At 43.1% G+C, this 576716-nt stretch overlaps 5 protein-coding genes and 3 pseudogenes across 11 annotated transcripts; 4 read left to right on the plus strand and 4 right to left on the minus strand.

The window, feature by feature from the left end:
* Nucleotides 1–81426: 81426 nt before the first annotated feature.
* Nucleotides 81427–349842, minus strand: OPHN1 (oligophrenin 1). 4 transcript variants are annotated; one of them, XM_045191252.3, is made up of 27 exons: nucleotides 349719–349842; nucleotides 329664–329781; nucleotides 326882–327602; nucleotides 326190–326360; nucleotides 242810–242905; nucleotides 236999–237060; nucleotides 232224–232295; nucleotides 223614–223715; nucleotides 217675–217785; nucleotides 214824–214928; nucleotides 213303–213432; nucleotides 210767–210867; nucleotides 206870–206961; nucleotides 202380–202458; nucleotides 200081–200114; nucleotides 199501–199563; nucleotides 198473–198547; nucleotides 157903–157987; nucleotides 152221–152279; nucleotides 150996–151101; nucleotides 136122–136281; nucleotides 110337–110484; nucleotides 100931–101254; nucleotides 90898–91060; nucleotides 89043–89093; nucleotides 86524–86565; nucleotides 81427–85215 (listed from the first exon to the last, which is right to left on the minus strand). In XM_045191252.3, exons 4-26 carry the CDS (start codon nucleotides 326341–326343, stop codon nucleotides 86532–86534), a joined length of 2406 nt encoding a protein of 801 aa, XP_045047187.2. In that variant the 5' UTR covers nucleotides 326344–326360; nucleotides 326882–327602; nucleotides 329664–329781; nucleotides 349719–349842; the 3' UTR covers nucleotides 81427–85215; nucleotides 86524–86531. The 4 variants fall into 4 exon arrangements, with proteins under 4 accessions (XP_045047187.2, XP_071076403.1, XP_045047185.2 ...); XM_071220302.1 differs by lacking the exon at nucleotides 349719–349842 and having other exon boundaries at nucleotides 90898–91063; nucleotides 326927–327602; nucleotides 329664–329773; XM_045191250.3 differs by lacking the exon at nucleotides 349719–349842 and having other exon boundaries at nucleotides 90898–91063; nucleotides 329664–329773.
* Nucleotides 146046–147049, minus strand: LOC112300127 (transcription factor BTF3 pseudogene; annotated as a pseudogene).
* Nucleotides 349843–353807: 3965 nt separating the features above from the next.
* On the plus strand, nucleotides 353808–380374 carry YIPF6 (Yip1 domain family member 6). Of its 2 annotated transcripts, none has more exons than XM_024555216.3 (7): nucleotides 353808–353945; nucleotides 365038–365166; nucleotides 366349–366427; nucleotides 369893–369935; nucleotides 372626–372751; nucleotides 374018–374175; nucleotides 375910–380374. In XM_024555216.3, exons 1-7 carry the CDS (start codon nucleotides 353889–353891, stop codon nucleotides 376023–376025), a joined length of 708 nt encoding a protein of 235 aa, XP_024410984.2. In that variant the 5' UTR covers nucleotides 353808–353888; the 3' UTR covers nucleotides 376026–380374. The 2 variants fall into 2 exon arrangements, with proteins under 2 accessions (XP_024410984.2, XP_053773275.1); XM_053917300.2 differs by lacking the exon at nucleotides 353808–353945 and adding an exon at nucleotides 353960–353979.
* Nucleotides 380375–398417: 18043 nt separating this feature from the next.
* On the minus strand, nucleotides 398418–399845 carry LOC112300040 (germ cell-less protein-like 1 pseudogene; annotated as a pseudogene).
* A 16716-nt stretch (nucleotides 399846–416561) lies between these two features.
* On the plus strand, nucleotides 416562–417677 carry LOC128779993 (Y-box-binding protein 1-like). Its single transcript, XM_053917410.1, has one exon. The coding sequence runs from the start codon at nucleotides 416562–416564 to the stop codon at nucleotides 417675–417677; it is 1116 nt and encodes a 371-aa protein (XP_053773385.1).
* A 30283-nt stretch (nucleotides 417678–447960) lies between these two features.
* On the minus strand, nucleotides 447961–448993 carry LOC112300121 (ribosome production factor 1 pseudogene; annotated as a pseudogene).
* A 30011-nt stretch (nucleotides 448994–479004) lies between these two features.
* On the plus strand, nucleotides 479005–518363 carry STARD8 (StAR related lipid transfer domain containing 8). 3 transcript variants are annotated; one of them, XM_024555316.3, is made up of 14 exons: nucleotides 479005–479201; nucleotides 505273–505344; nucleotides 507491–507572; nucleotides 508559–508622; nucleotides 509843–511260; nucleotides 511902–512075; nucleotides 513025–513184; nucleotides 513662–513860; nucleotides 514107–514317; nucleotides 514629–514743; nucleotides 515032–515256; nucleotides 516221–516438; nucleotides 516535–516711; nucleotides 516863–518363. In XM_024555316.3, exons 1-14 carry the CDS (start codon nucleotides 479084–479086, stop codon nucleotides 516978–516980), a joined length of 3351 nt encoding a protein of 1116 aa, XP_024411084.1. In that variant the 5' UTR covers nucleotides 479005–479083; the 3' UTR covers nucleotides 516981–518363. The 3 variants fall into 3 exon arrangements, with proteins under 3 accessions (XP_024411084.1, XP_024411085.1, XP_053773217.1); XM_024555317.3 differs by lacking the exon at nucleotides 479005–479201 and adding an exon at nucleotides 486131–486331; XM_053917242.1 differs by lacking the exons at nucleotides 479005–479201; nucleotides 507491–507572 and adding an exon at nucleotides 486131–486331.
* A 19005-nt stretch (nucleotides 518364–537368) lies between these two features.
* Nucleotides 537369–550267, plus strand: EFNB1 (ephrin B1). Its single transcript, XM_024555234.4, has 5 exons — nucleotides 537369–538288; nucleotides 546799–547076; nucleotides 547875–547967; nucleotides 548172–548300; nucleotides 548444–550267. Exons 1-5 carry the CDS (start codon nucleotides 538161–538163, stop codon nucleotides 548854–548856), a joined length of 1041 nt encoding a protein of 346 aa, XP_024411002.2. The 5' UTR covers nucleotides 537369–538160; the 3' UTR covers nucleotides 548857–550267.
* Nucleotides 550268–576716: the final 26449 nt, after the last annotated feature.

The raw sequence follows: 576716 nt of genomic DNA on the forward strand, positions 1-576716 counted from the left end.
CCATATCCAGAAATAAGATAATACAACAAAGGAAAAATATCTCACCTGTAAAGCAAATATACAATAATCACAGTGAATCAACCACCCAAAAAGTTAACAATAAGGTTAAAAGACAGTAGTATCAAAATTAACTATAACTACAATAAATAATCAAGAGATAGACAAAACAAAAACATATAAAACATGATGTCAAAAACATAAAGGGTAGAGAGATTCAAAATGGTGGTGGGGTAGGTGGAAGGTACACTCACTTCCTCCCAGGACCAAGCTGGAACTACAACTAAAATATAGAAAAATTATCCTGAATAACCAACTGAAGACTAGCTGAACAGAAGTCTTCTTTTAAATTTTTATTGTTTTTCAATTGCAGTTGTCTGCATTTTCTCCCCATCCCTCCACCCCACCCCAGCCAAACCCACCTAAGTCTTATAAGCAAGGATTTATAGAAGAAGTCACATTGAGACTGGTAGCAAGGGTGGAAAAATGAAAAGGACTGGCCCACTCCCATAGATTGCTGAGATCCCAGAGGGATATGTCAGCTGCAAATGTTCCCCCTGAGGGGCATGGGGTATCAACCCCATGATGGGCTCCCCAGCCCAGGACACTAAAAGCAGGTAGGTGCGCCCACATAACATCTGGTTGTGAAAATCAGTGGGGATTCTGTGTGCCAGGGAGAGACAGAAGTCTGCTAAATGTACAACCGGCATTCTTTTAAAGGACCAACACACAAAATCTCATTTTCATCCATTTACCCTGGGGCTCTGGCAGAAGGAGTGCAGAGTAGTCTAGAGTCCTATGGGGAGAAACTGGGGTTAATGGGGGAATAAGTGAATAGGTGAAGGGATTAAGAAGTATAAATAGGAAGTTACAGAATAGCCATGGGAATGTAAATTACAGTATAGGAAATGGAGTAGCCAGAAAACTTATACACATGACCCATGAACATGGACAATGGTGGGGGGATTGCCTGAGGGAGTGGGAGTTGCTGGCTGGAGGGGGGAAAGGAGGTAAAATTGGGGGTAACAGTAATAACACATTCAACAAAATATAATTTAAAAAAGAAAAAGCAGAAGAGTCTAAAAACACAAAAGATCGATGAAATCAAGAGCTGGTTCTTTAAAAAGACAAACAAAATTTTAACCAGTCTCATCAAGAAAAAAGAGAAAAGACTCAAATAAATTAGATTGGAAATGATAGAGAAGTAACAACTGACACTACAGAAATACAGAGTACTGTAAGAAAATATTACCATCAGTGATATGCCAACAAATTGGACAATCTGGATGAAATGGATAAATTTCTAGAAACATGAATCTTCCAAAAATGAATAAGAAAAAATAAGAAAATCTGAACAGACCAATTACAACTAATGAAATTGAAGCAGTAATAAAAAACAAACTCTCTACAAACAAAAGTCCTTGACTGGATAGAATCACAGGTGAATTTTATCAAACATGCAAAGAACAACTAACATTTATTCTTCTCAAACCATTCCAAAGTTTCAAGAAAGGGAAAACTCCTAACCTCATATTATGAGGCCAGCATTATCTCAATTTGAGAACCAGATAAAGACACTACCAAAGAAGAAAATTATAGGCCAATATCTTTGAGGGACATATGCTAAAATCCTCAATCAAATATTAGCAAACCAGATCTAGCAATACATTAAAAAGATCATACACCATGATCAAGTGGGATTTATTCCAGGGATACAAAGTTTGTACAATATCCACAAATCAATAAAGGTGGTACACCACATATGCAAAATGAAGGATGAAAATCATATGAGCATATCAATAGATGCAGAGAAATCATTTGACAAAATCCAGCACCCATTTATGATAAAATCTCCCATCAAAGAGGGAACATATCTCAACATACTAAAAGCCATAGATCACAAAAACATAGCCAACATTATACTCAATGGGCAAAAACAAAAAGCATTTTCCTTAAGATCAGGAACAATACAGGGCTTTTACCAGTCTTATTCAACATAGTACTGGAAGTCCTAGCCACAGAAATCAAACAAGAAAAAGAAATGAAATTTATCCATATTGGAAAGGAAGAAGTAAAACTGTCATTATTTTCAGATGTCATGATACTGTGTATAGACAACCCTAAAGATTACACCAAGTATCTATTAGAAATGATAAATGGATTCAGTAAAGTAGCAAAATACAAAATAAATATCCGAAAATCAGTTGTATTTTACACACCAATATGAACTATCAGAAATGAGAACTAAGAAAACTGTCTCATTCACTATCGCATAAAAAATAAAATACTTGGAAATAAATTTAACCAAGGAAGTAAAAGACCTGTACTTGAAAAATTACAAGACACTGAAAAAAGAAATTGAAGAAGATACAATCAAGTAGAAGTATACTAGTACACTGTGTTCACGGATAGGAAGAATTAACATCATTAAAATGTCCATACTACCCAATACAATTCTTTTTAAGATATCAATGGCATATTTCACAGAACTAAAACAAATGTATCAAAAATTTATATGGAACCACAAAAGACTCCGTATAGCCGCAGCAATCTAGAGAAAGAAGAACAAATTGGAGGAATCACTACTTGATATCAAACAATATTTCAAGGCCATAATAATAAAAAAGCATGGTACTGGCATAAAATCAGACATATAGATCACTGAAACAGAATAGAAAGCTTAGAAATAAACCCACATTTTTATGATCAATTAATGTTTGATCATTAACTGCTTACAAAGGAGACAAAAACATACGATGCAATAAAGATAGTATATTCAATAAGTGGTGTTGAAAAAATTGGACAAATACATGCAAAAAAAGAAACTAGACTACCTTCTTACAGCATACACAAGAATAAATTCGAGAGAACCAAGATGGCGGCGTAGGTAGACACACTGCGCCTCCTCGCACAACCAGAACTGACAGAGAATCGAACAGCAAGGGGGACCAACACCAAGGAAACAGAAAATAATCATTCATCCAGACTGGTAGGAGGGGCGGAGACGGCACTGGGGTGGAGAGGACTCGCGTGGCTGTGGCGGGACTGAGACTGGCGGAGTGTGGGACAAATGGCGCAGGCAGTCCGAGCACTAGCAGACCCTGCGGTCCCACATTTGCACAGATAAACCCAGAGGGCCGGACTCAGAGTGGCGGAGAGTGGGGCAGGCAGAGTGGCGGATAGCACATTGCGGCACCACATTCACCCACAGATAAACCGGACGAACGGCGGGCAGAGAAGCAGACCGCTGCGCAACCCAGGGCTCCAGCTCGGGGAAATAAAGCCTCAAACCTCTGATTGAAAGCGCCCCTGGGGGTTGGGGCGGCAGGAGAGACTCCCAGCCTCACAGGAGAGGTTGTTGGAGAGACCCACAGGGGCCTAGAGTGTGCACAGGCCCACCCACTCGGGAACCAGCACCAGAGGGGCCCAGTTTGATTGTGGGTAGCGGAGTGAAAGACTGAAATCCGGAGGAGAGTGAAGCGGGCGCCATTGCTCCCTCTCGGCCCCGCCCCCACGTACAGCGTCACAGCGCAGCAACCAGCATTACCCCGCCCCGGTGAACACCTAAGGCTCCGCCCCTTAAAGTAACAGACGGGCCAAGACAAACAAACAAAAAAAATGGCCCAAATGACAGAACACTTCAAAGCTCCAGAAAAAATACAACTAAGCGACGAAGAGATAGCCAACCTATCGGATGCACAGTTCAAAGCACTGGTTATCAATATGCTCACAGACTTGGTTGAATCTATTCGAAAAACAGATGAAAAAATGAAGCCTATGCTAACAGAAACAAAGGAAAATGTACAGGGAACCAATAGTGATGAGAAGGAAACTGGGACTCAAATCAATGGTATGGACCAGAAGGAAGAAACAAACATTCAACCAGAAAAGAATGAAGAAACAAGAACTTGGAAAAATGAGGAGAGGCTTAGGAACCTCCAGGACACCTTGAAACGTTCCAACATCCGAATTATAGGGGTGCCAGAAGGAGAAGAGGAAGAACAAAAAATTGAAAACTTATTTGAACAAATAATGGAGAACTTCCCCGATCTGGCAAAGGAAATAGACTTCCGGGAAGTCCAGGAAGCTCAGAGAGTCCCAAAGAAGCTGGACCCAAGGAGGAACACAACAAGACACATCATAATTACATTACCCAAGATTAAACGCAAGGACCTACGTCCAAGATTACTGTATCCAGCAAAGCTATCATTTAGAATGGAAGGGAGGATAAAGTGCTTCTCAGATAAGGTCAAGTTGAAGAGGCTCATCATCACCAAGCCCTTATTATATGAAATGTTAAAGGGAGTTACCTAAGAAAAAGATCAAAAATAGGAACAGTAAAAATGACAGCAAACTAACAGTTATTAACGACCACACATAAAACAAAAACGAGAGCAAACTAGGCAAACAACTAGAACATGAGGGTTGTCAATAAGGGAGTGGGAGGGGGAGAGGGGGGTAAAGGTACAGAGAATAAGTAGCATAGATGATAGGTGGAAAATAGACAGGGGGAGGGTAAAAATAGTGTAGGAAATGTAGAAGCCAAAGAACTTATAAGTATGACCCATGGACATGAACTATGGGGGGGGAATGTGGGAGGGAGGGGGGTGGGCAGGATGGAGTGGAGTGGGGGGGGAATGGAACAACTGTAATAGCATAATCAATAAATATATTTAAAAAAAAAAAAGAATAAATTCAAATTGGGATAAAGGCTTAAATTAGATTCAAAAGCATAAAAATTCTAGACAAAACCATAAGCAGTAAAATCTCGGACATTTCTCATAGCAACATTATTTCTGATATATCACCTTGGGCAAAGGAAACAAAACAGAAAATAAACAAATTGGACTACATCAGGGGTGTCAAGCTCATTTTCACCTGGGGGCACATCAGCTTCATGGCTGCCTTCAAAGGGCCAAATGTAATTTCAACTACTTAACACTTAAGGAGTAGTTACATTTATAGAGTCCTAAAATTACTTTGGCTTTTTGAAGGCAACCATGAGGCTGATGTGGTCCCTGGTGAAAATGAGTTTGACACCCCTGGACTACATCATACAGAAGAGTTTTTGCACAGCAAAGGAAACCATCAACAAAATGAAAAGACAACCCACTGAATCAAAGAATATATTCACAAATGATATGTCTGATATGTGGTTAATATCCAAATTTTATGAAAAACTCAACTCAACACCACCAAAAAAACCCCAAACAATCCAATTAAAAATGGGCAAAGGACCACAACAGAAACTTCTCCAAAGAAGACATAGAGATGTCCAATAGACATGAAAAAAATGGTAAGTGTTGCTAATCATCAGAGAAACGATATTAAAACCACAAGGATAAAAGGATAGAAACATATGCCATGAACACATTATTTTGAGAAGCAAAAATAGCCATATTGACATAAGATAAAGTATACTTCAGAACAAAAAATTTACTAGTGACAAAACAGCATTTTACATAATGATAAAAGGATCAGTCCACTATAAAGACACATATTCTTAAATGTGTGGCTCAAAACACAAAATGCAAAAATAAAAGGTAGAACTGAAAGGAGAAATAGACAAATCCACAACTGTAGTAGAGAACTTCAACATCCTACTGTCAGAGATTGATGGAACCATTGGACAGACAAAAACCAACAATAAATTCAACTCCAATGATTTTACATATATATATATATATATATATATACATATATATATATACGTATATGTATAATCTGACAAGAAGTAGTATCTATAAAGAATTCTAAAGATCAATAGTTAACAAACAATCCAATTAGAAAATGGGCAAAAGACATAAGGTGGCATTTCACTGAAGAGGATATACAGATAACAAGCACAAGCAAAGATGTTCGACATAATTAGACAATGAAGAAATGCAAATAAAAACCACAATGAAACATCACTGTACATCTATCAGAATGGCTAAAATAAACAGTGGCAACACCAAATGCTTGTGAGGACATGGAAAACTGGATAACCCCTGAGTTTCTAGTGAGAATAAAAATGATACACTGGAAAAGAGTTTGGAAATACCTTAGAAAATTAAACATGTATTCCTCATACAGCCCAGAAATTGCACTTATGTGTATTTATCACAAAGAAATTAAAACTATGTTCGTACAAAAACCTGTACAGTAATGTGTATAGCTGGGGGCCTGGTCCGCAACCCAGGAATGTACCCTGACTGGGAATCAAACTAGCAACCTTTTGGTTTTCAGACTGGCATTCAATCCACTGAGCCACACCAGCCAGGACAGCAGCTTTATTCTTAATAACCCCAAACTGGAAACAACCCACATGTGCTTCAATGGGTGAACAGTTAAGTAAAATGTACTCTACCTGTACCATGGAATACAATAAAAAGGAACAAACTATTGATACACTCAGCAATCTGGATGAATCTCCAGGGAATTATGCTGAGTGAAAATAGCCATTCCAAAAATGTCACATACTGTATGACTCCATCAATGGATGAGTCAATAAAGATGTGATATATATATGTACATAATTCAGCCTTGAGAAAAAAGGAAATACTGCCATTTGCAACAATGTGAATGGACCATGAGCACATTATGCTAAGTAAAATAAGTCAGACAGAGAAAGACAAGTACTGTATGATATCACTTATATGTGAAATCTAAAAATGCCAAACTCATAAAAGCAGAGTAAAATGATGGTTATCAGGTGATGCGGATCCTGGCCCGTGGGATTCATGTTTTGTGGCTGAGATGAGACAAATTCACACGGACTACCGAGTCCTGTGGAGGAAAAGGGGCGGCACAGCCACTCTCTCAAGAGGAGAACGCCCTGACCCTTGCCTTGACAGGCTTTTATTGCTTTTCTGGGCACATTACATTGAGGATGGTCCTCCTTTACTGTGGACAGGTTCCCTTTAGGTGGCTACAGAAAACAAAGGAGAGGCTGTTGCTAATTACATAAAAAAGGAAGGATATTTGCAAATGTAAAGGGAAAAGTGGTTGAACTGGTTACACTCATCCTTGGAAGGTTTAGCATGGATTTTAAGAAGTTACTTTAAAGATAAGCAGTAAATGTTTGCTGCCTCAATTCAGGGTGGGGGAGTTTTAGCAGAAGCAAGTCTCATAGCAGCCTAGGTACAATGCAGGCCTGATTCCTCACAGGAGAGCCTATCCGTGGGCGTGGGTCCTGTGTGCTAGACCTCACTTTCCACTGGCCTTTCTGAGTGGGAGCTGGGCCCACGCCATGCAGAACGGTCTCCTATAATCATGAGATGGGGGCTAGGGGAATAGGAAAGATATCGTTTGGGGGTACAAACTTGCAAAAAGTAGTAAATAAGTCCTAGAGAGCTAATGCACAGTATAGTGAATATAGATAATAGTATTAAATTATAATCATCAAACATGCTAAGAAACTAACACTTAATTGTTCCAACCATTGAAAAGAAATGATAATTATATAATGTGATAGAAGTGCAATCATATTATGATATATAAATGTATCAAATTAAGATGTATATCTTAAATTTACACAATATTGCATTTCAAATATAACTCAAAAATTCAAAACAGAATAAGGTATAACATGAAATGGAATAAGCTGCTTAGGGAACTGATAAGAAGGTGGTTGTGATATAATATCCCTTGCTGCGATTAGTCTTTTTCTCTAATAGAGTCGTAGATAGGGTTGGTGTTAAAGAGAAATAAAACAACCTGAGTACTCAGGGCCTTTATTACATTGAGCTATGTTCCCTCTATTCCCACTTTGCTGAGAGTTTTTATCAAGAATTGGTGCTGGGTTTTAGCAAATGCTTTTTTTGCATCTATTGATATGATCATATGGTTTTTGTCCTTCATTTTATTTACATTGTGTATCAAATTTATTGATTTGTGAATGTTGTACCAACCTTGCTTCCCCAGAATAAATTCCATTTGCTAGTGGTGTATAATCTTTTTAATTTATTGCTGGATCTGGATTGCTAATATTTTGTTGAGAATTTTAGCATCTATGTTTATCAGGGATTTGGGCCTATAATTTTCTTTCATTGTAGTGTGTTTATCTGGTTTTGGAAATAGGATAATACTGGCCTCATAAAATGAGTTTGGGAGTCTTCCCTCCTGTTGAATTTCATGAAATAGTTTGAGAAAGAGAGGTGTTAGTTCTTCTCAGAATGTTCGATAAAATTCACATATGAAGCCATCTGGTCCAGGGCTTTTGTTTCTTGGGAGTTTTTTGATTACTGCTTCAATTTCACTAGGTGCAATCTGTCTATTCAGATTCTCTGACTCTTCTTGATTTAGTTTTGGAAGATTTTATGTTTCTAGGAATTTATCCAATTTGTCCAGGTTGTTCAATTTGTTGGCATATAGTTTTTCATAATATTTTCTTACAATTCTTTGTATTTCTTTGGTGTCAGTTGTTATTTCTCCTCTTTCATTTCTGATTTTATTTATTTGAATTCTCTCTTTTTTCTTGATGAGGCTGGTTCAACATTTGTCAATCTTGTTCTTTTCAAAAAATAACCTCTTGGTTCCTTTGATCTTTTGTATTTTTTAGACTCTATTTTGTTTATTTCTGCTCTGATCTTCATTATTTCCTTTCTTCTACTCACTTTGGACTTTGTCATTGTTCTTTTTCTAGTTTCTCTAAGTGTAAGATTATTTATTTTATATTTTCCTGTTTCTTTAGGTGGGTTTGTAATGCTCTGAATTTCCCTCTTAAGACTGCTTTTGCTGTTTCCTATAGATTTTGGTTTGTTGTGTTCTCATTTTCATTTGTTTGAAGATATCTTCTGATTTTTGTTTTGATCATATTGTTCACATATTCATTGTTTAGAAACATGTTATTTAGCCTCCATGTCTTTTGTGTTTTTCAGTATTTTTCCTGTGGTTGATTTTTTTTTAAGATTTTATTTTATTTTCAGAGAGAAGGGAAGGAAGGAAGAAAGAGTGGGAAAAAAAACATTAATTCATGGTTGCCTCTCGTGCGCCCACTACTGGGGGACCTGGCCTGCAACCCAGGCATGTGCCCTGACAGGGAATTGAACCGGCAACCCCCTGGTTCACAGGCCAGCACTCAATCCACTGAGCCACACCAGCCAGGGTTCCCATTGTTGATTTGTAGTTTCATACCATTATGGCCAGAGAAGATGCTTGATATAATTTCAATACTTTTAAATATATTGAGACTTGTTTTGTGTTATAACCTGTGATCTATTCTAGAAAATATAAACCTTAAAAGATTGTATATTCTGCTGCTTTGTGGTGAAATGCTCTGAAGATATCAATTAAATCTATCTGAGCTAGTGTGTTATTTGAGGCTGCTGTTTCCTTGTTGAATTTCTGTCTGGAAGATCTATCTATTGATGTCAATGGGGTGTAAAATCCCCTACTATGACTGTATTACTGTTGATCCCTCCCTTTATGTCCATCAAGATTTGTTTTACATATTTAGGTGCTCCTATGTTGGTTGCTTAATTGTTTATAAGGGTTATATCCTCTTGTTGGATTGTTCCCTTTATCATTATGTAGTGCCCTTCTTTGTCTTTTACTTTGAACTTTGCTTTAAAGTCTACATTCTCAGATATACTGTATTTTTCAGACTATAAGACGCACTGGACCATAAGACATACCTAGGTTTTAGAGGAGGAAAATAGGAAAAACAAAACCCCGCTCCACCGCTGCCGCCCCCCACCCCCCGCCCACAGTGAGCCAGGTAAGCTACATTTGGGCTATAAGACACACTCCCGTTTTCCTCACAAATTGGGGGGGGGTGTGCATCTTATAGTCCGAAAAATACAGTAAGTATTGCTGTCCCCGATTTTTTCCTTTCCATTTGCATGAAATATCTTTTTTGATCTCTTTATTTTAGTCTGTGTGTATCTTTTGTTCTGAAGTAGATCTCTTTTAGACAACATATATATGGGTGTTTTTTCTCATCCAGTCAACTACCTAATGTCTTTTGATTGGAATATTTAAGCCATTTACTTTTAAAGTTATCATTGATAGGTACCTTTATTTTGCCATTTTATTCTTTTAATTATGTTCCTCTTTTCTTCTCCTTCTCCTTCTTCTTCTTCTTTGTGGAGGCCCATTAACATTTCCTGTAATACTATACTGCTTTGGTGGTAACAAACTTCTTGCTCTGTAAAGTATTCTCGGTTGTAGGTCCTTGTTTTTATCACTTTGAATATTTCATGCCAATCCCTTCTGACCTGAAATATTTCCATTTAGAAATCAGCTGACAGTCTTATGGCAGCTCCCTTGTAGGTGATCAACTGTTTTTCTCTTGCTGCATTTAAGATTCATTCTTTGACTTTAACAGTGGCCATTTTTATTATAATGTGTTGACCTCTTTGAGTTCATCATGTTTTCTGCACTTCCTGGAATGCACTTCCCAGTGTTTGTTTCCTTCACCAGGTTAGGGAAGTTCTCAGCCATTATTTCTTTATATAGGTTCTCAATCTCTTGCTTGCTCTCTCCTGCTTCTGGTATCCATATGATGTGGATGTTGTTATGCTTCATGTTGTCCAAAAGGTCCCTTAAACTATCCTTATTTTTAGAAAATTCTTCTTTCTTTTTGCTTCTCTAGTTGTGTGTGTACCTGTGTTTTTTACCTAGATTGTTTACCTTGTGGCAAAAGAGAGTGTCTTGTATTAGGGCACAAGATTAGGAAAAAAAGTAATGGGGCCTAAGAAACCAGCATCTAACAGTTTTGCCTGGTGGCCAGGGCTTCAAGCTTCAAAATGAAACTTTCAACACCATCCTAAATAGGACCAAAGAAAGTTAGGAGCTGTTTAGCGTGCTAAAGGCAGCTAGGATTCATATATATATATACGGTTCTAGCTCTTTAATTCTTGCGATGGCAGGTTCATTCCTTTTACTGGCTGGGTCACAAAACCCCATTCATATAATGAAGGAGTTAGACTTAAACTTTCTAAGATCTCTTCCACCTCTGATATTCTATGGGTCTCTGAGGTTAGTAACAGAGCTACGCCAGTTCATCAGAAAATTCTGTAAGATTTTTAGTTATTGTAGTTTCCCCATGGCCTATAAGGAGTAACACCAACATCCAAAGTTCTTGGATGCTTACTTTGGGGGAAGGCAAAAAAAGGAAGAATCTGAGAAGATTATGTTCAAATCTACAGATAAACTCCAACTGGGTATATGGGAGTAGAACCCCAGGAAACTTATTCACTGATAATGTCATGAGAAGTAGGCAGATACAATCCTGAGGCCCCAGGGAAGGAGGAAAGGGATCCCTCAGAGATACATGGATAAGGCACTCCAGTAATTTTCATAGCAGACTCTTTGATTCACTGACCATATTTTCCTCTCCAGCCTATCTTATGTCTTACAAAGATAGTCCAGGCTTCACTTGCTGCCCAACTCAAGCTTACCACTGTCATCACCTTCTTTACTTCTTCAATGTTCCAATGGAATTACAGTTAGAAGAGAGGTTTAATGTATCATTGCATAGTACAAAGAGTATCTGCTTTTGTGTTAGAGGCTTGGGTTCTAGTCCCAGTTCTGTTCCTGAGCAACTCTGCGGTTTTGAAATTCCCCGCCACATACACACACACTATCTTATCAGGGAGTCCTCTGTAACTTAAAGAGATTGGATTGCTTCTTAACTTTTGTTGGATCACAAACTTCTGAGAATCTGATGAAATTGTTGAATGCAGATGCCACAATTTTGTGTATCATTTCAGGAGGCTCATAGACCCCTAGTCTGAGTTCCTGCATGATAGCTAAGGGCTCTTTCAGCTCTGAGTCTGTGGTTCTATAATCTAGGCATAAAGCCAAGGTGTGCCTGCCCCTTCCAGAGGAAGAAGAGGAGAGTCAACCTTCCAAATATATCCCTTGGCTTGTGTTTCCAGCTGCTTTTCACTTTAACCCATGATATTCTGGGGTATAGGGAGTTCTTGCTTCTATCAGAAGGTCTGAAACTGAGTAAAAAGACAGAGGCAAGGTGTTCAAGCTTTCTTCCAAACCCAGTGCCTCTGGGCTCCCTTCCTAGTGCTGTTGGTCCCAAACGAAAATTAAAGGCAATAATAGGAGGGCGTCTGGTCCAGGCAATAAATTACTCCAGGAAGCCTGGCTTGCATTGCTGGCTGACAAGGCTTGTTCCAGACTGTACTGTCCTCTGGTGGCTGTTAACATGTACAGGACCTTAGCTGGAGGCTCCAAGTTTTAATGGCAGTATAGAGACAGGGACCAGCTGGTAGCAAATCCAAGGGAAATCCTACAAGGTGCTTGGATTTTGCCCATAGCTACTGCTATAAAGCAGACTAAGAATGTGGTCTGTGAGGAGTGAGAAATGGAAACAGTACTACCATCACATCCTGAGGTTAGCCCATGCCAGAACCAACTTTCAACCTTGAAGGCATCATCACTGATTCTGCTGAGCCCCATTTTTGTAGCTTCTTGCCATTCTTTTTCTGGGGCCCTGTAGAGCCCCCTATTATGACTTTGCCAATATATCACACTTAAAGAATGAGGGGGTAGTCATAATGGATAGCCAAACCTCCAATTACAATGAAGACCAGGGCTCCTTCCCCAGTATTAAGACCAATCTCATGTCATCTTTTGGGCTCAGATCTATTTAGCCAACTGCCTGTTGGGCATCACAAACCTAGATGTATCACAGATTTTTCCAAACTTAACATATTCTGACTTAACTCATCATTTTCCTTTCCTAGCCAATTTGTATCATTTAGGATGCTTTAAGGTACAAGTTACAGAAATTTAAGTAAAATGGATTGAATTATGATAAAATGTATAAACATTTATTGTCTTTAACAAATAATCTAGAGATGCTGAGTTATAATGTTGCTCAATAACATCAAGGTCCTTTATATCTGTGTACTCCTTTACCTTCAGCATATATGCTACACCCCTTGATGGCTGCAGCAGTGCACAATGTCAAGTTTTCATACAATAATATCCAAAGACTAAAAGACATGAGAATCCTCCATTCTGATCCTTTTAAGAGAGGGAAAAACCTTTCCAAGAAGCTCCACAAAGGACTTGTCATAAGTCATTGGTAAGAACTACACCATATGCTTTATGCTTTATGAGTTAGTATTAGATTTAGCACAACACAGTAGAAATACAAGCAAAGAAAACAAAACAGATGACCTAAATATGGTAAAGTTTTATTTTTGTATAGAACAGAGGCAGGCATTCCAGGGCTGATATGGTGGCTTCATGAAGTTATCAGAAATCCAGGATCCTTCTAGCCTCTGTTCCATTATCTTTAGGGAATTCCCCATATCTATGTGGTCTCAAATGGTTGATGGAGATCTAGTCATTATATCCATGTTCTTGAAGGAAGATGGAATAAATAAATGAAAAGATACATCCATCCCCTTTTCGAAAGTGTTTCCAGAAGTCCCACATAACATTTCCACTTAAATATCATTGGTCAAAACTTAGTGTCATTGCTACAAGCAGCTGTGAAGAAAAATATGGTAGCAATGTCCCAGCTAAAACTTGGCACTCTATTGCTAAGGAAGAAGTGGAGAATGGATATTGGAGGTTTACCAGCTCTCTGAAAAACATGTAACTTCCTAATCAATCACTGGCAAAGGAAATAAAATCATCGTGATTAGTTTATAACAGTGGTTCTGAACCGGTGGCAATTTGTCCCCAGACAAAAATTCACAATGTCTGGAGACATTTTAAGTTACAACAACTTGGGGAAACTGTTGTTACTGGCAATTGGTAGAGAGAGGCTCTGAACACTGCTGAACATTCTACAAGGCACAGGACAGGTGCCACAACTAAGAATCATCTAGCCTAAAATGTGAATAATGCTGGGGGTTTAGAAATCCTGGCTTATACTTTGCCATGTATAATTCACACTTTTTTTGCCCAATTTTTGAGGGAAAAATAAGGATATGCATTATACATGGGTATAATGATTGCATACCATGGGTATGATAATGCTGTGTATAATGCGCACAGAAACGTGGGTGCACATTATACACAGGAGTGTATTATACAGGGCAAAATATGGTATGAGCCACAGTTTCTAATCCTCAGCATTATTCACATTTTAGGCTAGATAATTCTTTGTTGTGGGGCCTTATGAAGATCCACCATGTACCTACTTTTGGCTCTTGGGCTGGAAAAGGGCCCAGGCTTTTCTAGGTTTACCTATATCAGTGAATAGTACTATAATCTATCCAGCTGCTTAGACTAAAATTCTGGAGATTGTCCTTCCTCTGATTTAGACTCTACAGTGGTTTCTCCTTGCTCTCAGGGTAAAAATGAAAACCCTTAATATGATCTGCATGCTTCTCCAGACTCTACCAGATTTATATCCCCCTACTCTCCCCTCTCACTCTCTGTGGTCCAGCCATACTGGCCTTTTGTTTTGGTTTATCAAATGTGCTGTATTATTTCCCATCTCTCCTATTTCACTTTATCCTTCAGATCCAACTGCAGTTGGCTGATAATGTTAATGGTTTCAATTATTCATCTTTCCCTCTATACATACCCATTGGCATATAACATTATAGTGTCCTTCATTGTAACTGTAGGCCTGGCTACATGATTTGCTTCAACCAATGTGAGGTTAGCATAAGTAACAGTGTGTCGATTTGGAAGCTAGGCATTATGCAATTGTGTCTTCTCATCCCTGGAGCCAATGTAAGACAAGCCCAGACTAGATGAATAAAAACACCAGATGACCTGCAGACATTTGAATGAGAAATGAATTCTTATTGTTATCTAACATTGAGATTCTGTGATTGTTAGGTACCATTAGTACGGCAGAAGCTGACTGATAAATACCTCAGTTCAATATTACCTAGATTCTGTCTATTCTACTGTTTTGATTGACTCCGTTCTGACCTTTAAAATGTTCTATCTGGTCTCCTCATTTCTAGGCCTCTCTTCCTCCAGACAATCCTCCATACTGCTTTTATAATTATCATCTAAAACAAAACAAAACAAAAAACAATGATCACATTACTCCCCTGATTAAAATTTATTGATGGCTCTCCATTGCCTCCAGGATAGGATCCAAACCCTTTAGTCTGGTGTTGCAGGCATCCTTCCTGTGCCACTTTTACCTTTAAACGTGTATCTTCCTTGTCATCCTTGGCATACTCCAATCACAAAGCTCAAACATGCTCTGTAGTTTCAAGCCTCTAGACCTTTACTCCTCCCTTTGCTTCCTTCCCTCCCCTCACTTCAATAAAATCCTTTTTCAGCATTCTAACTGGAATGCAAATCCCAGCTCTTTTGTGCAGCCTTCCCTGACTCCCTTTACTTCTGCCCAGATGGAAAATATCATGCCCTCCCTTTGTGTTTCCATGAGCAGCTGTTTAGCTCACATTTCTTTTACCCTTACATTGTAATTAGTTCTTTTTCTTGCACTGTAACAATAGTTTATTTCTGTATGACTTTGTTTCAATGTAATATATTATATTGAAAGTTGATTTCCATCAATCATTTAATTTTATTTTTAATTATTATAATAATTACAAATTACAATTGATAGCTGCCCTACTCCCTCTGAGCTTCCTTGTGTTGCTTTTCCACCCCTTTCTCATTCCCTCCCCATACTTAACACAGAACCTGGAACAAAATAAGCACCCAGTAATGTGCTGCAAAGAAAGAATTCTCTAATTTTAAGTTTGTAATGATAGATCTATAAGGTGTTATATCACAGGCAGCTATACTTCCCAAATTATCTTCCCTTCTGCCTTCACATTTCCAACCATAATCATCCATGGGGCATAATGTGCTCTCCGTTGAAAGTAATGTAATACCAGGGAAGGGGAAGGATTTTATTAATGTGTACTTTTGGTCTTTACTCTCATACATGTACCTGAGATAAGGCAATACACATTTTGTTGTAGATAAGGGTGGTGCATGGATGCTTCACAGAGTTGTACAGTGCCACTCAGATAGGCTAAGGGTAGGGTGGGGTGTGGTGGGGGCTAAGGATAATGACTGATACAAAGGTAACAGGGGAGACAGAAACCAAAGCATACTAAGGAGACCAAGAGTGGAGAGTAGAATTAAAGAGAGATAAGAAGACAAAAGGTACGAAAACCAAGGGCTGGAGGCTATAACAATTTTACCATGTGCCGAGTCTATGAGACTGTATTCTGTAGCAATCTTAGGACATAAAGACTATGATCCAGGATAGGATTGCCTTAGAGAGAATAAACATACACTATGTGGGTGGTCTGCCTACTAAACCCCTACTGCCAAATATCCTCCACCTTTGCTTTCATCCCCAACTTTATGTTTCATGAAGTTTCCAAACACCTCCTGTTTTGTGTCTCAATTCCCTACCTCACCACTGACTCCCTGTGTGACCTTGGGTTCATCCTTTCTTCTCTATGGGCTTCTGGGTCCCCATTTATAGCATGAAAGAGGTTTGATAAGACATTTTACAAAGGTTCAGCTTAAGGACACTATGTATCTATGATTCCAAAACTTTAAGGTGTGCTTGTGAGTGTATATGTATGTGTGTGAATTTGGACATATCTCTGCCCCTTGGACTCCAGTTAACTTATAAAATGGAGGTACTTGATCCAGATGATCTCTTAAGGCCCTTCTAGTTTTTACAGGTCATAATTCCAGAATTCTGCTGCAGCCCAGATGACCCCAAGTCAAAACCTAAGGATCTTCCTCATATTTTTTTTTCTTTATCATCCTCTTATCCATTTTCTCTGTAACCCAAGGATGCTTCCCCTCTTGCAACTCTGAGAAACAAACAAAAATTTCCAGGCCCTGCCCCAGAGCTAGGAAGACAAATTCCTTTCTGACCACACCACTGTCAGCTCAAAAGAACTGTAAAAATGCCAGCTGCTTAGAGCCGTGTCTCCCATTGCTAAGAGGTTTCCCCCCAACCCCCCGTTGTCTTGAGAAACTAAATTATTCTCCAAATACACTCCACTTAGGTCTATAATAAATGTGATCTAAGTGAGAAAATTATCACCATTTGAGGCTGAAAAAATCTCTACAGGGAAGAAATGCCATCATTAACCAGAGGGCCCTGGAAAAGGAAAGAACCTCACCCTGGAGATAGAACTCAGAGAAATATAATGGCTGAGGGACTGGAGTGAGCTCATAATTTTCCCCAGCACTCCTGGGGGACACAGACATTTAGGGTCCATTGAGCCTTCAGGGGGATCATCCTACATAGCTCCCAGTCCTCACACTGAGTAGCATCTCTTACAATCAAGACAAAAGAGATCTCTCTTGTTTATAAAGGTCTTTGAATATCTTATTCCACTACTTATGCCATAATTTAAATATTTGTATGATTTTCTAAGAACATCAGATCTAACTATCTTTCTGAAGATATGAGGAGACTGAGGTCTAGAGAATAAAGAGGACTTACCCAAAGTCACACGGTGAATCAATGGCAAAGCTAGAGTCTTCCCAGCCTGTGAAAGAGCAGCAACCACATTGTAGTCTAATTTTGCAAATTCTCCCTACCTCATTCTTTGCCCTTATAACCCAGTGCTCTAGTCTAAGTATTCCTTGTCAGAATCTTTGGTTTTCTGTAAGTACCCACTCTTTGGATACAAAGTGAACTTTGTTCACTCTAGTTCAAATCACTTACCAGCCACACTTGATTCTGCTTGAAACATTGGTAATCTAATACAAACCCCTGTTATTTTTTAATGATTTCTCTGTGTTCCAAGCCTCTTTATCAATAATTAGGGACAGCTGCCCCATTATTTCCATAGACAGAAACTATTGTGGTTCCTGAAAGATCCACCTCTGCCCAAGAAACACCTCTAAGAGTATGCTTCATGAAAAAAGAATAAAATGGAATGTGTCCTCTATGGAGATCTTGATGACTTAGCTCTCTTCCACCCTAATTTCTGTCTTCCCTCTCATAGCTAGCCCAGTGCATTCTAGCACCATACATTGTCATAAACAAAACAGGCGTCCTGGAGATACATTTTAGAACAACATGAAAGACACATAAACTGTCATTGGCAAGTCAAGGGTACAGAGATAACATAATTTTTATTGCTGCATTCCTTATTCACTCATTCATCATTCATTCATTCATTTATTTCTAAACAATCACCAAGTGTCTATTGTGGGCCAGGCCCTGTGCAGGATGCTGGGAATAAGGAAATAAGGCACAGATTGTTGCCCTCAAACAGTTAACAGATTAGTGTGAGCAGATATGACAATGTTATAATATACAGTGATTAGTGTTATGTACAAAGTATTGAGTAAACATATTTAAATCTCTGATTTTGCTTGAGGAACTCAAGCAACACAAAGGAGATAATTTTTGAGTGATTTTGGAAAGATGAATGAGAGCTTGCTGACAAAATGAGAACAGGTGCTCCAGGCAAAGGGACTGCCATATCAAAAGCCCATGGTTGAATTATAATAGCAAACATTTATTGAGTACTTACTATGTGTCAGATGCTTTATGTACTAACTTATTTAATCCTAACAACCCTATGAAGTAGGTAATATTAACACAGAGGTAAAAATGACTCATCCAATGCTATTTTAACTATATAATAAGAAAGGCTATTGGATTTCAGAGCTGAAGCTCTTAACTACTACATTGTATTGCCTCTTTCAGATGCTGGTGGGAAACATCTTGACTGGCATGTAAGGTTGAAGGAGTGAAGACACAGGATAAAAATGGCAAGAAGCAGGTTGGAGAGATCATAATCAAAGGGCCATGTGAAGAAACATTGAGAAGCCATTAGAATGGAGGAGGTATTTCCATTAGGTATGACTCTCAGGCACAAATTCAGGTCTATTTGGAATAAACCATTTATTCATCTTTATGTAATACATTATTGTCAACTCCCAGATTGGATCCCAAATCCAGAACACATATGCAGTCTCCAGAAAAGGGAGAAAAAGGCCTATAATCTCCATTTTCTCATGCCACTGCTGACACCCTTGTTATCCAAGCCTAGCCAATGGGCTAAGAATGAGGCAAGATGGAAAGTAGCCGAGAAGACTAAGCCCCAGGTAACTGGTGTCTTTGGCCTTGATTTGGAAAGAGCTTGTGAGGTGCAAGAGAGGTAGGTAGTATTTGAGATTTAGAAGGGAGCTGGGAGAACAGAGATGTTTCCTGAGCAGTGGTGACAGTGATGCACCAATGAGTTGCCTCAGTGAGGATATTTGTTTTCTGGTCACAAAGCCTTGCTTTGGAAATGAAATAGTACTAAGGTTTTCTTTTTCATCATCCTTTCTGCCTTTTTCCTTTTTTCACTAGCTACTATTTGTGTGTGTGTGTGTGTGTGTGTGTGTGTTTCTGAGTGTAATAGGAGCCACTTTCATTTGTGCTACAAAGAAGCAGAAAAAGTATGTGGCAGACACTGCTTGTCCTTACTTAATATCAATTCTCCCCTTCTTCCTAACAGAACTCTGATTTGGGGTGAGAGAAGTGAGTCCGGCTTGAAAACAAAACAAAACTACATCTTTCAGCTTCCTTGGTCTCTGAGAGGTGGAGAGATGACTTAGTTCTGTAGGAGGTAGACCCAATGGACACATAATGTTTGCTTTTTCCTATCCTTTCTTCCTTCAATGCAGACATGATGCATGATGGTACAGGAACTAACTCTCTTGTAGATAGACTCCTATACCTTGAGGATGATACCACAAGTAGGAATGGTAGAGCACAAAGACAGTGGCCTGGATATCCAGCTGGTCTTGGACTCTAACTCTTGATTTGTTGTTATTCCAAAAAATAAACCCCTTACTTGTTTAAATCTCTGGAGTTGTTTATGTGTTTGCTTGCTTTTATTATTTGTGGTCAAATGCAATCTCAAATTGTTATAGTTTACATACCTTCTTGAGCTGGAGTTTGAAGAGTGGTGGGGCACTGAGGAAGAGGTGATTCTGAGGGGTGACTTGTGGGCAGCCATTACTTGGCTCCTGAAGGCCTTTCTCTCCAGGCTCTTCTTTGTCCAAACGTGGAAGTTTTTTGTTCTGATTATATCAGGAAGGCTGTTCCCTTACAAGGGGTAACAGTGTGAACCAGAGCCTTTGAGGGAAAGCAAAACTGAGTAGATAAAATATGGGCATCTGATACAAGCTGTGCCTTTGCTCCTACATCTGTCTTTTGGAACTCTTCTCTGGCAAAATCTAGGATGTTCCCTGTTCTGTTTTTTAAAAGTTACAAATGTAATGATTTAAAGACTATAAAAAGATGAAATGATAGAATTGTGCTTCTTTTACACTGGTGACAATGAGATGTTTAACTACAGCTTTCCCATGCAAACTTGAAACAATATTCACATTGAATAAGTACCCTGACAAATAACTTATAGGTGATGAACACACAAAGTTTGACCAAAACAAAACATAAGTTAAAAAGTGTTAGAGTTATTCATATTTTAAAATCATCTTTGCAAAAAAAATCATGTTTGCTGTATTTAAAAATTAATACCTGTAGAAGATCACAAACAAATTTTATTTTCAGACATTACAGAGAAGGTGTATTCCATTGTCTATATATATATTTTTTTCTTCTTCTGTTGGTCAAGTACAGTTGTCTCCATTTTCCCACCATGACTTTCCTCTGCTCAACCTACTGCCACCTCCCACCCTTGATCCTACCCACCTTTGGCTTTGTCCATAGGTCCTTTATACATGTTCCTTGAAGACCGTTCCCCTTCTTTCCCCCATTATCACTCTCCCCCCTCCTCTCTGGTTACCATCAATTTGTTCCTTATTTCAATGCCTCTGGTTATATTTTGCTTGTTTGTTTGTTTTGTTAATTAGGTTCCACTTATAGGTGAGATCATATGGTATTTGTCTTTCACTGCCTGGCTTATTTTACTTAGCATAATGCTCTCCAGATCCATCCATGCTGTCACGAAAGGTAGGAGCTCCTTCTTTTTTTCTGCTGCGTAGAATTCCATTGTGTAAATGTACCATAGTTTCTTGATCCACTCATTTACTGATGGGCACTTAGGTTGCTTCCAGCACTTGGCTGTTGTAAATTGTGCTACTATGAACATTGGGGTGCATAGATTCTTTGGGGTTGGTGTTTCAGGGCTCTGGTATAATCCCAGCAGTGGAATTGCTGGGTCAAAAGGCAGTTCCATTTTTAGTTTTTTGAGAAAATTCCATACTGTTTTCCACAGTGGCTGCACCACTCTGCATTCCCACCAACAGTGTACTAGGGTTCTCTTTTCTCCACAACCTCACCAGCACTTACTGTTTGTTAATTTGGTTATGATAGCCATTCTGACTGGTGTAAAGTGGTATCTCATTGTAGTTTTAATTTGTATCTCTCTGATAGCTAGTGATGCTGAGCAACATTCATATGTCTCTGAGTCCTCTGTATGTCCTCCTTGGAGAAGTGTCTGTTCAGGACCTTTGCCCATTTTTCAATTGGATTGTTTGTCTTCCTGGAGTGGAGTCATGTGAGTTCTTTATATATTTTGGAGACCAAACCCTTGACTGAGTTATCATTGGCAAATATATTTTCCCATGTGGTTGGTTCCATTTTCATTTTGCTAAGGTTTTCTTATGCTTAGCAGAAGATTTTTAATTTGATGTATTCCCATTAGTTTATTCTTTTCTTTATATCCCTTGCTCTAGGGGGCATATTCGTGAAAATATTGCTGCATGGAATATCTGAGATATTCCTGACTATGTTCTCCTCTAGGGCTTTTATGGTGTCATGACATATTTAAGTCTTTTATCCATCTTGAGTTTTATTTTTGTGTATGGTATAACTTGGTGGTCATGTTTCATTTTTTTTGCATATACCTGTCCAGATCTCCCAACACCATTTTTTGAAGAGGCTATTTTTACTTCATTTTATGCTTCTGCCCCCTTTGTCAAATGTTAATTGACCATAGAGACATGAGTTTATTTCTGGGCTCTCCATTCTGTTCCATTGATCTGTGTGTCTGTTCTTATGCGAATACCAGACTGTTTTGATTACAGTGGCCTTGTAATATAGTTTGATATCAGGAATTGTGATCCCTCCTACTTTGTTCTTCTTTCTCAAAATTGTGAGGCTATGCCAGGTCACTTATGGTTCCATATACATTTTTCAAATGTTTGTTCTATATCTGTGAAATATGTCATTGCTATTTTAATAAGGATTGCATTGAATCCATAAATTGCTTTGGGTACTATGGACATTTTGATGATGTTAATTTTTCCAATCCATGAACATGGTATATGCTTCCATTTATTTGTGTCTTCCTTAATTTCTTTCTTCAGTGTTGTGTAGTTTTCAAGTACAGGTCTTTTACCTCCTTGGTTAGGTTTATTCCTAGGTACTTTATTTTTCTTGTTGTTATAGCAAATGGGATTTTTTCCCAATTTTCTGTTTCTGATCTTTTGCTGTTGGTGTACAAAAATGCCTTTGATTTCTGCATATTAACTTTGTATCCTGCTGTTTTGCCAAATTCACTTCTTAGGTTGAGCAGTATTTTGGTGGAGTCTATAGGGTTTTCTATGTACACTATCATGTCATCTGCAGACAGTGACAGTTTTACTTCCTCTTTTCCAATTTGGGTGCCTTTTATTTCTTCTTCTTGTCTGATTGCTGTGACTATGACTTCCAATACTATGTTGAATAGAAATGGTGAAAGCAGACATCCTTGTCTTATCCCTGATCTTAGTGGGAAAGCTTTTAGTTTTGCCCATGGCATATGATGTTGGCTGTAGGTCTCTCGTATATGGCCTTTATTATGTTGAGGTATGCCCCCTCTACTCCCACTTTGCTGAGCATTTTTATCATAAATGTGTGCAGTACCTTGTCAAATGCTTTTTTTGCATCTATTGATATGATTACGTAATTTTTGTCTTTTCTTTTGTTTATGTGATATATTACATGTATTGATTTGTGAATATTATACTATCCTTGCATCCCTAGGATGAATCCCACTTGGTCATGGTGTATGATCTTTTTAACATATTGCTGAATGTGGTTTGTCAGTACTTTCTTGAGGACTTTAGTGTCTATGTTCATCATCAATATTGGCCTGTAGTTTTCTTCTTTGTTGTGTCTTTGTCTGGTTTGGGAATTAGGATGATGTTGGCCTCATAAAAAAGAGTTTGGGAGTCTTCCTTCTTCTTGGATTTTTTGGAATAGTCTGAGAAGTATAGGGGTTAGCTCTTCCTTAAATGTTTTATAAAATTCTCCTGTGAAACTGTCTGGTCCATGGATTTTGTGTGATGGGAGTTTTTTGATTGTTTGTTGATTTATTGATGATAGCCATTCTAACAGGTGTAAGGTGATATCTCATTGTGATTTTAATTTGCATTTCTCTGATTATTAATGACACTGAACATATTTTCCTGTGTCTATTGGCCATCCACATGTTCTCTTTGGAGAACTATCTATTCAAGTCCTCTGCCCATTTTTTAATTGGTTGTGGGTTTTTGGTGTTGTCTGAATTCTTTAAAACTTCTGAATACTAACTGCTTTTTTGGATGTATTATTGGAGAATATGTTCTCCAATATGTTTTTTTGTTGTTGTTGTTGATGGTTTCTTTTGCTGTGCAAAAACTTTAGTTTGATGTAATCCCATTTGTATATATTTTGTTTCCCTTTTCTGAAGAGACATGTCAGAAAAAAATATTGCTATGAGAAATGCCCAAAATTTTTCTGCCTATGTTTTCTTTTACTATTTGTATGGTTTTGAGTCTCACACTAAAGTCTTTAATACATTTTTAGTATATTCTTCTATATTGTGTAACAAGGTGGTCTAGTTTTATTTTATTTTTTTGCAAATATCCGACCAGTTTTCCCAGCACCAGTCATTTAATAGACTGTCTATAACCCATTGTATGTTTTTGTTTTCTGTGTTAATTATTAATTAAAACATGGGTTTTTTTATTCTGGGAGCTCTATTTTATTCCATTAAATTTTATGTTTCTTTTTATGACAGTACCATGCTATTTTGATTACTATTATCTTATAGTATAGTTTGATATCAGGTAGTGTGATATCTCCAACTTTATTCTTCTTTCTCAAGATTGCTTTGACTATTTGTGGTCTTTGTGGTTCCATATAAATTTTTATATTACTTGTTCTATAAAATGCAACTGATTTCTGATTATTTTGCATCCTGTTACATTACTAATTTTATTTATCAGTCCCAGTGGTTTGGGGGGGAAATATCTAGGGTTTCTGTATAATGTATCATGTCATTTTCAAAAAATGACAGTCTTATTTCTTTCCACTTTGGATGCTTTTATTAAAGATTTTATTTATTTATTTTTAGACAGAGGGGAAGGGAGGGAGAAAGAAAGGGAGAGAAACATCAATGTGTCATTGCTTCTTGTCTGCCCCCTACTGGGGACCTGGCCTGCAACCAAGGCACGTGCCCTGACTGGGAATTGAACTGGTGACCCTTTGGTTCGCAGGCCTGTGCTCAATCCACTGAGCCAAACCAGACAGGGCCTATTTCTTCTTCTTGACTTATTGTTGTGGCTATAACTTTCCATACTATGTTGAGTAATATGGTAAAAGTGGACTTCTTTGTCTTGTTCTTGATCTTAATAGAAACCCTTTGTTTTTTCTTCATTGAGTATGAAATTAGCTGTAGGTTTGTCCTATGTGGCCTTTATTATGTTGAGATTTGTTCCCTCTATTCCCACTTGGCTGAGATTTTTTTAATCATAGATGAGTGCTGGATTATGTCAAATGGTTTTAGTTCATATATTAGCATGGTCATATGATTTTTATGACCATATGGTCATAAAAATGCTATGAGAAATGCCCCTATAAAATGCCTATCTCATTTTATTTCTGTTGTATATTATAGTTTATTAGTGGATATTGAACCAACCTTGCATCCCAGAAATAAATCTCAGTTGATCATGGTATATGATTCTTTTAATATATTGCTAAATTTGGTTTGCAAAATTTTTGTTGCCGATCAGGGATAGTGGCTTATAATTTTCTTTCTTTGTAGTGTCTTTATCTGGTTTTGGAATTAGGATAATGCTGGTCTTATAAAATGAGCTTGGGAGTCTTTCCTCCTCTTGAATTTTTGGAATTGCCAAACTCTGTTTTGTTTCATTTTATTTTTTATTGAATATATTGGGGCAACATTGTTTTGTAAAACCATGCAGGGTTTAAGTGTACAACTCAATAAAACACCATTTGCACACTGAATCATGTTCCCACAGCTCCAAGCAAACTCTCTTTCCATCCTTCTTTCTCCCCCACTTTGCCTACCTCCACCTACTCCTCACCCCCTTTCCCTCTGGCTATCACCACACTGTTATCCGTGTTTATGTAATATATACACTATGTATGTAATACATAGCCACAGATAATACATATTATATATATAATATATATACATATATATTGCTTAATCCCTTCACCTTCTTTCATCCAGTCCCCCAAACCCCTCCCCTCTGACAGCTGTCAGTCTGCTGCATATATCCACACCTCTTTTTCTATTGTGTTCATTAATTTATTTTGTTCATTAGATTCCACATATAAGTGATATCATATGGTATTTGTCTTTCTCTGACTGGCTGATTTAACAGCATAACAGTTTCTAGGTCCGTCCATGCTGCCACAAAAAGTAAGACCAATTACAACTGAAGCAGTTATCAAAAATCCTCCAGCAAACAAAAGTACTGAACCAAATGGTTTCATAGGCAGATTTTACCAAACATTGGAAGTACACTTATCCTTCTCAAACTAATCCAAAAAATTCAAGAGGAGGGAAGACTTCCAAGCTCTTTTTACAAGGTCAGAATTATCCTTATTCCAAAACCAGATAAAGACACTACAAAGAAAAAAATATAGACCAATATCCTTGATGAACATAGTTGCTAAAATCCTCAACAAAATATTAGCAGACCACATCCAGAATAGTCTATATTTTAAAGGAATAAGTTCACACCTTTTCCAGATAACAATGTACACAACTTCTATTAGTGTATATTCATTCTTTTAAGATTCTTCCTTATACATAACATCAATCTGGAAAGTATTAGGTATGTATATTTTGTTTTTGAGAAACTTTCTTAGGTTCATTATAGTTATTGTTGCTGTATATTGTAAGTATCATTCATCATTTGCTTCCTCCATATATTTCTTTTTGCCTTTGTTAGAGTTCCTGATCTAACATGTTCTGGTTAAATTTTCAATGGATAAATTTATTGTCTCACCAGTTATAATTTTCTTATCTTCACATGCATTCTCTCCATTTTTATTGGAGATGTTGGCAGCATCAGCTAAAGAATGAGCTCCATAAAAATTCCTTTTTGTTTCATTTGTTAAAATATCTCAAACTAATTTGTATAGAGTACATTGGATAGTTTTATCTGACCTTATATTCAGGAGTAGAATGGCTTTGTAAACTTGGACATCACAGATGAAACAATATTTGCTGGTCTATAGGTAGCACACAGTATACATTTTACAGAAGAAATGTAAACATTCTCTTACAATTTGACATGACCAAAGTATGCTACATATAGCACACACATTAAGTGGGAATTTAGGTCTGTGATTTTGGTTCTGGTCATGTGATGTAATTTTTGCATAATAAAATATCCTGGAAAAGCAGCTGGTGAAAGGCCATTAAATGTGAAAGAGATAATAAAAGTTAAAAGTCATTTAACACAAAATGAATATGTGCCAAGTAGCCATCTTCAAGTGAGCTGCAGAAGCCACTGTCCATAGGCAATATGCAGTTCAGGCTGGCTTCCAAGCCCACCCACTCTTCCTTTCACCCCATGTTCCATGTGCCCATGGGAGGTAGCCTGAAGAAGGGGCACAATCAGCTATCAGTATTATTCTGTGGGAATGGAAGATGTTTTTAATACCAACCAAGACTTCTTAACCAACATCTCCCTTAGCTTCCTCTCAGCCAGTTTTCTTTTTTACAACGGAGGATATGTCCTTTGTATCAAGTCAAGCAAAAGAGAATGGAAGACCCAATAACTTGATTGGAAAATGGAGGAAGTATCTAGAAGACTGAAGGAAGACATAATAATATGAATCATGGTTTCCATGGACTAATCATGTTCTATTTCACAGCTACTATTCTGTAAATTTTGTTATGTTCATTTATCATTAACCTTACTAAGAACACTATAGCATAGGTACACTTGTTGCTTCTCCTTTATAGAAACTGACATATAGAGAGGCTTAAGAACTTTCCAAAGATCACACAATTAGGAAACTAGATGGGGAGAAAAGGCATACAACTGTAATTGAATAACAATAAAAATTTAAAAAATAAATTAATAATAATAATAATAATAAAGAAACTAGAAAGCTGCAGTTTAACTCAGAAGTATTACTCCAGTGTATCCTCAAAAATGTCTCCAGGTGCTTATTGTCTGTCAGGAAAGTCCACACATTACAATAGATATGCAGGTTCTATTATGATCTGGCCTTAAAATACCTTTCCAACCAAAGGATACTGGCTAGTCAGGGCTGTAAGTTCCCTTAGAGACTATCTAGTCTAATGTATCCCCGTATATAGATGGGGAGACTGAGATCTAAAACTCATACATTAAGTTAGGAGTGGTACCAGTACTAGGATTCAGTTCTTCAGACTCGTAGTCCAGTTCCCTTTCTAGTATGCCTGTCCCAGAGAAGATACCTGGAAAATAAATAGATAAATGAATTAATGTTACACCTAAATGGAAATAAGTGGCTCTAACAAAGTTGTGAGAATAAAGATAAATACTTAGAGCAGGATTATTGGTCTCAGACCAAAAGATTCCTAGAAGGTAAGAACAATGTTTTCTGGTCTCTTCCTATATACCTTATCTTATTTGAATATGACCCACGTACCATCAGGAACCTAGGAAATGCATAATAAAGACAATGGGTGATTCTTCTCTCAAAAGATTCTAAGACTCTCCCTCTCTCTCTCTCTCTTCCCCCTCCCCCCACTCTCTCTCTCACACACACACACACACACCAATCCTTCTCTTCCCAGTAAGCAGGATATTATGTAAGGAAGCTGGCCCATGATAGAATATAAGAAAGAGCACAGGAACTTGAGTCAGACAAATCTAGATTTGGATCCAAGTTCTGCCACTTTTAAGCCATGTGACAGGCAAATCTCTTAATATTTCTGAGCGGCTGTTCCCTCTACTGTCCAATAGAATAATAAAACCTTCCCCACAGTGTTGTTGAGAAAATTAAATAAGATAATTTTATCAGTTAGGATTGTGTTGAGTTTCTGTAAAAGAAATGCAACTAAAGTGATAAATAAATAGGGACTTTTTATGTCCCAAACCAAAAGCCTGCAAGTATAATACAGAGGAGTGGGCCAGGGGTTCCACAGTCATTAATGATCAGATTTTTGTGCTTTTTAGCTCTATCATCCTAAGCATATATCTCTCTTCCTTGTACTCTCAAGTTGGCATCACTTTCTAAGCAGGAAAGGGAGAAGGGCAAAAGGCAAAGGGTGTATGCCAAATGGATTCCATCCATTTTCATAAGGGAAAAAAATTTTTTCATTCAAGAAAACTTTTCCTTATGCAGAGTGGACCAAAAGTAGGCTTACACTTGTTTGTATGGAAAATAATACAATAATTAGTAAATAATAATACAAGGATAAACTCCGTGTTTCAGATACTCACAACTGTCAACCTACTTTTGCCCCACACTGTATTTCATTGGTCACAATTCACATTGGGTGCAGGGAGTCTAGTAAGAGAGCATTTTAAGTGGGTAAATTGTTGATCCAAACAAAATTATGATTCTGTAAGAAAGAAGGGGAGAATGAGTAGAAGGATAGGCAACTGGCAGAGTCTGTCATAATGGCGTATATGAAAATTTTTACACATAGGGCTAGTGTGACACATGAAAGATGTTCAATAAATGTGAGTCAAAGTAAGGAAATTGGGACAACTGTAATATCATAAACAATAAAATATATTTTAAAAATCTAAAAGTACAATGCTAAAAATTTTTAATTTAATTTATTGGGGTTACATTGGTTTATACAATTATATATATTTCAACTGTACAATTCTATAATACATCATCTGTGTATTTCACTGTGTGTTTACCACTCTATTGATATGATCATATGATGTTTACCCTTTGTTTTACATTGACTGATTTGTGTATATTGAACCATCGTAGTACCTCTGGAATTAGCCCCACTTGATCGTGATGTATTATCTTCTTAATGTATTGTTGTATTCAATTTGCTAGTCTTTTGTTTAGGATGTTTGCATTTGTATTGATCAATCAGAGATACTCTTCTGTATTTTTCTTTTTGTGTGTTATTCTTTTTTAATTGAATTTATTGTGTTTTTCTTGACAAGTTTTGGTATCAGGGCCTCATAAAATATGTTAGGAAGTATCTCATATTCTATTTTTTGGAAGAGTTTGAGAAGAGTAGCTATTAAATATTGTTACTTTTGGGAGGTTGTTGATAGTTGTTTCAATTTCTTCAGTGTGGATCTGGCTACTTAGGTTTTCCATTTATTTATCATTCAGTCTAGAAAGGTCACATATTTCTAAGAACTTGTCCATTTCTTCTCAGTTATTGAATTTTGTGACATATATTTTTTCATACTATCATTTAAAATTTAATCTCTATTATATTTTCCATACCATTTAGTCCCCTTATATCACCCCTAGCAATGTTCACACTGTTGTCCTTGTCCATGAGTCCTTTTTCCTTTTTGCTCAATCCCCTCACTCCCTCATCTCCCCCTCCATCTGTCATTCTGCTCTCCATCTACAGTTCTGTCTCTGTTTTGCTTGTTAATTCAGTTTGTTCATTAGATTCCATATATGAGTGAGATCATACAGTATTTGCCTTTCTCTGACTGGCTTATTTCACTCATAATGTTCTCCAGGTCCACCCATACTGTTGCAAAAGGTAAGATTTCCTTCTTTTTTACTGCCGGGTAGTATTCCATTGTGTAAATGTCCTATAGTTGTTTTATCCACTCATCTACTGATGCACACTTGGGCTGCTTCCATACCTTGGTGATTGTAAATAACGCTGCAATGAACATAGGGGTGCTTATGTTCTTTTGAATTAGTGTTTTGGGTTCCTTCAGATACATTCCCAGAAGTGGAATAGTTGGATCAAAAGTCAAGGAACTCATCAACAAAATTAAAAGACAAACCACAAAATGGGAGAATATTTTTGCTAAGATGGAGGCATAGGTGGACACACTGTGCCTCCTCACACCACCAAAAGAAGGACAACAACAAATTTAAAAACAACCAGAACTTTGGGGTGCATAGGTTCTTTTGGATGGGTGTTTCAGGGTTCTTAGGGTATAATCCCAGCAGTGGAATTGCTGGGTCAAAGGGCAGTTCCATTTTTAGTTTTCTGAGGAAATTCCATACTGTTTTCCACAGTGGCCGCACCAGTCTGCACTCCCACCAACAGTGTACTAGGGTTCCCTTTTCTCCGCATCCTCTCCAACATTTGTTTGTGGATTTGTTTATGTTGGCCACTCTGACTGGTGTGAGATGGTACCTCATCAACAGAAGAAAAAAGCAAACAAAATATAACCAGAGACATTGAAGTTAAGAACAATCTAACAATAGCCAGGGGGGAGTGGGGATGGGACAGTGGGGAGAGGGGTTTACAGGAAGTACTATAAAGGATACCTGGACAAAATCAAGGGGGAGGGTGGAGGTGGGGGAGGGAGGGAAGTTTGGCTTGGGTGGGGTGGAGGGATGGGGAGAAAAGGCATACAACTGTAATTGAATAACAATAAAAATTTTTAAACATTAAAAATAAAAACGACCAGAACTGACAGAAAAATGAACTGTATGGAAGTCCAACAACCAAGGAGTTAAAGAAGAAACATTCATCCAGACTGGTAGGAGGGGCAGAGACGGGCAGCTGGGCAGAGAGGACTCACGGCAAGGTGGAGGCTCGTGGAGTGGGCAGTCCCACATTCGCATGCAGATAAACCAGGAAGAACAACTGGCAGCGAGACAGACGACGAAACCTAGGGCTCCAGCGCAGGGAAATAAAGCCTAAAAATCTCTGATTGAAAACACCTGTGGGAGATGAGGAGTCAGCAGGAGAAACTCCCAGCCTCACGGGAGACTTTGTTGTAGAGATCCACAGGGTCCTAGAACACACATGAACCCACCCACCTGGGAATCAGCACCAGAAGGGCCCAATTTGCTTGTGGGTAGTGAGGGAAGTGACTGAAAACCAGCAGAGCTGAGCCAGTGGCACTGTTCCCTCTCAGACCCCTCCCCCACAGACAGTGTCACAACGCAGCAACATGGGTTGCCCTGCCACAGCAAATACCTAAGGCTCTGCCCCTTATTATGTAACAGGCATGCTGAGACCAAAAAAAAAAAAAAAAAAAGGCCTAAATGAAAGAAAAGATCAAAGCTCCAGAAAAAATACAACTGAGCAATGAAGAGATAGCCAACCTATCAGATGCACAGTTCAAAACACTGGTAATCAGGAAGCTCACAGAATTGGTTGAATTTGGTCGCAAATTACATGAAAAAATGAAGGCTACACTAAGAGAAACAAAGGAAAATGTACAGGGAACCAATAGTGATGCGAAGGAAACTGGGACTCAAATCAATGGTGTGGACCAGAAGGAAGAAAGAAACATCCAACCAGAAAAGAATGAAGAAACAAGAATTCGGAAAAATGAGGAGAGGCTTAGGAACCTCCAGGACATCTTGAAACGTTCCAACATCCGAATTATAGGGGTGCCAGAAGGAGAAGAGGAAGAACAAAAAATTGAAAACTTATTTGAACAAATAATGAAGGAGAATTTCCCCAGTCTGGCAAAGGAAATAGACTTCCAGGAAGTCCAGGAAGCTCAGAGAGTCCCAAAGAAGCTGGACCCAAGGAGGAACACACCAAGGCACATCATAATTCTATTAGCCAAGATTACACAGAAGGACAGAATCTTAGAAGCAGCAAGAGAAAAGGACACAGTTACCTACAAAGGGGTTCCCATAAGACTGTCAGCTGATTTCTCAACAGAGACCTTACAGGCAAGAAGGGACTGGCAAGAAGTATTCAAAGTCATGAAAGGCAAGGGCCTACATCCAAGATTACTGTATCCAGCAAAGCTATCATTTAGAATGGGAGGGCAGATAAAGTGCTTCTCAGATAAGGTCAAGTTAAAGGAGTTCATCATCACCAAGCCCTTATTATAGGAAATGTTAAAGGGATTTATGTAAGAAAAAGAAGATCAAAAATAGGAACAGTAAAAATGATAGCAAACTCACAGTTATTAACAACCACACCTAAAACAAAAACAGAAGCAAACTAAGTAAACAACTAGAACAGGAACAGAACCACAGCAATGGAGATCACATGCAGGGTTATCAACAGGGGAGTGGGAGGGGGAGAGAGGGGGAAAAGGTACAGAGAATAAACAGCATAAATTGTAGGTAGAAGATAGACAGGGGGAGGGTAAGAATAGTATAGGAAATGCAGAAGTCAAAGAACTTATATATATGACCCATGGACATGAACTAAAGGGGGGGGAATGCAGTTGGTAGGGGGTGTACAGGGCAGAGAGGAATAAAGGGGGAAAATGGGATAAGTGTAATAGCATAATCAATAAAATATATTTTTAAAAAAGAATATATTTGCTAATACATCTGATAAATGGTTAATATCCAAAATTTATAAAGAACTTACAAAACTCAACACCAAAAAAACCCTACCCAATTAAAAATGAGCAAAGGACCTAAATAGACACTTCTCCAAAGAGGACATACATATGGCCAAGAGACATATGAAAAGATGTTTAACATCACTAATCATCAGAGAGATGCAAATTAAACCACAATGAGATATCTCACACCTGTCAGAATGGCCACCATAAATAAATCAACAAACAACAAGTGCTGGCAAGGATGTGGAGAAAGAGGAACCCTTTTACACTATTGGTGGGAATGCAGACTGGTGCAGCCACTATGGAAAGCCATATGGAGAGACCTCAAAAAATGATAGTATTCTTATATGATTCTTTGTATTTCTGTGGTGTTTCTCCTAACTTCTCCTTTTTCATATCTGATTTTGTTTATTTGAGTCTTTTCTATTTTTCCTTAGTGAATCTAGCCAGAGGTTTGTCAATTTTATTTAACTTTTCAAAGAACCAGCTCTCTGTTGCATTAATTTTTGTATTGTCTTTTTCTTCTCTATTTCACTTAATTGAGCTCTGGTTTTTATTATTTCCTTTCTTCTACTGACTTTTGGCTGCATTTTCTCTTTTTGTAGCTCTTTAAGACATAATGCTAGGTTGTTTATTTGGGATATTTCTTGTTTCTTAAGCCCATAATGATATAAATTTCCCTCTTATTATTTCTCTTGCTGCATCCCAGAAGTTTTAATATGTTGTATTGTCATTCTTTCTTGCCTTTATGTTTCTTTTGGTCTATCCTTTTATTTCTTCTTTGATTCAGCTGTTTTTTAGTAACATGTTGTTTAATCTCCATATATTTGTGGTTTTCCCACTTTTTTGCAGTTGATTTTGTGTCTCAACTGATGGTCTATTTTTTGGAATGCTCTATGTGCACCAGAGAAGAATGTATAATATGCTGTCCTGAGATGAGAGTGTAAATGGAGATTATGTTCATTCTGTCTAATGTGTCATTAAAGGCTGATATTTCTTTATTGACTTTCTGTTTGGAAAATCTATTGATAGCTGTCTATGGGATATTTAGGTCCCCTAGAATAATTGTGTTTTTATCAGTTTCTCTCTTTCATTCTTTTAGTAGTTTCTTTATATATTTCTGTGGTCCATAATTGGGTGAATATATATTAAGAATTGCTATGTCTTCTTGATGTATTTGACCCCTTTATCATTGTAAAATATCTATTTTTATCTCTTGTTACCTTTTTTACCTTGAAATATATTTTGTCACATATAAATATGGCTACACTCACTTTTCTTAGGGCGCCATTTTCTTATAGAATCATTTCCCACCCTTTTCCATTGAGTCTATATTTGTCCTTACAGCTGAGGTATGTCTCCTGAAGGCAGCATATGGTTGGGTTTTGTTTTTTGATCCAATCTGGTACTCTCTACATTTTTTAAAATTCTCATCTGAGGACATTTTTCAATTGCTTTTAGAGAGAGAGGAAGGTAGAGAGAGGAAGAAGAGAAAGAGAGAGAAAGAGAGAAACATTGATGTGAGAGAAAAACATCAATTTGTTGCCTTCTCATACGTGCCCCGAGAAGGGATCGAACTGGCAACATGGGTATGCACCCTGATCAGGAATCAAACCAGTGACCTTTCATTCTATGGAACAATGCTCCAATCAACTGACCCACACCAGCCAGGGCTACTCTGCGTATTTTTATTGGTGAGTTTAGTCCATTTACACTTAGGGTGATTATTGATGTATGAGGATTTCCTATAACCATTCTATCTTTTGTTTTCTGGTAGCTCTGTCTCTCCATTGTTTATTTTCCCTTATGTTTCTGCCTGTTGTTTTATTCTCTTGGTATTCTGTGATTTTTTCCTTGTTTCTTCTTTTTTGTGTGTGTATGTGTCTCAGTTCTGGATTTTTTGGTGTGATTACCATTGGGTTTATGCAAAAGTTTTATACATACAGTAGTCAGTTTTCTTCTTAATATTTCGTGTCTCCATTCCTCTTTGCAAATTCAGACCTTTACTCCATCCCCTATTGTATTTTTATCATGAATTATCCCTATTGATGCTGTGAGTTTATTTCTGAATTGCAGAGGCTATCGTCTTCTTTTTCTTGTTTTTACCTCCTTTAACCTTATGTTATATTTAAGTGTATAATACCTTATTCTCAAAAAGGGTTGTAACATCCTGCTTTCTGTCTGTTAGTATTTTACTCATAGTTTTGTTTCCTTTTGTCTTTCATTTCAGGTAGAATAACCCCCTTCAGTATTGGGGGTCATTCTATCTGAATGTCTTGGGGTAGTAAATTCCCTCAGCTTCTATATGTCTGGAAAATTCTTTATTTCTTCTTCATATCTAAAGGATAACTTTGCTGGGTATATTATTTTTGGCTGGTAATTTCTTTCTTTCAATAGTTTGAATATTGGATTGCACTCTGTCCTAGCTTGTAGGGTTTGGGCTGAAAAATCCAATAATAATATAATGGGATTTCCTTTAGAGATTTAACATCTTATTCTCCCTGGCTTCCTTAAATATTCATTCTTTGTCATTAATTTTTGACAGTTTTAATATAATGTGCCCTGGAGAAGACCATTTAGGATTGAGATAACTAGGTATTCTGTTTGCTTCTTGGATTCGGGGGTCTAGCTTTTTCCATAGGTTTGGGAAGTTCTCATCAATTATTTGCTTGAATAGGCTCTTTGTTCCTTTCTCCCTCTCTTCTCCTTCTGGTATGCTTATTATTCCTATATTGCTCTTTCTGTCTCTCTCTTCTTCCATCTATGTAATTCTAGATTTCTATCTTCAATATCATTAAATCTTTTTTCTCTTTGGTCAGCTTTATTTTCCAAGCTCACTAATTCATTTTTCATCTCTTTCATTGAGCTTTCATCTCTAGAATTTTGATTTCTTTTGTTTGCTAATTTTGTTTCTGAGTTCATTAAACTACCTATCTGTGTTCTTGTGTCTTGTTGAGTTTTTTCAGAAGTGCAATCTTGAATTTTGTGTCATTTAAATCACATATGTCAATATCTTTAACTTTATTTTCTGGAGATTTTTAATTTTTTGTCTGACCTGCCTTGTTACCTTGCTTATTCATGATATTTGATGGATTTCTTCTCTACCTAGACATCTGTGGGAATGAAATTTGCTTTTTTTTTTTTTTTAAGAATGGCACTTTATATATAGTAGATTGATAAGAAGTTTTTCTTTTGTTTTCCAGCAGGTGGCATTGAATCACAAGTTTTTCAGTTTCTCTTGCACTGCTCTGGCTTATGAGATCTCTGCAGGGTGGTAAAAAGTGTCTTATATTCTCTGGGGTCATTGGCGTCTGCTCTGTAACCAGGTCCCCTTGGTCTTAGGACACCACTGTTGTGGGGAAATATGGTGGGAGAGGCAATTCTCAGCTGGGGAAATCCCAGCACAGTCCCCTGCAACCAGACATCAATGGCAGTGCGACCACGATTGGTGGTGGCAAGGTGAGCTGGGAGAGGCTGGCTGGTGAGTTTGAGGCTTTGTTCTCTTTTCAGTAATGGTGACTGCCAGACCTCAGCTGCCTCATCTCTTATCTCCACCCTTGTCACTAGGATTAACCACACTCAGGGAAAAGTTCTTCTATATCTCCGGTTTTCAGGGCTACAATTAATGTGCTGTGTAGCCTAACAATCACTGCTACCACTTCTTCTGGGTCTTGCTGCTACCTCTGGGAGGGTGTGGGGAAATAAGCCTTGGGAGTATGAAGGGAGGTGGCCAGGCTCCATGTCTTTGTTTTTCTGCCTGACAATGGCAGCCACCAGACAACAGTGGCTCCACCTCTGTGCCTTGTCTCTGCTCAAGTCACTGGGTTAAGCTACAGCACATATCAACCACTTCAGCAGGAACATTCACCTCACTATATTTAATTGCTCCTCTAGGCTAGAGTGAATACAGATGGCAAGCTGATTTCTCCCCTCTCCTAAGACCCACAGTGAACTCCCAGCTGTATTTGTGGTACTTGTCTCATGTTCTCCCTCTTCTCCCCCACTTGCTTTGACTCACCACCTTGACATGTTTCAACATGTGGATCTCTCAGACATGTTTGTGTGTTAAGCAGAGAATTCTTTGTTGAATTATAGCTATTCAAATTGCTGTAACTTCAGAGGGCGAGACTAAGGGGCCCTCTCTCACAAGGCAGCTTTTCAAATCAATAGGGAAAGTATAGGTTACTGAACAAATGGTACTAAGAAAATTTACTCATTATTTGCACATACAGTCATGCACTGCTTAGCAATACGGATACTTTCTGAGAAATGTGATGTTAGGTGATTTTGTCATTGTGTGAACACAGAGTATACTTACACAAACCTACATAGTATAACCTACTATACATGCAGGCTATATGGTATACCACTATTGAATATGCAGACTGCAACCTTGTTATGCAGTGCATGACTATATATATATATATCAACATAATAAAAGCCATATATGAAAAACCTACAGCCAACATCATACTCAATGGGCATAAATTAAAACATTCCCCCTAAGATAAGGAACAAGACAAGGGTTTCCACTTTCACCACTTCTATTCAACATAGTATTGGAAGTCCTAGCCACAGCAATCACACAAGAAAAAGAAATAAAAGGCAACCAAATTGGAAAGGAGGAAGCAAAACTGTCATTGTTTGCAGACAACACGATAGTGTACATAGAAAACTCTATAGGTCCCACCAAAAAACTACTCAATCTAATAAGTTAAATTGGCAAAATAGCAGGATACAAAGTTAATATTCAGAAATCAAAGGCATTTGTGTATACCAATAATGAAATATCAGAAACAGAAACTGGGGGAGAAATTCCCAGTTACTATAGCAACAAGAAAAGAAAGTACCTAGGAATAAACTTAACCAAAGAGGTAAAAGACTTGTACTTGGAAAACTACAGGACACTGAGAAAAGAAATCAAGGAAAGAACAAATAAATGGAAGAATATACCATGTTCATGGATTGGAAGAATTAGCATCATTAAAATGTCCATACTATCCAAAGCAATCTAAAGATTCAGTGCAATACCTATTAAAATAACAATGACATACTTCACAGATTTAGAACAAATATTTCAAAAGTTCACATGCAACCAAAAATGACCCTGAATAGCCTCAGCAATTTTGAGAAAGAAGAACAAGATAGGAAGGACCACAATACCTAATATCAAACTATTTTACAAGGCCACTGTAATCAAAACAACCTGGCACTGGCATAAGAACAGACACATAGATCAATCGAACAGAATAGAAAGCCCCAAAATAAACCCATGTCTCTATGGTCAATTAATATTCAACAATGTGGGCAGGAGCAAAAAAATAGATAAAAATACCCTCTTCAATAAATGATATTGGGAGAACTAGAATGGTACATGCAAAAAAAAAAAGGAAACTCAAGCATCCTAGAGGAAAACATAGGCAGTAAAATTTCTGGTATCCCACTCAGCAATATTTTCTCCAATATATCCTCTAAGGAAAGGGAAATAAAGGAAAGACCAAACAAATGGGACTGCATCAAATTAAAAAGCTTCTGCATGACTAAAGAAAACATCAACAAAATGAAAAGGGAACCAGCCATATGGGAAAACATATTTGCCAATGATATTTCGAACAAGGGTTTGATCTCCAAAATATATAAAGAACTCAACTGACTCCACTCCAGGAAGACAACAATCCAATGGAAAAATGGGCAAAGGTCCTGAACAGATACTTCTCCAAGGAAGACATACAGAGGACTCAGAAACATATGAAAGGATGTTCAGCATCACTAGCCATCAAAGAAATGCAATACCACAATGAGATACCACTTCACACCAGTGAGAATGGCCATCATTAACAAATCAATAAACAAGTGCTGGCAAGGATGTGGAGAAAAGGGAACACCAGTACGCTGTTAGTGGGAATGCAGACTGGTACAGCCACCATGGAAAACACTATGGAATTTTCTCAAAAAACTAAAAATGGAACTGCCTTTTGTCCCACCAATTCCACTACTGGGATTATACCCTAAGAATCCTGAAACACCAATGCAAAAGAACCTATGCACCCCAATGTTCATAGCAGCACAATTTACAATAGCCAAGTGCTGGAATCAACCTAAGTGCCCATCAGTAAATGAGTGGATCAAGAAACCGTGGTACATTTACACAATGGAATACTAGGCAGCAGAAAAAAAGAAGGAGCTCCTACCCTTCATGACAGCATGGATGGAACTGGAGAGCATTATGCTAAGTGAAATAAGCCAGGTGGTGAAAGACAAATACCGTATGATCTCATCTATAAGTGGAACCTAATTAACAAAACAAACAAAGCAAGCAAAATAGAACCAGAGACATTAAAATAAAGAACAAACTGACAGTAACCAGAAGGGAGGAGGAAGGGGATAACAGGGGGGGAAAGGGGAAGATCATCAAGGAACATGTATAAAGGACCCATGGACAAAGCAGAAGGTGAGTAGGATTGAGAGTTGAAGGTGGGGGAGCATGGGAGGTGGAGATGGGTGGCATGGGGGGAATTGTGTGGGGGAAAATGGAGACAACTGTACTTGAAAAACTATATATATATATATATATCCCAAATTCATATATATATATGAATTTACCTAAGTGCAAAACAATAAAAATCTAAATTTATTGAAAAAATAAAAAATAAATAAATGGCTTTTTAAACACTGAAAAAAAACTACTGTATGAAGTTTGTTTGTTTTTTTTTTACAAAGAGAAAAACTGGTACTTTATTTACTTACTTTTCTTTTTTATAAATTATATTTTATTGATTATGCTATTACAGTTTTCCTGATTTTTCCCCCTTCATCCCCCTCCACTCAGTGCCCCCCCTCCTCAGGCAATCCCCACACCACTGTTCATGTCCATGGGTCTGAAGTTTTTTGTTATTCACAGATAAATACAATGCTTAATGTATACAACTATGGGCAAGGCTCTTCGAGAATGGCCACCATTGTTAAAATAAGGAGAAATCCACATCATTTTGTGGGCACTTGGTAAAAGTAAGTTTTCCTGAGGAATGTTAAGGGCCTGTTTGAAAAATTGGAGGGATGAGTTGTCTAGCCTAGTTGTTTAAAAAAAATGTAAAGTATATTCTTTATTTCTTAGGAGGCTTTACCCTCTGGAATGCCTCATAAGAAAAAAATATATATATTGTTGGAATGATGAGTTCTGATAATAGCCCAATAGGTATTTCAACCTGGGCAGTTAGACTGAAATTTCATATAAGATGGCAATTTTGCATTCTCTTTATCCTATCAGTCTTGCCCTGATACTAGACTGGGCACATATAAACCATATGATACATAATGGTTGTAACTTTTCTATCCTCTGCACCTTGCACTTTATCTCTGCTTTCCAACATCTGCCTCCTAGGCAGAAGCCCAAAGTTCTGGTACTGGCTGGGTCATGGAGTCCTAACAGCTTATTTAGTATTCAAGTACATTTTTGTACAGGCTGTCCTAAAGTGAGTGGGACAAGTAAAGATGAGAGTGAGGGGTGAGATTGATTCAAAAGTCAGTATTTCAAATAAGCCCAAATCAAAGCCTAGGACACTCTCAAACCATTTATCCAAAGGGTTCATCCCAGTCAACAAACATACAGACCACACACTGCCACTCACAGTCCCCCATCAACCCATAATCTTATTATATACAGTACTACTCAGTCATGGAATTCTCTCCCATGAAGGCCAGATAAAACCACATAATCCTTTCCAACATGGTGCATCAAACAGTCACAACTACTTAGTTTGTCAGTACATGAAACATTACCTATGTGTCACTCTTGCATTGGGTAGAAAGGGAGAATCTGGATATGAGGCAGTCGAGTGATAAATGGGGACCAAGACAAATGCAAAAGGAGTAAAATGGAGTGCAAAAGTGGAGTTCAGTTGATAGCCTCCAGCAATCAACTGAGCCAAAGAGGGTAGGTACAGAAGCATTGTGGAAAGTAACTGAAGCTTGACAGGGGTAAGGAGGGATCTGTTAAGGTTGCTGGCCCAGCGTATATAGCAGCACCTCAACGGTGTTATCTCACAGGACCCTCTGGATACAAGACTCCTGAGAAATGCAGGGATATGAAGGTCAAGTCAGGGAACTGTGATACTGGGACTATGGAGAGGAGAAAGAAGAAGACTATAGGTTTCTAGCCTATGTCTGCTCCAGTTTCTGGGAGTTTAAACATCCAATTCCTGCCTCTAGTCTGCCATTACTGGACTCTGGCCTATGACATAATTTTGTTCTTATTTCCTCAAATCCTCTCTGAACTGGGTCCTGCACTCTTGGGCTCTGCCTATAAGGCTGTTTTATGTCTTGTTCCTTTAGCTTCTTTGGAGCCTATCAATATTGATTTATCATTCTGTTTCAAGCTCTGAGACTGATTCTGCAAAACAGCATCTGCTCAACTGCTCCTCACAAGATGTCTTTCTGAAAGAATTTCAGTTCTCAAGGCTAGAACTTGGAAAAGGCCTTCTTTATGAGATCACAATTATTTGGAGGCTCCCCAAAATCATCCATGTTTTTTTCAGAAACTTGTCAAAACAAGCTTCTTAGAGACAGAGCACCATCCTTTATTATGCCCCAAAACATCTTTCACAAAATGTGTAACCTAAGGTTTTATGATTGGGTACATGATTGTCTCTTTTTTCTACTTCCTCCATATGAGCATCCTACCCTACTGGAGGAACTGTTGCCCCCTTGTCTAATTCACTCATTTGTTGTCCTCTGTGTCTCAGAGTGTAATGTTTATTATCAATTGCTAAGTTGCTTTCACTGTATTTCCCAGAAAGTCTTGAACCCTGATTTAAACAATTCTCTTGGTCCTGGGTTTTGCTACCTCAAAATTCCAGAGGTAGGTATGTACATTAAGCCCTCTGCAATAATTATAATAATAATAATAAAATACAGATATAAACAGAGTACTACAGTTTTTAAGGCATAATGCTTCCCTGTGAAATAAGTGAATTAGAGCTTATCATCCACATTTTCAGAATGAAATAACTGTGTTCCAGAGGGGTTATGACTTGTGCCAGGCCACATTGTATGACTATGTAATTCATACTCTACTATTGTCTTTGTTCTGACAAGGGCCTCTGGATTAGGGTATCTTATACCCATAGTGGGATCAGCCTTCTCCTGAGAAGCCCCTTTTTCCAGGGCCAAGAAGCTGATGGCCTTAGAGATCATCTGGTCTCCAGTGAACAAAGCTTTCAGTGATTGGTGATAGCCCCAGTCTCCAGTCCATTCCATTAGGAGCATCTGCTTGAACTGCTTGAGGCACGCAAATCTTTGCAGTGTGTGAGTATGCAGTGGAAATCTGCTTTGCATTTGCAATTTGGAGACTGAAAACCCCAAAGTACTGGTTTGGGGCTCAAGAGGCATGCAAATATTTGAGTGTGCCTACACTCCAAGAAGACAGCAACATTTCCAGTGCCAGATACTTGGAAGAAGAGAAGGAAGATATATCTAAAACAGAAACTAAAGAGATGGAAGCAAGTGGATACGTGGTTTACAGAAACCCACTTTATACCATTTTCTAGATGAGAGTACATTGACTGTCAGAAAGATGAAAGGACATGATTGAAGTTCTACCATCAATATTTCTCAAGTGGTGGTATTTGAACTGTCTGTGTCCCCCAAACTGGTGCTCTCAACATTGTACTCCACTGCCACACTAGATAATCTCAAAGGAAAATTTCCTATTACAATTCACATCTTTGTTTCTTTTGAATTTTTAAAAATATGTTTATTGGATTGTTTTAGAGAGAGAGGAAGGGAGAAAGAGAAACATTGGTTTGAGAGAGAAACATCAGTTGGTTGCCTCCCATAAGTGCCCTGACCAGGAATCGAACCTGCAAACTAGATATGTAACCTGAATGGGAAATGAACCCCCAGATTTTGGTGAACAGGATGATGCTCCAATCAAATGAACCACACCTGCAAGGGCCCTTGCTTCCTTTGAATCAAGGCCTAGGGTACTCAACTTTCAAGTCCGCAAGAAATTTGGTGAGGAGTAATGTGGAGCAATGGTGAATGACTTCGTCTTGTCCTGTATATGTAATGAGAGAAGATGAGGGTTTCTACTTCCAGCATGCTCAGAAGGGAAGCAGTTTTGGCTGCTTTTCAGGTTGGATTATTTTATCACTTTTAAGTCATTTAATAATTCATACAAGTGGTTTATAATGTGTGTGACACAGACAACCAAAACAAAAGATTTCCAATAACTTAACTTTGTAAGTGAACTAAAGAACAGCATAGTATTGGCAAGTTCATACTTGAGGCTTAAACTGGAGGACCTCATAACTGCTTGCAGCTAAATGTCTGAAGGAGGGTGTTCTGGCTGCATTAAGAACATGAAGGGGTCTCTCACTTCCTTTGTCATTTTTGGATAGTCATTGAAGTCTCTGTGGCCTTTGAGGAGGAGGAGATATTGCTCATTCCTTCAGTGCAGGGTTATGAAGTATCAGAATTAGGTCACATTTGACTTTAATGCAACATAAATGTCCAGCCTATTCCTTGGAGTTAGTGAATATAGTTTCCCAAGCAGTTGCTGTCCCTTCCCAGCTAAGTTTACACTCAGTTGTTTGATTAAATGTGGTAGAAAGAAAGATTAGTGGGCTAGAAGTCAGGAAATCAAAATTCTAACCTTCACCAAGTCTCTTCTTTTCTTCTGGGTCATGATTTCCACATCAGAACACAGAGAGGTAGATTAACTAATATCTAGGGGCCTTTCTATTTCTGACAGACTCCTTTGGGCCTTCACTGTACTCTCACAGATTTAAGAATTTTTTAACATGGACATGGACAACAGTGCAGTGATTGTGAGGGTGGGGGGAGTAGTAAAAGGGGGATAAATGGTAATGGAAAAATACAATAAAAAATAAATTTTTAAAAAAATTTTTGAAACACTATTTTAATTTAAAGAAATTATATAGGAATTACAAGTTCACTGTATGACAATAACAAAATGTAAACAACAAAATAAAAAGAATAGTTGATTAGAATTGTACTGTTAAAGATACCTACTGTTAAAATTGAGCACTATCTACCCTTCTGAACTTTTTATATGCATAGTTATCTATACTTATATATTGTGTTTTAATTTTATTTTAAAAGTATAATAGAATCATAACATAAAGACTATTTTGTAATCTGCTTTTGTTACTTCACAATGCATCATGAATGTTGTGCAGAGGTGGAAAATTTATGCCACTCTATTCATTGTTGTGGATTTGAAACACAGGAGATTTCTGTTCTCTCTCCCCATACAGGTTCATACCACACAGACTTCACCCATTCTTTACTATTTCACTAACTCCTTCATTGTTCCTTACAATTAATGTAATTGTTAACTTGGAAAATTTTGGGAAGCCATATATATTGATGAGCGAGATTACAATACTTGAAGAAAAGAAGTATTCCTCTTCCCTTTCATTTCTTGTGCTTAGGCATTTGTGGATTTCCTCCGAATCCTGTTTCTATAAGGTAAGGACACTAGATAAGAAGATAGAATCTGCCTTTTATCTATCCTTTTCATTCTTTTTCTTCAGCCTACAACTGATGTTTGCAGAAGACTTTCATCCCCTTCCACAGAACGGGTTCTGTAAAGTTACCCAAGCCCATTTTTCAGATTTAAGAGACAGGGAAATGCAGCAATTCATTCTCAAACCTGAATTACTTTCTGTAAACCATAGCTCTACATTGGGGGTTATAACTATCTTGACGATTGAATACAATTAGCACTTGTTTCCCATTTGGCTAATGATCTTTTTGTGTGCTTTCCACTTCTCAGAAATCTGAAGAAACAAAAAAGATTAATAGTATTCTGATATTTAACAATGATATATATGTCAATAACTATCTTTCTACATTGTCATTTGAAGTGTCTACAGGGTACCTCATTATAAAGATGCTTCATATTTACTTAAATAATTCTCTATTGTTGAACACTTAAACTGCTTTCCCTCACACTACTGGATTTATATGCTGAAAATTACAAAATACTGCTAATGGAAATCTAAGAAGACCTAAATAAATGGAAATAAATACCATGTTCATGGGTTGGAAGAATCAGTGCAGTGAAGATGTCAATTTTCCAAAAATTGATATGTAAGTTAAATAGAATTCTTATAAAACTTCCAACAAAATATTTTGTATATAGATAAAAATATTATTTTAAAATGTGGGTTAAAAGACAAAAACTAGAATACCTAAAATAATTTTGAAAAAGAGGTATAATATATAGGGGGAACAATTTTATCAGACATGAAGTCTTTTTATATAGCTACAGTAATCAAGATTGTGGGTATTGGCTGAAAGATAAACATATAGATAAATGAAACAGAAGAGAGAAACCATAAATAGACCTACACAAATTTGTTCAATTTATTTTTGACAAACATGCAAAACAATTCAATAGAAGATGGATAGCCTTTTCAACAAATTGTGCTGGAGCAATTGGATATTCATGGGCCAAAAGCGAAATTCACCCAAACTCATACCTTATACAAAAAGTAATCCAAAATGTATCACAATCTTAAATGTAAAACATAAAACTCTAAAACTCCTAGGAAAATATAGGGGGAAAACTCTTCACAATCTAGTCCTAAATAATTTTTAGATTTGATGACGAAGCCTGATCCATCAAAAGAACATTTGATAAACTAGACCTCATCAAAGTGATAAAAGTTTTGCTCTGTGAAAGTGCATGGGAGAAGAATGAAAAAACTGCAGACTAGGAGAAAATATTTGCAAACCACATATCCAACAGGTGTGTGCATGTGTGTGTACATACACATATATACACATGTATATATACACTATATATATATATATATATGCCGTTAACCTCATTAATGGGTGTTTAATTTCAACATTAAGTAAAACAACATATAATGAAACCAATTTTATCATAGGCTACTTGATGTAAATAAGTTAAATTCCTGTGGTACCTCATTAACATTATAACAAAAAACATTAAATGAAACAACATGACTAAAAGAGTTGCTCTCTATATAATTTCAAAACTCATCAGTAGAAAATTTGCTTTTAGCATGACAGTGTGAAGAGCTCCGCTGACCTACTCCCCAGTGAAACTCATGAACATTATTTAAAAGCAATCATTTAAAGACTCCACAAATGGTCCCAAGGGCAAAGAACAAATGAAGCAACATCTATTCAAGAAAAAATATGAAAATTAAAAGTCTGTGATAACTGAACCAAGAGCACTCCCTCTCATTCTGGTCTCAGATTAACAAGGTGAATACTCTACCAATCAGCTGCAGCCAAGAACACAGGGCTCACTTTTCTCCTAGCTAGTACTTAGAAGGCATTCCTCCCTGGAGGAACAGGACTTCAACATTTGTCACATTCCCCTCCACCCAGATGCTTGTTCCTGAGTTTAAATACAAATGGAGTTCGGCCTACAGGTGGGGACTCCTTCCTTTTGCCTAAGCTCCACTTGTATGATGGAGATTCCTTCTTGGGTCTGACATGCTGAGAACATTGAGGCACCAATAGCTTTTCCCCAACACGTGAGATGGTGGTTCACCACTAGGAGGAAAAAGATGAAAAGACCTCAGGCTTACTGTCCAGCCTCCCCACTGCTACTGAGCACTCAGCTCCTAAAATGGGAGTGTCATTCAGAGAGATGCTTGCCATTGTCCCCAGGTTCAGAGCCCCTAGTTCAGAACTCTTGCTTGGTTGGAAAAGCATGGTCTAAAACTGTGAGCTTGTGGTGAAGGGAATCAAGATTAGATTTATATATCAAATGAAGATACAGTCTAAACTGTAGACTGGCAAGTTTGCAGGAGAGAACTAGGGAAGAAGACAGCTGTGAGGAGCTCTGCTGAGGTCAAAACAAATATCAAACACTGACCACTGAAACCACTCCATAAAAGAAATCACAATATGATTATATTAGTTTGTAGATGAAGTTTATGCCCCATCGCTTTATTGTAAACAACAGAACAATATGAAACCAATTCATGGAGCTTAACAAATTGGCATAGGGAACTGATCTGCCTGGCAATGGCAAATATAGCTCAGCCCTATAAGAAAGCTCATAGGCTCATTGTGGCATACAAGACACCAAACCCACGGATCAGTTCTCCCATGGGAAATCAGGCCTGCATTATACCTAGGCTGCTTTGTGACTTGCTCTTGCTAAAACTCCATCACCCTGAGCTCCTGAAGTCTGTGCTAATTCTCGCAAGGATTGATGTATAACCAGACCAATTAGTCTTATCATTCCCTTGCATTTGCAACATCTTTTCCTTGTTAATCTGTAAGAAGCAATCAGTAACATCCTTTTCGTTGCTATCTGTAAAAAGTAATTACCTAAAGCAAACCTAAGTATAATGAATGAAAATCTTCTTTGATGTATGTTATTAGAAAGCCAATAAAAGCCTGTCAAGGCAAGGGTCAGGGTGCTCTCCTCTTGAGAGAGAGAGGCCGAGGTGCTCCAAGGCACTCTCCCCTTGAGAGAGTTGCTGGGCCATCCCTTTTTCTCCACAGGACTCGATAGTCCATGTGAATTTGTCTCATCTCAGCCACAACGCCATGGACACTGCAGGCCAGTGTCTGTGTCAAATTGGTGTCGTCATAGAAAAAGTAGAAAAGAGCTCTACCATTACCTCTGCCATCCCCTTGTGACTATGGACACACCCAAAATTTCACTTCCTTGAGGGTTGAAAGGAAGTAGATGTCACTAAAATAACCCAACCATTCACTAAACAAGTAAATAAGTCAATAATAATAGCAAGCCCCAAAGGTTGGATTATCAGTAAACAGAAATGCTACAATATGTTATCTAAAATACCCCTTTTCCAACAAAAATATTACAAGAAATGCAAAGAAATAGGAAAGTATGACCCATACACAACAAAAAAGAAAGCAACAGAAGCTACCTGTAAGGGTGACCATCTATCAGATTTAAGAGAAAATTATTTCAAAGTAGTCATTATAAATATATTCACAGAACTAAAGAAAAACTTGGTTAACAAGTAAAGGCAGTTGTGAGACTCAAGTGGTGCAGTTTCCTTGATTACCTGAGCTGATGCTCCAGGAATGTCCCTTGTGTGGGTTATGTGGGCCTTCCTATTGTAATTGAAGTCTCAATTGGCTTGTGTGTGTGATCAACCCTCAGACTGGCTGACTCTGAGGCTCAACCCCAACCATGATATTCGACCTGCTGTGCAGGTGCTGACCGCAGGGAGCAGAATTCACTTCAGCGGTGTTTTGTGCTTGCTGAGATCTCCCTTTGTATATGCTGCTTTTGAAGCTTATTGGATCCTGCTGTGATGCTGTCTGAAGCTGGCCATTCAGTGTGTTGGTTCTGGGCCTCTTCGGAGGGACTGTGGTGCAGGCCAATATAAGACACTCCCTGTGACTGGCCCTGGGCTACCTGTTTGTACCTACAAGTGATCCACAGTTTGTGGCTGCTTCTGCTGTGATTAGGTGTGTGCATGAAGGAAGAAGCTGCACACAGAGCCAGCTCTTACTAGCACTGGGCCTGGGGGCAGGTCAGTAATAGTCCCAAGGCACCCCAAGATGTACCTTTACCTACCTCTGATTCCCAGCTGCTTGGTAGGCTAAGTCACTGAAAGAGCTTCTGGCAGAGTTGGAATGATGGGTCTAGTGGATCTCCTGTGGTGGAGGGGAGGTACAATTTGGACTTCAGGGAAGGTGATTCGTGTGGTCCTTTTCCCAGAGCATCACAACTCAATCTGTCCCAATTTTGCTTCAACCTCAGCAGGGCAAAAGCACTAGGAGTTTGGCATGTGGGTCCTCCAGAGCCCAAAAGTTGGGTCTGCCAGAAGCTGAGAAGGTGGTTCTATCAGATTACCTATGAGAGACAAGCACCAGTAAGGTTCACAGGGAAGTGGAGGGAATGACCCCTGCCCTAAAGCCAGACAACTCAGTAACTGACAATCCCTGAGTCTGCCCAGACCTCTACCCCCTGGCCTAGGGGGCTCACTCTTCAGCAGGGTGTAAGTTTATCAGGGTGGGGCAACAGGGAATCCAGAGTGTGGGGCAATTACTTTTCCCCAGGTTGATGTCACATGTAGGGGAGTGCTCTCCCCAAGAAAGATGGCATCTGCTTTATGGAAGAGGGACTCAGCACAGGGATTCTGGCAGATGTCTCACAGCTCCCTTCCTAGAACCACAAACCCCAGACTCTCCTCAGAAGACACTACTCTGCCCTCCTTTTACCAGAGCCCAGGGTGAGTGGCTGTGAATGCAATTTTGTGTATTGATCCTTTAACAAGGTGCCTATGTCTCTAGTAGACTCCTGTTTATCCCTGGTGGACAAAAACCCTGCTGCTTTTCACAGCCAGATGTTATGTGGGTACCCCTCCTTGTCTCTGGTGCCCTGGGCTTGGGAGTTCATCTTGGGGTTTAGATTCCATGCTTGTCAGGAGGAATCCCCCAAAGCTCAGATTCCTTCCAAATCTCAGCTGTAGCCCATGGGAGTAGGGCCAGCATGTTTCACATCTTTGCCCTTCCTGCCAGTCTAGATGTGTCTTCTTCTTGTAAATCCTTGATTATAAGACTCTTCTTCAGCTAGTCTTCAGTTGGTTATTCAGGATACTTGTTCTTTAATTTGTTGTAATTTCAGTTTGGTCCTGGAAAGTTAGTGTATCTTCCACTTACTCCACTGCCATCTTTAAATCTCCCCAAACTACTTTTAAATTTCTTCTGTGATTTATTTTTAATTTAGAATCAAGTTCATTAATTTTTAAGTAGTTGTTCTAAGGATTGTGATATGCACACCTAACTTTTCATCATGCACTTAGAATTAATATTTTTCAAATTCACATAAGACATAGATTAATAAATATCATTGCATTAGTTTCTCTGGGGATAAGTTGGACTCTAAGCGGTTAATTTATATTCACCAATACACCAGAGAAGAATTGGTAAACTAGAGTCTATTCATTAATTTTCAATGAGCAATATCACAACTAGAACATTTTTTTAAATTTATGCAACTTATTCTCCTCTTAGGAGTGAAACACATGTGGGAAAGCAAATTGAGATCAAAAGTCCCTGAGGGGATGCAGTCAGGGCATACTGAGTGAACGCTTTGAAGGAGACCATCAAATTCTAATAGCTGTGAGTTTCTGCCCTCCATAGCCACTTGCAGCTGAAGTCATGAATTCCTTCTGCCTGTCTTACCCAGTTTTAGAACAGCAGAACAAAATTCAATAAAGCAAGTTGGGGTGTGGGCTTAGTGTTCTTTCCTGCTTGAGTTTTGACAAGATTTATCCAGATACTTGTAGAATCTGAGGCTCTATTCTGATTGGCCTCCATTCTACCTAGTCAGACCCTCTTCCAGAGCTGCTCCCTCCTGTTCTTTCCCCACTCCAGTCTGACAGATCCTTGATGATATGACCTGTCTACAATCTGGGCTTTTACTGCTGCCAATTACCCCCTCACCAACGGAGCCTACATAAATTATGCTAAAGATCTGTTGAGTCATCTTTTTCTACTGTCAAAGACACCGTCACCATCATCGTCATAATCATTTTATTCTAGCAATTTCAGTAGTGTCTTTTACTTACATGATTTAATGCTATCTTCCTAGTAGCTCTATGAAGTAGGAAAGGCAGATGTAATTGACTTCACTTTATATGTGAAACGTCAACTGTAATTGAACAACAATAAAAATTAAAAAAAGAAAAAAAGAAAGAAACATCAAAAACTCAGAAAAGTTATTTACTCAGACATGTGCAGCTAGCTAGTAATGAAGCCAGAACTGAGATCCATGTCTCTTACTTTTTAGTCTCACTTTTCCCTGCAATAGTGTTTCACCAAAGATACCTATTATAATGATTCCTAAGCCTCATGTTCTTTTATCAGAAAATCAGAAAGAAATTCTTCAAAGGGCCTTTAAAAGGCCTCTAAAGTCTTTCTTATGAATAGGCAAAATGTCACACATTGTGTAATACCCTGTCTACCTATCAGGGTTACAAATTTGTGCCTCCTTTCACACATACAGTGCTGGAACTATTCTGCAAACGTATTCCTGCTGTCCCAGGTCTTTGAATTACATCATTTCTATTTTTTTAATTTTTATTTAATTATTTTTGTAGAGAGGGGATGGGAGGGAGAAAAAAGGGAGAGAAACATCAGTTGGTGGCCTCTTGCCCACGCCCCAACCAGGGACCAGACCCACAACTCAGGCATGTGCCCTGACCAGGAATCAAACCGGTGACCTTTCACTTTGCAGGATGATGCCAGTCAGGACTGAATTACATCATTTTTAAAAGCTCATGTTCTTTGATATGGGCCACTCCAGCTAGGGAATCATGACAGGACAAATGATAATCTCACAGATGTTCAACTACAGTCCCTATACACTTTTATTTTTGGGATTTCAGTTATAGAAACTTCCAACATTTGTGATTATTTTCAACTCTAGTTTTGCATTAGTCTCAGGTAACTCATCCTTTTTTTACCCAATGTAAAGTCAATCTCTCTAAATGTTATAGGTTTTGCAGCCAACTCACATTCTGTTATCCAAGGCCTTAGTTTTCCTACTAACATAGGGAAATTTCCATTGTCTCCCATTGATCTAAAAAGTGCTGGACAGTTAGAACACCTGCCATAATTTTAAGGAGACTCTGTAGATAAGCTCTTGAGAAATATTGTTTGAAGTGCCCTTAAAGCTGGCTCTTCCAACTTTATAGCTTCCTCTTTCAGGAAACATATACTCATCTACTTGAGAGACCCATTGTTCTGTCTATCCTTTTAGAAAGCCAAGTGGGAAATAAAAGGAGGACTATGAGAAGGAAAGCCACTTAGACCAGCATGGTCTAGGGAAAACAAAGTCCTCTTCATTCTGTAAAGTTTAGTCTCACTAGCACTAAAATTCAACAGTAAGATTTGGTCATCAAGTCTTCCTTTATCTCACACTGTTTCTTCTCCATATATTTCCTTCTGTGACCTCACAGGCTGAATGACGACGGGATTTTAGGATCTTGTGACCATATTCTCTCTACTCTTTTCCACTCTTCTCCCTCCCTCTCCTTTTCCCTCCTCTCCTCTCCTCTTCTTCCCAACCCTCCCCTCCTTCCCCTTCTCTCTCTCTCTCTCTCTCTCTCTCTCTCTCTCTCTCTCTTTCTCTCTCTCTTTCTCCCTAATTTATTCTAATCACAACAGACATGTTCATACAATTCTGTCTTGAATAGATACTCCCATCTTTCTGGAACCATTCCCAAAGATTATAACACATGATAAGATCCAATCTCTCCCTTCCTACTCAGTGCCCTGGCCTCAATATCTTTCCCAATCCCTAAATATAAATCATATAAATCTCCCAGTGTCAGATACTTGCACTCTAGGGCTCAAAGAGGCAGCTGGCTAAACTGAGGGCCAAGCTGAGCTTTAGATTAATAAGGAATGTTTAGCTGGTAGAGGAACAAATTAGCAGAATTGACTATATTACTTTCTGGATCAATGACCTTAGCTAAGTCACTTGAGGGCAAGTTCATGTCATTAAAAAATTATTCTAGTGCATGACCAGCTCTGCCCTTATTGTATCCATCCAAGGGATATTGAGCTCACCATAACTTGTGTTAACAAATAAAAATTCAACTGGATAAATTTGAAGTTTGAAATGGTTTTATTGAGCAATTCATGAATTGGGCAATATCCCATTTTAATGTAGCATGTAGAAAGGAGCCTGAGAAGTTTTACAATATGGAACGCTTTATAGATAGAAATTAGATAGAGCACAAAAGTTATTAGCAAAAGAAAATAAAAGATTTGTTTTAGGAAAGCTTACCTTCCCTTTGAGGAAGGCAGGGTCTCATCATGCAGATTTCCTCAGATTCCTTTTGGAGAAAAGAGGGTCCAATGACAGATTACTTCATTGGTACCTACCAGAAAATACCAGGCTGACTCATTAAGAACAAAATAAATGAACAAACAAAATTAAAACAGACTCATAGATATAGAAAACAAACTGATCATTACCAGAAGATGGTTGGAGGTCTGGGTGAAAAAGGTGACAGGATTAAGAACTACAAATTGGGCTTTGACCAGGGAGCTCAGTTGGTTAGAGTGTCACTCCAATACACCAAGGGTGCAGGTTCAATCCCCAGCCAGGGCACATACAAGAATCAACTAATGAATGCATAAATATGTGAAAAAACAAATCAGTGATTTCTTTCTCTCTCTCTCTCTCTCTCTCTCTCTCTCTCCTTCCCTCCGTCCCTTCCTCCCTCCCACTCCTACTCCCCTCTCTTCCACTCTCTCTAAAAGTCAATAAATAATTTCTTTTTGCCCTGGTTGGTGTGGCTCAGTGGATTGAGCATGGACCTGTGAACCAAAGGGTCGCCAGTTCGATTCCCAGTCAGGACACATGCCTGGGTTGCGGGCCAGGTCCCCAGCAGGGGGCATGTGAGAGGCAACCACACATTGATGTTTCTCTCCCTCCCTCCCTTCCCCATGTCTAAAAATAAATTAAATCTTTAAAATTTTTTTAAAAGACCTACAAATTTGTATTTACAAAATAGTCATAGGGATATAAAGTACAGCATAGGGAATATAGTCAATAATATTATAATAACCATGTATGGTGCCAGGTGGGTACTGGAAATGTCAGGGGTAACACTTTTTAAAGTATATGATTATGTAAACACTATGCTGTATACCTGAAACTAATACAATAATATTAAATGTACACTGTAATTTAAAAATAAACTTATTAAAAAAATAAAAATAAACTTATTTGTTCATTTGTTGCTTTCAGTTTTATATACCCCCATAAACTTAATTAAAAATAATAAATAAATAAAAATTAAAATAAACTTTAAAAATTAATGTCATTATGAAAAGAAAAGAGATTACAATCTGAAAGTTGAAATTGAAATTAGGTCAGGTATTAAGTCTAGTTTTGCTATTACGATTTTTAGCACAAATGACTTCATTTGGGGCCTCTGGTATTCTTAACAATTTCTGCCTTTTGATCACAGCTCTCAGCTTGAGTGAGAGCTGTGATCGAAATCTAAGGCATTAGTGTCATTGTGAACTATTCCTCTGTAGTTCTCACAGATTCTGTTGATCCTCTGTCTGATATTTACTGGTCATGATGTTTCTGCTTAATCCTTATGATTTTCATAGGCTAGGGTTTCCAGTTCACAATCTTTAAGTCGGTCTTTCTCTTCATTACTTTTTTGGGGGTTCCAATCTCAGCAAGATCACTTGCTTGGTGGCTGGTAGCTGCAAACACACATTTAAAGCTTTTGAAAAAATACAATGCCCCAGGGACAGTATTATGACACCTATAAACAAGATGATTCTCAATGTTTGGAGTGCCCCATGCAGCCATGGCCCCCAAGACCCAAACCAATGAAAATCAAGTAAGTCAGAGAAAGAACCCATTCAAACAGTCACCCTTTTAAGCCAAGTGGCTTGCTCAATGATTATATGTAACTGAATCTCAACTTCCCCAGAAGTATTAATCAAGATGCAGCAGATAGTGTTTGCCACAGCACAGACACGTTCTTGTTTAGGTAAAAGATAATTGAAGCTTATCCTATTGCCAAATGGAACTTCGGCCAGAGAGTCTAATGATTTTGGGGGATAGTTATTGCTTTAACAATGGACTCTGCAATATTTCAAGAGCTAAGGAGAGGTTCCTGATTATAGCCTCATTTGTATTTACTCTTAACCAGGTCCACAGACTACTAGGTACTTGCCAAAGGTAGTGAATACTGAATCATAAACAACCTTCTTGTAGGTCCTTTCTAACTTAACAATGTAAATTTAGAGGAGCTGATCAATGAGGGGTCTCAGTTTTACCTTAGGCCAAGGGATTCAGCAAGTTTAGATGTTTTAAGTTTGTGGATCCTATTACATCTCTTGATCTTGAGAGTGATAAGGACAGTTATAATGTTTTCCTTTTTTTAATTTTATTTTTCAATTACAGTTTACATTTAATATTACTTTTTAGTAGCTTCAGGTGTACAACATAGTGGTTAGACAATCATATACTTTACAAAATATTCCCCCTGATACCCTCCTGGTGCCACACATACTTATCACATTATTGACTATATTCCCCATGAACAGTGATAATTCTAAGATGCTTTCATAAGGCCTATATGATTTGCCCAATGAATTGGGTACATCAATTACTGGAGATTGAAAGAGGTATACCCCGAGTGGGAAACACATCTTCTAATAGTTTCTTTACCACTGTGAGGGCATAAGCCTTGTGGACAGGGAAGGTTTCAACCTAGCCTGAAAACACATATACAAGAACAAAATATATTAATGACCTATACTAAGTGACAGTTGAATAAAGTCCAGCTGCATGTGTTCAAAGGGTTCAGAGAGAGGAGGTCTGAGGTCTCTGGGGACAAAAATCGTTTTTTAAAAATTGTGGACTTAGCATGTCAGACATTGCTGGTAGACTGTTTTTGCAGATTATAGAAATCTCTTTGCCAATTTCTTGTCATAATTTGAGTCATGTTAAATGCACTGTGGTGGGTGAAGGAAGGCAAAAACCAAAAAACAAAGCTTGGCAGGGAGCCATGAAAACCAAATGGCTCTAGGGTCCCCTTTTCTCCATATCCTTGGCAACATTTGTTGTTTGTTGATTAACTGATGATAGCCATTCTGACAGGTATGAGGTAGTATCTTATTGTGGTTTTCATTTGCATTTCTCTGATAATTAATGATGCTGAGCAACTTTTCTTATGTCTAATGACCATCTGTATGTCCTCTTTGGAGAATTATTTATTCAGGTTTTCTGCCCACTTTTTAATTGGGTTGTTTGTTTTTCTGGTATTGAGTTGTCTGAGTTCTTTATAAATTTTTAATATTAACCCCTATTGGATGTATCATTGGTGAATATCTTCTTCAGTATAGTGGGCTGTCTTTTGACTTTGTTGATAGTTTCCTGTGCTGTGCGAAAACTTTTTAGTTTGATGTAGTCCCATCTGTTGGTAAGAATGAAGACTGGTATAACCACTATGAAAAACAATGTGGAGGTTTTTCAAAAAATTAAAAATGGAATTGTCTTATGACCAAGCAATTCTACCTCTGGGCATATATCCAGTGAAACTCAAAACACTAATTTGAAAGAATATATGCATCCTCATGTTCATTACAGCATTATTTACAGTGACCAAGATATGATAGTAATGCAAGTCTCCAGCAAGACATGAATGAATAAAAAGCTGTGGTACAATTACACAATGGAATACTACTTGGCCATAAAAAAGAAGGAAATATTACTATTTGCAACGGTATGGATGGACCTAGAGGGTATTATGCTAAGTAAAATAGACAGAGAAAGACAAATACCATATGATTTCACTTATATGTGGAATCAAAAGAACAAAATAAACAAAATAGAAACACACTCAGAGATACAGAGAACAGACTGACAGTTGACAGAGGGGAGAGCAGGGAGTTGGGGAGTGGGCTAAAAAGATGAAGGGATTAAGAAGTACAAAATGGTAGTTACAGAATAATCACAGAGATTTAAATTATAGCATAGGGAATATAGTCAATGATATTGTAATAACTATGTGTGGTGCCAGGTGGGTTCTTGAAATATCGAGGGGACCGCTCTACCAAGTACATGATTGTGTAACAGCATGCTATATATGCATCTGAAACTAACACAGAACAATATTTAATGTAAGCTGTAATTAAAAAATTAAAAATTAAAAAAACAAGTGGCCATTTTGGGTTTCTCATAGCCTCGACTCTTCATTTAATTTGAAGCCATTGTTTACCCAGGTGAATTTCTTTGATTTAGGATCCAACCATTGCCACATTACAAGTACATCAGGATAGCAAAATTCTAGCAATAAGGTCCTTTTTTTGTACAAGCAGAATGGATTTCATCCACATGTGCCACAACCTTTATAGATTTTATGGCTGCTGCTGTTACATGACTTTTTGTTTTCCATGATACTCAGATTCAGTCTTTTTAGTTTGTGCCTCAATTTTAATGACAGTAATTCCAGAAGGTAAGAGAATAGCAGGAAGAACATCATTTACTCATTGCCCATTTTTACTGCAGTCCCAGATGATATAAGAAAACCCCTTTGTTTCCATAACATTCCAAACTCATGGGTGACCCCAGAGGCATAACAGCTATCAGTACAAATATCTACAGTTTGTCCTTGTGGTAATTGGAATGTTTGGGTAAGGGCATGAAACTCTGTTTGTTAGGCTGATTTAGCTTGTGGGATGTTTCTCCTTTTGAGTAAGTCATTTTGGGTCAAAGTAGAATAAGCAGCTTGAAATTTTTCTCTCCCGTTTCTATAGTATGACCCATCAAAAACAAGATTAGATCAGGATTAGTTAGAGGGATATCTCATAAATCAGGACTCAGTGTTATGGTGCTTGCCTTCATCAGGTAGCGGTAGTAACATAGTAGGATTAAGGGTATTGCAGCATTTAAGACATAGATTAGGTTGTAAAAGATGGACCTCATAAGAAGTTAGCCTACTTGAAGAGAAATGTTGAGTCAACTCAGACTTAAGAAGACTTTGGACAGCATGTAGAGTTTGCAAATAAACATCATTCTCCAGGTTTAAATCTGCTGAGACTTACACTAACTTTGCAGCTACAACTATAGCCTCAAAACAGCTCAGATAGGCATGAACGACTAAACAAAGTTATGTGCTATAATAGGCAACAGGCCTATGTTTATTACCATGTTCTTGTATGAGCATTTCCAGAGCTTCATTATCTCTTTCATGCACAATTAAAGTAAAAGGTTTTGAATACTTAGGTAGCCCTAAGGCAAGAGGTTCTTGCAGTGTTTTAGTCATAAAATCCTGCTCATGTTTATCTTTCCAGGGAAGGAGTCCAAGGATTCAATGTTTAATAAGTTTATAGAGTGGAGAAGCTAATAGAGAAAAATCAGGAATCTATAGTCTGTAATAACCTGTCAAGCCTAGAAATCCAGAAAGCTGTCACTTCACTGTGACAGGTCTAGGAAATTCCTGGATTAGTTCAAATCTTTTTAAACACAACTGAATTCCTTCAGTACTTAGATCATGACCTAAGTAATGACAGTGTCTAAACATAAATGTAATTTTCCTGTAGAGACTTTGTGTCCTTTTTCAGCTATTTATTGCAGCAAATAAATGACATATTTTTTTAAGATTTTATTTATTTTTTAGAGAAAGGAGAAAGGAGGGAGAAAGAGAGAGAAAAACATGGACGTGAGAGAAACATCCATTGGTTGCCTCTCACGTGCCCCCAACTGGGGACTGGGCCCCCAACCCAGGCATGTGCCCTGACCAGGAATCGAACAGACCTTTTGCTTTGTGGGACGATGCCCAGTCGACTGAGCCACACTTGTCAGGGCAATAATTGGAATCTTTTATGGATATTTTTTGGGTAACTGAATACATCAAGAGGTCATCTACATATTGTAAAAGGGTTGACTTTCCTGGGAACTGGCAGGTGCTCGAATCTTGGTGAAGTACTTGAGAGAAATAAGAAGCCTCAGTGAACCCATGAGGCATAACTATCAAATATGTTGCCAATTGTTTCAACTAAATGCAAATATATATTGGCAGATGGGGTTTACAGCAATGCTGAAAAAGGTGGAACAAAGGTCTCCAACAGTGAATCATTTTGCATCTCATGGAATTTGTGACAAAAGGGTGTTCAGGTTTGGAAGCACTGGGATATGAAGAATAACTATCTTATTAATAGCTCTCAAATCCTAGACAGATAACCATTCTCATACATTAGGTTTCTGGACCTGTAAGATCGGCATCTTGCAGAAGCTAGTACAGGAAATGATTTGCCTCTGGACAGCTAGGTCCTCTAATATAGGTCTGTGCCCTTGCGTGGCCTCTGGCTTTAATGGATATTGTGGTAATTTGGAGAAAGGTTTAGTTATATCTATGTGAATCTTCCAATGTCAGTGTTAAAAGCAGCCTACAGATACTTGGCACCTTTATTAAATTTGGAGACCTTTGTTGGAATTCTTCCTCTTCTATGTCAAGGATAAGCTGTACGATTAAGTTCAGTTTGGTCATGAAATTCTAAGGTGAGGTCTCCTTTTAATTTAGAAAGGAGATCTCTACCTAATAGATGAACTGGGGCTGTATCACATAGCAAAAGAAAATGTTTTTCAGAAAAAGATGCCAGTATCATTTGTACTGGTTGAGATAAAAATTGTCTCTGAACTGTGTTAGATACCATCACTATGGAAACCTTTTTACTCCAAGGGATTTGTTGTATGAGGATGGATTTTAAAGTAGAAAATGCAGCTCCAGAATCAACTAGAATTTGACAACGTCTCCCATTAATTTTAATTTTAATTTCCCCTTGGCTCATTAAAGAAATTAAGGGTAATAGTTTACTGGAGAGCACGTCAGATCCCTGTAAACTCTGAGGGGGTCCATGTGAGGGCCCTCCTTTAGAGGTACATATGGAGATATTCAAGTTGATGTTGAAGAATTTGCATGGGGCCTTTGAGGAAAATCTATTTTCCAGTATCCCTGTTGATTACAAAGAAGACATTGATTTCCAGGCCAGTGATTTAATATCCCTAGGGGTTGCAAGGTGAGAGGGTAAGGTGTTTTTCACCTTAGAGATTTTATAGCTGTAAAGTTAAAAGCATGGTAGATTTTTGTTAACAATCTTTCTCCAGGATCCATTCAAAATGCTTGCCTATAGTCATGAATTCAGTCAGGTCTGTGACTTCCCACCCTATTTTATGCCTTCTTAAAATCTACTAATCTCAGCAAATAATTCATTTACAAAGAGGGCAACTAGGACAATTTGGGGCACCCTATTTATTGCATGGAACCAGAATGTCATTGGAAAAGGGCTTCCAAGTGGGCTTTAAAGTCTGCCACAGTTTCATCTTTTTTGTATGTTTAAATAATAGACCAGTTGTTACAGGCAAGAAAGACTCTAGGGAATGCCTTGTAAGAGTTTAGTTTCGATTTTGCAAGCTCTTTCTAAGGATTTCAAATATCATCCTCAGGGTTTTGCCACTTTGCTTCCTGCACCCTTTTTGGGGTTTCACCAGGTCCTACCAACGTCTTATAAAGATCTGGAAGCCTGGTGTCATTAGCCCTGATAACAACACTATATCCTTCAAAATTTTTTTGGTTTCCTCCCTGAGTTTAAGATATTCCTTAACTATTATTGTCTTTAGTTCAGTCTTTCACCAGGGGTTAATGGATATCTGAGGAAGCTTTTTTTTTTTTTTTTTTTAAAAAAAAAGGTAACTGTCTAATAGCCTCTTCAAAGTGGAAAGGCTGTTCAGAGAATTAGTAAAACATAAGTACTCAGGTGTAAAAGGAATGTGGGGAGCAGTAGGGGTCATGTTAGCATAATTGTCTTTTTTTAATTTAATCTTTATTATAATTTTTCTATTATGATTTAGTCCCCTTATACCTTATACTACCACCCCTAGCAATCACCACTGTTGTCCATGTCCTCAAGTCCTTTCTCCTTTTAGCTCAATCCCTCCACCCCCTAACCCCCCACTAGCTGCTATCTGTTCTCCATCTATGTGTCTGTCTCTGTTTTGCTTGTTAGTTCAGTTTGTTCATTAGATTCTACACTTGAGTGAAATCTTATTTGTCTTTCTCTTACTGGCTTATTTCACTTAGCATAATGTTCTCCAGGTCCATCCATACTGTTGCAATGGGTAAAATTTTCTTTTTTTTTTTTTAAGGCTGAGTAGAATTCCACTGTGTAAATGTCCAATAGTTGTTTTATCCACTCATCTATTGATGGTCACTTGGGCTGTACACAGTACCATTGTCTTTGACCTTAGGTATCTCTTGTGTCTTTAACTTTTTATTAGGCTTTTCATAGTGAATCTTTTAATGCAGCTATTTTGTAATCTCAAAGGCTTTTAAAAGCTTCTGCATAGAAATTAAAGTAAGCATCCCATTCTGCGTGTTCAGCCTGGGGTACTTTGGTCTCAAGTTCCCTTCTTTATTTATTTTTAAACATATTTTATTTTTAAGATTTTATTCACTTACTTTTAGGTAGAGGGGGAAGGGAGGGAGAAAGAGAGGGAGAGAAATATCAATGTGTGGTTGCCTCTCACACACCCCCTACTGGGGACCTGGCCTGTAACTCAGGAACGTGCCCTGACTGGGAATCCAACTGGTAACATTTCTGTTCTCAGGCCAGTGCTCAATCCACTGAGCCACACCAGCCAGGGCCATTTGCCATTTTTTCATTTTTAAATTACAGTTGAGATATTTATATTACTACATTAGTTTCAGGTGTACATCCTGGTAATTAGACATTATATAACTTACTAAGAGATTATCCTGACAAATCTCACACCCATCTGACACTGTACATAGTTATATAAATACGATTGACCATATTGTCCATGTTGTACTCTACATCCTCATGACTATTCTGTAACAACCAATTTGTACTTATTAATCTCCTTACCCCTTTCACCCATGCCCCAACACGCCTCCTGCCTGGCAACTATCAAAATGTTCTCTGTATCCATGACTGTTTCTGTTCTGTTTGTTCATTTATTTTGTTTTTTATATTCAACTGTTGATAGATATGTATTCATTGCCAATTTATTGTTCATATTTTTAATTTTTAATTGAATTTATTGGGCTGACATTGGTTAATAAAATTATATAGGGCAGAGGTGTATGAATCTATAGTACATCATGTGTATATTGTATTGTGTGTTCACTACCCAAGTCAAGTCTCCTTCCAGCACCATTTATCCTTGCTTTACCCTCTCCTACCTCCCATCACCTCCCTTTCCCTCTGGTATCACCATACTGTTGTCTGTCAATGAGGTTTTTTCCTTAATCCTTTCTCCTTTTTCACCCATAACCCCAACCCCCCTCCCCTATGACAACTGTCAGTCTGATCTCTGTATCTGTGAGTTTGTTTTTATTTAGGAACTCTTACCTTTTCTAACAGCATGAGTAGACCTGGAGAGTATTATGCTAGGTGAAATAAGCCAGTCTGAGAAAGACAAATACTATAAGATTTTACTTATGTGTGAAATCTAATGAACAAAACAAACTAAGAAACAAAGTCCTCCCCATCCCCCACCCCATTCTTTTTCTTAAAGAAAATCCTTTAACATTTCATATAATACTATGGTTTGGTGGTGATGAAGTCCTTTAGCTTTGTCTTGTCTGGAAAGCTAATTATCTCTCCTTCAATTCTAAATGATAGCTTTGCTAGGCAGAGTAATTTTGGTTATAGGTTCTTGCTTTTCATCAATTTAAATATTTCTTGCCAATCTCTGCTAGCTTGCAGTCTCTGTTGAAAAATCAGGTGATGGTCTTATGGGAACTCCTTTGTAGTTAACGAACTGGCTTTCTCTTGCTGCTTTTAGGATTCTTTCTTTGTCTTTAACCTTCTGCATTTTAATTATGATGTGTCTTGGTGTGAGTCTCTTTGGATTCATCTTGTTCAGGACTCTGCACTTCATGGACTTGTATGTCTGTTTCCTTCACCAAGTTAGGGAAGTTTTCTGTCATTATTTCTCCAAATAGGTTTTCAATTTCTTGTTCTCGCTCTTCTCCTTCTGGCACCCTTATGATGCAAATGTTGGTACACTTGAAGTTGTTCCTGAGGCTCCTTACTGTCATTTTTTCTTCTTTTTTTTTATTGTTTATGCTATTACAGTTGTTCCCACTTTGTCTTACTTTTTCCACCTCCACCCAGACCCACCTTCTCTCCTCCTTCAGTCCATCACCATATTGTTGTTCCTGTCCATGGATCATTCATAAATGTTCTTTGGTTAACCTCTTCACCATTTTTCATCCAGTCCCCAACTCCTCCCCTTTGGCAACTGTCAGTCTGTTCCATGTATCTCTTCTTCTGTTTCTATTTTGCTCATCAATTTATTATGACCATTAGATTCCACATATAAAAAGGCTTCAATCTCAAGATAAAAGACAATCTTTCACTTGATTGACTCATTAACAGTTTATTCAGGACCATAATTTCTTTTAAATTATCTTTATAAAATAGTATTTAAATAAAGTAATTATAATGGATGTCATTTTAAGCATTTATTTTAAATGCTACAATTTATAAAGACCTAATGTGTTAACTAAATTTTATTTTTTTAAAGATTTTGTTTATTTATTTTTAGAAGGGAAGAGAAGGAGAGAGGGAGAGAAACATCAATATGTGGTTGCCTCTTCTGCGCCCACTATTGGGGGCCTGGTCCACAACCCAGGCATGTGCCCTGACTGGGAATCAAACCAGCAACCCCTTGCTTTGCAGGCCAGCACTCCATCCACTGAGCCACACCAGCTAGGGCTGTGTTAACTGAATTTTAATTCCTAGATTAGTTAACTTTACTTAGACCTAAGTTAATCAATATATAATCTTTAAATGTCTACATAGTCTCTAAAAAGAAAAAAATATATGCAAAAGCTTTTGGATAATAATTAATATATGTCTGTTTTGGCCCTCTTAATTTTAAATAATATAAGATAAACGTAGCTGGGAAAAGTAACTGGGTGATTTTTAACTTTGTCATCTCTGTGTGTGTTCCTTAAAGAAAAAAGGAACAGATTGTTTACTTTAATTAAAGATAGTAATTAATGTGGATGATTGTAATAGGTATAGTAATTACAGATTATTACAGATATGTGAGCAGGATAATAGATGTGATTTTCTGTTTATTTTAAAAGTTATAGTTCATTCAAAAGATAATATATATTCTTTAAATATGCCAACTAATTAGTTATATTTTAAAGCTATACTTAAAGCTTACCATTATTACGTATTAGTATGTTTTCATATCTGTGCATGCCTAAATGTATATAAACAAAGGCATATTCATAGAGCCTTTACTACTATTTGTTAAATAATATATCAAGGAAAAAGAGAATTTGGGTTTTTCTTATAAAATTCCCAAATTAGCAAGATGTTCCTTTTTGTTACCAAATTATTCTGATAACTCTCAGTGCTCTTATCATAATTTTAAGTAATTTGTTAGAAATTCCCTTGGATAGTCCTGGCCTAGATTTATTTGCTCATTTTTTTTCTTTTTATTGAATTTATTGGGGTGACACTGATTAACAAAATTATACAGGTTTCAGGAGCACAATTCTACAACACATCATTTCTATTGTGTGTTCACCACCTCAAGTCTCCTTCCATCACCATTTATCCCCCTTATACCCTCCTCCACCTCCCCCGCTGCCCTCCCAGCAATCACCACACTATTGTCCATGTTTATGAGTTTTTTTCTCTCTTTTCTTTTTTGTTCAATCCCTCCACCTCCCACCCAGTCCTCCTATTGCTCATTTTTAAAAGTGCTATCATAGACCTAAATTAGCTCTTAAAATATAAGCCACACCCCAGAAATTCAATCATCTCAGATAACTAAAATAATTTCTCTTACTTGGGCCTGCCAGCTGGAAGAATGTAAGAGCAAATATTGACATTGATAGTAGATGTTCTTTTGGGTTACTCCACCAATTTGGAATGCTTTGGAAACAAAGAAGTTTTTACCCTTAATAAAAAGACCAAAGGAAAAAAGGATGACTAATCGAAGAATTCTTAATGCTTTGCTGTTACCTAAAGACGTAACTATAATAAAAATAAAAGGTCAATTGAAGTACAAAGACCCAGAATCTCATGGTTATGCTTTCAAGGACCACCACGCTAAATAAACTGCATTTACCAAGATAATTGCTCCTGTAATCTTACAGGAAAGAGGCTGTTTATTAATAGTCCTCTGAATCAAGTCCCTGATTCAGAGAAAATAAAATGGAAAAAATTAAGATATTCATTGCATGAAGATAATATTTGGCACTCTCAGGGTAGCTGACTTGATAGCATCAAATAATTTAAAATGGAATTTAGTAAAAATGCTTCATGTCACTAACTGCAATAGAAGATATAAACTGGTAACTATATTAAGTAATCTTTGTTTGGGCAATGTTACAGGTATTGCCAAGGATGACCCAAAATATGTTTTTCTGCCAAGAATTCAGTTCGGAAAAAAAAAACTGGAAAGATAGAATATGAACAGAAATCAAAGCCTCAAAGGCTCTTTAAATACTTTTGAATAAATTTCATACAAATGCACTCTGCAATATACCATAAGTATGTTCTGGTTATGATTTGTTTATTCTCAGGGTAGGTTAAAGCTTTTCCTTACTGCTTTGCAGAAATGTTTTGATTTCCCTCAAAAGAATCTGTGCACCTCAAGGTAAATGATACTGATGCTGTCAATACAAACTGTGCTCCACTAGGATACTACTTCATACATGGATATCAGGCTTATACATGTCAACTGCACACTAACTTATTCTGTGTATTAGGAGCAATTGTTACAGATTTGCAGGCATTTAGAACTACCATCCCTCTAGTAAATCATGTTTCTTTTAATACATTGGCCAGAAGCCTCCAAAATAAAACAAGCACAGATTATTCCAGAAATCTTCCAGGAGGTATACTTCATTTCCTTCTCACGTGACCTATTAATTTCCATACTGGGAATAATATGACTAGAAAAGGTACCTAAAACATGTCTCTGACTTTAGCAGTAGTCATTAAATGATAGAATTTCTGCTCTGGAAGTCCAAAAAATTCTGATTCTAAATCCATTAATGAGTGTTTTCATGGACAGTGGTATAGCCTTTGATTTCCTCTTAGCTAGCTAAGAGAGAATTTGTGCTATAGCAAACACTTGTTGCATCTGTATAAATACTAAGGACAAATAGAACAGTCTGTGACTAGGTTAAAAAAAAAGAACCTGGTTCTATAAAACAGAACCTGCTGAATTCTGGAACATTTTATTGCCTGGGTTACATATTCTAGGTTCTTGGCTTGAAAATCTGTTACAAGTACTAATAATCATTTTGTTTCTTCCAACTGAGTATATTATATATAGTTTTATATATAGTTGGCTGATATATCCTGTTCAGAATCTCAACTGCTAGTCAACAGCCACAGTCATGTCCAATGGTTCAAAAACTAATCCTATAACAGAAAGAGGAGAAAGATTAACCTTGGGCCAACTACAGATGACATTCAATGGACACTGTTTTAATACTAATTAAGAAAATATTGGTAGTGGTAAAAATGTGGGTATCATGTGTCTTTGGCCATAAGGACAGGAGTGAGAAAACAATAATCAGCCTCTGACATCCAGAACAGTTGGACTTCAGTATTACTACAATCTGCTCTGATACCATAACCAGGCCATTTTGTCCACCTGTTGCACATAAACAATCTCAAATGACACAACCTTACACAAGGTTACTCTGAGACTACAACATAACAAAACAAGGTCACTTCATAATTTTGTTTAAGCAGAGACTAAAACCATTCATAAAATTTGCTCCATTTTCTGGCAGCATCTAATCTAGAGCAAACCCCCACTTCCTGCAACCCTTCACCAAATCACCCAACAAAGCCTAAATCCTGTAATAGTTTCTATCTAGCACCCTCTTTCTAAGAGGAAACCCCACAGTGTGGATCTTCCCTAACTCCAAGGAATAATAAAGTCTAATTTGTTTAACTACATATGTGTTTCTGGTCACTTTTGGCTAAAGATCATCAATATCACCTAGTAGGTGTTCAATGAATATTTGTTAAATAACTTGTAAAATCTGCTTCCTTTTTCCAACTTGTTCCATACAGGATGACTTGGAATTGCCAAGTCCAGTGTTTATTTATCAGCTTAAACTCTCCAACCAAATGCAGCCCTTCGCGCACTTGACTGTTTTGTCACCCTCCATACCACCAATATGAAGGTAGCATCTTCTGTTTCTTCTCATACCTTTCTGATTTCTTCACTGCCTTCTCCCCTAAGTCCATTCTTAAATATTGGAGATTTATAAGATTTTACACACTCTTCTTGAGAGATTTCATTTACTCCTAGGGCTTCAACTCCCAACAATATGTGAATAATTAAACATTTTTTATTTCCTACCAAGATTGTTCTCCTGCCTGCCCATTAACTCCTCCTGGATGTATCATCAACTTCATAACTGTCAAGTCATTAACTTACACACTATCCTTTAGAATCTTTATTCTCAAATTGCTGCTTAGGAATCCATGCCTCCATGCTGACACATCTCCACCTCTTAGAACCCAGAACATTAAGATAACATTTTTTTAGCATCTAAAACATGGTGTGCTAGAGTCTGAAAGTTGTTTTAGCCCAAGATTTTCTTTCTATCTTAATTCTGAGAAATTAGAATACTGAAAGAAAACATTACCTGTAGTAGTAACAGTCTGCCTTCTAAACTGCTATATAATATAAGGAAAGCAGACCTTGATATTAAAGAGAAAAATTCCACCAAACATTTAAGAACTTGCAAATTATAAATACTAATGATAATACAATATAAAATAAAAAAATAATAAACATTTATTGATTATCTGCTATGTGCCTGATGCATCTATATAAAATTAAACTACTTTACATGCATCTTAAGCTTAATAATAACCCTATGAAGCAAAATTCTAATGAAAAATTGAAGATTAGAGGGATGAAGTGACTTGCCCTAAGTCATATAGGTAGAAAGTGGTGGAGCCATTATTCAAGCCTTGGCTGTGTTGAAGCACATTCAATGATCCAGCCATTCCATTCCTAGGCATATACCCAACAGAAATGCACATTTGTTCACTAGAAGGCATGTAAAGAAATGTTCATAGCAGCACTATTCATAATTACTAATAATCAGAAACAACTTTATGGTCATCAATAGCCTGATGGACTGGATAAGTATATTGTAGTACATTCACACAATGGAACACTACAGAGTGATGAGAGTGAAACAATAACTATTAGAACAACGTGGATAACTATTCCAAACATAACACTGAGCTAAAGAAGCTGGAGAAAAAAACAGTAAAGATGGTATGATTCCATTTATATAAATTACAAAACCAGGCAAAATTAATCTGTGATGTTAGAAGCAAGGATAATATTTTCCACTGGAAGGGTGTGGAGTTACTGTGAGGGAACATGAGGGTGCCTACCAGGGTGCTGATAATATTCTGTCTCTTGGTCTAAGTGCTGTTGTTGGGAACCGCCCTGCCTGGTTTCAGAAGCTGTAAGCACGCATGGTTAAGGCTGAGTCAGAGACCTTGGGACCATAAACCACTAAGGAAACAAAGCTTATCTCCCTGGCAGGGGCACTGCCCCGCCCACTTTACTCCACCCCGCTTGGCCCTGAGCCTGACCAGTTAGCCAATGATGGGTAAGATTCCTCAAGGGAGGGACGATCTAAGACAGGCATGGTCAGGAAGAGGCCCTCAGGGAAGGACTTCGGGGGCTATAGAAAAAGGGGGTAATGGACCCTCACCCCTCGACTTTGACATAGCCTGAGTCCTCATTCTGTCTGCAAGAAGTCTCCTAATCTCTTGTCTGCCTTACTTCCCCTGCCTGACTTAAGCCTCAATGACAGAGGATGGTGCAGTCCTGTGCTGGAAAGGGCAGATTCCCCAGGGGCGATCAGGTCTTAGAAAGAATACATAAAATCCTGTGAAACCTGCTTTGCTAATACCCTCAATTTAAATGATAAGGGTCCAAGCCTGAAATGAGTTTGTTTCCCAAAGTCTTATAGCCCTTTAGCTAACTGACCCTGACTCAGAATAAGCCCTCAGAGTTCTTTGTATGTTACCTATTGTTTGATACTTACTGCCTGACAATGATTGATGAGCTTTACCTGTATTCCTGTGCAAATTGAACCCAATAAAAGCCCACTGAGGAAAACGCTCCTGGCCCTTCTCCTTTGAGAGATCACCCACCTTTCCTCCCCAAGCAGATCACATCTTGGTAGATTTATTTTCATCCACGGCACACAGGGGGCTCTGCAGGCAAAGCTCCCCCACATGCTGTTACATGTGTGTTCATTCTGTGAAATTCAGTAATCCATACATGTATGATTTATGCACTTTTGGGTATGTATGTTATACTTCAATTTAAAAAAGAAAGGGAGTCTGCCTCCAAGTAGCTCACATGTAACCATGACACCCACACAGCCAAAGAGGAGAAAACTGCAGGGCCAAGCTGAGACACAGATGTTGGGCCTATGCATTAGTAAGTAACTCATGCCATCAGACCACATTTCATTTAATTCCTTCCTTGGAAATTGACAAATAACTGCATGTCATGGTTTCTTGGAGTCACATGCAAGTATTTGAAGCCCTGATTTGTTGAAGTTTCAAAACCTAAGAGCTCTGCCCCAGTCATCTGGTAACTGAGAAAGAAGAGCTGGAGCTCTCCTCACAATGCTTGGGTGAGACAGCTCTTAAATAATCACAACAATAAATGCACAATTATACATTTATTGGAGTGACAGATCACAACAAGGAAATTGCCTAGTTTAGATTGGAGCCTCAAGGCAAGATTTTCTGAGAAATTAACATTTAATCAGTGAGCTAGAGCTGATTGATAAAAAGTTATGCATGTAAAGAAATGGTCACAAAGTGTCTAAGTCAAGAGAAAAGTGTATGTGCTAAAACCCTGGGACAGAGAGAATGACATGTTTGAGAAAAAGGAAGTAAGACTATGTAATTGCAAAAGGGTGATAGGGGAAAGAATGCTGCAAGATGAGGCTGGAGAAGTAATCTTGGGAGATAATGAAGAGCTTTGTAGGGCATATGAGGATTTTGGATTTCAAGGGCAAAAGGAAAACTATTCCAAGCAGGGGTGTGGCATGATCTGATTTACATTTTTAAATGATTACTCTGACTGCCATGTGGTTCATTTATTATAGGATGAGATGAGAGTAAATGAGACGACCAGTTAAGAGGCTATTAAAGTATTCCAGGCAAGAGATGGTGGCGGCGTAGACTTAAGTGATGACTATAGAGAGGAACAGAGTGCAAACTTTTCAGATACATTTTGCATGTAGAATTGTCAGGGCTAGTGATGCACTGGAGTGGTAAATAAGAGAGAAGGAGATACAGTATATACATGATGCCCAGGTCTTTTGGCATAAGCAATTGGGTAGATGAAGCTACTATTTACTAATATAAGGAAGATAGCAGAAGAGTAGATTTAGACAAAGAAAGAAAAATAAATCAAAAGCTCATTTTTGAATATGTGAAGTTTGAAATGCCAAGGAGACATTAAGATGGAGATGCTAACTAGGGAGTCAGATTAGTGTATCTAGAGCTCAAAAGATGTATATGGGCTGAACAGAGCCTTGAGAGTTGTTGGCAAAAAGATAAGATGTATATGGGCTGACCAGAGCCTTGACAGTTGTTGGCAAAAAGATACTATTTAAAGTCATTAACATCTATGAGGCCCTGGGGAGAACGTTCATAAGAGATGGAAAGGGCCCAGGACTGAGTTCTGAGCAAAGTCCAATGAGAACCAAAAGAGGAGACTAAGAAAAAGTAGCCACGTGGCAGAAGGAAAACCAAGATGTTGTCTTGGAAGATTTTCAAGGAGAAAGGACTGGACACTGGTATCAAATGTAACACACAGACAAATAAAATCAGCCCTGAAAAATGTTGTTGGATTTAATATCACTGAGGTGCATGGTGACCTTGACAATAACAATTTTTGTCAAGTGGAAAAGAAAGCAAGATTGTAGTGGGTTGAGGTATAAGAGGAATGTGAGGAATTTGAGACTATGAGAATAACTAACTCTCTCAAAAGTCATAAGTATGTACAGAAGAATAATAGGGCAGGAACTAGGGGGGATAGAGATAGAGGAGAATGAGAAAGACATAACAGCTGAGGAAGAATTTTTATTTAAGATGGAAGAGATTTAAGTGTATTTACAGGGATGCAGAGAAGTAGTCAATTTAGAGGTGTTACAGAACAGACAGGGGTGGTTCATGATATATTATTACAGAAAGGATCCCCCCTTTCTGTCTCTGGAGGTTCCCCCTCCCACACACACACCTACTAGGTTCGCAATGCCCGCCACCAGAGGAAAGATGTCTCTCAATGCCAGAGACTGGTGAAAAGGAATTATTTATTTAAAAGTTACATAGACTCAGAGTAATGACTTAATGTCTTCATTAAAATACTAAAGTCCTCTAGAATACCCACAGATGCACAGTCCTTCCCTCTCCCTCTGCCCAGTCTGGGTACCATATCTCAGGAAAAGAAGAAGTCCGTGATTCAGGCTCCCGGCACCATCAGCTGTGCGGCTGCCACAATCTCCAGTTAATCCAGAGCCATGTGGCACCTTCTCACGGCCCATCAGTAAGAGTCCTTTCTTCCCTTTTCTTCCCAGCTCTGCTCTCCTGCTGCCAAGTCGCGTGGCAAAAAGGAGCAACTCAAAACCACATGATCCTCCTCCCTCTCCTCCAAAACCGCACGGTCTTCTCTCTATTCACTTCACCAAAGCTGCGTGATCCTCTCCCTTCTCCTTCTGAACCGTGTAGTCCTCACTCTCTATGGCTGCCGTGCCTAGGTTTAAATCCCAGCGCCCGTCTTCCTCTGCAGCCCCATTTCCGACTGCTCCTACAATCAGTTACACCTGCCAGCATTCCCTATCCTTCCAGCTTCACTGGGCTGCCATAGTAAGTCTGGGCAGGTGTGGCCCCAGGGCATGGAGCCAATCATCTCCAAGCTCTCACGCAGGCCCTGTAACCTGGGGGAGTTGCTTCCCAGTTACATCTTGGGTGGAATTCACTCCCATCCCCCTGGCTCAAAGCTTGGCCACAGCTATTTAACATATCTATGAAACCAGGTAAAGGTTGTAGATATGTTAAATGACCATGCCAGGGGTTAGCTGCAAAGCTGTTGCTACCCAAAACAGCTCTGGATGGCCCTGTTCCGTGAGTCCCTTCCCCCAGCTCAGGCTTGTGGGGGTGAGGACATCCTATATGTATTTTTCGAATATTTCCTGGACACCTTGAGTTCTGGACCCCATTACAAATCCCTTCTTGGGGGCCTCCTCTTGGCTGCACCCTGTTTCAGAGGGAGTACTAAAACACAACATAAAGACCAAGGCCTCATTGGTTGAATTTTTTTTTTCATCAGTACCTGCCACAACATTCACCCACACCATTCACATTGGGGTTTTTTTATACTTTATTTATTTATTTATTTTCAGAGAGAGGGGAAAGGAGAAAGAGAGGGAGAGAAGTATCAATGTGTGGTTGCCTCTCACATGCCCCCTACGGGGGACCTGGTCCACAACCCAGGCGTGTGCCCGGACTGGGAATCGAACCCACAACCCTTTGGTGCACAGGCCGGCACTCAATCCACTGAGCCACACCAGCCAGGGCACATTTGGGTTTTCTTAGTTCAAGCCTTCATTTCTCACTTGTATTATCTGGGACCATCTTTTAACTCATTCTCTTGTCTCTAGTCATTTCTCCCTTCTATACCAGAAGTGCTCAAAGAATGGTGTGTGGTCTCCTGGAGGTCCCTGAGATACTTTCAGGGTGTCTGTGAGGTCAAAACTATTTTCACAGTAATCCTAAGATTTCAGTATTTTAGTATTACAATCATTGCCTTTGTTACTGTATGGACATTTGCATGGATGGCAACTCAAGGTGGTGAAACAAGGTGGTAAATCAAGGTGGTGAAACCAAACGGTACTAGTAGTCACTGGACTCTTTACCACCACTAAATCTCATAGAAATAAATACCAGTTTCACTTTAAAAAGTCCTTGATTAAGCAGTAAAAATTAGTAATTTTGTCAAACATTTATAATAGTCTATGTGACAAAATTAAAAGTACTCATAAAACACCTCTGCTATGCAACAAAGTATGATGGTTGTTTCAGGGAAAAGCACTTGTGAGTTGTGGGCTGAACTAACTGGATTTTTCACGGAACGCCATTTTAATTGACAGAGCAACTGACAGATAAATTATGGTTATTCAGACATGGATATTTGGCAGACATTTTCTTGAAAAATGAACAATGCGAGTCTTCCACTTCAAGGAAAACAACTGACTAAATTTGTTGTCAATGATAAATTTAAACTTTCAAGTGAAAATTAGAATTTTAGAAAATTTGCATCTGCTAAGATGAACTTGATGGTTTCTTGTAACTTTGTTTGATAAGATCAGTGGTAATATTAAAACTATTATATAATATGTACATGCAAATTTGCATGACTAAGTGCCCTAATATTTTTCAGAACACCAATACATGATGCTACAAAATCATGCCTAAGTGAAGCATTCATAGTGCAGGATAGACGAATGGATTTTAATGCAATAAAATATGCAAAGTTCATTGATGTGGTTGCTGGTTCCACATTGCAGCTAACTTTTTAAGAACTACACATGGTGAGTTTCAATGTAGTCTCAAAGAAGACTACCCATGTTGTTGAGTGAGGTCAGATTTTCTTCATTTCCTTCAAACAAAACAACACACCATAATAGAATGACTGTAGAAACAGCCATAAGAATCTGGCTAACTTCTGTTAAACCAGACAATAATGAGTTTTGCAAAAATCTAAAATGATACCATTCTTCTCATTATGTTTTGTTTGGGAAATATATATACATATATTTCATTGAAATATGTTATTTGTGTTAATAAGCAATTAGTTTATTTTAAATTAATCAATTTTTTAAAACTCCCTAGTTTTAATTTGTAATATAGTAAACATCAATGAATATTGACCACAAAAACAAAGGCTCTCTGAGGTCCTCAATAATTTCTAGGGGTATAAATTTGTCCTGCAACCAAAACATTTGAGAACAGTTCCTCTACTAAACATGGCATCTCGCTAGTTCTTACTCCTCAATGCCTTACAAGCATTGAAGCCTCTTCACAGGCATGCCTAAAGCTTCCATTCAAGCCTCATCTCCTGTCACTCCCATCCATGCACCCTATATGTCAGCTTCATCTGCATCAGGGAACTTGCTAGTCCTTCAACCTTCCACGCCCTTCCTCACCTCCATGACTAGCACATCTAGCCCAATTCAAACGTCACATTGTCTCTGAAGCCTTCCTTCCTGCTTGGCAAATTTATCGATCTCTTCTTACTGTCTCCAGTGCACTTTATAAGGTTGGTTTCAAAACTGCCATTTTCCCCATTTTTTTAAAATAAAGGATCAGGTCAAGAGAAAGACTTCCGTAAGTGAGTGTCAGAGCTACAGCCTAAATTCCCAGCATTCTTTTCAAACTTCTCTTCGTGGAAGCTGTTGCAGATGGTCAGAATGTGTTGGAGGCACTGGAGGGAAGGGGAATTAATTTAAATTGAGTTAAAGAAATGTCCCGGGTTGGAATATTCTTAAAGGAAGTAACTCTGACATTGGCCTCGTCTAAGAACTAAACCATCTTGACAGCAGATTAAAAGCAACTCATGGGAAATATCCTTTCCTTTTTTTTTTTTCTTCTTCAATTTGCTTCCACACCAGACAGTTATTATTCTTAAGTGCAATGGCTGAGGGGCCTTCGGGCATTCTGGAGTCCACCTGAAGAGTATTGTTCCCATCTGAAGACGTCTACTTAAGGTGATGTTGTTCTGTCAACACTACCTGTCACAATGGTTGCCCTTATTTGGCTCTTGAAGCTGGGATAAGAAGTCTAGGTGAAGCCTAAAGCAACATTCAGGGATTGATAGAAAATGTAACTGCCTATTTCATAGCACTTTGCTTTTCCTATAAATTGTCAAGTGGTGGGTATTAGAAATTTTGTCTTTAGAGAAAATTGGTTTTAAAACTTTGGTAAATGTCAAGAGATAGTTTCTGTGAGGCGTCCAAATGAAGCTAAGCCTAAGGAATTTTGCTTGTTCCACAGCATCTAGCTAGCTAGGAAAGACTGCTGCCCGAGACGGGGGGGACTACAGGATGTTAATGAAAATTAATTTAGTGTCTAAATGTCTTAAAAGCACTGTCCCATGGTGAAGCTGTTAGGATAGAGATGATCAGTTCAGTTTGACCCACACTATTGCAGCACAGCTGAAGCCAGATCCTGTGCTAAGAGCTTGGGATGCACAGTTGAATAAAATTAGGCCCCTACCCCTGAGAAGTTCATTGTCTCTTCAGGGATCCAGGCAAAAATACACATAGTTAGTGCATAGAATTATCAGTGCTTGAGTAAGTATAACTGGGGAATAAGTGACTATAACGAAACAGAGAAGGAGTTCTTAGGGAGGTAATATTTGAGCAGGGTCTTAAGATGAATAGGTTCACAGAAGGCCATTAGTTTTAAAGAAACAAATGTGAAGGGCACGGAGGTAGGAAACTTGATTTTGTTAGTTATTCTCTGGTTATCATCTTCACCCCCAGAATAATTCTCTGCCCTTCTCTTCCCTCTTCTGTGTCCCAAGAGGCCACCCCTGTGGTCTGTATCAACTTAGTCTGTTGGATTCTGGCAGGGTTTGGCTAATGGGAAGCACTGACAGAACAAGAGTGGGAGGAGAACATGGTCTTGGCATTTCTTTTCTACTCCTTCTCTGCTATGGGTCTCATTTCAGGCACTGACTGGAATCCTCCCTGATGATAATTCCTACTAGGAACTTCTCCACAGCTCCAGCTCTCACTAGGCTCGGATAATACTGTTCTGTTGCTTTAGCCCTCCATGCCAAGGGTGTGATGGCTTCCCAGTATTCCTAGACCCTGAGTGCTACATTACTCTTGTTGGTAACCCTGAACATGCCTATACTTCTGGAATTTGTTGATTTGATTCCTTGCAGGACTTTTACAAATATTAAGAACACCCACAGGTACAGCTTTCACAGGATATAAAGCGCGTGGCTGTGGGTGAGGTGAGAGGAGACAGGAAGATGAGACCACATCTACACCGCAGAGTCTTCTATGTCCCTTTTTACAAAAGACCGTGTGTGAGGAGGTCATGCAGAGCCTTTAAAAATGTTGGCAATTGGGGCCTCTTTTAAAATTTTTATCTATTTATTCTTTCGATTACAGGTTACATTTAATATTATTCTGTATTAGTGTCAAAGAAACTCTTGAGGTTTGTTGTTGTGTTGCTCACATGATGCCAGAATTAATAGCTTCAATTTATTGAACATTTTTTGTGTTAAACACTTTACTTTCATCATCTCATTGAATCCTAACAATAACTTTTGTAGATGAGCATTTAGTGATCTCTATTTTACAAGAGAAAAAACTAAGGCTTAAAGAAGAGAACTAACTTGCCCTCTTGATTGGTCATGAGTTGAAAAAGGAGAATTTGAACACATGCTGTCCGAGTCTAGAGCTCAGGTGCTCCACTACACCCAGTTGGGTGGTGAATTGGTCTACAATGTCTTTAGGGTGTCTTTCAGCCATAGGACTTCATACATCTATGAGGTAAGCAAGCATTTCCAGCTAAGGCCATGGGCTCATGCATTAACAAAGGGTGCTGGTAGCAGATCTGTCAGGTGTATGCAAGATGCGAATGAGACCTCTTGGTTATTTCCTGCAAATGTCCCTCCTGCTGGCCATGTCATCCCAATGTCTGGGCAGAGACAGAACCATATGGCTAATTAATCCTAGAAGAATTCCAGCTTTAGAATTACCAGCCCCATCAGCTCCTCTGATGGAAATCCGGCACTCTAGTAGTAGGAGTGAATGCCGTCCGTAGTGCCAGTCAGCGCTTGCTTAGCACTGCCACAGGCTAAGTTGACTTGGCTAGAGTGCAGATACCACGTCATAATTTGGTACCAAGTCTTAGAAAAGTGAAAAGAGGAACCACCTTGGAACACCTACTCCAGGCTAGGCACTTTCCCTTGGAATCCTCACCACAAAATTGGGAGGCATGTGTCATCACCTTCATATTATAGGTGAGAAAACTAAGGCTTACAGAAGGGAAGTTACTTGCCAGGGTTTAAGATAGCTGTCAAGTATCAAAACAGGCACTGAAATCCAGACTCTTCTGACCCCCAAAGCCCATATTCTTTGCTACTGTATCATGTGGGCAATGTAACATAGTACTTAAAACCTCCGAATTGGGAACTTGGTTTTGAAACCTGGCTCCACCATTTCATAGTTATAGGACTGTGGGGAAGTCACTTAACCTCACTGCGTCTCAGTTTCTGCATCTCTAAAATGGAAATAACAATACCTACCTATAGGGTTGTTATGGGGATTAAAAGCATTCATATTTGTAAAGCACGGAGTACGGTGCCTGACATGGAGTCAATGACATATATTTCTTAAATAAATGGAGAGTCCTTCCTATCCCTTCAAAATCTCTCAATTCTTCCATTCTCAGACCTGGAGAAGAAAAGAAAGGAACTAGCTCAGGAAGAAGACTCTCCTAGAAGGAAATCAGGTTTTTTTCCCCCTGAAGCTGGAGAAAGGCTAAGGCTATTGAGTGACCTGGACACACCCAAAGTGCAAAGCTTGGGAGGGCTGACAGAGAATGTACATGGTGTCCATGGGTTGTGGTGAATTCCTGTGTCCACCCACAGTTGGTCCCTCACTGCAGCTAGATGTTGCTTGGTCAGCTCTCTCTGATCTCCCCTTCTGCCTTCAGATCTGGAGATGGCAGCTGAGATGACAGATAGGAAGAGTGGAAGTAGTTGTCTGGAGGACTGGGACCTTTTTTTCTGAAATGATAGAATGTAATGTATAAACATACATCCCAGAATATAGACTTTTATCTTTCTCCTATCAGAAACTACATCTACTCACTTGTATTGGACATATTTTCACATTAATTGGTTACGCTTCCCTATCCTTGGCTTATCTGCTTAGTCTTTGGAACACTGGTTCTCAGCTCTGCCTGCAAGTTAGAATTACCTGAGTGGTTTTGTTTTGTTTTGTTTTGTTTTGTTTTTTAATAAAGGACTGGGATCTTCATCATAGGTTACAGAAGCTGGGCTTGAGGATCATAGCTCTGTCTGGCTCAGCTACATACGGATTTCAGATCCTTTCACATTGGTACCAAATTAGCAAGAGCAAAGTGGTGGCTCCACAGCAACACCTCCCTAACCCACAACTGAAGATGTATAGATGTGCATATATATGTTCATAGAGACTCTATGGTTTTCTGGAAGTCTGGGGTGGGAAGGGCAGGAAATATGGTCTGCACGTCCCACTGCAGACAATTATGTGAATGGGGAAAAGCTGATGATCACCCGGGAGATCCTGGCTGCACCTGTATCCCTCCATCACTGTGGCTGGGGTATTACTATTACCCTTTGCCAGAGATCATGGTCCCTTGAACATGATTTGTGCAGCTTCTTTATTCCCCAAGACTGATTGGTTGGACACACACTCAAATGCCCAACAGTTATGTTATGAAGGGACAAAACCACTATTTTTGGTGTTAGACACACCTGGGGTCAAATCGCAGTACCGCCAGTTAATATCTGTGATCTGAAGTAAGTCATTTAACCTTGTAGAGCTTCGGTTTCCTTACATCCAAAATGAGGATAATAGGATCTCTCCCAAGGCTGTTGTAAGGAATAAATGAGAAATTCAGTGTAAAAGTGCCTAGTAAAGGAAGTTTCCTCCCTCCATTGCCTAATTCTCTCAGCTACCAGCCAGTATCCTAAAGCTTTCACGCCTTTGAAAATATAAGGTACTACTGGCAATTCAAAGCCCCTCCTTCCCACTAACTAAGCCCCCATAATTCCTTCTCCCTTAGAATCATGCAGACCTTGGTCTGTAAATGACCTTCTAGGTCTTATATGGATCTGAGGCGATCAGTCCCATGATTATTTTACCTCCTTTACATTTCTAGGCACGTTCTGGGGTTGTGTTTTTTCGTTTTTATGTTTATTTAGAACACACCCAGGGTTTTTGAATGCAGTTGAGATGGACCCATTAGGGGTGCCTCTGACATTTCAATCACAGATTTGTATATTTATTACAATTTTCTGGCAGATGGCCATAAAGTATCGTGAGGAAGAGGTGCTTTTTCTAATTCACACAAAAAGCTCTGCATAAGCTGGAGATGGTTATGCACCTTCCCTACCCCCAACTTGCTTCAGGCACTGGCCACACCCTTATTTATTTACCCTTTTCCCATCCCTAGCAGCACAGCACAATAATGAAAAGTTGTTTTTTTTTTCCCCCAAACACCAATTCAACAATGGGTTTTGGGGTCTTCCACATTAGAGAAGTTCTCAGTAATGAAAGTATGCCATCTTTGCACAGGCTCAGGACTTCCCCAGGTCTCCACTTCTACCTTAGCTTTCCTCATTGACTTTTTAAGTATATTTTGATTATGCTATTACAGTTGTCCCAATTTCTTCTCACCTTTATTTCCCTCTGACCTGCACCCCCACTCTCCTGCATCCCCCACTAGTTCATGACCATAGGTCACACATATAAGTTCTTTGGCTTCTCCATTTGCTATACTGTTCTTAACCTCCCCTATTTTGTACCTACCAATTATGCTTCTTATTCCCTGTATCTTTCCCCTCATTCTCCCCCTCCCACTCCCCACTGATAATCCTCCATGTGACCTCCATTTCTGTAATTCTGTTCCTGTTGTAGTTGTTTGCTTAGTTTTGGTTTTTGTTTTTTAGGTTCAGTTGTTGATAGTTGTGATTACCATTGACTTTCTACGTGACTTCGGGCAGGAACAATCTTCTGGATCAGTCTCTTTATCTGTAAAATGGGACTAAAATGAGGTGGTGGAGCCCTGGCTGGTGTGGCTCAGTGGATTGAGTGCAGGCTGGGAACCAAACGGTCGCCGGTTGCATTCCCAGTCAGGGCACATGTCTGGGTTGCAGGCTGGGTCCCCAGTAGGGGGTGTGCAAGAGGCAACCACACATTGATGTTTCTCTCCCTCTCTTTCTCCCCCCCTTCCCCTCTCTGAAAAAAATAAATAAAATCTTAAAAAATTAAAAAAATAAAATGAGGTGGTAGAGAGGCTCAAATGAGACAAGGTACAGGGTAGGGCAAGAGTAGGTTTACAGGTGTGAGTATGTGAAGCACAGAGTTCAGTCTTGTATATTATTTATTAATTGTCATATTATTTATTTGTATTACAACTGTGAACTTACTTTTGCCAACCCCTGTATATAAAATGTAGGTAATGTGTCTGCCAGGTGGCCATACCCTAATTCTTGGGCCAGATCTCCTGGGAAGGCTCTCCTACTTCATGCTGGGCACATGACAGATGCTTAACAATGTTTCTTTCTCTTAGTCCCAGAGGATGCCCCACTCCATTGTGGGCCTTGTTTCCATTCTCAGTGCCCTGAGTTCTAGAAACATAAATCATGCAAATGATGTGGATCAAATCTTCATAACCTGTCCACTTCAGATTGGAGTCCCCTTTTCCCCTGTGTCAGAGTTGGAACAACCTTGCTCCTTGGCTGCCAGTGCTTCTTTCTCAGAGCTTTTCAAATCTATTTAAAGGATCTTTAGAACCATTTCCTAAGGCATTTTGTGATGTCTTATTCACTTCAGGGAAAATAATGTGATTTCCTGCTGGATATAAACACAATCTGGACAGTCAATAGCCCAGGGTTAATTTCCAATTAAGTATAAAATCACTCACATCAGGATAGTGCTTCTTTCCTATCTCCATACAAAGACCACCTATCCCCTCACTGAGTACCTTTGAAGAAACACAATAAGCACAACTGTTATAATAGTAGGAGTGCAAAATATAAAAGGGAGAGTTAGGCAAATGTGGGAAAGGTAGCTGCTCCTCAGAATAGCATAAGGGGTGCTCAGGAGGCTGAAGGTACCCCAGCCACATCACCCAGAATTGAACTGTCATAGGAAAGAGCCCATGTTAGACCTGAAGACAGAGGTGGCAAACACAAGGCCCGAGGGCCGAATCCGGTCCTCCACCTTGTTTTATCCGGCCCGGCACCTTGTTTCTATCCAGCGGCAGTGCTGAACTTCTTGCCCCTAGTTAAGGAGTAGTTACATTTATACAGTCCTAAAGTTACACTCAGCCCTTTGAAGGCAACCACAAGGCTGATATGGCCCCCAGTTAAAATGAGTTTGACACCTCTGCCTTTAGACGTGGGAATCCTCCAGACCTGACTGTTGGCAGCTGCACAGTGCAGAGTAGCTGGGCCTGGGATTAAACTTGTGCACAAGAGGAAAAAAAAATCAGTGGGGAGAGGAAATGGAGCCAGGTTTGGGGTCAGCTTCAATAGGGCGGTGGGGAATCAGCATGGCTAATTACAGGGCCAAGAGACATGACAATTTGTAGCCAATCAGGTTACACTGCATTGAGGAATACAAGAAATCAGGTGGTAGATAACATTTGGGAAGATCTTGAATAATCCACCAGCCCTGAATGGGTATATAGAAGATTCCATTCCTGAACAGCAAATGAGGCAGCCACTACCATCACTACTACCACTATTGCTGCTGAATAATAATAACTGAGCACTTATTAAGGGCCAGTCATGGTTATTTGGGTTAAATAACGTGCCCGTGGTGATTGAGGCATGAATATGGATGATGGTGTTCAAGTCTCTTCCAGGGTGGTTGAGACCAGGTGTTTTATCAGCAAAGGCTAGCAAAAAAGACACAGAAAGCAGCAAGGGAACATAGTCTCTAAGTGAGTCCCTCTAGACCACAGACCCAGAAGGGAGACAGAATTGAGTCCCACAGGATGGTAGTGGGGCTGGAGAAGAGGTGAGGGACTGTTGGAATACCCCACCTTCCTCACATTCTGATGGCTCTGGGAACTATTGGGCTGGCCAAAAAGTCCATTTACTTTTTTCTGTAAAATATAAGACATATTTTTCATTTTCACCAATAACTTTATTGATTTGGATATTTGGAGTATGTCGGCTATCTCCTGCCTGGGAGAACATTGACCATTCTCGATTAATGTCTTGATTTTATTGCTATCAACTTCAACTGGTCTACTCGACTGTGGAGCATCATCCAGTGAGAAATCTCCAGCACGAAACTTTGCAATCCACTTTTGATATATTCAGTCAACAGTCAGAGCACCTTCTCCACACACCGCACAAATCTTTTTTTTGCATTTCAGTTGCGTGTTTACGTTTCTTGAAATAATAAAACATAATATGCCGAAAATGTTACATATTTTCTTCCATCTTCAATATGAAAATGGCTACACAAAAATTCACCAGTTTTGGTAAGTTTTTTTTAATGCACGCCGATATGACAGGTGTCACAATAAAATCTAACAAAATTGTTTCAAATGAAGTTAAAGACAACTAAGCGCTACGTGAGCCATTTTACAGGGGGAAAAAACCGAACGAACTTTTTGGCCAAGCCAATAGAATAGAATTTTCCCAGTGAGATGGAAACCATGAGGGATTAGTAAGGGAATGGACTGGGTTTGCATCCTGAATTCACCATTTCCTCAGCTGTGGGACCTTGAGCAAATTATGTTAACTATTCTCTGCCTGTTTTCTCATCTGTAAAATGGGGTCAATACCAGTACTTACATCACAGGAATATTATCAGAACTTAGTAAACCTATGAAAAGCACTGTAGCAATGTCAAGCATCAAATGATCAAATGATATGGGGAACACACATCAATCACATCTTAGGCCTTTGGGGAAACTGCTTCTGCCCGCCCCCCAGATAGAATGCGACTACTTAACAGATTGATAACCAGTATCAAGGCCATCTAAGAACACATATATTCCACTTCCAAAGAGCCCATCACCCCTTGTACTCGTTACCAGTTTCTTTGGTGTGTTGCCCAATTGTGTGTATTGAGTATTTCAGATGGGAGAAGTTGGACAACACCAGGGTTTCTAACCATCCACACAGACTCTACCTCAGCATTAAGGTGTTAACAACCATGAGTCTTTATGCTGAGAGGTGGGGCTTCTGTAGGCAGCTGCTTCATGCCTGTTGTAAGCAGCAGTATGGTCTCCAAGAATACCCAATGTCCTATGTCCAGGACTGTGAGTACATGGTCCAGGAGATGTTGAAGATGCCATTTAGGTTATTACTGGCTTTAAAATAAGAAGATTGTCCTGGATTATCTGTGTGAGCCCAACAAAATCACCCCAATGAAAAGCAAGCCCTTAACAGCAGAGGCAAGAGAGGAAGTCAGAGGAAGGGGAAGCAAAAGGATTTCATGTGCCATTCACTGTTTCCTTGAAGATGGAAGAGGCTACATATCAAAAATAGGACCTCAGTCCCACAACAACAAGGACATGAATTCTGCTAACAACAGGTGAACTTGGAAAAGGGGTCAGCCCCAGCTGACAACCACATCCTGGCCCATACCTTCATTTTAGTTCAGTGAGACCCTAAGAGGAGAATCTGGCCACACCATGCAGAAATTCTGACCCATAAAAACCCTGAGAAAATAAACGGATGTTGTTTTACGCTGCTAAATTTGTAGTCATTTGTTACAGCAGCAGTAGAAAAGTGAAACAATCGTCTTGGGCCTTAATTTGTACATCTTTCAAATGGGGACAAACTCCCTGGTTTTAGCTACTTGATGGGACTGTTATGAGGACAAAATGATGGACAAAAGAGTGCTCTGCAGCTTCAAGTCATGAAACTGTGGGGATATACACCAATGGGGGTGGGCGGGAGTCAATGTGTTTTGATGCAATTGGGCTGAAGCAATTAAAAGCTTAGAGCTCCTCACATTCCCCAGAAGTGCTAAGGCCTTTTTGTTTTTGTTCTTTTAGTATATTTTATTGATTACACTATTATAGTTTTTCCCAATTTTTCCTTCTTAGCCCCCCTCTGCTCAGTAACCCCCTTCCCTCCAGCAGCATTCCGCTTAGTTCATGTCCATGGTTTGTGCATATAAGTACTTTGGCTTCTCCATTTCCTATACTATTCTTAAGGGGATTTTAAGTGCTGAGGATTTGGAGGGCTGCTCCTCCTCTCCCAAGGAAGCAGCACAGCATAGGAGAAAACAGAAAACCTAGGTCCCAATCTATTTCCTATCTGTGTGACCTTGGACAAGTTATGTCACCTCGCTGAGCTTCAATGAGGTGAGAGAAAACTCCTGTTCATTTCCTGTCTGCCACTCATCTCTTTGGGCAATTCTCACGTCCATTAGCTAAAGCCAACTGGCAATAATCTAACCCTTTAAAATGGAGAAGCAGACTCAGAGGGGAGAAGAAGGGAAGTGTCTCAGGCCACACACTGGAGCTCTGCCTGGACGATAGGGCTGTGTGAGGCCCACCTGAAGCCATGAGTGTGCACTCGCGATGGAAACAAAGTAGTGCCCAGATGAAAGGCCTATTCATCCTCCGCAGTGTGTGCCCTGCTACCGGAAGCAGATATACTGATTCTGGTAAACCAGTCACCCAAAGAGGTCGAGTTCGAAGACCCTTGCGTGGTACTCCACGCACCTGTTTTGTGCCACTGGCATCAGCAAAGGAACACAAGCAACGACGGCACTTGCTCTAGTGGCTTCCCTTTAACAAACAAATCAGAAAGGTCTACTCCTGAGATTTCTCACTAATTAGCCCTTTTGTGTTTTCCCATTGATTCAGACAGCAAATGAAGAAGACTAGGAGCTTTTGTCTGGGAGTATTTCATTTGGTGGAAAATATGAGGGGATCAAGAAAGAGGGTAAAAGCCAAACTCCTAAATAATAACCAAAATAATGACCACTAAAGCCACCCACCATAATACCCCTGCTAGGTAAGTGTGGTGTAATTGAAACAACCTTGGGTAGGAGCCCAAGGACCTGGAGTCTTCTTTAGACATGGCTCCTCACTTGCTCTGCCTGTTTCCCCAATGGTAAACTAGGCAGTTAGAGTAAATGCTTTTGCAAGGCCCTTCCAATCAAATACTTTATGGGTTGTAAAAAAAAAAAAGAGTCTTTTATCTCAAGGCTGTGGTTCTTAACCTTTATTGGGTCACAGGCCCATTTCAGTAGAATGTTATGGACATCTCTCCAGAACCAGCACGTTGTCCTGGAATTCTATATACCATTTCAGGGGCTCCATGATGTTCCTGCATGCATGGGCACTGGCTTAAAAACTGCTTCTTTCAGGAGATAAAAGAGCTTAACTGCAGAAGGCAAACACCATGCAACGTGACAGCTGCCTGGCCTCAATCCACCTTAACAGTTTTCCCCAGCATTTGACCCCAAAATGGAACTCCCGCAAGACAAACACAGTCACCCTTTTTTAAAGAACTGTTTTCAGCTTTTCTTTCCTGATTTCTTGGAAAGGAAGCTGCTAGGAGAAAACAGGCAGACGGTTAATTCAAAGAGTTGGAGGCTTCGACATGCAAAACGTGCTTTGCAGATTTGTCCTAAGTGGCTGTTTGCAAGAGCAGGAAGGCCACCTTCCTGAGTCCATGTGGAAGGTTGTTGGGGGGCATCACCCAAGCTGTCTAGCCCCACAGGAGCAGACAAGTTCTTGACAAAATATTGCAGCGCCAGAGCTCCAAGCTGGCACCAGACTCCATCTCATCAGTAAGAGGCATGTTAGGGTTCTCCAATGTTTAGCAAACTTTCCTACTTCCCTACTTCCAGGATAATCAATGGCCCCAACTCAAGTAGCTTTTAGTTCAGGGTAAGACCTTTGATATCAGTGGTTAGCCCCAAATCTTTGCATTTGATGACCTTTTGAGAAGGCAGGAAGTTCAGAGAAGAGTTGAAAACTGAGCTCCAATCTCCAGCTCGGGTGAATGGATAACTTGGTTTCTGCAGAGTCTGGCTTGAGGAAGATCAGACATTCACAGTCTATAGGAGCTCAATGTAGACTTTCTGAGGGGATAAAGACAGAATACAAAGGAGAATAAACCTGTTTTAGGACATGTGCCCTCTATTTATAGCATCCAAGAGCCTGATGGGGCAGGGCCAGGAAGGAGATGCTCTTCAGCACAAAATGACTCAGCACACAAGTGTTTGAAGAAGACCCTTTTAGAACCAGGAAAGGGTCTTATGAGGCCAAGGCTTTTACAACCTGAAAGGGAAAGAAGAGAATAGGAATTAGCTAGCTTGGGTCAAGCACTTAATTGCCACTTAACAGTGAGGCCTCTCTTGGTAGGTAGGTAACCATAAAATTGGTAGCTAACCTTCTGAATAATAGGGTCTGGCTTGGAAAAAGCCCCTGTGATTCTGATCCCATGAAACAGGCTTAAGACAGTGCTATACTCAGGAATGGAAATGTGTGCCTTTGGCCTCAACTCTAATCCCCAAAAAGTGTACTGGGGATTCAGAAGCCTGATACCTCTGAGATTACCCACCCCAACCCACCGTGACAGGGCTACTGCCTTTGGAGCATTTAGAGCACTACAATAATTCCAAACTTCCTTTTACTGAGACTTCACTTCCATGAAGGCGGATAGAGAAAAAGCTTATGTACCTATGCACCTCCAAAGGCTGGCAGCAATAAGAAAGAAAAGGAAGCCTGGGGAGCATATGGTAAGCTCTGCTTCAGACACCGCGATCTCATTTATGTGTGTATTGGTTCATGCTATGCCAGCAATCTGATAGTCAAACAATGAGAACTCCTTGATAAAGAAATTTCCATCATCTCCATGGCTCCTGTTGACCTTAGCAGTTACTTATCCCCTGTGAACTTCAGCTCCTTTATTTATTGAGTTAAAAATACATGGTATTCTCCTTATATCTGGCATTTGATATGGATCAAGTGAGCTAACGAATGTGAAAGTGCCTTACATTAGACAAATATAAAGGCCTAAGAAGGCAGTTTCAGGGGGTAACACTGAAATAGTGATTTTCAAAAAATAAGGTGGATTCTTGGTACCTGCTATAATTCCAAAAGAGAGGTTACTGATCTTCTTATAGACCCAGAGATTGCCAGAGTTAGAAGGTCCCAACCTTTTCATTTTATAGATTGAGTAATTGAGGCTCAGAGAAGGAAGTGTACTTGCCTAAAATGTCACAGCCCAGGATTCCTAATGAATTTGATTCAAAGGCAATTTATAAAACTATATTGTAGTCTTGCTAGGGGAGGAAGGAGAGAAGGATGGAAGGAACGAACGAATGAACGAAAGGAGGGGGGAGAGAGAGAAAAACAAGGAAAGAAGGAAAGAAAAGAAAAGAAACAAACAGATTTAACCAAGAATCTCAGAATTGGAAAGCAGTAAGGTTAAGGGTCGTATCATTATAGGGTAATGAACTGAGGCATGGAGATAAGTTTCCTCTCTCTGAATTGACACAGTATTCCAGTCTTCAAAAAGTCAGATCCCACAGAGATGGCTCATGTGTAATAAGGTTCCGTAACCAGGGGTGGGAGACTACATACCTGAGGCCTCAACTCTCATCTCCAGGAAGTCTGCCTTGAGAACTGTGGGTAAAGAAGGAAAAGACATTTCACTAAGACTCTAGAAATCAAAACTGGAAAGGCAAAGCAAGGTTAAGGGTGGTCCTTCCATGCCAGTGCCAATGTGGTCATTTTAAAAAATGGCTAAGTGATTCCACCCAGATATTTCAAAGCATCTAGCTCCATGCTTATAGCTTGGGCTACCTCTCTGGCAGATTAAGAGAGCCCAGTCTCCTGGACACAAGGACATCTTTCATGCACCAGACTTTGAGGACCGGACTATGGAAGCCTAGGGGAGCCCAGAGAAATCGCCCCAAGACCAGACACTACATTCTGTAATTATCTCTAAAAGGGAGAAGGGGCAAGGAGGGAGGGCAAATACCATGTGAATCATGAATCCTCCTGTGACTTGAAGACCAGAGCAGCACTGTCTGGCCTCTTTATGTGCTTATATCCATCCTACATTAGCCCTGTCTAGGGATAGCTGGAGGGAAACGACAATCCTGAAGAGTCAAACCCCATATAGCGTGGCCAGAATATGCTAGACAACAGCTGGTCCCAAGGTTGTATCTTCAGCATTGGTTTTTTCTTCTCTCTTAAGTCTATTTACACCTACTCCCTGAGTGATCATATTCCCACCCACGCTCTCCATCACCAGCAAATTCTGAGGACCACCCCTCAAAGAGCTTCTATTCACATTTTGGTATATGTGAATGCCCCCATCTCAGAAGTTCTACCCCTAAATCTCTGTAGGCACAGCCCCAACTACTAGTGTGAGTTGAGTTAACTAGCGGACATCTCTATCTGGATGTCCCACAGGGTCTTCGAAAACACTGTGTCCAAAATTGAGCAGAGCAACATTTCCACAAATGCTGTTCTTCCATGATTTATTATTGGTACCATCTACTTAATTATCCAAGTTAGATTTTTCTCTCTTAATCCTTCTCCAATGTTCCATGTTTAAAAAGTCAACAAGATATTATTGAATCTACCTCAAATCTCTCCTTCCAGCCCTGGCCGGGTAGCTCAGTTAGTTGGAGCGTTGTCCTGCACACCAAAAGGTTGTGAGTTTGATTCCCAATCAGGACATATGCCTAGGTTATTAGGTTGTGGGTTTGACCCCCGGTTAGGACACATATGAGAGGCGGCTGGTTGACGTTTGTCTCTCACATCGAATTCTGTCTCTCTCTGTCTCTCTCTCTCTCCCTCCACCCCCTCCATTCCTCTCTCTCTAGAATCAATAACCATATCCTCAGGTGAGGATTAAAAGAAAAAAATCTCTCCTTCCATTTCATGCCTACTGGCAATGCCATAGGTCAGGACCTCATCAACTCTTGCCAGGATGATTAGCCTCCTAACTGGTCTCCATGCCTCCAGTCTTAACTTTCCCATCTATCTTTCCAATTACTAACAGAATGATTATTTTTATAATTCAGCCAGCTCTGAATATGCATTGTCATGCTTAAAAGTCTTTCATAATTTCAATGATGGGGAGAAAATGCAGACAATTGTAACTGAATAAAAAATAAATAAAAGTCTTTCATAACTCCCAATGGACTACTGTATAAAGACCAAACCCCTTAGTATGTCATACAAGGCCTTTACGATCTGGCCCCAATCTGTCTTCGTGGCCTCAACTCCAGTTAAACTTTCCTCCTCTCACCCCCATATTCTAGCCAAAGTAGAACGCTAATCACTTCCTTAACCTGTGTTGCATAAACTGTTCAGCCTTACTGAGCCATCTTCCCCTCCCTTCTTGATGAACTACTTCCCATTTTGTTTTGAGGTTTGGGTTTTTTTTTTCTGAATTGTCACGGAAGGGAGATGAATGAGGGAATGGGGTCATTCAAATGTCAGGTGTACAAATGGGAAGCAAAAAGGGGTGGAGCACAGGTTAAACAGATCGTCATTTTCATCTCCATAGATGGATAAAGTAAGTTCTAAATAAGTAAACTAACAACAACAAAAAAGACCTACATTGAGTGCAAAGTTTTTGTAATACCATTTGGCATGTGAGCGCTGTGTGTGTGTGTGTGTGTGTGTGTGTGTGTGTGTCTATGAGAGAGGGTGGGGGGGGGGGGATGGAAAAGAAACCAGGGAGGCAAAGAGACAATATACACAGACAGATAAAGAAACAGAGACACAGGGAGAGGCAGACAGAAAGAGTGAAACAGACAGACAGAGACACAAAGACAGAAGCATAAACCTAAGTAGAAAAACACAAAGACAGACAGAAAGAGGCAGAATGATAGAGACACAGAAAGAAACAGAGTGTAAGAGAGACAAATAGAGTGACAAAAGATAGACCAACAGATACAGAAAAAAGACAGAAGCACAGGGGGAGAGAGACAGAGCTGTGGGAAAGAAAGGACAAACAGAGACACAGAGATAGAGATACAGAGAAATAGAGAAAGAGAATGGAAAAGAGCAAATCACATGCTAATGATGCATTTATTATTAAAAAGTGATTTTGTTTCTTTTCTGTCACCTATGTCTCTTACCTTCCTGTTTTCCGGGAAGCTGTTTCAAAGAACCTGGTCCTGGAAGCCACCCTGTAAACAGAAGCCAACCAAGCGCTTTGAGTTTCTCTAGAATACGTGTGAGAACCAATGGCTAATGGAAGAACAAGAGAATATGAACCAGATGGGCCACCAATGCAGGCCATGGCCTAGCTTGCAAAGGACCTGGGTCTGGGGAGAAACACAAGTATCAGAATGTGAAATGACTCAGAGACTGGAGGCACCTTCAAGGCTATGGTTGATACCACATGTTCCCCACTGGTTCAGAGCGGTCTAAGTATGTCGCCCACTTAGGCTATTCTTGGGAGAAATAACTGAAAGAGGTCCTAGGTTTCAAAGTATAATTTTTGGCATTGTGTAAATATGAGAGGTAACCTCCAAAAAACCTGGAAGTACGTTCTGCAGGGCAGGTCCCCTGTAATACAGTCTCCTCCTGCTAAGTGAGTGTTGTAGGAACCCATCTGTATCAGTGTACCAGCCGGCCTTGGTGTCAGAGGTTGTGTTCCGCTTTAGTGAATTTTTTTGAAGACCCTTTCAGTGTGTTTGCCCATTTCATGATGGGTGATTTACGAGCACACCTGCCCACACCACGCTGAGTGCTCAGCACTTTCAGACCAAAAATGGCATGACCCCCGTGCCCCACCCTCCCTATTCACCTGATCTCACCCCGAGCAACTTTTTTGTTTCCCTGGATGAAAAAAGTCCTCAAAGGGAAAAGTTTTGCCAATATGGGAGAGGTGAAACAAAAACAGTCAGAAGCACTAAAAGGCATCCAAATCGATAAGTTCAAAACACTGTTTTGAGCAGTGGAAAAATCCTCTCGATACGTGTATTGAATCCAATGGAGAGTACTCTGGAGGTGACTGAAGTTTAAACACGTAAAGATAAATACACAATTTTTATAAATAAATTCTGAGGTTTCTGAGGGGTCACCCTTCTTATAGTTAGCATTATGAGTCAAAATAGTGAAAGCTTTTTAAAAATTTGCCGCATTTCACAATTATGGAAAACAGGAGACACAAGAAAAAGAAACCCCGGGGGGAAGTATACTGAGAGGGATCCCGGGCGCTGCCTGAGGAGAGATCAGCCAGGCTAGCTGCGGCCAAGCCAGGCCGGTCCCTGGGAACTGCTGCGACCCCACTGTAGCAGCTTTAGCTCTGGCTCCGTGGTTTGCAGCCCAGCCTCAGAAAGGCTCACACCCTGCAAGAGGCTCTCTGGAGGATCTGAGTCATTTTGGAAGATTTTTTTAAAAAAATGTTCATTAAATTACTTTTAAGGACCAGTAGCAATAACAAGAAAAAAAGAAAAATTTCCAGAGCCAAGGGAGCATGAAAACCAAAGGTAATCTTATCACCCCTCAGAGTTCAGGACAGCTAGAAACAATGGGTGTCCTATTAGGCACTAATAGGACAAACTCTTCAGCTCAAACTCTTCAGGTCTGGGGAAATCTCGCCGCCTTCAGTGTTAGGTGGAGCAGTCTGAACAGGCCTGCTCTGGGCATTCCCCTAGAGTCCCAGGGGTGTCCAACCTTTCGGCATCTCTGGGCCACACTGGAAGAAGAGTTATCTCAGGCCACACATTAAATACTCAAACAGTAATGAAAACAAACAAACAAAAATCTCATAATGTTTTGAGTAAATTTACTATTTTGTGTTGGGCCACATTCATAGCCGTGCTGGGCCACTTGCAGCCCATGAGCAGGACACCCCTGTGAGGCTACACTGGGCACTGAATGGTGCCCCAGGGCTGTGCACTTCACAACCACAGTGGTGAAGCTGACAGCATTCCTGGTGGCCTAAGATGGGCCTTAAGTCAAGAATGAGGAATAACTACTTACACGGATGATGGGATTTCCCCTGCATTGCCAGCTACAAGATCTGGCTTTGGTTCTGTTTTCTGGGGAGTCGGCGCCCTGCAGAAAGGGTCAGGAGGCCTCACTGGGGGACGGATGATGGTTGGCTTTTCTCCTGGAGGCCGCACTTTGCTGAAACTGTCAGAGTCTGCTAGAAGAGAAAACAACAGCAAGAACTTGGATGGTTAGCCAGTGGAAAACTACGCAATATCAGAGTTATCTAGGCCGCCTCCTTTGGCACCCGTGTCTTTTTGGTCACTAACAACTCTGGATTTTTTTAAAAATCATTCTTTCAGCAGCTATTCCTTCAGAAAGTCTGTATGAACACCAGTTCTGAAGTGCATATTTATGTGACCTAAGGCATGTCACGTCAATTTGCTGAGTCTCACTTTTGTTATCCCTATAATCAAGACCAATAATATATTATTTTATAAAGATATTGAGAGAATTTAATTAGGTGCTAATATGTTCCGTATAGTGCCTGGCACTTATTAGGTGCTTAGTCAGTGCTGGATGATGAATGTGAAATTATTAAAGTCACCATCACCAAACCCCAGGCTTTTTCACTTAGGCCTTGACTACTGCAGCCATCTCTTAACTCGCCCGCCTGCCTCTGTGTCTCCAGTTTCCAGGTCAGTCCATATAAAATAAATATACATCATTTTAAAATCACTTTTAATAAAATATAAGCTTTCCTTTACAGGACAAGGGGACAAGGAAAAAATATATATTTTTTTAATTGTTCAAATACAGTTGTCTCCGTTTTCCCCTTGTCCCCCACCCTCCCACCTCCCAGCCTCGATCCTACCCCCGTTGGTTTTGTCCATGGGTCCTTTATACATGTTCCTTGATGACCCTTCCCTTCCCCCCACCCCATTATCTCCCCACCCCTGGTTATTGTCAGCTTGTTCTTTATTTCAATGTCTCTGGTAAAATGTATATTAGTTTTATAAGACATTTCTGGCAGCAGTGCGGTGAAATGGACGCACTCACACATTGCTGGTGACACTGTACCCTGGGCTCATTCTGTCTAGACAGCCGCCAGCAATTCTGGAACAATGTGGATGACATGCAAAATCATACATATGAGATAGTTCATAATCATTAATCCACTTGATCCACTTTGGGGATCAGGTCCAAATAAATTTAACCCCAAAGAAAACAAATTTAAAAAGTAACAATTGCCATAAAACCATGCTTCTTAACAGGAAAAAGTCAGACCCAACCACAAAGGCTAAGTATGAGTCAATTCTTACAAGCGTTTAACAGATATGTATGATGTACTTGGGCCTGATCAAAGAATATATGCATATAAAATACTATAAGTGAACAAAAGTGCACAGGAAGTGTTCACGGCCTGATGAACACCATGCGGAAATAGACACAACTATGCACAACTATGCAAGGGTGTTAATAGATCTCGATACTCATTCCATTTTTGTTAGTAAATCTTGATATTCATTAAGCTTTCTTCTATTAAAAAAGTTTAAGGTCAATGTAAAAAATATTAACTTTAATCCATATAATACTGTTGTCATGTCAGATTTACCCTAAGTATTTTTACATTGTTTTTCTCCTCCTTAGAAAAGTTCTCAGATGCTATTAAATGTACAGAATAAAGGTCAAACCCTTTAACATAAACTCAAGGCCCTCTATGAGCTGGTCCCCAGTTAGCATCCCAGGCACTAATTCTGGACCAGCTCCACTCTCATCAAATTGCTCCCCTCACTACCCTGTCCAAGCAAGCTCTTGACTGTTAGTTCTGGGTGAGACAGTCTGCTATAGTGGGAAGCACACAGAGTCTGGGGTTGGGCAGACCTGGCACTGAGGCCATGTCTTGCAACTTACAAGCTGTGGGACCTCTTTGACTCTCCATTTCTTCATCTGGGAAATGGGTTATAACCCGTCCTAAATTAGATGGCCTATAGAGAACGCCTCGCATACAGCAGGGTAAGTAAGTGTTAGACTCTGTCCTAGTTGTTCGATGTATGCCCCTATTCTCATGTCTTAACTGTATGGCAGGGGTGTCAAACTCATTTTCACCGGGGGCCACATCAGCCTCCCGGTTGCCTTCAAAGAGCCGAATGTCATTTTAGGGCCGTATCAATGTAACTACTCCTTAACTAGGAGCAAGGAGCTCTACATTCGGCCAAAAATGTCCTATTATGTTACAGAATTATGTTTATGACTTCGCAAGAAAAGACTTTATAATAAAAAAGGGACATTATTTGTGCCAGACCCCTGCTAGCCATTCTAACGAGGAAGACAGATATGAAAAGAAATAATGCTAATAATACAGTAAGATTGGTGTTCTAATGGAGGAATGAAACAGGTACTATTCATGTACACATGTATAAATTCTGTCTCCTCATCTAGACTGCATCTTGCATTACTGGCCATGCCAGTCCCCTTAGCACCAGGCTATGTACACTGGAAAAAAAAAAGACCCAAATTTTAAAAATAATCTGACTCTTCTAACACACTTTATGCCAGATCAAAGCACTCTCCCAGGGAACTATATGATGTTCACAATAAGCTTGGAAGGGAAGATCAGATGGATTTTACTTGTCATCTCCACCTTACAAAGAAGGAGACTGAGGTTCAGAAAGGTGACTGACCCACCCGCAGTCACAGAGGTAAGTGGTAGAGTGATGACTGCATCTCCTGTTCTTCGCAGTGTCTGCTGTTTTGTTATTAGTAATAATTAAAAATTACAAATAATAATAGTGGTAATCGTGGTAAAATAATAGTAAAATTTTAGCTACCTTTTTACTGAACACCTGCTCTGCTCCAGGCACTGTGACACTATACTCAGAACTTTATGCACAGATTCTCATTTATCACTGGCTACCACCCTATAAAGTAGAAAGTATTATCTCTGTTCTACAGTTGAGGAAAGAGAGATGCAGAGATGAGAGGTAACCTCACAGTTAACTGGCAACAGATCCAGGTCCATCTAATTTCTGAAGCCCATGTATTCCCACGTATGAGTGGCTTTCAACTGTGGATTCACACGGGGCACATTAAAACCATACAGTACCTGGGCCCAATCCTCAGAGATCCTAGTTCCATTGACTGGGGTAGGACCTGAGTATGGGTATTTTTAAGAGCTCCCCAGGATGCAGTGTATAGTCAGGATTGAGAGCCACTAGGCCTGCTCACTGCAGATCACAGATTACCAGAGCTGACAACGCTCTTCCGTTTCTACTGGTTACTGGAGGGGATGTTGGACGGGAAGTACAGGCTGCAGTCAGAGCCAAAAAAACATTTATCCTAAAGCTGTGGTCATCCTAGGGCTATCGCTTCCCTTGATGAGAGAACCAGATATCAATCTCCCCAAATATGAACCCCATCCTTCCCAAGTTACAGCCATATCTAGATGGACATCAACCCAAGGCCTTGGAAAACAAATGTCATTAGCCTTGTGTCCTCCTAGGTCCTTTACTGGGAGCTCCGACTTGATGGTGAATTACAAGTCAAACTTTGAAGTAGCAGCAAAAGGTTTTCTTGGTTGAAAGTGCCCCATGTTTTTCTAACTTGCCACAATAAAGCCACAATGTCAAACTGAGGAGGCAGGGACGGAAGAGTCATTTAACTGCGAGTCAAGAGAGCTGGATTCTAGTCTTACTTCTAAAACTAACTTGCTGTGTGACCTTGAGCTGACCACTTCCCTACTCGTACAACATGGACTTGGATTGTTTTCCAGATCAATGCATCCATGATATGTCTATAGACATATATTTCTCCCTGCTGATTTTATAGGCTGCTTTTGAGTACCCTGGAGCCCAGTTCTGATCATGTACTTAAGGAGCTTGAAAACAAATCTAGATAGATAGACAGAGAATTACACTTACACTTAGATCTGGTTTCATAGTTCCCTGTTGCCTGCAGAATAAACTCAAATATTTTTGACTTGGAATTCACTACCCTCTTCCATTTGGTTTCAACTGATGTTTCTGATCTACGTGTCCATCACAGTTCTTCACAAAGCCTACAGTCCACACAAAAAGTATTATTTGTTGTTCCACATACATTTCTTACAATCAATCATCTCATTCCCAGATGCCCTTTACCTCATTCCCACATGCCCAAATTTGCATCACCCATCAACATTCAGCTGAAGTAAAGTACCTTTTCAGAAGCCTAAGATGTTCCGAGTTCCTTTGTCTGATTCTTAAGGCACTTGTTATCTTGCGCTGTGACTCAGACCTCTTTGTTCTGGTGGCTCTATCTCCCCTATTAGGATGGGAATAACCTGAGAGCAAGATCCAGGTAGAATTCATCTCTGTATTCACCAGAGGCCTAAGTAAATTGCTTCTCATGCAACTGGTATTTAAGAAATATTGATTGAATCAAGAAAAATGTAGTTCTGCGCATTAAAGGACAGTGAAAAAAGCTTCGCTTTTTTAAGTCCCCACTTGTGCCATCTGTGATACACACAGACACGATATACCCAAATTCCAGGGCTATTCTAAAACCTAAATGGAAAGGTGTTCAATACACTGGTATTTCTTGAGGGCTTTTGGCCCAGCCTTATGTTCTCATTAGAAACCCACACAAATGATCTAACATAGACTTCGCCCTCCAGAGGTTTACAACTGAGTTGGAGAATGAAGTTACTCTTACAGGAAATGTGTGAAGACTATAAGTCGACACCCATATTAGAGGGCTAAACTTGGGTGCAAAAAGAAGTAAGGTAAGGGAGAATTTCTGGGGTAGGATTGTCAGAAAGCTTTGCGGAAGGAATCAGACTTGAGCTGGACCTGGAGGGAGGGCTGAGAATCCTTCTTCGCCTCTTCCCCTCAACAATGGTCTTCCTCTTTCTGCTTGTCTGTGACATGGTCAGAGACAGGCTGAGGGTGGAAAAAGTAGTTCTGAGCTTTTATGGCATCCATATTTGAGGCCTGAGGTTTCTTTTCATAAGTTCCAGAATACAGAAAATTATACCTCTGCCATCTTCCATGCCCGCCACTTCCTGGGAGGATGTTACACACCCCGTAGCATCATCATTTGTTTAACTTCTATTATATTACCAAATACTTTGTACACCTAATTTATAATTAAACGTCACAAAAACCCTGCCCGCAACATAGGCACTGTCCTCACTTACAGTGGAGAAAACTGGCTCAAGGAATTGAAGTTTGCCTAACGAAGATCATGTAGTTAGTAATTAGACTCCTATAAAAGCAGAACAACTGCTGCCATTTTACTGAGTACACATTATGTGCCAAGCGCTTAGATATTTCATTGTTACTGCAGCCCTATGGGCACAATTACTATCTTCACATTACGAATGAGAAAACGAAGGCTCAGAGAGACTGTGGCCTGTCCAAGGTCCCACAGCAAGGATGACGCAGGACTCAAACTCAAATCCAGAGACCCTAGAGCCCAAGTCCCATTCGAGACTCCACTGAGCCTTTGAGCCTATGGTCTTTCAACCAAACTGTACTTCCTCTTTCTTTCTTTTTAACTTTGGTCCACAACCTGACTTTTACAACACATTTGACCTCCCTCTCCAGCCCAACCTGTTCCCTCCCTCCCCATTCTCTGTTAAATGACAACCAAAGAATCTTAGCATTTGTAGACCTGACGGGCTATCAGTCTTCAACCTTAAGCAACTGTCTTCCACCTTTCCTTATAGCCATCTACACCCAACCTGAGGGCACCGAGTAGGCGAGATTGTTTCCTCATGTAGATTTCCCCGGTCTTCTAGAATTATATCTTTCTTTCTATGATATATTCACTTAAAAGCCTCTTACCTCCTTTAGCCACTAATTGCCCTTTTGGATCGATCTGGAGGTAGGCTCCAGGAAAGGCAGAGAATGAAAACCAAACACAGTAGATTTTTAAAGCATAATGAGTCCAAACAAGAAAATCTGGATAATGGCCGGCACAGCCCATCACTGCAAGAGCAAGTCTGTTCTTAATACTTTTAGAGCAGATGTAAATACCACTTAGAACATGAGACACCCCATGGAGAACCAATGGCCCTGGGGCAGGGCAAGGCCTAACAAGCAGTATTTTTTCAAGCCCAAGAGCACGTCATGAGAACGAAGTCTTTTTCTCTCCCATAAGACAGAGGAAAAGAGCTAAGAAGCCCCTGCTCCGCCAAACCCTTATGTCATAGGGTCCCAGTGTGGATGTATTCCCCACATTCATCTCAGAATCTCAGACACAGAGAAGGGCTCCTTGCCCCCTGCACCTAGTGGAATTTGTTCTCACCGCCCCCCTCCGGAACATGGGTCACACTGGACTGGGACTGACTGCATACATGGCAGCCTCACCATGAACCTCTGCAAAACAGGAACCATGGACTCTCATCTCTGTCTCTCCCACTGCATAGCACTGTGTCTGAATAAGTTAACAAATACATGCAAGTATATGTCTTCCCCTTCCGTTCCCCAGAGGAAAGCCTGAAGCCCCTTTGCGGAAGCTACACAAATGCCCTTTTTTCCAAAGCCTGGCCTGGTAACAGACAGTAACTTCAAAGGAAGGGAAGAAATTGGGTTTGTATCAGTGTGTTTCCCCCAAATGAAAGGTTCTTTATTATTATTATTATTATTACTTTTTATTTTTTAAATTTTTTTATTGTTATTCTATTACAGTTGTCCCAATTTTTCCTTCTTTGCCCCCCTCCGCCCAGCCCACCCCCCGCTCCCACAGTCAATCCCCACACCATTGTCCATGTCTGTGGGTCACTCATACATATTCTTTGACTAGTCCCTTCTTAGAAAATAGGAAGGGGAAGGTAGCTAAAACCACTTAAAAATAAAACTGTGGTACCCAAGCAGTCTAGGCTTAAGCCCCATGCATACATCTTACTATCTGGGTAGCTAGGCAATTTACTTCACTTTCTCAAGCCTCAGTTTCTCCATCTAGGAAATGGGGAGAATAAAACCTATCTCACAGGCCTATCGCAATGACCAGATACAACAGAAGAAGAGAAAGTATGCGGTTCCACGTCTGGAATAAAAAAGAGCCCTTGACAAAAGGTACATCAGCAAACAATACTGATCTTATTATAAAGTTGACTTCCACGGAACAAAGCAACTTAACATGCACCTTGCTGTTGCTATTTTTAATTGCTATGGACAAATATGGAGACTATCAAGTCCACTGGAATGCTGGATCGACACAAGGGGCAAAGGTAGAGCACAGGGCAGTGGCATAGTTGGATCACTAAAGGAATGGGGTCTGTGCAGTGACCCTCAGGATGACAAGCAAAGCTCTGAACAACACAGGTGAAAGGGAGTGACAACTGCAAGGTGCAGAGTAGGTCAGCTGGGGTGACAGCTCCCTCCCTCTGACACTGCCACGCAAGCCGCTGGCTAGCACCTGGGACTGACAACTATCAGTTATAGCTTAGAGTCAGCTTTTTACAGCTTTGGCTTGATTGATATCTGCTCTCATGCCTATAATCTATCATTGGAGGTGCAACCGAAATGGGAGGAAGCAGAGAAGTAGGAGGTGGGAGCAGGCAAGGTTCAAAGAGGCAACAGCAGAGGTTTGATTAATTTCCCATCAAGACCAGAACTAGTCTCAGTCATGCTTTCTGTGACCGAGGCTGGAGGCATGGGGCTTCAAAAAAAGCTGCATCACGCTAGCCTGTTGCTAACTTATTTGAGGCAGAAAGCAATTGCAGCCAGGCAATGCTGTGGCAGAAATTTCTATAGTCTGGCTGACACTGAACAGTCACTGTAAGGTCAGTACTTATAGTAACCGAAACCATTAGATCAGAGCGGCGGGTACCAGCCACGTGGAGCAGGACTGTGGAGGAAGGGGATGAAGGGAATGCCGCTGGGATTTAGCTTTGCCACAGAAGTTGAACTGATTTCAGTAGAACTGATAGGGAGGGCTAAGTTACCGTGTGTGCTGAGTTCACAGGATCTGGCTGACCTTAAGGCTTGGCGACAGGCAAGACAAAGTTTACTGTGATGAACATAAGCTAAGTTACACAAACTCTCTACCAGATTGATGTGAAGGTCAATATAGGACATAAATTGAAGCAGGTATCTACGTAGAAGTCTGGCCTTACTTGGCTACTTCCCAGAAGAGGCAAATCTTACAGAAGGAAAGGGCAGGGGCAGGGAATTAATAGCACATTTTTAATATTGATTTACATCAGATTTTTTTTTGTTATGCATTTTTACCGTAGCAATAATCCTGAGCAGTGAGCTGTTTCTCCCATTTATAGGCATGGAAACCAAGGTGCAAAGAGGTTAAATAGCTTAACTATAACCATACAGATGCATCAGCAGATTGAGCCAGAGAATAAATGCAGAGTCAGTTAAACATCAGGAAAATCTTAAGGGACCCCCAGTGAAGAGCTCTCACTGAATTGTGTCCTGTTATATGCAACAACCTATGGGAGAAAACGCTTCTCAGAAACACTCTCTGGCCTCGAAAGCAGAAGAGTCGTGCTTTACTTGAACCACTGGCTTGCTGTTGTTACCTTAAAAACTTGGACTTAGATAACCATTGTGGATTTTTTCCCTCTTTTTGTTTTCTCTAGAAAGTTTGGAGCCGAATGTTCCAGCAAGTGGGTAAGGCTTTACGGCAAACATTTTGAGTACGAACTCCATTCTTTGCATCTTCCTACTATTACACCATTTCCCCCTCTTGACCTCAACTTGTCTTACCTGTACTCTAGAATCTAAGGCTGAGGTCAGTAAACTTTTTCTGTTAAGTACCAGATAGTTAATATTTTAGGCTTTGAAGGCTACAAAGTCTGTGCTGCCAGTGCTCAATGCTGCTAACATAGTGTGAAAGCAGCTCCAGGCAGTACGTAAATGAAGGGGCCTCAGTCCTCGCACAGGGAAATGGGAATTTCATATATTTCTCTTGTTATGCCACTATATTTCTCTTGAGTTTTTCTCAACCATTTAAAGGCCATGGTTTAGCTAAATCCTGATAAAAGTCTCAAGCAGGCAGGGACCTTGTCTGTCTCCCTCACTCTGATGTCCTCGACAGAGAGAACGGGGCCAGGCATACAGGAAATACTCAATAAATATTTGTTTATTGAGTAAATCATTCTCACTGTTTTAAGTTCTTATATTTTTCTATATTATGAAATGCCTTAAATCATTTTTGGAAAAAGACAGGATATAAAACATTAGGCACGTTTTTACAAGTTTATCTAGCTAGCAAGTAAAAGAATCCAGGTTTGGATCTAGGCCTCTGAGATATCAAAGTCCACATTTCTTTCCATTACACCCTACTATCTTCAGAGACATATACTCCCCGCAAATGCCCCACCTCCCTACGTGAGTCTCTGCGTGCAATAGCTGATTAAATTTGCAGAACCAGCCACATCCTGAATTTGTAATTTAAAAAGTTCAGAGTTTTGCAGAGGTTGTGTTCCTTTGTCCCTATTTCTACAAAACTAGAGAGTGAGAAGCAGAAAACAATAGTTCACAGATTCAAAGCTTCTTATAGAAAGTGAAGGTGGTAGTTGAACCTGATCAGAAAAAAAACCCCATAGGCTTTGGTGCCTACCAGATTTGGTGAGATTTGGTACACAGCGCTGCCAGTTAGTAGCATCTGGCAAGTCATGTACCATTAGCAGCCTCAGATTTCTAGTAGAAATAAAAACCAACAATAATACATTCTTCACAGTAAGGTTCTGAGGGTCAAACATAGTGTATCAGTACCTAGTACAGTGTCAGGCACACAGAAGATATTTAATATATGGCAAGAGTAGCAATAATAATATTAATAAATAGTAACATTATTATTAATTTACTCCAAAACTAATGACTGCCGCTACGTGACAGTTAGGCATTGTTCTGAGCACTTGGAATACAGAGGTAAATAAAACAGGCTAAATATCCCTGTGCTCCTGGAGCTTACCTTCTGGTAATCATTGCAAATGGTTTTTATGTTCTTTTACTACCATTCCAATATCAGTGCTAGTAAAATGGAACAGATTTCTACTTAAATATCTCCCATTTTAGAAAGATCTCGAAGTGCAAAGTAGTTATGGTCAGTTCTGGTTCCCATGGGATTCGCAGGCACTTACCCTCCTTGGGATAAGGCTGTGGCCGAGGGGCTGGTCTCTTTATGTGGAAAGACGGGGCCTTGGTGGGCCCAGAACCTGGCACAGGTCCATTGGTGGCCTTTGGCATGGCCTTGGTCCCTCCATCCTGCAGCCTAGACACCAACTTCCCGACGTCCACCTCAGGGCAGGAATCCAATTTGCCGTCGGAAACAAGCCTGCTTGGTGACTTCCTCCCAGGATCAGCTTCCCCACTCTTCTGCATAGGCAGGTTGGGATACTGTGGCAGTTTGGGGGGTTCTATACTGTTGGTGATAGTACCATTGGGCGTTTGATGTGGGATTTCATCTAGGAAAAGTTGGGGCAAAGAGGGGAGATTAATGATAACCTTTATCATGTTTTTGTTTTATATATGCACACATGGTATTGAAAAATTGTACACATTGGGTGGATAAAATCAACAATACCCCACAAAATCAGTCTGTTCATACCCCAATTCACATGGGGGTCACAAGTCACATCAACTAGGGAATTTAAGATCCAAGTATCATTTTCACTACAATACACCAAGATGCTTTATTAAAAAGGTATATGTAATTCAAAAGGAAGTTGAGTCCCTAATCAATTGTATATTCTATTAATTTTCTTAAAAAGACGTGTTTCTCCTTAACTATTTATATTGCCTTGAAAAGTAATTTGTAAAGATCTCTCAAATTTCAGGTTAATAAACTTAACAGAATTTAAGTTCCTTCCTTATCCTCGTTAAAAAAAAACCAAAAAACCCCAACTAGCCATTTTACGTTCTTCTAGCTTTTGTTGTCTACAATTCCCTGTGACAATAGCTTCTGTTGTTCTGTTGTTCTTACTTAAACATTTCAGACTGTAATGAGGGCCGGAGACACTCTCCCTAGAAAAAATTATCCTACAGAAGTCTATGCAAAATCTTTAAAACCAATTTTCAAAACTGAATGCAGTGCCCTGAAACTCTCCCCAATTCCCTGGTTGAGAACTCGTTCTATAAGGAGACTGTCACCTGCCTTATTAACAGAAAACCTGGGTCAGGGTATAGTGGTGAAGGACACAGGTTCTGGTCCCTTAAATGAGACCCGAGAGACATGTCAACCAATTGTAATACCTGGATCTTATTTACATCCTGATTTTTAAAAACAAGAAATATGAGAAAATGAGAATTTGAACCCTAATTAGATAGGTAGTGATCTTAAGGAATTACTGGGTTTTTTTTTTTCTTTTCTTTTAGGTACGGTGATGGCATTGTGATTTTGGTTAACAAGGGTGTTCATCGTTTAGAGCTACATACTGAAACACTGGTGGGCAGAGTGGCATGAGGAATGGGGTGGGGCAGTGGGTAGGGGTGTAGATAGACCACGACCGGATGGATGGTGCTAAATGTCAAAGCTGGGTAATAGGTACGTGGGGAGAATGTTAATCATTTTTGTTTTTCAACTTATGTTTATGCTTGAAACTCTGCATCACAAAATGTTCACAGAAATGCAGGCTCTGAAGCTAGGTGCCAAGGTCTGATTCTTAGTTCTGCTTCTTACCTACAGTAGGATCTTGGCCAAGTTCATAATCTCTTTGTACCTCAGAGTTTCTCCACAGTGACATGGGAATAACAGTACCTACCTCTCAAGGTTGTGGTCAGGATTACATGAGATGGTACACTTACTTCAGTAGCTGATACATAATAAACACCCCATAATTGTTAGGTACTATTTATACTCTTATGCTCCAAGTGGGCAGCGAGGCAAAAGTTACCACATGGGAATGAAGGGCTAAGTCTTGCTACAGACTCCCCCCCGCCCCGAAGAGTCTTCTTCTCCTTGGGAACCTCTTCCCAATCACTGCTGCCATCAGCACAGAGGTCAGGGCCAAGAGGAGTTCCGCCACACTTCCCCTCTCTGGCCCCAGGGTAGATATGCCACCCTGACTGTCTTAACCCTAACACAATTGCTCTAACACTACAGCAGCCAAACAAGAAAATTACCAAAGGCTCACAAATATGAGCAGGGACATAAACACAGGAGTGCCGTGTAACTAGATCCCGTGCTACCAGGACATGCCTTGTGGTGGAGGCCACCTTTAAACCTCCAGCACCCACGAGTGCCTGCAAGCACATTTACCCTCAAACCAAGGAAGTGACCAGTGACAGGAATTCCTTCTCCCACACGCTCTGGGCCCAACACCTCAGTTACATGTTTCCATCTGAATACTTACGGATCCTGGTGGAGAGACCCTAGAAAATTCCATCCCTGCTCTCCTTGAGGGGGTACAACAGGGTATGGCCATGCCCGACAGGTCCTGACAGAATCATCACCATCTTAATAACAGTGTAAGAGTACAGTCCCACCAAGATGTTCACCTACAGTGTCAGAGACGCCACTGCTTCCATGTGGGAAAGGATCTTTTCCTAGTTCACAGAAAAAGAAGATGGAATGACAGCAGCAACAGGGACTCTGAAACTAGGCCCTTATGCTCAGGGTAACCATTTCTAGTTTTTGTGATATGTTGATTATTAACGATAAAGTGGTGACGATAATTATACTGACAGTGATAATTATGGTAATGATATCAAATACCATTATTTGAGCACTTTCTTTGTGCCAGGCCCTGGTCTAAATACTATACATGGATTATCTCATGTAATCTTCAAAAACAACTAGTCTATAAAGTAGTAAGTAAACTTGTATTAGTGTCCCTTTACAGATAAGGAATCTAAGGCACTAAGAGACTCAACGTTACAAAACCAGTGTGGCAGACCTCGTTTTCAAAGCTTGAAGTCTGTTTCCAGAGTCCACACTCTTTCTGAAGAGAGAGTTCGTCGCTCCTTCAAATAATGAGAGCTCAGTATCATCCCTTTTTCCTAAACAGACATCTGTTTCCAAAGGAAAACACACAGACCAGCTTCAGAAACTGCAGAGAACGGGAATAAATCCTTATCAACCAGGGAGGCCTCACTAGGCAAGTCGCCAAGTGGAGGCCTCTCTTCTATGTGTGGGTAAGTGGCGGGGAGGAACTTCGAGAGGCTGCACACTAGTCCAGCAAGAGAAATAAATCAACTATTATCACACAAGTAGAATCATGAAAATAAGTGCTATGAGGAGGACAATACCAATTCTGCCTGATGGGCTGTAGAAGATCTTGTAAAATAGGTCACATTTGAGATGGTAATTCCAGGATTCCAATAGGTGGACAAAAAAAGGGAGAAAGAGATTTCAGAAACAGAACAACTTGGAGGAGTGAAAGATCATGGTCTAAGTAAATGTAAAACCAAAACAAAAAGTTTAGTGTGGCATGATCATAGAAACCACTGTTAGATGAAAAGTGTGGGTAGCTGGAGATGAGGGTTTTCAGGGGGTTTGGGGGCTATATTTTCAAGGGCATAAATATCACGTTCAGGAATATGAACTTTATCATTGGGGTACAGAGGACCCTAACTTTTTTTTTTGCATGGAAATGGCATTGTTACATGTGTTTTTCGAGTATCCTTTTAAATTCATTATGAAAAGTAGAGTGGATTAGAGAAATCAGAGGTAGGAGGACCAGATAGGGGACTGCTGATGAGAAGGATCTAAACTGGGGCAGCAGCAGCAGCAGAGAGAGACAGATTCAAGAGATATTAAGTGGGTGGGTGGACAGAGCTTATATGTGCAGATATGAAGGAGTCCATGATGCTGGTGAAAGGACTTACTAAAATACTGTTGTATATACAAGTGGAACCAAAAATGTAGGGGAAAAATAATGCATGGCTACTGGTAAAGAACCATGGTGAATACAGGTGAGTAGAAGAATTGGTTCCTTCTAAGAACAGTGTTCAGGTAGGTTACAGGAAGTACAATATTATAGTACACAAGGGAGCTCTAGAACCAGATGAATACAAACTGTTACCCCATCATTTAGTAGCTATGGGAATTGGGCAAACTACTCAACTTCTCTAAGCCTCTGATGCCTTCACTATAAAATGGATCTCAATACACCTACCTCACATGGGAAGTGATGAAGACTCAGTGAGTATGGATTCACACCCACTTAGGATATTTGTAATTCAAAGGATAACAAGTCATGGAAACGACCTAAGGGTCTGTTGACAGATGAATGAGTCAAGAAAATGTGATATTTAGCCTCAAAAAAAAATGATATCCTATAATTTGGAACAATATGGAAGACATTATGCTAAGTGAAATAAGCCAGACACAGAAAGAAAAAACAGCAACAACATGATCTCCTTTATATGTAGAATCGAAAATGTTGAATATATATTAGAAGGGAGAAGAATGGTAATTACCAGGGGCTGGGAGGGGTTTAGGAAACAGGGAGATGTTGCTCAAAGGATGCAAAGCAGCAGTTATGGAGGATGAGTAAGTCTGGATATCTAATGTATGGCATGATGACTACTGTTAATAATATGTATTAAACACTGGAAATTTGCTAATAAAGTAGATTTTGGGTGTTTTCATTAAAAAGTAGTATCTATGCCCTGGCTAATGTGGCTCAGTGGATTGAGTGCCAGCCTTCAAAGCAAAGGGTCACTGGTTCAATTTCCAGTGAGGGCCCGTGCCTGGGTTGCGGGCCAGGTCCCAGTAGGGGGCATGTGAGAGGCAACCACACACTGATGTTTCTCTCCCTCTCTTTCTCCCCACTTCCCCTCTCTAAAATTAAATAAAATAGACTTCATCTTGGTCTGGGGTATGAAGACAGCTTTTACTAACAGGAATTGCTGATGGATTAAATGTAAGATAAAAGGGAAAGAAAGTAATCAAGGAAGATTCCAAAACTCTTGACCTTAGCAACTGGGTGACTTAGCAACTGGATGGGGGAGACCAGAGTAAGAGCAGGTTGAGGAAAACTATGGAATCAAGAACTGTGTTTTTGTACATTTTATTTTTTGAATATTTTCATTTTTTTGAATTTATTGGGGTGATATTGGCTAATGAAACCACACAGGTTTCAAGTGCACACTCAGTTATACATCATCTGCACTCCACATCGTGCTTGTGCCGCTCAAAGTCAAATCTCCCTCATGTCCCTTTATCCCCCCTGCCTGCTTCCACCTCCCCCACCCCCTTTCCCTCTGGCTATCACCACACTGTTGTCTGTGTCTATGTGTCATATATATATATATATGTGGCTTAATCCCATCATCTTTTTCACCCAGCCTCCCCTCTGACAGCTGTCAGTCTTTTCTATGTATCTATGCTTCTGTTTCTATTTTGTTTGTTCATTTATTTTGTTCATTAGATTCCACATATAAATAAGATCATATGGTATTTCTCATTTTATTTTATTTTTTTAGTTTTTAAAAATTTTTCATTGATTGATTTGAGAGAGAGAGAGACATCGATTTGTTGTTCCACTTATTTATACATTCATTGGTTGCTTCTTGTATGTGTCCTGACTGGGGATCGAACTCACAACCCTGGCCTATTGTGGTGACACTAACCAACTGAGCTACCCAGCACAGGCTCGCATTTGTCCTTTTTAAATTGGAGATTCCCATGAGATACCCAAGGATAACTATTGAACAGGGAGTTGAGATGGAAATATGGGGGTAATAACAGTCGTACATACATTAATTTGGACATAATCCTCAAATTGAATATGCTTCAAAGTTGTGAAATTGAATGAGATCATACAGAAAACGAACATAGAGAAGTAGACTTGAAAAAAAATCTGGAACCTTCCAACATGTAGAAGTTGGAAAGAGAACGAAAGCTAGAAGAGCAGACTAAGATAGGTATGTCCATCTTTCCTATCTTAAGGTAAGATAGGTAACATAGCAAGGAGCATTTTTGGTGTCCCGAAAGCCAAGTAAATAAAATGTTTCAAGAAGAAAGAGTTAATCAACTATGGCAAATGCTGTGCACAAACTGAGTATGATGGGAACAGTGGAGTGGCTGGCCATTTGGTTCGGCCTCATGGAGACTGCTGGTAACCCTGACAAAAATGGTCTCAGTAGAGTGGTGGGGAGGGAGGCCCATTTAGAATGAGCGCAGTCTGCATACTAAGCAATTATTCCATTGAATGGCATTTATTTTTTCACATATATCTCTCTTCATTTACTCTATAAACTCCTTGAGCACAGAGACTGTATCTTAATTCTGTGTAGCACTGTACCTGATAGAGAGTAGTTATTGAATCTATGTGAGCTGATTTTCTCCCCATATTTACTGATATAATTGACAAATAAAAGTTGTATGTAGTGGGTTGGCCAAAAAGTTCATGTAAAAGACATGACACGTTTTTCATTTTCACCAGTAACTTCATTGGTTATTTTCAGTATGTCGGCTCTCTCCCATGTGGTAGAACATTGATTGTTCTCAATTAATGTCTCTATTTGATCACTACCAACTTCAACTGGTCTACCCGACTGTGGAGCATCATCCAGAGAGAAATCTCCAGCACGAAACTTCGCAAACCACTTTTTTGCATTTTTACCTTTATTGAAATAATAAAGCATAATATGCTGAAAAGGTTGCTTATTTTCTTCCATTTTCAATATTAAAATGGCTGCACAAAAATTCACCAATTTTGATCAGTTTTTTTAAATGCATGTTGATATGACAGCTGTCACAGTATAATCTAACGAGCTTGTTTCAAACAAAGTTAAGGACAACTAAGCGCTTGTAGAGCCATCTTACAGGAAAAAACAAACGAACTCTTTGGCCAACCCAATGTTTAAGGTATACAATGTGATGTTTTGATATATGCATATATTGAGAAATGATGACCACAATCAAGCTAATTAACATCCATCACCACACATAGTTACTGATTTTTTTATGTGATGAGAATATTTATCTAATCTCTTCACAGACTTCAAGTACACAAACAGTATTATTAACCCTAGTCACTATGGTATACCTTACCTCTCCAGAACTTATTCAGCCTGCGTAACTTAAATTTTGTATCGTTTCATCAACACTTTCTCATTCCCCATCTCCCAATTCCCTGGCAACCACTACTTTATTCTATGCGTCTATGAATTGGACTTTTTTCGATTCCACGTGTAAGTGAGATCATGCAGTATTATTGGTCTTTCTGTCCTTGGCTTATTTCATTTAGCATGAATTTTTCCAGGTTTACCCTTGTCACAAATAACAGGATTTCCATCTTTTTAAGGAGTAAATAGTATTCCATTGTGTCTATGTATCTCCCAGACTTTCTCCATCCATTCATCCATCAATGGACACTAGGTTATTTCTGTATTTTCATTATTGTGAACAATGCTGCGATTAACACTGAAGTGTAGGTATCTATTTGAGATACTGATTTCATTTCCTTTGGATATATACCCAAGTGGAATTGCTGGGACATATGGTACTTCTATTTTTAATTTTTTGAGAAAACTCCATACTATTTTCCATAATGGCTGCACTAATTTACATTCCCACCAACAGTGTGGATAAGGGTTTCCTTTTCTTCAGATCCTCCTCAACACTTACATTTTGTCTTTTTGGGAATAGCCATCTTAACAAGTGTGAGGTGATATCTCATTGTGGATTTGACTTGAACTTCCTTGATTATTAGTGAGGCTGAGCTTTTCCCATATACCTGTTGGCTATTTACATGTCTTCTTTTCAGAAATAATCTATTCGGATCCTTTTATCTGTTAAAATTTGAGTTGTTTCTTTTTTGTTATTGGGATGCATGAGCTCCTTATATAGTTTGGATATCCCACCCTTATCAGATAATATTGATACAAATATCTTCTACTCTGTAGGTTGTCTCTTCATTCTATTAACTATTCCCTTTACTATGCAAAAGCTTTCTAGTTTGAAACAATCACATTTGTCTATTTTCCCTTTGTTGTCTATGCTTTTGGTATCATACACAAAAATATAATTGCCCAGACCAATTTCAAGGAGCTTTCCCCCTATTTTTATCTTCTAGTAGTTTAACAGTTATAGGTCTTACATTTAAGTCTTTAAAGCATTTTTGAGTTGATTTTTATATATGATATGAGATAATGGTCCAATTTCTTTCTTTTGCATACAGATATCAACTTTTCCCATCTCCATGTATTGAACAGACTGTACTTTTCCCATTCTGTATTTAACCTTTGTTGAAGACCAATTGACCATACGTGTGTGAATTTATTTCTGGGTTCATTATTCTATGCCATTGGTCTACATGTCTATTTTTTTCTTAGCCATTTTGGGTTTTTTTTCATCACTATTTATCCCCCACTACACATTCTTCCATTCCAGTATGATACTGTTTGGATTACTATATCTTTGTACCATATTTTGATATCAGAAAGTGTGATGCCTCCAACTTTGTTCCTTTTTCTCAAGATTGGTTTGGCTATTTAGGGTCTTTGTACTCAGTCATTTTGAATGCAATGGCATCTACCGCCGCCACTGATTACTGTAGTGAAGTCGTCATTGTTCACGTATGCACATTCCAGTCCACTCTCCTTGGCTGCCAGGTTACATCGATGTCACGCAAACCGTTCTCGTTATATTAACAATGGCTGGACATTTTCTGGACAGACCTCGTATAAGTGTGTCAGGTTAAATTGGTTTTATATTGCTAAAGTGAGCTGTTTCCTTATTGATTTTCTGTGTGGATGATCTATGCATTGCTGAAACTGGGGTAGGTACTGAAGTCCACTACTATTATTTTATTGCTGTCTATTTGTCCGTTCATTTCTGTTGCTACAATATTTGCTTTACATAGTTAGGTGCTCAAAAGTTGGGGGAGGAGTGACGTGAGTAGTGTAAAAATGTCTGCTGGTCAGGGCACATGCCTGGGTTGAGGGTTCGATCCCAGGTTAGGGCATGTACAGAAGACAATCAGTTGATGTTTCTCTCTCACATCAATGTTTCTCTTCCTTTCTCTCCCTCCCTTCCTCCCTCTCTACAATCAAAAATAGTAACTTTAAAGAATTAAAAAATATGTTCTTCCTACCATATGCAACGAACCTTTTCTTATTTTTGTGCTCCACCTAGATGCTATAATCTCTCAGCTGGCTACCATAGCTTCCATGAATATATTCTGATGCATGGACAGTTGTTCAAATTGTTACTATGAGGGGATGTGCTCCGGAAACTATTCAGCCATGTTTGCTGACATTACTTTTCCATGTTATCTGCTTTTGAAATTAAAATCTAGAACATTCAGAAAGTGCATTGCTCATCCATTTCAAAGTACTGAGGTACAGATCTAAGAACATCTTGGACCCTCCACTGGCCTCCTAATGGACCATAGTAACTGGATTTGCAGGTTTATCCTTGTCCTTCCACTGCCAGTGGACTAATTTGCTCTCTGGGCACAAATTTTTAAAACCTTGCTTTGTGTGGCCCAGGAGACACGAAAAGTCTATCTTTCCATGGAGAAAAATGGCCATACCTGTACTTCTGCCCTCTTTGTGTCTAATCACTGTTTTCTTAAGGTGAATTGTAGTACTGACCTTCACTTCCATCCAGGGGAGGAGTATAGAAAATTGTCCTTTCCCGCAGCAAGCGCTTTGAAATCGTGATTGGTTTGTGCCTTCTTGCTGTCACTCGAGGTGGAGGCACTGGGGGTGCAGCACTCTCCTCAGGCGGACCTGAATAGATCTGTAAAGGGGGAATATTTCCAGGAAACAATTAGAAATCTCAAGTTTTTGTCTCCCTAATGCTAATTACTACTTGAAGCCCACCAGGATTACATCTATAGTCTGCCATAGCAATTCTAAAATGACTCAAGGAATTGGGGGGGTTGTCTTAATCACTCTAGCTACTAGGCCAGTATTGAGAAGTATCCCTCCAAGTTGGAGGTACAGCACCTGGCATCTCTCAGCAGGGAGGAAATAACACAGACAAAAATTCCAACATCAGTACTGGATCTTCTACTTACTGCCTGGGAAACCTTAGCCAAGTCACCTCCCAGCTCTGGCCACTGAATTTATGGTTCTCTTTGCCATAGGAGGTTAGTCTGTACCTTAATTAATCCATTTCTCTTTAACTATCAGGACTCAACTCATGATCCACTGTATGAAGCATGTTCTGACTCTCAAGACAGAGATATGCTTCCCCTTCCATGTGCCCCCATAGCATCCGATGTGCATCCTCATCATAGTAGTTATCAGATTGTATCCTGAGTATTAGTTGGTCCAACTTCCCTGGCAGCGTTACGAGTTTCCCAACAGGAGAGAGTTCTGTTGCACACATCTCTGGAAGGTACGGCCCTACCAGGGCACCAGGCAAAAGGTAGCAGCTCAAGGACAATTTTTAAACTGAATGGATGAATTTTGGCTGCCAGGCTCCTCAAGGCCTGTTAAATAATACAGCTTTTTCTCACTTATTCCTTTCCCAATTGGAATTAGGGAAAGAGAGCATAACATTGAGATTAAAGAGTCAGCTATGAACTGGACCACTCTCTTATATCATATAAAAAATAAACACAAAATGGGTTAAACACTTAAATGTACAGCCTGAAACCATAAAACTCCAAGAAGAAAACATAGTGAGTAAACTGTTGGACATCAGCTTGAGATACATCCTCTGAAGCGAAGGAAACAAATGCACAAATAAAAGAAGTATGACTTCATTAAACTAAAAAGCTTGTGCACAGTGAAGGAAACTTTAAACACAACAAAAAGACAACCTACTCAATGGGAAAACATATGCAAATAAGGTATCTGCTAAGAGGTTGATATAAAAAACATGTAAGAAACCCCTACAACTGTGTAACAAATAAGTAAACAATGCAGTTGAAAAATGGGCGGAGGACATAAGACATTTCCCCAATGGAGGCATACAGATGGTCAACAAAGAGACATACAAAAAGATGCTCGGTATCACTAATAATAGAAAAATATAAATCAAAACCACACTGAGATACCCCCACCTACGAGACAGAATGGCTATTATCAAAAAGTCAACAAACAACAAGTACAGGTGAGGATGTAGAGAAAAGGGAACCCTTGTGCACTGTAGGTGGGGCTGCAAACTGTTGTGGCCCCTATGGAAAGCAGTATGGAGATTCCTTACAAAACTAAAAATAGAACAAGTGATTCTACTTGTGGGTATTTGTCCAAAGAAAACAAAAACACTAATTTGAAAACACATATGCTATGTTTGTTGTATCATTATTTACAATAGCCAAGGTATGCAAGAAACCTAAGTGTCCAGTGATAGATGAGTGGATTAAAAAGATGTGGTGTGTATGTGGTAGAATATTACACAGCAATGAAAAAGAATGAAATAGTGCCATTTGTGACAACATGGATGGATGTAGAGGGTATTATGCTAAGTGAAATAAGTCACACAGAGAAAGACAATCACTGTATAGTTTTACTTATATGTTGAATCTAAAAAAAATAAAACAAACAAACAAAGCATAACAAAAACAGACTTATAGAAACAGGCCGAAGGAATGGTTACCAGAAGGGAGAGTGGGGGGTGATGGGTGAAAAGGAGAAGGGGAATATAGTCACTAATATTGTGATAAATTTACATACTAACGAATGATTACTAGAATCAGTTGGGTGATCACATTGTAAGGTATATAAATGTCAAAACACTATATCGTACACCTGAAACTAATTTAACCAATAGAAGATTGTATACCAACTATTAAAAAAAGAGTCAGCTTTGAGTCAGAATCAGTTGTATCGAGGCTTTGCCACTTACTAGCTACATAACCTTGGGAGAGGTACTTATTAAACTTTATGAGCATCAAATTTGAGGCTCACTCTGTACTTCCCAACTTTAGTTGCAGAATGAGCATGATGATACCGTCTGTCTCACAGGGTTGTGATGATTGGATTGAGAAAATATACATAAACAGTTTATTCTAGAATATATTAAGTGTTCAATAAATGTAAGTATTCTATTAGCAACCCTAACAAGGATTTAAACCCATGATTCCTTAGAGGAAGAGGGAGGGAGAGAGGAGTTGAAGAAAAAGGGTAGAGTCCTAGCTAATGTGGCTCAGTTCGTTGGGTGTCATTCTGTAACCAAAAGGTTGTGGGTTCGATTCTTGGTCAGAGAATATGTCTAGGTTGTTTTGATCCCTGGTCTAGGTGCATATGAGAGGCAATCTCACAATGTTTCTCTCTCACATGGATGTTTCTTTTTCTCCCTTCCTCTTTCCCTTCCTCTCTCTCTAAAAGCAATGGAAAAAATATCCTCAGGTGAGGACAAAAATGAAAGAAAGAGGGTGGAGAAAGGTGGGAGGTTGATATGGGAGCAATAAGGGTTGAAGCGGTTCTGTGTTATGCAAATCAGGAATTATGGGCTTGATACCTGATAGCTCTTCAAGGTCTCTTCCAGATTAAATGATTTCATTTCCCTCCTCCAGTAATACAAATTATTCATTTCTCATTAACATATATCTTTCCTCATAGTGCAGTCTTTTTCATGGAGCTGCCCAACCCCCGAGATGGACTCACTAACTTCCAGGGTTAGTAGTGAGAGCTGCTAATTCCATCTGGAAAGGGTGCCGTCTACAGGCCCTGCCTCCTCCAAGTAGACTGAGACATTGTTTGGGAGTCTTTTGAGATCAGTTCTGCCAATGTGGCAGTAGGCGGGGTTCAGAGAAGATGCTCAAAAAGTCTAGAAACACAGACGAGGCACTTCATAATGTGTATCCCCTTTAAAATTAAAACATGGCCTGGATAACCCTACCATCAACATGGATTGCAACATCTTCCCCAAAGCTGGCCTACAGATGTAAACCTTGGAGCCAAGCTTTAATGTGGAAATGTTGGCAATTACTGTGGTAGGAAGATTCCATTTATTTGTCTCTCTGTTCTGTGGGCCCTCTAAAGGCCACACTTCATATCTCTTTTAAATGATAAGCTTTAACCTATCTGTTACTGCTATTCCCTTTGAGAAGAATCATGGAGTAAATGATCATTCCCAGGAAAATGTAGGTTCCATGAAATAAGGGCCTCTACTTTGTGTTCAGGTGTATCCCCTGTGCCTAGAACATTGCTGGTATGTAATAAAAATTTAGTAAGTATTTATTAAATTAATGAATATCATTAGTTCTTTGGAAACAGGACAACCAAGTACAGATATAACTCGTGAGTGGGCTTGGGAAGGAAAACCTGGTAAAATCTCCATAGTTTTTCTTAGGTGATGAGAAAAGAGAGAAGATGGGCCCATGATCTCTGAAGTTACTTTTGACAACCCAATTTTAGTGAGGAGAAAACTTCTAGAGATGAAAAAAGTAGTTAAGAGGAACCCAAGAAAAGAAACTCAGCCTGTTCTACTACTCAGTTCCCTATTGACTTCTTTTTTTAAAAGATCTTATTTATTTTATTTTTTAGAGAGGGGAAGGGAGAGAGAATGGGAGGGAGAGAAACATTAATGAGTGGTTGCCTCTTGCATACCCCCTACTAAGGACCTGGCCTGCAACCCAGGCATGTGCCCTGACTGGGAATAGAACCAATAATCTTTTGTTTAGCAGGTCGGCACTCAATCCACTGAGGCACGCCAGCCAAGGCTCAGCACTGTTTATAATAGTGAACTCCTTCCTACACAATCTCTACTATGTGTCACAGTTCTAAGTGCTTTGCATATATTAATTCATTTATTCATTGTTTACAAAGTCCTTTCTCTGAACTTCCAAACAGAATTTGGGGCTAGCACATTCCCTAAATTCCACCACAGAATAAATCCCTCTATCTACCTTTTTCATAGGATTAAATGAGGAGAGAAATAACTGGAAACATAAATGAAAAGTTGAAGAAATCATTAAAACTCAACAGAGTATAAGCCCTCACTTTCCACTTTCCTTCCTCTGTACACTCAAGTGGCTCTTCCACAGCTGAAAAACCAAGGAGGAATTCTTAACTCATGTATAGACTAAGTCAATTCACTAGGAAGAAGACTAGAGAGGGGATTTGATGCCAAAGGGTGAGCTAAGAATGAAGAGTGTGCATTGCCAAGGTCACTTGATAGCAAGTGGCAGGGCTGTGATACAAACTCAGATGTGCCTGACTTCAAGGTTAACACTCTTTCCACTGGATAACATAGAAAGAAACATTTTAAGTTCAAAAAATAATTCCTTGGGTGAAAACAGTCCCAAATTCCAGCAAAGAGGACAGAATGATTTGGCTCTCTGCAGACTGCCTAAGAACTCGTAGGAGTTTGTCGTCTTTGATAGTGACTTCAAGAAATAGCCCAGAGGATACAGAGAGCAGAATAAGGCGAGGGAGTGCTGTTTATTTTCCAAAAACATAGTTAGCACTGAGTGAATGTTAGCTGAATTGAATTTTAAAATCCTGGTCTGAGAGAACAAAATACCCAAGGAAAACGACTTCAACTCTGCTGAGCCTTGGCGATCTCGCCTGGGGTTGCAGTCAGGAGTCCAACTCCTGGGAATCCTTTTTCTAAAGTCTCAGGAGGACTAAAGTTGGATGATAACATCTGTTGGGCTTTGAGACACAACCAAGAGAAGTATGTCCTTCACTGGGGAAGGGGGTTCATGAACTGCTTGCCTGAGTTTGGTCATCTGTTAACCCCCTCCCGGTTTCTTCTCTGTTGGGCCTTCAGGTGTGAAAGAGAACCAATTTAACATAAGGCACTTTTCAACTGCCAAAAGCCATGATATCCAGACTCATTCAAACTCTTGGAAATTTTAAACTGAGCCACTGTCCAGATTCTCCCCAGATGCCGCTTCAAGCTGCAAATACCTCATTGTTCAAAAAGTACCTTGCCTTTCCATAAATCAGAGCTACAAGACTTGGCCCTGATGAATCCCAGATTTCCACCAAGTCTCCATTTACACGCTGGCCGAGGCTGTGTTGCACTTTCTGGGGGCTGGTTATATTAGCAAACACTGTACTCTGAACTTCATTAAAAACAAAGGTGGTGATGGGGTCAAACAACGAGCTCTTAGCATTTGGCAAGGACCACTTTCAACATCAAGCGTGTCACCAAGTTTCCCTGCAGCACGCAAGGAACTTTGAAAATGTCATGTCTGTTGTTATCAAGAGCCAACTTTTTTGTGAGAAAAGTTGTTGCCTGGTCTGTCTTTGGTCTCTGCAAGTCTTTAAGGCCCTTCTAGATGTAACGTTCTGGAAACCTATCTACTCTACCCATACATTGTACTTACGGAAACACTGATGTCCAAAGAGAAGTGATTTACCCAAGGCTCCAAAGGCAGTAGTAGATGGTAGAACTGAGACGAGAACCCAAGAATTCGAATCCCCAATCTGGTGTCCTATTCCCTTAAAACACGGTGCCTCCTACATGAAACAGTTTTTTACTCCCACTGATCATTCCGGATAGGTCTATAACCCAGGCTCTGTCTGCTGATCCACTCCCCTGGGCAGTTGCCTTGGAAAGAGATTACAGTACTGACCGAGAGAAAGCATGAAGTCAGATCCCGATAAGGAAGGACACCTCCATCCATCTGGCATGGGTTATGCGGTTTCTGCCAAGTATGGCAGATTTCAAGTGGAATTTTGCTTTTAGACCTGTTTGGGATGCTTTTAGGATTGGGAAGTGAAGAGTTTCTGTATCGTTAACAACCATGAATTAAAAATGACCTAAGGACTTTTAAGAAAAGCCCCTTTGACTATAAAGACTTAATAAATACCAAGGTCAAAGGACTGGAAGAATACCATAATTAAGATAAAGTTAATCTTCTGTCAATACAGTCAATGGGTGGTAGCATAGAGCACAGGAGGTATTAGAATTTGGTGGGAAATGCTATGTACAAAGTACTTGACATATTTATCTCACTGAATCCTCCCAACTGAGTGAGGAAGGTCTAATTATTAGCTCCCTTTTTAAAATGACGGGGGCGGGGAGGAGGCTCAGGGAGGTAGAGTGGCTTGTTGAAGACCACCCAGCTAGCAAAGGATGGGGCTGGAATCCAACCTCATGGTCGTTGTCTGGTTCTAAAGCTATTTTTCCATTCTTTCCATAATAGTCTCACCTCCAGGGATATTTGGAAAGCCTACAGAGGTAGCCTTGGCATTTCAAGGTTATTTCAAGACGTCTTAATGCCAGAAAGTAGCAGTGATCCGGCCATAATCCCCCAAATCTCAGAGCTTCCCCCCACTCTTAATGCTCCTCCACTAATTTCTGGATTCTGAAATTCCCACAGGCAGTTATCACCGGACTGAGGAACCTGAGTCTGCTTCGAGTCCTGCTGCCGAAGGACTATACCTATCTGGCCCTCAAGCTCACTGGCCACAGTCTTTCTGAATTATCCAGACTCTGGTGTTCAAATCTGAGACTCAGACCATGCAAAGGAGAACAGCAAAGGTAAAGATATATGATATGAGAAAAGTCACTGGCCATTGAAAGAAATGGACTACAGATCTTGTACATCTTTTTCAAATTCTCAAAAATCTGATCTTATATTTATTCTGTCTGTCTGTCTGTCTTTTCTCCTTCCTTGCTCAAAATATAATAAAAACAGATATTTAACTTTGATAGTCCATGACAAATTGAATCCATCTTGGCCTCAGTTTACCTTTAAGTAAAATTACGGATCATCTCATAAAAGTTGTGAGGATTCGATGAGATGTTGAATGTCAAAACTTTAACACAGTGCATGGCATGTAGCAAGCTCTCAATAAATGCTGTTATAATTATTTTACTGTTACAATTATTATTTCAATGCCAGCTGGAGAGAAGAAAAGGAAGCAGAAGGTATTTCCACCTTTTGCTGGACCTTGAGGATAATTCTTAGGGTGATGAGAATCAAAAGGGTGACTCATGGGACATGTTTCAGCTCTTTGAATGTTGGGGTGGGGTAAAACCTAGCTGCATCCTACACTTATTGTACTATCTCTTCAGGTTTGGAGAGGCTTATTCATTTCAAACAGGTCTTGACCTCAATTCAAAGCTAAGAAAACTAGGTCTTTGCAAAATGTGTGAAAGATCTTCTTGATTTGGACAAAATTGAAAACTTGAGGATGTTTTAAAAGATTCACTATGACTAATAAACACATCTGTAATTTCTCAATATTAATAATTTTCTGTTCAAAGGTATTTTCTTCAGGTTACACTTTACTCTTAACATTCACTACTTAAAGATATTTTTTCTGAAAATTCATTTGAAAATATCTGTCAAATCCCTACCTAACTACATATTAGAATCTGAAAAAGTCATCCGATTCTTTTAAATAACATACAGGCTAGTAAATGTTATTTTAAATAACTTTTATATCATTTCATAAATGAAAGGCAATGAAGAAGATATCTGGCTTAATTAGATTTTCTGTCTCTCTCCATGTATGTGTATGTGTGTGTACACAGAGATATATTTTAAAATACATAAAATATAAATCTATAAAGCATAAACCTAAATTTATACGTACTCCCATTTTTAAATATCTACCTACCTACCTATCTCTTCAAAAAGCAGTAGAGGGAAATATATCTCTATTCTCTTGTTGCCCTCTAGTGGCATACCAAAATTCACATGAAACCACATTTCAGAGAGAAAGGAAGATCGGGCCACGACTAGAAAAGACTTGTTTCTTCTGGGTTGCTAGACTGTGTATCTGAAAAATACATAAATCAGAATTTTTCTTTAAAAGGACTCTTGTTTGCCTCTCCAAATCCATTACACGGCTATGATGTTGGGCTTTTCCTGGCCGAGGTCCCATTTGGCCATTTGGGAACATAGGCAGCATTTGAGTTCCCACAAATCCAGCTGCCTCTTGCCAATTCACAGGAAGAACTGCCCTTAAGCATCTCCATCTATACCATTCAGTTCCCTCAACCATGGCTTCTAACCACACATCTTTAGAGATAAGACCAAAATGCACTTTCACATACATTGGTAATAGATTTTGTAATTATCTTAAAAAGAATGAATTATTCTCCCAGAAAACTATATTTAAGGCAGTAAAGTAAGACCCTGCAGGATTATAAAGTAGCCTCCAACCCAGTAAAAGGGAAAGACTGGCAATAAGAAGAGAACTCAAGGGAGATTAGAAGAGCTAAGTCAACATCAGTGATGCAAAGACAAGTACAACTCACTGTTGTCTGTAACATCTCACACAAAACAGCCTGTTCCCTGAGCTGCAGGCTAAACCCAACAGAGCGAGACTGAAGTCTTGGCTTTGCCACTTACCACAATTCATCCCTCTGTGTCCAAAGCCAAAAAATAGAAATAATAATATTTATCATTCCCAGAGTCAGAATAAGGACTAAGTGAGATAAAAGTACACTGCCCCACACTGGGCACATAGCCTGATTCCATGTTCCTTGAACAACAACAAAAAAATCCAAATCTGAGGAGGCAGAACTGCTGGTTCTTAGCTCCAATTCAATGATCTCGGCAGTAGCAAAGGAGGAAAATGGCCAATGCTAAGTCGTGTAACTGAGAAGATGAGTTTGCAAAGTACGAGAGACAACTGGTAGACTTTAGGGCTACTACCCGAGTTCTTTTATAAACTAGTTGGGAGAAATATGGGGGAGGCAGGGGTGTGGTAAAGTTCCAAAAACTAGATGAAGAGGAATGGAGTTGGAAAAATGCAAATTTGTCATCACTACTGCAGTGTGTAAGAAGGGACCTCATCTGAAAAGAAGAGCCTGGACCAGAAGGTCTCCATGCTCTCTTTCCAATTCTAATATTGAAATGCATCGATCCCATAGTATTTTTTCCCCTTAAGTGAAATAACTTGCTGCTCTCAAAACTAAATTGCTAAAAACTCCCTATAGAATTGACCTTTCCCTTTCTCTATAGTTATCAACAGCCCCCCTGCTCTGCAAACTTCTGAAAACAGAAGTCAATGCAAATTGCCTCTGTGTCTCACAGTAGTAGCATGAAGTCCATAGCCCTCAGTAAGATAGGAAGAGAGAGAACCTAAGAATGACTGCTATTGTTCTGGCAGTCCGTGTAGCACTATATCTTCTCCCATCATCTACCTACCCACCAGAAAATGTATCATTTAGAGAAGTTGACTTAAATTGTTTGTTAAAAGTCTTTTAAAGAAGACTTAGAAATGGAACCCTTTGAGTGCCAATCATCGTGAAGCATTTAAATTTCATTGACAGACCCTGGATATTCTTAAAAGGGAAGCTGAAGGGAGGGAAGGATAGAAACTTAAAACCAGTATGTTTAAGCTCTTTTCTATTAAAAAGCAAGTATAGATGGGAAAAACACATTACTAAAATTATAGTATGTCAACTGAAAATAATATCCCATTAACGGAACAACTTGGCAGGAACATATAATCCCTGATACTTGCAAAGCAGCACCGGCTCTCATATATATTATCTGTTTTAATCCCCACAACCATCCTATGAGGTTACACCTGCAAGGTCCAGAATTTCTGACACCCATTATTTTGCTCTTTTTCAAAATAAACCACTTGATAAATGCATAATATCAAGTTGTTTACTGGGATTCGTTTCATATCTACATATATTTCATATGAATAAATTCATAAATCAGCAAAGATCCTTGGTTACCATGTCCTTGTTTGGAAAACACAGTCCGAGTACATCTCTGATATCACACAAAGGTCAAGACTTTGATTATTTAACACTTGTGACAGTTGGGTTTTTATTTTCTTTTTCTTTAATATATTTATTGATTATGCTATTACAACAGTTGTTTATACAAGGGCCTAACAACTTCACTCAAAAGCTGATCACCAGGTAGCAAAATTAATCTCCTGTTGGATCATGGGGATAACGGGCCACTAGTACTTTAATTGTTCTTCAAACCACCCCACAGATTATGCTTTTCACATCCTGGCCAAAGGCACAGCAGAATCATGCTTTTACAAACTCGGTAGGGAATGTGGTCATTCATTGAAAAATGGATTTTCTGGTAAAATTGAAGTTGGCATTTCCCCTAAAAATTATAACAACAAAAAACTGTATTTTGTTAGGCTCATGATGGGAGACTAAGCATGCTGGTGTTAGTCTCGGGTCCTCTTGTAAATTTATTAGAACATTTAGAATGCCATGAATCATGGGATGAGCTTCCACAGCTCTCTACCGCCTGCAGGACAAAGACTAAAACTACTTGTCAAGGATGCAGGGTGTATGGTCTGAACCCCAAATGCTAGGCTTAGAAGAATATCCTCCAATACAAAATCATGGCCTATGTGAATGATCCTCAGCAATTCTTGCCTCAGAGTTCTTTGGCCTTCTGATCACCAATGATCTGTACCTGGGTCTCAGGTACCCATTTTCATGAACAGAACAGATATCTTGAGGTGGGATAGTACAGATCTAAGCTGTTTAGTTCCAAATCTCAGCTTCAGTGCTTACTCTGTGACCCTGGACAAGTCACAGCTTCTCTGTGCCTTGGATTTTCTCATGTGAAATCAGGTGTAAATGTCCTAAAATGTGTAAAGAGCTTCAAACAGTGTTTGACACATAGTAAGGGCCTTATAATTGTTAGCTAATACTTTCTTGTCATTATGTGGAAATTCGCTTCATCTCTGATGGTCAAAATGCTAGTCTCTACCTCTGATAACTTCCTATCCTTCTAGAAATCCCATGCCTTCACTCTCCCTATTCCTGGTCTTCAACACTGAGACCTCTATTCCCTTGATTCTCCCACCTTTTGTCAGTCTACCAATTTCCACACTTCCTTCCCCTCTTTCTCAGTTTGGTCTAAAGGGTGGATAATAAACAACTACCAACACACTCACCATTTTTGGTCCCTGTTCATTTTCCGCAACTCCCTAAAAACACCAATGCTGAAAACAGTACATAATTCATCTCTTCTAATTCCACATACTGGCTTTTGAGCAGTGTTGTGGGGTGTGAAGCCTCACCAGGGATGGTGCCATTCTAGATTTATGGTTTAAAATGTCCCTTGTCAGCTCTCTCTCTGCTCCTTCCCTAGACTGTTTTAAAGCTTTTCTTACTCTCCTCATGCCTTCAGCCCTACATAGATTTCCCTTACTCTCAGCAGATAAAAATAAGCTTAATTCTACCCGAGAAAACAAAGTGCAGGAATCATAATCTTCCTTAATTTTCACAAACACTACTTCCTTGTGCCCCCAGCTGGCAAACTTGTATGCATCTATTGCTATTTCCCCCTCCTCCTTCCATAAAACGCCATCCGAAGCCAATCTTTCCTCAAGTAATGTGGAAGCCATCTGCTCAAAGCTCCTCAGGAACTTCCATCCATCAATTACCCTCTCTCTCACTTGGGTCTTGTTTTTTCAATTACAGTTGACATACAATATTATATCGGTTTTAGGTGTACAGCATAGTGATTAGTCATTTATATAACTTAGGAAGTGACTGATCCCCTCAATAAGTCTTGTACCCATCTGACACCACACATAGTTATTTATATACTACCGACTATGTTCCCTATGCTGTACTTTACATCCCCATGACTGTTTTCTAACTACCAAGTTGTATTTCTTCATCCCTTCACCTTTTCACCCAACCCTCCACCCGCTCCCATCTGGCAACCATCAGTTTGTTTTCTGTATCTATGAGTCTGTTTCTGTTTTGCTTCTTCATTTATTTTGTTCATTAGATTCCACATATAAATGAAATCATATGAGTCTTTCTTGGACTTAATTCACTTAGGATAATACCCTCTACATACATTCATCCTGTTGCAAATATAAGATTGCATCCCTTTTTATGGCTGAGTAATATTCCATTGTATATATGTACATCTTTATCAATTCATCTATCGATGAGCATGAGTTGTTTTCATATCTTGTCTACTATAAATAATGTTGTGATAAACTAAAAGGTATATAAACTTGTATATATCTTTTCAAATTAGTGTTTTAGATTTCCTCCAATATATAGCCAGAAGTGGGACTGTTGAGTTATATGGTAGTTCTCTTTTTAAATTTTTGAGGAACTTCCATAGTGACTGTACCAATTTGCGATACCACCAATAGTATACAAGGCTCCCCTTTTCTCTACATCCTCGCCAATACTTGTTTGTTGATTTACTGACAATAGCCATATCGGCAGGTGAGAGGACAAACAGATGGCCAACAGACATATGAAAAGATGCTCAACGCCACTAATCATCAGAGAGATGCAAATTAAAACCACAAATAGATATCGTCTCTCACTTCAATCTCTTCCTCCCCACCAGTTCTACTCCCCCTGGTTTATAAACATGCACAAGTTTCCCAGCCTTAAAAAAGATGCTCTCTTGAATCAGTGTCTATCTAGCCACTGCCTCCAATTTTCCTTTTCCTTTACAACCAAGCTACTTGATGCTCATTTCCTCACCTCCCATTAGATATTTTAAAATAATTTATTATGAAATATTTCAGATAAATAAAAGAGATTAAAATATCATAACAAAGTCCTGTGGAACCACCACTTGCTTTCAGATCATTAACCTTCACCAGTCACACCCCCTTTCTCCGCACAGAGGTGAGTACCACCCTCCAGTGGGGTTTTCAGTAACTGAAGATTAAATGGGCGCACAAGAATGATGGGCACACATTCAAATGTCAATTCTATGCAAACTGCCACCCCCATCTCTCAACTGTAACGGACAGCTGTCATGAACTAAAATGTGTCCCCTTGAAGTTCATATTTTGAAGACTTTATCCTCCATGTGGCTGAACTTGGAGATAGGGCCTTTGAAACGCAGTAAGGGTTAAGTGAGGTCATAAATGTGGAGTCTAGCCCAGTATGACTCGTGTCCTTATAAGATGAGGAAGAGACACTAGAGAAGCACAGGAACAGAGAAAAGACTACACAAGGACACTGCAAGAAGGCAACCGTCTTCAAGCCAAGGAGAGAGGCCTCAGGAGAAACCAGGCCTGACTTGATTAGCACCTTGGTTTTGGGCTTCCAGCCTTCAGGACTATGAGAAAATAAACGTCTAAGGTTTAAGTTACCAAGTACACGGCATTCCCTAGCAAAGTAATATAACAACCAAAAGTGTGTGGAAAGATACCCAATCTCATTAATAATTTTTAATTGATAAATGTAAGGTTTATTTGAAAACAATGAAAATATTCACTTACCAGCTGGATAACATGAAAACATTTGGTAATACTCAGTTTACTGAAGATGTGAGAAAATAGGCCAGATACTGACGGTGCCAGTATACATCAGTTAAATTTTTTTAACTTTATTATTTTGAAATAATTTTAGGCTTACAGAAAAGTTGAAACATAGTACAGTGTTTCTGCATAATCTTCATCCAGATTTCCCTCATGTTAACATCTTATAAGCACAGTGCAATTATTAAGCCACAAAATTAACATGGGCACAATAATATTAGCTAATCAGCAGGTTTGGTTCAAATTTTATCAGTTTTTCAAATTAATGCCTTTTTTATGGTCTAGGGTGCAAACAGGGGTCCCATATGACATTAAGCTGTCATGTCACCGTGGTCTCCTCCAGACTGTGATCGTTCCTCAATATTTCTTTGTCCTTTATGACCATAGCACTTTTGAAGAGTACTGATACTCTTGAAAATAATGATACCCTTCAGAATGATACCCACGTTGTCCATAACCTGCAGAACCTGTTATTATGTTACCTACGTGACAAAAGAGGCCTTACAGATATGATTAAGGTAAAAATTGTGAGATAGGAAGATTATCTTGAATTATCCCGGGGGACCCAATATAACAAAAGGGTCCTTATAAGAGGGAGGCAGGAGACCCAGAGAAACAGGGCAATGTGATGATAGAAGCAAAGGTGGGGGACAGAGAAGGGAGAAGGAGGGAGGGATGGAGGGATGGGGAGGGGGAGAGACAGAGACAGAGAGAGACAGAGAGACAGAGACAGAGAGAGATTGAAATTGATTTGAAGGTGCTATGCTTTGGGGGAAGGGCGCACAAACTAAGGATTCAGGGGGTTTCTAGAAGCTGGAAAGGGGCTAGAAAAGGGAGATGCAGCCTGCCAACCGACTTTGTATGTCTGACCTCCAGAACCATTAAGATAAATTACATTTGTTATGCTTTAAGCCACATAGTTTGTGGTAATTTGTTACAGCAGTGATAGAAAATTAACATAAATCTTGGTACCTGAAAATGGTATGCTGTTGTAAGAAATACTTAAACATTTTGGAAGTAAAGATTTTTCAAATATTGTGGGAGTGGCTTTGTAACTGGGCAATGAGCAGATGCTGGCAGAATTTGCGGGAGCATGATCAAAACAGTCTAGAATGCCTTGAACAAACTGTTAGCAGAAATGATCCTGCCAGTGAGGGCTCAGAAAACAGTAAGGATCACAACAGAAAAAACATATAAACAGAAGGAAGCATACAGCATGTAACCTTTGAAAAAGGCTTTTTTACTCAGTGCGATGCTCTTGAAATCCATCCAAGTTGTTGTGTATATCAATATTTCATTCTTTTATATTCCTGAGTAGTAATCCATGGTATGAATTACTGCAATTTGTTTAACCATTCACCCATTGAAGGGTATCTGGTTCATATCCAGTTTTTGTCTATTACAAATAAAGCTGCTATGAACACACTTGTAGTGGTTTTGTGTGGACATGTTTTCATTCTCTGGATAAATGCCCAGGAGTGTAAATAACGGGTTGTAGAGTAAATGCATGTTATATTTTTTAAGAAACTGAACGGTTTTTTCCAGAGTAGCTGCAACATTTTATGTTCCCAACAAAGGGTATGAGAGATTCAATTTCTGTGAACTGTGGTCATCAGTTGGTATTATCACTATTTTTAAGTTTAATTATTCTAGCAGGTATACAGTGATCTCTCATTGGCCAGTGATCTTGAGCGTCTCTTCATACGGTTATTGATCATCCATACAACCTTTTCATGCCTTTTGCTCATTTTCAAATGGGATTGTTTGATTTTTACTGTTGAATTTTGAAAATTCTTTATATATATTCTAGATATGAGTTCTTTATCAGCTACATGATTTGCAAATGTTTTCTCCAAATTGGCAGCTTGGTTTTTTTTTTCACATTTTTGATAGGGCCATTCACAGAGCACAAGTTTTTACTTTTGATGAAGTCTAATTTATTTACTGATTTCTGTAATGGTTTGTGCTTTTCTGTAATGCTTTCGGTGTCCTATCTAAAATCTCTTCAATAAGACTGTTCAAAAAATCCTACAGATTTTGTCCCATGTTATCTTCCAAAAGTTTTATAGCTTTACATTTAAATGTGTAATTATTTTGAGTTAATTTTTGGACGTGATGTGATGTTTAGGTTGAAGTTCACTTCTGTTGCCTGTAGATATGCTCGGGTACCCTTCGTTGGGAAGGCTCTGACATGCTTTTCTGCATTTGTCAAAAACAATCTGGCCATACTTTGTGAGGTTATTTGTGTATTCTCTTCCATGGATTTACATATTTGTCCACCCGCGAATCTCAAACTGTCTTGATTGCTGAAGCATTAATATTAACACAGTAAACATTAACAGATTCAATGCCTCCCAGTTTATTCTGTATTTTTTAAATTGTGTTAGTTCTTCGAGCTCCTTTATGTTTCCATATATATTTTAGTATAATCTTGCCTCTACACAAAAATCTTGCTGAGATTTTGCTATTAATTGCCTTAAACTTACATACCAAGTTGGAAAGAATTGACATTTTCACTATGACACCTTCTGTTCCATGAGCTCAGAATGTTTCTCAATTCACCTGTGTTTTCTTTGACTTCCTTCACTAGCATTCTGTAATTTACAGCATATAAATCTTATAAATGTTTTATTACACTTATACCTAAGCATGTCACTTCTTTTGAGAGGATGTAAATGTAAATGGTACTTGCATTTTTAATTTCATTTTCCACACATTCATTGCTAGCATATAAAAATACAACTGATTTTTGCATGTTGGCCTTGTCTCCTATAACACTGATAAACTCCCTTATTAGTTCAAGGAATATTTTTTATAGACTGCTTGGGATTTTCATCCTTTCTGACCTGTATGTGTCTTATTTCCTTTTCTTACCAAATTGCACTGGGTAGAAACCCCATTACTATGCTGAATGGCAGCGGTGAGAGCGTTGCTGCGTTATTCTCAACTGTAGAGGGAAAGCATTCAATATATCACCATTAAGTATGACGTTAGCTATAGGGGTTTATTTGTACATGTTCATTACCAAGTTGAGGTCGTTATCCCCTATTCCTAGTTTGCTGAATTTTTTGTTTGTTTCCTTTTAAAAGTTTATGTTGATTGTTTCAAATGTTTAGTCTGCATAAATTGATGTTTGTGTGAGTTTGCTTGTTTTGCCTGTTAATATGGTAGATTACATTGTTTGATTTTCTTTGTCTTAATTTATTTTTCAAATATACTGGACATAAAATATATGTTAGTTTCAGGCGTACAACATAGTGATTAGACATTAATATACATTATGAAGTGATCCCTCCAGTAAGTCTAGTATCCATCTGGCATCATACATAGTTATTACAAGGCTGTACTGTGTTCTCTAGGCTGTACTGTGTATCCCAATGACTATTTTTTATAACTGGTTATTCATAATTTTTAATCTCTTTCACCTTTTTATTCATGCCCCACCCCCGCCCATCTGGCAACCATCTGTGTGTTTATTCAGCCATAAAAAAAGAACAAAACAGTATTCCTTATGTTGATTTTATATCCTGCAACTTTCCTGAATTTGTTCATTGGTTCTAGCAGTTTTTTGGTGGAGTCTTTAGAATTTTCTAAATGTAAGATTGTATCATCTGCAAACTAAGACAATTGCACTGTTTCCTTTCCTATTTGGGTAGCTTTAATTTCTTTTCCTTGCCTGACTGCTCTGGCTAGGACTCCCAGTACTATGTTGAATAACAGTGGTGAGAGTGGCCACCCTTGTCTTAGTCCTGATCTTACAGGAAAGGCTTTCAACCTTTCACTATTGACTATGGTGCTGGCTGTGGGTGTATCATATATATCATTTACTGTGCTGGGGTATGTTCCTTCCATACTCAATTTGTTGAGTGGTTTTTATCATCAGAGTATGTTGAATTTTGTCAAAAGCTCTTTCTACCTCCTTTGAGATGATCGTATAGTTTTTCTTTTTTTAAAGATTTATTTATTTTTAGACAGAGTGGAAAGGAGAAAGAGAAGGAGAGAAACATCAATGTGTGGCTGCCTCCCACGCACCCCCACTGGGGACATGGCCCTCAACCCAGGCATGTACCCAGACTGGGAATTAAACCGGCAACCCTTTGGTTCACAGGCTGGCACTCAATCCACTGAGCCACACCAGCCATGGCATAATTTTTCTTTTTAGTGTGGTATGTCACATTTATTATTTCCCCATATATTGAATCATCCATGCATCACAGGGACAAATCCCACTTGATCATGTAAAATGATCCTTTTGATGTGCTTTTGTGCTTCCATTTTCTTTTTTTAATACATTATTGGAATTGTCTTTTGATTTCTTCCTTGACCTATTGGTTATTCAATAATATGTTGTTTACTCTCCATATATTTGTAAATTGCCCAGCTTTGTTCTTGTTATTGCTTTCAAGTTTCATACCATTGTGGTTGAAAAAGATACTTAGTGTGATTTCAATCTTCTAAAATTTGCCAAGACTTCCTTTGTGTCCTATTACATGATTTATACTAAGGAATATTCCTGTGTGCTTGAGAAGAATGTGAATTCTGCTGCTATTGGAAGTGTCCTGTACATGTCTGTTAGTTTTATTTTGTTCAAAGCGTGGTTCAAGTCTACCATTTCCACGTTGATTTTGTCTGGACGATATATCTAGTGTTGAAAGTGGATTACTGAAGTCCCCTACTATTGTATTTTTGTCATCCTCCTTCAGATCTTTGTTTGCTTAGTATATTTACGTGTGCTGATCTTTGGTACATATATATTTATGAATGTTATATATTCTTGATGAATTGATCCCATTATCATGTAAGGACCATCTTTGTTATTTTACCATTTGGGGCTAAAAGTCTGTATAGTGTGGTAAATATAGCTACCCCTGCCCCCCTCGTTTCCACTCCTATGGAATACCTTTTCTACTCCTTGTGTCAGCACTGGCAGCTAGATGTTAATATAGGAAAAGAGCAAAGGGAATCAGACATTAAAAAGCCTAATCAACTAGGGAGCTAATTTGCAAAATAACCCTGATTAAGTCTGGCAGTAACAGCTTCAGACACCCCAGGGGATTTCATGATTGCCCTACTAAGGGGATTAACACCTCTCACTTTCCCACATAAGGAGGGAGGACCAGCTTTCTAATCTCCCCAGGGTAAAACAGTCCACTTGTGAGAAGGAAAGTCTATTGAATTTACCTATAATTCTGCTCGTTCTTTTATTCCTTCTTGCTTCCTGATATTCCATGATTCCTTCTCTTATTGTACCCTTTCTGTTTACAGAACTTCCTTTAGCTATTCTAGGATATGTTGCTGGTAACAAATTCTCTTAGTCTTGTGTCATTTGGATTGCATAATTTCTGTTATTCTTTTAAAAAATTTTTTTCTTTTTCTTTTATTTATTTATTTTTAGAGAGAAGGGAAGGGAGGGAGAGAGGGAGAGAAACATCAATGTGTGGTGGAGTCTTGCACGCCCCCAACTGGGGACCCAGCCTACAACCCAGGCATGTGCCCTGACTGGGAATCAAACCGGTGACCCTTTCATTTGCAGGCTGGCATTCAATCCACTGAGCCACACCAGCCAGGGCTAATTTCTGTTATTCTTAAAGTTCACTTTCTTTCCCCTGTTTTCTCCATTCTATTGTTAAGCACATCTATTGCATTTCAAATTTTCACGTATTGCATTTTACAGCTCTAGAATTCTCTTTTTTTTTTTTAAAGATTTTATTTATTTATTTTTAGGCAGAGGGGAAGGGAGGGAGAAAGAAAGGGAGAGAAACACCAATGTGTGGTTGCCTCTTACGCACCCCATACCAGGGACCTGGCCCGCAACCCAGGCATGTGCCCTGACTGGGAATTGAACCAGCTACCCTTTGGTTTGCAGTCTGGCATTCAGTCCACTGAGCCACACCAGCAGGGCTACAGTTATAGAATTTTCACTCAGTTCTTCTTTTTACCTTTTATTTCTTTGCTAAGTCTTCGTGCTTCTCTGGAGAAACTTTCTATTACTATGCTGAGATTTTATATTTTTTCATTTGTTTCAAATGTAGTCCTAATCGATTTTATAATGGCTACTTTTAAATTCTTGTCATGTAGTTAACATCTGTGTCATCTTGCTCTTGCTGTCTATTGATGGTCTTTTCCCATTCATGTTGACATTTTCCTGGTTCTTAGTAGAGTAAATGGTTTTCAAATGAAGCCTGTTAATTTGTATATTATGAGAGGGAGATGGGTGTGGGTGTGGCAGGGGGAAATGGTGGTGGGAAAATGGAGACAAGTGTACAAATAACAATAAAAACAAGAGAGTCTTATGCTTACTTATATCTCCCGTTATAACAGGCCTCGTCAGACCCTGCCACTGCAGAAGAGGAGGCGCACGGCCAGGGTGGGGTCTAAGTCCAGGTTTTCTACTTGGCCTCCCTTGACATCCTAAAGAGAGGGAAAGACTCCTTTTCCTACTAGGCAGGAGTAGGAGTTTAGGCTTCTTGATAGGCCTCTTAATAGTACCACTCTGGCTGGAGGGAAGGGGTGACTCATTACTGTTCCCTACATAGTCTCCTCTCCACTGATGCCCCAGAGTGGTAGTCATATTACCACCGAGTGGTGGTAAAAGTCACATATTGCTAACAGGCCTCCGCTGACACCACTTCAGTGCTTATATGGGAATGGGAGTCCAAGTGCTTCCTGTGGTCACCAATGACAACATAGGGAATGGGAGAGATTGTCTCGTTCCCACCAGGTATGGAAGAAAGTTCAGCATCTCACTTGGCCTTCTTGACCACCACGTGGGTTCTGGGTAGGGTAGGTCAGCTGCCTTGTTACAGACCAGGAAAGGTAGAAGTCTCGGCTCCCTACTCAGCCTTTGCAGGCAGGGGCGGGGGTGGATCTGCATTTTTGTCTGTGGTGTTTTACTGGAGTAGAGTTTATTATCTAACATTTTTCTGTTTTAGGCTGTTCCTTTGCAGGTTCTTCGGCTAAAGAGAGTAGGCTTTGTTGGGAACATTTTAGACTGCATCTGTTGGTTTTCTTAGGTTGTCAGCTTCCAGACTACACAATGTGGGAGATATGAGGCAAAAACAAATAACAAGTGACTCATGGCCATGTCACTGCTCGGGTTACAAGGCCCCTAGCCAGTCTAGTCTGCCTTCTTCCCTCCGTATTTCAGTTTTCTTGTGCTGCTTTTATAAATAATGTCCTACAGGTGCCAGGCTAGCTCAGCTGGTACTCTTATAATTAATGTCCAGGGTTTTTAGCTCTAGGCAGTAGAGGAATAATATGTACATATTAAAATCAATCAAATGTATCAATGCATGTGTATGTGTATATATGCAACTCATTTTCCTCAAATGAGAAACAAGAAATTATTGACTAAGAATTGTAACTAGGGGTTGAACATAGGTAAAGGGTGGAATTGTTTTTCATTCTATATTTTCTCTACGGCTTGAAATTTTTACAATAAGTGGTACGTGCACCACTTATATTTCACAACTTTAAAAACATTTAAAGCAGGAGATACTTTTCAGTGTTTATACTACATGACTTAACCTGGGCAACTGAAATTACTGTCCACTCTTTCCCTCTAAAACTCTCTCTTTCCAGGAGTCTAGGGCCCCCCTACCTTCTAGTTCTCCCGCTACTGACCATTCATTCCCAATATGGTTTGTAGTCTCTCCTATTGGCCCTTCAAATATCGGCACTCCCTAGATGTCAGTGCTTCTTCGAATATTTATTCTCTTGCTACAAGTAATCCATAAGACTATTCATTCACGTGGTTTTCACCCCCCTCCTCTGCTATTGAAGGCCAACTCTATTTTTCTAAACCCGCTCTCTTCTCTGACCTCAGGCTTCTCTTAGGCAAATCTATCTTAATTTGCCCCAACTTAACTCCTGATCTTTACTTTCAAATCTGTTCCCCTGCAGTCTTATCCATCTCAGTAAATGGCAACTTCATCCTTCCAGTTGCTCAGATAAAAAAAAAAAAAACTTGAAGCTACCCATGACCTTTCTCTTCCCCATATTCCACGTAAGATTTGTCAGCAAATCTGTTGCCTGTACCTCCAAAATACATTTAGAATCTGACTTCTCACCATCTTCACTGTTACCACCCTCATCCAAGGTACAATCATTTCTTGATTGAATTATTGAAAGAGACTCATAATTAGTATCCTTGCTTCTACCCTTGTTCCCCTACAGCTATCTCTCCATACAGGAACCAGAATTGTCCTGCTAAACCTAAGACAAATAATGTCATTTCCCTGGTCAAAAACTTCTATCTTACACAGATAGCAAACTCAAAGTCCTTCCAATGGATTCTAAAGCACTATAGTATCTACTCCGCTAGCCCTTTCCATTTCCTTTCTTAACCCATGTTCTATTTCTTCTTTTGCTGAATCTTTTCTAGCCAATATGGCCACTTTGAACATGATAACACAATTCTGCCTCAGGGACTTTGCATTTAACATTTGCTCAGCCTAGAATGCTTTCGCACCAGTTTTCTGAATGAACCACTCCTTTACTCCCTATGGTCCTCTGCTGAAACATAGTCTTCCAAATGAGGCCTTCCTGGCTATTGTATTTAAAATTGCAAAACCACTGACTTCTGTCAAGATGGTGGAGTAGGTAATGTTAGGCCTGCCTCCTCCCACAACCACATCAAAAGTATAACAAATACAGAACCACCCATGGAAATCACCTGAAGACTAGCCGAACAGAACTCTTCTATCTAAGGACATTAAAAAAATGTACCAAGACTGGTACGAGGGGCACAGATGCAGAACAGGCTGGGTGCACAACTATGTGTGGCAATGAAGAAGTGGGAGGATTATCTCAGCTGTGGAGGATCGCCTCGAGCAGGGAGGGGTCCCAGCCCCACATCTGGCTCACCAGCCTGGGGACTCCCCCACAACATCTTGCTTTGAAAATCAGTGAGGATTCCCTCTGGGAGAGATGGAGGGCTTCTGGAGTCCCATATGGTCCTCATAAAGGGTCCATACATGGAATTACCTGCTGACAGACACACTCGCTCTAAGCCTAGCGCTGGGGAAGCAGATCGAAAAGTGCCAGAGACATAGGGTGAAGAACTAAACTGTCTGGCTTCAGGACAGGACTGGAGTGGAAGCTCTCTCTGCCATTGTGTTTTTTTGTTGAGCCCTCCCACCATACAGCTGGCAGGAAGGTGCCTTTTTCCCTGCTCTGAGCCCTCCCCCTAACCTAGCCTGCAGACGGGTGCCAAACCTGAGTCTCCATCAAATTCACCCCATCCTGGTGATACTCTGAAAACCCACTCCATCTAACTGATGCACAAGTCTGAACCTCTTTCAGTGGCTGTTATTCATAAGAGGCTGGCCTCGGCCCACACTATGGAATTCCTCAGCCCATAGCATGGAAGTAGTGACAGCTGGCCTCAGTTCACAGGATAACCACTCCCAGGTGTCTCTAAGCCCAGTACAGGCAGCTGCCACCATAGATCACTTTGTAGCTCCTACCATGTGGACATGGGACCAGCACAGGTAGAAGCTGACCTAGGTCTGCACTAGTACCCCTTTCAAGAGGCCCAAGAGCCAACACACCCAGTGACTGCCTTCAGAACACACCAGGGCACCACCCAATTAGCTCCACAAATGGCACACCCAAAGGGCCAACTCAGCAGGCACCAGAGGACCACTAAAGTAAATCCCACTCCGTGGGTCTGCCCCCACATGGTAACTCATCCTCTGAAGTCACAGCCAGTCAGCTTGAGGGTTAATTACACCCAGTCATGTGCCAATAGTAATCAAGGCCCAACTACAACAGGAGGGCACAAACAACGCACAAAAAAGAATATCCCTAAAGTACCCAGCTGAGGTGGCCACGGATACTGCACAACTGGGCCCCATAGAACACCTACTATATAATATCACCCTGCCAAACCCAGGAGACATAGCAGCTCTATCCAATACATAGAAACAAACACAGGGAGGCAGCCTAAATGTGCAGACAAAGAAACATGTCCAAATGAAAGAATAGGACAAAATTCCAGAAAAAGAACTAAACAAAATGGAGGCAAGCAATCTACCAGATACATAGTTCAAAATACTGGTTATATGGTTGATCAATGAACTTAGAGTAAGAGTAGATGAACACAGTGAGAACATCAACGAAGAGAGAGTAAACATAAAAAAGAGCATAGAAACCATAAACAAGAATCAGAAATGAAAAATACAGTAAGTGAAATACAGAATACATAAGATGGAATCAACAGCAAATTAGATGAAGCAGAGGACTAAATCAGTAATTTAGAGACAAGGTAGGCAAAAACACTCAATCAGTGCAGCAAAAAGAAAAAGAATAAAAAATATTAGGGTAGTTCAAGGCAGGGGTCCCCAACCCCCGGGCCATGGACCAGTACAGGTCCGAAGTCTGTTAGGAACTGGGCCCAAGGGAAGCTCCTCTGAGCTCTGCCTCCTCTCTCTACCCCCACCCCACCACAGCAGGTGGTGAGTGGTGGTGAGGAAGGGAAGCTCACCTGATCCCTACCTCCTGTTCCACCCCCACCTGAGCTCTGCCTCCTGTCCCTCCGTCCCCCAGCTCTGCCTCCTGTCCTCACCACCCCAGCTACCAGTCAGTGGAAAAACCAGTCCCTGATGCCAAAAAGGTTGGGGACCTCTGGTTTAAGGGATCTCTGGAACAATATCGAGTGTATTAATAATGGCATCACAGGGTACCAGAAGGAGAAGAGAAAGAGCAGGGGACTGAAAACTTATTTGAAGGAATAATGACTGAAAACTTCCCCATTCTGGCAAAGGAAACAGACATACAAGTCCAGGAAGCACAGAGAGTCCCAAACAAAATGAATCCAAACAGGCCCATAACAAGACACACTGAAATTAAAATGCCAAAGGTTAAAGACAAAGAAATCTTAGGTTGCTTCCAGTACCTGGCTATTGTAAATTGTGCTGCTATGAACATTGGGGTACATAGGTTCTTTTGGATGGGTGTTTCAGGGTTCTTAGGGTATAATTCCGGACACATGGACCAAATCAAGGGGGAGGGTGGAGGTGGGGGAGGGAGGGGGGTTCGGCTGGGGTGGGGTGGAGGGATGGGGAGAAAAGGCACACAACTATAATTGAATAACAATAAAAAATTTAAAAAAAGACAAAGAAATCATCTTTTTTTAAATCTTCATCCAAAAATGTTTATTGATTTTAGACAGAGAGGAAGGGAGAGAGAAACATCGCTGTGAGATAGAAACATCAATCAGTTGCCTCCTGTATGTGCCCCAACTGCATATTGAACTTGCACGCAACCTAGGCATGTGCCCTGACTGAGAATGGAACCAGCAAACTTTGGTGTACAGGATGATGCTCCAACCTACTGAGCCACCAAGCCAAATCCAAAGAGAGAATCTTTAAGAGCAGCAAGAGAAGAACACTTAGTTATGTGTAAGGGAGCTCTTATGAGAACCTCAGCTGATTTGTTAACAGAAACTTTGCAGGCCAGAAGGGATTGACACAAAATATTCAAAGTGATGAAAAGCAGGGACCTACAACCAAGATTACTGTAACCAACAAAGCTGTCACTTAGAATGGAAAGATAGAAAAAGAGCTTCTCAGACAAGAAAAAGCTAATGAAGTTCATCACCCCCAAACCAGTATTGCAAGAAATTTTAAAAAGACAAGAAGAATAAAGAAGGAGGAGGAGGAAGACAAGGAAGAAGAAAAGGGAGGGGATAGAGAGGAGAGGGAGGAGAAGAAAAAAGAGAGAAAGAAAGATTTAAAAATATGAATAACCCTGGCTGTGGCTCAATGAATTGAGTGCTGGCCTGCAAATCGAAAGGTCACTGGTTTGATTCCCTGGGTTGCGGGCCAGGCCCCCAGCTCTGGGTGTGTGAGAGGCAACCAATCAATGTATCTCTCCCATATTGATGTTTGTCTCCCTCTCTTTCTCCCTCCCTTCCCCTCTCTCTAAAAAATAAACAAAATCTTTTTAAAAAATAAAAATACGAATACTAAAATGGTAATAACCACATACCTATCAATAATTACTTTAAAGGTAAACGTAGATAGTGATATTTTTCTTCTCTATACTATCTAGCATGGTGTCTGGTAATAAAATAATTACATAATCAAGCACTATTTGCTGAACAAATGAACTTCACAGGGGCAGAAATGCTACTAAATGGCATTGTGCCATAATGGAATGTCCTCCCATTATCAACTTGAGCCAGGAAGGGAGACCCAACTCTAAAAGGTGACTAAGGAAAAGTGTTACATGTTTGGAGGAGTGATGGCGAGGACAGGAAATACATACCTTGACAAAGTGCTCAATTAGGATTTCGACCACAATGTTCTGAAATTTGATGTTCATCATGGCAGCCACAGTGTCCTCCTGAGCTCTCATCAGCGTGGGACCAAAGATCACCCCCATGTTGGAGGGGGTCATAAGATTCTCTTTGCTGTGCTCACATACACTGCCAAAGGAGAAAGAAAATGATTAACAAGATTTTCTCCAGGACTCCCACGTAACCAAGACTGTTAGCTGACATAGGGGGCAAGTGAAACTAAAACATGGAAGAGGCCCAAGATGGGAAGAAAACATTAAAATACAAACAACTAGCAAGGAATGCAAGACGCTATATAACTAGGGGCCAAAATGAGACATAGGTAAATTAGTAGCACTGTAGAATAGAGGCAGGTTGTAGGGCTATGGTTAGAGAGTATTTAGAAAGAAAGGAAGGAAGCAGTATGTCCAGGCAAGAGGTATAGTATGTATATAAAGAAGAAAAAAGTACATAGAGAAAGTGTATGCCAGTCTCATCAGTTAGGATTCCAGGCCCTTTCCTACCCTGAGTTACAGAAGCAAAAAACTCAAATAGGTGACAGGGATTCTTAAGCTTAGCCCTTTAACATTGTCCTCACTTTACAGATGAAAAAACAGAAGTCCAGAGAAGGAAAAATATTTGCCTGAAGTTAAAAACAGCCTAATTCCAATAGGGCCTTTAACCCCAAATTTTCTGATCCCTAGTTACCTCCTTGGTTAATTTTCCTTTACTGGTGTCCTGTTTTTATAGGACAGGCCAAACTCTTATGAAAGTAGCAATTAAGGCCTTCTATGACTGGGGCTCTGAAGCTGATGTGGGTGACTCATTAGCTGTGCAACAGTGACTATTAGTGACCTAAACTCTCTGGACTTCAGTTTTTCTATTTGCAAAAATAACACCTACCTCAGAGGGCTATTGAATAGACCTAAATGGCTTTAGCATGGTATCCTGGAAATAACCCATTAGAAGTATCTGCTCTTATTATTACCTCTCCAGGAGTCTCCATCTAGGCACTGCTGACCTTGGACATTTCATATACTACATTGCCTAAGTCAGATTTTCTGGCTAAACCATGTTTCAAGCTCCAAGTCTTTGCATTCCTTGTGCTTAGAATGTCCCCCTCCTCCTAGACCTAAAGAATGTGTATCTGTCCATTGAGATTCACTTTACCTGCTATCTCTATCAGAGCCATCCCAGCCCACTGTCCTCATCTTGACTGAAAGGCACTATTGGAAAGCAGAATATATTGCAATTTTCTGTTTATTACTTGCCTCTCCCACTAGGTGGTAAACAACTTCCAAGTGTGTGTGCCTTGCACACAGCAGGTACCAATTAATTATTATTATTTTTTAAAGATTTTATTTATTTATCTTTAGAGAGAAGGGAAGGGAGGGAGAGAGAGAGAGAAACATCAATGTGTGGTTGTCTCTCACATGCCTTCCAACTGGGGACCTGGCCCGCAACCCAGACATGTGCCCTAATTGGGAATCAAACTGGCAACCCCTTGGTTCATAGGCCAGCGCTCAATCTACTCAGCCACACCAGCCAGGGCCAATTAATTATTTTTAATGGACCTGAATGTCTCTACTGCTCTTTCAAATAGTACTGGAGGCATCAAAGCAAAGGATGTGCTGTCCTTTGGTCAGAATAGCTGTGAGGGAAGGGAGGTGAGGCAATAAGACAATCCATGACAAACACTAATTTTGAAAACTCATCCAGATAAAGAGAGGTCCAAGATGGCAGAGTAGGTAGAAGTTGCACTAACGTCCCATGACCACATCCAAATTACAACTAAATTACAGAACAATCAACCTGTATAACCCTCTGAGGACTAGCTGAACAGAACTTGTAAGATTAAAGATGTACAGAAGACCAGAAAGAAACTGGTAGGAGGGATGGAAATCCAAAATGGACTGGCCCTTCATCCGTGTGTGGTGGTTGATAATCCAAAGGGATATCTCAGCTGCAGAAGTCCCCTCTGAGGAGTGAAGGGTCCCACCATCACTCTGGGCTCCCCAGTCTGTGCACCAGCGAAGAGAAGAGGGGTCCACATGACATCTGCCTGTGAAAATCAGCAGGGACTAAATCTGCTCAGGCGACACAGAAGGATGCTGGAAATCCAGGCATCTACTAAAAGGGACAGTACAGAAAATTTCACTAACTGGCACTCACCATACGCTCTGGTGAAGTTGCCAGCATCATACAGGGTGAGACTGAGTTGTGTGGCTTTAAGGAGAGGGCTGGAGGGATAACCACAAAAGCCCATTTGTTGAGTCCCTCTTCCACATCGCCCATGGATACCATCATTTCTGGGTGGACCACTGACCCATGGGGCATTAGTCTGGGGAGCTACTCTAGCCCCATCCTGATGACTCTCAGAGGCCCTGCCCTATGCCCAGGTCATACACAGCTGTGATGCAGTCCTTTAAAAATCTTGAGGAATTACAGGTGAGCTTGGGGAGGCGGTGGGGGGAACTGTGCTAGGGATACACAGGGAGAGGCTGAGTTGTGTGGCTTTAGGACAAAGGCCATCTTCCTGTGCAGAGCCCTCCTTCCACAGGCCAAATCTTAATCTGTGGTAGCCCACCCTGAACTCTACTGGCTCAACCCTAATGACTCCCTTAGACCACAGAGGTCAACAGGACCCAAGTAGGTGGTGGCTGACCTCAGTACACTATAAAAATTTGTGAAGGGCCTCAGACCCAGCACTGATGCATTCTGAATCTGTATTAAATTGATGAACACCACTTGCCCTTACGTGGTGACTCACTGATAACCTACATCATACAAACTAAGTACCGCATGAGGCTACTTCAGGGCCAAGGTTAATGAACAGCTGGCAGGTGGATGAAGGACTTGGGGTGCTGTGGGACTTTTGCTGACATGTCCTAGGCCTGGTACTGCTGGCAGATGGCACAACTGGACCCTCACACTTACACCCAGGACCGGCACAGGCAGCTAATAAGAGTGGCTCCTAACAGGAAGGATCTGACATTGACCTGCACCAGATTCCCCCTCAAGAGTCTCCAGAATCAACATACCCAGTGGCTGGTTTCAGACCACAATAGAGTATGACCTGATAAGCTGTACAAGCAGCACATCCAAAGAGAGGACTAACCAGTCACTAGACCAGGGTTCCCCAAGCCCTGGACCACAGACCAGTACCTGTCTGTGTACTGTTAGGCACCAGGCCACACAGCAGGAGGTGAGCAGTGGACGAGTGAGCGGATCTTCGCTCGCATTATCACCTGAGCTCTGCCTTCTGCCTCCTCCCTACCCCCACCCCAACCCCCCCATCCATTGAAAAACTGTTCCATGAAACCTCTCCCTGGTGCAAAATAGGTTGGGAACGGTTGCACTAGACCAGGCTGGGAAAAATTCTGCTTCCTGGAGTCAGGATGTGCCCAGCAACTGGCATATTGGGCTCAACGGTCAATGCTGACAGTAAGCCAGACTGAGGGCCAACCCCAAGACAGGCAAAGAGCAATGAAGACTCAACTACAACAGGAGGGCTCATATAACCCACACAAGAAACCAGCTCAGGTGAACAGGTAGACTGAGCAATTGGGCCCACAGGACACCTACTAAATGAGGCCATAATACCAATCCCAGAAGACACAGATCTACCGAATACAGAGAGGCAGCCCAAATGGGGAATGAAAGAAACATGTCACAGCCAAAAGAACAGGAGAAATCTCCAGAGAGAGAACTGAATGAAATGGAGCCAAGAAAACTACCAGACGCAGAGTTCCAAACAATGGTTATAAGGATGCTCAACAGCATGAAAAAGGACATCAAAAGAAAAAAGAATTTGAAAACCTGAGGATGGTTTAAAGAACCCCTGACACATTATCAAGCACAAACACATCTATATCATAGGGGTGCTAGAAGAAGAAAAGAGAGGGGAAGGGATTGAGAAAATATTTGAAGACATAATGACTGAATACTGCCCTGACCTGCTGAGCAAAAAAAAGGCTCACAAATCCAGGAAGCACAGACACTCCCAAAGTGAACCCAAGGAGGCTGGCAACAAGACACATCATAATTAAAACAGCAAAGAATAAAGACAAAGAGAATCCCAAAAGCAGCAACAATAAGATAGTTACCTTCAAGGGAGCTCCATGAGACTGTCAGTTGATTTCTCAACAGAAACATTTCAGTCCAGAAGGGATTGACATGCAATATTTAAAGTGGTGAAAAGCAAGGACTAGTCTACCAAGACTAGTCATTTAAAAGCAAGACTATCATTTAAAATCGAAGGTAAATAAAAGAGCTTCCCAGACAAGAAAAAGGATAAAGGAGTCCATGACCACCAAACTACTATTACAACAAATGTTTAAGGGCCTTCTTTAAGAAGAAAAAGAAAAACACAGAGGAACACAGTTATAAAGAATAAGATGGCAATGGAAACCACAAAGAATAGGGGTACCACTAGTTATATATCAGACGAAAAAGACTTTAAAAGAAAGGCTATGAAAAGAGACAAAGAAGGACACTACATAATAATAAAAGGATCAATCCTACAAGAGGATAAAACCCTTGTAAACATTTATCCACCCAACATAGGAGCACCTAAATACGTACGGCAAATCTTGATGGACATAAAGGAAGAGAGCGATAGTAGTACAGTCATAGTACAGGATTTTAACACACCATTGACATCAACGGATAGATCTTCCACATAGAAAATAAGCAAGAAAACAGCGGGCTTAAATGACACTTTAGACCAGATAGATTTAATTGCTATTTCCAGAGCATTTCACCACAAAATAGTAGAGTATACATTGTTTTCAACTGCACAATGAACATTTTCCAGTATAGACCATTCTTCAGCTGCAAAACAAGTCTCAACAAATTTAAGAGGGCTGAAATCCTATCAGTCACCTTCTCTGACCACAAGAGTATGAAACTAGAAATCAAACTAATTCAAACGTATATATGCACCCCTATGTTCACAGCAGCATTATTTACAACTGCCAAGATTTGGAAGCAACCCAAGTGCCCATCAATAGATGAGTGGATGAAGTACAAGTGGTGGTACATATCTACAATGCAATACTACTCAACCATAAGAAAGAATAAAATCTTATTGTGTGAGAGCATGTTTGCGGAGAAAGGGTGATATGCTAAGTAAAATAGTCAGAGAAAGACAAATTCTATGGTCCCACTTATATGTGAAATTTAAATAGCAAAATAAATGAACCAAGCAAATGAAATAGACTCATAATTGCAGAGAACGAAGAGATGGTTGCCAGAGGGGTTGGGGGTAGGGAGCTGGGTGAAAGAGGTGAAGGGATTAAGAATGAGAGATTGGCAGTTGCACAACAGTCACGGGGATGTAAAGTACAGTATAGGGAATGCAGTCAATAATACTGTAACAACTATGTATGGTGCCACGTGGGTACTGGAAATATTGCGAGGATCAGTTGGCAAAGTATGTGAATGTCTAACCACTATGCTGTACACTTGAAACTAATGCAAGATATCATTGAATGTCAACTGTAATTGAAAAATAAAATTTGTTTTAAAAACCCACCCATTTCAAAGCCCCCGCAGGACTGACCCAATTAACAGGCAGGCTCTTGTCACTAAGTGGGTAATTGACAGGGACAGAATATTTAGACAAATCCTAACGAAGCCCATTAAACTTGTGCCCAAGCCTGTGTGCTATTCAGATGATAATGAACAGCAACCATTCACTAGCTTTTGGTTATTGATATGTCCTTTTCAAAAGTTTAAATACTTCTGAAATTAACCCTTGCTGTTTACTGACAGAATTGTTTCAGATGTCACACTTTAAAAGCAACTCCATGCTGTCACCAAGGGATCCGGAATGGCTAAACAACTAGCAACAACAGCCTCCAGCAGATGAGAACACTCTTCTCCTTTGGGGAGCTTTGAAAGTAACTGCCTTTAGTTGAATGTGCCAGAGCTCATTTAATTCTCACAACTGCAAATGGCAGAGTATTTTATCTACGAAGCCTATGTCTATGGTGGAGGATAAACCACTTCATCAAAGTCAGAGGGTTTGTGAATACCTGGCAACGCAGGGATACAAACCCACATCTGTGGAGCTCCAAGTCTTACATTCTTCCGTCACATCCCACTGCCTGCTTGTGTAGTTCCTTTCAAGGAACTGAAGCCCCTACAGGGACCCCTGTAAATTCTACTCACCTTCTATTTCTCTGAGGGAGGTTCCTTGCACATGTCTTAAGACAGTTACTTTTCCCTTCTTGTGAGATTTGGAAGGTATCCTATTCTTTGAGGGGATTTCATTGCATTTGATATCTTTCCTTTTATTACTCCTTTTTTTACCTTAATTTTTTTCTGAAATTAAGTATTGGTTTTGGGTGTACAGCTTAGTAGTTAGATAATCATTCACCATCTGTCCAGAAAAAGCCCAGCCATTGTTAATATAACAAGAATAGTTTGTGTGACACAGATGTGACCTGGCAGCCAAGGAGAGTGGACTGGAATACGCATGTATGAACAATGATGACTTCACTGTACTAGTAAGGGGGGCCATAGACACCATTGAGTGAGCATGTGTACTATGTGGCCGTCACATTCAAATTGACTGAGTACAGCAATGACTCTGCGTCAAATTATGCATTAAGCTTGAACATTTCTCCATGGAAACTATTGGATGATTCAGAAGGCTACAGCTATGGGCAACTGGTGATTGGCAGCTTCAACACAGCAATGTGCCCACTCACGCATCACGTTTTATGCAGAGTTTTTTGTGAAATATCCAATCACCCAGGTGACTCAGCCTCCCTACAGCCCAGATTTGGAAACCTGCAACTCCTGGCTTTTCCCAAACCTAGAATCGCCTTTGAAAGGGAAGAGATTTCAGACCATGGATGGAATTCAGGAAAATACAATGGGGCAGCTGATGGCAACTGGGAGAACGGTGTGAGATCCCAAGGTGACTCCTTTGAAGGGGACTGAGGCGTCACTGTCCTATGTACAATGTTTCTTGCATATTCTTCAATAAATGTCTCTATTTTTCATAGTACATGGCTGGACACCTTCTGGACAGACCTGATATACTCTATACATTGTTCCCCTCGATATTTCCAATACCCCACCTGGCACCATATGTAGTTATCACCATATTATTGACTATCTTTCTTATGATTTATTTACTTCCCTGTCACAATTTTGTAACTAATGATTTGCGCTTCTTAATTTCTTCATCTCTTTCACCCAGTGTTCCAACCCCCTCCCCTCTGGCAACCACCAGTTCCCTCTGTATCTATGAGTCTGTTTCTATTTTATTTGTTTATTTTGTTCTTTAGATTCCACACATAAGTGAAATCATATGGCATTTGTCTTTCTCTGACTGAATTATTTCACTGAGCATAACACCCTCTAGATCCATCCATGCTGTCACAAATGGTAAGATTTCATTCTTGGCTAAGTAATAGTCCATTGTGTAAATGTACCACTGATTTTTTTATGCACTCATCTACTGATGGGCATTTGGTTTGCTTCCAAATCTTGGCTACTGTAAATAATGCTGCAATAATCATAGAGGTGCATATATTCTTTTGGATTAGTGTTTTGGGTTTCTTCAGATATATTCCCAGGAGTGGGACTGCTGGGTCATAAGGCAATTCCATTTCTAATTTTTTGAGGAAAGTCCATACTGTTTTCCGTATTAGCTGCACCCATCTGCACTCCCACCAACAGTGCACTAGGGTTCCCTTTTCTCCACATCCTCGCCAGCACTTGTTGTTTGTTGACTTTGGTAGACATTCTGACTGGTGTGAGGTGATGTCTCATTGTGGTTTTAATTTGCATCTTTCTGATGAGTAGTGACGTTGAGCATCTTTTCATATGTCTACTGCCCATCTGTATGTCCTCTCTGGAGAAGTATCCATTCAGATAACATTCTGAATACTATTAAGATGCTTAAGTCACACTCCAAAGTGTGGTTTAATAAGATGAATGAAACCAAACAAAGCAATTGTGAGTAGTGAATTAGAGAGGACCTTGTGATATGACTTGATAGCAAAGAAATCTTAAATTCTCTTGTCCATATGAACTAGAGAAAATGAATATAACTTCTTAAACATACAAATTTAAAACAAAGGAATGGGTATCAGGTGGAGGTTGTAAAACCCTCCAGTTCAGGAAAAAATAATTTTGATTAAATGGTTTAGATCAGGAGTCATAAATTGTAATGCCTATAGCTAGCACTACCTTATGATCTAGCAATTCCACTTATGGGTATATATCCAAAGCAAATGAAACCAGCATCTCGAAAAGATATCTGTACACCTATGCTTATTGCAGCATAATTCCCAATGGCCAAGATATGGAAACAAGCTAAATGTCTACAGATGGATAAATGGATAAATATATAAACACAGTGAAACATTAATCAGCCTTAAAATAGAGGAAAACCCTGCCACTTGCAACAAAGTGGATGACCTGGGAGGACATTATGTTAAGTGAAATAAGAAAGACACAGAAAGACAAATACTGCACGATTTCACTAACGTGTGGAATCTAAAATAGTCTAACTCTCAGAAGTAGAGGGTACAATGGTGGTTGCCAGGGCCTGAGGAGGAGGGGTAAATATGGAGATGTCAAGAAGTACAAAGTTTCAGCTACGTAAATTGAGTGCGTTCTGGAGATCTCATGTACAGTGATGTGAGTACAGTTAACAATACTGCATCGTATACTTGAAATTTACTGAGAGGGCAGATGGGAAGTGTTCACAAAATTAGGGAGAGAAAGAAAGCGGTACCTATGTCAGGTGATAGAGATATCACCTGGCTTTATTGTGGTGATTCTTTCACAATGTGTATATATACAATTTTTATTTGTCAATTGTACCTTAATAAACAATAAAAAGTAAATAAATTCATCAAGACTGGTGCCATCGCTAATGTGTTGTATGACTTTGGGCCTCTTTTCCATCCCTTCATATATGTTCCCTCATCTGTAAAATGAGAAGGTTTTTAAGTAATATAAAGGGACTGCCCACTCTGCCTTTCACTGAATCTATGTCTTTCTCTTGAAAGTAATGGGGGCAGAAAAGACAGTCACACATTATGTATCTACTACTGGAAGAGTACAAAACCATCTCTTAAGTATGCTTGCCCTCCTCACTCTACACAGCAAAAAAACAAACAAAAAACACCCCCCAAAACACAAATAAAAAAAAGAACCAGAACCAGAGCAAGCCTTTTGATCCAACTATGGTAAACTTTAAAACACAAATGACCTATTTTGTTTAACACAAAACATACAAGAAAAAATGAAAGACATGGGGGGAAAACCTAGAAATTGGGAACTCGGTAAAAACATAGAGCCCTATCCTGTATTATCTCACCCTTTGGCATCTGCATTGTTTATTAGCCCTTCAAGTGACTCTGATACCCACAAAAAAACTACTTTTATAGATCAGGAAGTCACCATGCTACGACTCTTAGGCCAAATCCAACCTTCCAACTGCTTATGTAAATACCGTTTTACTGGAGCACAACCATGTCCATTCATTCGCATATTAACAATGGCTGCTTTTCTAACGCAAAAGGAGAACTGAGCAGTTGTGACAGAGTCCATAGAGCTCACAAAGCCAACAGGACTGTCCAACCTTTTGGCATCTCTGGGCTACACTTGGAAGATGAGTGTCTTGGGCCACACATTAAATGTATTGCAACACGTAATCACAAAAAAAATCTCAAAATCTGTCCTGGCTGGTGTGGCTCAGTGGATTGAGTGCCAGCCTGCGAACCAAAGAGTCACTGGTTCAATTCCCAGTCAGGGCACATGCCTCGGTTGCGGGCCAGATCCCCAGTAGGGGGCGCATGAGAGGCAAACACACATTGATGTTTCTCTCCCTCCCTCTCTTTAAAAATAAGTAAATAAAACCTTTAAAAAAAGGAAGCTGACTCAAGTCAGTTTACTTCTTTCTGGGAAACCTCATCAAAATTGCCCACAAGATCTGGAACTTCATCATCATCCTCTCCTCTGGTAGCAAGTGTTGCCTTTCCATCCACAGATTGTTTGGGCAGAGCTTCAGCCCGTCCCCTTCGACTAGTCAGACTGTGTGCACCCAGCTGGTTTAAGATGCTGGGCAGCATTTCCATCAGCCGCTATGTGTCAGCATGGCAGTAATGGGGAAAGCGCTCACTGCCCGAGGGGCCTGAACTTGAGGGGTGTTAAAGCGGGTAACTCTTCCTTGGTTTGTAACATATTTACGTCTTCAATACCAGAGATGTTGTTTACCCCTAATGTCTTCAAGGAGAACTGAAGCTTTTTATCATCTGCTGCAGCTACTCTGTGAACCACGTTTTTTCTACCATACGAGCAGTCCCTTTCCCACCAATGCACACTTGTGTCAGCAGTTTGGTGAGTTTCTGCCAGTTCGGAGTTGTTTCTTTCATCTTGTTGGAGACGAAGCAGGGCCTTGCAGGGGCCTACGGTTGGCGTTCAGGGGGTCTTGGGCAGACCAGATGACAATAAGCGTGCACACGCTCGGGGACTCAGGATGGCAGCTAGAGAGGGGTGGTTTATTCTTTTGGAGAAAGTCAATTAACTAAACAAGTAGCCACCTCAATTCCCACCCTCACGGACTCAAGATGGCAGCTCAGTGATGCTAACTTTGATCAGTTAGTTAAAATGGTGACTTTCAGATAGCTTCACTGTAAAGACACATTTTTCCATTTGTAGTTAGTAAGTAATCTGTGGGTGATACACTAAAACTACATGAATATCTTGTTCCTCAACAATCTTTTACCCAGTGGTTTCGATCCATTCCTAAAAGAGCTAGGACACTGAGGTTGCAAAGCAATAGTTTTTCTGATTCTATCATTCCTTCCACATTTATTAGCTGTCATTCTTCTTTAATAGAGAGCTTTTTGTTTTAAAGATTTCAGTTACTTATTTTTACAGAGAGGGAAAGGAGGTAGAAAGAAACATAATGTGCAATCAGTTGCCTCTCACGTGCCCCCTACTGGGGACCTGGCCCGCAACCCAGGCATGTGCCCTGACTAGGAATCGAACCAATGACCTTTGGTTTGCAGGCCAGCGCTCAGTCCACTAAGCCATATCAGTCAGGGCTAATAAAGAGCTTTCTTTATTCCACCTACTCCCCATAAATTTTAATTTATTAAAAAGTTTATAATCAAATATAATATTTACTATTTTTGATGTTCAGAATGCCCCCAGATATAATAAGTGCCAGCTCTTTCAAGTAGGTTCCTGTGTTCTTGCGATATGATGCACTTATTAGTTCTTGAGCTGTTCTTTGCTTACAAAGGCACACATTATCCAAGGCTCTCCCCGTATTTTCATTGCCCCAGAGCTGACCTCAGCCATTTCCCTAAAAGGAGTCTCGGTACGTTTGAGAAGGGAATCTTACTTATAAACAAAGATCAGAGCATTATGTGTACCCATTATCTTGCTTTTTTGGGTAGAATCACTCCAGGACTGATTCAGTTTTTGTTGCTTTGTTTTAAAATTGGGAGTTTGTATAGGCATTCTCAATTCAACTTTACAATTATAGAATTTTTTCCTTTACATCTTGAAATTTGTATTTTTACCTCTTTTTCTTATACTGTATATCTTGGCATCTGACAACATTAATTTAGTTACTTTTTTGCTTTGTTCTTGTGAGATATATATACATAAAATAGTTTCAAATTATAACAACAATATTACAGTAGTCATAAATGCACTGGTAGATGCTTACAATTGGTTGCAGTTCTATTTTAGAATACATCTCATTAAAAATGAGTCAGAGAACTGTGTTAATAAGTTAGTTGAAATAACTCTTTTCTCTGTGTCTGTATTATCAATTTGATAAACATTTAGATGTGTTTGTCTTGTGTGTTCAATTTTAGGGTTTGTAATGTTTTACTTTTGATTAAATTTTACTTTTTGGTTCTGTGAAACATCAATATGGCTGAACAGTCAAACGCACAGAAGGAGGTGGACTTAGAGGAATCTAGCTCTCATTCCATACCCACTTCACTCTATCACCTCCCCCTTTAGTAACCACTTTTGTTGATTTGTTTTTATAACAGCTTTATGGAGATCTATTTCACATACCATACTACTTTCACCATTTTAATGGGGAAAAGGTATAATTCAATGTTTTTTGTATATTCACAGATTTGTGTAAACATCACCACTAATTCTACCATATTTTCACCAATCAAAAATACCCCCCATAACCATTAGCACCAGTCCCCATTTCTTCTCATATCCCCACATCCCAGCCCAAGACAACCACTGATCTATTTTCTGTCATAGGTTTGTCTACTGTGGACACTTTGTATGGATGGAATCACATTATATGTGGTCTTCTGTGTCTGGCTTCTTTCGCTTAGCATAATGTTTTCAAGGGTTAGCCATATATCAGTGCCTTATTTCTTTTCATGGCTGGATAATGTTTCACTGCATGTTTAGACCACATTTTTTACGTCTCCATTCATCACTTGATGGTCATTTGGGTTGTTTTTTACCTTCAAGCAACTAAGAGTAATGCTACTATGAGTATTTGTGCACCAGTTTTTGTGTGGGCATATGTTTTCATTTACCCTCAGTAGGAGCAGAATTGCTGGGTCATCTGTTAAGTATGTTAGCAATTTGAGTCATCAGTTTATTTATCTTACTGTGCTTCATTTGACAAAAGAAAGAAAACATGTGTTTATATTCTTATATATTCTTATGTCTGTCTTTTTTCTTACGAGAAAGATAGCACAGTACACGACCTATTTTACACCTTGGGCTTTTGTTATTGTTTTTGTCTGTTTTACATGCTGGAAATTTGTAACGCATCCTGGAAATCACTACAAAAACAAAGTCAATAGATTTTTCTTCCATTCTTTGCTATGACTGTGTAATACCACACTATTTGAATATACCATTACTTACTCAACTACTCCCTTCTTACCAAACATCTGTGTTGTTTGCAATCTTTTGCTATTAAAAATCATGCTACAACCATGGGCTTTGTGCATATGTTGTTTTTTCACTTGTGGAGGTGTCTTCAAAGTCGAGGCCTAGAAGTGGAATTGCTGAGTCAAAGGGTGACAATATGCAGATTGTTACATATTGCTAAATTCCCCTCCTCTAGGTGTGCGCTGCATTAATACCAACAATGTATTAGAGCGCCTGTTGTCCCAAAGTCTCACCAACGGAGAATGCAGTCAAGCCTCAGGATTTGCCAATAGATGGTTGAGGTTTAATTTCATTTTTTTTCTTATTATAAGTGAACTTGAGCAGTTTTTCATACATTTCAGGTTATCTGTCTTTCTATTTCTTGTCCATGTTGTCTCTTGCTCATCTTGCTCTAGGGATTTTAGGGACCAAGATCCTTAAAGCCGGGCAAGTAGCCAACCCCTTGGGTAGATGGAGGAAGGCGATGCTCACCCACTGCTAACAGAAGGGTCCCTGACCCAAATCCTTGCCTCCTGTCATGTATTCATACTCTTTGAAAATCAGAGCTGGAAGAACCCTTCAAGATTAGCTAGTCCAGTTCCCTCATGTTATAGACGAACAAAGTGAGGCCCAGGGAGTAGGTGGGACTTTCTCAAGGTCACACAGCCAATTAGTGCTACAGCTGGAACTTGAACACAAAGTCTGTTTCCCTCAGGACAACTTCAAATTAACACGCAAATGGCTCATGTGCTGATTTTTGTGCTTTTCCTGAGATTATCAACAACAACTTTTTCAAAAGAAAATGTGTCTTAATAGCCTCTATTTGCCCGAATTGCAAACACTGGCAATAAATATAAAAACCATCCTATTGTCAGTTCTGCCTATTTATCTACACTAGTGTCCATCATACTCATCGAAAATGAAGAATGTCAGAGCGGGATCAGATCTCAGAGATATCTCATTATATCACAGGGAACCCGAGGCCCAGCGAGGCAGAGTGAGCAGGCTTTTCACAGACGGGGGCCCAGAGGGCCACCTGGCCTACACCCTCGCCTTCACCAAGGGCCTGAATTTTCAGGGTTTGAGATCTTTCCAAATGAGGTTAAAGCATATCATCACAGCATTTTTTGTGTGTGGATAGCTTTGTTTTGTTAAATACACTTAAAATGCATACATTTTTTTCTGAGCTTATTGTCTCATTTCTTTACTTTTTATGATACCAAGAGTGGCCTTGAAACTAGGATCCAGGCTTGCTGACTCTTGGATAGAGTGCTCTCTGTGGCACCATACTGCTTCCAGAAAGGCAGCAGCTGGCCCTCTATGAGTCAAGTAAATTCATCTTCATTCACGTTATTGAGCCCTCTGGCTGGGAAGCACCACAGTGGGGCACACGTGCCCCTTACACCCACCCAACTTAGAGCCCATCAGCAGGCCTACTCTGCGGAATGCTGCTATCTGTCCAGGCCTGCCACACCCAAGCAAGGAGTCAACCATAATCTCAACAGTGACTCCCATTTCTTGAAGACCACCTATGCGCCACGCAGTTTACCTGTGTCCTTCACATCCACACCGCAGTCCTATTGCATGATGGGAAATACTCTCCACATTTTAGAGGTGACCAAACAGTCTGTGAGAGGTTTGCCTAACATTTTCCACCTAAATAACTGGTAGAGTTGGAATTCGAAACCACAATTTATCTGAGATCAAGGCCTCTGTTCAGCCTAGTCTACCTGGATTTGCCCCTCAAATGAGACAACCCGTCAAACGAGATGCTCAATGACTCTGGGAGGATATAGACAAGGGTATAGGCAAAATCACCGTCCTTACAGAGAATGCAGCATGCCCAGGATGAAGCAGTTGATGGCTAGGACTTAAGAGATGATAGGCAGTTTGTTTGCTGAGCTACCCTGTGGGCCAGTCCTCTAACGGGAACTCTTCCTGAAGCCTCAGAAGTTACTTACTTGACCAAGTGTCTTATAAGAAGTTCCAGCATCTCCCGGTTCTTTTCTGGTAGCTTATATACCAAGGAGTGAATCGCTCCCAGCCGATAATCCAGGTTGTCAGACTCTGAGAGAGAAAAGAGACAGAGAGAGTTTTGCCTTCTGGCCAATTGGATCGAGCAAACTCTCATACAGACACACAGATACACACATGCAAAGATAAAGAACAAGAGACACAGAGAGTGTTACAGAGATGAAAAGAGAGACAGAGATAAATAGGCACAGAAACACAATGGCAAAAATATACTAAGACACAAGACACTGAGACAGAGAGAGAAAAAGACAGAGACACCAAAAGGCAAAAGACAGAGAGATGAGAGAGATGGGCAGAGATAAAGAGAGGAAGAGAGAGAAATAAGAAGGAAACAGACCTAGAAAAACGAAGAAACTAGAAGAGAGGAGAAAGATGAGAAGAGAAGGATAAGACCATCTCAGAGGCATTCAGAATTCGGGGTAGAGCAGGTTGCTTCTAATGTTCCACATGTAAATTTCCAGATGGAAACCCTTGCTCACCCACCATCCTTGTGGTCCTGGCAGGTATGCTCCTGCCTCTGGGTTCCTAAGAAAATCGCTCAAAGATCATAGGTATCTTGTCTCAGTAAAGAGTTATTATGAGGACAAGTCCTCTGACTCTTCCCTGTACAGCACATAGGCATGAGGCGGGAGAAGGGGTCACATCAAAGTAGGTAGAAATGCTTATAGGGTCCTTGGCCAAAAAATTTTAATGCTTCTTCAGCTGCCAACTTTTCGGATGATTCTTTACGCCTTATTTCCCATGCATCTCTCCACCTTCACCTGCAGTTTTAACATCCAGAAAATGTAACCCTAGCAACGAACAGATTAGAATTACTGATTCACAACTCAATCGAAAACCATTTGAAAAGGCAAAGTGAGCCGATGCTCTCCCATGGATGGAAGAGGCGCAATCAATCAATCAAGTCCTCACACCTGTCACATCCCTCAAGGTAGCCAGTTGCCTCCAAACCACTCAACTAACGTTGACTTATGAAAAACTGTACAACACTTGAGTGAGACAGCAAGCACGAATACTTTCATTTGGCAGTGAATAAAATCTGCGTGTGTGTTTTTCCCCTCAATTACTTTCCCTCAAGCAGTTCTCTAGGCTTATTGCTGTAAATATTAAGAAGCCAGGACAACACAAGTAACTGGTAACATCAATACTTACTGGCAGCAGAGACCAGCTCTTTATGTAGTCTATAGGTCATGACAGGTTCAGAAAGATTCCTGAAATTAATGAAGACGGTAAGTTCCTTTAGGAAGGGAGTAGCCAGGCCTCAAATTCTCAGTTCTGTGGGTATCAAAGCTGAGGTTTCTCAGCCCCACAGCTTCGTGTGACTACATACCGTCCTCGCTCTGCACCTGAAACTTTGTCTGAGGAATCCTATTTGCTAGTAATTCAACAGAAGCCCTGCGAAAGTATGGGCTGAGACCTTCAGGAAGGTCTTCAATTCATTCCCCCAAATGAAAACAGGCACAGAGCAATCCTGTAAAATTCCAAGTGGACCCCCCCTGAGTGCTACAGTGAAGTCTTTCCAGTTTGATAGTTGCTTAGTTGCTTTCACATCTGTCCTCCCATTTGATCCTTCCAGTGATCCCGTGTGGCGTAGCAGTTATGCAAATCCTCATCAAATAGAGGAGGAAATTGAGGCTCAAATGGGTTTATTTAATAAAAAAAAAATAATAACAATGACTTAGTACCTACTTGTGTATGGCATTCTGCCAATATTGGGGAGCCAGAGGTAAGTATGACATAGTCCAAACCTCCAAGGGGGTAACAGTCTAATTGAGGACAGTGCCATATACAAAATTTGCAATGCAATGGGACAAGTGTGATGATAATATAAAGAGAGGTGGTGGGTGGCTCCGAAAAAGAAAGGGATTCACTAAAAATAATAATAATAATAGCAAACTCTTCACTGTTCTAAGTGATTTACATACATTTACTCATATAGTCCTCATGACAACCTTATAAAGTATATATTCTTAATATCTCCATTTTATAGATGAGGAAACTGGGGCTTGTAGAAGTTAAATAACTCATCCAAGACCACACAGCCAGTAAGTGCAAAACTAGGCAGTCTGCCTCAAGTCCACACTCTTAATCACTATGCTATACTGTTTGCCACGGTTATTACCGCAGTAATCTGGGTGAGAGGTATTAAAGGCCTAAATAAAAATTGTGGCACTAGGGACACAAAGAAAAGATTAGGGGAGTTACTGAAAAGCAGTAAAGATAGGAAGAGTAATATGGTTCAGGTGACTGGATAGAATAGAAATTGATTCTGAGGGAAGAGGAGATGCTAAGTCAGAGGGGCCATTGGGACAGCCAAAGGGAGCTGTCTTAGGAAGATGGATGGGCTGACCTTCTGGATCTGAGAAGTAGACATAAAAATCATGAACCTAGGAGAGTGGTTTAAACCATGAGAACAGATCTCTGCTCAAGGAGAGATGGCTATCTGGCCGCCAAAAGCTACATGAGACTTTCCAACATTTATTTGTACAGAATAGTGTATAAAAAAAGAAATGGAATTCAATCAGTCATCAGAATATGAAAAATTGAGATATTTCACAAAAAATCCAGATTTTATGCCTCTATTGAAAAGAAGTGGAAAGATATGGCTACACTGGGCCCATATGGTTATTTGTAGAAGTAAATACTGCTGTTTATGTATAAACAAAGGGATTGCTATACAAATAAAGGTTCCATGTGCAATATGTTTAATATGAAAGTAGTCTATTTCACACTCATTTTAAACATGTCTTGGCTCCTGTGGATATTAAATTTCCCATCCCGCCAGTGCAGTAAAAAGAGAGGAGAGCCCTGGGAAATAGCAGATAGAAAGGTCATAAATAAATAGGACTGCCAAAAATGGCCAAAGAGGTGGGAGAAAATCCAAAAGCAAGTGATATAGCAGACTCCAAAAGAAGAGAAAATTTCAAAACAGGCTTGCTATCAGCTTTAAATGATACAAAGAGGTCAAATAAGGTAAGAGACCAACAATTGACCATTGTGTTTGGCATTGAGGGAGTCACTGGCGACTCTGCCAAGAGCAGCTTCAATGGAGCAGAGAGGCTGAGAGTTAGAATGCAATGGGTTAAAGAGCAAACTGGGAGATTAAGTAGACACAGGGCGCGTATATTACTTCATATACTGAAGTTTGGTTTGGAGGAGGGTGAAGTATCTTTTTCATTAGGCAATCTCGTCTAAGGTTCTGCCTCCAATTACCTTATGCATTGTCAATGATTCTCAATTTTTTTTTTTATCTCAAGCCCAGAACTCTTCCCTGAGCTTCATTCCTCTATATTTCCCACTTCCAACTGCCTGTTTAAGACCTGTCCTGATTTCTTCAAAGACCTCCCAATTTGACATATCCAAAACCTAACTGTCATCTTAAATCTAGTATTTTTCTTGTGTTTCCCAAATCAGTAAATGCATGACTATCATTTGGTTGTGTGGGCCAGAAACATGGAAGTCATTCTTTTATCTCGCCCTCCCCTTTCTTAATATCCAATTTTATACCCCAAATCTCTTTTTGTTAATTAAAAATTTTTTCAACTACAGCTTATACTCAGTGTTATTTTCTATCAGTTTCAGGTGTGCAGAATAATGGTTAAGACAATTGTAGCGCTCTCTTGACTATGCTTATTTCTACTAACGCCCACTGCTATCCCTCATACAAGGAGAAGCACAATGTCCTTCCTGGATTTCCTAATAGCAATACGCTGCTAATCGGTTTCCACCTGCACCTAATTTGCTTCCCTCTAATATAATCTCTATTTATTTTTTTCCAAAATACAAATCTCATCATGTAACCTCCTGCTTAAAATCTGTCAACACAGAGTGGCCAAAGTAGGTTTACAGTTGTTCGTAAGGAAAATAATACAATAGTTAATAAGTAACAATGCAAGAATAAACTGTTCCGTATACTCACAACCATAAATCTACTTTTGCCTACCCCTGTATATTCCCATTCCTTTTAAGATAAATCCAGACCCAAATTCTTTAAGATTTTATTTATTTACTTTTAGAGAGAGGGGAAGGGAGGGAGAAAGAGAGGGAGAGAAAGATCAATATGAGAGAGACACATTGACTGGTTGCCTCTTGCCCGCCCCAACCAGGGACCTACCCACAACCCAGGCATGTGCCTTGACCAGGAATCGAATCGATGACTTTTTGCTTTGTGGAACAATAGCCAACCAACTGAGCTACACCCGGCAGGGCCAGACCCCAATTCTTATAATGTCCTATGAGGCCTTGCATGAAATGGCCCGTACATATCTCTCCCTCCCTCTCTATACTCAATACTCCACCTATAAAAAGGTACATGGAGTTACTTCAAGCAGTCTTCCTCCCTCTTACTTCAGGACTTTGCATGCTCAGTTCTGTCTGGAGCAGCCTCCCACAGTTGCCTCCCATTATAATTCAAATCTCCATTCAAATAAACAAGCAGAATAAATCAGGTCTTCTTGTTCCTTGCCTCCACAATACCTTGTGCCTTCCCTACAGAGCCCTTATTATAGCTTGTTATGTTTGTATAATTATTTGTCTTTTTTCTGCCTCCTTCACTGTTCTATAACCTTTTTAAGGTCAGTGACCACATCTACTCACAGCTGTATGCCTACAGCCTAACACTACGCTAGACTTACAGTAGGCTCTCGGGACATGTTCACTGAAGGATTGAGCGAATGGTGGATTGAATGAAGGAGATGCACACTACTGGAGTATATTTATATGCTGGGAGGAAAGAGCCAGATGAATGAGAGAGGTCAAAGACACAGGAGAGAGAAGGGATAGTTTTTAGTATTTTTCTGGAAATGGTGCAGATAATGGGTGAGTTACATACCCAGAAGACGGAGGAGGCCCACTCTGAAAATACTGATATCTTTGAGAAATCTTAAGAGTGTTGACTGGCTAGTGCCTATTAAAGGCCCATAAATAAAAGTCTTAAGGACTAACATCTCCTATTGGGGGTGCTACCCACTCACACTTTCAGCCTCGATCTTCCCACCTTTCACAAGGGCCACACTTTTATTGAGGGATGAATGGAGAAGATGTAATGTGTGAAGTGATTTAAGCTACATAAAACTTCAAAAACAAAATGACTCCTTTGAAGAAGGCTACAGACAGAGTCACTTACACTCACTATTCTTACCATCACAAGTCTCTTGAAAGTATGCATCGTAGATTTTTCCCTATCTTTAATAAATTACCCAAGCAACTCCAAGAAGACCACAGTCCCTGCAGGTAAGGAATAAGGGAAGAAGAGGCTCCAATACACATGGCCTTACAAGACAGAGATATTTAGATTTAAATAACGTGAGTTGTGACCATGGATACTACTTAATAGGGGAGGGGATGCACTTCAATTTCCTCGTCTGTAAAATGAGTACTAGTGCCACACCTACCTTACAGAGGGTCACTGTGAGAAAAAAAAACCAATGACGTTGTCAGTGTAAGCAAGGAGAACACTGCCTAGCACAGAATATATACTCCAACAACAGTATCTTTTTTATCTGGCAGATGCAAGAGAAATACTCCTGGAAAAAGCATTCATGTTTATATAACATTCTAAAATGACACCACAGCAGAAGGTCACTTAACAGCGATATCTGGAACCCAATCTATTTTGGATTAACGATATTTCCCAGAGCTTAAGTATCTATCTTAATGACAAAAAGTACGATAACTGAAAAGAAGACATTTTAGCACATAAAGTATGGTACATATTATGGAATATAAAGAATGGGTGAAGTGTTTTCAGGAACAAATATAAAGGACACATGGACAAAACCAAGGGGGCTGGGATCAGGGAAGGGAGGAGGGAACAGATGGGGTGGAGGGGGGAGGTGGGGAGAAAAGGCAGAAAACTGTACTTGAACAATAATAATTTTTTTAATAAAGAATGGTAAGAAATGAATGTGTTTAAAAAATATATATATGTATGGGACACCTGGCTGGTATGGGTCAGTGGATTGAGTGCCAGCCTGCAAACCAAAGAGCCACTGGTTCGATTCCCAGTCAGGGCACATGCCTGGGTTGTGGGCCAGGTCCCCAGTAGGGGGCGCAAGAGAGGTAACCACACATTGGTGTTTCTCTCCCTTTCTCCTTTTCCCCTCTCCCTAAAAATAAATACGTAAAATCTTTGAAAAAATAAAAAAAATATATGTAACAAATACTTTTACATAATATAAATTTATGCTAATAAATTGAACAATATATTTGTCATTGTGAATCCCCAAAATTTGCTGGGAAGTAAACTTTTTTCCCCTACCACTTTCACTTCATTAAATTCCAATATTTTTAAGGTTGTATTTTATTGTTTCTTTCCATTATATCAATTAAAGCATGAGTATGAAATCCATACACAAACACATACAGATAAAAGTAGGGTGATTACCAGAGGGAAAGGGGGTGGGAGGGGTAGAAGAGGGAAAAGGAGGGATGAATGGTGATGGAAGGAGACTTGAGTGTGGGTGATGAACATACAATACAACATATACAACATACAGATGATGTATCATAGAATTATACACCTGAAACCTAAGTAATTTATTGACCAATGTCACCCCAATGAACTCAATAAAAATAAAATAAATAAAATAATTTTCTCCTAAAAAAGCCATTTTTCAATAACAGTTCTATTATTTTGAGGCTTCCCTTGCTTAAATTCCCAGATTTTAAAAAATGTTTTCTAATGCACATTCTTTAACAGAAATCGTTTTCACTCGCTTTTTCTTTAGCAATCTGATCCAATATCCTGAAACTGGGATCATATTAACTCCAATCTCCACGCAGACACATTTCATCAACTGTGAAAAACAAGGCCCCCAGTCCTATCAGGCATACCTGAGGTAGAATTTCAAGGAGCTGGTGATTGTCTTAATGTCCCAGTCACTATTATGAAAATCAACATCTCCTGGGCACTTAGGATCTATTTGACAAAAAAATAAAGAGAGGAGGGGAGAGAAAAAAAGTTAGTGTTCCAAAGATCTTACCTTTTACCCATTTAAAAGAAAAATAAAGTACATTAATTAAAAGATAGTTACTCTAAACAGTTTTCAAGAGGTGAAAACTTTATAAAACATATATTTGATGTCTTAAAAATTCCCTTGGATTTATATCAGTCAGGCATGGAAGGAGCTTGGAAATCATCTCGCCCATTCACAACAAGAAAAAAAGTATAACAAACAGATAATAAACTTGGTTTGGATCCATCAGAGGACTGACATCATACATAGGGTGAACTACTATCCCCAAAACTGAAGAGATAGACAGGTATATATAGAGAATCAAAACTCACTAGAGTAGAGGCCCAAGAGCAGAGAACTCCTTGGGAACAAATACAGGATTAGAAAAGCCTGATCTATAATTGATGAATTGCTAGAGGCTTGGTGTGGACAAGTTTGAGATTGAGAAGTTCTACAGGTGCCTAGTCCTAGGGGAGAGCAACCCCATACTTTTGTGAGTTTTACCTCCAGGAGCCCTATCAAGTTCTCACAACGAAGACCTGAGAAAAATCTCTCATGTTTCCATGCTTCTGAGAGGAGGAGAGAAAAAGCAGCCTTTTAAATAATATGCACAGAGCATTTCATTCTTCTAAATAAGCCCTGACCTCAACAGAAACTATTTTACCAGACCCTAATATACTGGGGTTTTACCAGAGCTTAACTGATCTAGGAAAAAGGAAATTCTCAACTACAGACCAGCTTGCCTTCTTGTGTCTTCTAAGTAGGAAAACCAAACTAAAACTGAGAAGCACTTGTGAAGGTCACAGGGCAGGGGCACAGGCTCACTAACAGACTAAGCTGTAATTAGAGGACTGTAGAATGCTACCCCTATCCTGATACCTTACCACCACGTCAACAGGCTTCCTGGATGATAACGTGGAAATATGACTAAAATAACTATGCTTCTCAGATAGTATTTAAGAAGTCTCTGGGGAAAGCCAAAGACAACAGGGGAGATAAAAACAAGGGCACCAGAGGTAAGTTTGGCCCCTGACCTATAAATACAGCAGTTAACACAGGCTAAACCCTAGCCAGATAAACAAAACATCACACTTAAGGTCTGTTTACCTCAATTCCTTTTACCCATTCTATCATGTCTGGCTTGTAACACAAAATTGCAAGAGATACTAAAAACCAAACAACCAAAAAAACAAAAAAAACCCACATAATTTGAAGACACACAGCAAACATCACAACCAGACAGAGATATGAAACAGATGTTGGAATTATCACACTGGGAATTTCGAACAACTATGATTACTATGCTAAGGTCTATAATGTAGGCAACATAAAAGAAGAGATGGATATAATCAGACAGATGGAAACTATAAGAAAAAAAAAAAAAGGAAATTCTAGAATCAAAAACACAGTAATAGCCCTGACTGGTGTGGTCCAGAGGATCGAGTGCCAGCCTTCGAACGAAAGGGTTGCTGGTTCGATTCCCAGTCAGGGCACATGCCTGGGTTGTGGGCTGGTCCCCACTATGGGGCATGCAAGAGGCAACCACACATTGATGTTTCTCTACCTCTCTTTGTCCCTCCCTTCCCTCTCTCTAAAAATAAATAAAATCTTTTAAAAAAACCACGGTAATAAAAATGAAGAATTCCTTCACTATACTCATCAATGGACTAGACACAGCTGAGAAAACAATCAGTGAGCTTGAAGAAATGTTAACAGAAACTTCCAAAACTAAAATGCAAAGAGAAAAAAAGGAATGAATAAGAACAGAATACCCAAGAACTCTGGGACAATAACAAAAGCTTTAGCATGCATGTAATGGGAATACCAGAAGGAGAAGAAATAGAAAGGAAACAGCAGAAATATCTGAAGGAATGAAGTGGGAGAATTTCCCAAAACTAATGAAAACAACAGACCACAGATGCAGGAAGCTCAGAAAACACCAAGCAGAATACATACTGAAACATCTACACCTAGGCATGTCGTATTTACACTAAGTATCAAAAACAAAGAAAAAATCTTGATAGAAGCCAGAAGAAAAAAAAACACCTTACCAAAGGAGGAGCAAGGGTAAGAATAACATCACACTTCTCTTCAGAAACAGCACAAGAAGAGAGCAGAGGGAAATATGTAAAGTGTTAAAAGAAAAGAAGACCAGACTGAATTCTGTACCCAGTGAAATTATCTTTCAGAAGTGAAGGAAAAATACTTTCTCATTTAAACAAACATTGAGGAAGTCTGTTACCAGTACGCCTGCCTTGCGAAAGACATTAAAAGAAGTTCTTTATAGACGAAGCTATAGGTCAATAACACAGATCTACATAAACAAAGGAAGAGTATGAGAGGAGGAATAAATGATGGTAAATAAAACCTTTAATTTCTCTTATTCTTAATTGCTCTTACAGGTAAAAGTTCAAAATAATAGGAACAAGGCATTCAGTGCTCATAGTTTATAGATAAGGGAAATGAATAAAAACAATATTATAAGGGATTGAGAAGAAGAATTAGGAATACTCTGCTACAAGGTACTAATACTACTTTTGTACTGATATTGGTGTTATTTAAAAGAGTATTCGACCCCGACCAGTGTGGCTCAGTTGGTTGGGCATCGTCCCGCAAAGGAAAAGGTTGCTGGTTGGATTCCCGGTCAAGGCACAAGCCTGGGTTGCAAGTTGAGTACCCGGTCAAGGTGCATACAGGAGGCAACTGATCCATGCTTCTCTCTTGCATCAATGTTTCGCTTCCTCTCTTTCTCCCTCCCGACCCCTGTCTCTAAAAGTAAATATAGAAAAATCTTTTAAAAAATAAAAGAGGCCTTGGATAAGTTGTAAATGTGTGTTATAAGTGCATGGGAAACCACTAAAAAATGTTTCACAAAAAAGTATAATTGATATGCTAACAAAAGAAACAAATGGAATCATACAAAATACTCAAACCCAGAGAAGACAGAAAAAGAGTGGAAGACAAAAAGAGAAATAAAGAATAAGGACAATGAATAGAAAGCAATAAAAGATACGACAGATTTTTATCCAACTATAACAATAATTATTTGAAATGTCAATGTTATAAATATACTAATTAAAAAACAAAGAGTGTCAGTGTATTAAAAAAATCAAGACTCAATTGTATATTACCTACCAGAAATCCACTTTAAATGTAAAGACACTTATAGATTAAAGATTAAAAAACAGAAAAAGATATACCATGCTAACACTAATCAAAACAAAGCAGGAGTAGCACTATTTATTTCAAACAAAGCACACTTCAGATCAAGAAAAATTATCAGGGATAAAGAAAGCCATTACACAGAAAGATTAATTCTTCAAGAAGACAGCAATCTTTACCAGGTATACAATCAACAACAAAGCATCAAAATACATGAGAAAAAAAACTGATATAACTGCAATGATGTGAATCAGCTATTATTTCTGGGTACTTCAACACCAGATCCAACAGGCAGAAAATTAGAAAGGATATAATTGAACTGAATTGGACCACCAATAAGCTGGATCTAATTGACATGAATAGACCACTTCATCCAGCACAGCAGTATACACATTCATCTCAAGTCCAGATGGAACATTCACCAAGATAGACCACATTCTGGGCCATGAAATACACCTTATCAAATGTAAAGAATAGCAGTCATGCAAAATCTGTTCTTTGATTACAATGTATTAAACTAGAAAGCAGTAACAGTAAGATATCTGAAAACTCCCAAAATACTTGGAAATTACACAATACACTTCCAAATAACATGTCGGTCAAAGAAATCTCAAGAGAAATTTTAAAACACTTCAAAGTAAAGCAAAATAAAAATAAAACATAAAAATTTGTGGGGTATAGCAAAAGTAATGCTCAGAGAGAAATATATAGTATTGAATACATATATTAGACAAGTAGGAAGAGCCAAAATCAGTACTCTAAACTTCCACCTTATGAAACTACAAAAAGAAGAACAAATAAAACCCAAAGGAGGAAGAAGAAAAGAAATAATAAAAATTAGAGCAGGTACCCATGGAATTAAAAACAGGTGGGGGTGGGGGAGGGAGGTGGGTTCAGCTGGGGTGGGGGGGGAGGGAAGGGGAGAAAAGGCATACAACTGTAATTGAATAACAATAAAAATTTAAAAAAAAAGAATTAATTGCAAAAAAAAACCCCAGGAAATCAATAAAGAAAATCAATAAAACCAAAAGATAGTTCTTTGAAAACATCAAGAAAATTGATAACCCTTTAGCTAGGTTAATTGAGAAAGAAAAAGAGAAGAAACAAATGACGAATGTCAGAAATGAAAGAGTGGCAATCACTACTGATCCCATGGTCACTGAAAGGGAAATCAAGGGGTACTATACAGAGCTCTATGGCTATAAATCGGACAACCTTGATGAAATGAAGCAATTTCTCCAAAGATACATTCTACCAAAATTCACACACACACACAAAAATAGAAAATCTAAATAGGTTGATATCTATTAAAGAAATTAAGCCAATCATTAATAACCTGCCCAAACAGAAAGCACCAGACCCAGATTTGTTGACTCATAAATCCTACCAAATATTGAAGATAGAAATTATACCATTCTTTACAGTGTCTTCCAGAAAATAGAAGCAAAGGGAGTATTACCTAACTTATTCCACAAGACCAGCATTACTCTAATACCAAAACCACACAAAGACATAACAATAAGGGAAAACTACAGATGGCATTATCTCTTATGAATATAAATGTAAACATCCAGAACAAAATATTAGCAAATACAATACAACACTGTATAAATCCCACAACCAAATGGGATTTATTATAGGTATGCAAGGCTGATTAAGCTTTCAAAAGTCAATTCATGTTACCCATCACATTAATAGGCCAAGAAAAAAAGCATATGATCATGTGAATAGACACAGAAAAAGCAACTGACAAATCTAATAGCTAATTACAATAAAAACCCTTAGTAAACTGAGGGGGTGGAGAGAGGGAGAGAACACAACTTGATAAAGAACATCTATTAAAAACATACAGCGAACATTATAATGAATGGTGAAAGAGAGAATGCTTCCCCCTGTAAGATCAGGAACAAAGTGAAGATGTCCTCTTTCATCACTCCTATTTAACATTGCAGTGAATGCTAGTTAATGAAATAAGAGAAGAAAAGAAAAAGAAAAGGCACACAGACTAGGAAGGAAAAATTAAAACTGCCTTTGTTCACAGATGAAATGACCACCATCACAAACCATCAACAATGACAACAAAACTGCTGGAACTAAATAACTGCAAGGTTGCGGGGTGCACGGTTAATAAACAAGTCAATTAATTTTGTGTATAGCAGCAACAACTGAAATATGAAATGAGAAACATAACATCATTTACATCAGCATCTCAAAAATGAAATTCTTAGATATAAACTTAATACAGTATGTATAAGAGCTATATGAAGAAGACTATAAAACCCTGATAAAATAAATCACAGGTCTAAATAAATGGAGAGATATTCCACATACATGGGTAGGAAGTCTCAGTATGTCAGTTCTTCCTAACTTCATCTATACATTCAATGCAATCCCACTCAAAATCCCAGCCAGTTACCCTGTTGATATCAACAACTAACCTGAAAGTTTACATGGAAAGGCAACAGATAGGTAATGCAATATTGGGGAAGAAGAACAGTCTCAGCACTAATACTATCCAACTTTAAGACTTACTATAAAACTACGGTAATCAAGACACCAAGTGAGTGCCTTGGTTCAGGCTATGCTAACAAAATACCAGAGACTGAGTGACTGATAAACAGAAATTTATTTTTCACAGTTCTAGATGTGGAAGTCCATTATAGCCTGCAGGCTTCTCACTCTGGAATCTCTTATAACCGCATTTATCTCATGAACCCACATGACCCCCCATCACCTCCAGAAGACTCTACTGCCTAACACCATTCATTTTGGGGAGTCAAGATTCAATATGAAGTTTAGGGGAAAACCTTCAGACCACAGCATTCTACCTCTGCTGCCCACTCAATTTCATGTTGTTTTCACATGTAAAATACATTCATTTCATCCCTATATTTCCAAAAGTTCATTCTTCCCCACATCAACTCAAAAGTTCAAGGCCAAATGTCACATCTAAATATCATCTAAATCAGATATGGGTGAGATAATTCATCTGGAGGAAACTGTTCTCCACCTGCAAACCTGTTAAACAAGTTATGTGCTTCCAAAATACAATGGGGGAACAGGCACAGAACAAACAGTCCCATTCCAAAAGAGAAAGAGAAAATAAGAAAGGGATAACAGGTCCTTGAGCAAGACTGAAAGCTTAAGGCCTGCTAGGGTGGGGATCCCTCCTTCTGCACACACTGGGGTGCTGCTTCTGCTCCCAAGGCTTTGGGCAGCCCCGCTCCCATGGGTTTGTCGGGCAGAGCCCAGGCTGAGGCTCTCCTGGGTTAGAGGTCAATGCCTGGGGTCCTCCCAGGCAGGAAGGAACTGCAGACACATGGTTCTGCTACTCTAAAAACATGGTGGCCGCCCTGCGCCCACAGCTTCCCTGGGCATCACACTAGTGGGGGGCTCTCTGTGATGGCCCTGGCCATCACAATGACCCTCTGCTTCCATACATGAAAATATATGTGGAGACAGCCACACCCACATAGCTCTTACACCCTTCATGATGGCAGAGAAGCCACCCTGGCGATGCCCCCAAGGTTTACTGCCTGCACCCTCCAGAGGGGCAGCCACTCAGTCTGTGCCTGTGTGTCTCCAGTGCACCTATAGAACCCTTTTCTCCCAGAACAGTGTCTGGCATACAGGAGGGTAGGTTCCATCTTTTATAACGGGAAAAGGCAAAGGAATCCTGGATACAGGAATTAACATTTCAATTGCTCAAATGAGAAGGATATCCTCCAATATAAAATGGAAATTGGTGTGCTCTGAAGCACACTGCAGCCTCGTTTGTGTAAAATCCTGGCCCTGTCCAAGGTCTGTTTCATTTTCAGTGGAAGTACAGTGGCAATCAATTTAGCCAGGTGTCTGTCCTATTGAGGCTCTTTAATTAGCAATCAAGTGAGGCCATCCACCCCAATTTTACCTCACTTGATTACAAAGCACATGGGTCGGCATGTAACTGACAAGATTATGATTCTGCATTCCAATTACTTCTCAGAGAATGCAAATTCCAGCTTTAGATAGCCTAATTCTTTTTTGAAAAAAAAATTTATTTATTTTTTTATTGTTGTTCAAGTACAGTTGTCTCCATTCTCCCCCTACCATTCCCTCCAGTCCCAACCATCCCCACCTCCCCCCTTCAATGCTACCCCCCTTTGGCTTTGTCCATGTGTCCTTTATACTTGCTCCTTCTCCTATTTTCCCCATTTATCCCTCTCCCCACTCCCCTCTGGTTACTGTCAGTTTGTTCTTCATTTCAATGTCTCTGGTTCTGTTTTACTTGCTTGTTTGTTTTGTTGATTAGGTTCCACTTATATCTGAACAGACACTTCTCCAAGGATGACATACAGAGGGCCCAGAGACATATGAAAGGATGCTCAGCATCACTAGCCATCAGAGAGATGCAAATTAAAACCACAATGAGATAGGCTAATGCTTGTATACATCTTCATGACCTCAGAGTATTTATAGAGGGTTATCTGGACAACATGCAGTCCATCTACCCTCTAGGTAGGTGACTGTACTGCTCTTTTCCACCCAAACACAATGCCTTCTGATTCTGTGATTCACTACAGTAGCGTTTGTTGGAGAAGTTATTTTTCCCTGTTTTTACCCATTTGGACCTGAAGGTTTTGGGCAAGAACTCACGTTGATATCTTACAAACCCAAATATGACTCCTGCTTGTCTATAATGCAATAGACCAAACAAACTGAAGTGTTATCAGGTCTAGGCAAAGTCAATGTTGTTCAAAAAAAGGAAAATACCCTGATGAATCAAAATACAAACATCCCCCCTGAAAAAAGCATTTACTGTAAGGTTTTAAAACTTGGCTGATAGAAGTTGTCAGTATGATTGAAGCTGACTGCAGTGAAATTCAAATAGTAATAAACATAAAAATCATTCTCAGCCTAGTAATAGCAGGGTACTTCGTCAACCCAATAAATATCTACAGTGGTGCACTCGTAAATGACTAATGACTATGTTGGCTCAGGGAGGAAAAAAGCCTTGATTTGTAGCATTTGCCAATTTCCATGGTATGGGGCCGATTAAGCTATCAACATGATGTTAATGAACTTGAAGCTGTGAAAAGAGGTGCACAGTAAGGTCTTATAATCCAGTATGAGCTGCCGCCAGCACCACTGAATGTGTCTCAAATGATCAGTAGATGCCACAATTAACAGTGAAACACTGAAACTCAGGACCAGAAGCCAGAAAGGAATCCTGCTTTCACCAGTATTATTTATCGTTGAGCCAGAGTGTCTGGACCAATGATTCTCCTAGGAACAGCTGAGAAGCTTTCAAAAACAACAATGCCCAGGCTCCACCTTACACGAATTAAGTCAAAATGTAAGAAGCTGAGTTTTGATTTTTTAAACTCTACTGGTGACTTCAATGCAGAGCAAGAGTGGTGAACCGCTGGGCTATCTAGTGGAATTAAACAACAAACAGAAACAGAAAAGGTAATATAATTAAATAAGAAAGAGCAAACTATGTGTTCTTGTTAGAAAAAAAGAGTAATCATTATTTACCTATGACATAATTGTCTACCTGAAAAACCAACACAAACAATTGAAATTTTGTTACAATTCACAAGAAAGTTTGTTAAAAAAATCTCTGGTCAGAAAATAAAGATACAACACGAAAATAAACTCAAGATGGATAAAAGACTTAAATATAAGCCGTAACACCATAAAAGTCCTTGAGGAAAACATTGGCAGGAAAATCTCAGACATTCCACGCAGCAACATCCTCACAGACACATCCCCTAAAGCAAGGGACATAAAGGAAAGAATAAACAAATGGGACCTCATCAAAATAAAAAGCTTCTGCATGGCTAAAGAAAACAGCACCAAATTACAAAGAGAACCAACAATATGGGAAAACATATTTGCCAAGGATACCTCAGACAAGGGCCTGATCTCCAAAATATATAAAGAACTCACACGACTCCACTCCAGGAAGACAAACAACCCAATTAAAAAATGGGCAAAGGACTTGAACAGACACTTCTCCAAGGAAGACATACAGAGGGCCCAGAGACATAGGAAAAGATGCTCAGCATCACTAGCCATCAGAGAGATGCAAATTAAAACCACAATGAGGTATCATCTCACACCAGTCAGAATGGCCAACATAAACAAATCCACAAACAAATGTTGGAGAGGATGTGGAGAAAAGGGAACCCTCGTGCACTGTTGGTGGGAATGCAGACTGGTGAGGCCACTGTGGAAAACACTATGGAATTTCCTCAGAAAACTAAAAATGGAACTGCCCTTTGACCCAGTAATTCCGCTGCTGGGATTATACCCTAAGAACACTGAAACACCAATCCAAAAGAATCTGTGCACCCCAATGTTCATAGCAGCACAATTTACAATAGCCAAGTACTGGAAGCAACCTAAGTGCCCATCAGCAAACGAGTGGATCCAAAAACTATAGTATATTTACACAATGGAATTCTACGCAGCAGAGAGAAAGAAGGAGCTTATACCCTTTGCAACAGCATGGATGGAACTGGACAGCATTATGCTAAGTGAAATAAGCCAGGCGGTGAGGGACAAATACCATATGATCTCACCTTTAACTGGAACATAATCAACAGAAGAAAAAAGCAAACAAAATATAACCAGAGACATTGAAGTTAAGAACAATCTAACAATAGCCAGGGCGGGGGTGGGGGGTGGGGGCGGGGACAGTGGGTTGAGGGGATTACAGGAACTACTATAAAGGACACATGGACAAAACCAAGGGGGAGGGTGGAGGGGGGGGAGGGAGGTGGGTTCACCTGGGGTGGGGTGGAGGGATGGGGAGAAAAGGCATACAACTGTAATTGAATAACAATTAAAAAAAAAAAAGAAAAAGAAAATAAAGATACAAAAGATCATAAACATCCTATATACTAGCCACAATCGGTTCAAAAACTTAATCAGAAAAAAACAACGGGATTCTGTGTGTTATTTATATAATCAAACCTAGGAATAAAGTATCTATAATTATGTAGGACTTATCTAAAGAAAAGTATAAAACAAAAATGAAATTTGCATAAATGAAAAATACTGTGATTCTAAATAAAAAGACTACATATTGAAAATTTATCAACTTGGTTCCACTTAAGTTTTAGATTTAATACAATTCATATCAAAATGCCAACAAACATGTTTCTAGAACAGGATACAATATTTCTAAAGTTTACATGGAAAATGAACTAGCAAAAGTAACAACCAATTTTTAAAAGAGTACTTGGTGAGAATTTGTGCCACTTAATAGTGTTACCGTCAGTATTTAACTATATGTACTGATAAAAGGAAAAGGAGCAAAGCAGTAAGACATTGAATTTAATAAACTGGGAAGCATAAACCTGTTTGCTTCACCAAGAAGATAAGCTCCAGGGAAACACAGCGTAGTGCTCTGCCCAGGGGATGAACGCTCCTCCTCCCCCGCACCCAGATTATCAGAGGGGCACAGGTAGAGGTGCTAGACTATAGAGGCCTGTCAGTCCAATTAGGGGGTTGCAACCATCCGAAGCTTATGAAAGCTTGGGAAGTTGAATGGTCATTTTGAGAAAGCATCTGGTCCATCCCAAAACCAAACTCCTGCTTATAACCCTAGGAGAACACAGAATCTCTCTCTCTCTCTCTCTCTCTCTCTCTCGATCTCTGTCTTCCACTTCCCCTCTCTCCCCCAAACCTGGAAACACACTCATCCCATGAGCTCACGTGTTCTCTCCCATTAGCTAGGTGGCCTTAGGAGCACCAAAGCCAGTGACCATGTGGACTCTGCCATTGCACCGGAGCAGCATGGAACAGGCTAAGCTACCTGGATGGAGACTGAGAGCGCTCAGCACCTGCCTGTGGACTCCAAAGAACTAAGCTTTAATATGAAGCAAAAACGCTGGACCCTGGCTTTGGAGTTGGCTCCACGGAGGACAAGATTAGACTTTTCCCATGGCAGGATAGACAAAGGTGGGACACTGGAAACTCAGGAGGGGAACCCCCTTAATTTTACATCATCAATAAGCCACACCGCAGAGCAACATCCTTCCATGTGGATCTCAGGAATTTTTTTTTTCCTCCAGATACTGCACAATTCATTTTCCACTTATAACAATAGAAAACTGATTAATATGCTAGTCATACTAGTACAGGAATAGTCAGACCCGTGGGAAAAAAATGAAAAGCTCATGAAAAAAATTATCATGGTAAATATAAGAACTTAATATGCAATAAAAGCAGCATTATAAGTTAGTGAAAAAAGAAAACAAGTTCAATAAATGGAGCTTAGAAAATTAACTATTTGTGAAAGAATAAGGCAGACTCTTATTTCACAACCAAACAATATATTCAGTGTCAAATAAATGGAAGAATTAAAGGTAAAAAATAACCTTCAAACAATTCACTAAAAACACAAGTAAATTTTTCTAAGCTCTTGGTTAGGAAATGACTTTCTGAGCATAAAGAAAATGAAGCTTTCAATGCACTCTGGAGCACACCATGGATATGTTACAAGGCTGAGGAGTTCTAGAAACTGGCACAGAGACAACCACTCAAGAGCTATACTGGGGTCATGATTTGAGGGGCGAGCATGCAGTGAAACTGTACATGTCCCAAATTAGCATATAGTCAGGGGCCAAATCACATCAGAGTCATGTGGGGAGGTATGTAAAATGTGGATCCTTGGATCCCAAGACAAGAGATTGACTCACTGGGTTCAAATAAGGTCTAGGAGTTTATTTGTTACTTTGTTTTTTTAAGCATGTTTTTTTAAAGATTTTGTTAATTTATTTTTAGAGAGAGGGGAAGGGATGGAGAAAGAGAGGGAGAGAAAGATCGATGTCAGAGAGAAACATGGATCACCGTTACCTTTCACACACCCCCAACAGAGGACCTGGCCCGCAACCCAGGCATGTGCCCTAACTGGGAATCAAACCTCTGACCTTTTGGTCAGCAGGGCAATGCTCAACCCACTGAGCCACACCAGTCAGGGCTTGTTTGTTTTTTAATAACAGCTTCTCAAAGGTGATTCCAGAGTGAGGTTGGTTTCCTGTCCTGTAATGTGATAGATAATAAGATTAGGAGTAAAAATAATCACATAAATATCTTGTCAAAGTTACAAGCACTCCAAATGAGGGCACAATGGTCTTTGCCTTACTTTTAGAGGCAAGAAATAAATTTTTTAAAAAAACAAAATAGTAAGAAAGGTACAGCAGGTCCTCTAATACACATGAGTCATGTCAGGGTGTCCAAAGTAATCAAGAAAAGTGATATTACTGTGGAAGTTCTGGGTGACTAAATAGTAAGATCAGCTTTGATTACTTGCAGTTGATAAAACTGATCAAGTGAGGGAAAGAAAGAGAAGTGACTAACAGAAATTACAGGCAGAAATGAACCCATCAGGCTCTGACACGAGTCATGAAGGCAGTAATGACTAATGTGAGGATTGATCAGTTTCAACAAGGAACAGGCTCTTGTTCATCCCCCTTCGTGGGTTATAAAATCCAGGCATGTCATCAGACTAAAGGAGAGCTGAAAGAAAGGTTACTTGTTGTTTTGCTACTGCTGTTTCCAAGGCATGTTTGTCGCAGTAAAAATGGTGAAGGGATTAAGCAGCACGAATTGGCAGTTACAGAATAGTCACGGGGATGTAAAGTACAGCATAGGGCATAGAGTCAGAAATACCGTAATAACTATGTATGGGGCCAATACTTGAAATATCGGGGGGACCACTCTGGAAAGTCCATGACTGTCTAACCACTATGCTGTACATCTGAAACTAAGGCAAAACAACATCGATGTAAACTGTACTTGAAAATGAAAAAACAAATAGGAAAGAGTATTTGGTTGCAGCAGCAAAGAGATATGTCATACATTTAGTTTTAAATGGTAAGACAGGAGAGACCTGACGAACAGAGGTTGAAAGTCAATTCCATAGTGAGGAAATACAGCTGTTAAAAGCCCTTGCTCCAAGGGTTTGACATTGTACTCTAGAGAGGCTGAATAGCCTGCTGTTGACCTCGATGAGCAACTAGAAATGTCACAATATATTGGGTCACAGACATAAAGTGCCTTATAAGTCAATGCAAAAAAATAGCAATCCATCCATAGAAAGATAAACATTATAAACTATGGTAGTGGCAGACCTTTCAATGTTTAATAACGAGTCATGGTCCATAGTTCCACCAATCAGCACACAGTGGTCGTAAATACCAGATATGGCCACACCGGTGCCTCCCAGCTATTTCACTCTGGGTCCACACTATATATGTAGGAGAGAGTGGGGCTACCTGATAAAAGGTGAAGGCTACGTCACTCAGCAGCTTAAAACAAATACATCTGTGGCCTACTGGTTTTCCCTGGATTCAAATTATGTCAGGATTATTAATAATATTTATAACCCTGAGGCAACAGTTCTGCTTTGGCAAACCTACCCAAAGACTACGTTGGAATTAACTCATCCATAAATGTATCTTCACAGAAAGGGAAACCAGTGAAATGCTCAACAAGAAGAAAAGGACCTGATATATTTTGGTTCTTTTAGGTATCGTAATAATATGTAGGCATTAAAATCTTTGAAAAGCATTTGAATCATATGGGATGTGCTTACGTCAAGGCACTGATGGCAATGCAAACCTAAACCTTCCTCATTCTCCCGAAAACAAAATAGAAACACCTTAAAAGGAAAAACTTAAAAGGACACAAAGCCATGTCCTCCACATAAAAAAAAACAAACAAACCCCAAATTCATAATTATTTGTAAGTAGGAAAATAAACACCAAATCCCAGTGAGGTATCACTCATATCCCCCCTCCACTAACCTTTGCAGAGAGCAAAGGCAATGCGGGGAAAGTTCACTCATAAGAAATGAAGGGCTTAGGGGGCTACGATGAATCTTAAATGCAGCACCAGAAGGACAGAATCTACACAAAGTGTAAAATTACTGAAAAATGGCCAGGGTAGATCCGAGCACTCAGAGAAGGGTGTTCTCAGCAGTCTTCCAAAGGCAGTCTCTTAAAGGCATTGCTTCTAGAAAAGATGAAAGCAAAACATAAGGAAGGGACGCTCTTTGGAGAATGAGTGGACAGAGAGACATGAAGTCAGAGGAAAATTAAGGAAGGAGCAAAGATCTATGAGACAAATGGAATCAATATCTGACAAAGTAGATTCTGATACAAAAAAGCATTAAATGAGACAAACAGTACTTTTTCATGCTGAAAGCCACACTCAAAATGAAAACAACAGTCTTAAGTATCTGTGTCTCAAATAGCATAGCAACCAACTTTATAATGCAGAGACCCAGGATACAAAGAGACAGCAATAGAAACACAAATAATAAGAGACTAACACACCATCTTCATTACACAACAGATAAAGTAAATAAAGAACAAGTTAGGACATAGGAGGTCTAAATAACAAAATCAATAAGGTCATTCTTACAGATATACAGAAATATCTCATTTTCTTGTGCTTTGTTCTATTGCGCTTTGCAGATACTGTTTTTTTTTTCACAAATTGAAGTGAAAACCCTCCACCAGAAAAAAGATTATGACTCACTGAATGCTTACATGATGGTGAGCATTTCTAAGCAACAAAAGTATTTTAACTGAGGTATGTACACTGGTTTTTATACATTATGCTATTACACACATAATAGACTATAGTATATATAGTATAAATATAAGTTTTATATGCACTAACAAATCAAAATATTCATGTGACTCACTTGATTGTGATTTGTTTTATTGTGGTGGTCTAGAACCAAACGTGCAATACCACTGAGGTATCCCTGTATGTCAAATGATAAACCCATGCTTTTATGGTCAATTAATATTTGACAAAGGAGGCAAAAACATACAATGCAGTAAAGATAGTCCACTTAATAAATGGCGTTGGGAAAATTGGACACATACATGCAAAAAAATGAAACTAGACCACCTTCTTACACTATATGCAAAGTAGATTAAAGACTTAAATGTTAGACTCAAAACCATAAAAATCCTAGAAGAAAACATAGGCAGTAAACTCTTGGACATTTCTTGTAACAATATTTTTTCTAATATATCTCCTTGGGCAAGGGAAACAAAAGGAAAATAAACAAACGGGGCTACATCAAACTAAAAAGATTTTGTACAGCAAAGGAAGCCATCAACAAAATAAAAAGAAAACTCACTGACTGGAAGAATATAGTCACTGATACATCTGATAAGGTTAATATCCAAAATTTTATAAAGAACTTATAAAACTCAACATCAAAAAAATGCAATTAAAAAATGGGCAAAGGACCTGAATAGACACTTCTTTATTTTTAAGATTTTATTTATTCATTTTTAGAGAGAAGGGAAGGGAGGGACAAAGAGAGGGAGAGAAACATCAATGTGTGGTTGCCTTTCATGCATCCCCCAATGGGGACCTGGCCCACAACCCAGGCATGTGCCCTGACTGGGAATGGAACTGGCGACCTTTTGGTTCACAGGCCCGTGATCAATCTACTGAGCTACACCAGCCAGGGCTGAATAGACACTTCTGCAAAGAGGACATAGAAATGGTCCATAGACATGTGAAAAAATGCTCAACATCACTAATCATCAGAGAGATGCACATTAAATCCACAATGAGATATCACCTCACAGCTGTCAGAATGGCTATCATCAATAAATCAACAAACAACAAGTACTGGTGAGGATGTGGAGAAAAGGTAACCCTCATGTCACTGTGTGGGAGCTGACCCCACAGAACGGAAATTGCCACAGCAGTGTTAATTAAGTGCCTGCCAAGACCTCCCTTGGGGTATGGCACTTGTGGAGCTAATTGGGTGGTGCTCTGTTGTGGTCTGAAGGCCGCCCCCAGATATGTTGGTTCTGGGGCCCTTTGAGAGGGAACCTGGTGCAGGTCAATGTCAGGCCCTGCCTATGACTGGCCCTGGGCTACCTGTTAGGAGCTACAAAATGATCCATGTTTGGTAGCTCCCTGGGCTAGGCCTGGGTGCATGTGAGAGGGGACAAATGTGCACCAAGGCTAGTTGCCACCACCACTAGGCCTGGGACAGGTCAGCAAAAGGCCCAAGGATCCCCAAGACCCACCACTGCCTGCCAGCTACCTGTTAGGTTCAGGTACTGAAAGAGCCTCAGGTGGTACCTGAGTTGCATGAGGCAGGTTCTGAGAGAGTCATCAGGTAAGGGCGTGGTAGTCATCAGATTAGTACAAATTAAAACTCTGTGCCAGTCCTGGGCGCCACCACTCATCAAGTCTCAGGGTTCATCAAAGCCAGCCATCCCCTGACTGAGGTCTGGGGACCTTCGTGGTGGAGCGGGGTCCCAGGGATTTGCCAGGGTAGAACTAGTAGAATTCGGAAGGCTGAAGGAGATGAAGATTTGGCCCTGTGGCGGTGGGGCTTACCACAGGAAAGCTGGTGCTTGCTGAACATAGGGAAGACGGCCCTCATCCTAGAGCTACACAACTCGGTTTTTCCCTGTGTGTCTCTGACACCTGAGCTTGCCTGCAATTCCTCACAAGTTTTTTAGGAAAGACTGCAGTATGGGCACAGGCTGGTTAGTGCTGGCAGAATCTACAGCCATGAGTGAGTTGGTGAGTGCAGGGACCTTGGGAGTCACCGGTATGGAGCTAGTATAGCTTCCCAAGCCCATGGCATTTGGAGGGAGTGCTTAATCCAGGAAAGATGGCATTCTTGGATAGTGAGGGAGAGGGACTCAACACAGGGAATTTGGTGGCTGTCCCTCCAGCCCTCTGCCCAAATCCACACAATTCAGGTCTTCCTGTGTGACTCTGGAACCTCCCAAGTCACCATCTATCTGCCAGAGCCCAGGATGAGTACCTGTGAGTGAAAGTTCGTGTGTAGGCCCTTTAAGAGGATGCCGGGTTTCCACAGCCTTCTGTCTCATCCAGGTGGATGGAGTCCCAGCTGATTTTCACAGCCTAATGTTATATGGGCTCCTCTTCCTGGCACTGGTGTTCTGGGCTAGGAAGCCCACTACGGGGCTGAGATCCCTCGCTCCTCAGAGGAGACCTCTGCACCTGCCATACCTTTCCTGATTCTCAACTGCCACATGTGTGCATGGGTCCAGCCCACTTCATGTCTCTGTCCCTTGTAACAGTCTTGATCTGCCTTCTTCTGTATATCCTCCTCACTTGCAAGACTGCTATTCAGCTAATCTTAAGATGATCATCCAGACTGATTGTTCAATAATTTAGTGGTAATTCTGATGTAGTCATGGGGAGAAGGGGACACAGCCTCCACCTACTCCACCATCTTGGACTGAATCTTGTTTTTCTAAATAAAGTTTTATTAGAATACAGGCACTCTCACTAGGTTTGTTTTTTTTTTTAACTTTTCCGTATTGTTTTATTCTTCAATAAAAATATTTGTCTTAAAAATAAAAGAAAAATTGCCCTGGCTGGTGTAGCTCAGTGGATTGAGCGTGGGCTGCGAAGCAAAGGGTCGCAGGTTCAATTCCCAGTCAGGGCACATGCCTCGGTTGAGGGCCAGGTCCTCAGTGGGGGCCATGTGAGAGGCAACAACACATTGGTGTTTCTCTCCCTCGCTTTCTCTCTCCCTTCCCCCTCTCTAAAAAAATATAAATAAATAAATAAATAAATAAATACATAAAAATAAAAGAAAAACAAATGGATGCCACCTACATTCATCACTGGCCTACGCTCCTCTGGCAACGTTAGCGGACACACGTCTATGGCCGCTCTCTCACTACAGCAGCGGGAGCAGCAGAGGAGTTCAGACAGAGACCATATGGCCCTCAACGCCTACACTATGTACGCCGACCCTTTGCAGAGTTTGCCAACTCTTGTAGTAGCTCATTCATTAGAATTGCTGTGTAGTATTTCATTGTGCCAATTTAGAGCATGCTGATGGACATTTTTATTTCTTCCATTTTGCACTATTTAAAACCTCACTTGTGTTATTTTTGCCTCACCAGCCTGTGTTGTCAGGTTTCCTCCCTGCTGCCAGAGGAGACCAAATGGACACCAAACTGAATCTTCTGAAATATATTTAGCCAAAGGTTGTTGTGCCAGGCAAAAGGCCTGATATGAGTAGAGCTTTCCAACAGTTCACAGCTCAAATGGTCACAAGCAAGGTATGAAGTGAAAAGTGAAATTTAAAACAACAAAACAAGCTGAAACTTTACAATAATTTTGAGTCCATGATGAAATGGAGGGAAAGAAAGGACAAGTTTAATATGATCTGTTATATAAGATAAGTAGTTCTAAGTAGTTGTAGAGAGCACATACTCATTAGGGAGGAATCACTTTATCTGTTAAGAACTCATGCGTCAATGACAATAAAAAATCACAAAGGGCTGTAGAATATCATGAGGGATGTGCCCAAATATCCAAGCCTGGCATCTATGGCAAAGAGTAAGCACAGTGTCTAAGGCCCATGAAATCTTTAAAAAAATTTTTAAGATTTCATTTATTAATTTTTAGAGAGAGGGGAAGGGAGGGAGAAAGGGAGAGAAACATCAGTGTGTGATTGTTTCTTACATGCCCCACACTGGGGACCTGGCCTGCAACCCAGGCATGTGCCCTGACTGCGAATCAAACTGGTGACCCCCTGGTTCGCAGGCTGGTGCTCAATGCACTGAGCCACACCAGCCAGGGCTTTAAATTTCTTTTAAAATCACGACAAAATATTATATAATCCAGCCTGAATATCCGTCCTTATAACAGTCATGAAATAGAACTTTTAATATTTTTATGGAAGAACTGACCTAGGAAAGCAAAAGTGCCTAGGCCCGTGGAAATGATAATGTGGCCTTGCAGATACCTTGTGAGACTTCTCAAGTTTGGGAGCATCAATATGAAGAATAACAAAACCACAGTTGAAATTTGGATGGTTAAGACTGCCGGACTCCACTAAATAATTCCATGACTCTGTACCTGCATCCATAAAACTCAGACAATTGAAATAATTGATTCAGCCAAATTAAAAATTACCACATCCACTGACCTTTACAAATTGCTTTAAAATTATCAAAATAACTATCATTACCTCCTTGAGTGGCAGGCTCTAATGAATGTGGGAAGAAACACATTTAAGTGAAATTACAACAAAGTTTTAGCCAACATGCATTACATTAATCTCCAGGCACATTGTTCACGGCAGGTATAGAGGCTATGAGCCGAAGACTCCAAATTTTCCACCCGTTTGAATTTTTTTATAATCCCTGTGTTTATATGCACCCTGTTCCTTTCTGTTGCAATGGAAAAGCAGAAATGTGTACAAGGGTGTATCGGCAAAGATATCCACAAAAGGGTAACAAGCACATGAAAAGATGCTCACATCATTGATCATTAGAAAAATGCAAATTAAAACCACAATGAGATACCATTTCACATATACACTGATGGCTATAATTAAAACCAGAAAATTACAAGCATTAGGATATGGAAAAATTGGAAGCTTGCACAATGCTGGTAGTAATGTAAAATTGTTCAGCTGCTGTGAAAACCACTTTAGCAGTTCCTCATAGAATTATAGAATTAAAAACAGAAATTTGATTCCTTGTTATATAACCAAAGAATTGAGAAGTTACTCAGATAAGTACATGTACTGTACGTGCATGTTCATAATAGCACTGCTGCAAATAGCTAAAAGGTAAAAACAGCCCAAATATCCATCAGTAGATGAGTAAACAAAATGTATATCCATACATACAACTGAATATTACTTAGTCATAGAAAAGCATGAGCAATTCATACATGCTACAGTGTGGATGAAAATCAAAATATCATGCTAAATGAAAGAAGCAAGAGAAAACATTGCATATTACACAATCCCACCTACATGGGATCATCTAACTACGGAATATCCAGAATAGGCAAATCCAGAGAGATGGAAATCAGGTTCGTGTTATCAGGCAAAGTGGGAAGGGGAGAATGGGAAGCAACTACGTAATGGGAATGGGGTTTTCTTTAGGGGTAATGAAAAAATTTTGTAGCTAGACAAAGGCGGTGGCTGCACGACATTGAGAAGTCACTAAATGTCACTGAACTCTAGCTTAAAATAGTCAGTTTTATGTTTATGTGAATTTTGCTTCAATAAAAAAGCACTAAGTCACTTAGAAAATTTATATCATTCTCTACAGTTAACTTGAAGAGAGAGTGCACAATTTAGGGTAGAGTGGGTTACAATGGAACAAAATAATAATAAATAGTAGCACGAATCTAACCTGTCACTGTATTAGTAGTAAGGTACAACTGCAAAGGTTTGATCAGCAGTGACAAAGAAGTTACTAACAAAAGAGTCTAGAGCAGAGAGATTCATAGGAAAGGAAAAAGAACTTACAAAACACTGTCTGGATTCGAAATGGCATTTGTTTACTTAATACTAAATTAGATAAAAAGCCAATAGACAGATGATTTACCTTGAACTTAGCAGGGATTGATTGATGAAATGGATTAGTGAAGATAATTAATTAAGTCATTAGAGTCAGCTAAGTGAAAAAGATGGTAGGACTTTGAAGGAACAGCTATAAAACAGAAGCTTTTAAGGCAATTTCCTCTGAATCACTCCCCAAAGGTGAAACAAGTTGACTCTATGAAGAAAATGCAGTACGTGAGAACAATCTGTATAGAAGAGTAGCTATAAACACATCTCTCAATAAAATTTTGGGATAAGGAGTGACTTCAAAATTGAAATTCCATTATTATCCTAATACTCCCTATTTATACTTTCACATTGGTAGAACTTACACTGAAATGGCTTGTACTCAGAGAGAAAGAGATAAAATTTCATATACATATATGAAATTTATATATATACATATAATTTGACAGAGAAATTAAAAGTATATGAGTTACATGTGGGGTGGGGTTGAAGAGGATAAAGGGGTCAAACATATGGTGACGGAAGGAGACTAAACTTTGGGTGATGAGCACACAGCGCAATATACAGACAATGTATTACAGAAGGGGACATTTGAAACTTATATAATCTTACCAATATGACCCCCAAGAAATTTAACTTGAAAAAGGAAAAAAAATTAAAAGTACATGAATTACGTCTAAGTACGGAAAAGAATTACAATCCAGAAATGCAGGACCATTATACCATGTAAGTAAAATAATGGCAGAATATATGTATAGAGTAGCTGTGGCTTCGGTATTCAGACCCCCTCTTTAAATCCAGGGGTTGGCAAACATTTTCTGTAGAGCAGCAGATAGCAAATAATTTACACTTGCCAGCCATAAAGTTTCTGTTGCAACTATTCAACTCTGCCATTGTAGAACAAAAGGAGCTGTAGACAATAAGTTTAAAACAAAAACAAAAACAAAAATGGGTGTAGCTTTATTTCAGTGAAATTTTATTTATAAAACAGACAGTAGACCACAGTTTGCCAAACCCACCTAAGAGGACGCCTCAGTGGAAAATATTATCTTTACAGCCTCTTAGAAAGCATGAGTTAACTAAGGCTGAAAAGCTCATGATGAAACACATTCTCTGTCATGAAACTATGATAAAACTATTCTGCATCATAAAACTATCATAAAAATAAAATGACCCTAAACAAAGGGAGACCCTAAACTACTTTTATATTCATACCTCTTGTTATTCTCTGCAGTTTTTGAGGAGAAAAACGAATAGTAACAGGGTTTCTTGGGTGAGGTGAGCCCAGCGTTACCCAGTCCTGCACAGGAACAGCTGTGTTGCTTCGCCTGTGCTGATGCAGGAACCAACAAAACTGGGACTCCCGAGAGCAGCTAAGAACAAAGAAAAGGGCTGGGTTGCTTACTGCAGCTGGTCTGCCTTTGGGAGACTGGAAAAGTGACACAGCTCAGAGACTTCTCCCCTAGGAGACTTGAGGAGGGATGGAACATACACATCCATAGAAAAGCTTTGGGAGGCTCCGAAAGTCACTGTCAGGCTGATTGGTGAAGGGTTTTCCTACTGAAACCAGACAAAAAGACTGGGAAAAGTGGTTTTTTCTTTAAATCTACAAAAACTGAAGCAAAACCACAAGGAACATGGAGAAGCAGGATATACAATACAACCAAGGAACAAAATAATTCCCCAGTAACTGACCCTACATAGATGGAGATCTATTAAGCGCCTGACAAAAGACAGTTTTAGAAATCATCTTAAAGACGTTCAGTAACTAGACAATTAAATGAAATCAGAAAAACAATATATAATCAAACTGAGAATTTCAACAAAGTGATAGAAGTCATAAAAGAAGAAGCATACAGAAATTCTGGAGCTGAAGAAAACAGTAAGTGAACTGAAAGATTCAACAAAGAGCTTCAACATCACAGTCTGGTCCAGCCTTTGCTTTCAGCATCGTAATCAAACTCTTTGCTTATACTCCATTATGACTTTTTAAGACCATTGCCCTGTAATGTGATCTGTCATTGACTAAAATATCATTATGTGGCACATGACTGGTATAAAACAACTAGCACTGAGAACTACCCAAAGACTGGCAGAACAGATTCTCTACAGCGAAGGATAAAAAAAGAGGCGCATCAATTGGGTAGGAAGAAGCGAGATGAGATTCAGTCAAGACCCATGCCCCTGGGTCATCACCTCCCAAGTGAGAGAACTATCACCACCACAGAGGTCAAAGAGGTCAATCACAAGGATTGAGTGGTCCAAGCCCCACATTGGAATCGCCAGCCCAGTGGGCCAGCACTGGGGAGAAGAGCCCCCATAACATCTACCTTTGCAAACCAGTCAGGCTTACATACAGGAGAGAAGAAGGGCTTTAGAAACTCGAGAATCTGCTTTGAAAAGCTTGTGCACAAATTCATTTGCTTTGATCCAAGCACAGAGGCAGCAGTTTGAAAAGTGCCATCATACAATGGGGTAAAGACAATCTATGCCAGGGTGTCAAACTCATTTTCATCGGGGGCCACATCAGCCTCGCAGTTGCCTTCAAAGGGTCGAATGTAATTTCAACTCCTTAACAGTTAAGGAGTAGTTACATTTATACAGTCCTAAAATTATTCCAGCCCTTGGAAGGCAACTGCAAGGCTGATGTAGCCTCCGGTGAAAATGAGTTTGACACCCCTAGTCTATGCAATTAATGGTGCTGGAAAAATTGGACAAATAAGTGCAAAAAAATGAAACTAGACCACCTTCTTATACCATATAAAAGAATAAACTCAAAGTGGATTAAGGACTTAAATGTAAGACTCAAAAACCATAAAAATTCTAGAAGAAAACATAGGCAGTAAACTCTCGGACATTTCTCATAGCAATATTTCTTCTGATATATCTCCTCGGGCAAAGAAAACAAAAGAAAAAAATCAACAAATGGGGCTATGCCAAATCAAAAACTTTGCACAGCAAAGGAGATCATCGACAAAATGAAAAGATGACCCACTGAATGGAAGGACATGTCTGCCAGTGAAAAATCTGATAAGGGTTTAATATCCAAAATTTATAAAGAACTTAATAAAACTCAACACCAGGAAAACAAAAAATCCAATTAAAAAATGGGCGAAGGACCTGAGTAGACATTCAATTTTAAAAAGACTGGTATATGCAGAGGTTGTTATAAGTGAATCTCACGGTAACCACAAACCAGACACCTTAGTAGATACATAAAAATACAGAGAAATGAATCTAAACATAACAATAAAGAAAGGCATCAAATCACAAGGAAACAGAGTAAAAGAAGGAAGGAACTGAGCACTACCAAAATAATCAGAAACTACTTATCAAAAATGGCAGTAAGTACATACCTATCAATAATGACTTTATATACATGGACTAAATGATTAACTCAAATGATAGGGGGTGTGAATAAAGAAAACAAGATCCATATAAATGTTACCTGCAGCCCTGGTTGGTGTAGCTCAGTGTATTGAGCACGGGCTGCGAACTAAAGGGTCACTGGTTCGATTCCCAGTACGGGCACATGCCTGGGTTGTGGGCCGTGTCCCCAATAGGGGGCATGTGAGAGGCAATCACACACTGATGTTTCTCTCCCTCTCTTTCTCCCTCCCTTCCCCTCTCTAAAAATAAATAAATAAAATCTTTAAAAAATAAAATAAATTTAATTTAAAAAATTTTTAAATCATATCAGGCATCTTTTCAGACCACAAAGTTATGAAAGTAGAAATCAATTACAAGAAGAAAACTGGAAATAACAAAAAACATGTGGAGGCCAAACAACATAGTATTAATCAACCAGTGGGTCAAAAAAGAAATCAAGTAGGAAATTTTTAAAAACCCGTGAGAAGTATGAAAATGGAAACACAAAGTTCCAAAATATATGGTATACAGCAAAAGCAGTTCTAAGAGCAAATTCTATAGCAATACAGGCCTACTTCAACAAACAAGAAAAATCTCAAATAAACAGATGAAATTTACAACCAAAGGAACTAGAAAATGAAGGGCTAATTATAGCCCAATGTTTGTAAAAAGGATATAATAAAGATAACAGAAGTTAATGAAATAGCCACTAAAATAGAAACAGTAGAAAAAATCCATAAAACTAAAAGCTAGTTCTTTGAAAAGATTAATATAATTGATAAGCCTTTAGCCAAACTTATAAAGAATAAAAGAGAGCGGTCCCAACTAAAAACAGAATTGAAAGAGAGGCTACAACTAATACTACACAAATAGAAGGATCATAAGAAAATGCTTATGAACAATTATACACCTAAAATTGGACAACATAGAATAAATGGATAAATTCCTAGAAACATATAATCTTCCAAGACTGAATCAGGAAGAAAGATATTCTGAACAGATTTCTTAGTAACAAAATTCCGGCAGTGATTTACTAACTCCCAACAATCTAAAGTCCAGTTCTAGATGGCTTTATAGGTGAATTCAGCTAAATACATCATGAAGAATTAACAGCTTTCCTCCTCAAACTATTCCCAAAAACACTGAAGAGAAGGAATGCTTCCAAACCCATTTTACAAGGCCAGCATTACCTTGATAATGAAACCAGACAAAAATACTACCAAGAAAGAGAATATCCCTAATGACATAGGTACAAAAATTCTCAACAAAATGTTAGCAAGTGCAATTCCACAATAGGTTAAAAGAATCAGACCTCACAATCAAGTGGGGTTATTGACAGGGATGCAAAAAAAGTTTCAAGATCCAGAATTCAAGCAACATGATACACTACATTAACAAAACAAAGAATACAAACAATACGATTATATAGATAGATGCAGAAAAACCATTTGAAAAAATACAACAACCATTTATGAACAAAACTCTCAACAAACTATGTATAGAGGTATAATACCTCAACATACTCAAGGCCACATATGACAAACTCACAAATAACATACTCAATCATGAAAAGCTGAAACACTACCACTAAGAACAGGATACCCATTCTCACCACTTTAATTCAACAGAGTATTGGAAGTCAAGCCATATCAATCAGACAGGAAGAAGAAATAAAAGGCATCCAAACTGGGAAGGAAGAAATAAAACTGTCACTATTTGCAGGTGGCATGATATTATATATAGAAAACCCTAAAGACTACACCAAAAGTCTACTACAATTAATAAATTCAGCTCTGGCTGGTGTGGCTCAGTGGACTGTGAACCAAAAGGCCACTGGTTCGATTCCCAGTCAGGGCACATGCCTGGTTTGTGGGCTAGACCCCAGTTGGGAGCCTGCAATTGATGTTTCTCTCACACATCAACGTTTCCCTCTCTTTCTCCCTCCCTTCTCCTCTCTCTAAAGATAAATAAATAAAATCTTTAAAAAATTAAAAGAACGTAAAATAAATTCAGTGAAGTTGTAGGACACAAAACTAATATTCAGAAATATATTGTGTTTCTCTATACTCATAACAAACTATTAGGGAAATTCATAAAACAAGGTATTCACAATTGTATCAAAAAGAATAAAATACTTTGAAATAAATTTAAGAAGGTAAAGATGTATACTCTGAAAACTGTAAGACATTGATAAAAGAAACTTAAAATGATACAAATAAATATAAAAATATACTGTGCTCATGAATTGAAAAAAATTACTATTGTTAAATGTCCATACTGCCCAAAGAAATCTACAGATTCAATACAATCCTATCAAAACATCCATGGTTATTTTTCATAGACATAGAACAAAAAATCCTAAAATGTGGGACCTTTTGAAGCTACAAAAGATGCCAAATAGCCAAAGCAGACTTGAGAGAGAACAAAGCTGGAGGAGTCATGCTCCCTAATAAAATTATAATAATCAGAACAGTTGGTGCTAGAAAAGAAGCAGAGAGGTCGATGAAAAAGAATACATGTCTCAGAAATAAACCCACGCATATACGGTCAATTAATCTATGACAAAGGAGACAAGAATATACGACGGGGAGAAGGCAGGTTTCAATAAACGGTGTCGGGAATACTGAACTGATGTATGCGAAAAAAGTGAAACTAGACCATTTTTAAATACCATATTCAAAAATAAACTCAAAATAAACTAAAGACTTAAATGTATGGTCTGAAACCATACAACATCTAGAAGAAATCATAGGCAGTAAAGTCTGTAATATCAGTCTTAGCAATAACTTGTTGGCTGTGTCTCGGGCATGGGCAGCAAAAGCTAAAATAAACATAGGGGGATACATTAAACTACAAAGCCTTTTCACAGTGAGAGAAACCATCAACAAAATGAAAAGGCAACCTACCAGAAGGGAGAAGATAGTTGTGAATGATATTTCTCATAAGGGGTTAATATCCAAAATATATAAAGAACTCATATAACTCAGTATCCAAAAAAATCAATTAAAAATGAACAGAAAACAGAATCAGTATTTCTCAAAAAAAGAAATACAAATGGTCAACAGACATATGAAAAGATGTTCAGTATCACTAATCATCACGGAAATGCAGAACAAAACTCTGATGAGATGTCACCTCACACCTATCAGAACAGCTATCATCCAAAAGACAAATAATATCATAATAACTATGTATTGTGACAGTTGTTTACTAGATTTATGGTGATTAATTCATAAGGTATATAAATCTCTAATCACTGTATTGTATATCACAAACTAATATAATATTGTATGTTAACTACAATTTTAAAAAATAAAGAAAAACTCAAGTTCTGGCAAGGATGTGGAGGACAGAGGACTCTGTGTACTGTTGGGCGGATTGTAAATTAGTGCAGTGACTATGCAAAACAGTACAGAGATTCCTTTAAAAATTAAAAATAGAACTACCATATGACCTAGCAATTACACTTCTGGATGTTAACCTGAAGAACTTGAAAACATACACACATCCATATGTTCACTGCAGCATTATTTACATAAAGCTAAAATATGGAAGCCCCCAAGGTGTCCATCGGCAGACGAATGAATGAACAAGATGGGGGGGGGGGGGTGTACACAGTGGAATATGACTCAGCTAAAAAAAAGAATGAAATCCTGCCATTTATGACAACATGGATGGACCTAGAGGGTCGCATGCTAAGTGAAATTAGTTGGGCAATGAAGACAAATAGCATTTGATTTCACTTGTATGTGAAATCTGAAAGAGAAAACAAATGTCAAGCAGAACAAAACAGAAACAGACTCACAGATACAGAGAACAAACCGATGGTTGCCAGAGGGGAGGGGAGTGGGGAGACAAAGGGAAAAATACAAACTTCTGGTTATAAAATAAGTAAGTCCAGGGGATGTAATATACTGTATAGAGATATAATCAATAATATCATAATACCAATAGCTTTTTAAGGTGACAGGTTATTAAAATTCTTATGGTGATATTTCCATAAGATATATAGATGTCAGGTCACTATACTTTACCCCTGAAACTAATATAATATTTTATGTCAAATATATATTAACTTTTTTAAAAAATGTGTAGAAACTTAGCAGCCACAATAATGCACCCCCACAGAACAGTATTTTTCCACAAAACAAGATGAATTCCGTCCTGCCCGTGTTAATCAGTGTGGAAATCTGGGTTGGGGTTGGATGCAAATTATGAGAAGTATACCTAGAGAGTGCAGAGTACAGTTTTATTAAAATGGCAAGATCAAGTCAATTTAAAAGAAAAACAATAATTTCAAGTGAGGCAGCTAAATTCTACCATTCAAAGGAAAAGCAAATATACTGCACAATATAAGAATTAGATGAAATTTGAAAACTCTTCTCAAGCTGTGTATTAAAAAATTCAAACAAAGATCTCTCACTACCTAAGTCAGTGGTTCTCAAATGTCAGTATGCATTATATTCACCCAGATTCTCAAGCTCCACCTTCTGAGACTTTGAATCTTAAGTTGCAGTACATTTAACAAACTGTGCAGATCATTTAGACACCGGCTGCCCACCACTTACGGACACACACTGCCCTCTGTAGGCTGTGCTTCTGATATTCTCCCGGAAAACTCAAGCCACCTTCGGAGATGCACGCCACAAAATAGGAAGACTAGGAAAATGTAGAAAAATATTTTACCAGTTCTTTGAAATCTATTGCAGAGGGTATACTGTGGCAAATCATTCTATTTTGATAGAAAAACAGAAGTAATTAGAAGAGATTTCAAGTGAGAAGATAAAGCCTTCTGAGTAACATACACCAATTGTCATTATCTGCTCAAAGGAGTGATGGCCTGTCATACACAGACAAGATGTGTCAGCGTCAGCCGTTTCTGGGAAGTTTAGTTCCAAATATAACCATGAGATAACGGAGGCCAGGGCGTTGCTATATACTATGGTTAAGATATGCATTTTCCTACTTTATCACACATTTCTTTCTTTCATTTTTTTTAAAGTTGTATTTATTTATTTTTAGAGAGAGGGGAATGGAGGGAGAAAGAGAAAGGAGAAACATCAATGCATGGTTGCCTCACACGCACCCCCCACTGGGGACCTGGCCCACAACCCAGGCATGTGCCCTGACTGGGAATCGAACTGGTGACCCTTTGGTTCGCAGGCCGGCGAACCAAATGCACTGAGCTACACCAGTTCGGGTACATATTTCTTTTTCTTATCACAAAATTCTTAAAGGAAGTAAAATAAGAAATATGACATTGCCCAAGGCAGTATTTCTCTAACAATAACCTTTTGGCTCCCGGTATCAGATTCACCTTGGTTGCTTGTTTAAAATGAAGATTTCCACCTTAGTTCTACTAAATATTGGAATTCCTAAGGAAACAGGTCAACAAACCATATACACATAAACACAGGTATGCACACATCCACAAATATTTAACTGTACAATTCAGCGCTTTTCGTACATTCATAAAGTTCGGCAACCATCACCATCAATCTTAATTCCAAAATGAAACTCCACACCTTTAGCAGTCACTCTCCATTTTCTTCTTCCCCACTCCCCGCCACACCAGGCAACCACTAATCTACTTTCCCTCTCTCTACATTGGTCTATTAGGGAAATTTTGCATAAATGCAATTCTACAACATATGGTCTTTTATTACTGTCTTCTATTAGTATGAGGTTTCCAAGGTTTATCCATGTTATATGTATCAGTACTTCATCCCATTTAATTGCAGAAAGTATTGTACTGAATGAATATACAAAAATGTCCACTTTACACAATTATCTCATATGAAAGAAGCAATGAAGAGAAAATTGAATGCTTGTTTCCAAAATCAAGTAGAATTCAGCACTTAATCCCATTTCTAGACAATTCTCCAGAACTCCTGCCCTTGTTTATTGACAGCAATTATAACCAAAGGCTATGTGCAAGGACTCCAGAAGCTCAGAGCAGACTCAGTATGTAGGATAAATGATAACAATGCCAGGAATGCTGAGCACAAATAGAAAGTAAAAAAAAAAAAAAAAGGCTATAAAAAGATAGCAACCTCATGGCAAAGCATATGACTCTCTGGAACTGTGCTATCAAGTAGCCATAGCCACATTTGGCTACTCTAATCTAAATTTAAATTAACTAAAGTTTAAAACAGAGTTCTACAGTTGCACTAGCCACATTTCAAATCCACAACGGCCAGATGTATGTCTAGTAGCTACCACATCGGACCAATCAGACAGAGAACATTTCTATCATTTCAGAAAATTGCACTGGACAGTGCTCCTGTAGAGACAGATAAAACTACCACAGCATGACCCATTCATTAACTCAAAGCGCATTAAGTCTACTATGTGGCCCTGGCTGGTGTGGCTCAGTTCTTTGGAGCATTGTCCCATAAACTGAAAGGTCAAGGGTTCGATTCCCAGTCAGGACACATGCCTGGGTCGCAGGTTCAGTCCCCATCCGGGGGGCATGTGAGAAGCAACCAATGGATGTTTCTCTCTCGAATGGATGTTTCTCTTCTCCCTTCTCTTCTCTCTAAAAAGTCAATAAGCATGTCCTCAGGTGAGGAAAGAAGTCTACTGTGTGCAAGGCACTGTTCTACATACTAGGGTTACCATAACACACAACACAGATAAAATTCCTACCACTGTGAAGCTTAAGTGTCAACAATGTGAAAGAGAGGATAAACAAATAAAATATATCACACACAATATATAAAAGGGTAAAAATATAGGACATGTGAGGGAACATGAAAAAAGAGACACTCTATTAGTTACAATGGGCTAGGAAAGTCTCAATGATAAAGTGATATTTATGTAAAGAAGGGTATGAAGACAGTAACTCCTCACATAGCAAATGTTAAAAATAAAAGCAATAGAAATTACTTTCTTATTGAAATGATTGAGGTGACATTGGTTCACAAATCCATACAGGTTTCAAGCGTACAACTCAACAAAGCATCATCTGCACATGGCATCCTGTGCCCATCGCCCCAGGCAAAGTCTCTTTCTGCCCCATTTCCTCCCCTTTGCTCACCTACCCGTTCCTGGACCTGCCTTCCCTCTGGCTATCACCACTGTTGTCTGTGTCTATGTGTTTTATTTATAATGTCTTTTCTTTTGCTTAATCCCTTCACCTTCTTTCATCCAGAGCCCAATACCCCCGCAAAGCTGTCAGTGTACCCCATGTATCCATGGTTCTGTTTTTATTGTGTTTGTCAGTTTATTTTATTCATTCGATTCCACATGTACGTGAAATCACATGGTACTTGTCTCTCTGACTGGCTTATTTCACTTAGCATGATTTTTCAATTACAATTTACAGTCAATATTACTTTGTATTAGCTGTAGGTATACAGCATAGTGGTTAGACAGCCATATACTTTACAAAGTGATCCTTTCCAATGTTTCAAGTACCTACCTGGCACCATACACGTTTATTACAATATTAATGACTATATTTCCTATGCTGTACTTTATATCCCCCTGACTATTTTGTAACAACCCCAACTTGTACCTCACCCAAGGACATGCTTATTGATTTCAGAGAGGGGAAGGGATGATAAGAGAGGGAGAAAAACATTGATGTGAGAGAGGAACATCAATCAGCTGCGTCTTGCATGCACCCCAACCAGGAACCCAACTCACAACCTAGGCATGTGCCCTGATGGGAATCAAACCAGTGACCTTTTAGTTTACAGGATGATATTCCAACTAACTGATCACACTGGCCAGGGCCGATTTGAATTTATTAATCTCTAAGTTTTTCACCCAGTACCACAACCTCCCTCTCCTCCGGCAACCACCAGTCCACTCACTGTTTCTATGTATGAGTCTGTTTCTATTTTTTTGTTGTTCATTTATTTTGTCCTTTAGATTCTACATACAAGTATAATCATATGGTATTTGTCTTATCTTATCTGACTTATTTCATGTTGCATAATGCCCTCTAGGTCCATCCATGCTGTTGCAAATGGTAAAATTTCATTCTTTTTCATGGCCAAGTAATATGCCATTGTATATGTGCACTATGGTTTTTTCATCTACTCATCTATTGATGGGCATTTGGGTTGCTTCCATATCTCAGCAATTATAAATAATGCTATAATGAACATAAGGGTGCATATATTTTTTCAACTTAGTGTTTTGGGTTTCTTCAGATGTATTCCCAGAAGTGGAATTGCTGGGTTACAAAGCAGTTCCATTTTTAATTTTCTGAGGAAATTCCATATTGTTTTCCACAGTGGCTGCACCAGTCTGCATTCCCACCAACAGTGCACGAGGGTTCCCCTTTCTCCACATCCTTGCCAGCACTTGGTGTTTATTGATTTACTGATGATGCCCATTCTGACTAGATAGTAAAATGTTTGTTTTATTTAATCCTCACCAGAGGACATTTTTTTACTGCTTTCAGAGAGAGAGGAAGGAAGACAGAGAGAGAGAGAGAGAGAGAGAGAGAGAGAGAGAAAGAGAAACATCAATGTAAGAGAGAAACAGAGATTGGTTGCCCTCGTGTATGCACACTGACTGGGGACCAAACCCACAGCCAGGATACGTGCCCTCATTGGAAATCGAATTCGCAGCCCTTCGGTCTATGTGACAACGCTCCACCCAACTGAGCCACGCCGGCCAGGGCTCTGACATTTCTCTCAGCAATATTTTGTCTGACAAATCTCCTCAGACAAGGGAAACAAAAGACAAAAATAAGCAAATGGGTCTGCATCAAACCAAAAAGGTTTTTCACAGCAAATGAAAGCATCCACAAAAGGAAAAGACAACCTACTGATTGGGACTAGATATTCACTAATGATACATCTGATAAGGGGTTAATATCCAAAATTTATAAAAACTCAGACAACTCAACAGCACTATAACAAACAGTGCAATTAAAAAGTGGGCAGAGGACCTAAACAGACACTTCTCCAAAGAGGACATACAGACGGCCAACAGACAAACAAAAAGATGCTCAATATCACTAAACATCAGAGGAATGCAAATTAAAACTACAATGAGATATCACTTCACACCTGTTAGAAAGTATGTTTTTAATAGAAAAACGAGTCAGCTGCTTTTGAGAGCAAGAAAGTAGTTTCAATGATTCAAGAATAGGAAAAAATAGAACTTTAATATTTTGGATTATAACAATGTAAGGTCAGTGTTGCTAGGAATGGTTCGTGTAAAACCTCAAGAAACTGTTCAAAGCCCTGGCTGGTGCGGCTCAGTGGATGAGCATGGGCCTGCAAACCAAAGGGTCGCCAATTCGATTCCCAGTCAGGGCATGTGCCTGGGTTGTGGGCCACATCCCCAGAAGGGAGTGCGCAAGAGGCAACCACAAATTGATGTTTCTCTTCCTCTCTTTCTCCTTCCCTTCCTCTCTCTAAAAATAAATAAATAAAATCTTTTTAAAAAGAAACTGTTAAAATATTCAGAAATGTGTGGAAAAAATTTAGAAATTTTATCTTGCATAGTATGGATAGAAACATTACTATTTGTGAGATTGTTTCACCAATAGAAATGAAGAAAGAGATTTAGGAACAAACTTTATACTGTAAACCTAATAATTATGTTCCCTGAGTATATAAAAAATGTCTTCTGAGTCACATACCAAGTATTTGGAAGGCAGACAGTAATCTGAGTTCACATTCGGTTATAGGTTTAACTTCTTTGGCTGGAAAAAATAAAGCGTAGCATGATTGCAAAAGAACTGTAAGTATTTAAGCCAAAGCAGGTTTTTCTTCTTTAAATATCTGAGTAGAAAAACAACCTAATTATTTTCTGTTCAAAATCCAAGATAATATTTTACCCCAAATTTTGGCAAGAAAAGGAGTTTACTTAACTATATGACAATGGTGAACTTTACCTGAACCCTGTGCTCTAAGGAAACAGGGATGGTCTAGAATTTTCCCCATCTTTTTGCTCCCAAGAAACAACTAACTTCAGTGGACCCTGTGCCCTCACTTATAAGGCACATCTCCATCCTATCATATGACTCATGTAAAATTCATGAGAACTGCCTTTTTATCTGCTTCCATAAAACCCCAAGTTTCATTCCGCTCCTATGAGATGCATCTTATTTATAAAGGTTCGCCCTGTTCCAACAGTCTGAATAAAATCATCCCCTTAATTGGTTTGTCTTTGACAAAGCTACTGTAATCAAAATAGTGTGGTACTAAGAGAGTAGATCTTAAAAGTTCTCATCACAAGATTTTAAAAAGTTGTAACTGTGGGGGAAAAGGTATAGTACTGGCATAAAAAGACATAGACTAATAGACAAAACACAGATACCAGAAAGAAATCCCCCCATATATGTTGAAATGATTTTTGACAAGGGTAGCAGGACCATTCAATGGGGAAAGGACAGTGTTTTGAATAAATGTAGCTGGGAAAATGGGACATCCACATAATCTGAAATTCCTTACGGAAAGCTCCAGCGAAGTATCCATAAAGATGCCTATGGAGTCAATTACCATTCTTGCTGCATTTCTTTAAATAATCAGGTCAAATCTGAGCCCAGACTTTGTAAAAAAGAGCCAAAGGAGGGATGACTCTTCATGAGAGATCTTTAGGTTTCAATGAGGATCTATATAGCACAGCTTTAAGGATCATTACATTCTAGTTCCTTTCATTGTCTTTGAGCTCCTTTTTCACTCTTGGTAAATTCCATTTTGTCAGTACCTACCAAATTCTCAATTATTCTAGTTTCCTTCAAGATCTGGCTCCAACTCTCCAAATTAACATTTCTAATTTTTCCTAGCCTTCTGTCTTGGCATCACTAAGGACTAAAGCTGCCAACTTCCCAAAGCCCTGCAGGCTCAAACTAGACAATTTGATTAAAACTTCCACAAAAAATCAACACAACAGATCATGTGTGGGCAACATTCACACATGCAGTTGCTGCTTGTGTGCCGCTCAGGGCCCTATGGGCTCAACACCTAGAAAACCTCACAACTGGTTGCCCAAATACCAAGTGTCAACAGATGCTTCATCTGCTCCTTAATGAACAAATGGTGACCAAATGACATTGTTCAAAGAATAAAGAATGTCTATTCTTTCCGTGATCAAGGGAAAGGACAGACAGGAAATTGGGGTCAAGATGGAGGATCGGAACATCCTGAGCTCACCTCCTTCCACAACACAGCAAAACTACAACTACATATAGAACAACTATTGCTGAGAACTATTTGAAGCCTAGCAGAACCGATATTCTGCAACTAAGAACATAAAGAACAGGCCACATCCAGACAGAGAACAGGGGCAGGGTCACAGTCTAATGAGGACCCACACTGACAGTGCGATGACCCACAAGTGGTAGGGATATCACAACAGCAGAGATTCACCCTGAGTGAAGGACCTGAGCCCTACATAGTCTTCCCAGCCCAACACACCTATAATATCCGGCTATAAAAACAGTAGAGCTTACGTTCAGGAGAGGTGAAGGGCTGTAGGAAAGCAAGACTCCACCTCCCAACGAGCTCATGCACAAACTAACTCACAGTGAGTCCGAGCACAGAGGCACCAGTCTGAAAATCGCCTGGGATATATGCAAAGGACATAACGTTGACTAATCATAGGGCAGGTGCTGGAGAAGCACTTTCTCTGAGAATGGAAGTGCTGATGGGCACCATTTTTTTTTTAAATCCTCCTTCAACCAGAGATATTGAAATTAAGAATAAACTGACAGTACCCAGAAGGGAGGTGGGAGGGGATAATGCGGGGAAATGGGGGGAAGGGTTTTCAGGAACACGTATAAAGGACACATGGACAAACCAAAGCGGGGGTAGGATCAAGGGGGAGAGTGGAGATGGGTGGGATGGGAGAGAGTGCTAGGCAGAAATGGAGACAACTGTGCTTGAACAACAATAAAAAATGTGGAAAAAAAAGAAAATGAGCAAATATACTAATAATAAATAAATAAATCCTTCAATCTAGCCGGCCTGGTGGTGGCAGGTGCCATTTTTGACACTCAATCTTGCTAAACACTGTCCACCCCACACTGGCATGTTGGAGGTCCAGGCCACACGACCTGCCTGCTCCAACTGGCACCCCTCCAAAGTGGTTCCTACTCTACCACAAAAAGCAGGCAGCCTCACCCTACACCAGGACCCATACACAGCGTTTCCAGCCCTACACCCAGCGTGCAGATTCAGAAGGCACCAGTGCCCCTCAAAAACACCTCTTACCCTTTCACAATGGATGGACAGGCTCAGAGAGCACCAGCACCCCTGCACCAAACAGGCAGCCTCAGCTGGTATCAGCACCCCTCAAAAGTGGCTCCTAACTTAGGAGTAAGCCCCCAGACACCACAGCATCCTCAGTAGCCAAGTCCAAGCCTTCCAGGCAGCAGCAATGAAGGCCGGCTATTCACGTAAGTGTGCGAAAAGCAGTCATGGTAAAACCTGGCAGCAAGCGAGCAACTCCAGGGTTCTGACCTGCACACAAGTGTTCCCACAGCAACCACAGCCAGGCTGCACAGGCAGCCAGGGTGTGAGATAGCCCCATGTATCAGAACCCAGGCAGAAGTTGTAGCTGCCTTGCAGACAACCAGGCCAGAGGCCAACCCTACCCAACGGTGCACCTACAACAGCCACAGCAGGCCTTACAGGCGGCCAGGCCAGGGACCAGCCCTGCCCACCAGCATGTTGGTAAGTGTCAATGCTGAATTTCACAGCCAATTGGCCTGGGCCTAAATCCTTCCCTCCAGCACGCCCCCAGAATTGCTCAGAGAAGAAACAGCTGAGCACACATAACATACACAACGGAAACCGCTGGACCGCCTGGAGCTCGTGAGCAGGGGAGGCTGTGCCACGTGGACCCACAGGACACCTTCCACATAAGGCCACTCTTTCAAGACTGGGAGACATGACTGATCTATGTCATACACAGAAACAAATGGAGCTAGGCAAAATGAGACAAAGGAGTATGTTCCAAATGAAAGTTCATGACAAATCCTCAGAAAAATAACTAAACAAAACAGAGATAAACCACCTACCAGATAAAGAGTTCAAAGTAATGATTATAAAGATGTTCCCCAAATTCACCAAAGAAAAATAAATGAACACAGTCAGAACTTCAACACAAACACAGAAAATATAAAAAAGGACCAAATGAGACTGAAGAATAGAAAAACTGAAATGAAAGTTATACTAAAGGGAATTAAGAGCAGATTGGATGATGCAAAAAGAATATTCCATGACCTGGGAGAAAAAGTAGTGGAAATCACTCAATGGAACAGCAAACAAAGCAAATTTTAAAGTGGGGTTAGTTTATGGGACCTCTGGGAAATCAAGTACACTAAAATTTCCATTATAGGGATCCCAGAAGGAGGAGAGAAAGGGACAGAAAACTTATTGAAGAAATAAAAGCTGAAAAATTCCGCAATGTGCTGAAGGAGACATGCCAGTTCAGGAAACACATAAATTCCCAAACAAAATAAACCTGAAAAGACTCACACCAAACACACCATCATTAAAGTGTCAAACGTTAAAGACATACCAAGTGCCCATCAGTCGATGAGTGGATAAAAAAGCTATGTACATGTACACAGTGGAATACTACTTGGTCATAAAAAAGAAGGAAGTCTTACCCTTTGCGACAGCATGGATGGATGTGGAGATTACTATGCTAAGTGAAATAAGTCAGTCGAAGAAAGGCAAATAGCACGTGATCTCACTTATACTCACTAATGAACAAAATAAAGTAACAATATAAATAGAAACATAGTCATAGATACAGAGAACAGACTGACAGCTGTCAGAGAGGAGGTGGGTTGTGGGGTGAGTTAAAAAGGTGAAGGGATTAAGCAAAAACTCAGAGACACAGATAGCAGTATGGTAATGACCAGAGGGAAAGAGGCTGGGGGTAAGCAGAAGAGGGTAAAGGGGGATAAATGGTGATGGAAGGAGACTTGACTTGGATGGTGAACAATACAATATACAGATGATGTATTATAGACTTATATACCTGAAACATGTATAATTTTATTAATCAATGGCACCCCAATAAATTCAATTAAATAAAAGAAAAAGTTAAAGTTATAAAGAGAACCTTAACAGCAGCAAGAGTAAAACAACCAGTTATACACAAAGGAACTCCTGTAGGACTGATAACTAATTTTTCAACAGAAACTGTGCAGGCCAGAAAGGATAGATAGCACAGTATATTCAAACTGATAAAAGCGGGGGGGGGGGGGGGGGGGGGGCGGGGAGGAACCTACATCCAAGACTACTGTATCTCGGAAGGCTGTCATTCAGAATTGACTGAAAGATAAGAGTTTCCAAGGCAAGTAAAAGCTGAAAGAGTTCAGCACCACTAAACTGGCATTATAACAAATGTTAAAGGGATTTACTTAAGCAGAAAAGAAAAAGCCACCTTGGCTGCTGTGGCTCAGTGGGTTGAACACCAGCCTGAAAACTGAAAGGTCACCAGTTCGATTCCCAGTCACAGCACATGCCTGGGCTGTGGACAGGTCCCCAGTTGGGGGGGTGTGGGAGGCAACTGGTCAATGTTGGTCTCTCATGTCAATGTTTCTCTCCCTCTCTTCCCCTCTCTCTAAAAATAAATAAATAAAATCTTTTTTTAAAAAAGAAAAGGCCAAAACGACAAATGAAAAACTCATGTAAGCGCATGTCTCACTGGTAAAGGCCAACATACACGAAAGGTAGTGGATCAATCACTTACAAATCTCACGTGAAAAGTAAAAGATAAAAGTAGTAAAACTCACCTATATTTACAATAATTAGTGAAAAGATCCACACACAAAAAGATGCAAAATATGACATCAAAACCATAAAAAGTGTGGCAGCAGTAACAATGCAGTGCTTTCAGAATGTGGTCGGACCTAAGACACAATCAACTTAAAATAAACTGCTATCTACCTAGGTTACTATATGTATGAATCTCATGGTACCCAGAAACCAAACACCTGTAATAGATACACAAAAATAAAGAGAATAGAATCCAAGCATAATACTAAAAAAGTCAACAAATCACAGTTAAGAAAACAAGAGAAGTAAACTAGAACTATAAAAACAACCAGAAGACTATTAACAAAACAGTAATAAATACATATTTATGAATAATTACTTTGAAGGTAAATAGACTAAATAATTAAATCCCAAGACATAGGATGTCTGAATGGATTTTTAAAAAGCAAGAGCTATACATGTGCTGCCCACAAGAGACTCACTTCAGATCTAAAGAACAGACTGAAAGTGAAGGCATAGAAACATACATTCCATGCAAATAGAAATGAAAGACAAGCTGGGGTAGCAATATTTATACCTTACAAAATAGAGTTTCAAACTAAGACTGTATAAGAGATAATCAGAGGTATTCCATGATGATAAAGGAATCAATTCAGCAAGGGAATATAACACTTGTAAACATCTATGCACCTCACATAGGAACACATAAATCCATGAAGCAAATATTTATATAAAAAAAGACATGGACAGTATAACAATAAGAGTAGGGGAGTTTAACACCCAATTTACATCAATGGATACACATCATCCAGGCAGAAAATTATCAAGGAAACATTGGCCTTAAAAGGCACATTAGATCAGGTGGAATTAATAGATGTACAAGGGGGACCCAAAAAACACCAGAATTATCTTGTAAGGGCAGGTGCCTTATAGTTCAGGCTTCTCCCGCTAGGTGAGTGTTCTAGGAACCATCTGTATAAGTGTACCAGCTGGTGGTGTTGTGAGAGGCTGCGTTCGGCTTCAGTGAATTTTTTTTTTTGAAGACTCTTTCAGCGCATTTGCCCATTTCATCATGGGTGACTTATGAGCATACCTGCCCACACCACACTGAGTGTTCAATAGTTTTTGACCAAAAACCACATGACCGCCGTGCCCCACCCTCCTTATTCACCCAATCTCACTCCAAGTGACTTCTTTTTGTTTCCCTGGATGAAAAAAGTTCTCAAAGAGGAACATTCTGCAGATGGGGAACAAGTGAAACAAAAAAGAGCAGAAGCACTAAAAGGCATCAAAATCAATGATTTCAAAAACTGTTTTGAGCAGTGGAAAAAAACATCTCAATGGGTGTATTGCATCACAAGGACAGTACTTTGAAGGTGACTGAAGTTTAAACATGTAAAAATCAATACACAATTTTTTATAAATAAATTCCAGGATTTTGGGGGTCCCCCCTCATATACAGAACATTGCTTCCAAAAACAGCAGGGTACACATTCTTTTCAAGCACATGAGGGGCAGTCTTCAGGATAGATTACATGTTAGGCCAGAAAAAAAGCCTAAGTAAATTTTAAGAGATTGAAATCATATCAAACATCTTTTCTGACCACAACAGTATGAGATTACAGATCAAATACTAGAGGAAAGCTGGAATAAAACACAAATATGTGGGGACTATAAACAACATGCTACTACCTTTTTAGGAATCAAAGGGCAGTGAGAAGCTGATGTCCAAGCAGTATGCAGAGCTATAGGCACCCAGCTGGAACTGGGCAATAGACAAGAGACTGAGCTGAGGGCTCGCCGGAGGAACTGAAGTTGCCTGCTAATACATAACCAACTTCAAATAAGAATTATGAAAATAAAATCATTACCAAAAAAGGCATTCAGCAGCTTCTGAACCTGAATATTGCTGCCCACGGTACGGTACAATCCCTCTGTCTTGATCCCTAGGGAAAAAAAATCAGGTCAAGTTTGCTTATATATCTATAGAGTTTTCAGGTACCTCAGGGAATTTGAGAAAGTGCTCACACACTGGACTGAGTTCAAACAGGAAAGGTTCTCCCTACACTCTCCAAGCTCTCCAGCCCTCCCCTGCCGTAAGGGGGAACTCCTGAAGCATCTCTCCATATTGTGCTCTTCATAGTTTCATTTGGATTGTACCAAGCCCTCGTTAATCTAACAGAAGTGAACACACTCTATAATAGATAGCAGAATACGCTCAGGTGGGTAGCAGACTGAGAATGGTGCTGTCATCTTAGAAAGGAGCTAGGATCTAATTGAAAACGCAGCAATATCAACCTTCGAGACGTCCCTGAGCAGTGATGTAAAGGAAGAGAGGGCTAAAGTATGGCAGATGTCAAACAAAGGGCCATTTTTGTGCATGGAGAAGACCGAAGCAACATTTCAAAGAGAAAAAAAAGACACTGCTCACACACTACACCGGCCCCTGTTCTACATATTGTCACAGAGAAACTAGAGACTATCATCAACCTGGAAAAATGCTTACTCCACATTTGTCTGACTTTAGTTTTGCCCCCTGCAATGTTTGAACCCATGTGCATTGTGACAGAAACTAAATTCTTACTTATGTAGAACCACCATCATAATACTAGTTGAGGAGTGCCAGGTAGTATTTAAGAATATTTTATAAGCCATCTGAAGCTCTTTCTCTTTGAAAGCAGGAAGCCATAAATTATCCAAGTATGCTTGGACACCACTGGTTCAGAATTCACTAAAATTATACAAATTGTGCCTAGTGGACATGATTGATAAACAGTGTCTATTCCTGAAATGGATTCTGTCCAATAGATGACATGATTGGTACTTTTGAGCAATTGCCCCAGGATAACTTCAGAGCGGTGCATTCAAACACCACCAAGGCGATGGTTCACTATCTTACCTGTGGTCTCAATGACATTGATGCACTTTCTAACGAACTTGAAGCCCACTTCATTCAGCTCCACTGTTTCAAGCAAAGGAAAGCAAAGTTAGATCCTGCCGCAATGAACTTCACCAACCAAGCATTCAATCATCACGCAGTGAGAGAACAAGGGGTTGGCTTGGTCACCTCTAATCACGGGTAAATGAAAAGGTCCTTTGCTTGAGTCGGGGGAAGGGTTTTACTCTATGCAACACAGAATGCTTTTAGTTAGCCCTTTGCATTGCTTCTGCTTTAGGCACAAGCAACATCAGATGTGAAACATTACGCTGGAATTTCATATAACTTCTATCATGTGTGTAGAACGAGAAGGATATAATGTGTTTCTTAGTACAGCTACTCCCACCATAAGCTAAGATAAAGAGATTTCCTTAATTCAATCAATAGATGCATTTTCAAAAATAAGTCGGAATTTCATTCCACACCGCTGTGTCCATATACACACTTGCATCAATATCACATATCATTGATGACAGCATTCACTATGATTAAGACAGCTGGCAGTTTCTAATGTCAATGTCTAATCAGAAATTTGACTCACTTTCTTCCTGTTTCGTTATGGGGCTGTGGTAGATCTACAAAAGAAGAGAAACAGATAATGTTACATCAAAACCATTAATGACTCAAAGGCTTTAACAAGAAGGAAAAGTGGGCTCGACACAATCATCTCTGCCCAGGTCCCTACAAAACAGCTGAAATAACAATCCCTGAAGATTACACTGGATTTCACACAGCTCACTACTGCTGAAGTTATAGCACTTTAGATATTTACTTAGGGAAAGCTTGGAGAGTTTTTCCAATGGAGCAAAAGAGCACAAGAGAAAGAAAGTGGATTTTTCATGCGTACCTGGGTAATGGGCATTGATGGTAAAATTTATGTCTTCCAAACCAACCTCCCACCCCCCAAAGGTGAGTTAATGTTTCTCTGTAGAATGGCAATTGTCCATCTGAAAGAGATCCATGCACTGACCAAGATTTCTCTGTGTCATCTTGAAGTCCACATTGTGATAGCTATGGACTTGGCTCTTCAAGCCTAGTCCCGGTTCTGCCTCTCCCTCATTATGAAATCTAGGGCTTGTTATTTTCATTTTCTAGACTTCAAAATTCCAATCTCTAGGATGATCAGGGTCAAAGTAGATGTTCCGTCAAGTCCCAATCTTCTTCAACACTTTAAAAGCAAAGGCACATATAATGTGTGTAAAATGAATAGACTGGGGTGTTCAGTAAAGGAGCAACGACATTAGCAGTCTGAGGCTGCAGGAAATAAGCCCTCGATATGCCATCTGTTGGAGTCTGCTTTAACAAGCTCTCCTTCTAAAAGAAATGTGTTTGCACATGTGTGTGAACCTGTGAGTATGTTAGAGAGAGTTTCCATGCTGGCCAGCCCTTACTGCCACTTCGATAAGTAAGATATTTGTGGTAAGTCTGCCATAATCAAGTTGGTAAGGATCCACATTCAGTGGGCGCATGTTCTGACATCCTTCTTCACACAAAGCCTTCGGCATCGTTCAATCTTTACATCCTGAAGGGAGAGCAAGTTCAGGAGAGGGGATTCAAGAGTCAAATGCCTTGCTGAGCCTTCTAGCACCATCCCAGAGAAACATCAAAAACATGTTATAGTTAAGCTTCTGATCTCTGGGAGGAGAGGGAGAGGGGACAGGTCCAGGATCACTTTTTTGTGGATGGCAGTCCTCACAACATCATTTGTCATTTATAACTACCTTCTTGGTGGCTATAAATGCAATCTGGGATTTGTGTGCTTCCTCTTTGGATTCCATGGCACCAAGGACACACACAAAGAAAACTGTGAATATATTTCCCCTCCTACCAAGTTTTGACCTTGAATAAAGCAAGGGGATTAGAGTGTATCCAAACACTGTTGAATCTCAGCAGCTTTGCACTCATGCTTCAGACTCGTTAGAGGCACCTAAAACTAATACATCACATTATGGTTGACAGACCGGCTTTCATTTGATATGTAAAGCAACCCTGTGAGGTAGGTAGAACAGAGATTATTAAAGCCATTTTACTGCAGAGAAGGAAACCGAGCCTCAGAGAGATGAAATAACTTGCTCAAGGTCACACAGCCACTGCCTGGCAGGACCAGGATCCAAATCTAGGCCTCAGGGATTCCAACACTATGAAGCTGATATTATTTCACACACCACTATGAGAAAGCTATTGGGAAGACTCTGAAGAAAGGAATGCTTTTCAATGGTTTCTGACTGTTCATATTGATCTTTATAGGATAATCACAAATACTTTCAAAGTATCGCCTGTCCTCCTATGCAACAGTCTCCTAAATAGAGACGTACATCTTTGGGTCCAGGATAGCAAAGTCATCTCCTCCACTACTGGAAAGATAATGAGCTGACTTGAGGGTGGAAGAAGGGGCAGCAAAACGATTTTGCATAAAATCTGAACAAATGCTTATTCACAGCCATGCCAATTATTTTCGGCCCTTCTGTATGAATACATTAATTGTATACACCGAGAAGAGGCTTAGTTTTCCTTAAGAAGGTCTTGTAGGCACAGCTGCATAATCTAAAACTGGAGAAAGATGCTCCGAGCTCTGGATTCTAGGCCCAGCTTCCATGTCCTGTGTGAGGCTGCTCCTAGAGAAGGCCTCACCCTGTGTGGAACTCAAGTTGCCTTACTTGTTAAACAAGAGATGGTGAACCAAAAAAATTGTTTCTAGCTCTAACAATTGTGAGTCAGATGTTGCTGTTGTTACCCTTTAACCACTACACCCTTTAACTGTGCTAGACCCACTTATACCACTAGAGGGCACTCATACACCAGGATATGCTGCAGAGCATCCCCAATGTGAGGTAACTTACAGGCTCTTTACCATCCATGGCCTCCATCCACAACCTTCTGTTAGCTTCTGAAAGGGCTTGCAGTGTGATGGTTCCTGGCCTAGGGGGGAAAAAACAAGAAGCTTAAAGCAGAAAACTCACCCGAGAGAATGGAGTCTTGTGATCTCAGGTCCCTCACTGAGTAGGTACATCCATACAGAAACTCCAATTTTTCAAAATCTCTTTTACTCAGAAAAACAGCAGAACACTTACAGAATAGTAATTTTGGGAACCCTGAGGGAGGCGGTATCTTGGCGGCCTCATGCTAGGACTGGGCAAGGAAATAGGAAGGCAGATGCCAAGATGCCTTACTATAATGTACACTTAAATTGGCCATATACTGCTGGAGCCCAACTGAGGCTCCCCCTGCTTCTCTCAGAAGCCCGCCACTGGGGGTGGACTCTAAGGCTGAGTGTGCTCGTCACAGGCACATTCATCTTCAGGAAAATGGCTTTGCTACTTCCACCATCTAGAATATCACGGAGCATGTCCAGGTGGGAAGAATTCAACAATATGCTCGGCCCCAGAGACGAGGCCTTTTGGCTTAGTTAAGCAATCCTGTGACTAGTAACAACTAAGAGTTATTAAATGCCCACTAGGTACCAGGTTCTATTCTAAGTACTTTATAGATATTAATTTATTTAACCTCCCCAGGAAGCCTATAAAGCAGATACTATAGTTTTTTTAAATCCTATTTGACACAACGGGTGAGTGAGGAATAGAGAGGTTACTCACCTGTAGCGGGTAAGTAGAGTGAAAGAGGGTTTGAACTTAGTAGCTCTGGCCTGACAGCCATGTTCGTTCTTAACCACTGCACTCTAAGGCCTCTCCTGCATGGCAGAGGCCTCAACCCGAATTTTATTCTATTGACTATATTTTGCCACATATAATGCGCACCCATGATTTTGGCTCAAACTTTCAAGGAGGGAAAAAATCTTTCGTTTTCACTTTTTAATTCAATTATTTATTTATTTATATTTAGAGACAAAACCGATTATCTTATTCCAGGGTATTATTTTGCATACAGATATCATTACTGCTTTCTAGAGTTACACTTTTAACATATAAGCATAAATAAAAGAATGAAAAACATTTCTATAGCTATGGAATTAGTACTACCCATTTATAATGCACATCCTCATTTTTCCCTCAAAAATGTGGGCAAAAGTGCGCATTATACACAGTGAAATACAGCACTTGCAGGCTACCTATATCCAGAGATATCCCAAGTTAATGTACTATGTATTGTCTTTTTAGACCTTCCAAAACCAAACGGGAAATATGGGATTGACCATATTATTGCAAGCATGAAGCCTCCTTGCACTCTGCCTCACTGGGCCTTTATGAGAAGCCTGTTCTTACAACTTTTATAAGATGAGGCCTCTCTCAGAGTCGTATAATGATAAGAACAACAATAATAAGAGACCTTGAAAAAGTCATTGGGCCTCTCTGGGCCTGTTTTCATTACCCATAAGGCTGCTGGACCAGATAAGCTGGAGGTCCTTTGCAGTTCTGATATCAAGGGATTCCTGTTCTACCTGCCCTTCCAGCTGTTACTTCATTAAACTACTCCTTAAAAAAGAAAGCTCCCCAATTATCTTTAAGCAAGAATCCATTGAAAACCACAACTTGGCTTTGGACGCTATATTCTTTCATGACATTCTTGGCATCTGCCTTCCGATTTCCTTGCCCAACCCCAGCATGACTCTCAGGTTTACCTTTCTCTCAGAAACACGCAACCTTTGGGATATATCTTACGGAGCTAGAAGGTCTAGAAATCTTTGTAAAGGCACATATGCAGCTGAATACCAAAGCCAAAAGGAAGGTGAGCCAGCAAATGGGCAACAGACAGAAATGCAGAAACTGAGGACCACTCTGGAACTCAGCTTCCCTGTGTGGGACATCAAAAAGCACTGTGTGTCTTTGTCAAGCCTTACAGAGAAGCTGAAAGAATAAATACGGAGATTCTTAGGTGCCACAAAAAGTCAAATTCAAAGAACAATATTGTTAACAACAGGATGACAAAGTAAAAAGAGCACTGACTTCTAGTCCTGCGTCTGCTATTAAGACCTTAGACAAATTCTTTGCCCTCCCTGAGGTCTCAGCCACCCATCTGGAACAAAAGGCACAGACAGTGTATTTGCAGGAGAATGTACTAATTCTGAGTGTGAGCTTGGAGAATAAAATGCCTGGATTTACATACTGGCTCTACCACTTTCTAGCAGTGTAATCTGAGATGCTTAACTTCTCTCCATCTCCTGGTCTTTCTTTGTAAAATTGGGATAAGAATACCCCATACTTGAGGAGACTGCGGTGAGACTAAAGGAAATGATCACTTAAAGGGGTGAGAATAATGCTTGGCATGCAGGAAGCATTCAGCAAACATCAGCAGTTGTGTTGCTGTTGCTGCTGCTATTATTATTATTATTGTCATTCAAACTTGGATGGGCTATGAACCTGTGGCTTCAAACACTGGGAGGAATACTAATATCAATAAAGTTATTCTCTATTTCTGAAATAGAAAATAAAAAAGACTCAAATGAGTACAGGTGCCTGATGCCCGCAGGGAAGCGCGGCTCTGTTCCTTCTATCAGAATGACTCGCCAGGAAAGCAGACGTCACAGCCCTCAGAAAATGCCACATGGGCAGAGGTGCCTCAGCACCTGTTCAATGTTATATTGACCCTCTGTTTCACAGTATATGTATTTAGCTTATAATAGACAACGGAATACAATTGAAAAGAACATGGGCTTTGGAGACCTAGAGATCAAAGTCTGAGCTCAGCCTTGCTGCTACATGACCTTGTGGCAAGTCAGCTAAACGTATTCGAGTCTCAGTGTCAGTACCTGTAAAACGAGGGTGGGGATTAAGTGAGGACACGTTTTCAAAGTGCCCAATAGGTGGTAACTAAAATCATAGACACATCAAAAATTTAACTCCTAGGTTCTAGACTCAGAAATCCTCAGCATTCCAGGAGAGAAAAAGCAGATTAAAAAATGAACACCCAACGTATCCTCTACCATGAGCACTAGGTGTGCGATACATAAACACGAATTGTTCTCAGCTTCTAGCCAAATTACCTGCAACTGTTTTGATTCTATAGGAATACTGTTTGCAAATGGCTGGCAAATTTAGGTTGAAAAGGTAATAAGAATGAAAGTAAAGGCAGAAAATTTTAATTTTTATAAGCACCTTCATGCTGCAAAGCCAGAGACACTAAAGCACAGGTGGCAAACACAAGGCCCGTGAGCCGAATCAGGCCCAACACCTTGTTTCTACCGGCAGCAGCGCCGAGCTCAAGCTCTCGCTTTACTGCTAGGGAGCAGTTACAGTCCTCAAGTTACATTCGACCCTTTGAAGGCCACCCCGAGGAGGCGGATGTGGCCCCCGGTGAAAATGAGTCTGACGCCCCTACTGAGTAAAGGTTCATGAAAGGAAATCCATAGTAAAATGGAACATGAACGACAGCATCATGGTCACTGCTCACAGTGTCTTCTTTGACAGTCATCTTGGATTGGGAACATCCATTTTTAACAGCAAAAGAAAATCATATAGATTCACAAACAGAAATTTAAAATGGGGAAACTGGCCAGTAGTTATTTATTCCCAGACTGAAAATTTTAAAAGCCCTCACCTCTTAGATTAATCTTTATGATTGCAGTCACTGATAGTTTTGTTCATATAATATTGTAACTCAACATTCAAGTTATTTCCTAGGAATCTGATCATTTTGTTACATTCTATTCTATTACTCAGTGCCTAATACATAGAAACAACAGACTGAAATAAAACATAGAAACACATTCACTGAATTTTGGCTCAACCTCCCACCTACATAACATGCCTTTAGCCAAAGTAACGGCAAATGCTCTCATTTTAAAATTTAAAAGTTCAATTCTCCTCTGATAACATTTCCTCAGGTCAGAAAATGAAAAAGAAGGCACTGGAGAAAAAAAAAATGCAACCAAGTTCAAAGTGTATAAACCTTGGTTGAAATCAGGAAGTTCATAATCAAACTATTTCCACTTTACACAAACATCTGCCAACTAGGGAAAGTCTGTGTGATGTTTGCACCAAGTCATGGTGCAGGAGGGAGACTCCCCAGTACCACTACAACCCTCCGTCTCATCTATCTCCTTTAAAAATGTGTTCCAGGCCACTTGTTCCTATATGTTACATTTGCAACATCATCAAATGCTGGCCTTTTGCATATTTGATAGCAAATTAAATCCTAGGAATGATTTTTCTTGTCTAGAGCAGGTGACGCAAAGCTGACGGAAGCTTGCACAGAGACAACCAGCCGTGGGCCAACTCACAGCGATCCCCGTGAAAGGCCACCAGAATAGCCCAGATGACGACATCATGAGTAGTTTTGCTCATTTTCCTCAACAGGAGGTGACGGGGGAAAAGACCTACCCAGGTTCAGCACCTGGTAAATTGGGACACGGCCAATTTACACCAGCACAGCTTACCTTTCATTAGTTTCTATATCAAAACAGAACCTCTTGTCAATAGACTCCGTCTTCCTTCTCACACAGTACTTCAGGGTTAAGTCCAAAGGCCCCTGATAGAAGAGAAGGATTAACAGTCCATTTGAAAAAGTACACAAAAGCTTCTTCTGCCTCTGGCAGTGTCCTTAGCGTCACTTGGAAGGCATCTGTCATGGCAGCAGGGACAATGTGTTGCCTCACTGAGAACCTTTGTCACTTCAAACGGTAGTGGCAGCAAGATGGCAGATGGTTTCTCCCTGCTCCAAAAATCAATGAATGGCTGAGATGAAGAGAAAATTATATGCGGGATAGGCCATCACTCATTTCCAAGTGGGGCAGATTAAACAGGAACCTCATTACACATCATGTAAGGAGGGTGCAGGAGAAATGGGCTGCCCAAATCACATTAAGGGTCCAGAATAAATGTTTTATTAGCTGTCTAGGTAGGGAGACCGCAATGGGCAAGCGGCTTTCTGTAACCCTCCTTCCATTTAAGTGGCCGATGGAGGAGGGGAGACAAACATTTCTCCTCCCTACCTCCAGACTCTTGAGGGTGGCAGGGATTGATTGCAAAAGCACCCTCTCCAAAGACAGGGCAGGAGTAGGGAAAATAAGACAATGTGTAATTAGTCAAGGCGGCATCTGGTATTTCATATGTGCACGACAGTTTGCTCCACCTGAGTCTCGTAGGCACTTCATAAGGCCACTGAAATCTACTTTGTCCAGATTAAAATTCTCCAGGCCCATGTTGTTCAGTTTCCCTCTAGTGTCTCAACACAGACAAGGTGGTACAGGTGAGAAGTAACATTTATTGATCACCTAGTAGGTGCCACATATTACACAAGGTATTTAGTCTGCAACTTTCTTTGCCATGACCCTTGGAGGAAGCTCGGACGGGTCAGATGGCTTACCCAAAGTCACCCAAGTTGGTATCGTGGAAATGGCAATCAACTATGCAGCTTAAACCCAGGGTCCTGTCTCAATTACACCATTCACAAGCTATGTGATCCAGGGGAAATCATTTTCACTTAACTTCACAGACTATTAAATGGGAATAATACTACCCACCTTGCTGTCTCATATTCAGAAACACCGCTCAGGAGCCAGGTCTATGCCTAAGCACTGGACCACCTAAACTGGCCTGTACAGCTAGCTGATCATCCAATACTTTCCTTCCACTGGCTACTCAACCCACAAAAGCCTTTTCTCTTGCTGCTCCTGCACCGGAAAACCTCAACTCTAAATTCATCTTTCAATCTGCCTTCTCTGCCCCAACGTTTAAAATATTAAGAGGGGCAGTCGCTCATCGTGAGGGTGATTAACGACAGCATCATGTACTCACCCTCCCTCTTTAAACCCTCAACTCCCCCCCATTCAGTGGCATTGCAGCTCAGAGACCTAGGCCTTCCCAACCACTCCAGGTTCACCTCCAGCCGCCCCCATCAGTGCAAAACTACTCTTATTTCACACTTACATCATGTACTTTCATGACTCCATAACTTTGCATATATACTATCTCCTCCACCTGAAATGACTATCTCTACTCTTTGGCTAAACTCTTACTTGTTCCACAAACTGCAGTTTCACTTCAATTTCCTCCAAAGCCCTTCCCCAATCCCATACATTGCCCACTATGTGTTTTCCGCATTATATGAAAGCTCTATGTTTCCACGGCTGATTTCCCTACTTGCCTGAGAACTCCCCAAGAACATAAGCAGTGTGCTACTCACCGTTATATCTCTAGTACCTATTACAGAATCAGTGCTCAATGAATGTTTGTGGACTCCATGATCATCCTTGCCAGTTTTCTAAGAAGGAAAATGATACTGGGCGGCAAGTGATTTCTTCCAGATCAAAAAGCTACTAGGCCATAGAGCTACGATCTAAAACCAGTTCTTGAGACTCAGGAGGTGGCCCTGTTTCCTCTTACCACAACTGCCTGATAGCAAAGGGATGAGAATCTTACAGATCGGTGTTTGGGAAGGCGATCTGTAAAGTGAGCGGCAGCACACAAATGAAGTTGACAGGCCGAACTGGTAGGGAACAGTGGTGGCTAGCATAGTCAGAAAGAGTGTCAATTCCTCCATCTTCAAATCCAGCTAAGCATCTGTCACAGTGCCACTGGGGGAGTGAATGAGACAGGTGACAGAAAGTATTTACCTCGGTCCCTGGCACATCATGGCAGACATTCACTCCAAGGTGGCTTTCTACGATACTATTACCATCTTCATTGACTTAGAGCATTTGCCTTTCTAGAACACAAACTAGTAATAGGAAGTAAGTCAGAGAACTGACAAGAAATCATTCCAAGTCCAACTGAGAGAAATTCAAGTGATTACTGCCGCCTCCCCTTCCTTCTAAATGGAGAAGCACGTTCCTCTTCTCATTTTGTAAGGAATCCCAGAGCCAAACTGCTGAGGCTGCGACACGATGGCAGTTTTGCAAGCAGCCACTCAATGAAAAGGGAAGAGGGGAAGAAAAACTCAAAGGAGGGCTGGCTCTCTTCTGCTAGGAGGATGTGAAAGTGGCATCTGCGGCCTCTGTCTTGAGCTTTACAGTAGGTGCCTCTGAGCAGGGGAGACGGGGCCCAAATGAACTTACTGCCTAAGAGAGGAACTTTCAGGTTCAGCATCTGGGAAGTGATGCGTGTTTAAAAAGAAAAGGAAGAGCCTGCAGGACAGTGTTGCTTACAAACACTTGCCAGCCAGATACCACAGCTCAGTTCGCACACAGAACAGGAACAAGTTCCTTGCTGCAGCACAAGAGGAATTCTGCAGAATACCACCGAAAGGTGCTGTGGCAATCGGCAGACTGGAAATGAAGGAGCGTTTGGGGGTCATGGATGAGTAACTGGCCCACATAGAGGCATGAACAAAGGTTGTGGAAACCGTATCTGGTACACTTCATTGGACCAGCATCCCATCTCCAGTCTACATTTGATGCACAGCAACAAACAGGTGGTTAAAGACCCCCAAAACGCAGTTTTCAGCAGCCTGCCACTAAATCCCAGTCTCTCATTTTCTGTGAATGAGTCCCACAAGAGAGATCTGCCATGGAATTAAAATCCTTAAATATCATGACCAAGACCCTGTCTGAGAGCCAGTTTCAAAGGACACATTGAACTACTTTAGAACCCTAACAGTCTATCAGCTTTTATCTTAAGAAACACTTGATTGTGAGTGTGAGTGTGAGTGTGTGTGTGTGTGTATGTGTTTATTCCCAAAACTCCTATAAAGATAGGCACAACTGAGATGACCGAATAAATTTCTTGGCTGCATGGTCTAACATAACAACATCACATAACAGAGCAGGTTCTTCCAGGTGAATAAACTACATTCTCAGTGTATTCAACCCATCTTGCCACTCTGGGGTGTGGGGGGAAGTTTGGAAGGCAGACGACACGTTAACTGCTTATTTGAATATTACACAGACTGCATAGTATAGGTTACTCCAACTTTACACAACAGACTAACTCTTTTAAAAAAGATTTTAGCTAAACGGTTTATATTTTAAACACTTGCTATTTAAAGAAATCCCACAGTACAGCCTTCTTAAAATCAAGTCATACTCCACACACAATTCACCAAGAGTTTTGCAAATTTTCTTTGTATAATGTGACAGGCAGTTGTGATAACTTAATAAATGGTGCGAAAGGGTACAGGCACTTTCAGAAGGCCTGACATAATTAACAGAGATCTTTGACTCAACTGAGAAGTATCGGGCCCCATGCAAACTTAGGCCAAGGAGAACAAATGAAGTCATGGCTTTCCGTGACAGTGATGGATTTATCCTTTGGCACTATGTCAACATACACTCCTTTCTAAGATGCAGCCACAGACAGATGTGTTGCAAAAAAATGTGGCACATGAAAGAACTGACCTGCTTAGCACCTGGCTTCTGTTCCATCGGTGTCATGGTGAGTGTTTTGGTCTCTTTCTCATACTGGCAGTAGTATTTCACCCAGGATATTCCCAAAGCCCCTATAAAGACAGGCAAAAGTGAGCTGACAAATTAATTTCTGTGTTGCATGGTCAGTCTGCCCCTAAGACAGAAGCTGTGTACAGTTTGCTCTTCAGGGCTCTGCTCCAGACCCAGCCCTCCCTGTCCCCTGAGTTCCAGGCCTGCACTGCCACCTGCCCATTGCACATAAGGAGATCCAAACCCTCACTGACTGCTTTCCGCATCTGCTCTGGCTTGCTCCGAACCACTCACCTTGCCACGTTCCCTATGAGGCTACTACCACTGCACATTCTATCATATAAGCTCAACACCTGTAATCTTCTGCTCCTCCTTCCCTGTAATGTGCCCCATTTGACTGCTGCTTGGGTTCTGCCCATTCTCTCCCCTAAATGTCTCTCCTTCAGCTGTCTCCTCCGCTCCATCTCTTTTAGAACTCAAGCAGGTCAGCGCCCTATTGCTGACCTCTTTTTCATGTTTTATAACACATTTCAAGTACAACAAAAATTCACTATTTCTCCAATTAACTATTTGACCTGCTCTCTGGTTTCCCCCATCTCCGATCACTCCTTTTTAGTCCATTCTCCAGTCTTTTGCTACAGGAATACTTTTAACTATATATCTCTATGCCATCCCTCTCATTATAAACCACCCATGGCTTTTCCAGTCTCTCCAGACTCCTCAGGTGGGCTCGCAAAACCCGTCATAATATGATCACATTTACCTTTCAATTTTGTCTTCTGCAAATCTTACGTCTATGTTCTCGTCTCACTGAATTACTTTCAGTTACCAAATTAATAGGTGATCATCTAATTTATCATCCATATTCAAGACATATTTAAGAGTGAATAGGGCACTACTGATAAGTATATCAGGGCAACAGATATAAACCAGGACTATTGTTGACAAACCAAGACCCCACAAATAAAGTATATTCTCACACACCTCTGTGTGCAGTGGTGTACACCTGCAATTTTCTTTCCCTTTTTCTTTACCTGTCAAGATCCCACTCATAATACAAGTTCCAGTTGGAACACCACTTTCTCAGTGAAGCCCTTATATATAACCTCAATATATTTCATTGTAATTATTGATATACTTTTCTGTCTTCCTCGTCACACTTTGCATGTACTTCCTGAAGGCAAAAACGAAGGTTGATTCATTTTTTTGTATGCCTAATGCACTCAATATTGTCTGGGGAAAAAAGGATGCTCAGTAAGCATACATTCAACTGAGTAGCAATTCCGTATCCATTTGATAAATTAGAAAACTGAGGCATAGAAGGATCATGTAGCTAACTGCTATTAAAGCCAAGATTTCAAATGTATTAGTCTGTACCTCTTTCATAACCCAACAGTGGTTCTTACACCTGAGGAGAGATGCTGCTAAACATCCTGTAATGCACAGGACGCCCCTCCCCAGAATAAAGAATTACTCAGCCCGAAATGTCAATAGTGCTGACATGGAGAAATCCTGCAATGTCAAGTTGAAGTGATGAACCTGACAAATGGAACGATACATCCTTGAAAACCACCAAAATTCATTGCTCTACGGGAGGAAAAGAAAAATAATATTGCTGCAATATCATGTTTTGCAGATTGCAGTGGTTTTTGCCACTGGTAACCTCTGGATAGTCTCTCTGGCCTACTCCCCAGGTAGAATAATTCTTGGCAGGGAATGAAATTACAGGCTTTGGGTGCCTTGGGTCATCGTTCATAAGACAAATGAAATAGCACATACAGGTTAGCCTAATGCAATTTAGGAGGCAGAAAAGCCTGAGTTATCTGTAGTATTTGGTGACTGGAGAAGTTAACCCATTTTCCTTAGTTATCAATGAGCAGCTGTATTGCCCACTGAAATCACACTGGCTATTTTGTGCATTAAGAATCACCACGTAATCCGAAGGCCGTAGAGGGTACAGAGTACAATGGGAGGAACACAGGTTTTGACATTTTTTGAGACCTGAGTTTACTCTGAGGTCTGTTCCTTGATAGTTGGGTGACTTACAACTATCAACTAGCTCTATGTCTGAGCCTCAGTGGCCTGTGGGTACAATGGGTATGATAAAGTGGTTTCAAAGATTAAAGGAGCTGGTGTATTTAAAGCAGTCAGCCCCACTCCTGGCACATAGATGTATAATGAATATTGTTTTTCTGCCTCCTATCCCCTACTTCCCTTCTTCCCCAGTCTAAGGATTAAATGATTGACAATCCCCGTTTGGAATCTCAGAGAAAACCCAACGTCTTATCACCCCAGAGCCTTCCTAAGACAAATCTTCAAACTCTTCCTCCAATTGCTCCTTCCTTTTTATGTTTTTCACTATTCCCAGGCTGCTCTCCAAAAGAGGTGCAGCCCTCAGGGGTCTGTGATCATTATCGGGGCCTGGGGTTTGGGAAGGCCGAGAGGCAGTAGGTGCCAGCCCACTGAACCCAGCGGGTATCCCTGTATTCCCACTCACATTTCTCTTGGGTATAGAGATAGCCTTCAATGGTTGGCTGTCCTGGAAGTTTGCATGTCTGGGGAGCTTCTTTCATCCTTTTCTTAAGTTCTTCCATCTCTTCTCGGGTACTAGAGAAATGGTTTCTTGTCTGCCAAGACACGATCATCACAATCATTACCGTCATCACCAGCATCATGAATAAACGATTTTTGGCCACACACCCAGAGTTTTCTTGGCTTTCGTCAGGCGTTACAACACAGCAAAAAACAAGTGCTGAATGCCACACAAGAGCAGAAAACCACTTTATGGAGTTTAACAGGACTAAAGACTAAAAGGAAAACAAACATAGATGGCGATCTACCCATGAAACCACATTTGGGAGACTTTTTTCTAACAGGAATCACATAAGACTCCAATAAATAAGGTCTCTTACAATTCTGAGCCTGAGACTGACTGCTGCTTCACCCAAAGGGAGACGGTTCCCAAAGAGAATATTATCATGGCAACAACGTCCAAGTTCTGCCTCAAGTAAAGTTACTTCCTACTTGACTCCAAATTAAATTCTGGCCATTAGGATAAAATATGGAGGGTGCTCTCTTTGAAGACAGGGGAACAGAAAACTTCCGTTTTCATAATCATGAATAACAAAAGCTAATGGTAATAAGTAATATTTTAAAAATACACAACAAAAGGACAAGGGCAAAACACAGCTTGAAACATGGGTATGCAAATCATTAGAGCCCTGGCTGGTGTGGCTTAGTGGATTGAGTGCCAGCCTGCAAAACAAAAGGTCACAGGTTCAATTCCCAGTCAGGGCACATGCCTGGGTCGCTGGCCAGGTCCCCAGTTTGGGGTGTGCGAGAGGCAACCACACATTGATATTTCTCTCCCTCTCTTTTTCCCTCCCTTCCCCTCTCTCTAAAAATAAATAAATTAAATTAAATCTTAAAAAATACAATGCCTGGCACAGAGTATATGTTCATTATATCCATAAGTATTCATTACATGTGAATTAAATAAATAACAAAATATATATGTGACAAGAATGGGAAAGTTGTGCTTATGCCCATCTGTAAGGACCACCATGGGAGAGAAGGTGGAGAAAATCTTTAAAATTACTCTAGTTAACTCTAATAATAAGTAATGAAAAAAGGAAGAGAGGGGAAAATGCACATGCATGGTGATAAAATCCACAATGAAAACATCATGAATGACAAGCAGGGAAGTAGCATAAAACCTGTGCTTCAACAAGTCCATAGCTGGGTTCTGATCTGGGAGCAATGCAGCAACTCAGCAACACTTCACAGATATTGGACAGACAGAGGCATCAGTGGGTGGAAGGCTGGGTTGGAACAACAGTCAGCCCCAAAGGCAGAGAAGAGCTAAGGATGGTACACTAAAATATTTGTGATCCACATCAGTGTGTCCTGACAAATTGGCTGGGCTGCAGAAACCTAGAATTCCAAGGTCAAGGTCATCAGGGCTTAAATCCAATTAGAATGCAGAGAGGGGTGGAAAAAAACCCACATGCCAACTTACGTTCTGCAAACTGAGCTGGAGTTTTTGTTTGTATGGGAGGAAGTCCTGTGTGAGCTCCACAGTCAGGTTGTTGGAAATGAAGAGGCTGTGGAGAAAGGCCAAGACCTAGGGAAAACATGGGAAAATAACTTTATCACCGGCACCTTCTCCTTGATCAAATACAGAAAACAGAAGCACAGAAAAGAAACTCCACACAGCGTTTATCTACTATAGTGTTAAAAGCTGTCATGCAAACAGAAACATGTCTACACACAGCTATTCTCTTACTGGGCTAAACATGTACACTGAACTCAGTTCCAGAAAATAAGAACTACTGGCAAATTCTTCATTTGGATCCTTTTTTCAGACAGCACATAAAGCCATTCATAATGTGGGCAGTAGGGTGATAAACTGTCTTTTCTCTCTAAATCCTCAGGACTGGCATGGAGTAGATATTCAATAAATATTTGTCAAATAGATAACTAAATTGATAAATGAACAAGGTAAGAATCTGCGTGTTTAGGAACACTGCCATAATGCTAAAGAACCCATGGAGCCTGAACCCAATTTCAAATTAGAAATGTTTTCAGGGGGTTGCAGAAAAAGACATACAAAATGATCAAGAAAATACTGTAAATGTCCAAAATGTTCAACCCCCTAAAAATCAAATATCCATAAATAAAAACAAAAGGAAATATGACTTTCCTCTCTCAAATACAAACATTTTAAATATAATGCTCAGTGCTGCCAATAGAGAAATATAACAAGTAGTAGTAAATTGCTCTATTCTTTTTAGAAAGTAAACAGGTGAGCACACATGAATACGCACATACAGCATACACATATAAACATGTATGTACATATAAATACAAAGTACCATATTTTGCTGTGTATAATGCACTTTTTTGCCCAAGTTTTTGAGAGGAAAAATAAGGATGTGAATTATACATGGGTAGTAGTAATTCTGTACCTATGTAAATGTTTTTAATTCTTTTCTTTATGCTTATGTGTTAAAAGTGTAACTCTAGAAGGCAATAACAATATCTGTATGCAAATACCCTGGAATACAATAATTGGTTTTGTTCCTAAATAAAAATAAATGAATAACTGAATTAAAAAATTAAAACGAAAAGATTTTTTTCCTGAAAGTTTGGGCCAAAAATGTCAGTGCACATTATACATGGTGAAATACAGTATATGTGTATATATAGTACTATGTCCTGTACACATGTGTGTATACATGTGTAGTGTATATATGTGTGTGTGTCTACCACACACGCAACAGTAACATAATCTTCCTAGTTTCCCAAGCTTTCCCATCTCAAGAAATGACAACACCCCCCAATCAATCAAACTACAACATAAAGAATCATACCTGATTTCTCTTTCACTGACATCTCAATCCAATCCCTGAGTAATTCCTGTCAGCTCTGCTTCCAAACATACCTCTAGTCCAGCCATTCTTTTCTCTTTCCACTACCACTACCCTAACCCAAACCAACCTCTTCCCTTGCCATGACCACTGCTATAGCCTCCTATCTGGTTTCCTCACTACCGATGTTGGCCTCTTCCAAGTCATTCTCTAAACAACAGTATCAGCTCAGGTCATATCCTCTTTGACACCCCTCAGAGGTTGTCCACTGCCCTTTGACTACCATCCAAACCCCTTACCATAGCTACAGGCCCGACACCTTCCTTTCAGACATTATTTGCTGCCACTCCCTTACCTCTCACCAGCACCTAAAGGGCCATTCTCTCATTCCTTGATTAGACCATTCTTTCCTAAGTTAAGTGTGTCTTTCTGTGCCTGGAGTGTTCTTTCCCCATTATTCACATTGCCCCATCTCCACTTTCTTGTGATCTGAACTGACACTTTCAGAGGACCTCCTTGACTACTTGATCTAAAGTAGCTGCCCAGCTTTGTTCTTTGTTTTAGTGCCTATCACAACTTACAATTATTGTATTTATGTATATATTTTCCTTCCCTTCTGTCCACCCCATGAAAGAGAAGAATTCATGAAGATAAAAACTGAGCCTGTCTTGTTCACATAGGATAACCAGTGTTTAGCACAGTGCCTGGCACATAATAGAAGCACAATAAATGTATGTGGGATGAATGACTAAACACTTGTTAGCACATAAACATATACAGATATATACAAATGACAGATACACGTGAACACAGATGTACCTATACTCGTGTGCAATATATGCATGTCTATGCACACAGGTGTACACACACCCAAATCTACAAGTACCTGGATATACTTAGATAGAGAAATAAATATAACAGATACACAGAGAATATGGGAATAAAATACCACAATATTAACAGTGACTATCTCTGTATAGGTAATTTGCTGTCTGTTGTTTTTCCTCTAATTTTCTCTAGCTCTTCTGCAATAAGAATACATTCATTATAATAAAATAAGTTGTTAAAATTCAACATAGTTGTCAAATCAAAGCACATCATATTTTATAAGAAATAAGGAGATTTAAGTAAAAAGATTACAGATAGAAGTAAAAATGGTAGAATGGGTAGTTATTGAGTACAAGAGACATGAGTTGCTAGCACAGTGTGTGGTATACAAGGGGTACTTTCAAAGGCTTTATGAAAGCACAAGAGGAAAAAAGGAAGGAGAACAAGTAAGAAGGGTGACAGAGAAAGCTAGGGAAGGAAAGAAAAAGAGAGGAAAAACCAAAGGAGAAAGAAAGAAAAATCATAGCTAGAGAGAAAAAAATGGGGGAGGAAAGACAGAGAGATTCATTAAACACCGACTATCACATTCTTTGAGAATCCAATTTTATAACGCAAGTTCTCCACATTTGCCAAGTATTTGGTAAATATTTTTAGAGCGTTAATAGAACTTACCGGCTCCACAATATTGAACTTCTTGGACTCCTGAACTTCTTGGATTTGATAAACATAATCAAGGGAGGACTCGAAGAAAACATGCCTCTCCTTGTCCACCTGCAGGTCTGCCTGTAGAGGAAGGGTAGCACATGTTACAATATCAGCGTAGTCCTTCATGCAAGTCGGTGCTCATGGAAACAACAGAACGCTACAGGAAGGGGAGAATTTAGTCACCCAGTGGTGATCTTATCCCTTTATTCTATAGATACGGAACATGAAACCAAGAGATAAAATGTGACCGATGCAAGACTTCCAGTTTCCGGGCGTATGAGTAAGAAGCTTGGAAGTTATCATGCCCATCCTCTCACACAAGAAAAAAGCTGAACAAGATGAAAATTAACAACTCTTCTTAGATCCAAAGTCAGAGGGAAAACCAGTGTCTTGAAATTGTATAGACCTTTGAATATGGAGAATCAGAGCACATCGACAAGAGCAGAAGCCTGGTGCTGCAGCCAGTATCAGACTTTAAGACCTCTCCAGTGGGTCCAAGGTGGTGGCATACATGGATGCTGAGCTTGCACCCCTCCAAAAACACATCCAATTCACCCCTATATTTACAGAATTCCTCCTGAAAGACAAATGAGAACTAACTGAACAGCTTCTGCACAAGAAACAACAGAGGCGGGGGCTGGTGCATAGAGAAGGCTGAGGAACTGCGAGAGCTCTCTGGAAGCTGAGGGAACCCAGGACCAGAGGAACCGGTAATGCCACTGTTTACATCTTCTGGGCACATGGATGGCAGACAGGAGCTCCATCCAGGTTCTATGGCCAATAGCCTGCAGGGCACCGCAGCATATCCCTAGCCACCACTTTTGGAGTTAGATCCAACAGAGACAGGTCTTCAAGCTTGCATAAAAGGAGCTCCTCCACCCACAGACAGATCCAGCAGGTATGGCATGGTTGTGCTTCACCCAATGGGCTGCATATGCGTTAAGGGGCTCCCCACCTGGAGAGAATGCAGAGATAGCAAAACGTTGTGGTATCTGGCTGCAGGGCTATAACATCCAGAGGAAGTGCAGAGACAGTGGGGGGCTACTGTGTGCTCACATGGTGCTACCCCTCCTGGAAAGAGTTTGGAGCTGGCCAATGGGTTGTGGTGCCTGCCCACAGGACTGCCCCATCAGAGAAAGTGCAGAGACACTGGAGCACTGCCGCGTGCAAACGTCAAATGACTATACTGTACACCTGCAATTAATACAACTAACATAATCTTGTATGCCAACTATATTTAAATCTCTAAAAATTAAATAAAATTTAAAAAATCAAAAGCATGATCCATGAAAGGAAAATTTTATAAGCGTATTTCATTAAAATTAAAAACTTCTGTTCTGTGAAAAATTTTATTAAGAGACTAAAAAGATAACCATAGATGGGGAGAAAAGTCTTTTTAAAACACGTATCAGATACTGGACTGATGTATAAAATATACGGATGCCTCTTAAATATAACAGTAAGAAAATTAACCAATTAAAAGATGGCAGAAAATTTAAATAGACACCTCAACAAAGATGATGTCATATGACAGACATTCCGCATCCTATGTCATCAGGTAAATGCAAATTGCAACAGTAATGAGATAATAACACTACATACCCATTAGAATGACTCAAATAAAATTTAAAAATAAATAAAACAAAATGCTGTTATAAAAAGAAAAAACACAGACAATACCAAATGCTGGCAAACATGTGGTGCAATAGGAGCTCTCATTCACTGCTGGTAGGAAACATGGCCCAAATGAAGGAACAGCACAAAACTCCAGAAAAAGAGCTAAACTGAATGGAGATCAGCCATCTACCAGATGCACAGTTCAAAACACCGGTTATAAGTGTGCTCAAGGAACTTTGTGACGATATCAACAGCATAAAAAAGTTCCAGTCAGAAGTTAATGATTCACTAATTGAAATAAAGAACAATTTACAGGGAAACAAGAGTAGAGTGCATGAAGCTGAGAATCAAATCAATAATTGGAACATAAAGAAACAAAAAACAACCATGCAGAACAAGAAGAAAAAAGAATCCCAAAAAATGAGGATACTATAAGCAGCCTGTGGGACAACTTCAAGAAGTCCAACATTCACATCATAGAGGTGCCAAAAAAAGAAGAGAAAGAGCAAGAAATTGGAAATCTATCTGAAAAAATAGTGAAAGAAAAGTTCCCCAATTTCATGAAGGAAATAGACATACAAGTCCAGGAAGCACAGAGAGTCCCAAACAAGATGGATGCAAAGAGGCCCACTCCAAGACACATCATAATCAAAATGCCAAAGGTAAAGACAGAATCTTAAAAGCAGCGAGGGAAGAGAAGTTAGTACAAGATGGCTGCCAGATGGGAGGGTGGTGTGGGAGAATGGATGAAAAGGTGAGGAACTGAGAAATACAAATAGGTAGTTACAGAGTAGCCATGGGATGTAAAGTACAGTATAGGAAATGGAGCAGCCAAAGAACTTATATACATGACCCATGGATATGAACAGTGGTGGGGGAATTGCCTGAGGGAGTGGAGGATGCTGGGTGGAGGGGAGCAAAGGGAGAAAATCAGGACAACTTTAATAGCATAATCAATAAAATATAATTATTAAAAGAATAAATAAAAAGATGCTCAATGTCACTAGCTATCAGGGAAATGCAAATCAAAGCTACAATGAACTATACCTCCTCACACCAGTTAGAACGGCTATTATCAACAAGACAAGTAATAACAAGTGTTGGAGAGGTTGTGGAGAAAAGGAACCCTCATCCACCGCTGGTGGGAATGTCAATTGGTACAGCCACTGTGGAAAACAGATGGAGCTTCCTCAAAAACTTAAGAACAGAGTTACCTTATGACCCGGTAACCCCTCTTCTGGGTATCTCCCTGAAAATTTTGAAAGCATTTATTCGTAAAGATATATGCACCCCTATGTTTATTCCAGTATTATTCACAGTGGCCAAGACATGGCAACAAGATGACTGGATAAAGAAGATGTAGTACAAATACACAATGGAACACTACTCAGCCATAAGAAAAGACAAAATGCTGCCATTCGCAACAACATGGATGGACCTTGAGAATATCATGTTAAATGCAGTCAGACAGAAAACCTGAAGAGCCATACGATCTCACTCATATGTGGGATACAAAACTGAAAGCAACAAATAAACAAGACAAACAAAAACTCACAGACATGGACAGCAAACAGTAAGGTGGTTAATAGCAGGCCGGGGCGGGGGCAGTAAACGGTGAGCGGGTCAAAACATACGGCGATGGAAGGAGATTTGAGTCTGAGTGGTGAGCACATAATGCAATGTACAGATGATGTGATACAGAATTATAAACTTGGAAGTTATATATTTTTATTAATGACACCCCAATAAATATAACTCAAATAAATAAATAATAGGGGAAACTCTACGCAGGCTAGTAATAATGTAGAGGAACTCTCTGCACTTACCACTGAAATTTTAAAACTAAAACCACTCTAAAGATAAAGTCTCTTAATATTTTTTTGAAATGTGGCTGACCCAAGGATCCCCAGCATTTTTCTGACGGAACGAGTACAAAGGCCGCATCCTTGCTCATGAGGAAAGCCACCAGGGACATCTACAAGCACCATCAAACTGCTGGAACACTCCAGAAGTTTTCATTGCATCTGCCTCGAAAAGACTAAAGTTTGGACAAGTGTCCAGAGTTCCAAACCCCCAGGTTTGGTAATTCCCTAAGATGACTCACAGGACTCAGCATACAGTCCTACTTAGGGCTAAGATTTATCTTAGTGAAAGGACACAGACAAAATCATCAAAGGAAAGAGATACATGGGGTAAAGTCCAAAGGAAACCAGGTGCACACTTCCAGGGGGTGGAGTCACACAGGTCAAACTCAATGCCTCCAGCAAGAGGTTGGGACAACCCATGTAATGCTATCTACCAAGGAAGCCCATTAGAGACTGAGGGTCCTGGGTTTTTCCCGGTGGATGTACACAGGAACCCTCTGCTGGACGTGTACCAAATTCCAGACTCCAGGAAAAAAAGAAGGTGTTTAGCATAAAGCACATTGTTTGCACAGGCAGGCTTGGCACTCTGAGTCACTTCCGTTTAGGGAAACTTATATCCATGTAGGAACTGCTTACCACGCAAGTTCCCAGACACCAGCCAAGAGCAGTTCCTGTAAGCAGACGTTTTGATGCACAGTGGTCTCCGGACTGTTATGTTAACTCTTTTGTGCGTGGGAACTTTGGCACACAATAGATGAAAAAGGAAGAAAACCAAATTGTGTGAAAGTAAATGGCAGAAGACCCCAGACTAGTACTTAGTTCCAGTTTTTGAGAAACAAATAGTCCTTCACCTTCTCAATACTAAGTCCATCCATCACTGAGGCTCTTGACTCATCACCTGGAAGCACATCACACGATGTGGTGCATACTGACTACATCGGGTGTCCGGAGATGAGCTTCAACTTTGCCACAATGTGTGTGACCTTGGACAACATGATTTCTAAGAATATTCACAGTTCGTGTCTATTACCTTATTCAACTGGGTTCACCTTTCATATCTGAATGTATAATATCTCCATGTTACAGAATCTTCTATCCAACACACAGATCCAGTTTTCCATTTAAAAAAGTCTTAATCAGTTCATTCCTTCATTCCCTTCCCCACTGCTTCTCTTCTGACTCAGCCTCTCTACCCTAGATCACTGTAATAGTTTCTCAAATTGGTTTTCCAGCTTCCAGTCTCTTCCTGATCTAATTCATCCTACAGCCCCAGTCAGTTTAAGATTCCTGAAGTAGCCCTGGCTGGTGTGGCTCAGTGGATAGAGCGCTGGCCTGTGAACCAAACAGTCATTGGTTTGATTCCCAGCCAGGGCACATGCCTGATCCAGGTCCCCAGTTGGGGGCGTGCCAGAGAGAACCACACATTGATGTTTCTCTCCCTCTCTTCCTAAAAATAAATAGGTAAAAATTAAAAAAAAATTCCTGAAGTAAAATTCCACTCATATCACTGGCACAACCAAATACATTCACTGACCCACCCGGAGCCAACAGAATTCAATACAAACTCCTGACCCTATTACTCCACAATACCGCCTCAACTTAACTGATCTTAACTTGTCTTTCATTATCCTCCATTAGTAATGCAAATTCTGGTCGAACTATTTCCCAAACACCCTCTATGTTTTGCATCCTTGGGACCATTACCCTCCACTTGAAGGGTCCATGTCTCCACTTTTGTCCATCAGTTTCCCCGTTATGGAATGACCACCTCAAATCGGAAAGCAGCATTCTTCCACAAAGGCAATTCTGCACATTCAATGTTGTTTATCCTGCAGATACTTTCCCAGCCCTACAAGGGCACCACATACACATTCACGTTACAATATGTAAAAAATTCTACTTGTGTAAGACTCATGTGTATTCTGATCCTCGCAGTAAGCTGCAGAAGGGAGGAAACGTGTCTTATTGTCTCTGTAGTCCTGGAGCATCCAGCATAAGCCTGGCCTGTAGTAGGCACTCAACAAGTGGTGACTTCTTTGAACTGAAATCAACGCAAGTCCCATATAAGTTGTAGTCCCAGTGCAGGACCAAAACATTCAACTCTATCCTCACGTGGAATCTGGAATCAGAAACTTAGAACTGAAAGGGATTCTAGAGATCACTGAGTACCACTCCTCCTTTGACAGATAGGGGAACTCAGACCAAGACAGGAACATCTTATTCAGTCATACCATGAGACCATCGAGGAGCTGGCTTGAGAACTCAGGGTGTCTGAGTCCCAGGCCATAGTTTTAACCACAAGCACGACTATTATACATGACTCTCAACTGAGGCGCAGTATGAGGAAAGCTTTGCAAGAGGAAGCTGCCATTATTACAGAGGTATAGCTGGCAAGGAAAGGTGGGGACATGCTTCTGAACATACCTCTTGTAACTGAGATTCTTTCTTTTTGGAAGACAGATGTAAGTGCCGATCCAGCAAAGAATAAAACCTCTCGCCATCCTTTTCAAATTTCTTTTTCCGCTCCTAGACATGGGAGAGAAGGCACAGATTAAGATGTCTTTAGTTTTAATTCAGTTTGCTCAGAACTGAGAATGAAGGACACAGTGCCAGGTTTCATGTGCCCAATCTATTTCCTGGGTAGAAAAAGAAAAAAAGGGTATTTGCTTTTGAATTGGTCTTGGCAGTTTTGACTTCCTCAAATATAGTCCTGAATCGCTCCACCAGCACAAAGGGCAGCCATAGCAAAATTAAATACAAGGTAGAGAGTTCCCATATACGCCCTGCCCCCACACAGAAGAGCCTCCCCCAGTATCAATATCTCCCACCAGAGTAGTACATTTGCTACAACTGACTAATCTACATTGACACATCAAAATCATCCAAAGTCTATACTTTACATCAGAATTCACTCCTGGAGTTTTACATTCTAGTGGTTTGAACAAATGTATAATGCCTGTATCCATCATTATGGTATCCTACAGAGTATTTTCGCTGCCAAAAGCTCTGTACTCTATCTATTCATCCCTTGCCTTACCAACCTCTGCTCTTTTTATTGTTTCCATAGGTTTGACTTTTTCAAAATGTCATATAATTGAAATCATACAGTATGTAATCTTATTGAATTCTTTCACTTAGCAATATACACTTAAGTTTCCTCTGTGGCTGTTCATGGCTTTATAGCTCATCTCTTTTCAGTTCCGAATAGTACGGCATGGTCTGGGTGCACCACACTTTACATTTCACTCAATGCTAAAGAACATCCTGGTTGCTTCTGAGTTTCAGCAATTATGAAGAAAGCTGCTAGAAACATCCACGTTGAGGTTTTTGCATAGACATAAAATTTCACCTCCTTTGGGTAAATACCAAGGACTGTAACTGTTGGATCACATGGTAAGAGTATATATATATAGTTTTCTAAGAAATTGCCAAACTGTCTTCCAAAGTGGCTGCACCACTTTGCATTCCCATCACCACTGAATGAGAGTTCCTGATGCTCCTCATGCTCACCAGCATTTCGTGTGGTCGGTGTTGTGGATTATAGCCTTCTAATAAGTGTGTAGTGATATCTCATTGTTATTTTACTATGCCCTTCTCTAATAACATATGATGTGAAACACCTTTTCATATGATTATTTGCAATTTGTATATTTTCTTTGGTGAGGTGTCTGTTAAGTTCTTTGACCCACTTTTTAATCCAGTTGTTTGCTTTCTCATTGTTGAGTATTAAGAGTTCTTTGTAAAGTTGTGGTACATATACGCAATGGAATATTACTTGGCCATAAAAAAGGAATGAAATCTTACCATTTGCAACAGTATGGATGGACCTAGAGGGTATTATGCTAAGTGAAGTAAGTCGGTCGAGAAAGACAAATACCATATGATGTCACTTATATGTGGAGTCTAATGAACAAAATAAATGAACAAACAAAATTGAAACAGACTCATAGACACAGAGAACAAACACATGGTTGCCAGAGAGGAGGGGGGTTCAGGTACTGAGTGAAAAAAACAAAGGGATTGAGAAGTACAAATCGATAGTTATAAAATAGTCACAGGGATGTAAAGAACAGCATAGGAAATAGAGTCAATAATATTGTAATAACTATGCACAGTGCCAGGTGGGTACTGAAAGTAACAGGGGTGATCACTTCATAAAGTAAATGACTATGTAACCACTATGCTGTACACCTGAAACTAATACAAAACAATATTGAATCTAAACTGTAGTTGAAAAATAAAATTTAAAAAAAAGTTCTTTGTATACTTTGGATCGTGGTCCTTTATCAGATACGCATGTTGCAAATGTTATCTCCCAATCTGTGGCTTGTCTTCTCATTCACTTGACATCATTTTTCAAGGGGAAGAACTTTTTAAAAAACTTTAATGAAGTCTACCCGATCAATTATGTCTTTCATGCATTGTGCCTTTGATATTGTATCTAAAAAGTCATCACCGTCCCCAAGATCACGTAGATTTTCTTCTATGTTATCTTCTAAGACTTTCAGAGCTGTGCGTTTTACAATACATTTCGGTCTATGAAAGATCTTTTTTTGCATATGGATTCATTTTTTGCATGTGGATGTCCAGTTGTTCCAGTACCATTTGTTGAAAAGACTATCTTTGCTCCATTGTACTGTCATTTGCTCCTTTGCCAAAGATAGTTGACTAGATTAGCTTGGATTTATTTCTGGGCTCGAGACTCACAACGCAACATCAGCTGCTCACTGGGTCTCCCGCCTGCTGCCCTACCCTAAAGATTTTGGAATTGTCTGCCTATACAATCATGTCAGCTGATTCCTTAAGATAAATCTCTCTCTACATATACACACATACAAATGCATATATATGCACATGTGCACAGACACACACACACAAACAACCTATTGGTTCTACTGGTTCCATTTCTCTGGAGAATCGTGACTAACACATGATATATAATAACATTTGGAATGATTTGTGGCTGCAAGTCAACAAAAAGCCCAACTGACTCATTCAATCACTTTGTCCCTGGCCACTCTGTCCCTCCTCAACATCCTACTAGCCCTTAAGTTTTAATATACTGGAGCTTCAACAAACCCATTTGTTCATGTGAATTAATAGTTAAGAGTCTGGAATTACCTATGTTAGAAGGCATTTAATTTTACACTTTTCTGGTTTATAGTGGGAGTCAAGCAGCAGGAAGAAAATTATATCCATGTCATACAGAACAAAGGAATTAGCTTTTGAAACTGGAGAGACGAGACAGACCTGAATTTAAATCATGGCCCTGCTATTTTTGTAGCCTGGGTGACCATAGACAAGTTCTTACTCTCTCTAATCCTTGGTTTCTTCATCTATAAAACAAGGATAATATCTTCCTCACAGGGTACTGTGAGAATTAAATTCAGTATAAGACCCAATGCATAGTAAGTACTGAACCAATGTTAGTTCCCTTACCTTCCTCTATAAACCAAAAATTTTAGTTCTTTTTCTTTTCTGCTCAATCCTTCCACGACCCCCCTATCCTTCCCCCCAGAGCTGTCAGCCTGCTCTCTATCTATGAATTTGTCTCTATTTTGTTCGTTAGTTTATTTTGTTCATTAGATTCCACATACGAGTGAAATCACATGGTATTTGTCTTTCTCTGACTGGATTATTTCACTTAGCATAATGTTCTCCAAGTCCATCCATGTCATCTCAAAGAATAAAATATTCTTCATTTTTACAGCCAAGTAGTACTCCATTGTGTAAATGTACGACAGCTATTGTATCCACTCTATCTACAAAATATTTTTAAATTTATTAGACCTAAACGGTAGCCACTAACCACAAGTAGCTATTAAGATTTAAATTAATTAGAATTAAATAATCTTTAAAATTCAATTCCTCAGTCACACTAGACACATTTCAATTGTGCACTAGCCTCATATGGCTAGAAGGTACTTAGTGGACAACTCAGACATAGAACATTCGACATTTCTTCCAAAAAAAAAAAAAAAAAAGCAGAATCCACAAATTACAATCCAATTCAAGGGGTTACGTGCAGTTGAGTTCCCTCATCTCCTACCAGCCAGCTGCTATCAGAACAGGGTTACAAGCTTACTTCAGTCTGGCTCATTTGAGCAAGGTCACGCTTGTAATTACAAATACAACCTAAAATAGTTCACACAGAAAGGACACTGAGGTAGAGGAGAGGAGTGGATAACAGCCTCATTTTCATTGCAGAAGGGAGAAAAGAAATTTTGGTTCAAGGATACAATTCCTTTCTGCTGCAGTGAGGGATGGCAAGGGAGCTAGAAAACAGACATGACCTCCTCCCTGGGCAGAGTCCATTCTATATCGTTAACAATGGGGATAACACTCCCTTTTAACCCTCTACTCTCCAAGCTAAATGTAGCTGCTTTTCTAGTTTTAGGGACAGACTACCTTGTAAAAGGATCTGATCAATAACACAATCACATTAGCCTGTGGTTGCAAGAGAGTAGATTTGTCTTCTGTATACAGAGTAGAGACATATTTGCTGAACCGAATTCCCTTACATCTTCCTGAATCAGCTTATATTCGCCTTGGATGTGGAGCAAAGACAACATTTTTGTACCACCAGTGATGACATCAATTGGCACAACCACTGGAGATCACGTTGGCAATATATCTCATAAAGATGTGCATGTCCTACAATGCAGACATTCTATTTCTCTGTTATAAAGCTTCAAACGTGCACAAGAAGACACGTACACCACTTTTATAGGAGAATTGGTTATACTAGCATAAAGTGGAAGCAACTGACTCATCAATCAACGAGAGAATGCTTAAAAAAATCATGATATATTCTCACAATGGGATACTGTGTAGCAATAAAAACGAAAGAACTCCAGTTAAATAAATGAACACAGGCTGGGCAAAAGTAGGTTTACAGTTATAAGTATGCAAATATAGCTTATTCTTATATTATTTATTAATTATTGTATTATTTTCCATATGAACAACTGTAAACCTACTCTTGCCCACCCCTGTCTATAATTTAGAGTGAAAAAAAACCAAGGTGCAAAAAGAATACATGCAGAATTTTTCCTTTTTTATAGATGTGAAAAAACAATAATAGCATAGTATGCTTACTACGTGTCACATTGTTCTAAGTATTCTATGATACCACTTTTCACTGCTTACAACAACTCTGTAAGGCAGGTACTATTATTCAATACAGTTAAGGAAGCCAAGACCCACAGAAGTGAAGTGAGTTGCCGAAGCTCAACGCCTGGGAAGTTGAAGAGCTGGGATATAGACCTATGCCATCGGGGTCCAGAGTCCGCAGGTCCAAGGCTGTACTCCGTAAAACAACACTAAATATTGCTTAGGGAGATTACCTCTGTGAGGAAAGGCAGCGAAAGCCTAACAGGAGAGGAAGGTCCATATGTGAAGATTATGAGGAGGATGAACCATAGCACTTCCCTCAACCGATGCCCCCTTACATGGACATACACACCAGAATTTCAATGGAAGACATGTGGTGAAGAAATATTAATGTTCTTTTTTGAATGTTTAAAAGATTATGAGATATCATGGAAAATACCCTGCACAAATCTGAATGTTCACAGCTGAACACACCCGTGTAATCAGCACTCAAAAAACAAATCATTAACGACACCCTTAAAGGCTCCCTCGTGCCCATTTTTGTCACCAACGCCCCCACGTTGGCGTAACCGCTATCCTGGTTCTAACACCATCACTTAGTTCTACCTGTTTTTGAACTTTATAGAAATAAAGTTCAAACAGTAGGTACTACTGCTTTTAGGACTGTTTTTCCCCTCAACCTTATACAGGACAGGGCAAAAGTAGGTTTACAGTTGTCAGTACGCAAAACAGTTTATTCGTGTATTATTATTCATTTATTGACTACTGTATTACTTATTAACCTACTTTTGCCCAGCCCTGCATTTGTTAGATTCATCCATATCGTGGTAAACAGCAGCTCTAGTTCACACATCTCATGGCTGTAAAGTAATGCAAATGCATCACAATGGATTTACCCACTCAGTCCTTGATAGGCATTATTCGTCTTTTCTTTTCGAGCCTTCCCACAGCATCCCCGCAAAGCTAGGCTCAGAGTGCAGTGCAGTGGGAAGTGCACAGTTTCTGGAGTAACAAAAATCTGGATGAAACTCGCTTCTGTTAACAACCTGATATTATATATCATGTATGTGTTACTGGACAGGATATTTGGCCATCATGAATCTTGACTTTCTCATCAGTAGGATATGAATAATAATGATTAGCCATGATAACACAGAGCAAGTGCCTAGCAGGCAGTAATTACTATTATCAGGCTTGTAAAATATTTGCTGTTGGCTTGGAAATCACTTATGGATTACTGTCACCTAGTTTAGCTCCTGTAGCATTTTCCCCTCTCCCAAGGCATGCACTGGCCTTTGGGTTGCAGGGCACACTGATACCTTGGGCTGCGTCTACCCTATCAGGATTGTGGCTTGTTCCATCTCCTGTATTGTTTTCAGCCCCATCTACCTCCAGAGCAGGTGGTTTTCCTAAACTTCTTTCTATAATCTCTGTTCCCAGAGAAGAAACAGCAGCAAGCCTGACAATCCCACATCTTGCTGCCAAGGCCTTCTTGGGTGAGAACACGCTATCATAGCTTCCACAACAGCTCCAACTCTCCAAAAAGTGGGCTAAATACATCCTCAGATGTGTTAGACAGTTTGGCCCTGGTCCCACCAGAGACCACACAAAGGCTCGATTCAGCGGCGGTTCCTCTCTGGCAAGGGCATCCTTGAAAGGGAACTGAAAACATCATACTGTGGGCAATTCTGACAAGACCTCAAAAATATGAATCAAAGAGTACAAATGCTCTCCCTGTCATGGGTCTAAGGGGGATGACTGAGTCTTTATTCTGCAGCCTCCAATGGATGGCCCAGCATTCTGCGCTGCAAGATGAAAGATCCATTATGAACTGAGATGGACTAAGCCTTATTTGTCCTCCCTTGACCTTGGGGGTGGGGGTTGCATGGTGGTGAGAAGGGAAGTAGTGGTGGAATCGGTTCTACTAATTAAGTGAGAGCTAAAATATACACATGGGGGAGGACCCACAAACTGTGCATGTGCTGGCACTTGAGAGATGAGAGGGAGAGAAGGAGTTAACCAAACAGGCGTTTAGGGTAGGTGTGCAAAGAACTCTAAAGCCAGCAGACAAGAAATTGGGAGAAAAGGGTAAAGAAGGGGATCATCCTTGACCTATCCTAGTCACCAGAAATAAATACTTACATTAACCCAATAAGAAATGTCAAAATGCATAGGCTCAGAGCCAAGAAACTTGAGTTCAAATCCTGGATTTGTCACTTGCGTTTGCCACTGTAAAATGAGCCTAATAATAACTGCCAACAATATTTAACTAAGGTTCGAGGCTACAAAAGGAACATCACCAATGCTGACAGTGACAAGTGAAGATGTGGCTGATGGGAGTCGAGGGTTAAAAAGCAATAAAGACAGAGGTGCTAATATCTTCATTTTGTAAAGCTATAGTCCAATGTTGACGGAGTAAGAAATAGGGGTTTTAGTATATTATTTAAAGTAACAGAGGGAAGCAATAGAATAACTAAAAGGATGTTATAATCATCAAAAATTGGAAGAGGAAAAGAGGAAGGTGTGAGCAATGATGTCCTGTATTCATAACATGAAGAAATAATTTCTGAAGTTGATAAATCAAGAAATAGCCATATAAGCATATTTTTCAAATATATAAAAGCAAGCATCAAAATAATAAAAATAAAAATGGTTAAAAATGAATGCCTGTGAAGAGTATGGAAAGATGAAGACTGGTGAGCTTTTTCACACATCCTATTATACAATTTTCATTTAATTATATGTGTATGTGGATTATATATAATTTAAAATTTCAGAATGCAAAATCTTAGCACCACTTTTAAAAAACTTAATGGTGGTAAAATGCAAGCAGTCTGATGAAAATGCAGATTACACATTAAAGTTAAAAGAAAACCAATGTCACCCAACTGCAGAAATATGCAAACTGCCATACACAGGTTGAAAGACATACCCTATCACACTGGAAAAGGAGAGCTATCAGGTTTTTGCATAAAATGGTGATTTGCAAAATTTTTAACCAATAGACTTCTTTTTTAAAAGAAATGTTGCCCCCAAAAATCTACCACGTAAAACAGATCCAAGGGAAACTGCTCTGGGTAAAGCAGGAAGTTAGTTAGGAGCCGCACCTAAACAGTTTCTCCTGGGGGGGGGGGGGGAACCCTCTAATGGAGATGACACCTGTGAAATCATCTGGCCCATGAATCCACGCTTGGGAAGCCAATCATCTCATAGCAATTCAGAAGCTACTGCCTAACATTGTAGGAAGCCAAAAAACACTAGCTGGTGTGGCTCAGTGGATTGAGTGCCAGCTTGCAAACTGAAAGGTTCAATTCCCAAGCCTGAGTTGCTGGCCAGGTCCCCAGTAGGGGGTGTGCAAGAGGCAACCACACACTGATGTTTCTCTCCCTCTCTTTCTCTGGCCCTTCCCCTCTGTCTAAAAATAAATAAATAAAATCTTTAAAAGAATAAATAAATAAATCCTGGCTCCTGTCACTTACTAACTATATAGCTATGGTCATGTCCTTTACCTTGTCCAAAGCTCAGGACTCATTTGTAAATGGGTCCTAAAATCTAGTCCTTCAGATGTATCTGCTGATAACACCAGAACCTTACAGTGTTGGGATTGGAGAATGAATGTAAAGCATCCGGCCCAGTGCTCAGTCAGTACGTAGTAAGTAGGCTTTAAATAATAGTGGTTATTATCAAGCTCCTAATTTGCCAAATGGAGAACCTGAAGCCCCAAAAGAGAAGTGTCTTGTCCATAGATACATGGCTAGTTGGAAGCACAGCCAGAAGTCAATTAATTTTCTCTCTCTTTTTTGATTATGAGGTTTCTTACAGAGACAAACCCTTCTCACTGAAAAAAACTTAAAAGTGATTGCCAAACAACTATTAAATCGCTGTAAAAATATATATCTTGTGCGTGAGGAGAAAATGTACCTTGGTGAAGCCTATTTGCTCCTTCCGAAAAGTTTCCAGGGGTTTGATCAGCAGATCACTAGCATTGTGTACCTAGAAAAAAGAAAGAACACACAAAACGACTATTAAATTAGTGAAAATCAGATCCTTGTTACTAGGGCATTTCCTTGTAACACACCATCCTGCAAAATGTTAACTAGTGAGCTGGCTTGTTTGGTTTTGTTACAGTTTTCTTCCTATCTTGATCTCTTAAAATCAAATGCTTTGAGAGGACATTGGGGAAGGAATATTAGGGGCATTTCCCTGTAATTCTACCAGTGGTCTGATCAGAGATTTTCACTGATAAATATCCAGAGTCCTGCGCCGAAGTGGACACAGGAGGCCTAAAGTTTGTGTAGTAAGGAGTAGAGAAAGGGAATGAAAAATACATGAAAAGGCCAAGCACAAACCATTTCATGGGAGGTAAATGAGTTAGCAGTAATAGCATTAGGATAAATCCTGGGATAAATTGTTTCCAGTCCTGTCCCGGTGTGCCATCAAACCAGAACATCTCCTTCAGAATTTGCCATGTATTAAAACGTCACAGAGAACAGTAGACCAAGCCTTCCAATTACCTAACTGTAGATGCTTAGACACAGCCTGTCCAGGTACTAAAATATTGGCATTGATATGCTTCTGGAAATATAAAAACATCTTCTCCAAACTGAACCCCTTGCTCAACGGGCAGGGAGAGATACAAAGCTTTGTTTTCATGTAAACCTCTTGGGAGAAGGCATCTGTCCAAGGCAACAAGTGGGGTTTGTTTCTTCAGTGGTGTGAATCATTGGCACTTCATTGGAGGACATCAGAAAACACATCTGAAGGTCCGGGTTTTAGGACCCACTGTGTTAATTTTGATTTATTACAAGATGGGCCAGTGAGCAAACTGGCTTCCTAGTCAGATGAGACGTAAAATATCAGTCAGACAAGACTGATCTTCACAAAAATAGAAGACAGAGTAGAAAGCCAATTTTTACTAGTCCCATATTCTCCAAACTAGGAAGCCATTTTTAAACTACCACCAAAAAGCATGGCAAATTGGGGTGTTAATACAGGTATTTTATCCGGGTCCTGAAGGCACTTTGGACCTCCTGTTTTGTGTCCAGGTATGAGTCAAGGTTCAATTACGTGGGCAAACTCTTACCCAATCAAAGCCCCACTAGGAGAAAAGTCCCTACCTGTTATCTCAGGGTAGCATCTGCAGGATAATAAATGACTTTCTCAACACATTAGTGAGTTTATCCAACCAGGTTTCTATGAATGAAGCCCAAATTAACACTAGATATGGCATTTAGTGGGATACAGATGGTATTCAATCCAGTAGTGCAAAATTGCTTAGGAATCGTTGATGATTAATCAGTTACTAAAAGAAGGCAACAAGGATACACTGTTTTAAATATCACAGGCCTCTGTAGGCTATTCTTGGCAGTCCTCAAAGACAGACCCTTGCACGCTGCTTACGAAGTCCCCTTCAGAGTCATAAAGGCATCTAAGCATGCATCCCATCTTTAATCATAGAGGAAGTCTGTCATCCAGACTTTTAAAGGCCACCTTCTGAAGTTCTACAACCTCCCCTAGGGTACTGTTGAAGAAATCACAGCTGGGATGTTCCCCTTCATTTCTTCCACGCACAGTTCCTTCCACAATTTAAATTCATTTCTGAGAATGACTAGAACATTTGCAATGATCACATGCAAGGGCTTTGAACTTCCTTCCTGTTCCTCTGAAGCTTCTTTTGGACTCTTCTTATAGAAAGCATAAAAAGCTAATTAACACCTCCCGCATTATCCATATTGGAGTATAGGAGTCCTTTTACCACAGTTCCAGGAAATGGAAGAGGTGCAGTCAAGCAATGAATTCCTGGCATGTTGTGAAAGGCCTCATTGAGCCTAACCTCCACAGCATTCCTGAAATCAAATGGGAAATGGGGAGCCAACACTCAATACATGATTGAAGAGTTGTGGGGACAAAAGGGCACAACATAATTAAAGACAGAAGAAAATGAGTCAGTCCTTTGGCAAAGAGCCAGCAAGAAGGGTGAGAAAAACAACATCTCAAAAGATGAATCCTACTTCAATATTTTAGAGCTTTGGAATTGGGTAAATAAAAGCCATCAAGAAACAACTACGGCTGAAGAGAAATACAGCTGAGCTCTCCAATGGTATCTGAATGAAATGGGGGTGAATGCCTTTGAGATCAACATTGGCAGCAGTTCACAAACTCTTCAGGCAGAGAAAGAAAAACACTTAGTAGAGTGTGGCTTAGCTAGTGGGTCATCTACCAGGCTCCAAGGGAACTACGCATATTGGTCACTCAGTATCCGTGGAGCAAATCTCTTAAACTAAGAAAGTTCCCAAGTGAAATTTCCACAAGCAGAATACTGGGAGCAACAAAAGATAACTAGAAAGAACACATAAATCAGTATTTTTTTTTTTGCTATTAATAAAACACTTCCATAGTCCTTATATCAGCGAAATAAGTGATTAGTCTACAGTCAACAAGTACCATATTTTGCCATGTATAATGCGTACCTTTTGCCCAAATTTTTGAGGGAAAAATAAGGATGTGCATTATACATGGGTAGTACCTGAGATACCTCGTATCTGGTTCTTGTGTTTTGTGATTACTTGTTACATAAAATTTCTTGGACCATAATATGTTCAATAATAAATGCTAAAATCACTTAATAATACAAAAACAGGTATCTAAATATAAATAAATAAATAATTGAATTTAAAAATGGAAACAAAACTTTTTTTCCTGAAAGTTTGGGCCACAAACGTGACTGCACATTATACACAGCAAAATGCGGTAAATTAGTGGCACGGCCATTATTAGATCCTAATAGTCTCTAATGGCTCTACCTCCAAGCCCTGCCTTCGATGCTACTTTTCTAGAGGCCTAGGTGAAATGAAAGCAGTATCCTGAGAAGTCAGTACCACAACGTTGGAAAGGAATAGTGATTACAGATGAAAGAACACTTGATATTAGACTAAATGGGCTTAACAAAACTGGTCTTCCAATAGGAAGTCATCTTATGAGAGGAAAGGCAGAATTCTTGGTTGCCCTCTAGAAAGGTCCAAAACCTCACCAAAGATGTTCTACAGATAGCAACTGAACACATAAAAAGATGTTCCACATCACGCGTCATCAGGAAAATGGAAATTACAACAGCAGTGAGGTTATCTCCAATATAACTATTAAAATGGGTAAAATCCAACCCACTCACAGCATCAAATGCTGGCAAGGATGTGAGGTAACAAGAAGCCTCATTCACTGCTGGTGGAAATGCAAATGTTACAGTCACTTTGGAAGACGGTTTGGCAGTTTGTTATAAAACTAGACTTACTCTGCAGCAATGCAGCAACTGCACTCTTTGGAATTTACGCAAAGGAGTTGAAAATTTACATCCACACAAAAATCTGCACACATGTGTATAGCAGCTTTATTCATAATTTCCAAAACTGAAAGCAACCAAGATTTCCTTCAGTTGGTGAAAGAATAAACAAACTGTGGTACATTCATATAATGGAATATAAATATCAATGATAAAAGGAAATGAGCTATCAAACCATGAATGAGAGAAAAGACGTGCAGGATCTTGAATACATACTGCTAAGTGAAAGAAGCAAATCTGGAAAGGCTACATACTGTATAACTCCAACGATATGACATTCTAGAAAAGGGAAAACGCAGTAAAAGGAAAGATCAGTGTTTGCCCGAGGTTCATATGTAAGGGAAGGAGGAAGGGATGAATAGGTTGACAACGGGCTTTTTAGGTTTATGAAAACACTCTGTATGATACTTTAATTGTGAATCCATGTCATTACACATTTGTCAAAAACCATAGACTGTTCAACATAAAGAGTAAAGCCTAATGTAAACTACGGACTGTAGTTAATAATATTGTGTCAATACTGCCTCAAGAATTGGGACAAATGTACCACACTTGCCAGATGTTAAAAATAGGGGAAATTGGATGTGGGAAGCGGTAGGGTAGGGGGAGAAAGGAAGTATATGAAATGTCTCTGTACTTTCCACTCAATTTTCCCATAAAACTAAAATTGCTGTAACTAGTAAAATGTATTATGTTTTAAAAATTAGACTTTAAATGTAAGAAAAAAGTTTCCATGTAGATTTAAGTAAAACAATCATATACCAATATAAATAAAGCCCAAATTATTTCTGTAAGCAAAAACATAAATAAATCAATAATTTGCTTAAAATCACTAAAGACTACAATTTTAGTGCGCATATTCAACAGTCCAGTTTAATGTTCTCTGAAACCCTTTCGCATTGAAATGAATAGGAATAGGATTTCCACACTAATTTCTCTCCACACAATGCTAAACTCTCACAGCTCGAGATAAAGCTTGAGATAGAATAACAAGATCTATTTCCTGTCTTTTTTAAAAATATTTTATTAATTTATTTCTAGACAGAAGGGAAGGGAGAGAGAAAGAGAGGGGGAGAAACATCAGTGTGTGGTTGCATCTTCCACACTCCCCACTGGGGACCTGGCCCGCAACCCGAGCATGTACCCTGACTGGGAATTGAACCAGCGACCCTTTGGTTTGCAGGCCAGCACTCAATCCACTGAGCCACAACAGCCAGGGCAATTTCCTAACTGTCTTTATAGTACCAGGCAGCTATGAGACAGAAACCAAACCAGCAAAGCATCCATCTAACCATGAAGACAGGAAAAATCCCCACTATCAGCAATGATCTAGGTTCCAGGCCCAGTGTTAGTAACCTACCATCATCATCCTTTCGTTTTCAACTTCACTGAGTAATTCAGCAAATTCCTTGAAGGATTCAGCTGGAAGGATAAAAGAAAAATACATCAAATTAATCATGGTACATGATGGGCAAGTGAGCAGAGATCTCCCAAGCTCACATGGCCGCTAAAGGAAGGCATCAAACCTAAGGCCAATAGGAGAATGTGTTTAGTGCCTACAGAATGTTTCTTTATTTTTCTTTTTTGTTCCTGCCAATTCTCCTACCCAAGAGATTTCTTTCTCCACTTTTATTGACATAATTGACACAGAACGCAGCATAAGTTTAGGGTGTACGGCATAATGACTCGACATACATATATTGAGAAATGATTACCATAATAAGTTTAGTTAGCATCCATCACCTCATATACTTACAAAAATATGTTTTTCCTTGTGGGAAGTCTTAGAAATTATTCTCTTTATAACTTTCAAATATACTACACAGCAGTATTTAACTACAGTTATCATGTTGTACATAACATCACCCATACTTAGTTATAACTGAAAGTCTACAACTCTGACCACCTTCACCCAATTGCCTCACTCAACCCCCAGCTCTAGCAATCACAAACTTGACTTCTTTTTCCATGAGTTTGGTTGTTTAGATTTCACATATAAGTGAGATCATACAGTATTTGTTTTTCTCTGTCTGATTCATTTCACTTAGCTTATCCCACTCAAGGTCCACACTTAAGGGGAATATACGACGAGGTCTGTCCAGAGGTATCCAGCCACGTACTATGAATAACGGAGACATTTATTGAAGAAGATACAAGATAAAAGAAACATTGTACATGGGGACAATGACGCCTCAGTCCCCTTCAAAGCAGGCACTTTGGGACCTCACAGAGTTCTCCCAATCACCATCAGCTGCCCTGTCGTATTTTCCTGAATCTCATCAATGGTCTGAAATCTCTTCCCTTTCAAAGGTGATTTTAGTTTTGGGAAAAGCTAGAAGTCCAGGGCACCAAATCTGGGCTGTAGGCAGGCTGAATACACCTGGGTAATTTGATGTTTTGACAAAAAACTCTGCATAAGACGTGATGCATGAGTGGGTGTGGTATGATGTGATGAAGCTGCCAATCACCAGTGGCCCATGGCTGTGGCCTTCTGAATCATCCTAATACTTTCCATAGGGGAATGTTCAAGTTTCACACAAAATCTGATATAGACTTGTTGCTCCACTCATTCAGACATTTTGAATGTGATGGCTACACAGTACACATGCTCACTCAATGGCATCGACTGTCCCTACTGACTATTACAGTGAAACTGTCATTGTTCACGCATGCATATTCCAGTCCACTCTCCTTGGCTGCCAGGTAACATCCATATCCAGCAAACCATTCTCATTAACAATGGGTGGACTTTTTCCGGACAGACCTCGTACATTCTTTTCAAGTGCACATGGAACATTCTACAGGATGGACCACATCTCAGGACACAAAACAAGTCTCAATGAATTCAAGAAAACTGAAATCATATCAAGCATCTTCTGTAACCACAATGGTATAAAAGTAGAAATCAATTACAGGAATAAAACTGAAGACACATGAACACATGGAGGCTAAATAAACTGTTACTAAACAATAAATGTGTCAACACTGAGATAAAGAAAGAAATCAAAAGATACCTTGAAACAAATGAAAATGAACACACAACAACCCAAAATCTCTGGGACACAGTGAGTATAGTTCTAAGAGGCAAATTCATAGCAATACAGGCCTACCTCAAGAAGCAAAAAAGAAAAAAAAAACTCAAATAAACAATCTAACCCTATAACTAAAGGAACTAGGAAAAGAACAACAAATAAAGCCCAAAGTAAGTCAAAGAAAGAAAATAATAAAGGCCAGAGCAGAAGTAAATAGCATAAAGACTAAAGAAAATACAAAGATCAATGCAACCAAGACCTGGTCCTTCAAAAAGATAAATAAGACTGAGAAATCTTTAAGCAGACTCACCAAGAAAAAAAAAAGAGAGAGAGAGAGAACCCAAATAAATAAAATCAGAAACAAAAGAGGTGAAGTAACAAGTGGCACCAAATAAACACAAAGGATTGTAAGAAAATATTACAAACAACTATATGCCAACAAACTGGACAATATGAATGAAATGAATTAATTTCTAGAAACATGCAATCATCCAAAAGTGAATGAAGAAGAATCATAAAGTCTGAATGGACAGATTACAACTAATTAAATCGAAGCAGTAATCAAAAAACAAACAAATGTCCTGGAATAGCTTCACAGGTGAGTTTTAGCAAACATTCAAAGAACCATCACCTACCCTTTTCAAACTATTCCAAAACATTAAAGAGGTGGGAATACTCCCAAGATCATTTTACAAGGCCAGCATTATCCCAATTCCAAAACCAGATAAAGACACTACAAAGAAAGAAAACTATAGGCCAATATGCCTAATGAACATAAATGCTAAAAACCTCAACAAAATGTTAGCAACCCCAATCCAGCAATATGTTAAAAAGATGGTACGCCATGATCCAGTGGGATTTATTCTGAGGATGTAAGGTGGTTTAATATCAGCAAACCAATAAATGTGATAAACCACATAAATAAAATGAAGAATAAAAATTATATGATCATATCAATAGATGAGAAAAAGCATTTGACATAATCCAGCACAAATTTATAATAAAACCTCTCAGCAAAGTTAGAATAGAGGAAACATACCTCAACGTAATAAATGCCATGTATGACAAACCCACAGCCTGTATCATACTCACTGGGCAAAAACTATAAGTGTTTCCCGTAAGATCATGAACAAGACAGGAATGTCCACTTTCACCGCTCTTACTCAACATAATACTGGAAGTCCTAGCCACAGCAATCAGACAAGAAGAAATAAAAGGCAACCAAATTGGAAAAGAGGAAGTAAAACTGTCATTATTTGCAGATGACATGATACTGTATATACAGAACCCTAAAGATTCCATCAAAAACTACTAGAACTGATCAATGAATTAATTAAGGTAGCAGAATACAAAATAAATATCCAGAAATTAGTTGCATTTTAATATACCCATAATGAACTATCAGAAAGCAGTAGGGGAATACAAAATAAATATCCAGAAATTAATTACATTTTCATACACCCATAATGAACTAACAGAAAGGAAAACTAAGAAAACAATTGCACTTACAATTGCATAAAAAATACCTAGGAATAACTATAACAAGGATGTAAAATACATGTACTCGGAAAATCATAAGACACTGAAGAAAGAAACTGAAGAAGAAACAAATAAGCAGAAGCACATACTATGTTCATGAATTAGAAGAATTAACATAATTAAAATGTCCATATGACCTCAGGTAATCTATAGAGTCAAAACAATTCCTATCAAAATACCAATGGCATGTTTCACTGAAGTAGAACAAATATCCCAAAACATCATATGGAACTACAAGAGTCCCCAAACAGCCCCAGCTATCTCGAGGAAGAAGAACAGAGTTGAAGAAATCACAGCACCTGCTATCAAACAATAATACAAGGCCATAGTAATCAAAACAGCCTGGAACTGATATAAAAGCAGACATATAGATCAATGGAACAGAAGAGAAAGCCCAAAAATAAGCTCATGCCTTTATAGTCAGTTAATATATGACAAAGGAGGCAAGAACATACAACGGTGTAAAGACAGTCCATTCAATAAATGGTAATAGGAAAATTGTACAAACGTGAGCCAAAAAAATGAAACTAGCCATGGCTGAGTAACTCAAGTAACTCAGTTGTTTATAGAGTCTTGCCCTGATACACTAATGTTGCAGTTTCGATCTCCAGTCAGGGTACATAAAAGAATCAGCCAATGAATGCATAAATAAATGAAACAAAAAATCTGTCTCTCCCTCTCTCTCTCAAAAAATCAATAAATTTTTTAAATGAAACTAGACTGACTTCTTACACCATACACAAGAATAATCACAAAATGGATTGAAGACTTAAATGTTAAGACTCGAAGCCATAAAAATCCTTGAAGAAAATATAAGCAGTAAAGTCTTGAAATTTCTCATAGATATTTTTTGTGATATATCACCTCAGGCAACAAAAACAAAAGAAAAAAATACACAAATGGAACTACATCAAACTAAAAAAATTTTGCTCAGTAAAGAAAACCATGAACAAAATGAAAAGACATCCCACTGAATGGGAGAACATATTTGGCAATGACGTATCTGATACAGGGTTAATACCCAAAATTTATAAAAAGCTTATACAACTCAACATGAAAAAAGCAAACAATCCCATTAAAAAATGGGCAAAAGGCAAAAGATTTATATGACCTGAAGAGAAACCAGAGCTTTTGACCTAGCAATACCACTGCTGAGATTATACCCTAAAAACCCTGAAAACCAATTCAAAAGAACCTATGCACCCCAATGTTCATAGCAGCACAATTTACAATAGCCAAGTGCTGGAAGGTGCCATCATCAAGTGGCTAAAAAAACTGTGGTACATTTACACAATGGAATACTATGCAAGAGAAAGAAAGAAGGAACTCCCATCCTTTGCGACAGCATGGATAGAACTGGAGAGCATTATGCTAAGTGAAATAAGCCAGCTGATGAAAGGCAAACAGCATATGATCCCACTTATATGTAGACTCTAATGAACAAAGTAAAGTGACAAACAAAATAGAAACAGACCCATAGATACAGAGGACAGACTGACAGCTGTCAGAGGGGAGGGGAATTGGGGGGCTGGGTGAAAAAGGTGAGGGGATTAAGCAAAGAAAAAACTCATAGTCACAGACAACAGCATGGTGATTACCAGAGGGAAAGGAGGGTGGGGGGAGGTAGAAGAGGGTAAAAGTGGGGAAAAGTGGCGATGGAAGGAGACTTGGCTTGAGGTGGTAAACACACCATACAACATACAGATGATGTATCATAGAATTGTACACCTGAAACCTGTATAATTTTAGTAACCAATGTCACCCCTACGAATTCAATAAAAATTCAAAAATAAAATAAAAATTAAAAACAAATTAAATGAACAAATAAAACAAACTAATAGATACAGACAATAAACTGATGGCCACCAGATGTGAGGGGGATTATAGGGATGGATGAAAAACGTGACGGTATGAAGTACAAAGTGCCTGTTATAAAAAGTCACAGGGATTTAAATCACAGCAGAGGGAATATGGTCAGTAATATTGTAGTAACTAAGCCTGGCGGCAGATGGGGACGTGATGTATAGGTGGGTCACCTTGTAGGGTATATAAATGTCTATTCAGTACATTGTACACCTTAAACTAATATAATATTGTATGTCAACTGTCACTGAAAATTAATTTTTAAAGTAGTAATAATAGCCCTGGTTGGAGTAGCTCAGTGGATTGAGCGTGGGCCTGCAAATCAAAGGGTTGCCCATTCAATTCCCAGTCAGGACACATGCCTGGGTTGCAGGCCAGGTCCCCAGTGGGGGGCACATGAGGGGGAACCACATATTGATGTTTCTCTCCCTCTCTCCTTCCCTTCCCCTCTCTCTAAAAATAAATAAAGAAAAGAAAAAAGGAAAAATCCCCTACATATTGACTGGATAAAAAGCCTCAGTGGAGGTTCAAGGGCTACCTTTTGATTGCTCTTGGTGAGGAAGACCTGGGACTGGGAAGAAATGATTCTTTATCTTTCTTGAGCAGCCTCCCGGGAGCTTGGAACTTGACCACAGGAGATAAAGCTTCCCAGGTTCTGTGCTTCCACAAACCAAGGAGGATGCACGGCCTCAGACCTGCCTTGATGGGCACATGGCCTCCTGTAGCTGAAGACTTACCAATGTTGATCTCGTCATCAGTCAGAGTGTCTCCAATGAAGTCAAACTGAAAGGACTGTAGTGTCTGGGAAAACTTCTGAACAGCTGAGGAATAATCTGCAAAGGAAAGGAAACAGGGTAAATGGTCACCATTGCTGTCTTTGACTGAGAGCCTCATCTTGGTGAGGACACACAGGAGAAAGGTTGAGGAAAATGCTTCCAGCAGGTAGTAACTTGCACCGAATAATGATAAACAAAAGATCACTCTGTCATAGAGGATTTGAGCAACCAAAACCACACACTAAAGAGGAAGGAGGGCAGCTTATGAAGTCCTTTTACATTATGGGACATGTTTTTTTCCAATCCCTGTCCTCTCTGACCCGTTCTACCCAAAGCCTGGAAGACCTAAATCTACTTAGTTGTACTCCCAAGAGAGTCTCTGTAGCATTTATTGAATTCTCATTATGGACAATGGAGTAGATGCTTCCTCACCTCTCACCAAATAAATATTGACAGTCATTTGACAAAGAAAAAAGCAGCTCCAGGTCCCAGAGCTAGCCGGAAGAGCTGGAACTAGAAGTCAGGTTGTCTGCACGCCTCTCAAGGGCCCTTTCCCAGACAACATAGGTAACGTCTTGACTTTTTACACATTAACCAGGTGACAGCGTGGGTCAGCATGCAATCTGACAGGGGAGCAAGTCTCACTTGCTCACAACTTAAACTGGTATGGCCACATATATGTTCTTCGTTCCAGCAAATGACTTGGAATTTTATCATATAAAAGTTCAACAATGGTATAAAAGAAAATCACAATAGCTACCATTTTGACAAATGATCTTTATTTAATTTTTTTTTAATTTTTTAATTAAATACTTCTGAATTTTATTGCTGTTCAAGTACAGTTGTCTGCCTTTTCCTCCCACCCCTCCCCACACCCCAGCCATCCCCACCTCCCTCCCCGTTTCCACCCCCCCCCCCCTTGTTTTTGTCCATGTGTCCTTTATAGTTGTTCCTGTAAATCCCTTCACCCTTTCCCCCCCCCCATAATAAAACCGGCACCAAAAGGTCTGGCCGAACTCTCCCCAGTTGCTCAGGACAGCAGTGTTAGCAGCAGCTGGGAGCATGAAGGAAATACACATCCCCCGGCCACGCCCAGACCCGCTGAATCAGAATCTGCATTTTTAGACCATCCCTAGGGGATTGTTATGCTCTTTAAAGTTTGAGGAGCACTGCTCTCAGCAACCAAAGTAACTCATTAGAGCATCTTCTAGAAAAACTCAAGCTTGCTGGTTATTTTTGGTTCCCTGTTCCTATTTCTTCTTTCATTCCTGAGTTTCATCACCTGCCACCTTCACATGTAGCAGATACACAGGCTTACTGACAGGTTTGCTCTCAGGCTAACAGAAAGTGAGACAATAGAAACAACAGCATCTATCCCTTTCAGTAAAAAGCTCCCACAGTTAAGCTATCATGATTAAACACAATAAAATGTGTTCAGGCATTTGGCCAGAACAGATTAACCTGCCAAGAATTTTATTACCATCTTGTCTATGTCCCCTTTCTCGAGTACTTATTTTCAGTACTTAAGAGTCCTGAGCCTTTGAACACATCTCTGATGATGAGGATGATGGGGATGATGATGATAAAACGGTTTTACAGGGATTAGGTACCGCAGACCAAGTTACCATGCCTTGTCAAATTTCCACAATTGGGAATCATGTTTTCCACCTCGAATCTGGGTCACGTAAAAGTGAAAGGAGCGTGCATACCCTGTCCTCCACATTTCATCGGCAGAGAGAACACAAAGCTGGCTCCGGGTGTGGAAAACAATCGCTTTTCTCTGGCCTACTTGGCCAGCAACGGAAAAGGGCAAGCCCAGAATTCCCCGTGTGCTCTGTTTCACTTAGGGAAATCAAATACAAACATTCATGATATTGCCCTTTCACACCTACCAGGATTTCTTAAATGTTACCTGAGCAGAACAAGGTGTAATTATTCATTTCTCTTTGAGAATTATCTGAATATTTCATGAGCCACAAATAATACGATTTTCAACATTTGTAGTATTTTTGTACATAAAGGCATGGAGTAAATATGGAGTCACATTCATTCCCTTTTTTGTTATTTGCACCACTTCTTTTTAAAAATATTTTTAAGTTTTCGATCACAGTTGACATGCAGATATAAAACCACTTCTTTTCTTCTCCAGACTTGGCCTTCAAAACGCTACCTTACATATTCACAGAGCTTGAAAAAGTTTATGAAGGTCTTTCTACAAACAATCTCATTCATTTCTCCAAACGATCCAAAGGCTGATATTACTATTCTTACCTTATAAACAAACAAAAATATGAGACAAATCACATTCAGAAATATGAACAACCATAAATTAACTGCTCTTCATGGAAGGGTATTATTCATTTGGCCTCTGAACTGAGGGAAGGGCCAGGAAAGACTCGTATTTTTAGATAAATGATTTGGGTAACTTCTGGACTCCAAAGAATGAACAGATAACCCAGAAGTGCTTCCCGTGTATAGGACATTTATTTTCTTATCATCTTTAAAATCACTGCATCATCGCAAACCATGTAAACCAAGCATTTTATCCTTCCCAATCCTTCCTTATCTCTGTCTAACAATCCACTATCTCACAATTTTTCATGCTATCTTTGAGGGTTCTCTCTCCACCATCTTTTCCTTACTCATTTTATAAGATAGTTAGATAATGCATTTTAGGCAATTGAAACTCTCTGGGAATGAAGTAGAATATAAAAAGGATTAATTCGTTCATTAATTAATTAATATTATATAAACACCAACTTTCTTTTTATCACCATACTTTTCTATGGTATCATACAGAATATACTTTTATGTCTAACTTATTTAGGTCTGTAGCATGTCTTGGAAATGCACCTATATAAAAAAACAAACCCAGAAGCTATTGGAACCAACATTGTAGAAGCTCTGAAAAACAGCAAAAGGTTTGCTGCAACCAACCAAAGGCCAGGTCAAGAAAAACATATCTTCAAAATGGCAGGAAACATTTTTGGTATTTTCTCTAACCCCTGCTGTCCCCATGGGGTAGTAGTCTTGGTTTTAAGCAAGCGGCAGCCTGTTTCCCTAGTCCCACTTCAAAACATAGGATGCAGAGCCGACTTCATTTGCAAATTATCATGTACATCTGTTCTAACCTGTCTGGAAGATCCCTAAAGGACCGATCCAAGGTGGTCATCTCAGTTTCACATAGCGCAGCAGGCAGGGAATGCTCATAGAAGATATGAGGTAGCTGCAAACCTACTAGATTAGCTGGCTAAGGGTTACCATAATAACGTGGTGTAAACTGGGGGGCTTAAAGAACAAAGAATTTATTTGATCACAATTCTGGACACTAGAAGTCTGATATTAAGGTGTCAGCAGGATTGGTTTTTTCTAAGGCCTCTCCCTTGGGCTTTTAGATGGTCATCTTCCTCCTACGTCTTCACACGGTCTTCCTTCTGTGTGTCTATGTCCTTATCTAAGGTTCTTAGAGAAACCCAATCGTGTTGGATTTGGGCACAACCACATGACTTCATTTACCATAACTACCACTTCTAAAGCCCCAACTCCAAACAGAGTCACAACATCAAGTTCTGGGGGTTAAGACTTCAACATGATAATTTTCAGGGACACAATTCAGCCCATAAAAGCCACAGATTACTGGGGCAAGAGATAATCAGTGGAGACATACAATACATATACCATCTAAGGCCCACATTTGAAGCTAAGGTGAGACTCTTTGGAAAATTATGACATTTAAGAGCAGCCATTGACATGGAAGAAGTTTAGAGCACATGCCAAGGTGAGATGCGCGCTCAGAAAAGAGCTGAGAAGAAGCCTAACTAAATGGTGAAGTAGCCCAGCACAAGGCCAGTCCGCAAAGAGTAGGAAAGGGGGCTGATCTGTCTTTTTTTTTCTTATATTCGTTTTGTTTGTTCATTTGTTTGGTTCTTTGATCTCCTGAAATTCACGGAAATCTCTGTCAAAATATGAGCTGAAAACAGCTAAACAAACACTCTTCAGTGATCACACAACAAGGGATAGTCATTGCAAAAATAGTTTGCAAATGTGTCAAGACAAATGGACTATGACAGCCTTCAAAAATCAAAAATTCACCCTGACTGGTGTGGCTCAGTGGATTGAATGCCAGCCTATGAACCAAAGGGTTACAGGTTCGATTCCCAGTCAGGGCACATGCCTGGGTTGTTGGCCAGGTCCCCAGTAGGGGCACGTGAGAGGCAACCACAGATTGATGTTTCTCTCCCTCTCTTTTTTCCTCCCTTCCCCTCCCTGTAAACATAAATAAATAAAATCTTAAAAAATTGTTAAAAGTTAAAAATAGCAAACTCTATGGCAATTGGAGAATCTAATTTGATTTCTTGCATTACCACATTAAAATTTTTAAATGCTCAATTTTCAACAAAAATTAAAATCACAAGGCATATAAAGAAACAAAAAAACAAGGTTTATTCTAAGGAACAAAATAATTAACAGAAACCAACAGACATTAAACTAAACTTAGTAAACGAAGACTTTATAACAATTGTCTTAAATATGCTCAAAAAGCTAAGGGAAAACATGGAAAAAATAAGTAAATGGAATCAGGAAAACAACATCTGAATAAAATTAAAATGTTAACAAAGAACCCTGGATGGTGTGGCCCAGTGGCTTGAGTGTGGGCTTACAAACCAAAGGGTCACTGGATTGATTCTCAGTCAGGGCACATGCCTGGGTTGCAGGCCAGGTCTCCAGTAGGGGGCGTGCAAGACGCAACCACACATTGATGTTTTTCTTTCTTCTTCCCCCTCTCTCTAAAAATAAATAAAATCTTTTAAAAAATTAAAAAAGAATGTTAAGAAAGAAAAAAGAATTATAAAATAAAAACAAAGAAGGACATTACATGTTAATAAAACGGCCAATTTACCAAGATGATATAAATTATGAGCAGATGTCAGAGCCCTAAAATATATGAACAAAAACTGACAGGATTAAAGAGAGAAGTTGATAGCTCTGCAACAATGTTTCCAATGACAGATAAATCAAAACATAAGATCAGTAAAAAAATAGAGTACTTAAAATTAGTATAAACCATTTAGACATAAGTGATATATCAGGAAGACTCCACACAACGTAACATTTTTTAAAGTATACACTGAACGTTCTCCAGGATAAACAGTGTGTTAAGCCACAAAACAAATGTTAATAAGTTTTAAAAGGTTAAAATCATACAAAATACCTTTACAGATCAAAATGGAATTAATAATAGAAGGAACATTGGAAAACCCACAAATAGTCGGAAATTAAAAAACACACTCTCAAACAACCAATGAGACAAATGAGAAATCTCAAAGTAAATTAGAAAATACCTTTAGACAAATGAAAACAAAACCAAAAGTACATGGCATGCAATGAGAACAGTGTTAAGAGGGAAATTTATAACTAAAAACACATACATGAAAAAAGAAGAAATACCTCAAATCAATAATCTACCTGTATACATTAAAGAATCAAAAAAAGAAAAGAAACCTAAACCCAAAGACAGCTGAATAAAGGAAATAAACACCAGAAGAACAATATAGATAATTAGTAACACCAAAAGTTGATTCTTCAAAGACTACAAAAATGAACAAACCTTTAGGTAGATTGAATGAGGAAAAAAAGTGAAGACTCAGACTACTCAAGTTAGAAACTGGGAGACTGTGCCTTGGTGCCCCAACCTCCATCCCATCACCATGCTGGTGTCAGAGAAGACGAAGTGGGGCACTCATCCCTGCAAGTCAGTAACAAGCCACCTACTCCCCACGGAGTCACTGATGCTTCACCCTCAGCCAGCAGTAATTCGCTCATCACCCTCCCTGCTAGCATGGTGTGCGAGCAGGCCTTAATGGAGAGCTCAGACTGGACTTCCACACGCACCCACCCATCAAGGCCATCCCATCCCCATGACGGAGGCCCACAGGAAGCAGTACTGAAGTACTCTTGCCCCTCCCAGAAAAGATGGTACTAGGAAGAGCCTAGGGGGACCTGAATACCTATGCCCCCCTTAGCAGAAAGGATGGTACCTTTACGCTACAAAATAGAAAGAATGGGAAACTTGGACTTCTGCCCCCACTTGGGAGTAATGAGCTTGTATGTGTTTACCCAGAGAAGTGGTATTAACAGATGCTAAAAGCCCAAAATTTAAATAAGATCCAAATTCTCAAATCATAATTCCCAAAATGTCCAGACTTCAGTTGACAATCATTTGTAACATCAAATACTGGGAAGATCTCAAGCTGTATGAGAAAAGACAGTCAACAGACACAGAGATGGTACAGCTGCTGGAATTATCTGACAATTACTGCAGAGCAGCAATCATAAAAATAAACAATTGCACACATGCTTGAAACTAATGAAAAATATTATAGAAAGTCTACATCAGAAAGAGCAAGTACCATCAAAGAAATAAAAAATACTAAGAAAATAAAAATACAATAAACGAAGTAAAATAACAATCAACAGACTAAACAGAAAAATAGAGAGGAAAAAGGAAAGATTCCGAGAACTTAAAAACATAACAATAAACATTACCCAATCTGAAAAACCAAAATATAGACTGGAAAACAATCGAAAAGCATCAGAAACCTGTGTGACTATAACAACAGATCTCAGTTTCGTGACATCACTCCTCAAAAGAGAGGAGAAAGAGGACAGCAATGGAACAGGACTCAAAGAAATAATAGCTGAACATTTCACAATATGGCAACAGACAAAAACCTGCAGATTCAAGAAGTGAAACCAAAACCAGATACTCCCCCACAATATATATGCCAAGAGATACCACTGTGAAACTATTAAAAACTAAAGACTAAGAAAAAATCTTGAAAGCAGGGAGAAATGACACCTTAGCTATAATGGAAACATTTTAATGACAGAAGATTTTGCATCAAAAAAATGAAGACCAGGAAAACGTGGCACAACATTTTGCAGGCACTGAAAGAAAAGAACTGTAAACCCAGGATTCTATATTCACTGAAAATATCCTCAGGGATGAAGACAAAATCAAGACATTTGCAGATAAAATAAAACCAAGAGATTTTGGTCACCAGAACTACACTAAAGAATGGGTAAAGAGCCCTGGCTGGTGTAGCTCAGTGGGTTGGGCATTGTCCCAAAAACCATAAGGTCACTGGTTCGATTCCCAGTCAGGGATGTGCAAGAGGCAATCAATCAATGATGCTTCTCTCCCTCACTTCCCCTCTCTAAAAATAAATAAAATCTTTTTTTTTAAAGGGTAAGGAAGTTCTGTAAACAAAAAGGAAATGCTAAAAGAAGAACTCTTTCAATATGAAGAAAGAACAGCAGTAACAGCAAAAATATGATTAAATACAATAGATTTACTTCTCTAAGCTTTCTAAATTATTTTTGACAGTTACAGAAAAACTTACAACACCATCTGGTGTACTTCTCAATGTATGTAGAGAAAATACTTAGTACATGTTGTATTAAAAATGGAGAACAAGAAAGGAACATAAAAGAGGTAAAGAAAAATACAGAAATAGTAAAATGTCAGCACCAATAGACAGTAAGCATGTATGTGAGTAGGTATACAAATATTCTATATACATACTATATTTACACAAACATATATGTATATATGCAAATATATAGAGTCCAGCACAAATAATGCCCCTTTCTTACTACAAAATCTTTTAGTACAAAATCATAAGCATGTAATTCTGTAACACAACAATATCACACTCAAGCACACCATATGACATTTTAGGCGAAATGTTCTAATTAAAACTATTAGTTATTACACCCATATTATTACCCTACCTACCACACTCAAGCTGTCCTTACTTCTGTCAGATCCTGTATATTTAGAAATATAATACCTAGAACAAAAACTGTAAAAGGCTACACAGAGATACATTTAGGATTGAGGACTGAAGAGAGGGATAAAAGCAGACTTCGCTCTCTCTGATGTTTTCTTCAGAGAAAGTGAGCAACAAAGCAAATGACAAAATATTCATGGGGGGCAGGTACAAGGATGTTTATTACATCTCTCTATACTTTTTAATTTGAATTAATAATAATAAGCAATTGGCTTAGCCCCGTGTTTCCTGTGGTCCTTCCACCAGAGAATTTTGTTCAGCAAGTTTCCTATATGCTTGTGGCAGCAATTGGCAGCTGGGGGTTAGAGCCACAGAGAAAAAGCCAAAGAAAAAGTGCAAACCTGGCACCCAAATAGGCGCCTGGTGTTGCCGAGCTTTTTTTTTTTTTTTTTTTTTTTTTTTTTTTTTTTTTTTGCTTGCTGTGACTTTTGGAAGTAGTATTGAATCCAAGTTCACAGTGATGCCCTCAGGGGAATTCTACCTTTGCTTTGGGATCCTTTTCTTAAAGTTATCACCAACAATAAGAACCTGGCTCCAGGCCAGGGAAAGGTTATACAGCTCCAGTCTGTAATCTGCCCCCCAGACTGCAGAGCGTCCAGGGTTCTGCTTAGACTTATTAACATCTGAAAAGCTTGTCTTTTGCAGATTTACTGAGTACTGGGCCCTTCTCTGATTCCCAAGGGAAAAATTTTAGTTCTCCTTGGCAGAGACTCTGCAAAGGCTCAGCCTTTGAAAGAACAAAGCAAGAGACTTCTGGGCCAAAAAAGACAGAGGGAAATCTTTATAACCACCCCCCCCCCAACCATTTGTCTTAGTCTAATGGGTCATTTGTGTAAATTTAAAAAAATCAGAGAGCCTAAAACCTTCAATCTTTAGAACATAGGCTGCTGCTACGTCCCCACAAAGACCTACAGGAAGTGAAGCAAACAGATTCTGCTGCCTGGGGGCAGGAACATTTTTATAGCAGTGTTAAGAGACTGACTGAATATTCCATCACTGGGTAGCTCCTAGGACCACTAAAATGTTACAGGGAAAGGAACCAAAATGCTGCAACTTGAAGATCACATTCTAACCCCGCTTAAATCACAATTACATCACATATAATTGTGGCCAAGAAATGCATGTAAGTGTGATATAAAGTAATATGCCGCCAATATGATCGGCACTTCATATACGCATGTGTAAACACATATACACATGTGCATACCCCACATGTGGAAAAACCATGACAAAGTACACATAATATTCACATTCACAGTGAGTACCTTTCTCTCCAAAAACAAATAAGTATCCTTAATTTGAGAGTAACTTCCTCTCCTGATTTTTTTTTAAGAGCCTCTAATCGCATTCCTAAGGACCAATATTGACAAGGAAACCTGTAATTCAAATGGCATTAAACAGTCCTTATAGCTTTTAACAATCACTAAGTCTCACACCTAAACAGCACGTCTTAAACGAACAGACTAAAGTAGAAAGGCCAATTTAAAGGTATTTTTTTGGTAGAACTGAGTACTTTAAAATGAAAAGACCGAAGTCCAGACAAAGTACAATTTCCCTGACATCACATAATTAGCTAGTGTAGTGTCAAAGCTAAGTGGCTGAAACTTTTGGCATCCCTGGGCCACACTGCAAGAACAGTTGTCTTGGGCCACCCATTAAATACACTGTGACACATAATCACAAAAAAATCTCATGTTTTAAGTAAATTTACAATTTTGTGTTGGGCCACACTCATAGCCATCCTGGGCCACATGCGGCCCGAGGGTTGCAGGTTGGGCACCCCTGGCAATGGTAGGACAAGGGCTTTTCCAGGTGAGGTGGGAGAGTAGACAAAACGCTCTTAGTATTTTAATAAACACCATTTCCCCTCTAGCTCTCCTGTTGGATTAGGATAGAATTGGATATTTTATGTACTTAGATTTTGATATAGATGAACTGATGTAATTGGATTTCAATGTTGTATTTCTATTTTTAGATTCCAATACAGTTGGAAAATAAATGGGATTGCTAAATAATTCTTTCACTACTTGTAAAATGGTTAAAGGCTAAGTGAGATAACATATACAAAGTTCCTGGCCCAGAACAGATGCTCAATAAACTATAGTTTCCCAAGTTCATAATGACGCCTTACCTGTGCATACAGGCTTAATAGTTCACAAAGGGGCTTTGACTCTCTGATTAGTCTCACAACTGTGTGAGTTAGAGCAATTCTTCTTCTTCACCTTTAAAACTAGGTAAAGGAGGCACAGAAGAGATGCGAAAGTTGCCCAGCATCATCCCAGAGCTGGCCAGCGTAGAGCTCCCAGCCTCACAGGAACCTCTCAGACCCCCAAGCCCACAGCGCTCTTTCCCTGTGCCAAGAGTCCTCAAACTTCAGTGCACATCACAATAAACTGAAGAGATGAAGTTTGTTAAAACGCAGTCTACTGTGCCTCACTCCCACAGTCTCTGATCAAGCAGATGTGGGATGGTGCCTGAGATTCTGTATTTCTAACATTTTGGCAGGCGATGCTAATGCTGCTGGTTAGGGACCGCATGTTGCAAACTGCAGGTCTATGCCATACTGACAAGTTAGAGAGATGTAGTCTAGTAGGTGTTAAGGATCTCAGGGGTAACAGCTCTCTTGCCCAGAGCATCACAGACTGTCAAGAGCTGCAACGGATCCTGGAACATATACACCAGTAGTTATAGCCTGTGGTTTATTATTAGAATAACACAAGTTTTTTTAATTAACCTTTGCTTGGCTCTACCCTCAGAGATGCTGAATTCAATTGCATAGGGTGGAAACCAGGTTCTACTGAAAGAATCCTTTGTTAGCAGACTTACTTGCCTTATAAAGAAAACTAAAGGATTTCTTCAAGCTAAAAAGCAACTGACCATAGATAATAATTCAAATTCACAGGAAAATCTGACATCTCTTATAAAATTAACTATGTAATTAAAAAAGAGTACCAATGTATATTTCCTCTCCTTTGTTCTCTTAACTGACATAAAAATCAATTGTATAAAACAATATGTATGTAATTGTATTTCGGGGCCTGTAACATAAGAAAACATAATGTATTTTACATAAATTCACAAAGGAGGAGGGTAAAAGCAGAGCTATAATGCACTAAGGAAATTACATAAAATGGTAACTTAAATCACAAAACAAATGAAGAGAACCAGAACTTGTGCTCAAGAAGCTTAATATAACAAATTGTATAAATGCATGCCTATATGCTCTGGCTGATGTGGCTCAGTGGACTGAGTGCCAGCCTGCGAATGGAAAGGTTGCCAGTTCAATGCCTCGTCAGGGCACATGCCCGGGTTGCAGGCCAGGTCCGGGGGTGGGGGCAGGGGGAGGGTGAGAGGCAACCGAACAATATACCTCTCACACAGCGATGCTTCTCTCCCTCTCTTTGTCCTTCCATTCCCTTCTCTCTAAAAATAAATAAATAAAACCAAAAACAGTGGTTGTTACAGGCGCTGAGCATGATGGTTACTTTCTTAATTGCACTCTTTGGTATTTTCTCAATTTTTTTAGTGAGCCTGTATTAACATTACCATATTACTAGGAAAAAGAATAAATCTTGTGTAAAATGTTTTCTCAGCATGTTTTGGTGTGTGTCAGGAACTGTGATAGGAACTAGGGCTACAAAGACAAATGAGAGCAACTGCATTGGCACAAGAAAGACTTCACAAAAGAGTGATAAATATTGGGTTGGCCCAAAAAGTCCGTATGGTTTTCCTGTAAAATAAAAGACATATTTTTCATTTTCACCAATAACTTTATTGATTTGGATATTTGGAATATGCCAGCTATCTCCCACATGGCAGAATGTTGATTGTTCTCAATTAATGTCGTGATTTGATCGCTATCAACTTCAACTGGTCTCCCCAACCATGGAGCATCGTCCAGTGAGAAATCTCCAGCACAAAACTTCACAAACCACTTTTGACACATTCCATCAGTCACAGCACCCTCTCCATACACTGCACAAATCTGTTTTTTCCGTTTCAGTTGCGTTTTTACCTTTCTTGAAATAATAAAGCCTAGCATGCTGAAAATGTGCCTATTTTCTTCCATCTTCAATATTAAAACAGCTACATAAAAATTCACCCACTCTGGTAAGTTTTTTAATGTACGCTGATATGACAGCTGTCACAATACAATCTAACAAAATTGTTTCAAATGAAGTTAAAGGCAACTAAGTGCTACCAGAGCCATCCTACGGAAAAGAAAAACAAACTTTTTTGGCTAACCCAATATTTGGCTGTGACTTCAAGGATAAAGAGACATTCACCCAGGTGAAAAGGGAGGACGGAATATTCCAGGGCAGAGAAAACAGCAGATAAACAAACGAGGAATCTTTAAAAAAAAAAAAGAAGAAAGAAAGAAATATTCTGAGAACTTCAAGCAGTTGGAAAGTAGTGGGTGTAGCAAGGAGTAGTAGAAAATAAAACTGGAGAAGTATTTTAAGTAGAAGACAAACGATAAAGAATTTTGAATATGACACAGACAAGTTTACATTTCAACTTACTGAAGCTTTTATGAACCAAAGAATGACTAAATCACATTTTCATGGTAGAAAGGGCCTTTTAACATGCCAAATGTTAACGAGATGTAACACCGATTCTGCCATATTTTCATATCCCTTAGCCCACTTTTAGTGACTTCTTTATCAGAGATTCCCAAAGTGGTCCCTCAATCAGATTCCAACCACAACGAGGGGGAGGAGAGACAGAAGGAAGTCAGGAGTGAGTTTAGGGGTGCTCTCAAAAGAGAACTACAAAATTCCAATTTATCTGTATAGAGCGCTGTATGTCCCAGAAAATACAGAAGAGCACCAATTTAAAATATCCCATCCTACTTTTACCATAAACACACAAGTACATCCCTATTAACAAAGAGTATATAAGGTGAATTTTGGTTCACTAAGCATGGCTAGGTATAAATATGACATAGGCCATGTGCTACCCGTAGGCTGACACTCTGTCCCCTTCAACACCCTGTACCCTGCGCCCAGCACAGGCCCTCAAGGTAGCCTCATGGTACCAGTGGGTAAACCCTCTTCACAGGCTTTTAAACTTTGTAAAATTTCCCAAAGAATATTCATTTCATTCTTAACAGTTTTCCCTGTTCAGAAGACATAGTAGTTTGTTCCTGGATAGATACCTTTAGAAGTTTTTATTTCATATTAACCAACAAAGGAAATGGGGGGAAGCCCTCCCCAAACCACATTACCATTGATAGAAACCAGATTATCAGCGGAGCCCACCAATTTGCTATGCACGCATTTCTCATAAGCTTTTACCTCTATGTAAAGAAGTCATATCACCAGGCCAACAATCACAACGTACTCACTGGCAGAAAGAGGAGGATGAGGTGCAGACACTTCCCCCAGCTATGGGGGAACAGTCACTTATTAAAATAAACACTAAGCCTAGAATGGAAAGCAACTTAGCTTCCACTGGGGGATTTTGATGAAACAGAAGCACAAAATCCTTCAAAAAGTCCTTTCAATGTCAGAATTAGACAGGGTTTTATAATACAGATTTGAGAAAGAATGTTTTAAAACTAATTATAGGACAGAGCAGCATCCAAGGGCAGGAGGAGTTAGCTACTCAAGGGTAGGAGGAGGAGAACATTGTTGATAGAGGGAAAACAAAAGTTTCTGAATTAGAATGGTAATGCAAAAAAAAAAAGACAAATAAAAATGTTTTAAAAAAAGAAAAATATCAGAATAACTAGGAAATTAAGTGTAGGCTTTGTAAAACACCTTTATTGAGATATACTTCACATACCGTAACATTCACCCATTTAAAGTATAAATATTAAATTAAGGTTGTTTTTGTTTCCTACTTTAAAACCAATTACACTTTTTTAAGAACATGAATGCTGATGAGCATCATCAAATAATGTCAAAAATAATAATTCCTCACAATTCTGCCTCAACTAAATTATTTGGAAGATTCCACTCTAATAATTTTCATTGAACAACTTTTTCATTGCAATACCCATAATTGTTTTAACACACACTCAGTGGAGCTATACCACCAGGCACGCAGCTAGTCTTTTTTTCTTCCTAAGATATAAAACTGTAAAAATTTAGAAATAAAGCAAAATAGGCAGCCAGATGTTTCAATGCTATCAATACAACATCCCAGATCACGGTGAAAACTCAGCAAACTGGAGGTTCAAATCCAGAAAGTCCATTATTTCAAAGAATGAGGCTTCTGATTCCACAAATTTACATTTGGATCCACAATTATTTAAAATAACTCAGTATATCTATATTGAAAAAACAGCATTGCAATGATCTTAACCGTTAATAATGTCTCTGGACAAGACACTGTTAAGCAGCATTTGAAAAGCCACGAGGCCGTAAGACGAGCACCGACTTTATAGTTCAAATTCCAGCCATACCTCTTACTGTCTGTGTGACCCAAGGGGTGTCCTCATCCCTAATATTTCCTGCCTCTGGGCCAAGAATTCCCTCAAATGCCAGGGGACACATATCCTAGGTACATTACTGGGAGCTGGCCTAGGTAACCCTTTCTCCACACAAACAACTGCTGGGCCCCAAAGTGTGCCCATTTCAGGAGCATCAGACTGGAAAATTTAAGGGAGTAGACTAGTTTCCCTACCTATGATTCAGCCTGTATTTATTCAAGTTCTGCAGAACTCCTTACTGTAGACTTTGAAGAGTTTTACATTTTATATGACTCTAACCACAAAAGCTCTTGAGATGCAGAGCCAAAGGAAAACTTTCTATCTGCATCAGAAAATCTGCTAACTGCATCTAGAATCTGCAACAAAACAGATTCATTTTATGAAACCAAAAAAGGAAACTGCATAAGACCAAGGCAGGCATAAAATACGGAAGTACATAAAACATCACGCGTGTCCAATGGGGAAGAGGAATGTCTGCTGTGGAATGTAGACCAATAAAACCTGAACGCAGTCCTGACATTTGGTAATTTTAGTTTCTGGTTGATAAATGGGGCTTAATATCTCTCTCCAGGGTTTTTTTTAATCCTCATCCGAGGATACGCTTATTGCTGAGAGAGAGACAGAGAGAGAGAGAGAGAGAGACAGAGACAGAGACAGAGACAGAGACAGAGAGAGAAACATAGATCAGCTGCCTCCTGATCCCAACCAGGGATCGAACCTGCAACCTTTGCATATACTGGATGACCTTCCAACCAGCTAATCCACCTGGCCAGGGCTCCCTCTCCAGTTTTATCTGAATATAACCTATCTATGGCAGGGACAAAAGACCAGTTACTTTCAATATGAAATATTTCCCCATTCTAAAAAGATAGGAAAAAAAGTCCTTTCTTAGCTGAGCTATAATTCTGCTGTGCAAGATCAATATTCTCTTTTCTGGGCCATGTCAAAAGTCACATTTTATCTCAGAGAAGCTGGTTACCAAAAGGGATTCAAAATATAGCAATTTCTCAGGCTAATTTTATTTTTTTTAATTTTAAACTATATAAATGAAGATAACTCTCAATGTTACATTTGTGGACCTTATTTATCAGGTAAAAACCAGACTAAGTAGTGTAATGGTTAATTTCATGTCAACTTGGCTGGGCCACAGTGCCCAGATATTGAGTCCATGATTCTTCTAGATGTTTTTGTGAGGGTGTTTTTTGGGTGAGATTTACATTTAAATTATTAAGCTCTGAGTAAAGCAGATTGCCCTCCCTAATGTGGTTGGACTTCATCCAAAAAGTTGAAGACCCAGATTGAAAAAAAGGCTGACCCCCTTGAGCAAGAGTTAATTCTCTAGTGGACTTCACATTTTACTTTTAACATCATCTCTTCCTAGTTGCTATAGATTGAATACGTGTATCCCTCCAAATACTACTGTCCCGTGTAATAGTGTTAGGGGGTGGACCCTTGCCTGGTACTTAGGTGATGAGGGCAGAGCATTCCTGGATAGGATAAGTACCCTTAAAATAGGTCCCAACCCTGCCTGGTGTGGCTCATAGGATTGAGCACCAGCCTGCAAACCAAAATGACGCCGGTTCGATTCCCAGTCAGGGTGCATGCCTGGGTTGCAGGCCAGGTCCCCAGCTAGGGGCATGGGAGATGCAACCAGTACATGTATCTCTCACACATCAATGTGTCTCTCCCTCTCTTTCTCCCTCCTTTCCCTTCTCTCCAAAAATAAAAATAAATAAAATCTTTAAAAAAAAAGAGGCCCCAGAGAGCTCCCTTGCTCCATACTGACATGTGACTTTAAGGCATAGACACCATCTATGACCCAGAAATTGGGGCCTCACCAGGCAATGTATCTGCCCGCACTATGATCTGGGTTTTCCCAGCCTGGAAAACTGGGAGAAAGAATTTTCTGTTTTTTATAAACCATCTGGTCAGTTTGTGGCATTTTGTTATAGCAGCACGAACTACTGCATACTGCCTTTGCCCTCAAACTGCAACTCCTTCCTGAGTTTCTAGCCTGATGGCCTCTCCCATCAGACCGTGGACTCACCAAGTCTCCACAATTGTGTGAGACAATTCCTTAAAATAAGTATCTTTCTATAGATAATTCATATCCTATTGGTTCTGTTTCGCTGGACAAACCTGATTAATATACTAAGGCCTCACACCCAAATGCAGAGCTTTTATAAACAGGTTCTACAACATGGATGAAAGCTGAAAATATGCTAAGTGGATGGAAGGAAGGAAGGAAGGGAGGGAGGGAAGGAGGGAGGGGGATTAAGCACCATTTATCAATCATTGAAACTCAAATATTCAAATGTCAAGACCACGTTCAGGTTTTATCAGTGTACATTTCACTTTTCAGCCCCATCCTCTTTCTCCTTATTAAGTTCTATCTAGTCAGTCTATTGACACAAGTATTAGATATTTTGTTATAATCACAAATGTGCCTTAGTCTCAGTTCATCTTTTTTGCAGTCTACTTTGTCTCTGTTCAGATTGGCTCATTTCTATTGTTCTATCTTCAAATCCTAGGCCAGAGGTAAAAGCAAAAAAGAGTCCGAAACCCATGCTGGGGGTAACCCAAAGTCAAAGGAGGTTATGACTGAGGTACATCAGTTTAGAAATACATCACCTGTCTACAAAGAAACCAGAAACAACCCTGTCTTCTCAACTTTAAATAAATACTGAATTCCAAATACACGTTTATGCAGGTTTTATCCATGTTAATAATGTGATAATTAGCATCAAGACTAGAGCCATCCTTTTCTTTTTTATAAAAGATTTTATTTATTTATTTTTAGAGGGAGGGAAAGGGAGGAAGAAAGAGAGGGAGAGAAACATCCATGTGTGGTTGCCTCTCCCATGCCCCCTACCGAGGACCTGGCCCACAACCCAGGCATGTGCCCTGACTGGGAATCGAACCTGCAACCCTTTGGTTCGCAGGCTGGCACTCAATCCACTGAGACACCCCAGCCAGGGCTAGAGCCATCCTTTTCCTGAGCAATTATGTATGAAGCCCTAAGCCAAGTGGCTTACAGGGATTCTCTAAGTTACTTCTCACACCACCTTGAGACACGAGCCATTAGTTCCATTTGATGAAACTGAAGGCTCAGAGAGGTTAAGTCACTTTTAGGCCATCTTATATGCTGTCTTAGCTATTTTATGAATTACATTGTTCAGATAGGGAAGCCAAGACTCAGATAGACTGAGTACCATATTTTTCGGACTATAAGACGCACCCTCCCCCAAATTGGGATGAAAATTGGGGTGTGTCTTAGAGTCCGAATGTAACTTACCTGGCTCGCTGGCCGGCGGGGGATGGTGGAGCGGGGTGGGGTTTTTTTCCTATTTTCTTCCTCTAAAACCTAGGTGTGTCTTATGGTCCGGTGTGTCTTACAATCCGAAAAACACAGTAACTTGTCCCAAGTCACACAACTGATTGATAAGCAATGGAAATGTGAGTCAGACTGAGAACACCAATGCCCTAGACCCCAGGGTTAGTGCTCCGATCACCGCCTGTCATCTGTCTTCTTTTTTCATTTCCCCAAAATGGCGGCCCTGTTTTACTAAAAACATCTTCTAGTATGGAAGATGTTTCCTCACCTGAAAGATCCACGGGGGCTAGGGTTTCCCTTTTTAACCCAAGGTTTTGCTTTCTCCTTATCTCTGCTTTATTATTTCATTCATCCTCACTCTTCAATAATAGTGATCTCCCTTTAAGAATGAAAAATCATTTTGGGTGTGGCTCAATGGATTGAGTGCCACCCTATAAACTGACGGGTCCCCTGTTCAATTCCCAGTCAGGGCACATGCCTGGGTTGCAGGCCAGGTCCCCAGTTGGGGGTATATAAGAGGCAACCAATCGATGTAGCTCTCGTCGATGTTTCCCTCCCTCTCTTTCTCCCCCACATCCCCCTCTCTAAAAATAAATAAATAAAACCTTTTAAAAAAAGAAAAGAAAAACCATTTTTGACGCACCCACCCAATTTTGGACCCTGTCACTCAACTGTAGTTATAATGGATACTATCTACGAAGTAAGAAAATTCAAGTAACATTGTTAGTTATCATTTACATAAACTTTAAAAATAGTGGTCACTCTATTGCTCTGCAGATAAGGTCTGGGGTACACGTGGAGGTGCAGTAGACGCTTGACAATACATGTGAGCTTCCAGGGGTCTCACACCCATAGGTCCCATGGCTTTCATGAAATACAGTGTCTGGAAGGGAAATGAGTAGCTTTCTATTTTTGTAAGGAAGCATGAGAGATCACAGAAGGAAAATATACGAGTAAGACATGACTGGATAGGAAATTCCCCTGAGGCACAAGTCTTCTAGAACAGTTTACGGACAGGCCCAAGAAATGGCATGTACATCCCCTACATATTCAGTAGTATTCTCTCACCACCAGCTAGGAATCATCTAGAAAAGAAGAGCCAGACTGTCTAAATTCAAATCTCCACTCTGAAAGTTAATAGCTGTGTACCCTTAGGCAAGTTACTTAACTTCTCTGCTCCTCAGGTGTAACTTCCATAAAATAAGCATCATGTTAGCACTAATATTACAGGTTTTCTTGAAATTATTAAATGAGTTAACATGTGTAAAGTACTTATAACAGTGCCTGCTATATAAGAACGACTTACAATTTACAAACTCTGTAAGTGACACATCTCAACTCTCTTAACATGAGTGGCTGAAGCTATAAACATTTTTGAGAGGTCTTCCTGGTTTCCAGCCAGTCATGTAAGGAGCTTAGAAGTAGACACTGCAATTCTCAGAACAAGAAACAAATGAACAAACTGAAAAAACAACAGTTCTCCTTAGAGTCCTCAGATAACTGAGGCGGAACGGCAAATGGCTGCCCCGAATTTGGAGACAGAGAGGTGGATACAGAGATTCTCATCTTAGTGGGGCACCGGAGGCGGAGGAGCACGCACCCTCATGGAAAGGACAAAGTCAGCACCACTGCTACCGTGGCACCGTTTGCAGAGCAGGCCTGTGGCCTTGCTACACATGACTGCCCTTTTACTCTTCAGAGCTTGTCCCCTGGACTGGAAAGTCCTGGAAAGCAAGAACACAATGGTGACTAAGCGCTCCCCCAGCTGCAGGCAGAAGATAACATTGGAACCAACTGCAGCTTGTGCAGAACAAACTAAAACCTCCTGGGAGGCAACCCCCAGCAGCCCAGGGGCCACACAACAGTGACCCCGCACCCTTTTATAATCCAATCATAATCCAGTAAAAGCTCAACGTCCTCGTCCCTCAGTGCTGGTGCTGCTCTCCACACAATGCCCTTCCCCTCTTGGGAAGTGAAGAAAAAACTGTACTCTGCATTTTCTTCTCTTCGTGAATTCTTTCACAGCCTACGGTCATTGACCACCCCAACACTCACTGGAGGCAGTACTGGTGTCAAAAATCTTAAAATTATAATTGGTGAATGTCTGGAGAATCAGTGTGGAAAAGTTTCAGATTTGAAAGCTATGGGTGGCAGCCCTAACACTTCTGTGAGTTTGACCACCAGGAGCCCTACCAAGTTTGCACAATGAAGATCAGAGAAACCCCCGCTGATGTTTCCAGTGGCGGGGGGCGGGGGGGGGGGGGGCGGAATAACCATTTTGAAATACACCCAGAGCATTCTGTTCTTGTGAAGGAAACTATTTCATTAGAGCCTAACTAACAAGGGTTTTACCAAACCCTAACCAATTTGGAAAAAGGAAACTTCAGAATTCTAGCCTCCTTTAGCCTTCTCCACAAGGAAATGGAAATCCGGAACTGCAGCCACATCTACTGCTCCTCATGGGCGGAGATAACCAACTTCGGCCATCACTAGCTTTCCTGTCTAACCTAAGGTGTGGAAACTGAGAAGCACTTGCCCAAATGATCAAGAAAGCTAATAAACTTCTAGCCAAATTAACAAAGGAAAAAAAGACAGGACACAGAAATTACTAATGTCAGAAATGAAAGAGCATCCATCACTAGTGATCCCATGAATTTAAAGAACTAAAGGAATATTATGAACAACTCAATGCCCACAGATTTCATAACTGAAATGAAATGAACCAATCCCTTGAAAGACACAATCTGCCAAAATTCACAGAGATATAGAAAACTTAAAGAGGCCTGTAACTATTAAAGACATGGAATTAACAAGTAATAAACTTCCAAAAGGGGAAGTACCAGGCAGAGAGACATACATTGGTGAAATCTACCCATTATTTAAGGAAGGAATCATACAAATTCTTTTTAGTAAATTTATTGGGGTGACATCAGTTAATAAAATTATATAGGTTTTAGGTGCACAGGTCCATAAATACATCATCTGTATGTTGTATCGTGTGTTCACCACTCTCAGTCAAGTCTCCTTCCATCACCATCTGTCCCCCCTTGTCCTCTTCCCCCTCCCCACCCCAAATGCCCATCAGTAGATGAGTGGATAAAAAAGCAGTGGTACATCATACACTATGGAATATTAGTTGACCATAAAAAACAATGAAATCTTATCACTTCTGATAACATGGATGGACCTAGGAGGTGTGATGCCAAGTGAAATAAGTTAGTCAGAGAAAGACAAATGCTGTATGATTTCACTGATATGTAGAATCTGAACAACAAAATAAAGGAACAAACAAAATTGAAACAGACTCATAGACAGAGAGAGTGAACTCATGGTTGCCAGAGGGAGGGGGCTTTGTTGGGTGAAAGAGGTGACAGGACTGAGAAGTACAGATTGGCAGTTACAGAATAGTCCCGGGGATGTAAAGTACAGCATAGGGAATACAGTCACTAATACTGTCATAACTATGCAGGGTGCCAGGTGGGTACTGGAAATATCAGGGGAAACACTTCGTGAAGTATGTGATTGTCTCATCACTATGCTGTCCACCTGAAACCAATACAAAATAATATTGAAAGGAAACTATAATTGAAAAGTAAAAAAGTATAGCATATACACTTCTGTACAGTACGCAATACTGGGTAGTGATAACAAATGACTATGTTACTGGTTTATGTATTACTATACCATACTTTTTACTGTTCTCAGTGTATTGTCTACATAAAAAAAGTTTGCCGTAACAGAGTGCGTGGTGTTACACCAGCAGCAGCCTCATACATCCCGTGCTTATTGCACCTCCTGATTGCACCACTCTCCCTTGTGCTTGATTTAATCCTGTGTTGTTCTGTTTATTTGGCCCCTTAACATAGAAAACCCACTACTAGTGTTGTCAGTAAGGCAGTAAGAAGTCACATCTAGTGACTGAGTTGGAAACCAAATCAAAAGTGATTAAGGACTACTAAGGTGGCAAATCAGTGATGGTTACTGCTCAGCAGCCAGGCATGTCCCGTTGCACCACAGCTGTGATCGAGACGGAGAAGAACACAGTGACCTGGATTGAGGACTAGACACAGAAGCGGATCCCTCTCAGCACCATGACAATCACACCAAAGCAAAAAAAAAAAACAAAAAAACCACATTGTGATGTTGAAAGAAAAGGCTGCATTGGACACTGAAATTGAATTTACTGCTAGCTCTGAGCGGTTTAAGTGATTCAAGAATCATTTTTCATGGCAGAATGTGAAAGTGAGGGGTGAGTCTGCAAGTGCTGATGTGAAGGCAGCTGAAGAATTTTTGGAAACTCTAGATAAGCTGATCTGGAGAAAAAAAATACTTGCCAGAGCAAATATTTAACATGGATGAGACCTCCCTGTTCTGGAAACAGATGCTTAAAAGGACTTTCATTCATAAGAGGTCAAGTCGGTGCCAAGTCTCAAGGCTTTTAAGGACAGGATGAGTCTTGTTTGGGGGTGATGCTGTAGGCTACAAATTGAAACCCTTTAGGATCTGGCACAGTGAGAACCCCAGCGTCTTCAAGCATATCAATACATATACACTGCCAATAAACTACAGGAGCAATAAGAAGGCACGGACAGAACAGCCCCTCTTCCAAGATGCCCTCCTGAATTGCTGTGCCAATGAAATAAAGGAGTATTGTTTATAGAATAATGTACCTTTGAAGATTTTTGCTTATTTTTTAAAGATTTTATTTATTTATTTTTAGAGAGAGGGGAAAACAGGGAGAAAGAGAGGGAAATATCAATGTGTGGTTGCCTCTCACGCCCCCCTACTGGGGACCTGGCCCACAACCCAGGCATGTGCCCTGACTGGGAATCGAACCGGCGACCCTTTGATTCGCAGGTCTCCAGTCAATCCACTGATGCACACTAGCAAGGGTGAGATTTTGCTTATTTTTGGTCATGCTCCTGGACATCCCCCTTTTGTTGGTGATCTTCATTCCTATATCAAAGTGACGTTTCCTCCTCCAAACACTACCCCTTTCGGTTGCTGTCGTATCTTAGCTATTGTAAATAATGCTGCAATGAATGTGCTATACTTTTATAAGGCTGGCAGTGCAGTAGGACTGTTTACACCAACAACACCAAAAACACATGGCTAATGTATTTCACTACAACATTACTATGGCTACAACGTCTCTAGGAGGTCAGAATTTTTCAGTTCCATAGTGTCACAGGACCACCACTATAAGGGGTCAATCACTGACCGAACCGTCATTATGCAGTGCATGGCTGTACTCAGGATTTGCATTGAAATACTCCAGACACATTACTGCATGTGAGCGCGCATGTGCATGCTTGTTGGTGGGGTTGGGTAGGGGGAGATACATGAAATAAGATAGGGAAAAATGTTGACTGATGGATACATAAGATTCATTATACCAGACTATGGTAGTGTATATTTTGAAACTTTCCATAATAAATATTTATTTAAGTATGTGTAGACTGAAATAGCAGAAGAGCTCAAAGTCTCCTTCCACCCTGAGGTCCTTCGATTCTATAGCCTGGAATATACCCATACTTACTCAATGTATGTGCTGTGTGGGAAGCTGGGTTTTTTCAGTAATTAAGAAAAATGCATTCTTCCTCAATCCTTAGCATCCACTCACAAGAAGAGCCTGTTGTGGATTCTTCTCTAGGACCTCTTTATATATCAGCAGCGACATTGGTCAGTGGGTGGTTTCATAATATCCTGTTCCTGTAGCCCAAAAGCAAGATGGGATGCTTCCCGGCTACAGCATCTCTGTGATTTTAAACTTCCATTGGAATAATTATTTTTATATGTTTGTGTTTTATACAGAGCAATAACATTCCCCCCGCAGTATCTAGTGCAATCTGTTTCATTTCTGTGTTTTATAGTTCATATAGTGGAAAACTGGATTTTAAAGTCATGGCAAAGAACATTTATTCCCAATAATAATTTTCCCATTATTTATAGCTTTAACACCAAGTCTAAATAATAATGATAGGCTTCTAAAAATAAATATAACCGTCTTAAGGAAAGGTGAGTTTTCTGTTTGTATCCAGGTAGAATTCAGATCCTTTGATAGAATGATTGGTCAAATAAGAACAGCTGGGAAAAAACCACTCAGTTAGACCCAAGAGAAAATCCTTGGCAGCCATTAAGGGATCAGAGTTCAGTTTTCTGCATGTGTCTATTTAAATTTAAATTCATTAACATAAAACTAAATTCACAATTCAGTTCCTCAGTCACTCTAGCCACATTTCGAGAGCCCAACAGCCACAGTGTGGCTGGCTAGGAGCTACTGTACTGGAAATCCCAGGGTGCCACCTCCTCCCATGACCACATCAAAATCACAACTAAATTATAGAACCACCACCCTTGAGGACCCACCGAAGACTAGCTGAAGAGAACTCCTATAAATAAGGATAAACAGAGGAAGCCACAACAAGACTGCTGGGAAGGGTGGACACATGAAACAGGAAGGCCCCACACCCAGGTATGGCAGCTTATAATCCAGAGGGATATCTTAGTGGTGGAAGTCCTACCTGAGCAGCGAGAGGTGGGGGCAGCCCCATACCAGGTTCTCAAATCCGGAGCATGACTGGCAGCAAAAGGAGTCCCCACAAAATCTGGGTGTGAAAAATCAGCAGGGACTATATCCCAGTGAGATGAAGGGCAACTATAGACCCAGGTGTCTTATTAAAGGGCCTGAGCACAGACCCACTCACTCACACTCATTCACTCTAACCTCTAGTGAGGGGACAGAAGCTCAAAAAGCATCAGGGACATACCCGGAGGAACTGAATTGTCTGGCTTCGGAGCGAGGGCTGGAAAAGCAGCTCTTTTGGGACTAAAGTGCTGGCAGGTGCCATTGTTCCTTTGTTGAAACCACCCCCCAACCCAACAGCAGGTGTTGGCAGGCACCCAGTCAGAGTCTCCATTAACTTGGCTACCACAGCTCACACCACCCTGCTGATGCTCTGAGACACAGCCCCACCCAACCACACACTTGGCCAGAAACCCTTTCAACAGCTGTTCCCCACAAGCAACAAGACTCAGTCCATGCTTCAGACTTTCCTAACATCTCTCAAAGGTCCAAAACCCCCAAAAAAGCAGTGGCTGGCCTTGCGGTGCACTATACAACTCACAAAGTGACCCCAAGCACAGCACTAGAGGCAGCTGGCCTCTCTGTTCACTGCGTAGCCTCTCCTAGGCACCTCCAAACCCAGCACAGGCACCTACCAAATGGAGACCACTTTGTAACTCCTACCAGGTGTCCCCAGGCACAGCATAGGCAGCGGCTGACCTGGGCCTGCACTAGTGTCCCTCCCAGGAGGCCCCAGAACGAACACACACAGTCGCAGGCTTCAGACCACACGAGAGCACCACCCAATTGGCCCCTCAAATAACACACCAAAGGGTGAACTTGGCAGGACCCAGAGCCCCGCTAAAGCAAATCCTGCTCCATGAGGTCAGCACCCACACTTGCTACAACTTGTCAGCTGTAGTCATTGCCAGTCCTCAGAGGCAGACGGCCTGAGAGTCAATGCCACCAACTGACATGCCAACAGCAGTCAAGGCTGAACTGCAAGAAGAGAACACACAGGACCCACACAAAGGGCACACCTGGAGCACCCAGCTCAGGTGACCGGGAAGACTGCGCCGCTGGGCCCCACAGGACACCTAGTACAGAAGGCCACTCAGCCAAGACTGGGAGATGTAACAGATCTACAGGTGTAACAGGCCCACAGGTCATACATCACAAAGAAAATGCCAAAGATCAAGAACAAACAGAGAATCTTACAAGCAGCAAGAGAAAAGCAGTTAGGTATCTACAAGGGACCTCCCATAAGCTGTCAGCTGATTTCTCAACAGAAACTTTGCAGGCAAGAAGGAACTGGCATGAAATATTCAAAGTGATGAAAAAGAGAGACCTACAGCCAAGATTAAAGTACTAAGCAAGGGTATCATTTAAAATTGATGTCCAGATAAAGAGTTTGCCAACAACAACAACAAAAAGCCAAAGGAGTTCTTCACCCCCAAGCCAGTGTTACAAGAAATGTAACAGGAATTGCTTTAAGAAGAATTTTCAAAAAGATCAAAAATAAGAATAAGAAATTATCGAAAAACTATCACTGAAAAAGGCAAATACATAATAAAAGCAGTGAATCAACCAACTATAAAGCTAGCAGAACAGTTAAAAGGCAAAAGTAGGAAGATCATGTGTCATTACAACAGAAAATTACGGAACACACAAACACACACACAAAAGAAGTGAAAAATAATGACATAAACTTGAATGTGGAGGGGGTGAGTGAAAAGGGTAGCATTTCAGAATGTGTCTGAACTTACACAACCATCACCTTAAAAAAGACTGCTATAAACATAGTTTAGTGCATAGGAAGTAAATGGTCACCACAAAAACGAAAATCTACAAGTCATATACAAGAAATAAAGAGAAAGGAATCCAAACACAACAGTGAAGATAATCATTAATATACAAGAAAAGTGAGCAACAGAATAAGGCAAGAACAGAGAAAAATAAAAAAAAAAAAACAATACAAAAGCAATTAATAAAATGGCAATAACTACACACTTATCAACAATTACTTTAAATGTCCCATCAAAAGACACAGGGTGGCTGAATGGATAAGAAAACAAGACCTGTACATGTGTTGACTACAAGGGACCTACTTCAGGTTGAAAGACACACACAGAATGAAAAGAAAATGATGGAAAAAGATATTTCATACAAATGAAAACCAAAAAAAGCTAAGGTAGCAAATCTTGTATCACACTAAACAGACTTTAAAACAAAGGCCATAACAAGAGACAAAGAACATTTCACAATGCTAAAGGGATCAATCCAACTAGAAGGATACACTGACAGACAAGAACTGACCGACCAACATTAATACAGTGATAGTGAGTGACTTGTTAACACCCCATTGACTTCACTGGACAGATCATCCAGGCAGAGCATCAGCAAGACAACAGAGGCCCAAAATGAAACATTAGACCAGATGGAATTAATTGATATTTTTAAAACATTTTTGCCCAAAAGCAGCAGTATATACATTCCTTTCAAGTGTACATGAGAAATTTTTCATTTCATTGTTTTTCATTCACTGTTTTCAAAAGTTAGGACCACAAGCAGGTAAAGACCACAAGTTAGGACACAAAACGAGTATTAATAAATTTAAGAGGACGGAACTCATATAAAGTCTCTTCCCCAATTGAAATGGTATGAAACTAGAAAACCATTACAAGAAGAAAACTGAAAAGCACACAAACACACAGAGGCTAAATAACATGCTATTGTACTACAACAATGAACGTACACGCTCATGTACTACAACATGAGATCAAGGAATAAGTGAAAAGATACCTTGAGACAAGTGAAAATGAGAACGCAACCCAGAAGCAGTGGGACACAACCAAAGCAGTTCTAAGAGGGAAATTAAAGCAATAGAAGGATACGTCAAGACACAACAAACATCTCAAATACACAATTTAACCTTACACCTAAAGGAACTAGAAAAAGAAGAACAATGGCCTAAGTGAGTAGAACAAAGGAAATAATAACAATCAGAGCAGAAATAAATGAAATAGAGTAAAAAACAACCTCAATACAATATAGTTCAATGAAACCAAGGGCTGATTCTTCAAAGAGATAAATGAAATTAATAAACCTTTAACCAGACTCATCAAGAAATAAAGAGAGAACCAAAATAAATAAAAATAAATAAATAAATTTAAAAAATCAGAAATGAAAGAGGACACCACAGAAATGCAAAGGATTATATGACAATACAATGAAAAAGTATACGCTAACGAATTGGACAACCTGAAAGAAATGCATAAATTCCTAGAAACATATAATCCTCAAAGGCTGTATCAGGAAGAAATAGAATATCTGGATAGACCAATAAATAAAGAAATCGAATCAGTAATCAAAAAACTCCCAATAAACCAAAGTCCTGGATCATATGGTTTCACAGGGGAATTTTACCAAACATTAAACATTGTTTTTTTTTTTATTTTAGAGACAGAGAGGAAGGGGGTGGGGAAAGAGAGGGAGAGAAAGAGAGAGAGAGAGAGAGAGAGAGATTTGTTGCTCCACTTACTTAGGCATCATTAGTTGTTTCTTACATGTATCCCGACTGGGGAATCGAACCTGCAATCTTGGTGTATTAAGATGATGCTCTAACCAACTGAGCAACCCAGCCAGGGGAATTTTACCAAACATTAAAAAAGAATTAAGACCTATCCTACTCAAACTATCCCAAGAAAACTGAGGAAGAAGGAAGGCTCCCAAGCTCACTGTATGAGGACTGACGTCAAAACTACACAGTCACTACAAAAATAGAAAATTATAACCCAATGTCCCTGATGAACATAGGATGCAAAGATACTCAAAATATTAGCAAACTGGGGGCGGGGAGGGGGAAGGTTAGGGGTGGAGGGATTGAGCAAAAAGGAAAAAGGACTCATGGACACGGACAACAGTGTGGTGATTGCTGGGGGGCGGTGGTATAAGGAGACTAAATGGCAATGGATAAAGATACAACAAAGATTAAATCAAAAAATAAAATAAAATAAAAAATGTTTAAAAAGAAAATTCAAAAAAATATTAGCAAGCTGAATTCAGCAAGACATTAAAAATATCATATACCATGATGAAGTAGGATTTATTCCTAGGATGCAAAGTTGGTTCAATATCCACAAATCAATGAATGTTGTATACTACATAAACCAAATAAGGGATAAAAATCACATTATCACATTGATAGGCGCAGAAAAGATTTTGTGTAGCTTCTCTAATCTTCATTTACTCTTTCCTCATCGGTGAAATGGGAATTACAATGGTATCTACTTCACAGGGTGAATGTGAAGATTAGAGTGGGTGTTTGTGTGTTTGCGTGTGTTTATAGATAAATAAAACAGTAAATTTAGCTGTTACTATTATTGCTTCATGTGCTAGGCTCCTGTAATACAAAGATGAAATATCCACTGTCAATGCCTTCAAATGAACATACTCTCTAATAGTGGAGAAAAGCATTTAAACAAATAAATTATAACATGCTATTCCATGTACAGGAAAAATGCTATTTCTCTGAAAGCATCATATAACAATGGGAGAGGCTTAAAGAATATGTAGGTGGTTTTCCAGGTACAAAAAGCAGAAAGCATTCCAGGCAGAGAGAAACGTGAGCATGTTTAATGTCAGGCAGCTTCTGAAGCAAACATCTCATAATGTACCAGCTGAAATCATGAACTTATCATTTTGTTCATTTTCCATAAACAGCTGGGCTCTCCTCATCACTCGACATTTGGAATGTCTCTCTGGACAATTACAGCTTACAGCTGCTACCTCTTCTTCAGCTACAAGCAAATTCACCAAGAAAAATAATGGTAATGTAATTCTATGCAATCATAATCATAAACAATGTTTGGGCTGGGAAGGGCAAAAGTCAGTGAACCAACTGCTCTCCAAGAAGTAGAAAAGAGAACTAGCATTTAGTGGTTATCTACCATGTACCAATCATTTCCTTATAAGTGATAGTTTTACCCTCGAAACAGCTCTGTAGGATAGCAAGTATTCCCATTTTTGAGATTTCCAAAACTACTCAGCCCACGGACTTTAAATGGCTGCTCAAGATCTTGTGGCTAAAAAGTGACAACTGAGTTTGAGTCCAGCAACCTATGCTTTTAGAAAAGACTCAACTCATTCTGCTAGATTTTAGAAATTTTTCTTTTAAAAACTACCCACAATATCCTACTTCCTCCTTTTATTCTACTCTGAGCACAGCACTGATAAACACCTTAACATGCCCACAAACACTGAGAAATTATCCGGATATTCTTCCTAAGGCAAACTGCCAGCTTCAGGAGACAACTGGGCCTCTGACACCATGGAACACAGAACAGAAATCAGGGGACCTGGATTCCAGATTTGGTTAGGAGAGAATTTCCTACATATGTGTCAGCAAGTCACTTACACAAAATAAACAGGGGAGACTACCTCAAACTAAAAAGCTTCTGTACAGCAAAGAAAATCATCAACAAAATGAAAAGGCAACCTACTAAATGGGGAAAAAATAGTTGCAAATCACATATCTGATAAGGGGTTAATAGCCAAGATATATAAAGATCTCATATAACTCAGTAACAAAAAAAAGTTGATTATAAAAATGGGTAGATGATCTGAATAGACATTTTTCCTAAGAAGGCATACGAGTAGCCAACAGATACATGAAAATATGCTCAATATCACTAGCCACCAGGGAAATGCAAATCAAAACCGCAATGAGCTACCACATCACACCTGTTATGATGACTATTATCAAAAAGATACAAATGAGGAGTGTTGGCAAGGATGTGGAGAAAAAAAAATCTTTACACACTGTTGGTGGGAATGCAAACTGCTGCAGCCACTATAGAAAACAGTACCTGGCTCGTGTGGCTCAGTAGATTAAGCACTGGCCTTCGGACTGAAAGGTCGCCGGTTCAATTCCAGGTCAGGGCACATGCCTGGATTGCCAACCAGGCCCCTGGTTGGGGGCATACATGAGGCTACCAATCGATGTTTCTCTCGCACATTGATGTCCCTCTCCCTCTTTTATTCCCTCCTTTCCCCTCTCTCTAAAAATAAATAAAATATTTCTTTAAAAAAGAAAAACAGTATGAAGATTCCACAAAAAAGTGAAAAATAGAACAATCATATATTACCCAGCTATTCCACTTCTGGGTACTTACCCAAAGAAAACAAAAAAAACTAATTTGAACAGATATCTGCAATCCATGTTCACTGAATCCTTATTTGTAACAGCCAAGATATGAAAACCACCTAAGTGTCCATGGATGGAAGAATAGGTAAAGAGAAAAATATATATAATACAATGCTGTTCAACCCCCAAAAAGAAAGAAATCTTGCCATTTGTGAAAACACAGATGTAACCTGAAAGCATTATGCAACATGAAATAAGACAGAGAAAGATGAATACCAGGCAAACAGCCAGAAGTGGCACAGCGACAGCAAGGGGCCACCACCCTCACCACCTGGCTGGCTGCAAGCAGATTAAGAGACTTCTGCCAAGATAGAGGCATAAGTAAACAGGCTTCACCTCTGCACACAGCTATAGCAAAAATTACAACTAAACTACAGAACAAACATCACCCAGATTCGTCAGAAAATCAAACTGTATGGAAGTCCGACAACCAAGGATTTAAAGAAGCCACACTCACCCAGATAGGTGTCTTTTCTACATTAGGCCACACTACTAAGATAGAAAGTCAAAGCAGCTCTACCTAATACATGGAAACAGCTGCCAAACCGAGGAGACAAAGAAATATGGCCCAAATGAAAGAATATAATAAAACTCCACAAAAAGAACTAAACAAAATGGAGACAGACAACCTATCAAATGCAGAGTTCAAAACACTGGTGATCAGGATGCTCAGAGAACTCATCGGGTATGGCAACGACATTAAAAAGACCCAGGCAGAAATGAAGGTTGCATTAAGTGAAATTTTAAAAAATCCACAGGGAATCAACAGTGCAAGGGATGAAGCAACATTCAAATCAACAATTTGGAACATAAAAAAGGACAAAAGCATTCAGAACACGAAAAAGAAAACAGAATTCAAAAAAACAAGAATAGAGTAAGGAGCCTCTGGGATATCTCCAAATATGCCAACATCTAAATCATAGGAGTGCCAGAAGAAGAGAAAGAGCAAGAAACTGAAAACTTAGTTGAAAACATAATGAAGGAGAACTTCCCCCATCTGGCAAAGGAACTAGACTTCCAAGAAGTCCAGGAAGCTCAGAGAGTCCCAAAGAAGTTGTACCCAAGGAAGCACACACCAAGGCACATCACAATTACATTACCCAAGATGAAAGATAACGAGAGACTCTTAAAAGCAGCTAGAGAAAAGGATACGGTTACCTACCAAGGAGTTCCCATAAGACTATCAGCTGATTTCTCAAAAGAAACTTTGCAGGCAAGAAGGGACTGGAAAGAAGTATTTGAAGTCATGAAAGGCAAGGATCTACATCCAAAATTACTCTATCCAGCAAAGCTATCATTTAGAATGAGAGAGCAGATAAAGTGCTTCCCAGATAAGGTCAAGTTAAAGGAGTTCATCATCACCAAGCCCTTATTATATGAAATGTTAAAGGGAAGTATGTAAGAAAAAGATCAAAACTATGAACATTAATGGCAACAAATGCACAGCTATCAACAACTGAATCTAAAAAACAAACCAAGCAAACAAGCAGAACAGGAACAGAATCATAGATATGGAAATCATTTGGAGGGTTATCAGCTGGGAGGGGGAAGGTGAAGAATGGGGGGAAAAGTGCAGGGATTAAGAAGTACGAATTGGGAGGTACAGAACAGACAGGTAGGTGTTAAGAACAGTATAGGAAATGGAGAAGCAAAAGAACTTATATGCGCAACCCACGGACATGAACTACGGAGGAGAATGGTGGAGGGAATGGGGGGAGTGGGCGAGAGGGGCAAAGGGAGAAAAATTGGGACAACTGTAATAGTAAAATCAATAAAACATTTTTAAAAATATGAATACTGTATGATCTCAAGTATATGTGAAATTTGAAAATAAAACTCATAGACAACAAGATGGGTGGCTGTCAGAGGTGAGGGAGTGGGAGTAGAAAAAAATGGGTGAAGAAGGGCAATAGGTACAAACTTCCAGTTATAAAATAAACAGGTAATGGAAAGGTAATATACAAGGAGGGACCCAAAAACACAGAATTTATTTATTAAATATTGTGTATTTATTCTTATACGTTTCAATTTTAGTCACCTTCAAAGTACTCTCTATCTGATGCAATACACCTGAGACATTTTTTCCCACTGCTCAAAACAGTTTTTGAACTAGTTAGTTTTGATGTCTTATAGTGCTTCTGCTGTTTTTTGTTTTACCTCTTCCACATTGGCAAAATTGCTCCCCTTTGAGGACTTTTTTCACCAGAGGAAACAAAAAACGTCGCTCAGGGAAAGATTAGGTAAATAGAGAGTATAGGGCATGGAGGTCATGCCATTTTTCATCAAAAGCTGTGGAACATTCAGCAGTGTGGGCAGTCGTGCTCATAAATCACCCATCATGAAATGGGCAAATGTGTTGAGTCTTTAAAAAAAAATTCACTGAAGCCAAATGCAGCTTCTCACAACACCACCAGTTGGCACATTAATACAGATGGATTCCTAGAATACTCACCTAGTGGGGAAAGACTGTACTACAAGGGGCCTGCCCTCCAGAAGACAATTCTGGGTTTTTTGAGGGGCCCCCAGTATATGTAAGTATATATTATATGTAATTTATATATACTTTTGTATATATAAAATATTTGTATCATTTGGCAATAAGAAATGGCATATTCATATCCATTATAACATGAATGAACAGTGAAAATACTATGCTAAGCGAAATAAATCAGATAAAAAGGCAATTACATGATTTCACTTATATAAAATATCTAGAACAGCCCGATTTATATAGACAATAGATTAGAGGTTCCTACGGACTTAGGGGAGGAGATAAATGGGGAGTTATTTAGTGGTTAGTTTCTGTTTGGGGTAATGAAAAAATTTTGGAAACATATAATGGTGATGATGGTTATACAACACTATGAATGTAATTAGTCTCACTGAATTATGAATGTACAAATGTTCAAAATCACAAATTTATGTCGTATTTTACCACGATACAAAAACGCAAAAAAAGTAAGCAATCTGCCTTGGAGCCTATGCCATTGACCACTATGAATATTTTGACCCCCTCCAGCTGCAACTCCCTGACAGTTTCTGTAGCTGTAAAATGTGAATAATCCCTACCCTACTTTTCTCAGCTGTATTGTAAGACTCAAATTAAAGAAGAAACAGCACAGGGCTTCCTAAACTGCAAAGAACTGAAGTCAGGTGCCATTATTATTTTGGAGACTTACACAAGAACCACGATATTAAGTTGGTCTTCTGTACTGTGCAATAAAACACATTTGTTTGGCCCTATCCTGCACCTCTGAGGCCATTTCAATTGCACCATCAGTTTCCAGTGATGCTACTGCAAGCGGGTCAAACTTCACACTTGACCAGACTGATAGGGATCTCTGGTCAGACTGGTTGTGACTACAACTTTTCCTGTTGATAGGCATTTCCTCTCAGGGTATTTTGCACATGCTTGTCACAAAACACTAATTGACCTAGGCTCTCAAAACACTGATCAAAGAGGAAGTAAAATACAAACAAAACAAAAAACAACAAACTGAAGCTGCCAGCTCTTTGTCAAGGAGACTAAGGAGAGTTCCTGAGGAGTCTACGTGGCATGGAGGAGCAGAGAGTATAGTGAGGATGGTCAAAGTGGCAGTGGTATTCAGCTTTTTTCTTAAAGATTTTATTTTTAGAGAGAGGGGAAGGGAGGGAGAAAGCAAGGGAGAGAAATATCAATATGTGAGAGAAATATCCATCAGTTGCCTCTCGAACGCCCCCAACTGGGCACCTGGCCTGCAACTCAGGCATGTGCCCTGACTGGGAATTGAACCAGCAACCTTTTAGTTTGTGGGACGAAGCCCAACGCACTGAGCCACACCAGTCAGTGCAGTGGCATTTGACTTTTGAAATGGCAAAGACCTACCACAAGTACAATCAGCTTCCTGAGGAAGGTTCTTCAGCCTTTTCAGCTCAGCTGAGCAATCTGCTTTAGAAAGACTCCTCAAAGGGCATCTGGCACATCACCAGACTATTGGCACAAAAGCAGCAGTGCTCACAGCAAGACAGAGTCTTGGACTCAATTCCTTTGGAAAACAGAAGGCAAAAGGCTCCCCACATAGTGCAGGACATCCTGAAGTGAAAAACCAAGGCCAACACCTTTCAGCAAGGCTGTGAGGCCAGCACTCAGTAAGAGGGTACGTCTATACCCTGTTTTATTCACACTCAGGGTCCAGAATCCATTTGCCCTTACCCATTTAATAAGGAAGAATTTTTTAAAATTCTTCCTGACATCCATAACATCTGACTTCATTTTTTATTTCCTCTTTTTAGCTACACACTCTTGCTTTGTATTGAACTGGCCTTCGCCTCAGCTCCCTTCTCCACTGGAAATTGCACTGACCCAATGCCTCACCATCCTTTGAACAGATTAAAAGGAATAATGTATTACATGTTATCAAATTTAGTAAATTATAAATTAAAATCTCAAAATTGGACACTCCATAAAATAAATAATATTAATGACTACTACTACCTACTGTGGGTAGGTATGTATTTAAACATATAGTCTGGAATCCTCACCTCAACCTTAGGAAGTAGGTCCTATTATTATCCCATTTTTTATTAGATTTCTTTATTTTTAGAAATAGGAGAAGGGAGAGAGAAAGAGAGGGAGAGAAATATCAATATGTGAGAGAAATATCCATCGGTTGCCTCTCACATGCCCCCAACCGTGGACCTGGCCCACAACCCAGGCATGTGCCCTAACTCGGAATTGAACCAGCAACCCTTTGGTTCACAGGCCAGCACTCAATCCACTGAGCCACACCAGCCAGGGCCATTATCCCATTTTTTAAGAAAAGTTAAGTGATCTTGCAAGCTTTTACAGTTAAGAAGTGGCAGACATTTTTCAACAAATGGTATGGAGCAAGTGGATATCTATAGGACAAAAAAAGAAAAAGATTAAAATATTAGTGACCTAGGGTTATGTGACATGTTCTTAGGCATTACTCCATAAGCACAATCCATAAAAAAAAGTAAATAAGTTAGATTTCACCAAAAGAAAAAACTTTTGCTCTTTGAAAGACCCTAAGAAGAGGATTTCAAAAAGACAAGCCACAGATTGCAAGAAAATATTTGCAAATTACATATCTGACAAAGGACCCATATCGAGAATACATAAATGGCTCACTAAACCCAAAAGTAAGATCAATATGCAGGGGAAACAACCCAATTAGGTAATGGACAAAACACTGGAATAGGTACTTAACCAAAGAAAACATATAGATGGTAAGTAAGCAAATGAAAAGATATTCAACATCATTAGCCATTACGGAAAACCAAATTAAGGCCTGGACAACATACCACCACACACCTATTAGCATGGCTACCACAAAATACGATGACAATACCAAGGATACAGAGAACTGGAATTATCAAATGTCACTAGTGGGGATATAAATGGCTACAGCCACTCTGGAAAATGGCTAGGCAGTTTCTTACAAAATTAAACATATATATATAAATCCACAATCCCATTCCAGGGCATTTATTTGTTAGAAATGAAAATTTATATTCACACACACAAAAAACCTGTATGAAATGTTAAAAGCAGCTTTATTTGTAATTACCAAAAACTAGAAACAATCAAAATGTCCCTCAGCTGGAGAATGGATAAACAAATTGGGGCATCCATACAATGGAACACCAGTCAGCAATAAAAAGGAATAAATTATTGATATACTTGGATGAATCACAAGGATATTATGTGGAGTGAATACAAAAGCCAATCTCAAAAAGTCAGTTACTATATGATTCCATTTATACAACATTCTTGAATGACAACATTATATAGAGGACAGATTGGTAATGTAAGATTTGGCAGAAGTCTTTGAGAAATGTGCTAGTAGCTATATATACAAAAATAACAGGAATTCTTTATTGAGTAATCACCTACTGAACTATAGAAATCGTAAAATGTCAAGGTCTTTGATCAAGGAAAATCTTTTCAAACAAAAAGGGAAGGCCCCTGAGGGCGGCAGACATCCTGTTTTATCCACCTCAGTCTCAGTAGCTACCTCAGAGGAGCCACTCAGGAAATGTTTGTTTTCAGTAATGCTGAAGTTGAAAGAGGTCACAAGACTTCTCCCAAAGGCTGCTTCATCCATGAATATACCTGGTTTCTGTACTTGATCTTCATTAAAAAAGCTAATGTTTATAGAGCATTTACTATGTGCCCAGAACTGTCTTGAAGTATACATGCAGTCACACACAGTTAGGTATTTCTATCTCTACTCTACAGAAGAGGAAACAAAGCTTAGAGAAGTGAAGTGACAAACTGGCCGGGGCCAAACCATACAGATCCACATCCAGTGCTTCTTTTCAGCACACCACAGCTGCTAGATTCGGAGAAGACAGGGAAGTTCCCACTTGCCCTTGACCTTTCTACCTGCCTCTAGGCCTCGCCACACCTCACTTCTCAGTCTAAAGCGCTTCTTCCCTTAGGCAATTCCAAAGATAAACACCAGGAAAAGTTTGTCCATGGCCCTCTGTTATCTAAAGGGAGAAGTTCAAACTCTGTAAATGGGCAGTTGCCACGTCCTGCACCTGACACTCTCCATTGTCCTCCGACTGATCACACCATCTTATTTCAGAACTGACTGAAACAGGGTGCAGAGGGCCCCAAATAGGGATTTGTAATGGGGTCCAGAACTCAAGGTGTCCAGGAAATATTCGAAAAATATATATAGGATGTCCTCACCCCCACAAGACTGAGCTGGGGGAAGGGACACATGGAACAGGGCCATTCAGAGCTATTTTGTATGGCAACAGCTTTGCAGCTTGCCCCTGACATGGTCATTTAACATACCTATAACCTTTAACTGGTTTCACAGATATGTTAAATAGCTGTAGACATGCTTTGAGCCAGGGGGATGGGAGTGACTTCCACCCAAGATGTAACTGGGAAGCAACTCCCCCTGGTTACACGGCCTGTGTGAGAGCTTGGAGAAGATTGGCTCCATGCCCTGGGGCCACACCTGCCCAGACTTACTATGGCAGCCCAGTAAAGCTGGAAGGATAGGGAATGCTGGCAGGTGTAACTGATTGTAGGAGGAGTCGGAAATGGGGCTGCAAAGGAAGAGGGGCACTGGGACTTAGAGCTAGGCGCGGCAGCTATAGAGGGGGAGGACCATGAGGTTTTGGGGGAGAAGGGAGAGGATCATGCAGCTTTGGTGAAGTGAATAGAGAAGACCAAGTGGTTCTGAGGGAGAGGAAGGAGGACCATGTGGTTTTGGGGTGCTCCTTTTTGCCACATGGCTTAGGCAGCAGGAGAGCAGAACCAGGAAGAAAAAGGGAGAAAGGACTCTTGCTGGTGAGCCATGAGAAGGTGCCACATGGCTCTGGATTAACTGGAGATTGCAGCAGCCACCCAGCTGATGGTGCCAGGAGCCTGAATCACGGACTTCTACTTCTTTCCTGAGATACGGTACCCAGACTGGGCAGAGGGAGAGGGAAGGACTGTCTATCTGTGGGTATTCTAGAGGACTTTAGTATCTTAATGCAGACATTAAGTCATTACTCTGAGTCTGTGTAACTTTTAAATAATTTCTTTCCTTTTCACCAATCTCTAGCATTGAGAGACGTCTTTCCTCTGGCAGCGGGCATTGCAAACCTAATAGGTGTGTGTTGGGGGGACCCCAGAGAGAGAAAGGGGGAATCCTTTCCGTAATAGTATATTGTGAACCCTCCCCCCCCCATCTGTTCTGTAGCATGACTTGTTTTGCATCTACTTCCCCAAAGAGAATTCAGGTTCTTTGAGGATGGGAATTCTTGTTTTCTGCTCACTGCTCTTAGCCCCAGTGTTTACATGAGTGCTTGGCACATGATCAGTGCTCAATAAATATCTGTTCAATGAATGAATGAATGAATGTTGTAAATTCACAAAATCTTCACATGACCTTTTCTCCGTTTTCTCTTGATTTCAAGCTGACCTCCCCCAGCACCCTTACTCACCTGCTCTTTCTCTCTTGCAAGTCAACTCCCTTAATCGTTAAGCCCTCAGGACTGAGAACTAGAGATAGAATTTCAATCAAACTAAAGATAACATCTAGGACTCAGTTGTTCCAGCTACAGGCCCAGAAAAGTGGGGAAACCATCCCAGAAGAAGCAAAGCTGGGCCCGATGCGCTGACCAATCAGCAGAAACCCTAACCCTGACCATGACCTTAACGCCCTTAGTCACCAAGATTAAGGATTTTCCCCCCATATAACTCATCCTCTGGAAGCCATCAAGGAACCAGGTCTCAGAGCACTAGCTCACCTGTGACTCCAAGCCACTTCCTCAAATAATAAACTCTTAATTTCATCTGCTAAAAACTCCTGTTTGTGTCTTATTGGGCTTCGATGCATGCAAGCAAGTGGACCCCTTTCTTTCAGTAACACTGTTTTACCTGACATTCAGGGCCCTTCACAGTGTGGCTTACACAATGGGATCCCCACAACCACCTCCAACATGCGTCCTGGTATTCCCACCCCTATATGCCTTTGATTTTATCCCCATCTAAATTGAGCTAGAAGCCACTTCCTCAATCACCCAGCCCACATTAATCTCTCTCCTCCTGTAATGGGGTGTAGGCTAAGAGGCCCAAGGGGCCCCCCAGAAGCCTAGCTTGGGGGCTGGGAAAAGCAGCAGCACAGTGATTTAAGAGTCATTTTGCATGTCAATAACAGCAGGCTAGCTTCATATCTCTATGCAAATAGTTATTCTGCATATCAATAACAGCAGGCTAGTCTCCAGGCCTCAGTGAAACCAGAAAGATATGCATAACTTTAACCCTTGAAGTAACTGGGAGGCAGCTTCCCCACTAACAGCACCTGCCCTAGAGCTTGGAGCTGGTTCGCTCCACACCACCCGGCCATGCCTGCCTGGACTAACTATGGCAGCCAAGGAAGGCAGAAAGTACAGGAGTGCTGGAAGGTGTAGCCGATTGTCGGAGGAATTGGGAATGGGGTTATGGAGGAGGTTCCAGGCTGGGATTTAAACTAAAGGTGGGCCTCCATGAGGGACAGGGAACAATGCACGACAATGAGAGAGACAACAGAGGACAATGCTAGACCATTTGGGAAGAAAAGGTTTGAAAGGAATCTCGCTGGTGGCCCATGAGGAGGGGCCACGTGATTTTCAATTAAGAACTGGAGATTACTGCGGCAACACAGCTGATGGTGCTGGGGACTGCGGGAGACCTGCCCAGCAGAGCATGGATTACTGGGGGGAACTCGGAGAAGTGAGCTGTGGACTTCTGTTCTTTTTCTTCTAGAGGACAGTACTTCTGATTGGAATGTTCTGAGACTGGCCTGACTGGGCAAAAGGGGGAAGGCAGGACTGTGTATGTGTTGGTGGGTATTTTAAAAGGACTTTGAAATATATCAGCAACATTCCACCATTACTCTATACCTGTATAACTTTTGAATAAATAGTTCCTTTCCTTTTCACCAAACTCTGGCATTGAGAGCCAAAATTCCTAACACCTGGCAGCGGGCAAGAAGAACCATAGTACAGATAGACCCCAGGGGAGGGGGCTTGTTTTGGTAACAGTATCTGGACTCTCCTAAATGGGTTAATTCCGTAACACTTCTACTAAGAGGAATAGTATCAACCATCTGTGGCACACGTATGGCATCTCTCAAGTGTGGTCCTACTTTATAAAGCACTCAGCAGCTAGACCGGAAGCTTCTTGAGAATAGATCTCTGCCACCTTGGGTCTTTCTGCATGGCACACTGATTCTGTCCCAGTAACTGATGTCGCAAGTGAGCAATACATACTGATTCACTCACCTGTTAATGATACATCTCAAATCATAGTTCACACTGATGAAAAGGAAAAACTGTGCTTGGTCCTGCCATATGACCAAATGTGATAGTGTGATCTTTTCAAAGCTATGGAGTCAGAAGGCCTGGGTTTGAATCCAAGCTTCACCACTTATAACCCGTCTGCTTTTGAACAAGTTTTAAATGTCTATGTCTCAGTTTCCTCACCTGTAAAATGCGGATAATAACAGTCCCCACTTCACAGGGTTGTGACATGTATTAAATAAGGTAACACATACAAGTACCCAACCCAGTGCACAAAATAAGATCTCACCGAACAGAAGCAATTATTATTGACATTCGACCTAGAGTTAAGACTAGGCCTTTGTAATGGGAACAGGGTTTGTTTTTGGAATGATGAACATATTTTAAAATTGACTCTGGTGATGGTTGCACAACTCTATGAACATACTAAAAGCCATTGAGTGGTACAGCATACATGAGTGAGCTGTATGTATGTGAACTATATATCACTAAAGCTATTTTTAAAAATAGTCCCCAAAAGAGAAGAGATCTTGGATCTATTGATGGGCTGGAACAGAAGGTAAAACATAAAAGGGTCTCTCTCCAAAAACAAGTTATTAACACTATTTGCCCAAAGCTTATAGAATCCATGGGGTTCCCTTTCCTTTCCAGTGAGAGGCAAGATCTTTGTAGCATTTGGACCACCAGGAGGAGTGAGGATCACCCTGCTAAGCATGGAGCTTACATTAAAAATACTACTGAATGGGCCCTGGCTGGTGTAGCTCAGTGGACTGAGCACAGGCCTAGGAACCAAAGGGTCCCCAGTTTGATTCCCAGTCAGGACATATGCGGGTTGCACGCCAGGTCCCCAGTAGGGGGTTTGCGAAAGGCAACCACACATTGATGTTTCCCCTCTCTCCTTCCCTTCCCCTTTCTATAAAAATAAAGAAATAAAATCTAAAAAAAATACTACTGGATGGGATCGGAGATGAAAGCGGTGAAAAACAGATCACCTCTCATCTCAGACCAAATGCAGACTAGGTGCACTGGGAAAACATTTTCACATGATCAAAAAGGAATTAAACAGGCAGCATGAAGGAAAATTCTCCCAAGGAAAGCTCACTTGGAAAACAAGGGAAAAAACAAATAGAAAACAACAGGCTGCCCAGAAGAGGACAAGCTCCCAGAGATCCTCAGAAAGCTCCAACGTGTCCTTTCCATTCTTTCTGCCATCTATACAAGATCCAATCACATGTTCACATGTTCAGTGCTTAGAAGAGAAGACCGTTCGGTGCTTATGTCAGTGTTACTTGTGACAAAGCCCAGACCCAGCAGCCACCAGTTGATGCTGGAGTAAGTTCAGCATCACTTCCCCAAGCAGGAAATTTCACCAGGCACCTGAACGGTCTACACTCTAACCTGGGCTAAATAACTAGTAAATGAGGAGAAATGTATATGTCTTCTACACCTAATGGCGGAGGAGTAATTGACTAAAGAAGAAATATAGAAGCTGGTGAATACACTTGACCCCTAGTGAATACTGGGAAGAGGCTTTGGAGAGGAAAGGAGAAAATGGACAAGCATTTCACTGTATTTCAACTGTAAAAGATTACTCACTATATCCTTAAGTAACTTCCTTATATCACTACCCCTCCCCATTTATATTATTTCAAAAGTAGAGGATTATGAGAAGTACTATTTTTCCAAACTGCAGCGCAAGTCACACAGCAGACTTGCACTAAATTTCTTAGACGAATAAAAATTGGAGTATACATACTATTCTGTAATTAAATGCCAGATTCTACTACCTTGTGACCATATGTATGCCTAGGAACACCTTCCCATCAGTCAAAAATCTCTAAAAGCAGAAAGATATCAGCATAAAAATATTTAAATGGGCCCTCCAAAATCTACTGCAGGAAAGAACACTAGGCAAAGATTTGGGACAGCTGGGTTTTAGTCGAGTTTTGTCGACAGTTGTGTAACCCTCAACCGGTGTCTGTGGTGCTCAATCTCCCCTCCGAAATATGAGAGGTTTAAACTAGGTCCGCAGATCTCAATCTCAAGGTAGTAGTACTTACAGGGGGCATTTGAAAAGGTGTAGGGACTGAGGAAAAAAAGAAAAAGGATTCACAGACACAGACAACAGTGTGGTGATTGCTGCAGGGGAGGGAGTAGGTGAGGTGGAGGAGAGTATAAGGGGGATAAATGGTGACGGGAAAAATACAATACAAATAAATACATGAATGAATGATAGTATGAATGGATAAATAAGTAAATGTGGAGGTGATTTCGGTTGGCACAATGACTCAGGGGAACACCACTGGCATTTATGTGGGGCAGGGAGGGACAGCTAGGATGTTAGACAGCTAGCAGCACCCAAAACAGACAAACAGAATGAACTATCCTGTCGAAAATGCTGAGAGTATATTACTCGACCCCTCCCACAAATAACTGGATGGAATAATTAAGATCTCATCAACCCTTAAAACCCTGTGTCACAGGCCAATGGGACAGAGAACACTGCTACACTGAGACTGTCCTATCAAGTCTGAAAGTGGGGAAATGTGGCTCATCGTCTTCTTGGGAAATGAGGATAAAAGAAAAAGGAATTACTCTCCATTCCATGCTCTGAAATATGTAATTAACAAAGCCTCTTGTAGAGCCCAATGCAATAAGATTTGAATCTGGAAATGAGCCTTACAACTGAAGACGTCTTACGCACGCGCACGCGCGTGCACACACACACACACACACACACACACACAGGAGGGACTTTATTAAGTGCAACCAGATGTTCCTTAACAACCATTTGTTTAAAACAAAAACCACAAACAGTAAATTCCATTACACTCTGTTGTTCACATTTAAATCCATGTGAGTCTGCATTAGGGATAAGTAAGAAAACGTTTGAAAAGTGTTCACAGAAAAGCAAAATGTTCACTCTGCTGGATCCACGTGTTTTGGGCCAATGACAAAACATGGGTGGGTGATTGTGAGTTACGTCCCAGGAGTCAAGAGGGTGGCCTCAAAAACGCTTTGCTTATTAACATCATTTACTATTTTTAATGCCAGCTCTGAAATTCTTCCCACAAATCTGCATGGTGTATTCTGCCTGACGGATCAGAAAGAATGAACACTTTTTGTCCACTACTTATCAATTTAAAGGTAAATCAGTTGAAATAAAAATGATAATTCCCAGTCTCCATCACAAACTGTCATAAGCTGACAATTAACTCACTGATACAATACCAGCAGCCAAAGAGGCGACAGGAAATCCTCAAGCACCGCAACAGAAGATGGGTCCAGTGTTAAATAGAATCTTCTGAGAAGATGGCTTTGAGAAAAAATAGCTTTTCTCTTTTTTAAAGGGTATTATAGACTTTGTTTTTTTCCACTTTATTGAATTTATTGGGGTGACATTGGTTAATAAAATTATATAGTTTTCAGGTGTATGACTATAATACATCACCTGTATATTGTATTGTGTATTCACCACCCAAGGTCAAGTCTCCTTCCATCACCATTTATCCCCCTTTACCCTTTTCCACCTTCTCCCACCCCCTTTCCCTCTGGTCATCACCATACTGGGATTAAGAAAAAAAAAAAAAAGAAAGTTTTTCTAATTTCTCTGGACACAAATTTTAATAACCACATTCAAACTCACTGCTTATCAAAGCCAAATTTAACCCCTTCTTGAAACAAGCCAAGAAATCATAGTGAATAAAAAAACCCTTTCCTTTTAAGGATGTATTTCAAAAAGCAGTTATTTTCTGTGGCCAGCCCCACCTTGGCAGCAGCCTCCTAGAACATGGCCTAGAGTTCCAGAAATTTTAAAATCCTGAATCCGCACCAGTAGTTTCTGCCAGTGGCCTCACTGGGCTGGTGTCCAAACTCTAGGTCTAACGTTTCAAAATAAGGCCAAACCCAATACTGAACAATCATGCTTATTGCTTAGCAGTGTCTTACTTCTAAGAATATTTTGCTACCAGCAAATTCTCGTCTATACTGGGGAAACTGATATCCATATTTGGCTCTGACAAATCAGTTATTTTCCTTGCCACCCACCAATGGACTTCTCGTAGCCAATCTATCCTCAACTGTTACTAACGTTCACAGACCCAGCCAGGGCTTATTAAGGGCCAGTTGTGTGGGTCCGTTTATTTTGTAAACTGAATACAGAAGGGGAGGCGTCAACAACATCTTGTCTCCATCTAACATTTGCCAAGGATGGACTCTAAGAAAAAAACTAAGTAAACTCTTAGCAAATTTAATGCATCAGCAAACTGATTTTTAACTTGCAAAACGTTTGTTTCTCTCACCACTATTCTTAAAAATCAGAATAAGCAAAGGGGAATGAAGATTTGCTCATGCTGCGCAGTTGATAAAAGTGTTACACTAACAAAAGCTACCCTTGTTTTATTCATTTCAAATAGGCATCTCAAATTTTATGATGTCCAAACAAAACTCTCAATGTCTTCTCTCTCCCAGCCGCTCCCGCACACCCGCATGCCCCAGATGCTTAAGCAAAAAAACTTATGACTCATCCTCTCATCCTTGATCTCTCTCCTCCCTCTCTCTGTCCACCCTCCTCTCTCTCTCTCTCTCTCTCTCTCTCTCTCTCTCTCTCTCTCTCTCTCTCTCTCTCTCTCTCTCTCTCTCTCCCCCTCCAATCCATTAGCAAGTAATAAATAGTGATGGCCCCACTTTCTCACTTTCTTTCTTTCCCTCTCTCTCTCTCTCTCTATCTCCCCCATGCCTCTCTCTCTCTCTCTCTCTCTCTCTCTCTCTCATCCAATCCCTTACCAAGTAATAAATAGTGATGGCCCCACTTTCTCGGTATATCCCGAATCCCTACACCATTCTCACTACCCCCACTGCTTTGGTCCAGGCCACCATCATCTTTTGCCTTGGCAAACACAACAGCCTTGTAACTCATTTCCCTGTTTCCACTCTTACTCCTATAATCCAGTCAACTCACAGAAGCCAGAAGTAACTTTTAAAAATATAAAATGTATGATACTTTCTATCCCATAATCCTGTTGTATTTTGTTCATCAAACGAATAAGAAAATATCTTATTTAATTGTTTATTAGCGTATTGTATGCCTCTACCCTTCACGACAGCATGGATGGAACTGGAGAGCATTATGCTAAGTGAAATAAGCCAGGTGGTGAGGGACAAATACCATATGATCTCACCTATAAGTGGAACTTAATGAACAAAACAAGCAAGCAAGCAAAATATAACCAGAAACATTGAAATAAAGAACAACCTGACAATAATCAGAGAGGAGGGGGAAGAAGGATAGTAGCAGAAGGGCCATCAAGGAACATGTACAAAGGACAAATGGACAAAGCCAAAGGGGGTAGGTTCGAGAGTGGGAGGTGGGGATGGGTGGGGTGGGGGGCCATGGTGGGGTGAAAATGGAGACAACTGTACTTGAACAACAATAAAAAATATAAAAACAAAAATAATAGGTAGAAACAAAAAAATTGATTATTAGTGTACTGTATGCCTTTCCCCATTAAAACCCAAGCTCCGTAAAAGAAAGCAACTTGGTTTGTCTTGTTCACTACTGCATCTACAACACCTACAACAGTGCGTGCTGTATAGGAGATAGTCAATAAGTATTTGCAGAATGAATGAATGAATGAGTGAATGAATGATTTGACAAACTTTTAGTGAGCACTGATCTGACAAAGCTGTGCTAGGTGCTATGGGTGACAAAAACAAAGGAGACATGGTCCCTGTCCGGCAGCCACAGCCATTAAATAATTACAACACCACGTTGTGAATGCAATAATAAAAAGTATAAATCAAAGGCACTGGAACAATAGAAGTGTCATCTGATGATATTTGGGTGAGATGCAGAGAGCTTCACAGAAGAGAATAAATTTGAGCTGCAATTTGAACAATGAGTACATTTTCCAGACAGAAAATGTGCAGTGGGTGTGGCAGGTGAAGGGAACGGCACAGGCAAAGAATGGACTCTTAAGCAATGAGTGCAACGATGCCAAGTTGTTCAGGAAACAATGACTAGCTTGATGGGCAGAGTGGAGAACAGATATGGGATGAAATAATAGAAAAAGAAACTTGAAGAAACGGGTTGCAGAGAGATTACAAATAGTCGTACATGCCTAGTTAAGAAGTTATTAATTCTTGGAGGCAGTGGGGACCAACTACAAGCAAAGAGTAAAGGGGATTCATCCATTCAAGAAATATTTATTCGGTATATGATCAAATTTTTTTTTAGGAAGATAAACCCAGACAACAGAGGCAGAAGTACAGTATAGTAAGGAATAAACCCGAGGTACGCAGAACAATGAGAATGCAGCTGCCAATTCAGCTAGGAGATTTATGAAACACCATGGGTTCCTAGCGCCACCCCAGAACTATTGAATCTAAATCTCTCTGGATGGAGATCGAGACTCACTCTTTCCTTTATTTATTTTCATTTGAAAACAACACATGTTCATGGAAACAAATAGTCTGTACAGAAGAGTATGAGTTGCCGACATGTCTCCCCTCCCACCTCCTGCAACATCTACAAGTGCTCCCACTACCCCTGCCCCCTGCCCCCTACCCCCTGCCCCCAGCTAGGTATGCCCCATGGCTGCAGAGTGCCTGAGGCTGAGAACTACTGCACCACGAGCTCCATTAGCTAGGCAGCTTTTCCAAAATGTCACTGATAATAAGAATCGCCTGGGATGCTTTCGTTTTTTTAAAGACAGCTAACCAGGGTTCCCTCCCACCCCAGATACAGGGCTCAGTGGATCTTAGCTGGGCCTGGGAAACAATTACTCCAGATGAGTTTTATCAGGTAACCGGGACACTTGTTGGAATGCTAATATCCACCACCATGTCCCCAACTTTAATATGCACGGGAATTACCTGGGTATCTTGCAGAAAGGGCTGATTCGGGTTCAGTAAGTGTGGGGCATGACCCAAGGGTCTACGTTTCCAACAAGGCCCCGTGTGATGCTGATGCAGCTGGTGCACGGAGCACACCCTGCTGAGCACTGGTTCTCAACCCCTGCAGCCCATCAGAATCACCTGGGGAGCTTTTAAAACTCTCAGTCACCAATGCTCTGCAAACTGCTCCTCCCCCCAAAAAGTTAACACTCCCTAATTCTATGAGGCCAACATTACTCCATAGCAAAGCCAGATGAAAACATTACAAGGAAAGAAAACTATAGGCCAATACCCTTTATGAATATTGATGCAAAAAAAAAAATTCCTCAGCATAGTAGAAAACCAAATTCAACAGCACATTAAAAGGATCATATGCCATGACCAAATAGGTTTTATTCATGGAATGCAAAGCTATCTCAACATACAGAAAAAAATCAATCAATGCAAAGCACCATGTAAATAAAACGAAGAAATAAGATGTGTGATTTGGTAAAAAAAAGTAAGTTGTCAAAATCAGCATAGACACTATGAGGCCAGGTTTTTAGCAGAATGTACAATGCCGCGGTTAAGAGTATTCGATCTGGAGTCTGACAAATCTGGGTTTCTGCCACTTACGGACTGTGTGACCTTGAGCCAGGGACATAATAACAGCATCTAGCCCTCATCAGGTTTTTGTAAGGCTAAACTGAGATAATGTATGTAAAGCACTTAAAAGGCTATTATTATTAGTATCACCTACACATGGCAAGAGCTACTTTTAAAAAGCAAGACATTGGGAAAATCTTAATCTCTAAAATTATAGTAAAATAAATTATGGTATATTATTGATTTATGAAATAGCTATTAAGGGCCCACTGTGGAAATATGTGATCAAACATAAATAAAAGGCGGCTAGGCCCACCACTACACAAAACCCAGTTCCATTTCTACACACTAACAACACACTACCTGAAAAAGAAATAAAGAAAACAATCCCACTGACAATAGCATCAAAAACAATAAAAGTATCTTAGCAATGAATTCAACCAACAAGAAAAAAAGATCTGCATGCTAAAAATTATAGACACTGAGCCCTGGCCAGTGTGGCTCAGTTGGTTGGAACGTCGTCCAGTAGACAGAAAGGTCACAGGTTAGATTCCTGGTCAGAGCACATGCCCAGATTGCCTTTTCAATCCCCAGTGGGGGAGAGAGTGGAGGGGGGGGCGGGGGCGTGGGTACACAAGAAGGCAACCAATCAATGTTTCTCTCTTATATCAATGTTTTGATCTTTCTCTCTCTCTCCCTCTCTCTCTAAAAAAAAAAAAGCAATGAAAAAATGCCCTTGGGTGAGGATTTAAAAATAATAAAAAATGATAGACATTGATGAAAAAAATTGTCAAACACACAAATAAATGGAAAGATGTCCTGTGTTTATGGATTTGAAGAATAAAAATTGTTAAAATATCCATATCACACAAAGCCATTTATTAGATATGAAACCAAAACTGCAAATAACAAAAGCAAAACAGACAGATGTGATTGCATCAAACTAAAAAGATTCTGTACAGCAAAGGAAACTGGCTGAACAGACAACCTACAGAATATGAGAAAACATTTGAAAACCATCCATCTGATAAACTAGTATCCAAAGTAGATAAAGAAGTTGCCCTGACTGGTGTGGGTCAGTGGGTGGGACGTCTGCTTGTAAAGGAAAAGGTCACCAGTTTGATTCCTGGTCAGGGCACATGCCTGGGTTGCAGGCCGGGTTCCTGATAGGGGGCATATGAGAGGCAACTGGTTGATGTTTCTCTCCAACATCCATGTTTCTCTCCCTCTCTTTCTTGGTCCCTTCCCTTCTCTCTAAAAATAAATAAATAATTTTTTAACTTTATACATAATTATGTCTAATCTTTATTGAGCATTTACTAAGTAGGGCTTCCTTTGTTACATTAACTTTTTTTTCATTTTAAAAATTTTTTTATTTTTCAATTACAGTTGTCCCCATTTTCCCCCATTACTCTCCCCTGCCCTTCCTACCCTCCCCATATTCACTCTTCCCCCTCCCTCGTCTTAGTCCATGGGACCTTTATACATGTTCCTTGAGTTGCCCCTTCCCCTTCTTTCCCCCGTGATGCCCCTCCTCCCTCCCCTCTAGTTACTGTCAGTTTGTTCTTTATTTCTATGTCTCTGGTTCTATTAAAATCTTTTAAAAAAAAAATAATTTAAACAACTCGATAGCAAAAAAAAAAACCAGTTACCTGATTTAAAAATAGGCAAAGGACCTGCATAGACATTTTCCCAAAAAAGACAAATGCCCAGCATATTTATGAAAAAATGCTCAACATCACTTATCATCAGGGAAATGTAAATCAAAACCACAGTGACATATCACGTCACACCTGTCAGAATGGCTATCATCAATAAATCAGCCAAACAACAAGTATTGGAGAGGATGTGGAGGAAAGGGAACCCTCATGTACTGTTGGTGGGAATGCAGACTGGTGCAGCCACTGTGGAAAACAGTACGGAGTTTCCTCAATTAAAAATGGAATTGTCTTGTGACCCACTTTTGGGAATTTATCCGGAGGAAAGGAAATCACTGTTTCAAAGTGATACCTGCTCCCCCGCGTTCACTACATGGACAATAGCCACCACATGGAAACAACCGGGTTGCGCAGAGAAAGAAAACGTGTGGTGGTCCCCAGAGTTTAGGGTTTGGAGGAAATGAGATGATGGTCAAAGGGTACAAAATACCAGCGATAAGATGAATAAGTTCTGGTGATCTAACTTACAGTATGGTGACTGCAATTATCAGTACTGTATTATCCACGAGAAAGTTAAGAGAATAGATCTTAAATGTTCTCACCGCACCAAAAAATGGCAATTATGTGCAGAGACAGAGATGCTAACTAACCTTACTGTGGTAATCATTTCACAGTATATAGGGGTGGGCAAAAGAAGGTTGTATGGAAAATAATACAATAATTAATAAATAATAACACAAGAATAAACTCTGTATTTCATGCTCTCACAACCATAAACCTACTTTTGCCCCACCCTCTCTCTCTCTCTCCATATATATGTATCATCACACTGTGCACCTTAAACATACATACATGTCAATAATATTTCAATAAAGCTTGCAAGAAAAACACACAAATGGGCCCAGCCCTTCCATAACTTACAGTCTATAGAGTAAGGCAAACAGCCCTGGCTGGTATTGCTCAGTGGATTGAGTGCTGGCTGCAAATCGAAGGGTTGCAGGTTCGAGTCCCAGTCAGGATACATGCCTAGGGTGTGGGCCAGGTCCCCAGAAGGGGGCACGCAGGAGGCAACCACACATTGATGTTTCTCTCCCTCTCTTTCTCCTTCCCTTCCCCTCTCTCTAAAAAGAAATAAAATTTTAAAAAATAAGGCGCATAAATAAGTAGTAACATTAAAACAAGAAGCCATCACAGTATTTCCACGAGAAAAAACGTTAAAGGATGTGGAAAAATGCTTATCATTCAAAGACACTGCATTACTTTCTTAATGTTACTGTTAGCAAATTCAATATTTTTAAGTGACAGACTTATTTTCTTATAGTTCTAAAGCTCAAAGTCCAAAATTCCAGTCCTTCCCTTTTGCAGCTGCTAAAGGTTGTGCACATTCATTGCCTCCTGGATGTCTGTACCACTCCGCGTCTGCTTCCATTTTCACATCACTTTCTCTCACATGGCCCTCCTGCCTCCCCCGCACCCCTTGTGAGGATCCTTGCAATGATGTCAAGCCCACCCAGATAGGCCAGGACCAGCTCCCTGTCTCACAATCCTTCCTCACATCTGCACAGTCCCTTTTGCCATGTGTGGTAGCATATTCACAGGTCCTGGGACCGAGCGTTTGAACGTCTTTGGGAAGCTGTTATTCTGCCTGCCACAGACATGATTCTGTGCAGAAAAAAAAAAAAGAAGGAAATACATGAAAAAGATTAACAGTGTTAGAATTTGGATGGATTATGAATAATATGTTTACACTTTTCTCTTTTTGGAAATTCCTAAAAATCTCTACAATAAGCGTATGTGTTTTTTTTTTTAATAGAGAATAGAGACAAACACACACAAAAAGTAAAAGGGACGTATAGGAAAGCATCTTTGTGTCACCCTTGTCCCTCAGCCCCTAGAGGTGGTCATCATTAGCAGTTGCTTTTTCTTCCAGAGAGAGGGTACACAAGAGCATGTCTACAGTAGGCTGAATAAAGGACCCTCAAAGGTGTTCACAACCCAATTCCCCGAACCTGTTCATGTTTTACCGATCACAGCAAAAGGGATTTGCAGCTATGACTCAGGGTCTTCGGATGGGGTGATGATGAATGATGACCTACATGGACCCAATATAATCACAAGGGTCCTTATAAGAGAAGGGAGGCAGGAGGGGTAACGGGACAAGGCAGAGATGGGACAACAGAAACAAAAACTGGAGTGATGTGCTTTAAAGATGGAGGAAGGGTCCACAAACCACAAAATGCAGGCAGCCTCTGGAAGCTGGAAGAGACAAGGAAATGGATTCTCCCCACAGAGCCTCCAGAAAGAACCTACCCTGCTCACGTCTTGACTTTAGCCCAGTGAAACTGTTGGGTTGGCCAAAAAGTCCGTTATGTTTTTTTCCATAAAATAAAAGACACATTTGTCATTTTCACCAATAACTTCATTGATTTGCATATTTTAACTATGCTGGCTATGTCCTACGTGGGAGAATGCTGATTGTTCTCAATGAATGTCTCAATTTGATCACTATCAACTTCAACTCAACCATGTAGCATCATAAGTTGCTAAAGTAGTTGATTTGGCCTACTCAGCTGTGGAGCATTATCCAGCAAGAAATCTCCAAAACGAAACTTCACAAACCACTTTAGACACATTCGATCCGTCACAGCATCTTCTCCATACACTGCATGAATCTTTTCTTTTTGCATTTCAGTTGCATTTTTACCTTTCTTGAAATAATAAAGCATAATGTGTCAAAAACATTGCCTATTTTCTTTCATCTTCAATATTAAAATGGCTACACAAAAATTCACCAGTTTTCATAAGTTTTTCTTAATGCATGCTGATATGACAGCTGTCACAATACAATCTAACAAAATTGTTTTGAATGGAGTTAAACACAACTAAGTGCTACTTAGCATCTTACAGGAAAAACCCATCTTACAGGAAACAACAACAAGAACAAAGAAACTGTTTTGGCCAACCCAGTAATTTTGGACTTAATACCTCCAAAACTGTAAGAAAATAAATAAAGATGTGTTGTTTTGAACCACTAAATTTGTGGTAATTTGTTACAGTGACAACATAAATCATTTTTGTACACATATCTTTTTGTACATATATAGATATATTGGGTATATATCTATAGAATAAGATTAAACAAGTAGAATTCCTGGGTCAAAGTATATGGATTTTTCATTTTTATTTAAATTGCCAAACTCCCCCCACAGAGGTTGTGCTGATTTCCACTGCGGCAATGTATGACTGTCCTTCCTTTGGGTTTTGACTTGATTCATGATGCTTTTTTTCCATAAAGAAGTTTGTCTTTTGTGCTCTCACAGATATCACCTTTTCCTTTTACTTGCACCTAATTTTGTATAATATTTTAAAAATCCCGCCCTGGCTGGTGTGGCTCAGTGCATTGAGTGCCAGCCTGCAAACCAAAAGGTCACAGATTCGATTCCCAGTCAGGGCACAGGCCTGGGTGGCAGCCTGGGTCCCCGGTTGGGGGTGTGAGAGAGGCAACCAATCTATGTTTGTTTTCCTCTCTTTCTCCCTCCCTTCCCCTCTTCCTAAAAATAAATAATATCTTTTTAAAAAAATCCTTCCTCGCTCTAAAATTAGTTTTTAAACACTCCCTTTTTTTCCTAGAAGTTTTATGGCCCTATTTTTTACATTTAAAACTTTGATTTATCTGTAATTTACCTGAGTGTTAAGTATAACATATTTTTCCCCAAATGGCTTCCAAAGTGACCCAAAAACCTTTGATAAAATAATCCATCTATTTCTCACTAATCCGAAATGCCATCTTTACCAGGTGTGAAATTTCTATGTGATTTCAATATATTGCTAGACTTTCTACTCTGTTCCATTGATTTGCCCTTAAAAATCATGTACCAGTACCATACTGTTTTAACTACTGTAGCTTAATAACATGTTATTTTTACCTTCTAATGAAACTAAAAACCACCAACTACTCCCCTTTTTCTAATGTCTCTGGGTTTTCATGCTCACTTGTTTTTACAAAGGTTATTTTATAACCAGCTTAACCAAAATTGAACTTTTATTTGAACTGAGTTAAATTTATCCTATTTACTTAAGTGAATTGATATTTTTACATTACCATCCATTTAAGAACACAATATGTCTATTAGTCTGTATTCATTTGTTCCTTAGTAATAGTTCTTTTTCCCTTCATAAGAAACTTACATATTGCTTATTAAGTTTATTCTTAGGTATTTTCTCTTTTCTGTTGCAATTTAAAAGGGGTCTTTCCTACCATTATATATTCCAATTATTACTACTTTATATAAAGGCAACTTCAGGATGATTTCAGAAAACCTGAGGAGTGTAGGGTCTGTCTTTCCCTGAAAGCATATCAAAGATTCAGACCAAGAGACCGAGGGTAGAGGCAGACCGGTAGAACCCTCAAGCATTCCTCCCTGAGACAGAACACGATGGGGCTTCCCTGTACAGCAATAAGCATCAAGGCTCTGACGCTTAGGTGAATCTACATGCCTTCTCCCCATGTCTAGAGCTTGAGGGACTTATGTGAGGTACGACCAGGCAGTTCCTGAGTCTGAATACTAATGAGTAGCCTGGTTTGAAGGTTGAGCCCCTGGTCAGCAGTAACTGGCTAGAAGGTTACCCATGACTCCCCACCTTCCCAGGGAAATTTGCCCTCCAAGGCATGCACTGAGAGGCTAATGAAAACTGCAAATAATTGGATCCCCTGCCTAATCTTCTCTGGGCGCCAAATGAAAACTACCTCCCCATTGTGAGCAGACCTTCCCTTGGGAGCAATACCACGACTGCTTAGCAAGAGCCGTGTTGGAACAGCCTCCAGCACAGTTCACCCAGATTTCTTTCATCTGCTCTCAGCCTGTAATGTAAGTTCTATTTAGATAAAATCATAGCAAGGTCAAAAACCTTTTCCTTGTTTTGTTTTTTTGTTTTTAACTTCTAATTTCCTATAAACTGGGACCACAGGCCGTTTGCTAAAGGATTCCCAGCAAGTCTACAGAACAGGCCTCCCACAGACCTCCCAGGCCTCTTAGTAGGGAAGCCAATTACATTTCCATGCAGGCCTGCAGTTTCCCAGGTACCTAAGTCCATGTGCACAGGGCGGCCTCAGCAGAGCCTAAAAGTCTGTTTCTTTTGGCTTTTTTCCTGTTAATTCATTAGCCTTCTCTTAATTCCCTGGGTTTTTTTCCTTTATTACCACCATCTTGCTTTTAGACTGCCATGTCTAACATTGCTCTTCCTTGTTACATTTTCTTCTCAGATCAGGCTCCTTCCATCCTCTGAAATGAACAAAGGTAAATTAATGATCTTGCTTGGGGTTGGCGTTGGGGGCAGTTGGTCACTTCGAAGAAAGACTGAGAGGCCAGCTGTGCCCAGACCACAGCATCTGCAGTAAAACTACCAGACTGGGGCACCACATACGACAAAGAAACTGGAGCTGACTTTGATCTTATATTGCCTCCTACCCCCTTTTCCTAGCTTTTATTTGCTAGTCTTTCTAGGAGATACCTTTATAGTTGTTCATGACTACATGTGTGTGCATTTTACCCAATGGGAGACAGGTCCACCTAAAGATCGGCCTCTTCCACAGTGCCCCAATGCCTGAGTGACCTCCGGATGTTTTGCATTTTCATCTGCTGTTCCATTAACTGATTTCAGCTACAGCTACAATAAACCTATAGAATGGTTTCCAAAGGTTTCAAGCCAACAAATTTTTCACTTGAGATTTTCAAACCCACAAAAATGCTCTCAAACCCCTTCTATGTGTTCCATTTATGCAGTGATGCTGCATTTAAGGGTAGAAAAGAAACCATCTAGGACATAGGGCTGGCTTATAAAGAAGTCACTTGCTCTGGTCCCCCTACGTGGAACAAGGATCACATCTGCATAGTATCAGAGAGCTAAGGCCCTAACCTAGAGACAGTGTGCTACCTCAGGCTGTGCTGAGGTCAACATATATAAAACCTAACATCCAATCCTACCTACAAAACTGGTCCTCTCCAGCATTCCCCATCTCAGAGAATAGCCTATCATCCATCTAGAAACCAGGTAGCACCCTGGCTGGTGTGGCTCAGTGGATTGAGTGCTGGCCTGTGAACCAAAGGGTCACTGGTTCAATTCTCAGTCAGGGCACAGGCCTGGGTTGCAGGCCAGGTCCCCAGTGGGGACCACGTGAGAGGCAACCACACATTGATGTTTCTCTCCCTCTCTCCACCTCTCTTCCCCTCTCTCTTAAATAAATAAAATCTTCAAAAAAAATAACTTATTTAAAAATTATTGTATGTACCTGATTACTTGTTTTTTGCCAGCCTCTGGGATAGAAGTTAGTTCCCTGAAGAAAGAGACCGTGTTAGCCCTGTTCACCATACCATTCCAGGGCCCAGTATATAAGAGGTGCTCAATAAGTATCTTTTAAGCACTTAAGTTCTAAGATGAACACTTCTTTATTCCTCTGCCCTGCCCATCCTATGCACCTGGGTTGGGTTTTTGCCATATTCTTTTCATAAAGTCTTTACCATCTGTGGTAGATACTACTGTTGTTAACCAACTATTACTGATTCCTCCATCAAGGCAACCGGTAGGGTTGACTTCCCCACATCCTCCTCCGAAGGCAGCTGTGGCCACGTGACTGACTTTGCCAGAGTAACAAGAGCAGGCACATGATGTGTGTTGTTTCTACCAGAAGCTTTAAAGGTCAGAGAGCAAACCTGATATTCTTTTCCCCCTGCCCCAGTGGTCATAAAAATGGAGCTCCATCAGCCTCAGGCACTGAGTACCTATAACAAGCAGAGCACCCAACCAAAGTGCCATGCATCATGTTAAGGAAATAAACCTTTGCTATAAGCCACTGCTATTGTGGAGGTTGTTCGATACTTCAGCATATATGTAGGCCATCCTCACTGATGTATGTTATCACTGATTACTAGTACTAGTTAGTACTAGTACCGAGGAAAAGGAAGGAAGCAAGGAAGGAAGGAAGGAAGGAAGGAAGGGAGGGAGGGAGAATAGAAAGAGACATGGACACATGGAACAGACTGACAGCTGTCAGAGGGGAGGGGGACTGGATGAAAGAAGAGGAAGGGATCAGCCAAAGAACAAGTACGCATGACCCACAGACACAGACAGCAGTGCGGGGATGGCCAGAGGGAAGGGGGGTGGGGGCCGGGTGGGAGTGGGCAAGAGGGTAGGAAATGGCAACTTCTGTAATTGTGTCAACAATAAAAATAAAGTTAAAAAAAAGAGAGGAAAGGAAGGGAGAAAAAGAAAGAAAAAAAAAGCTGTCTTTGAGGTTTCAAGTCTGGCCAACTGGCAGGCTGGGGATACCATAAGCCAAAATAAGGAAGTCAGCAGGACGTGGGGAAAATGCTTAGTTGCGTTTTAACTCAAAACAAAGTAAATGATGACTAAATGCCAGCATAAATCAAACCACTAAATCCCAGGTGTAAATAAATCCTGTTGCATACCTCACGTTGAGTCCTCGTGATCTGCTCTCTTCAAAACAGGCCGGTAAGAGTTATATATAGTGCTACATCAACAACAAGAAACCAAAGAAATCAGCCCTGATAAGAAATTCAGGAGTGCTTACAAGAGCAGGTTTGCAATTATTCCCCACAGTTTCATAACAAAAAGGGCCAAGGCAGCTTCCACATATGCCCAGCAGTCTTGAAAATTTGTGAATTGATTGAACACTAGGGACTTGCTCCCAGAGAAAAATATACATGAGCACATACACATTAATGTATAAAATCGGGGTGGGGGGGTGGTTCCACAAAAACTCCTAATAGAGAATTGTAATTATACAGGAGTATTTGTAGTAAAGATTCAACACTTTGCTAGCCTGCTTAGAAAGAATGACAGTAGAAGACTAGAACTTGAACAAGCCAGCACTAAAGCACAGGTGAGTGAAGCGAGATGATGGAGAAAACAATGCCTAAAACAGAAAATCAAGAGACAGTCCCAGCTGCCAATTGTCAGTATGTGCTGAAGAGGAAAAGGAGCACAGATGGCAAAGTTTCAAGGCTGTCGACTCCAGTAGGACACTGTTTATTCACAAATCTATGGCTTCAGGAGCTTGTCTTAGAAGTTGTCACACCAGCAGCCTGAGAGCCCAGAGGCAGAACCAGCGTCAAATGCCTTTAACTTCAGCAGAGGGGAATATCGAGATGACCCTTATGAAAGGCAAAAGGAGCACGAAATGAATTCAAAACCAAATCTAAACCACTCATATCAGGGAGACGAAAGCCCTGGAAGGAAGCACTCCTAGAGAGGAGGGTACTGTTCAACACAACTGAAATATAAAAATCATATGCCGTTTTTGGAACTGTTACTCTTTCCAACAGATCAGCGATCTCTGTGCACATGTGCAGGCGTCTGTTCGTTTTGGAGGTGTTGAGGTTGAAATGATATCTGCTTTAAATCTGCAGAAATCTAAGGGGGTGGGCTCAGTGCTCGGCAACTAAATCAAAGCCCAATTGTGCCTTCAACTCTAAAAAGGAAAATGCTCTATCACTGACCTACTGCCACAGAGACTCACAGAGCTGTGCCAGTTGGCCGCTTCCTTACATACGCGCTGTGTGCGATCGTAGGCTCGAGAGAACAAGGGCGAAGGAGCAGTAATGAGTCTCAACTGAGGCGGCATTCTGAAGGCTACAAAGTCAGGCACCGTACCAGACATACTGCTTGATGGATGGGGCATTTCTTGAGCAACGGGGACAGCTGCAGCACACAGGCAAATTCAGTGAAAATTCTAAAAAGAGAATTGCATTATTTATGATTGCCAAGACATGGAAACAACTAAGTGTCTCTTAATAAAGATTTTTATTTATTTATTTTTAGAGAGGGGGAGGGAGAGAGAATGAGAGGGAGAGAAACATCCATGTGTGGTTGCCTCTCACGCATCCCCTACTGCAGACCTGGCCCACAACGCAGGCATGTGCCCTGAATGGGAATTGAACCAGTGACCCTTTGGTTCACAGGCCAGTCAGCACTCAATCCACTGAACCACATCAGCCAGGGCTGAAACAACTAAGTGTCTCTCAATAGATGACTGGAAAAAGAAGATGTGGTAAATATATATAGTAGACTACTACTCAGCCATAGAAAAAGATGAAATACACATTGCCATCTGCAACAATACTGGTGGATCTTGAGAGTATCACGCTAAAAAGACAAGAACCAGATGACTTCAATCATATGTGGAATATAACACAAAAATTAGTCAACAAACTAACAAAATAAACAAACACAAACTCAGAGCTACGGACAATGGAACGGTGGTTTCCAAAGAACAAAGGAGACGGGGGAGGGTAAAGAGGGTGAAATATGTGGTAGAAGAAGGCAACTAGACTTCAGATGGTTATCACACAACAGAGTGCACAGATTCTGAATTATAATCATATATGCCTGAAAATTATGTTATTAACCAGTGTTACCTTAATAAATTTAATTAAATATAAGTGAAAGTGCCACAATCACATCTGAGAATCTCACAGGGATAACACAAATAGAGTTATAAAGAAGGAAATGAGATACTGAATACAAAATCAAAAGACCTGCCTTGAAATCTCAGCGTTACAACTGAGTAACTGTACATTGAAGTCATTTCGCTTCTTTATCTGTACAACAGGGTTAATGACAACAACCCTCCCTGTTTCACAGAATTGGTGTGAAATGCAAACATCATCAGAAAACTGATGCATATTATTTTCTTTGAAATAATTAAGTCCTCCATAAAGGTACAACATTTACTTCTCTATCAGCTGTCCCCCTATTCCATTCATTACAGTCTCTGAGATTATTTTCTTTCCCCTCTTACTTGGCACAGCCATCCTCCTATGTGACAGCTGAGATCAAACCTGTGTACACTTGAAATTCCCTAGATGTCAGCAGAAGAGCTGTGAGGGGCTCACATCCCCACCCGTGGGAAGCAGAAGCTACTGCAGAGTAAGTGATCTCTATATAGACTTCATCAGGTCTGGGTGGTACAGAAAGCTTCACAGAGGGTGTAAGCAACCTGAGATGAATGCAAAAGAAAGAGTATCCACGTTCCCATCCTTGTCATTTAATTCATTTTATGTACACCTTTTATACAAGAATCAACCCATCAATGCACGAATGGGTAGAACAACAAATCTGTCAATCAATCAATCACTCTCTCTCAAATCAATAAATTAAAAATAAAGAGATAGGAATAAAAATAGGCATCATTTTATAAAAACATAATGAACAAACAAACAACCCAAGCTCATAGATACAGAGAACAGACTGGTGGTTGCCAGAGGGGAGGTGGAGTAGGGGTGGGCAACATGGGTGAAGGGGGTCAAAAAGTACAAAATTCCATCCTGACCAGCATGGCTCAGTTGGCTGGGCATTGTCTCTCAAAGCTAAAGGTCGCCAGTTGATTCCAGGCCAGGGCACATGCCTGGGCTGCAGGTTTGGTCCCAGTTAATGCATGTATAGAGGCAACGGATCATGTTTCTCTCTCACATCTGTTTCTCTCCCACTCTTTCTCCCTCCCTTCCCCTCTCTCTAAAGTTAAATAAATCAAATATTTTTTTAAAAAGATACCAACTTACAGTTATAAAATAAGTAATGGGAATGTAATACACAGCACAGTGACTATCGTTAATAATACTGTACTGCATATTTGAAAATTGCTAAGAGAGTAAATCTTAAAAGTCCTCATCACAAGAAAAAAAAATAGAAAATAAATTTTTGTACCAATGTGTGGTGACAGGCGGTATCTAGACTTGGTATGGTGATCATTTCACAGCATATACAAATATCAAATCATTATGTTGTGCACCTGAAAGTGATGTCATGTTGCATGTCAATTACACCTCAATGATGAATTATTTTGCTTTAAAAATGTGGAAGCAATGCAAGTGTCAATAGATTGATAGACGGGTTAAAGAATATGTGGTCTATGCACACAATTCAGCCCCCCAAAGGAAGGAAACTCTGACACATGCTACCACATGGATGAACCTTGAGGACATTATGCTAACATTAAGCCAGTCATGGAAAGACAAATACTGCACAGTTCCATTACATGAGCTACCTAGAAAAGCCAGATTCACAGAGACAGAAAGTAGAACAGTCCTTGCCTGGGGCTGAGGGGAGAAGGAAATGGCGAGTTATAGTTTAATAGGCGCAGAGGTTCAGTTTTACTAGGTGAAAAAAGTTCTGAAGACGGACAGATGGTTGCACAACGACGTGAATACATTTAACAAAACTGAGCTCTACACTTAAAAATGGTTACAATGGTAAATTGTATTTATGTATATATTTGACCAGAGTTAAAAATAATTTTAAAATTATATCTCAGACTCTATTAAACATACCTCGTTTCTGACATCATAAGGAGGGTTGCAAATTATACGGCAATTTTATAAAGTGGGAGAATAACTTGTCTAAAACAGTAGAAAGAAAGATACTAGGCCCATCTCGGCTGTGTGCTCTTGGGACTTAAAAGGGGAAGAAAAGCAACTGAGGAACTGTGGCTAACTTTTCATGTGGAAGTGTTTATTTTATTATTCTAGTATTAATCTTTTAAAGCATTTCCTTTTTTACACAAGTGCCAGAGGCATCTGAAGGTAGTCCAGATGTCAGGTCAAGAATCAGAATTCCTGGGTCCCATCTGCACCGTGGCCAAGGTTCCCTACAATCATAATGAGCTGCCGCAGTGACTGAAAGCCCGACAGGAAGCACAGGCAGAGGAAAGACAAACAAGCCAGACAGCCTGCCATCTATGTGAAATGATCCTGCTCCAACTTGTTTAGACACAGTATGTAACAGACCCTGTTTATCTATTTCTTCTGAGGTTTCTAAATTACTTCTGCAACAACTGGGGCATAGTGTGAAGTTCAAAAAGAAGCCAGCTTCCTAGAGACAGTATCTGTATATTCGGACAGAATTTCTACATACAGCTCCACTAATGTGTTTTATGCCTGCCCTGTGGCTCCGTCTATCAGAAAAACCGGTTTTAAGTTAATTAATGCCAAGTCCCTGGGGAATGTAGACAGATTCAAGGATGAGGGCTATAGAAGGAATCATATTCTCTATACCACACCCACACATTACTGCTACTGTGTTTTCTTCTGAGCTAATACCATCTGCCTGTAAATTCCAAGCCATGGCCCTGGCTGGTGTGGCTCAGTGGACTGATTGCCAGCCTGTGAATCGAAAGGTCACCAGTAGGATTCCCAGTCAGGGCACATGCCTGGGTTGCAGGCCAGGTCCCCACTTGGGAGCGTGTAAGAGGCAACCAATCGATGGATCTCTCACACATCAATGTTTCTCTCCCTCTCTTTCTCCCCCTCTCTAAAAATAAATAAAATCTTAAAATCCATGCCATGACCACCCATTCTTCCCCACAACCCCACCCTGGCCCCTTTGCTTAACCACAGCTCTGATGAAACATACAAAAAAGGGGTCCTCCCTAATTGTTGTAATTTCGACAACTAAGAAGTCATAGATAAAACACTGTACTCTGAACTGCCATATGGCACTCTCATTGCATTTTTAGCCTACTCTCCTAATTTAGGTAGAAGCAAACCACCAGCTGCTAAGAGGGAAGGAAGTCTTTCTACATAATCCTGCAGAATATGCATGAGGCAAGTGGAAAACAGGCTGGAAAGGAAAGGATTTGTTAAGAAACCAAGGCAGGAGCGGAGCTGGCATTAAAGATAAGCCTACAGTCTGTGTGTTAATCTTCGGCTAAGCCATTTAACTGTTCTTTGTCTCAACTTATCTGTTGCAAAAGAGGATTTCATTACTCATTCAAAGAAAATACTCGGAGAATACTTAGGGCCAGGAACTATGTCAGGCCCTCTGACCAAAGAGTGTTCCCAGTTCTCAGCGCCAGCAGAACCACAGGGGAGATATAAGATCACCTTAAGGACACCAAGGCCAGGCACACTAGTACCTTCGTTGTCAGTGCGCTTTCTTTTATATGCTATCCCAGAAGGCTTCTTGATGGGTCCCTACTTTACTCTCATTGAAGTGTCTGTCTGCAAGGCTGTACGACAGAAAGCAATATGACTTACATTTCTCTGCTCTTCTCTTTACAAAAAATGAGAATTCAAGGAATTCTCATGGAAGGATCCACATCCAAACTCTGATCAAGTTGCCAATGACTACATTTTTAAGTTTATTTATTTTTTTGGTCTTGGGGTTTTTTTTTCATTTTTTTCTTTTACTGATTGTAGAGAGAGAGAGGAAGGAGGGAGAAAGAGAGGGAGAGAAACATCCATCGGTTGCATTTGCCCCAACTGAGAACTGAACCTGCAACCCAGACATGTGCCATGACCAGGAATCAAACCAGTGACCATTTGCTTTGCAGGACGATGCTCAGCCAACTGAACCACACCAGCCAGGGTTTACGTTTATTTATGGCACAAGCATTGCCATAAATGTTTTTTCAAAATATACTTAAGACAGCAGTGACTAACATTTAGTAAAAGGATGTAATTTGTAAATATCGTATTTCATTAATACACTCAATGACCAAGATTAGTATCACTATCTCCATTTATAGTTGAGGAAACTGAGACTTTTAAGAGGCTGGTCGCTTGCAAAATGCCACCCACTAGTCAGTGGCAGATGTGGAATTCGAACCCAGGTCTGTGTGCTTCCGATGTCAATGCTCACTCTCTGGACATTATGCCACTGCACTAAGCCTCACCATGTCAATTGTTGCTAATGAACGTCAATTCCTAGAGAGAGAATATGCTGAAACCTAAGCTCAGTAACAGAACTCCAGCCAAGGCTATATTTGTAACTACTTTAGTCGTTAGTGCCCTTTAGGCAAGATTTTTAAAAAATTAGAAGACTTAGTTAAAGCTCTGGGGTCCAAAAGTTATATTTTCCTATCAAACTACATTCGAGCGCTCCCAAAAGGACAGAGGTTAAGGATGGAAAACATCCCCCAGGGCAACAATCTAATTTCATTCCTTTTCTTACTCTCATGTATCTTGGCTGATTTAAGTGGCTGGAAAACCAAGGAGTTGACTCCATGAGCTCCCAGACTCCTTCTAACACTATAAATTCTGATTTTCCTTGCCCTACTTACGCAGGGGAGCCTGTGGTCATTCTCTAAAACTGGGGTTTAGAGGCCAGATTGTTCCATTTCAGTAAAGATACCACAAGTAATGTGAAATTGCATCTAGCAACTGCCACGCTTTTAAAATTCCTGTGAAATCATACCAAAATAATCCTATCAAAATACCAGAATCACACCAATCAATCTGAAGTAATAAATAAGAACCAGGGAAGTTGAGAAGTATACTCTTATTCACAACATCTCATTTCTTTAGACCTCGGTGAAATATTATCTGACAAGTTGGAGAAAGCCTGGCTGGGCAACATGCCTTGTTGTGACTTTTGTGGTTCCTGCCCCATCGCCTTCCCTGCTCAGTATATTGCATCACTGTTAACTATGAAGGGAACTGCTGTCTGGCCCCTTTCATTTCCCAACTCTGTCAAGGAAAGAGAAAGGCTCCTGCTATCTTATTACAAATAACAGATCAGAATGCATGGGTTTCCCTTCCAGCAGAACCATAGGTTACTCATGTATTACTTAATAGTACAACATACACCTTAGGGCCTAATACACCAATTCGAAATTCAAAACCAAGAAATGCATACAAACTATGCAGGAGCTCTGTAAGCTATCTCAATTACTGTCTATAACGGGGAGGAGGAAGCGGGTTGGTGACCACATGCCAAAAGACAACCAAGAAGAGTGAAATATTTGCACTAGAGAAATAACGTGTTTCTGACTGGGCATTGGGGAAAGCAGAACCCCTGGATGACAGCTTCCTGAGACCAGAGTCAGGTTTATGTCAGGCCCTGGACTGGGCACTAGGAATACATCACTGATAGTGAAGACTTTGCCCACTCAAACAGGAAAACTCTGAGTAGCACCATATGGATTCGAAGTCTTCAATAGGTATGAGAAAGTAGGCTATTTCCCAAACCACTTCCTTGCATATCCCTCTATGCAAACCCAGCTAAAGCTGGACAAAAATGAGAAGGTCCATGGAACACACACAGAACTCAATGTCGTGCCCTACCCAACAACAGCCAATTAACGCTGCACAGCCTATTATATAGTCTTTGAGGGTTGTCCTGTCATAATTACTCAACTCCGCCATTTTAGCACAACGAGCAGACATAGACAATATGTAAACAAGTGGGCATGGCTATAGGCCGATAAAATGTTATTTACAACAACAGATATTAGTTACAAAAACAGGTGGTAGGCAGGATTTGGTCCATGGGCCATAGGATGCTGACCCTTGCTTTACCGCAAATAGAGACACCAAGTTTCTGTACCTTCTCCCCTCTCTCTCCTGCCCAGGACCGCTGAGAAGGAGTGAAGAACAAAGGTCCAAGACTAAAAGGTTTCCCTCAATCGGTTATTGTCCAAGTTACAGGCTATAAAAACACCTCAAAGTAAATAATGCCTGTGAGTACCTATTCTACTTACCTGTGCTTGTCACCATCAGAAAATAAAACTCTTAGCTGGTCCAATGGAGAGCTACCTTCTCTGAAGTGCCAGTGGAAGACACATGCTTTTTATTAAACATCACGTTATTAACTACTGCCTGATGCAGAAACTCAGAGAGTATCCTATAAGAAACATCAAAGCCATAATTGGCCAGGAGCCTTCAGAACACCCAGAAGCTCTCATAGGGCCACACTTTGGGAAAGCCAGTCCTATAAGGGGCTACTAACTCCATGAGGGTGACACTGCTATGAAAAAAAATTTCTCCCCACCCCCCCAAAAAAAGGAGAGAAAACTTGCCAAGCAAGTGCCTCCTTTGCCCAGTGGCCGGCTCAATGCATCAGTGGGCCAGATCCTGCTGGACTTGTTCGACCTGACAAAAGAACAGCAATAGCTGTGGCAATAATGCCAGATGTGGGCCAGGGAAACATGGCCTGCCGCAAGGCAAACCTATGTAATGGGCCCTGCGCAAGAAACATGACCAATTATCCCCATATTGCCAGGGGAACAGAAGCCAATTAAAGGCACAAGGGTAAGACAGAGGCCGAAGGATGGGCCCTGAATATCACCGTGGCACACCTAAATTTATGAGCTCTTTTGAATGGGGGCTACATAACATGTGGCATGAGAGGGTCCAAAATACTTTTGATCACAATTTGGAGGGTGGCGAGTGACTCACAGGAGCAGGAACAGGTGGCTAGGCACAAAAACAAAGCACAGTGAGGCCAGGTCTCTGAGAGGGCTTCCTAGGGTCCTGGAGGGAAAAGGAGATGGCAGCTGTCATCAGGCAACACTGAGGGAAGTGAATGGTAGGGTTTCACAGAGAGTGAGCTACCATACATAGGGAGATGATGTGGGGAGGGATGGTCCCAGGAGCAGGAGAGAGCTGAGTACAAAGCCAGGCCACAGCTGGGCGGAACATCAGAAATAATCAGGTATCTAACATGGCCAGGGACCATAGAGAAAAGCCCAGAGACACAGACTTCCTAAAGCCACCCTTCAAGGCATAATCACTGAGCCGCTGCTACAGAGAATACATCAGAACACGGTAGCAAATTTAGAGGTGTTAGGAGCCAGAAGATCCAGGTTTGCACCCCAATTTTCTACACACCAGCTGAGTATCTCTGAGCAAATTACTTCACTTCTCTGAATTTCAATGTCCTCATCTGTAACACTGAGAGAACATTATCTGCCCTTGGCGACTTCCCTTGTACAAGAGGAACACTAATAATCTCCTACCTGATTAGCTCCTAGGATTGTTGTAAAAATCAAATTGACATCATAGATCAAATTGTTTGGTGAACTGAAAAACACTAAGGAAGATATTATACTTCATTATTTTTATGAAGCATTGCATATGGTATCAACGTAAACACACAACTCCATCTGAGAATGAAACTGGTTTCAAACAAGATGTGTATTAGCCCCAAAACTCACTGTTCACAGATAACTTGGGCTAAATAATGTCTGCACCGCCAACGAAACTTCTAGAATAGAAAACAAGTGGCCCCTATTTTTCCTCCTAATTAATGACTTTACAACATTTCGGTTTATTTTCCATCCTAAAGATGTAATGAAAAAGGCCCAGGGTCACCCCCTCCCCTATCACTAATATGAGGCTTCCCCAACTTTTTTAACCAGCTCCGTTGGCTTCAGATAATTCTCCTTTAGAGATATCTCTCTGTCGCTGTGGACTGTCTTCTCCACAGCGGCCCTCACAGAACAGCACAGTCTGGCTGATGGCACAAGCTCTGGTCTATCAGCCCTGTCAGCGTCCCGCTCCTCTACTGCTGACTGCCAGCTTCCAGGGGTGTCTGTCCCGTGGCCCGCAGACCGCATGCAGCCCAGGATGGCTATGATGCGGCCCAACACAAACTCGTAAGTGTACTTATAACCTTTTTCTTGCTCATCAGTTTTCGTAAGTGTTTGTGTATTCAATGCGTGGCCCAAGACAACTCTTCTTCTTATAGTGTGGCCCAGAGACACCAAAAGGTTGGACAGCCCTGCATGGCCACTCCCCATGTACACACGTACACATGCAGCTGCTCCCGCTTCTGCACAGAAGTCCCCATGTCTCTTCTTCATACCTCTACTTTCTGAACCACCTGTTCCTCTGAACAGCACTTCTATTCTCTTTCATCATTAAAGGGAATAAAAGCAATGTGGAACAGTGAAAAGAATACTCACCACAATCTAAGTCTTAGCTCCACTACTGACTGGCAGCTCGAAAGTACCTTGGCTCCCTAAGCCTTAGTTTCCTCAACTATAAAAATGGAGATAATGACACTTTCCTTCCCAGATTAATTATATATGTGAAAGTGCCTTGCATACCAGAAAGTGCTTTGCAAATGTTAGTTCATACTCATACGTGTATTCACATCCACAGCCAGGTAATCAGTCAGCCTGAGCGAGACCGCATTCACAGACCCCACCCTGGGCATTGCACCGCACAAACATTACTGCACCTACACCCAACCCAATTTCTATTAGACTTGCTTCTCCCTCATTCATAATTGCACTCTCTAAATTCCACATATCTGGGGATGGGGCTATGATAGCAGGGCTCTGTCTTAATATTCTATTTCATCGCACTCCTACTGGGCAAGCGCCAACCAGAAAAAGTAAAGCAGTACATTCAGACTCCCTGCACCTTCCCCCACTCCATTCCTGCAGGTCTGTGAAATGCTCAGCTCCTTCAGGCCAACACTGGAGGTACATTCTTGGCAAGCAGCAGTAAAGAGAAAACAATTCTTTTCTTTCACAAGCTGAAAGTGATTCTGAGAAAAAAAATCATAGGCTCAGCAAAACGATGTTGGTGAAGGGTAGAAACTGTTTTCGTGAGGCACAGCGACACTTCAGAGCCCTGGAGTGAGACTGAGTATTTGGTTCCAGTACAGACTGTGGTTAACCGGCTCCGCCACTTTGGACAAGGACGATGCCCTGTTAGGTTTGCTGCTTATCTGAAATATGAAAGAGTGAAATGAAATGTTCTCTGAAGGGCCCTTAGAATTCTCTGCGTCCATTAGCCGCAAGATGCTGCCCATTAGTCAAAAAGAAAAGAAAATGGTTAAACAGCATCTGCTTTTCACAAAGGAAAAAAGCAAACCAAATGCCAAGAATCCTCAGCTTTCCCTCCCCTTCCAGTGTGCTGGTGCAGCCATACAATGCCTCGCTGGGCTGTTACCCAAACAGCACGCTGGTACCTCTCACTTTCCCACTTGGTACCACAAACAGAATAAGTAGTCCCATAAACCCTGGAACACTAGACACGAATTCTAGAAGACAGACCTGTCCACATAAACCAAATATGGAGAGGTATCAATATTTCCCATGCTAAGAGTGAGAGAAATTCAGCATGGTGATGAGGGTGATGGGGACACTCTCTTTACAACCCTCTTTTCAGTTTTAGTTTTGCCACTTGAAACGTAAGTTGTAAGGAACAGCTATAATAAAATACCTCAGTGGCCCCTACCTCTCCCCACCTAGTAAATTCAGGATGGATGAATTCAGGATTAGTCCCCAGCTGTCAACCGCCACATATATAATACATATTTTTCCAATCACAGGCAGAGGCTTTTCCACGACAGCCTGGCTCTGGAAAGAGAGTTGGAAGCCGAAATGTGGCCCTCCTGCTTCTGGGAAGTCCTTAATGAAAACCTTTCGCAAAGAGCTGCCTTGAAGTTCCTAATATGGTGCTACAGTACTGGGCAGACTGCTTGCCACTTGTGAGGGATTCCATGCTGCCTTAGAATAAAAATAATAAATATGTCACCCTTTAGTAATGCCACACGTTTCTCAATATACACTATCCACTACATGGAAAGCAGCTGCCTTTGCCATAAGAAGTCTATAGATGAGCAGACAAGAGGGGAGGCCTCTGGAAATGCCCAACCAGCTGGTGGAGGCTCTCAGGGCAGGAAGCAAAGAGGACAGGTGTCGCACCACCAAGAGGTACTGCCGTTCTTCTACATCGAAGGAAAGAAAATACAACCCGACCCTCATTAACCTTGGGCTAGAATGTTCAACAGGAAAACCATCTGATCCCAGCCGTGATGATTCAGGGAAGGGAATATAAGGGAACTTTCCACTGGCACAGTTCTTGGCAGCCAACTGGGTCATTTCAAACAAAAGCACCCTCGGCCCTAATAAGGAACATCCAGGCAGTTATTTTTTTAAGATTTTATTTATTCATCTTTAGACAGAGGGGAAGAGAAGGAGAAAGAGAGGAAGAGAAATATCAGTGTGTGGGTTGCTTCTCCAGCGCCCCGTACTGGGAACCTGGCCTGCAACCCAGGCATGTGCCCTGACTGGAAATCGAAATGGCAACCCTTTGTTTCAGAGCCTGTGCTCAATCCACTGAGCCACACCAGCCAGGGCCCAGGCAGTTATAATGCAAGGCACCTGCCTTAGAGTACGGTGCAGAAAGAGCCTTGAGATGGAAAACCAAGAAACCTGATTCTTGTCCCAATCCAGATTCTTAACTCTAGGTCCCTGAAGAGTCCGTTCTTTCCCTTAGCTTCCTTGTCCCTGGATATACACCCGACAGAGTGCATGTAAAACTTTCTCAACAACCCTCCAGGTCTGTTGCTCTATAAGGAAGAGACCAAGAAGGGTGCAGGTATGTAAGCCAAGCACCTGTTTCTCCAAGCACAATGTCTTTGAGATTATAACTCACAGAGCATAAAATTCACCCATTCAAGTGTACAATTAAGTGGGGTTTAGTATACTCACAGAGTTGTGCAACTATCACAATCTAATTTTAGAAAATTTTCACAAGCCCCAAAAGAAATCCTTTACCCAACAGCAGTCACAGCTCATCCGGCCCCTCCCCGCCAGCCGTACACAAGCACAAACATAACATACTGAATGTGTTTAGTGTTTTCATAATAAGAGAGTGGCCTTTTATAAAATATCTGAATCTATTTTGCTAACACTATGGGTTTTCTTTTTCCAATTACTTGTTTTATTACATTAATTACATTCATCGATTTTCAGATGTTAAATTAACTTCGCATTCCTGGAATAAATTCCACTGACTTATGGTCTATATATTTTTTAATACATTTGGTTTTGTATTAAAATAATACAAAGGATTTGTATTATTTGCTGGATTTGGTTTGCTAGCATTTTGTTGTGGATTTTTGCATCTACACTCTTCAGGGAATCTAGTCTATGGTTTTCTTGTGATGTCTTTGGTTTTGGTATCAGAATACTATTGGCCTCAAAGAATGTGTTAAGTGTTCTCTCCTTTTCTAGTTTTTGGAAGAGTTGGCTAAGTATGTGTACTAGCTTTTCTTTAAAAGTTTGGAAAACTTCACCAGCAAAGCCATCTAGGCCTGGGCTTTTCTTTGTGGATGGTATTTTGGTTACTAATTCAATGCCTTTACTTGTTGTAAGTCTATACAGATTTCCCAGTGAGTGTGAAGTAAATTTGTATAGTTTGTGTCTTCCTAGAAATTTGTCCAATTCATCTAAGTTTATTGGTATAAAGTTAGTGGTGGCATTCCCTTTTATTCTTCTATTTTTGTAGTGTTGGTAGTAGTGACCCCTTCTTCATTCCTGCTTCTAATAAATGTCTCCTCTCTTTTGTCTTTGTCAGTCAAGCTAATGGTTTCTCACTGTTATCTTTTTAAAAACCAACTTTTGATTTTTTAAAAATTTTCTCTGGAGCAAAAAGGAAAAAGGACTCATGTATATGGACAACAGTGAGGTGATTACTAGGGGGAGGGGAGTATAAAGAGACTAAATGGTAATGGAAAAAAATACAAGATTAAATCAAATAAAATTTCTCTGTGGTTTCCCTATCCTTATTTCATTTAACTCCACTCTCATTTTTATCATTTCTTTCCTTCTACTTTGGGATTAATTCAATCTTCTTTTTATAGTTCTATAATGTAGAAGATTAGGTTATTGAATTGTGATGTTTCTTTTTCTGATGCAGGCATTTAAAGCAATAAATGTGCCCCAACCCTGGCCAGTGTGGCCTGGTTGGCTGGAGCATCGTCCCATGAACCAAAAAGTTGTGGGTTTGATTCCTGCTCAGGGCACATGTCTGAATTGTGGGTTCAGTCCCAGGTTGGGCAGGCAACAGATCGATCTTTCTCTCACATCTCTCTCTCTCTCTCTCTCTCCCTCCCTCCCCTCCCCTCCCCTCCCTCCTCTCTAAAAAAGAAATGAATGTATCCTTGGGCGAGGATTGAAAAAACATAAAATAAATTTTAAAAAAAACAATGTTTTTTTAATTTCCAATGTGGTTTTTAAGAAAAAGCTATAAATATTCCCCTAAGCACTATTTTTGCTGCATCCCTTAAGTTTTGGTATGCTGTTTTCATTTTTACTCATTGCAAAGTGTTTTCTAATTTCCCTTCTGATTTCTTCTTTGACCCACTGGTTACTTAGGAGTATAATTTCCAAATACAGGGTTTGGCGAAGGTAGGTTTACATTTGTGAGTAAGGGTTTATTCTTGTATTATTATTTATTAACGATTGTATTATTTTCCACACAAACTGTAAACCTACTTTTGCCCTACCCTGTATTTGTGAATTGCCTTCCGTTGTGAACTATCCTTCTGTTACTGATTTATAATTTCATTTCACTACGGCTATCAAACATACTTGGTATGAATAAATATATTCAGGCATGTTTTTTGCCCTAGCAGAGGAATAATGTTGCATGTGCACTTGAGAAGAATGTGTATTCTGCTGTTGTGTCAAGGGTTCTATAGATGTATGTAAAAGACCTCGCTGGTTCACAGTGTTGTTCAAGTCTTCTAGTTTCTTGTTGATATATGTCTAGCTACTCTATCCATTATTTAAAGTAGAATATTAAAACCCCCAAATATTTATTGCTAGGTATCTATTCCTCCCTTCAGTTCTGTCCACATTGTTTCATGTATTTTGGGGGTCTGTTTATGATTTTATACCTTCCTGATATATTGACTGCTTTACCATTATAAAATGTTTTTCTCTGTATATCATAGAAGTTTTGTCTTAATATCTATTTTGTCTGATATTAGTATACCCATACTAACTCTCCTTGGTTACTGTTGGCTTGGTATAGTTCTCTATCCTTTTACAGTGGAACCTCAGTTCTCAAACTTAAAGATTTAAGTTTAAATGTCTTTTAAAAGTTTAAAGTCTTTTAAAGATTTTATTTATTTTTAGAGGGAGGAGGGAGGAAGAGAGAGAGAGAAACATCAATGTGTGGCTGCCTCTCACACGCCCCCTACTGGAGACCTGGACCACAACCCAGGCATGTGCCCTGACCGGGAATCGAACCAGAAACCCTTTGGTTCACAGGTCAGTGCTCAATCTACTTAGCCACACCACCCAGGGCTCGTCTTGCTTCTTTCAAGATCCTCTCTTTGTCTTCGGATTTTGTCAGTTTGACTATAATGCATCTAGGTATACATCTTCACAAGTGGTTCCAATTCCGTTGCACTTCTTGAATCTGGAGATTAGTGCTACTCATCAAATTTGGGGATTTTTTTGGCCATTATGCCTTCAAGTAGTCTTTCTGCTCCTTTCTATGTCCTCCTTCTGAGACTTCCACTGTACATACATTAATACACTTTATCATGTCCCACAGTTTCTGGGGCTCTGTTCATTTTTTTTGATTGGAGAGAGAGAGAGAGAGAAAGGGAGGAGAGAAAGAAACACTGATTTGTCCCACATCTTGGTGCATTCATTGGTTGATTCTTGTATGTTCCCTGACTGGGTATCAAACTTTCAACCTTGACGTAGCAGGACGCTGTAATCAACTGAGCTACCCAGCCAGGGCCTGTTCATTTTTGTTTTTGTCTTTCTTTTGCTCAGACTGGATAATCTCAATTCACTTCTCTTCAAGTTTTGTGGTTCTTTTCTCTTCCAGATCAAATCTATTGTAGAGGCTCTCAAGTGAATTTTTAATGTCAATTATTTTCCTTTCAACTACAGCATGTCTAGCTCATGCATTTTAATCATTTTTTATGTCCTTGTATTATGTCTTTGGTGAGACACTGTTCTCTTGCCTTCCTTTAAATCCTCAGACATGGCTTCTTTTAGGTCTTTGAATATATTTGCATTACCTGATTTAAATCTTTGTCTGAATTCCAACATTTAGGCCTCAACAGGTACAGTTTACACTGACTGCATTTTTCGTGTGTAAAGACCATACATTTCTTTCTTTTGCAGGTCTGAACATTTTTTGTTGAAAATTGGACATTTTAGACAATACAATAACATGGTACTTATAGAGATCAGATTCTGACCCCTCCGGGTTTTATTGTTATTGTTGTTTTTGTCATCGTCATTGGCATTATTTGTTTGTTTGTTTGTTTAGTATCTTTCTGGACTAACTCTGGCAGTGTCTATATTCCCTAGAGCGGGGGTGTCAGACTCATTTTCATCAGGGGCCGAAACCACATCAGCCTTGCGGTTGCCTTCAAAGGGCCGAATATCATTTTAGGACTGTATGGATGTAACTTACTCCTTAACTGTTAAGCGAGAACTCAGTGCTGCCACCGGGTAGAAACAAGGTGCTGGGCCAGATAAATCAAGGAGGGCCAGATTCAGCCCGCGGGCCTTGTGTTTGCCACCTGCGTTATAGTATGTGGCCACTGAAGTCTCCACTTGGTTAGCTTAGTGGCCAGCTAGTGAGTATTCAGAGATGTCCTTAAGGGTCTTGAACCATTAAGCCTCCCTCCTTTCGCTGAGGGGCACAGTGTGCATGTTGGGACATTCCTTCAACACTCATTCAGGCAGTTTACAACTCTACCTCACGTTCAGCCAGAGGAGACAAACTGGGGCCCTCTTGGGTCTTTTCTAGGCATATGCACAGCCCTGAGCATGTACACAGTCTTCTAGATCCCCAGGAATATGTCAGAGCTTTTCAAAGCCCCCTATGGATACCTCATTCCCCATTTCTTCCTTTTAAGTTTTTGGCCAGGCTCTTGCTTCTCCTGACTTGTATTATAGCTGCAGGAAACTGTAATGTTAAACACCCAGGTGACAGAACTTTTCTCACTGAGCTAACTCCAAGTCAGGTGATGCAATGAGAAGCCCTATGAATGGGGCTTATCTAGATAGCTTTGAAACAGGTTAAATAGTGACAAGACTGTGGGTATGTGAGTTTTTGAGGAGGTACAAACTGAGTCTCCCCCCTCAGTTGTTGAAAGACTGCTGGTTTCCACAGCTATTGCAGTTATGAAGCTGTTGGTTTTCAAACCTGCCCCAAAAGGCTGGAGAAGGGAATGGGAGGCAGGGTAAGTTAAAACGCCACTATGCAAACTACTTCAGACGTTCAACATGCTTTCATCAATAAACACTCTTCAGATTGTTGTAAACTTTTTGGCTGATTTCCAGAGTTCTGAAAAAGTTGATTGTGACAATTTTTGCCAGGTTTTCTTTTTCGGGTTTTTTTTTTTTGGGGGGGGGGGTGCCTTTATGGAGGAGTTGATTTTCTGAGATCTTTAGCTAGCCATTCCCTCCAAGGACAATCTTAAAGAAATCTTGCCACAGTGTGGTGGGGAATTTGCCTACCATGGAGCACAATCCTGAGAAAACAGGTTGACAGAAGTACTGGGATAAAGTCTTTTCAAGGATAAACAAACAGCTGTCCGTTGTTACCTCTAAGGCAGAGAACTGGGGAACTGGACAAGGGAGGAGTGAAAAGATTTTCCCTTTTGTACCTTTTGAATTTGGTATCCTGTTCAATCTTCAAAACCATTTTACTATACTTATAAAAGAAGGAAGCAATAGGTACATTAAGTTTTCCCTAAAGATCCCATGATAGATACCACACCCTGTCTGTTTCCGAGAAATTCTTCATTCACTTAAAGTCTTGCTCATTGTCAGGGCCATTATCAACCAAGACAGTAAAACAGTGGGCCTTGACTTAGGAGCTCTTCCTCCTCGGTTTATTCTTTTTCCCCTACGGACAGTTACATCTCCATGGTCTAGCTCCTTTTTGCCCCCACAAAGCCCCACTCTGTAACATGTGATAGAATATATTTCATACACTCATCATCTTCATAACTGTTCTCACAATTGTAATTAAATTATTGGAGTGGGTAATCAGATGTTTTAATGTATGCTGCAAGAGGGCAAGCCCATGGCATTCTTATTCACCATTATATCCCAAATTTCCACGATAGTGCCTGACATGTAAGTAGGTGCTTATTAGTAAAGCCTTATTGAATTGCCTTTACAGGATACAAGCCAGATAAAGCATCGTGAGGGCCATCCACACCACTAGAAAAGAAAATCAGCTCAAGATTTCCAGAGTACTCTCCTGGAAAAACATGTATCTTTCCATCTTCATGGGCTTTTAGGAAATGTCTGTAGTAACTGATTACAGAAACAGATGTCAGATTAAACAAAAGGTTTGGCTATGCTGTAAAAATGAGACTATAAAAAATTAAGCTGAGAAGTAGTTTTCCTTTATCACTCTTAACCCTGACTGAAAATCTTTTCTTAATGAGCAGGTCGAGCCATAATATTCCCTACCCTACTCCAAACGCCATCCCCTGTCCCTTTAAAGGCTGGCTTGGTTCCCTTTTCCACGCTAGTTCCCACTGGACGCCCGGTCCAGCTACTTTGGAATCTGGTCTGCTGAGGACCTTTAGTGAACATGTCGATATCGTCTCCACCCAATTCTGACATTGCTTCGTATCTACTAACAGCAGCACCATAAGACATACTCATCACACTGATCTGAGTTACTCTGTAGAATATCTAAAATAACTCCATGTACTCCAAAGCCCTGGTTAAATATTACTACGATAATGACAGGATGTCTGCTGAATTACAATGTGCATTACATAACCAAACTCCTCCCCATATACCATGGCACTACAACCACCCCAAAGGGATTAAAGGTTTTGGTCTCCCTCACTGTAGAGCTAGTCAGGAGAGAACTGAAGGGCATCGGGTTAACACCGGTCAAGATTCATTCATTGAGAGGATAATCAGATAGGCCGGCACAATTCCAGTCATCTATTGGCAATGGACCTATCAGTTAACATTTTCCCTTTGCCCACACTCCCAGATTAAAGATAAATTGGCTCTGAAGTTTATGACAGAATCCATTTAGGTTGCTCTATTTGAGCAAGACAGTTGGCAGCCCAGATAATGCCAGGAGGAATCCTGAAGCTCACTGACCAAACCTCTAATTTTGCAAATAGGACAGCAGGCTGATGAAACGAAAGGCTTTTTCAATGATACATAGTTAGCTAGTTGGCAGGGTTGGGACTGACACCCAGGTTCTCTGTGTGCCGTGCTAACGATGGCTCCACTAAGTATACACAATATCAAATTCGCCTCATGGAATCCACCCATCCTTTCAGGAAAGCAATCAGTTGCCAGACAGGTGCCCCAGGTATCAAAGCAAGACCTGAGCAGGCAACCCAAAAGGTCACCTTAATATAAACATCTAAAACTCTTTTTAAAAGTATAACATGTAAGAAAGTGACATTTTTGTAAAAATGTAAGACTAGATTATAAAAGTTATACCAATTATATTCTTCCAACTTTATTAACTTTATGTACATTTTTAGTACAAAATGCATTTTTATATTATTTTAAGATATACGTGTTCATTAGTACTAGACAAAGAATGCATGGTTGTGCATGTATATGTGTACGTTTAGTGATATAATTCTTTTTCTGATATCTCTTTCATGTATAAAAGCGTACATACACATAAGGTATATTATCCTTGGCTTGTTGACATCTACTTCATTCTGAAATTTTTACTGTTTAATTAAATACTATCATGAACACTAAATATCAGTATTTATGTCGGCATAAAGTTAGAAGCTATAATTGGGTTATTTATTTCCCAAATGATTCAAATAGGAAATGAAATTTTAAAAGGCATGGAACGTTAGAGCTCAAAGTGAGCTTATAGGTCCCCTAACTAGCCCCACTTTTCTAAAGCTGCTGCCCTGTGGCCCCAGTAAAAGACCTTACCACCATCACAGCTTCCATTAGGAGCAAAGCTAGAACCATACGCTGGTATCTAGAAATCACGTCTAGGGTACTTCCCCATTATACCATCCTTCCGCCTCTGCCACTTGCAAACAGGGTCCAGTGGTACTTTCCCAGAGAAATCTGTATCTGCAGACTGTCACCTTCCATATTCCTAGCCCATCAGAGTCCAAGACTCAGACACTAATAGAGCTAAATCATCTATCTCAGGAGTTGCAACCTAACTGAATTTAGGCTGTGAATATATTTTATCTAGCTAGCACATTTTTATTTATTTTTTTTTAGAGAGAGGGGAAGGGAAAGAGAGAGGGAGAGAAACATCAATGTGTGGTTGCTTCTCGCACACCCCCTACTGGGAACCTGGTCCACAACCCAGGCATGTGCCCTGACTGGGAATCGAACCGGTGATCCTTTGGTTCACAGGCCCACAGGCCCACACTCAATCCACTGAGCCACACCAGCCAGGGTGAGCAGAAAATAAAGACCTTTTGAATGGGTTGAGGCCACTGTATTTCACCCCAATCCCTCCAATCCTATTAACTCACTTCCAACAGCTTCATACTTTTTTGTTTCCTCCTTGGCCTCTCACAGCATTTGAGCCTGTGATCCTTGAATCCATAGCAGACACAATTAACAGCACAGCAAAGTAAAACTAATTGATGGAAAATGTCAAATATTCTCCCAATAGGTATATTCACTGCCTTACCAATAAAAATCCACTTAGGATTTTTAGGTTAACCAGTTATACCAAAGGAATGCAAACTACCAGTGAGACAAACCCAGCATGCCACCTATTTTTGTATGTTCTCTGGCTGAGCTGATGATTTCTATATTTTTAACCAGCTGAAAAATTCAAAGGAAGAATAATATTCCATGACCTGTAAAAGTTAAGTGAAATTCACATTTCAATGCCAATGAAGTTTTGCTAGAATATAGCCACTCTCATCTCATATGTGCATTATCTATAGCTGCTTTCTCCTAACAATGGCAATTAATTAATTGCCACAGTGATTGCATGGCAATCAAAGCCTAAAATACAACCCTTTAGAGAATCCGTTTGCAGACCCCTGAGCTATATCAAAGAAAATTTAAAGCTGCCAATCAACTGCTAAAAAGTCACAAGTATTTGTGTGGAATTGCTAACACCTTACTCATCACACTCAGATGAATCTTTGTAAAACACAGCTCGAGCCATGGCTGTCTCTCACCAAAATGTTTTTAGTACTCCCTGCCTACAAAGAAAAGTTAATTGCAAAGTTAACTTTTTAATTATTCACAATGCCCAAGACATGGAAATAACCGAAGTGTCCTTAAATAGAGGATTGGATAAAGAAGATTTGGTCATATACACAATGGAATACTACTCAGCCATAAGAAAAGATGAAATACAGGATGGACCTCGATAATATCATGCTAAGCAAAATAAGTCACAGAGAATAAGTTAAGAACCATATGATTTCACTCATATGTGAGATATAAAACTGAATACAACAAATGAACAAACAAGAAAGACAAAAACTCATATCAGAGGAAAGAAAGGTGGGGGGTAGTGAAGGGGAAAGAGGGTGAAATGTATGATCTGACCCTTCAGTAATGAAGATTTGACTCTGGGTGGTGAACTCAATATACAGATCATGTATCACAGAAATGCATACTTGAGCCCTGACTGATGTGGCTTAGTGGATTGGGCAAAGTTGCACAAAGTGCAAGATCACCAATTCAATTCCCAGTCAGGGCACATGCCTGGGGTGTGGGTTCAATGGGGGCTGCGTGAGAGAGGCAGCCAATTAATGTTTCTCTCTCACATGGATGTTTCTCTCTCTCCCTCTTTCTCCCTCCCTTCCCTTCTGTCTAAAAAAATAGTCTTTAAGAAGAAATGTACACTTGAAACCTGTATAGTCTTATTAACCAATGTCACCCCAATAAATTTAATTTTTCAAAAGTCTGAAGTATTTAACAGTTCCTGCATGGTCAAGACCTCAACCTTCCATTCCACCCTCGTCCCACAAACCTCCCTTCCTGTATCTCATATTCCAGATGAGCTGAATTATTTGCTGTCCCTTTACATTGTCTGTGTCACTAGTACTACAATAAATGCCCTGTCGTGGATACTGTGCAATGCAGTAAAATAAGCAGGACCTGTAGAGTCAGGTCTGGGTTCTAATTCAGACTCTTGCCCTTAGTAGTTGAGAAAATTACTTAAGAACTCTAAACTTCAGTTTTCTCATCTGTAAAATGAGGATAATAACCCATGCATCTTAAAGGCTGGTGTAAGATGTTACCATCTGGCACATGCGAACAGCTAAACAAGTGGTAAAGGTATTAATTCTGCCCAATCACAATGCTCCTTCCTCCTCTGTTTTCCTTTGTCCTCCCATTGGGAAATGACCCCTCCTTCTGATGAACACACCATGGTATCCACCTGTCCCACTCTTACGGCTCAGAGCCATATTTACTACCTCATGTGATACTAATCTTTACCTATATCTTGTCTGGGAACTCCTTGAGGGTAGGATCCATCTGTGACTCACTCTGACACATCTGTGACAGCCCTGAGAACAAAGACTTGAATACAGTATGGGCACAAGTATTTACTGAATGAATGGTATGTGTGCATTGAACTATATATAACACTTATTAGGTACATCATGTTCCATTGGGATGTAAGCAGGAGCCACACCACTGGCTCTGAGTACCACCCAGCCTGAGTGCTTAGAAAATGTTCAAACCACATCAGAAACCAAATCTCCCAACATAAAAACAAAGAACAAACAGAAAAATAAGCAATATTATTCAGTGTTTTTATTTTCATTACTTCAAGTTATAATCTTCGTCTTCCAACAATTATAAACAGATCACATTTAAAGGGGGGGGGGGATTGACCATTTCCCCAAGGGACATGCTGAATATCATTAATAACCAATTACCTCTGAGTGTAGATCTAAATAAATCTAAATTTTCAAGCAGGCCCTACATTTAATAAAGTAAGCATCACACTCAGTTGTGACTAAAACCTCACCTAGAGCTGTGTACTAATTCAGACACAAGCAGGATAAATGTAAAAGTCAAGTCGCACCTGGGCTAACAACTGCCATGGAAACTGAGGCGGGGGTTCGAAGCAGGATGCACCACGGGCCATTAGTCCCTAGAAACGCTAGCCGTCTGATTCGATGGGCAGCTTCATAAAGTAAAAAAGATGTCAATTATTTTCCTGACTTTTTAAAAAATCATCACCCAAGGATATATGTTTTTTTATTGATCTGACAGAGAGCAGAGGAGGGTAGAGAGAGAAACGTCGATGTGAGAGACAAGCATCTATCAGTCACCTCCTGAATGAGCCCATGACTGGAGATCAGCCCAGCAACCTAGGTAGGTGCCCTAACAGGAAACTGAACCAGCAACCTTTTGGTGCACAAGATAACACTCCAACCAAGTATCCCAGCCAGGGCTCATTTTCCTGACTTTAAATACCAGATTCCAAATGCCAAAATGAATCCACACCCAGGAATACAAAATGAACTGCTAAGACATGCCAATCTGGGGAGGGGCATTTTCCAACAAGATAATAACAACAAAAAAAAGTTTCCAACTACATTCGTTGATGCATTTCCCGTCAGAAACTTCCAGACAAGTACACACTTCACCAGCAAATTTATTATTAAACTGAAGATGTATTACAAACAACTTACAATGTTTAGCTGTCAGGAAGCACTTTCGTAATCCATTAATTTCTTGGAAACTCACAACAACCCTGTGAGGTGGGTATAATTACCCTCACTTTACAGATGAAGTAATTTGTGCCATCTCATCCCAAGATGGTGAAGCGAAGATGGTAACCCAAGTCTTAGAAATCCAATTCCCAATCTCCTAAGAAATCCAAAACACTAATTTGAAAGAATACACGCACCCCTATGTTCACTGCACCATTATTTACAATAACCAAGTGCACACCAGTAGATGAGTGGATAAAAAAACTGTGGTATATTTACACAATGGAATACTATACAGCCATAAAAAAGAAGTCTTGCATTTTGTGACAGCATGAATGGACTTGGAGATTATTATGCTAGGTGAAATAAGCCAGTCAGAGAAAGACAAATACCAGGTAATCTCACCTGTATGTGGAATCTAATGAACAAAATAAACTGATGAACAAAATCGAAACAGAAGCATGGATACCTGGAACAGACTGACAGCTGTAGGGGGGAGAGGGGTTGGGGGACTAGATGAAAGATGAAGAGATCAAGCCAAAAAATATATATATCACATAAACACAAGTGTGGGTATAACCAGACGGAAAGGGGGTGGCAGCTGGGTGGAGGTGAGCAATGCCGGGGGTGGGGGTGGGGGTAAGGGAGTGGGGAATGGGAACATCTCTAATAGTGTCAACAATAAAAATAAAGTTTAAAAATAAGAAATCCAATTCCCAATGTTCTCTTCTACTTTTTCCTCCACACAAAGCAAGAGGCTACATTTGTTTTCCTCCCACCGCACTTACTGAAACCATCGGCCAGCCAGCACTGCATGAGGAAGCAGAGTGGGAGTATAAACATTACTGTGGTCAACACAGTGAAAGACATCCTGGCTTTGCCTCTTGCTGATCACGTTTTTAGAATCATGCAACTTAAAGAAATGGAGTGTGGGTTAACTACTGGGTTTTATTTCCTACCTGTCCTATTTTGGGCTGTCTATGTATACCCAGAAACAGAAAACCACCATAAATATCAAGAAGCCCCCAGGGTCACATTATCTCTTGGATCTTTTGCGCATATTCAAAGGTCTAGGCCTGCATAATTGTTGACTCTTACCAGGTTCAGTCTCAGAAAAGGAAAGAATAAAAAACCCCCGCAACTTGCCCCCCTAACCCCAACTTACAAAAGTTTTGCCCTTCCCCAAATGTTCCATGGAACACTTTATTTTTTTTCATGAATCTTAATCTGCCTGACGTGCCTTAGCTACTCAGTTTTTAGGACAAACACTTTGTTTGAACTTAGGGTAGACTTCACAAAGCCACTCCCTCCCTGGGCCTTGCGAGGCGCTTCACTTGACTGTGGATACTGCACCTAACAGTTTACTGCAACAAGTAAATAAAAAGAAAATCTGAACACTCCCCCCCCTTTCCCTTTTGGTGAACCCTCACCTTTCTAACCACTTTTGTGGCACAACCTGCATATCTTTAGCCTCTCAATGAACTCTTCAGTGCAGACACACCCCAAAGCCTGGCATGTACGCTTCTAAGGATCAACATGAAACACCCCATCTTTAAGGTGCTGCCAAGAGTTTACTCTTTTTGGGCCACAACAGGACAAACCTTTAAATGAGCAAAGTCAATCAAATGACCAGCAGGCACTTAGACAATTTTATACATTCTGACTAAGGCAGGCAGGCAGCATGTGCCAGGACAGCACAGACTCCAAGGTACAAATCGGAAGACCTACACAACAAATCCCAGCTGGTAGCAGTTATCATTGTGCTGACGGTCCAAGCCTTTCTCCCTGCTCTTGGTTGGCTGCATCCGCCTTAAGAAGGTCCGCACACTGGACCTAGATGCAGTATGTTCAGGATGAGTCCACTCAGAACAAAGTTAAAAGCATACAGGGCATTTTTGCCAGTGAGTCTCACTTTATTTTTCACAATCATCTTTCAGCCAAGAAAAGAAAAGAATAATTATCACTGCATCCAATCACTATCAGCCATTCTTCTGGGTATATACTTTTGGCACAAAGGGTTGGTTTGCCTGCACTCTCAGTGGGGATGTTTATTATTCTTTCTCTTACTCCAAACCTTCTGCCAACAAGCAGGAATAAAAACTCCACACACATGGCCGGGGAGGGGGGAGTCCCACAGCTGTCAGCTGTGACCACTGGGAAAGCCAAGCTAGGTGAGGTCCCTTGAGTCCCATGGATCCCAACCTTAGCTGTGTAATTTGCTCCCTGGGGGGCTGGGCTCCTTCTGCCAGGGACCAGACAGGTCTTTGTTTATTCCACCCTCAAGCAGAATTCAGTGGCATGTGAGGCCATCCAATAATTCTGAGCTTAGAGTGACCTTAACCAAAACCATAGCTCAGTAACTTCAAGAAAAAAAAAAACCCACTGGGGCAAAGGTGCTTTCTTTAGAAAACGAACTTGCCCAGGGAATGTTTTACTGGCCCCCACACACCTAGAGACCAGGACAAAACCACTGTTCAAGCTGTTGACTTGAATTCCCAATTCTTTAGGGGGTGCTGAGGCAGTTACTTGATCGGCTTGGATGGCCCCTTGGAACAGACGTGGGTGCTTAACATGTCTGACAGTACAGGTGTTACAGAACAGACCTGGGGGGCGCGGGGGACAATATACTATTAACAGGTACGTTGTCCCTTTCCAACAACAAGCAGGGCAAGAGTATCCCTGGCCCAGCTATAGATCCTGTCTTACAAGGTCAAGGCCACAGAAGGAAAAGGCCCAGTGTTCTAAAACCTCCTTTCCCCCTGCGGTGTGGAAGAGCTTAAAGGCCAGAGGCACCGGATCTGGGAAACACCTCATCGAAGCCTTCTACTTACTTCTCATTGCGCTAATAAGCGCGTTGCCGTCTTTGATCACGTCCTTGATGAATTTATTGGTCCTCTCCAGCTCCTGCTCATAACACTTGAGCCTCTCGCGGAAATTCGGGCTGTCCAGGTAGCAGTCGCTGAACTCCAGTGGAGGATGCCCCATGGTTCTGACGGCGGGGGCTAGAAGGAGAAAGGAAAAATACAAAGACCAAGAGCATCGGTGGTACAGTAGGGGGAGCAGATGGGACGGGTAGCTCGCAGCCTCCCTCCCTTGGGAGACAGGTACCTGTTTTAATGAGATTCCTGGGGGAGCTGGCTGGTCAGTACCCGCCCGCGGCGACTGCCTCAGGTGACTGGAAGAGCTAATTAATGCAGTCGGATCCCCGCGGGGCGCAGCCTGGTAATCAACATAATCCCTAGCAATCGCCTTTTCAGAAAAGCAGCAGAAACCGCAGCCCGGATCGCCTCCGAAGACCGGCGGGATCCTTCTAAGCAATTGCAAACTTGACACATCGGCCCGCCCAGGGTGTAGGCGGGGGTCAGAGCCGGGGATGGGAGCCGCCTCTCTTCTCTCCTCACTGCTCCTCGCTTCCGAACTAGCAGATTTCCTTCGCCGAACTCCGCGGGCAACCCCGACTGCACCGTCCCCTCCCCCTCCTTAAAGCCAGAGCCTCAGCCCCACCCCAGCGAAGCCCTGGTACCGAAAACGAGCACTCGTGCTGCTTCTCCAGCTGTCTTCCACGCACCCTACGGTCTCGTTACTGGAGTCCTCCGGCTCCCAGGAGTTTTCCCTGGTCCCAGGGAGCCGGCCTATTGTCCTCTTAGGCTCCGGAGGAGTTAAGCCGCGGCGGCAACGAAACGTAGCCTTCCCCCGCAGACATCCAAGCGGGAAGAGGAGGGCGAGAGCACAACGTACAATAGCTGCGGTGGCCCGGCGCTTCCCTACGGAAACTGGGGAGCAGTCAGCGCCCTAGGACTCCAGCTGGAAAGCGTGGCGGCCTGGGAGATGTAGTCTTTCCGCTTCACGCCCCTTGACTCCTCCCTGCGATCTCCCGACCACCCCTCAGGGACCGCCGCCCTCCCAGAAAGGCTTCCCAGCCTGCCCCAGGCTCGCGGTCCGGCCCAGCCTCCAGGGGCAGGTGCGCAGCACTCCGAGTCTTAAGTGGAAAGTTTCCGAAACTGCCGCAGAACCCGGGAGGAGATTGCGAGAGGCTATCTCTAAGTTACCATTATTTGGCTGGATTGTTTATTTGTTTTCCTTCCAGCCTCCCTCTGACCTACCACCTTCTTTTTTTTCTCTACCCTTTTCCCTTTCTGCTGCTCCTGGCGCTCTAATTCCTATGGGCCTTCGACTTGCAGGGTCCATAGTGACTCCTATTGGTGACTCCTGCTCCAGGACCTCTGTGTCAAGCTCAGAACCTCCTGCCAAAAAAAAAAAAAAAAAAAAAAATCATAAGTAGGATTTCACTTTTTCCTGAACAGGACCTCAGAGCATGGTTTTTGTGACCCAACTCACTGCATAGGCCGTTGATTAAAGCACATGATTTTCCATGTTTAAGTGGAAAACCTAGGAATAGGATGTTATAAATGGTCTTGCAACTAACCTAAGAGGCGTCTTGTTCATGGTCCATTGCAGGAGAAGAGGGGTTACTATTAGCAGGTGTCTGCCATGAGATTAAGGAGAGGTAGGTGCTGGAAAATTGTGTGTGCATGGGCAAAAGCATCCGTTTTGATTTTGGAGAAGTTTTTAAGATTACATTGCCCTGTGAAGAAAGTTTTAAAAAGCCAGAAGTGAATGGAGTTGTAAATGGAGTAACAATGGCAAATTAACCTGTATTAGTGTCCAATTGCTACTATAACAAATTACCACGAATTTGGTGACTTAAAACAATGCAAATTTATTATTCTACAGTCTGGAAGTCAGAAATCAGAAATGGGCCTCACTGACCCAAAATCAAGATATCAGAAGGGCTGAGTTCCTTTCTGGAGGCTATAGAGGGAAAATCCATATCCCCGCCTTTTCCAGCTTCTAGAAGCTGTCCACACCCCAGAGGTAATAGCCTGCTTCCTCCATCTTCAAAGCCAGCAGTGGCTTATCAAGTCTTTGTCCCTCTACATCGCTGTGACACTGACTGTCCTGACTCCCTCTTTCACTTATAAGGACCCACCAAATAACCTAGGGTAATCTTCCCATCTCAAGATCCTTAACTTAATTGCATCTGCAAAGTCTCTTGCCAAACAAGGTAACACTCACAGGTTCTTCTACCAGGCATTCTTCTACCCTCCACACACCCTATAATCCGATAACCCACCTCCCTAATCCTTGAAACAATCCTATGAGGTTAGCGTTGTTACTGTGCCCATTTCTTTTGTATTTTATTAAATTATTTTATTGTTGTTCAAGCACAGTTGTCTGCATTTATCTCTCACCACTTCCCCCCAACCCCAGCCATGCCCACCTCCCTCCCTGCTTCCACCCGCCCTTGGTTTTGTCTATGTGTCCTTTATAGTTGTTCCTTACTGTGCCCATTTAAAGATGAGATAGCTCAGCCCGACAGGAGGTTAAGTGAAGGACACACAGCTTGAACCCGAGCATTGTCGTAGGAAATGAAATTCCTAGCCTGGCTGGTTCTAGAGACACTGCTCTTTACTACTACATTATATCGCAGCAAGCTAGAGTTTAATGAGGAAACACCTTGTGAAAATTAATAAATAGCCACGTCCCAGGGTAAGATTTTATTTCAGACCCTTTTTATGTTTATGAGAAAGTGCCCAAAATGGGTTTTAAAAAGCACCAATGCAGGTACTAGGGGAAGGTGCCCAATGAATAGGTACATGGTCTTTCATTCCAGCAAGGTTCTCTATAGCATTCACTCAGTAATTAGACAAGCATTTATTCAACATCTGCTACATGCCTTACAGAGCCTATGCTTACAGTTTCGTTGGTATGAACTTTGCCATGGGTGTTACTGATGGTAGGTATAATCATGCTCATCTAACTTCCTATGCCCAAAGTATTTTACAGTCACCTGTGTTTCTCTTTATCTACACAATGAAACTGAAGTGCAGAGGAGAACAAATGCCCTGGACCAAATCCCAAAGAAGCAAGAGGGTTAAAATTAGCACTCAGTCCTTCAGATAATAGCTGCCTTAATTGAGCATTATCCTAGATGCTTTGTACCCATTATACCTTCCCCTCACGACAACTCTATAGAACTGGGGTCTTCAAATTTTTACTCACATAACCCCTAAAAGAATTTCGAGAAGCTATGCAGTGCCTCACACATTTTTAAGTTGACATCATCTATATTTTTAATGATGTTTAAATGGTTGCAAAAGGTGTCATTTCTACCATACTATACATAGTGACAATTTAAAATAAAACTGTCATGCTTTTAAAGATTTTCATTGGATTTACCATCACACATTAAACACAAAGCACAAGGAAAGTGTAAACTTCTCTTTAGCCTTCAGAAAACTTACATTGTTCCTGTTTCTCCTTGAAATCAAATGTCCATGGCATTCTCCCCATAGAATTGAATTCTATCACAAACTATATTTATACTTGGAAGTCCTCTATTGATCGCCATACTGAATTTCTCTGCAACAAAACATGTCCATAAGTACAACATGAATTATTTTTATTTCCTTTTGACCATAAGGCTCCAAGTATAAAGTCTTCTGAGTGGAGTTATAATTTCAATTATTATGTATGCACAATAGATAAAAATAACATGAAGATATACATTATGATTATTGTTATTAAACATAAAACAGAATTTTATTGGAAATGCATCTCTTAGTGAGATGGATGGCGAAGGGGTAGGTTATAGGGCCTTGAGTTAAAGAAGGTTCTTGGATATCAAAGAAAAGAAAAGAAAAGAAAATGAAGTTTACTGGATATCAATATTTGAAATTGCTGCTTTGTTTAGACTCAAGGATTTTTACACCCTGGGTCAAATTACCGTAATAAGATGTGTGGCCTTTGAAAGGTATGTTTTCCTTTTGAGAGACTAGGAAAGAGTAGTGGGAAAGGCAAACAGGGGGTAGTTCTCAGGCAAATAGTTTTTAGAAAAATAGTACTAAAGGAAGTGGAGGATTTGGAAATTTGATTCCCTTTCAGCTTTATTCATAATTACCAAAACTTGGAAGGAACCAAAATCTCCTTCATTAGGTGAAATAAACTGTGGTCCACCCAGACAATGCAAGAAATGAGCTATCAAGACATGAAAAGACATGAAGAATCGTAAATGCACATATTACTAGGTGGAAGGAGCCAATCTGAAAAGGCTGCATACTGTATGGTGCCAACCATATGATGGTGTGGAAATGCCAAAACTATGCAGACAGTAAAAACAGCAGTGTTAGCCAGGGGGTGGGGACCAGGGGGAGAGAGATGAGTAGGTGGAGTACTAGAGGATGTTTAGAGCAGTGAAAATACTCTGTACGATACTAAAATAATGGATACCTGTCATACATGTGTCCAAACCTACAGAATGTACGACACCCAGAGTGAACCCTAATGTAAACTAGGGACTTTGGGTGATGACGATGTCTCAATGCAGGTTCATCAAGTGTAATAAATGTGCCCCTCTGAGGAGAGTTGCTGATAATGGGAGAAGTTACGCATGGGTGAGGGGCAGGGATCTATGGGAAATTTCTGTACTTTCCTCTCAATTGCTGTGACCCTAAAACTGCTCTAAAAATTTTTTTAAATGTCCAAGAAGACAAATTCCATTTCCCCTGTTTCTTGCATGTCAAAATAACAGCACCTGCACAGTCTTAGTTCAGGACAGTAAGTCTTTCCTAAGTGATCACTCTGTTTCACCTGTGATACTGTGGAGTGACCACTGAGCCTGGAGCAACACCGATAATACAGACCTGAAGCTCACTGTTTTTGGTCTGAAAGACGGCACCAGAGGCAGAGAGGAGTCGGATTGCTCACAATGATATTCCTAGAAAAACATTACTATTTATATACCCACACATCTTGATCCCTGCTCATCATCGTCGTAGGAAATGAAAAAGCCACTGCTCTGAGGAATTTACATTTCAACCTGTGTAGAAACTGCAGCCTTGTTTGTGGTCTGGTTAATATCCTGTCACCACTTGGGGCAGTGAAAATACTCCCTAGGTCTGCACTGCAGCGACATGGCCAAGGCTCCCCTCTGGAGTTTAAGAACCAGAATCTGAAATCCTGGAGCTAATCATTTTAGCAGATGACTCCAAGGTGGAGATAGGATATCTCAGCTCAGGATAGGAGATTCTCGGCTCCACGTGTCTGTCTGGCTGTCCTTCATGCTGGAAAGAGAACGAACCGTAATCCTTTAACCTAGTGAAGCAGATCAGCCTCCTATAAATTTCAAATTGCTTTCACAACTTGAAATATATAAGGAGAGGGAAAGTAAAGAAAACGGATGTTACAGGTTCTTAGGAAAGGCAATGTACATGCCCAAGAATACCAAATAAATATCCAATATTGACTTAACATGGCAGCTTTTGCTTTCTCTCTCCCACCTGGGACCATAGCTAGCCTCATTCAAATATTTCTTACAGTACTTATTAATCATTTGCTCCTCTCCACATATGAAAAATATATAAGGACTTCTTTTAAAAGTGGTCTGAGAGCCTGAAAGGAAAGGCCATTTTCCAAATGACATTTGTTCGGTTTCATTATTTTATGAGATGTATTTTAAAAGAGTTTTATCTTAAAGATACAAATTAATATTTTATAACCCCTATGCTTCTTATAAAGAATCCTAAAGCTCTTTGTCTTAAAATGCTACAGTCCTTCTTTCACAAAAAGGTAGAGAAGATACAGATGTTAACTGGCCTATGTCAGTAACAAAAGGAGAAACTTGAGGGGAAGAGCAACAAGTGGGGGGAGAGGGGCCAGCATAGGATGAGGACTTCTCTTAGGCCAGGCATTTCACATAAATGATCTCGTTTACTGTATACACCAAATCAGTGAGGAAGGTTCTGTTTTCACCTTCATTTAACAGATGAAGCAGCTGAAACTGAGAACAGTTAAGCTACTTGCCCAAGGTCACACAGAAAATAAATAATGCACTAGAGATTTAAATCTGGGTCTGACTCTGAAGCCATTTTTTTTTGTCACTGCATCACACTGCATTTCTAGTCCAGTACATCAATATCTAATCCCCATTCCCTTCTGCTTATGTGGCTGGGTATACTTAGTACTGTACGATGGAAAAATAGTTCAGGGTCATTTGTTGGTAATTTCGGGGAATGATTTGAAATGATCCCAGGTTTAGCATGAACGAAGGCTGTATGTTGAACTTCTCTAAAGAGCTAACTGACAGATCTGGTTCCCATGCCATGTCTGCCCAACCCTTTAGAATTTCCATATTTACACCGCATGGAATATAAGACAAAGTACATGTCAGCTCCCCAGCCTCATCACATGGCTAGCCTTGCCCCTAGTTGTAGCCTAGCCTAAATCCTGTACTACTGTTGGCACGAGTCCCAGAACCAATCTTGGCTCAGGCCCATTCTCTGCTTTGACTGCGCTTGGCCTGGTTCCTTTCCTTAGCCTAAGCCAAGATTTTAGGAGCCCGAAGTGACGAACGGTAGAAGGAAGGGAAAATCCTTTTCCCTAGTTCTCCATACATTCGAGTCTCCACTTACAACTCCCCACTTCATGTCTCCCTTTTCAGTGTTTTTTGCTGAAAAACAGCCATCGGTGTATAGCTTTACAAATGTGACCTATTTCACTCTATGTGATAAACTATCAAACCTTTTTTATTTATAGGATTCACTGTTTCCATTACCCTGTCATGTCAGCAGGACCATATCAAAGCTCTCTATTGTCAAGGACCTGCAGATTTTCTCCCCCTGGCCATTTTCTGTGTTCATTTTGATTTCCAATTATCCACAGTTCAGAAGAGAAATCCAAACAGAGTCTATTTCAATTCTGACAGACTTTATAAGGGTGACAAAAACATGGCTGTTTACTTGTTAACTCCCAGAAAGATATCAATACCCACCAATCCAGAACAGTCCTCACACAACGGTTTTCATGAATAACATGAGTGCAGGTTTCCACTCCTCACTGGGGCCACAGTTAAGCTGTTCTGATTTCTGTACTACTTCACCTCACATCTGATTCTAAGTAATAATGAAATAAATGTGATTAAATAACTGTGCATTACATATCATTTTATATGTGCTCATTTTCACTCATATCACATAGCAGATTACATACTTTTTAAACACACTTACCAAAATGACAACTTGAATAAAATAAAACAACTGAAATATTTCTGACAGGTTTCTGGCCCTGGGGGTGATAAAACATGAAGAAGCCTTCAGACAATTGACCTTAGAAAGTTTGTTTGTTTATTTATTTATTTATTTATTTATTTTTAGAGAGACAGAGAAAGAGAGAGAAACATCAATATGTGGTTGCCACTCACACATCCCCACCTGCGGACCTGGCCTGCAACCCAGGCATGCACCCCGACTGTGAATTGAACCAGCGACCCTTTGGTTCACAGGCTGGTGCTCAATCCAGTGAGCCACACCAGCCAAGGCAGAAAGTTCTTTTAGTTTTTCCTAAAATAAAGCAACACAAGATAAAACATGCAATTCTTTCCATGTTTAAAATCTCTTTTTTTTTCATGATTAAAACAAGCAGTAGGCAAGTGTTCAAATAACGTTGTTGTCTGCAAATGGATATGCATTTATACTTAAGGTAAAATATTAAGATATAAAATAAAGAATTTTAATAAGGCCCTGGCTGGTGTGGCTCAGTGAATTGAGTGCCAGACTATGAACTAAAGAGTCGCCGGTTCGATTCCCAGTCTGGGTTGTGGGCCAGGTCCCCAGCATGGGGCATGCAAGAGGCAACCACACATTAATGTTTTTCTTCCTCTTTCTTCTTCCCTTCCCTTCTCTGTAAAAATAAATAAATAAAATCATTAAAAAATAATTTTAATAAGGTATTCTAGAATACTATACATTGGTCCATTTCCACGAATTTGCAATGTCAGGCTAGTGATTTTATAAATGGGCACATCACACAATGGACACCAAGATGGTTGTCTCAGAAGGCAACATTACAGTGGCAATGCCCTGGCAAGGAGCTAGTAAATGACAATCGTGATTTCTCTCCTTCATTGTAAACCCAACGTTACCACAGGAAAAGAACTGGTTTCACATCCTGACTGAGGAAGATGGCAGCATAGGTAAATGCGGTTCTCGCATCCTCCCACAACCACATCAAAAATACACTATACTTTAGTACCGTACTATACTTAGTACTATCCTTTAGTACTATAGAACCACCATCATTCAGAACCACCTGAAATCCAGCTGAAGGAAGTCCTACAGCTACAGGTTTAAAGAAGAAGCTACATCGAGACACTTAGGAGGGGCCGAATTGCAGAACAGGCAGGTCCTGTATCTACATGTGGTAGATAAAAATCGGGAGGGATATCTGGGCTGCAAAGGTCTCCCCCACCACCGAGGAGTGAGGGATCCCAGCCCCATATCAGGCACCCCCTCCTTGGGCTCCAGTGTCAGGATAAGAAGTCTCCATAACTTCTGGCTGTAAAAACTAGTGGGGATTGAGGCTGAGTGAGAGGGAGGGGGCATCAGCTATGAATCAGAAAGACAGCTCTCATCAGGAAACACAGCCATGCTGGCACCTATATCTTGGGCATTCATCTTCTCTCAGAACTGTAAGAAATAACTTTCTGTTGTTTATAAGTTACCCAGTCTGTTGTATTTTTTTAAAGATTTTATTTATTTACTTTTAGACAGAGGGGAAGGGAGGGAGAAAAAGAGGGAGAGAAAGCTGGACGTGTGAGAGATACGTTGATCAGTTGCCTCTCATTTGCCCCCCACTAGGGGCCTGGCCCGCAACCCAGGCATGTGCTGTGACTGGGAATCCGACTGACGACCTTTTGGTTCGCAGGCTAGCACTCAATCCACTGAGCCACACCAGCTAGGGCAAAATGTTGAAGTTTTAAGGAGAAAAAAAGGTATGAGTGGGCAAGTGAATGAAGTTAAGAAATATCTATTATCACCAGGAAGCATTAAGGGTCCATAAAGCTTTCTGGTTATTTAAAGTGAGACAAGTCAGCATAGTTGTGTGCTTTATACCAATCACACTTATCTAACTGTGCAGGCACCAAGTAGCTAGGGTGCTGGGTTTAACTAGGTTTGGACTCTTCTCACTTCCGTTTGATAAAGCAGAAGAGGGTCAAGGATGTTGAGTGTTGCGAAGAAGGAATTGTAGTGGTTATCTTTGGAGGTTAAGCTGAATAATGAGCGAAGAGAGGATAGCAGTGGGATGAGAGACAGTAAAATAGGTGATCAATGAATTTTAGATCCCAATATGATCAAAGGATAGGAGTGAGGTGGTCTTATTGTTCCCTAAGCTTTAATTTCTTCTTCATCGCATATACTTCAAAACAGTGGGCTTTTCTAAGAAGTCACACATAAACTGAAATAGGATAAAATTTGGAGGGCTGGACTGAAGAATTAAGTATATTTTATTTTATTTTTTAAAGATTCTATTCATTCACTTTCAGGGAGAGGGAGGGAGAGGGAGGGAGAGAAACATTGATGTGAGAAGTGTGAGAGAGAAACATAAATCGGCTGTCTCTCACATGCACCCAAACGGGGACCGGACCGCAACCCAGGCATGTGCCCCGACAGGGAATCGAACCAGCAACCCCTCGGTTTGGAGGATGATGCCCAACCCACTGAGCCACACTAGTGAGTACAGAATTAAGTATACTTTGAATGTGCATACAAGTAGCTCAGATATTAGTGAATCATGTAGTCATCCTAAGGGAGTGCAAGGTCTAAGAAAATCAGTGGCCTCTGTCCTACTTTTTCATGCCCACTCACATAATTCTCTTTCCTCAACCCTATCATAGAGGAAACCTACTCTAAAATGATTTCTATATGGTGTTTTTCACATTGCAGATTACTTGAAACAAAGTATGGGAAAAGATGCTGTTTCCTACTCCTCAGGGTGTCCTTTCCTTGTCTCTCTTTCCTCCTTTTAAAATTTTTTTTACTGTCATTCAATTACAGTTGTCCCCATTTTTTCCCACTCCCTCTTTCTTTTTATATTGATAGTCTTCCTTTTTGAAAAAGATGTTGGGGAAGGGTAGGAAGAAGAAATGTGCAGTCCCACAGACACATTCCCTTTGCTCTTTGTAATTTTAATGGCAATTTAATGGTATAGGTTTTGTTTGCCTTTCAAAAGTATACTTTTCAGATGAACTTATTCAGAACAAACAATGACTAGACCTTCTGGTTTTTTGGGTTTCCTTTTTGTATGTTTGGTTGGGTTTTTTTAGTTCTTTTGTCAAGTGAGCCAAGAAGTTCCTCTACAGTAGCCCTATGTCCTCCTTTTTCGTAGTTACAAGAGGGGAACGTATTGCTGCTAAGCGGCAAGATAGTGAAGGACCAGAAAAACAGGCAGAAGGAATAACCAGAGGGAAGGGAAAGAACACCTCTCCTTGGCTAGCTGGAGCCTAACATTAACTGCTCAGTTTACCTGAGTTCCATTCCACTCCCCAGCTTCCCTCAACCCCTCAACCTGACTTTGCTGACAAAATAACTTGATGTCACCTTCCAACTGCTTGAGCCCAGGGCTTCCCATCCCAATATCCCATTCATGGGCCTTGCTCTCTCCGGCCCCTCACTGCCAGTGTGGGTTGCTTTTCTCTTTCTTGAAAGTGAAAGCATTCTAACAGATATAGGACACTTAATTTCATATTATATACAGTTATGTATCCTGATTCTTTTTTTAAACGATTTTATTTATTTATTTTTAGACACAGGAAGGGAGGGAGAAAGACAGGAAGAGAAACATCAATGTGTGGTTGCATCTCTAGTGCCCCCTACTTGGGACCTGGACTGCAACCCAGGCATGTGCCCTGACCGGGAATCGAACTGGCAACCCTTTGATTTGCAAGCCAGCACTCAATCCACTGAGTCCCACAAGCCAGGGCTGTATCCTGATTATTTATGACAAACATGTATTTCTATGAAAGTATTAATAGCTGATACTTAGCTCATTTAGTGCTCACAAGTCTATAGGGTAACTGTTGTTATTATCTCCATTTTACAGGTGATGCAACTGAGGCACAGAGCAGTTTAGTAACTTGACAAAAGTGAATTAAAAACTAAATGGTGGGGCTGAGTTTCATACCCAGATTTTCTGGTTCCAGAGCTCATGTGCTTATTCACTTCATTAAGTTGGCCCTGTTTTTATAAACAAAAATATAAAAAAGTAAAGAACAAAATGAAAGCAAAATTGCCTCATTGGAACTCCTGCTACCACTGTTTTTAAAAGGCAGGTCATCTTGGGTTCAGACCAGACGTAAAACACCTCTCATGCCTTGCCTTGCATCCCCTCAGCCTACCATTCTGCAAGCAGGTGGAACGTGGCAGCACTTCTCTATGCTGTGCTGTATCTCACTTTCTGCCATAGGGCTGTGGGAATCTGTTCTGCCATTCTGAAGCATGCACGAGTGTGGATGTGCAAGAGAATTAACACACAATGTAGTGAGCCTTCACTAATGGATATGGGAGCTGCAGAGAAATGTTCCCTTCTCTCCCTCCAGTGGACAATTCTCAAGTGCCTTCTACATGGCTCCTCAGTGGGATCTACACCCAGTTTTGCCACTTGAAAACATACCCTTCTAATGACTTTCTTTTCATTTCTGCTTCACTCTTCCCAGTTTCCTACCCCTGTTGCCTAAGTTCACTTCCCAACATTAACATGTGTATGAAGTCCTTGTCTCAGGCTCTATTTCCTGGAGGAAATCCAGGATAAGACAGAACACTACTCAATAAGATATATTTAACTTGATTTTTCACACTTTGATACTTTCTCCCACACTTTTACATTTAAGTCTCCAAATTTTACTTTGAATTAACTTGGTGTTGATATTATCTCATTTTTTTTTAAAGATTTTACTTATTTATTTTTAGAGAGAGGGGAAGGGAGGGAGAAAGGGAGAAAAACATCAATGTGTGGTTGTCTCTTGCATGACCCCTACTGGGCACCTGGCCTGCATCCCAGGCATGTGCCCTGACTGGGATTGAACTGGTGACCCTTTGGTTCGCAGGCTGGCACTCAATCTACTGAGCCACACCAGCCAGGCCTATGTTATCTCATTTTTAACAAAGATATTTACATATTATAATTATATATGTGACGATTGTTTAAAAAATATGCACAGAACATGAAAAGGCCATCTTTGGCATATGGGCTTTTGTCCTGATCTTTTGTCTTTTGACTGCAAGTTGGTTGTTGCACCTACAGACATTTTGTCTGCGTTCAAGGCCAAAAGATTGGGAGAAGGGGCAAGCCATGCAAGCTGAATCTGTCTTTTCTGTCTACAAAGAAGTCATTTGTTCACATCTCCAGAAGATGTCCATTTTGTTCTCATTAGCCAGACCTGGATCACACGGCCCTCCCTGTTAACAAAGGAAGCTGGGAAATTTCAGAAGATTGCCACGACTGGCTTGACTCGATCATGATTCAATACTCAGGCCTGGATCCATTTCCGCACTGAACAAAAGTGGGCTTCTCTTGAGGAAGTGTAATGGGGAAATGCAGTCTGTTTAGGGAATTAAATTCGTATGGTTACATTAATTCTTATATTTAACATAAGTAGTATTTTTATGTTACCCTTTTCGTTTAATATATCATGGATACCTTTATATGCCAATACATAAAGATCTATCTTATCCTTTCAAAACAACTCATGCTGAAATGTTTATGTATGAACATTTGATATATTCTAATGTCCACAACTTACTTTGGAACGTATAAGAAACAAGATAAATGACTCAGGAATGGATAGATGGATGTGCAGATAAATAGATATAATATGATAATACAGAAACAGGGAAATGTTAATTGTAGAAGCTAAGTGGTGTATATATGGGGGCTCATTGTGCTATTCTTTCACATTTTACTGCTCTTTCAACTTTTCTATATATTTCAATATATGCATAATAGAATGTTGGTGAAAGTATTAATCAAATTGAATATGTACAAATGTGTATGAAAAATGGGAAAATGATGTCTTTTGCTATAAAATTATAATTAGCACACATGCTAACTGAGTGAGTGTAATTTTATGGATTAAAAAAGCACATCTCAACTGCTCTATAAAAATGCCCATAGTTTGAAAGAGAATAAGTAACGCAGGTGTAGGAGATTAAAAATTGTAACTGAAAAAAATACCGTGGCAAATCCTAATCTGTGAGTTTGTTCATGTCTTTCACATTTGTTTTTACCTTTAGAGCAACTTTCAAGTTTTTGTGGATTCCTTATCCAAAAATACAGATACTTCATCTCCTCTACTTCCCCTTACACCAACCTCCTACCCTGTTTGTTAAACAGGGACCGGGCATATGTAGACAGAAAGGGCATCCGGGTAACCTGAATACTGACTGAATCTACAATTGCTTTATAACCTGACCTCCTCCGAGCCCAGTGGCAAGGCAATCTTGAGTCAGAAGCACTGAGAAAGCCTAGGGATGAATTTGAATTAAGTGAGGATCCTCACTTAATATCGTCAACAGGTTCTGTGACTTTAAGAGAAATGCCACATAACAAAAGCAATTTTACCATAGTCTAATTAATACAAATAAGAATTAGGTTCCTACAGAATCTCATTAATGTTTTAATGCAACAATGATATTTGAGGACCTGTTGTACGTGGTACAGGAGTTAGATAATTTAGTGTGAAGATTGGTGTGGAAATAAAAGTTATAAAAAGTCTCAGGGAGGTAGGCGTGAGGGAAGGGCTGGGCCACAGCAGGAAGGGGAAAGAGGGGGAGGCAAATAGACTGGTTAGGGAGGGGTTTATCACTAGCTCTTTACAACAGGAGAAAAGATAAACTATCTTTATACGAGGAAGAGTGGCGTGCTTATACAGAGGAGTGCTATACTTTGGAGAGGCAAGTGCCAAGAAAAGGAAATACTGAAACTAAGAAATATGGCTGGAGTTCATAGGGCTGAAGGGTTGCTTGTACACCATATTAGAGAGAGTGGGCAAAGCTGGGGCTCATGGGTGAGAATATCCAGGGGACCAATGACCTCAGAGAGAATATGCAAGGCTAGCCTTAGCGAGAAGAGGAAGAGTCAAATTGCATTGTCTGGCACTTCCAGAACAGCCCGTCACATAATAATGGTGATAATAAGCATTCTCCGCTTACTCTTGGCTTTGATGGGAATGCCAGATATAGCATGATGATGGCTTTTGGTTGATGCAGATCATGTTTCTTATCATGTTAAGTAACTATCTGTTCTGTTCAGGAAGGGAAAATTCCACCCCCCTCCCCGCCTTCTTTAGTTCTTATGGCTGGACTAGCAATAAAATACTAAAATCAACACAAGACTAGATTAACAGAAGAAAAACCAATTGAATACCTTCGCACCGAAGAACCACAATGTTCAGATCATAACGTGAGGCTCAGAGAAATGACAGAACCAGGCACCCTTTTATGCTTTTTAGACAAACAATAAATGTGTGAGAAATTGACAGGATAAAGAAAATTAGTGCTCATTGCAAAGCAATCTAAACAAGGATTGGGCATTTAGTAATGAGACATTTAAACAAACTAGTACATTTAAAAAGAGGAAGTAAGAGTTGATCATAGAGACTTTTGGGCTCTGAGTTGTTTATCTCTAGCAATAGGGGAGTCTTCCAGGTTGGGGTAGGACACCTTTCCCAGGGGACATTTATTTCCTGCATTCAACGAGAGAAGGGAGGGCCAAGGTGCCCTTCTGGTACTGGCTGCTGGTCAGGTAACTTTGTTATTATTTTTTTTGGCCAAGTAACCTTAATTCAAAATAACCATATGCCACTTCAGGATATTTTTGAGGTGGCCAGTCTTGGACCTGACATTTCCCTCCTCTGAAAATTTCCTGGATATTTCACATATTAAAAGCAGGACTGGCAGCTGTAGAGACAAAACAAAACAAAACAAAACAAAACAAAAACAGTATGAACACTGAGTGGTAAGAGATCTGCAAAGAGAGAAAAGAACAGATTAGAATGAGGGTGAACGAAGAGAACAACCCCATTAAAGCAGTCCCCCATTCCTGGGAACATGTTGGTCCAATACAATGTCTTTCCTTCATTAATCTGACGGAAATTTTTAATCTTTTCTTTTGAGCTAGATTACTATTTGTCCAGTTTGGCTTATATAGTAGCAACATTTTCCACTGATAATTGCATAAGGTCCTCCTTACCGAGCACGTCAGGGTATCTAAGGCATGACAATTTTGCTTTGTTTTTAATTTTTATTGACTTTATTGGGGTATCATTGGTTAAAAAATTATATAGGTTTCAGGTGTACAATTCTATAACACATTATCTGTACATTGTGTTGTGTGTTCACCACCACAAATCAGGTCTCCTTCCATCACCATTTATCCCTGTCTTCACCCTCTCCTAACTCCCCCCACCCCCCTTTCCCTCCGGTACGATGATTTTGAAGTACAACTGAGGCTAAGCTCTTACCTTCTGAGCAATCCCAGAGTTTACACAATGGTGTTGAACTCTTGTTCCATGACCAGAGAGAGCTTTCAGATTGCCTTCTCTAATTCAGAAACTGAAGCTGAGGAATAAGACTCTCAACACGGAAAAGAACTTGGAGCTGTCACACACAAACGGATTTTCTCTGATTTCTCTACTGGCATGTTTATGTCGCGTAGCTTTATGAACAAGGGACCTGCAATAGGTGATCTGACTGACATTTGGGGACAAGTGTTTAGTGAGAAAAGGAGCCAGGTGTCTGAGTCCATGTCACATTCTGACCTTTGAGATGGGAAAACGTTATTAGAGGTTACTCATCACATAAAATAAAAAGACCAGTGTGGTTTACAGACAAGGTTCAGGTGGAATCATGGAATCTGTAATTCCTAGGATCTGAAGTATTTCATGATTTATGTCAGTGTTTATACATCCTGTCGATCTGTGAGTTCAGAACAGATTGCAAAAAAGATGTATAGAAGGCCTGCGGTCTGGTTTTGACAGCCATAAGCATTGGTTCTGTCGCCCAGCCGAGTAGGTCCAGATTTTTGGCCCATCTACATAGAGTCTGTGGTACTGGGCAGTTTAATCAGGGGAGCAGCTTCAATACCCCCAGTTGCAGAAGGGTGGCTTGTAAGCCATCCAAAACATCTGGTGATTTGGCAGACATTTGTGTCGAAAGGGGTAATGCTGGTGCCACTTACAATTTCCTTGGCAAGTTTGAAAAGGCCACCTGCAGAAGCAAACCACAGAGTTTGTCACCCAGGAAAAGTCTAGTATCCTGTTTTTAATGTAAAGGGAAACATTCTCATTTATTGTCTTTGTTTTAAAGATTTTATTTATTTATTTATTTTTAGAGAGAGGGGAAGGGAGGGAGAAAGAGAGGGAGAGAAACATCAATGTGTGGTTGCCTCTCGCGCACCCCCAACTAGGGATCTGGCCCACAACCCAGGCATGTGCCCTGACTGGGAATCAAACCGGCAACTCTGGGTGACTCTAGTTCACAGGCCGGTGCTCAATCCACTGAGTCACATGGGCGAGGGCTCATTTAATGTCTATCTGGTAAGAGACAGTCCTTTAGCCTCTATAGAGTTTTTACTCTGCCCAAGTGACTCAGAAGAAGAAGAGGCACAGTAATGTCCCTCTGGTCATAGGCATCACACTTTGTCATTCACCCACCTTCTGTACTTAGTCCACTGGGTGTTGACAGTGGCCGGAACAAACAGTAGTTCAGGCTTTTTTGCACTAGTCAGATGTTGACATAACCAACAATTAGATCGATTAGCGAACGTGGCCAGCCTTTGGTAAACTAGCATAAGAGTGTCAATTTGTGCCTGGCCTGTTGAAAAAGATGGCAAGATACAAGTTGAAAAGAGTCCATGGTGGAAACCTAAACAGGGAAGATAGGATAGATGGAGACAAGCATTCTCCAGTTAGCCTCCTAATAAATGATTAATAAATGTAGAAAAAAGTGTTCAAGACTCTTCTCCAAGGAGGACATACAGAGGGTCCAGAGACATATGAAAAGATGCTCAGTATCGGTAGCTATCAGAGAGATGCAAATTAAAACCACAATGAGATACCACTTCACACCAGTCAGAATAGCCATCATAACCAAAGCAACAAACAAGTGTTGGAGAGGTTGCAGAGAAAAGGGAACCCTAGTGCACTGTTGGTGGGAATGCAGACTGGTGCAGCCACTGTGGAAAACAGTATGGAATTTCCTTAGAAAACTAAAAATGGAACTGCGTTTTGACCCAGCAATTCCACTGCTGGGATTAGATCCTAAGAATCCTGAAACACCAATCCAAAAGAACTTGTGCACCCCAATGTTCATGGCAGTGCAATTTACAATAGCCAAGTGCTGGAAGCAACCGAGGTGCCCATCAGCAAACGAGTGGATCCAAAAACTATGGTACATTTACACAATGGAATACTACACAGCAGAAAGAAAGGAGCTCCCACCCTTCGCAACAGTATGGATAGAACTGGAAAGCATTATGCTAAGCTAAAAAAGCCAAGTGGTGAAAGACAAATACCATAAGATCTCACCTTTAACAGGAACCTAATCAACAAAACAAACAAACAAGCAAAATATAACCAAATACACTGAAATTGAGAACAGGCTGACAGTGACCAGAGGGGAGAGGGGAGGGAATTTCAGGGGAAAAGGGTGAAGGGTTTGCAGGAACAATTATAAAGGACACATGAACAATAATGGGGAGGGGGTGTGGAAACAGGGGAGGGAGGTAGAGAGGGCTGAGGTGTTGGGCTAGGGTGGGGGGAAAAGGCAGAAAACTGTACTTGAACAACAATAAAAGAATTTTTAAAAAAATAATAAAAATAAAAATAAAAAAGTGTTCATTAATTACATATACGTTTTTTTAAGGGAAGGGTAATACATGAAAAATAAGTTTTTTGATCTGTGATCTTGGGAAAAGTTGTCCACATCATGGTGCCATCTGTTTGGGGGCTCTGGAAATCCTAGTTTAAGGTCCCCTGTACAGACTCTTTCCCAGCTGTCTTGAGAGAGAAGGCCTAGGTTTATTTTGGCATGCCTTGCATAGATCCAGGGGAAATTTATTTTTATTTTGATGGGCATGTAGGTTGTTAGTAGTACCTCATAAGATCCTCCCCAGCGACATGACAGCATGTGTTTTCTTCTAAAGACCTTGATGTATCCCTGGCTGGTGTGACTCAGTGGATTGAGCACCGGCTTGTGAAGCAAAGGGTCACTGGTTCGATTCCCAGTCAGGGCACATGCCTGGGTTGTGGGCCAGGTCCCCAGTAAGGGGTATATGAGAGGCAACCACACATTCATATTTCTATCCCTCTCTTTCTCTTTCCTTTCCCCTCTCTAAAAATAAATGAATAAAATCTTTATTAAAAAAGACCTTGATGTACATCCAGTCTCATGATTGAAAAGGAAGGCAAGTCAGTTGGTGGAGACCATGGTTCTTTTACCTGTTGGCAATATACTTCAAGTATACTAGTTAGTTCTTGTATATAGCTGGTCATAGCATCAAATTGTTCACTTAAATTCCCATAAAGTTCACTTAATCGAGGAATGGGAGGTTTAGGGATGCCCATAAGCCTTAGTTGTCCAAAATACTACTTTGAAAGGGGTTAATCCATGTCTCTGACTTTGAACTTTTTTGGATCTTTATAAGGGGCAAGGGCAAAGTTTCTGGCCATTTAAGTTCGGTTTCTTTTCTTTTTTTAAAAAAAAATTTATTTACTTACTTTTAGAGATCTTTAGAGAGAGGGGAAGGGAGGGAGGAAGAATAGGATAGAAACATCAATGTGTGGTTGCTTCTCACACACCCCCAACTGGGGACCTGGCCTGCAAACCAGGCATACGCCCTGACTGGGAATCGAACCTGCTACCCTTTGGTTCACAGGCCAGTACTGAGTCCACTGAGCCACACCAGCCAGGGTTAGATTCAGTTTCTTAACGGATGTTTCCTGAAGTTCTTTTTATTTCCTAAAGTCTAGATTTTTAATTTCTGTTTGCCCTGGTGATTAAGGATAATATGGGGTATGAAACTTTAATGTCTATCCCAGTTTTTGCAAGTAGATGGTTAATTTCTCCTGTGAAATGAATTCCTTGGTCTGATTTAATCCATAAATGAATGCCAAAATATGTAATAATCCCAGTTATTAGTTTCACTACCACTGTTGTGCCATTAGCAGGTCCAGTCAGGTACCATTCAGACCACCCACTAAACATGCAGACAATGACCAAACAGTGAGAATGAATAACTGGGGTAAAGTCTATGAAATCCATCTGGATCGTGGCAAAGTGCATTGTGGTCCTAGGAGGACTTCCTGGGGTATATTGATTTCTTCCACAAGTTTGTGACATTTACAAGTAGTGTACTGGGAATTAATTGGACCAGGAATTTTGTGGATGCCAAGGCAAAACCAATTGTCTTTTGGTTCCTTAACTACCCCCCGTCTGCACATATGTCCCATTTGGTGGGTATAAGTATAAACTGGAAAAGTCAAAAGAAAAGGAGCTCTCGGATATCCGTTTGGCCCAATATATAAGCCATCTACTAAGTGTTTGCCACCCTTTTATATCCATTTTTCTTTTTTAGACTGTGGGGCATGTACCTGTTTCTTAATAATATCACTGAGGGATAAAAGCAGGTTTAAAAATTGAGTAGAGAAAGGAGAAGGGAGGTCCATTTTGAGCTGCATATTTAGCAGCTTTGTCAGCCCTGTAATTTCCTAAAGACAGAGTACCAGTTCCCTTAGTGTGGGCTGAGGAAGAATGGTAATTTCAGAAGTGAGGTAAACGGCTTATAACAGAACAGCAATTATATGTCCATTAGCAAGAGCTCCTGCAGAAGTTAAGAATCCATGGGATTTCCAAATTGTGCCAAAAGCATGACAGACTCCTAAAGCACATTTAGATAGCAGCAGTTTTACAAACCCAGTTTTTCCCTAGAGTTCTGTAAATTATATCCAGTTTAGTATTATGATCTTAAAGTTGTCAGGAATTTGTGTTCAGAGTTCTTTTTATGAGTCTTATTGAAGATGAAGCACTTTTGTAAAAAAGCATCAGAGTGAAACAATAACTTCCTATAAATGATGACAGACTGAAAATGCTACGGTTAAAGATTTGATGAGAATGCAACTGACAAGGAAATTTAGTTATTTCTGTAATACATATGTTAAGATAGTGACTAAAATTATGACTCATAATGTTACACCAAGACATATCAGAATTTTAGGAATTATATATAATTTTAGAACATTTACATACTTATTAGACATAACATAAAGAAGGCTTAGCATTATTTCTCATTTGACAATGCTCCCATGTAGTTTAATATATCAAAGAAACTGAATTAGCTTAACATTTCTCTTTTAAGGAGAGAGAATAAATCTTTGATGTGCTCTAGGGGCCCTCTGATAAACCCCAAAGTTATTTTTAGGTCAATGTGACTTAATTTAGAAACTGATTTTGGGAAGTTTCTCAAAAATATTAAAAGGTTTTAGAACATTTGGTCACATGGGATCATAGCTTACTAAGAAACAATACATAGATAACCATTTAATCATAGCGACAAAGCCTTCACAGACAATTACAGGAAGTTACACAGTTGTAGGTAAAAGTTAGTGCTCTTGATGTTAGGAAGACTCAATTTTAAGCAATGAAAGACTGGATGAAGACAGTGTGAAGCAGTTAGTAAGACACGAAAGCTTTGCTTTGTAGGCAGAAAACTCATAATATTTTATCAGGATCAGACTAATAGTACAAGAAAATTTTGTTCCTTTAGCAGATGAAAGCAAATTAAGTTTTGGTTTTATATAAGTACATTATTAATATTAAAGTTTTTTTTAAAAAAACTCTATAACAGCCTTGGCTGGGGTGATTCAGTGGATTGACTGTGGGCCTGAGAACCAAAGGATCACTGGTTCAGTTCCCAGTCAGGGCACATGCCTGGGTTGTGGGCCAGGCCCCCAGTTGGAGGTGCACAAGAGGCAACTACACATTAATGTTTCTCTCCCTTCCCCTCTCTCTAAAAATAAATAACGTCTTTTTTGATTATTTATTTATTTTTTAAAAAATATTTTATTTATTTATTTCTTAGAGAGAGGGAAAGGGAGGGAGAAAGAGAGGAAGAGAAACATCAATGTGTGGTTGCCTCTCACGTGCCTCCCACTGGGGATATGGCCTGCAACCCAGGCATGTGCCCTGACTGGCAATTGAACTGGTGACCCTTTGGTTTGAGACCCGCACTCAATCCACTGAGCCACACCAGCCAGGGCGACAACAACTTTTTTTTAAAAGCTGAAAATATCCATCAGGGACATTTATTTTAAGAAACCTAAAAACGTTTCCAGTTTAATCATACATAAAATTTATTTTCCAAGATTCCTTTTTACAAATTTCTGGGTCCACTTTAGTTTGTCTCTTGTTCTTTACCCATTCAGAAATAACCGACTTCATTTAGGACAAAATCATTTTCACTTTACTCAGCAAATTGCATGTTTATAATTCCAATCCTTTCTTAGCCTAAAAATACATCTTATCATTTTAGTAGCTTTAATGACCTATATTAGAATTTTCAACCCTTAGAAATCTTTAATTTCTAGTGAAAACTAAGAGGTAAACAATCAGGAACTGTTCTTTACTGATAAATCTATTAATATGTGCCACAGTTTTTAGAAATACAGTTCGCCCTTAAGCAACATGATGGTTAGGGGCACCAAACCCCTCCCCTGTGCTATCAGAAATACACATATAATTTTTGACTCCCCCCAAACTTAAATACAATCATCCCTTGGTATCTGCAGGGGATTGCTTCCGAGATCCTTCACAGATGCCAAAATCCGTGGATGCTCAAGTCCCTTATATAAAATGCTGTAGAGCAATCCACATAGTCGGCTCTCTAGATGTGAAGATTCCTAACACAAATCAAAAATACCCATGGTTGCTTGAATCCACAGATGCAAAACCCAAGGATACAAAGGGCTGACTGTACATTTATTGAAAAAAATCTACTTCTAAGTAGACCCACACATTTCAAAACCATGTTGTTCGAGGGTCAGCTGTGTATGCTTCTCCATACTTATATTATTTATGAATATTTTATGGGATATTAGGCAAAGTCAATGATTATCCCAAGCTATTTTCTTTTTTTATATAAATATGATTTCTTTAAAAAATTTTATTTATTAATCTGACAGAGAGAGAGGGGAAGAGAGAGACACTGATTTGTTGTTCCACTTGTTCATGCACTCATTGGTTGATTCTTGTATGTGCCCTGACCAGGGATTGAGCCTGTAACCTTGGTGTATTGGATGATGCTCTAACCAGCTGATCTACCCAGCCATGGCCCAAGCTATTTCCTCTGCTGACAAGTGAACTTGACTTTTAGTACACCTAAGTAGAATAAAAATATTATATTAAATGTGGATAACTCTAAATACATGCATTAAAAAATAAACCAAGTTAAATTAGCTTTACCAAATATTTTTCTAGATCACATGAATTTGAAAAACATCAGGGTTAGTTTTTATTCTTTCTTAATTTATATAAACACTTAATTCCTTTAAGCCAATTAAATAGAGCTCTTTACAAACCACTTTTAGAAATATCCTCTGGAGGCAGAAAATATCATAGTTCTATAGTCCCACAAATATACACACATACATAGACATACATATAAACAGACACACATACAAGTATTTAGACAGATGCAACCAGAGACCTGATAGTTCATTTTAAAATTTTAGCCAGGAAACAGGTACAATAATGCAAACCTCATTAATTTATAGATAACAGTTGGAATAAATTTATCTGCTCAAATGGTTAATTAAGGCTTTTTATTATTCGTGGAGGAGACTTTGAAGATTTGTATTGGTCCTTGACAAACAAGGGAACTGGGAAGATATTAAGGAAAATGGGCTAGATCATGGGGAATGAAGCCTTTCTAGCAATTTTTACTTTTTTGAAAGACCGTTTTCCTTTCCTTTATTTTCTGTGGGCTCAGGTTTCTCCTGGTTGAGTTCATTGGGCTCAGTCTCAAGCAGTAGACTGGGATGTTATCTCCTGAGGTGTGTACATTTTAAAGACATGGTAAAATTTATGACTTCAAGGGAGAGAAGAAATGTGAGGGTTTTTTTCCCTTCTAGGAGTTTAAGGTAATTGCTGTTTCAAAATTCCTTCTTTTACATACAAAATAATTATACTTCTAATGTCCTGAATTTTATAATATCTGCAAATGTCTGAAGTTAAATAGGAAGGCGTCTGAGTGCACTTTGATTTTTGTTTTAATTTCTGTCCTTCCATTTTATTAGGGAGTCTTAATGGATAGTCATTTTAACAATATGAGAACTCTCTAAATTTCTTTTCACAATTTAGAAGTTTCTCTAATTAATCTCAATAGTGACTTAAGCCAATAAGCCTTTTATGGCTTCACCAAAGCACAAGATCTAGAAAATTTACTCCTGGAGTTAGCCAAGAAAGATCGTGTTTTACCTCTTTTGAACAGAAGTGAATTTTAGATTCTCTAAGCTTACATCCACAGCTTATTTGGCCGTCTGCCAGGTATATGCATCTTCCAGATGGAGGAAAAAGTAGACAGAAGAAATCAATGACCATCTCTGCAAAGAAAAGAATCAATAGAAACAAGAGTATTCAAACCAAGTTTTTATCAAAGTTGCTATGTCCAAGGAACTAGTTCCACAAATATTTTCTCCTGCTAATCTAAATTTATTTTTTAAAGATTTTATTTATTTTTAGAGAGAGGGGAAGGGAGGAAGAGAGGGAGAGAAACATCAATGTGTGGTCGTCTCTCGCACGCCCCCTACTGGGGACCTGGCCCGCAACCCAGGCATGTGCCCGGACTGTGAATCAAGCAAGCGACCCTTTGGTTCGCAGGCCAACACTCAGTCCACTAAGCCACACTATCCAGGGCTTGCTAAATTTAGAAAGAGAAAAAAAATATCATTTTCTTTTTCAGGGCACCCACAGCTAGAGGTTTTAGGAGGCTGACAAGGTAAGAAAAGCTTACCTGTTTGCTGGTTCTGTTGTCAGACACCCAGGACCTCTTAGCTGCAATTGTCTCAGGAAAAACATCCAAAAGGGATGCTCTCTTAGCCAGCATGCAAAACCACCAGGGAGGCAGAAAATTCCTTCCCACCCCAACCCTTCTTCAGTTCTTACGCCTGGACTAGCAATAAAATAATAAAATTAACACAAGACTAGATAAACAGGAGAAAAACCAATTTAATACCTGTGCGCCAAAGAATCACAATACAATGCTCAGATCATAACATGAGGCCCAGAGACATGATAGAACCAGGCACCTCGTTACACTTTTTAGACAACAGAACAACACATGTGTGAGAAATTGACAGGACAAAGAAAGTTCGTGCTCATTGGAAAGCAATCAAAGCAAGGTTTGGGGATTCAGTAATGAGACATTTAAACAAACTAATACATTTAAAAAGAGGAAGTAAGAGTTGATCATAGAGACTTTTTGGCTCTGAGTTGTTTATCTCTAGCAATAGGGGAGTCTTCCAGCTTGGGATAGGACACCTTTCCTAGGGGACATTTATTTCCTGCATTCAACGAGAGAAGGGAGGGCCAAGGTGCCCTTCTAGTACTGGCTGCTGGTCAGGTAACTTTAATTCAAAATAATCAATATGCCACTGTGGGTTATATTGAGCCAGCTAGTATTGGGCCCCAACGTACCGCTCTATTCCTATTTTATTAATGTACTTATTTTCAGGAATGGAGTTGAATTTTTCAGAATTTTTTTTCTTGGACCTATTAAAACAATCAGTTATCATCACTACATTTCCTGCTTCTGAACAAGGAGGAAACTGTGTATTTCTGGGTAAAACTCTACTTGATTACTGGGTGTTATTATTTTGCCAGATTCGATTTGCTAACAGTTTAATATGTTTGTACCTATATTAGTGAGACTGATATATAGTTTTATTTCATTTTTTAGCATCAATGTGTGGTTGCCTCTCACGCAGCCCCCACTGGGGACCTGGCCCGCAACCCAGGTATGTGCCCTGACTAGGAATTGAACCAGCAACCCTTTGGTTCGCAGACCCGCACTCAATCCACTGAACCACACCAGCCAGAGCTATAGTTTTATTTTTTAGGACTGTGTTTGTCAGGTTTGATGCCATGTTTACACTGGTCCCTAGAATTACAAATTTTCCTTTTTCCTCTCTTTGTAAAAATTTATATAGTGTAGAAAGTATCTGCTCCTTGAAGACATGAATGAAAAGCCTGTGAAACCATCCAGCCCTTTGGGAGTGGGGAGGGAAGATAGATCTTCGGCAACTTTTTTTTTAAGTAACACATGTACGGTAACAATTTCAAACTGCTAAAGGGTCATACACTGAATAGTTCTCCCTTAAAAGTCAATAAATAGTCCCTCAGACGCAAGCACTGTTATCATTTCTTGTGTTGCCATTAGGAAATTGTCTGAAATATTCAAGCATACAAATATATACGGGGTGAGCAAAAGCAGGTTTAGAGTTGTTTGTATGAAAAAAAATATAAGAATAAACTCTTGTGTTTCACACACTCGTCACTGTAAACGTACTTTTTCCCTCCCTTGTCTATTCCCTTCCCCTAGATGGTAGCATACCATACAAACTGTTTTGTACCTTGCTTTTTATATATTTATTTTCTTCAAAAATTGTGACCTAATTAAATTCCCTACTTCATTTTTTAGTTACTTTTGATCATTTTTCCAGGAAACTGCCTGTTTTTTCAGTAATTTAATTTTCAAAATGTTTAGTTTGTATAGAGTTGTATATCCTGTACTTTAGAACTAGTAAAGTGCTTTATACATATTGGCCTAAATGTTAATCCCACTTCCACCACTTACAAAGTTTCTAAGTAATTCTGGGTAAATCATGAGAGTGATGCTGTACCACGAACACCCATAGCCTGACAGAGGGCAATGACTGTTAAGTGTATTGAAGAATACTGAATTAGTCTGGCAATTCTGTGACATCTATTTGCAATGAAAAATATAAAACCATTCCTATTTTAGGAGCTCGTCCTAATGCCACCACCTTCCATGCAGAGTTTCCTTCTTCATAGCATGTTACCTCACACACAACCTGTACCCTATTAGCTAACAAACCAGCACTTTTAGTCTGAAACAATGCCTAGGTAACCTGAGCACTGCCTGCCTCCACTGTTGTTTTATGGCCTGTCCTGCTCTTCAACCAGCATCAAAGCCATCTAGATGAATGGAAAAGGGGCCAAGAGATGAGGTTAGGTGGCAGAAGTTGGGGCTTGAGGTTAGGGTGAGATAACTAATTTTGTGGGTTGCCAAGGACATGGAAGAGGTTATCAATGGCCTTAGGGAAGTGGGAAGTGACTTGGTAATCCGATAATAAACGCTGGAAATGGGGGGGGGGGTCGTTCAGGGTTGGCGGTGTTGTGGTAGAGTGGGTATGGGAGGCTGAGGCAGGGACACTTACATAATATTCTATTGTAATTTTAAAAGGCTTCATACCTCCTGGTCTAAATTTTAGTATCACTCTCGTCAGTATTTGCACAAGTACTGAACATGTTCTTGGTCTGAAGAATTTTAAGAATATTTAAACAAAACAACACACACACACACACAATTCCATTAGCTCATTAACTCCGCGTTCCACATTCCAGATTCTTTCTCCTTAGGGTTACTACTTAGATGTTTACCTGGATTGCTAATTCAAAAATGTAAAGTACTTTATCTCCCACCTATCTGCTATCCTGTTGTTTGTTTGTTTTTTTATGCTGAAAACTGGTATTCACATCCCCAAAAGGCACTAGATATCCTGAATTCTGTTTAGTCAACACTGGATGTATTGCCTGACCTCATTTTAGCCTGGGGTTGAGGTGAACTGGAGTCAGAAACACCTAAGAGAACCCCGTGATCAGGTTGGGACATGCAGGATTTGAAAAAGTTATTCTTATAATAATCACCCTCTTTTAGATCTTGAACATTTTTAGTACTCGCCCCAAATCGCTTAGCAAGTTTGTAAGTTGTGGTGGGATTAACATTTTACCTAATGTCTATAGAGAAGCTCTCACCTTCTCCTCAAAGAGGGTGAGGGAGAAAAATAATCCTGGAGGTCGGTGTGCAGGCAGTATTGAAGTTTATAAGATTCGAGAACGTGGGAAGAGGGTAAGAAGCGGGGTGAGGAGCGCAGGGAATGCGCCGGGCAGGGGCTACTGCGGCGGGAGCAGCAGGTGAGGGAGGGCTCGCGCACGGAAAGGTGAGGTTTTTCCGCGGGCCGGGGCGGGGCAGCTGGTTCCGTGAGCTGCTGTGCTGGGGACAGGGCACCCTGCGCCTACTCGTGAGAGCCGGGACCCGCGCGTGGGCGCCGGGGGAAACGGGCAGCCCGGGTCCAGAGACCTCAGAGCAATCTGAGAATCGGGGTTACGTGTGAAAGGGGGAGTGTGTCTGGCGGGACCCGTGGCCCCGAAGAAGCGAAGCGAGAAGACAAGAACCTCTCCTCAACAACCGGAGGACAAAGGACAGCGAAGAGGCCGGCGCGCCAGCCGGGGATAGGCGCCTTTCGGTGACGTATCCTCCCGTGATGACGCGCGGACCAGCTGGGACCTCCACGTCGTCGATTCCGCAAAGGCCTGTGGGAACGACGCAGGAGCAGGCGGGCCAAGATGGCGGAGGCGGCGGAGTCTCCAGGAGACCCGGCGACAGCTACGCCCAGGCCCCTGGTGAGCTGGGGATCTGCGACAAAAGGGACCGAGGGTGAGGCAGAGTGTCCCTTAAGGAAGTCGGGTGATGGGCCCGTGGCCTGAGAGAGCCGGAACCCCTTCCTCCCGCAGGCCCTTCCTGTAGCCGATTCCAGAACCAGTCCCAACAATGCACCTGTTCTTGGGGCTAACCGCTTCGGCCCTTGCCCTCCTCGTGCCTTCCACGCCTTCTTGTCAAACTCCCATTCACTTTCCTTCCCCATACTCTCAGAGCTTGGCCTCGTCCCCCACATTGTGTTAAATGCCGAGCTTTAAGTGATTTGTTAAGTATGTGTGCTTCTGCCGTCCCCTAATTTCATCAAGACCCATCAACTAGCTCGTGTTGGAGTAGCAGCATTCTAGGGTTAATGAGAGATTGCACCATGGTAACTTGGTTATTGATTTCGGTGAGTCAAGTAGTCTTGGTTTGATCCCTGCCCTCCTGTCGCAGCTCCTTGCAGTCCTGTTCATGATGCTTTCTTACTCCTGTTTGCACAGCGGATAGTATTTCTGTTGAAAGTACAAGCCCAAAGCTTCGACAGGTATTTCATAACACAGGTTTTGGAGTTCAACTTACCTGGACTGGAATCACCCACTCTGCTGCTTGTGTGAATTTGGGCAAGTCATTTCATGGAGAGTATTTCTTCGTCTGTAAAATGGAGATTAAAAAAAACACGTGCTTCAAAGAGTTTTTAGGAAGGTGAAATGACATAATTTATGTAAAGTGTCTAATACAGTCAGTGCCATGAACTGAGGAGTGTAATTAACTCAACATTCTGCCCCCAAGTCCCTTATCCTAAACAGAGTTCAGTTCTCTCCCACTGTTATATAGAAGTTGTTCAATGAATGGTACATCCCATTCCTGTTTTAAATTGGCACCATAGTAGAGGACTGAACTGGGAGTTAGGTGACATTGATTCTAGTCCTAGATCTGCTTACTAGCTCTGTTTGTTCATCTCTTCATTCAACAAGTATTTATTGAGCATCTAATCTGTTCCAACCAGTCTTAGGCACTGGGGATACAGCAATAGAAAAGCATGAGTAGGCCCAAGTTGTGATGGAGCATCTGTGACCCTGAGGAAATCACATGGAACCCATTTCCTCGGTTGGAAAATGGGGATAGTAACTCATCACAGAATTAGTGAGAGTACTAAATGAGCTAATTGTACACATAATGCCTGGAGTGACATAAGTATAGGTGCCAAGCTATTTTTAGTTCTTGTCTTTCATTTAAACTGCTCCACTGATCTTTTAATGAAGCTTTCCTCGATTAGTTTTAGTGGTCTGGTCACTCATTACTCAGTATCTATTCTGCTTCTATTCAACAACGTTTATTGAATTTCTAAAATGTGTAATGTGCTGTGCTAGTTGCTTTAGGGACTACCAATAGCCTGCTCTAAATGGTGCTGACAGTCTAATTTGTAGGGATAAGACAAATGTACATGTTAATATAAGGCAGAAAATATTAAGAAAATTTAAAAGAAGATGCTATAGTGTGTCTAGTTGGGGTGATGAAGCAAGCTACAGAAGTTATATTTAAGAGGGCCTCAAAGGATGGGTAAGAGTTCAAATTCCAGGTGAGCATAATAGTTATCAATGATTGAGTACCTGCTGCATGCCAGGATTGTGCTAAACATCCTTTGCATATTTTCTAAATTCACAGCAACCATTTCAGTAAGATGGTTTTTAAACTGTGTTTTACTTGCAGATGAGGAGATGACTCAGAAACGTTTGACAATTTCCCACGGGTCTCATCAGCAGTTAGTGATCAGGCCTGAAATTTGAACCTAGGTCTGCTTCTGAAGCCCAGATGATTTCTAGTAGCACTACACAGCCTCTTAGCAGCGAAGGTACAGAGATTGGAAGGTACTGATGCATTTCTAGAACGAACAGAGAGATCACTTTGGCAGAAGCGCAAGGAAGTATTAGGAGGTGAGCCCTAAAAGATAGGCTACTGAATTAGAGAGGCAGTATGGAACAGTGGTTTGGAATATGAGCTCTGGGGTCAGATTGCCGAGGTTTGATTCTAAGCTCTGTTCTTTAACTAACTGTGGGATATTAGGGAAATTACCAAACCCTTCCATGCCTCAGTTTTCCCATCTGTAAAATAGAAATATAGTAATACTTAGGTAATAGGGGCTTTTGGTGAATTAAATGAGTTAACACATAAAACTTGGTGGTGTGCCTGGCACATAATAATCATGCAATAAATGTGATGTTTTATTGACTACTCAGCTGGGAGGTTTAATAGGCAGAGAGGAGCCAGTGGAAGTTTTTGAGGAGGAAAGTTTAAAATTGTGAATTTAATATTATAATGAAGCAAGGGTTATCACGGGGAGTGTCTGGAATCTAGGAGGCCAGCAAAACTGTTGCAGTAGTTCTAGGAAGAAGTAATGGCTATTTGGACTATAGCACTGGCGGGAGACATGAGGATTCGAGAAAGGCAGAGTCCTTGAGGATTTTCAGTGCTTGGGAGAAAGAGTCTTAGATCAGTTTTGCACACTTTAGTGTGCATAGCACTCATCTGGGGGAATCATGTTAAATTGCAGATTCTGATTCAGTAGGTCCAGAAAGAGGCCCAAGATTCTGCATTTCTAACAAGCTCCCAGGTGATGCTGCTGCTCTTAATACATTTCGAAAAGCAAGCCAGTATTTATATGGGAGGATAGTGGTGCCCTGAACAAAAATATATAAGCAGAGGACAAGGGCCCTAAAAATTGATTAATTCCCTTTTGTACGTGTTTACTTTGAGATATTGGCAGGCTGTCCAGTAGATAGCCAGCAGGCAGTTGGACTCTAAAACCTGGACTTCAGGACTCAGAAGAGGTCTGAGCTGGAGGTTTTAATTCATGAGTCATCTGCATAGAGTGGGAAAGACGGAATGTTGGGTAATGCCTATCTCTTGCATATATATTTAGGGAGCAGGAAACAGCTGTAAAAATGGCTTTATCCTGGAGTCTGTAAGAAAGCTGGTCCCAGGTGAAGGGGCTGACTAGAGACCATGCCACAGGCCACCCCCTCCGCACTTCTTGGAACCAGGCCTCTTGGACTGAGCTGGTTTCTGCTTGATGCTGCCCTCACCCCCGCCCTTCTTGATTCCTTTCTTTTTCTAGGATTTTAGTCATTAGTATAACCCGTCTGCTCCCAGACACTTTCATAAAGCTGCAGTCCCTGCTTTTACTATGTGTTTTTGAACCTGCCTCTACCTGCTCCCCTTGGCCCAAGGCAGGCCACAAAGTGAGCACGTGTGTTTCTGTGCACACATGTATATATATGTGCACACACCTGCCTGCACAGGGCCAAGGGGAGGGGACATGGGGTCCAAGCCAGCTTTCATTCCCACTGAGGGGCCAGTCAGAGAGTAGGGTGTGCTAGCTGAGGGCCTGCGTGCCCTGTCTGCCTTACCTGGGGCTGAGGGCCACAGATCCTGGCCCAGCTCAATGAATAATGTCACTGATTCTCTTGAGAAGAGATATTGAGGAAGGATTGGGTTGGGGGATAAGATGGGAATCACGTGACACTTTAGTGAATACAGTGGCTTCTGAAGCCAGTTAGCTGGAGTTAGGTCAAACTTCACAGGTTGAGGCACAGTCTCCACAAGATGGTCGTCACTTTAGACACCAGCCTCAGATTCAGAGGTTCCCAGAACTATCCTCACTTATGACGTATTGGCTACAAATTTAGGGATTCCCATGATCCCCTCAGGCTCTGTAATTCACTAGAATGACTCACAAAACTGAGCACAATATTTAAAATCACAGTTTTTATTTTATTTTATGATAATTTTATTATACCAAAAGGATACAGTTCAAATGAGCAAAAGAGGTAGATGCATAGGGTGAGGTGTGGGAGGGTCCTTAATACAAAGCTTCCTTGTCTTTCCCCTAGGAAATCAGGGCCCTGTTACCCTCCTGATACATCAAAGTGTGACAAAATGCAGAATATTGGCAACCGGAGTGGCTCACCAGTGATCTAGTTTTTATTGGGGTTTCATTACGTAGGCATGACTAACTGGATTATTGGCTCCTCCCCTCCCCAGAGGCCAAGTTTATGTTACATTCAAAGCCCCAACCCTCTAAACTTGTGTTTGGTGTTTCTGGAGTGGTTAGTCCCCATACTGAGTCATCTCATTAGCATAAACTATGGGGGGAGGGCTACTGTGACTACCCTGGTTGCTAAACTCTTAGGTCCCAGTATGAATAATAAAAACACTATCACTTGGGAATGTAAAAGGGTTTAGAGGCTACCTTGCAGGAACAGAAGACAAGCTAGGCAAATTTTTTATTATACAGCAGGACAGGACTGGAATTGACTCCCTGGGAATCTTGACCTTGAGTTAACATTTATCTAGCCCCTACTGCAAGTCTGCTAAGTGCTGTACGTGTATTAATACATTTCTTCCTCACAACAACCCTGTGATAATGGTACCCTTATTTCAGTTCAGTTTTATAGATGAGGAAACTGAGGCACAGAGAAGTTTAAAGAATCTGCTCAATGTCTGTCACACAAGTAGTAAATGATGGAGCTGGGATTTTTACCCAGGCTTTCTGGTTCCCGGTGCCTGCACTCTCAAGCGATACTCTCCAAGTACAGTACATTGAGCGTTGACTATGTGCTAGGTGTTACGCAGGTGTTATCTAATTCTTACAGCCGTTTGTCTTCAAAGCCCATTTCTACTGTGCTGCCCTGCCTCCCCTAGCAGTAGCGGGCAGCAGGGAAACTCAAAACCAAGCAATCCTGGAGCTTGAAAGGGCAGTGTCATAGTGAAGAGAGAATATGGGTTCAAAACTAGGGAGTTTACCATGAAGTGCTACAGAATATTCAGAGGGTGAAACTGAGGAAGGATCCTTTATTTCTTGATTATCAGGTCACTATCAAGAGAGCAGTGTCAGTAAAGTGGGAAAGCCAGTGGCAGGTTACAAAGGACTAAGTAAGGGGAAAAGTGAAGAGCAGTTTGGGAAGAGGGGCGGAAGGAGGGTACTTGGAGGGAATGGCAGAAATAAAGAAGTGATATATTTTAAAATTTTATCACTGAAGCTTTAAAATACATAAAATGAAGTATAATGAGGCCATTGTACCTATCAACATTCAGCTATTTTTATTTCATCTGTCTTCCCACCATTTTTTTCTGGAGTACTGTTTTAACCTTCCTGTTTGGAACTAATTTTATACATGCAGAAAAGTTGCAAAAATGGTAGAGAGTTTATGTATGCCCCTTATCCTACTTCCTCTGTTAACGTTGTACGTAACCACAGTGCAATGATCAAAACCAGGAAATTAACATTGGAGCAACACTATTAACTACAGATCTTTTTTTTTGTTCCAGGATCTTATCCAGGATCTCACATTCCGTTTAGTCGCTATTTTTCTGTAGTTTCAGTCAATTTGAAATGGTTCTTTAGTCTTTTCTTTCATGATCTATTCTGAGTGTTTTAAAACAAATCCCAGGCATATCACTTTACCCATAAATATTTCAGTACCTTTCTCTAGCAGGGAGGGACTGGGTTTTTTTGTTTTCTTTCTTACCACCCATAACAATGAAGCGGATCCCGTCTCGGGATCCTGTGTTGTGGTGGTAATAGACAAACACACACAGACTACCGAGTCCTGTGGAGGAAAAGGGACGGTGTGGCCACTCTCTCAAGAGGAGAGCGCCTCGACCCTTGCCTTGACAGGCTTTTATTGTTTTTCTGGGCACATTACATCAAGGATGGTCTCATTTACTATGCATAGGTTTGTTTTGGGTGGTTATCTTTTACAGACAACAAAGGAGAGGATGTTGCTTAATACATCAAAGAAGGATATTTGCAATGTAAAGGGAGAAATGGTCCAAACCAGTTATGCTCCATACCTGGAAGATTTAGCTCAGATTTTAGGAAGATAAAGATACTCAGTAAACATTTGCTGCCTCAATTCAGGGTGAGGGAGTTTTAGCAAGAGCAAGTCTCATAGCAGTCTTGGTACAATGCAGGCCTGATTTCCCACGGGAGAACCTATCTGTGGGCGTGGGTCCTGCCGCCAACCTTGCTCCCCACTGGGTTTTCCGAGTGGGGGCTGAGCCACATTTCCCACACGTGAAACAGTTCCCCACAAACAAAAGGAATAATTGCTTAATATCTTCTAATCTATGTTCATCTCCCTGTTTTCTAAAAAGCAAATGTGCTTTTACAGTGTGTCCAAATTAGGGTCCAAACAAGGTCAACGAATTGCATTTGGTTGGTGTCTGTTAAGTCTTAATATATATGTTCTTTTTTTAATACTTTTTTTGTTGAAATTCACTCATTTGTCTTGTAGAATTCTCTACTTTCTATATTTGGCCGATTGTATCCTTGTGATATTTTTAGTATATTTCTCTATCCACATATTTCCTGCAAACCCTAAGATCTAGAGGCTTTATTATGTTTAGGTTCATTCTGGCTTGGAGGAATGAGGGAAGAATAAAAAACTTGGATGACCCCTAAAATAGGAATGTTCGTTCTTTTTAGGACAAATTCCAAACGTATATAAAAATACAATGGTAAATTGGGCCCTCATGTACCTGCCTTCAATAATTATCAATTTATGGCAATCTTCTTTCTTCTACACCTTGCCCACTTCCCCTTCTATACTCTTTTGAAGCAAATCCCAGACATCATTACATTAGTAAACATTTAATATGTATCTCTCAAAGATAAGGATTCTGTTTTTAAAGAACATAAGCACAATATCATTAGTACATTTAAAAAATTAACAATTCCCCAATATCAAATATATTGTCACATTGCCATTTTGAACATTGCCAGTGTTCAAATTTCCAATTGTCTCCTAAATGTCATATTTTTATAATTTGAAATATGGCCCACTGCCTATTTTTATAAATAAGGGTTATTGGAACACAACCATGTTTGCTTCTGTATTGTCTTTGACTGCTTTCATGCTGTAGCAGTAGAGTTGAGTAATTGCAACAGAAACTGTATGGCTTTCAAGACCTCAGATATTTACTATTTGGTATTTGGGCCCTTAACAGAAAATGTCTGGTGACTCATACTTTAGGCAGCCATTTTTAGAATAATTAATAATAAAAGTGTTTTGATATTTACCTTCATTATCACCACTTCTGGAGAATCTTCATTTCCTGAAGAACTTCCTTTACCTTTTTTTGTAATGAATGTCTCAGCTCTGGCTAGTCTGAAAAATAGTCTTTATTTTGCCTTCATTATTCGTAGCTATTTTTGCTGGGTTTGGAATTCTGGGTTGATAGTTTTATTCTTTCAGCACTCTACACGCGTCTCCGTTGTCTTGTGGCTTGTGTAGTTCTGGGTGAGATGGATGTTACTAATCTTTGTTCCTCTGAATGCAATGCGGTTTTTTTCTCTGGCTGCTTTGAAGATTTTCCTCTTTATCTTTGGTTTTCTGTGGTTTGACTGTGTCTAAGTTAGTGGATTTTTTTTGTTTTGTTTTGTCTTTAGGTATTTATCTTGATTGGGGCTCTCTGGGCCTGGATCTGTCATTTGCTGTCTTCCATTATTTTTATCTGTTATTTTTTCAACTATTTCTTCAGACCCATTATTTCTCTCTTCTTCTGGGATTCCAGTTATATACATATTAGATACTAGACCACTTAATATTGACCCACAGCTCTTGGATGCTCTGTTCTGGTTTTTTTCCTGTTTCATTAAGCTAGAATTGATATACAGCATTGTTTAGATTTAAGGTGTACAACATAATGACTTTATATATTTAAATTATATAAAATCAATAAAAGTATATATGCCATATATTTATTTAAATATATATTTATGTATTTATGTCATATATTTTTATATGTTTATATTTTCTATTTAAACTCTTGTTTTTGTTGTCATTTGCATAATTTTCACTGACCTGTCACTGATTTCTTTCTTTGGCTGTGTTGTGTCTACTGATAAAGGCTGTTGAAGATATTCTTCATCTGCAATTCTGTTCATTTATTTCTACCATTGCCATTTGACCCTTCCAGTTTCCATCTCTGCAGAAATCCATCGTGATTTGTGCGTACACCTTTTCACTAGTGCTTTTAACATATTAATTATAGTTATCTTAAAATATTTTTTTCTGTGAATTACAATATTTGGGTCATCTCTGGTTTTATTGATTGGTGTCTTGTCAAAGTGGGTTGTTATTTTTTTCATGTGTGTGCATGTGTGTGTGTGTGTACATGGGACTGTATGTTTACCGGGGGGTAATTTTTTATTGAATGCTGGCCACCACGTCTAGATCAGTAGAGACATCCTGGAAATGGTAAAAGTTTTCTGCTATATTATTACTAGTCAGTCTAGTTGCGAGTTGAACTTGTTTGGGTTTTGTCCTGGCTGTGGGAGCCTTCGATGCATCACCAGCTTCAAATATCTCCCCTCTTACCTTGTGCTTAGAGTGAGTGCTAGGTTGTCCCAGGGCTTAATGTCCCTGTTCCATGCTCAGCTTTCTGTCTTCCCTTTGTTCTTGGATAAACTAATGAGTCTCTCCTTAAGTTCTAGCCCCTCCCCTAGCAGTAGACTGCTGTTGCTTATGACTCCATACTCGCTAGCCTGGTTGTGGGGACCCAGGAGGGGGGATTCTTGTTGTCTTGGTCCAGCCTCCCCCTTAGGTAGACTGTGTGTCCCTTGGTCTCCTGGGTGGGGCTTTGAAAGCGATACCGTCTGTCCTCCAGCTGAAGGAGACTCTAATGGTCTGGCCTCAGGATGGTTTCCTACTCTTTCCCCTCCCCCCAGCTGTAAGGGGTCTTGACCTGTGCCCTGAAGACAACAGAACTTGCTGATCTCCCCCCAGCAGCTTTAAGGCTCTCTTTCTGTAGCAGAGAAGGATCAGAATGGGGCTCTGTGCTTTTCTCAGGTCACTGGAAACCTGTTGGAGAAGAACCTGCAAGTGGGTGTGAACTCCCCTTTTGTCTGATGCTTCCCAGAACTCTGTACTCTCATAATGGTCTACACTTGGCTTTTAGCAATTCATTTTAAGTTTTAGATGAATTCTTAACCGTGTCTGTGATGCCCAGTATTGCTCTCTTCTCGTGCTTTGCTGCAGACGAGCTAGTGCTCATGTCCCATCTCTTTTTGGAAGCACCTGTCTTTCCTTAGATTTCATTCAGGATACTTGGTAGCCCTACAACCTCAGCTGTCTAATGGGTTCAAGGAAAATTATTATTTTGTTGTTTATCATGGGTTTCTTTCTCATTATTCTGGTGGGAGGGATGCCCTTTCCAGCTTTCTACATCCTGATCAGACTCCACATTACAGTGTTATCAGGTCGCTTGAAATGGTTGTTTTCTGTGTGGTTGTGTATTTAATTCAGCATACAGTAGGTTCATTTGTTTCATTTGTCTTTCAGTTTTTTTCGGGACTGCTTTTAAATTTTAATTTCATTTCATAACTGTGTGAACTATTTGTATGATTTCAAGTCATATATACAGAACAGTGTGTATTTAGAGAAGCCTCGCTTCTCCCGCTGTCTCACCCACTGTATTTTCTCCTTCAGGAGGTAGCCTGTTTTTTTTTTTTTAAATCGTATTTTAAGTTACATTACATATGATTATTACACATTTCTTACATTTAAAAGAAATACTCAGATATGTATAAATATTTGTATCCTCTATTTTGTTAGAGAAATGGTAACACATATACAAACTTTTGTCCACATTATTTTATTATTTTTTTAATCCTCACCTGAGGATACGTTTATTGATGTTTAGAGAGATGGGAGGGGAGGAGAGGGAGAAAGATGGATGTGAGAGAGAAACATCAGTTGGTTGCCTCCTGTACGTGCCCTGACTGGGGATCGGACTCGAAACCCAGGCATGCACCCTGACCAGGATCGAACCTGCAACTTTTTGGTGTAGGGGATGAGCCACAACCAACTGAGCCATACAGCCAGGGCTCCACATTTTTTTGAATATAACATTTCACAATAGTTCTTTAGAGATATTTTCCATTATGTGAACATACCATACTTTATTCCACTCGTCCTCCGTTGATGAGCATTTGGGTTATTCTCAGGTTTTTGCTTTTACAAATAGTGTTGTAATGAAGAGCCTCATGTATGTCTTTTTGTGTTTTGGACTCCTTACATTGACATTGTTGAGTTAACAAGTGATTCATATGCATTTGCTAGATATTGCCAAATTCATCTCCAGTAGAGCGCAGTACCGTTTTGTATCCCCATAGAAGTGTGTGAGCATTCTTTCCCTCAGTTTCAACTGCAGAGTGTGTTGTGAAACTTTAGGATTTTTGCCAGTCTAACAGGTAAAGATTTTTATTTCAAGAAGAAGTTTCAATTTGCGTTTCTCTTAAGAGAGTGATTGAGAAATTGATTTTTCTAAGCTCTTTGAACAACCTTATTTTTCTTAAAATTTCAGTGTTCTGTCTTGTATTTCACTTACCTACAGCTGTTGCCCACGAAATATCGGGCCTGTTGAGCCAAAAACCATATGAGTAGGGATTGTTTCTGTTTTCTTAGGGATTTGAAGATTACAGAGTTTCAGTCACCATCATCAAATTTGGCAGGTTAACATAAGAGTTTAAATTTGCAATCTCGCAGTTCACTTTGGAAATGTTATTTGATCTGTGATTGCCAGGTAACCTGGTAAAAAGAATGTAGATCAAGATGTATTTTGCTGTTTCCCTGTTCTTCCCAGCTTTGCTTTAGGCTTCACATGATGCTCCATTTTAGCCGGCAGGGGCCGCTAAGGAGCAGAACCGCAGCAGCATTGTGGCTATGCTAAGTAAGATACGATTGCTAAAAGGGCACAAAATAGCCCTGGGGTCTTGCTAGCTGGCGTCATGTGAAGATTTCATGCTGGAATAAACCGAATACTTGAGGGCAAGATGTGTCTTCGTCATTGGCGCTATGATTGTTTCCATCATGTGCCATGTCCTTTAAATGAAAAGAAATAAGCATCTGAGAGTTTTAGTTAACTGCATTGTTTGTCTAGTGAGCTTTTACTTCACAAAGTGTAAAACACCCTACAAAGAAGCATAGTTTCTACTCTCTAGGACATGATGATTTCTTTGAGGAATGCCACAGTTAGTTACAGGCTTTAAATGATTTTTTCAACTCTTCTCAGTTTGCAGGCCTTTCGGATATCTCCATCTCCCAAGACATCCCCGTGGAAGGAGAAATCACTATTCCTATGAGGTCTCGCATGCGGGAATTTGACAGCTCCACATTAAATGAATCTGTTCAGAATACCATCGTAAGTTAGACTAGTTGAGAGAATTTCTGTTCAATATCAGGGGACTAAATAATAACACTGTGTAATATTTTTGTTTGGTTCATTGATTTTCAGGTTCTCTCCCAAGAATAATTTGGTGCAGCCTTTTTGGAAATCACTTTGGCTGTAATGGGTATTAAGAATCTTAAAATTTCCAGATCTTTTTAAGCTGATAGTTCTGCTTCTCCAGATATAGTATATGGGAAAAAATTAAATACAAAATATTTTTTAAACTACTGAAAAATATTAATATGCAAAGATGTTCATTACAACATTCTTTATAATAGAGGAAAGTTGAAAACCAGGTTAAGTAAATTATGTTACACCTGTGTGGTAGAATGCTAAACAATAGTTAAAAATCATGTTTACGCCCTGACTGGTGTGGCCCTGACTGGTGAGGCACAGTGGGTTGGGCGTTGTCCCACAAACTGAAAGGTGGCTGGTTCAATTCCTGTTCAGGGCACATGCCTAGGTGGCGGGCTGGGACCTCGGTTGGGATCATGTGAGAGGCAACCAATCGATGTTCCTTTCCCTCTCTCCCCCCACTTCCCTCTTCTAAAAACAAGTAAATAAAATCTTTTTAAAAATCATGTTTACAGAGAGGTATTAATCACATGAAGAAATTTGTAGGTGAAAAATTAGGATGGAGTTATCTCAACTATATTTTGAGAGGTTATATAACCATACCCTTCCTCAAATATCTTGATTTTTAGTTAATCTAGGATTTATTTGCCAGTTAAATTGGGAATGTTGAAAATTAATTTTATATATTGTGAAGAATATGGCGGCGAGGGAGCAGGCTAATTGGCCCTTGGGATGTATAAAGTTTATCGTGTATAAACTGAAACTCTGATGCTATGTTTCACAGAAAAGATTTTAGTTTTTATAAGTTACATATTAGGAGGGTTATGTTTTCTCTTTTAGGGTTTTAGAAGTCAAAACAGGACTGGCAGGTGTGATAAAGACATGGCTTAAGGAGTTAATAGAAAAAAACCTGCCTTTCTGGTTTGTTTGTATAGTGAACGGGTTGAACTCGAATTTTAGCTCTAAAATTCAACAAAGGACTCCCAGGAGATTAAAGTAAAAGAAATCTTAGCAAATTAAGTTAGGGGGCTGCCTGGCAACCTTGGTTCTCACAATACAATAGTTGTTTATGTCTTTCAGATGCGTGATCTAAAAGCTGTTGGGAAAAAATTCATGCATGTTTTGTACCCAAGGAAAAGCAATACTCTTTTGAGAGATTGTAAGTATATGAGGTTTTTGAGGATTTGCTGCTTCTCATTGTACCTTATCATAAGTATTTCATAAAGCACAGGCTCTGTGGTAATAAAACTGGCATCATTTTACAGGATGAAAATATATATAAATGAATATATAAATAAAAAATTTGGAAGAAGTTAAAAATTTAGAATGGAATTTCAGAGGTTACAAGATTTTGCTTAATATATTGTCCTCATTAGTAAATATAGAATGTATCCTCACCTACTAAAATAGACACTGTAAATAATATTTCTGGAAGCTGTGAACACATAGAGACTTCGTTCAACCAAAGAGCTAACAATACCCAAGAGAAAGGCAAAATGTTCAGTTGTGAAATTAGAATAATAGCTAATTAAGGATTAACAAATTAATAGTACCTTTATTGACATTACTATTTTTAGGACTATCTCTTATTTTGGTGACTGCTTTCTTTGTTCAAGATTTTTATCAACAATATTTGCAATAAATTATGCTCTTATTTAGAATTTATTCTTAAAATTGTTAAGACCTTTTTCTTTTCAATTATTCTTGGTTTTCTTGGTACCCTTTATCAGAAAACTTGAACTAGCTGCTTGAGAATAGTGACAGTTATGTACATGGGTGTACCTTCTATTTTGCCAGCATTTCAGTTGTAATATAGAGATGTCAGATGTGTGGCAAATGTGCCGTCACTTTGGGTGAAGACTGGATGCGGTGTCAGAATTATTTTCACCACAGTACACTGTGGGCTGCAGCTGACAGATGATTTACTACCACTGGTACACAGTGGAAAGCACATGGACAAATCTGGGCTTAAATCATGGTTGTACCACCAGCTGTGTGATGTCGGATAAGACAGTTAACTTTTCTGAGGCTCAAGTTTCTTCCTCTGTTACAGTGGAGATAACAACATGTACCTAATGGTAACGGTTAGAGATCATAATGCCTATCAACCACCCTGCACAGCATCTGGCACTTACCGTGTTTTTCAGACTATAAGACACACCTCCCCCCATTTGGGAGAAAATGGGGGTGTATCTTATAGTCTGAATGTAGCTTAGCTGGGTCACGGGGAGGGCAGCGGTGGAGCGGGGCTTTTTTTGTTTCCCCCCCTATTTTCCTCTAAAACCTAGGTGTGTTTTATGGTCCGGTGCATCTTATAGTATGAAAAATACGGTAGTAGTTACTTCATGCGTGAAGGCTGTCAGCCTAGTGCCTTTCTGTTCCTTCAACACACAGTATTTTTTTAATCCTTACAACAACCTTGTGAAGGAGGACTTATTAGGGAAATGAGTCTCAGAGAAGCTGAGCGCCTTGTCAAGATCACACAGGCAGGATTAGAACCTAGTTTTCAAGTTCAGTACCCTTTCCAATCTACCACTGCTACCGCAGATGTGAAGATTCTTTTAACTGCTGCCGTGGTTCAGTTCAAAGCAAGGTTGCTTCTCCCAATACAGAACCAGTGTGTTAGTTTGCTGGTTAATGATGAATATTAGCTTATGTCATATGTTAAGGTCCATTTTCAAACCTTGTGGGGATGGATAGATAGGCTGGCACGAAGGCTGAGCAAATCATGGACAGAATTTGCACTTCTGCCCTGTGCTGTTGTAGCCATTGGCAAAGCGGCAGGGAAAAAATTCACGACTTAAAAAAATAATCTGAAAAAATCCCCAACAACACAATGAGATACCACTTCACACCCATTAGGATGGCTGTTACCAATCAAAGAAACAGAAAATAACAAGTGTTGATGATGTGGAGAAATTGGAACCCGTGTTTGTTGCCGGTGGAAGTGTAAAATGGTGCAGCCACTATGGAAAACAGTATGATGGTTCTTTGAAAAATTAAGCATAGAATAATGCCAGCAATTGCACTTCTGAGTGCACGCCCAAAGGAATTAAAAGCAGGGACTCGAACAGATATTTGTACACTCGTATTTAGAGCAGCACTGTTCACAGTAGCTAAAAGGTGGAAACATCTTAGACATCCATCGATGGATGGATGGATGGATGGATGGATGGACAGAATGTGGTGTACACACCATGATATATACCATATATGCATAGACTATTACTCAGCCTTAAAAAGGAGTGCAATTCTGACACATGCTACAACATGGATTAGCCTTGAAGACATCATGCTGTGTGAAATATGCCAGACAGACAAGTACATACATTCTGTGATTCCACTCATGTGAGGTGTACCTGGAGCAGTGATAGTTGCCAGGGGTTGAGGGAGAGTGGGCCGTTACTGTTGTTGACTGGACTGGAGTTTCAGTTTGCGGAGATGAAAAAGTTCTGGAGACGGATGATGGGGGTGGGGGTTGTGCAGCAATAAATGTGCTCAATACCTGGACCCTTAAAAGTGACTAAAATGGTGAATTTTAGTTTTAAAATACTGTTACAGATTTTTTCCAAATCAGAAAAATTTCAGTGCATTCAAAACATGAGTGCATTAGTGTCAGTTGTACTTGAATTCAGTTTTTCAGTTGATAAGTTAGAAAATTTTAACAAAAAGAACAATTTTATTAGAGTTTTAGGGTTATAATTTCTTTCACATCTTTTCTAAAATTCAGAGTGGTGTCAAAATTGCTTATATAATTAAACAGTGTAAGTATGTACATACGTATGCTTCTCTTACGTAAAGTTACGTGTGTGTGAGGTTCAAGTTAGGGGTGGTGTATGTACCCTTTTTTCATATTAGTTGAGGAAGGTAATTGTGCTCTCAGCTAAATATTCCTGAACTTTTGGCATATTAATCATCCATTCACTATTGACTGAGAACCCTTATGGTTAGACCTGATGTTGGCAGAGCCTTTTATGATTTTCAAAAAGCTTTCTTGTTATTTGTTAAAGTTTAACCTTATGAAATTACCAGTACTGGGCTGATTTTTCATCTATAAGAACAGCATTCCATTCTAGTTCAACGTAAGAATGAAAAGGGAGGAGCAGTGTGGCAGGGTGGGAGGACATTTGCAGTAGGAATCCGAAGACCTTGGTTCTGGTCCCATGTCTGTACCTAACTGTTGAAATAAACTTGGGAAGGTGACTTCCTTTTCAGCCTTATTTTTCATCTACGTGAGATGGGCCTGATTATACTTGCCTTGTCTAATGCAGTCTCAGATTGGTGAAGTGACTTGACGGTAGTCCTCTTTCTGAGGGTGCAGGATGGGGCACTCCTCATCCATTGGTCTTTAACTCTAGCCTGCTGGAATGTGGCTTAGTGGGTGGGGAGAGGGGTGATTTGTGGAAAATGAAGTGAACAAAACTTAAAGGATGTACAAAGAAGGACAGTCAGACTTGGGGAGCAGAGAGGGCAAGTAAAGGGGTAGGAGAGGAGGGAAGGCTCGGGCCAACAGACAGAACCTTGATGTCTGAATTCCAAAAGGGGTGAAGTAGATATTGGAATAAAGATAGAAAATACTGCATGGTCATTTCTTAACAATCTTCTGCCTTTTCTTGCCTCATAGGGGATTTATGGGGCCCTTTGATCCTTTGTGTGACGCTCGCATTGTAAGTACACATACAGGGCCCAGCAGAAGTAACGCCATTGAGCGTGGTTGGTAGGGTACGTGAGTGTCTCGCATGAGATGGGCAGCAATTTGAACATTGTACCTAAAATGACATACGGTGTGCTTGAGTGTGATATTGTTATATTACAGAATTACGTGCTTATGATTTTGTAATAAAAGATTTGGTATAGATTACCCCCTCATAAAAATGGGGTGTTATTTGTGCCAGACCCTGTATTTCCTTTGTCATTTGACATAGCCACAGGGGTGTCTAACCTGTGGCCCATGGGCCACATGTGGCTCAGGACGGCTATCAATGCGGCCCAACACAAAATCGTAAATTTACTTAAAACATGATGAGATTTTTTCATGATTACGTGTTGCCATGTATTTAATGTGTGGCCCAAGACAACTCTTCTTCCATTGTGGCCCAGAGATGCCAAAAGGCTGGACATCCCTGGACTAGAGTTTTCTGTGGAGTTTTAAAATTGAGGGGAATTTTGACTGAATATTTTATTTAGGACTCCTGTGACATATTATACTCCTTATGTATTTAAATCTAAAGTCAGATAGCTTTCTAGGTCGGTTCAAAGAGTGATGGAATTAAAGATGTAAAAATTATGCCTACCTCCATTTACCAGTGACTTCTTAGCCTGTTTTTGTCATTTGTATTCAACAAATTTTTATGTACACTTCCCTATCACTAAGTGAATTAAATATCTATAGGTTTAAGCACTGTTTATTTGCAAACATAATTCTTTTTAAATCTTACTAAAATATGAATGAGAAGGAGAACATATGAGAGAGAAGTGGTAAAGTTCAAAGCAAGATCATGTTTCCAAGTGCTTTGCTTTCCATATGTGTGGAATATAAAGGGAGAGGGCAGAAGGAGAAGAACCAAGTTCCATTGGGGGGGAATAGAAGGATTGGTAGAGTGGAAAAAGTATGGCACTAGGATTTAGCTCTTGATTCTCATCCCAACTGCTATCAGCAAAGTGACTTTGGGCTATTAATAACCAAAATTTGTCTAATGACTTTTCCCAGTTTACAGAAAACTTTTAAATATCTTCTGTTATTTTATCCTTATAACAAGAAGTGAATGTTATCTTCATTTTTCAGCAAACAAGCTTAGGTTCGTAGGGATTGAGCATGAACCAAGATCACATAATCAGTGGTAGACCTGGGATTGAACCTCAGGTTTCCTCGCCTGCCCATTCTCTACCTCTGTGAATATTACCCATCTCCTGCCGCCTCACGTCTCTGGTTCTTCTCTTCCATATCTATGAAAAGAGATGGTTGATGGTCTTTTCCAGTACTGACCTTTTGTGATTCTAAATTCAACAAGTTTCTTACTAGCTTCTCTACCCAATTTTTAATGTGTCAAACATAGGCTAATTTAGGTCATAACATTGAGTGCTATTTTTGTGCCTTTAATAACTATAAGAAGGAAATAATTCAGTGCCTTGATGGAAGGGTTTCTCTTAGAAGCTGTAAGCATATACTTTTTTTTGAGTTTTGAAAGATTAACCTTAGAGATTATGTTATTTAACTCCACTTATTTGCAGAGAAAAAAAACTGGAGTCCCAAGACATCAAGGGATGTGGTCCAGTTTACATATCTAGTGACAGAACTAGGATTGGTACTGGCCCTTCTGTCTTTCACGCCAGTTAATCTTTCTTTCATTATACGATGCTGAAGTAACAGGGCTTCCAGCAACACGTGACGATGAGTGCTGGCATTCCTTGCATCAGATTGTTGGGACTCTGAATGGAGTACACACAGCCATAGAATACAAAAGGCTGTACTGGCAAACAGCATAGCAGGGCAAGACTTACTCTGTCATTTCACTATACTGTGTAATAAGAGGTTGTGAGCTCGATGTTACGTATTATTCTTCTGGAAAAAATAACACTGATTCCGAGTGTTGTATGAGACATTTTACATCTGAAAAATTCTTACACAAAGAAAACCTATTTAAGTGACTGTTCAACTTAATTTGAAAGCAAAGGCTTTTAGTAATAATCTGTATATTTCCATTTAAAAAATCAACAACTAAATAGGTTTAGAGATATTTCCATTTTTTAAATGTCAGAACTAGAGCCTTTACCCAAGGGTTACAAATTGAAATGTGTCCAAGGGCTAGAGAAGGGACTTGAACGCACACCTCGTGGGTTGGTGACTGAAGCCCCTGGCGAAGGAACCTGCTGCTCTGTCCACCGCACCTGACTGTTGCAGTGTAGCAGTGCTGGCACAGTGTTAGAAACGCTGCTCATTTTCAAAGAAAATCCAGGAATACATCATTTTTATGTGAAACCTCCCCATTTTAAAATAATGTCAACTTGAATTTAAAACCATTTGGAGTATTGTGTGGAACAACCACCTCATATCTATGAGCCACATTTGACCTTTCAGTTTGTAAGCTCTGCTTAACCAAAAAAGGTCTTTAGTAATCCACGTAAGCATTCCAACAAAGCCAAGTGGAGCACCCCTTGTACTCCTGAGGTATTTGGAATTTGAAAGAAGGGAGCCTTGCCAAATCTGTCTGGAATTTTCCTGTTGCATAGCCTACATGTTACAAGATCTTCAGGTGAGGTACAGGGCAGCTCCCTGATTCAAACTTTGGGAATCCATGCCTTAACTTTATTGCTCTAAGTAAAAGTAGGCAATTCTCATGCCATTTCCTTGTCACAGAATGCTTCAAGGAGGCTCTGCAGACAGCGAAAATGATGGTGGGCCCCAGTTTGCAGAAGTGTTCGTTGTTATCTGGTTTGGTGCAGTTACCATCACCCTCAACTCAAAACTTCTTGGAGGAAACATGTGAGTATTATTAGAAGCCATTCGTTTTCATTTGCTAGGTAGCATATCTTAGATTTTTAAGGGAGCCTGGCTAGTTAACTAATTTTTGAAAAGAAAAATCAAAATGAAGGACAAAAAGAATATTCTCTTAAACCCACTGAGTCCTGACTGGTGTGGCTCAGTGGGTTGGGCATCATCCTGCAAAGCAAAAGGTTGCTGGTTCCATTCCCAGTCAGGGCACATGCCTCGGCTTTGGGCCGGTCCCTGGTCTCTCACACATCAATGTATATCTCCCTGTCTTTCTCCCTGCCTTCCCTTCTCTCTAAGATTAAATAAATAAAGTCTTAAAAAAAATAAAACTACTGAACAGAGATAAGCTGGTTGAGTTAAATTATCTTCAATTATCTGGGGTCCTTTGATAAGCTTCAGATGCTCTCTCCAGCCGTGGAATCATAGGTACAATGTTTTGTGTTAGAGGGTTATGTCCATTTTGGGGAACAGATGGTCCATAGCTTTCAACAAATTCTCAAATAGGTCTATAAACTAGAAAAGATAAAGAAGCACTGTCTTAGCCCTGATTTGTCTGGCTCAGTGGGTTGGGCATTGTCCGGTACACTGAAGGGTTGCGCATTCAATTCTTGCTCAAGGCACATGTGTGAGTGGCAAGCCAGATCCCCGGATGGAGGCATGCAAGACTCGATGTTTCTCTCCCTCTCTTTCTCCCACCTTTCCTCTCTCTCTAAAAATAAATACCATCTTAAAAAAAAAAATAACCACTGTCTTAGAGGTTCAGTGGGAGAAGGAGGTCTTTAGGAATTAGAATAGATCACCTGGTATCTTAGTTGACTGACTTTTTTTAAAGATTTTATTTATTTATTTTTAGAAAAAGGGAGGGAGAAAGAAAGGGAGACAAACATCAATGTGTGGTTACCTCTCACACACACCCCCACTGGGGACCTGACCCACAAGCCAGGCATGTGCCCTGACTGGGAATTGAACTGGCGACCCTTTGGTTCACAGGCTGGCACTGAAATCTTCTGCATCACGCCACCCAGGGTTAGATGGCCGACTCTTAAGGAGTTTAAAAGGAGAGAAACAAGAGTAAGAATAGAAGAATTAAAGCATGTGCTAATGCAGAGGCCCAGCCTCATAAAATCAGTGTTGGGGTATACTTCTTATGTACCTGGAGGGAAATAACAATCCATGGTCCATAGAAATCTGTGTAATAACTATCATGACACAGGTCAACTGTATTTATGATTTTTACAGATGTATGTTGTTTCTTAGTTCTTTTTTTCAGAGCCTCTGTGTGCTGGGTTACTGTATACTTCCCTTGACGGTGGCAATGTTGGTTTGCCGGCTGGTACTCTTGGCAACACCAGGACCAATAAACTTCATGGTCCGGCTGTTTGTGGTGATCGTGATGTTTGCCTGGTCTATAGTAGGTAAGAACATAGTGATCTTCATAATTACAGAGCAGACAAAAGCGTGCGTTAGAGACGAAGATCAGACGACAAGCAGTGTAACTCCTGACTCACGTGTCAGTAATGTGATTCTTGCCAGTGTTGCCCATAGAATCCTCTGTTCTAAGTGGGATTGATAGATGTGTCCATCTTATCTGAGTTGGGTATCTGGACCACTAAGATGTGAGATCATATCTTTTTTAAAAAAAATCCTTAAATAATGCATAGGGTTGGAAAAGGAGATTGTACTAGGTCTAGCTCAGTCCTGGCATGTATAGGAGGCGGAGGTGACTTGAGACATAAGGGTCTTTTCCTGACAAAGTAATCAGAATGAAAACAATAGTTGCATTTATAGATTGCATATCATAGATCAAGCACGATATGTGTATTACCTCATTTAAACCTTAACCCTAGTAAATAAAAACTATTATTAATAGTCCCATTTTCATAGATGAGGAACAGGCAGACACAGAGAGGTGAAGCAACTTGCCTTAGGACGTATTACTACTCCATAGGGGAATCAAGTTTCCAACCCAAGCAGATCACATATCCATTTGGAACTTGACTATACTACCCCCCAGTATAATTGGTTAAGTATCATTGTATAGTACTTTCCTGCTTCAGTGGAAAATTCTGCTAAAGATTAGGAAGAGCCAATAGCAGTGGCATTGAATGCCATGTGCTCATTGTTCTTACATATCTAAAATTCTCTCAAAATTCTACCTTAAACTAGAAGTGTTCACTAGCATCTTATTAAATGGGAGAAACAGACTGCCTAATATTTTAAGTGCAGTAACATCTCTTTGCTTGAAACATGGTTAAAAGCCAAGAAGTAATCCAGGAAGAGGTCTGACAGTGCCAGAATGGATATTCCAAAGACTGTATACATATTAAGCTTGGTTTCTTTACCCAAGGGAGAGCCCCACATTTCCTCACTTAGAGTCTGATCATTTATCATCCATGTAGTTCTGAATAGCTTAGTTATCCAGTATCCAGGCCCACAGCAGTTGAGAAAGTAGCATCTTAGAAGCATTCATTCCTTAATTTGGCAAGTATTTATTAAGCACAGACTAGGTGTCAGGCACTGTGCTGGGCATGGTCTCTGTCCTCAGACCCTCAGAGTCCAAAATCCAGGGGATCGGCCAGACACGTAAACACGTCAGGACAATAAAGTGTTCCCGGTGGGAGACAGAAGTCTGTGCAGGGCACGTAGGGACACGGAGGGAGTGCTGTCTGTGGTGACAGGATCCCAGCCAGTTGTTCGGGAAAGGTTTGTTTGCAGGGTGATCGTTGACAGGTGTTTCCTGGGTGGACAAGAGGGATGGCATCGAAAAGAGCTGAAGAACAATTACTAGGACAGCAAGGCAGGGTAAGGCCATTTGGCATAGTAGCAAAAACCTGGCACATTTTTGCAAACCTGTTCGGTGCAGTTCTCTCACTTCTCAGAAAACAGTGAGAAGCCCCTTTTAGAAGGGTTTCCATCTATAACGTGGAAGGCCTTCAGAGCTTTCGTGCGTGAAACAAGCAGCCTCAGCAGTTGGAAAACTGGTGCTGCCCAAAGCCGTTTTCTCTAAGGGCCACAAATATAAGTGAACTTTTAGTATAATTCTGTTCCAGACTATGCCGAACACATTGAAGTTAGTAAATGTTAGTAGTTATGACATTGTCATTGTATTCAGTATTCTTTTTTGATTGGTTTTCTTCTATTTTCTTCAGCCTCTACAGCTTTTCTTGCTGACAGCCAGCCTCCAAACCGCAAAGCACTTGCTGTTTATCCCGTTTTCTTATTCTATTTTGTCATCAGTTGGATGATTCTCACCTTTACGCAGTAAATCGGAAAATGGAAATGAAAAACCAGTGAATTGAAAGCTCATCTGAACAATGCAATTCACCATGGAGCTTTGTCTCTGGCCCTGTTCTAATTTTGGAGGCATTTGGTAACTGGCTGTGTGAGGAGATTACAAGGGAGCCATAAAGAACTATTGCTACTCGTGTAAGGAACTGATGTTTGAAAGGCTGTTCTTTTCCTCTTAATGTTATTTCTTTAAAATACATGTGCATACTACACCCAGTGTAATGCCTTCTTAAGGTGCAATAGGGGTCACTGCGGTCCATTAGGGTGACAGCCAATGACACGGAAAGCACATGGGTACATCCTGCAAGTTGAACAGATTTGGTAACTGTATTTCCAACTTAGAATACCAATTCGGGTGTAGCTCTTAAACACATTGCCTTATGACTATTAGAATAGGCCTCTCATTAGAATAAATAAGAATGGATAGTGAATATCCATTTTCTTTTATTTCTCTCTGAACTTTAAAAAGGCAATGACAGAGGTTGCCAGGGGGTTCATAGATGCGGGAGGAGAAAGCATGCACTAACCAGTATTCAGATTTGGGTTATAGAAAATTCTGCACTTGTTGCTTTTAAAAAAGCAAAAGACATTTGAAGAATTAGCTTCTTTAATCTTTCTGTATGGTCACCTAACGGCCATGCTTACCAGCAGCACCTCAGCGACACTCTGGTTTTGATCTTACACCCTGGCTCGGGTGTGCAAGCTAAGATGTTAGCAGCCACGTGTAGTTTTCCTTTGACCAGCGCTCTCAGCAGTCCAGTGTTTGAACTTATCCAAGTAGATCACCTCAGAAATGTCAGTTGGTGGGTCCCTAAGGCATATTGTTACGTGGGCACCATCTCTTAAAGGTAGAATGAGGCCATTTGAATATAGCATATCTGTAAGGAATTCTTCATTATTCTGTATACTATGGCCAGTAACTGGGAAGTAAAGCTAAATCACAACCCTGCATTTAATCGTGTGAACAGGGAGGGATTTAGTGTTCTGATGGCTGATTCCCAGCAGCTGGACACTTAGAGCACGATGTAGGATGAGGTGGCTTTCCAGCTGCTGCCTGTTCATAGTGGGCACAGCAGTTTCTTCATTAGATGTGGTTCTTCGGTCGGAAAATAGCAATTTATTGTCTTGGTTCTTGACTTGATTTGTAAAGCTAATTAGCTCTCCTTTAGACAAGTACTTTTTTGCACATGTGCACCTACTTGTATTTTCTGCTATTTATGCACACAAGTGTGTAGGCTTTTCAGGGAGCGGAGTGTCTGGGGCAGGCTTTCTCTGAGCTCAGCAGGGCTCCTTTAACGTGATAAGAGCTGCCGCCTTCTATAAATTGCACATCGAAGAACTCTTAATAGGCAAAGACTAGCAGTCAGGCAGAAAACATTTATTGTAAATATACATGTACTTAGAAAGATGGGAATTTCTTATTCCACAATTTTGCTTTGTCACAGAATTTAAATATTTATTCAGTTTGTATTTAAAGACTACCTACACATAGATATATAATTTTAAAAACACATTGTCTGCATCCCCAGATTAACCAAGTGAACAATACTTGGACAGTTGTGTTTTTAGAATGATATTCAACTACAAAAGCATTACAAAGTTGCCCCCTGTGTCCCAGCCATGGCCAGAGTTTTCAGTTATATATTTTCATTTATTTCAAATTCCCTTTTAAATTTTAAAATAAACTGTGTGTGAGGACTAAGCCACTGCTTTATTGTCGAATTGGTAAAGAAAATATTTTGAAGCTGGTCCTAATTTTGAAACTAGTTCTAAATTATCATCTATATCTATTGTCTGAAATTTTTCAATTGCCGGTAAAAAGATCTTCCACAGTTGGTGTACAATCTGTCCCAGTGATTATAATGTACAATTAAAGAAATAACCATGCTCCTCAAAAAAGGAAGTGTTTACTGAATTTTATGCAGGCTAAATATTTGGTCAGAAATTCCTAAGGCCACGACTCCAAGGGGAGTTTGAGTGTACACGTCTGGGAGGGCGTTATACGTAGTGGGTATGAAGGCAGCTTGTTTTGTGTATTAATCTGTTGCTCTTACATGATTTTGGGAATGGTTTTACTTGATTTAAATTAAGGTGGTAAATGAAAATTGAGTGATCTTTTCGAGAACGAGTAGTCAGTTTGAGGGTATACATATTTTCTTATTATATGCAACAAGTGCATTGCCTTCTGTGACAGAAGACCTGAGTATGTGGAAGTTGTAACCCTCTACACAGCTATCCCTGATTTGCTGCAAAGGCACATGGCTTATTATAGAATGGAGGTCTAGAAGGGACGGGGACTCCAACAAAGGCAGCCCTGTTCCAGGAACTGGGAAGTTTCATGCTTCAGATGAAATTCAAGCATGTGAGCATCATCGCCGAATGTGGTGCATCCCTACCATCGTGGCTTATCACTTGCTGCTCCTACTTCTGAGATTGAGACTCCATTGTTATATTCTTTAGCAATAGGAAAGGTAAAGAGTGGATTTAATCTCTGTTCAGATTATAAAAACTCAATTGCGAACATATTTGAATATGCAGTATAGTTTTATGAGTCAGTCATTAATTGTGAAATTTTTTACCTCGTAAGAGGCTTATTATATGGGTTAAATTGGTCTTTTCATTGTGGTGGGGTTTTCTGTTGTTGGACAAGGTGGGGTCACAGGGCACAGGACCGGAAGCATTTTACTGTTGACTACATTTGTCTTTTTATAAAGTGCCCCTAAAATGTGATTAGAAGGCTGGCAAGCCTGTATTTGTGAGGACTTAATTATGTACTTTATATATTTTATTTACCCGGACTTCCTGTTTACTCCTGGAGAGCAAAATGAAAACTTCCTGTCGTTTCAGAATTTTGAGTAACATCAAGTCATTGGAATTTATTATCTAAAGCCTACCATGATATGATCAGATGTCCATTGCATGCAGCTGTTGTATTCCAGCACAAAATACTGAGATTGTGATTCTCAGACTGTTACTTTCTGAGGCAATTTAGATGTGTGAATGTTAATCCATGTATGTAAATTAGAAATACTTTTTTAGATTCTGTGGGCTTTTATTAAAAATAAAGAATTTTTAGGCATTTACTTAGGCCATAGATGGCCGACTAATAATGACAACAATATTACTAATAATAATAGCTGACATTTATTGGGCACTTACTGTGTGCCAGGCACTATTCTATTTTTTTAAGAATTTTTTATAGCTTTATTGAGATACCTTAACCATAAAATTCACCCTTTTAAAGTGATGTACAAGCCAGTGATTTTTTTTCAGTATAGTCACATAATTGTGTGGCCGTCACCACGATCTGGCTTTAGAACATTTTCATCACTCCACAAAGAAACCCCCTACCCATTAGCAGTCACTCCCTGTTCCCCTTCTCCCGAGCCCCTGGCAACCAGCAGCCTGCTTTCTGGCTCTGTTGATGGCCAGGCACTATTCTTAAGTGCTTTTCATGCATCTCTAATCCTCAACATAAAGCGCTACAATTCTCATCTTACAAGTAGAAAATTGAGGCACAGAAAAGTTAATAAGTAAATTCCCCAAGGTCCTGTAGTAATTTGTTTAAAATAGGAAAAACACATTAGGATGAGAGCATAATAGGGCATAATTTTGAATTGCATTGATATGTACATGAAATGAATATACCACATCCCCAGGGTAAGTTCCCTGTTATTAGCCATTACAACTGAACATAGACAACACTCGATCTTTTTCCCTGAGTATAATAGAACACTATATTAGCAGCATCGGAGAAACAAGAGCAGTGTACACTGGGAAGCGTTGGCTTTGCTGCCCTCATCCCGCCAACGCCTTCTCTCCCCTCCACTTCCACCACCACACACATACCCCTCCCCTTTTCTTTTAAAGTCTTAAGGATAAAACAACTTCTGCCTCTTTTTAATTCTCCCAGAGGGATCGTTAATGTATCAAAATTTAACTTGTTTTTTCAGGTGTTTATAGTCCAGGGATGCATCTGGTTGCTTATAGTAGCGGTTACATTCCTAAGGCCTCAGAGAGCAGTTGTGAGGATAGAATGCCTTTCTATTTGGGTTAAACTAGGTGGGGGGGAAGAAATAACAGAGTAAAGGCTTTGCCTTAAGGAAGTCAGGGTTCCTGCCCAGTAGGAAGTGGCCACATACTGCTCTTGTCTGCTCTGTTCATTCTTTCTTTGCCTTTGTGATCTGTGCCATCCCTGCTGGTGATTTTTTGGAACCCTTCAGTGCCCCATTTAAATCCTGATCTTCCCTGTAAATAACCTGTGAAAAGAATAAATCTGTAAAATTATTTGTGAATGTTAAATGTGCAAATAAAACAGTGAAAGGGAGAATTGGTGTTTGCCTGTTCTTGTGCCGAGAGGCACGAAGATGTTTGCACCATACTGTTTTCACACTTAACGGATTGTCGCCAGACAATATTGACGGCCGTGTAGGATTGCACGGGCAGCAAATTAGAAAGGGAGGTCACACTGACTGAGCAGATACATCATGCCAGCCACTTCACTGGCTGCTTTATAAACAGCAGCCTCATCGCAGCAGCGTTTTGAGGAGGGTGGTATTTCCTTGAAGTTGAGGGAGCTAGAAACTCAGGGAGGTTAAATAAAGTGTCCAAAGTCACATAGTAAGTGGTGCAACCAGGATTCATACTCAGGTTTTGTGACTCCATAGTCTTTTTCCTGTATCAGTAGTTTGCCAAAGTAAAATCATACCTACCCTCCTGAAGGAAATTAAGTCTATGAAACAATTGAAGAGTGTGGTGAGAAACTGTTCCCAGCCTTCTGCTGGGGACTATACCTGTTTCTGATCTCAGTTTTCAATCTACTTGAATAAACCCAATTCCCTACCCCTCTGCAACACATAATAGTTGAAACATACTATGCTTGTTTTTGGTACCACATGAGGTAGCAGAGTGATCAGTAAGAATGAGTTATACACATACTTGTACAACTACGTAGACACAGAGTCGAGGACGTTCAACGCCTGGTGATGTCAACTTGAACAAATGTACCAGATTTTTTTCTCGAGCAGGTATTGCAATGACTATCAGAAGAATAGCCAGCAAGGAAAAACACTTAAATTACCTTACATGAGTTACATTAGACAGGAAAACTGCTCTTAGCCCTACCCTAGCTAAGCAAGGTATGGTTTTTAGAGATTTTTATTTATTTTTAAAAGGGAAAGAGGAAGAAAGAAGGAGAGAAACATTGATGTGTAAGAGAAACATCAATCAGTTGCTTCTCACATTCCTCCAACCAGGGACCTGGCCCGCAACCCAGGCATGTGCCCTGACTGGGAATTGAACCGGTGACATTTTAGTTCAGCACTCAATCCACTGAGCCACCCCAGCCAGGTCTGCTGCTCTATTGTTAATACTTGTTATACTTGGGTAAAATACCTCCTACTTGGAGCACTATTTAAACTTCTGCCTGAATCAGTGTGCTCCAAATATCTATTCTTATATACACACATGAAGTGGTTTGGGCTTTCTTCTTTCTGAGTCAATCATGTTCCTGGAAGAAATCCGTATAAAGCTGTTTTAGGACATGCCCAAGAGCTTAAACTTTGTGACAAAGTATACACATGAGTACTAAACTTGGTGAAGACTTGACAGATTTCTCCTCAGTGAATGAATCAGTTTAAACTTTCACTACTAGAGAGTTCATATTCTTATTATATCACAAACATTCGACATGATGTGCCTTTTGTAAAAATTAAACTTGTTTTATTTCCCCCATCCCCCCACCCACATGGCAACCATCAGTTTATTCTCTGTAGCTATGGGCCTGTTTCTGTTTTGTTTGTTCATTTTTTTGTTTTTTAGATTCCACAAGAAGTGAAATTATAAAATATTTGTCCTTCTGCCTGACTTATTTAACTGAGCAGCATACTCTCTAAGTTCATCGATGTTGTCAGGAATGGTAAGACTTCATTCATTTTTATCGCTGAGTAATATTCCATTCTATAGGGTCCGGCACAAATAATGCTCCTTTTGTATTACAACGTCTTTTTATTACAAAATCATAAGCATGTAATTCTGTAACAACAATATCACACTCAAGCACACCATATGACATTTTAGGTGACATGTTCAAATTGTCCATCTCGTGCGAGACATTCACATACCCTATCAACCACACTCAAGCAAGCTTTACTTCTGCTGGACCCCGTATAATACACATGACATATCCCATAAAGGGCTAATATCTAAAATATGTAAGAAACTCATACAACTTAATACCAAAAAAATTGTAACTGCCATTTTGTGCTTCTTAATCCCTTTACCTTTCACAATCATCCCCCAAGCCCCAACCTGGCGAACAACAGTTTGTTCTCTGTATCTATGAGTTTTTCTTGTTTGTGTGGTTTTTGTTTGTTTTTTAGATTCCAAATATTGTAAAATCATGTAGTATTTGTCTTTCTCTACCTTATTTCACATAGCATAATACCCTCTAAATTCATCCACATTGCTGCAAATGATAGGATTTCATTATTTTATGGCCAAGTATTATTGCACTGTATATATGTACCACATTTTCTTCATACAATCATCTATTGATGGGCACTTAGGTTGCTTCCATATTTTGACTATTATAAATAACGCTGCAATGAACATAGAGAGGCTTATATCTTTTCAAATAATTGCTTTGGATTTCTTTGGACAAATACCCATAAAGGGATCACTGGGTCGTGTGGCAGTTCTATTTTTAAGTTTCTGAGGAAGCTCCATACTGTTTTCCATATTAGCTGCACCGAGTTGCAATCCCACAACAGCGCACAAGGGTTTCTTGTCACTAGTCATCAGAGAAATGTAAATTAAAATCACCAACAGATATCGCCTCACACATGTCACAATCGTTATCATCAATAAATGAACAAACAAGAGTTGGCAAGGGTGTGTATAAAAAGAAACCTTTGTCATTTGTGGATTTACTACTGGTAGCCATTCTGGCAGGTGTGAGGTGATATCTCACTGTGGTTTTAATTTGTATTTCTCTGACAATTAGTGATTTTGAGCATCTTTTCTTATGAGTATTGGCCATCTGTAGATCCTCTTTAAAGAAGTGATTTTTAACATCCCCTGCCCATTTTTTAATTGGATTGTTTTATTTTTTTGGTGTTGAGTAGTATGAATTCTTTATAAATTTCGGATATTAACCCCTTATCAGATGTATCGTTGCTGAGTGTAATCTCCCATTTAGTAGACTATCTTTTCCTTTTATTGATGGTTTTCTTTGCTGTACAAAAACATTTTAGTTTGATGTAGTCCCATTTGTTTACCTTTTCTTTTTTTTTCCCCCTTGCCTGAGGAGATACATCCAAAAAAACACTTAAGAGAAATGAGAAAAATTTACTCCCTGGGTTTTTTCCTAGAAGTTTTACGGTTTGGGGTCTTACATTTAAGTTTGTAATCCATTTTGAATTTAGTCTTGTATATGGTGTAAAAAAGTTGTCCACTTTCATTTTTTTGCTGGTACATGTCTAGTTTTCCCAGTATTTCCCAGTATTATTGGAGAAACTGTCTTTATCTCGTTGTATATTCTTGCCTTCTTTGTCATAGATTAATTGACCATATAGGCAGGGTTTATTTCTGGGTTTTCTGTTATATTGATCTGTGTGTTTGTTTTTATACCAGTGCAATGCGGTTTTATTACTACAGCCTTGTATTACAGTTTACTATTGAGTAGGGTGAGTCCTCCAACTCAGATTTTCTATCTCAAAAAATATTTACCTATTCCACCATCTTCTCTCCTACAATTCTGAATGATAACCTTGATGGGTAAATTATTCTAGGTTGCAGGGTTTTTTTCTTTCAGCACTTTCAATACATCCTGCCACTCCTTCTGGTGTACAGATTGCTCCTGGGAGATCAGCTGATAGCCTTATGGGAGTATTTTCTTTCTGTTTAACTAGTTGTTTCACTCTAGCTGCCTTTGAAATTTTCTCTTTATCTTTAACCTTTTCCATTTTAATTACAGTATGTCTTGGTGTTGATCTCTTTAGGTTCATCATGGGAACTGTTTATATTTCTTGAACCTGTATGTCTGTTTCTTTTCCCAAGTTAGAAAAGTTTTCAACCATTATTTCTTCAAATAAAGTTTCTTTTTTATTCTCTCTTCTTCTGGGAGCACTATAATGCAAATGTTTTTGTGCTCGATGTTGTTCCAGAGGTCCATTCAACTATCCTATGTTTTCTCTTTTTAAATTAAATTTATTGGGGTGACATTGGTTAATAACATTATATAGGTTTCAAGTATACATTTCTATGATACATGATCTTCAGATTGCATTGTGTGCCCACCACCTGAGGTCAAATCATCTTCCATCACCATATGTTTGACCCCTTTTACTACCCTCAACCCCCTTCCCTCTGGTAACGACCATACTGTTGTCTGTGTCTATGAGTTTTTGCTTGTTTTTCTTGTTGGTTCATTTGTTGCTTTCAGTTTTATATTCCACATATGAGTGAAATCATATGGTTGTTAACTTCTTCTGTCTCACTTACTTCACTTAGCATAATATTGTCAAGGTCTATCCATGTCACAAATGGCAGTATTTCATCTTTTTATGGCTGAGTGGTATTCCATTGTATAGATGTACCACATCTTCTTTATCCAATTGTCTATCGAAGGACACTTTGTTGTTTCCATGTCTTGGCCACTGTGAATGAATGATGCTGCAGTGAATATACAGGTTCATATGTCTTTGTAAATAAGTGTTTTTCAAATTTTGGGGGTAGATACCCAGAAGAGGGTTTGCTGGGTCATATGGTAGCTCTATTCTTGATTTTGTGAGGAGCGTCCGCACTGGTTTTCATAGTGGCTGTACCAGTTTACATTCCCACCAGCCATGAATGAGGGTTCCTCTTTTCTAAAACTTCTATCCTCATTTTTTTTTCTCTTTTTGCTGTTCTAATTGGTTTATTTGCACTAGTTTGTCTTTCAGTTTACTGCTCTGTTCTTTTGTATTAGTTAATCTGTTGTTAATTCATTCTAGTTTTTTTAAAGTCATCACCCAGTGATATTTATTTTTCATTACTTTTAGAGATAGAGGAAGGGAGAGAGGAAAGCAGAGAGAGAAACATCGATGTGAAACAGACCCATTGATTGGTTGGCTCCCATATGCACTTGGAACAGGGATCATATGTGCCCAAACCAGGGATGGAACCCACAACCTACGTATGTACCCTAACTGGGAATTGAACCAGCAACCTTTCAGTTACGGGACAGTGCACTAGTGAAGTGAGCCACACTGGCAAGGGCCATTCTAGTTTATTTTTCATTTTATTTATTGTATTCTTCAGCTCTTCTTGGTTCTGTATTAAACTTTCTAACTCCATGCTAATTTTTTCTCTAAGGTCCCCTATTCCAGTCTCAAGCTTGGTGAGCATCCTTATGACCACTTCTTTATATTCTTTATCCGGGTAATTACTTATCTCCACTTTATCCTATTTTATTTGGGGAATTTAAATTTTTTTTTATTTGAGAGATATTCTTCTCACTTTTCATTTTTTTTTTACTTTCTATGTTTGTTCCTATGAATTGGACAAAATAGGCATCTCTCCCAATCTTAAAAAAGGGGCCTTTTGAAGAAGTGACATCTGTGTGGGCTGGGTGGTTTTGGTAGGCCAGTTGGAGCCAAGCAGGTGTCTGTGACATCAGGGGCAGTGGCCTAGGAACTTGGAGTGGCTCCTGGTGGGGAGGCCAAGTGCTTTTGGTAATGCCCTGTGGATCCTACTTGTTCCCTAGGTTCAGCGCTGAAGTGAGATCAAGTAATGTGTCTGGGAACACACTGCGGTGACCTTGCAGGTAGGCCAGAGCACGTGGATAGAGCTCCCACCCATGCAACTCAGGTGCGGAGAAACACATACAGTAGTGCTCACCAGCCCCTCCAACCCTGGAGAACTCCCACAGTTTCCAAAGAGCTCCCGCCACTCCCCCCCAGCCTTTTCTATAGGTCTCTCTCTCCTTTATTGCACAGAAAGCGGTCTTGCATAGCAGCAGCATCTGTGTCGGCTGTGAGTGCTGGGTGGTTTTGTCAGGCCAGCTGGAGCCAGGTGGGCACTTACGGCACCTAGGGCACTGGCTTGCTGGGCTGGTGTGGCTCCGAGCAGGGAGGCCCGGTGCTTGTTGTGATGCCCTGTTGATCCTGCTTACTCTGGTTGTTCTAAAGCCAAAATGGGCTCTTTGCAGTATGGCTGGGGACGACTGTGGTGATCTTGTCGGTAGGCCAGAGCAGTGGGATAAAGCCTTTGCTACAACCCTATTGTGGTGGAGGGAGACATAAACAACGACATTCACCAGCAGCTCGAATCCCAGAGAGATGCCACGGTTACCCAGCCTTCTCTTTTTGGTGGCGTTCTTCTCTCGTTTGTTCAGAAGCTGTTTGTTTAATCAGCCCTCAGTTGTCTCTCAGAAGCAACGGTTCTACATATGGGCGTACGTTTCTATGTGCTCCTGTAAGAGGGCAAGATCAGCATCTTCCTATGCAGGCTCTATCTTAGACCTGTCTGCTAGTTGAAACGTTTAATTTGGCTGCTTCATTTCACTCCGATCGCCAGGACCTAGGAACCCCAGCCTCTCCCAACACCTGCCTCTTGCTGTTGGTCCCTGTTAGCCTTGCACGAAGCTACACCCACTGTGCGCAGTACCCAGTCCATCGGCAATTTTCTCGCAGCTGGTGCCCTTCAGCCAGGGGAGCTGGGGTGGTCCCTGGCGACCCACACAGACACCAGAGGTCACGGGAGCCTTCCCTCACCATGCTGTACTTGGTCATGATATGGACATGCTGCCGTGAAGACCTGGGCTTCTCCAGCAGTCAGGATGCCCAAGTGTCTTTCATTGAGGGAACCAGCCGAATACCCCACCCTGGCAAAGTTAAAAAATTAACTTTATGTAGCTCAGACTTTAGAGGGAATGTGTACACTTAAATATATTAGGGCTTTTAATGAAGTGTCTGCATTGTACCAGAAAAGCCAGGCGTGGGCCCCTTCCATCTCTATACTTGCCTTTTGTTCTTGGTCCAGGTTACTCTGTCCTAGAGAAATAGGTGCCTGTGCAGCATGCACTCCGTCAACAAAACTCTGGCAGATGCCGCCCTCCGGGCAGGTCAGCTAAGGGCAGTCCACAACCTGTGCTGCAACTTCCAGAGGTCCTGGGAACTTTCTTCCTGCCAGTGATAGTCAGTTTTTATTTGAAACACTGCTCTGTAAGATCTCAAACTTTTCTTGCAGTCAAGAGGTCCAGTTGCCTAGAGAACCACAGCAGGCCAGCGCACAGACCCTGCCCTGGCAAAGCTAAAATATTAACTATTTTGGGTCAGCCTTCAGGGCGAATGTGAGCATGTGAATAACTTAGGGCTTCTAACTTAGCTTCTCATTATACTGCAAATGCCAGGGCTTAGAAACCTCAGCCTCTCCCAACACTTACCTCTAGTTCTTGGTCCCTGTTAGCCTGACTGAAGGCTCTACTCACACGTGTAGTACACCGATAGGGAAATTCTGGCAGCTCATGCTCTCCAGGCAGAGAAATTAGGAGTGGCCCCCAACCACCTACACCGCCTACTGAAATGCAGGAAGTCTTCCCCAATCCCATGTACAGTCAGGCCTCATTTGGAAGTACTTCCCAGTAATGTCCTTTCATCTTTAGCAGTCCAGATGTCCAAGTGTCCCTTATTGAGGGACCCATGGCAGGCCATCCAAAAGGCCCCACACTGGCAATGCAGATATGTTTAGCTTAGCTCATACCTTAGGGAGAGTATACACATTTAAACAGGTTATGGCTTATACTTAGGCATATGCATTGGACTCCAAAAGCCAGGGCCTGGAACTCTCAGTCTCTCCCAAAACCTGCCTCTTTTTCCTGATCCCACTTACCACCATCCCAGGTGGTACGTGTATGGGCAGCATGCGCTCAGGGATTCTCTGGAAGCTGATGCTGTCCATGCAGGAAAGTTAGTTGTGGTCCCCAACCACATGCATGGCCTAGAGAGGCGACGGGTGCTTTCTCCAACCCAGGGTCAGTCAGCCCGCATGGAAAAGTCTTCTTTTTAAAATCCTGGGCTTTTCTAGCAGTCAAACCATCCAGGTTTCTATTATTAACAGAACCATGCTCAGCCAGTATAAAGGCTCTGCCTGGCAAAGCAAGGGTATTACTTCGTTTCAGCTCCAATTTCAAAAGGAATGTGTACATTTGAATAGACTGACTTTTTAATTTAATTTGACTTTGTTTATTGAATTTACTAGGATGACATTGGTTAATCAAATTATGTAGGTTTCAATTTACCATTTACAATAGATTAAGACTTTAAATTAGGAATATGTATTATACTTGAAAATCCAGAGCTTAAAACCCTCAGCTTCTCAGAGAACCTGCCTCTTCTTTACTGGTTTGACTCAAGGCGGCACCCACATGAGAAGTACTCGCTCAGCCTACCTCTGGCACCTGATGCCCTCCAAACAGGTGACATAGGGGTGGTCCCCAACCACTCATACAGCATCCTGGGGTTCTTGGAGCCTTCCCCCTCCCGATGACAGCCAGTCTCTATTTGGATGGCTATTCTGCAAGCTTCTAGAGTTCACCAGCGTTTATGGAGTCCGGATGCCTCTTCCTGAGAGAACAATGGCAGTATAGCTGAAGGACCTCGTTCTGGCACAGAAAAAAAGTTTAGCTTTAGTTAGGTGAGCCTTCAGGAGGAATATGCACACTTGAATAGGTTAAGGCTTTTTATGTAGCCCCTGCCTGGTACTCAAAAAGGCAGCATTATGAATCCCAGGCCTCTCGACTGACCTGCCACTTTTTCCTGGTCCCAATTAGCCTTACACAAGGCTGCTTCCGTAGGTGCAGTAGTCACTCTGTCAGTGAGCTGCTGGTAGCTGCTGCCCCACCATCAGGGAGCTAGCAATATTCCCAACCACCAGCACAACCTCCAAAGTTGGAGGGATCCTTCCCCCCACTTAGAGGTAGTCCGTGCCATTTGTAAATTCTGCTTGGTAAGGTCCCACACTTCTTCAGCATTCAAGATGTCTATGTGTCTCCTATGAGAGTACCCCTGTCTGGCCAGCGAAAAAGCCCTGCTCTTGCAGAGAAAGTATATTATGTTTAGTTTTAGTTCACATTTCAAGCGGAATGGGCATATTTGAAAAATCAAGGCTTTTAGGCCTCTGCATTGTACTAAAAAAGCCATGGCCTGGGAACCCCTGTCTCTCTTGACAGCTGCCTCTTGCTCTTGGTCTTAGGTTGCCAGACCCTGAACGGCACACGCTAGCCTAGTAAACGTTTTGTCAGTGCTCCTCAGGCAGGGGACTTAGAGGAAGTGCTCAAAATCTCACCATGTGTGCTTTGAGAAATGGCACGAGCTTTCTTCCACCCAGGGTTGGTCAGTCCCCATCAGGCAGTGCTGTCTGGTAAGTTCCCCGGGCTTTTCCAGCGGTCAGCACATCCAGGTGTCTCTTATTCAGGGAGCCATGGAAGGCCAGCCAAAAGGTCCCCCATTCTGGCAAGTCAAATACTGTATTCAACGCGTTTGCCTTCTTTTAGGTCAGAGTCCAGGCTGAATATTCACATTTGAATAGGTTAGGGTTTGTAAGTAGGCATCTGCATTGGACTCCAAAATCTCCAGCCTAGGACTCCCAGCCTCTCCCAGCACCTACCTGTTGTTCCTGGTCCTGGTCACCGTGATACCAGGTGGCATGGACATCTGTGACACTCGTTCTGACAGTGATCTTCTGGCAGCTTTGCCTCCTGGTAGGGAAGCTAGGGGCCATCCCTGACCACCTGCACAGACTAGAAAGTTGGAGGGAGCCTTCTGCAACCTGGGGATAGTCAGTTCACAATTTCAGATGCTCCGGGTTAGGTTCAGGCTTCTCCAGTGCTCAAAACTTTCCAGGTGTCTCTTTTGAAGAGAACCATGCCCCCACCGGCAGAAAGGCCCTGCTCTGGCAAGGCAGGGATGTTAACTCTGTTTACCTCAGACTTCAGAGGGATTACACACAGTTGAATCGATTAAGACTTTTAAATTAGGAATCTGCATTGCACCAGAAAAGCCAGAGCCTGAAACCCTCTGCCTCTCCTGACATCTGTTGTTTATGTTCCCCGTTAGCCTTACCCAAGACAGCCCCACACTTGCAGCAGTCAGTCGGTCAGCTTGCCTCTGGCAGCTGGTGTCCCCCAAGTAGGTAACTTAGGGGTGGGCCCCAAGCACTCACACCTCATCCACAGGTCCATGGAGCCTTCTGTCCCCCAAGTCTATCTCACGGCATTCCTGCATGTTCTCAGGCTTCTCTGGCATTCAAGAGGTGCAGGCACCTGTTACTGAGAGAACCATGGGAGGCCAGTTGAAAGGCCTTGCTTCTGAGCAGGAAAAACATTTAACTTCATTCAGCTTATGCTTCAAGGGGGAATATGCACATCTGAATAGGTTAAGGCTTTTTATGCTGCTCCTATATTGTACTAAAAGAGCCAGTCCCTTGAACCCTAGGCAGCTCTAGACACACCTGTTTCTTGTTACTGGTGACAATTAGCCTCACCCTAGGCCACAGGTGGCAAACACAAGGCCGGGAGCTGAATCCGCCCCTCCACCTTGTTTTATCCGGCCAGGCACCTCGTTTCTACCCTGGGGCAGCGCCAAGCTCTTGCTTAACTGTTCAGGAGTAGTTACACGTATATAGTCCTAAAGTTACATTCGGCCCTTTGAAGGCAACTGTGAGGCTGATGTGGCCCCGAGTGAAAATGAATTTAACACCCCTGTCTTAGGCGATACACACATGTCCAGGAAGCAGCCTGCCAGTAAACTGATAGCTGGTGAGCTCTAGGCAGGCAGCTTGGAGTGGCTCTTTTTAAAAAAAATTTATTGAATTTGCTGGGGTGACATTGGTTAATAAAATTATATAGGTTTCAGCTGTACAGTTCTATAGTCCATCATGTGTAGATTGTCTTGTGTGTTCATCACCCCAAGTCTCTTTCTATCACCATTTATCCCCCTATACCATCTTCTATCTTTCCCCGGTAATCATCCCTCCCTTCCTGGTAATTATCACAGTGTTATCTGTGTCTATGGGTTTTTCTTTTTTCTTTTTTGCTTAATCCTTACACCTTTTTACCCAATCCCCAAGCCCTCTCTGCTCTGACACTGTCACTCTGTTCTCTATCTATGAGTCCGTTTTTGTTTTGTTCATTAGATTAATTTGTCCTTTAGATTCCACATATGAGTGAGATCACATGGTATTTGTCTTTCTCTGAGTGGCTTATCTCACTTACCATGATGCTGTGCAGCATGGATGCACTTGCAATGGTTCTTAGCCACTGGCACAGTCTTCCATGTGGGACAGATCCTCCCTCAACTTCGGTAGAATTTTTATTTGAAAGTTCGGCCAAGTCAGGTCTTAAGCTTCTCTAGCATTTAAGATGTCCAGGTGTCTTCTATTAAGAAAAACATGCCAGGCCAGCAAAAATACCCTGCCCTTACAAGACAAGGATGTTACCTTTATTTTTAGCTGGTATTTCAACGGGAATATGCTCATTTGAATCAATTAATCCTTTCATTTAGGCATCTACGTTGTGCTTGAAAAGCCATAACCTGGGAACCCCAGCCTCTGCCGACATCTACATCTTACTCTTCGTCCTGGGTTGCCTGACTCAAGGTAGCACAGGCATGCACAGTTCATACTTCATCCACAACTCTGGCAGCTGCTGTTTTCCAGGCAGGGGAGACAGGGGAGGTTTAAGAAAAAACTGGCACAACTCCTAGGAATCGTGGGAGATTTTCCCCCACCCAGAAATAGGCCCCATTTGGAAGTGTTACGTGGTCAAATCCCAGGCTTCTCCAGCAGTGCAGATATTCAGGTGTCTCTTACTGAGGGCACCATGGAGGCCAGCTGAAAGGCCTTGCCCTGGCAAGTCAAATATGTTTACCTTTTTTAAAGCTCACGCCTCAGAGGGAACATGTGCATTTGAATAGCGTGCGCATATAATTAGGCATCTGCACTGAACTGCAAGAACCAGGGCCTGGCACTCCCGGCCTTTCCCAACACCTGCCTCTTGTTCCTGATCCTGGTTAACATGATTCCAGGCAATACACACATGCGTAGAACACATTTTGTTGGTGATTCCCTAGCAGCTGGTGCCATGCAGACAGCCATTCCCCAATCACCTGCACAGCCTATAAAGGTAGAGGGAGCCTGCCCCAACACAGGGGTGGCCAGTCCCCACTTAAATGTGCTCCATGTTTAGGTACCAGGCTTCTCCAGCAGTCAAAACTTGCAGGTGTCTCTTATTAAGAGAAACATGTCTTGCCAGGCTAAAGACCCTGCTGTGGCAAGGCAAGAATATTGCCTTATTTTAGCTCACTTCAAAGGGAACATGTACATTTTAATAGATTAAGCCTAAATTGTGACTGAACTGTGCTGGAAAAGCAAGAACTTAAAACACGCAGCATTTTCTAACAACACCTGACTCTTGCTTATGTTCCCCAGTAGCTTGACTTCAAGAGGCACCCACGTGCACAGTAATCAGTCAGCTTACCGCGGTCAGCCAGTGTGTTACAAGCAGGGAAGTTAGGGGCAGTCCCCAACTACTTACACTGTGTCCAGAGGTCCTTGGAGCCTTCCCCACCCTATGATGGTCAGTCCTTATTTGGATGGATGTTCAGCAAGTTTCCAGGTTTGTTGGGATAGCTAAGTACCAAGGAAAAGTGGTGGGTGATGGGTCGTATCTAACATAACTCTATTAGATGTGGAAATGCTCAGAACTTAAGGTCCCTCCACAGAGAAAGAGGAAGATGAATAGAGTGTTTCTCTAATATTCTGGCTCCTGGTGTTGCACTAGACAACAGAGCGAGCAAAATATTATGGGCTCCTAAAAAAAAAAAAAAAGGAAGGAACCACTAAATTTTTCTAATTAGAAATATACTCACACAAGTCCAGAACAGAAACATTTATAGAAAAGTCAGAGGGGCTCCCAGAATGTCAGGCTGAACTGATGAATGAAGTTCTTTACATGGCAAAGCAAGTCCATAAAGACTGTGTCAAAAAGCCATTTCTTCAAATGTGCAGACATCAGTGTTAAGCTACAACAAATACAAAAACCAGGGAAACATGGCACAATTAAAAGAAAAAAAATAAACCTTCAGTAACAAACCATAGAGAAATGTAGATCTATAAATTATCTGATAAGAAATTTTAAAATATTTGTTTTAATAAAGCTCAATATGTTACAAAATAACACAGATACATATTAAATAAAACTACACAAACAATACATGAACAAAATGAGAATATCAGCTAAGAGACACAAATTATTAAAAAGAACAATACAAATTCTCTATTTGAAAAAGACAAAAATGAACTAAAAATTCATGAGAAACTTCAAAAACAGGCTTAATGTTCAGAAGAAAAAATATCAAACTTAAAGATATCATTGGAAAGTATCCAACCAGAGGCAAAGAAGAATAAAGAATGAAAAAGAACAAAATATGTAGGACATACAGGATACCATAAAAAAATATACACATTGTAGAGGTGCCAAAAAAAGAAAATTGGCAGAAAGATTCTATAAGAAAATAATGACTGAAAGCATCCCAGATCAGTAGAAAAAAATGGACATTCAGACTCATGGAGCCCAAAAGAATTTAAATAGAATGGACTTAAAGAAGGCTATTCAGAGGTTTATTATAAATTAATTGTGAAGTCATACAAAGAGAATTTTTAAAGCATCAAGAAAAAGTGATTCATCGTTTGCTAAGGAGCACCTATAAGCTGCAGAGTAGGTGGAAGCTACACTCACTTGCTCCCAGCCCCAAACCAAATTTACAGCTAAATTATAGAGCAATCAACCTGAATAACCAATTGAAGCCTAGCTGAACCAAAATATTATAGCCAAGGGTTTACAGAAGAAGCCACGTAGAGGCTAGTAAAAAGGGTGGAGATGCAGAAAGGGCTGTCCCCTGTACCCAGGTGCAGCAGCTGAGAAGCTGGAGTGATAGTTCAGCTGCAAAACTCCTTCCCCCCAGGAGCATGGGGTCTCGATCCCACACAGGGATCCCCAACCCAGAGCAACAGAGATGGGAGGAGGAGCAGGCACAGCCTCTGGTGGTGAAAATCAGTGGGGATTTAATCCACCTGGGAGAGAAGGGTGTCAGCTGGAGACCCAGACACCACCTCCCCAGTTGTTGGCATAGGTAGTTAGCTAGTCATTAATAAAGAGGGGGCACAAAGGGAATCAGACACTGAGCTTACTAAACTAAGGAGCTGAATAGAATACATAATAAACTGGAAAGCTGAATCGGATGTTAGGACAGCGTTCCATTAAGCTTGATTTAGTAGGAAGCTACAGCATTTACAGACTCATTCACACGCTCCAGGGACCACCGCTGAAGAGTCTTGATCCTACAAGCAGGCAGGAAAGCCTCCCAGGGTACTCAAGGGTACCCAGGGTACTCAAGCTCCCAGCTGGGAACTGTATTATTGGAGGGAGGAGGAGAAATTCCTCTGCCGAGCACATGCACAGTAGAAACCAGATGACGTGACAGAAAGTTTGGACATGTACAATAGAAGTCGAGATGGGCAAGAGGAGGTGCTTCTATATTCAGGCATGTGCAGTAGAAGCAAAAATGGTGACATGGAAGGGTGGACTCCGGCCTTGGAAAATCTAGGAAAAGAATCAGATTGGATAGGGGGCACAGAACCCCGGTGGGTCCAGGAAAGGGATTGGTTAAAGGGAGGGCCCAACTCAAGCCCAGAAAAAAAACAGGAAGTGGGTTGGATTATTTGAATGGCACCTTGCTCATTACCAAGAATGAAGAAAATATGCAGGATTATTAGGAGTCTCCGGGTAGCTGCTGCTAGAGTCTGCCCATCTACTACATCCCCGAGGGTGTGTTATTTCACTTCACCCCAATGAAATCTTACCGTTATGTTTAAACTTCTCCATGCTTGTGGCCTTTGAAATTCCTTTCTTGAGACACAGCAAAAGAGCCCACTTTCACTGGCAACACAGTGACGAGCACTCGTATTGTTACACTACCTGCCTGGGAGTGCCCTGCTCAGTGCACTGACTGCTGGGGAGGCCACTCTGCTCTGCTCAGGTCCTGTGGAAGGGTCTGCTGGCTGCACCCACAGTGATGTTTAGGGTGCTCTTTTTCTTTGGAGGCTCTTGGCAGAGACTCAGACAGTGACTAAACTGTGTGGTGCTGAAAGGGGACCGGTCTTCCTCACCTTGGGTGCAGAGCCAGTGCCCTTCCCTGCCATCCTGTTGAATCAGACCAGTGCGGGCCTGCTGAGTTCAGCCGTGTAGGCAGAAAGACCTAACACACGTCTATAGAACACTTCATCTGACAAGAGCAGAATACACATTCTACTCAAGTGCACATGGAATATTATCCAGAATAGAACATATGATAGGACCCATAACAAGTCTTAGATAATTTTTTATTATTATTGTTTTTACTTATTTATTTTTATTGAATTTTTTCCATTACCACTTATCCCCCTTATGCCCTCCCCCACAATCACCACACTGTTGACCATATCCATGAGTCTATTTTCCTTTTTGTTTGACCCCTCCACCCCCTAAACCCTCACAGCTGTCATCCTGCTCTCTATCTATGAGTCTGTCTCTTATTTTCCTTGTTAGTTCAGTTTATTCATTAAATTCCTAATTGAATTTTTTGGCATGACATTGGTTAATAAAACTATATAGGTTTCAGGTGTACAAGTCTATAACACAACATCTGTACCTTGTACTGTGTGTTCACCACCCCAACTCGTCGCCTTCTGTCACCATTTATCCTCCCATAACCTCTTCTACCTCCGCTCATACCCATTCCCCTCTGGTAATCACCATGCTGGGTTTTTTTACTTTATTATCGTTTACGCCATTACAGATGTCCCTGTTCCCTACCCACTTTGCCCACTTCCCCTACATCCTTGTCCCCCCTTCCATCTGGCCATGACCACACTGTTGTTTGTGTCTATGGGTCATGCATATATGTTCTTTGGCTAATCTTTTCACCTTCTTTTATCCAGTTCCCCTCCCCATTCCCCTCTGAGATCTGTAGTCTGTTCCACATACCCATGTCTCTTTCTATTTTGTTCATTAGTTTGTTTTGTTCAGTAGATTCCATGTGTAAGTGAGAGCATATGGTATCTGCCTTTCACTGACTGGCTTATCTCACTTACTGAAATCATAACAAGTACTTTTTCACCAGTGTTAGGAAACTAGATATCAACATGAGGAAAGCTGAAAAACTGTAAATATGTGGAAACAACAACACACACCTAAACAACCACTTTATCAAAGAAGAAATAGAAAGGGAAATCACAGATTATCTCAAACAATTTAAAATGGAAACACAATATATTAAAACCTATGGGATGCTGTAAAAGCAGTACTGAGAGGAAAGTTTATAGTCCTAAATGCATATATGAGAAAGCTCACAAGCAATCAACCTAACTTTATGCCTCAAGGAACTAGAAAACCAAGAATGCATTAAAGCCAAAGTTAGCAGAAGCAGCAAATAATAAAGATCAGAGTGGACATAAATGAAATAGAGACCAGAAAAACAATAGAAAGTGTCAATGAAACTAAAAGCTGGGTAGCCAAAAAGATAAACAGAAGTGACATGCCTTTAGCAAGACAAACTAAGAAAAAAGGGTAAGACAAATAAAATCAGAAATGAAAGGAGAAATTACAATTGACACTACAGAAATGCATGGTATCATAAGAGACTACATGGACAATTATAAACCAACAAATTAGATTACATGGAAGAAATAGATAAGTTCCTAGAGTCATCCATCCTACTGAGACTGACCCATGAAGAAATAGAAAGTCTAAGCAGACCAATAATGAATAAGGAGATTGAATAACTAATCAAAACCACCCAACAGAGAAACCTTCAGAAATAGAGGGCTTCACTGGTGAGTTTTAACAAACATTAAAAGAAAAATTAATGCCACTTTTTCTCAACTCTTCCAAAAGCTTGAAGAGGAGGAAACACTTTCAGACTCTCTTTACAAGGGAGCATTACCCTGATACCAAAACCAGATAAGGACACTACAAGCAAAAAAAAAAAAAACAAAAAAAACCCAAAAAAAAACTATAGACCAATACCCCTGATAAACATAGATGCAAAGATTCTCAACAAAATATTAGAAAACTGAACTGATGGACTCATTAACACATGTATACACCATGACTAAGTGGAATTTATCCCTGGGAAGAATGGTTCAGCTGATGAGGGTTCAACTCCTCAACATTGGTTCTGGCAATGATCTTTAGATATGACAACAAAAGCATAAACAGCCAAAGAAAAAAAATCAACCAGTAGGACTACATCAGCCTTGAAAGCTTCTGCACTGAAAATAAAACAATTAACCTACAAAATGAGATATTTGCAAACCATGTATGAAAATAGATTAATATCTAAAATTTATAAAGAACTCATACAACCCAATAACAACAACAATGAAAAGAAGTGGTCTGGCTTAAAAATGGGCACAGGAACTAAAAGGACATGTTTCCCAAGAAATATTCAAATGGTTAATGGGCACATGAAAAGGTGCTCAACATGACTAACCATCAGGGAAATGCAAATCAAAACTCACAATGAGAGTGGTTATTATCAACAAGATTAGTGATAACAAGTGTGGGTGAGGATGTGGAGCAAAGCAAACCCTTGTGCCCTGTTGGTGAGAGTGTAAACTGGTTTAGCTATCATGGTAAACAGTGTCGAGTTTCCTCAAAAACTTAAAAAAACACTCTTCAATTGAAGAATGATCAACAAACAAAAGGAAGATCATAAGTGGAGGCTGGATGAGCTCACATAGTGAGAGACCATGGAAAGCACCTACCACACTCAGTGGCAGGAAATGGGAAGGGGGAGCAATTCAAATGGAGCCAGTGGTGGTGGCGGTCATGAGTGGGGCAGGGCAGCTCTATACTCAACAAATCAAAGAGAAGTCAAGGTATTCCTTTAACATTTATTTAATCAAACTAAAGGCAAAGAGTTAAACTAAGACTAGTAGAGTGGGTAGGCCAGGGATTCTCTCTAAAGTCAATTGGTCTTTGTTTCCCAGAAATTATACGGGGTCAGGAAGGGAGGTCGGTATATCTTAAACCAGGAGGAGGAGTTGCCACATGAGCAGCATGAATGAGTTCTGGAGGTATTTGGGGGCTTCAAAATGCATCTTCTTCCTAGGTGCCGGTAAACAGTCTCAAATGTTACAAGCTACAGGTCAACAAAGCCTCTGACTGAGTTGGTCACCAGAGACGGGCAAGGCCAGTTGATTCCAAACAGGGAACTGGCACCTCCAGCAGGCTGGCGGCCGCTGTGCCCAGGGAAGAGGGGCTCAGCTCTCTGAGCTTTTGCACGGACTCTCACTCTGGGCCGCGCCCCTCTCTGGGGACGTACAGGAAGTTGCAGGCCACATATATGGGGAAGACCACATCTTGGTTCTCCAGGTTCAATACCTCCAGCTCTTCATCTCTTCCCAGGGAAAGCACACGGTACTCTGTGCTCTTCCTGAAGGTGGCTCTTCCAGTGGTGTCCAAGGAAACCACAAACAGGCGGAAGGCGACCTTTCTCTGCCACAGTAAGCTGACCCCGAGGCCATGGGACTTGTTCTTGGCGCTGCGCTTGAAGATGATGCGCCGGTTGGTGTAGCACACCACCAGATCCCAGCCAAAGTTGAAGCCGACCCACCGCCAGCTGCACCGCACTTCCTTAGGGAGGTGGTGCCCACACCGCATGCTGTTCCCGGGTGAGTTGGGCACATGGATGTCAGTGGGCCCGACCCCCTTGCTTTGCTCGGCCCGGACCAGGGCAAGCCACTGGTCTTTGTATACCGGGGCCAGCCACGTGGCCGGGATCAGCGCATCCTGGTCAATGATGCGTGCTGACTGCAGGTCACAGATGATATAGGCCAGTCGCAGACGCTGGAACACTGGCACGAAGGCTCTGCCCTCCTGGGTTTCCAGGAAAGGGGTGCCTCCCGACTCCCTCTTGGACCTGGCAAACCACAGGTTGGCGTCGGGCAATAAGGCTCTGCGGGAGCCGCTCCATCCTGGCTGCAGCTGCAAGTACATCCACTTTTTCAGCATGGCGTACACATCCATCTCCACTTCCATCACTAAGAGCTCTGAAGAGGCAATGAGCTCTTTCATGACATCCGGGCTGAGTTGTCGCAGTAATAGCTCATCACTGCGGTGAGTCATCAGATTGTCCAGCAGCCACTGGAAGCATATGGTCCTGATGTTTGGGAGGCCGTAGCTCTCAGCAGAGTGGTAGTAGCTGCATACGGTGTAGACAGTAACAGTCTCCTTCATGACTTCCCCGCACTTTCGAGTCAGCTCGTCCAGCTGCAGCATGCAGGCCGTGGCCAGGATGGACACGACGCGTCTGGGTGGAATGTACACGGAGCCTTGGTACAGGGAGCCTAAAGCCTCGTGCAGGGCCTCACGGTCAATGTTCTCGTCAGGCATCTGCAAGTCTATGGTATTCATGGTTGCTTCCCTCCACGCACCACTGAACATGCTCGCAAAGTAGCCTGACTGGCACAAGTAGACCTTGTGCAAGTTCCACACCTCCCCTAGTGCGCGGATCTGCACATCGCTGCCTTCCCCCATGAGGAAGAGTTTCTCATAAACGGAACCTGAAATGCCTCTGGCTCGCTTCCGGAGGCGCCCCACAGCGGGAGGCCCTCCTGAGTCCGCCTTCCGTTTGAAGCCACCCTGACCGGTGGAGGGTCCGGCCTCTTCACTGTCTTCCTCCACGTCGTCACCCGCTGCTGCAGCTGCCCCAGCCATCTCCTCCTCACCAGCCCCTGGCTGCCCTGGGGCATGTCTTCCCCGGCGCCACCACGGCATCCGACTGCTTATCACTCCCATGGCCCTTAGGTACCACCAAAGCACGTACCACAGACACGCCCCCTGTCACCACGAAGCTTCACTGGGCACCGGCTCAGCCCAGAGTGCTTCTGGGTACAGCAGACCGTCAGTCAGCTGTCCCGCCCCCTAGGAACCCACGCGAGAGGTCAGAGAGAGGTCAGAGAGAGCTCGCGAGACCCGGAAGAGCACGCTGCGTGCATGTCCTGCTGCGGCTGTGACTCTGGCGCCCCCTTCATGTCCTGGTGGTTGTATATCGGCCCTTCAGGTGCATTTCCGTGTCCTTTCAAGAACACATCTCGCATCAGCCCACCTAAAATATTGCGTGAACATTTTGGGAGGGATTGGATCTTTTTCCTCCACGGAAACACAAGCTTCATTTATTCAGGGAGTATTGATGGAGCACCCAGTGTGAGCCCAGGTCTGTGCCGGGCACTGGCATTATGAAGACAAGCACAACTTAGGATCACAGTGAACCGAGTTCACGTAACAAATGACTACAATACCCTTGGAAATTTGGGTAAATCCGGGAGCTTGGAGGAAGGATGTCAGGGAGAGGCACCCACTTAGTCTTTCTTACAGGGTGGCAGGTGGGGGGGCGGTTGTTAGGCAGCTGAAGCAGAAGACTGACCTTCACTCTGTGACTTTAAAGGAAACCTGAACCTCTTTCAGGCTCAGTTTCCCCAACGACAAGGAACTAAGAGGCTTCAAAGTCAGCCAATGTGCAAAGTTCCTCCCCGATGACATCTAGATGCCAGCTTTGTCCCCCAGGCACCCGAACTTCCCTCGTTAACTTCTAAGGCATTCTCATCCCCCGAGGCCATGACACCATGATCTGCCTGGATAAAGGTGGTAACATCTGCCCCAGGCTTTGCTTTGCTCTTGGACTCTTCTTTGTAAATAGTGTTTCTGGTTAAAACCATTTTAAACTCTGTGTACCTGTGGGGGTGGGGCGGGGGGTTGTCTCCAAATGGGCTGTTTTGGGGCTCATGCCTCTGTTTTAAATAGAGACTCGAGCTTAGGGAAGATCATAAGTTCCCAGAATACCTTTCAGCTTCATTCATGTCCTTCCCTCTCCACCTGTTGGTACATCTTGAGTCCTCTGCCTCTGGCAATTTCTGTTTCTTGCAAACAACTACCCATTTCTCAATGTCTGAGATGTGGTTCAAAGACCACTTTTTCTCAGACCTCCAAGGAATGGAGACACATCTTTCCTCAACTGTAGTCCTGTTGTGCCTTGACCAAACATTTACCCCCATATGGCTACAGGACTCTAGATTCCCAGCACCAGGCACCAGGCCAAGCACATGACAAATGTACAACGAGGGAAAAATGAAGAATGAATGAAATGGTTTTTCGTTTTTGAGGAATGCGGAATATTAAACACTGCACGGATACTAAATGCTCTAAAATTTGTGTTGATGAGGGAGTCGGGGCCTTTTAATGGCAAGGCAAGTGCAATATGAGGAAAATACAAACATCTTCTGAAGTAGTGGTTTGATTAATTGAAGAGACACAAGTCCGAGAAATGTTATCTTAAGTATCAAAGAAAACAAACAAACCCCAAAACACCACAACTGTGACACAGGGGAGTCTTTTAGGTCATTTGACACTGCCTGAATAGAATGTTCCTCAAATTTGTATATTGCAGTATAACATCATGTTTCATTTTAAATGTGACTCTACAAAGGGGATGATTAAGCAGGTCTAAGTAAAGTCTGCTATAGGAAGATAGGTTGAGAGCGTATAAAAGAGAGGGAAATACATAGCTTAAGGCCTCAGCCTCCAAAATGGATCGGCACCTGTAAGAGAGAGGGTCATTCCCCAGAGGCTCTGGAGTGGAGAAGAGGTGGGATTCCTTGACTGTGCTGGGTCTGGATGAGTGATGAAGGCAGCTCTGCTTACCCAGAAGGAGATGGCTCTGAGCCACACACCCAGGGAGTACACTGGGATGAAGCATAGGTTGACGTGGTTGACAAACAATAACCACATTAATTTAAAAACAATTGTAGTTGCTATAAAATTAAATATGAACAAATAGCTTTCCTTTTTGCAAAAGGGAAAGGTGTTTCTAATCAATCTCAGTTGTCTCACTCAGTTCCTAATGAAACCAGAAAAGACACCAGAGCTTGTGTTGCCTGTCACTTGCCAAACCCAATAAGCAGAGACACACCGAATCTTTATGGGCGCTTTATTCAGACGGCCGGGTTCACACCCTGAAACAAACCATCTTACATTTTCTTTCCAGGCCAGTGTTTTCGTAACAGGGAATAAACAAGGTGCGGTGAGGGGGGTTGAAATTCAGGGAGAATTAGGTGAAAGAAACTGCAGGATTCTTGTCCTGGGCAGTTAGCTGTTCCCAGGGGCGGGTGGTCCCCTGTCTCTCCCTGGAACACAATGGCCCGGATGCCTTCACTTGTCCCCGGGTGGTGGTCTTTAGCGGTGCCCCAGGAGGTCGGCTGTTTTCCCAGGAGCCAGGACGGGCCTTATCTGTAGTTTCTGAAACAAAAGCTTTAACATAAGCATTACTTACTAGGCTTATAACTATTTACCTTAAACTCAAATTTTCCAACTCTTGAGCCCCCTATCACTAAGAGACATTTTTTCAAGTATGGGAAGGCCAAAGGGATTTAAAAATAGTGATACGTGAGGATTCAGTGGGAGACATGTGATTAAAGTCACAAGAAGCTGTTCTAGGATGACTTCCACAGGAATTCACTGCACGCGTGAGGTACCAGAGTTCCACACTCCTACCATCCAGCCGAGGTGTCACTAGGTGCGCAGAGCACATGCAGCTGCTACCGCTGCTCTGCGGAGACCTGTAGCCTCAACAGCATCGGGACCGGGTGCCTGCACTGGCTGCTGGACAACCCGATGACCCCGTGTAGTGAGGAGCTAGTGCAGCAAGTGCGGCAGTATACACAGGAACAAAGTAGAGCTTATGGTCCGGGCAACAACTCTTTTCAATTGAAACTAGTGGGGTCACATGCTTCACAAAACCGTACAAGGTTTCAAGTGTACCACTCAATAAAACGTCACTGCACACTGCATTGTGCACACGTCTCCGCAAGCAAAGTATCTTTCTGTCCCCACTCCCCCCTTTCTGCCCACCTCCACCCCCTCTTCCTCTGGTTATCACCAGCCTGTTGTCTGTCTTTCTGTTATATATACAGGGTCCGGCACAAATAATGCCCCTTTTTATTACAAAATCTTTTATTACAAAATCATAAGCATGTTAATTCTGTAATACAACAATATCACACTCAAGCACACCCTATGACATTTTAGGCGAAATGACCAAATTAAAACTATAAATTATTATACATGTATTACCACCCTAGCAACCACACTTAAGCAGGCATTACTTCTGGCGGACCCTGTATATATACTCGTGTGTGTGTGTGTGTGTGTGTGTGTGTATTTTTTCACTTAGTCCCTTCACCTTCTTTCATCCAATTTTCCAATGTCCATTCCATCTGACAGCTATCAGTCTGTTCCATGTATCCATGCTTGTGTCTCTGTTTTGTTCATTATTATTTTGTTCATTAGATTCCAAATATACGTGAGATTATATGGTATTCGTTTTTCTCTGACTAGCTTAGTTCACTTAGTATAAGAATCTCCAGGTCCATCCATGCTGTTGCAAAAGGTAACATTTCCTATTTTTTATGGCCAAGTAGTATTCCACTGTGTAAATATGCCATAGACAACCAGGAATATGCTTTAAGGCAAGGCTCTTATTTAAAACTGCAGGAGTGTTAAGGAAACTTTCCTAAGGAGTAGAAAGAAAAATAAAAAGAGGAACATAAGTATGTATAAGAAAATGGCAATGAATATGTACCTAGCAATAGTCACTTCCAATGTAAATGGATTAAATGCTCCCTTAAAGACACAGTGCAGCTGAATGGGTAAGAAAACACCACCCATATATATTCTGTCTATAAGGAAACGACTTCAGATTGAAAGACACACACAGATTGGAAGGAAAGGGGTGGAAAAAGAAGAACATGGGGAAGAAGCTGGGGCAGCAATACTTCCATCTGACAGCATAGACTTTAGAGCAAAGGCAATAATAATGGACACAGACGGACATGACAGCAATGAAGGCATGAGTGAAACTAGAGGACAGAACCCTTGTAAACACGAATGCCCCCAACACGGGACCCCCAAAATATACAAAGCGAATCTTGATAAACATAAAGGTAGAGATGGACAGTAATACAGTCACAGTAGGGGCTTTACCACTCCACTGACATCAATGGATAGATCTTCCAGAGTCAAAATCCCTCCCCCCACAAAGAAAAATCTAGGCATCCTTAAATGATGCACTAGACCAGGTGAATTTAATGGATATTTTCAGAACATTTCACACCGAAGAAGCAGACTATACACTTTTTTCAAGGAATGGAACAGTGTCCAGGATAGAACATATGTTAAGCCACAAAACATGTGTCTCAATACATTTGAGAAAACTGAACTTATATCAAGCGCCTTCTCTGACCACAATGGCATGAAACTAGAAATCAATTACAGAAAAAAATGAAAACACACAGAGGGAGACGTAATAGTATGTTACTAAGTGTTGAATGGGTTAATTGATGAGATAAAAAAGGAAAACAGCTACATTTTACAGTGTGAGAAGTTGAAAAACTAAAAACTTACAATTAGCCCTGGCTGGTGTGGCTCAGTGGATTGAGCGGTGGCCTGCAAACTGAAGGGTCTCCAGTTGGATTCCTGGTCAGGGCACATGCCTGGGTTGCGGGCCCGGTTTCCAGTGGGGGGCACGTGAGAGGCAACCACTCATTGATGTTTCTCTCCCTCTTACTCCCTCCTTTCCTCTCTCTCTCAAAATATATAAGTAAATAAAACCTTTAAAAAAATTGGAATGAAAAATCTGTACCACACACCCAGAGACACACTATACCTTATGTGCCTATCAGAATGGCTAAAGTTAAAATGGCACTTTTATCAAGTGCTGGCAAAGATGTGGAGGAACTAGAAGTTGAATATACTGTGGGGTGGGGGGATGCAGAACAGTACAGCTACATTGGAAAAGTGTGGGCTGATTTGTCTTAGTCCATGCAGGCTGCTCTAAAGAAAATAATGCAGACTGGATGGCTGATAATAGAAATGTGTTTCTTTCAGCTCTGAAGGCTGGAAGGTCCACAATAAAGGAGCCAGCATAGTCCTGGTTTGGGGAGGGGCCTCTTCTTGGTTGGTCCCAGGCACCTTCTCACTGTGTTCTCAAGTGGTGGAGGGGTGAGCTAGCTCTCTGGAGCCTCTTTTACAAGGGCATTAATGCCATTCACAAGCCTTCCCTATCACGACCTAATTACCTCCCAAAGGCCCCACCTCCTAATACCGTCACATTGGGCATTAGGGTTTTAACATATGGATTCATGGTGGAGACAAGCATTCAGATCATAGCAGGCAGTTTCTTAAACTACCACAGACACAGCTATTGCATGGTTCAAACATTCTAGTGCTAGGAATTTACCCACGACAAAGGCATGCCTATATGCACAAACAGAGACTTGCATATGAATGTCCAGAGAAGATTTGTTTATAATAGCCAAATAATGGAAACATCCCTCATGTCCAACGCTCAGATGGATAAGCAAACTGTGGCATTTCCACATGATGGAATGCCTGTAGCAATAAAAAGGATGAACTACTGATGCATGCTGCAACATTAACGGATCTCAACATGCTGAGGGTAAGAAGTCAGAAAAACGAGTATATACGTTTTGATTAAGTTTATGTGAAATTCCAGAAAATGCTAGCTAATATAGATTGACAGAAAGCAGATCGGTGGTCGCCTGGGGTCTGGAGGGAGTGGCAGGACACAGAGACTGAAAAGAGTAGGAGCAGGTAATTGATCACATCAAACATCACGTACCAGTCATCCCTCAGATCTTCATACAAACCCTCCATCCACAAGCCTCAATATCTGTTTGCTTCGTGCCCGATAGGAGATATCTCCACCTAGCTGAGTCCTGCCCCCATAGTAACAGAGGCCTGGTCCCAGCTGCTCGCTCTGCTTCTCCCTGCAAGCGACCCCTTAGGGCAGCGGGTGTTGTGCCTTGCTTTTCATTCTCTGAGTAACTCTGAGTCATGCACTCTGCTTTCAAAGGCAGTTGGCTTCCTTTCCGTCATCTGACCACACCCGGTTGAAACAAATCCTGGGTACATTTTAAAACAGGAGGTCGGCAAGTTCAAACCCCATAGGCTGCGCTGGCAGACAGGAGACCAGAAAAAAGCTGATGTGCAGAATCCTTCTTGATCAGGGGAAGGTTTCCTCAAGCCTTCAAGTGAATGGATTATGCCCACATGCATTAAGGGGGTGCAACCTGCTTCACTCAAAGTCCACCAATTTAAATGTAAACACTCATCCGAAATACTCTCGCAGAACACATCCAGGATAAACTTTGACCACACAGGTGGGAACAGTGGCCCGGCCAGGTTGACACATAGGATTGACCATCACAAGTTCACCCCTTATCACCTTGGTACCCACGTGCATCTCGTTACACTGTACTGAATCCCCAAATAAAGACAATGACAAAGTCATACTTCCACCTATGAGGATACAACTATCCTGTGCACGAATGAACACACCCTACCCTTTAAACAACAAGAGGAGGCAAAGTCCTTGGGTGATGTTTACTCTCTCCTTGATATCCTCTAACTCAGATTTTTCCAACCGGTGTGTCGCCAGAATTTTTAATACACGCAATACCTGGCTACTTAGTCAAGGGCACTGACCTCTTTTCCCTTAGATTGATGAATTAAAAAGTAACAACAGCCAACACAACAATAGCCATCTGGTGTGAAGGAATCAAAATTATACCTATTTTTTGCCAGATCAGTAAAAAAAATAATGTGTTTTTTGGTGTGCCGCAGAATTTTAGTAATGCGTTTACATGTGCCACGAGATGAAAAAGGTTGAAAATCGCTGCCCCAACTTAATTACTGTGATACAAATTTAACACTGCTTAAATAATACGGTATTGGGTCAATATATCTTATGTTAGAAGATAGGGGGATAACAAGGGAGGAAAACTTTATTGGGTAGACAGATAGGTACTTACTTAGGAACATATTCATAACAAAACAAGGAAGAAATACTCCTCACAATTAGTCTCCCCTTTTGAAGCTGGTCACGTGGCTATGGTGGTATTTATAACTACCTTCATCTACTACCCATTCCATATTCCCTTTCCCCTCAGCAACCACCCCAGCTAGTCGTAGTTCTTTATGTGGCTGAGTGCCCGGTCCTCCATTCCTGAAGGGAGGGTCTGGGCCATTAGCAACCCTGCCCAATCTGATTGTTAGAGTTTCCATTGAGTTTAATAGCAGGGCATGTTATTACTGAAGGATGCCTTCAGGGATCTCCTGCATTCCAGGCATACTCTACCATACCTCTCTTGTGGACAGGCCGTCTCACTTGCCCTTGGTGGTCAGCATCAATAACTTCAGGCAGCCCAGTAGCTGCCTTCTTTGCCTGTTGATTCAGAGGCATCAGAAATCCAAAGTGGCTGGGTGGCAGTCTGCACTTTCAATTCCATGGAATCACTGTTGTGCCTCTGGGTGCAAGCATCCCTCCCTTTGGAACTGAGACCTCTTCTAGCCCAACAGGTCATCAGGTAGTGTGGACAGGAAGCCACCTTTGTGCTAGTGTGTCACTGGGTTGTGACAGTAAGTGGCCCCACACCCATTTCCACCCCTTGAGTGCTGGGCCCATGGGATGCCCAAGGGATGGCAGAAACAGCACCATATAGTTCTGTCCAGAAAGTATCCAGCCATCCATGTAATATGACAAAGAGACACATTTACTGAAGAAGGACAAGATACAAGAAACACTGTACATAGGACAATGACACCTCAATCCCCTTCAAAGTAGGGACCTTGGGGCCTCACATGGTTCTCCCAGTCACCATCAGCTGCCCTGCCATATTTTCCTGAATCTCATCGGCAGTCTGAAATCTTTTCCTTCTCAAAGGTGATACTAGTTTTGGGAAAAGTCAGAAGTCTTCACTGGAGAGGGGCTGAGTCACCTGGGTGATTTGATGTTTCACCAAAAAACTCTGCACCAGATGTGATCCCTGAGTGGGTTCGTTGTCCTGATGAAGCTGCCAATCACCAGTTGCCCATAGCTGTGGCTGTTTTCATCATATTGCGTCTCTCAATCGACGAAGAACATTGGAGTAGTACCCCTTATTAATTGTTTGGCCTGGAAGGGTGTACTTGTGGACAAAATCTTCCCAATCAAAAAACACAGTTAACATGGTCTGGATCTTGCTGCGACTTTGCTGTGCCTTTTTCGGGCATGGAGAACCAGGTGACTTCCATTGGGACGACTGGGCCTTCATTTCCAGGCGACAGCCATAGACCCGCAATTCATCTTCGGTTATGATCTCAAGGAAATCTGGTTCATTGGTAGAGGTTGAATCAAGTCATTAGCAACTGCAGCGTGATGTTCCTTCTGCTCTGGTAGCAGAAGCCATGGAACGAATCTTGCCACGACAGGTTTCATGCCAAGATCCTGCGTCAAAATCTCGGACACAGTAGTTTTTGGAATCCCGAGATCAGCTTCTCGTTCTCATACTATCAGTCACTGATCTTTGTTGATTGCAGCCTGTGCACGTTCTGCTTGTTGCAGAACTTCCAGAATGTGCATCACTTTCAACAGATTCTCGACCATCTTTGAAGCGCTTGTGCCACACTTTTCTTTGTGCTGCACTCATGGCATCATCCCCGAAAGCCTTCTGAATCATCCAAATAGTTTCCACGGAGGAATGTTCAAGCTTCATGTGAAATTTGATGCAGACTCGTTGCTCTACTTGCTCCGTCATTCTGAATGTGACGGCCACACAGTACACGTGCTCACTCAATGGTGTCTATTGCCCCTGCTGACTAGTACAGTGAGGTCATCGTTGTGCATGCAGGCGCATTCCAGCCCACTCTCCTTGGCTGCCGGGTTACATCCATGTCGCATGAACAGTTCTTGTTGTATTAACAATGGCTGGGCTTTTTCTGGACAGACAGCGTATGTTGGATGATGAATCAGAATATACCCAACTACCTGGAGGACCCTGCCCCAGCCCTGCAAGGAATTGCCACCTAGCTGGTGCTGTATCTGAGCCTTCAGATGGCCTTTTGTAACGGGACCTGACCTCCCCTACATTCCAGAGGTTTTAGGTCTATAAACTGTCTCAAGTCTGGGAATTGATTCAGGAGCTGTGACTACCTGTTATTTTTTTCCAAGTTAGACTTGTGTGCCCTTGAGCTAGAATTTTTTCTGGCAATACAGATCAAGTAAGAATTTGGTAGGCTTCCTATATACTTCTTTCAAGTAACAAAACTCACGATCAACTAGGCAACTCCAGAGTTCCCTTGGAGTCAGACTATTCTGACTCTGCTGTCACGCTGCTGGCCACTATGGGAACAATGCCTGCCTTACCTCTGGAGGCTGAGTGATGCCACTTGGCCCCTGCCACCTGGAAATACAAATTGCTGCCATTGCCTTTAGATCCCCCAATTCTGTGGCAGCGGTTCCCACTGTAAGTTCTTGTCGACAGAGAAGAGTGAGCACGGAGCTCTTCAAGGATGCTGGGGCTCCCCTCAAACTTATTTCTCACAGCTGTGGTGAAGGATGTGTCCTGCAGACCCTCCCAGGATGGGTGAGCAGGTCTTAAGTACCAAATGCACTCTAACACTCCACTCTAATCTCCCCACCCTTTGAATCCTTTCTTCTGCAGTAAAGCAAGGGTACTAGTTACCTCTCTTTAAGGACCCTTCTGTGACTGGAGTCCTGGCATTGAAGGCCTGGCATTTCCATGTCCATGTGCCTTTGGCCACATTTAGGTCCATGTGTTAGCAGACCAACCAACCAAACTCATAGGACCCTTTCTAATGCTCCAAGCTGCAACAATAAATGCAGAATCTCTGCTTAGTGGGCTCGTGTCAGTAAATTCTCTCTGATCCAAATTTTTGTTCCTTCCACTGCTATCCCACACCCTTAACACTCAAGCCCATCCATGTCTCCATGTCTCTGTCTGTATAAATTAGAAAAATGTAGTAGCTCTTTTGGAGTACAGTACACCCCCTCATGGGTTACACTTTTTACCTCTCTTTAAGGACCCTTCTGTGACTGGAGTCCTGTTACAGGTCTAGAGGCAGAGAGGGGTGGTGGGTCCTGAGAAGCAGCAGCAGTGTCTTTCAAGGACATTTCCTCGGGGGAGGCCATTACACTTCCCTCAGGCACTTCAGGGCTAATCTCCTCTGACTGGGGCAGAGAGGCTGTGTCTACAAGGTTTGAAGAAGATGCTTCCACTGGCGAAGATGACTCATGAGTGTTCAGGAGCTCAGTGTTCCCAGCTTCATCAAGGTCTTCCCGCGTGTTCCCATTCCAACATGCAGGATCCCACTCCTCCCCAATCAGTGCCTTCACTCTCATGGTGGATACACAGGGAGTTCGAGAATTCATTTGGCATTTACGTCAGCCACTCACTGAATGAGATTCTGGCTTTTGTTTTCAGCAAGCTCGGCCTCAAGGCTGCAGAAAAGAAGACTCTTTCAGGGCAGACGTAGAAGCTTTCAGATCACTTAAGCAGTGTTTGAGCAGGGTATTGACCTCTCTGAGCTCATCCTTTTCTTTTCCCGTGTGGTTCAGTGCCGTTAGGAGCAACCAGACATTCTCATTATACTCTGTAGTTTGACAAAAATGTTTTAGGGTATCATATACATGGTCACCAGTTCCTTGCCTCTTACAAGTGCTTGATTAAGAGTATCCAATGGTGAGATTTTGTGTGTCTCTACTGCCACATTGCACCACGGGCTATCAGGGGCCTCCTGACTGCCAGAGATGGAGTCGTTAGTGCCTTTAAGTATAATCAGATTCAAGAGCCAACTCTAGAATCCCACAACCAATTCAAAAACTTTGTTAAGAGTCTGTTCTTTAGAAACAGCCCTGGTACCAAAGTTTGCATGAGACAGCGTTCTCCAGAGAAACAATTAGAAGCAATTAGATGCACGAGTGTGTGTGTGTGTGTGTGTGTGAGCACACATGTACAGAAGGAGAGAGACAGGGATAGAGAGACAAGGAGACAGAGAGATTTATTTCAAGGAATTGGCTTGTACAATTATGGAGACTGGCAAGTCCAAAATCTATAGGCTATGCTCACAGACTAGCGACTGAAGGGAGAGCTGAGACTGCAATTTATACCCAAAGCCTGTCAAGCTGGAGACAGAGAGGAACCAACATTGCAGATCAAGTCCAAGGAACATCTGCTGCAGAATTCCCTCATGCTCGGAGGAGGTCAATTTTTGGTTCTGTTCTCACCTTCACCTGATTGGACAAGGCCCACCCTCATTATAGATGGCAATTCCCGTAAAGTCTACAGATTTAAAACGTATTCTCATCCAAAAGCACCCACACAGACTCATCCATAATAATGTTTGACCACATACCTGGGCACCATGGCCCAGACAAATTAACACATAAAATTAACCAGCATAGTTTCTTTCTTTCAGTCTTTTCTTTTCCATTCCCTCTTCATCTCTTTCTTTTTTCTTTTTAACACAGATAGTGTTGTATGGCAAGATGTTTAGGGCCTATGGTTTACATCATTTATTTTGTTCACATGGAGCATTCTATGTAATTGCCACCACAACTTTGTGAACTAGATAGGGAAAACATCTATCTTTTCTTTTTACATGTGACAAGACTACATCTCAGAAAGGCGATGTAATTTGCTCGAGGCTAAACAGACAACATTAGGCCATTTCAGGAGTCAAACCCAGACATTCTAAGTTAAGATTCCTCGCTCTTCCCAATGGAAAATGTCAGCAGAGAGTACACTGACTATGGCAACACTGCCCATATTTTAAACCACTTATCGACATCCATAGTACGCCTGGAGTCACCCTGGCTTTTACCGTGAGCCGTTTGCATGATGTGGGGCATTGCAAGGGTAGGCATTCTCGGTTCCATTTTCTAGATCTCCTTCTATTTTTTCTCTCTGTATTATGTTAGCTTTCTGTTGCACTGGACAGTAAGCAGCACTCAAGACAGGCTGGTGTGAATGGGGTGGTTATAGAAGGAACAAGATGGATGAGGTTCTGCTTTGTATTTAGCCCACTGACCTTTCAAACAGGAACTGCCAGTGAACTGGAAAGAAAAGAGGCCCTGAAACATTTTCTTCCTCCTGTGAGACTGCCAACTTCTTTACTCCTCAGCTTAATGTTATTTCCTTTCGTCCTGGGCCTGGATGGACTCTGCTGTCTTGGGTTCCGCCCCATTTTGTGGCTGTGGCAGCAGAGATTTTATTTTTAAGCGATAAGCCCATGGATCAGACAGTATACTTTAAACCTGAATTAACCTCCAGCTCTTAAATAGTAGGAATGAAATACCGTGCTTCACGGGATGTATGAAGTGCAAAGTAGAGAAAAAGAGATAAGCAGAACTCAATGGTTTCAATAAAAATAATATGAAGAGCTCAGCAAATTAAACCTTAAGCTTGAACTAGTAATTCATATCATATTTTTTTCCACAAAGCCTTTCTTCTTGCATAAAATACACCCAAAATGGGAAAGTTTCATGGATCTCCACAATAGCTCCAAAGCACTTTCCTGTATATCATGAGAACAACAACAGGGGACTCAACAGGACATATTCAGTCCAGCTCAGTGAATCTCCTTAGCATCTGCTTCATGCCTGGCACAGTGCGTGCAACTGTACGGAATTCAAGAATGCGGCCACTTTGAGGGGGAAAGGAGGCATAGATTCAATCCACCAGTGCGCCTGTGTGGTGGCCCTTCATACAGCCAGCACTGTTCCAGGCACCGTGATACTCGGAGAGGAAACTGAGAGAAGGAATAAATGTTCACTCATCAGTGGCCTTAGAATCCAGCTGGGAATAATCATGAGACAGAAAACCTTATACATATGAAAGAAGTAGGGTCGCCATTCATCGTCAGGCTGTAAATGCAATTAGATTTCTGAGAAGGAAGACATCGAGGTGGACTTGTGCATTTGGAATTGGGGGGGGGTTGCCAAACTGGGACTAGAAGGGCAAGTAGGATTTATATAGACGGCAGAGAGGAGAAAGTATTCCTAGGAGAATGAGGGAAAAGTGAACACAGACACCGAGATGGGAATGGGCATGGTAAATGTGGGAAGCAGCAAGGAGAACTATCAGGACATGAACGAAAGATCTGTTGACCACATCAGGAAGTGGCCTCACAGTGCCACCGAGAGCACGGTGGACTAGGGATCAGAGGGCCAGCTGGACGGTCCAGTGGTATTCTCGGCTCTGCACTCAGTTCGTAGATGGCCTCGGTTAGGTCAGTTGGCTGCTCCCCGCCCAGCTCCCCTGGCTTACTCCCTGTGATGTGAGGATATGGACAGTAGTGTGCCACTCTCTCGTGCTTGTTGTAAAAACAATGAGAGATGATACCTGCGGAAGTGTTTTTTTAAGAGTAAAATTTTTATTTTACTAGAGCCCTTTTATTTTACCAAGAGCCCTTTTCCCATTTTGTATTATACCAACATGGTGAAGAAATGGTTCCTGAGCGTACAGCAAGAAGGGTTTGCTTTCTTTTGGGCTGCAGGCAGAAGGTTATTGTGTGTGGCGGGGGCACGGGGGGATAGGAAGTGCTGATTGATATGAAGGCAATTTTTGCCCCTGAAGAGTGCCGTGCCCGGGAGTCCAGACACAGGGGACACAGATAAGCCACTGGAGCGGTGTTTCTTGGGTTCTCTGCTGGGCTGTATGAGACCACGACCTCTCTGAAGGCAGTTGCTAGTCTCTGATGTCAGATGACACAGGTGATGGTGTTACAGAGCAGAGGGGGGGGGTGGTTCCTTCACGATAAATTATTACAGAAAGGATTCCGCCTTTCTGTCTCTGGAGGTTCCTTCCCCCACGCCCACCTGCTAGGTTCGCAATGCCCGCCGCCAGAGGAAAGACGTCTCTCAATGCCAGAGACTGGTGAAAAGGAAAGGAATTGTTTATTTAAAAGTTACACAAACTTAGAATAATGACCTAATGTCTTCAATAAGATACTAAAGTCCTTTAGAATACCCACAGATGCACAGTCCTTCCCTCTCCCTGTGCCCAGTCTGGGGTACCGTGTCTCAGGAAAAGAAGTAGAAGTCCGTGATTCAGGCTCCCGGCACCATCAGCTGTGTGGCTGCTGCAATCTCCAGTTAATCCAAAGCCATGTGGCACCTTCTCATGGCCTAGCAGCAAGAGTCCTTTCTCCCCTTTCTTCCTGGCAAAGTCTCTCCTGCTGCCTAAGCCGCGTGGCAAGAAGAAGCACTCCAAAACCTCGTGGTCCTCTCTACTCTCCTTCAGAACCGCGTGGTCCTTTTCCCCACTTCAGAACCACATGGACCTCTATCTACTTGCTTCAGAGCCTCGTGGTTCTCCCATTTACTTCAGAGCCGCGTGGTCTACTCCTTCCTTCAGAGCCGCATGGTCTCCTCTCTCCATTTACTTTGGAGCCGCGTGGTCTACTCTTTTCTCCCCCAAAACCTTGTGGTCCTCCTCCCTATGGCTGCCGGGCCTAGGTTTAAATCCCAGTGCCCATCTTCCTTTGCAGCCCCATTTCCGGCTCCTCCTACAGTCAGTTACACCTGCCAGCATCCCCGTATTCTTCCAGCTTTACTGGGCTGCCATAGTAAGTCTGGGCAGGTGTGGCCCCATGGCATGGAGCCAATCATCTCCACGCTCTCACGCAGGCCCTGTAACCAGGGGGAGTTGCTTCCCAGTCCCATCCTGGGTGGAATTTGGTCCCATCCCCCTGGCTCAAAGCATGGCCACAGCTACTTAACACATCCATGAAACCAGTTAAAGGTTATAGATATGTTAAATGACTGTGCCAGGGGTTAGCTGCAAAGCTCTTGCTACCCAAAACAGCTCTGAATGGCCCTGTTCCATGTGTCCCATCCCCCTTGGCTCAGGCCTGTGGGGATGAGGACATCCTATATACATTTTTCTAATATTTCCTGGACACCCCGAGTCCTGGACCCCATTACAAATCCCTTCTTGGGGCCCTCCTCTTGGCTGCAGCCTGCTTCAATGGAACTGTATGTGCAGACCAGTGAAGCATGGTGGCAGGAGACCTGGAGCTGGAGTGAACTTTATCTGAGGTAAGTGTAAGGGTTCACCTCATACTAAATATTTGAACATAAGCAAGCAACCTCCTTTCTCTGGGCTCTGGTTTCCTCATCTGTCAGCTGTCCCATTTCCTTATAGAGTGGGTTGTTTTAGGGAGCAAATGCACCAGATGTGAGAGGTTTCTGTAAACTCTAAACTGCCAGGCCAACGTGGCTTATTTTTCTCATTCATAAGTGAAAACTGAGTTTTCTGATGAGTTACAATGTACTCTTGGAGCATGCTCTGCCACCCCTGCGGAAAGGCTGATTTCAGAAAGCTAGCTGTACCTTAGCACGGTATCCTGTGCTGGCACTGAGTCAGAGTATGAATCAAATGCAGCACACTCCCACCTGGGCTGGGCTTAGGGAAGGCTGCTTGCAGGTACTGTTGCTGCGGAGTTGGAGGGAGGCCCTGGGGCAGTGGTTAGTCCGCCGTTTGGGCTGCAATGAGATGAAACGCAGACAAGAACTCAGGCAGGTCCAGGCCTCCGCCACAGTCAGCGTCACCAAGTTCCCATACAGAGCATACTGAAGTGAGGCCGAATTCTTCGCGTTTCTATAGAATTAAATCTGAAGCTCCATTTAGGATGAAGATCAAAGAGCTATTTGAAAATAAAAAAAGTTTGCATCTCCAGTTAAACACAAGGAAGAATTGCCCGAGCTCTGCCCGAGCTCTACTTGCTTTATGTAGGCGAGAACACAGAGTTACTTCAACAGGGTTTTCACAATACTGTAGCCAAAAAAGGGTTTCCCACTCGGGCTCACTGGTTTACAAACCTCACACTAGTCTAGATGAACCTGTACCAGTGTAACGTCCTCTCGGTACTAGCCTTCTAGCCCTGGCGGGCTTCCTGCGTCCCTGTGCAGGAAGGCAAAACAAACAAAAATTGAAAACCCGAAAGGCAGCGGGCTCCTTTGATTGGGTCTTCATTTCATGCGGTTGCCACGTTGCCTGAAATCACACAAAACGCCTCCCTCCCAGAGAGGGCCCGCAAGGCATTGGAGGAGGACCGGGCTTTTGCCAGAGAGCAACTAGACGGTGTCCTCAGAAGGCTGTGCATCTCCCCAAGCAACGGAAAGGGACGGAAAGTGCGTCCTCTCTCGACACGCACTCATAAGAGCACAATTAGAGTTACTATAAGAGCACAAGCAGGACAGTTTTCAAGAGGAAAGTTCCCTAGAGCTTCCTGTGTGCCCCTTGGCCAAGAGGGACCAAGCTCTGGGGATGTGGCCCCCGGCGCACGTGGCACGGGCCGTAGGCCCCGCCCCCTCACTGGCGCCACCTCGAGACGCCCCGCTGTGACGTCACCCTGAAGCCACTCCCTGTCTTCCAGGAGACGCCCAGGCCACACCCAAGAGTCTCAGGGTGCAGACCCAGAGTCCCTGGTCCTTCTGACGGGAGACTGTCCTAGAGCGAGTCCCCTGCCTCTAGAACTGCCCCCACCCCTGCAGGCGGATTGCCCTCACTCCTGACAATGGAGAGAAAGGATGGCCTCCTGAGTGAGGCTGGACAGGCTGGCCCCCGGGAGGTGGCCGTCGCAGCCTCCCGCCAAGCCTCGCTGGAAGACCCGTTGCCCTTGGAAGGTGGAGACTGTCCCCGGGCCCTAGTCACCAGCAACGCAGGTGGACCCCGGACCCTGGAAGCCACAGCGGCAGCGGGTGCCCAGGGAAAGGCGCCCAAGAAAGTCATCGCCCAGAAGGTGAGCGGATCCGTCAAGTGGTACAATGGGAAGTGTGGGTACGGTTTCCTCAGAAGGCACGACACGCAGGAAGAAGTGTTTGTTCACTACTCGGCCATCGCCCGGAGCGGACTTCGAAAGCACCGGCGCGGCATGGGCACCGGGGAGGTTGTCGAGTTCGACGTGCTGCAGAGTGAGCGGGGCACCGAGGCCACCAACGTGACCCGGCCAGCCGGCGCCCCGGTGAAGGGCAGACGCTTCAGCTCCGGCTTCTACAATCGCCCTGGCGCGCCGCAGCATCTCCTTGGTGCCAGGAACGCCAAAGAGGACGTCGTCGATGGCGAGGCCATCAGGGAAGACGTCACCACAACCAAGGGCCAGAGGTACTGCCAGACCAGCAGCCCCCACACCCAGCGACAGCAGCGCTTCCGGCCCTTCCGCGAGGCCCCAGGCGCCACCTGCAGCCCTGCCACCTTCGCTTCCGCCAAAGGCCGGTGGGCCGTGCACCTGCCTGCGCCCGAGCCACCCGCAGGGCCTGAGGACAAACCGCCGCGCCGGGGGCCGGGGTTCAGCTACCGGCTGAGCCGCCCTAGGGGCCGAGGCACAGCCCCTGATCCGAAGCCGTCACCCAACCTCGCCCAGGAGCTGGAGGCAGAAAAGGAGAGCAGGAGCGATGCCGACGGCCTGCAGCAGGGGTCCCCACCACGCTACGGATGCCACTGCCCCAACAACCCCTGTGATTGCCATAGCCCGCAGCAGCTGCCTGACGAACAAGGCCAGAAACCCGAAGGAGGAGAGGGTGAGATCGGGAAGGGCCCTGCTGGGAAACCCGCTTGCGTTGCGAAGAAGACCAGCGCCTCCAAGCGGGAAGCCGCAGTTGTAAAAGCCTCCTCTGCTGCTCAGACCCAGTAGCAGCCCCGCTGCCTCCCATGGACTCCCTGGTCTGGGCTGCAGGTGATGTCCCCTCCAGGAGATGGCGCTCTTCGGTGTCACGCCGTCCAAACTTGCATATTGTCTGTTAGCTTTGTGCCCTGAGAAAAATACAAGCCCCTTCCCCAAGGTTTGAGGATAAACAACAAGATCTGTATATTTCTAAAGTTCTCTCTCTTACCATCTGCCTTAGTGGTTTACACACACACACACACACACACACAGGCACACGCCTCTGATTCCATTCTTTTAAATTATCTGACCAGGATCGCAGCTATGATTCTACATCCCCAGGTGAATGAGGTGCAGCAGTTTAAAGATTTGTGTGTAATGCAAAAACAAAGATGATCTGATATTGAAGATTATCTAACATTGTGTGGTATTACTCACCTGAGTGGTCATTTTCTCAATAAATCGTTTCATCTTGTTTTTATCTGTTATCACTGTTGTCTGATTTTCTTGAAGCCTGCCAGTACAAAATTGTGCCGAGACAGTCCTTTCAGTCCTTTTATCAGAACCAGTTCCAGCAAACATCATACTGAAGATTAATTCTGGGCTTAGGGATTGAACTTCTCAGGATATTCTAAGGATGAGAATACACGGAGAGGGAAGAAGTGTCCCCATCACTTCCTTTTTCATCCTCCCCCCTCCCCACACCCCCACAGAATTGGCCTCCTCTGGAAATAGTTTCTTTCAGTGCATTTGATCTAATACCATTTAGGTATCTGAAAGAAAGTGGACATGAGGGGTAGAGGGTCAGGGAAATGGGTAGATCTTGGTCAAAAGGTACAAACTTTGAGTTAGGAAATGAATAAGTTCTGGGGACCTAATGTACAGCATGCTGACTTAGTTAAAGATACTCTTTGGTATACTTGAACGTTACTATAAGAGCACAAGTAGAGGACTCATGGGCACAGACATTGGGGGGATTGACAGTGGGAGTGGGGGGGACGGGGCAGAGGAGAGCAATGGGGAAAAAGGTGGGACAACTGTAACTGAACACCAATACAAAAATAAAGATTTTAAGGGTAAGAAAAAAAAAGTACAGCTTCAGTGCTCTCAACATTGACAATAGCAACAAAATGGTAATTATGTCAAGGGTAGGATGTGTTAATTATCTTTGTAAATATGACATGATAAGTGCATGTATCAAATCATCATATCATGCATCTTAATTTACACAATGTTATATGTCAATTATATCTCAATAAAGCTAGGGAAAAAAGCTGAAGAAAAAAATGGATGTGGAAGCAGGTATAATTACTGTTGCGCGTGCCTCCGGAGCTGAAGAGAAACATGCAGTCCATAGTTTCCATCTGGGTTTCCTGGGTGAGTCCATCCAGGGGGGCCTGTGGAGGATTCCCAGAAGGCTGCACAAGCGAGGTTTAGCCCAGCTCTGGCCCTTTCCCATCAGACACAGAAGCTTCAACCTCCCTATCCTGGTTTTCCTTTGAACATACAGTGGGGTTGGTGAGAGGGAGGCAGGGGTTGGGTTTGGGAGGAGTGGGTGGTTAATAAATTTGAAGCCAACAGGGGTCTTCAAAACCTCATTTTACAAATTCAGAAAATTGGACTATCAATAGCAAAATCAAAGTACTTTTCTTGTATTAAATGGATGCATTTTACAGCACATTATAGACTAGCATAAGAGATTAGGAGAGTGTGTATTCCGTCATTCGGTATGGCCAAATACCCTCAATCAATTGGAGTAGAAGAAACAGAGATTACTCATTCAGCACATACTTGAGTGCCCACTTGTACCAGACTCTGCCAGGCATAGGAGTTGTGTCCTAGTGAAGAAGATGGCCCCTGCTCTCAAGGAGCCCAATGTCTGGTGGACAGTGACACGAAACCGGCAATGACCATATGCTGCAGGGAGTGCTCTGCTGAGGGAGGAAACACAGGTGACCCAGGTGATGGCGGGCTTCATCCAGGTTAAAGGAGCTGCTACTTGATACTTGAATTAAACATTTTTATCTTGGATTCGGCTCCTAGATGGCATGGTAGGACACAGAGACTATACACCTACACGTAGAGCAATTCCTCCTGAACAGCAAATGGGAGAGAGACTACACAGGCACATTGCAGGAGAAACTGAGATGGGGTGACCATGGGAACCTCACCCCAAAGGGGAGACTTGCGGTGGAGAGGGATGTCACTTGAGGGGCCGGCAAGGGCAGACTCACCTGCTATAAGGCACAATGGTAACATGGCGATTTAAAGGGTAACTAGACTATACACGAAGGAAATCCATTTACTAACCCCGAGACACCTGCCTGCCATATAAATATGTGGGGAACATGCAGGAACTCCCTTGGAACTGAGGAGCTGGCAAACGCCGTTGTTGACATTCCTCCTCCCGCTAGATGGCGCTCCAGCCACCCTGCAAGGCCTCCGCACTGCACCGGGGACCACCTTGCCCTGCATTAGCGGCAGCTTCAGGGAGACTGCTGTTAGGGCGCCCCTAGAGTCCCTCATCCCAGGCTACCTTGCCCCGTGACTGCTGCAGCGCAGGCTCACTGGCTCACCACTGCGCCCCAGGCTCCATGCAACCCAGCCAACTGAGCCAGCACCCACTGCAGCCGCAGTCAGCATTAGCCCCAGCCCCAGCCTGCCAGGCCCCCGTGGGCCCCCAGAGCCTCGCACCCCAGGCGAACTCACGGAACGCCTGCTGCAGCCCCACTCACCCGGCCCCCAATGAGCACCCTGGAGCCGCATAGCCTGACCAACTTGCCCTGCGACCCTTGCGACCCCTGCGACCCCTGCGACCCCAGCGACCCCTGCGACCCCAGCAGCCGGGCCCCTAAGCAGACCCCAGGGCCTTTGCGTCACCACGCCCCACGTTCCCTGCAGTCCCAGAAAAGCGGCCCACCAGGAAGACCCCAGGTACCCCATGCCCCCGGCAACCTCAACCAGGTCTCATAGAAGGCGCCCCCCTAGCTACATGCCCAGGGCTATCTCAGCAGGAGATGGCTGCAGCCCCTGCCTCCAGATCACCAGGGTAGAGAGCAGCCGCACTGTGAAGAGGGGAATGGAGGAAGGCAGTCTTCAGGTAAGTGAGGGGCAGCATATCTGCAACTTCTCACCCGCTCCATGAATTTAGATTTAAGTTTAGTGTATACGAGCCTCACATGAGCTTCCTAGTGTAAAAAATTATATGAACAGAGCCACTTTAAAGGGGAGCTGGAGCCACCCTCCCAGAGGGACTGCCTTGCATGTCTTATGCCTCAACCCTTGGAAACGTTAAAACAGGGCCAAATAACCATTGGACTGGGCCTAAAGCAACAGTATGCCCAAAGAGCTGTTTGCAACCATAACAAGAAGGCTGGTAGGGGCTACTGGACTGATGGCTGCTGGGCTGACAATTTAAAAAAAATAGTTGTTTAGAATTAGCATCATTTATGTTCTCTTATCTGCAACAGAAGAAGTGCCTTCCTTCCACCGACGTGATTGTTACTCTTCTTTCTCATAGATACTCTCTGCCTTGGTCTCTTGACCAGAACACTGTTTGGATTTCAGCCTGAATCACTGCTGCCTGAATCACTATTCTTTTTTTAAAAATCTCAAATAAATGCTTGCTGCATTTCACTTTGAAACACCTCTTATTTTATTTTTTGTTTTTGCTCATCACTAGTTACGTGGGTCTACAACAAACACAAGTAATCCCTACCTTCTACCCACCACCGCTGGCAACCACCAATGTGTCCTCTGCAATACATATTATTTTATATCCTCTCTCACTGGCCATTATAGCATGACCATTTTTAAATGTCACAAAATCTTTCTCTAAAACAGGGTTTCAAATGGCTGCATGATCTCCTTTAATTTTTGCTATACTTTCCTCTACTGGGTCACTCATGTCTCTGACTGCTCCATGCTTTCCTCTTCCTCTACCTCTTAAATGTTGACGTTCCTCAGAGTTCTACTCCATCGGTCCTTGTCCCTTCCCAAACTCCCCTAGAGCAGTCCCGTCCACTCCCACAGCTTCAGCTACTGAGAGTTTCAATGAAATGTATATACAGGGTCCAGCACAAGTAATGACCCCTTTTTATTGCAAAATCTTTTATTACAAACTCATAAGCATGGAATTCTATAATGTAACAAGAGTACACTCAAGTACACCATATGACATTTTAGCTGAAATGTTCAAATTAAAACTATAAATCATCACACCCACATTATTACCCTACCAAACACACTCAAGCAGGCATTACTTCGGCCAGATCCTGTGTAATTGCAGTCATGATGCTCCTTTACTCTTAAATACTTCAGTGTCAATTTCGTATGAACGAAGACATTCTCTTATAGCAGCACAGTAGAATTAATAAAATCATGAAATTAACATTGACATAACACTGCCATCTAATCGATAAACCTTATTCAGATTTTACCAATTGATTTCACTAATATATTTAGAACAACAAAAAAATTCTTTCTGTGGTCCAGCATCCGATCTAGTCACCTCTCGTTTGGATCAGTGCCCCATCTGTCCTTCTCCTTCTTGACATGACCTTGCCAGTTTTGGAGAGCACAGGCCATCTATTTTGAGGAATGAATGGTCCTCACTTTGATTCTGCCTCATATTTCCTCAGGCTGATGCTTGGGTTACACGTTTTCATCAAGCATACTCCAGAGGTGATGTTTTATCCTTCTCAGTGCATCATATCATCAGGTATGAGATGTCTAGTTGCCCCATTGCTGGTAATGTTCACTTTAACCACCTGGTTAAGGTGGTGTTTGCCAAGTCTGTCCACTCTAAAGATAATACATTTTCCTTTGTAATTCATAATTAGCTTGTGGGGAGATACTTTGAAATTATATAAATATCCTGTTTCTCATCACACTTTTACCCACTAGTTTCAGCATCCATTGATGATTCTGGCCTGAAACAATCATTACTGTGAGGGTTGCCAGATGACAATTTCTAATTCCAGCATTACTTCCACATTTATTAGTTGGCTTTCTACTATAAGGAAGAGCTTTTTCTCTCTCCATTTGTACATTTATTCATTTATTTATATCAGCATGGACTCATGGATTCTTATTTATTCTATGGGTCATATTCTGTACTTTCATTATTTATTTTGATCCTCAAATTGTCCCACATTTGACCGGTAGAAGTCCCTTCAAACTAGCTTCTGTGTCCTTTTGACATGCCCCCAGCATTCTTTGAGCATGTCCTTACTTTGTGGCACACCAAGATGTTCCAGGCTCATTTGTTTGTTTGTTTTTGTTGTTTTTTTTTTTTTTTGCTCTAGTCCTGAAAGTAGCCATTTCTTCATTTTTAATGGACAATGGTATGAAATCAATACAGATGGAGTTCTCAGGGGATGGAGCTAGAATAAACACAGGTATAGATATATACTTAAAACTCTACTGATACCTGCAATTCCAATCAAATACCCCATGTTTCATTCTAACCATCTTCCTTTCCACATTCGTAACTCTTTTCTTTGACAGTGAATATCGTGACTCCCATTTTCCACAAGGTATTTACTTATGTGCTCAATCTTGAAACATACATAAAGTACTTTTGGAAAAAATAAATAATACCACTGTATAAAAAAACAAACCAACTAACTAGAGTTTGATATTTTCTTAGATTTCTTTTTTCATCTTTTGCCTGAGAATTTACAGTCAAATTTCTGTGTCTAAAAGTCATGTGGGTTAGTTCTTTTTTTCCCCCCTTCTTCAGTGAGGTGATATTATTTGAATTATAGTTAGGTTTATTTTGTTTCTGTTTGCATTTCATTTTTGTTTTTCCTTCACTCTTATTGATTTTATTTGTTTCTAACTAGGTTTATAATGCCTTATAATAAAATATGAATGGAAAAATCAAGCATGTTCAGACAGATGATGAATGTTTCCAACACTATAGAGAATAGATAAACAGATAAAGGGATATAAGAGAATCAATCCCAGCAAAGCCTTGAAGTTCCAAGATGATGAACAGTGCATCTGGCCTACTGACCAACCAATTCAGCCAGAAGCAGTAGGATGGCATCTGATGCGGGGATGGTTGGGGTGGGGGACATGTGAAAGAGCCTCAGAATAAAAAGGAACTGGCTAGAATACCTAATATACTACAGAGTTTGAAGGAAATTATTGATGATATGATCAAAATAACTTTTCAAAGTGATGGGAAGATTAAGGCGATAATAAACAAAAAGTTACACAAGAAAGAAAATGTATCAGAGTTCACTGTTTGGCTCTTCAGTGATTAATATTTACAAAGAAATAATGATGTACCCAGTTTATTGCTTTTCAACTTTTCAAATTAGCATAATTTTGTTACCTCTCTTTTAATAAACATTGTGTTGTGCACGAGAGTGAACTTAGGGAATTCCCATTTGCATAGCAGCCCTCAACAATATGCAGATTCAGCTACATGTGGGTCTTTTTTTCCAGAATGACTTTGTAATGGTTCAGATTTATTCAGAATTGTTTGAGCTTACTGCCGGTTGGATTTGCATTTCCAATTCCTGCAGTTTATTCTTGAGTTCATATTACATATTTGAAATAAGCTATGATATTACTGTGATTATTAACAAAGTGTCAGCAAAATGTTCACTCTGTGTTTCCTTAGTGGCCATAATTATCATAATTATTAATAAAAATAAATTTCTATATAGACAGGGAGAGGTGTTAGAAAATGATTCTCCCTTCGCCTTTCCTTTAGACTTTCTCCTAACTATTGCCATCTGTGCTTTCACTTTTACATCGACGTGTTGATGATATTTATATCATTTCTACTTTGTTCTATATCAACATTTGTCTCCTGTGCTATTTCCTCCTTGCCTAATGGGCTGGAGCGGGAGGGAGAGTGGTGGGAGGAATTGTTACAACAAGAAACCTGCAGAGAGACCTGTGAAAGCTCAAGCAAGTCACTTGCCCTCTCAACCTAGTGAAGAGAAAGTCCCTATTTCCCCAGTATGTATTTGTTTCAGAATGGGTCCTGGGGTTCATGAACACTCTCCCTCCCTTCTGTAACCCTCTGAATATAAATGCTCCCCCCTCTTGAGGACTGGTTCAGAGGACTAGGAGTGGGCCACTGGGGGCAGCAGCAGGGCCCAGTAAGGTGAGCCTTCAGGGTGCTGCTCCTTGTGTATGTCAGCTCGGAGCAGAGCTGAGAGATTCACTGGACCTTGCCCCCAGTTCCATCCCACTGTCCTGCCAGCAGACACGTATATACACCAGGAGATGTGGTATATCCCACAGAAGTGTGGCTCCTTTGTACCACGTTCTTGCCACATATGCTATCGCTATGGCTTCACATGGCAACCCCGTGTGTATTTTTGCTCTTATTTTATACAGGAGGAAACTGAAGCTCAGAGATGGAAATGTGAGTGGCAGAACTCTGGGATATTACTTCCAAGACCACATGAACTTGATTCCAGGCTCCAGAGCCAGAGGGAAATTCATACTCTACAGTTTTATGGAGTTGCCTGTGAGCCCCTGCCACTCCCTCCACAGGAGAATTCTTAGGCTATGATGTAGATTAGGGAGCTTGGGTCTGCGGAGATGGCTGCAGGCTGGGGTTTTGGATCTGTCTCCCTCCCCCTTTCTTCTCTTTCCTCGTGATCAGCCCTGGGTCTGGTTCTTATACTTGGAGGATGAAAGCAGCATAGAAAAGGTGGAATGGGAAACAAATCATGGAAGAAAGTTGCAAACTGTCCAAAAGCCAGCATTCTTCCACGGGTAAGCAAAATGGAATGGGCTGATTGTTACACAAGGTGACATTAAGTGTCAAATAATTGACTGCAATGTGAAATGCCCTTTTGAAAAATTCCAGATGAGGAATAAAAATGAGTCAGGCTCGAATGGATTCAAAATTCCAAAAGGTTAGAAAGTGAAAGGCTCTGTGAAGTATATTTCTCATTTTTTTTTCTCCTCCTACGAAGAGCTTTCCAGAAATCTTATCTTTCAATGAATGCCGAGCAAGGAGAAAATACTTTTAAAGGTGCTTCTTATAGTATCGTTGGAGTTGCCTGTTTTGTTATATGAAAGGAATGTCTAAGAGGCCAGAATGCAATTACAGAATGAGCCATGTCTCGAATCCATAAGGAGACATGGATTTGAGCCCTAGCCCTGCCATGAGTCCTCTTTGTCATTCTGGTCAGTTCTCTCTGATCCATCATGTTCTTATTTCTTAAATGGAAAACAAATGGTAGTGACAGGGGAAGATGTTCAACTACATGATTCTTAAAGTCCTTTCTGGTCCTGGAGACCCTGCCCAGCCTGTCTTTCACTTCTCAGGAGTATAGTCTCCTTGTTACAAAATAGGAACATTGCGCTATATTCCCTTGAAGGTGTCTTCCTGTTTTCCATTTGGTATCTGAGACGAGGAGACACTCCTGGCCCAGCTGTCCCCTTCTCCAGATCCCCACATTAGGCACCACCCTGTCGTTGAAGCTGAGGGAGCACCCCAGAATCATGGGGTGTATGTGTGTCCAGGCAAGGAGGGGAGGAGGAATTATGGTGTGGTGGGGAAAATGCGGAATTGAAATGCAGAAAGACAGATTCAAATTCCAGCCTCGCCACTTCCCAGGTGATTTAAAGCAAGTCATATAACCTTTCTGAGCCTTAGTTTACTTATTGTCAAAACATGGATATCATCTACCTTGTGGGATATTGTAAAAATCAGCTGAAAGAAGAAATGTGAAAGGGCTTAGGACAGTGTTCATGGCTCTACAAATATCACTATGGTCAAGTGTGAGGATAATCAATGGGTTCACACTGCTATGAGGTCCATTCTGATTGGTCGGAGCTAGTGCCACAGCGGTTGTGAAATATTCGGAGTATTGCTCCCTGGTGGTTATTATTATCATTACCCAGGGTTTCTAGAAGGCCAGTACTCTCAGTAAAAAAAAAAACTGGAAGGCTCTCCTCTCCAGGCCTCACCCAGTCCTTGTTTCTTTCCAAGGCAGCTTGTTCAGATACAGGTAAAGAACAGTCACCAGGCATGTGTGCTCCTTTGGGCTATGCTGTTACCAGGTGGTTCCTAACGGAGTTAAGGTTGGAGCTTGGCAAACCACAGCCATAGGTGAGCTATGAGGAACATCTTGAACAGACAAGTTGAAAAGACACGTGAGGTTGCTGAAGACAAGTTATGGAATGGTTTTCCATAGAGATCTTGGTGAATAGAAGTCTCACTTGCTTGGACTTGAGCAAATGCCATGTTTTTCCAAGGAGAGATGGACCTTCTGCCATGTTCTTCAAACTGAAGTGTGCATAGGAATCACCTGAGGATCTTGTGAAAATGGAAGTTCTGATGGAAAGGTCTGGGGTGGGGCCTGAGACTTCACATTTCTAACCAGTTCTTAGGCACATCAAGGAACTAGTTGCTAGATGACCTCACTGGGATCACGTGCCCTGAGGTGATTACTCCTCTTGGGAACAAAAGACTGACTGCTATATGTTTGGTTTGTCTTCTTATCAAAGTCAGATACTGGTAGTCAGGAAAAAGGGGACAGGTGCTTACTCTGGCCAGAACAGCGGTGACCAGATTTGCAGCATAAATGGATTGAGGACCTCTACTATCCACAGAACCATCCCCTTTTCTGAGGTGTGAAGGTCCAAACCAGCACGGGCTGAAGCAGAACATTCAGAGAAATGGACCATTTACCATCTCCTACCCCAGCTACCTCGGTTAGTTCATTCCTTCCCTCATTCATTCACTAACCATCTAATCATCCATCCACTCAGTAAGCATTTGCTAAGTCTCTGAACAGTGTCAAGACTTGTGATGAGCACATTCATTCGAAAATGAATCATATGTAGCCTCATCCATCAAGGTGGATCACAGTCTAATGGGAGAGATAGACACATAGATAGATTGCAATTATAATAAAATATAAGCAAGATAAAATGGATTCATGAAGGAGAGATGTTTGCCATTTCTGGGCATAGCCTGATGGTTAGAAAGGCTTTGTAGGAAAGAAGGTGACGCTTAAGATGGGAGTGGGTGTGTGAGTATCTGTCACACAGATGTGGTGGGGAATGCGTTCCAGGCAGAGGAAGCGGCAGGCCCAAAGGAATGTACTAGTAGTGTGTTCATGCAGTTGCAAATTGTTGGATATGGTGTCTCTCAGTTAGGATACTTTCAGTTGCAAGTAAGTGGATATCCAAGGAAAAGGGTCATGAGCACACGAACATAAATTGGTGCATTATCTCACATGATAAAAAGCCCATAGGAAGGTGGTTCCCAGGTAGGTCGAGTGATTCAATGTGGTCATCAAGGACCTACAGGCTTTCTTATCCTTCTGCTCTATCAGCCTTGGTTTGTCAACAGTGTCTCTCTTTTGGGCTGCAAGATGGTTTTTGTGTCAAATGCAGGCACAAGCACATCCAGTGAAGGACAAGAGGACCACTTTATTCCACATGTGTCCTTTTAGTAGGCAGCAAATCCTTTCCCTGATGTTCCCCATCGGACATCCCGCCCAGTCCCCTGCCTGTGCCCTAAATGCAAGGGAGGCTGGGAAGGTGAGTATATGGCATTTTCACCTTCTAAGCAGGAGGCTCGACCACAAGGAAGTGATGGCAGGAAAAGAGCCTAAAGGAGGCCTTACATGCCTGGCTAAGAATTTCGCATTTTCTCCTGCAGACTATTTGGGGGAAACTGGATCAGAGGAGTGATATAATCAAATCTGCACTTTGGAAAGATCACATTGCTGTGTACGTGCATATGGATGTAACTACACAGAAAAGGTCTGGAATGATAGTTGTCAACTGATACTAATGATCATCTCTGAGGAGGGGAGTGGGATTGGTGGAGATGAAGGAGGCATGCACTTTGTACTCTATAGCAGTGGTTCTCAACAGGGGGAGGTCTTGCCCTCCATTGGATATTTCCCAATGTCTCCAGATGTTTTTTTAGTTTTCACAGCTGCCAGAGTGCTACTGGTAATCAGTGGACAGAGGCCAGGGATGTTGCTAAGCATCCTACAATGCATGGGACAGCTCCCACAGCAAAGAAGAATTTAATCCAAAATGTCAGTAGTGCAGAAGCTGGAAGACCACACTCATAGACTTCTTTATTGCTTGGATTGTTTACTGCAAAACCATATTCATGTAGCATTTATGTTTAAAAATGCTTAGAAAACATTATTGCGTAAAGCAGAATTCATATGCAACATAGTAAAGCAGATTGGAAGGATGGAGACTGGAGGCAGAGAGACCAGTTAGGAAGGTGTCATAATATTTAATTCAATGTTTTTCATTTTAATTTGTTTGTCCTTCCTTCCTCCATCCTTACCTTTTTTTTTTTCCCTCTCTCTTTTTCTTTGGGCAGTAGGAACCTTTATTCAATGACATTTGCCAGGATCTCAGTATACAAATCAAGGAACCAATCACACTGGGCTGGTGGAAGCAGGAGCGGGGTCAAGCACCCTAGCTTTTGGCACTGGGCCTCTCCTCTCATGGTGGCCTGACATACTTCCACAGAGAACTTTGAACAGCCCCCTGCCCCAGGTCAGGCCTGAGGCCTGACCCAGGCCAGAGATGCAAAGGATGGAGAAGCTGAGAAGATTCAAGACTTAGGTGTGTGTACTTAGTGTGTTTGCTAGACCAGTCGTGATAGTAACTTACATACCCAATTACAAAGTGTTAATTACAATTTTGTGAGCAAGAAGTGGCATTTCTGGACCATTTCTAATTTGCAACAAATAACTCCCTTAACATTAATACTGAGTAAAGGGGAAAAAAGGGGCAAACCAAGAGAGAGCAGCAGGTGAAACTGATGGAACACAGTGGTTGGATATAAGAATGAGAGAGAGAGAAAACTTGGAGGATTCCCAGGTTTATAGCTTAGGTTACTCTGTGTTGGGGGTGGGGAGTGGTGCTAGTCATTAAGGTGAAGAGTACAGGAAAAAGGAAAATAATGAGTTCAATGTCGGATATGTTTGCATTTGATGTGTCTGTAACATATTCAGGCAGAGCTGTTGAATTGGCAACTGGACACAGGGGTCTGAAGCTCAGGGGAGGTCTGGCTTGCAAACAAAGGCTAGGAGTCGTCAGCACACACATGGTGGCTGAAACCTTGGAAATGAGTGGACCGAATTCAATTAAAAGTACCTTAGCCAAAAAAGTGTAATGTAGGGTTGAAGAACTAAACCTCAGGAGAGGCAAGGATACAGTGGGGCCTCAGGAACAACTGGAAGCAAGGCCTTGAACAGTGCCAGGACTCCAGTCCAGCTGGATCTCATGAATCAGCTTCTCTCTGAGTGTCAACCTCAGTATCTCCTGCTGCAAGCTGTCTCTCCTTACGTGATAGCATGACCTCTGTGCCTTGTATAACCAGACAGTAACTAAATCCCTTTAGAAAAGTCAATTCAATGGTTCAGGCTTAGGTCAGCCAATCATCCCTAGACTTGTCTCTGTGTCAATAAGCTTTGGTCAGGAAGTATATTTTGGGAAGCAGTGGTAGTATTGAGTATCTAAGAATATGACAGATTTTATATAAAAATGGAGGATGGAACATTTATTAGAAGAAGGGGAAGGAGAACCCTGACTGGTGTGTGGCTCAGTTGGTTGGGCATCATACTTGCAAAGCAAAAGGTCACCGGGTTGATTACCGGTCAGGGCATGTGCCTGGGTTGCGGGTTCAGTCCCCATTCAGTGTGCATACGAGAGGCAACCAATCAATGTTTCTTCCACGCATCGATGTTTGTCTCCCTCTCTTTTTCCCTCCCTGGCCCCTCTCTAAAAATAAGTTAATCAAATCTTTTAAAAAATGAAGAGGTGGGGAGAGTTGCTGAGCAGACAAAACAATTGAACATGAGAGATTAGGGAGAAGTCCCTGAAGTCTTTGCACTCCTGAGACTTCACATGTGTCCTCCCACTTCTCCCCCATCCTCTCACCAGTGGAGACACATCTGTACACAGGAGGTCATGTGGAGTCTCTAAGGCCTGCCTGCTGGTCCTACCCTCATTCCTGTATCCAAAAGCCAAGGACAGGGATTGGATGAGTTATATTCTTTAAGCTGCCAGATCAAGCCCCTCTCCTCCTGAGGAGCTCTCTCGGAGGAAGCTGACCATCCCCCTCCTCACTAGGACCCAAACTACTGCAGCTTGGTCTCTTTCTCTGTGGACCTCAGCTGGGCCCAAGGAAGCCATCCTATCCCAATGCTGTGACAAGGTGCTCACACTGGATGCTAAAATGGCCTTATCTGCCAGGCAGTTAGGAGCTACTGCAATGCCTAATTCCAAATTAGAAGATTCTAGAAGGAAATGGAATGGAATCTACTTCACTTGATAGTAAAAACACGTGTCCATAGTGTTTTTCCAATTTACAAAGAACATTTCACATGCATTAACTTGCTTAATCCTCACAGTTAGGAACAGCTGATGTCCAGTGAGAAAAGTATGGAATTGTATCTAATCATATGCATATTTAAAAATCACCAGTGAGTTTTGCATTTAATTTAAATGTATAATTTAGTGGAGGTTGGTGTTAAAATCAAGCTGCTTTCATAAAGAATTCCATTTTTATGAAAAAAATGTGTACATGAATTAAAAAGCACAACACTCTCCTTGTCTCAGTTAACTTCCGCCATAGCCAGCTGAGCTGTTCAGACCAGAATAAACACCTCCCTTCATTTGCGTGGCACTTTACAGGTCTCCAATACTTTCATATCCATTCTATCATTTAAACTTAAAAATGACCCTAGCAGGTGGGTGGGACAGAGATGGCTATCCAGATTTTTCAGAAGGGGAAACAGCAGCATGGAGTGACGCCGAGGTTTGCCCAAGATCACTCAGCTATAAGGGACTGAGCTAGCACTATAAGGAACAACTACTGCCTCTCAGCCTCTGGCTCCTTCCTTTCCAATACAGATATCTGTTTTGTTTCTGAGACTAGGTTGCAAACTCCTTGAGGGCAAGATTGTGTCTTATTCACTTTGAGTAATCCCACAGTGGCTGATGCTCCAAAAAACTGCCTACTGCCTGACTTTCTGAATGGGGCCTGGATTTATCCCTATCTGAAAACTGAGAGGCTCACCGCTAGTGAGTTCTGGGAATTTAGGACAAAACTGGCCGTCTCCATCCATTGGTTAGCCTTGCCACCAGGGGTCAGCACTGGTGCTCAGGAGCCCAGAGCCCAGGGCGGTGGGGAGCTCACGGAGAAACCACAAAAGCCAACGAGCTTCTATTCCTAATGGCTAGTGAAGGAATTCCCACTGCTTATGAGAAAACCAGCCCACCACATGCTCCGAGCCCTAGCCTTGGTAGGATGCACCAAAACCCAGGGCTTAGTGACATGTGGACTGGAGGGTGAGGAGACAGAATAGGACAGTGGTAGGAAGCCTGAGCTGACGTAGAGAGATCCAGGCTCCTGTTCCAGCCCTAATGATCTGACCTGGTCCGTGACTTCAGGCAAACACTTTTGACTCTCCTCAGTTTCCTTATTGTTACATAGGAGGTTAAGCCAGACTGTTGGTTCATATGCAGACTTGCTTATCAGCGTAGTCTGAGGAACTTATTTCAAAACGCACAAGCCCCCGAGATCCCCACTCCAAATGTACTGAAGCATTGATGCAGAATTTCCAGGAGGTGGCTCTGCCATTGTGTCTCTGAAGACAGCTTCCAAGCTGATACCATTGCACAGCCCCGGCTTGAGAACTGCTCGTCTGGGTTGTAGCTAAGTGCCTTGCCGGCCATGTATCCCCTGCCTCTTCACAGGCAGTCTTTGGCAAGGGGGCACCTTCTGAGCCTACCTTCAAGCTCTTCTCCTACTCTACTCGCAGGTGACACACTCGCTGTCTAGGGAGGGTCCTTCTGCCACTGTCTTCCCTCAACACACCCTAGCTCTATGACCTTACTGGACAGAAGCCACAAGGCTTCAGAAGTGCCACTTCCCCCCTGCTCATGGGCAACACACCCCAGGCCATCTGCTCCGCCTTCTTCTTGGGAAGTGTCCTTTGTATAAAGGAGAACTTCAGAAGCCTCTGGGAAGGAACCGTTATAGGACTGGCAGGGGGAAAGGAAACATGTATGAGACAGGAGCTGGGTGAAAGGGGTCTCTAATGACAGAAAGTAAAAAGCAAAGAATAGACCTTCCTGGCACTAAGGATGAGAGTAGGAACCACTCCTTCCGTCTGGACAGTCTTATACTTTCCGCAGTGCTTCCACAGTCATTAACCATTTTATATTTTTAGCCTTAAGAGCAGCCCTTGGAGATAGGGACCATTACCCCCAGGTCTGCAGGCCCCACTTTCCTGACCACCCTAGCTAGAAGAGCCCCCACCCCATACTCCATCATTTTTCATCTTCTTCCCCATATTTTTATAGCCCTTATCCCTAGGGCAGGGTCTCAGTGATGCTCCCTGCACAAGCTGAGTTGTGTCAAGCACAGGGAGGCACACACTTCTGGGCTGGACTTAGTACTGTGAGGGGTCCATTATCTAAAGTTGCCTGGGACCCAGCCACTGCTGGTCTCCTTTCCCCATAACTGAAACCTTCTGACCCACCTGCAGGCCCAACACTATGCCTGGCACCATCTTCACACTGGGAGGCCCCGGGCCCACCTGCTGGCCTCACCATCATACCCATGCTATGTCCTAGCCCTGTGCCCTGGTTCAAGTCACTGGGCTTTGACTAGTAACAGTGACCAAGTCTCCACTTTGCCTATCCCAGTTCTGATCCCTGGTACCATCGTTGGTGACCTGAGGCCAAGCCCTTCCTTGCTTTTGTTGGTCTTCCTACAGGCTAGAGTTAGGCCTTTTTCCCATGTTGGAGCCCTGCTGCCACAGGCCCAGCTGCCCCCCAGAGTGCTTGACATCATCTGTCCCCAAACTCTTTGTCAGTTGCCATGCCATCCCCTAGGACACAGGCTGAAGACCTGCTCTCCTGGGTGTCCCCATTTCTGGCTGTCACTTCAGCTTTCCAAAAAGCCTGTTGTTCCTGCCTTACAGCAAGTATAGCACAGCTTGTCCCATGGTGCCTGCCCAGGTCCTGTCATCTCTCAGGACATCTAGCTTTGCTTCAGCAAACTATGGGTATAATCTCCGGAACAGGAATTTGACCTCACCCATCAAAGCCTGGTGAGGAAGTTCCCAAGCTTTAGCTGCCACTAACCCAGTGTCTCCCTGAGCTCCTCCCAAGGGCCATCTGGGAGCCCTAGAAGGAAGTCTCCACTGGGTCATTGGCTCAGACCTTGTTTTAAGCCAATTTGTTTCTTTCTTTTGTTGTGTTTCTCTGTCTCCCTATCTATGACATGTTATTTCTTTCCCTCTCCTTCCTCTCTGGCCAGCGTTCCCACCCTGAGCTTAGCCCTGCCAAGCTCTGTCTGACCTGTCAGAGCCAAGACACCAGCCCTTTTGGGGGGCATTTGGAGCCACCCCGTGATGCAGAAAATTGCTCATGTGCTCGCCCAATAATGACTGATAATCCTGCTGATAATCAGATGCTCATGGGATTTAGCCCTCAGTTACTACCACTTCCTGTGAGGCCCCATCAAGTCAGCTGTGGCCCTAACGGGCCCCCACACTTAACAATGGAGCCCAAGACTTCCCAGGAGAATTGGAGTGGGTTGGCCCAAGTTGGAGGCTGCTAGGCATGGCTAGTAAACATAGCTGAGCTTGGTCCTTGGGGATCTCATGCTCCCTTACCTTCCAGGCTGGCTGGGGTAGAGGCCACAGGATTTAGGAGGTGTTGAGTTGACCTACTTACGGGCAGAGGCAATGTGGTCCCGCACTGGGAAGTCTGTATTTCCCATCTAGACCCTGGTGACTGGGAGAGCAGACTTTCCAACAGCAGGAATTTCACTTCTCCAACGGACATCTAATGTCTTTTCTGGAGATCCCATTCAGACCTGCCTCAGTGTCTGGCTGCTTGCTTTGATGGTCCTGTGCCATACAGAACCTCTGTCTCAGTTCCATCTCCCAGCCATCTGTGGGCCGCTCCCTTGGGCAGGAAGAAATTCCTGCGAAGGTAAGGGGCCTTTTACAGAACTCCCTATAGTGTGGCATTTCAGATGGTAGTCTTCTGTCTCTGGGAGAGGAATGAAAGGGGAATTCCAAAGTCTTTTGTGTTGGGCCTCTCTGGTGAGAAAACCTAGTGGACAGAAGGGGCTTAGAGAAATCAAGGTAATATAAAGGTATATCTTGCCTCTCCAACATTATCAGTTTTTGGATTGGTCACAAGGAACGTGGGAGCAGGAAGGACTCATAGCCATCTGGCCCATTGGTTTCCAAACCCGGCTATTCATCAAAATCACCAGAGAATCAGAACCTACCCCTTAAGGTTCTGATTCAGGAACAGCCTGACAATCTACATATTTTAAATATAGACATACAGCCAGTGGTCTAGTCAGTGCCCCACATGACAGATGGGAGAAACTAACACTCTGAGAGGTATGTTTTCAAGGTCACATGGCAACTATCTAACCTGACATGACCTGGTTCTAGTCTACCTTTTCTCATTCTAGCATCTCATTTATGGACCCATAGGGTTGCTGTATAAAATGCAGGATGCCAGCTAAATTTGAATTTCAGACATACTGATACTAAACAATTACTCATCGTGTATCTGAATTTCAAATGGAACTGAGCGTCCTGTACTTATCTTTGCTCATTCTAGCAACTCTATGCACCTTATACTGCAGACCACCTGAATGAGATTTGTCACATGTAACTTCTGAATTTTTACTTTGAGGCCTTTACTTATGCTGTTCCCTCTGTCCAAAATAATCATGCCATTATTTTCCCCAAATCCTGCCCATTCTTCAACCAGAATGCCTCCTTTCAAGCTTTCTTATCCTTTGAGCTGACTTTATTTTAGCCTCTGATAACACTTCTCTTTGTCTCTCTGCCTCCACTTCTTGTGCTATCTTGGATCAGAGTTCATTATCTACTTGGCTTAACTCTCCTGTGGAGCATGAGCCAGCCCCCTACCAAGGCAGGGACCATATCGGAGCAGACAGCAATGTGTAAAAGTTTGGGCTCTGGAGTCAGATGAATTGCTTGGTTTCAGCCCTTCCACTGACCAGCTGTGTGACTTTGGGCAAGATTTTCCACCAATTTGGGACTCAGTTTCTTCATCTATAAAATGGAAATTATAGCAGTAATTTCTGCATATTACAGGGTTGTGGTAAAAACTAAATGAGATAAATCTTTGAGAGTGTTTAGATCATCATGTCTGCATCCTCAGGGTCAAGCCCAGAGTCGTGATCAGTAAAGTCTATTCAGTGAATGAATGAATGGATGAATGAATGAACACATGAGTACGAGTAAAAGGCCTGGATATAAGATCTTGTGCCCTACTGACAGAAAGTGCTAAACGTTTATGTGAGTGGCTTCACATTGAAAATACATGTGCACTGGAAATGCATGTTCCCTTGGGAGAAAATTTCTGCCCTGAAGGAGCTGCGTATAATACATTATTCCTCTCCAGGAGAGTAATTTGCTATTTGGAGATTGTTACACAAATGTTTATCTCATTGGAGTACTTCTATGTTTCTATTCTCTGCAGGAATTATTGGAAATGAAAATCTACACTTGTGCCTTTCACTCTGACCCTGCCCTCCCATGGACTGCTGAGAAACTCTCTCCCTCTGGTATAGTGGAATTAATTGATTGAAAGATTGGTAAATACTTGGAGACCAAGAAAATATATTTTAAAAAGGTGACAGACAACAGATTGGTGGTTACAAGAGGGGAAGGGGTGGGGGAGAGCAAAATGGGTCCAATGTATAGTGAGGGATGGAAGTAGACTTTTGACAGTGATACTGCTATAGTTTATATAGCTATTGAATAATAAGGTACACTTGAAACTTACATGATATTATTAACCAATGTTACCCCAAAGAAAAGGAAAAAAAAGAAATACAAGTGCCAAGTTCTGTTCGGGTTTACTTTTCTGATTCTCCACTATTACCTCCTGCCCCTCCCTGCCGAATAAGTACAGTAGTGGAGGATTTGCTGGGTCCGTGGCATTCATCAAAATGGGCATAAAATGAACAGGTAGAGAAGAGGAAATGAGACAGGTGGTTTTCTAATGCAGCGAGATGTATTATTCTCATCCGACATCATTGATAGCTTTTTTGAAACCAGGCACCCAGCAAATTGCCTGCTGTATAGTAGTTGTCAAATAAATATTTGTTGAATGAATGACTGGACATTGTCGAATGAAAGGAAGAATATAATAAGTATATACATAAATTGATTTGATTTTTTAATAAAATAAATGTAGAATCACTCTCCCACCCCTTCTTTCTTCCTATCATGTTCCTTGTTCAACCTGGAAAAGTAACTGATCAGGCCTTGCCATAGGAACCCTGAAGTTCGTTGCAAGTCCCATTTATAATCACCTCTGTTGGACTTTTGAGACTCATAGAAACATGACAGGTGAGCTAGGCCTACTTTTCCCCTGTATACTCCTAGTGACATGGAGCTCATTACTTTACAGTCTTTGCTATGCTCTTGATCTGTGCTATGGTGTTTGAATGCTCTGAAAAGCTCTTACTTCTGCATCAATAACAGATGTGGTACCAGAACTCAAACTTCTCTATAACCCAGACAAGAGTGCTCTCCACTGTACTATCCTTGGAACTTTAAAGCTGTATTTATTCAAAGGTGGTGGGAAGAGAACTTTCCCAGGAAGCAGGAGACCTGGGTCCAAGTCTGAGCTCTGCCGTTGACTTGCTGTCTCGAATTGGGCAATCCCTTTCCTTACGTATCCTTTTTGCACAATGACGGGTTTCAAACAGGATGCTCTGCAAGTCTCTTCCAGCTCATCTGTTCCAGGCTTCACTAGTGAGGGTTGATTAAGATCTTGTAATAATACAGTGGTTCTCAAAGTTTGGCCCATAGTCCCTAGGATTCTCTTATACCCTTTTCAAGCTGTATACCTGTAGGAGGCAGGACTTTCTTCATATAGTACTTCAACCCGAATAACACATCACAACAGACTGAGTGCAGAAGCAGCTATCAGAATTCAGCTTTTATTAAGCCAGACATTAAAGAGAATTGAAAAAAAAAGTAAAATGATACCATTCTCCTCAGTAAATTTTTTATAGAAATTGTTATTCTGTATAAAATATATTAAAATATTCTGTAAAATATGTCATTTATGTTAACATGTTTTTAAACAAATGAAGAATGAATACCCTTTAAATGTCTCCATCTTAATATATAATATAATAAATATTCATAGATATAACCCACATTAACAACAGCTCTTTGGTCTTTAACAACTTTTAACAGCGTAAAAGTGTCCTGAGAGCAAAATATTTGAGAACTGCTGTTCTATAGGTCTCTGACTTCCTGCCTCACTCTGTATAGCCTTGTCCCTGCAATGGTCCCAAATGGGATCTGTTCTATATGTGACAGAGGGATGGACACGATGACCTTGGGAAGGGGGCCATTCTCCCTAGCTCACAGGTCACAGCCATGCCAGGCTTCTCCCCTCCTTCACCTGGGTTCCCTGGCCTAGACTGTGACTTGGACCTTAGAGAAGACACGCCATCTCAGGCAGTGCCAGCTCCCGTCCAAGGAAATAAAGCAGCTGGTCCATTGAGGGTTCATGTGATAGTCTCCCTGCCTGTCTTCCCACAGGTCCCCAGGCCCTTGGGGTTCCACCTGCTCTAATTGGTATGCTCTCCATGTCCCTGACCCCCAACTCCCCAGACCCTCCCCGAGACCCGCCAGCAGAAAAAGCGGGCTTCTTGCCTGCTCTGCTGCTCATGGCAGGCCTTGGGCGTGAAGCAAGGGAGGCCCTCCCAGATCCTGAGCCCCCACAGAGTGTGGGGGACCGGAGGAAGAAAGAGGGAGGATTTGTGTTCACCGAAAAGAACACAGTACATGTCAGTTTCTTCATGCCCCTTCTTCCTTAATGACAAGCCTGGCAGGTGAGTAGGGATCTTTATCTTCAGCCTCACAATACAGCCAGGGAAACTGAGGGTGGGTGCCAGAGATAAAGAGTCTTACCTAAGGTGGTTACACAGCCCAGAAGTATCTGGGCTTGGATTTGAACTCAGGTGTAGATGATGCCAAATCAATGCTCTTCCTACAGGGAAGGTCGGGAGCACCCAGGAGGGGAAGAGGGAGCAGAGGGAACTAAGCCACTGAACACTAGCTATGTGCCAGGCATGGCAAGTGTGAATGTGTCACCTCATTGACTTAGCTGGAGTCCCCTTACATAGACAGTAAATCCACATTTCACAGTGAAGAAACAGGCTTCAAGAAGTGAAGTGGATTTCCTAAGGCCACACGGCTACAAGCTTAACAGAAGCAACATTCAAATCTAAGTCTGTCAGGTCCCAAAGCCTCAACTTCTTCAACAATAACAAATAACAGTTCTTGAGATTACTTTATGCCAGGCACTGTACTAAATGCTTTAATTCATTCAATTTAAACCTCCAAATGAGGTAGGTGCTATGGTTATCTGGCTGTGGGGGAAGAGGGCACGTGTTCAAAGGAGGGGACACTGCTCCGCTCTGGGTCTTTGTATCACTCCCCTGCCACACGCGGTGGCTTCCCCTTAGAAATCTGTGTGCAGTTGGCGGTGGGTGGGAAGGAGCCAGTCTTGCCTCTGGCTATCGTCCTGACAGGGTGAGACAGAATGGGCTAGAGAAAAGGTGAGAGATCAGCTATCGCAACCTCCCCAGGATACAAATGGGAAAATGGAGGGCCACAGAGTAAGTTGTCAGCTGAGCTGGAGGGATCCTTAAAGAACCCCTGGGATAAATCTCTGGACCAAACCACTAATGAGGAAAGTCCTCAAAGAGGAGCATAGGCTTGGTCAAAGCAGGCTTAGGACCTTCTAGGGACCCAGCATTTGGCCCTTTGCCTGACCATCTCAGGTCTCTGTAAGGGAAGTGAGGCCCCGAGGAGTAAGTTATTCTGGGCCTTGTGATGACATGTGCCCCCGGAGACCCAAGCCTGGCCTTTTGCCATGGAGTCCCTGGGAGCCTTCTGGCTTCCAGCCATGGCACCCTGCCTGTTGAGGTTTGGGAGAGGAGGAGTCACTGCTTCTTAATGGCTTCCGGCCCAAAAAGTCTCTAGAACTGCTTAATGCTAACTCCATTGAAAGAACGGACTTCAGGGCATCCAGAGTGTTCAGGTTCAGATACTAGGCTAAACTTCTGTATCTGGAGGAGTCTGGGCATGGGAATGACTAAGGAGGGAAGACATCATGTCCTCAGAAGATGTTCAGAGAAGGACGCATACCCAGGCCATCTGAGCTGGGAGAGAACCGTAATGCTCTGAGTCAGGGGGATGGAGGAAATGCCTTTGGGGGCTTAAATTCTCACTGGGGCATTACCTGACTTCCTGTGGGCTCCCAGGGCAACACAGGAGTTCTGAGCAGAGCTGTGATGGTTGGCCAGAATGGAGATATTTCTAGACTTATCCTGTCCCTAACCCTAAACAGGAGTCACACATTAGGCTTGAAACATATGGACTTGTGACCCTGCCTCTCATTATACAGCCAGGAAAACTGAGGCCCAGAAAGGAAGGGGACTCCTGAAGGTGCCAGAGTGAGTCACAATTCCTGACTTTCAAGCACGGTTGGAGAATGGCCCTGTAACCCAGGGACCAGAGCTTCCAGTCTGAGAAGGTTTCCTAAGGTCGCAGCTTTTCCCCATCCACTGACGGCTTTCACACCTGCCTGGGGCCTGCCTGGGTAGAGGGCTCTCCTCTTTGGGTCCTTTTCCTTGACACTTTATCTACAGCCCCTGTGTGGTCCTGATTGTACCCAGAGGCCCCCAGGGTGAGCTGGTATGTCATTGGGCAAGAGGCAAGCAGGCAGGAGGGCTGGACACTCCAGGTTTGGAAACTGTAATATTCAGGGAATTTCAATTGGCATTGCTGTCCAGTCCCAGCCAACTGATTAACGGTGCCGAGTTTGAATCAGTGACCCGCCTCCTGGTCCCTCCTCCTTAGCTAGGCTCCTCTCTCCCTCCCTCCTTCCCTTCTTCCCTCCCTCAGCCAGCCCTCCGGGAGGCGCCTGGAGTGGAGGCGAGCTTTGCTCAGGACAGCCGTTGCTCTCTGCTTCTCCCTTCTCGGTGCAGTGCTGGCTGATGGAGCGCAGGGCTAACGCTGGTTCTAGCTGAGCCCCTGGTCCCCTGTAGCCAACTCCCCAGAGAGGAAGAGGTCTGTGCCCAGCAGAGCCCTGCCTGGCTCTGCCAGCTCCCTGCGCTCCACCATGCCTCCTCTGCTGGACATTTTCTGGGCTTGCTTCAGGAAAGTGAAGGTAAGTGTCTGCTCAGACCCAGCCCACCCCACTGCTCAGCGGGGAAGGAGGCAGCTGGGGACCACTGCATGCTGGCTGAAGGGCAGATGGGCTTCTGAGACTACCTTGGCACAAGGAAAGCTTGGGGTTCAAGTCTCACCTTCGTCATTTAACCTGCTCTGCGATCTCTTCTGCTGCTTTCCCACAAAAATGAGTAGGTAGGCTCTTTTTTACAAAACTTGCCCCTGTTGCTTCCCTGGCCTTGCCACTAAGGCAAGATTCTTGACCTCTTTGAGCCCCCCAGTTTCCTCAGCTTTAAAATGAAGACAATAGTGACACCAACTTTATAGTATGAGGGGGTTGGTGTTATTATTTGTATCTTCAATATTTACAAATGTAAGAGATAATCTGTGTAAAGCATGTAACGTGATGACTGGCGTATAGTATCCAAATGAGTAGTGGTAACTATTATGATCACTATTATTACTAATGTCCATCAACATATAGCAAGCACCTACTCTGTACTAGGCACCATAGGAATTACACAAAGGCATAAAGGGACATAGTTTCTGTCCTCAAAGAGAAAGTAGTAAAAGTGACAGATATTTATTAAGCACCTACTCTCTGCAGACAGTATACTAGATAGTCCATCAGTTAAGAAATATTTAGTGACTGCTGCTGTCTCCTCAGACACGGGGGGAGTCAGCTGCACAGTGGGACCCACAAGGCTGCGTAGGGCACGATTTCTGCTCTCAAGAACCAAGGAACTGATGTTGATTTAGCATCCTCTAGGTACCAGACACAGGCACTTTTTTGGGGGGGGGTGCACTGTTTCTTTAAAAGGATCTTTTCATTAAAATAATTGTATCTACTCACTAACACAACTTGGAGAATAGAGAAATAGAGAAGAAAAGAAAAAACTACCATCCATTATTTTCAATACCCAGGAAAATCATTTTTAACATTTTAATGTATTTCTTTCAGTCTTTTTTTTCATCAGCAGTTCTTCCTTTATCTTTCAAAGCTGCGATTCTTCACTATGCCTATATTATTTTTATTCTGATGTGAAATTCATTTAGCTCAAATTTCCCTTAAGCCATATTTTTAATGGGTGTGTAATATGTTATTGAGTTAATTTACTACAATTTAGTTAATCATTGTCCTATCATTGGAACATTGATTTTTTTTCCTTTTCTTTATCGTGGTTTTAAATAATGCTACAGTAAACACCTTTTGAGTCCTTTTTTTGTTTGTAGTGATTCCCAAAGATGAAATTTCGAAGCTAAAATGTATGACCAATTTTTTATGGGCCTGGATATGATTACCAAATGGTTTTATCAAAAGGTTCAAGGGATTAAACTCCCACTGGCATTGGATGAGCTCACAAGTGCCCCGAGGCTACGGTGACCTGTCCTTCAGAGGCCAGATGACAGCTCTCAGGCAGTAAGCTCTGTGGGCTGCTGCTAAAGATGCCTCCAGGCACAGGGGAAGTCAAGCCCTCAAATGTTTCCTGGCTGGGCAGTGGTTGAGCGAATTGGGTCAGTGCGGCTCCTCTGCTCTCTTCCAGGCTCATCCAGTGATTCCGCAGATGCCCATTTGGAAACCAAAAGCCTTTGATGGCAATAGGGGTAGAAGGAATGATGCTCCCAGTGAGGACTAACCAGTGATCTCACCAATGCATTCACTGTGGTGGTAATTTTCACCACAACCCATTGTTTCCCTGCTTTTATAGATGGGGAAAGGACATTGGGAGCTATTGAGAAATGTTTAAAAAGGTCCCTCAGGTATGACTGGTGGAGTAGGGGTCTGAACTCCTAACTCCATACTCTTCTAGACACTGTGTGACTTTGCACATTTCAACCCAGTGAGAAGACTTTCAAACAACTAGCCTGACTATAAGAGGATGAAAGTAAGGCTGGGACCCTTGGAAGGAAAGATCACTTCCAGCTGGAGGGACTTGGAAAAGTTTCATAGGAAGTCACATTTGGGCTGAGACTGAGGCTTAAAGGAAGAGTATGTCAGTCCAAAAAGGGGGAAGGGCATTCCAGACATGACTGGCAGAGGGAGCTTCATGAGCAAGAGTGTGGAGGCAGTCAAGTGGTGGTGGGTTGGGGAACACTGTACCTCAAGTGCAGGGTTTGACGGGGGAGGAACTAGAAAGGGGGAACCAGGAGCTGCCTCTCCTAGGGTTTGCAATTGATCTATGAGTTTGTGGTCCCAAATGAGATTTTCACTTAACTGTGGGGGAATGAGAGAAAAGTAAAGATAATGTAGTGCAGTTTTCAGAAAGCTAAATTAATTCAACTCAAAAGACTATTCTTTATTTGGAGATTGTCATGGCGTTATGGTGGTGGGGTTCAAATTACCTTTCTTTTCTGAAATAGGAGTGAGAGGTTTTTTTAATTGTCCTCAGAAAAATAAAAATGTTTGTGACTCTCTGACTGTCTTCTTATTTATTTATTTAAACATTGTCTTCCTCATCCATGAAATTCCAAAGTCTGGAGACTGTTGTGTTAGGGGACAGGGGAATTTTTAGTAAAGAAGAGATATAATTAAATGGATGGCTCTAAGAAAGCACTCCAGCATTCTCTGGTGGAGACGTTGTAGAGGGCCACACGGTGATGCAGAGCCTAGTAAGGTGGCTGTGATGGTGGTGAGGATGGACGGGGAGGAGATGAGAGATAGATCTAACGATAAGGACAGGGCAAGGGGAAGTGACAGTGCCTGAGGGGTCTGATGCCTGATTGGCACCACTGTCCACTACCCTGGCCAACCATTCTGAGTGCTTGGCATGGATTTAAATCCCTTTATGCTAATTACCCCAGTCTTTTCAGACTCCCAGCAAGCACTATCAGCCCATGCCAACCTCTTAGAAGTTGTTGGGGTAGGAAAACCCCAAGAAAGGCCAGGGCTCTCTATCCCAGGTCCTAGACACTACTACTCACACACATTTACTTGTGTACATGTCCACAACCACAGAATGTACGCATGTTTGTGCACACTCTCAGCTACACATACACGTGCATAGATATGCCATTCAAGCTTGTACACACACAAATACATGTAAATGCACATACAGTGCACAGCCACAAGCATGTAGACTCACAGACATATGCCTGCATGCACATATAAAAGTAGGCACACCTACACACAAATACATGCCTTCTCATCCACAAGTATGCAGGCACAAATGGACCCAGGGACATACACAAAATTGTGTAGACATACAGAAGCATGTACCTAATGCAAAGGCACATGTGCAGGCACATATACACACAGGGCTGTGGCAGACGCCAATCAACATACAGTTAGATCTCAGGGTGAGAAGGCAGCCTGCCAGACCCACACACATACTTGGGTTTCATGTTTCCTTTTCCAGTGCTATTGCTTTGAGGCCCCAGTCAGACAGGCAGCTCTTCTGGGCTTGTAAACCCAGTTGAGGGCATGGACTGCTCTGAGCCCCCTGCCCTCTCTGAGAACATAGAAGAGCTGATGGCAAGGATGGGCATGGCTGTGGCAGAGCCTGCCAGAGCTGAAAGGGCCCTTTCAGATCATCTCATTCAACCTTCTTGGAGTCCTGGTGGGGAAACTGAGCCCCACACCATATGGAGCTGTCCCTCAGCTGGAGAGACACAAGGACCTGGGAAACAGAGAAACTTTGGTTTGAATTCCACCCGACCCTGCCCAACACGCACACACACATACTAACTGTGTGTCTTTGAGCAACTCCTCTCTCAGCCTCAGCTTCCTTGTCTGCAAAATCAGTGTCTGCCTCACAGAAATGCCATGAAGGTTCAGGGAGGTTGTCTTTAAAGTGACTGGCATGGAGTAGGTGGTCAACACACATGACTTATTAGGAGCTGATTTTCTGTACACTGGAGGCACCGAAGCAAAGAACAATGATTATTCCATGTTTGGAAACTCCAGGATTAAGGTCTCAGGTCATGTCTGCTTTTCTGCCACAGCCTCCACACCAGAAGCAACCTATTTGGGAGCTGAAGGGTGACACCTTAGAAGCCAGGGATACTGGGAAGGTGGCAAAAAGCCAGGCCAGGGCCCCAGTCTGCTTTGAGCTGCACTGGGGGTTAGGGGCAGCCAAGGGACAAGATGCTTGGATGTGAGATGAACCAAGTATAAATAGTTCCATACGTGTCTGATGTGTCTTCCCTGGAGGCCACTGGGCCGGGAGGGTATCTGTGGTCTCTGAGAACAACCAAACACATATATGAGTACACCCCCAGCCTCACACATGCACACACAGGACTTTTTTTCTGGTGTGTCCTTTTGCCCCCTTCCAGCACCTAACATGGTATTATGTACATAGCAAGTGCCTAGAACGTGGATCCTCTCTCATGTTACTCTCTTGTGTATGTGGGCATATCAGTACTTCAGGGACACTGGCCTGGGAGGTGGAGAATCTGGTTGGAGCACCATCTCAGCCATGACCTCGAGATGACTTTGAGAGGGTCAATACTCCCCACTGTCCCTCAGTTTTTTCCTCTTATAACATAGGTAGGTAGTCACACAATATCAGATATGGAAAGGCCCATAGAAACCACCTGTTCCTTCATTTTTTTCTCTCTCTAAACTACTGATGAGGAAACTGAGGCCCAAGAGAGGAGGAGATGTGCCCAAGTTCACACAGGGGGCCATGACACGACCGGATGCACACATGATCTATGTAACAGATCATAATCTCCTTACTTATTTTGTGGCAAAATCTCAACACAATCTTTCTCTGGTAGCATCTAATAGCAATCCCAGGCAGAGCATCTACACACATGCCACACACACATACACACATCCATGCATGTGCTAATAACCTTGTCTCATCTACCCACACGGCTAATATGGGAAGCAAAGCAAATCACGGACAGTAATGTCCCTATTAAACTAGGAAACCTTGTAGAGGTTAGCCACCCAGCCATGATCCAACGAGGGACTCCACGCTTTTCCCAAGTCACTGTCCTCACATACTTTTTTCTTTTTTAACTTTTTAAAAAATATTTATTGATTATGCTATTACAGTTGTCCCATTCCCCCCCCCCCCAACTCCACTCCATCCTGCCCACCCCCTCCCTCCCACATTCCCCCCCTATAGTTCATGTCCATGGGTCATGTATATAAGTTCTTTGGCTTCTACATTTCCTACACTATTCTTACCCTCCCCCTGTCTATTTTCTACCTACCATTTATGCTACTTATTCTCTGTACCTTTCCCCCCTCTCCCCCTCTCACTCCCCTATTGACAACCCTCCATGTGATCTCCATTTCTGTGGTTCTGTTTCTGTTCTAGTTGTTTGCTTAGTTTGCTCTTGTTTTTGTTTTAGGTGTGGTCGTTAATAACTGTGAGTTTGCTGTCATTCCCACTGTTCATATTTTTGATCTTTTTCTTAGGTAACTCCCTTTAATATTTCATATAATAAGGGCTTGGTGATGATGAACTTCTTTAACTTGACCTTATCTGAGAAGCACTTTATCTTCCCTTCCATTCTAAATGATAGCTTTGCTGGATACAGTAATCTTGGATGTAGGTCCTTGCGTTTAATCTTGGGTAATGGAATTATGATGTGCCTTGTTGTGTTCCTCCTTGGGTCTAGCTTCTTTGGGACTCTCTGAGCTTCCTGGACTTCCTGGAAGTCTGTTTCCTTTGCCAGATTAGGGAAGTTCTCCTTCATTATTTGTTCAAATAAGTTTTCAATTTTTTGTTCTTCCTCTTCTCCTGGCACCCCTATAATTTGGATGTTGGAACGTTTCAAGATGTCCTGGAGGTTCCTAGGCCTCTCCTCATTTTTCCGAATTCTTGTTTCTTCATTCTTTTCTGGTTGGATGTTCCTTTCTTCCTTCTGGTCCACATCATTGATTTGAGTCCCAGTTTCCTTCGCATCACTATTGGTTCCCTGTACATTTTCCTTTGTTTCTCTTAGCATAGGCTTCATTTTTTCATCTACTTTTCGAACAGATTCAACCAATTCTGTGAGCATATTGATAACCAGTGCTTTGAACTGTGCATCCAATAGGTTGGCTATCTCTTCCTCGCTTAGTTGTATTTTTTCTGGAGCTTTGAAGTGTTCTGTCATTTGGGCCATTTTTTTTTTCTTTTTTGTCTTGGCGCGTCTGTTACTTTAAGGGGCGGAGCCTTAGGTGTTCACCGGGGCGGGGTAACGCTGGGTGCTGTGCTGTGACGCTGTACGTGGGGGAGGGGCCAGAGGGAGCAATGGCGCCCGCCTCACTGTCCTCCGGATTTCAATCTTTCACTCCGATACCCACAATCAAACTGGGCCCCTCTGGTGCTGGTTCCCGAGTGGGTGGGCCTGTGCACACTCTAGGCCCCTTAGAGGCCTCCCTCCAACGACCTCTCCCGTGAGGCTGGGAGTCTCTCCTGCTGCCGCCCCAAGCCCCACGGGCGTTTTCAATCAAAGGTTTGAGGCCTTATTTCCCCGAGCTGTAGCCCTGGGTTGCGCGGTCTATTTCACTCCCCGCCATTCATCCGGTTTATCTGTGCGCGAATGTGGGGTCGTGGGGTGCTACCCGCACTCTGTCTGCTCCGCTCTCCGCCACTCTGAGTCCGGCCCTCTCAGTTTATCTGTGAGAATGTGGCGCAGCAGGGTCTGCTAGTGCTCGGACTGCCTGTCCCGTTGGTCCCACACTCCGCCAGTCTCAGTCCCGCCACAGCCACGCGAGTCCTCTCCACCCCGGTGCCCGTCTCCGCCCCTCCTACCGGTCTAGATGAATGTTTATTTTTTATTTCCTTGGTGTCGGACCCCCTTGCCGTTCGATTCTCTGTCAGTTCTAGTTGTGCGAGGAGGCGCAGTGTGTCTACCTATGCCGCCATCTTGGTTCTCCTCTCTTTTTTAACTTTTACCAAAGTGACTTTTATTTGTATTTCATACAGAAACAGTAAGTAGTAATTCAGGGCACTTAGTAATTTCTCCAGACGCAAAAGAAGGTGTATGAAATCAGTAAATGCCATTTTGTTTTTTGTTTTTTGGGTTGGTTTTTTTTTTTGAAATCCGTAAATGCCATTTTGAAGAGTTTTCCGTCACACATTCAAGTTGGCCTGTTCAGCAAAAGCCAGTACTACTCCTTCAGTACTTTATAAGTGGAATCTTCTTCTACTTGTATCCATTTTCCAAGCCTTATGGGACCATTCATATTCTCCACATTTAGAATCAAAGGTTCCTTTCTGAAGAGATCTTAATTTTAAGGTAAAATGTGGTCCAAGTTCCTGAATTCCCACTTTCCTTTCACTCTTGAATATGTACCTGTGAAATCCGAAGAAGATATAATCCTGTTGATTGTGGAATGTGGCAACCTGCCTTCCAATAAACTGAAGATTATGGGGGAAAGAGAGATGCAAACATTCATCCAACAGAATGACTCTGCTGTGTTGTAAAATTATTCAGATTATTTCAGGTATGTGTTCAGTGGGGTCCTTTGCCTCTTAATTTCTTTACACAGATGAACACTGCTCATTTTAAAATGAGCAGTTGGTCCATTTGGCAAGTGACTCAGAATTAATCCATCTGGTGTTTTATGATCTTCACTTATAATGATCAGATCTGTGAAATCTCTTGAGATGCACTGTGGAATAATTTTTTTCAGAGACAGCTCTCTTTTGTAATAAACATGTGAGTTTGGTATAACTGTGGAGAGCTGTACAGAGTCATACTATTCTCCCGTGAGGTCTATTGATGTTGTAATGAGAATCTTGGGAGAAGTTTGTTGCGGTAAGAAGCAAATTCGTCTGTAGCTTCATCATCCATAACCTGTTTGTCATTAGGTTCCCCTGTGGCTTCATCGCACACACGCTGGTTGCCAATGTTCTTGGGCAGAGGCTTGGGTGGAACCTTATCACCAAGAGCCTCTCTCTCTTTTTTCAGTTTTTTCTTAGCTGCCAACTTTTCCTTCCACTGGTGCTATTTCCACTTTAAGTGTTGAACTTTAAGTGTCGCCACTGTTGGCTCTTAATCTCTGAAATTCTGAAGCCTGGAAGAAAGGCAGACATGTTCCGGGGTTGGACCCTGCTTTCCGTTGCCCCGTCCTTAATGACTGCACCCTCCTGAAGGTTCTTCAGCAGCACCTTTGCGTTTCAGGCCTTTTTTTGTGCTGCCACTCGTCTTCTGCATGGTGTTTGCTCCTTGACGTCTGTATGGAAAACTGTCCTCACATACTTAGTTGTGCATAGGAGTGCATATGTGCACGAGGACTCTTCTGTATTCACCCAAGGACACATTCTCAAGCATCTTGTCCTGTTTACGAGCTACTACAGAGTGCATGGGACTTTCAGGTGTCTGTCTGGGCACCTGTTCACAAAGGGGTGTGCTTTTACACCTCTTCCACAGGCTCATCTTCAAGCACATACATGTGCTCACGTATACACATGTGCTCACATGTGCTTGTTCACACCCTGGGTCCTCTCTGTCCCCAGGCCAGCTTGCAGCTTCCCAGTCTTTGCCCAGAATCAGCATGGCAGGATATAGGGTGAGAGTGTGGCAATGGCTGGTGATTCAGCAATTCCACTCCCAGTCCCCAGGATGTCTCTACTTTTCCAGACCTTTGTCATCCCAAGCCAGACTCATTTGCCACATGCGGTGTGTATTTGCTGTGGGAGGGGCAAGAGGGATTGTAAAGAATTCAGAAGAGCATATGAATGCGTAGAAACCCTCACATACTTCTGGATGCTGTTCCTACATTCCATGTCAATGTCCTCTTTACCAAGTAGGTGGTCAGGCACTGTCGCACACCTCCAATGATGCAGGGCTCACCACCTATTTAGATAGTTTGTTTCATCTTAAGGAACTACCACAGGTGTGTTAATCAGCCTGAGTTTGGGTGTGTATATCTGAGACTTGTACATATGGCCATCCTTCAATTTACTGGGTCCATAGAAAGGAGTTATGACATAGACTTTCAGGTCATGGAAAAACCACTTAGTAAAGGGCAAGGTTTTCCCTATAACACAGAGAAGAAGGTTTCACCCCCAGGACCCCTCTCTGCATTTTCATAGACTAGTCAAATTATGTGTCAGTTGAGTGGTGGGTACTGCCTCCAACACAAGTGAAAAATTCACACTGTGGATTGTCCATGTGTAGCTAATTGTAGATCACCCAGATGCTGACATCTGCTCTGTATCTGTGAAGCATAGGTCATTGGCACAGATGGAGTAAAAGAGACATGTGAGTTCATTTTGGGGTGATCTAGGAAGCTTTCTCAGAAGAGTCTTCTGGTTCTGAAGAGAAGGCAGCTTGGTGTAGCAGAAAGAGCACTGGACATGGAGTCAGGCTAACCTACACACAATGCCCAACTCTGCCACATCTAGGCTAGGTGGACCTGAGCAAGCTGCCTCTCCTCTGTGGTTAAGGCTTGTTGGAGTTGTAAGTGCAATGCTGTATATACAATCCTGGAGCATGGTAGATGTGCACTTGGATTGGAATCTGAAGGGATGATTCATAAAGGAAAAGATAAGGATGTCTTCTTCAAGGAAGACTAAGGTTGGAGATAGGAGAGGGAGGAGGCAAGGAGCTGGGAGACTTACTTTGGGTGTAGGCATTGGGGGTGAACGGTGATAGATGAAGGGGCAAAACGAGAGACTTGGAAATTTGTGTGCGGGAGCTCGACCTTGGTGTTCTTGGTGCAGTGAAAGGACCAGGACCTCTAGAATAAGAGGACTGGGCATCTAACCCTTTACTATCTGAGCCACAACTTGCTAGCTGTGTGACTTTGAGAAAATCACTTCACCCTCTGAGCTTTAGTTTCTTCTCTGTAAAATGCAGCTAATAATAGTACCCATCTCATAAAGTTGTTAGGAGGTTTAAATGAGTTATCACACTATGCATAAATGGCTTAGAAAAGTATTTGGCACACAATCAGCAAACATTAACCATTGTTATTATTTATATACTGGGTAAAATTAAAATTCTTACCTTGTAAGGCTGTAGTGAGGGTTGCATGAAATAATAATGGCAAAGCCTGTTGATATGTTTGCTTGGTTTTTTATCTTGAATGAAAGGGGGGGTTCCTTAAGCTGAGAATAGCCTTCATACCTTTATTCATTCAATTGAGCAATATGAATTCATGCCCTACTAAATGACAATCCCTGTGTTAGGCCCTGGGCAGATGGATAATGTTTAGCAAAATAGTTATAGGTCCCTACCCATGGAGCTTTCTGTCTAGTAGATATAACATGAGAGTTTTTCACACTCACAACCCCCCCCCCCCAAGTACCCTGTGGGTGGGTATGACTGATTTAGTTCATAAAATGTCAGGATAGAAACTGTCTGATCAGTTAACAACTGTAGTCTATCTAGCACCAGTCTGTGGTAATCCCTCCTGGTCTGCAAGATCATGGGATGGCTAAACTTGGGCCCAGGGTACTTCCTGTAGCAGCACAGACAGAACAGCCTTGAAAGTGGGCCCAGCCTGGGGATGAGGATGGGGACCTCCAGAACTCGCCTGATCTCAGGTCACTCCTAATGATTGCCCCACTCCCCCTGTTGCCCATCTCAGCAAAATGAGTGTGATTTGCTCAAGAGTCACCTGAAATTGGACAATGTTTGCTCCGAGGAGTGGGAGAGATAGGGATGGGCACTAGGGATGTGAGATGAGAAGCAGGAAGCAAGGCTTTGACTCTGACTTATGTCTTGGACACAAATTCTTATTTTCCCTTTAACTTTTTTGGTGCCAAAGCAATATGATTGGGGGCTGCTGGGGTTGGGGGAGTCACGTTGGAAGACATACCTGACAATATGGCTTGTGGGAAAGGCTGCAGATTAGCATTACCAGCGTTGGGTTTTTTTTTTTTTTCCTGTAGAGCATTAGAGAAAGTTAGAACTAAAATTAGCTAACGTTCATAGAGCACATACTATGTAGTAGATACTGTTTCAAGCCCTTCACATATATTAACTCACTTCACTGTCACAATAACTCTGCGAGGCAAGTGCTATTATTCTCACCATCCTCATTTTACTGAAACAAAGAAAGGTTTGGAAACTTATCCAAGGTCACACAACACTTAAGTGATAAACCTGGGATTTTAGACCCAGGTAATCAAAGTCTAAAGTTCATATTCTATCCACTGTGTTTATGTAATCTGTGCCTCAGTTTCTCTACCTATAAAATAAGGGACACTCTGAGAGTCCTTCCTGCTGTAGCACTCTCACTGTATTTTTTCTTACTTTTTAATTAAATTTATTGGGGTGACATTGGTTAATAAAATTATATAGGTTTCAGAAGTACACTCGTATAACACATCATCTGCACATTGTATTGTGTGTTCACCACCCCAAGTCAAGTCTCTTTCCATCATCATGTATCCCCCCTTTACCCTCTTCTACCTCCTCCCACCCCCTTTCCCTCTGGTAATCACCATAATGTTGTTTGAGTCTGTGCGGTTTTTTTTGTTTCATCTCTTCACCTTTTTCATCCAGCTGCCCCAAGCCACTCCCCTCTGACAGCTGTCAGTCTGTTCTCTATTTATGAGTCTGTTTTTATTTTGTTAGTTTATATTGTTCATTAGATTCTACATATGAGTGAAATTATACGGTATTTGCCTTTCTCTGCCTGGGTTATTTCACTTAGCATAATGCTCTCCAGGTCCATCCATGCTGTTGCAAAAGGTAAGAGTTCCTTCTTTTTCACAACCACATAGTATTCCATTGTGTAAATGTGGCACAGATTTTTTATCCACTCATCTACTCTTAGACACTTGGGCTGTTTCCAGATCTTGGCTATTGTAAATAACACTGCTATGAACAAAAGGATGCATATATCCTTTTCTGATTGATGTTTCAGGATTCTTAGCCTTTGCCCATTTTTTAAATTGGATTGTCTCTCTTCCAGCTGTTGAGTTGTGTAAGTTCTTAATAAATTTTGGGTATTGACCCTATATCAGATGTATCACTGGAGAATATGTTCTCCCGTTCAGTGATGTGTTCTTTCATTCTGTTGATGGTTTCCTTTGCTGTCTGGCCCATTATATTTCATATATACTTCTCTGAACTTCCAGGCCAAGTGAAAAAAAACTGCTCCCAAAATGTCAGTGATTTCCACTCAAGGTCCCTGGGGAGGAGAGGAAAGCCTGGGTCAAGGAAATGAGCCTGCACTGAAGGCCAGTCCTCCCAGAGGCCCCTGGGTCCTGAGAACAGCTGGAGGTTTGGGAAGTCCTGGGAGCCAGAGCCTGGGCTGCATTTCCAAGTCACTAGTAACAATACCAGTGAGCAGCAACTCACGTGACCTGGAGTGGGATGTAGGGTCAGAGGTTTCACAATGGGGTAGGGGAGTGGAGCTCCTTGACCCCACCCATCAGGCCCACCTCCGAACTGCTGCAGCTGCTGGCTGTCATCAGGGATCTCAGCGACCAGGTAGTTCGAAGGCTGGGGCTGCTAAGGGGAAGTCTTGCACTTGGGGAATGGGGCTTGAAGCCCTGGAAATGGGTGTGGGTTTACTTTCCCTGGTCTTTCCTCTAACCTGGGCTGGGTCACCCTGTGGGCTTGAGAAAATGTGGTATGGTGATAGAATGCAGTAGCTGCTGGAAATGGGACACTAATCTGGTAGCTCAGCTTCAGCCTCTCCTTTCCCTCTCTCAGCATCAGTTTCCTCATCAACAACACGGCAGATTTCCTACTTCATAACTGATTGCAACAATGACATGTGTGAAAAGACCCAACATGTGTGGTTGCTCAGCAAATGCAGGTTCAATTTGAGGAAAATTGATTGGTTGCTCTTTGTGACCCTGGGCCCATGGCTTGTGACCTCAGTTTCCCTATCTATAACATAAGAAATTACACCTGCCTGGGGAGAGCCTAGAATTGGGAACACCCAGTGGAAGTAAAAAGAGAGTAGGAAACACTGGTGTTAGGACCCTGAAGCTCAGAAAGTGGGTTGTTTAGGTAATTCCCTCCACTCCTCCTATCCTCACACCTGGTCAGACTAGTTCAGATTCTGGAAAAGAGGATTCATTCTACCCTGGAACCACTGTGTGTCTCCCCTCTGGGTCTTTTCCGCATTCGCACTGTATAAGGCCCCTCTCCTGGCAGGACGCCCAAGCTCTGGTCAGGAAGGAGGGTCCCTGTTGGCCAGTGGGAAAGTCAAGTCTTCGGGATATGACATTCCTGAGATTATCCAGAGAACCCCTTGGGGTTGCAGCTGCTAGCTCACTCTCCTTCCTGGCCCAGCTCTTGCCTGCTGTGGAGGCGGGGAGTCAGTAGACTGGAGAAGGCTGGGGGAAAAGGGGCCCAAAGGCCAGAATCTGTACCTGGAGAATCCCTGTGGGCCAGGGGAGGAGAGGGGAGTGGGGAAGGGAGACCCTGCAGAGGGAATTAAAATGAATGGAGTCCAAGGCAGCAGGGATTTCTGTCATAGGGTGAGTTATAAAATGATATGCAGATCAGCATTCCTGAGGCTACAGTTCAAGCACTCTTTTGGGGGTGGATGAGTGTGTAGTAGACCATGGTAGTCCTGAGGCATAGGCAAGAGGAGTCGGGCCTTCTGAAGGACCCCACACTCCACGATAGTAAGGACAGCTCATACCCTCTGAGAGAAAGCAAAAGGAAGATAGACCCTCTGGGGAGTCCGCAGAAAGGCGGTCGCAGACTCTGAGTTCTACCAAGACCTTCTAGAAGTCATTGCTTCCATTGACCTTTCCTGGCTGGGATTGTTCCTCATTCTCTTGTGAGGGAAGGATAAGCATCGTCAGGGACCCACTGTCACTATAGGCAACAAGTCTGAAGCCCCACAAAGAATTAGTCAAAGTCACACGTGTTGATCAGTCCTACTCTGAACTGAGTCTTCTCTACCATTTCCAGGGAAGAGATGGGTGATCCTCAGGGCTGCAGCACCCTACTCCCGGCTGACATCACACCCTGAACATGAGTTCATGATCCCAGGCCCCTGGGATGGGTTTAAAAGTGGCCCCATGACACCAATACTCTAATTTAGGACTCTGGCACACTCAATCCAGCTCCAGCCCACATCCCACCCTCCATGCACCCCCAAAAGAGTGCTTGACCTGTAGCCTCAGGAATGCTGATCTGCATATCATTTTATAACTCACCCTATGACAGAAATCCCTGCTGTCTCCACCTGGGACTGTGAGCACCTCGGAGGACCCAGCCTGTGTCTTATCTGCCCCTGTGTCCAGCCCAACACAGCCCCTGTTCTAGGCCTAGCCTCAAGGAGTCGGCTGAGGGCATAGAATACACAGATATACTCATGCACACACAAGTGGCCAAGCCCTCTGCACACCTTCACAGTGAAGAGACCTCAAGAGACAAGAGAGTCAACTCCTGAGGGGTCCACGGAGCCTACTTCCCATAGTAGCTTGTAGTCTCTGCTGGCAGAACATGGGGCTTGGCCTGGGGGCGGTGAGAGCTCAGTCTGGAGGAAGGGAGGGTCAGGCTGTGAATAGGGCTCTGTGTGGCTCAGCTGAGAAGACCGGGGGAGGCTGGAATGTGAAGAACGTGCTCTCCTGACTGGCCCCCAGGCTTAGGCCTGTGGCATAGGGCTGGCCAGGAGCTCAGGGGAAGCAGAGAAACCGGGCAAGGAAAGGATGAATAATTTCCCTAAGCTTGCCCTTAGATAGCAGGATAAGGGCTAGTAGCAGAGCCTACAGGTTTAGGAGAGACCATGAAGGGATAGTGAGCTCTGTCCCAGCCACTTTTGGCTCAGAAGTCCTTGGTCTGCACAGAACCTGTCAGTTGCATTTGCAGCCTGTCCCCGAGCCACCCCTCTCAGACCTCCCAGCTTCTCGTACTGCAAGTAGCTTTCTTCCCCCACCCCCCTTTTGGCTCTGTGTCCTTTTCACTCTTTCAACACGACTCCCTTTAACTCTCAAAACCTCCTAATCTCTCTTTTTTCTGTCTAGTTACTCTATTTGCCACTAGACTGCAAGCTGCTCAAGGGCAGGGACCATACCTGCCTCTGTGCCACTTTGCACCTGCAGATCTAGTGCAGTGCCTACTGGACAGCTCTGAGCAGATGCTGCACAGACCCTCAAACCCAACAGGTCCGAAAGAGCTTCATTACAAAAAGAAGAACCCCTCTCCCTCAGCCCCCAACAACACCTTTTCTTCTGTTCCTGACCTCAGTTACTGTATTTTGCTTTGTATAATGCACACTTTTTTGCCCCCAACATTTTTTAAAGATTTTTAAAATTTATTTTTAGACAGAGCTGAAGGGAGAGAGGGACAGAAACGTCAAAGTGTGGTTGCCTCTCGCACGCCCCATACCGGGGACCTGGCCCACAACCCAGGCCCTGACTGGGAATCAACCTGTGACCCTTTGGTTCACAGGCCGGTGCTCAGTCCACTGAGTCACACCAGGCAAGGGCATTGTCCAAATTTTTGAGGGAAAAATAAGGGTGTGCATTATACATGGGTAGTACTAATTCTGTATCTATACAAATGTTTTTAATTCTTTTATTTATGCTTATGCATTAAAAGTGTAACTCTAGAAAGCAATAATGATATCCATATGCAAAATAATACCCTGGAATATAATTGGTTTTGTTTCTAAATATAAATTAATAAACAATTGAATTAAAAATTAAAATGAAGGATTTTTTTCTTGAAAGTTTGGGCCAAAAATGTGGATGTGCATTATACATGGCAAAATATAGTAATAGCCCTTGTCAGCCACTCTGTTGCCCAGTCCAGAAACGGTGAATTCATCCTTGACTCCCCTTTTATCTTCCCACATCCTACCATTGACTTTGGTTCTAATGAAGAAATAGTTAATACATTGCTCCCTTCCTTTCTATTCCAAAGACCACTGCCTTGGTCTGCTCCAGCCTTCCTATCACTAGTTTTGCCCAACTTCTCCTACCCCCATTCCCAATCTATTCTTTACAGATAGAGTAACATTCTGAACTATAAATCTGACTATGTTACTCCCCTGTTTAGACCTCTTCAATGGCTCTCCATGGGGCTCTGCATAAAGTTCAAGTTTCTTCGTGTGACTTAGAAGGTCCTTCATGATTTGACCCCCACCCACTGCTCCAGACTCATTTCTCACTCTCTGTCTGGCAGTCTGCTCTCCAGCCGGACTACGCACAGTTCCTCAAAATGTATGCTTGCACACGTCCTTGCCCTTTGCTATGCTCTTCCTTCTGCTTGCCATGGTCTGCCTCTTTGTCTGCCTCATGGACTACTATTCAACCTTCGAGACCTCTTCCAAATGCTGCTTCCTTCCCAAATGTCCTCATGACAATGCACCTGCACTGTCAGCAACTAATTACTCCCTCTGCTCAGTTCCACAAGGCTTTATACTTTGCAACAGCACTCACGTGCAATTGTGATGATTTATGCATGTGGCCTACCCAGCCCCCCAACTTGGCCATGAATTCCTCAAGGGCAGGGAACATGCCAGTTTTAGTTGAATCTCTGATTACCCAGCACCGGGCCTGGCCCTGAGGAGGTTCATAGTGAGTGAATGAATGACCCACTGGATGAGAAGATGGTCAGCACTAATCGTGGTCTTCTTCCAGAACGGCTGTCTACAACCAGAACACAAAAGGAGCCCTCACTTGGTAGCAGAACTCTGATGCAAAAGCTCATGTCTCATCTTACCCTGTAAGCCTCTCAGCTAATAAAATAGTGGCAGGATCAGGGTCTAAAACAGAGTCAGACTCATAGTCCTGGCCCAGTCTGGGTTATCCTGGGCTGCAGGGAGAAAAGAATTGGATGCCATAAAATTGGCAACTGCATAGGCCTAAAGTGTAAACTCGGTTCTGACGTGTACTAACTGTGTGACCTTGGGTAAGTCATTTCACTTCTCTGGGCCTCATTTTTCTCATGTGTCACATGAGGATAATAAAACCTACCATGCAGAATGGTTGTGACAGTCAAACAAGGTCATTTATTTGTAACCTGTAAATTCCTGTGTAAATTTAAAGCCTTATTAGCTCCTGAATTAGCTTTAATTCTGTTATACCTATGACAGGTTGGGGGGTAGGATGGGAGAGGAGGGAACTTAATATGAATACAACAGGACCGCAGAACAGTCTGTCCCACCTGTCAGTTCTCCTAATTTCCCAGAATTGTCACATTTAGGACTACATAGGGATTGTTCCTCCTTCTCCCCTACTCCTTCATCTTTTCCTTTTGCTACCCTTTCTCCACTAGTGAGAAGTATATTGACTTACTTAATCCTAAATAGGTCCAATTCATAGCTTTGTAGGGGGATTTCATATTTGTCTCTCTTGATTGGTCTTTCTCCTCTTAAAATCTATGTCATTCCAGAATTTTCCATTTCCTTCACTAGCATCCCTCAAGGGCCTTGTCAATGAACACCTGGGGGTCACCTCCTACCCCTTCTTCTTCTCCTGTGACCAATTGTGGGTTGAAGATTCACCAGGTTGTCTTATGGTCTACAAGGGTGTGTCTGACCTTTAGTCATCTAGGGCTGAGCCTAATCTCCAAGGATTAGAGACATTGTTGTCTGCACCCGGTGTGGCAATCATTGTTCAGAGGATAAGAGAGATGGAAAATACTGTGGCAAACTCTTTTCCTGATAACCTTTGTTTGGTTTAGAGGCTGACTGCACAAAAGCAAGAGAATAAGTAAGAAGTCCCATCTATCTCTAAGAGGAACCCTTTTTTTCTTTCCTTCTTAACTATTGAATTAACATTTCTACCGCTACTATTTTAGCCCAAGCCACCGATGTTGCTTATCTAAACTATTGCAAAAGCCTCCTAAGAGATCCTCCTGTTTTCACTCTAGCCCCACAACCCATTCCCCACAGAGCTGCCAGAGGAATCTCCTGAAGATGGGAATCACGTCTTGCCATTCTTCTGCTCTACACCTCACAGTGGCTACCTGCTGTCATTTGAATCAAAGCTGAAACCCTCACCCTGGCCTTCAAAGCCCTGAGTAATTTGGCCTCTGCTGTTCTCTTCAACCTCTGCCTGGAATCTTCTGCACCCAGATCGTCATATTGCTGGCTCCTTCTTGTCATTCAGGACTCTGCTCAAAGTTCAGCTTCTCTGAGAGACCTTCTCTGACCACCATTTCTAAAGAAAAACAATCTCCTTATTCCTCCTGCCCTATCACTCTCTACCTCAGCCTGTTTTTTTTTTTTTCTTTCAATTTCCCTTTCCTGGTTCTTAGTGACATCTGAAATTTCCTTATTTATTTATTGATTGACCTGTTTATTGTTTGCCCCTACTCCAAGTGGACAGGGACGTTACTTGTCTAGGTCACTGCTATATTCTTAGCATCTAGCATAGGGCTTTGAGGGGCATTGGTGCTCTAGAAATATTTCCAGAATGAATGAATTTTTAATGTGCTTTATCATTTTAAAAAGTGCTTAAAGGTAGATTAATTTCTCACTAAGCCTATGAGGCTGGGATTATTACTATCCTAGTATTGTGAATGCAGAAACTACAGCTCAACAGGTTACGTCCAATGACACATAGTAAGTAGAAGGTGGCCCTGAACTTGAGATTGCCAATTCTAAATACTACTCTTTCCATCAACACACCTTTCTTCTAACCTGGTTGATACTATACCAAGGATGGTATGTGCCAAGCCAATGCTGACCAATTCTTTCATAATCCTTATTGTTAGACCTTGGAACAGTACCATGAATTGTGTAGATTGTCCCCAACCCCCTAACTTGGTGCTGCTCCCTATGTGGTGAACCGGAGGAGTCAGCTAGTGGAGTGAGAGAAAGTATTATGGTGGGCAGTCAGGAGTCTGGGCTTCTAGGTTCTACTTTCCTCCACTGGTACTTCATTTTCCTTTTCTGTGGCCCTCAGTGTGTCTTTCTGTAAAATGGGCAGCTTGAACTTGCTGACTGCAAAGATCTCTTCCCATTCTGACATTGCATGGGTGTCTGCAACATTTTGATTTCTTCTCTGTTTCCTTTGCAGTGCTTCCCAATACGGCATGGGAGGAAGAATGCTGGTAAGTGTACAAAGTGTGGCTCACAAGTAGCATGCAATGGGCCTGAGTTTCTCTGTGTCCCTATCGGGCTGGCTTATTAGGTTCCTGGGCAGTACAGCCAATGACTTAGGTGCAGAATCTGGAGAGGATCTGTCTCCCTCCAGTGGGCATTTCCTGGGCTACAAGGGCCTGGCCTTTTGAAGGTGAGTAAGCACGCACAGCTTCTTCATTTCTCGGATGGAGGGTTTTGTCTGGTTAGGGAGCCAGAGGAGGATTTCCTTGAAGAGCTATCAGCAAGTGGCAGCCACCCATATACTTCCCTTGTTCTCAGAGGCCTTTGTCCACTGGGGAGGAAGTATATTAGGGTTGGCAGGTATGCTGAGAGGTAAGTGGAGGGTGGAGGAAGGAGACTTGACATTTGACCATCAGTGCTTTTGCTATTTCCACAACTTGCTTTATCTGGAAGGCTACTAAGATGAGTAGTTAGTACTTGGGGGATATAGGTAGTCTTGAGAGAAAAAAAAAATCCCCCCTTTTTCTCTCTAACAAGTTTCTTTGAGCCTGATTCCCTGACTGCCAATCTGCCTTCTCCCTCTGGTGTCCTATTTGGGTGTGGACAAGTGGGTGTCATTCTGGGAGCAGCTCCCTTTGTTAAGGAGGACACAGTCATCCAGAGGACGATGGCTGCTTTGGGGAGGAAGAGGAAGGAGGATACTGGCCAGGAATGTGTTGAGTGCCAGTGTCTGAACTCCTGCCATCGTCCAGACTTTGCTGAGGTCGTCTAGGCCATTCTCCTGACTCCAGCCCCATCTCAGCCATGTCTATTGGCTCCAGTTTTTCATCAGGATGAGCTCATGACTTGAATGAGTACGGCTCTTGGGTGGCAGTAAGGGCTGGGGGTCACGTGGAACAGAAAGTCAGTAATTAACAAGTGACATGCTAAGGCCCTGTGTGAGGTCCTGAGGACCTCCCCAAATAGTTGGAGCTAGTTGGGACACAGTGTTACCAAGACGCAGACAGGGGATCTGATGACCTCCCAAGGACTTTTCCACCTTAAGACCCCAAGTTCTTGGGTGGTGGTTGCTAAAAAGGAAGAAGAGCCAACAGGATGAGGTGTTTATTTGCATTGCCATGACAGCAGATGAGAGGGGACCTATTTTGAAGCAGGAACACTGCTTTGATCAGCACACAACATACATCTGTTTCTCCACAATCCCTCCCCCCCGCCACCTCCTCCCATCACTATTCCAGGCCTTCTTGCTGAGCACAGTTCCTGCTTTGCAACAGAGACTTCTGGGGGCACAAGATCTGTGGGCTGCCCATACTTGGGGAAGGACAAACTTCTCCATTTCAGAGACACCAGCTGCAAAGGCTAAAAAGAAACCCCTCAGGCCCTGAAATAGTGACCCTCCCCCCAGACAAATGCCTTTGCAGCTGCCAAGTTGCCTCATTAGAATGTTTGTGCCAGGCTAAGTCGCCAGTGCCGAATCCTGGGAGGGTGGGCACCAGGTGGCTGAGTGGTCTGTGGCTTACAGAGGACAGACACGTGTGTTTTAAGGGGTGGGGCCAGGCAGAAGAGGATGCCATCTACAGAGCTGAGCTGGAACTGGTTGTACTAATTCTTTAGGTTAAAGTTTTGAAAATGTCTATTTAAGGGCAAATGTGAACACATTGGTTCAGGCTGATCCGAGGATAATCTGGCACAAATTACGAGCTTTGTGGATGTGGCTATGGAAGCATCAAGGCACTGGGGATCAGGGGCCTGGATTTTAGCCCAAATTTCATTATTGATTCACTGTGTGAGCCCACGCAGGGAACTTCCTATCTCTGGATCACTGTCTACATCTATAAAATGGAGCAATTTATTGCATGGGGTTCTTCTACAGATCATGAGATAGTACATTAAAAACTTCAGAGTGCTAAATAAATGTGATTAATTTTGAGATTTAACTCAGGGAAGGAACAGAACTCTTTATTTGTTTTGCTATTTATTTTTGGACTAGGTAATACCTTCACATGTTTCAAAATTCAAAAGGCTCAAAATAAAGCCTTTTCATTTCTGTCCCTTAACCACCCAGAATCCTCCGAAAGGTGACCCATGTTACCAGATGTTTGGGTCTTTGATGAATCCAGGTCTAAAGAAAGTGAGCTGTGCCAGACAAGACTTCAGTGGAGGCTGTAGCCGCCTGAATTGGGGTGGGGATGCTGTTGAAGGGAGTGTGAGGAAGGGGCAATGGAGAAGGAAATGTGGGGCAGTGGTGGAATAAGCATTTGTTTGGGAGTCAAGAGACCTGGGGTCCAGTCTTAACTTTCCCTCTCATGGTTGAATGATCTGAAGAACATTCCTCTCTCTGACCCTCAATGTTCCATTTGCACCTTGAGCCTCTTGTGTTCTTATATGCCATTCTTCTAAGTTCCACCACAGTGGGACAGAATTGGTAGAGGAGATGACCAACCAGGGACTTTTTAGAGAAGAAAAAGCTGAGACTCTGACTCACAGGTGACAATTGCATGTGATTTGCATATCTAATCTTCTTGCTATTAAGATCAGTCAATCAGAGGTTTCTCTGAAATGTTACTGCTTTTGTCCTACATGGGGTCATTGACAAAGTATCCCTTTGGTACCACCTTCACAAGAGAACATTAGGAATGTCCAACCGGCCCTGACCTGTCTGGCTCAGTTGGTTGGGCATTGTCCCACAAAGCAAAAGGTCTCTGGTTGCATTCCTGATCATGCCTGGGTTTTGGGTTCTAGGGGCACGTATGAGAGGCAACCGCTTGATGTTTCTCTCTCACATTGATGTTTCTGTCCCTCTCTTTGTCCCTCCATTCTCTCTAAAATAAATAAATAAATAAAATCTTAAGGAAAACAAAAAGAATGTCCAAATGGCTTCAACATATGTAGGGCTGCCCAAGCCCTGGAGTATGGCCTGGATGATCTTTGATGGTCCTGCTATCATAACCCGAGAATCCACTAGTACATTGTTTTCCAACATTCGCTTATATGTGAACCAACTTCACAATATTTGCCATCACTTTATCCTGTGCCATTATATGCTTATTGTTTTTCTTAAAAGCAGTCCAATTTTAAACAATCTCACTTTAAGCTCTAATATCTATAAAATTAGGGTTTGAGGTACTAGTTTTATTTCTTCTAATACATACCGAGTTCAATGTGTATCTGTCACAATTCAAGATGTCAATGTCTTGTGCCAAATCATCCCATAAATACAAGGTCCAGCAGAAGTAACGCCTGCTTGAGTGTGGTTGGTAAGATAACAATATGGGTGTAATAGCTTATAGTTTTAATTTGAACATTTCACCTAAAATATCATATGGTGTGCTTGAGTGTGATACTATCATGTTACAGAATTACATGTTTATGATATTATAATAAAAGATTTTGTAATAAAAAGGGGCATTATTTGTGCCAGACCCTGTATAACAATACTAGGCACTGGAAAACACAGACCTAGTTATGGTAGCACAAGCCTGTGGATTAGGAGGTGGTTCTGGCATTTGGGACTCACTCTAAGACTCACTAGGTGCTCTTGGATTCCCCACATCACTTCATAATTTTTCCAAGTCCTCACATCATGTTGTTAAGCATGAATTGCTCCTGAGATGGAGATAGGTTCTGGAGGCTCTTCCCTCTAAATGAAATCCACAATTCTGGACTACCTCGTAAGTACTGAAGTGAGAACACTTGATTGGGGAATCAGAAGCTCTAGATTTCAGTTTTGACTCTGCCCTCCGCCTGCTGTATAAACTTGGGCCTGTCCCTTCCCCTTTCTGGGCCTTAGTGTCCCCAACTATAAAATGAATGGTTTGGTTTAAATGATCTGTAAGGTACCTTGCTGCTCTTTGAGTCAATGGCTTCTTGACTTCCAAACCCCACACTTCTGTTTAACACATTAGCTCTCCTTCCCAGCAGAGAGCAGAGGTGAGGAGGCTGCTGACCTTCCCTTGTACCTCCCTTGCACCAAATCTTCCCTGAGGCCCCTTGCTCATAGTGCACAAAGGTCCTTTTGTTGCCCAGAACCATTCAGGACTTCTCTCCCGGCTCCTGCTGAAGTGTCTGAGGCAACCTGGTGGGTAATAGTTGGCCTGTAACAAGAGCCCCGGCTCCACAACCCAAGTGGCTCCAGCCTGGCTGCAGGCTTGGCCTCAGCACCAGATTCCATCCATCAGCTACCCCAGACCTTTCCCTCCAGCTCTGAGGGGACTGGGAGACCAGTTTAAAAGGGAGAAAATGTAGAAACAAACACATTTGTAGAAACAAACGTAGAAACAAATTTATTTGAATTGCGATTGGGCATCACTTGTAAAGCTCAGGAGGGCAGTAGTAGACTGAAATGCTGAGCCTATGAAAATCATCAGAATAATAATTCCGTTAACTTCCTTTCTTTTGAAAATGATTAAATAATTCTTGTAACTAATCCTTGACAGATCTGGTCAATTAGGATTTGTGATTGTATGAAAAACATTTGCAGGTCATAGTTTATCTATCATTTGACAGATATTTTACCTAACAAGTCGGAATAGTAGAAAGATCTACTTGGTTAGGGGGTATCTGGAATTGATTATCATTTGAGACAGGAAATCTTTCAACCGTGATCTACAGTGAATTCCTCCCAGGCAAAAACACTGAGCTGTGAGTTGAGAATTCTAAGATCTAGTCTCAGATCTGACATTAACTTCTTCTGTGACCTTGAGTTAGTTGTCTCCCCTCCCTGGGCCTCAGTTTCCTTGTCTGAAAAATGAGAAGGTTGAACTAGAAGGTCCCAAGGTCTTATGCACTCTGACTCTGTGTCATCCTTCCCCACCCCCCGACTGCCACCCGTGCCAGAGTCAGACTGAAAGGAGGGAGAGGCGGGGATAAGGTCAGTGCAAAGGGCAATTTCAAGATGTTCCTTGTAATGGGGAAAGATTTCCAGACCTGTGGAGGAGTGTAACAGCTTTCTTTGTGGTCAAAAGGAGCTGGGAAACCCAGGTTCCCGATGCAGGAATGCAACACAGAAAGTCAGCCCCAGGCTTACGGATGTAGATCAGGAAAATGTTCTGAGACACAGCCTCATCAGCAATTTTCAAAGCCTGGGCCAATCCAGAAGGTCAGAGCAAGGGCTAGCTAGCATGGGGTAGCTACACAGGGGCTCAGGAAGGAATGGGAATTGCAGGTAGAAAGACGGGTCTGGAAAGGACGTGGGAAGTGCTATTAGACACTTCCACCAGAAGGTCCTACAAGTACTTCACACTCAGCACTAAAGATCATAATTCTTCATCATTCTTTCAGAAACCTCCTTTTCCAGGGCTCCCTTTCTTGGTTAAGGTACCACCATCCGTCCAGTCATTGAAGCAAGAATCATGGGAATCACCTGGACTTCTCCATCTTTCTCATTTGCTGCCATCCAGTCACCGAATCATACCCATGAAACTTCTCTGTAATGTTTCCTGAACCTGCCCTTCTTTTCTACCAACACTGCCATAGCCCTCCATCTTGGCCCTCGGCAGCTCTGGCATGGATGGATGTTTGCTACGGCTTCCGAACTGGTCTCCCTGACACCATGCCTTCCCTTCCAGTCCACTTTACATACTGCTGCCAGACTTCTCTCTTCCAAAGAAAAATTTAACCTTGGTCAAATACCTTTGATTGCTCCCTACCCTTGGTCAAAGTCTAACTTCTTTGCATTGCCACTCAAGGTCCTTCACAACTTAAACAACTTATCTTTATTTCTTCTTCTCTCACCACATCTCCACATTTCTGAGTTCCATGGGACGACACACTATTTTCTATAAGTATTATGAATTCTCATATTGCACTCTCTACTGGGTGTGTCTTGGCAGCCCCTCTACTTGGCCTGTCAAGCTGGCTTCTGGCGTCCCTTCCCATCTTGTCCATGTTTATTATAACACATCACACTCTTTTGAATTTGCCTCTTTTCTGTATCTTTCACAGAACATGAGGTCATGGTGTACAATGACTATATCTGACTGACCTCCATCTTCCCAGAACTAAGCACAGGGCCTCACATAAATAATGAATCTGCCAAGGATTGTCTTTTATTTTTGGTGGCATGGCAAAAGAGCTCCTGGTTATCAGATTACGGCCTTCTTCTCAGAAGCCTTTGTTCCCTATTATTTCAGCTCTGAACTAGCTATTACAAATTGACTCAGGGCCCCCACTTGCTCCAGATGACAAATTGTTTTGAGACAGAGCCTTGGGGGTCCAGTAGTTTTGGCCAATGGTGCAGAGCAATGTAAAACACATTTCCACCAAACCTTTGAAACTTAGAGGCTGCCCTATATATCTCAAGCCAGGAAGTTGCACTTAAGGACGGTACAAACCAGTGGTTTCCAAACCTCGTACTAAGGAACTCTAGACTTTCTAGAGATTCTTTGTGGGAAGTGAGGGCAGAACAGAGTTGAGGGGTGTTTTATTCAACCACATCTATTTTATCTTCTTGAGATTCCATGAAGTTTTCATTTGGAGACTATAGTTGGCCATACAAAAGTAGATGTTGGAGACCACTGCCCTAGTCCAGTGCTCAAAAGGCTAACAAACTGCTTTTTATACCATTCCTACTATGTGCACACTGGGGCTTGCACCACGCTTTCCAGGTATGGTCAATGGAAGTTCTTCTTTATATTGACCCAAAATCTGCCTCACAGCTTCCACCCAATAGTCCTTTATTTTACCCCTTAGTGTCTCATGACAGTCACATGTTCCTTCTTCCCTATGACTAAAGTGCTGGCATTTAGAATTTGCCAAAGTATGAGATGGAAGGGACATGGTAGCTCATATAGTCCAATGCTCTCATTATAGCTGGGGAATGTGAAGCCCAGAAAAGGTAGGTGATCTACTTGCACAACAGCAGACAGCTTGTTGGTGGTAAAACCGAGACTTGAACCCAAGTCCCCACACATTTATAATGTCCTTCCCAGAACCGTCTTTCCCTAGAGTGAACAGGTCCAGCTCCTCAAATGATTTCTCACAGTCCTGATGACTTTTCTCTAAACTTACTCCAAATTGGTAGTCACCAATGGCTGAAGATCAGCATCTCAGCTGCTGGAAGCTCTCTGTACCCAGGCTTTGGTCGGGGTGGAGGGAGAAAGGGTAAGGGCAAAGGCAAAGGAGAGCAATCTGGTGTCACAAGCAGAGCTGCTCCCTCCGCACAGCCTTTCTACTACTTGTGTCCTCCTCTTTCCATAGGACTAAATTCCTTTCAAACAGCCCTCCTCCCATGCAGGACAGCCAAGGGGCAGCTTTCAAAGGCCCCTTCTGACCTGTTTTGCTGGAGAGTCCCTGCTGTGTGATCTTCCACATCCCAAACCCAGAAACAGGAAGAGCTGGTTTGGTTTGAGTTTTTTGAGAAGAAAAATGAAAACATAGGAAGTTGAGCTCCTGAGAACAGAGGCTTCCAATTTTGTGTCCACGTGCCCCTGGAGCATGATATTTCAGGGAGTACATTCCACAGGGGAAGGGAACGGCCTTGTTATTAAAAACAAAACACAAAGCCCTCCAAGGTTTGGAAAGAGGAAAAGGCCAAAAGGAGATTCTCAAGGAGGTTCAGAATCTCCCCCACCATGCACCACTTGTGGCTGTCATCCTTTGATCTCACTGCTGTTATCACCACATCTGGTCCCCAGAGATGCCCTGCTCCCTTTAACCTATGGCCCAAGAGAGAGGCCAAGCCCCTTTGCTTGTTTCCTTGAGGATCATCAAAGTAGGCTGGGACTCAGAACCTGCCTTTAAAATCAGGAAGAAAACAGACATAAATTAAGTACAGAACAAGCAAATGGCAGAACAACATTCAGGCTTTACAAAGCATGTGCTTTTGTCTTAAGAAAGCCAGCAAAAGCAGGGAAGTGCTTTCCCAGTCCCCAGATATCTCTCAGAGTAACTATTTTGCCATGTATAATGCACAGTTTTTTTGCCCAAATTTTTGAGGGAAAAATAAGGATGCTCATTATACATGGGTATAATGAGCACATACCATGGGTATAATAATGGGTATAATAATCCCATGTACAATGTGCACGAAAACGTGGTTGTGCATTATACATGGCAAAAACTGGTACTTTATCACCCCACATGGCCTGCTGTAAGTTTGCCTGGGTTTTCCTCTCAGGTCTCTGTCAGTGGGCAGTGGATGTCATCTTGTTTTCCAATCAGTTACTAAAAGGGCCAATGCAAAAGGTATTTTAGGAAAAAACCCCCTCCAGAACCCCATTAGTCCTTCCCAGTTCTGGTTTCTGGGCTTCAGTGCATGGCTAGTTCACAGCTAATTGGTGGAGTAGAAGTGTGGATCATCTGGGTGCGAAAGCAACGTGGTCCTGAAGGAAATAGCTCTGGCTACCTCTGGAGCTTGTACAGGCACATGTATACATGCGTCACATATGCCCAGAGCCTCTTCACCAAACTCTTAGTTTTGCAGTAACAACACCTTCACCACACAAAATCTTACCCCTGTCTGTTGCTTCTCAAAGGAGGCTATTTTTTCACCCCTAGGCCAGACACAAGCATTACGGGAAATGTTTTCAAAAGCTTCTGTTAGGGATAGTCCATTTTCCCTAAAAGATCTGGGGGCAAAATATCCTTTGTATATTATAACAAGCATAGATATATGGTATGAAATGGCGTGCTAAATTCACACGAATTAATTGTAAGCTAAAAGCAGAGACTTCAAAGGAATCGCTCACTTGTGGCTGACTGCATGGCTTCTCTAGCTCCTTCAGGTTGTGTGGGGATGTTTAGCCATGTGGGGTACTTTGGTGCAAAAGTTTGAGAGGCACTCACTGATACATTGGGCTCCCAGAGGTACAGACTATGTCTCATTCCTCTCTGCATCCTCATGCCTAATACAGAGCCAGCCACAGAGACAGTGCTCAGGAACTATTTGGCCCATCCTTTCACTCAACCATCTGTCCATCCATCCTTGCTAAGAAACAAGCAAAAAAGGTAGTCTTAAGCTGTTGGAAAGAGCTCAGTTTCTGGAAAATTCAGACAGCTCTCAGTTTGAATTCTGTCACTTATGGGCTATGTGATCCCACCTCTCTGAGCCTCAGATTTCTCGATTTTAAAATGAGGATCCAAATACACAACTCTCGGGTTATTGTGTGAACTAGGTGTGATAGTGGGAGGGGGAGTGCTCTATAAGCTCCCAGGTAATACACAAATTATAGTTATTAAATGATCAGAAAATGACCACCATAACTAGCTTGGGTAGTAGGGTGAGGGAAGGGGAAGATGTTTTCTTCGGTTCAGAAGTCTGATCTGAGATTAAGAACGCAGGAGTTGAGGCCTCAGGAATTAGCCCCTGGGCCTCTAACAAGGAAGGGAAGGGCCCAGGTTGAATCATGACTCTGAAGCCCCACCCCCACTGCAGGGAGGCAGGGTACAGGCCAGAGGGCAACTTTGGGTGGAGTGATGGAAGGGTCAGACGTGTTTCATACACCTGAGGTTTCCAAAGACCAGATGTGCTTGCCTTCTCACGTCTGCCAAGGAGCCCCTTGGAAGCCCAGCTCACAGCAAAGGTCATTTGTCAGTGAGTGCTAAAGCATAACCAGACACGATGACTTGGCTGCTAATAAACTCTGTGACCTTGGGCAAGTGTCTTCTCCTCCTGGGCCCCAATTTCCCCATAATTAAAATGAGGGGATTGGATAGGGTAGTTTTTAAGGTCCTTTAAGGTCCTGCACACGATGGTTATGTGACCCTTAATTGGAAAGGGGTTTGACCTTGATTTTCCAGAAGTGTGATTTTTCAAAAATGTCATCTGGTCATCTGATTGTTTGATACTTAATCCTGAACCTTAGAGAAAAACAGTGGGAAGCAGTGTGGGGAGGCCTGGCTGGGGCCCCTTTCTGTTTGTAAGCGTGCTGGTTCCTCTGGCTCCTTCTGCCCGTGTCTGGCTGGACTGCCCCAAGCTGGATATCTCCAGAGCAATCCACGATCACAGTCCAGGTGAGGGGCAGGTGGATGACACAGGTGTTTCCCAAGCCCCAGGTTCTGGCCCAGGTAGCTCACAATATAAAATAAGGAAAGGAAAGAAAACAGGAAATCCTGCCCACTATATGCACCTAATTGTTCAGGAAGAATTCCTTTTAGGCAGGTCCGTTGCCTCAGAAGCCAGCAACAGCTGCTGAGTTGGGAAGTGGACAGCTGAAGTCTCTGAGATTCTGTGATTCCCCTGTTGCGATCTCAGTCTGTTTAGATCTTTCCCATTCTATGAAGCTTAGTTCAAATACTGTCCCCTCCCCCTTCACGTCCCAGAATACTGTATGTCTGTCTCACAGCATGGATCATGTTGTGCCTCGTGTTGCAGCTTTTCCCTTTCATGTACAGGCTAGAAATAAAATACACCCTCTGAAGAAAAATGTCTACCTGCGTGTCTGGATGTGAAATGAATAGCTGAAGTTCCACAACCTCTCACTCCCACTTTCCTTAGGAGGGTTTTTTTTTGCAATGCTGCAGGAAACTTCTATTGTCCAAGCTATTGAAAATGCAAGAGCATGATTCTTTGGACAGAGCGCTGGCTCTGAAGAGCAAACACTTGGGTTTGTGTCTCAGCTCTCCACTTGCTGCTCAGATCAGCCTGGGTGAATTCTGTCTCTACTTTGACTTTCAGTCCTCTGCTCTGTAAAATGGGATGACAGTTCCACTCCTATATCCCAGGGTTGTTGTGAGGACCAAAGAAAAACCAATGAAAGCACTTTGGAAACTGTAAGAGGTGGTCTATTTATCTCCATGCTTGTCTCTGCGACTTGACTGTAAGCACCTTGAGAACAGAAACCTGATGCATCTGGAACCAGTTCCCCACTGCCCTGAGTCCGGATGACCTGTCCAGAGCAGGCAGGTGTGGTGAATGCCAGGGACGTGAGCTGAATCCCAGGCAGTGCACCACACCTAGAGGGGTCAATGCTTTGCTCCTGCCCTGGTTCTGGACATGCCATTCCTTGACTTTCATTTGGAGCCAAACCCAGCTGAGAGGGTCGCTTTCCTAAACTTTCTTGGCTTTCAAAATTCTGGTCCACTTTGAAAAATCTGTAATTACTATTGACATCCTCTACCTCCCTCAGCTCCCATTTCCTCAGATTCTGGTCCCAAGTAATGCTTTCAGAGTTGCCCCATGCACATGTGTGAGCACATAAATGTGTGTGTTTTTGTGTGTATAGGGAGAGAGGGAGGGAGGGAGGGAGAGAGAGAGAGAGAGAGAGCGAGAGAGAGCGATAAAGTGGACAGGAAGATTCCATTTTCTCAATGGACCAGATGTAAAACTGTGGGAAATTAGAGCTGGAAAGTTCCTCAGATATTATTTGGTCCAATCACTCCCCTTCCACCTTTAACAGAGAGAGAAACTGAGTCCCAGAAAAGGGAAGGACCTTGCCCAGGGAGTTGGTGGCTCTGGTGGCCAAGTAAATGCAGGAAGAGGCAAGCCTCTGGTCCGAAGGGCTGAGGTTGAAGGAAGTAGCCTTGGAAGGTGGGTGGGATGCAAGAAGTGATGAATACGGCCAGAGAGGGAGGGCCAATCCAGTGAAGCAGTCGGAACCAACTGCAAAATTCCCCTGGAAAGTGGAAATATAAGAAATATGAGGGTTGTGGTTTAGCAAGTTATTATGGGTCTTGCTGAGCAAGGAGAGGGAGGAGAGATGAAAAGAAAAAACAGAGGGGGGCAGAAAAGGAGAAAAAAGGGAAGAAGGCAGGCTGAGCCAGGTAAGTAGAGGACGTTCACAGTGGCGGGGTCAGTAAAGGCTGAGTGTAGCACGTCAGTAGTCTTGTCTCATGCAGGACATCTAGCCACTTTATAAGTTCCCAGTGGCTCTGCTGCTTGGTTTCTTCTAGGCATTGAGCTTATGAGCCAGTCTTTCTTTTCTTAGCAAACTCAGCATTTCCCCCGCCCACTGTTTGGAGAAGTAGCCCCAGAATGTAGGCTTTACCTCAGCAGATTTGGCACATGAGGGGCATCAGGCAGCTGGGCCAGGCCACCAAAGCAAGAACACACCCACTCTCCAGCTACGATCTGATTTTTAGACATAGTCACAGTGCAAGGGAAACTCAGCCCATTTTACAGCCGAGGGTAACATCATTTGCCAGTGAAAATAACAATGACCACAGGAGTAATAAAAATAACTAAATATGTATTGAGAACCAATAATGGTACTGATTAAGAATGAGAGGCCTAGGGCTATACCACATGTATTCAAATCCCAGTTGCATCTTTCAGTAGCTGTGTGATCTTGGACCAGTTGCTTAATTTCTCTGTGCCTCAATGTCATCTATAAAATCAGGATAATAATAGTGTCTTCTTTTTGAGAAGGTTTTGGAAGGATCAAATGAATTCACCCAGGTACAGCTTTTGAACAATGTTTGGCACGTAGTTGCTGCTCAATGGATGGTGGCTATTATTGTCATCATCATTATGTGCTGGGCACTGTCCTAAACATTTTACTTATATTAGAGCATGTTACGATCACTCAGAAGGTAACTGGGGCCCAGGTACAAGAGGAACATATATCTAGTCCATTGGTTTTAAATGTTTTTCTTTTTTTCCCCAAACTGAATCCGATGTGGAGCCCCAATATATAAAACAGATACAAACCAGCATGGTTCTGATTTTAGGAAGATGGGGGAGGGGTGAGGGCCTAGACCCCGCAGACTCAGCCTCCCCTTGTTCTGTCCTCCCCAACATCCCCAAGGTAGGCCTTGAGGCTGCTCCCCTGCCACTGTGAAGCACAATTCACAAGCCCAGATCTTAGGCATTTAACTGCTTTATGCTCAGGTGAAGATACCATTGACCCTAAGTGGGTAAGTAACATGCCCAAGCTTACACAGCAAGTCAAAGCCAGAGAGGAGTACCATGGCTCCCCCAGGTGTGGAGGACAATAACTGGTCAAAGAGAACAGCCTCTTTGGTTAAACTACAGCACAGAACATCCAGGCTTGGGCAGAGAAGAGCTAGGGGAGGAGGGTGAGCCAGAGGGAAGGGGACGCTGATCTGGAGGCCCTATCCCTGGGCCGTGAGTTTGAGCAGCCAGTTTGGACCCTCCTACCCTGCTGGAACCGCTCCAGACATCAGGACAACAATACAACGCCTGTCCTCATGGGGACTCTCACTGCGCAGGCTTTGGGGTTCTTTTTTTGACAAGAAATGTAGTCCCCTGTCCGTGAGGTCTTCAGTCTGGAGGATGCAGCTGACCTGGGGTCTTCAGTCTGATCGACCCAAGTGGGCATTTTCACACAGCTCTTTCTCCTCCAGGGTTCCTGGATGGCAGAGTCTGGCTTCCAACTCATTATTGTGGGAGAAGTACAGGGGACTGGCCTGGTGCTGCGCCCCTTCCACAGCTATGTGTGGGTGCCCTATCTGTTGCAGGCATGCCACTGTTTATCTAAGAACCTGTGCATTGCCAACTTCTGTTTCCAGCCTTCAGCATGGGTTACCTGAGGACACCCCAAGGAGAAGAAATTATAGGAGAAGTTTTTCCTAAAGAGCTTTGGGACTTCTCTGGAACCCCTTCTTCTAACCTGATTGCTTAAACGGCTCAGGGCCCGTGAGAGAGAGAGAGAATTCTGGGAGACTGAATCTCCAGGGCAGGACAAGGTAGGCACAAATACTAGAGGGCAGAGCCCAGGTGCAAGGCCCTGAGTTGCTTGCCCCCTCCCTGGGTGGAACTCAGGATCTCCAAATGGGTCATGAGAGTGTGGAGCCGATGCTTACTGAGAACCAACCGGCTCCAGGCTGAGCTGCCATGGAGGTTTGGACCACTCAGGGGGGGCTCTCTTGTGACTGGCCTGGAATCTCAGAGGAATGTACCAAGTGATGGATGCAAAAAAAAGCCTGCCCACCACCACAGCTGGCCAGCCCTCCTGGCTAATCACAAAGGGGTGGGGATGCAGGAGGCTGATTACTGACTCCCCAAGTGGCAAACTGCTCCTCTGACACAAAAGCAGCTTTTGTTCATGGCCAGGCCAGCCACTCAAATGGACAGAGCCCTGACCCCTGAGCCAGACTGCAGGGTGTGTGTTACCTTGGGTCGGTGCTGCAGTTTGCCAGGTGATGGGAAGAGGAGGAGGGGTTCCTGCCAGTTCTGACTGGGGGAAGGTGTATGTACTGAGGTCAACGAGTTGAGGGTGAGGGGCAACTGTGGGTAGGTGCTGTAACTACTTCCCAGATAAACGCAGAATTAGTAAGCATGAGAACCGAGCAGGCCCTGTGATACAAGGACAGGAAGAAGGACTAAGTAGAGTGAGTTCACCACTGACAAGCAGGTCTTATCAAAGCTTTTGTATTCGATCTACATAACAGTCTAGGGAGGGAGGTGTTATTGTCTCCATTTAATAAGCCAGGAAACTGAGGCCCAGGTAAGTGTTATATGTCACCCAGTAAGGGTTGAAGCTGGTGTTCAAAGCCAAGGCTGCTTTGAGAGTTGCAGTTCTTAGGGGGCCCCTTCTCTGGAGCTGGTAAAATCCACACGTGTTATTGTGGATTTGTTTGTAAGAGCCAGTAATTATCCTTTCCTCCTTCCCATTTTACTGAGGCTCAGAAAAGGCTGATGATTGGGCCATAGGCGTACACAGCAGGTGGAGACTGGGAAAGGCTAAGGCCTGGGGGCCCTTGACCTTTTCTCCCTTCAATTGGAAAGCTGCAGAACACTGCTAGAAGTAGCACTCCCCCTGCTTTAGTCTTTGTGGCTGGTCATTTCCATTTACAAAGAACTCTCAGATCCATTATCTCGAAGCTTGCAGGGCAGAAAAAGTTACTTGTTTTTTAGGTGGAGAAGGGCAGAAAAAGTTACTTGTTTTTTAGGTGGAGAAACTCAGCGTCAGTAACTTGCACAGCGTTTTATTTATTTATTTATTTTACTGAATGCTGCAGAGTTGTGCTCCAAATCCCCTCTGCTCTTACACAAAGTGTACTTGGCCAGCAAGGAAAGGACTGAGCGATGTCCTTGAAGCATAATGTTTGAGGCCAAAAGAAGCAAACCCCAACTCCTCAGGGTGACATCTAAGCCCTTCTCTCTTCTCCATATAACCCTCTGAATTACAGAGGTAGTCTTAGGACCTTTGGTGGGGCAACAGGGAAGCCACTGAGCTCAGTTCTCCAGAGTGGACCCCACAGCCACTGGGTTTCGTGGCTTACTAGATATCCCATCATCCCAAATGGCTTTGTGGTCAGAGTGCCAAGTTTGGTCCAGTTACCTGAAAGGCAGGATGGGGCGGGAGACCTCTCTCTTCCCCTTACCATCTGTGGTTGCATTTCATGCTCGGCTGTTGAGCCATATTTACATTCTTCCACCCCAGTGACGTTGGGGAAAGAAAACCTCAAATGTCTCAGCCACCGTTTCCTTTGGGCAAGGCTGCCTCTGGGCCACTCCCTCACTCACACACTCTTCATTCAGTCCTTTAAGAAATATTCCCTAAGTGTCAACTCTGTGCCAAACTCCTTCCTGAGCAATGAATATGCTGTAAATAATAAAACACAATCCCTTCCCTTGGAGAGTTCAAACTCTTATTAGGAAGGAAGACATGTAGATAACTAAACTCAATATAGGATGATTGCTGATGTAACTGAGCTGTGGGAACCTCCAGAAAGGGAATGGCTTATGCTCTTCATAGGAGGGCCTGACAGGCTATGTAGGACTTCTCCAGGTGCAGGGGATAGAGCAAATAACTTCACCTCTTTGTGACTCAGCTTCCTCATCTGTAAAATGGGATAATAGCATTTACAGGGTTTCCATAAGGAGTCTGTAAGTTAAAATGTGCCAAGAGCTTAGAACAGTGTCAGATGCATTGGAAGCACCAAATAACTGCTTGTGAAATAAGTTCGAGGAAATAAGGACGAGCATTTTCGTGAAAGAGAAAAGTATACAAAACATATCTGGAGGGTAACGAAGTTAAGCTAATGAAGTTCTAGGAATGCCAGATGAGTTGGCTGGATGACCTTGCGCAGCGCTCTGAATGTCCATCTCGAAGTGTGGACTTGTCCCTGTAGATGGGTGGGCAGTCATTTCTGCAGCTGGATCTTTGATATGAAGTGTGGCAGAGGACTCCTACCTGAAATTCTAGGGCTCTATCCACCAGCCCTATAGATGCTAGGTCCAAGAGACTGCAATAAGCCAGGAAGCAGTCAGTTGCCACATATAAATGACCAGCCCTGTGCACAGCCCAGCCCCTCACATAGCATCAGTGTGGAGAAGGGTGAGTTGGGCAGAGAAGCACCACATCTCTGACCTCGAGGAGCTGCTGATCTAATTGGAATAAGGCCTATGTCTTCCAAGAACCAACTCAAACTTCCTGGTGGAAAGTGGTGGAGGTGGGTGGGTAAGAGAGGCTGTATTGTGGCCTGAGAGGCGGTATATGTAGTGGTTACTACTCAGGGCTGACAGCTGTCTGGGCTTAAAGCCCAGTGGTCACTTTCAAACTGTGTCACCATAGCAAATCGCTTAACTTCTCTGTGCTGTAGTTTTGCTGTTAAGAATGAGAGCGATGATAATAATTTGACCTCCTCATAGAGATATCATGATGATTAAATCATATGTGAAAAGTGCTTAGAATGCTGGCTCACATCAAAAGTAGTTCATAAACATTGGCTCTTCTCAGGGCCTGAGGGCCTACCATGTGCCAGGTGTCTGGTACCCTTGCAGTAAAAGGCAGTGGCCTGGAGCATAGGAAGCAGGGACTACTGTGGTCCATCTTCTTGGAGTGCCAGCTTTCCTCAAAGACAACAGGAAATTCAAGTAGATGTTTAAGATAAAAGCAGGGACTTCAAAGACATTCCCTGAATGGAGCCGAAGTTTCAGGGTCCATTTTCAGCACCCGCCTCCAGGGTTTCTTCACATCATTTCCGCATTGGCCCTTAGGGCTGCTTGAATACAAAAGTTCCAGGCACACAGGCACCTGTGAACTCATGAAAATTTTATGATGGACCATTCTCTGGGGCAAGGATGATGACTGCCATCACAAGGGTGACAAATGAGCTTCAGGGCTCAAATTCTGCCATCACTACCCTTAGCTGTGTGAATTTAGCAAGATACATTAAGTTTGTTGTCCCTCCATTTCGCCACCTATAAAAATGGGGGTTGTAGGGGGTTGTGGTAAGAGGGCATAGAGTTAGCACTCAGTACACATTAGCTTTTATTAAATCCTTTCTCACATTTCCTCCCACATCAACATTGTCAGGTGCGTGTTATACTGTCATTTTATAAAAAAGAAAACTGAAGCTGTAAGAGGTTAGGTCAGATTTGCTAACTGAGGGAGAGCATTCCTACAGTTGGGAGGGGGTGGGAATAAATGACCTTTGGGGTCCTCTCCAGTTACCCGGTTCTGTGATTCCAGTTAAACTTTGGAGCCCTTCACATCACTGTTCTGCCTAAGGCCGAAGCCGCAGAACTCAGGAAGTAGGGGGAGGGACCAGCCAGGGAGGGAGATGCCTTAGCAGGGTAGGAAATGGCCACAGCCGCCCTTCCTTCTAGGCTGCTGCCTGTGGAGGGGCTGTGTCCCTGTGTCCCGTGTTCCCGCCCCACCAGTGAGCAAAAGGGAAACTCCTGTGCATGGAGGAAGCTGACTGAGGCCTCCTTTTCCCCAGAGGGGAACTTGTCCCTGTAGTCGGTGTAGTGCAGGGGCTGCTGGGAACTCAGAAGTCAAAGGGTTGGCAACACCAAGCTGGGCACAGAGAGGAGCTTCCTGATGGCTGTTCATCCTGGTTGAGGTGGTCCAGAATGGGGACTGCTGATAGACCAGAGAGTGCTGGGAGAGAGGAATGGGCTTCCCATGGTTTATGATAGTAGAGAGGAAAGCCAAAAAGAATTCCATGAAGCAGCCTGACGTAGTAGAAGGTAGAATAGACAGGAGATCTGTCTTGATTCTGAAACAGACTCACTTGGGCAAGTCTTCTGCCACACGTGAAGAAGGCATTCATTCAATAAATGTTTTGTGACACTCACCTAGTGTGTGCCAGCGCTGCCTTGGAGAAAGGGATGACTGACATGAAGATTGAGATGTCAATCTCGTATTCCCTTCTAGCTCTGACATTGAGTCTAGGGATAGTGGGTGAAATATCTCTTGCAAATAAGCACATCTCAATTCACAAACTCCTCTTCCTTTTCCTAGCCTGTCCCTCCATCTTAGGGTCGCTTACCTCTACTCTGGTGGCACAAGGTATGGAGATGATAGAGGGATGGGCTGTGACGTTCACCTGTGTATGCCCTTATCATAATTCCCTTGGTGTCATAGGATTATTATCTTGTTACAGATGGGGAAACTGAGGCTGAGAGAGGAAAAATGAGCCTTAAAAAAAAGAGAGACTATGCCACAGTTAGTGCAGAGCCACTATTGGAATGTTGCCCCCTTACTGCCCACCACCAGCTGTCAAGTGGAAATGCCAGGTCTGAGAGCTGGCAACTTTCTGTCTTCCCTCCGTTGTAAACTAAGGCAGATCAGGTAATGCAAGTTTGCTTGCTGCAGGTGGAGGCCAGGGCTGAGGGAACTTAAATTATGTAACTTAAGGTCCTGGGTCCAGGCCTTTTTCATGGTAGATCTCCAGGGTGGATCTCTTGGACAATAAAAGTGAATCTCTCTTTACAGAGACTGTACTCAGGCACCATGCTCAGCCCCTTTGCATCCTCACAACACTCCTGCAAGGTAGAGATAATTGTCCTCCTTAGATAATTGCCAAGTCATTTGCATTCTTGGGCCTCAGTTTTGCATCTGTAACGTAAGTGAGTCTATAAGGCATGCTTCCCCTCACAAAGTCCAGGATAATCTTGGTACCAGAGGGGTTTCACGGTGTCCGTGTTCGAACCCTAGGTCCCCTTGCTGTGGTCAGACGGAGAGCCAGGGTAAGCGGTGAGAAACGACTGCATGCCTGGGTGGTGCGAACCACCCTCCCTCTCCATCTGACTGCTGCACAAGGTCACCTGTTTGGTGACATTTGGGGTAAACAGGCGGCAGACGGGCTGACCTGGGGACAAAGAAGACCCTCACTCTGTCACACTGAGGTAGGAGAGCAGGAAGGAGTGGGATTGCTGGGGAGACACCTCTAAAATATGGGACCAGGGTGGAAAGGGTCAGATACGAGGCCCTACGGGCGGTAAGCAGCCAGAGTATAGGAGCTAAATGACTTGAGGACAGTGTGGGATAGAGAAAGGGGGGGGGGGGGTTCCTGCTCAAGGTGGGGGCGTGGAACTTTCTAGCTGCTATGAGGGGCGGGGCAACCAGGCCTTGGCTCCCTCAGCCCCGCCCTCCCTCGGTACTTCGCGGGCTGTGGGCTCAGTCTGGGTGCAACCACCCGAGGCGCCAGCGATCCGGCTCCCTGCCTGCAGCCTTTGGAGCCGCCGCAGACGCATGGCTGAGGCGCGGGGCTGGGGGCCAGCCGTGCGGCTTCCGAAGCCACGGACTTGGACGCCAAGGACGCTGTGGGGTGTGAAGGGCACCCGGGGCGCCGCGCCGCGCTGGAAACCAGGTGAACAGAGCGGGGCGAACCCTGGCGGGAGGTCAGGGCTCGGCTGCATTTGGCTGAGAGTTTCGGCGCTGCCGTCCCTGTGGCTCTGCCGAGCTCCCAGCCCTTTCGTCTTCAGTTCCAGTCCCGTTTTCATCTAGTAGTCCCAGGTCCGTTTGTTGAAATCCCACCCCTGGCTGGTAGTCGCCCCTTTTCAGACCTTCCACCTCAGCATGCCTGTTTTCTTCTAATTCTTAGCCAGCTCTTGCTCTGTCCCAAGGTGTCTTGTCCTTTAATACCAACTGTCTGGCTTCATCCCTACCCATCTCTCTCCCTCTGCCTTCATCCTCCACTCAAGAAAAAAAAAAACACATTATTTTAGTTATTAACACACAGTAGGTGTTTAATAAACCTCTTACTCCTACAGCAGTTTCTTTGTCTCTGCCTCTGGTTCCACACTTCCACACTCCTGTCTGTCTTTCTGTCCCACTGTATGTCTGACCCTCAGTGGGTATTTTCACCTCTTCATTCCATTGTTTGTCTGTCTGTCCTTCTATGTCTCTTTTTATCGTCATATTCTTGGGTCTTACCACCTATTTAGTAGCTCCCTACATCTCCCATCCCTCCAAGGGTCCTTTACTGCCTAACTCTGTCCCCTAATTGCACGACACAGCCCAGTTCCCCTGGAAGCACATTTTTGGTCAGCTCGAATGGACTAAAAGTTCCATTCCAAGGCCTTTTTTTCACTCCAACAGGTCCCCCAGAGTGCCTGGCACTTTGTCTTTTTAAAAAATATTTCTTTGAGCACTTAAAAAAAATTTCTAGGCTCTGCCTGTTCCTTTCCCCCAGTAAATTGTCCCTTGCTCCTGCCAAAATGGCAGGGAGGAAATGGCAAATTGGGTTGGGTTTCTCAACATAGATTTGTCATGGAACATGAATGCACTGAAGGACAGGGCCCACAGAGATGCTCAGATCAGACCCTCTGATTGCACAAATGTGGACATGGGGGCCCAGAGAGGTCAAGACTCTCAGCAAGGTCACACAGCACATCTGTGGTAGAAGCAGAGTAGAAGCCAGAGTTGCAGTGTCCTGCCCCTGATCCAGAAGCCTTGGTGGAGGTGGGGCACAAGAGCCACTTTCTTGGTGTTTCCTGGCAGTGGGGGGTGGGGTGGTCCTGTTCATCCAGATACATAAGGTGTCCAACCTTGGAGCATCACTGCCCTACCTCTCACGCTGTCCTCTAGGACCTAACCGGGCTGCCCACCTGCCTGGGTTGGCCATTCTCCATTTGGGGCTGCTGTTGCCTCCCTTAGTGGCATGGTAGTTCCAGGAAGACAGGGACACCCCAACTGTTGGGCCTATCTGCTCTGTTTTGTACCCCAGCCCTCTGTTGGCAGCTGGGTGCCCATATTGACTGACACGTTGGTACATACGCATAGGGAAGCCCTGGTCCTGGATTACAGTCAGATCAGAACTTTTACTGAGTGAGTGAGAGAGAGAGAGAGAGAGGGAGGGAGGGACAGAGGGGTATTGGGGGAGTGGTGGTGGAAAGCTGTACTTGAGAAGGTCCCACTGTGAGGGGACAAGGACTCCAAGACCAAGAGGAGCCCTTACTCTTTGTTGAGTGGCCCTCAAGTCTCACCACACACCCCAGGTTCTTCCTCCCTGATGTCATCCTGGTGCATCTGAGGGTTGTCTTCAGGGAAAGGAGATGTCTGGGTGTCCAGGGGACGGGCTGTGTCTGATTGAATTGAGATTGCCAAGTCCTAGAGACCCAGAATCACAGGGGCGGAGTGGGCCAGCTTCTGGGCATAGCCTGTAAAAGTGCCCGTGCCCCCCAGCCCTCCAACTTCATGGGCGCCAGATTTGGTTGCACCAGAGATCAGGCTGACTGATGGGGGAGCCTTGGGTGGTAAGGAAGAGCCCCATCTTTCCTCCTCTTCCAGCTCCTCCTCATCCCTCCAGGTTGTGTCCTGGGAGCTCCTTCCCCAGAGGGACATGTGGAAGGGTCCCAGGCAAGGGGGCAGGATCCTGAACTCTGTTTAAGGGCTCAGGGTATCCACTGCCGAAGGGTGAGCTGGGGGCAGTGTTGGAGGCAGACGTCCGGTCTCCAGCCTTCTAGTCCTCTGCCTTTTCACCTGAGCCCCCCATCCCCCTCCTTTTTTCTCACTTTGCTCTTTCTGGCCTGGCCCCCAGCTACTCCCCATCCTCAGAGGACCCTCGTGCCCCCATCCCTCCGTTCCTCTGCAGAAGCCCCATAAATGTTGCCTTTCTGAGAACACCACTCCCACGGGAACACACAGAGAAGCTCACAGAAGCAGAGAATGTGCTAGAAAGAAGGGACCCTAGAAACCATGGCCCAACCTTGTTTGTTTTCAGATGAGGAAACTGAGCCTAGTCAGGAAGGAGCAAGGTTGAGGGCTGAAACTAAATCAGGCAGAGGAGATTATTGGGGAGGGGGGTTGAAGGAGGGTTACCCTAACGTCTGCTGCTTGTATGTGTGCATGGGAAGGGTGCGAGGACACTTGTGTTACAAGTGGATTTGCCTTTAATCATCTTCCCTCAGCACCCTGTGACCTTCCTCTGAAGGACAGCAATGGGGTGTATGTGTGGAGTGGGTGGACATGCTGCTCTGGGTGTCAGTGCTGCAGTCCTCAAGTGCTCTGCCCAGGGTGACCTCGCCTATTTGTTTGGGCCAAGGCAGGCAGGCCTCCCTGAGGGAACTGGGGAAGGGGAATGCTCCATCTGTCTACAGCAGACAACCTCTTGCCCCTTTGAGACGGGCCAGTGAGGCCAGGCCACGGACCAGCCCTGAGTGTGAGATGGGGCCCCTCACGCTGTCATGGCCTGGTGGGTCTGTTACATGGAGACTGGGGGCCAGCCCTTCATCAAGCTGACACTTTGGTGTTTGTTGGGGGGGGGGGAAGGACAAGATTTTGGGTGTCTGGGGAAGAGTCAGGGACAGGGACTGAATGGGCCTGGGTCCAGGTACCTGGAGGCCTCATGAGCTGCCCCAACACTTTCCTCTTAATGGCTTTAGGAGGCAGGTGGGAGGGAGCGAGTGCCTCCGTGTGTCCTCGCTTAAGGAGGGGGAGCCCAGAGAGGGTGACGGACCCCTGAAACTCCTCTGGCCTGTGCCTGTCTTGGCCAGTGCTCCAGCTCCCCACACTGCCAGCCCAGGGCTCCCAGCCTAGCACAGAGCTCCCGCTTCCAGGGTCTCTGGTGGGTGGAGTGAGTACCCCTACAGTGGTCCCTGGGCTGAGGGCTGAGAAGCGGTCTTTATACTCCTCTCAGGACCTAGCTCTCCAGCCCCCACCCCCACTTAGCAATGGTCACTCAGTGAGGGGCCTATGTGCCCCTCACCTTTGTAAGCCCCTCCCACTATCACCTCTCTGCCTCCCCAAGTCTAGCCCTATTCTGGCTGCCCCTCTTAGTTCACACCCCCATGCCATGGCCATGGATCCTGAGGATTTTTTTGATGAGGTGTAATAAACTATCCCAAGTTGTGGGATCCTGATCAATAGCCCCCTTTCATGAGGCTGGGTGGGGGCCCTGCGCCACCAGGGAGCTGGCCTTTATCCTCCCAGGCCTGACAGGTGGGCTTTCGATGAGACATGCAGGAATGTGTGTGCAAGTGTGAGGGCACCTGTGGTCATGTGCTGGATGGGTCTGTCCGAGTGTAATTCATTTTCCCCTCAGGCTTCTTCTCCCCTTTTGTCGTTCCTGACTGAGTTTCCTGGAATTACTTGCTGCTGCTCCTTGAGCTCCATGGAAAAGAGTAGTGGAAAGGTCTGTTTGGTTTCATCCTGAAGTTACTCTCAGCCATTCCAGAGTAGGGCCATGAGTCTGCCTGCAACAGCCTCAGGAACCCCCATTCCTAGGCAGGGAGGGGTGTAGGGACTGCTGCATGTCCTCAGATAGGCACTTATTGGAAACCAGGTGTCTTGGAATAAGGCTCGGGGTAATAGCATATGGAGTTTCTCCCTGCCACTGCCTAGAAAAAAAAAGGGGCTGATTAGCCCTGGAGAAAAGCTTAGCTCTGCAACACATTCACTGCCATCCTGCCACCTGTCATCACCCTTTACAGTGTTCCCTCATATTCATTGTCTCAACTCTGCCTGGTAGGGGTGTGCTCTACCTTCATTTGACAGGTGAGGGGACTGAATGTTGGAGCACACAATGACTTGCCTTGGGTGACACAGCCAGAAAGTGGGAGAGCTGAGACTAACACCCAGCTCTCCCACTTCCTGATCCAGGGCTTCCACTGTGTCTAACACTTAGAAGCACTTTTTATGTGCCAGCCAATATTCTAAGTGTGATTTAGCCCAGAGGATCTGTTCAAGAGCTGTATAAGATCAGGGCTGTGACTATCATCCACACTTGAGTGGTGAGGGAACCGAATCACAGAATGTTGAAAAGTAATTTGCCCAAGGTCACACAGCTAGTTACTAGCAGAATTGGGCTCTGTACCCAGGCTGTCTGGCTCCAGAATCCATTGTCCTGCCTTTCGCCTGACGCAGTTGTGGTAGAATGAGGGAAGCCCCATGCCTTGGGCATACAAACACATGTATACATGCGTGCATGCACCGCAAAACTTTTTCACCTGCCCTCAGCCAGCCCTCATGCACTCTACATTTTCCTGCCTGGTGGCTGAGCAGGCACCCAGGACAGCAGCAGCGGTACTATAGGACACACAGGCAAGAGTAGGGCTTGTGGTAAAAGCGACGCCAAGGATCTAAAGGCTCCAGTTATTTTCAGAGCCACTCAAGATGCAGAAAGGAGCTTGTGAGAAGGTACCATTTCCTCATCTGTTCCGGGCACCATATGCAAGACTCTGGCCTAGGATGGAGGATTGGGGGTGGCTTGGGGAGCAAGAGATTGTGGTGGTATTGAAAGAGATGAGCTATCTTTGTCTTTCTAGAGGTTGAGCTCTTTTTGCCTTTCTGAAGCTCATGGGATAAGAGAAGGAGATCAAACAAGACCCAAAGAAATAGACCAGACATCACTTGGGCCATTTCAAAATGTCACACTATGGATGGCAAGTATTAAGATTGTAACTTTTCCTGACTATTGTGTTCACTCAAGTAATTCGACGGGTATTTTTATTGAGTACCTACTCTATGCCAGACACTGGGAAGCTCTTGTTCTAGTTATTTATAGCAATTGCTCTTTTTGTACCTTTTGTACTTTTTGTACTCTCTGTAGTTTTCTGGTTTGATTGCTGTTTAAAAAATAAAGAAAGAACTGGGTGTCTCAGAGCCCATCATATCTGAGTTAGTTAAATGTATCTACTAAAAGATAAGATGGACTTGCTCATTATTCATACGACTGTAACTTCTTCATGGTTGTTCCCTCCATATCTTTCACAATTCACTCACCCATTAGTAAGTAAACATCACTGAGAAACTGCTGTAGGCAGGGTGCTTGGTGCCATGAGGTGGAAAGAATGGGCTGTGATATGGTTTCCCACCCTTAGGGGAACTGTAGGATCATTGCAGGGCCCGCACTGTTATATCCTTGTAACATTTTCCTGAGCAAGATAAGTTTGGCTCCAACTCAGAGCCTTAGTGATCCTTAGAAATGTAACAGCCTAGCCTCAGAAAAGAGGTCATCTTTCTCCCCACCCATCATAAGTGTACCTGACTCTGAGTAGGATTTTGTATCCTGGAGTGAGTCCTGGTGAACGGCGTCTTCCCCATCCAAGACCCACAGGGATGTGGCTCCTCCTGAACGAAGTGCCACCTGCAGTCTTGCCATTGCAAGGAAAGGAGGGGCACACGCTTGAGGTAGCCTTGCTTCATCATTTCTCCTTTGATTCTCATCAGGGCTATCAGGGAAGGAAAGTAGGAGAATTCTCGTTTGGCCTTATGGACTGAAGGTCAGGCAGGAAGGAGCACCTGGCACCAGGTCTGGCCCTGCCACTGCCTCCAGTGACCTTAAGAACGTCGCTGTGCTAAGAATCACTAAATTTTGCTTTCGTCTGTGTTGGGTACTCTAACCAACAAATTAGATGAATGCAGTACCTCCTTTCTAGGAACCTCAGCTTCATTTCTCCCATCTGTTAGGTATGGAGAAAATAGCAGTGTGCAGGTATTTTCCCTGCCATGGATTTGCTGGGTAAACTTAAGTGATCATCTCTTCTCAGTTTCTGTACTTACAAGTGTGGAGGATGGTGGTTGGATGTATGGGCTCTTGGGTACTCCCATCCCTGGCTAATAGGAGTCTGAATGAAATCAAGGTTGTGAACTTGTGTTTGACCCCTGTGAGGAAAAGGCAAGAAAGAAATGAAATCTTAACACTTTCTTAATGAATTTAAACTGGCTTTCTTGTGGTACTTGATGTTACAACTCTTGGGAGTTCTCTTCTGCCGTGATTAATGCAGATTCCCCCAACTTTTTCATGTATTTCTCTGCGGAGGTAGAGTTTGCAGTTGGGATAGAGAGCTGGGGGTAGTGGGGAAGTTGTAGAATGCTGGAGCCTGGCGAGGGGGTAATGGCAACTTCCTGCTCAAACATCTAATGTCTCTGCTTTATCTTGATTGCCTCTGTTAATCAGATCTCACAGTGAAGTTTTTTGTCTTCTCAACTCCCGGTACATTATCCTCAGCCAGCCACTGAACCCTCCGGTGCACATGGCACATGTACTTAAATCCCCCACACAGTGCCAGACACATACAGACCTCCATAAGTATTAGTGTGTGTCCCTTGGCCCACTTGCTCCTTCACCCAGTCGCTGGCTCTGGGCTAGCGCCTTTACCACCACCGCCCCCCCCACCTAGCGGTGTGACCTGAGGAAGAGGCAGCTGTAAGAGGATTGGAGGAGCTAGGAGGGAGAGCCCCGCCCACCACAATTTGGACGACTTTCCGAGTAGTCTGGTGGGCCGGACTGCACCCTCATTGGTCGAGGGCCTATAGGTGGGCGGGGCGTCCCGACTGTCCTACTCGCCGCTGCTCCCTCCCCACCTGCGCTGAGTGGCCTCCGGTTGACAACAGCTAAGGAGCTGCGGCAGCTGCTTCTCTGGCTGGCACCGTTACCCCCGCCCGACCCCAGGCTCCGCGCGTTCCCAGGACGCGGTAGTCCCGCCTGAGCTTGCTTCCTGCCTGCTGGCAGCTGTGTCTTGGTCTCTGACCCAAGGCGGTGGACGCGGCCTCCAGGTAGGAGTTGGGGCGACAGCAGGGGAACATCCGGATCTACGCAGGGGAAGCGAGCCAACCACCTTTGTCCTGGAATTTGGGGTTGGAGTCGCCGGAATTGGGGGACCCACCTGAGCCTGTCGGCCGTGTTTCTCCCACCGAAGCCTCACGAGTGCGGTGGTGGAAGGCGGCTGCCCGCCCGTTATCCCGGGGCCTGGCTGGAGTCTGGAGCCATCGCTCTGGGGTTTCGGAGGGGGACTGGAGCTAGACGGGGGTGGTGGGGCTCCTGATTCTGGGCCCGGGTCATGTCGTTTCTTCTACCGTCTCCTCCTTCCTCTGTGTTTGAGGGCATTTCCAGGAAGCCCCCGGTCGGGCGGTATGGGCTTTCCCTTTGCCAGTGCCTTCCCTTCTGAGAAATGCCCGGACTTTCCTGGTTTTAGGGTAGCTGCGGGGGTCAAGTGAAAACCTTTGGATAAGTCGCATCTTTCAGGGCTCAGTTTCCTCGTTAAGCCCAAAGTGGTTTTGGATTAGAGAACCCCTGAGCCTTTTAGTAGAAGTTCTTTGGAATTTCCAAATTAGATCGTCCGGGATTCTCTCCATTTCTCTTCTCCCTAGACTCTTTAAAGTTGAGCACTGAATTATGACTCCAGAAACTGGGGTTCAGCCACTAATTCACCTGACCTTAGCAGAGTCATGCACCTTCTGTGTGCCAGTGTTTTCGACTGCAGTTCGGGTGGTGGGCTAGCTAGATTTTGGGGTCTAAAGGGCTGGTCTCTTCCGCTCTGACATTTGGTGACTTCGTGCGTGTCTCCAGGCTCCTAACTGGCAGGTGAAAGGTTGTCTCTAAGATGCTTGGGGTGAGAGGAGCTATGCAGATGGACAGCTTTGTGGCGATTATGCAGCTAAGCCAGCTAGAAAACTAGTGGTGTTGGGAGGGTAAACGGCCAGGTTGAAGGTGGAGAAGGGTGGAGTCAAGACAGAACCCCCTGCTCCAGAAGTTGGGCTGGAGGGCCCTGGCTTGTCTCCTTCCCACTTAGAGCACCGAGGTCTGCCGACCAGAGAAGAGGGTGATGAATCACACCCAAGGCTATTTTCAAACCCTGACTCCTACTGTGGGACCTGTTCCCGTCCCCACTCTAGTGGTTGTTGTTCCCACCCACCATCTGTCTTATTGCTTTCTGAATTTTCCCTTTACTTTCATCTTCCTGGAATGGAGGAAGACAAATTTTGTGTGGGGGTGAGAAGGCAGGCAGCCCAAGGGTGCAGGGAAGGTGGGGGTTGTAGGTGGTTTCTTAGTGGTTGATGGAGCAAGTGGGAAGAGTGTGATGGGGATGATGATGTTGGGGGCGGGGGACTGTTTCACCCTAAAACCACAGCTACTATATTGCTGAACATTCTGGGCTGGTCCTTGTTTCCAGGATTTGGCCTTTGTCCAACTATGTTCTGGATTTGGGATGTGGGATTTTTGCTTCCAGGGCCTCTGTAGTTAGGGCTAGAAAACACTATATGGACAGAGTTCATTTGGTCTCCCCTATTTGCTTGCTTTTTCTCCACCCCTCAAGAAACTCTTGGAGAATTATGCTCACCCCATCTGTGTGCCTGTGGCTCCCCTCCCTGATATGGGGAGAAAAGGCTGTTGAGAGGTGAGACATCTGGAAGTGTTTAGAGCTAGAAGAGGGGTTGAAGTTGTGCAAAGGGGCTGTGTACCCTGTATGCGTGTTGGGGGTGAGGCTTCTGTATTAAAGCACAACACCTCAGTTTTAGCAGAGGAGCAAAGAAAGTGGCACACAGAAGCCCAAACTCTGACCCTCTCTCTCTTCTTGAAGTTTTATAATTTCATTTTTAGGGCTACTGATTTAAAGAAGGAGCAGAGGACCCCTGGAGCCAGATATAGGGATAGCAGCAGTGACAGGAAAGTCAGAAAGTCTCAAGACAGGAGAGGACAGAGTCTCTCTCATCAGGATGCTATTGCAGCTGCTGGTGCGTTTTGGCTAGGAGACTCCTGGAGCTCCCTGTTGCAGCCCTGGAAAGTTCAGATTCAACAAAGGCGCAGGGTGAGCAGTTTCTGGCTGAAAGGAGTTGCTGCTGGCTCAAATACAATGGGGAGAACTTTTTTTCCTTGGGCTGTTTTCAGTAGGATGAGTATCATAGCCCTGGGTCTTTCGGAGACTGTTATCAGGTAAAATAAAGATGAAAGGGTTTTAGGAGGGGAAGTGTGAGTTTCACCCTGCAACCGTAAACAGAGTAGTTGAATGGGTTTTGCATACAGTTGTTGTGTCAAGTGTTCATTAAGGCTCTATTCATCTATGACTTAGGGTCTTGGGGGGGTGTGTGTGTGTGTAGGAGGGGTGTTGGTCCTGGTAAACTTGAATCAGTGGGTTGGAAACCACAGTATGGATTGTTGTCACAATCTGAAGTGCTGTGTTTGCATGCTAAGTCTCTTCCTGCCCAGCACTTCACCTTGGGAACTGGCATGCTGACCATTGCTGTACCTGTTACTTAACTGGCAGGGACTGTAGAACTGATGTAAGTTCTCTGGGGGTCCAGGGTGGTATGTGCCAGAGAACCGGGGATCCAGGCTGCACTGCTGTGCTTGACCTCTCAGACTCTTGGTTTTTTCCCCCACTTTTTCAACTTCAGTGGATTAAATGAGGTGATCCATTGCGAAGTGCTTTGTAAACTACCAGGTTCTGTACAAATGATTAAGTCCAGGCTTGGTGCTCAGTCTTGTGGAGGACACAGAGTGTAACCGCACCTTTAGGGAATTTACCACCTAGTTGGGAAGTTAGCGGCATAGATAATACGTGACACGCCAAGTCCTTACTTTGATGAGGGCTTTAAAACAAAATTATTATGAAGAATTTCAGGCCCTGGATGGTTTAGCTCAGTGGATTGAGCGTGGGCTGTGAATCAAAGGGTCACTGGTTCGATTCCCAGTCAGGGTACATGCCTGGGTTGTGGGCCAGGTCCCCAGTAAGGGGCGCATGAGAGGCAACCACACATTGATGTTTCTCTCCCTCTCTTTCTCCTTCCCTTCCCCTCTCTCTGAAAATAAATAAATAAAATCTTTTTTTTTTTAAAAAAAAGGAATTCCAGCCCTGAACAGTGTGGCTCATGGTTGAGTATCATCCCGCAAAGCAAAAGGTCGCTGGTTCGATTCCTGGTCGAGGCACGTGCCTGGGTTGTAGGCCAGGTCTCTGGTTGGGGCGTATTCGAGAGGCAGTTGATCCATGTTTCTTTCACACGTCGATGTTTCCCTGTCTTTCTTCCTCCCTTCTCCCTCTAAAAATAAATTAAAAAGTTAAAAAAAATTTCAAATATATATAAAAGTAGAAATGTTGTTAGTTAATAGAGCTCCATGTACTCATCACCCGCCTTGAACAGCCATTATTAGTCCATGGCCCATCCTGCCCTAATTGTACCTCCATCTTTCTTGTTATTTTGAAATAAATCCCAGACACCTTATCAATTTATCCATAAATTGTTCAATATGTAGCTCTACAAGATAGGTACTCAAAAAATATAGCCATGGTACCACTATTGCAATTGAAAGTCCCTTAATATGACCATGTATCCTGGAAGTGTTCATATTTCCAGTTGTTCAGGAGGGCACTCTGCCCTGGGAGGCCTGACCGGGGAGTGAGTGCTTTTGATTAAGGGGAAGGTGATTGACAGAGGCAGTGACATTTGAGCTGAACCTTGGAAGAGAGGCTCAGAAAAGGTTCGAGCTGGAGGGATTATGGAGCTTTAGCCCTCATTTTACAGCACAGCCACCCTGTCTGTGGGGCTCCAGCTCCAAGGCTCCCTCATGGAGGCTTCTTGTGCAGACTCTGTGCCCTGGTTCTCTAATTGGTAAATGGGAGTTCTAACTCTCCCACGTGCCTCCCCAGATCCAGGACCATTCAGGAGCTTGAGTCCCGCAGGCCTGGGAGAATTCCTGGGAGGCTACTCTCCTCCCAGCCCCTCCCCTGTTCCTGGCCCCTGAGGCCAGTTTGGAGCAAAACAGGATGCATTCAGGATGAGCGTCTTTCCCAACTTGTCATCTAATCGCCATGGCCCAGCTTGGAGCTTCCTCTCTCATTCATGATAAAAACCCTCACTGTCTCGCTTTTCCCTCCCACCCCAGTAAGGGTGTGCTGACTTCCTCTGTATCCGGGCCAGCCCTCCTCCACCCTCGTGTGGGGCTAAGGGAGAACTTCCCTCACCCGGGCCTCTCTTCCCACCTCCCCAGAGTAGGCTGTGAGAGGGACGGACCGACCCCACGGGTGCTCTCCCTGTCTGCGGCCTCCTGCTCTTGGGCTGTCCTTGGGAGAGGAGTGGCTTTTTTTCCAACAAGCCTGGGGTCCTGCCACTGCTTGGTTAATGATTGAGCTACATAATAACCACCTTGGAAAGTCACCTCTTGGGGATGGCCATTAACCAATTCCTTGTCCACCTCAGGCCTTAAAGGGACCCCATCCTGAACCGTCACCTTCCCCCAAAGGGACATTAACAAACATTCAGTCACGGGAACTTCTGGGGCCAATTAAACTTCTGCCCCTCCGTCTTCGCTTGGGCAAACAGAAGTAGTTATTCACATTGCTTGAAGGACACACATTCAGCGTAGGCAGTGAAGGAATTGAGTTGACAGGGAATCCGACGGGCAGTGGGGTGAGGGTTTTTTTAGGCATCAGAGTTGGGGGGCAGGGTAAGGGTGTTCCCAGGAGCAGTTGATCACTCTGGCTCATTTTAAAAGTCTGAAAGAGCAAGGAATGCCCACGCAGAGGATCTGCCATTACTTGGGGTGGGATGGGGCCACATGTATGTCTGTTCCAGCACAGCTATGGGTCCCTCCACACCAGGCTGGGACATGAGCTGCCAGCCACACTATTGTTGCCAGGCTGCAAGAGGAGACCTTCCTCAGAGAGCCTGCATGTTGACAGGCAGTGGGAGTTGGGAAGGGTCAGGCTAGGACCCAGGTCCAATTTAGAAAGCTCTAGAGCACAAGCTATTTCCCCCAGGTCAGAGAGAAGAAAAGGAATCAACATTTCATGAACCCTACGGGCCTCACTGTAGAGTTGGGAAACCTGGCTTCTAGGTGTGCCTCTCCATAGCTACCTCTTCGTGAATGATATTAGAGAAGACTTTTGTTTTCTCTGGGCCTCAGTTCCAACATCTTTAAAATGGGAAGGGCAGCTTGCAGAGACTCAGTGGTCTCCCAGGCTCCCTTCCCGCTATGAAAGTATATGTTCCCAGTCAAGACCCTTTTCCTACCCACAAGGCAAAGGTAAGCTGGCTTCAAATTCTGACAGGCCCAGTCACTAAATATCCTTACCTGGCTGATCAGTTTGGGCTTGTGGGGTATTACATTGCCACAGCTTGCGTTTTCCTTGAGCACGGGCTTTCGTGCAGTTTGATCTCTAGTCCCTCCCCATGTTTGTGTCTGTCCCAGCTGACTACCCTCTGACCCATGGAACTGCAAGTTAATGAATGACCTATTCCCCCTGGGTAGTACCAGCCCAAGGTGCTGCTGGGATCCCAGGTCTCTGTGGGAACCAGGTGAGGGCCTAGTCAGCTCAAGTCACCTTTACGCTTTCTTCCATAATGCCCCAGAGGTAGGAAGCAGACAGAGCTCAGTGAAGAAGGGCCTTTAGAGGGCATTCGGTCCAACTCTCCTTGTGCAGTTGGGTCTTCCTGCCAAATACTTGTGAAGTTCCTGTTCATGTATCTTCAACACCTAGGAGTGCAGTGTTTCAAGGCAGTTGCTTTCATCTATAGAATGTCCAAAAGTTTTATTTTCTGTTGAGCGGAACTCCGTCTCTCTGTGACTTCTACCCCTGGGCCCTTGCTCTTCTCTCTGTGACCATCTAGACCCTGTCTGCTCTCACTGACCTTCAGAGTTCTGAGGACAGAACCCAAGTTCCCCTGCATCTTCTCCAGGCCAAACAGCCTCAGCTCTTCCAGGTAACCCTCCAAGGACCTGAAGCCAGTCCCCTTCCCAGCCTCATTACCGTCCTCTGCATACATTACTGTTTGTGGCCTTTGGGGTGGGAAATGGGGCTTTAGAAGCTCCTCACTGTCCTCTGTTTATGTCTAGCCTGAATTTTTCCAGAAGAGTTCTCCATGATGTTTTTCTGAACTGCAGAATCCTGGGTCCAAGCACCTCCTACAGCTCTCTCTGATTTGTCCATCATTCAGGTCCAGCCAGCTCCCATGACTGGGGGACCCTTGGAGGGAAAGGCCACCTTCCTGTGCCCCCATAGCACGGGGCAGTCCTGGTGAGAGGAGGCACTCCCCTTGATGAGTTAACTGCGGTGTACTGTGTGGTGGCTGCCAGCGTATACTGCTTTCCTGCCACTTGCTTTCTTCTCTTGAGCTGGTGGGGGTTGGGGGAAGGGGATATTTTAAGGAGCATTGAAGCCGGAAATGAGTATGAGCCATGCCCACAGTGGAGCCTAGAAGGGTGAATCAGACAGGGAGAAACACCAACCCAGTCATTCCTCTTGTAGCAGTCAGTGACCATGACAACGAAGAATCCTCCCATGTATTTCAAGTGTCCCAGGCACTTTCACTTCCATGGTCCCATTCTGTTGTCACAGAGACCCAGTAAGATAGATGGTGTGGTCCCCCAATGTGAGCCTCATGATCACCACCTGAGGCCCAGGCAGGGGGAAGGGCATGGTCTCCGGGGAGGGAGCAGTTGGAACCAAGGTCTCCTGACACTCAGTCCTCCCTGTTTCCCCCAAACCACCCCTGCCAGCCAAGGCAGCAGAGGAACCTGTGTCCAGGCTGCACTCTGTTCCCATGGTTGAGGGAGCGACCTCCTGGGGAGGTGGCCAAGGATTTCCTGTTCTTTATCTGGCCTTGCCAAAGGCTGGGCTGTCTGAGGTGTGAGAGAGGCACTTGCAGCCAGTATTTCTGCTCCAGGCTGAGGTCAGTGCAGCTGGGGCAGGGGCAGGGGCAGGGAGCTTGTGAAGCCCTTGCCCCAGACATCTGGCCTGCATGGCCCCCACCTGCATAGGGACTTCTAAATGGGAAAAACGAAGAGGGATGTGTGGACCTGAGTTGTACACATGGTCCCTGGGGCAGGAGAGCGTCATGAAGAGCGGATGCTCTGGTGTACACAACACTGTGTGACACTGGGCAAATGACTTAACACCCGTGAGTCTCCATTTGGTCGGCTCTAAAATGGAGATATGTGCCTACCTCATGGGGTTGTTCAATATTAGAGCCAACAATATGAACAGAATTCTTCTTGTTGTCGTTCTCTAGCAGTACTTTTTCACTGAACTGGGGATGTGCTGTGCTCAAACCTGCCACCTCCTTGGCCTTAGGTCTGGACTTTTCTATCACTTCAGAGTCTACCTCCTCCATCCAGGAAAGCTGTCCCTGGCCATGCTCACCCACAGGACCTTCCTCTGGTCTCCTTTACCGGCAGCTGTGACACTGCAACAGTCTGTAGTGAAACAGTGAAACACCAGTAACAATAGTGAATGCTTCTAGATTCTTGACACACTTGAAGTTACTTAGCTCCATGACAGTGCTGTAAGGTAGGCTCTCATCATCCCCGTTTTACACATGAAGAAACTGAGGCAAGGAGAGGTTAAATGAGGAACATATCCAAAATCACGCAGATGGGGAGTGATGCAGTTGGGATCACCACCCAGGCGGACTGGCCCTACCGCCCATACCCTTAGCCACTGTGCCATGCCTCTCCTTGCCCTTTTCCAGATGCCTGCGCAGGAGGTAAGCGCTGAGGCTTGGGTCTTCCTTCTGCCCCTGACTGCTCATCATGCCCACCAGTAATCAGTCTCTCCTGGGCAAACAGTACCCAGATCTATTGCGTGACCCCCTGCCCAGGTGGACAGATGGACAGGAGAGAGAACTTGAAGGGCTGGATTGACGCTCTGAAGCAGACCTGCATTGAGGTGGGGGAGGGTGTGCAGGAGCAATACAGGGGGTAGTTCTGGCAGCAGCATCAGGCTCACTTGATTAGTACCTTCCAGCACTGGCGGGTGGACACCAAGGTGCTCAGTGGCATCAAGGAAGACAGGCATTTTAATGAGCTGTCTTGACAACTGGGTTGCGTTATTTAGAAGGTATGGGTGTTTAGGGATAGGCAGGGGGCTAGTTGGATGAACTCTCTGATCCCTCCAGCTGGTGTGGCCTATACTAGAATTGGGTATATGGGGGTGGGGAGTTAGTTTTGGCCAGAAGCTATAACTCTCCCCACAGTGTTCCCACCTCAGGGCCCTTGGGTGCTGCCAGCTTCCTTCCATCAGGCTGTCCCACCTGCCAGCTCCATTGCTTTCAAGCTCATTCTCTGTTACCTTGCATCCAAACCAGGTCCAGGGGCTGCTACAAAGGACAGTTCATCTGAGCCTCTGCCTCCCTGCTAAGGATGGGCCTGGTAGCATCTCTGGCCAAGTACTCCAGGGGAGTTTGACTCTTTTACAGTTTTCAGACCTTGGTGCCAACGTAGGGTCTAGCACCAAGTAGGTGCTCAGGTAAAATTAGTTGAATAAGTGCACAGCCAAGGGGGAGTAGATTTGATGCGAGATTCTAGGGAGACTGATGTGGTAACAGGTTAACAGGAGGGCTCTGAACATTTAGGTGCCCTCCTGGACCCATCTGTAGTCCAATAAAAGCCACTTGACCTTTCATAGCCTGAGTTTCCCCACTCGTGCAGTAGGCGTGCTTTGGACAGGGCTGATGTGGAGACCAAATGAGATGTGGGATGATCAAGTGCTTTCTCCACTGATAAAATGTTACTTCAGGCTAAGAATTCATTACTGTAAACACCCTGGTATGTTTTTTTGTGTCTATGTCTCAGGCGATTTCTCCTATTTAATGAGGAGGCTTGACTTGGTGGCTCTGACTCTGGAGACACATTGCCTGGATTTGCATCTCGGTTCTCAGCTGCTGACCTTGGGCAAGTTACTTGCTATCGCTGGGCCTCAGTTTTCTCATCTGTCAAATAGATGATCAGAGCACTTATCTCACAGGGTGGTCGTGAAGATTCAGTGATTTAAACCATATAAAAAGGAGCTAAACAAATGCCTGGGACATAACAATGACCTTTTGGCTCCCCCTCTCCCTCTTCCCCTCCCTCTCCCTCTCCCCCTCTCCCTCTCCCTCTCTCCCCCATCTCCCTCACCCTCTTTCTACTTATAGAAACCGCATGTTGATGGTGCTATGATCATATCACAATTCTACAGATGATGACACTGAGGCATGAGAAGTTAAGTTTTGCCCCATACAATCTGGCACATAATAAGTGCTCAGTAACTATTAGTGTCTATTATTAACTACTTATAATTACATTCAGTATTATAAATATTGTTATCAACAATCAGCACAGCCAGGACTAAAAGCTGTGTCTTCAGATTGTTAGCCTGTTATTCTTCCCACTGTACCACCAAACCTCTATGATCTTAGGTCTTACACATCCTTTTGGCCACCAATTTGAGCTCTGTTTCCCTTCGCTCCACCTTGGTCTGACCTTGAATGTTGTCACCCCCCCCTGCCCCTGAGGCCCTAGGCACTCATTGTCTCTTTGTGCTCAGCATCACAGCCCTCCCTTTGCCTGGCTTGGCTGGCTGACCACAGCACTCAGGGGAGGGGTTGTGTCCGTTGCTTCCAGAGGGAGAACAGGCCTGGGCTGAGGAGGTTACCTCTCTCAAGCCCATTTCCTTTGTGTCAGGGACAGTTTTCTCTGGATCTCAGGGTGGGGACAGGCTCCTTCAAGGCATTTCCTGTCCAGGAGTTTATATTTGGCCTCAGAAAAAGGAAAGGGAAGTAGGCAAGGGGGTGGGATGTAGAAGCGGTGGCACAGGGTCAAAACGGGTGACCGCCAAGACTTTGCAGGCCAAGAGGGAAGCAGGAGATGGCGCATGTCCCTTCTGTCAAGTGCTCTTGGATGTCCTTGCAGGAGCTGGGGATGGGAGAGCTAAGTGCTCCTTGAAGCCAGAATGCCTCTACCCTCAAGGATTGTTTTCCCTTCTCACATCTCTGGGCCTGGGTTCCTGGCTCTGTTGTTTCTGCCCTGGGGCAACGTTCTGCCAGTCAGCCGGTGCACTGAGGTTCAGGTGTGTGCTCAGTTCTGTGTCCTTGCCGTGGGGATAACCAGAGAAGGGGTGGAGTCAGAGGCCCACACACACTGTTTAGTTAGGAAGCAGGACTTCCTGTCTCGTGTTGCCAGAACATTCAGTAGCCATTACCACACTGCAGTGAGGATTCAGAGACCAGTAGGACCCAATGGAGTTGAGCTTTGGTTGAGTTGGGGAGATAGACTGTTGTGCTCTTGAGAAGGTAAAGGAAATATGTAGGGGGCCACTTAATTTAACTGAGCCTTTGGGTGGTAGGATGTTTGTGAGAGATTAGGGAAGGAAAGCTTCATGGGAGGGGACATTTGGCCTCCATCTTGATGAATAATAGGAGTTTGCAGATTCAAGTCAGGCTGGGTCTAGAGTGTGGATAACCGCAAGTGCCAGGTAGGAGGCAGTCTGATATAACTGCTCTGGGCCGTGGGCCACGGGAAGCCTGTTAGGTTGCAGAGTAGGAGAGTGGCCAGGTCAGAGCTGGGCTCTCTTGGAAGTGAAAGCTGGCAGGATGACCTGTTGAAAGGAGAAGCTGGAGGCTGGGAACTTGGAGGACTGAAATAATCCAGGCATGAGAACCTAGAGCACGGTTGGGTGTGGGAAACCGTGACCATTTGATGGAAAAGTTGGTAGAACTTGGTGACTAAATACACGAATAAAGACAGAAAACAGACCAGGATGACTGGGGATTTAAGCATAGATGTTTGGTGCCTTTGGAGGCAGGAAATCAGGAGAGCTGGATTGGGAGGGGAAGATGGGTTTGGTCTTGGTTCCCCGCTCCCACACTGAGGACTCTTACTTCAGTCTCCCAGAAGAGAATGTGCAGGGGGAGGACAGCATCCCCTACTCAATCACCCACTGCCAATCACACCTACCTCTGCTCCAGGTCTAGATTTTCATCAATGACCATTATTAGGTGGAGAAACTGAGGCTCAGACAGGGGTAGTAGCTTGCCCAAGGTTACCCAAGAAGTTCCCAGTGGAACTAAGGCCAGAATGTAGTTCTTCTGACCTTCAGTTCAATGGTCTTGTGTACCACAGTGGAGAACAGTTACCACTGGCCTAACATCTGCCCCAGACTGGTTAGGCTGGCATCTCTTGCCTCCAGGTTGGAGATTGGAGGTGATGGAGTAGCACATGGCTTATTAAAACACCTGTGTTTTCTTGTTACCATGACCTTGTCAGAGCACCTGGGACTGTATTGGGAGCAGGACCCCCTGGGGGCAAAAAAGCTAATGAGGAGAAACTGCTGCAGAACAGGTGGCAGCTTTGACCTTAGCTGTCACAGGGAAGCCCTGGGCCAGGCAGGAATGTCAGCTGCCTGCTTTGGCCCTGCTGTATCTAGTGCTAGCCTAGCTGACCACAGGCTTGGCTGACTCCGTATCCAAATTTTCAAGCAGCCTCAGCAGGCCAGAGGTCTGCTTGAGCCACAAGCCCTTATGACCTTCCCTTATGACCCTCACTTACCGCTTTGTGCTGGAGCTCAGCCCATATCTTCTCGGGAGGAAAGGCACAGTTGGTAGTTTCTTGTTTAAATTCCATATTTATAACAACGCCAAACTAGAACTGCCACCTCTCCCTGGCTGACCCTGCAAGGTGTCCACAGTGTTCCAAACACAAGGGTCCTCCATTGAATATTGCATCCATTCTTTGCCTCACCCCTTAGGACATGCCCAAGGTGGGGTGGGGCTGCCTGGAGGTATCTGAGGCCCCCAGGTAAGGTGTCCTACTTTGTGCCTGGACTCAGACTGGTTTTTGTTTGCAGGGGCTGTCCTGTGCATCGTAGAATGATTAGCAGCATCCCTGGCCTATACTCAGTAAATGCTAGTTGCCTCACTTCCCAGTTTTGACAATGAAAAATGTCTCCAGATATTGCTAAAGGTCCCCTGGAGTTAATTGTCCCTGGTTGAAGAATCCCTGTGGCCCTGTGGCCTTGGGTATGGAGTGTTGAAGAGAGATTGGTGTTAGAGTGGAGAGCCACTCGTGTGAACCTGCCACTGGCCAGCAAGAAAATTCAGTGGCTTCATTCTGTTGCCACCCCGTCGCACAGTACTGTACCCTCCTGGGCCTTTTGCCTTGTTGGTGCTTCAGTTGTGAAAGGGAGACTCTGAAGTTACTCACGTGGGCCCAGAAGCTGGCATCTAGCTGTAGCTCTGGCTGAGACTGAGGCTGGCATCCAAACAGGTGTAGTGGGGCCCCAAGTTCTGCCTGTTGACCTAATGAGCCAGAGGCCAGCCAGTGTCTGCCACTGCCAAGCTAGGCCGCTTGAAATCTGGCAGCCCTTGGTGTGGTGCCCCTCCTGTGAGGTTTGGAATGTGGGATGAGAGCTATTTTGGTCTTGTCCCCCTTCCTCCCTCCACCTCCCTCCCGTGTAAGAATCTAGTTAGAGTTATAATTCCAGCTAAGAGCAGCGGGAGCAGGGAAAGACAAGAGTGTACCCAACTGCCCATGGACAGAGTATTGCAGGCCCCCCTGAATGTCTACTTTAGGATCTGGAAGGGAAATTTTGGTGGTTTTGGAATCCGTGACAGCTTGTGAAGGCTCCTCTCCCTTGGTTCCCTGGAGAGAGAGGCGGCCTAGCCAGGCAGTCACCTGTTGCAATCTCTCTGCCAGGGTCACTGCCATCCTAGAGAGCCCCTCTGTGCAAAATCAAATGAAACACCACTTCTGAGGGGTCCAAGGCTCAAGGATGGGTGGGCACACTTCTTGTGGTGTTGGTCCTTTAATGTATCCTTATGGAAGGGTGAAAGGGGCTAGTCATAGGCTCTTGTGGCCGAGTCAGATGTAAGTCCTCTGGCAAAAGGCCAGCATCTCCTTAAGCAGGTCTTTCTCTAGGAGTTGGGGTGGGCAAAGGCAACAAGCCTTGCATCAACCAAGAGAAATGATCTGAGAAGCTACTTGTCAGGACGTAGCAGTTGCCAGGTGCAACAGTAGGGCCTGGAGTGATAGGCAGCCCCTCTGCCCACCTTGGTATCAGCTTGGCCTCACAGAGCCCACCTTGGGAACTTGGGTTTCCACATAGACGGTGGCAATGCAGGCCTTTCTCCGACACTATAGAATGCTGGCTTTTCTCTTGCGTTCTCTGAAGGTGGGAGAGGCCGTGCTGATAACAGATTTTTGTTTTGGAGACAATCATCCTGCCCTGAGGGCCTTGGAGGAGATGCCTTTCCAGATAAGCACAGTAAAGGAAGCGAACACGTTGGTTGCAAGCTAGCTGCCTTATGGAGTGGGTCACAGACACCCACAGACCTGCCTGCCCCCATTCTATCATGTGCATTCACATCACTGCTCATTGCTCTCTCCTGTTCCTGTACTCAGCCTTAGAGAGAACATGGACCAGTGATTAGAATGGCCTGGGTTTGGCCTCTGGCTAGTCTTTCCAGAAATCTATGCTATAGATTTTTAGTGCCCTAAACAGACACTATCTGTTCAGGGTAGTGGTTCTTTTATTTTCTTTTAATCTTCACCTGAGGACCTTTTTTTCCCCCATTGCTTTTAGGGAGAGAGGTAGAGAGTCTCTGGCCAAACCACCCCGAATGCCCTCCATCTGTCTTAGGAAACTAAGCAGGGTGGGGCCTGGTTAGAGAAAGAGGTAGAGAGAGAGAGAGAGAGAGAGAGAGAGGAGAGAGAGAGAGAGAGAGAGAGAGAAACATCAATGCACGAGAAGCATTGATTGGTTGCCTTCAGTATGCACCTGGACAGGGGATCGTACACGCCTAGACTTGGGACTGAACCCTCAACCTAGGCATGTGCCTTGACCAGAAATCAAACCCGCAACCTTTGGTTATGGGATGACACTCCAACCAACTGAGCCACACTGACCAGGGCCGGATTTCTATCTTGGCTGCACTTCAGAATCACCTGGAGAGGTCTCAAAAAGAAACAAAAAACGAATCCTGTTTCTAAAGATTCTTTTTTTCTTTAAACTTATTTATTGATTAATTTTGAGAGAGAGAGAGAGAGAAAGGGAGAGAGAGAGAGACAGAGACAGACAGAGCTTTGTTGTTCCACCTGCTTGTACGTGGCCTGACCGGGGATTGAACCTGCCATGTTGGCTTATGGATATGATGCTCTAACCAACTGAGCCAGCTGTCCAGGGTTTCACTTAAGCGTGGACTGAGCAGTGACTTCCTTTTACAGAGTACAATATGGGAAGGGGAGGGGACTAAGTTTATAGTGGAGAAGCCTGACAAACATTGTCAGCCAGCTGACTGAGAGGTGACTGAGGGTAACATCAACAGTAGTAAGTCACATTGATAGTATATACTCTTTAAAAAAGATTTTGTTTATTTATTTTTTAGAGAAAGGGGAAGGGAGGGAGAAAGAGATGGAGAGAAACATCGATGTGCAAGAGATACATTAATCTGTTGTCTCTCACGCACATACAAGTGGGGACCTGGCCCGCAACCCAGGCATGTGCCATGACTGGGAATTGAACCAGCGACCTTTTGGTTCACAGACCAGCAGTCAATCCATTGAGGCCCACCAGCCAGGGCGCAAAGATTCTCATTTAATTAATCATAACTGGGGTTCTGACACTGGTATTTTTAAAAGGTCCCCAGTTTATAATGTTCAGCCTGAGTCAAGAGTTTACTACTTCAGTTGTAACAAAGACACTTTGATCTGGGCATCTGTGACATCCACCCATTGCTTGTGTCTTGCCCGGTCCGTAGGCCTGAGCTGGACTTTGGGTCGGGAGGGAGCAGACTGAACCAGGGCCTGGGCATCTCTCTCACAGCCTGCTGAGTGACCACAAGACATAAGGATTCGAGTTTCCCAATAGTGGCATGAAAAGGATAGAGTTGGTGACATTGGCTTGGTAAGTCCTGGCTTCCCAAAGCTTAGTTACCCACTGCTTTCTCTTTTCCTCCTAACTTTCTCACTTCTTTACAACTAGGACCCAATCAAAACTGAGCCTTAAAGACTATGTGAATATAAAGTTAAAGTAGTCCTAACAAAGGAAGTCCCCTCTAATGATAGCTTTCCTATAGATATATTCAAAACCAGATAGAACCTGGCCACATCCAGACTTGCCAGGAAGGTAGGCAGGAAAGTTACTAGTCCTCACTATGTAGATTTGAAAGCCAGAGCTTAGACAATGAAGAAAGTTGTCTAAGATGATTTAGGCAGCAAGTACAGGAGCGACTTAATTGGAAAACCTTTTTCTCCAACTGAGTTATCATATTTGGGCATTTTTGCATTTCTTCCGTGGGAAATGTTGCTGCTTTTCTCCTGGGTGCATAAACTCTACCCTCACTCATAGAGCACAGCCTAAGGACAAAAGCACTGCTTTTCTCCTCATTGCATCCTTCTCTGCACGGAGAAAACACTCTGGTCCCTGGTACATGGTCTGTGTAAGCATCGCTGCAGATACCATCACTGACCTCTTGGCTTCTGCTCAGCCGGTCCTCCTTTGATGCTCCCTTCAGGAGACTTGTGAGTGTGATCCTGGGGCCTGATTAGACTTCAGAGCTCTGTAGTTTGCCTCTCCCCCAATCTTTTGGCTCGATTCAGCTGGGCCTCTCCCCCAGGGATAGAGTCTGGCCTTAACTCTCAGTGGAATCCAGATTGTGCCCGCTGAGCCCTGTCCCTGACCTGTCCTGGCTTATCACTGTAGCCTTGGCCAGAGCATGGCTTGCATAATACAGAGGCTGAAACTACTGGAATCTGCACATCTGGACACAGGCCGGACCAGGGACTACAGGCAAACATTCCTACATCACTCGCCTCAGCCTGCCTTGTGTCACTCTCCCCGCCGGGCATATAAGGCAATCTTCATTCTGGGCCGCCTGGGCCCCAGCTTCAGGTGAATTAACTCTTCTGGGGCTGGGTGGTCACTCCTGGCTCCCAGCATGGACAGGCTGGGACCGGTGGGAGGGACCAAGGCAAAACACCTTAGGTCAGCCCTTAATCATCAAGACATATGTCCCTGACTGCTCCTCTGGGAGGGGGCCTCAGGGCCTCCCAGCTCTCCATGGAGTGGTATGTTGTCAGGAGCCAATGTCCCTGACATCCTGTTGGGCAATAACCTATTACATTCTCCAGATTCCTGCCAGGGACGGCTGCTGGGGATTCAGTCTGGAGCCCTGCTTCGGACTCCTTGGCTCCTTTGTCTTTTTGAGCTGTTGTGGCCTCTGAAACTTCTGCCTCATAACCTCACTTTCTTGAGCCATTTGGCTTCCAATTCTGACAGCGATACGGATGCCACCACTTTCCAGACCCAAAAGGGAATGCTTGCTGGGCCTCTTTCTCCCATTTCTTCTTTTTCCTTGGGAAATCTTAGTCACGGTGGGGAGGGAACTGATCTGGCGAGTGCCTGGTACTACACGTCAGGGTATTTTTTCCCTGTCCAGTATTTGATTGAATGCTCTTATTTTACAGAGGGGGAAACTGAGTCTTGGAGAGGTTAAACAACTTGTCCAATGTCAGAGGGCTAGTGACTGACAGCCCCAGTATTTAAACTTGGGCTTGTCACTCCACTGAGCCAGAAGGGGCAGAACACAAGTTGGAGGGCCTGGGGTTGGTTCCTTTGAGTAGCATCTTTACGTGGCATCTGATGGCAGGTGTGCATAATGCCAGGGCAAAGAGTGCTGGACATGGAATGTTAAGATCAGGGTCGTTGTCTCAGTTATAACACTTAACTGTGTGACTTGGGGAAGTCCCTTGGGCTTCAGTATGCCCCATACTGTAGCTTTTTAAAAATACCGATGTGGAGAGTTTCACCACAGTCCAATAAAATCTGCCTCTGGGGATGGGGCCTAGGGGAATTGGTATTTTAAAAACTTCCTAGCTGATTCTCATGTGCATCCAAAGATGAGCGTCCCTGAGCTAAGTGATTTAGGTCAACGCTTCTCAAACTTTAATGGGCTGCACATCACCGGAGGATCCAATTCAACGGAGATTCAATTCAGTAGGTCTTGGACCCTTCGTGTCTAACCTGCTCCCAGGATATGCTGATGCTGCTGGTCCACACTTTGTGGGGCTTTTTGTTTGTTTGTTTGTTTGTTTGTTTGCTGGTCCACACTTTGAATAGCAGGGACTTGAGGGCCCTAAGTATGAATGAAACAACGTGGTGCTTACCCGACTGAGCTGGTTCCCTTCCCGCCAACCCTGGTTAGTGCCACTGCTTAGCATTAGGGGAGCAGGAAGCCCCGCCGCTCTTCTGTGGGCCTCATGGCTCGGGCAGATGTTGCAAGGTACAGGCGTGCAGCACTGTGCTCTCCTACCTGCCTTCGGCTTAGGGAGGAGTATGGGAGTAATGGACAGGCAGGTTCCTCTCTGCCCTTCTCTTCCTCTTTCTTCTGCCTCAAACCGTGAGTGACTGGGGGCTGCAGTGGAGTTAAAGGGTGTGATCCTGACATGTAGGCTGATCCCTTGGGCTTGGCTCTCCTGACCCGGGTGGCCATGCCAGAATCATGGCCCTTTAGGTCCACCTTTCTATGCCCACCTTTCTGGAAACTCTGATCTGGTCTCCTTTCGTCCCTTCTCTTTGTCTTAATGACAGGAAAGCAGAGCTGGCTGCTGGGAGGGGCTCTGAGGTGGGAAGGCCCTTCTCCAGAGCGTGTGGTAGGTGTAAGAGACTAGGGGATGGTTGTAGCAGCTGGTTCAGCTGTCCTCTCAGTGAAACTGTGTCCCCCAAATGCTCCCTGCGTGGGTGTGAAGTCCCTCCAGGTTGCTATTACACCTCCCATGCCCCAGACCACCACCTGCCTAGGGACTTTGATACTTTCCCAGGCCTGCCTTGCCCCCTGCCAGAGGGGCTGAGGCAGTGCTAGCTGGGCCCCATGGGAACAAATGCTTCCCATGTCCCAGCCCCACTGCTCCCTGGCACCACCTGGGTAGGGAACAAATAGCTGCCTGGGCAGTCCCGGGACTTCACTGCTGGTACTCAGCCTACACTGGGCCAGGAGGGCCGCCTCTGTGGCTTCAGTCCAGCTGCACGTCTACACTGAGGCTGGCAGGGGTGTCCCGTTCAGGGCCAGGAACTCCCACAGCAGAGGCGGGAGGCCGACTCAGCCATTGCCCTGAGAGACACCCACAGGCCAGCACCGTGTCAGCGTGACAGTCAGCACTGGGTTATGCTGCAAATAGGCTAGCCTCAGGGGAGAGCTGGGGCAGTCCTGGGAGGCTCCCAGGGGAGAGAGGGCTGGAACTTGATGAGTGGTAGGGGAAGAAGAACACCGGGGCAGCCACCATGTCAGAAGAGGGAAGCCTGAGGTGGAGTCAGACTGAACTTGGACTCTGGCCCTAGCACTGCTACCCCATCAACTGGGAGACTATGGATGAGCCCTTCCTTTCTGAGCTGGTTTCGAGATCTGGGAAATGGGGAGAGTAACACCTTCACAGCTTGTGTGTGTTCAGTGAGATATGGTTCTCAAAGTGCTGGAGAACTTTACCTATGATGAGGAGAAAGAGAATAATAATTGGTGAACGTTTCGTGTCCCTAGCTGGACTAGGACAGGCTACCCAGGCTGTGGAAGGGAATGGGACCCAAGGAAGAGGGTTGAAGACACAGCTGTGTCCCCCTGCCCCAGCAGCACTCCTTGACCCCAGACAGTCCCAGGAGGCACTGCTGTTGGCAGGTTCTGTTTTCGGGGGGTGGGGGGAGCGGGGCAGGACAGTGGGGAGGGGATTGGGACAGGTAAGGAATAAGGCTCAAGAAAGGGGTCCCAGGACATACAGGGTATGGGGCCTGGGGAGTAGAGGGTAAATATTCTCTGGCTGTGACATGAAGCAAATGTGCCAGCCCCTCCCTCTCAACTTCTTTTGCCATTTCCAGGTCACCAGAACTAGAGGTGCCTGCCTGCTTGGAGGTGAGTCAGCAGACACCCATCACCCTGCTAACCCCACTTCTCTGCCTCATTCTCTCCCTGTTCTGTTTTAGAAGCCGAGGCCAAGAAAGCATGCGAGTGGCTCCGAGCAACAGGATTCCCTCAGTATGCTCAGCTTTTTGAAGGTAAGGCGTTCCTTCCCTGACCCCCAAGCTTTCCTATCCCTCCACTCTTTATCTGTAAAGTGGGGCAAATCAGATCCTTTCTCTGACTGCACAAGAAGCCGTGTACCCTGGCCCTGCTCCTATAGCCACAACCTCTCTCTCCTACATCATCATCTCTACTACCTGGCTCTCATCAGCTCTCACAAGCTCTGCTGTTGCCATGTGTAAAATACTTGTCTTGACTAGGGTCACTTCTTTGTACCGCTCCAAGGATGCCAGTTGCATAGATGCAGTATGGAGCGTGTGCCCTGGCAGCCTAGCCCTTACCTCATCTTCCCCATGGTTTTATCTCTTTGTTTCCCTTCACTTTTCCAGTCTTCCTTAGCGTTGTTCATACTAGCTGTTTCCACTTCCCCTCTTCTTCCCACACTGCCACAGCACCCTGGCTTCCCCCCACGTTGCCAACAACCGTCTTTGTCAAGCTCCTCCATGTGGTCAAGTTCAGTGGTCACTTCCTAGTCCTCACTTAATCTCTGCAAAGCATTCAGCGCAGTTGGCCACTCACTTCAGCTTCTACAAATGCTGCTCTCCTGACTGTCTCTCTGGCTGCTGCTCTCAGTCTCCTTAGCTGACTCTGCTTCCTCTAGAAGGTAGCTAAATGTTGGGGTGTCTCAGGGCTAAGTCCCAGCCCCTTTTCTCTCTTAACATTTCTTTCCCAGGAGATTCTTATCCAAGTACCATCTGTATTCTGGCGACTTCCAAATGTCTCTGTCCAGACCTCAGTCCCAAGCTCCAGATGTATCTAATCAACTGCCAATCACTGTATGCAGATGTCTGCCAGGTGCCTCGGATTTAAATCTGAATCTGAGCTCCCCAAGGCATCACTGCCCACTCAAGTGCCACATCCAGGAATCATCCTCAATTCCTCTTTTCTTTTATCCACTGTAGCTAACCCTTCAGCTAGCCCCTTCTCTCTCCAGAATATTTCTTGAATCAATCCACTTCCTACCACCTTCACTGCCACATCAGTGTGACCTGCTGTCGCTGTTCGCCTGGCCTAGCGTGTCAGTCTCCTGCATGCGCTCCTTGCTGTGCTCTGCATTTACAGTGGCTAGGGGCCCCGTGAGCGTAGGCTGGTGCCTGTCGCTGCTCTACCCTGACTGAGTTACATCACTCCCGGTGCACTTAGAATGAAGTCAGCCCCGGTGATTCACCCTCACGGACAAGACTGTCGGCCAACTGCCTGCCCTTTCTTTACTCCCCTCCCCTTCGCCGACCACACTCAGGCTCCTTTTTATCACCTGCTCCCTCTGGGCCCTTTTCCTCTTCAGAGCCTTAATGTTAGTCCTGCCAGGAACTCTCTACCCAGGCTCTTTGCACGGCTGGCCCCTTCTGTTTCTTCAGGACTCAGCTCAGAGGTCATGACCTCTGCCAGCCACCTCTCTAGGAATAGCCCCCACCCAGCCTGTCCTTACCCCGTCACTTTGGCTGATATCTTTTGTAGCATTTATTACTGCATTCTCTTGTTTGTTTCATGTATTTATTGTTTTTTTCCTCCCAGGAGAGTGGAAAGCCCATGAAGGCAGGGATCATTTCTGTCTCATTTGCTGTTGTATCCCCAGTGTCTGGCACAAAGTAGATGCTCAATGAGTCTTAGGAAACGAGTAAATAGGCTGATTTTACCAATTAGGCAGAGAAGTGTGGGATTTCCTGGCTGCTCTCACCTCCTCCCATGCTCCTTCCTTTCTTCCCTCTCTCCTTTAAACCTGGGTAGCAGTGGGAAGTGTTTCTTCAGTCCTCACTCTCTCCCTGCTCCCCAACTTTGCCTTGGGCCAGGGAGGAAGTTCCTCATTTGAGCAGCCCAGGATTCAAAGGGGATTGAGACCTGCCATCCCTGCTGTCCCTGTGGGACCTGCCTCACTGACTGGTGATGGGTCCTCTCATCCAGCTATCCCCTCCTGGCCTCTCCCCAACCTTTCTGCTGATGGCCAACTTGAGCTTCCTAGGCTCCTCCCTTCCTGCAGGCGTGCTCCTCCTCCTCTGCTCTTGCTGGGCTGCCCCGCTGCCTCCCCAGCCTCCCCAACCTCCCCTTTCCAGCTCTAAGGGCCGCTGGCAGAATTTCTGTCCAACCACCCTCAACTCATCTTGGCTTCTCTCTGCCATGCAGAAGGTTCATTTCCCCTGGATATTGGCTCTGTGAAGAAGGACCACGGTTTTCTGGACGAGGATTCTTTGGGGGCCCTGTGCAGGTAGGGGGGCTGAGGGCCAGACCTGGGAGGCTGGGGCCCAGCTTGGGGCTTCCTCATGGAAAAAAAATCCCTGTGCCCCTAACAGAGGAGGAGCCCCACGTTTCAACAAAGCTCATGTACTGCAGTTAACCCCACTTACTCTGTCTTCTGGGTCTGTGACACCCTCAACCACCCAGCACTCTAGCTGGAAAGCCAAGGTCTGGCCTTGATTCTCTTCTCCTTTCAGTGAGATTCCACAGACAGTCCTTTCATTTGTCCCCTCTCTACTTACACCAGCTTGGCCCTTGTCTGACGTCAAACCACCACTTCTTGGATCCATTACAGCCTCCTACCTGGCCTTCCTGCCTTCCATCTCTGCATTCCCCTCCTCGGCACGGCATGGCCGCCCACCAGCCACTAGAGTCAGTTTCTAGCAGGCATTCCTCTGCCAAAAATGTGTTGCTGCCTAAAGGGAAAAATCCAAAGCTTTTTAGCATGACACCGGAGGTCCTTCGCAATCGGGTTTTGACTGGCCTTATCAGCCTGAGTCTTGTCTCATAACTACACTGGTCTGTTTAATGTTTTTCTCTCTACCTTGTCCCAGGCTCCTGTTGAAGCCTGAGATAGAAGTTCCTCTGTCTCTGTTCCTCTGAATCCCATTTCTGTCTTCCAGGAAGCCTTATCTGACTACAACCAGTCTGTTCATTGAACTTCCTTGTCCCACCCTCTGTGTGCCTGCTCTGCCTTCTGTCTACTCTGGTTCTTGAACCTTTCCCGTCTCTGTAGTGGTTTGTTTCCACATCTATTAGCTCTCAGAGGTCAGAGGCCATAATCTCCCTAGCATCGTGTCTGGCACTGAAACCCCCGCGAACACTGGGCTTGGGAGGCATTTTGTTGACTGGGCACATGCACTAGTGGATGGCATCTTGGGAATATCTTGGTAGGTTATGTGCTACAGGCTTGGGGGGTTGGGACCCTTGGGTGACCACTGCTTTGTTTCCTTGCAGGAGGCTGATGACCTTGAACAATTGTGCCTCAATGAAACTGGAGGTTCATTTTCAATGCAAGCAGGTGAGTCATGGCAAGAGCGGAGTGTATGACCTTGCAACACCATGGGAAACTCAAGACATGCACAAACCACTTTTGAAACTAGTTCCAGTGTCCCAGGAGTCCAGGACATCTACAGCAGTGCCTTGCTCCAGCCTGGGGGCAGGATGTCAGGGTTAGGCAAGCCTGGTCTACAGGCTGAAGTGTGAGAACAAGTACCCTGGCCCTTGGCCTCACCTCCCCCCAGCCCACCTATACCTCCTGGGTTTGCTAATAACCTGACCCAGAGATGGCCCTACCTCAGGGAAATCCATCTGCCTCCACTTCCTACTCTGTGATGGCAAAAATTCCTTGACTAGGGGGTAGAGACAGAATAATGTGATGGAAAAATCATGGCCTATATGGTGTTATATGTCAAGGTTGTTAATTCTACCCACCCCAAGTCTTTTCCCTCTGAGCCTCATTTCCCTTATCTCTCCCATGAATGGTGGGGAGGAGCATTCATAGCTTCCAGAAGCTTTTCTGCTTCCACCAATCTGGGATTGTTGAAACTGTGAGAACTGTCGGTCTGCACGTAGCCCTGGAATGTGGACCTGATGACCCCATCCTGCCCTGGGGTCAGGCTTTGTGAGTTTCTTCTGAGGCTTTCTGTCCTCGAGGCCTGGAGCCACGTGCATTAGCCAAGTTGCCAGAGACCTGGCCCGAGAAGAAGGAAACTCCTGGGACCTAGTCCCCACTGACTGCTCAGTGACCTTGGGCAAGCCTCTTCCTCACTGTGGGCCTTAGTTTCCCCACCTTGCAAATTAGAAAAGGAGAAAATCTCAAAACTCTCAGCTCTGACATTCTGTGATTCTGATCTAAGACTCTAGCCCAGACTTGAGAGGTTGCTGAGACCAAGAGGTTAAGACACCAGAATTCTAGGCTGGCTCTGTCACTGACTTCCTGCATGACATTGTATGACCTTGGGCAAGTGGCCTCTCATTTGTGGGTCTGGGTTTCACTATCTGTAAATGGGGAGGGGTTACATCAATCAAATGACCTTTACCGTCCATCTGGTCTCTGTCTATGCCTCCCAGCATCCACTTTCTAGCACTCCCAGAGCCAGCTCCCTCTAGCACATGTCCCCAATCAGAAAGGAGGGCCCTTTGCCCCAAAGTCCTCCAAGCGTTTGGAGGCACAGAGTGGAGCACAAGCAAGGACTGGTGGGTGGACTTCTCTGACCCACCCTGTGGTGCCCTTCCCAGAATGAAGACTCAGAAGAGGAAGAGCAGTGTACCATCAGCAACCCCTGGTCCTTGCAGCAAGAGAGTCAGCGCTGGTCTCGCATGGGCTCTTCTGACCTGTTGGCTCCACCGAGCCCTGAACTACCAGTGACATCCAGCTGTGAGAGTGTCCTCACTGAGCTTAGTGCCACCTCCCTGCCGGCCATCACCGTGAGCCTACCACCTGAGCCAGCAGACCTGTCCTTGCTAAGCCGTGACCCAAGTCCAAGTGACCGGACCCTCCTCAGCCCCAACCAGGAACCAGAGGGTCCCCAGGATAAAGCCAAGAAGCACCGTTCCCGTAGCTTCCTCAAGCACCTTGACTCTCTGAGACGGAAGGAAAAGGGTGGCAGCCGGCAAGCTGAGTCTGAGCGTAGCCTAGGCACTTCAGAGAAGGCCACCAAAGCCTTCTCTTTCCGCAACCGCCGTGGCTTCCTCTCAGCTGGATTCTACAGGGCTAAGAACCGGTCACACACCTCAGCCAGGGGCAGTGGCACTGAGACTCAGAGGGCCTGGGAGGCCTGGTCTTTGGCTACGCTCTGGCATCCCCAGAGGGTACACAGGGGTAACTACCTGGTGCATGTGCCTGGGGACCACAAACCAGGCACATTTCCTCGCTCCCTGTCCATCGAGAGCCTATGTCCTGAGGACGGACACCGTCTGGCTGATTGGCAGCCAGGTAGGCGCTGGGGCTGTGAAGGGCGCCGGGGCTCCTGTGGCTCAACAGGCAGCCATGCCAGCACCTATGACAACATGCCCGAGCTGTACCCAGCTGAGCCTATACTGGCTGGGGCTGGGGCTGAGGCCGAAGATGAGGAGGAGGGAGGGGGCAGCTATGCTCACCTAGATGACATCCTCCAGCATGTGTGGGGACTGCAGCAACGGGTAGAGCTTTGGTCTCAGGCCATGTACCCAGACCTGGAGCCTGGAGATAAGGAAGAAGAAGAAGATGAGGAAGAGGAAGAGGCCACTTTATCAGTAGAAATAGCCACAGTTGAATTTGAAGGTCAGCCTGAAGCTGTGGCCCAGATGGAGGCTCCAGCCCACAGAGAGTCCTCAGCCATGGGCCAGGATGAAATTCAGACCGTTCCCCCAGCTCATGCCTCAGCTGAACTCCAGGCACAGGCCGAGCTGCAGGAGCGGGCTGAGGTGAAGTCACCGGGCCCAGCCCAGGAAAATGAGCAGGAGGTGAATTCAGGTGGGGAGCCCACTTCTGCCTCTAGCCTGTCTGTGGAAGGACACTCCATTTCTGACACTGTGGCGTCCTCCAGCGAACTGGACAGTAGCGGGAACTCCATGAACGAGGCTGAGGCTGCAGGGTCCCCAGCTGCACTCCAGGCATCAGCACCCCGTGATCGACGAGATTCAGGCGTTGGGGCCTCACTTACCAGACCCTGCAGGTGGGACTTAAGGGTAGAGATAGGGGCAGGGGGTTTGGTTGTCTCTGTCTCTTCCCTTTCCAATTCCTTCCTTTGCCTTTCTCCCCTCCCTCCATCTTCACTATCCCCCAAGCCAGTTTCTTAGTTATGCAGCCCAGGGGCAGGTTCTTTGGAGGCGGCTGATTGCTTTTAGGCGCCAAGGCGCAGGAGGGAAACAGCAAGGACACAAGACTCGACAATCCAGAATGTTAGGTTCCAGACCTGCCTCTGCTGTGGCCTTGAGCAAATACTAGCTTCTCCTTGGACCTCGGCTTTCCTGTGTGTAAATCCACAGCTTTAGAAGAGATGATCTCTGATCCCCAGTTTTGCAATTCTGGACTTGTCACTGCAGCTCTGGAAAAGGGTGGGGGCTGGTCCGACTTGATGGCGCTAGATGGGCCTGAGCTCTGGGCCACCTCCCCGATTGCATCTGGGCCGCTGGGCAGCCCTGGAAACTAAGACTAAGCTTTTCCTACCCTGGGGCCTAGCAGCAATGCTGACAATGGTCACGTCTCTCTGCCTTTTTTTTTTTGTGGAGGGGAGGGGCCAGAAGAACACAGCCCTTTCTAAGGTTGACCCAACCCTGCTCCTCTGGCTTTCTCCACCCGCTCATCCCTCACTAGGAAGCTCCGCTGGCACAGCTTCCAGAACTCGCACCGGCCCAGTCTCAACTCCGAGTCGCTGGAGATCAACCGGCAGTTTGCCAGCCAGATCCACCTGCTGCACAAGGGCTCCCTGCTGCGGCTTACGGCCTTCATGGAGAAGTACACTGTGCCCCACAAACAGGGCTGGGGCTGGTGAGTGCTCCGGGGCCACGGTGGGCAGGGGGCTGCTCACCCCGGTCCTGGCTCCCTCCCCGCGCCTACTCCAAGGCCCTGGGAGGGTCAGCCCCAGAAGTCAGGTATAGATAGGCAGAACCCACAGGGCAGTGGGGTGGTGGGATGTGCCAAGAGGCTGGAGGGATCATGGCCTGAGAGGTAGCTTGTGTGGGTGAGGGGTGCACATCGGATGCATGGCAGTATGCGTGCCATGTGTGAGGGAGGGATGGGAGTGCAGAACATGAGGTCCTTGAGCTGTACCTCCTCTACCCCAGCACCCACGCTACCACCAGTGACGTTGTCTGAAAATGCAGTTTTGGTTGTCACTCTCCTGATAAGTACCCTTCTGTGGCTCCGCATTGCTCACGTTTCCTTCCCACCATGATCCTTCCACGTTCTGGCCCTGCCCCATCTGTCGGGCTCTGTAGCCTGCCTGCCACCTGTAAGCAATGCCACTGTATGGGCCAGTCACCCTCCCCCGAATGTGCTATGCTCTTTTCCCAGACTCTTTGCCTTTGTCCGAGCTGTGCTCTTGGCCTAGGATGTCTTTTCCCCATTTCTCCTCTGGGACAATGCCTACTAATTTCTCAAGAGCCTGCTGAATTTCTACCCATATCTGAAGCCTTCCCTGACCCACTAGGTACAGCTCCCCTCCCTCGTGGGTCTTCCGTGAAGCTCTTGGCTCACTACTGACAGCAAGTATTGTCACTGCCTGTTGACACAGTTATCTCCTTAACCAGACTGAGAGCTCCCTGTGTTCCTCTGTGACTCTGTAGGGCTGGCCCCAGAGCCCGTGCTTAGCAGTTGTTGACTTGAGGGATATAGTGTGTTTCTTACCCCTAAGTCCCTCAAGACTTCAGACAGTCTCCAAGCTGTGTCCAAGTGTAGCCTGTGCCCCTTCCTGATCTCTTATTATTCCTCCAAACAGGTCAATGCCCAAGTTCATGAAAAGGAACAAAACCCCAGACTACCGGGGCCAACATGTGTTTGGGGTGCCACCCCTAATCCACGTACAGCGCACAGGCCAGCCGCTGCCACAGAGCATTCAGCAAGCCATGCGCTACCTGCGCAGCCAGTGCCTGGACCAGGTGAGACCCACTGGGGAGCCTGCGGAGAGGTGGCACTGCGGGGGAAGTCTGAGGCTAAGAAATTGGGGAGGGAAGCCACTCTGCTCTGCTCCTTCACCCTGGCTTGGCCCACCAGAGACCTTTCCTAGTCTCAGGAAGACCCAGCAAGAATGGAGCCAAAGCTCCCCTCTTCCCAGCCCTGTCCCAGCCTCCTTCTTGGCCCAGGTGCTGTACTTCCCAACTCCCAAGAGTCTACCTTAGCCCAGGTCCCCCTTTGCCTATTCATTTCCACTAAAGCCATGTTTCTGCTTGGCCTGAGGCTATAAAAACTCTTTTCTTTGGTTTTTCCATTTCTCTCCAACCCTGGGCAGCAGGAGGCCTGCCGGGTTTAGGAGTCTCTGGGGTGGCCTATACTTGTGACTCCTAGTCCAGCCCTGGCCTCACAGTCTCCCTCCCATGTCTCCCTCCTTCCCTCCCTCCCTGATCTGCATGGTCCAGGTGGGCATCTTCCGCAAGTCTGGGGTGAAGTCTAGGATCCAGAACCTGCGCCAAATGAACGAGTCCTCCCCTGACAATGTCTGCTATGAGGGCCAGTCGGCCTACGATGTGGCTGACCTGCTGAAGCAGTATTTCCGAGACCTGCCAGAGCCTATCTTCACCAGCAAACTCACCACTACTTTCCTGCAGATCTACCAGCGTGAGTTGCCTGTACTCATCCCCGACAATCTGACCCCTTCTCAGCCATCCCAGAGAGAAACCACATTCTATTCCCCAAACCTGCTATATGGCAAGGACTTACCTAAGGTTACACCACACATTTGAGTGGAGCTTGATCTTGCATCCGGAGACCTCCCAGAGTCCCCTGGGACTACTTTCTTCTCTGTTCCTGGACACAGTAGGGTGTAGGGAATAAGGGAGCTGTTCTGTCTTTCCTTCCCTACAGTCCTCCCCAAGGATCAGTGGTTGGCAGCAGCACAAGCTGCTACTTTGCTGCTCCCTGATGAGAACCGAGAGGTGCTGCAGACCCTGCTGTATTTCCTAAGTGACATTGCCTCTGCTGAGGAAAACCAGATGACAGCCGGCAACCTGGCAGTGTGCCTGGCACCCTCCATCTTCCACCTCAACATCTCCAAGAAGGATAGCCCCTCACCCAGGTGAAACAGGGTAGCATGTGGGGTGGGGCCAGGCAGGGAGGGTTTGCCCACCCCTGCCCACCCCTGCCCGGCTTGGATTTAGGGCCCCTGATGCCTGGTGCTGCAGTTCCAAAACATCCCCACAAGGGGTCAGTCTCACTCCTCAGGAGCCTGGGACTGGTTGGATGCTGTGAAGCAGGGTCTTCTAAAAGACAGCAGGTTGTTTTGTGTTCAGGACTGGCAAGCTGGCTTCCTGAGAACTGGAAACCAGCCTATCAGCCATATTGCCTCCTGCCATTGTGCTGCCCTCTCCTCTCCACCCTTCCCTGTAGGATCAAGAGCAAACGCAGCCGCATTGGCCGTCCAGGCCCTAGGGACCTAAGTGAGAACATGGCGGCCACCCAGGGCCTATCACATATGATCAGTGACTGTAAGAAACTTTTCCAGGTGAGTAATTCCAGGCCATGATGCCTACCTCCCAGACCCTGGGGGAATCATCAGGTCTGACCTTTGCATCCCAAGTCATGGATAGGACCCAACTTCACACATGTCCCTCAGCCTCCTACTTCCAGCTCTTCCCTGCAAGGTTTCTCACCTACCTCACTGCAGTAGCCAGGCCTCCCCACCCTATGAACATGAACCTGAGAGACTCTGTGGGCTCTAGGACTGAGGATCCCTGACCCTTCTGCTGCTTGCTCCTCATGGCCCCAGCCCAGTATGTGTGTGCTCTGCCAGGTGCCCCAGGACATGGTGCTGCAACTGTGTGGCTCCTACAGTGCAGCTGAGCTCAGCCCTCCTGGCCCAGCCCTGACTGAGCTGAGGCAGGCCCAAGCTGCTGGCGTGAGCCTCAGCCTGTACATGGAAGAGAGTGTCCAGGAGCTGCTGCGCGATGCTGCTGAGCGCTTCAAGGGCTGGATGAGCATACCGGGGCCCCAGCACACGGAGCTGGCTTGCAAGAAGGTGAGTACCACACTTGCCATGGTTGCTGTGGGGCTGGGAGACGACTCAGTGCAGGCAAGGGGCCTAGGATTCCAAAGGAAGGGGCTGCCCTGATAGTCTCGCTGTGCCTCGGCCTGATATTGGACAATGTCAGCCAGCAAAGCCAGAACCAAATGAGACCAAGGTATCTCTCTTGGGGATCATTTGCCAGAATTACCTTCCCAAAGCCCCACTGTAGACATGTCACTACTTTTACAGCCTCACTTCCCATCTATCCCTGCACCACAGTCACGCGGTGCTTCTGCCCCTGATTTCGTGCTACCTGGACTGACCAGCCTCACACATTACATTTCTTGAGCCACTGCAAGCCCCAACTTGATATGCCCCCTCCACTGTCCAGAGCCTCCTGCCATGCCCTGGGCTGGAGGTGACTTCTCTCTGTCCCTCTCTTGGCACAAGCCATGTTCTGTCTTGGATTCTGATTGTGAATAAGACTGCACACTCAAGGTTTGCCGTGTATAAAGTGATCACAGTGAAATCTCCCTTACGGGGTTGAGGTGAGCAGCTAGCCCAGCACCTGGCACGTACAAAGGGTTCAGTGAACAGTAGCTTTTGTTGCTTTGCACGTTTTCTACTCTGCGCATTAGGTGGTGAGTTCCTCAAGGACTATCCCCATATCTTCTTCTGTTCACATCCGGAAATTCCCAGCACTGTGTCTGTTTCATGGCAGAGCCTAGTAGGCCTCCGAGAATGTGTGTCTGTCATCTCTTTGTGATCCTGAGCAGGTAGAGAAGCAGACATCCGGAAAGGAGAGAGAGGACAGGGAACACAGGGGTGGCCTATTGGGGGGTGACACGGGTTAGCACAGGAGCCCTGCGGCCTTCCCTCCTCTGGGCACGGTGTGAGGGCAGGCTGGAATGGGAGGCTGAGTGGGAACTCTTGAGCCCTGACAGCTGCCTCCTGTCCCCGCTCCCCTGGCCTGCAGGCACCAGATGGGCACCCCCTGCGTGTGTGGAAGGCATCCACCGAGGTGGCGGCCCCTCCAGCTGTGGTGCTACACCGCATTCTGAGGGAGCGGGCCCTCTGGGATGAGGACCTGCTGCGGGCCCAGGTGCTGGAGGCCCTGATGCCGGGTGTGGAGCTGTACCACTATGTCACTGACAGCATGGCACCCCACCCCTGCCGCGACTTCGTGGTGCTTCGGTGAGAGACTCCAGCTGCTACTCTGCTGTGCTCTGGGGACAGGTGAGGTGGGGTGGGAACCAGCATCAGGAACCTGAATGTGTCCCTTCTGCACAGGATGTGGCGTTCTGACCTGCCTCGCGGGGGTTGCCTGCTTGTCTCCCAGTCCCTGGATCCTGAGCAACCTGTCCCAGAATCTGGGGTGCGGGCCCTGATGCTCACTTCCCAGTACCTCATAGAGCCTTGTGGCCTGGGCCGCTCCCGGCTCACCCACATCTGCCGTGCTGACCTAAGGTACTAGGCCCCCTTTGCCCTGGTGACCTCCTTGCCTTTTCCCCATGCTGTTGATCCCTGGGGCCTGGGGGCCAGTCTCTTCTTCCTTCCCCATGGAAAGGGCTCCTGGTAAGACCACATGGCTCATTTCTGCCCGCTTCTCCCTCCCCAGGGGCCGTTCTCCTGACTGGTACAACAAAGTCTTTGGGCACCTGTGTGCCATGGAAGTGGCAAAGATCCGCGACTCCTTCCCCACCCTGCAGGCAGCTGGCCGGGAGACAAAGCTGTGAGCCTCAGCCTGGTTCCAGGGTGACACCGCCCCACCCCCTTGGTACCAGATAATTAGCGAGGATCAGAGCACAGCAGACCCCGTATGCTGCTTCTAGGGGCAGAGCCATTCCCCGCACCCCAGCTACCTGGCCCCAACCCCTGAAGTTCCTCTGCACACACAGGAGAATTTCAGTGTCCCATCTCCACTCCACCCACACCCAAAACCTGTGTTCTGCCTTCCTGACCGAGAGGAGCCATTTTAGGAGCAAGAACACTGTCATTGCCCCCAGGCCCACAGAGCCACCAATCAGCCTGGAGCCTTACCGGCTCTCTGTCTGCAGGGGACAGAGGGAGAGGGCAGTGTGTGCTCTCAGCTCTCTGCCCTTTTGAGAGGCCAAGCCATCCTGTTTGGTACTAGGGTCCCTTTGAGATTGGACAGGAGGTTCTGGCCCTGCCTTTGGGCCTAACAATGGCCCTAAACTAGCTTTTCCAGAGAAATTGGACGGGCCTGGATAGGCACGTGGGCAGAGCACAGGGCAGCCTCAACCCCCGTGGAGTGTTTTATTTGTGTAACTACGATGCTGATTTTTATGAGGCTGATTGAAAGAGTAGGCGTAGACGGGCCCCTAGTAGGCGACATGACGACTTGGGATAGCTTGGGACATGAGAGTGGAGGAGGGACCCTCCTCTCTCTGGTCTCAAGAGACCAAAGAACCAGTTTCCCCTGGCTTGGGTCCCATACTTGATCTGCCACTTTGTGGGGTCCCGTGCAGCCTCTGGCCACGAACCGCTACATCTGGAGAGTAGACAAGCTCACTCCCACCACACGGGCTGAGCAAAAGCAGATGGTGGCAAGGAGACATGTATCTGTGTCCGCGTCCCTTCTCCTGCTCTTTGTGCCTGTGGTACCAGGCTGATATAATAGCCCCTTCTTCAAGCAAAGACCTGGCCTCTGGTTCAGGTGTCCAGCTAGCCAGATGGCAGGGCCTAGTGTCATCTCAGCCCATCGGGGAGTGATCCAAAGTCAACCTGTCCCCACCCATTGGCTATCTGGGTTCATGTGGAAATTCAAGTGCCAGTCTAGCATCAACTCATGATTCATTTTTCTTGAGGCTCAATAAACTGAAGTGAGATGGTTCCTAGCCAACATTGTACTTTTTTAAGCCTGTTTTACTTGTACCTATAAATACTGTACAGTCAGAATATATATATATGTATTTGTGTACATATAGATACATATGTACATACACACATCTATATACACACAGATATGTTCTATCCTGAGTATACTATAATCTGGGTGGGAGTGGGGGGGGCAGGGCACCTAAGATGAGATAGGAGAGGTGGAGAGCAGGAACCACATGGCTCCCTCAGCAGAACAATAAAGCATTACTGGAGATGCATGCCGGCTGTGTGGCTCTTTGCTCAAATGCTGGGTAGGGACTGGGCTCGGTGTTAGGGTCAGAGGTCTTGAGCATTACTGTCCTAGGACTCAGGGAGGTCGCAAGAGGAATAGGGGCAAGGCCTCAGCTCTTGTCTTTAGGAGGGGATTTGAGAGTGGGGAGGCAGGATTCCAAGAAGCTACAGCTTGGGCACAGGCTGCAGGCCCCACCCCCTGTCTTGGCCAGGGTCCCTCATTTGAGCGGTCCACAAGCATGACCTCAGGAGTCCTAACAGCAGCATCTCCCTGGCTGTGCTGTCCTTTTTTCTCCTGCTATACACAGCTCAAGCTGAAGGATGTAGAGCGGAGACCCGACCCTGGGAGGCTTGGGAAAGCTATTGCACTCAATAAGCCAGGTTATGGGAGGGCTAGAGTGCCTTACGGCAGCTTCTGGTCTGGTTTCAGTGGCCAGCAAAGCCCAGGGGACTAAAAGGGGCCCCCTCATGTTGACTTCCCTGGAGAAAGGAACTTGCCTCTTCCCTGTTACTATAGCCAGAAAATTCCCAACCTCTGAGGGACAGCTAGAGAAAGTATAGGCTTCACAGTCAAATCTGTATTTCCATCCCTTGAGTGCTGTCAGACAGCCTGAAACTAACTTTCTGCTTCCTCGCAGGGCACATGGGCCAGGGACACATTGTCACAAGTCAGCCTCAGTAAGTGTTCATGCTGACCTGCCCCTGTCTGCATCCCCATCCAGTCTGAACAGGTTGGGCTGCCTGTCAAGTCCCACTTCACTGTCCCCTTCTTCCATCCTTTTCTGGATTTAGCTGGCAAGGTGAGCAGAGGGCCTGGCAGCCTGTTGCCTTTGGGAAAACAGTGGACTCACCCCTCACCTCCTTGCGCTAGGTTGGCCCTGGGCTGCTGCAGCTTCCAAGACAGGCAGATGGCACCTCAAGCTGATGGAAAGGGCCTGGGATTGAGCAGAGACTAGGGCCACATCTGGGCTTTGTGGGCCTTTTTCTCATAATATTAAAATATATATTCTATAACTGTTTTGGTATGAAAAGGAATATTATCCAGACTGGACTAATCACTATATTCATTGTTATTATATTCAATTTTTTCTTCTAATGTTAGTCATTTAAAACATTTTTGTGGACCCTAGGTGTTGGGCCTACTAAGTGTAACAAGAACTTGGCTCGCAGAGGGCAGCACAGAGCCTATGAGAAAGTGGAAACATCTCTGCTGGGGAGGGGAGCAGGAGGTCCTGACTGTGGCAGCTGGATGCCTGTCCCTACACTTGGGGCGCGTCTAGCACATGTGACCACAGCAGCACTTCCTGCCTCCCTTGTTGGAGTGTAGGCACTCCTCATTTCCCAAGCAATCTGGGGCGGACTCCTCAAGTCCACCCCAGATATGCTTCTCAGTCTGGAGAGGCAAGCAGGTTCCTGTCAGGGCCTCTAACTGGCTCCTGGGACCTCAGACAAGCTCCTTGATGTCAAATGAGAACAATATACGGCCCAGGGCTCCTGACTGGGAGGCAGAGACCCCATGCTCCCAGCCTCCGCTCCTCTGAGGGTAGAAGGAAGAGCAGGGCCCAAGCTGGTGTACTTCCAACAAGCCTCCCCCCTACCCCAGAGGGGACAGCTGAATAAATGACTCCAGCTTGTCCACGGAGTGGGACATGCTGTACAGGTCACAGAAAAGCACCAGCATAAACAAGCACTGCCTGTGTAGGCAGAGGAAATGGCCATGTCCTGACCCGTGGCAGGTTCACGTGGAGGGGAAGCAGAGGACACGGGGGAGAGTAAGACTGGGGGGGGCAAAGGGGCAGGGTACTAAGAAGAGAGGCAGTGCCCAGAACCCAGGGAACGGAGGAGGAAGCACAGAAATGAAAACCAATCCCTCTCTGGTGTGGGTGACACAGCTCACCCACCTGCTTTCTCACTGGATACTCACAAAACCCCAAAGGCAGACACAAGTTTTATTCCCATTTTAGAGGTGCAGAAGCTCAGGCTTGGAGAGGTGAAGGGAGGTTCTTGGCCACTGTTACTCTCAGCTGGTTAGTGGTGGGGCTGGATTTGAACAAACGGGACCTGGGTGACTCACTGTTGGGAGGATGGGAGATCAGTCAGTGTGGTGGCGGCTGAGAAGTGAGGGGGTGAGTGGAGCAACAGCACCTTTCCCCCTGGTGTTCCATGTCTCTGCACCCCCTCCAATAAAATACACTTGGTTTGTTCCAAAAAGACCCTGAGGTGGGTATCTGCATGATAGTAGCTACCACGTATTTAGTGCCCACTGTATGCCAAGCATTGCTTGCGCACTTCACATGCCTTTCCTCCTCTAATGCTCTGTGTGCCCCTGTCATGCCAGGCACTTTCCACTGCAATCCTATGACAAATGGCCTTGTTTTACTGATGGGAACAACTGAAACCCGGGGAGAGGAAGGGACCTCTCTGAGGGCACAGAGCTGGCAAATGAGGGAGCCTGAATTTGGAGCTTGCTGTGTCACACTCTAAAGACCAAAGAAAGTCTGGGGTTGGGCAGGGTGGTGGGCATTAGACCCAATGGGACAAGCTCAGCAAAACAAGGGGACCTGAAAATGGAGCCCATTAGCTTGACAAATAGAACCTGTGCATTCTGAAGGTTTCTTGACAAAAGCCTCCATGTTCTTATTGTTTTTGCTCATTCTATCCCTCTCTTTCTTTTTTGTCTTTATTTTTTTCCATTACCATTTTTTAAAAGATTTTATTTGTTTATTTTTAGAGAGAGGGGAAGGGAAGGAGAGAAGGAGAGGAATATCGATGTGTGGTCACTTCTAGCACACGCCCCACCAGGGACCCAAGCCTGCAACCCAGGCATGTGCCCTGACTGGAAATCAAACTGGTGACCCTTTGGTTTGCAGGCCCGCACTCAACCCATTGAGCCACACCAGCCAGGGCTCCATTAGCAATTTTTCTCCCATATCCTCTTCCACCTTCACCCACCTCCTGCCTCTCACAATCACCACACTGTTGTCATGTCCTTGAGTTCTGCTGCTTTTCCCTTTTTTGCTCGATCCCTCCACCCTCTGCAACTCCCCACCCTTTAGCTGTCAGCTTGCTCTCTATTTATGAGTCTGTCTCTATTTATCCTTCTTTCCTAAACTCCTCTTTTTTCCCTGCTGTTCTTTCTGTCCCATCTGTCCATCCACCATTCACTGCGAACTGGCAGGTCCTGTGCTGGGGTCTGGACCCAGAGTTGAATAAGTCCCAGAACTGGCCTACAATGAGCTCAAAATCCCATGTAGGCAGCAAATATGGAAATTGTTTCAATACACAATAACTTACAAGTCAGAGACAGGCACAGCCTGGAGTGTGAGGGATGGGCAGTGGGTAGGGGAACCAGGGTAGGCTTCCTGGAGGAGGCACAGTCTAAAAGTCTTGAAAAGTAAGTATGATTTAGGTAGGTGATAGGGAAGACTAAGAAAGACGTTCCAGTTAAGGGAACAGCGAGTAAAGAGAAGAGGGCTGGAGGTGCGTGCAGGTGCCAGGTCTCAGAGAGTCACATATGGCATGCTAAGCCAGCATTTCCCAAACTGGGTTCTCATGAACGCTATGTCCTATGAGAAAGATCCGGTGGAGAGGTAAACGTTAGCATAGTATAGATGCCAATTTGTTCTGTACTAAGGACACTTGCTTGTTTTGTTGAGTGAGGCAGTCTCCTCATTTATGTGCCCTCCTTGCAACCTGTTTTGTCACCACCACACAGTTTGGGAAATGCTGCCATAGACGGCAGGGGGCTCTAGGCTGGGAGTGATGAGGTGGGGACCGTGTTTTGGATGCTGCGTGGGTCGTGGACTGGAGAGGGAGAGAAGAGCTGCTCGGAGAGCGGGAAAGAGCCTGCCGCAATCATCCGGACAAGAGAATTGAGTCCTACCCATGGGAAGGGTGCAGTAGGGAGGGTGGCTGGCATGGGAGCCCATCTCATCACTGAATTGGGCCCGGTCCATGCACCTTGCAGCCTGCCCAGTCTAACCCTAGGTCTGTCTACTGTCTCTCCACCCAGCCCTCTTCCACCCTCGCAATGCAGCTCCTCCAGACTACCCAGGATGCCAGGGTGCTGGTACTCCAGAAAGCTGGGTTTCCGGTCCCTCTCCACCCTAAAACCTTGAAGAGCAGGGGTCCCACAAGGCCCATGGACCTCAATTTCATTACTCCTGAATGGGATTTGCAGCTTGGGTGGGCTGGACTGATGGCAGCACTAAAACGAGCTGAGGAGGGAAGTGCAAGTAGCTGCTCTTCTCCCCATGGGTCAGCCTCACTTCCTCATCCTGGACAAGTATGGAGTCAAGGTCATGGGCGGAAACACCCTGACAGGCTATTTCTGTAGGCAATGCTGATGGGCACCTTGCCCATGTGGACACACAGTGTGTACAGCAAAGTACCTGAGCTGACCCAAATGTACATAAAAGGGAGCACAGAGCCAGTGATCCTCGTGCACTCACAGGTGTGAGTGCGTGCACACACATACACACATGGCTGCGTGACATTTTGATCTGGCTGCTATAATGCATCCATTTGGACACCAGGAACATTTTGTTCTGCTTGCTTTAATGGGGTGCATTAGACATAAAGATATTTTTACAAGGCCTGACATTAAGCCATTAAACTTTCAGGTTTTTTTAAAAAGACTATTGAGTGCTGTTTGAAAAGGACATCCTCATCTCACCACTTCATCTCACTCTCTTGGTGTTCCAGCTCTGATGGAGGCTGGTGGTGGAATTCAGGAGTAGGGGAGGCTCCAGGATGTGAGAGGAGCCCATTGTCAGATAACAAAAATGCGGTGATTTTATTTGTAACACAGCTGTCTGGGCATAGTGTGTTCAATGGCTCTAGCACAATGGTCCTCAAAATTGTCCTGTGTTAAGATGTGCTGACTATGATGATGCATGGAGACCCAGGACACATGTCCTCACAGTGACACAGAGAATCAGGCCTGGGCACAGAGACACACATACCAGCACAAACACACAGGAATCTCTGACACGCATCCTTTCCCTTCTCACTTACTGGTTATGCAACCTTGGGGCATGAGGTGTCCAGGTTACTGAGTCTCTTCTGGCACCAGGCTGTGTGATGATAAGACCAGTCATGGATCAAGGGCAGGGACACATGGGCACTTACAGCCCTAAAAACATGGGCACTGGATGAACCACTTGTCTGGCAGCAGGTGGAGCTGAAGGAGCGCTGGAGACCTGGGCCTGGGCCCAGCCACTCACCACCCTCTGTAGCCCTGTCCCAAGGCTTAGTCCCACACGTGGTCAGCTCTGCAAGAGGGGTGACAGGGCATATGTGGGGTGCTGCTCTGCATGCCCCTGCCAGGGCCCTGGGAATGTCCTTGTCTTCAGGCACTTGCCTCTCCAGCTGCACAGTCAGCTTGACCTGTGGGTAGAAGAACAGAGGCTGTGGCAGGGTCTTGTGTGAAGACTTTTGAGCTCTGGCAAGAAGAGGTCCTCTCACCACACAACCTTGCTGGGCCTGGCCCAAATGAGGAAAGAATGCAAACCCCCAGCCCTGTGCCCTTGTAGAGGTGGTCTGTTTAGAAGGCCTGACCTGAGGAGCTGTCTGTACCAACACCTCATTTCAGCTTGGAGACCACTCATTCCTGTGTCCTTTCTCTTTACAGTCCCCTGTTGGCCAGGCCCCCTCTCTCTGCCAGGTAGATGGGGTGGGACAGAAAATAACATAATGGGAAGGAAGGAGGCAGGCAGGTGGGAAAGATGTGGGCAGACAAGGTCACGGCCTCAGAAAGAAGAGGGAAGAGATGTATTAACAAACAGATCTGTTAGAAATGACAGGGCAAAAGGGTGAAATTGATGAAAAAAGGGCGAATCCGAAGATGAGGGAAATGTTGGCACTCCTGAGTCTCCCCTTGGATGTCCCACCAGCAACTTAAAGCCAACATGGCCCCACCCCATGTCAGCGTTTTTCCCTTCCTGAACTAGACCCCTCAGCCAACCAGTTCCTAACTCCATTCCAGTGGTTTTTCTCTCCTCCCTACCTCTCAAGTCTGAGTTTGTCCAACGAGGACAACGTGCCACAAGGTTCCCACAGTCTATCACTGAAACTGGTTACCTTAAGTTTAGCTGCAAAACCAGCGTTTTCTGGGCAGCTGTAGTGTGCCAGACACTTTTGTACCTCGTGTCCTACTTAACTCTTACCCAGTGGTGTTGTTATTATTATTCCTATTTGAAAGATGAGGGAAATTCAGAATTTATGTGACTTGCCCAAGGCCACACTGCCAGCAAATGTGTAGTAAATGTGGCTCACTCCAAAGCTGGTGAATCTTGCTACCATCCCTTGCTCCTTTAATTCTGAAGTTTAAACCATTCTGTTCAGGCTTGGAGATTCTTAAAGTCAGGACTGGCTTGATTCCATTGGGCCTTTCTCACTGCCTGCATCAACTTAGCCTTCTCCACACACTGACCCTATAGAGACATGAAGTTTGGCTGTCTTTATTTTTCATAATCATAACATGAAGACTGAGCTTTTGTATGACCTGGTTGCACATTCTGAAGCCTCACGCAGGCTCCCTTCTCCAAATCTGGGCCTCCCTCATAATTCCTGTGTGCGCGCAGGTGTGTGTGTGTGTGTGTGTGTGTGTGGGAGAGAGAGAGAGAGAGAGAGAGAGAGAGAGAGAGAGAGAGAGAGAGAGAATGAAAGAAATAGGTTGATGCTGTTTACTTGCCTGGTCAGCAAGCTAAGAGATCATTTCGCTCCCTTGTATGGTGACCTCTTCCCTCCCGCCTCAACCCCCAAATCTGCTGAACCTATTTTACTGCCCCTTCTACTTTCTTCGGTGGGTCAACACAAGGTATCTTCTACCGTGCCCAAAAAGGACCCTGTTAATCTCCTATGCCTCCTCCCTCCTTCAGCCTTCTTCTCAGTCACAGGACCTGGGCCTGCTACCCTAGAGGTGGAAACCAGAAAGCAGGAGCCTGGGGGTTCTTTGGGAGTCTCTGAGCCTATTGTGAAGGGCGCACGCCCTCCTGTGTTCGCCTCAAGTCATTACTGCCTATGGCCCCTCTGGTAGAGTCTCCTTTCTGCACAGGCTAATCAAGGATCCTAGCCTTTGTCTGCCTGTGCCATTGCCTCACTGGCATTTCAGCCAGCCTAGGTCTTGGCAAAGGCCATCTGGTCTCACTCCAAGTGTAATGCCTCCTGGTCATCTCTCTCTCTCTTTCTCTCTCTCTCTCTCTCTCTCTCTCATTTCTTTCTCAAAATGCAACTACACAAAAATAATAGCCACTATAGGCCAAGTATGTAATAAGTGTCGTGGGATTTATGTGTATTAACTCAACCAATCTGCATAGCACCCTGATAGGTGTTATTTTCTTGGCACATAGTAGGAATGAATGAATGATTTCTACCAGTTCATCATAGGGGAAACAAAAGCTCTGGGAAGTCACACAAGTAATAAAGGGCAGAGACAGAATTGAAACCCAAGGCTATTTAAACTCAGAGTCTGGGCTCCTGACAGTCATAACAAGATGTTTCTAACACCACCACGGCACCTGGAGTCCCCATCCCCAGGCCTGTCTGAGGGGAAACCTGAAGGCTGTGGTTAGAAATACTGGATTTTAAGTCAGACAGCTAGTAAGCAGGCACTACCACTTCCTGACTGTGTGAGTGTGGGCAACTCGCTTAACCTTTCTGTACCACAGCTTCCTCACTGGCAAATGGGGATAATAATAGTAAGAACTCAGAGGGTTGGGCCACTTTAATGAGACGATGTACATAAAGGGCTTAGCATGGAGCTTGGTACATGGTAATCACTCAATAAATGTTTGTGATGATGATGATGGTGCCTGAGACAAACACAACATGACTAGCCCTTCTAGCATCTTTTCCGCACTTTGCTCTTTGTCTCATTTGTTCTACCCCTTTATCCCCTGTACTGTGCTACATGGTGGCCACCAAAAATAGATGCCCATGCCCTGGAATAATACCTGGAAACGATGAATATTACATTATTTGGAAGAAGGACTTATCCTTGCAGGTGCAATTAAGTTAATGATCCTGATATGAGGAGATCATTCTGGACTATCTGAGTGCATTCTAAATCCAATGACAAGTGTTCTTATAAGATAGATGCAGAGGGAGATGTGAGTATCAGTGTTTCAGCAAAGCTAACTGTATACATATTACTTACGTTGCCGTTATGCTTTGGATTGTCAGCAAGTTAGTTGTATCATGTTGGCAAAATTTTGACCTCGTTGTTTTCTTTATTTGGAGATTAACCATGGTTTAAGGAGATGGATATGGGTAGTGAGCTGAAAAGGGGTGGACCTGTGGCAGTTAATTTGACTGGGCCATAGGACGCCCAGATATTTGGTCAAATATTATTCTGGAAGTGCCTATGAGGGTGTTTTTGGATGAGATTAGCATTTAAATCTATAGACTGAGGAAAGTAGGTTAGATTAACATTTAAATCTATAGACTGAGGAAAGTAGGTTGCCCTCTATAATGTAGGTGGGATTTATCTAATCACTTGAAAGCCCAAATAGAATAGAAGGCTGATCCTTCGATCTTACTTCATCTTACCCCAAGTAAGTGAGAATTTTCCAGCCTGACAGCCTTCAAACTAGAACATCAGCTCTTCCTGCCTGAAGGTCTTTGAACTGGGACATCAGTTCTTCCTGGTTCTATGGCAGCCTCTGAACCTCCAGACTTGACCTGGGACGCTGGCTCTGTAGATTTTGAAGTTGCTAATGACATAAGCCAAAAAGCCTATTGGTATGTGTGCTATTGGTTCTGGTTTTCTACAGAGCCTTGACTAATACAAGTAGAGGATACTTTCCAACTCTATGAAGAAAATATTAGTCTGATACCAAAACTAGACAAAGATGTCATGAGAAAATAAAACTAGAAATCAAACCATATTCAGTAACATGTAAATAAAAAGGGTTAAGCACTACGAACAAGTAGGATTTATCCATGGAATACAATGTATGTTTAACATCTAATATTCATGAACAGCAAAACGTGCGTGCTTTCTTCAGTAGACACAAAAGAAGCATTTGATAAAAATCCATCATCCTTTTGTGATAAATAAACCTCCCAAACTCAAAAAACTAGGATGAGAAACTTCCTCAACCAGATAAAAGGCATCTACCCAAGACCCCACAGCTAACATCTTACTTAATGATGAAAGACTGAGTTTTTTTCTCCACATTTAGTAACAAGACAAGGATACCTACACTTACCACTTCCATCCAGCATTTTACTTGTGGCCCTAGCCAGAGGAATATGGCAACAAAAATAAATAAAGAGCATAGAGATGACAAAGGAAGAAGTAAATATCTCTATTTCCAGATGACGTAATCTTATTCATGGAGAAGCCTAATGAATCCACTAAAAGCCTACTAAAATTAACAAATGAGTTAAGGAAAGTTTGGGATAGAAGATCAATGTACAAAAATAATATTTATATACACTAGCAATGAACAATTTAAAATAAAATTAAGAAGACAATCTTATTTATGAGCCTATCAAAAATTAACAAAAAAGTGCAAGCTTTGTACTCTGAAAACTACAAAACATTTATTAACAGAAAGTAAAGAAGACCTAAATATATAGAAAGTTATACTCTGCATTCACAAAATAGAAAAATTAATATTTTAAATTTAATCTCCAAATTGATCTACATATTCAATGCAATTCCCATCAAAATTCCAGCTAGCTTTTTTTTTTGGAATATTTGACAAATAGATCCTAAAATTCATATGGAGTGCAAGGAACCCTGAATAAGCCAAACAATCTTGAAAGAGAGAAACAAAGTTAGAGGACTCACATTTTTCGATTTCAAAACTTACTAAAAAGCCATAGTAGTCTACATAGTATCGTGCAGACATAAAGATCAACATATAGATCAATAGAATGCATTTGAAAGGCCAGAAATAATTCCTCACCTTCATAGTCAATTGATTTTCCACAAAGGTGCCAAGACAATTCAATGGGCAAGAAACGCTTTTTTTTTTTTCCTTTTTCCAAGAAAGGTGCTAGGATACCTGGATATGCACATGCAAATAAGTAAGTAAGTAAGTAAATAATGAATAAAGTTGGTCCCTTACCATATACCATATGCTAAAATTAACTCCAAATGGATCAAAGATATAAGTTTAAGAGCTAAAACTGTAAACCTCTTAGAAGTAATGTGGGAGTGCATCTTTGAGACTATGGGTTAGGTAGTGGTTTCTTAGATATCACACCAAAAGCACAAGCAACAAGAGAAAAAAAATGATACATTAGACTTCATTAAAGTCAAGACTATTTAGTGCTTTAAAGAAGACTTCAAGAAAGTAAAATTAGGGGACTGGGTCTCACCTGTGCTAAACGATACAGGTGTCTCTGCTGCCACATCAGTCCATCTGTGACGATGCAGGGGGACCCCAGAAGCCAGGAAATGGGCTCAGTGGCTTTTGAGGATGTGGCTGTAAACTTTATCCTGGAGGATTGGGCTTTACTGGATTCTTCTCAGAAGAAATTACAGAGATCTGATGCAGGAAGCCTTCAGGAATCTGGGCTCAAGAGAATCAATATGATAGAGAGATTCTGTGAAAGAGAAATGGGTAGTGAAAGTGGAGAACGTTCTAGCCTTATTCCAAATGTCAATGTGATAAAGAAAACTCCTCCTGCAGTAAAGCTATGGGAATACAGAGTGTGTCCAAAATTCATGTGCATCACGTATCCCATAACACGCACACCAGGTGTCTGAGTGTCAGACTTAGGGAGAGAAACCACATACATATAACATTTGTGGGAGAGCCTTCAGTTTATCTTCAGTGTTTTGAATAACATGAAAGAAATCACAATGGAGAGAAAAATCTATAAATGTGAGGAATGTAGGAAAACCTTCATGGGGCTCCAAACCATTCAGAGACATGATGATGCATACTGTATATGGTCTTTATAAAGGTAAGGTGTGTGGGAAAACCTTTAGTTCTTCAACTTCAAATATGTGAACTAACCCACACAAGGAGAGAAACCCTATCAGTGTGAAAAATGCAGCCAAGCACTCAGGTCCCTGAAGATATGAAAGAACTCCCAATCCAGAGAAACCCCATGAACATAAGAAATGTGGAAAAGCCTTCAGATTTTCCAGTTCCTTACAAACACAGGAGAGAAACCCTATGAATGTGAACATTGTGATAAAGCCTTTATTTCTTGCAGAACTATTCAAAGACACATAAAAAATGCATACTTGGAATACACCTTATCCATATAAGGAATGTGAGAAAACCGTCACTCATCTTAGTGTATATCACAGTCATGAAAGAACTCACACTGGAGAAAAACCCTATGAATGTAAAATGTGGAAAAGTCTTCGTGTGTAACAAAGTTGTTTGAAATCACAAGATGAGAGTCCATGTTACAGAGAAACCATATAAATGTAAAGAAACTGGGAAAACCTTCAGCCATTCTTATTTCTTTTTAAATTTTTTAATTTATTGATTTGAGAGAGAGAGAGAAACATTGATCTGTTTTTCTACCCCTTTATGCACCTTATTGGTTGACTCTTGTATGTGCCCTGTCTTTTTTATTATTTATTGTTTTGTTTGTTGTTTTAATATTTTGCAATTATTATTATTATTTTATTGTTGTTCTATTACAGTTGTCCCAATTTCCCCCATTGCTCTGGACATTTTTAAGAGCAGGTGTTACCAGTCATCCACTTTGGCCACAAAAACCCTTAATAAAATGCCCATGGAAAATCCAGCCTGAAACCTGTAAGCTGTGCTCCTTACAGGACGTGCCTGGGAAACGGAATAGGCTGCCAGCTTTCCGGGGTTGTCAACTCCCAGTCAGAGTCTTGTTAGAACCCTCGTGGTGGCAGCAGGTAACAGGGGCCTTGAAACCCCCTGGACCCCCACAAAGAGCTCTTCCTTTCCAGCCCCAGCAGGTATTTTTCGCACAACGAACTCCTAAGAACACAGAGACTGAAAGACAGACTCTCAGGTGAGTGGCTTACTTGAGGGAGGGGAGAGGGGGAAATGAGATGCTTCAGTTTCCTTTAGGGCCACTAGGCTAGAGAAACGCAAAATGCCTCAGGGAAGCCACAGACAAGAGTAAGGCTCCGGTCAATGGGCCCTCAGACTCAATGGTAATTGCCCGCCTGGGACTGCTTGCTAACTGGGCATGGCATGGAGTGAGGGCAAGTAACTCAGGTATCTCCCATTCCTTTGAGCTTCAGATTGCAGCACCTGCCAGGATCCCTGGGGAGGCTCAGCAGCATTTGTGAACTGAACTGACCCATGTTGATCCCTGGGAGACTCTGGGTATTCAAGTGGTAGCAATCTCTGATGGACTCTCCCTCTGTGGTTCTGGATTCTTGAATTTTTCAGGTGCCCATTGTCCGTAGGAGTTGCCTAGTTGGCCATGGCCTCCTTGTGTGATGGGATCTGGAGTTACTGCACATCTGGGCCGGGCAACCTGTCCTTCTGTCCAATGAGCAAACTAGAGAAGAATGGTCTGCAGATGAGGAGGAAGGATGCAGAGCTAGTCCCTGTATGCAATGGAGCATACAGTCTTCACTATGGCCCACACCATGCCATGTTGTCAGGGACTGAGTCATAGTTATCCCTGTGTCCCCTCCAGGGTAATGGCAGTGTCTGGCACATAGTGGATGGTGAATAGGGAGGGTGAGGCATGGGAGTCATGCCATTTTGGTCAAAACTGCTGAGCACTCAGTCTGGTGTGGGCAGGTGTGCTCATAACTCACCCATCATGAAATGGGCAAAGGTGTTGAAAGAGTCTTTAAAAAAAGTTCACTGAAGCTGAACGCAGCCTCTCACAACAACGCCAGCTGGTACACTGATACAGATGGGTTCCTAGAACACTCACCTAGTGGGAGAAGCCCATACTACAAGGGGCCCGCCCTCCAGAAGATAATTCCATTTTGGGGGGTCTCCCCTTGTACAAAAATAATAAAAATCTAAATAACAATCACCAGCAATAGAGTCAGGATGGTCTGGATAGATTGCTTTTCTAGTACTTGCAGGGAGGATGGGGAGGAGAAGGCGGGTGGAGCTCCTGGTATAGCTCAGCCCAGGCCAGCACTCAAAGCTGGCAGTATCTCCCACATCCCATTGGATTGTTGGTGCTCAGGCTCAGTGTTGGGCCAGCCTTTGGAGTGCAAATATTGAGCTGGCCACTAGGGGCCGACAGAGATTGAGGAATAAGGAGGCTGAGAAGGCCGGATTTCCTTGGGTACTTTACCCCTTTGATTCAGCAACCTGCCCAGTGCCTCCTTTATTCACCTTTGAAATCCCACCTCCTCCCTCCCCTGTCTTTAGAGCCCTAATCCCCTAATTCAGAATCCCTCAGAGCTTTCTGCCTTCCCCACTCTGGCCCAGGACACTAACCCAAGGAGGAAAATTTCCCCTCTCCACACCCCTTCCCCCACCCCTCATGGCTGAGGCCTGGGCAGTCAGCAGTTCTGCTTTGTGTCCTGGAAAGGGGCTGGGAAGGAAAAGCAAGCCAGGCCAAGAAGACTTCTCTTCCTCCAGTGGGGCTGGTTTCCTCCTGAGGAAGATGCTGGGTGGTTTGTCAATTGAAGCCTCACCCCAATCTCGGGGTGGGCAGCTGTGGGGAGGTGGGGGTCTGGCAGGGATAGGATTGGAGGAAGCTTCGGGGGGGAGACTAGAGGAAAAGCTTAGAAAGAAACTGGGCCCTTATTGGGAGGTATCAGAGCCCAGGCAGTGGAGCTTTCCTTACCAAGGGTGAGATGGAGTCTCCAACAGCCCAGGGAGGTTTCCACAGCAGTGATCCTGGCTGGGTTAGTTCGGGGGCAGCTGGAGGGTGGTGGGCCCGAGCGCCATGCATCTGCTATGGTTATCTGGCCAGCTGAGTCCAGTCCCCAGGAGGCCCGAGTTTATCAGTCGAGAAAGCCCAGAGCCTGGTTCTTTAGCCTTCCCGATAGAAGGGTCAGAGCTAGCAGGGATGCAGAGATGAGGGAGCAGCTGCCCCTTCCCTCTACTCCTTGGGTTGTCCAAATATTTGCCCTGTTTGGGGTGTTTCTCTAGGGGAAATTAATTTCTTGTGTTTATAGGGACTGACATGTCCAGAGTGTTCACTAAGGAGCCAGGAGCAGGAGTGGGCAAAGATGCCATTTCTCCAGCCAGCATCATCCTTCCCCGGGCCTAGTGTCCCTGTAAAATGGGGCACTAGGATGGGGTCAGTGACAGGTGGGGACAGCTGCTGCTCCCCTCCCCCAGATTCCTGAGCCCCTGACAGTGATGGATGGCCCAGCCCCTATTTGCACATTCCCCAGGTAACTGGAGTGCAGAGGCAACAGGTGGGCTGGGCTGCAGTGCTGTAAGATTTCCCCCAGCAGGCTGCCCTGTGCTGGGCTGGGGAGCAGAGCACAGGATGAACCACCACAGGAAGATGAGCCCAGATCGCTAACATATTGGAGGGCAGGGATGCCAGAAGATAAGGCCTCTAAGGAACCTAGGGTCCCAGTCACCTGTTATGCCCCCTTGAGCCATGCCGTTGCTCTCAGATGCCCTGTTCTAGGCTCATTTCAGGGCCAGATGGCAGGCCATTTGCATGTATGGGGCCTGGGGGGCTTGGGACAAATTTTGAGGAGTCCAGAGTAGGGTAAAGGGGTAGAAGGAGGGGACAAAGAGAGGGAGGGAGGGGGCAGACCCATCTCAGGAAGAGAGGGGCTCCTCATATGCCTGCTCTTCCAGCAAACAGCCTGAGCCAAGCCAGGCTGACACATAGAAGATCAAAGTGATTTCAGTGCAAACACCCACAAACCAGGCATGAAGCTGGGGCAGGGACCAGACAGGCACTGGGAGTTGAGAGTCTGGTTGAACCTTAAGCCTTTGGGACAACCCCCTCCTTCCCCAGCCACTGGGACTTGTCCTGGCTGCAGTAAAACTAGCCTTGCAGGGTGTATCCCCCTGGGGCTGGATCTGACCTAGCCCTGGGGTGTGGTGCAGCCAGGATCTGGGAGAAGGAAGAGTGGGAGGGCTCTGGCCCCACCCTGAGCTTGCCCTGGGCCTGACCCAGAGATAGAGTGAGTTGGGAAAAGCAAGTATTTGTGGGGAAGGGGAGAACAGCCTGGGCCAACACAGACCCCAGCTGGTTTGAGCTGAGGGGGGGTTGGGGGGGCCGAGAGAAGAACAAGAGACAAGAAGGTGTTGGGAATAAGCCAGCTTGGCAAAAGAGGGCATTGCAGGCCAAGGTTGGCAGGGCAGGGGATGCAGCCAGATTGAGCCTAGAGCCCGTTTTCTCATTTCGTCAACAGGCCTATCAATACCAATCTCAGGGCTGCTGTGAGAATTAAACGAGGACAATAGAGCACCCAAGGCGATACTATAGCACCTGTTACAATGGCCGGTATATAGTAGGTGTTCAAGAAACAGAAGCCTCCCTCTTCCTGTAGGGAGTGGCTGTGTGTACCTGTGAGGAGGGTGCAGGCAGAGGCAGTGGCTCTTTGAGGGGACAGGCAGGAGGCCTGGGGCAGGCCAGAGATGGCTGTAGCTAGGAGACAGGGCTGCTAGCCTTGCAGGGTGGGCTCTCTGCTCTCTGACCCTTTGGTGTGCTGGGACCAGCCCTTGGCGCAAACTTCTTGCCAGGGCCCTGGGATATCAGCGTCGAATCATGAGCCAAAGTTCTTACTGTGTAGCCAAATGGACCAGGTTTGAGTCCCGAGTTTCCCATTGCCTGGCTGTGTAGTGTTAGGTGAGTTAGTTCATTCCTCTTGTCAGAGTGCAAGGCAGGCAAGGAGAGGTCAAGGACAAGGGCCCCAGAAATCAAGGGTTTGTGTGTATGTTCAGGCATGTGTGTGTGGCAGTGACATAAGAAAACGTACGTTCCATGATGGCAGGAACCAGGCCTGCCACCTGGTGTGGTGTGAGTGGGTATGTGAGAAAGACCGAGAGTTCATGTATGAATGTGGACATGTGTAAGAACATCAGAGGGTCTGAAAAATGTGCGTATGGCCCACAAAGCATGTGTGAACGGGTGAGGACGTGTGCGACTGGGAAGGAGGGTATCTCTGTGGGAGGCTCTGTGGAGGAATAATAGTTTCCATTTAGTAAGTGCTGTGGTGGGCCAGGCATGATGCTAAGCCCTGTATGCGCATTATCTCATTCACCCCTCACCACAGCCCTGTGAAGGAGGCATGAGCTCCAGGTTACAAGTGAGTTAACAAAAGCACACAGAGGTGAAGTAAAATCTGTGGCTCAGAAGTTTATACTTGCTGTGTCCCACAGGTGTGGGAAGCTGAGCTCAGGGCGTGGTACCTGAGACCCCCTGCGGCGGCCAGTTGTTCTGCATCCCTGGGCTCATGGGTCCCCACATACTGATTTCTGTCTGCTTGGAGCTCCTCCAAGGGGAGGCTCGGAGGGGTTCCTCTGCGGGTCACAGGGCAGGCCCAGCTCAGAGGCTAGCACAGGTTCAGTGCTCAGGAAACATTGGAGAACTTGAAACCTGAGGGACCATGGGCTTGGACAAGAGAAGGCCCACCTTCCGCACAGATCCTGACTTCCTCTGAGGTTTCCTTGGGGAGTAATTTTTCCCTACCTCAGGGGCCTGAATCACTACATCCGAGGCCCTGCTAGGGTGGGGCAGGGAGTGGAGACCCAGAGTCACCAGCCCTGGCTGTGGCAGGGAGTAGTCCCAGCCTTAGTGCTGAGGCCCCCATAGCTGGGGTCGACAGGTTAAGACAGAAAGTCTGTGCAACGACCAGGTGTGAGCAGTGTGTGCAGCAGGCCCGGACATAAAGAGTTCTTTTCTCTTTCCTCTGCTGCCCTCCTCACCCAGGATCGGGCACTGGCACCCTTGGAAATGGCTTCTGCCTTCCCTGGTTTTCCCAGCCTAGCAGCACAGTCTCATCTCCCTCATTCCACACCTGGTCTTGGGTTTGCCTCCCTCCCAAGGGGCACTCGGAAGGTGGAAAGTGGACTCCAAGGCTGGTTCTGGAGCTCGCAGTGGGGATTTTAGCCAGGCCCTTGGGGATGTGGCCAGGGACACAAATGAACTTTCCTAGGCCTAGTAACCTCTTGGAGGACTGTGAGTGAAGAGTAGGGTCCTGGCCATCCTGAAGGCTGCTTCTTTCCAGGCACGAACCAGCTTTTAACCAGGAAGGAATTAAGTCAGCATGTAAGCCAGAAGGGGCTGGAAAGGCAGCAAGTCAGTATGGTAAAGGGGAATTGGCGTGGGCTCTGGAGACAGATAAGCCTCGGTTCAAATCCTGCTTCTACCACCAAGCAGCTATGTGAACTTAGATGAGTCACTTCTCCACCCTGAGCCTTAGTTTCCCTCTTACGTAAAATGGGGCTAGTGGAATTCACCTCAAAGGATTGCGAAAGGAAATGCATCTAACACAGTTCTTAGCACACAGTCAGTACCCAGTAAGTGGCAGGCTGTTTTGATATGCCATGTACCTGGGGGGATCCTAGCCCCCCAGCTGGAGTTTGGTGTGCCCTTGCATCTTGTTCTCGTCTCTCCTTGCTCACTCACCAGTAAGGGGCCCAGCTTGGATCTGAGAGACTCTAGATAGCTCCTTCCTCCCTATCTACCCAGATCTCTCTCACTCTGGAGGCCGTGTCCTTGAGAGTAGGAGGGGACCAGCTTCTCCTTTTATATTTTCTCCCAAATGGAGGTCCACTTTACAGTCAAAGAGATCATCAGAGAATACGGTGAGAACTCAGTAGCTCAGCCTCCTACTTACATAACACAAATGCATGAAACTGTATAAATGGTAGAGCACTTCCGTGCTTCAAATGGTTCCTTGCTTAATTATCTCCATAAAGGAACGGTAAGGCGACTTCTTATCCTTGGCAGTCCCAAACCCAACCCCAAACCCAGAACTTTCTCCTGTGCTTTCTCTTCTTTCCCGTACTGGGGCTCAGTTCTTGCCAAGGTCACCACGTCTGTTCCAGGTCTTGTGTTCAAGCGCGTGTGCCAGGCTTGTGTGTGCCACGCTCCTGCTCAGTGAGAGCACTGTTTGTCCCATGCGCCCGCAGTGCTATAAAAGACCAGCAGGGGGAGACATTAGCACGTGAGTGCGTCTGTTAGGGTCCGACCAGGGCGAGCGGGTCGGACCGGGAGGGTCTGAGCTATGGGATGGAGCCAAAGTTTTAAGCAAGGAAGCGAGGAGGGGCGGGGAGAATGGGCCAAGGCTGAGAGACAAAGACCCAGATGGCGAGGCCGGGAGGGGCTGGAGTCCAGCGTCTCGGGACAGGAATGCCCGCTTTTGCTTTTTCAAAAGGCGCCTGCTTTGCGCCCTTTCCTCTTTGCCCTCGAGGTTTCTTTATCGAGATGCCCTCTTATCCCCTCTAGCCTATCCCGAGGCCTTGCTTGTGCCTGCAAACAGGACAAGACTCTAAATCTGGACTCCTAGGGCTTTCCCCCAAATCAGAAATTCCGAAGGCCTGGTCCCTAGGGGTGAAAAACTCAACTTCCCCCGGGATCCTATATTCAACTCTGAATCTCCACCACCCAGAGCTATGCGTTTGTAATGTGTTCAGGGCTCCAGGTTCAAGTGCAAGCGGACACTGCATTACGAGGGCGGAAGGAGGAATGGCCACCGGAGCCTTACAGGAGACTGGCCCGGGAGCAAACAGGCTCTTCTTGCCACAGAGCTGAGCACAGAACAGGACTTCAGGGCTCGCGTGTGTAAAAAAAAGAGAATGGAAGTACTACTTTCCCGGGATACTTGTAACAGGGTTTGTGTGGCCCAGGTCAGTGGGTCGGAGTGTTGACCAGTCGCTTGGGGAGAAGAGGCCGACAGCTCTAGAGGAGCGCCAACTTCCCACGGGGTAAGCGCTCTGGGAACAGGACTAGGCTGGACCCAACCCCAACCGAATGAGCCGCACTCTCAGATTGGTGCCATCGAGAGCGCGGCGTCCTTAAGAGCTCCCTGAAGCCCCACCCCGTTCTTGTTCTGGGGGCGTGGTACGGGGCAAGGACCCCGTAACGGAGCTTGCTATTGGCTAAGAGCAGTAGGATTGGCCTTGCGTTCGCCTGAGCAAGGGAGTAGACAGCTCAGCGGCGGCGGCGGAGGGAGTCTATGCGCGCTGGACAGCAGTGGGAGGTGTGTGAGGCTTGCACCCGCCGCAGACCCTCGGGCGCAATCGCCGGGGAGCTAGGACTCGGCGACCGGGCAGCCCGGCCACCCTGCTGAGGCTTCAGAGGCGTAAACTGATGGGACTGGCTCGCTCGGCCGCATCTCCCCGCTCTTCTAAGTGCACTGAGCGGGGCCCGCGCTGAAGTAGAAGCTGTCGGGGGGCGCGGAGCCCGGAGTCCCAGTGTGGCCTGGAGGAACGGAACCCGTGTCAGGGCGACCCAGGCGGGAGCCCCCGGACCGTGCTCCACTTGTAGGGAGATTCCTACTTCTTCCGAGGGGTACCGATCCCGGGACGGTCGAGGCGTCGGGGTGGCCACCGAGTCCCCGGTGGGAGGACCTCGTCTGGGAAAGGGTGTGCAGTTCCCAACAGTCTCGGGGAGCAGAGCGGAATCGGGCGGGAGCACCCGGGGGCGCAGAGCCCCCGTCGCGCCTGGTGCGGCGGAGAGGTCAGGGGAGCAAGCCCTCGCAGGCCGTAGCCCATGCCCGGGTTGGGGGCGGCTGCCCAGTGAGTCCTCCTGGCCGGCCGGGCGGAGAAGAGCGACACCGAAGCCGGCGGGAGGGGAGCACTTCAAGGCCGGAGGTCGTGGAGGATGGGAGCCTGAGCGGCTCGGAGCGCAGCGCGGCACGGGAAGGCGAGGCGAGCTTTGCTGAGGAGGCGCCAGGGGATCACGAACTGCAGCCTGCCCCCAGGAAGATGGCCCGGCCTGGGCAGCGTTGGCTCGGCAAGTGGCTTGTGGCGATGGTCGTGTTGGCGCTGTGCCGGCTTGCCACGCCGCTGGCCAAGAACCTGGAGCCCGTGTCCTGGAGCTCCCTCAACCCCAAGTGAGTAACTTATCTGCTCTGGACCCTGGGGGTGGGAGGCACTCCTTCGGGGTGAGGCCGCGCGCCCCCGAGTGCGAGTGTGGAGGTGTTCGGAAAAGGAGCGGCGCCCCATTTTGTCTCTGCCTTTTTCGAGCGTGTTTTCCTGCGGGCGGGAGGGGCAGGGTGCGGCAGGGTGGGGTGGGGGCACTTGGCTGGGTTGTGACCCCGCGGCTTGTGGGCCCTCTTTTCCCCACGTCCCAGATCAAGTCGGGATGGTCGCGCCACACGGAGCTGGGAGTCCGGGCGCTCGGGAGCGCACTAGAGAGCTGGGTGGTGGTGATGGTGAGAAGGCAAGCCCCTTCTGGGGCCCCTGGGAACGTGGCGGTTTTCGCTCAGAGCTTCTCGGGGGGGGCGAGCTTGACCTGGGCGAGGGATGAGGCCGGAACATAGATTCCTCATTTGTTTAGCTATGAAGGGAACGTGGCTTGGGACCCCGCGCTTGGGGCGGGTGGCAGCGCCCCTATATCTATTCCGGTTTCTCCCATTTTCATTTCTCTTTCTTCCCTGTTTGCCTCCCTAGCTTTTCGTTTTGCCGTCTGTTCTAGCCCCCCTTTTCTCCCTGCCGGGCCTTGGAAGGGCGGGCGCCGCTTCCAGGCTCACAAAGGCGGCGGGTGGAGAGGGGCGGAGTGGAAGAGGGGTTTGCGGGTGGGGGGGGGGGGGATTGATCCAGCGCGCCCGTCGGGGGTCCAGTGGAGCCGGTGGCAGAGATTCGAGGGCGCCCGGGAGGAGAGTGCGGCTCAGCCTGGGAAGGAGGTGGGTGGGGAGTGAAGGGTTTGAAGGATTCCTGCCCAGGCAGTCCATTGGCCCCCACCCTGTGTCTCTCAGATTGGGGAGCTGTGCGTAGTTTTCCCCAAGGGGTTGGGGAGGCAGCTATGTAGAGGAGATCCTTTCTTTTTTTCCTCCTCTTTCCCCTTAACAATCGCTCCCCCCCCCGCCCCCCTCCCCCTCCAGCAATACACACACCCTTCAGGGCGGTGGCTCACTGGTTTCTGGGCTGTTAGTGGGGAGTCGATGGGGCTGTGTGGTGACCTCTGGACCTCCTTCTTTTTTGGCATCCAGGACTCAGGTTGGAACCCAGGGTTAAAATCGCTCTTCCTTCCTGTTTTCTTGAGGTCCCCACAGTGTGCAGATATTGTCCACTTAATGGGAAAGTGGGGGGCCTTGGCCTGCCCTGTCTGTGCTCTCCCATTCCTGTATCTGAAATCTTTTCCTGTCCACTCTCCTGGGCTCCCCGCTAACTTGTCAGGCTCCTGCCTGCTTCAGCCTGTTAGGTCCCAGGGACAGTGCCCCTCTCGGCCCTGGAGTGGGAGAAGACAGCCTCTAGTTCTCTTCCCCTTGGGTTAACATAGGGTCCTATTTACTGGTTGGTGGGGTAGCTAAACCTGGGTCAGGGAGAAGGTTCTGTTTTGGTACAAGAAAGGGATTAGCAAGACTTTCTCCCCTATCCGAAGGCAAATCAGGCACAGCGCCCTCCTAACAGTAGGGATTCAAAATGGTCTGGGGGCCCTGGGCCGCTGAGCCCAGGCGGAAGGGTTGTGAAGTGACCAGTTCTCCCCTGTAAGGGTGGAGGCTGGAAATGCTCCCTCTTGAGCCAGGAGAGCTGAAAGCCGCCTGGGGTAGCCCATCATAGGGGCTCATGGGAGTGACCTAATTGCTCTCTCGAGTCTCTAACCAGAGATAGCAGGCGGCTCCACAGCTGGAAGGGAGCCCTCCTGCAGAGTTGGGTGGGGGTGGAGCTGGGAGAAACAAGATCTCTCTGAGCTTCCTCCTTTTTGTGTTTTGAGCCTGTAGTGCCCTGGACTGGTTTACAGGTTTTTAAGGTCTGACACCACTGCACCCACTTCAAGCCGAGTGCAGGCATCCTGTGGGGTGGGGGTGATGGCTGAGGACTCCGTTGGACCTGCACAAATTCTATCCTATAATTGAGCAGATTCTGTGAATGCTTGGGGACTGGTCCTGTATCCCCGGTGCTGCACCGCCACCTCCCTCCCCACCCCACGCGCCCCATTCCATCTCAGGGGTCTGGAATGCAGCCGTCATTTGGAGGGAGCAAGAAGACAGGAGGGAGGCACTGCCCTCCGCTGGCCTAGAGCTCTGGGGGCTGCCTCTGCCACCGCACCCAACCTTCAGGCTGCCACAGCCTTTCAAATAAACAGTCTCACTCTGCTGCTCTGTCCGTGTCCCTCTGTGCCTCTGGCCTGAGTTTTCCCTCTCGGGTCCGTGTCAGTTGGCCCTCTCTGCCCTCTTATCTGCGCTCACCTCCCCTCTCTAGCCAGTCTCGCCAGCTCTCCCTCTTTCTCACACTCCCTCTCACTCTTAGTCACTCTCTGCCTCTTTTTCTCAAGTCCTTTTGTTTCTCGCACATGCCCGTGCTCTCCCTCACAGGCTCATTTTCTCTCTTTCCTCCCCTCTTCCTCCCGGCTTTTGGTCTGTCTCCTCGGCCCTGTCAGGAGCTGGCAACCACCCTCCCCAAAGTCTCCCAGCGCTTATAAAACCTGCTTAATTGCTTCCTCGTTGGGGGAAAAAAAAAATCAAAATAAAGAAGCGGTGAGGCTAGAGGTATGTTTCCAGGTTCCGGGGCGCACCAGAGACCTGACCGGCAGAGGGGAGCAGGAAGGGCCGTTTCAAGACTCCCAGTCTCTTTCCCACATTGGCACTGGGGCCTCCCAGTGTGGTAAACCCTGGGTGGCAAGAGCTTCTCCCTCATTGGCCTCTCTTGTCAGCTTTGTCCGATGGGCACAGGGTGGGGAGGTGGGTTTGGTCTCACTAGATGTTGGGAAGAACCAGAGTGTGTGCCTGCACTTGGGTGGGGGGCTGTTATGGAAGGTCCCAGGGCGGTCCCCCTCCCCCAGCCTCTTCCCCTGAGAGCTTGGGGCAGCCGGCAAACCTCACACTTGAGTCCTCAGCCAAGTCCAGCTGCTGCAGTTCAGTCTCTCAGTCCCGTTCTGACCCCTTCTTGCCCCCCACTCAGGTTCCCCCACCTCCAGGGAGTGGGAATGTGCCTGAGATCACATTACACCTTCTCTACAAGGGGGTGGGGGTGGGGGTTCAGCTTGGTGTCCAGGACCCTTGACTCCATCTAGCATGGGTGGGGGCAGCTGCGGACCCCAACCCAGGCTTGCCTGCGCTAAGCCAAAGTGTTGTCCCCAGCCCCCTCACAGCTGTTCCAGCTCACAGTCCTGGGGAGGCCAGCTTACTGGGCCCCTTTCCGGGGCGGCTAGGGACCTGACCTCCTCTACTCTGTGGCTGATTGGCCACAGGTGGGGGCCTGAGAGCACTGGGAACCCAGCAGCTCGTTGAGTTCCCTTTTCCTCTCCCTCCCAACCCCCACCCCATGCAGCCAGGCCAGGGCCAGAAGGGCCTGTGAGGCTGGGGGCTGAATCAAGAGTTCCCTTTCTCCCTTCAGGCTCTCCACTGCCTCACCAGCTCAGTGGGTGATGATGCGCGGGTCCTGGATACTACTGTGCCTTGTGGTTTATCTGGGCTTGGGACTACAGAAAGGATGGGCCAGCCAGGAGGCTGCCGGTTGCCATGAGAACGCCAGGTTTGGTGGAAGGGTCCACCCTGTGATTATTAGGGGATGCTCACCAGCTACATTTGGGGTTCCTTGCCCCGTGCCCCACAGCAGCCCCTTCTGGGTGTGTTGGTATGGTAGTCATTTCGGGTGGGGGTGCTGGCAGCCAGCACTGTAAGCTTCTTGTAAATAGCACTGTACTTGGTGGCTAACTGACGGCAGCGCCTTGCTACTCACAAGTGTCCTCATATGTGAGCTCATCGGATGTTCCAAACAGCCCTGGGAAGTTGGAATCACCCGCATTTCCCAGATGAGGAGGCATACACCCAGAAAAGGGAAATGACTTGTCTGCTACAGTCAGTCAGCCCATTCTGTCTATGCCATTCTGCTACCTTGGACTCCAGGAGAGATGGGAATTCAAGGTGGAGTTTGGGAAGAGGCACGGGCTCCCTGCCCCTGGGTTCCCCTCTCACCTCACAGGTGTGTGTGCATCTGTCCTTGTGACTCAGGCCCTGCCTGCGTGGGATGAGCAGTGTACTGACTTCCTCATTTGACTTTGCTGGGCCTACCTCTGAAGATAGCCTGCTCCAGTGACCTGAACCAGAGGCAGCCAGCTCGCTCCCTGGCACCGTCCCTCCTGAGCTCTGAACAGCACCTTTGCTTCCTCTCTGGGCCAGGAATCTTCCTCTCAGGGACCCCACAGAAAGCCCACAATGAGGAAGGGAGGGTTAAGCCTCTCTAGTGGACCCTATAGCATTGGCCAGGTGGGGCAGACAGGAGGGCATAGTCCAGTGTGGGTGGGGAGGGTGACTTCCTGTGGGACTCTCCTGGCTTCCCTGCCTCCGACAGTGCTCTGTGTGTGTGTGTGTGTGTGTGTGTGTGTGCCAGGACCCAGCTGCTGCTCCTGCCCACCCACGCCTGGGCGGGCACTGCTGGGACACGCCAGGCCTGCTTCAGCCGCCTCAGGGGCTGGGTGGAGCTGGGGGAGTGAAAGAGGAGCCTTTAATTTGGGGGCTCCCCACCCTTGCTAGGATGAGAGCAGACTTGAGCTTTGGCTTGGGGTCTGTCCTCCACTGGTTCTGCCACGCTGGGGGTGGGGTGGGATGCAGGTATGGTGGTGCTGGGGTCAGCCAATCAAGGCTGTGGCTAAAGTGTTCTACCAGCCTTGGAGAAGCATGGCCTGGGACTAGGCTCTGTCTTTGGACACTGTCTGACTACAGGTTCTAAGAGCCTGAGGTAAGGATGAGGAGAAAGGAAGTGTAGACATGGGCAGCTTTCTGGGCACGACCCCACACCATAAGCTCTCCCCACTGGAAATTGTGCCTGTATGGGCCGACAGGCGCTCGGCTGGACAAAAGAAGCAGGGGGCAGTTGGCCCCTGACCAGTCCAGGGCCTTAGGGGCTACTGCCCAGACCCTTAAGGGTTCTTCTATTCCAGTATTCCTTTTTCTGAGCTCAGTAGGAAGGCTGTGGGGGAGACTCGGGCAAGGATGCAGGGGAGAAGGCAGGCCCCAAAGCAGGAGCTGGACTGCCCAGGATGCCTCTCCTAAGTCCTTTTACTCCCTGGGGTGGCTTGCTGGGGTCCTGGGGCCATCAGATGCTAAGAGGGGAAGGCCTCAGGGGTAACCATGGCGACCTGCTTCAGGCTTCCTGCTGGGCCATGTCAATCCCCTTAGTTTCCAGAAAAGGGCATTGTCTGGGGGTGGCCCCAGGCAGGGAAGCTTGACTTGATAATGGGCACAGTAGTAGCTTTTGAAAAGTGGAGGATAAAGAGTTTAACTTGAGGACAATTTCTTCCTTCTCTTCTGCCCCTACTCCTAACCTGGTGAGTATGAGATGACACCTGCAGGGTCCCCCTGTACAATATGACTAGTGTTGTACTTGGCTTCGTGGCCTCACTGTCTAACTGGCTACATAGGCAGCCCTAGTGGCCCCTTGCCCCTTTCTTGGCAGTTTTTCTAGTGATGGGGAAGGTGCTGATAAGGCACGATGATGGGGGTCAGAGTCAGGGAACACAAGTCTCCTCTCCTTTCTGTACTTGAGAGAAAGGTAAGTTTCCCTCGCCAGCTGCTATGCAAATGAACTGATGAATATTTATGGCCTCTGCTCATTGAGGTTGAAGAGAGTCTGAGGGGTGTTGAGGGCAATAGTCCTCTTTTCTCCTCCTACCCCCACTTACCACAGAGACATCCGTTCCCCCCATGTCTTGGGTTCCAGGTAACCCTGAGTGGCTGGAAGCCCTGTGTTCCAATTCCAGGGCTCCACATCCTCAGTGGGGATGGGAGACTGCTCAGGGCAGACCGGACGCCCTGGTGAGTAAGCCAGGACCAGGTGGTTAGAAAGCTGAGCTGGCCTATACTCCTTTGCATGCCCTCTATGTTCCTGCTGTGACCCCCAGGGAGGGTCTTGTTGGGGTACAGCTGTGCGAACTGTTCTTAGACTCCCTAGGGGTGCACATCCTGGGTGAGTTTTGTCCCCTTGGGTTTGTCTGTGAGTACCTGCCTTCCATGGAAACGTTCATCTGATCACTCATACCTTCGCATGGGGAGCCTGGACTCAGTGGGTCTCGAAGCTTCCTCTTGGCTCTGAGGCATTAGAAGTTGTCTAATCCTGCTGTCTGGATAGAACCAGTGTGAGGATTGGAAAGTGAAAAATACCTTGGGAATTATAGAGGCTTTGGTGAAACTCCTTGGCCCTTTATGGTGCACAGGATGGGGACATTCCCTCTGAAATGTTTGTGTATGCCCCCATCCCATGCCTGCTTCCTTTCTGGTCCTCTGGAGTACAGTAAAGTTAGGTTCCAAGGGGGAGACCTTGTTGTGGCTCTTACGGTCCCACACAGCGAGATGGCAGGCCCTGACTTGGTGGAGCCTCACTCAACATGAAGAGAGGACCACCACTCTTCATGTCCTTCATCTGCTTGGTCTAGTTGCCCTACTCTGCTCCTTGGCTGTCATTTCCCTCCTTTGGGCAAGGACACTGAGCTCCCTGTTGGCCCTTGTACCTTGACATCTCCACTGTGGAACATAACCTCAGGAAGTGGAACCAAGCTCTTCCACTGTCGGCTTCATTCTCATGAAGTACTGCCCTTCATTGTCCTTCCCGCTAGAAGGTCTGTCCCCAGGGAGATGAAGCCCACAGTGTGTGCCGTGGTACTCAGAGTCCAGCCCCGGCTGAGCTTTTCCACCTCTTCTTCTACCAGTCACTGACCTGGGTTTTGTGTCCCAGCCAGTGTTGTTCACTCTTTTTTAATTAATCAATTGTCTACTTTTACTTTTTTATTGAATGTATCGGGGTGACACTGATTTCAGATGTACAATCCTATAATACATCATCTGTATGTCATATTGTGAGTTCACCCTCCCCCCAAATCAATGCTGTTCACTCTTGCTGTGCATTGTCTTCTTATTCATCTCCCAGGACCTCCTTTCTTCCCGCTCTTTCTGTTGACCCATCTCTGACATCATATTCCTTCCGCTCTCTGTCTCCAGCCCTTGCTGTTTGAACTACCCTCCTCACACATAAGCTACAGATAGCCTGGTACTGTGTATGGCTAGAGTGTTGGCCATTTACTTTTCTGACCTACGGCAGGCAGTAAAGTCCTTGAAGATGGGGCCACATCTTTTCTTCTTATCCACCCCACCCAAGGAACAAGACTGGTGTCAGTCTCTAGCTACCTGCCTCTTGTAGTCACACATGCTGAGGGCCTACTGTGTGCTAGGTGCTCTATGTGTGCTGTTGCATCTCTCCTCTATACCCCTAGGGAGGAGGGCTTTTACCTCCCGCAATTTATAACGGAGGAAACAGAAGCTCAGGGAGAATCGGCAGCACATTCAAGGCTACAGAACTAGTAAGGGTCTTGTCTGTCTGATTCTGAAGTCTGTCTTCTTTCTGTTATATAGTATTGCCTAGTTCCCACCTCCAACTCGACCAGGCTCGGAGGTGGCCAAGGGAGCTCCACGTTTTTACTAGGTGCTTAGGAAAGGACAGAGGGATGTCAATGGATGGCCCTGGGCAGCTGCCCTGCCCCTGCTATTCCCCAGTGCCTGGCTTTCTGGAGTAGAAGACAAACCCAGATCAGATGGCATTTGCCCATCTCTCAGGATCTGGAGCAGAGGCAGTGTGGAGGTGGGGGGATGAGAACACAGATGAGGTAGGTTCCTGGGGCCCTATGTTTTGTGATCTATTGTCTCTGCTTCGGCCCCTTATCCTTCTGTTCTTAGGAATGACACTGGTTAAGTTTGGGGATTCAGGCTCTTGCATGCTGGGGTGAGATATATCCAGATAGGACACCAGGCAGTGTGAGTGGGGAGTGGGAAGATCTGTATGGAGCAGCAGCACCCGGGCAGAGACTCTGCCCATTACCCCTGGGCTCCAGGAGATGCCTGTTTCTATCTTCTCATCATGCCCAAGATTAGCAGGGCTGGGGGACAAGGTATGGGTCTCAGGCAGGTTGAGCTCCCCTGGCCATTGGCTGGGAGCAGCGGCTAAGGCATGTGTGGGTTTGTGTGTGTGTGCATGTGCATATGCACATGCGTGCAGAGGAGGTGCTAGCAGTGGCTGTGAAGGAATATGAGTGTGATAGCAGTGGGAGGAGGATTGGGCTGCCACCTCCAGGCAGCACAGGCCTGACACCTTGGTACCCAGCCCATCGGCCACGTCAACCCCCTGCGGAAATGCCACATTAGGACAAAGGGCTCCCCCAGCTAGGCAGTGCCCCACCCTGCCGAGCAGTCAAAGCCTGGCAGCCTTGCCCATGGGCCACCCCCTCCACACCCTGCTGCCAGTGTGGTTCTCTCTCCCCACCCCCAGCCCCAGCATGGAGGAAAGGCAGAATTCCTGTTTTGCCATTTTCACTTAGGAGGCGTAGCCCGGCCCACATTGTCTGCTCCCCTGGCTCAGGAGATAGTCTGAAAACCCCAACCCTGAGGCTGACCCCCTCTTCCCTTCTGGGCAGGTTCCTGAGTGGGAAGGGCCTGGTGATCTACCCAAAGATTGGAGACAAGCTGGACATCATCTGTCCCCGAGCAGAAGCAGGGCGGCCCTACGAGTACTACAAGCTATACCTGGTTCGGCCTGAGCAGGCGGCTGCCTGCAGCACTGTGCTTGACCCCAATGTGCTGGTCACCTGCAATCGGCCAGAGAAGGAAATCCGCTTCACCATCAAGTTCCAGGAGTTCAGCCCCAACTACATGGGCTTGGAGTTTAAGAAGCACCATGATTACTACATTACCTGTGAGTCCCTGCTCATCGTGGGGTTCTGTCCTATCCTGTAGCAGCGGCGGCTTCTAAGTAATACAGTGAGACTGCATACAGTTAGGGCCCTGTCTGATCTGGTCCGCTTTGAAGATGGGAATGTGCCCCTCCCAGCCTGGCCTTGGAATTCTGGCCCAATATTCACCAAGGGCCCACTGCCAGCTCGCCTTGGCTCTAGGAGTTGAGTGGGAGAGGACTCCAATTTGTGGTACTCTCTCTCTCTCTTATTTTCTTTGCCCACCTAAGATCTAATCTTAGGAATAGCAGAGTTGGCAGAGCTGTTCGGGATCAGCCAGCTATTTGGCCTGTCTCTTCATGGGAAACTGCCACCCCAAGAAGGGAAGGGACTTTTTGCCCTAGATCACACAGAGAGTTAGGGGTAGGATTGGGACTCCAACCCAGTTCTCCTGACCCCAAATCCGGGATTCCTTCCCATCTTTGTAGAAGCCTCCCTCAAGATGCCAGTTCTCATTGCTTTGCCTCTGAGCAACATTATCCAATGAGAAGACACACTTTAGTGTCCACTGAGAAAGAATGGCCAGGGCCTGGTTATGACCAGCACCCTTGGGGATGGGCTAGTTCCTGGCAAGGCTGGACAGGGCTGGCTGCTTAGTTCCTGTGGGGGAGAGAAGTAGAAAGGGTCACAGGTAGGTGGGGGCTGCTTGCCACCCTCCACCTCCTAGTTCTGTCCTGATGGAGGCTAAGGCAGCACTAGGGTTTCTGGGTAATACTGGCATGCCTGTCTCTCCCCCTGATGTCACTGGCTTCTTGCTGCAGCTACATCCAATGGGAGCCTGGAGGGACTGGAGAACCGGGAGGGAGGTGTGTGCCGCACGCGCACCATGAAGATCGTCATGAAGGTCGGGCAAGGTGAGTGCCCGGTCTGAGGGCCGCCAGTTTGGCCTTTGCAGCACATGTCCCTGACTGGGGTGGGTGTGTTGGGAGTAGGGGAGGGGCAGTAGAATTAGAGTAGCTGACGTCTGGTATACAGGCCATACTCGGCCCACCTGGGATGACTGAGGCCCCCATGCTGATAGGGTCCCTTCCCCTTACCTGTCTGGTCCTGTCCTACAGACCCCAATGCTGTGACACCTGAGCAGCTGACTACTAGCCGGCCCAGCAACGAGGCAGACAACACTATCAACATGGCCACACAGGCCCCTGGTGGTCGGAGCTCCCTGGGTGACTCTGATGGCAAGCATGGTGAGTGCATGGGAGTCTTTTGGAGCACAGTTCCATTGCCCGCTGCCCTTTCAGGCCCTGTCTCTGAAGAAAGGCAGGAAGGGGCCCAGCCTGAAATCTGTCACGTGCCCCTGACCGTTCCTCCCCTCTCTTCCCTTCCTCAGAGACTGTGAACCAGGAGGACAAGAGTGGCTCAGTAGGGAGTGGAGGCAGCAGCGGGGACCCCGACAGCTTCTTCAACTCCAAGGTGGCACTGTTTGCGGCCGTGGGTGCCGGCTGTGTCATCTTCCTGCTCATCATCATCTTCCTGACGGTTCTGCTACTAAAGCTGCGCAAGCGGCACCGCAAGCACACGCAGCAGCGGGCACCTGCCCTCTCGCTCAGTACCCTGGCCAGTCCCAAGGGGGGCAGTGGCACAGCGGGCACCGAGCCCAGCGACATCATCATCCCCTTACGGACTACAGAGAACAACTACTGTCCCCACTATGAGAAGGTGAGTGGGGACTACGGGCACCCAGTCTACATCGTCCAGGAGATGCCGCCCCAGAGCCCAGCGAACATCTACTACAAGGTCTGAGAGCCCGGCGCGGCCTCGGGCCCTGAGGGACAGTCGGCCGGGACCGCACCTTTCTTTTCTCCCCATACCCTTCCCCTTGCCAGCTGTGCCCACCTTTGTATTTAGTTTTGTAGTTTCTTGGCTTTTATAATCCCCCTTTTGCCCTGCCCCTGGGCTTCGGAGGGGGTGCTTGTGCCCCCAGCCCCCATGCTCTTGTGCCTTCCCCCTCTGGCCAGGCCTCTGGGCTCTGCGGGGGCACCCCTTCTTGGAGGGCAGGGTTGGACGCTGATGGACAGCAGGCAGGGGGATGCCCCTGGCCCTGCCTCCCTCGCCCCCTTTTCCCCTTCCCAGGACTGCTTGTCCACTATCATCACTGTTTTTAATGTTTTTGTGTTCAACTTTTAGCTGTCAACTCATTTTCATCTGTTTTTTTTGGAAGAAAAATGGAAAAGGCAGCCCCTCCCCAGGCTTTCTGAGCCTGGCTCAGCCCAGTATAAGGGGCTGGGGGCAGGAAGCATAGGATGGCATTTCTTTTATAAACCCCTTGTTATTGGGGGCAGGGGAGACAGGCCAGGGCTGCTCTTGCCCATGAGCAAAGATGAGAGTACCATTGGGCAAAGTGTCTCACCCTCCCCTTCCGACCCTTCTGCTACAAAGCTCATCTTGGCAATGGGGTAGTGGCTGCCACCCTTCCACCAAAAAAATAAAATTCCTTCCTTGTGGGATTCTTGGGCATCTCCTGCCTCCCTCACTCTCACGGTAATTAACGTCTTAATTGGCTGTTGCCTGGGGAACAGGAGAGCTGCTGCAGGCAGATGACCTCATGGGGGGTGGAGGGAGGTGAGGTGCCCAGGTGGCTATTTGCCCTGCAGAGCTGGGAGTTCTCCTTTTTCCTCCTTCCTCCCGCCCTGTTCTCTCCTCACCTTTGGCCCCCTTTGGCCCCTTTGGCCCAGTGGGGAGACAGAGGCCCAGGGCAGAGACCTAAGCGGGTATAAGGCCAGGTGGCCTGCTCCTTTTCTGGGCTCTAGCACAGGTTGGTGCTCCCCCAACCCAGCTCTCATTGGCCCCCCAATCTTGGGCTGGGGCCTGGAAATAGGAAGAGGCTACCCAGGGCTGGGCCAGCACGCCGTGCACTTTGACCCCGGCTCCTTGCCAGCACGGCTGCTATCAGACTGCCACTTCAGTGCACCTTGCAGGCGCTCCAGAGTGGCCATTGAAGGAGCTGGGCCTTACACCATCCACCTCCACACTGCCTCCTGGCCAGCTGCCTACCCCAGTGCCAGGTGGGAGAGAGAGGGAGCAGAACAGCCAGCCCCTTCCAGGTGGCAGTCGGAAGGGTTTTTTGTTTTTGTTTCTGTTGCCATTTGTGTAAATACTAGTCTTTTTTGGAAAAAAATAATGTAAAGATGTTTTGTATAAACTCTGAATTATTTTCTTGTTGCTTTTTTCTTAGAAAAAATGAACTAAAAAAAATTAACCACATGGAGAAATGGGTGTAAAATGGTGTCGTGATGTTGGGGAATGAAGTGTGAGAGTATGAGTGAGTATGAGAGAGAGGGAGAGAGGGAGAGAGGGAGATTGAGAGATTGAGAGCGAGAGATTGAGAGATTTTCTGTGCCCCAAACACGGTGCTCTGGACAGATATGGGAGGAGGGTGGCTGTCCTAGTGGAGCGAGGTGTTTCCGCTGTTCTATGCTGCATTCCTCTCTGCTGCCAAGTTTCTCTGTCATCTTATTCTTCTGGAGCCTCCAATCACTTCCTCCTCTCCATCCTGTCACCTCTGTGGCATAGAGTTAGGGTTATCTGCCCAGTCTGGTACTAGGCTCAACTAGAGAGGGTGGATGGGGGAGGGGTTGTTCCCATGGGGACCTGGGTGTGTCCACAAGTACTGCCACCACCTGGCTGGGACTAGATCTGGGACCTGCTGGCAGGCCCAGCCCTGCCCTGCCTCAGAGCTCCTGGAGGTGGATAGAAATAACTTCCCAAGAGCTGGCTCTCAGCTGTAGCCCACTGGGTCCTGGGATTGCTTCAGGCTGTCCAGTTCACTTGTCAGCCAGAAGAATCTTCTATCCCCTGTTTTCAGAACTGGGCCACACTGGAACCCTCACCATGGCATACTTGGGGGCTTCTGACTAGCAGCCCTGAGTGCCCAGTCTACCTCCCACAGGCTGGAGATCTGATAGTGTGTTGAGGGCCCTGAAGAGAGTTTGACCTCAGTTGCAAGGCAGAGACCCTGCCTGGACATTCCCACTCTAGCCTGGAGCAGCCTGTAGGTCTTGTGGTGGTGGCGGAGTTGGGGGAGACTCCCAGTGGAGATGGCTAAGACAGATGTCAGGAGAGGAACACAAGTGAGATCCCAGCAGCTAAAAATGGGTAAGAAGGCAGTGGAGGAAAGGAGGAGGAGGAAGGAAGGGGAGGGTTAGTTCGTGATCCAGAGCAGGAAGCCCCAGTGAACCAGCCAAGGAGCAGGCTGGGCTGCGAGGGAAGTAGGAAGCGCATGGAGAATGAAGGCAGAGAAGAGCCACGGAGCCACGGGATCTGCAGGGGGCGGGAAGGGAGGCTGTGCTGAAGCAGGGCTGGGCCCTGCTGGGGTGCTCCGGGAGCCAGCTGGGGCAGAGGCTGTTTATTTGGTTTCTCATTAACCAAAGGAAGTGCCTGGATCAGATGGGGCCTCTGTTGCTTGACTGCCTGCCCAGAGTGGGGCCCGGCCTGGGCCGGGGGTCTCCAACCAGGGCTGGTTCAGGCCAGATTGATGACTCTTACTGAGGTGGAGCCTGACTCGGGTTGGGTGAGCCCTTCCCGCACTTCTCTAAGTGTCCTTGGGTGGTCCTCAGCCCTGCTCAGGATACCAGCTGCCCTCACCCTGCTGGTGGGTTGGGGGTTGGAGTTCCTGGGGGGCCTCGGAGAGTAGCTGTGGGAATGTGAAGTAAAATGTATGGGAGAGGGCAAAGGAAAGCACAGCGCAGTCTCTCCAACAGCCCAGAAGGTCTGTGACTGGCTGTTCCCACTTGCCCTGGCCCAGGCGCCATGGCTGGCCACATACAGTGGTGCTCAGTCACCCTGTGTGGCAGGGTATCCTTCTCCTGGACAGTGCCTGCGACTTAAAAAAACTCACACACATTATGTCTTTGAGTTTCCCAAACTGCCCTGTGAGGGGAGGAAGGGGAGGAATTATTTGCCTCATATTTGAGATGAGGCAACTGAGACCCCACGAGGGACAATAAGTTGCCCCCAAACACGCATCGAGTAACTAGAAGCACTAGGGTTCAAGGCCAGGCCTCTTAGTACACCCTGAGCAAACAGAGGTTCTTTGAGGGTGATGCTCCTTTTCCCAATTCACCTGTTCCTTGCCTTGTGTTGGGTGAGCCTGAGCAAGGGTGCTCCCCTGGGGATCTTGAAGAACAAGAGCCCTCCCCTCATTCCCTTGCTATCTGTGTGGGTCAGGGAGGGACCAAGCTTAGCTATCTGGAGCCAGGAGGTGTGAGCCTCCTGTGGTAGGGCTCCGGAGCCACCCCACCCTCGGCTCTCCTTCCTGTCCCAGCTGAGCCCAAGCGCCAGGTGAGTCAGGAATAGAGGATGCTTCCCATGTGAGGGTGGGGCTGCCTGGCTTCCTCCACAGGCTGAGCCCAGGTCACCAATAAAACCAAGGTGGGTAGGTGCAACTAGGCCTCAGTTTCCCTGACGGAACAGACTTTGTGAAGCCAGAAGGCCGGAACTCTTGTGACTTATTGCACTGGTCCACTTAATGCTTCCAGGAGGCCTCTGTGAGGCACCGGAGATGTGGATGGCCTGGCACCCTCTAGGCAGGGGCATGAAGGTGGACTGAAGAATGCAAGGAGAGACCCAGTCCCAACTGGGACCATCCTAGGTAGGGCTCTGTGACCACCTGGCATCAATCACTCGGAAATCCGGCCTGCCCGCTTGCTTGCCTGGCCTCCTGTCCTGCCTGGGCACGTCACAGTCCCATTGACACCCCAGCTGAGTCAGCCCCAGCCTGCCTATGGACCCTCCTCGCCCATCTGCTGCTGGCCTCCTGTACAGCTGGCCATTGGATCTGCGGGAGGGGGGCTGGGGCCCCAGCTGGTGCTTGTTAGGTTGGCTCCCCCTTTGGGAGGCTGCTGAGGGGGAGACCAGCCCCCACCCAAGACAGGGGTCACAGAGCCCAAACTGAAAGTAATTTAAGGGCATGGGGGAGACAGTAATTATAGGTTCTGTTTCCAATGGTTAATTATCCAGCTGGCAAAGAGAAAGGAAAGAGGGAAAGCTGGGGGTGGGGGGAATAAGGAATGTGTGAAGGGATATGGGAGGGCGGGAGTGCTTGCCACAGGCCCTTTGATAGAGGGGAAAGAGTCCCAGGCTGTTGTACTGTGAGGCTGGGGGCTGAGGACCTTTCCCAGCTCTGATATGACCCTTTTTGACCAGGGGAAGGCAGGTCCCTGCCTCATTGGGCCTCAGTTTCCCTGTCTGCATATGAGGAATGATACTAGATATATGTCTTCATTTATTCAGCAAATATTTACTGAGTACCTACTCTATGCCAGTTAGTGCTCTGGCCACCGGGGTACAGTGATGAACAGGATAGACAAGGTTCCTGCTCAAGGACCTCACGTTCTAGAAAGGCCTTTAAGTGCCTGGTTAGCTCTTAAAGGTACATGTGTGTTGATGCACAGTGGGAATATGAGAAGCAGAATGGAGGATACACATATTAAAAACGGGTTCTAAAGTTAGCCTTTCATGCATTCATTCATCCACTTTTTAAAAGCAAATTTCCAATGCCTGGCATGTAGTAAGCACCAATAAATGGTAGCTGTTACTTCTCTTGTGAGGTGTGGTGTGGGCAGTTTGGCTCTGTGGCTAGGCTTCTTGGGCACCCTTCTTGCTTTGAGAGTAGATCTAAGGCCTGGCTGTTCCCCTCATCACTGACCAAAGCTAGCCTTTTGCAAAATTCCTGAAACATCTTCATCAGAGTTTATCCTGAGGCTCCAATCCCAGCCTGCCTCCCCAGCCCCCGTCCCAGGTACCTAGGCCAGGTTGGGCAAATGTACCCATGATAACTACCTCCCAAAGCCAAAACCAAGCCCTCTAAAGAGGGAGGTATGTTGCCTCAGTCCTTGCCTACCACTGTGACCCCCTGGACTAGTCTCTCCCAGCCTCCCCAGATGCTGTGGTTGAAGAGCTGGCTACTAAGAGAGGAGTGCCTACCCTTCTCTGACCAGGGCCCTTAGGGAGAGGCTCTTGGTGGGGGTTCCCTTCGTTCCAGGCTCCCAGAAGAAGCCAGGGAGATCCTGGAATCCACACTGCAGCAGGCACTCCATGCCAGCTGGGTTCTGCTAGGCACACGGCCATTGCTGTTTTGTGGGACTGACTGGTGGCCTCCCTGGCTTCACTCACGCCGGCTCAGTAGAACCTGAGAGATTAGACGCCAGGAAATGGTAGAGCTAGGACTTTCCTGAGAGCTCCTTTTCAGACCAAATCCCTCCTGGGGAAACTGAGGCCTAGGCATGGGAAGGGACTTACTCAAGGACACAGAGGGAGTGCTGGCAGAGCCAGGCCTCAGAGGCCACAGCTGTGTGCCCTTCTTGTACACTGTTGCTCTGTTCTCCCAGAATCCCCAGGAGTTTGTGTGTGTGAGTGAACCAAACAAACGTATATATACACAGTATTTATATTGACAAACTCTGTAAGTTTACACAACGCAATTACCAAAACCATACATTATAACCCTGGGGAAAACGTGGTCTTGGGAGGTTTAGGGCTGGTTGGAGCAGTTGAAAATGCCCTAACAGTTTGCTCCTCTCCCTGGGGTCCCCTCTCCTGTGCCACCTCCTACAGCTCTTAAGTCACTCATCAGGCACAATAGCTTCAAGGCTTCTGTAAGAGCCAGACCCTCTGGTTAGAGGACCAGACCCAGAAATGGGCATCTCAAAACTGGGCGGGGCATTAAAGGTAGTGTGATTTCCCCTTCCCTGGGAGCCTGGTGTGGCGGGCAGTCCAGCCTCCAGTGCACACCTTCAGGGCTGCCCTCTCCAACCCGCCCCCCCCCCCCCACTTCCAGGCAGCCAGGCCTTTCTGGCCAGCCTGACAGTTAGCTGTCCTTGCCCTGTTTTCAGCCCCCCTGCACACACTAATAGCCATGGCAGTAACATGCTTTCACATGCAAATTGCTATGGAATTCTCAGCCCCTGCCGGTGCCCCAGCCCCCAAGGCCTCCCCCTGGGCAGATTCAGAGAAGAGAATGGAATCTTTCAAGCTGTTAGGGCATTTAGAGACCTTCTAGTTCAGCCCCCTGGTTGGATGGATGGGAAAACTGAGGCCCAGAGAAGGGAAGAAGGAACTGCCCACAGTCACACAGAGAGTTCACTGGGACTGGCCCTCACCCAGGTTTTCTGACTTCCAGCCCATTGCCTCTTTAAGCCATCACAGCCTCCCAAGCCCCTTGCCCCCACCCCCTATCCTGCTTGTTTACTATGGACTCTGGGATCCCTCCCTCTGGCACAGACACTCATTCCAGGCACCCCTCAGTGGGGCCTGGGAGTGTGGAATCCAAGGAAGAAAAGGCCAGAGGTGTCTATGCCTTAGGGGCATTGCCCAGGGAAGGGGGCCATTTTCCTTTGAAACAGACAACAGGCAGGATTTGCTCACTTCTGTCTGTGCACACCCCCACCCCAATCCCCTCATCCTGGCCAAACCACTCTGACCCCCTTCCTCCACAGCAGGCCTGCCAAGCCATGCCAAGCCTTCTCGTGGGCCCTAGTCCCACCACATCTTTCCAGCTTTATGGATTGCCACTCTGTTAAAGTTGGCACTAGCAAAGCCCGGGCCCTGGGAGGCTCCGGGAACCCAGGTCCCAGCTGGGGTGTGGAAAAATCTCCCTTCCCTTCAGTTCAGCTGAAAGAAGATTGGAATTTTCTGAAATGAACTTTACAAGGAAATGAAAATAAACACTGAAAGGGAAAAAGAGACTAGTTTGCAGAGCACAGGTGTCTGCTCCCAGCTCAGCCAAGGTCCTGCCACAGATGGGCCCAAGCAAGACACTTGTGGGTTATCTTTTAGTTTGGCCTCTGAAACAGCTTTTGAGTCTGCCCATTTCTGACAAGCCCCAACACCACCATCCTGGTTCAAGCCCCTTTCATCTCTTACCTACACTATGGCAATAATCTCCTAATCGGTACCTCTACTTTCATCCTGTCCCTTCTCTTGCGAAACAGCATCCAAAGTGATCTTTCCTAAGTCCACTCATGATCTTATCAATCTATATGTATCTTTCAGATTTGTTAATCATCCCTGAACTCTTCAATATGTCTGTCAGGGCCCTGGGGGTGTCCCTGACCATCTCTTAAGCTTCTCACCTCTACCCTTCCACACCATGCTCACAGCGCTACAACACAAACCTACCTACTGGCCACTGACCAGGACAGGCACCCTTAAGCCTCTGAGTCTTTCTGTATGCACTTCCATCAGCCAGAAAATTCCCTTGTGTCTGGCCTGAGAAACTACTCTTGATCCTTCATGGACACTTCTGAACCCCCAAATCCAGGCAAAGTTATTCTCTCAGCTTTCACAGTGCTTCTGCTCATACTGTGTGACATGTGTCTGTTTTCCTTACTCGACTGTGAACTGCTGGAGGGCAGGAACTGTGTCTGATTTATCTCTGTGTCTCACCTAGAGTAGGGCCAGCACAGACCTTAGCACAGAGACAATGTCAGTAAACCTTTGAAACGCTTGTCAAATTGAAAGGGCTTGGCTGGGCTGGGACAGTCATTCCAGGCTTCTGCCCCTGCCTTTACCTGCTCACACTACTATCCAGCCAATCTGGGGAGTTAACATCTTATCATATTACCCTACAATAACAGCAGACTTTTATTGAGTACTTAATATGGGCCTGGTACCGTGCTCAGCATTTCCCATGCATTACTCCATTGACACCTCCTGTTCCAATGAGGTCCCAGGGAGGTCCTTATCTGAGACAGTACCACGATCAGCCCTGTTTTACAGATGAGGAAATGGAGGCGCAGAGAGGGAAAGTACCTTGTCCAAGGACACATCGCTAAGAAGTTGTAGAGCAAGGATTTGAACACCGGAAGCTTAATCTAGAGTCCAAATGCTTAGGTACTTTGCTACACTTGTGAAGCCAGCTGGTGGTGCCAGCATGGGGTGAGAGGGAGGCTGGGCCTGGTGCCTGCCCCCTTGATGTCAGCTGTGTGGCTTCAGAAGCCATCTTGTGTGGTACTTAAGAACCCAGGCTCTGGAATCAGGCTGCCAGGATTGCCATTCCAGCTTTCCCACTATCCAGCTATGAATTCTTGGGCAAGTTACTGAAACCCCTCTATGCTTCTGTTTCTTCCTCCATAAGACAGGGCTGAGAGTAGCACCCATTTCAGGAGACTGCAATGAGGATTAAGTGAATGCACACGTGCCAAGCCCTGAAGGCAGCATCCTGTCATTTATTAGCCTTTGAGCTCTTAGGCAGCCTTTGCTTCTTGTCACCCAGCTGTAGGCAGCCAGTCTACTCCAGCTTGGTCTGTGCATGGCCACTTGAATCAGTGGCCAGGCTCAGCAGCCAGAGATTCAGTGGCTTCAGCCTCAACTTGAGTTGCTACAGCCCCAAGGAGAGTCCAGCAATGCTGGGCTGCAACCTCCTCCAGGCCCCAACCCCAGAGCTTGGCTGGTCTGTGCTTGGCTCCTGAAGGCCCAAGGGGATGAACATCCAGTCCACTGTGCCCCCATGGGAGCTTGGAGTCAGGGTCAGGAGGCCTTCATTTGAGGCCTGACTCTGCCACTAATACTTGAGTAAGTCACCTCTTCTCTCAAGGCTGGAGTTTCTTCTTCATCTGTCAGGAATGAACTGATGTCAGCAAAACTGCTTTGTAAACAGCAGCAAGTGTAAAACAACACATGTTGATGGAAAGGGGCTACCACTTCCTATCAGAATGTGTGTTCCTTCAGGGCAGTGGACCTGATGCTCAGTAAAGAGTTGATGAATAAGTGAGTGTCTCTTCCACTCAGAATCTCTGTCTGTCCCCAGCCAGGTTCCAGCAGCCAGAGGTCCAATTCCAATGCAGGAACCCTCACCTTGGTTAGTGAGTGGTCTTGAGAGCTTCTGGGATTCAGAAAGCTGGAATCGCCCTATGCAGTAGAAGTCCATTAGCCAAAACCTGAAACCAGGAGACTATTTTATTCACATTCTCAGTACAGTTGGAAAGAGAGATGCTACACTAAATGGCTCCTTTGTACTCTTGTTAGGCTGGTGAAGTTTAAGCTAGCATGACATTTCCATGGGCCACTTAGATCATAATATATATCAAAAGCCTAAAAAGATGCAGATCTTCTGACCTGCAAGGTCCTATACAGAGAGGTTGGAAAGGATGGAGAGGGCGCTGGTAGGAAAGCTGGCCTGGGGACCAGAGTTGGACCTGGGGGTAGGGGTGGGGTGCCAGGATAGGTGGAGGTAGAGACTGGGGATTCTGTGTAAGGGATTTTAAAAATCACAATCATTATTTAAAAATTGCAGAAATTTCAAAAGTCACTTTCTCTGGGAAGTTTTCACAATGAGCACACACACCACTCCAGTAGCAACGAAAATGTGTTGAGGTAGCATATATTCACTGTCTTCTTCTTTGAGAAACCTTCCCAGTTCTCCATCTGAGCTATGCATGTGTCCCTAGACTCTAGCATGCTGGATGGCAATGGCCAGGTTCTTTCTTCACCTTGCAGGAACTCAGTTTCTTCATCTGTAATATGGGTTGCTGATACTACCCATGGTGTTGAGTTGTTGAGAGGAGGCCATGAGATAATACTTGTCGAGTCCTTGGCACAGGGCCTGGAATGTCATAACCACTCAGTCAATGTCAGTGTTACGATTACTATCTCCATGGCAGACAGTTGCATGGCTGCCTGTATCATTAGACCATGACTTCTTCAAGGGTAAGGACTACGCTATATATTTTTTCTCACTGAATCTCTAGGGCCTGGAACAGATCTTGGAACATAGTAGGTGCTGAGTGAGTTTGGTGAAAGGGAAATGTAGTCCAATGCTCTCATCATGGAGAAGAGGCAGCTGAGGTCCAGGAGAGGGCAAGTCAAGAGTTGGGCCTAGAACTTAGGCCTTCTGTCCTCAAATTGTGGCCCTTGGGGATTTGGGGGTGAGCGTGGGGATTCTGGGCAACCTTGTAGATTCCTCGAGCTGAACCACCTTGGCTCTCTCCTTGCTTTGGGTCTGGGAACCCTGTGATCAGAAGGTCTCTGGGGCTGGGGCAATTGTGCTGACCCCCCTCCCCCCATTCCTGCCCTTGTTCCCTCAATCTTGGGCTCTAGCCTGGCCCAGCCAAACAGGAAGATTCATTAACCGTCTAAATATACAGAGCCCAGGGGCCATGTGCAGCCTGCAACAGAGCTGGGGTCCCAGCAGGGCCAGAGCCTGAGGCAGCGGTGCCGGAGAGGGTTGTCTGGGAGGGGGCCTAGTGAGGGGGAAGCCCCAGGAACAGCTCATGTGATGATTGATGGGGAGGTGAGTGAAGCCAGGCCAGCGCCAGGCCCTCAGAACCCCCAGTCTCTAGTCCCATTCATGCCCACCTATCCCTGCACCCCACCCCCACCCCCAGGTCCAACTCTGGTCCCCAGGCCAGCTTTGCTACCAGCCCCCTCTCCACACTCCTCAACCTCTCAGTCGAAGACCCTGAGCCTCAGAAGGATGGAGCCTAAGAGGTGGGCGACCAGGAGTGGGGGTGGGTTTCCCCAGGCTCCTGCCTGCTTATTATTGTAAGGGCTATTTCTCTAATCAAAACTCCCCAATTACCCAAGGGCCCCTCTGATTAATATTCCATGATAACAGGAACAGGTCACATCTGGCTGCAGGAGCTGGAATTCGACACTCCAGGAGCCCCATGATTGGTCTGCAGGAAGAATAATAAACTTCCTTTCTTCTGCCCCCCTTTCCCTTCCTTCCCATTCAGAGGCTCCCCTTTTCTTCCACCTCCCATCCCTCAGGTTCTGCCTGTCCTTCTCCACCCCCATCCAAGCTCCCTGCTTTGCCCTCCGCCCTCTGTGGAGATGGAAGCCACCTCTCCAATTCTGGTCAGTCCTCTGGCCATCAGTAGCCCCTGCTTTGCTAGGCTGGCTCTTTGGCCAGGAAGCATTTTATGCTGGGGTGCAGCCAACTGAACAAAGTGGGCAATCTCGGAGTGATTTGGGGAGCTCTGGATATAATATCTCATCAAATCCTCACTATCATCCTCCGATGAGGACCTGGTGTCATCCTTGTTTATTGATAGGGCCACAGTGCCTCTGAGATGCCTCAGGACTTGCCCAGAGTCACATAGGCTTTTACTGACAGAGCTGGGATTTCAATGTCAAGAGCTCTCTGTTGCCAAGGCTCCTTTTCCCGCTGTACCCCACCCTGATCTCCTGAGGATGCTTTCCCCCCTGAATGCTTGGATTAAGATGGGATACACTGATAGTGCAGATAGATCAGACCCCTGGGCTTCCATTGGACTAGGGATAGGTTTTTAGGTAAGAACAAATGGAGACCTTTTAATCGAATCCCACAGGCCAGGAAAGAGAAACGATTTGTCTACATTCATGCGGGAAGTGACATGTAAATATGGGACTTAGATGGGATCCCTGGCCATTTGCCAGCATGAGGATGGCTGCAAGTGAGAGAGCTTTCCCATCACACCTGCATACCAGGGACTGCCAGATGTCACACTCCTCTGACCCGACCCCCACACACCCCAGACTCCCCAGACAGGTACAGCTGCTTGTGTTTGTTCACTCTTCACCAGGGAGCCTGGGCAGAAAGTGGTCTCTACTTGGAGTGGGTGTGGGGGCAGCAAGAGAAGGGGGTGTGGTCAATGCTGGTGGCCATAAAGCATCTGCCCTCAGCCAGTCCCACCCTACAGTGAATGGCCTTCTGGCAGCTGCTCCCTCCTTTCCCACCATGGTTCTCAGTAGCCAGGAAGAGGGGCAGGCACTTGGGTGTCAGGAGTACAACCCTCCCTTCATCTCCCTTCCCCCCACCCAGTGTTGGGGCACAGGCTTCCTCGGTGCCTGAGGATCAGGAGAGCAGTTTGATATTGCTGAAGAGCAGCAGGGCAGGAAAGGGTGTCCCCACCCTTCCCTGCCTTTCCTGGCACTTTCCTGCACCTCTCACCTGGCTCCCACCTCCCTTGGTGTGCTATTTGGAAACGCCCTCCCTGATTCATAGTTGGGTAAACGGAGGGCCCTGGATGAGAAGACTGACTAAGACTTTCACTCAGTCATCTCTGGCTCCCATGGCTCTTCCCATCCCCTCCATCTCCTGGCTGGGACAGTCCTGGCTAAAACATGGGGCTGCTCAGTCCTTGTGGCCTGACCCTTAGTGACATCTGAGACCCACTGTGCTTTTTAGGGAGACATGAGGCTTCTGGGACACAATTATCTCAAGGTTAGCAGAGGCCCAGACAGGCCTGTGAGACCTTGAGCCCTGCCTGGAGGGCAGAGGCCCACGTCTCATCCTGTCTCTGTGTTTTCCCTGCCACTGCTCTCATTTTCCTGGCCCCACAGCTCCTCCTCAAAGCCTGCCTCTGCCTCTCCCCAGTCCCAGACTACCTTCAGGTTGCCCCCAATTCAGCTCCTACATGATAAAGCTAGGCTAGCCTTTTTAAAAAGTTTATTTATTGATATTTAGGGAGAGGGAGAGAGAGAGAGGGAGTGGGAGGGAGAGGGAGAGAGAGAGAGAAAGAGAGATTTGTTCCACTGATTTGTGCTTTCATTGGGCTCAAACCCACAATCTTGGCATCCCAGTGGACAATGCTCTAACCAACTGAGTACCTGGCCAGGGTAGGCTAGCCTTCTTAACTCCAGATCCAGATGAGGCACTTAGCTTTTCTGTGTCTCAGCTTTCTCCTCTGTAAAGTGGGGATAAAATCAGACCTATCTCATGGGGTCATGAGTATGAACTGAGAGTATGAAGTAAAGCACTTGGAACCATGCCTGGAAGAGAAGGAGCTCACCTGCTGATAATGAAAAAGGCTGACACCAGGTGGATGGCTACTCCGCACCAGGAACTGTTCTAATACTTCCCATGCGATAGTTGATTGAATCACTACAACAGTTTTATGGTAAGTATTACTGCTATCATTCCCATTTCCCAGATGAGCATACTGAGGCACAGTGATATTGTGCAACTCGACAAAATTCACATTGTTAGTAACCGGCAGAGGGAGCATTTGAACCCACATAGTTTGACTCCAGGGTTTGGCCTCTTAACCACTTTGCCGGTTTGCCTCCCTAGGCAAACAGTCAATGACACCCCAGTATCTATAGGATAAGTTCTAAATTCCTTGAGCTGTTACTCAAGGCTGTCCCAACCCCCTCCTCCTGCACTCACACTACAAATCATCTTGACAATTCAGTGACTGCTTCCAGAACACCAAGGGTACTTACCTGCTTCCAAGCCCTGGCTTAGGCAGTTTCCTCCACTTAGAATGATACTCTCCCCTCCCCCCTGCAAAAAGTCCCTGCACACACACAACCCCTGCCTCTCCAGGTGTTTATTTTTAACCCATTTCCAAAGCCGATGGGTTCAAAGTAAGCACCTGAGGAGGTGGGGTTTTTGTGTGTACGTGAGTTGGTTTTGTGAGAGAGGTTTAGAGGGACTTTTCAGGTGGTGCCACTGTAATGAAGCTTTGTGGGGCCTGAGAGGTGCCCTGGTCAGTGGTCCTTAATCATTTCAGCCCATAAGATCGTCCTTTTGAATTATTTGTCCCAACTCCTCTCTTCCCCTGCCCTCAACACCAAGACTTTGAAAGACCTTGTCTATCACACACTATGCATTTAAAAAAGATATAAAGCAGGGTTAATAGGGAAGGCTAGTCTACTACAAAATCAGATACCACGTTTGAGAGGCCTATGGATTTTGCCTTGTCCCCCTGTCTCACTTCTTCAGAACTTGAGTTCAATGACTTGATGTGACTTCTGGGCAGACTGGATGCTGAGACTGGACCCCTTGCATATAAGTATACGGAGATCAGTATTTTTTCTCCACTGTTGATATGGTTTTATTGTCATGCTCTAGGACTGCCTGCAACAGACAATTGATCCTGATGCCCAATTATTGTCAGAAAGCAGGCCTTAAGATCAACTACCCGAAAATCCAAATCATCAGTGTTGGCAGACAGCCTCCAGCATTCAATTGGTTTCTCTCCAACAATTTAATACAGCACATCAAATCATTCAGTTACCTGGGGGTGCAATTTGCAACTAATTCATCTTGGAGGGTTCACCAGGAAGCTATATTGCCTAAATTAGATGTTCTAGGGGTGTTTTATTGAAAGTTTTTAAATGGCCACAGTGGCAATTGGTAACGCCTGCTTTGAAAGCGTTCCAGGCAAATGGTTGCAGGCTTGGCTCCATGGAGGAGAACTTAGCACATTGGAGGGAGTTCTGAACTATTTTCAGGGGAACACTGCCCTCATCCGTGGGTACTCCTCCAGGTCTCCCTGTGAGAATTGTACGTAGGCCCTCTTGTTCCATCTAAGCTTTTCTCTCTGCCTAGCTCCCAGGCCAAGCATGGGTCTCTGTCCTGCATTAGTGACCCACAACTAAGACACTCTGGAATCTTCCTCCAGGTAACTCAGCTTCGAAGTTCCTGATGCCTCAGTCTTATTAGTAGCTCAGTTGTGAGAACTGATAGTTGTGGTGGACCATCTGCAGAACAGACTGTTCAGCCTACCTCCTGGAGCCTTATATTATTCTTAGCTTAAGGCAGCTCATCAGAGATGTGGATAGTTAGTGTGCATCACTGTAGCCTTTCCTGAGGCAGGAGAGTGCAGTGGTTATGAATCTGGTTCTGGTAACAGAAAGACCTGGGTTTGCCTGTAGCCCTACCACTTTCTGCCTTTGTGTCCTTGGCTAGTGATTTCACCTGACTCTCAGTTTCCTCTCCTGTAAAATGGGGATAACAGTGCAAACCTCCTGAGTTTTTGTGGGGGGATTCCATGCCTGGCACATAGTAAAGGGTGACTATTACTATTTATTGTTATTCTTGGAGAATTGCCTCAGATCCTTGTAGGAGGTGGCTGGAGGAAACATCGTGAAAAAGTCTGCGTGGTACTTGCTGGCTGCAGGGATGTTGGGGAGGAAAATGGAAGGTGGCTTCTCCCAGGCTCCTCTGTGAATGGTCAAGGCAAAGATGTGATTTTGTTTCTGACTAGGGAAAGCCATGCTTCTCTGCATACTTGATTTATTTTTATGTTACAGGTGCCGTGGAGCTTATAACTGATGATGTTTCCCTCTTTTATGTAGCTACCAGGGCAGTTGAGAGCCAAATGCAGGCTCCAGGAAGTGTATAGAATTTTATAGAAGGCATTTTGTATGTATGTGTATGTCATTCTTACTTCTGGCTTCATTATTTTCCTAATCTCATTTTTTCTTTATCTTGATTTCTCTCAAGTACATATGTTATCATTTTATATTTGTTCAGTTGTCCCAAATCCTTTGATGAATAATTTGTGGTATAAATGACTGTTATAAGAGCCACCAGTGAATGTTTACTGCTATCCGTGTTTACAACAAATTCACTTATTTAATCTCACAATGACCCTATGAGAAAGGGACTGTTATTATCATATCTCTTTTACAGATAAAAAATGGGGTTCAGAAAGGCTAAGTTACTCATGCCAGGTTACACAGCTGGGTAGATCTAGGAAGGAATCCATGTCGCCTGAGTCCAGAGCTCTCTCCTCACTCTGCTGTGTGCCTCAGATAGATGAAAGGTAGGTACACAGGCAGGTATGTTGGGGATATGTGTATATAGATGACAAATTAGATAAATAGATATAGGCAGGTATAATAGGCATAGGTGACAGTGAGATGAAAGATATGATTGGTTTTTCCATGAGATAACCAGGGTTGCCTCATCGAGGTGATATAATTCTAGCCCAAGGCAAAAAGAACTTGATGTCTTAGCCTGAACAATCCTACCATAAGGAAATGTTCATTCTCCCTTAGGGCTTTTGAAAATTGAGATACGCTGGCTGTTCATTAATGCCTTTGTGAAGTCCTGTTCATTCGGGCGTGCGTCCACTATTTGGCTGGACACTGGGGTATAGAGATAACTATGAACAATGGTTTCCCACCTCCAGGGGCTCCTGACTCCCTGAGACAGAAGGGATCCTGGCACAGATGCTGGAACCCAGGTGTCTTCAGGTTGGGAAGCACAGAGGTAGCCATGGGTGGGGAACAAGAGGTCAGCGAGAGTCAGGAAATGCTTGAAGTCATCATGTCATTGAGAAATGCTTCCAAGAGGAGGAGTTGAGCAAAGGGTAGAGGATGATTAAGAGTTTGCTAGGTTGCAAAGGTGCCAGAGGGCAGACAGAACCATGCGAGCAAAGGCACAAAGGCAGAGAAGACCAGGACACTTAGGAGCTATAAGTAATCTGTTCTGGCTAGAGGGCAGGGGATGTTTAGGTGGCCTAAGAGATGGAGTCTAAGGGGTAAGGTGGCCACATCCCAAAGGGCCAAGGTGTCTGCAGTTCATTACATGGCTGATGGGGAGTCCTGGAATGGTTGGAGACAGGGGAGGGACTTGGTCAGGTTGGCATTTTGGAAAGTCATCCACTTAGAGCAGTGTGGAGGGTAGAGGCAAGAAGACCAGCTAAAAGGCAGTTTCTATGGCCCCATTCTGAGCTCCTAGCATATGCATTGTTCTTATTAAGCACCAGGCACTGCTATAGGCACTGGAGATATTGCAATGCACAGTATGGACAAAGCTCCCAGCCTCAGAGACACACAATAAACAATAAGGGGAATATATTTTATGTTAGGAGGTGGTAAGAGCTTCAGAAAAAGAGAAATTGGAGCACAAGGAGAATCAGGATCGTGAGGTACGACTGGCTCAAAACCTTATGGCAAAGGTGATGGTTTAAGCCAAAACATGAAGACAGAAAACAGAAGTTATATGGGGACTTTTCTGATGTCTGAATCCTCTGGGCTTTCACAGCTCAGGTCACTGGACTTAGAATCTGACAGTCTTGGGCTCAAGTCTGGGCACATTGGGCAGCAAGCCACCTCTGGGAGCCTGCATTTCCTCCTGTGCTCCCTGTGTCTCCCTCCTGGTTGTGGTGAGTAGGTGGACTCGACACACTTTGTAGTCTGACAACAGGGCCTAGAGGCAAAGGGGTCGTCACAAATTTTCTCTCTGCCACCCCTTCCCAGTCCCTTGGCAGCCCCAGGGCTCTTTGTACCCAAGGAGCGAGAAGAGATGGGCATGGGACGGTTGCTGACAGTCTCTTGTTCAGGGAGGGGAACAGCTTCTCTGAGCTCCAATAAAAATGAAACTGGGCCATGGGCTGGGCCTGTGGCATTGTGGCTGTTGCCTCTGCCATGCACCACTGGGCATGAACCCACCATGTGTCAGATCTGGAAGAAAGCCGTGACCAACAATCAGCTCAGCCCCTATGGGACAGATGGGGATGCTGAGGGCCAGAGAGGGCAAGGGACTCACCCGCAGGCACACGGCGAATGAGTCAGAAACACCTGCCACTGGGGGCCAGGTCTCCAGCCTCCCAAGGGAGTCATGATTGAGCCCAGAGGCTGTTTTGACCCAAGCAAATTTGTTGATAGTTACAACTGCCTGGCATTTTGTTTTGTTTCCTATTGAGGCTTCCTTTGGGGGACTGAAGCCCACTGCTGAAATTATAATAATAGCTAACATGTAGCATTCTTCCAAGAGATTTTCATTCATCATCTCATCGAGTCTCTCAACAACCCTATGCAGTGTTATTACCCCTGTTTTTGTTGGTGAGGAAACTGAAGCGCAGAGAGGTGAATCGACTTGTCCAAGGTCACACTTTAGGAAGTGGGAGAGCTGGCTGATTTGGGCAGTTTTGTTCGAGTCTGTATTTAGCCACTAGGTGTGAGATGAGTGTGTGTGCATGATGACTGTGTGTGTACCTGATTGTTGTATATGTAAAGATGACCCAATGTGTGTTAGGAAGGCTCACTGCCTGTCAATTGCTCTCTCCTACTCTGCATAGGGGCTCCCTGGTGGACAGGGCAAACTCTAGGAGATCTTTCTGGCAGGCCCCTGAGGGAACTGGGGGGTGCCTGTAGCTCAGAGGAACCACCTAGCAAGAACATGCAGATACCATGGTAGATGTGAACCCCTCTGCATGTGGTTCTCCAACTGTGGTCCCAGGACCAGCAGCATCAGCATCAGTTGGGAACTTGTCAGAAATGCAAATTCCTTGGCCCCACCCCAGTCTGACTGAATCACAGACTGGGGTGGGGCCCAGCAATCTGTGTTTTAACAAGCCCTCCAGGTGATCCTGATGCCTACTCAAGCGCAAGCATTAGCTTCAGATGGGAGGGGCCCAAAGCGTGCTGGGGTGCATGCTTCCTTGTACATGTACACACGTGCTCAGGGCACAGAGCCTTACAGTTTCCAAAGGGCCGTCTCACCCACAGCCTTCTCCGATCCTCTCAACAATGGGGATCCCGCCCACTTCCTAGGTGAGTAAACTGACATCCAGGGAGGTGAGGTCATGCGGCAGCCAGTCCCCCACAGATGCCAGGCACATCAGTCTCCCTAGTATCCCGTGCTTGTCTTGGATCCTCCCACCTCTGCCCCTGGGCTGCTCCAGGGCTCCCATACCCACAACCACCCCTCAGATCAAAGAGAGGGGATGGACAGGATGGTTGTCCTAGGCTTTCTGCCCACCTCACCCCACCCCCTCTCCCTCACTTTAGTAGCACCTGTAGAACAAGTTTCATCTTCCTCAGGTGAGTTCACCTGGTAAGGAAGGAGAGTGGTGTCCATAGAAGCAGAAGTGGCTCCAGGGACCCAAACGCTGTGTTCTAGAAGACACCTAGGTATGGACCCAGGGGCAGCAGAAGGCTTGGACTTAGAGTCCCCTCTGTTCTTTCTGCTGGATATGGTAGCCCCACTGGGGTTGGCTCAGGAGATAGGACCACCTCCCCTAGTGGAGGGTGAAAGGTGGGGCTTGCAGCTGGCACCTGCCTAGGCCCATCTCTAACTCTGGCCACACTCCTGCTCTGGGGGGCTCTGGCAGGGAAGTGAGGGACCTATCTCACCTGCCAGAGGGGCTGAAAGTGACAGGAAGGGACAGGGAGAGTGGGGATGTCCAGGTCCATGAAAGTAAGGTCCATACACACCCAGGAAACCAAAGAAATAGGTATAGGCCTGGAGCATGTTGACAAAAATCTGGCCCGGTCATTCTCAGCCTGGGATGTGTTTGAGTGTCTGTGTGTGTTGTGGGAGGGGGGGTGGGTGTCCTGCTGATTGATATATTCTCAAGGGTCCCAAGTTCTTTGAGAATTGAACTTTTATGTTCTTATTTTGATGGTAATCTGAACACAATTTTTCTTATGCTTATAAAAGCAGTTATAATTCACAATTGGAAGATGTTTTCATAGCCTGTGTTCAATTCTGAAGATGGAAGACATGCAGATCTTGGGGTGGGGGTTGTAGTTGTCCAAAGACATCTTTTCAGGGGCTGATCCTGCTGGGATTTTTGTGCTAGAAAGGGAATATCTGTGTATTCCTCTCAAGGTTGAGAAGCACTTATCTAGTCCAGCTCCATGTTTCTATTGAGGACACTGAGGCCTGGAGAGGGCCAGGCCCTTGCTCAAAGTCTTCCAGCAAGTCAGAAACAGACCTGACCCTGGAGGACTGGGCTAACGCAGCCTGGCCCTGAGTTGTTCCCATCACATTCTACAGGGGCCATGGCTCAGGCTTGGGCAGGGGTAGTCGCTGTGGCAGAAGTATGTGCCATTATAGATTTGTCTGTCCTCTTTCTGTTGTTTGGGAGCACACGCAAGTTAGAGGGTGAATTGGGGGGGGGGGGACACTCAAAGTTTCCTGCCAGGGTAATTACCCGTTTCAACTGTATGAAAGATATATGGATGGATGAGGTGCAGCCCCTGCCTCCCCCTGCTCCTGCACTGACCGAGAAGGCAGACGCTAAAATGACAATGCCTCGCAAGTCTCCAAAGCGAAATTGCCCATCCACAGTGACAATGGACATTTATTGAACATTTTACTATATGCCAGGCACTTTACATGTAAGGTGTCAAGATGCCATTGAGGAACATGTGGCCCCATTTTGGAGGTAGGGAAAATGATCTATGGAAAAGATCAGTAAACTGCTTCTAGGTGGCAGAGTCAGGCACACTGATTTCTGAGCACACTTTCTGAACACTCATGTCTCATATGGTCCTTGAAATAGCCCTGGAAAGGAGCCTGGATGGGTCATTTCCCCCCATTTCACAGGAGACAGACCTGTAGCTCAGAGAGGGGGTGGGGCTGCTAGATCACAAGGTACAAAACTAGGAACTATTCTGTCTGCTTCTATCTGATGCAAGTCTACTCACTAGCCCACAGCTGCCACATAGAAGACAGACTGTGAGATCTTCAAGGATTTGGAAGTATGTCAGAAACAAACGTGTCAAAAATTGGTGACAACTGCAAATTAGTTGAAATTATAAATGGGTCGAAAAGTAAATATTTCCAGTCAATGGTTTCCCATGTAATAGTAATTTCCAGGCACTGTGGGGAAATTTTGTTGCAACTTTTCAGCATGTTTGCTTGTTTTCTGGGTTTTTTTCCATTTTTATTTTGGGGGAGGATAATTTGGGAATTCATTTTCAATTCATTCTTCCCACTCTGATTGTTCAGCAGTGTTTTCCTAAACTTTGAAATCTTACCTCAGGTTCTAAGTGAATTGCCCTCAAAAGCACATAAGTTGAAACTGGAATGTTTTCATCTGCTGGTTCCAGCTTCCACAAGTTTGCGCAACCTAGGATGAATACACAACCTTTAAATGCAATACAATGTACTTTTCAAGTGCTTTGCATTTACATTTTCACATGAATGTTTTTGCCAGTGATGCTGACTATCTTTAGCCCACATTCTCACCAATTTCAGTGTGCACCCCTTTCAGTGCAAGCAGCTTTTGCTTGGCACCTTTTCAGCTGGGCCATGGTAGTCATTTGCTCCCATCAGGAATGCTGCTTGCTGTCAGAATGTAAGTGCCATACAGTTTCCAGGACAGGGACTGGCTTAGACTGAGCTTTGTTGATGTAATGGTGCTTGAAACAATTGGTGAGGAAAATGCCAGTGGGCACAGAGCACGGTGGGTGGAGTGTGAGGTAAGGGAGGCATCGGAAGTCATTGGGAAGAATCAGGGTGTATGGTTCATTGCAGCCCTTGTACTGCTGCCTCAGTGTTGGCTACGTGGTCCGAGCCTTGGTGCTTCTGACACTGGCTGTCCCTCAGAAACTGGTTTGAGCCCCTCTTCTTGGTGGCAGTGCTGTGGATTCCAGGCCCAGAGTAGTTACTCTACTGGCCCTGCATGCATTGACCCTTCCACCAAAATGAAGTGATGCCTCCAAGTGCAGCTGACCAGGAAGAATAGGAGTTTAAATGAATTAGAGATAACAAACAATCCACAAATAAAAAAACAACCTCCTCCCCACACCATGAATAATGCACTAAAATTGCTTAAAGCTGTTGAAAAATTTGCTAAAACATCTCATGCTACATCAAAATGACCAACATCTGGAAAATCAGTGACTAGGATGTGAATTTTTGTCTAGTTTATCACTTAGAACCAACTTTGTATTTATCATTTCACTTGGACTCAGACCAGATGAGTTGGAACAAAAATCCTCATCCCTTTGTCCATAAAGGTGCATAGAGCACCAGTGGGTCTATGGTTGGCTACAATGCAGCTGAGCCTCCTATCCTTTTCCACACACCTGCCTCATAATATCGACCTTGAACTAGATCCTCTGGCTTCAGAATTCAGAAAAGAGATGCACGTGGGCCAATTGAGATCAAATCAACCCTATAGCCATTTTGAATTCAAAGTATATTTCTCCCTCTTTTATTGGGTTTTTCTGTATTTTCTAAATTTCCTGCAATTACCACATATGACTATTGTAATCAGCAAACATGAATCCCACAATGAAAGCACATACTCTAAATGCAGAACCAAACCATGTACCTGTCACTGTGATGGTGCCCGTCCTGGGCTGTCTGGTCCCACGAGGGGCTTCTGTCTCAACTAATGACTGGACTCCTCCTGCCCCTCCCCTTTTCACACTGGCTGAATCTGCCAAGAGAGCCAGGGAAGGCGGTGGGGGGCTCAGTCTTCATCACCGGAGGAATGAAGTCATTAGTCTAAGGGGATACATAGTAAATTGAGACTAGGTTGGAATAAGACAGCAACATTTAAAACAGCAGGAACAACTATTCAGTACATGTTTTGTGAATGCCAACTATGAGCCAGCTGTGTGGGGTGCTAAAGAGGGCAGAATTCTACCCTTTGAGAGGCAGTGTGATATATGGGCATAAGCTTAGGTACTTGATCCAAAAAGAATGAGTTCAAAATCTGGCTCTACCATATACTGGCCCTGTGACCTTGAACCTCAACCAGTAAACTCTTGAAGACTCAGTTTCATCTGTGAAATGTGGACACTTGTGATTACACCATCACTATAAGTATGTTTCCAGGGCTTACTAACTGCCAGAAATGTATGTGTACTTGACATGCACAATCTCATTGCATCTTTGTAGCAAGCTTACAAGGCAGGTACTTTTATTCCCATTTGTCACATAGGAAAACTGAGGCCCAGAGGGGTTAAGGCTCAGCATCCCACAGCAAGCAAACAGTGAGGTCAGACTTTGATATCAGGCAAGCTGACTCCAGAGCCTTTGCTCTTTATCACTCTGTTTTATTGCCTCCCATCAGTGAGCTGGTATCACGAGTCAGTAAGGCATCTGTACATCAAATGGCTAGCCTGACACACAGTAAGTAGATGTTTAACACAACCCGGTTGACTTCCCTGGAAGATCTCCCAGTCCAAGGTGCAGAGTGGACAGAAAAGGGAGGGGCTGTTTCCTGCACAGGAAAGTAATTTCACCTCAAGAAGAAGGACTCTCTTGGCAAGAAATTTTTCCTCTTTCCTTGACCCTCAGGCAGGCCTAGAGCCTCCACTCCTCTTGCCCAACCTGGGAAGCTGCTTAGTTGTGGAGGTGGACTCCCCCCACTAGGCCAGAGGTCATCTCATGCTCACCTTTCTCTCATGGAGTGCAACCCAGATCCTCTGAGGCCTTCCCCAAAGAGAAGACTGGAGGTTCCCTCAAGAGGAAGCCATACTTCCCAGCATCCACAGGCCCAGTGCGGATCGTGCTAAGAACAAGCGAAAAAAGAAGAGGGCATTGGGGCCATCAGAGCTGCGGGAAAGGGGTAGGCAGCCCTTTTCCCTGCCCCCTCCCTACAGTCTGTCTGGGCCACTCTGTCTCCCCCACCTCAGCAAAGCATTAAAAATTGAAAGCTCCTTTGAAGAGAAAACAGTTTAATAAAAGCTCCATCCATTTTTCATGAGAGGATCAGGAGAAGGATGGTGAAGAGAGGAGAGGCAGAGTAGGGGACACAAGCAGGAGTTGGCGGGCAGTGAAGGGCTAGCGAGATCCCTGGTGGGGTCTCAGCAGAGCAGGGGCCAGGAAGGGCTGCCTACCCCTTTCAACAGGACATTGAACAGGCAGATATGCCCCTGCCCTCTAAGACCACCAAACGTAGCACATTATTGGCTGTCCTTTCCTACAACTTCACATGTCCTGCTTCCTCTGTAGTCCTGTCAGGCACGTGGTGGCCCTGGTGCTGGCAATTCACCTTGACAGCTTGACAAGCCAGGAAGCCAGGAGACACAGATCCAGACTTCCACTCATCGTGTGACCTGGCCAAGTCACTCCTTGCCAGGTTCTCCATTTGCCCATTTGCACCAGGATTGGTTGCCTTACGATGGGATCCTGCTTCATGGACTATTGTGGCCTCTGGATACATGCTAAGATCTAGGACTGACAACTCTTGGGGACTTTTTTCCTTGGTCAATGACTGTGGGTAGCCTTAAGTAATTGATGACATCCCTTTAAAGCTCAGTTTCCTCAACTGTAAGAAAGGCATAATAAACCTACCTTGTCCATAAGATCTTTGGGAACATGAACTGTGGGTGCTCATCTATACAAAAGTCCTGGCACAGAGCCTGTGGGCCTAGAGAGCAGCATGAGGCCAGCAAGCTGGGGTTAGTGGTGGCATCCCTGACAATGTCCCAGTCCCAGGGTCAGTCTTAGCTCTCCTGCACATTGAGATTTGGGTGTGAGTTAAGGTGGTAGACATGGGGACTGGTGTTTGAAGGTGCTAGTCTGAGTCTTGAGGAAATCTGGCCAGGGAGGCAGGAAGAGAGTCCACACCAGATATGGGTTCCACTTTTCCTGGTCACCTGAGTACAATGCGGGGAAGTTCCCATAGGCCCCAAGGCAAAGCAGAAGGGTGGTTATAGCACTCCACTACATTTCCCACTTCCTAGTCATCCCTCATGTGAATGCCAGAGCTGGAGAACAGCTGCTGGCATTGACCTTGGTGGGTAAAGCCTGGCAGGACAGGGAAATAAAGGGATACAGCTGAGGGCCAGTAGTCACAGGCTCAAGTTCCCTTTCACCTTCTCAAGTACCTTCCCCCTGAACACCCACCTACTCTGCTCAGAGGAAGGAGTGGCCATCCTCCTCCCAAATTCAACCAACCCATTCCCCCAGGGACCACACTCCAGTCATTTTCTCTGTTCTGCTGGCTCCCTGCCCTCAGCCTGCAAATACATTCCAGTTTTTTCCATCTGAAAAATCTCCTCCATGCTTTTACCCCCTCAAGCTCCTGTCTTCCTGCTCACTTACCCTCTCACAGCCCATTGTCTGTGCTCACCATCTCCTGGCCTGGCCTGCCTCACACTCCACTCTCAATGTCTGGGTGACTAAAGGTCATAACCTTCCTCCCTGGGCCTTGACCACACCCACTTGGCAGTTCTGACTTGGCTTCCCAGCCTCTCCTGGCAGTGCTCTTTCCTGGGTTTCTTCAGAACGGCACTCTCCGGGTCCTCCTTTCCCTCTGCAGGTCTCTCTTAGGCTTCTTCATGGCTTCCCTTGGATCCCCTCTCTTCTCCTTCTAATATCCCACCCTGGCAAACTTACCCAGTGCTGTGGTGTCCACTCTCTCTCTCAGTGGAGAAGAGTGTGCATGTGAGGCTGGATCAGGCAGGGGAGGCCTTTCCTCAGTCAGGAGACATGAGGCTGAGGCCAGAGGCTGTGGCTTTGGTCAGCCACTGTATGTCAGTTTCTAAGGTCCCACCTCTTCTCTCTTATCACTGCTCTGCCCGTCTCCATTCTCTGGTCTTCTCAGTGCTTACTATATTCAAAGAGCTTTGTCCTATGGATGGCTCAGCAAGGAGGGGGGTCGGTGGGATTGGAGGTGAGCCAGAAAAGGGAAGAACAGCAAGGACTGGGTGGGAGAGGCTGGCAGGGCCAGAGCAGGCAGGGCCCTGTGGGCCATGGGGGTGGGGCGGGGGGGTTATTCTGAGCCAGATGAGAGGCCAGTGGGGGGTTGTAAGCAAAAGAGTGACTTGATCTGATTTGCATTTTTCAAAGACTCACTCTGCTGTCTGTGTTGAACATAGACTGGAGGTGAGGGGAGATCTGTTAGGATAAGCGAGGGGGTGGGAAGCCAGGCTGGTGGAGGGGTGGGGGTGCTGAAGAGCGGATGGATTGAGATATATTTTGGGGGTAGTGTAGCTGGACTTGCTGATGGATTATACGTAGGAGGTGAGAAAAAGAAAAGATTCCAAGGTAACTAACTCCCAGGTTTAGGGCTGGAGAAACTGGGTAGGAAGTGACAGCATTTACTCAGCTGGGGAGCACTGGGGGAGGGAAGGTATAGGGGGAACTTAAGAACTAGGCTTTAGCTGTGTTAACTTCAAGATCCTATTAGACATCCAAGTGCAGGTGTCATGTAGGCAGTTGTCTGGAGCTCAGTGGAACAGTCAGGGCAAGAGATAAACGTGGAAGAGATCAGTTTTTACCTCAGGCGCTGGAACTTGCTCTTCCCTCTGCTCGACACTCTGCCCTCATTTATGTATCAGCTCAAACATCCCCTCAGTCTAAAGTCGTCTCCCGCCTCCGACCCCAGGCATGCTCTATCCCACACTCCCTGGGGTATCTACTTCTCAGCACTCACCACTAGCTGAACTGATTTGTTCATCTACTTATTTTGAAATGCTTCTCCACTGCACTAGACTGTAAGTTCCATGAAGGTATGGGCTGTTTGATTTTCTCTACTGCTGTATCCCCAGGGCCTAGAACAGTGCCTAACACATAGTAGGTGCTCACTAAATATTTGTGAACTGAATGAATAAGCACTTTATAAGGTATCAGCTCCGTTCATCCTAATGACAACCTTGTAAAAGTGGTACTTGTGACCCCAGTTTTCAGAGTTGGGAACTGAGGCTTAGGGAAGTTGCTGAATGCTTACTACAGTTCAAGGCCACAGAGTAGGAGGTGGTGTAACTGGGATGCAATTCCAGGTCTATTTGGCTCCAAAGCTCAGGTGTCAACCACTCCCTTGTGCCAGAAAGTGCCTTCAAAAGGAGGCTCAGGTTGGAGTCCACTCCTGCTACATATTTGTTCTGAGATCACGGGCAAGTTTGTAAGCAGCCCTCCCCTCAATTTCATCCTCTCTAAGCTGGGCCTAATAATCACCCCTTACTTACAGGATTCTTCTGAGGATTACATGTGGGAACGCCTGTTAAAGCGCTTTGTCCACTCTATCAGTGCGGACATGTATAAGGGATTAATAACCTCTTAGGGCTTCAGTCTCCTTATCTGAATTATGGGCGGGGGTAGGGGAAGGTGTAGATCATGCAGAGGGGACTACAGGATCTCTGAATGTCTTTCCAGCACTGACATTCCAAGAATCCTTGGTCTCCAACATTTGTAGAAATGCATTGAGTTTATATGTTCCAACTGTGAGTGTTGTGAACACAGGGGTCTTGACTTTGACCATCGACAATGCTTCAGCTCTGTAGATGTGGGAGGCCTCTTTGAAGCTTGAGGGAGGTAAATTGAGGACAAATCAAAGGAAGTCCTTCCTCACCCCAACTTAATGAGCTTATGGCTTTCATTACACACAAAAGTGGGCCAGGCAGGAAACAGGAATGGCTTTGGATGGAATGATAAATGCCAGAGACATGGATGGCTCTGAGCAGGAGCTGGCAGGGCTGACCTCTAAGGTCAATGGGAGGGAAGTGGCCCCTTAGGGCCCAATCAAAGACAAGCCCTTGGCTTCCAGAGCTGTAGTTCTTGATAGTGGGAATTGGGGGTGGGAAGGTCACCAAAACCATCTACCTGTACTGTCTCCACTGAATTCCCTTCGCTCAGCCCCTGGCTGTGAGGTGGGTACAGAAGGGGTGGGAATTGTAGGAGAGGCAGTAGGATGCAGAGATTCCGGCTCCCAACCTCCACACACCTTCTCAGGAAGGCTTAAGCTGGCTGTGCCAACACTCACCAGCTGCTGTGGGGAATGCCTGGCATATGATCTCCCTTTCCTTCTGCCTCACCCCACCTGCACCTGATGACATCAGCTGGAAGGAAGGACTTCGTCCCTTCCATACACCGCAGGGCAGGAGGAAATTGGTAGCTTTGGGAAGTGGGTGAGGTTTGGCTCTGGCACTCTCCTCTCGACCCTATCAAAGCTCTTCTATTTCTACAATTCCTGTCTTCCTTCTTCCAAAAGCCAGTCCTGTAGGGTCTTGCTCTCAGCTGGCTGTCAACTAAGGTGTTAGCTGTCAACTAAGGTGTTAGCTGTCAACTTAGGTGTTAACTGATATCTAAGGTGTTAGCTGATAACTAAGGTGTTAGCTGACAACTAAGGTGTTAGTTGATAAGGCTTAACACCCCCCAAGGGGTATGTGCATTTTAATAGGGGATTGTTGAAAAGGACTGGCTTCAAGACTCAAATGATATATGCTATATTGGTGGAATTTCAGGCAATGGTGTT

This window comes from Desmodus rotundus, chromosome X (genome assembly GCF_022682495.2).
Source record: "Desmodus rotundus isolate HL8 chromosome X, HLdesRot8A.1, whole genome shotgun sequence".
NCBI classification, from domain to species: Eukaryota; Metazoa; Chordata; class Mammalia; order Chiroptera; family Phyllostomidae; genus Desmodus; species Desmodus rotundus.

Excerpts from the sequence above, each read along its gene's own strand:
- STARD8 (XM_024555316.3), top strand. The coding sequence starts at position 479,084 with ATGGCTGAGGCGCGGGGCTGGGGGCCAGCCGTGCGGCTTCCGAAGCCA. Across the intron at positions 507,573-508,558 it reads TCTTTGGGGGCCCTGTGCAG|GAGGCTGATGACCTTGAACA; the intron begins GTAGGGGGGCTG and ends GTTTCCTTGCAG. Across the intron at positions 513,185-513,661 it reads GCAGCCAGTGCCTGGACCAG|GTGGGCATCTTCCGCAAGTC; the intron begins GTGAGACCCACT and ends TGCATGGTCCAG.
- LOC128779993 (XM_053917410.1), top strand. The coding sequence starts at position 416,562 with ATGGAGAGAAAGGATGGCCTCCTGAGTGAGGCTGGACAGGCTGGCCCC.
- OPHN1 (XM_071220302.1), bottom strand. The coding sequence starts at position 326,343 with ATGGGGCATCCTCCACTGGAGTTCAGCGACTGCTACCTGGACAGCCCG. Across the intron at positions 200,115-202,379 it reads CCATGGATGGTAAAGAGCCT|ATCTACCACAGCCCCATAAC; the intron begins GTAAGTTACCTC and ends CTTCTTTTGTAG. Across the intron at positions 89,094-90,897 it reads GGGGAAATCCCATCATCCGT|GGTGGCTTCCAGGACCAGGT; the intron begins GTAAGTAGTTAT and ends TTCTGTTTACAG.
- EFNB1 (XM_024555234.4), top strand. The coding sequence starts at position 538,161 with ATGGCCCGGCCTGGGCAGCGTTGGCTCGGCAAGTGGCTTGTGGCGATG. Across the intron at positions 538,289-546,798 it reads TGGAGCTCCCTCAACCCCAA|GTTCCTGAGTGGGAAGGGCC; the intron begins GTGAGTAACTTA and ends CCTTCTGGGCAG. Across the intron at positions 547,968-548,171 it reads CGTCATGAAGGTCGGGCAAG|ACCCCAATGCTGTGACACCT; the intron begins GTGAGTGCCCGG and ends CCTGTCCTACAG.
- YIPF6 (XM_024555216.3), top strand. The coding sequence starts at position 353,889 with ATGGCGGAGGCGGCGGAGTCTCCAGGAGACCCGGCGACAGCTACGCCC. Across the intron at positions 372,752-374,017 it reads AAACTTCTTGGAGGAAACAT|TTCTTTTTTTCAGAGCCTCT; the intron begins GTGAGTATTATT and ends GTTGTTTCTTAG. Across the intron at positions 374,176-375,909 it reads GTTTGCCTGGTCTATAGTAG|CCTCTACAGCTTTTCTTGCT; the intron begins GTAAGAACATAG and ends TATTTTCTTCAG.